Here is a 576716-nt window from a genome sequence, read left to right as displayed (position 1 = left end):
GGTGAACTAGAGAATTTTAAGTTGAAATACAGAAGGGACTTGGGAGGTGAGGGAACCCAAGACAGAGAGTCAGTACCAGAGACAGCGGCAGGAGGCGAAACTGCCAACCTGCTAAGAACGTAGTAACACTACTAAGTGTTAAACTCAACATAAACCTGATACTATTTCAATTATTTTTCACAATCTGTTTTTATTCTGGACAATAAAAAAATCTATCTGTGAAATTAATAAAATAGGATGAACTTGAAAATAATCTCTTGGAACAACAGTGGTCTAAATAACAAAATTAAAAGGAATAAAACTGAACATATTTTAAAAAAAGAAAGCACAGGACATTATATGTCTCCAAGAAACACGTATTGTCCAGAAACACAAAAGAGTGTTAATCAATAAAAGAATGGGAAATGAATTCATAGCATCAGACCCCTCAAAAAAAAGAGGCATAGTTATTTATACGAATCCAAAACATGAAGCAGAATTAGTCTTCAAAGATAAAGAGCGCAGAACATTAGGAATTTGATTAATTAAAGGTAAAGAGAAGTTATTAATAGTAGGAGGAGTGTATTCACCGAATAGGAGACAATCAAAGTATTTTAAGAAACTACAGGAGAAACTGATACAATACAATAATGAGAATATGATAATCATGGGAGGCCTAAATGGGGTTATTTTGTCAAACTTGGATAGGACTGAGAAAGATTCCCCAGTTAAAACTGGGAAACTTCCAACAACATCCTGCCAGATGGTAAATGATTTAAATCTAAAATATATATGGAGAGATAAGCACGCAAATGACAAACAGTATACATATTATTCTGATGCTAACAAATCGGCAAGTCGAATCGATACGATATGGATTTCACATAATCTCATACCTTCAATTTAAAAAATAGAAATTTCACCTAAAATGATATTGGACCACAATCCAATTATTATGGAAATGAGGCAAAACACAAAAAGAAACACAAGGTGGAAAATGAATGATAGACTAATAAATGATAAGATTTTACAAAAAGCTCAACAAACATTGAAAGACTTCTTTGAAATAAACATGGTGCAAGACACAGATCCCAGAGTAATATGGGACACAAGTAAGGCCTATATAAGAGGATTCTATATTCAACAAAATATAATACAGAAAAGGATTAGGGAATCTAAATTAAATAAAATATTTTTTAAAAAAATAATTTTTATTGCATTTTTTACACAGTATTGAGCCAACAAAGAAAAGAAAAAAAGAAAAAAAGGAAAGAAAAAGAAAAAAAGAGAAGAGAAAAGAGAAAAAAGAAAAAAACCAACCATTTCAACAACTTGTTTCAACTTTCCAACGGACTTCCCCTCGTCTCCCGCACAGAGCATTCTTGACAATAAATTTATCAGCAAATTATAACCTTGTTTCATGTGTTTCTTTTATACTTTCAATTACAATTTAAGTTTAAATTCCTTATTTTCCGTTTACTCTATAAGCAAACATATTATCCTTTTTGACCATTTAAACATTGATTCTTTCATTAATATTATCTAATTTCATATATATTCCACTCTCGTTACTGGGGCTAACATTCGAAGTCATGCGAAATCCTATAGTTCATATAACTTATAAAATTTTTGCAAATAGTCCTTAAATTTTTTCCAGTCCTCCTCCATTGCTTCTTCTCCCAAGTCTCGGATCCTGGCAGTCATCTCAGCTAGCTCCATGTAGTTCATCAATTGCGTCTGCCACTCTTCCAGTGTGGGCAAATCTTGAGTCTTCCAATACTTATAAATTAAATAAATTAAATAAAATAAAGCAGGATATAGAAAATCAAGAAAAATTACTAGCAAAATCCCCAAAGATAAAACATTGAGTCAAAATATAAAATTATTGCAAATACAACTTTCAGCATTGCTAAATAATGAGATTGAAAACAACATCAAATGGATGAAACAAAGGTTCTTTAAAGCAGGGAATAGACCAGGACATGGCAAATAAAAAACAAAACAAAAAGAAAGTCAGATAAATAAAGTAGAGCACAAAGGGAAGGTTTATGAAACGGAAGGCGAAATCAATAAATGTTTTGTAAAATACTTCAGAAAACTATATAAAAGAGGGTCAGAAACAGAACAAGAAATTGCAGATTACCTCTCAAAGAGGGAAATACCTAAAATAAGCAAAGAGAAAGTGGAACAGTTAAATGCCCAAGTTACGGTAATGGAATTACACCAAGCAATTTCTAGTTTGAAAATTGGTAAAGCACCTGGTCCAGATGGACTAACGTTGATCCACTATAAAAAATTGGAAGATAACATAGTCCTGCCTTTAAAAAACCTAAGGAATAAAATATTGGAAGAAGGTAAAATTCCAGTGTCATGGCAAGAAGCAAATATTGTATTAATTCATAAGCAAGGAACACCTAGAGAGCCAGTAAGTAACTACAGACTCATCTCACTATTAAACAACGATTATAAATTATTTGCGGGCATCCTGGCAAGCAGACTCAAATTAATACTAAAATATACTAATAATTATGATCAATTGGGCTTTCTACCAAACAGACATATGAAAACAAACACTGGAGTGGTTATCGATTTAATTGAATATTTGGAATTAAGACCTAGCAAAAAAGTAGCATTTATGCTAAAAGACACCGAAAAGGCCTTTGATAACCTATCTTGGGCCTTTCTGCAAAAAAAAACTATAGAACTATCAGCTCTTGGAGAAAAAATTCTGTAGAGGTGTCAAAGCAATATATAAAGAACACCAAGACTGATATTATAAAAATTGAGACAGGCACCAGGCAGGGTTGTCCGCTTTCGCCCTTGTTATTCATAACTCTCGGAAGTTTAAATTCAGAATTAAGGTGAAATAAAAGGGATTACACTAGGGGAAAAGATATTTAAAATCAAGGTGTTTACTGATTACATCATTTTAACGACTGAAGAACCAGAAACAAGTGTCCCAAAAGCAATAGAGAAAATTCTATCATTCGGCTGTGTATCAGGATTTAAGATGAATATGACAAAGTTAATGGTGAAAAACATGCAAGAGCAGGAACAAAAAGATCTACAGGAAAAGACAAAATTGCAAATTGTGAAAAAGGCAAAATATTTAGGTATAGAACTAACCATGAGAAATATCAATTTATTTGAAAATAATTATAAGGTTTGGAAAGAAATAAAAAAGGATTTTGAAACTTGGAGCAGATTAAAATTATCAATAGGAGGAAGAGTTTCCATAATTAAAATGAATGTCCTTCCCAAAATGCTCCATCTCTTTCAAACAATTCCCATAATACGTTTCAAGGAGTGGAGGAAAGATATGACAAAATTCATATGGCAAAATAAGAAAGCCCGCATAAAATTCAAACTCCTGACAGACAAAAAAGAGGGGGGGGGTCTGGCGTTGCCAAATTTAAAATTATACTATGAAGCAGAATGCCTTGTATGGCTGAAAGAATGGATCACGCCTACCTCACATATGATAAGATCAAAGTCCATAAAGACTTCAATAGCCACCTAATTAGAAACGTGTTATTTAAAGTCTGGAGTAAGTACAAAACGAGACTGGAGCCAATGACACCATGGTGGCTCTCACCTCTAGAAGCCCATGCCATGGAGACTTCCGGGTTGGCGCGACCGGCTAATGGCGGATTCCCTCCGAGCTCCGGAGGGAATCGGCTTGACAGGGGGCTGGGTCTTGCCGTGCCGGCGACACGGGGACCCTTAAAAACCACGGGCACGGAGTCCGTGGACATGGTGACTCGGCGGGCACCGTAAGAGCCCTCCCGACTCGTGAAGGAGCCTTTTTAAAGGCTACGGAACGGGTGCCGGGGAGCGGCGTGGTGCTGTGAGTCCTCCGCTTCCCCTGCCGAGCGAAGCCGCATGCCATTTGTCGGACAGCGCTGACTTCTTCCTATTAAAATTTAGACTCAAAATCAAGAACAACAACCCGTGAGTAATTTGGAAATTGGATTACAAATATTTCGGTTTTGGATTTGGCACGAGCGGGGGAGGTGAAAAAAAAAAAGGAAGTCCGTCTCCCCCCTATTGTAAGCAGTTTAAAGCAAGGATTTGTCAGCTAAGGTTGCGGGAAGAATTGTCGCGATTGGATAAGGATATAAATTCCACGGATTTAAAGGACTAAGTTAATGTGCTGGAGGACAAGAGTTTACTTTGTTTGGATTAAGTACCACTTTTCTCAAGCCCGGGAGTAACCCGTGAAAAGAGCCTGCTGAAGATCTACAGAAAACCTTTGACAGCTGTCAAATTAGCTGTCAAAGTTGAATAAACTGAAAGCTTAAACTCTAACCAGTTATATTGTTACAAAATATTGAAAGTAAAGAAAGACTGATACAAATAAATCTGACTTTTGGATCGGAAGGGAAAAGAACACTAAGTAACTAGAATCCCTCTAGAGGGGATTCTTGGACATTACAAGAATGGAGCTAAAACAGGGAATACAGGAAATACGAGCTGGCTTGAAAGAGCTGATCTTTCTCGTGGGAAAACTGCGAGAGATGAATGAGCAAGGCCATGTTTTGTCTACGAGCCCTTCAAACCCAAAGTTAATAGAAAACATACCTACTGAATTGGAAAAGGACTCGACGTTCAAAACACAGGCAGCTGGACAAGAAAAGGAACCAAAGATTGAGGAGGAAAAAACACCTGCCAAACAGGTGGAGCAGAAAGAAGGGATGGCTGAGACGTTACAGAAGATAAAAGTGAGCCGGAGACCTGCCAAGAAGAATTCAAATTTGACCAAGGTGAAAGTTGGACTATTTGGGACATATAGACTTAAGAAACAGAGCTGGAGCTCCACCTTTAAACAAGTAGGCCTCGCTGGAAGAACCACGGTCAGCATTGGGAAAGTACTTCTTCGATCCTGGGTGCTTAGTATGAGAGACTTTCGAAGGAACCGGCGGAAAGGGACTGAGAGAGATTGGAGAGCCTCGGACGTAAGGTCACCAGGCTAAAAAGATGGATTAATTGGATTTTGGTTTGGGATTGAAACCGGGGAGAGAAGGGTGGGGTTTAGAAGTCCAAAGGGGGTTTGATTGTTGTTTTTGCAGTGTAAAAACCATATGTTCTTTACTATCATAAGAATGGGGAATCCGTGGATGGGAAATAGTGGCAACCTTAGGAAAGGTATCTTTTTAAACTTTATTTCTACATCTCTGTTTTCTCTCTTTATATAGGGTTAAGGTATATATCTTAAAAATTGCTAACTAAATTAAATTAAGGTATAATAACGGATTAAGGTTTAAATCTACTGCAAAGAATTATTTTAATAAATTAGGATTAAGTGAATTTAATAAACTATACTTAAGACACTAAGGGAAAAACTTGTTTGAACAAACAATTGGAGTTGGAATACAATAAGGGGAGATGTGGGGAAGTCATGAAAAGAAGTTATTGAAAATGAGTGTTAAAAGGTGGAATTTTTTTGTTGTTTTTTGTGTTTTCTTGTGGTTTTCTCTTTTTCTTTTCTTCTCTTTTTTCTTTTTTGTTTTGTTGTTTGTAACCTTTTGAAAATTTAATAAAGATTATTATTTAAAAAAAAAGAAGCCCATGCCATGAAAAAAACTAAACATAAATAAGGAATGGGCAACTTATAGAGATTTGATAATGGAAGACCAAGGTAAACTTAGAATAAGACCATATGAGGAAATAAGGCATTATGTCTCCGACAGATGGCAATATATACAACTTGGAAGTGTCTTTAACTTGGACTCAAAGAAAGGCTTTGCTAAAGAAAATTAATTAATGCATGAAATGTTATTTTAAAAAAACATTTTTTTTTATCTAAAATGTATAACCTTTTGCTAGATTTGGACATGATTGACAAGAAAGTGAAAGAGACAATGATTAAATGGGTGCGAGACTTTGGCCACACAATATATTTAGAGCAATGGGAGAAACTTTGGCAGGAAGATATTGTCAGCAAAAAGCAGCAATACAAGAGCGAGCTGCAAGTTGCTGGAATGCAAAACAGGATGTTGATGTTTGGGACTGTACTATTGGAACAAAGGGGCAGTCTATTCACTGTACTGAGCACCGGATGTTAGCTCAGAGTGTCATCTGACCTGTACTGGAAGTACAGGGGTGGAGTTTTTCTCTCTCTACTGTAGGAGACTGGAGAGTGCAGACCTGTTTCTCTGTACTGCTGCAATGACAGAAATAAAAGCATGTAAATAGATTTCTGTCTGTCTCTTTTCCCCTCCCTGAGGGAAGCAGGGAGGAGGGAGGAGTTGGTGTGTCCCTCTCACGCTGAGTGGGATCGCCGAAAGTGACCTTGCCTGTATCCTGCTGGGAGACGCAGACGGGGAGGTCAACTAGGATCTCAAGCCGAATGCCTGGAGAATGGCAAGTTCCCTCTGACTGCGGCTGAGAATCCGACATCTGGTAGCAATTGCCGGTGGTTTTGATTCATCGTAAATCTGCATGAGAGGTTGATGGATCGTTCGTCATCCTCTGCACCAAGGGAGGAGATAAGTCTGCGTGCTGGGCATCGAGACGGAGTGAAAGCCAAGCGACGGAGCCCCAAGGTATGGAAAATTTATGGCTGTGTGGAGTGAACGCGTAAAGAGCAAAAATCTTTGGTTCGCTGTGTGTCTGCGTGAGTCAAAAAGCCAGCACAGGAAATCAGCCGAATGCCTTGCATACCTTAGATAACGCTGGTATGCACTGTTGCTAAGCAACGAGAAGTCAGTGAAGTGAAGTTCAGTGGAAACTTACTGGCTAAAGGGGCTAGAACACAGAGAGTGTTTTGACTATCTCCCTGCTCTGTGCAAGGACATTTTATGCAGCTTGCAGTTTATCTGCCAAGTGAAGAGAAGGCAGAAAACAACTGTTGGATTTTACAGGCTAGAGAGTGAAAGCCGCAGCTTGGATTCAAAATGGATGCCAAGAAGGGGGGAGGCTTACCTTACCCACCTCCCCTGACTAATGACAATTTCTCATCTTGGTCTATAAAGATGAAAGCCCTGCTGCAGAATCAGAGGCTTTTTGGGGTGATTGAGAACCCCATTCCAGCAGCACCAACGCCAGGTTGGAATTCACAGAATGTGAAAACCAGGACGGCTATAATTCTGTGTGTCGCAGATGAGCAACTCGTGCATATCCGGGATTTATTGAACGCACGAGAGATTTGGGAAACGCTACGTAGAACACATCAGAGGGATGCTGGTTCTTCAGCGTTGCTGTATTTTGAAAAGCTGACCAATCTGAGGCTTGCGCCTAATGGAGATGCACAAGCGCATTTGACTGAGATGAAGTTCCTGCGTCAGCAGATGGCGGAGCGCAATTTCCGTCTACAAGAAGAGGTCTTTTGCTTCATGATTATCAACAGCCTTAATCGGACTTACAAAACTGTTGCCAGTCAGCTTGGTTCCCTACTGGCCGCGCAACTCACTGTGGAGAGAGTGTGTGCGGTGGTCCTTAATGAACACGACCGCCTTGCTGCACTGGATGTGAAGGACAGGGGGAGAGTAGCAGAGGGTTCTGACTCCCCCACTGCTGAAGCTACTGAGGAGCGTGCTGTAGCTTTGAGCGCTGTCCGATGTTACAATTGTGGACAGACTGGGCATCTTCAGCGGAACTGCAAGAGGCCACGTCAACAGAAAGGAGCCAAGGAGAGCTCTGTGAAGCCTGAGGCGTCAGGCAAAAGTCGAAAGGAACCACACCAGAGGTGGAGAACACGTTTGTCATTGACTCTGGAGCGACTAAACACATGACCCCACACAGAGGTCTGTTTTCGACGTTTAAGAAGCAAAGCTTCACTGTGAAGCAGGCCAACGGTCTGGAGCTGGAAGCGACCGAGGTTGAAACTGTGTATCTTGAGAGTCTGAACTTGACTATAGACAGTGTGTACCTGGTTCCTGAGTTGAAGTTCAATCTGCTGAGTGTTTCGCAGATTGCAAAGAAAGGACTGAAACTGTCCTATGATGATAAGAGCTGCAAGATCTTCAAAGATGGAGAGCTGTATCTTTCTGCCAAAGAGAAAGATGGACTGTATTTGTTGACTTTTGATCAAAGTGATTACATGAAATGTAATACATTTGATACTAACGAAATATCTCTTGCAGGTGTGACCAAGAGCGCCCGGAAGGTGGCCAGGGTTGACAGAGCATTTCAGCGGGTGTATGCTGATGTGATTGGTCCTCTAGCACCATCTAGAGGCAATGCAAGATATTATCTTGTGTGTGTGGATTGTTTCTCTCATTATGTGTGGGTATATACATTGGAGAAACCGAAAGAAGCCTTAAAAAGGTTTCAGGAGTTTTGTGACAAGGTTAAAAATGTGCATGATGCTAACATTGATTGTCTCTTCACAGATGAGAAGCCAATTTTTCTGTTACAGGAGTTTCAGAAGTTCCTGGATGAGAAAGGGATTAACCACCAGGTTGCTGTTTCAGCGGAAGCATGGAACAGGGGTGTCTGTGTAAGGGTGAACAAAGAATTGCAAAAGGGGATGAATGTGCAATTGCTTAGTTCACATTTGCCACATGAATATTGGGCGGAGTCGTTAATGTCTTATTGTCACGTGTGGTTGAGACAGGTCTCAAAAGAGTTGGGTAGTTCTCCTTTTGAGAAGCTGTTCCATAGAAAACCTTCTGTTGCCTATTTTAAGGTTTTTGGGTCTCAAGTGAGAACAGAAGCTCCAGGTGGAGTAAAAAATGCCAGAGGCATTTTTGTGGGATTACTCTACAGAGTAATTTTGTCTGAATCTGGTCAGGTGATTCTCACAAAATTTCTAGAGAGTGCTCCTGAAGAGGAGAGAGTAATTGTTCACACATTTCCCACTGAGGGCAATTCAGATGATGATGATGATGATTTTACTGATTACAGTGGTGATGATGACAGTGATAGCTCACAGAGCTCAGTTGACACAGTCATTGAGAGAAAGTCTTACACAATGGATAGGCCTTCACAGATGAAGGAAGAACCACTGTTTACTATTGGATCTGGTTCTCCTAAGAGTCCAGAGGCTGAACCAGTGAGCAGAGAGGATCAGCACCTCATACGTAGGTCCGAGAGAGCTACAAAGGGTGTACCACCCAAGAGGTATTCAAAAGAGTTTGCTAACGTAGCTGTTGCATGTGTTGCTATTGTTAACAACTCAAAACAGGTTGAAGCTGTGTCTGAGTCAGAGACAAAGACACAACAGAGAGTAGCAAGCCAAGGTAATGCAGATGCACTCATTCCTTGGAAACCAGACAACCAGAGAGGTACACTGGGGAAACCAGTGGTGGGGAGTTCCAAGGGTGGAACTGAAACAACAGGGGACTGTTATATGTATAACAACTGTTTGTTTTCTTCTCTGGATCGTGTTTTGCTCGCAACACCCATTGATGCTTTTGGGGGAGGATGGCAGGAAAAAGCAGCAAGAGCGAGCTGCAAGTTGCTGGAATGCAAAACAGGATGTTGATGTTTGGGACTGTACTATTGGAACAAAGGGGCAGTCTATTCACTGTACTGAGCACCGGATGTTAGCTCAGAGTGTCATCTGACCTGTACTGGAAGTACAGGGGTGGAGTTTTTTTCTCTCTACTGTAGGAGACTGGAGAGTGCAGACCTGTTTCTCTGTACTGCTGCAATGACAGAAATAAAAGCATGTAAATAGATTTCTGTCTGTCTCTTTTCCCCTCCCTGAGGGAAGCAGGGAGGAGGGAGCTTCCCGCTGTCCCCGGACCTCTTTTGAAGCAAGGGGCTGCGGGGAGAAGCGATCTTCTCCCCGCAGCCCCAGGTCCGGGGACAGCGGGGAAGACGCGCTGCGCTTCCCGCTGTCCCCGGAGCTTGCGGGGCAAGCTTCGTTTTGCGAAGCAAGCCCATAGGGAAATTCGTCTTGCGAGGCAACTCGAAAACGAAAAAACCTTTCGTTTTGCGAGTTTTTCGTCTCACGAGGCGTTCGTCTTGTGGGGCACCACTGTATATGACAAAATATTGCTCCAAAAAAGACATGCTTAATATGCTTAGATTAAGAATGTAAATGCATCAAAACTATAATGACATATGTACAGTGGTACCTTGGGTTACAGACGCTTCAGGTTACGGGTTTTCAGGTTACGGATGCGCCGAAACCCAGAAGTACCAGAATGGGTTACTTCCAGGCTTCGGCGCTCGTGCTAAATCGCACGTACGCATAAGTGCCGAAACGCAACCTGCGTGTGTGCAGACACAGCGCTGCGGGTTGCGAACGTGCCTCCCGCGTGGATCACGTTCGCAACCCGAGCGTCCACCGTATGTATAGAGAAAATAAAAACAATCAGAATGCAATGATAAGGGTAAAATTGATTGTAGAGAAGATGAGTAGCGGTGGAGGGAAGTTAAACGGGGGTGGGTTTATTTTATTTTGTGTGTTTTTTCTTTTTCTTTTTTGGGTATTGTCAGGGAACTGACATCAGAGGCACGGGAGAAGGAGAGGGTCTCTGATTCTGCAGGAGAAGGTCCCAGCGCTAGGGGGAGACTCAGCTGGGAAGAAGGGGAAGAGAATGAGTGTAACACCAGGGATCCAGGAGAGCAACGGGACAGGGAGGTGCAGGGGCTCCAGGACTCTTCGTTGGAAGTTAGTGACGAGAGCCCAAGCACCCCGCTGCCCACGCCCACCCTGCGCAGGAGACTCCCGCGCAATGAGAGGCGGAGACGATTGGGCGTCAAACAATTCTTATGTTGGCAGCGCTTTAAGAAACGCCCATAGTCAGATTCTACGAGTGACTAAGGGCAGCCACGCTGAGATGGGCTGTGCAGTCCGGAGGGTTTAACCAGGCAATCAAATGCTCAAACGGGGCAGGATTACGCACGAGTAACTCCCAACCACTACAGGTATTGTATAATGATTTAATGTATAACACTGGGCAACAATTTTTTACTTTTTGAATGTTGTCTAGATTTCTACAACTGATTCAGGGTATTTTTGCACTGCTGAATCAGGAAATGGCATCCATTTCTCTCCATCAGGTCAGGTTTTTGTGCTATGTTGATTTGAAAAAAACCAGATCTTGTGACAAAATCGATTACATTTTTGTGGCATTATCAGCTGATTTTTGTCAACACATATCATCCTAAATATATTTTTAAGAGAAAAAAAGTTTTTAAAACAACATATATTGATTACCTGATAGAAACATTGATTACTGTAAACTGAATGGTGGGCACTGATAAAGGTAAGAACACGTAAATTGCATGTTGCTTCATCATTTTTCAAACTTCAGGGCTTGAACTTCCGTTTCTTGGAACTCCTGGAATGCTCAGCGGCAGGGAGTTCTCTCTTCAGAGTCCAACAGTAGTCAGCCATCATGACTGCATCCCAGCGACCCTGATACCTGGTCTCCATCTCTTTCATGACCTGATGGAATCTCTCCCCCTGCTCATCACTCATTGAACCCAGGTTCTCAGGAAACCGGTCCATATGTGAAGCAGTCAGCATGTTGTTGACAAGTTCTGTGTAGTTTCTGGCCTTATTGTTGCCAATAAAGTTATTCACTACCAGAACAAATGCCTTCCATGCTTCCAGTTCCACTTCATTCATTGAGTTTCCGAACTCTGGATCTCTGATGAGCTGACGGATCTGAGGATGCCAGCTTTCAACTTCTCCATGGTCAATCCTGGAAAAGCCTGGCACAAGTAAGTGAAGCAGTCACCACCCTTGTCCAGAGCCTTGGTGAACTGCTTGATTAAGCCGAGCTTGATGAGCAGCGGTGGGAAGAGTATTCTGTCTCTGTCCACCAGAGGGTCATTGATGACGTTCCTTTTTCTGCAAGGCACCAATTCCTCCCACACAGGCCAGTCCTTCTTCGTGTAATGCTGAACACGGTCCCTACTATCCCACATGCACAAAAAACATGGGTACAGTGGTGCCTCGCAAGACGAAAAGAATCCGTTCTGTGAGTCTCTTCATCTAGCGGTTTTTTTCGTCTTGCGAAGCAAGCCCATTGACGGATTAGCGCTATTAGCGGCTTTTAGCGGCTTATCGGCTTAGCAGATAAGCGGATAAGCGGCTTAGAAAAAGGGGGGGAGGAAAAACCCCTGCAGGAACTCGCAAGACATTTTCGTCATGCGAAGCAAGCCCATAGGAGATTCGTTTTGCGAAGCACCTCCAAAACGGAAAACTCTTTCGTCTAGCGAGTTTTCCGTCTTGTGAGGCATTCGTCTTGCGGGGCACCACTGTACTTGGTGAAGCCAGACTGTTGTCCCAACAAAAAGTTCACCATCTTCAGGTCAACACAAATAAACCACTTATGCTGATCATAACCAATTTTCTCCAGCACATACTTCACCTCTTCATAGTTCTCCTTCAGTGTACTCGAGTGAGTCATGGGTTTTGATCCCCCAACTTTATGCTTTGCCACACCAATTTATGGAAGATTTTGAGGTTTTATGACTTCAAACTGATTCCTTTTCGACATAATCACCCAGAACTATCAGACCTGAATACTTCTTGTCATTAAAATAATCATTTCCAATCAAAACAATTATTCGACATGGCATTTTACCCACACCAACTTCTTCTAAAATGCTCCACACAAGCGTACATGTGAACAAAAATGTAAAAAAAAGGCATGTGGCCATAACTCAGAAACTTGACCTGATTGAGCAAAACCAATGTGATTTTTGGATTTCAGCGCATCAGGTTCGTCCTAAATCAGCTGAAAAAACGCAGACAACAAATTTGTTGTTGACCAGTGTAATGATTTAATGTTTCTTTTCTGTTATGTATTATTTCTCTATTTTAAATTAAATTTATGATGAAAAATCTAAATAAATAAATAAATAAATAAATAACCTGATTCTCATCAAGGCCACCATCAAAATAAGTTAAATGCACTGATGTATATTTTGCAGTTTCCATGACTCCGATTCTCACTTTTGAATTTTTGGGAAATGATTGATTAAATAGCCAAATCAATGTGCCAAATAAAAGCAATGATGCACTGCAGGGGTTACACTGGATGACCCTTGGGTAGGGTTGCCATGTCTGATAAGTCCCAGACATGTTCTTTTGGGCCCAACAGGCCCATCCAAGGGTACTTATAAATTTTAAAGGAAATGTCTGTGTTGGGGGGACAGTATTTACCGTATTTCCCCCTCTATAAGATGCACTTTATCCCTCCTAAAAAGAGGAAATGCGTGTGCGTCTTATGGAGCGAATGCAGGCTGCGAAGCTATCCCGGAAGCCAGAACAGCAAGCAGGATTGCTGCACAGGAATCCCTCTTGCTGTTCTGGCTTCAGCAATAGCCGCGCAAAGCCTCTTCAACATTTGATTCAGAATATTTTTTTTCTTGTTTTCCTCCTCTAAAAACTAGGTGCGTCTTATAGAACGAAAAATACAGTATTTTGCCTGACTTGGGCTGCTCTGCACACAGTGGCCGCTGCCAGCCTGAGCCAGGAGAAACGTAAAGGCACTCTGCATTCCCTGGCTGCCGCCAGCCTGAACTTTGTGGCTGTGGCCCCGCACGACCCTTTCCCCAGGTCGCTGTCCTTTTTGTACTCAATATATGGCAACCCTTTGCATACATTACTGATCCTAAAATTGTGTGCCCTTCACAGGTTAACCTTGTGTCTTAACACTAGCTTTCTCCCTTCTTTGCAGGTATGGTTTGTGTGCAGCTACCTCCTACATGTGGTACAAGAAATTCATTCAGAAGGTTCACCTTGAAGACTTACAACTCCTTGGTGCAAGCTTGGCCTCAAAATGCTCACAGGAGCTGCAGCCAGTCTCAGAGCTCACTACTTTATACAGAGGAACAGGCCTTCTGACTTGATTGCAGCACTTCAGTGACCAGAGCAAGCAGACCCAAGCAAGGAAGACTCTAGTGTTCTGCTGAAAGTTGGCTACAATATATTAGAGCTGCAGTGTTACCCGACTGACCTGGGAGTAAGCCCCACTGAATTCAGTAGGACTCACTTCTGGGTAGGCATGGTTAAGGGAGGAATTGGGATGATGGGGGCCTTAACAGGGAAGGTGAAAGTCTTTCAAATTGTAGTGCTTATCTTGGGTTGTTTAATGCTATTTAATCAGAAATGACATGAAGGAAATCAGGATTAAAGAGTATTAGTGTTTGTGCAAATCAGCATGTTGCTGATACAATATGATGCAAAGTTCCATGTAATGAAGTAGTAAATAAATCATGTCGCATATACAGCTTTGTTTCTTCTTGGCAACAATAATGACACCAAGTCCCTATCAAAAAGAAGTACTGTAAACTTCTGAAGTTCATAGTTGCGGGGTATTTCAATTGCACTCTTCCCCTGTGAGCTGATTGATTTCTGTTGTCTTGTCAAGGCAGCTTATGAAATGTTCTAGAACCCAATATACTTGCAGCTAACATTGGCCAAAGCTCCATGGAGGTATTGTTTGAGCTTTCACACCTGCAGAGATAAGCTTCCAGGGTGCTCATTACTGGTGCAAATCTTAAATTCTCTCCACTTGGGACGGAAAATGGAGAAAGGAACGCTGGAATAATTTCTTCTTAGGTGCTATGGAATCCCCCTTTACTAGACAAGGCTACCATAAGACATAACTGACAGAACACCACACTCTAATCACTAAAAACTTACAGAAAACTGGAACACATTTTGTTTGCAGTATTTTATTTTTATGGGAATAACTTCTTGAGGCAAATCGGATACATCTATCCAAGTTTAGTGGCCAGTTCTTTAGCCTTGGCTTTTTCAAGCTTAGCAATGCGGGCAACTGATTTCGGCCCCAGAAGATTGCCGCCCCAGTGACGACGAATCTGGAAGGAAAAAAGATTGCTCACATGTCAAAGTGACTTACAAAACTTACAATTAAAATTTAGATTAAATGGTATAATTTTTTTGAGGATTTAACATTCACAGCAATAACCTGAGTGTCGGCTTTTAAGTACAAATTAGATGCAAAAACTACTGGAATACTCAAATCAACTCCACTTCATACATTACAGCTGTGCTCTAACAAGTAGTAACAGTTCCAAACATTGTAGTACTATAGACACAGACTCTGGAATATTGCTAACAGGCTGTGTAACTCAATGGTGGCTCAAGTCCTTTTCTTTTCTCCTGTGGGCATTTTTAGATTCTCAATCCTGTTATCTTGTCCAAAATATTTTTAGATGCTACCAGCTCAGTGGGTCAACATGATACTGCTGTTCACTCACATTATTTCTGCTACATGAGGGAATTCTCTACACAGGGCTGGAATGAATTTTCATATTGGAGGCTGCTAGCAAGCCATTCCTGATTTCAGCAAGCTGGACAGTGGTCATGCCACTGCAAGGGAGGGGGGCACTTTCCAAAAGCTGACAAATTAGTCAATATACCCACAGATCCTATAGGCACAATCTTACCTCATCATATCTCTCATTGTAGTTGGTCTTGACAGCTTCCACGAGTTTAGCTAGAACTCCCTTGTCCTCGCTGCAAAGGAGAAGACAGATTCAACAAGCCAGCAATTGAGTTTGAGTTCTCCAAGTAGATTACAATTTGAAATACTGCTTTAAGTGCCACTTTTCAGGGCAACGTTCTCTTAAAAGTTCATTTAGCTTCAGCAGTTGTGTTCATTCAATGACATTAGACACAAAGCAGACCCCTATAAATGACTAACAAGTCCCTTAATTTCTAAGGGTTGCATCCAATTTAGTCCTACTCAGAGTAGACACACTGAAATTAGTGGCTTCAAGTTAGGCATGTCCATTATTTTCAATGGGTTGGCTCAGAGTAAGACTCAATCCAATGGTTTGAACGTAACACCCATTATGGTCCACTTTAGGGTGAACCTCTAAGTAAAAACACAGTTTGATGCCACACTAAGCTAGCAGCAATAATGCCAACTTTTAAGCTTTACATGCAGTCAATGCCCTGCAGGCCTGGGGTCATGCAGTAGTTACCAATATGGGAACCAACTGCTCAGCTGGCACGTGAACTTAGCATTTCCAGATGTGGAAGGAGGAAAGGCTGCAGCTTTAACAGCTGTTTAGCTTGCGGTTAAAGGTATAACTGCCCCAAACCATACCAGCCTCTTCGGTTTCTTCATTTGAATTAGAAAATAGGTGAAAAATGTTTTCAGGGCTACTTACGGATTAACCTGAGTGAAGGCAACACAGGTACAGGTCTTTCGGTGGACAAGGCAGCCCAGCCTTGCCTTGCCTTTGATGATGCAATAGGGCACTCCCATTTTTCTGCACAAGGCAGGCAAGAAAACTACCAGCTGGATCAGAGAGGGGAGAAGAAATGCTTTAAAGCTGGCGGTCGTTCAGTTTTTAATACAGTAGGAATTAGGAACTGTGGCCCTCCAGACTTTACTGGACTCCTAACTCCCATAATCCCCAGTGGTTAGGGATGATGGGAGCAGGAGTCTAACAACAGGGCTGTCCCCATCCCTGCTTTACAACAAGGGCTCTGGCAATTGCTCAGGGTTAAAAAGCTCGTATGATTTTGCTCTTCACAGATAGGGGTCAGTGTTGAATGGTCTCTTTAAATTTGAAGGTTCATTATTGTTCCACAAGATGTGTATTTCTTTAAGGGCCAGAGCAAATAATGTGACCTAGTTTTACAGCTGTGAAGCAGTATAGCAGGTGCTGTTAAGTTATGTTAATTAAGCTGTTGGGTATAGTATATAAAGAGCAGCACCTAGCTCTCTCAGCACCCTGGTGGATGGGTTGTTGGTTGGTTCATGCTTACTGATATATTATAATTAATGTAAAAGGAGTTTTTGATTTTGTTATTAAAACCTAGCAAAATTTATTTTGCATTCCTTGTAATGTGTGGTCTCCCCAGCACGCCTTCTGCAGCGCAACTAATCTGCAAATAGCCAACAGTCAGGTGAAGAAATTCAAGCACCATTGCAAAAGCCATACCCTGCTCTATAAAGAGTCAAATGGCAGAAGGATATTTCCAAGTTTGTCTGGGGGGGAGGGCGCAAAAGGCCAAGGATTAAACATAAGACACTTACAAATATAAAAGAAAGAGGCGGGTTTGCCCTGCCAGACTTTAAACTGTACTATGATGCTGCGTGTTTGGTGTGGATTAGGGACTGGATAAAACTGGAAAAGGAAGAAGCACTACATTTGGAAGGCCATGATAACAGATTTGGATGGCATGCATATTTATGGTATGGGAAACGGAAAGTCCACAAAGGATTTTATAATCATATAATCAGGAGATCATTAATGAGGGTGTGGGAGAGATAAAAAAGACCTATTAGAACAAAAAGCACCCTGGTGGTCATCACCAATAGAAGCTTCGTTGCTCAAACCGCTTGGCAAAAAGGGGAAGTGGCCTACATGCTGCCGCTCTGCCGTGAGTTTGTGAGGAGGACCGCTCCCCCTGCAAGCCCATTCTCCACCTTGGGCCTGGGGGCGGGCCCCATACTTCACCTCAGCATATAAGGCTCCAAGGAGGCCTCGGGACATTGCTGCTGTTGCTTTGCCAGTGAGTCTTGGGGAGGACCGGTCCCCCCTGAAGACCTTTCTCCACCTTGGGCCTGGGGGCGGGCCCCATACACAACAGCATATAAGGCTCCAAGGAGGCCTCGGGACATTGCTGCTGCCGCTCTGCCGTGAGCTTGTGGGGAGGACCGCTCCCCCTTGAAGCCCTTTTCCACCTTGGGCCTGGGGGCGGGCCCCATACTCACCTCCGCAGCTTATGGGGCTCCAGGGAGGCCTCGGGTGTGTGGGGTGGGGTGGGTGTTTAGTTGGGTGGGGGAATTTGTTTAATTTAATTACCGTATTTTTCGCACCATTGGACGCACCGGACAATAGGACGCACTTTGTTTTAGAGGGGGGAGAACAAGGGGGAAAAAATCTCCCCCTCTCTGCCCAGCGCCCCTTCAGTGAAGCGGCAGGAGGCGCTGCACAGAGAGGGGGAGAACTTTCCCCCTCTTGTTTTCCTGCTTTAAAACAAGGTGTCGTTTAAGGTGCGTTCAGGCGGCTACCTTGGAAGCCTGGAGAGCGAGAGGGGTCGGTGTGCACTGACCCCTCTCGCTCTCCAGGCTTCAGGTTCCTTTCGACCTGCTCTTTGGGGCTGGGGGGGGGGGAAGCCCACCACCAGCCCCAAAGAGCAGGTCAGGGAGCAGCGGAAAGGCGCAGCGGAGAGGCTCCTGCCATAGCCAAGCATCACCTCTCCAGCCAGGAGAGGGTCGCGGGGGTTGCTTTAGCCCCGCGAGCGCTCTCCCGGCTGGAGAGGTGACGCGCGGCTATGGCAGGAGCCTCTAAAGCTTCGCGTCACCTCTCCAGCCAGGACAGGGTCGCGGGGGGCTTCTTGAGCCCCGCGCGCGCTCTCCCGGCTGGAGAGGTGACATGGGGCTGTAGAGGCTCCTGCCATAGCCGCGCTTCAGCTCCCCAGCCGGGAGAGCGCGCGCGGGGCTAAAGCAGCCTCCCGCGACCCTCTCCCAGCTGGAGAGGTGACACGCAGCTATGGCAGGAGCCTCTATAGCAGCGCGTCACCTCCCCAGCCGGGAGAGCGCGCGCGGGGCTAAAGCAGCCCCCCGCGACCCTCTCCCAGCCGGAGAGGTGACACGCAGCTATGGCAGGAGCCTCTATAGCAGCGCGTCACCTCCCCAGCCAGGAGAGCGCGCGCGGGGCTAAAGCAGCCTCCCGCGACCCTCTCCCAGCTGGAGAGGTGACACGCAGCTATGGCAGGAGCCTCTATAGCCGCGCGTCACCTCCCCAGCCAGGAGAGGGTCGCGGGGTGCTTCTTTAGCCCCGCGTGCGCTCTCCCGGCTGGAGAGGTGACGTGGGGCTGTAGAGGCTCCTGCCATAGCTGCGCTTCACCTCTCCAGCCGGGAGAGCGCGCGCGGGGCTACGGCGTCTTCGCTCCATAGGACGCACACACATTTCCCCTTCATTTTTGAAGGGGAAAAAGTGCGTCCTATAGAGCGAAAAATACGGTATGTTGTTTTTGTAACTTTGTTTTTTGTTTTTATAGTTTTATTGTTCTGTTAGTTTGCTTTTTGTATAGGCTTTAATTTGATTTTAAGGGGAGGGGTCAGGGCTGCCTGGGAGTGGGCCCCAGCAAACAAAATGGCTGGGGCAGGTTCCATAGGGGGGGGGGGGGATGCACTCGGACAACCGATCTCAGTGATCATGGGTAGGAGGAGGAGTTACGCTAAGACCAGACCATGTCATTACCGAGGAAGCAGGCTTAGTCGTTGTCTGAGGACTATCCCTGCCTCCAGGTCTGGTCCTGACCGGAAGGATACTGGAATCAACAAGGGAAACCCACATGACCTGAAAGTGTTGCTGTGCAATGCCAGGTCAATGATGAATAAAACCGCTGCCATCCACGACCTGATTGTGGATGGAGGCTTTGACCTGGCATGTGTGAGAGAGACCTGGTTGGATGAAGCAGATGGGCCTGTCCTTGCCGCTGCATGTCCACCAGGTTTCTCTTACGCACAGCAACCCAGGCCTTGTGGGCGGGGAGGGGGGGTTGCAGTGATTTTTAGGAAGTCATTAGTTTGCACCAGGCGTCCTATTGGAAAGACCCAGTTCTCTGAGTGCATGTTCTGGAAGTTGGGCAATAGGGGCAGTACAGGATTCCTATTGGTGTACCGACCTCCCCGCTGCACCAAGGATTCCCTGCCCGAGCTGCTTCAGGTCGTGGCGAATGTTCTCCTGGAGACACCTAGTTTGGTTGTCCTAGGGGATTTTAATATCCATGCTGACACGACCTTACAAGGGGCCGCTCGGGACTTCGTGGAAAGCATGGCCTCCATGGGGCTGTCCCTGAATAAGTTTGGCCCAACTCATAGCCACGGGCATGCCTTAGACCTGGTGTTCACCTCTATGGATGTTGGTGATCTGACATTAAGTAAAAACGAAACCAAAGAAGTGCCATGGTCAGATCACTTCCTGGTGCAACTGGACTTCTCCGCAACCCTTCCCCTCTGCAGGGAGGTGGGACCGATTCGGATGGTCCGCCCCCGCCACTTAATGTATCCAAATGGTTTCCAGAGAGCGGTAGGGGATGCTTTATCCCATGTTGATGGCCTTTCAGCTGATTCCCTGGTGGCCCGATGGAATGTGGAGTTAACCAGGGCTATTGACTGTTTGGCTCCGAAGCGCCCTCTCCGACTGAATGGAGCCCGGACAGCCCCGTGGTTTTCCACGGATCTGAGGACAATGAAACAATCGTTGAGATGGCTAGAGCGCCGGTGGCGGATAACCCATTCTGAATCTGACCGGACACGGGTTAGAGCTCAATGTCGAGCCTACCAAGTGGCGATAGCGACGGCGAAGAAGACTTTCTTCACCGCCTCTATTGCATCTGCGGAAAACAGCAGCAGGAGACTCTTTCAGGTGGTTCGCAATTTAGCGGAACCACCTGCTCCATCAGGGCCCAGTAGGGGCAACATGATCTCCTGCAATGCTTTTGCAAAGTTTTTTTGCAGATAGTCGCTCAGATTCGAGAAGAGGTAGACTCCACCGTGGGAGCAGGGACGGGGCGGGAGAGTGCTAGAGTCCTGTCTAGTCAAGTTGTGTGGGATCAATTCCAATCTGTTACCCCCGAGGATGTGGACAGGCTGCTTGGACGAGTGAAACCAACCACTTGTCTCCTTGATCCTTGTAGGCTTATAAAAGCTAGCCGGGAAGGACTGGGTGATGGGCTTCGTGGGGTGGTGAATGCTTCCCTCCGTGAGGGAGCCTTCCCAGTCTCGCTGAAAGAGGCGGTTATTAAACCGCTTCTTAAAAAACCATCTTTAGATGCGGTCACGATAGCCAACTATCGTCCAGTCTCAAATCTTCCATTCTTGGGCAAGGTGATTGAGCGAGTGGTTGCTGAACAACTCCAGGCACGCCTGGAAGAAGCGGACCATTTGGATCCCTTCCAGTCGGGATTCAGGCCTCATCATGGGACTGAAACTGCCTTGGTCGCACTGGTTGATGATCTCCGGCGGGCTAGGGACAAAGGTGAGAGCTGTTTCCTAGTTCTGCTGGATCTCTCAGCGGCGTTTGATACCATCGACCATAACATCCTTCTGGACCGTCTTGAGGGGCTGGGAGCTGGGGGCACTGTTATACAGTGGTTCCGCTCCTTCCTCCTGGGCCGTGTTCAGAAAGTGGTGGTGGGGGATGAGTGTTCAGACCCCTGGGCCCTCACTTGTGGGGTGCCTCAGGGTTCTGTCCTCTCCCCCATGCTTTTCAACATCTACATGAAGCCGCTGGGAGAGATCATCAGGGGATTTGGGCTGGGTGTTCATCAGTATGCGGATGATACCCAGCTCTACCTCTCTTTCAAATCAGAACCAGTGAAGGCAGTGAAGGTCCTGTGTGAGTGCCTGGAGGCGGTTGGAGGTTGGATGGCGGCTAACAGATTGAGGTTGAATCTTGACAAGACAGAAGTACTGTTTTTGGGGGACAGGAGGCGGGCAGGTGTGGAGGATTCCCTGGTCCTGAATGGGGGTAACTGTGCCCCTGAAGGACCAGGTGCGCAGCCTGGGAGTCATTTTGGACTCACAGCTGTCCATGGAGGCACAGGTCAAATCTGTATCCAGGGCAGCTGTTTACCAGCTCCATCTGGTACGCAGGCTGAGACCCTACCTGCCTGCGGACTGCCTCGCCAGAGTGGTGCATGCTCTGGTTATCTCCCGCTTGGATTACTGCAATGCGCTCTACGTGGGGCTACCTTTGAAGTTGACTCGGAAGCTACAACTAATCCAGAACGCGGCAGCTAGACTGGTGACTGGGAGCGGCCGCCGAGACCATATAACACCGGTCTTGAAAGACCTACATTGGCTCCCAGTAAGTTTCCGAGCACAATTCAAAGTGTTGGTGCTGACCTTTAAAGCCCTAAATGGCCTTGGTCCAGTATATCTGAAGGAGCGTCTCCACCCCATCGTTCTACCTGGTCACTGAGGTCCAGCACCGAGGGCCTTCTGGCGGTTCCCTCACTGCGAGAAGCCAAGTTACAGGGAACCAGGCAGAGGGCCTTCTCGGTAGTGGCGCCCGCCCTGTGGAACGGCCTCCCACCAGATGTCAAAGAGAACAACAACTACCAGGCTTTTAGAAGACATCTGAAGGCAGCCCTGTTTCGGGAAGCTTTTAATGTTTGATGTATTATAGTATTTTAATATTCTTTTGGAAGCCGCCCAGAGTGGCTGGGGAAGCCCAGCCAGATGGGCGGGGTATAAATAATAAATTATTATTATTATTATTATACATACAGAGATTTGTTGAGAATCAAGAAGGAAAATGGAAATTAAAAGATTATGAGGAAATAAAAGATCATTTTCAGAGTTCGTTACACTACAAACAATTACATGAGATGAACAAAGAAGACAACAAGAAAGGGTTTAGTATACAACTTCTAGATTTCAAAAGGACGTTATAGAAGAAGTGAAGCTGTTGAAGAAAACCTATAGTATTTTGCTAGAATGGGAAACAAAAGATGAGGTCAATTTGGTCATGATCAAATGGGCACAAGATATAGAACATAAGATACAATTTGAGGACTGGGAAAAATTGTGGAAAGTAAATTTGAAATTAACAGATTGTTCTCTTTTGAAAGAAAATTATATGAAAATGATGTATAGATGGTATATTACACCAGTACAGATATTGTAGAGAAGTTAATTTTTGGGGGGAAATGATAAACAATGAATTGAAAAAAATGTTTAAAATGACATTTGTAAAAAAACCCCAGAAGCATTTCTGTTAGGGACTGTAGGACAAGACCTGCCAAGAAAAACAAAGAACCTATTTATGTATGCTACAACAGCAGCAAGAGTCTTGATAGAACAAGGATGGAAGAACGAGGAAATCCCAACAAAAGAACAGCGACAAGAAAAATTGATGAGTTACGCAGAGCTGGCTGAATTGACATACAAATTGCAGGACAAAGAAAACTGTGACTTTAAGGAAGAATGGGAACTTTTTACAAATTATCTAAAGACAACAAAATGAACTGGACTCCTTGGCAGGTTTTCAATAAACATACACAAATTTATTGGTTGATAACAGGGTAGATAATGTAAGGATATGTATAATATCATAACATGCAGAGAATAATATGTGCTGAGACATCAGAGAGAGGAGCTGAGGGAAGTCTCGGGGGTGGGGGAAAAGGGGGGAAATAATGAATATGATGTTTTGATAATTTGTTATGTTGAAATTGATAATTATTTTTTTTTAAGAGCCAAGTTTGAAAATTTGTTAACAGGACTCTGATGTTTTCCAAAGTAAGTTGTACAGCCAAGCACATTTCAACAGTAACCATAGTGACCTGGCAACATTAAGAATTATCTAGAGCAGGAGTGGGTGACCATTTTGTTCAAGCTAAGGAAAGAAACAGCAGAAAACACCCGTACAAGAATGCAGTGGCTGCTATTCATTTAAAAAACCACTTAGCAGCATAAATCTGAGCTTTTGGGTACAAGACCCCGACTCTTGCACCTCCTTACCTCAACAGGGTCTACATCGTGTGCAATCACCACCAGCTGCGCCTTCTTGTTCTCCACCAGAGTTGTAATGGTGTTGACACCTGCAGAAAAAGCCAGTTAACTTGAGTGTGCTACAAAAGTTTGTTTTCCCAGGCAAAAATAAAGAAATCCAAAGCTCCCTGTCTGTGGAAAAGCACAGTGGCTCAAGTGGTGTTAACAAAGCACCAAGCTGCCAGCTTTCCCTAGCCATGTCAAGGACTAGCAGAGGAAGGGCCTGCTACTGCTCAGGGTTAAAAAGTTCAGTGGTGCCTCGCAAGACGAAATTAATTCGTTCCGCGAGTATTTTCGTCTTGCGAAGCACGTTTCTGAAAAGTTTTGGAAAAGCTTCAAAAATCACCAGTCTTCAAAAACCTCAAAAAAGGCTACCGCACCGCGTGCTATGAGTTGCTCCTCGAAGTCAAGTCGCAACTTTATTAACGGTGTTAAGAAAAAGGAAACAAACTTGCAATATGTTTCCATCTTGCGAAGCAAGCCCATAGGGAAAATCGTCTTGCGAAGCAGCTCAAAAACCACAAAACCCTTTCGTCTTACGAGTTTTCCGTCTTACGAGGCATTTGTCTTGCGAGGTACCACTGTTCTATGTTATGCTCTTCAGTCTGCAGTTCAGGTGAAGAAATTCATACATCATCGCGGTAGCCAGTGTGATGCAGTGGTTACCTGGGCGAAACCAGGGTTCAAACCACAACTCAACCATGGAGCTCACTGGGCAACCTTGGGCCAGTCACTGTATTTCAACCCAGCCTACCCTACAGGGTTGTTTGCGAGGGTAAAATGAGGAGGGGGAGAACCATCTACGCCATCTTGAACTTTTTGGATATAAACACAATAAATAAATACGGCTAGTTGTCCAAGCTTTCATTCAACCAGGTTTAAATGTATAAATATAAAGTAGGAAGGTTACCTGCTCTGAGCACAGGAGGCCTCTTGGTAGGGACGTCGCCTTTCCCTGCAGCCTTTTGCTCTGCACGGGCCAGCAGCCTCTGCTCCTTCTCTTGCTTTGTCTCAGGCCTGTATTTGTGGGCCAATTTCAGAAGCTGAGTAGCTGTGGAAGACAATTGAAACCGTTCAGAGGAAAGCCTCTCTCTTAAACACCATGTTCCCGTTATCCCCCTCCCCTAAAGGACATGACTTTTGTGCATCAGTGATCTTGGTGGTTGGGAGTCATCAAGGAAGTTCAGATAGCAAATATTTTGCTAGCATCATCTGCACACAAAGGAAAACCCTTCCTTACTACAAAAAGGTAAAGGGACCCCTGACCATTAGGTCCAGTCGTGGACGACTCTGGGGTGGCGGCGCTCATCTCGCTTTATTGGCCGAGGGAGCCGGCGTGCAGCTTCCAGGTCATGTGGCCAGCATGACTAAGCCGCTTCTGGTGAACCAGAGCAGCACATGGAAACGCTGTTTACCTTCCCGCTGGAGCAGTATCTACTTGCATTTCGTGCTTTCGAACTGCTAGGTTGGCAGGAGCAGGGACTGAGCAACGGGAGCTCACCCCATCGTGGGGATTTGAACCGCCGACCTTCTGATTGGCAAGCCCAAGGCTCTGTGGTTTAACCCACAGCGCCACCCGCGTCCCTACCTTTCTTACTATAGCACTGTGTAAAACTAGTTCTCTCACACTTGCCTCTTTCCAGCAAACTCCCAAAACATGGGGTGCACATTCAATTCAAGGAATCTGAGCAGCTACCCCACCTCCTTCTGCAACTCCACCTTAGAGCCAAGGAAAGGAGCCGGCTTTCACCTGTCTGACGGTCCAATGCTTGAGTGAACTGGTTAACTGCTGGAGGCACCTTCAACCTTTTGTAGAGGATGGCTCTTTGGCGCTGAAGTCGGATATAATGAGGCCATTTCACAAAGCGAGTCAGGTCCCGTTTGGGCTGAATGTCCTGCCCTGAAAGGCAAAATGACAACTCAAAATAATTGCTTCCTTAGCAATTACTGGTTATCCTTTTGTATTCCTGGTTTTCAGCCCAGAGCAAAGGTGGCAGGAGCATCAGCGATCTTGGTGGAGAAGATTGTCAGCAGCATCACTCTGATAGCAAATATTCTTTTGCATCATTTGCTCACAGCCCAGAGAAGCTTGGTCTTCCAAAACATAGTGGAAACACCAGGCCCTTCTAAATGCCTGCCAAAAAGTTTGCTATTACATAAATCCTAATTTAAATAGAAATACACTGATAAAGAAAACATATTTAGCGAGACAAGCAATTAATATATGATAGATTTAAATTTAAAAGATCTGTGGAAACTAATGCACCCTACCAAAGGAGAATTCACTTTCTTATCACCAGTGCATCAGAATTTCTTCCATTAAGACCAATTTTTAGCATCATCCTCAATAATCAAATCCACAATGTGTATCAGATCACAGTGCAGTAATCTTGAAATGTGAATTTAGTAAAACAGCCAAGGTAAAAAAAATTGGGTATTTAAATGTTTCCCTTCTTAATGATGAAGGATTTATACAACATATGTGAACAGAAACTATATAATATTTTGATTCTAATTCTGCAACAGCTTCTGCAAGACCATTTGAATGGGAAGGATATAAAATGTATATGTGTGGCCGAATTATTGCATATTCCTCTGATAAAAACAAATTAAAGAATAAAAAGGGGAAAATGTTAAAAGAGGAACTTAAGGACCTTTGAACACAAATGATTGGAAGTCCAACCACTATATTGTACAAGGAAATACCAAAAAATGAATTAAATAATATAGTAGCTCAGGAAATATGAGTGACCAGACTGGTTTCATAAAAACAAGGCAAGCCGCAGATAGTACTAGACTAGTGGTGGACTTGATACATTTAATAAAAATAAGAATCCATTTTTAATTATATCATTAGAAACTGAGAAGGCTTTCAACAAAATTTATAGACTACACAGAAGCAGCTTTAATAAATTTGGATTTCCGCTGGATTTTATAAAATGGATTAAAATACTGTACGTTTCAACCACATCTAGAGTTAAAGTAAATGGCATTATATCTTCTCTGTTTCAATTGGCCCAAGGAACCAGAGAAGGGTGTCCACTTTCATGTTTGCTTTTTAATAGGTTTAGAACCCCTGGCAACATTTTGAGATTTACGTAGTTCTCAACTCAGTTAAATACAAATTAGTGTTATTTGCAGATGATATTTTGGCAAGGTATCAAGACACACTATTAATTGTTCCAAATAGGAACTGAGATGCCAGTAGGTGAAAATTTAATCACACACCTAATTAAGCAAAATCAAATTTCTACCGAATCTATTTAATTTGGGCATGTTAATACCAAGAGATACAGCATAACTAGTAACAATTAATATAAATAACATCTAGACATCAATAGTTAGGGTTATTAAGCATTACCCTTTAGAGAAGGATGAATGCCCTAAAAATGAATATTATTTCCAGATTTATCTATATTCTGAGAGGACTTCCAGTTTTTTATATCTGGGTCATATTTCCAAAAGATAAACTCTTTGCTTAGGAAATGCCTTTGGGGCTCTAAAATACAAATAATACCTTTGCAGAAAATGCAATTACTAATTAAAGAAAGTGGATTTGGAATTCTGAATTATACCACCAGGCATATTTACTGACAAGTATTATTGGAAACCTGTTGATGGTCTTAATGGGCTGGGCAGTATCAGGATCAAAATATTTGGAAGTTCAAATAGTCAAATAAGTCAGCTAGAAAGATATGGAATGTATTAGCCAATAAAAATAAATTTGACCCATTTTCACATGCAAAACACTCTCTGGAAAAAACGTGGTAATATAGAAAAGCTGCATGGGAGAAGGGTATTGACCTTGGACAAACCAACTGATAGATGAGGAAGATTAATTTTATACATATAATGCATTAAGAGAGAAATACCATCTACCAGTTGCGGCCCAATGACAATACCTGTAGTTACAGCATCTTTTAATAATTCTGTTCGGTCCAGTGGTCTTCTCAGCTTGAGACACCTAAAATACTGGGGCAATTGGATAATTCATTTGAAACTAAGAAGCCAGTGATTACTTTTTAGATATTTACTATTAATAAATAAATTTGATATGCAGAGTTTAAAAAATGATTGGAATAAGGAATTGGTATGTCCACTATTATGCAGACCTTGGGGAAATGTTTAAGCTTTGATATCAAACGCATCGATGAATCTTAAATTAAGACTTAAGGAGTAGAAAATATTATTCACAATCTATTGGACTCCCTTACGCTTGTATAAGAAAGTGCTATCTAATGTAGCCTTTTGCTAGAGTTGTAATATGGATAATGCTTTTTTGATACACATACTTTTACAATGTCTCACACTTTAAGTTTTGCAATTGATTATATAAATATGTCACTGAGGAATTTAAGATTTTCAGACGGGCATATTCTTTTGAACGATATACAGTACCCCTGTACCTATTGTATGGAAAGTGAAAGTGACAATGGGATAGCAAAAATAGATTCTACATGCCCTAATGGTGGCTAAGGGACCAATGAACTAGAAGAATGGTTATAATTCTCCATAATCAATAGCTTGATAACATGGCAATATTAGCAAAATATGAACAACCACTTATAGATGCACTTTCTTTGGATAAATATATTTGGGACGAGTTTATACAGAAAATACTAGGTTATTGATAAACATATTTGTAACAGAATATTAAGGCTATACATTAGTCTTAATATGTACAGAAACCTAATTGAGTATTTTTTATTTTAATTCTCATTCATATTTTCCTTTTCTAATCACTTTTTTAAAAAATGAAATTCTTCCAATGAAATATCAATTAAAAATTGCTACTCCCTAAGGCCTATGCAGGCATTTAAGAGTAGATCCCTCCTCAATGATCAACTGATGCTTGCTTTAAATTATTTTGCTTTTAACTTGTTTTTCAAAAATGATTTTACTGTATGGTTTTATACTGTTGCAAAACCTCAGCGATATATTTCTAGGATACAGAAGCATATAAATACTTGTTATAAATAGACAAATAAATAGTCACTGGTCAAAATGCAACAAAACCAGCAGTATTCCCCATGCACATGTATTTTAGAGACAGGCGTGTATTTCCCACTTCCTGTGAAACGCCTATTCAGTATAGGCTCCTTGATGGATCAACAGGGCTGCAGAGACCCATCATTCCAATCCCCAATTCCTTTTTCCAACTCACCGATGCCGAAGTTCTTGGGCCTTTTCTCAAAGAGAGGATTTGCAACCTTCTTGGCCTCCTGTTTCTTGACCACAGCAGGGGCCGGAGCCACCTTCTTCCCCTTGGCCTTCTTCCCCTTGGGCTGCGTAAGTTCAAAGAAGGATTCAGTGAATTCCCTACCAAAAGCGGGCGAGCCGCACACACATCGGAGGCCTGCCCGGGCCCCCAAGCCGGTTCCCCATTTCATCCGCTGTACCCAATACAAGGCGCCAAGGATTCGCCCGGGTGTCCCGTGCCTCCCCTGCCAGAAGAAGCCCAACCATTAGCCCGTTTAGAGGACCGATGGCGGCGGATTGAGAGTCCGCCGCTACAACAACAGCCACAACAACTCACCATTTTGGCTTCAGCTTCGAAAAGGAAAGGGCAGGAAGCTCGGGGTAATATATCCGCGGAGCGGAAGTAAACTCTATAGTTATACGTCTATGGTCGTTGTGGCTTTTCACCGTAGAGATGCAAAGCTACAGAAGGCCGCTCCTCATCCATAGAGAATCCTGGTCCATGACTAGAGCGTAATCGGTTTATGGCCGACGACAGTATCAAAGCGAGCATGCGGCTGCAAACCACACCTGCGCACGAAAGCAGGCATGAGGAATTCCCCAGTCAGCGTAGGGTACACTTCCCACATTTATGGAACGCTCTTTCTAAGGGAGGGCTTTAAGGTCCCAGATTAAACCCCTGACATTTCCAAGTAGGGCTGGGAGATTCTCTGTCTCCATTCATGGAGAGCTGATGTCAGACAGTATATACAATACTGACAGCATACCCTCCAACATTTCTCTGATGAAAATAGGGACATCCCATTCCATAATTATAATTTTATTATTTATACCCGATACATCTTACTGGGTTGCCCCAGCCACTATGGGCAGCTTCCAACATTTATAAAAACATAATAAAACAGTAAACATTGAAAAACTGCCTTCAGATGACTCGGGGTGGGATAGCTCCACACCCTCCAACTTTTCTCCAATGAAAATAGGGACAACCTAATGAAAGTGGAGGGACGCGGGTGGCGCTGTGGGTTAAACCACAGAGCCTAGGACTTGAGCTCCCATTGCTCGGTCCCTGCACCTGCCAACCTAGCAGTTCAAAAGCACGTCAAAGTGCAAGTAGATAAATAGGTACCGCTCCAGTGGGAAGGTAAACGGTGTTTCCGTGCGCTGCTCTGGTTTGCCAGAAGCGGCTTAGTCATGCTGGCCACATGACCCGGACGCTGTACACCGGCTCCCTCGGCCAATAAAGCGAGATGAGCGTCGCAACCGGAAATATACTCAGAGTCGCAAAGTGATTTCATGCTCTTTATTCAGCTCATAGTGGTGAGGAGGAATGAATGAATGTCCCCTCAAAGTATCTGCTTTATATACATTATTTACACAATGGGCTGCACATGATTGGTTAATTCTGGAATTCTACTGTAAGCCAATCAGGTTGTGGATTCACTTATATCTGGAGCATGATTGGGTGGTTCCTGCCAACCAATCATACTGCTGCATTGTTCTTGAACCAATCAGACTGCTGCATTCTGAATCCTATTGTTCTAGGACCAATCAGACTGCTGCAATTTGGATCCTATTGTTCTAGGACCAACCAGACTGCTGCAGTTTGGATCATATTCAACTCAGTACATAACACCCCTCCCCTCTAAGTTCCAGTCCTGCCCGGGAGGTCGCATTCATAGTCCTCGAGGTACGCCGGCGGCCTACGTGTGCGTTGCGGCCTGTGGTGTTCCCTGGTCCGGGGTTCAGGTTCTGGCTCGTGTTCCAAGGATGCTGGCTGTGATGGGCCTGTTTGGTCTGGCACAACCGGCTCGCTCAGTCGTGGTTCTGGTTCCGGTGTCCTTTCGGCCTCGCGGGTCCTCTCTGTATTTACTGATTCTGCCTCTCCTGCTGGCCCCTCCTGCTCTATGGGCCTCACTGCCCCTCTGTTCCCTTGGGACTCCTCTGACCTTTCCTCCTCCTGGTTTTCTCCTGGGAATCGTCGCCGTATCTGGTCGCAGTGGCGGCGCCAGCATTGCCCCCCATCCGTTAGCACCTCGTACGACACGGGGCCAGTGACCCTGGTGACTGTGGCGGGTACCCATGCTGGGCCTGCCCCAAAATTCTTTGCGTACACTGGGTCCTGGGCCTCGAAGGTCCGGGGGTTCCTGCCTTCCCCCACCACTACCTCATCCTGAGCTCTATCGGGGTGAAGGCGGTCCAATCTGATTGCAAGGCGCCGACCCATTAGTAGTTCAGCGGGGCTCCGGCCAGTAGTTGAGCTGGGGGTGCTGTGCTGTGCTAGGAGGAATGTGGCAAGGCGGTACTCCCAATCCCCTTGCGTCATGCGGCAAAGGGTGTCCTTGGTGGTCCGCACCATGCGTTCTGCTTGGCCATTGGTGGCAGGGTGGAATGGCGCCGAACGGATGTGGCGGATGGCGTTCTGCGCTGTGAAGGTTTGGAATTCTCCTGACGTAAATGCAGTCCCGTTGTCTGAGACGAGAGTGTCAGGGAGCCCGTGGGTTGCAAACAGCCTGCGTAGTACCCGGATAGCTGCGGACGTGGAAGTGGACGGTACCAGTGCGACTTCCAGCCATTTGGTGTAGGAGTCCACCACTATGAAGAATGTTTTCCCCTGAAAGGGGCCAGCGAAGTCCACATGCAGGCGTGACCATGGTGCTCGGGCGGACTCCCAGGACTGGACTGGGGCCCTTGGGGGATCTGGGCGGGATTCTTGGCAGGCCTGGCAGTGTTTGACACAGGCCTCTATCTCTCAATCGATCCCCGGCCACCACACATAACTCCTGGCAAGGACCTTCATTCTTACTACCCCTGGATGTGTCTCGTGTAGGGCTGTGAGGACCCTTTTGCGGAGGGGCTGGGGAACAACGACCCTGCTTCCCCATAACAGGCACCCCTTGTGGGCCGACAGTTCATGTTTGCGGGTTGTGTAGCCAGCGAATTCTGGCCCAGGGCTGCTGCTGGGCCATCCCCTCCACACCCAGTCCAGGACCCGGGAGATGACCCTATCTTTCTTGGAATGGTGTGCAACTTCTTGTGCCTGAATGGGGCGGTCGGGAAGCAGCTCCAGGCTCATAACCTCTTGAGCAGGTGCTGGGTCGGGGCCTGTTTCCGGTAGTGGTAGCCTGCTGAGGGCGTCCGCATGGCCCATTGCCTTCCCCGGGCGGTGAATCAGTGCATACTGGTAGCTGGCAAGGAAAATTGACCACCTGAGGACGCGAGGAGACAGCACTTGGGGGGTCTGCTTTTCGGGGGCAAACAAGCCAAGCAACGGCTTGTGGTCAGTCACCACGGTGAAGGGCCGCCTGTACAAGAAATCATGGAATTTTTTTACTCCCTTCACAATTGCCAGACCCTCCTTGTCTATTTGCGAGTAGTTCCGCTCGGTTGCGTTGAGTGTCTGGGAAAAGTACGCCAGCGGTACCTCTCTTCCATCCGGGAGTTGGTGTCCCAGGACAGCGCCAATGCCATAGGGTGAGGCGTCGCATGCTAGCACCACCGGCAGCCTCTCGTCGAAGTGTGCCAAGACCGAGTTTGAGACAAGCAAGTCCTTGACTGCCCGGAATGTGGCCTCCTGGTGCTGGCCCCACACCCAAGGGGCCCGCTTGTCCAGGAGTCTGTGTAGGGGCTCTGCTACTGCTGCCTTGTGGGGAAGGAAGGAATGGTAAAAGTTCAATAGTCCCAAGAAGGCCTGAAGTTCAGTCTTGCTCTTGGGCGCTGGGGCATCACAAATGGCCCGTACCTTGTCCCCAGTCGGGTGGACCCCTTCTGCGTCCACCATAAATCCCAGAAAGTCCACCTGAGGCACTCCTAGTAGACATTTTTCCCGCTTCACCTTGAGACCCGCCGTCTGGAAACGGTGCAGAACGGTGCGGAGACGGTCCTCAAACTCCTCTGGTGTGGGCCCGGCAATCAACACATCATCGAAGAAGGGGGTGATGCCAGGAATCCCTTTAAGGAGCGAGTCCATTAGATTCTGGAATATGCCTGGTGCCACACTGACACCGAATTGCAGCCGCTTTACCCTGAACGCTCCTCTGTGCGTCACAATCGTCTGTGCCTCTGCTGTGGCCTCATCTACTGGCAGCTGTTGATATGCTTGGGCCAAGTCCAGCTTGCCAAAAATTTTCGACCCAGCCAGGGTGGCAAGGACATGGCTGACCACTGGCACTGGGTATGCATGGGCCGTGAGGGCCTTGTTTATGGTACATTTGTAGTCTGCGCAGATGCGGACCGAACCATTAGGCTTGACGGGTGTGACGATTGGGGTTTCCCAGGGGGCATTAGGCACCGGCTCCAGCACTCCTTGCTCCACGAGCCGGTCCAATTCCTCGTCTATACGGGGTTTCAGGGCGAACGGGACCCGGCGGGCCTTGAGCCTGACCGGTCGTACTGCGGGGTCAAGCTGTAGAGCAATGGGGGGGCCCGTATACTGTCCCAATTTCCCATCGAAAACCCCTGGAAATTCCTTGCAGATGGCGTCCACGTCCACTTGTAAGGTAGTGTGGTTCACCCCGGTGATGGCTAGCCCGTGGTCCAAACCATGCCAATCCCAGTAAGCTAATGTAGGGGCCCTTGACCACGAGCAAGTCCAGTTGCCGCGTCCGCCCTCGGTATTGCACCCTGAAGGTCCCCACCCCCATTGTGGGGGCCTTACGTTTCTGGAAGTCCCGGAGGGTGAATGGGCCTGAGTTTGGGACCCCCAGTAGGACACAGTTTCCTTAAGGTCCTTGCCGAGATTATGGATAGAGTTGAACCCGTGTCAAGCTCCATGCGGCATGGGGCCCCCTCTATCTGTACCTCTACATAAATTTTCTCTACGTTGGGGTGGGGCAACTGGTATACCTGGCAGTCCGTGAGCTCCGTCGAGTTGCCTTGGTGCGTTGGGCCCCGGGACCTGGGGCTCTTGGGTTGGTCATCTGATGCCTGGTGTCGGGTGGGCCGAGCCCGACACACCCGGGCGATGTGTCCCGATTTTCTGCACTGCCTGCACTCTGCGTTGCGGAAACGGCAGGTCCTCCTCTCGTGACTCTCCCCGCAGCTTGCGCAGTTTCCTCCTCCTCGTCGAGGCAGCTGTGGTCTGTGCGCTGCTTGAGTGCGCTGCTGTACTCGGTGCACCTCCTCCCTGTCGGATCCTGAATCGTCGGTGAGGTCTTCGTGGTGGACCCTCGGTTGGGATGGCAGGCTCGGCCGTGCCTCTTGCGTCGACCTCTCGGCAGCTTCCGTTGCCAGGGCCTCCTCCAGAGCGACCTGGAACGTTAGGTCCTTCTTAGCGTAGAGGCGTCGTTGCAGCTTCTCGTCCTTCAGGCCACCGACGAGGCGGTCACGAAGCATGTTCTCCAGCTCTGAGAAGTTGCAGAACCGGGCAGCTTGGCGGAGAGAGGTCACAAACCCAGTTATGGTTTCCCCAGGGGCTTGCCGCTTTGCGTAGAAGGCATTTCGACGAGCTACCACTGAGGGCTGCGGCGAAAAGTGCCCCTTCAGCTGTTCCATTATTGTTTTGTATGGAACAGTAGTGACGTCTTCAGGTGCAAGGAGAGCCCGAGCGATTTCAAATGTCTCCTCTCCACAGATGCTGAAGAATATCGCCCTCTTCTTGGCATCTTCTTCATCGGTGACCCCTTTGGCTTCTAGAAGGAAGGTGAAATGGGAGGCGTACGCTTCCCAGTCTCCAGATGCTGGGTTGAACGGCGAGAAGCTGCTGTCGGTTGCCATTCTGAGTTCCTTGTGTCCCGGAGCTGAAGCCTGGATACACGGTGCGAGGCAGCGGTGCGGCAGATGGCGGTGCTGCGGTGCTGTGTGTGGCAGTCAGCTCAGCAGGATCCCACCTTCGTCGCCAGTGAAATATACTCAGAGTCGCAAAGTGATTTCATGCTCTTTATTCAGCTCATAGTGGTGAGGAGGAATGAATGAATGTCCCCTCAAAGTATCTGCTTTATATACATTATTTACACAATGGGCTGCACATGATTGGTTAATTCTGGAATTCTACTGTAAGCCAATCAGGTTGTGGATTCACTTATATCTGGAGCATGATTGGGTGGTTCCTGCCAACCAATCATACTGCTGCATTGTTCTTGGACCAATCAGACTGCTGCATTCTGAATCCTATTGTTCTAGGACCAATCAGACTGCTGCAATTTGGATCCTATTGTTCTAGGACCAACCAGACTGCTGCAGTTTGGATCCTATTCAACTCAGTACATAACACAACCCCAGAGTCGGTCACGACTGGACCTAATGGTCAGGGGTCCCTTTACCTTTAATGAAAAGTGGGACATTCTGGGATCAAATCAAAAACTGGGAAGGCTTTTCTAAATCAAGGACAACCCTGGAAAATAGGGACACTTGGAGGGTCTGTACTGAGTTAGAGGAACTAAATGTTATAGAAAATAAGGAGGTTGGCTTTTGCTGCCCAACTCCCCAAGGGACGGAGTCCACTAAGTCCATGATTGGTCAGAAAGGAATGGCGGTAGGATGCACTGAAAGCAAGGCAGAGCTTTATTTTTCTGTTGCAACAGAGTTCCCTCCCCTCCTAGCAAGGAGGCAAGAGAGACCTAGAACAATGGTGCACAAGACTTTGAAAACTGCCCACCCTATAGCCTAAGACCACCCCAGAAACATTATACATACATCACAGAAGGTGGTCTCCAGCAGAAATTTGAGTGTGTTGCTTCTCTTCTGTCTGCTAGAATACCTGATAATGCCTTACTGATTGCATTTTCTGGGTAGCCTGGCCATTCCTTTGAAATGGTAAATACTTACCGTATTTTTCGTCCCATAGGACGCTCCGTCCCATAGGACGCACCTAGTTTTTTGGGGGGGAAATAAAGGAAAAAAAATTCCCCTTTATTCCCCCCCCCCAAAGCAGGTCGGGGAAACCGAACCAGGTCGAGGAACAGCGGGATGGCGGCGCTGCGCCTCCCTGCTGTCCTCCGAGCTTGTGGGGCTGGCCCATGTCTGTCTGGCGCGTGGGGCGCTCTGCTTCAGGGTGCCCCGCCCGCCGGGCAGCAGGCTGCTATCTGCAGCGTGGCGAGCCCGGCGGGGAACTCCTGCAGGGCTCCCCACGCTGCGGATGTCTGCCCGGCACGCGGGGCGCTCTGCTTCAGGGCGCCCCGCCCGCCAGGCAGCAGGCTACGATCCGCAGCATGGGGAGCCCTGCGGGGAACTCCTGCAGAGCACATCCTGCCCTGTGGCAGAGCACATCCTTTGTATGAGGATGGTTCTGGGTTCAATCCCTGGTATTTCCAGTGTGGGCTGGGAAAGACTCCCTTTCCCCAAAACCTTGGAGGGGATGCGGTATAACCTGATTACTAGCTGTTGTTACCAGTAAGGTGAGTGCTGTTGCACTTGCTTCCTGCAGTAATACCTCCGCGAACGTCCGCCTTGTCTAGCGTCCATTCCGGCGAACGTCCGCAGCAAACCCGGAAGTACTGGAACAGGTTACTTCTGGGTTTGCCGCTCACACAAGCGCAAACCGCTCTGCACGCATGCGCAGATGCGACGCTTCGCCCTGCGTCCATTTCGGCTAGCGTCCAGGGCTCCGGAACAGATCCCGGATGCAAAACCAGATACGACAGTAGTTAAGGAATATTGGGAAATTATATAATCTGCATGCCCACCACATATGTAGAAATGTTCCTCCCACTTCTCTGCATTTCCAATACATATCAGATTTAGATTTATACATTTTAGCTAACCTGCTTTGAGTTATATACCATCTATGTATCATTTTCACATGGTTTTCTTTTAGTGTGTAGCACGCAGTAAATTTCAAATCTTTCTTCCACAGTTTCTCTCAGCGGTCAAATTCAATATTATGCCCTATATCTCTTGCCCAGTGAATCATTATTTTACCAGCTCATCTTTTGTTTCCTGCTCCAGTAACAACTTATACATTTTGGATAATAATTTTTCATTATTTTCTAATAGGATTCTCTCAAATTCTGAGCTTTGGTCCAAAATATATATATATTTTTTAAAAAAATGTATCTTGAACCATTCATTTAACTGATAACACTGGGGAACAAAAATTTTGTTGCATTGACACCTGCAGTTGTTCTAACCTAATTTTGACATGCTGATTTCATATCTGAAGTTAGTTTTGTTCTGTAAGCTCTAGTTTTTTTGCAATTCATGTTTTTCACTTTTCACCATAATCTTTGTTTTTCACAATGCAAAAATTCAATATTTTATTAAACACATAGCCAAAGTAGTACAATATGAGTATAAATGTAAGTGACTTATATAGCATTGAACGTGACGTGTATAGCATTGAAAATGACATGTATATCTATGTACAGTTGGAGGTATGCAAAAAAATGTATTCCCTTGGGATACACAGTATACTGGGGAACAAAAAAGTTTTCATTTTCTTTTGCATGAGATTTTTCAACTGTTCTTATATGTTCTTTCAATGTTGATTTCAAATCTGAAATCGATTTTCGTATACATGCTATAGTTATCTTTCAATTTCCGACTTTTGCCGATATGTCATATTTACACTGGGGATAAGTGGACACTGACATGTTGATCTACCCTAACCACATGGTAATTATTATTTTGCAAACTTAATTTTTCTTTATTTTTACGGTTTTGTAACCTAAATATTTGTATTTTTCAGATCGGACCATGGCTTCTTCAAGCAGACAAAAATGTGTAAACTGAGTAAGACTAATGATTGGAGAGCTAGCAGTAATCCCAATTGTGCTACTCTCGAATATAGTTTCTTTGAACCTCTTGTAGGGTGGACTAAACTTGGCTCCAATTTTATGAAATATCCTATTATCCTGGAGACTATTAAAGCACCTATAAAAATTTGGATGAATATAAATAAAAATAATAAGGATGACCCCTATCAGCATGAGAAATTAACAATATGGGCCAACCCAAAATTAAAAATTGAAAATCAAGCAATAATTTGGCAAAATTGGATGAAAAATGGTATTTTGACATTGAATCAATTAATTAATGAAAATTACAAATTTGTGGAATATAAGACTTTGCAAGTAAAGTATGGATTAACCAGTGAAACACAATGGAAGTACATCCAATTGAAACATATGTTGGAAAGGCAATTTGGCTCTGACGCTCTAGCAGCATCGGAAACACCCATGCTGCTACAAGATTTAATTTCTGCAACAAAAACAAAAAACTCTACACTTGCACTATATAAAACCCTACTCAACAGGAAGAATTATGATTTAGAATATGATAGACAAAAATGGAGTGAAGAGTTAGGGGTACAGATAACAAATGATATATGGGAGTCAAGTATAAAATCAACAGAAATAGCCTCTATGGATCTAAGACTAAGTCTTATTCAACAGAAAAAGAGTCCACTAGTCTCCAGCAAAACTATACCAGAAGAAAATGACAAGTGCAGACAACTGCTGGAGATGTGGGAGTAAAAATGCGAACTTAGTACATACAATGATTAACTGCCCGATGATAAGATCATTTTGGTGCGAGGTGAGGATATCTATAGCAAGAGTAATAAAAAGAAATTGTTATTTAGGGGAATTGAATTTAATTCTAAATTATATTCCGGAAACGTGGGAGATTACAAGGGGTCAAAAAAATGGATGTACCGTGCCATATTAGAAGCAAAAAAACTTGTTTTGATGAATTGGAAGAGCCGGAAAAAGATTCCATTGAGCACATGGATTGATAATATGGACAGACTAGCTACATATGAACAAATTGCATGTCGACGCAAATTAAGAATGGATAAATATGAAGAAACCTGGAAGGAGTATTTAAGCGATAAGGCGGACAGTGGTGGGAAGTAGGGGGAGGAGAGAGAGGTGGGGAAATATTGTTAAAAAGGTGTAGTCATATCAGTATTCAAATCTGAATTGTCAAATTGTGTTATTAGTGTTACTACGGTTTTCGTTGTATGTGTCTGTTATGTGCTGGCATGGTTGCTCGAGAGCAAACAGGCAAGACTCCCATCTGTCTTTTCCAGGCTTTATTATCTGTACAAACTCATTTACAGTGCAGAGCATCTCAAGTCCATGTCTGCTCAGTCGCTAGCAGAATCTGGGAGTGGGCGGTCCTTAAACTTTCCCCAGCATAGCAGTCTTTTGACCCCCATCCTACGCCTTCCCTTTCTGCGCGTAAACTGACTGCGCAGAGAGGGCGTGGGCAAAGGGGGACCTGCCTCTCCCCCGCTTTGCTCAGGCTCAGTGATGCGGCTCTCTCTTGCATCTTCCGAACCCTGCATCCCTTCCCCACTGGAGGCGGGGCTTCCCTCCTCGCCGGAGGAAGAGCTGCTTCACACGATCTTCGATCTTCGGAGGCTCCCTGTAAGACAACTGCCTTTCCACCTCTCGTCTCTGAGCTGATGGCAGTTTCCTGTCAGTGTCTTTTGCGGTTGTTGTTTGTATTGAAAAAATGATTAAATAATTTTTAAAAAAGAAAAGAAAGGTTGGCAGTAGTTTTGTCAGTAGTTTTGCAATGTTTTAGATGGCCCAGTCCTGTTTTCAAATACAGTGGTACCTCTGGATGTGAACGGGATCTGTTCTGCAGGTTGCGATTTGCCGCGTCTGAACATGCGTGTGACGTCATTTTGAGCATCTGCGCATGTGATGAAGCCCGGAAGTAACCCATTCTGTTACTTCCGGGTCGCGGCAGAGCGCAACCCGAAAACGCTCAACCTGAAGCAACTTCAACCTGAGGTATGACTGTACATGTACGCTAAGGTCCACATCCAGACTTTTACCAAAGTGTGAGCAGATGGTTTGCAGAGAAGGGTGTGGCAGAAAGAGGCATCAGCTTATACAGTAAGTAGTTACATGATAGGGCTTTAATTCCTTATACAGCTGATCGGAAGGGAAAAAGCCAAATACTCTAGCAACTGGAGTATGGGAAAAGGACTAAGGCCTGTTCCTTTAGTTGAAAACAACCTTTGAACACTGCTGCCTGAAGCTACTCAATAGAGTAGGTATTTGCAGGATAGGGGTGTGAGTCTTAGCTTACACAACTGATACGGAGAAAATACAGTACTGAAAACGTAATATTATTACTTTTTAATAGTTGTTCTTAATTTAGTACTAGGGCCACCAAGTTTTTTCATTTTGTTTACAGCTTCTGCACCTTCAAGAGAAACCGACCATGTGGACAAAGACACTCTTCTTATAATTTTGTATCCAGTGGCAATAATTTCAATGGCTTAAATTTCTGCCATCTTGGGCTGCCTTGAAGGCAGCTCCTGCTCTAAAATTCCTATTCAGATACTAAAATGTCAGACTATAAGCAACAGCCTAACTTTTCCCCACAAGAAATTCCATCTAAGAGAGCACAGTTCCCAAGGGATCTACATTTCACTCGTAGGAAGGGAACACTAAAAGAATGCCTGCACGCCAAAGACACAGCCACAAGAGAAGCAAACTTCCCATCTTGACTGCACTGGGCACTGGGTTGGCTACCCTGTGAGGTGGTGCCTAGAGAAATGTGGCTTCTTGCAAATACAGCTGAGGCCTGCTGCGAGAGAAGAGGTGAGGCGTTCCCAAAGTAAAGGAGGGATTGAACTCTGATTAATAAGAATACACACAGAGGCTTGAACCAGCAAGACTCTGGGAAGGGTGCGTATAATAATCTCTCTCTGTGTGCCTCCACCCCTTGGCCCAGGTTGTTTTATTCACAAAAGAACTTTTACAGAGTGTTCAAAAGAACCAATCAGATTTCTTCTGAGCATTTCAACAAACCCATGTGGGAACAAAGTTAAATCAAAAGAAATTCTTTTAACTACAAAGACTACTACTCTGAGCATGCATACATAATCTGAGAGTAAATAAAAGAGGACTAGAGAAACTCCGGAGATCACAAACAGGAGTAAACAAGAGAGGATGGGAGGATGGCAAGGAGATAGGCATCTTTATCACCTTCCTGTGAAACTATTTCCTGGCCCTAAAATCAACATCCTGAGATTAACATATTGGAAAGGCTACTTCAAAGAAGCTTGCCCACTATCTTTATGGCCCAGGACGCCTGCCTGTCGAAGCAACTGGCAGTGTACGTGACTGGTCAAGAAAGAGAAATGAAACAGGGATGCAGAGGTGTGGATTGATCAAGAATCATATCAAAATAGTTTAAACCCAGTCAACGCAATGCTTTCATTGCTGATACAGATGGTTTACTCTCTATTTGTTATAATTCCTCACAGTGGCGTAGCGTGGGGGGTGCAGGTGGGGCCGCCCGCACCGGGCGCAACATCTGGGGGTTAGGGTTAGGGGGCACAAATCCACGGGTTAGGGGGCGCAAATTACTTGCCTTGCCCCGGGTGCTGACAACCCACGCTACGCCACTGATTCCTCATATCAATCCCACCTGATCACTACAAAGAGGGCTGGGGGGGGGGGCAGGAAAATGTTGTCTTGATGCAAGCACCGGAATGTTCAACTGTCAAAATGCAACAAAGCTGGGGAGAATTGCAGGCTCCCTTTTCAGGCATGCTCTGCCGGGCCTGCTCCATGCCCGTTGATGTGAGGGTGAGAAGGAATGGACCCCTGAGGGGCCGGAATGTTCTCTATCATGGCAGCCACCAGAGGCATGGCTAGACCTTCTGGGGAGGACATGGTCAGCTCCTGTCTCCAATATGCTTCACACAGCGGGAGGTCGTTGGTGTCACACAGACTGTAGCTTTCCCCGAATGAGATGCCCGTTAAGGAGAAAAGGACAGTGAAAAGCCACAAGAGGGAAAGATAGAGAGAGAGATACAGGAGGGAGAGAAAAGGAGAAAAGCAAGACAGAGGCAACAGTGTTAAGAAAACAGCAAAAAAGTGAAAAAAAGCAACAGCTAAGGTTAAGAACACAAGAGCCCTCCAAGATCAGGCCAAAGGCTCATTTAGTCCAGCATCCAGTTCTCACAGTGGCCAACCAGATGCTAGTTATGGGAAGCCCCAAAGCAGGAAGCAAGTGCAACAGCACTCACCTTACTGGTAACAACAGCTAGTAATCAGGTTATACCGCATCCCCTCCAAGGTTTTGGGGAAAGGGAGTCTTTCCCAGCCCACACTGGAAATACCAGGGATTGAACCCAGAACCATCCTCATACAAAGGATGTGCTCTGCCACTGAGCTATTGTTCTTCACCTAAAAGTAAAGCAACACTTCAGTCCTCATGATACTGAAAGGCAACATAGGAAACTACCTCATCCCGAATCACAACACTGGTTCATTGATCCCAGTATTGTGTACTCTTCCAGCATTTTAGATAGGGAGTCTCTGATAGCCCTGCCTAGAGATGTCGGGGACTGAACCTGGGGCCTTCTGCATGCAAAGAACATGCTCCGCCACTGAGCCATACTCTCCTCCTTAAAAAAAAAAAAAAGATGCTGCAAGTGTGTAACCATTTATCTTGGTCCTTCTTGCTTGTGGAAATCCTGCTCTGAAGCAAACAAGAGGTGCAAAAGAAAATAAAGCAGTGGAAGACTGCTTTTTGGAAGGAGAGGAACAAGTTTTGCATAAGATAAGCGGTGGGAAGGTTTTCCAAAACAAGCTGTGGGTTTGCTTAAAAAAAAATGTAGTTATCAGCTGAAATGACAATTATATTTCCCCATACACACTGCTGTTTTATTTACAATAAAGCTTGCAGCAAATATTTTTAATGGGATATATGTGTGTATAATATAATATAATATAATATAATATAATATAATATAATATAATATAATATAATATAATATAATATAATATAATATAATATAATGGCATAACAAAAGACTCCTTAAAATATTGCTTTGTTTTGATGCATCTTAACGTTCCGAAACTGGAAACTCATGGTCCAGTCATTACAGACAGAAGAAAAAATGCTTATTATGTCCAATCCTATGTATCTTTACTCAGAAGCAAGCTGTCAGGTGTGCATGCAGGAGCCAGGCCCTGTGACCAATAGGTCTCTGCAGGACTGGGGCCTTCCTAAGTTTGTTCTGAAGAGGCAAGGCATGGCCAGACAGGTGAGGCCAATTGGTAACTCACAGCACCTGGTGGCAAGAGCCAGGAAGGGATATAAGGTCAGCATTTCCCTTCGGCTCTTTGCCACAGCAACACGTCCCCTGCCTTACTGCGTTTGATTCCTTGCTTCTTGATCCTTGGACCCCTGACTTCGTGACTCCTTGCTTCCTGACCCTCGGACCCTTGGCTTCTTGACTCCCGGCTCTCTGACCCTTGAACTCTTGGCTTGCTGACCCCTGGCTTCTGGACTACCATTCCTGCTCCCACCCCGCTATCTTGCCCCCGGTCCCGACATCCCCAGCCGGGTCTTTGATTGCCCGTGAACCGGACCGTGATGCAAGCCCCACTCTATTCAATTGTGATCCCTTTCAGCTAAGGGTGCGTATGATTGCATCCTAAACCCCAAAGTTCCATATCTTCTCAACTGCAGCCCTTCAGATGTTGTTGTTTGACTACCACATGCTTGTACCATGCATCCGATACCACTTTAAACAATTATGGCTTCTCCTGAAGAATTCTGGGAGCTGTAGTTAAGGGTGCTAAGTACTATTAGGAGGCCCTTGTTCCCTTCACAGACCTACAATTCCCAGAGTGGCTTAACAATCAATCCCTCTTCACAGGGAGCTCTGGGAATTAATTGTAACCCTGTAATCTCTGCACCATTCGAAAACTACAGCTCCCCTAATTATTTGGTGGAATCCATAACTGTTTAGCATGGCATCATAGTGCTTTAAATGTATTGTATGAATGTGGCCTAAAGCTGCCATCTTCATTTATTATTTATTTCATAAAATTTATACACCACTTGATTGTAAAAAAAGCTTCAAAGCAGTTTAATCCCACTTAGCTAGGAACAAACCCCACTGAATTCAAGAGGACTTCTGAGTAGACATGGTTAGGATTGCAGTTTACACTGACTAGTGATTAGGGTACTCTGGGCAGTTCAAGATCCAATACAGTGGTGCCCCGCAAGACGAATGCCTCGCAAGACGAAAAACTCGCTAGATGAAAGGGTTTTGCGTTTTTTGAGCTGCTTCGCAAGACGAATTTCCCTATGGGCTTGCTTTGCAAGACGAAAAACGAAAACGTCTTGCAAGTTTGTTTCCTTTTTCTTAACACTGTTAATACAGTTGCGACTTGACTTCGAGGAGCAACTCATAGAGTGGTAGCCTTTTTTGAGGTTTTTGAAGACTTTGGTGATTTTTGAAGCTTTTCCAAAACTTCTTTTGCAGCCATTTGGTAAGTTAAACTTTTAAAACTTTTTTGGGGTTTTTTGAATTTTGGGTTGGGGTGTTTGGAATTCAAGGACTTGGTGTTGGGGAGGGGTTTGCAAGAATCTGGAAGCTTATTTTTTTCTGCATTTTTATGATTTTCTGTGACCATTGGGCCACTCTGCTATTTTTTTAAAAAAATTCTGGATTTGAGTTTCTGTGTGGTGGGTGGCTGGGGGAACAGTTGAGGAGGGGGTTCTTCAGCAAGAAGCAAAGAGTGGAAGAGGAACCTTCTTCGAGTTGTCCCCCAGAGTCTTAGAAAATGTACTGTACCTGTACACTTTGTTGATTTTTAAATGTTTTTCTGTCATGTTTAGAAACTTAATTTATTGTTCCTTCAATTTTTGAAATGCTCTTTACAGTATGTGTGACTTTAAAGAGCACTTAATAAACTCTTGTACCAATTTTGGCTTTGTTTGGACTTTTTTTGACCATAGGAATGCATTAATTGAATTTCAATGCATTCCTATGGGATTTCGTGCTTCGCAAGACGAAAAATTCGCTAGACAAAAAAACTCGTGGAGCGAATTAATTTCGTCTTGCGAGGCACCACTGTACCTGTTCCTGTTTGCAAGTCATTTAGGTGACAAGATCACAATGCTGATGAGGGAGCAGGAGAAAAGCTCACCTCCACATCTCTGTGGAGAAAGTCCTAGTTACCGTATTTTTCGCCCTATAGGACGCACTTTTTCCCCTACAAAAATGAAGGGGAAATGTGCCTGCGTCTTATGGGGCGAATGCAGGCTTTCGCTGAAGCCTAGAGAGCGAGAGGGGTCGGTGCGCACCGACCCCTCTCGCTCTCCAGGCTTCGCGGACCTCTCCGCAATTAGCGGGAGCCAGCGCTGGGCTCCCACAGCTTGCAGAGAGCTGCCTGTTTGGGGGCTGGGGTCGGGGGAAGCTCGGGCCTCCCCCGCCCCAGCCCCGCGCCTGGGGGGGAAAATAATTTTTTCCCTTTATTTCCCCCCCAAAAAACTAGGTGCGCCTTATGGGACGGTGCGTCCTATAGGGCGAAAAATACGGTACATGGTGTGCTTGCCCTCCAAAATGGCCACATCTCACGTCAAACATGAAGTACTCAGTAAAACAGCTTTGGGGCCCAGATTCTTTGGGTGCTGGGAATTTAGGGATGCTTTTTAAAACAAGGACAGTTGTTATTTTCACACACACCCCGCCCCCGCCCCACGTCAGAAGCAGGCAATTGTTGTGGTTACTATAGGGCAACTGTCCATGGCTTCACTTGTACCTGGAAGACTAATATTCTTTCTCCAGCTCATAGAGGTTTATTGAGATCTCATCATGCAGGGTAATAAGCTTCTTGTCACATTCCTCCTGAAGGCTGCGCAACTGCTGGTTCTGCTGGTTGATGGCTTCGTTGATCGAAGGGAAGTCACTGAGGATCAGGAACTGTTTTAGGTCAGAGACAAGCTTCATAAGAGACTCACCAGCCCAAACCTAGCAGAGACATCCATATTCAAATTATTTATTGTATACTATTTATACACCACTAGATCATAAAAAGAAAAAGTGTCAAAGCGGTTTACAAAAAGAATAAAACAATGAAATCCTAAGTAAAAAGAAAAATACTACACTACTATTTAAAACAGGGGTAGGCAACCTAAGTCCCGGGGGCCGGATGCGGCCCAAACGCCTTCTAAATCCGGTCCGCAGACGGTCCGGGAATCAGCATGTTTTTACATGAGTAGAATGTGTGCTTTTATTTAAAATATATCTCTGGGTTATTTGTGGGGCATAGGAATTTGTCCATTCCCCCCCCCCCCGAAAAATATATAGTCCGGCCCACCACATGGCCTGAGGGACGGTGGACCAGTTCATGGCTGAAAAAGGTTGCTGACCCCTGATTTAAAACATTCAATGAATAATTAAAGTCAATGACAAGCTGAAAACCAAATTAAGATGTGTCTGCCTTCTACATGTCTGGACAGGCTTACCTAAACAAAAATGTTTTTGGCAGTTACCTTGGAGTACAATGAGGGCACCTGCCTGATGTCAATGGACAGGGAGTTTCAAAGCATCAGTGCTGCCACCCTAAAATATTAACTTCTTACAAGTGCAGAACAAGTATTACAGGGCATTTGTAACAGTGCCTGTTTGACAGATCAGAACAGTCCACTGGGCATATATTTGGTAAGACTATCTTGCAGGTAAACTGGTCCCAAGCTGTTAAAGGCTATATATACTAACACCACGAACATGGCGCAGTAGCAAATGAGCAACCCTTGCAGGTTTCTTAGCTTGGGTGTTATATGCTGACAAGGTCTTGCTCCTGTCAGCAATCATGCTGCAGCATTCTGCACTAACTGCAGCTTCTGGAATGAGCACAAGGGAAGCCCATATACAGCACATTTCAGTAATCCAATCTTGACATACAGCCACAAATTACCCTGAATGTATAACAACAACAACAACAATTTATTGCCCACCCTTCACTAGCAGGTCCCGGGGCATATTAAAACATTCAGTTGTGTGGTTTTTGTTAAGTTTTTATTAGTTTTATCAGTTTTTATTCAGCTTTTATCAGCCTCAGTATTTTATCTACAACATTTGACAGCTTTTCCTTAACTAATATATTCACAAAGCTTGAGTTAAAAGCTCAAGTTAAAAGTCTTAGAGAAAGTCTTGGGAAGTCTTGGAGAAAGCCTTAATTAGCTACAGCTCGACTCAGTCTACCAACTACTTATCAGCAGAAGTGGAGATTAATTGCTCTAGTTTGGGAGGACGCCAAGCTTTTTGATTTGCAGCAGAAATTACCGCATTTTTTGCTCTATAAGACTCACTTTTCCCCTCCTAAAAAGTAGGGGGAAATGTGTGTGCGTCTTATGGAGCGAATGCAGGCTGCACAGCTATCCCAGAAGCCAGAACAGCAAGAGGGATTGCTGCTTTCAGCGATCCCTCTTGCTGTTCTGGCTTCTGAGATTCAGATATTTTTTTCCCCTGTTTTCCTCCTCCAAAAACTAGGTGCGTCTTATGGTCTGGTGCATCTTATAGAGCAAAAAATGTAGTAGATAGATAGATTAGATTAGATAGATTCTTTATTGTCATTACACTAGTGCAACATTGCACAAGTGCAACGAAATTGGATGCCATCCCTTAAAAACAACAAAAGCAAAACAACAGCAACAACCAAACAAACCACCTTCCAGCCACACCCACACCCATCAAACTCCCAGATCTCACTATCGAGTTACAGCATTCAAAAGGGCCACAGCTCTTGGATAGAAACTGTTTTTCAGTCTATTTGTCCTTGACTTGATGTTTCTATACCTCCTGCCAGAAGGCAGTAGTGCAAACAGGCTGTATCCCGGGTGAGATGGATCCTGCAGGATGTTGTTTGCTTTCCTAAGGCAACGGGAACCGTACAGTTCTTCCAAAGGTGGGAGAGGGTGACCAATAATCCTTTGGGCTGTGGTTATGACCTTCTGGAGCACCTTCCTCTCCCTAGCTGTACAACTGGAGAACCAAGCACAAATACAGTACGTAAGTATGCTCTCTATGGAGCCTCGGTAGAAGGACACCAGCAGTCTCTCACTCAGATTGTTCTTTTTTAAAAGTCTGAGGAAATAAATTCTCTGCTGGGCCTTCTTCACCAGAGCAGTGGTATTTGCGCTCCAAGTCATGCCCTGATCCATAGTCACTCCCAAGAACCTGAATTCCGCCACCCTCTCCACCCGTTCCCCGTTGATATACAAGGGCTGAATGTCCGCCTTTTTTTTCCTGTAATCCACCACCAATTCCTTGGTCTTAGCCGTATTAAGAGCCAGATTAATAGCGGCTGCATCTCCAGGAAAATGACTAGGTAGGAAAAAGAAGTGACCGGTCTCATCTCCACAAGTGAGCCCACAGCAGAAGTGCAAGCAGAGTAAACTGGATGATTTCATAAGAGCACAGAATTCAGAACCTACCACATCCAACAGAGCACATTCCCAGGTAGGTGGGGACGTTTTAATGGGTGGAGATCACCTAGGGGAGAATGCTGAGACGAGCGCCCATGAACTTGTTACGATATTTCCGTTCCACCTTAAGAAGGGAGCAGGTTGTTGTGTCACAGCCTGCGTATTTCCTGTTCACAGGAAGTTTCTGTTTTGTCTATAGCTGTTGTTTTTTTCTCTCTCCACGCCTGGACATCGAAGCAGGCAGTCATGTTTTCTTTGTTCTGACCAACGCTGAATAAAGTTGTAAATAATGCTCTCCTGAGTGCATCTTTCGTTGTGCGAACTCTGCTGAAAGAGCGTGCACAAGCCCTGGAATGTGGCAAGTTATTTCTGAGGCTCGTGTCGCTAATTGACTGATACTGTATCTACGGGAGATCGATGGATCGTCCGGAGGCGACATGGAGTCATGATGGCCTTAGTCTCCCTGGCAGTATCCCAACAGAACTATCCCATGAACTACTATCAGAGGGGGCACCACTCTATGCAGAAATACTCACGGACCACTGTCTGCTGACTGCAAGAACAGTGGAGGAAATTAACAGCAAATTAGAAAAGGTAACGTCTCTTTTGACTAAGTTGGTGCTTCTGGCGACCAGAAATAGCTCCCTCAATTCTAAAGAGGCTGGCCACAGCGTTGCCCTCCCCCATGACCATCATGTACAGGGGTGTAACTGGTCTGGACTTGATAACTGAGTGACTACAAATAGTAAAAATAACAATAGTGAAAGTAGGGACCTAATCCTACAATGCACTGAAGTAGATCTCGATATATATCCTTTCAGCGGTAAGCTGCCTTACTGGAAATCAATTGACAGCGTGAAGAGAAACTTTAAGCTTTTACTAAACATCCAGTGCGACAATTTGATCATGATAAACTTGCTTTGCACGGACCCCCAGCACACTAGACTCATGCTGACATTTTCCGACTCGGCTACTCCTAAAAAGCTCCTGAAATATAGGGCCCTCTTACAGGACTATAATATTGATTTGAGGCACGTTTTTAAAGACACAGAACGAAAACAACTACTGCCAAATTTGCCGTATAGCCGGACCAACCCCAAGAAACCAACACCCTCTCTGCCAAAGGGCTTTTGTCATAGGTCTGCAATTCATTCGGAAGGGCCGTCAAAGATGGATACATGCGGTGAACCCAACCGTAATACTCCCTTGGAGAGGAAAACCTCAGAGCAAATAGGCCAAACACATAAAGAACGCCAGCCCAATCTAGACAAGTCAAAGATAGAACAATCCATCAGACCTCTGGCAGATCCTGAATTTCACCATTCTTTACCCCGGCTGGAATCTATTCAGCCAACGACAAATGACGCTCCTCCCAAGGGTAACGTGACAAAGTCAGAGATAGATCTAATTGTCTTCGACGAAGCCCCCCCCCCCCCCATGATCTCAGCAAATCAGATAACACTGTCTCCAGGAAAAACTACAGGGGAGTAGAATTCTAACATTGCTCCAAGTTCTAGTGAACTCACCCCTCAAATCACCAACTCGAGTTCGATCAAGGAGATGACAGTTGCAAGTTCAAGAAGTAATGACACCAGGGTCAACAGACTAACAACTGACGCCCCAGAGGTAGTGAAGGAAAAACAGCAGGAACAGTCTGGGGCGCCAAGTGATAGCCAACCTTCCGACATGCACCTAGATTGACTTTATGCCATGGCTGGGAACCTGGTGCAACATTCCTCTTTGAAGCTGTTATCGTGGAATGTGGCAGGGTGGTTTTCTAAGCTGTGTCTCCTTGACTTTGCAAAGTTAATAAGGGCACATGATATAGTCTGTTTACAAGAAACCACGTCATTACATCACATTGAACTTGCAGGTTTTAATGCCTTTTCAATTCCGGCAACCAAAAGCCACAAGAAAGGTAGGCCTTCGGGTGGATTGTCTTGGACTTTATTGGCCTGACTTGACTCCCGCTAATTGATTTGCGATCCTCAATTAGCGATTTATGGCCGCCCGGCACACTTCCGCTCCGCAGCTCTCAGTCACGCCTCAGCAGAGTTTAACACAGTGGTGAAAAACTGTCACGTAGCTTGGCTTAGCTTCCAGACAAACACACAGAGTACAGGTATGTCTATTTACAGTCGTTTATTCCAACAAATCTCCGGAAAAACCAGGACTGCTTGCAGCCATTACAAAACTGCTCCTTTCCCCTCACAACACAGAGTGAGAATGGCAAACTCCTCCCAAACTCCTCCCAGCTTCGAAAACTGACGTCAGAATGGTGTGGCATCATGGGAACAACTTAACCTGTTAAGTTCCAAACCCAACACCCCTCTTTGCCGCACATTCTGACAAGACCCTTTTGAGTTCAACACCTTCCCCTTTGCCTTGTGCCCCTTCCCGGCATCTTTCCCAGGCACCTGTTGAACCCCTTCAACACTCCCAGAATCACACTGTGCGAATCTTGCCCACGCACTTGTTGCTTGGTATCTTTCAGGTGGGACGCCCTTTGTTGTGCGACTAGACCTTCTGGGCACAAACTCAGATGTTACCTCTGACTCACTGCCACCAGGAACTGTGTCCTCAGCATCACGGGATTCCCCCTCTGACTTAAAGCGTTTTCGAATCCTCTCCATTACACTCACAGGAGAACTGGGTTCGCTTTTGGGTGTTCTCTTAACATCTTGTGGAGAAACTATAGATACCTCCTCCTGTTCCTGACTTTGGTCAGTTACCTGATCGTCATCATCGGATTCTGAATCCTGATCTTGGACCTGGTCCTCATCACCGGGATCAGCCTCTGCCTCCCTTTCCTCAGAATCAGATAGACATTCTGAGAGCACATCACGCATGACAGCAGTTTTTGACCTTTTATCCTGCTCATAGAACTCAGCGTGTTTACTGATCAGCACCTTACTCTGATCACCCGATGGAAATGCAAACCTCCATGCACGTGCTTCTGGCTCATACCCGCAGAAGATCATTTTCCGGAACTTGGATCCATCTGGCCCCTGCAAAGCAGTAGGTACTGGCACAGATGCACCTGACCCAAACATACGCAAAAAATGAATCTGGGGTTTCCTGCCATGCAACAACCTAAAGGGTGTGTCACCTACTAGTGAATTGTAGGTACGATTCCAGGTGAAGCCCACATACTTGATTGCCTCCAGCCAAAACTTTGGAGGTAACCCAGAATCTTTCAGCAACACCTGTGCAGCCTGGATCAGAGCCTGACGTCTCAGCCCTGCCACCCCCCACTGATTGGGTGAAGTCACTGTGTGACGTATCCCTTTCTTGCGAAAGAACTTCTGCAAAGCAGAACCTGTTGACTGGGCTCCTCTGTCACTTGTGACAGCTTGCACTCTGGTGGAAAACCTTTGTTCCACCTCCTCAATCCATCCTTTGATCAGCTGTGCTGCATCATCCTTGGATTTGAGACCGTGGGTCCAGGAATTCTGCGTAAAATCATCCTGCATCGTGAGCAGAAACCTTGACCCTCCCAGACTTGGTTCCTTTACAGGACCCCACAAATCTATGTGGACCAGTTCAAAAGGTCTTGTGGTTACCCTCTCCACTTTTGGATAACTGCATCCTTTTACCTTTGCCAGTTTGCAAGTTTCACAATTTACAGCATATCCACATTCTGCAATGTGACAACCTTTGGAAACCTCAGGCAACACCTGTAGTTCTTCTAAAGAACCATGAGCTGTCCTAGTATGCCAAATATGGGCACATGACGCATGATTGGGAATTGTAGCACGCAGTGCTTGTGCTTTCTCAACCTTCCCATCACCCTCCAGAGGCGTTTTAAGAATGAAGATTCTGCCCCTTTTTAAGATGAAGATTCTGCCCCTTTTTAACCTTGGCAAGCATCCTCCCTCCTTTGGAGATTGTGCAGACATCATCCTGAAAACAAACCTTTAACCCCCTTTTTAGCAAATAAGGTACAGACAAAAGGCAGTGGTGCATCCCTGGAACGGTACAACACTCCATCGTCTCCTGTAAAATAGAAAAATGCACATTTACAGCATTAGTCACATCTCTTTTCTGTCCATTTGCGAAAAGTACAGTCTTCCCAGCAGGAATTGCCTTGCAATTCCACATCTCGACAGCAGGAGTCTCTGGAATCAAATTGCAATTAGCTGCAGAGTCAATTACAAAACAAAGCTCTGAGCCTGTGCCACAGCCTTGCTCAAACAAAGCAAGACTGGCCGTGAGTTGATACGTCTCTTCCTGGCACCTGGCACGTCCACCAGCCTCAGTCCCACGTCTGGTTGTTTTTCCAGACCGGTTGCCATGGAAACCCGACTGATTCCCATGAGAGGTGTCCTTGAAGCCTTCCTGTGCAGCTGCCCTCGCTCTCTGTGGGCAATCTCGACGCAAGTGTCCCGTTGCATTACACACGTAGCAACGACGAACTCCAGTGGAAAAACACTGCCCGGGGCTCTTTTCAGCTGGCCTGGCCCTCCTTCTTCCGGAAAAGCACTCCTTGCCAGATCCGCCCCCCCTGAACTCCACTCCAGTATGCACAGTGGAAAACTTTTCAAACTTACCTTTGGAATTCTCCGCCCCCCGACTTGCTCACTAGCACTCCTTGAGGCTAAATCATCAGGAACAGGGGCTCCAGCCATCTCTAGGCTTTCAGCTTCCATCTGCCCTTGGCCCTCTGCTGAGTCTTCACACAGACGTTTTAGCACTCGCCAGGCCTCACACGCAGATTCAATGCTTTTCAGGTGATGTTGCAAATTAGCATGAACACCTGCTCTCAACATGCAGACCTCAGCTCTCATAGCTTTCTCCCTCTGCATTTTCTCCTCCAGAGAAACAGATTGCAGTATCTCTGTATTTCTGCCATCTCTGTCCACCAGTTGCACTGGCTCTCTCTGGGAAATGTCCCAAATTTCCGTGGCTAAAAACCACGCTCTCACCCTTCTTGCCCAGGTATTCCACGCTTGGGCGGTGAGTTCCTCAAGCTGTTCAAACGGAGCTTGAAACACCTCCTGGCCATCTGCCATCTTCTTCCGTTCTCCCACGGGGCCCCAAGCTCACTCACCAGCTTATCCGGCACCTGTCCGTGGAGAAACGATTCCCTGCTGCTCTCAGCTCTTGGCTCCACAGCATTCAGCAAAGCTCTGCGTCTTTCAGCTAGCCGCTTGCCTCAGATTCCGGCCTCAGCCTCCTGCCGTGCTCCTCTGCTCGACACCGCAGATCAAAGCTTTCGGCAGCCTCAGTGACAGCTTTACGATCGGTGATTAAGGTTACCCATAACCTCTTGGACTTTATTGGCCTGACGTGACTCCCGCTAATTGATTTGCGATCCTCAATTAGCGATTTATGGCCGCCCGGCACACTTCCGCTCCGCAGCTCTCAGTCACGCCTCAGCAGAGTTTAACACAGTGGTGAAAAACTGTCACGTAGCTTGGCTTAGCTTCCAGACAAACACACAGAGTACAGGTATGTCTATTTACAGTCGTTTATTCCAACAAATCTCCGGAAAAACCAGGACTGCTTGCAGCCATTACAAAACTGCTCCTTTCCCCTCACAACACAGAGTGAGAATGGCAAACTCCTCCCAAACTCCTCCCAGCTTCGAAAACTGACGTCAGAATGGTGTGGCATCATGGGAACAACTTAACCTGTTAAGTTCCAAACCCAACAGATTGTTAACCCTGGTGGCTCCCCATATAAAAAGTAAACACATCCTGTCGACAAATGCTAGCTGTAAATTACTAGTAACAAAGATAGAGCTAGTGTGCCAGGGACTGTTACTGATCAATGTGTATATCCCTCCCACTCCTACTGTCACAGCCAAGAACCTACAATGGAAATTTTTTGCACATGTGCTCAAGAATCTGGACTTCATTTGCCCTGACCTACATATTATCTTGACTGGAGACTTTAATGCCTGCCTAGGCCAAGGGTGGGAAGTGTATACAAAAGCATGGGAGATCTTGGATACCACTGTTCTTCCAGACTTCTTTTTCTGGGAATATAGATCCTGGGATCCAGTAATTAATCTGGCTAGTCTGCGACTCACCAAGCTGACCACCACCAGGACCCTGACGTGGCTCATGGGCTAACTGATTGGGAAGGCTCTGGGAATTTTACCTATATTTCCCCGCAGGGAAATAGTGTGGTGGACTATATTCTGATACCCACTAATTTGATGCCCTACATGGCTGAGTTCTACATAGGTGATCCTATGCTCAGTGACCATCTCCCTCTACATTGCAAACTTGTCTTTCCATCGAGGAAGTCAGAACAGTTAATTAATCCATCCCCCCAGGAACCAAGTCTCCAGCACGTAAGGATATGTGTTAACGAGCATACACTATCTCTTTTCCAAAGCTTCGTGAATTCTGACTGTGAGATTCATTTGTTTTCGGTAGAGAAAGGTGAACTTTCCCCTGTTGTTGGAATCTCTCGGTTTGAAGAATATATTGACACTTTTAACAATTGAACTGTCCCATTTACACTCGCACAGGTCACCTAAGAAGAGGGGGATTGGCGATTGGACTGACAAAGAAACCATAGCAATTAAAACTGAGGTTAGGAGACTCTATAGAGAGTTCAGAGAGACGGGCAGCTCTCAGTTGCCTGACATTTACTTCTCCAGATCTCAACAACTTAGGGAAACTGTCAGAGCTGCTTCAAGATCCTAGCTCACAGAGGATCACGCTAGCCAGCGGTCATTAAGTAAAAGTCTTTATTGAATTACAGTTTCCATTCTCACGCTGCTGTCTGCAACTCTACGTCTACTAGCTAGATCGGCGAGGCTCCGTCTGAGTCTCCGCCCCGTGCGCACCAACTTAATATCCTAGCCTTGCTCCACCTTTTCCTCCTGACTGTCCTCCTCTGGGTCCCTCTACCCCCCGGGGCTTCTTCCTTCCGGGATTCTTCTGACGCTGACCCGGACCCTTCTGCCTCCTTGCGCCGGGCTTTAGGACCTGGTTCCCTTTCGGGGCTGCTCACTGCGCCGCCTTCCTCTGCATTTGAACTTGGCGCGCGCGCCCAACCTTCCACTTTCCTCTTAACCGTTTCTTCGCTCCCCGATGGAGGTGTGGCCACTCCTGACTCCTGCCCTCCCTCCTGTGGTGAGCTGCCAGCGCTTCCCCCCTGGCTCCTTTCCTCTTCCCTGCTTCCTGGCGGTGACGCTGGTCCCGATTTCCAGCTGCTCCCCCCTGAGTCTCCTCTGGCTCTATCTTCCTGGGGTGCCTCCCTAGACTCCCCCCTTGCCCTGGCCACTGGTGCTCCTTTCTGTGAATCCTCTGATTCACTGGAAAGACTGGGAGATCTCGGGTCGTCGTCATCACTCATCCTTTCCTCTGTCTCCTCCCCTTCGCTCTCTGTTTCCTCCCTTGCCCGTGCCTCTGCACCTAAACCCCTGACATCCATCCCCCCCTCGAAGCCCCCCAGTCCCCCCTCCCCTCCTTCCGGTGCTGGAGCTGGGGGCTGCTGTTGCAAAGGGACGAACGTCGGATATCGGTCGCTTCCCGTGGCAGGCCTCCATCGGAACTCTTCCGGGTCTTCCTCTCTGCTCTCGTTGACGACAGTCACCTCCTCTTCCATCTCTGTGCCGCCGTGCTCGAAACCAGGGTCGTCCCCGAAAATGTCCATGTCCGTCTCTCCCGCACTTCCTCCAGGCGGCGTTGCTCGGCCGGAACAGTCCAGCCACTTCCTGCGGAACTGCTCCTCCGGCCTATCGTCCCACCAATACGAGGGTTCTGAGACAGATCCCGAGGGTGACCCCTCTGGGGAACGGACGTCTCGTGTTGGTTCCTCGTCCGAGTCGAACCCCCTGAACGTGCTGTCCGAAAGCGTGGGCGTGAAAAGCCAGTCGTCGAAAAAGTCTGCTGGCATAGGTCTATGTGGGAAGAGGGCATGAAACTCGTCTTTGAGCAGAGGTTCGTCTAAAGCGTAGCCCGGCACCCAGCTGTTCGCACTGGCCGGGGTGCCTTCCCTGGCGAGAAAGTATTCTACTCCCTCTTCCCCCCATCTGGAGTCCAAAATCTCCGTGACTTCGTTGATGCGCTCCTCCTGTGCCACTCCCGCGTGCCCCGTTCCTTCTCTGAGCGGACTCGGCGCCGTTCCGGGTTCCTGGAACCTGTGCGGTGCCTTGTATGGAGTGAGCACCGATCTGTGGAACACCGGATGCATTCTGGAACCCTCCGGAAGCGCCAGCCTGAAAGCCACCGGGTTGACCTGCTCTTCGACTTGGTATGGCCCCAGTTGTTTATGCCCTAGTTTCTTCTTGGCCAACGACCTGGCCGGCACTGCGTGGGCTGCTAACCAGACCCAGTCTCCCACGTGGAGCTCTTCGCCAACCCTTCTGTGTTTGTCCGCTTGTACCTTGTATGCGTGTTTAGCCAGCTCCAGGTGGCGCCGCAGCTGATCGTGGACTTCCTGCAGCTCCGACGCGAACGCATCTGCTGACTGCGGCTCCCCTTCTCCCCTGCATTCCAGTCCCGGGAAGGTTCTAGGGTGCCGCCCGTTGTTGGCGAAGAACGGCGTGACGCCCGTGGATACGTGCTTCGTGTTGTTGTAGGCAAACTCTGCAAGCGGCAGGTAATCCACCCACGTCGCAGGCTGTTGGTTTGCATAACATCTCAGGTACTGCTGCATGATGGCATTGGCTCGCTCCGCTTGCCCGTTGGTCTGCGGGTGTCTCGCCGACGCCAGATTGATCTTGACGTTTAGGAAGCCCATCAGCTTCTGCCAGAAGTTCGAGATGAACTGCCGCCCGCGGTCGGACAGAATAGACCGTGGCAGACCGTGAACCTTGAACACGTGGTCTATGAACAGTTTGGCGGTTTGCTCTGCCGTGGCCACCTTAGCACACGGAATGAAATGCGCCATCTTGGAGAACAGGTCCACAACCACCAACACTGCCGTCTTGCCCCTTGAGCTGGGCAGATCCGTGACAAAGTCCAGAGCCACCCTTTCCCAAGGTTCGACCGGAGTTTGCAGCGGCTCCAACAGTCCAGCCGGCGGTTTGTGCACCGGCTTTGCCCTCTGGCAGGTGTCACACCTCGCCACGTAGTCTGCGACCTCCCCTCTCATTCCAGGCCACCAGAAATCCCTGGCTACTAATTCCACCGTCTTCTCCTTGCCAAAGTGCCCGGCCGTGGGTGCGTCGTGCAGCTGCTGTAGCACCTTGGCTCGAAGTTCGTCACCCGGCACGTAGATGGCCCCTTTACGGATGAGCAATCCATCTCGTAGCTGGAAACCGTCGGCCGCTGCCTTGCCCCCTCGCACCTCTGCCATCTTCGTTTGTGCGAAGGAGTCCCCCTGCAACGCTCGCCGCACCGCCTCTAGGTCCACGGTCGCCGCGGCGCACGCCCACACTGTCGGTGCAAAGATGTGCATGGCGGCCGCTGGTGTTGCGTCCTCCAGATACTGTGGCTTGCGGGAGAGAGCGTCTGCCATGATGTTGGTGTCCCCCGGGACATACTCTATTCGGAAGTCGAAGTCCGCAAAGAACTCAGCCCAACGTATCTGCCTCTGGTTCAGGAACTGTGCCGTGCGCCAGTGTTCCAGATTCTTGTGGTCCGTGCAAACCTGCACCGTGTGCTTGGCGCCGATCAGAAAGTGCCTCCACGCCTTGAACGCTGCATGAATGGCCAGCAACTCCCTGTCCCATATGGTGTAGTTCTGCTCGGACTTGCTGAGCTTCCTGGAGTAAAACGCTCCCGGCCGCCACACGCCCTGCGGATCCTTCTGCAGCAGGACCGCCCCCACTGCTCTGTCCGAAGCGTCTGTCTCCACCCTCATCGGCATGCTGGGGTTGACATGAAGCAACTGCTCTTCCGACGCGAAGAGACGCTTGAGGGCCTGAAAGGACTGCTCCGCCTGCTCTGTCCAGATGAACTTCTTCTTCTTGGAGCTAAGGGTGTCAGTGATGGCCGCCGTCTGCATCGCGAAGCCCTTGATAAACTTGCGATAGAAGTTCGCAAAGCCGACAAACCATTGGACCTCCTTCCGGTTGCGTGGGCTCTTCCAATCCAACACTGCTCGAACCTTGGCGCTGTCCATGGCGAGCCCCTTGTCAGACAGCTTGTAGCCCAGAAAATCCACCTCCGGCACGTCAAATTGGCACTTCTCCAGCTTGGCGTAGAGCCTGTGTTGCTTTAGCCTGCCCAGCACTTCCTTGACGTGCTTGTCATGTTCTTGCTGCGACTCCGAAAAGATCAGGATGTCATCCAAGAAACAGACGCACGTCTTGTAGAGAAGTCCTGCCAACACGTGATGCATAAATGCTTGAAAAACGTGAGCGCCATTTTGCAGTCCAAAAGGCATAACTCTGTATTCGTAGGTACCCAGTGGCGTGAACATGGCTGTCTTCCACTCATCACCCTCCCGCATGCGAATGAGGTTGTACGCCCCCCGCAGGTCCAACTTGGTGAACACCTTTCCCTTCCGTACCTTCGCCAGGAGGTCGTCGATGCGGGGCATGGGGAAGTCCGACGGCTTGGTCATACTGTTCAAAATCCTGTAATCCACTACGAGTCTTTTTTGGGGCGTGTCTCGCTTCTTAACAAAGAATACAGGACTGCCCCCCGCTGCCTTAGACTCCCGGATGAAACCGCGCTCCAAATTATGATCGATGAAGTCTTTGAGTTCCTGCAGTTCATCCTCAGACATGGAATACAGCTTCCCTTTAGGCAGCGCCGCCCCCGGCAGCAGGTCAATTTTGCAGTCATATGGTCTGTGAGGGGGTAGCCTGTCCGCCTCCTTCTCGCAGAAAACTTCTAGAAATTCTGCGTACTTGTGGGGAATCGCTTGCAGCGTGCCTAGCAGCAGCTGTGACTCCTCTTCCTCTCCTTCCTGCCTGGGTACGATGCAGTGTTCAGCACAAAAGGAAGAGCCGAAGACCAGCTGCCTCTGGAACCAAGCCATCGTTGGGCTGTGCTTGTCCAGCCAACTCATGCCCAACACAATGGGCGTGTCAGACAGTTGAGTGACGTTGAAGCTGATGACTTCCCTGTGATTCCCAAGTCGCATCACCATTGGTGGCGTCTGCTTCACCACTTGCCCCCCTAGCAGCTCCCTGCCATCCACCGTGACAACCTGCAGGGGCAGTGTGGCCGGCAGCAACTGCACAGCGTGCCTGTCGACAAATTCCTGCCCTATAAAGTCCGCGTTGCTGCCGGAGTCGATGGTGATTGGCACGTCCATGGTGATTCCATTGGGCAGCTGGAGAGATGCTGTGAGCCTCACTACTGGTTTGGGCGGGAGGGGGTTCACTGGCTGTAAAATTTCTGGGGACTGCGTCACTAACACGTCTGGCTGGGCCCCAGTGCCTCTTCCTCCAGCCAGACATCGTCGTTTCCCTGCTGTGGTCCTCCCTGCTGCGTTGCTGCAGTCACCATTGCTGAGGCTGCAGTAAGCTTGTGGGGCCTCTGGGGACACTCTTTCGCCATATGCCCTGGCTGCTCACAGACGTAACACTTCCTGGTCCCTCTAGGAGGCTTCGCCTTCACTGCTGCCGGTGCTAGGGCTCTGGTTGCTGACTGAGCCCTTGCACCTCCAACCTCCATAGGTTCGGCTCCTCCTCCTGGCGGAGGCGTGGATTGCGCCCGCGCTGCTTCTCTGGGAAAGAAGGAGGGGCCCCCGGCTGGTTCGCGCCCTCCACGTCCTTCGTCCTTGCTCCACGGACGTCCTTCCAGCCTCACTCCCACTGCCAGTGCCCTCTGAACGACCTCCTGGGTGGTTCGGGGTCTCTCCCCCCTCGCTATCTCATCTTTAATCGAGTTGTGCAGTCCCTCCCAAAAGAGGTCTCTTACAGGAGCCGAATCTCTGTCCCATTCCAGGGCGCTGACCAAGGCGAAAAAGCGGGCATGATACTGTCTGACGCTGGCCCTCCCTTGTCTCAGCCCATGCACCTCCTTCCGTGCAAGATCAATGTCAATACTTGATAAGAAACACCCATCCATCGCTTTAATAAAGGCATCCGCATTCTGGAGCGCCGGATCGTTATCTCTCCATAAATTGCGCAACCATGCTTTCGCCTCCCCATGCAGATGGGACATGATGAACCCCACTCTCTCCTGTTCATCTCTAAAGTCTTTATGCAACAGTTGCAGTGCGCACAGTACGTCGGCTCTAAAGTTGGGATACTGTTGCAGGTTCCCATCGAAGTGAGAGAGTAGCCCGCCTGTCCGTCTCGCCAACCCAATTCCCTCCTGCCGGGGTGTTTGCTTTGCCAGTACGTCTAACCTGACCTGGAGATCCCTGCAGGCGGCAGCTGCCTCGTCCTCTCTCTTCCTGGATGCGAGAACCTCGGCATTCAGTTGTGCCACTGCTTTTCTGAGGTCCTCTATCTGCTGCTCAACCGTCATGTCTCCTGCCGTTCGTGAGCTCGCTAGTGGGCGTCTGTTTCTCTCCCCTCCTCGAGGCTGCAGATGCCCACAATGTGCAGACGGAGCCTACTGTCAGAGCTGCTTCAAGATCCTAGCTCACAGAGGATCACGCTAGCCAGCGGTCATTAAGTAAAAGTCTTTATTGAATTACAGTTTCCATTCTCACGCTGCTGTCTGCAACTCTACGTCTACTAGCTAGATCGGCGAGGCTCCGTCTGAGTCTCCGCCCCGTGCGCACCAACTTAATATCCTAGCCTTGCTCCACCTTTTCCTCCTGACTGTCCTCCTCTGGGTCCCTCTACCCCCCGGGGCTTCTTCCTTCCGGGATTCTTCTGACGCTGACCCGGACCCTTCTGCCTCCTTGCGCCGGGCTTTAGGACCTGGTTCCCTTTCGGGGCTGCTCACTGCGCCGCCTTCCTCTGCATTTGAACTTGGCGCGCGCGCCCAACCTTCCACTTTCCTCTTAACCGTTTCTTCGCTCCCCGATGGAGGTGTGGCCACTCCTGACTCCTGCCCTCCCTCCTGTGGTGAGCTGCCAGCGCTTCCCCCCTGGCTCCTTTCCTCTTCCCTGCTTCCTGGCGGTGACGCTGGTCCCGATTTCCAGCTGCTCCCCCCTGAGTCTCCTCTGGCTCTATCTTCCTGGGGTGCCTCCCTAGACTCCCCCCTTGCCCTGGCCACTGGTGCTCCTTTCTGTGAATCCTCTGATTCACTGGAAAGACTGGGAGATCTCGGGTCGTCGTCATCACTCATCCTTTCCTCTGTCTCCTCCCCTTCGCTCTCTGTTTCCTCCCTTGCCCGTGCCTCTGCACCTAAACCCCTGACAGAAACTATCCAGCTCAGCCGGATAAGATATAATCAGGCATGTTGGGATACGCTACTCTCAGCCATCCTAACAAAAGATCATAAGAAATTTTGGAAGGCTGCAGCAGACTCCCCACAGACACAGGATGATTCACTGACATTGATTCCATCTTTGTCATGGGTAGAGCATTTTAAGGCGGTTTTCTTCAATGACTATATTCCACCTGATAGTCAAGACCATACCACTTTTACTTTCGCAGATGAGTGGCCCCCTGTCTCCATCACCGAAGTTATAGCTTTAATTGACCAGATGAAAGCAGGAAAGGCTGCCGGCCCTGATGCTGTTCCATCTGAAATGTTCAAAGCCAAGCCAGAGTGGTGGGCTCCGATACTAGAGGAACTATTCACTATGATAGATAGATCTGGTATCATACCTAACTCATGGCAGCTATCTATAATTATCCCAATCTTTAAAAAGGGTGACAAAAAGCTGCCATCCAATTATCGGCCAATAAGTCTACTGTCAAACATCAGGAAATTATATGCTAAACATCTGTTAAATAAACTAACTACTTGACTTGATGAGAATAACATCATAGGTCCAGAGCAGGCAGGGTTCAGGCCAGGGAAATCTACTTTACGCAACTGTTTGGTGTTATCTCATTTAGCCACTAAGTACACACGGCTTCATAAAGAATGTCTTTATGTGGCCTTCCTTGATATCAAGGCTGCTTTTGACACTGTTGACAGGGGGCTGCTATGGTCCAAATTGGAGACAATGGGCCTAGAACCTAGATTACTTTACTTGATCAAAAAGCTTTACAGAAAGAACACCTGTCGCATAAGAACAACACCAGGGAATGTAATGACAGATCCTGTCATTATAAACAGAGGAGTAAAGCAGGGCTGTGCACTCGCTCCCTCTCTTTTTAATCTTTTTCTTAATGACCTTGTTTCTTTACTAAAACAGGTGGATGTCCACAGCCCAAAACTCAACACATCAAGCATTCCCATCCTTCTATACACAGATTATATGATTTTGCTTTCATGGACAAGAATTGGCGTAAAACGTTTGTTAAATTCCTGTATTGACTATCTGTCCAGAATGAAATTGTGCATGAACTTTAATAAAAGCAAAATAATGGTTTTGGGGAGTTCACGCAAAAGCTATAGCTGGGTATTTGGTGGAAAACCCATCCAGCAGGTATTCAAATTCAACTACCTGGGAATCACATTCCATCATAGGCTTCTACGGTCCTCGCACCGTGCAACAGTGGTGAATGCCAGTAAGATGTCTATGCAGGCCATAATGTGTTTCTTTATAACAAGAGGTAATTTGCATATCCCCTTTGCCCTCAAGGTCTTCAAAGCCAAAGTTATAGTTCAATTGCTCTACAGAATTCCAGTCTGGCTGCCAGGGTTTACCCAGCTGGTAGAATGAGTGCAGGCAGCTTTTCTCTTCAAGATTTTTGCTGTCCCATGTTGTGTACCCTATGCAGCCTTGTGTCTAGAGGGAGGTCAACACAAGGTAGAGACCATAGCCTGGGTGAGATTTCTTACATGCTGGTTGAACATCTGCCTCACAACAGATAAAGATCCTCTCCTTAGTGAAGTTTTGCTAGATCCCTTTCTTTCCTCAGGGCTACAACGGTTTAACATAAAGGTACAGCAACTTGGGCTGTCAGTGGAATTTTTGCGATTGATGTCCCCACCATCTGCCAAGGCTATAATAAAAAACTAGACTGTGGGACATTGAACGCCAGGAACTAACAGCAGCAGCAGAGAAAACATGTTCCCCTCTTAACTTTCAACTTTCTTGGGCATATGAAATTAACCACAATTATCTTGAATTTTTGCTTAATCCTCAAGAAAGAAGGGCATTTTCGCTGGCCAGGTTTAATTCAAATCCTTCAAACCTCCTATGGGGAAGGTTCTCGGGAATGGTGGAAGGAGAAAGAATTTGCCCATGTGAATGTTGGGATATTTCCGTTCCACCTTAATAGGGAGCAGGATGTTTGTGTCACAGCCTGCGTATTTCCTGTTCACAGGATGTTTATGTTAGCTATTGCTTTCGTTTCTCTCTCTGTCGAAGACACTCACGCAGAACAGTCATGTCTTTCTTTGTTCTGATCAACGCTGAATAAAAGCTTGTAAATAATGCTCTCCTGGGTGCGACTTTTGCTGTGCATAATCTGCTGATAAGAGTGCGCATGAGCCCTGGAATGTGGCAAGGTATTTCCAGGAAACTCGTGTCGCTAATATCTCATACTGCGTGACTACTGGAGATCGATGGATCGTCCAGCAGCCGGCTTGGGGGCCATGATGGACTTTATCTCCCTGGCAGTATCCCAACAACAGGTTATGGGCCCAGCACGCTTCTGCTGCGCCACTCTGCTTTGAAAGGTATGTGGAGGAAAAGCGAAAGTAAGGCTTTCCTGTTTGCCTTTGAACTCTGGCAGTCTAATTGGTCTGGGAGTCGAGCCCAGCAGGCCTCAAGATTTATGGCTGCTGAGATAACAAGTCTCTGAAGTTAATGAGACTCACGGCTAAAGGGAAACGCTGCAATGGAGTTTTTCCAAGCTTCTGAGGCTACTGAGTGCCCAAAGTTAAATCGGCACAATTATAAAACCTGGGCAAAGTGGTGTGAGAGTTTGCTGCGTCAGTTTGGAGTGTGGCATACTGTGTCTGAAGCCCCTTCAGTTCCTCTGACAGAAAGATGGAAAGCCGAAAATTCGAAGGCGATTGACGTAATAGTCTTGTCCGTCTCTCTGGAGGACATTGCAACATTGGCTGGCCACGTCACTGCACGTAAGATGTGGGATGCTTTGAAGTTAGCCCACCAGCCAGTCATCCCAGCCCAGAGTTTGACTGCATCGGATGTCCTGGCTGTTTCCCAGAATGCGAGTGAATGCAGGGATGCTGAGGGCACCGGTTGCAAGCTGCAGGGGGAGCTGACCGTCACGTCATCCCAGGCAGCATTCCAGCCTCCAGGGGGAGCCAAGGAGTCGGCAGCTGAGAGCTCTGTTTCTCATGGGAACCAAGGTCATCGCCTTTGCAGAGGCTGGAAAGGCAAAGGTAAACAGAGGCAGACGCCTGCAGATGGCCAGAAGCAGAGGGAGGTTGAAGAGCCCATGCCAGTGGAAAACAAGGCTTTGTTTGCTGGCACAGCTCAACCAAAGGCTAAAGGCACGTCTGATGGCCAGGAGCAGGGGGGCAAGCTGCAAAAGCCCAAGCCAGGGAAAAACAAGATTTTGTTTGCTGGCACAGCTCAACCAAAGGCTAAAGGCAAGTCTGATGGCCAGGAGCAGGGGGGCAAGCTGCAGAAGCCCACGCCGGTGGAAAACAAGGGTTTGCTTGCTGTAAAGACTGCACCAAAAGCCAAAGCCAGGTTCGTTGTGGATTCAGGGAGTACGCGCCATATTTTGAAGGACCGCCATCTCTTTATCTCCTTCAAGGCTCAAGAAGGTGAGATCCACCTGGCTGATGGAAGGACGTTGCAAATCGCAGGAGAAGGGACTGTGAGACTGGCAAGTCTGCACACTACCATCAAAGGTGTACTTTTTGTTCCAGGCGCTGCAAGCAACTTGCTCAGTGTCCCACAGTGTCCCACAGTTCGTTCAAGAGGAGCGTCTGTGTCATCAGAAAAGGCAAAGAGGACATTTTGCATGCAAAGTTTATGGATGGTTTGTTCTGTATAACTTATGACGACAGTGCTGTTGCTGTGTCTAATGTTGATTCCTGTTGTGTTGCACAAACTAACAAAGTTCTTCATGCAGGTTGCATTCACGATGCACACAGAAGGTTTTGTCACCTCTCTTGGAAGGCACTGGCCAAGATGCCAGAGATGGTTGAGGGTTTGAACATCAAACCCTGTAAGTTTCACATGAAATGTGTATCTTGTGCAGAGAACAAGGTGAAGGTTGCTCCAAAAGGCAAGGAGTCTAGCAGGCAGGCTTCCAAACCCTACCAGCTAGTGCACGCAGACCTGGTTGGTCCTCTTGCGCCCTCTCTGGGAGGAGCAAGGTACTTCATGGTTCTAATTTATTCTTTTTCCAGGTACATTCATGTGTTTATGCTCGAGCAGAAATCGCAAGCGTTTCCGAAATTCAAGGCATTCTGTGCTTGGTTGGAGAATGTTCACGGTAAACGTATTGGCTGTCTCTTTACTGATCGGGGCAGGGAGTTCACTTCTCAGCAGTTTGAAGCTTTCCTGACTGAGAAGGGAATCCAGCATGACATGTCAACGCCTAGATCACCATGGATGAATGGGCTTGCGGAGCGAGCAAATCAAACGTTGCTGCAAGGAATGAAAACCTTGTTGCATGATGCCAATCTCCCTGATAAGTTTTGGGGGGAGGCTCTGTCGAATTTTGCTTACACTTTTAATCACAGATTGTCATCACCTATTGGTTGTACCCCCTATGAGAAGATGTTTGGTAAGAAGCCCAACATCAAGCACATGAGAATCTTTGGTTCTGACATGTGGGTACACACCCCACAAAGCAACAAGCTTGGGAAGCGTGGGGCACATGGTTTGTTCATGGGGTACGAAAAGGGAGCATACAGGGTATGGATGACTGATTCTAAGTCCATTAAGTTCACAAGGAGTGTTGAGTACAATCCCAAGTGGGGGGAAAATGTGGGAATTTTCCAGAGTTACCCAGAGGAGGATGAAGGTGATGTGAAGAAAGCAGATAGTGTTGAGGAAGCTGAGGAAGCTGAGGATGATGATGATGATCAGAGTTCGGATTCCAGTTCAGTGGGCGGCGCTGCTGCTGGTGTCAGTGACAGTGATGACACAGCAGACTACAAGAGTGCAAAGGCCTCAGTCAGACCATCTGATGCGTCTGACAATGAACTGGCAGAACCACTGTTCACCATTGGTCACTTTTCTCCTAAGAAAGAGGAGATGAGTCCAGAAGACTTGCGTCTAGTACGCAGATCTGAGAGAGCCACGAAGGGCAGACCTCCAAAGAGATTTGCTGATGAGTTTGCTAAGATAGCAACTGCTGTTCTTAGTAGCTCAGAGAAGGTGTGGGAACCTTCAAGCTTCAAAGAGGTTCAGGAGTTAACCTCTAAGGATGCTGAGCCTTGGCTTAATGCCATGAAGGCTGAAGTTGATTCCTTGAACAGGAACCAAACTTGGGAACTGGTACCGGTAGTCCCAGGAATGAGACTGGTTGGCAGCAAATGGGTCTTCAAGGCCAAGACAGACCAGAATGGCAAGGTAGTCAGACACAAAGCCAGATTGGTTGTTAGCCGACCTGACTGGAAGAGTCCGCGACCAGAAGGAGGATGAGTACTAAGAAGAATGGAAGAAATTTAATGATTAGCTAAATATGTTAAGTTAAATTAGTTGGAAAAACCTTGCAAATACTGGACAGGCTTAGGACTACAATATGCATTATGTGATGAATTAATATGTTTAATACTGAATTGGGAAGAAAGAAAGATGTCAAGAGATAAAGTTAATTTTATAAGAACACTGATTTGGAAAACCATTAAAATGATATATATTGAAATCCAACCAGGGGGGTCCGAGGAAGTCACTAAACAATGTTAATTAGATCAAGGTTTAAAAAGGCTATGATCTATGTTTGTTTGTTTATATGTATGTACCGTATTTTTTGCTCTATAAGACTCACTTTTTCCCTCCTAAAAAGTAAGGGGAAATGTGTGTGCGTCTTATGGAGCAAATGCAGGCTGCGCAGCTATCTCAGAAGCCAGAACAGCAAGAGGGATCGCTGCTTTCGCTGAGCAGCGATCCCTCTTGTTGTTCTGGCTTCTGAGATTCAGAGTATTTTTTTTTCTTGTTTTCCCCCTCCAAAAACTAGGTGCGTCTTATGGTCTGGTGCGTCTTATAGAGCGAAAAATGCAGTATTTGTTTGTTTAAATTTTTGTGAAAAACTAATAATTATTACATTATTTTTTTAAAAAAAGGACGGCCAAATTAAATTTAGAAAATATGAGGAGATAAAAGACCAGCTTTCTGGTTGGTTGGAATACCATCAAATATATGAAATATTTAAACAAGATAAAAAGATTGGATTTAATCATCAGCCCTCTAAACTCGAAACAGAATTAATAAATAATAAAATCAGGGTAATTTCAAAAATATATCGACTCCTCCTGGAATGGGAAGTTAAGGAGGAGGAGGTTAAGGCAATGATTAGATGGGCACAGGACATTGGACGTCCAATGAAATTTACAGCGTGTTATAACATCAAAGAAAATACCTCACCCCCTCAAGACTATTGAAGATGTATAAAAATTTAGCGAATACTTTTTGGAGGTGTGGTGGGAGTAATGGCGACATGTATCATATGTGCTGGACAAGTAGGAAGATCAAAGTGTTCTGGGGCTTAATTTACGAGGAGTTGAAAAAAATGTTTGGAATAACTTTTTTTAAAAGACCAGAGGCATTTCTGTTAATCATTGTTGGCAGGGACATCCTGAAGGCCTTTAGGGAGGTGTTCTTATATGCAATGGCCGCAGCTCGGACTTTGGTGGCAAAGGGGTGGAAGGAACAAGAAGCCCCGACAATAACGTCATTACAAGCTACAAGAATTTGCTGAAATGGTGCAGTTAACAAATACCCTGAGAGGCAGCTTCTGGTTGGTCGCCGGTAATGGCAGTCGGGAGCTCTTTCGGCTGAAAGAGCCCCAGCGCATTGAAGCAGGGGGAGACCATGAGAGCATCGTTGTTCCCCCAAAAACCCTCAGATTGGGCGTTCTGAGGACCTGGAGATCCGGCGGGTGCCTTTTCACGACTCCCCCACCCCCGGTAAGCTCGTAAGAGCTCCGAGAGTGAGTGGGGTTGGAGACGCGGCACAGCAGAAACGATTGCTTCCTTCACTGTGTGAAGCTCTGAGACTGGCGATCATGAGCGGCCAATTCCTTCTTTTAAAAAAGGACTTAAAATTCGGAACTGTAAGTAAAGCCAAAACAACAATTTGAAAATAGATCAGAGGGGGGGAAAGTGGGGCTTAAAAATGGAGGTCAGTCCCTTTTGTTGGATGAAATTGGAATCGGTGTGCAAAGACTGAAGCATCAAAAGAAAAAGAACTTTGAAACTTTGCAGGCAACATTTTTGCCCCCCCCCCTCTCAAGGAGGTAAAGGGGGGAAATACTTTAAAATATATTAATTTGGTGTGACTGTTACGGAGGAAAGAGACTCCTTCAATCTGCAGCGGACCTCCAGGGAGGGAAGGCTAGACTCCATTGTGATGTCACAATGGAAGAGGAAACATTTAATTTCTGTTTCCACTGACTTTGTTACATTGTATCCTGTGGCTGCCTGGATGTATATCAAATTTAGCTAAAAGTGTCTTCTCTCTTCAGGACAGCCTATAATCATTACAAGGAAAAAGGGGGCTTAAAAACTTCCTTTTTTCCATTTGCAGCTTGCTTTTAAAGAGCAGGGGGCTGCTGTCTGGCTGGGCTGGCTCCTGTGGGCTTGGTGGTGGGAACCTGTTTTTCTCTCACTACACCAAGCTGTGAGACTGGCCTTGAAATTCCTGAACTACTATGTGTGCTGAAAAAGCAAGACGTGGCTCAAAGAATCTACCCTTTGAGGAATCGGTTATGACAATACTGAATGATATTAGGGAGGGTGTAAATCGTAACACAGCAAGCATAGAAAAGTTGGATAAAAGATTAGAAGCTTTAAGTACTGATTTGAAAGAAGTTAAATCTGAGATTACTACACATGATACAAGGCTGGCACAGCTTGATACAGTCAGAGTGACAGATTTGGAAAGACTTCAATATGAAAAGGAAAATGAAGGAAAATGAATCTCACTTGAGATTGAGGGGGGTCCCCCCTCTGGATGAGGAAAAACTTAAGGAATCTTTGACAGATTTTTTTGTGGCATGGTGGGACCTGAAAAAGGAGGAAGTGGAATCGTGGATAGAAAAAGCCTACAGATTTGGGCCTAAGAAGGATACCAAAATAATCTATGATTGCATAGTGGTCTTTAAGACTAAGGAACAAAGAGATATTATTTTGGGATACCATTATAAAAAAGGCCTAAAAATACAGGACCGGTCCATTGCAATTCCTGAGTTTGAGATCCAATTACACAGATTTGACAAATATCCTGAGGAGGAAAAGCATCTTTTTTAGGTGGGAATTCCCAGAGGGTCTATCTTTCAAATTTGCAGGAAGAAAGCAAAGGATTAAGACGGTGGGAAAGAAGGACAGATTTCTGCAGAAGTACGCTGTTGAACTGGGACTGCAAAGCCCACAGCTGTCGGGAGCAGAAGCGGCATCCCCCTAATTTGGCATCATGGCTTTGAGAATTTATTCTTGGAACGTGAATGGTTTAAACTCCCCCCCCCCCCAAAAAAAGGAGACAGGTTTATCATCAATTGGAAAAACAGAGTTTGGATGTAATTTGTCTACAGGAAACTCATATCATGAGATTACATAGAAAAATCTTAATAAACAAAAGACTTGGACAAGAATTTATCTCTTTGGACAAAGTAAAAAAAAAAGAGGAGTGGTTTTTTAATAAAAGAAAAATGGAATCCAAAATTGATCTTTAAAGATGAGGAGGGAAGACACATAGCGGCGGAAATTACAGCACAAGGTGAAAAATATTTATTACTAGGAATCTATGCACCTAATGATGGGAAAGCGGAATTTTTCAAGAGCTTGGAAACAAGCTTTCTGGAACACTTGGATTACAAATTAATTCTAATGGGAGACTTGAATGGAGTTGCATCTACTTTGATGGATAGGACTCAGAGACAAAAGATTTCGAATACTGGTAGACTACCTAAGACTTTTTTTGATATAACTGACAAATTTGATCTGTCTGACATATGGAGAGTCAGAAATCCAACTGAAAAAGACTTCACTTTTTTCTCAGATGCAAACCAATCATTTTCGAGAATCAACTATTTATGGATATCCAGAGACTTGGTTCCTAAGGTAGTAAAAACTGAAATTTGCCCCAAAACCTGCTCTGACCATAGTGCAGTTTCTATAGAACTGAAAATGTTTGTAGAGGGTTCCTTCAGATGGAGAATGAATGAATCAGCCCGTCTTGGCTGATTAGAGCGTGTCCAGACAAGGTGTGGGCCCTCCTGGGGGATATCATCAATTTGTCCCTTGGCACGGGGACATTCCCAGGGGAACTGAAGGAGGCAGTGGTGCACCCGCTCTTAAATAAAACATCATTAGATCCTTTAGATCTATTCAATTACCGCCCGGTTTCGAATCTTCCGTTCCTGGGTAAGGTGACTGAGAGAGCGGTTGCTGAACAGCTTGGTGGGTTTCTGGATGAAACATCGGCTCTGGATCCATTCCAGTCCGGCTTCCGCGCTGGTCATGGGACCGACACGGCTCTGGTTGCCCTAACAGATGATCTTCGTAGACAGCTGGATCGAGGCGGGTCAGGGCTGCTGATTCTTCTAGATCTGTCAGCAGCTTTCGACATGGTCGATCACGAACTCCTGGACCACCGCCTTGCCGACGTGGGGATCCAGGGCACAGTCCTTCAATGGCTACGCTCGTTTCTCTCTGGTCGGGGACAGAGGGTGGCACTTGGGGGGGGGAATTGTCATCGCGCCACTCCTTGGTGTGTGGAGTACCTCAGGGTGCGATACTCTCCCCGATGCTTTTCAACATCTTTATGCGCCCCCTCGCCCAGCTTGTTCGGAGTTTTGGGCTGGGTTGCCATCAGTATGCCGATGACACCCAACTCTATCTGTTGACGGATGGCCATCCTGACTCGGCCCCAGACACACTGACCAGATGTCTGGAAGCTGTGGCTGGATGGTTACGTGGGAGCCGGTTGAAGCTAAATCCTTCGAAGACAGAGGTCCTGTGGCTGGGACGGGGCGATATGGGATGGGGGGGCAACTCCCATCTCTTGCGGGGGCGCAATTAGTACCAGCACCGTCCGTTAAGAGTTTGGGTGTAATCTTCGATACCTCCCTCTCTATGGAGGCGCAGATTACAGCTATAACAAAGGCGGCATTTTTTCATCTCCGCCAAGCTAAGCAGTTGGCACCTTATCTCTCTCATCCTGACCTAGCCACTGTGATCCATGCGACGGTCACCTCCAGACTGGATTATTGTAACTCGCTCTACGTGGGGCTGCCCTTGAGACTGACCCAGAAACTCCAGCGGGTGCAGAATGCTGCAGCGAGACTCCTTACGAGGTCTTCGCTGCGAGATCACATTCACCCAGTGCTATACCAGCTGCACTGGCTCCCGGTGGAGTACAGGATCAGGTTTAAGGTGCTGGTTTTAACCTTTAAAGCCCTATACGGCCTAGGACCCTCGTACCTACGGGACCGCCTCTCCTGGTATGCCCCACAGAGAAATTTACGGTCCTCAAATAAAAACATCTTGAAGGTCCCAGGCCTCAGAGAGGTTAGGCTGGCCTCAACTAGAGCCAGGGCTTTTTCGGCTGTGACTCCGATCTGGTGGAACACTCTGTCACAAGAGACCAGGGCCCTGCGGGACTTGACATCTTTCCGCAGGGCCTGCAAGACAGAGCTGTTCCACCAGGCCTTTGGCCAGGGCACAGCCTGACTCCCTCCCTCGGCAATCTTTGCGGAGCTCTGGCCCAATGGTTGCCAGTGGCTTGAATTAATTAATTTTATAATGAATGATTTTAGAATGTTGTTTATGCTGTACTTTTGTACTGTTTTATTGTTGTTAGCCGCCCTGAGCCCGGCTTCGGCTGAGGAGGGCGGGATATAAATAACAATTTTTATTATTATTATTTGATGAGAAGTACTCCAATTGTAAAACCCCCCCAAAACCCTAAAGGATTATTTTGAACTTAATATGAACCAAGGAACGGAAACAAGGGTTATTCGGGACGCCAGCAAAGCAGTAATGAGAGGATTCCTTATCCAACAAAACTCAATTAGGAAAAAGACTCAAAATAAACAAAAAGATAAAATTTTGGATCAATTAAAAGAGAAAGACAAGAAGCTAAGAGGAAATCCAAAAAAATTGCAGATACAAAAGTAAATTAAAGCTCTTCAGATTCAAAATTCTCAGATTATAAATCAAGGAATAGAATGGAAATTAAAGAGGATGAGACAAAGGAACTTTGAATCTGCAAATAAATGTGGGAAACTTTTCACCTGGCAATTAAAAAAGAGGCAAAAGCAAAGTACTATCACAAATATTGTAACAGAAGGAAAATCTGTAGAGAACCCTGGTGACATAAGAAAATGTTTTTACAAATACTACAAGAAACTGTACAAAAAGGATAAAGAGGATCAGGTGAAAATTGAGCAATTTATTCAAATTAATGGTTTGCAGAAGATTCCAGAGGATAAAAAAATCCTACTAAAAGGTTTAATTACAAGACAGGAAGTGGAATATGCAATAAATTCAATGCAACTTGGCAAGGCACCGGGACCAGACGGTCTATCAGTGAAATACTACAAGACATTGAAAGATTGGCTTATCCAACCTATGGTAGAAGTATCTAATATGGTTCTCTAAAGGGAAGTCATCCTTCTGCGCACAACTGTTGCATTATGGGGAAGCATTGCTTCTTTTCTCTTGCATTCTGGAAACTCTTGTGTATAAGCTTTTCCCTGCCTTTTGCACACACTGCACAGCTTGTACCGAGACCAAGACATTGTCTCATTTCCTTAGACTGACACTATGACCTGTTCTTAATGCACAGCTGACCACATCTACGGAATTCACTTATTATATTCTTTCATGTTATGATCAATCATTAGTAATTGTTTTAGCCATATTAATCTTTAGTTATAATTTAATTAGGAAGTTTCATGCCTGTCTAGTTCCAGCTTCGTTTCCCAGCCTTTAATCTATCGATGATTAATGTCCACATGTAATTCCCGCCTTGTACTTATGTTAACCAATCAGCAACAAGTTTCTTTGTGTTTGTATCAACCAATCAGCCACAAGCACACCTGTGGCAATGTTTTGTAATATTCAATAAAAGAGAGTTCCCGGGGCTCGCCCCGGCAGACGCCTCTCGATGACACCTGCTACTCGTCTGTCGTGATTTCATTCCAACATCTGGTGACCCTCGACGTGCCAGATCCCTTCACGCAGCCTCATACTTCACTCAACTGGAAAAGTCTCAGCGCGCTATTTCGTGAGTATGGGAGGGGAATTAACTAAGTTACAAAGAGAGCATGCTAAGGAATTGCTTTGTTTAGTCAGGCAGCGAGCTGTGGGTGTTAATATTTCCTTAAAAGAAATTGAAAGATTGTTATGTGAGATAGCTTGCCAGTGTCCTTCCTATCCTGAAACTGGTTCTTTGGAAGTAGAAACTTGGCAAAAGGTCGGAAAGACCCTCTTTGCAGAACCGAGGGCTCCGATTCATTGTCTGCTTACTTGGCAGAAATGTGCAGATGCCGTTGCAAAATTAGGACCACAGGCCCCCCTGAGGGCCCCTCAGGCGTCTCCCTCGGCCCCTGCACTTCTCGTCATTGCAGACAATCCCCCACCTTACCCCAAACTATTGCTGCCTTCACAACCCTGCCAATCCCTCCCTCCTTTGCCTGCTTCGCCTCAGCCTGAATCTTCCCCCCATCCCCCCTTCCCTCCCTCCTTCTCCTGCTCCAGCGGGGGCTGTGCTCTCTGCTCTTGCTCTGGCTAGGCAGAAAGGGCTTTTGTCTTTAGAGGAGGAATCTGAGTGGGCTGGTGAGATGCCATCTGCTTTCCCTATCACCTATACAAACCCAGGAACTGTTCAACAGCAGGTATTATACGAAACGCTTCCTTATTCTATAATGAGAGAATTAAGAAGAGCCATTGCTGATTCCGGTCTAAAATCCTCTTATGTACTAGGAATGCTGGAGGGCATAGCAAATGGTTATACGATGCTCCCTCAAGACTGGAAAGACCTGATGCGCATGCTTTTAACCCCGGCTCAATATGTAGTTTTTGAGAGTGAATTTAAACATAGCGCATCAGCCCTGTCTGATCCACAGCACTCAGCTAATCAACTTTATGGTGCTGGTCCTTATGATAACATAGCAGCTCAGGCGACGCTGACAGCTGCAAATTTAGTCGCACCGCGACCTGTGTACAACGCGCCTTCCGGAAAGTCCCTGTTTCAGGGCAACCCTTTAGCTCCTTTGTCAATATTAAGCAACAGCATTCGGAGCCTTACCATCAGTTTATAGATAGACTGAAAGAATCAGTCACTAGGCAGATTGATAACACTACAGCTCAGAATGAATTGATGAAAAAATTGGCCTTTGAAAACGCAAACACCAATTGCAAGAAAGCATTGCAGTCAATCATACATCGCCCTAAATATGACCTGGCCGATATGATTCAAGCTTGTGCGGATGTCGGTAGCCAGAGCCCTGCGATGTCTTTGCTTGCCGGCGCTATCCAAGCTACCAGCAGACCTACAGGTAACTGCTTTAATTGCAAGCGCCCAGGCCATTTTGCTAAGCAATGCAGAGCCCCTGGCGGGGGGGGGGGGGCAAGCAAGGATGGTGCTGCCACTAGGGCTAGACCTTCCAAAAAATGCCCAAAATGTGGTAAAGGCTATCATTGGGCTAATCAGTGCAGGAGTCCGGGAAACTCCATTCCGGCCCCACTCTCGCGCCAGGACAATTAGAGAGTTTTCCGCCTGTAGTTTCCGCTGCTAAAGGGAAGTCATCCCTCTGCACATAAATTGTCGCATTATGGGAAAGTATTCTTTTCGCTTGCATTCTGGAAAGTCTTGCTTCTAAGCTTTGTTTTGCTCACGCTGCATAAACTGTGCTGATGCTAAGACATTCCATCATCACCCTGGTACGTTCTGTTCACCTTGAGTTCACACCATATCAATCTGTACTTACCCCTCTTTGTACATTCCTTTTTCGTACCACTCTGGTACGGGCAGCCCGAACCCATGCCTGTGTAAACTCCGCGTTCCTTTCCTCAACCTTTAACCTGTCTATGACTGATGTCTCATATGCAATAATTAATGTCTTGTATGCAACCCTTGTTTTTAACTTATGTTAACCAATCAGCAACAAGCACACGTGGCAAACGCAGTAATATTCAATAAAAGGGAGTCTCCGAGGCTGGCTCGAGAGACGCCTCCCATATGACACCTATCTACTCGTCTGTCGTTCATTTTCAACCCAGCATCTGGTGACCCTCGACGTGCCAGTCTCAGCGCGCTATTTCGTGAGTATGGGAGGGGAATTAACTAAGTTACAAAGAGAGCATGCTAAGGAATTGCTTTGTTTAGTCAGGCAGCGAGCTGTGGGTGTGTCAGAGCTGCTTCCAGATCCTAGCTCACAGAGGATCACGCTAGCCAGCGATCATTAAGTAAAAGTCTTTATTGAGTTACAGTTTCCATTCTCAAGCTGCTGCGTGCAACTCTACGTCTAATGGCTAGATCGGCGAAGTCCCGTCTGAGTCTCCGCCCCTTGCGCACCAACTTAATATCCTAGCCCTGCTCCACCTTTTCCGCCTGACTGTTCTCCTCTGGGTCCCTCTGCCCCCCGGGGTCTCTTCCTTCCTGGATTCTTCTGACGCGGACCCCCCGGACTCTCCTGTCTCCTTGCGCCGGGCTTTAGGACCTGGCTCTCTTTTAGGGCTGCCTACTGCGTCACTTCCCTGTGCATTTGAACTTGGCGCGCGCGCCCAACCTTCCACTTTCCGTCTGACCGTTTCTTCGCTCCCCGATGGAGGTGTGGCCACTCCTGACTCATGCCCTCCCCCCTGTTGTGAGCTGCCAGCGCTTGACCCCTGGCTCCCTTCCTCTTCCCTGCTCTCTGGCGGTGACGCTGGTCCCGATTTCCAACTGCTCTCCTCTGAGTCCCCTCTGGCTCTATCTCCCTGGGGTGTCCCCCTAGGCTCCCCCCTTGCCCTGGCCACTGGTGCTCCTTTCTGTGAATCTTCTGATTCACTGGAAAGACTCGGAGATCTCGGGTCGTCGTCATCACTCATCTTTTCCTCTGCCTCCTCCCCCTCGCTCTCTGTTTCCTCCCTTGCCCTTGCCTCTGCTCCTGAACCCCTGACAGGGTGTTAATATTTCCTTAAAAGAAATTGAAAGATTGTTATGTGAGATAGCTTGCCAGTGTCCTTCCTATCCAGAAACTGGTTCTTTGGAAGTAGAAACTTGGCAAAAGGTCGGAAAGACCCTCTTTGCAGAACCGAGGCCTCCAATTCATTGTCTGCTCACTTGGCAGAAGTGTGCCGATGCCATCGCTAGATTAGGTCCCCAGGCGTCTCTGTCGGCAACCGCAGCAGACAATTCCCCACCACCTGCCCTTTTAGCCACAACAGACAATCTACCTCCTTACCAAAAGCTTTTGCCTCCATCACAACTTTCTCTAACCCCTTCGCCTCAGCCTGAATCTTCCCCCCATCCCCCTTCCCTCCCTTCCTTTGCCTGCTTCGCCTCAGCCTGAATCTTCCCCCCATCCCCCCCTTCCCTCCCTCCTTTGTCTGCTCCAGCAGGGGCTGTGAGCTCTGCTCTTGCTCTGGCTAGGCAGAAAGGGCTCTTGTCTTTAGAGGAGGAATCTGAATGGGCCGGTGTGATGCCATCTGCTTTCCCTATCACCTATACAAACCCTGGAACGGTTCAACAGCAGGTTTTATATGAAACTCTTCCCTATTCTATTTTGAGAGAATTGAGAAAAGCCATTACTGATTCCGGTCTAAAATCCTCTTATGTACTGGGAATGCTGGAGGGTATTGCGAATGGTTATACAATGCTGCCTCAGGACTGGAAAGACCTGATGCGCATGCTGTTATCCCCGGCTCAATATGTAGTTTTTGAAAGTGAATTTAAACATAGCGCATCAGCCCTGGCTGATCCACAGCATTCAGCCAACCAACTCTTTGGTGCTGGTCCGTATGATAATATACCAGCCCAGGCGACGCTGACAGCTGCACATTTTAGTCGCACCGCGACCTGTGTGCAACGCGCCTTTCGCAAAGTCCCTGTCTCAGGGCAACCACTCAGCTCCCTTGTTAATATTAAGCAACAACATTCGGAGCCCTACCATCAGTTTATAGATAAATTGAAAGAGTCAGTCACTAGGCAGATTGATAACACCACAGCTCAGAATGAATTGATGAAAAAATTGGCCTTTGAAAACGCAAACACCGATTGCAAGAAAGCATTGCAGTCAATCATACATCGCCCTAAATATGACCTGGCCGATATGATTCAAGCTTGTGCGGATGTCGGTAGCCAGAGCCCTGCGATGTCTTTGCTTGCCGGCGCTATCCAAGCTACCAGCAGACCTACAGGTAACTGCTTTAATTGCAAGCGCCCAGGCCATTTTGCTAAGCAATGCAGAGCCCCTGGCGGGGGGGGGCAAGCAAGGATGGTGCTGCCACTAGGGCTAGACCTTCCAAAAAATGCCCAAAATGTGGTAAAGGCTATCATTGGGCTAATCAGTGCAGGAGTCCGGGAAACTCCATTCCGGCCCCACTCTCGCGCCAGGACAATTAGAGAGTTTTCCGCCTGTAGTTTCCGCTGCTAAAGGGAAGTCATCCCTCTGCACATAAATTGTCGCATTATGGGAAAGTATTCTTTTCGCTTGCATTCTGGAAAGTCTTGCTTCTAAGCTTTGTTTTGCTCACGCTGCATAAACTGTGCTGATGCTAAGACATTCCATCATCACCCTGGTACGTTCTGTTCACCTTGAGTTCACACCATATCAATCTGTACTTACCCCTCTTTGTACATTCCCGCTCCTCCTTCTCCCGTGAGGCCTCCATGAGGTAGCGCGCGGCGGCGGCGGCGGGCAGCGAAGATTCTCCTCAGCCCGCCTCTCTTTGCCCTCATCTTTGTGGCGCTCTGCCTCCTCAGTGGCGTCGTCGTCGTCGGCGCTTTGTTCGGAGCAGCCGGGGGCGGGGCGGGGTTGAGGCGAAAGCGGCGGCAGCGAGGAGGCGGCGGCAGCGAAGGAGAAGGAGGAGAAGAAGAGGCGCAGGAGGAGAGTGAAGAGGGAGGAAGAAGAGGAGGAATCCGAGGAGGAGGAGGAGGAGGAAGAAGAGGAGCCGCTCCCCTCCCCCCTCCGCCTCACGCCGCCCGCTCCCCTCCCCCTCCGCGCACCGCCACCACTGCAGTCGGCGGGGGCGGCGGAGGCCGCGCAGCAGCCCTGAGGGGGGTGGCGGCCCGCAGTCGCCCCCCTCAGCGACGAAGGAGCCAGCCAGCGGCGGACTGAGGAGACCCCTCCTTCCCCTCCCTGTCGTCCCCACCACCCCGACAATATCCCTCCCTCCCGTCCCGGCTCCCCTTCCCGGTCTTCGCTCCCACCCAGCTCCGATTTGGGATTCCCCCGCCTCAACCTCCCCCCTTCGTCTGCTTCTGCTGCTTCTTCCTGCTCCTCCCGCAGCCTAGCAGAAGCCGTGCCGGCGGGGCGGGCGGATTGATGTGGGGGGGGGTCTGACATGAGTCCGCCGGCCGCCGGGTGCTGCCATGTGACCGGCTTCAAGGTGGAGAACTGGAAGCAGAACCTGAGGGTGATCTACCAGTGCTTCGTGTGGAGCGGGTCGGCTGAGACCAGGAAGCGAAAGGCAAAGTCGTGCATCTGTCATATGTGTGGTGCCCATCTGAACAGACTTCATTCTTGCCTGTACTGTGTTTTCTTTGGCTGTTTTACAAAGAAACACATCCACGAGCACGCAAAGGCAAAGCGACACAACTTAGCCATAGACCTTTTGTATGGGGGTATATACTGCTTTATGTGTCAAGATTACATATACGACAAAGATATGGAACAAATTGCCAAAGAAGAACAACGGAAGGCTTGGAAGCTACAAGCCTTCACCCCAACAATGGTTTCTCACTACCAGTGTACAATGACAGGTATTGGAGAGAAGTATTCAACGTGGGAGCCAACCAAACGAGAGTTAGAGCTGCTTCGACACAACCCCAAGCGGAGAAAAATAACTACAAACTGCACCATAGGTCTAAGAGGGCTAATCAATCTTGGGAACACATGTTTTATGAACTGTATTGTCCAAGCACTTACCCACACTCCACTACTGCGAGATTTCTTCCTCTCCGACAGACACAAATGTGAAATGCAAAGCCCCAGCTCATGTCTGGTCTGTGAAATGTCTACACTTTTTCAGGAGTTCTACTCTGGGCACCGATCTCCTCACATTCCATATAGGTTATTGCACCTGGTATGGACGCATGCACGGCATTTAGCAGGGTACGAGCAACAGGATGCACACGAGTTCCTCATTGCTGCGTTACATGTGCTACATCGACACTGCAAAGGTGACGATAATGGGAAGAAAGCCAACAACCCCAACCACTGTAACTGCATCATAGACCAAATTTTCACAGGTGGACTTCCGGAGGCGGCGCGTTCAGCAATGGCGGTCATCTTCAGCTGCTGAAGAGGGGCTCCGCGGGAAAGGGTCGTGCGCTGCGGCACAGCGACGACCCACGCAGAAAAACCACGGGTAGAGTGAGCCCGTGGCCGTGGGATTCGGCGGGCACCAGGAGCGACCTCGGAAACGCAGAAGAGACCCCGTAAGGGGTTTCGGAACGTGGAGGGGGTAGCGGTGCTGTGAATCCATCGCTCTTTCCGCGGAAGTGAAGCCGCGCGGCTGCTGCTGATCGGCACTGACCTTTCTTCTTTGAACAAATGAATTGAAACAACATACTCGTGAGTAAGAAATCCGAGGCTTTATTTGGACCTAATTTGGTGAATTTTGGCTGAAAGCGGGAGACGCTAAAAAGGAAGTCAGTCTTCCGGCTCTGTTTAAAGTACCTAGCAAAGACTCTTTAAAGCGGAAGCGTTGAAAGGAGTTTAAAGAAGCTGGAATATACCCTGCAAATTCGGATTTGTTTGATTAAAAGTTAAGGAAAGGCTAAAACTGTTATAAGTGGACAGAGACTGTGAATCCTCTTTCTATCTTTTGTGGATTACAAAGATAAGATACCCTGCTCTCGGGCTGACCGGATACAAGGTAACACCAGACTGCGGCAACTGTATACAAAAAGTTAAATGTCACATAGGGCTACTTTGTAAGCTGTAAAAAAGGAACTGTTGCATGCACCTTTGTAAAGAACTTCTACTCTCTGCAGTTAAATCTGAACTTAGAGGGCTCCCCCACTATTTTGGATTCTATTTAACTTTTTTGTGGGAACTTTATGGTGGAAACTTTCCCTTCTTCTCCTTAATTTTTGGGGAGCTCCCCCTGCTGGATTGTGGAATTATTAGTCTCTGGGAACTGCCGGCTGCCTTGGAATTTTTTTTTTTTTTTGACTGGATGTTTACTTTTCCTGGATTGCTTTTCCCATGGGATTTACAATTTGACCTTGACGCTTGGACAGCTGTGGAATGAGTGGCGCACCAAAAACAAGGGCTGCTAAGAAAGCAAAACAAACTGAACTTTTGCAATTAACTTTGCCTGTGCAGCCACGAAGATCGTCTGTCCCTATTGTGACAGGTCTGCAAGAAGGACAACCCAAGCAGCCAGCTTTTGGGGATATGGCTGCAGGAGGGCTAGACCCTGTCTCTAAAGAAATATTGGACCAGCTGGCAGCATTAAATAAGAAAGCTGACGAACAAGCAGCTAAATTTGAGGAACAAGCGGCTAAATTTGACCAGGTGACAGCTACAATTAATAAACTGACAGATCAAGTCGCTCAAAATACACAGGCAGTTGGCAATATTGAAAAGATCACAACAGAAAACCGAAAATTAGCACAGGAAGCAAATACAAAAGCAGACCAAAATAAAGAGAAGATAGAGGAATTAAGAGGAGAAGTAAGGCCACTGAGCAGACAGGTTACTGAACAGCAAGCGTTCCTGTCCATGGCGGAATTGAAAAACAGGGAATGCAATCTCAGGCTTAGAAATATCCCAGAAACAGAAAAAGAAGACTTGATCAGCTTTCTGACAACAGAAATATCCAAGTTCTGGGGTTTGGCTGAAGAGAAAGACTTTAAAATAGTTACCGCCTTCAGATTGGGAAGAGTGGCCAAGAAGGATAAACCAAGAGATTGCTTGATCATTTTGAGATCTAAGCAAGAAAAAGATAACATACTCGGCCTGCACTTTAAAAATTCACTGGTGATTCAGGGAAAGACGGCAGAAATCTTCAGAGACATACCTAAACAGTTACTGGATTTAAGAGCTACATATAAAGACTTGGCAAGTTTACTGAGAAACAACACAATCCCTTACAGGTGGGAATTCCCTCAAGGACTATCTTTTACCTTGAAAGAGAAGAAGGTAAGAATCAGAACAGCAGAGGAGCAAGAAAAGTTCCTAAACGACCACGGGGAGGACCTTCGGAAGGGAGTAGCAGGAGCCTGGCCACCTCCTTCGTTTGGTTTCAATCCGGTTCCACCTCCAGACAAAAACGACAAAAGAGACACCCCTACAGGCCAATAAATTAGCCCGAGATGTCTCTGCAGCTCCTTAGTTGGAACATTCATGGCGCAAATTCTCCCGAGAAAAGGAAAAAGATTTTTCATATATTGAGAAAAGAACAATTAGATGTTATCTGCCTTCAAGAAACACATGTGACTAGGCTCCACAGGAGAGTGTTAATTAACAAGAGACTAGGCCAAGAATTTATCTCATCAGACAAGGTTAAAAAAAGAGGAGTAGTGATATACGCAAAGGAGAGCCTAGCACCAAAGTTGGTCTTTAAAGATGAACAAGGAAGAATTTTGGCGATTGAAATACAATCACAAGGAGAAAAAATTTTGATAGTAGGAATCTACGCACCAAACGATGGAAAATCGGAATTTTACAAGAAGCTGCATGAGATAATGTTGGACTATATTGACTATACTAACATCATTTTGATGGGTGATATGAATGGAGTTGTCTCTACATACATGGATAAGTCACAAAATCAGAATTTGACCAAAGATGGCAGGCTTCCAAAGACTTTCTTTGAACTTACAGACAATATGGATTTGATTGATATCTGGAGGACAAAGAACCCTCTGGGTAAAGAAGGAACATTCTTTTCTGAGGCCCACCTATCGTGGACAAGAATCGACCAAATTTGGACATCTAGAGGACTGGCACCTAAGACAAAAAAAGTTGAGATCTGCCCTAAAACCTGCTCCGACCATAATGCCTTGAAAATAGACCTGAGACTTACACCAGCTGGATCCTTCAGATGGAGAATGAATGACTACCTGCTTAGAGATCAGGAGATTGTGAAGAAGGCCCAAAAAACATTGAAAGATTATTTTGAAATAAATTTGAATACTTCGGTGGAAAAGAAAACAATCTGGGACGCGAGTAAAGCTGTTATGAGAGGGTTTCTGATACAACAGAACACTATTGTGATGGGATGATTAGCTGCTTGTGCGTAAAATCGTGGTCCCTCAGAGTTTGTGCAACTCCACAAACCTCTGTGTGTGACAGAGCTCCTCAAACATGTCTGCCCTAGTCACTCGTAGATTCCGACAGTGGCTGTCTGCGGAAGCGCTTCCAGCATAGAAGCTCCTTAACGGAAACGCGTCTTCTGGACTCACGACGTGGCAGCTTCCGGCGAAGCATGGGTCTCCCTATGGGAGCTTCTGACACCTCCCCGCTGTTCTCGCTGGACGTGTCCCTGATCCCTCCCTCTTCCCTGCTAGTTCCTGCTTTAGCTGCTGCGTCTCTCTCCGCATTCATGAGACCCTCCTCCAGAGACCCCTCTCTCCCCCTGCTGGTCCCTGCTTTCGCTGCTGACTCCCTCCCAGCCTCTGTGAGCCCTTCCACCTCCCTTTCCTCCGATGGCAGTTCCCTGACATCCACCTCCCCTCCAGGGCCCCCTTCCCCCCCGCCCATTCTCTCTCCTCTGGGCGGTGAAGAGATAAAACCCCGAAAAGAATCCTCTTCATCTTCAGACGTCTCGAACATTTCCCTCCATCGGTCTTCGTTCCGGCTCGCTGAATCCTCCTCCTCCTCGGAATCAGGGAACCCCTCCAACTCTTCTTCTTCGTCGGTGGTGGCAAAGTATTCCCTCCGGAACCTCGCCACTGGCTGAGGTTTACGTGGGAACCTCTGATGAAAAGTTTCTATTAAAACCTCGTCATCTACATCCTCTGCCATGACCCAGGTGTTTTCCGACTCCGGCTCCCCTTCCCACATTACCAAATACTCTACTTGATCTCCCTTCCACCTGGAATCGAGAATCTCCGCTACATGGTAGCTGTGTTCCTTCTCCTCCATTGCTGGTCCCCTATTGACCCTCCCTTCTCTGTCCCCTTTATACGGTGACAGCAACGACCTGTGGAAAACTGGGTGCAGCTTCATGTGGTTCGGTAACCGGAGTCTGAAAGCCACTGGGTTGACCTGCTGCGTGACTTCAAATGGGCCCAGTCTTTTGGGTCTTAACTTCTTACAACCCCCTTTGAATGGTAACCCTTGGGTTGACAGCCACACCTGGTCCCCCACCCTAATGCTTTCACCTTCTCTTCTGTTTTTGTCTGCCTGCCTCTTATATTCCTCCTTAGCCCTGTTTAAGTTAAGTTGGAGCTGGCGATGGATCACTTCCATTTCTTCTACGAACTGTTCTGCAGCTGGAACGCTCCAGTTCTCCTCTTCCCCCCCTGGGAAGGCTCGGGGATGGCACCCGTAATTAGCCAAAAAGGGGCTCATCCCCGTGGACACGTTCTCTGCATTGTTGTAGGCAAATTCTGCCAACGCCAGCTTCTCCACCCAATCATTCTCTCTGTCATTCACATAACACCTCAAATATTGCTGGAGGACGCCATTAGCTCTTTCCGCCTGCCCGTTGGTTTCAGGATGCCGGGCAGTTGAGAAATTAACCTCTACATGCAGTAAGCTCATGAGCTTCCTCCAGAACCTGGAAGTAAATTGTTTCCCTCGGTCTGAAACCACCCTCAAGGGGGCGCCATGCAACCTAAACACATTTTCTACAAACAATTTAGCTGTTTCTTCTGCCGTGACCGCATGTGAGCAGGCTATAAAGTGGGCCATTTTGGTTAACAGGTCTACCACAACCATGATGGCTGTTTTCCCTCTGGACCTTGGCAGATCAGTCATGAAATCTATTGCCACTGTTTCCCATGGTCTTTCAGGTGTGGGTAGTGGTTCTAATAACCCTGCCGGTGCCCGCCTCTCCCCCTTGGCTCGTTGGCATTGGTCACACCCTCTCACATACTCCCGCACATCTTCCCTGACCTTGGGCCACCAAAATTCCCTGGTAACCAGCCACATGGTTTTGTGTTGCCCAAAATGCCCTGCTGTGGGGCTATCGTGCAGTTGCTTGAGTACCTTCTCCCTCAATTCACCTTCAGGTATATATAACGCTCCCTTGTAATACAACGCCCCGTTTCTCTCCTCAAAACCCCCGGGTTTGTCTCCCTCCCTCCTGAGACCCCTGAGTTTGTCCTGGGCGTATTCATCATGCACCGTTCCCTCTACCAGTTCCCTTTGCCCCACCAATGCCGCCCCACACACCCAGCGGTCCTCTGGAATGACATGGGTCTCTTCGGGTGCTCCCTCCCCCTCCAAATATTCAGGTTTGCGTGAGAGAGCGTCCGCCCTAACGTTTTCTGGGCCTGGCACGTAACAAATCTCAAAGTTAAATTTGGAAAACTCCTGGGCCCATCTCAACTGCCGTTGGTTGAGCACTCGCGCAGTTCTCCAATACTCTAGGTTCTTATGGTCCGTGCACACTTGCACCTTATGTTGTGCACCAATTAGCAGGTGCCTCCATCTCCGGAAAGCCTCATGAATAGCAAGAAGTTCCCGGTCGTACACCGTGTAGTTCCTCTCGGATTTGTTCAGCTTTCGCGAAAAGAAGGCACACGGTCGCCACTCTGACTCCTCCTTCCCTGGCTGCAGAAGAAGAAGCACCACCCCTATGGCTCTGTCAGATGCGTCTGTTTCGACCCTCAGCTTTTTTTGTAAATCCACATGCAGAAGTTGTCCTTCAGAGGCGAAGGCCCTTTTCAGTTCCTCAAACGCTCGCTCCGCCTCCGCAGTCCAAACAAATTTCTTCTTACTGCTGAGACAGTCCGTAATGGGCGCCGTCAGGTGTGCAAAGTTTCGGATGAACTTACGATAAAAGTTCCCAAACCCTAGGAACCTCTGCACATCCTTCTTGGTTTTGGGTGTTTTCCATTCCAGCACTGCCTGGACCTTGCCGGGATCCATGGCCAATCCCTTGTCTGACAGGCGGTACCCCAGGAATTCCACCTCCTTGGTATGAAACTGACACTTCTCCAGTTTCACCCACAGCCTGTTGGCTTGCAGCCTGCTCAACACTTCTCTGACGTCTCTCACATGCTGCTCCTCATTCTCCGAATACACCAACACATCATCTAGGAAGGCCACGCAATTCTTGTAGAGCAAAGGCCCCAGTACGTGGTTCATAAACGATTGAAAGCACGCTGAGCCTGCTTGTAATCCAAATGGCATAACGAGATATTCAAATGCCCCCAAAGGGGTGAACATGGTGGTTTTCCATTCATCCCCTTTCCTTATACGTATCAGGTTGTACGCCCCCCTTAGATCCAGCTTTGTAAAAATCTTTCCCTTCCGCACCCTGGTCAAAATGTCATCAATCCTGGGCATAGGGAAAGCCACTGGTTCTGTCACTGCATTTAACCCCCTGAAATCACACACAAGTCTCGGCTTGTCCGTGTTCTTTTTATCCACAAAAAACACTGGGCTACCCCCCGCTGCTTTGGACTCTCTGATGAAGCCTCTCTTCAGGTTCTTGTCAATGAACTCTCGCAGCTCCTGCATTTCTCTGTCTGACATGGCATACAACTTGCCTACAGGAAGCTGTGCTCCAGGGAGTAAATTGATCTGACAGTCAAAGGGCCTATGCGGGGGTAGTTGGTCGGCTTCCTTCTCGCTGAACACGTCGCTGAGATCTGCATATTGTGGTGGTACCTTCACCTTCTCCATTACTTCTGTCCCTGCTAGGGTGGCTTGGGCCCCTGCTGAACCCTTTTCCCCTTTGCAGTGTTCTAAGCAATGTGCTGAACCAAAGGAAACCACTCTCTGATGCCAGCCCACCAGCGGATCATGTAGCGCTAGCCAGCTCATTCCCAAAATAATGGGAGCGCCTCCCAAGGTGGCCACATTAAACGCTATCAGTTCTGTGTGCCTTGCCACCCTCATTATCATTGGGACGGTCTGCAAGCTGACTCCTCCTCCCAACAACTCCCTGCCATCGATCGTGGTCACCTGCAGGGGGTTGCTTAAAGGGATCGTCTGTATCTGGTGTTCAGCAGCAAACTCCTTGCTCATAAAATTGCAGGAGCTGCCTGAGTCCAACAGCGCCTTTATTTTTAAGGGGTGTCCATTTTGCAGCTCTAGCGACACTTCAATCACTAGAGCAGGTTGAGGAGCTTCTGGCACGGGCACTTTCACTGCTCTTTGGCCTTTCACTGTGGCAACCAGGCGTTGGCTTTTACCTGCTCCGGTTCTCCCTGCTCTCTTCCCTCAACAGCTCCCACCATCCCTTGCCATTCCTTCCTCTGGGGGCAGACTCTGGCAAAGTGGCCTGGCTGTTGGCAGAGATAGCATTTCCGGGCGCCTTTTCCCTCCTTCTTAGCCCCCTCACTGGGCTTTGAAACTGCGCGCGCGCGCGCTGTTCCGATTTCCATCGGCTCTGCCGGCGGGAAAGTTGTCTCTGGAATCTCAGGAATGCGGAACTCCTTCCAGCGTTCCCCTTTCCCTTCCCGCCTCTCCAAAGCTCTCGCCTCCTGGCGCGCTCCTATAGTCAGCGCAGATTTAGTCAGCTGATCCATGGAATCCGCCCTAGGACCCCGGGACAGTTCGTCTTTCACGGCCGAAGCCAGGCCTTCTTCAAATAGCATTTGAATGGGCGCCGCCGATAAGTCCCAACCCAATCTGTGAACCAGCATAGTGAACTCAGTCCAGTACTCACGGACAGATCGGCTTCCCTGCTTGCAAGCCATTAGCTGTCTGCGCACCACTCCCTCCTCAATATCGCTGGAAAACATGAGATCCATTGCACGAAAGAACTTCATGGTGTCCTTTAGGACGTCATTGTGCGTTGCCATCAGGGGCCTAACCCAGTCTCTCGCCCCCCTCTCAAGATGCCCAATCACGTAAGCAACTCGCGATTCCTCGTCAGGGAATTCATCAAACTGCACATTGAGGGCATATTGCATCTCTGTTCTAAAGGCATGATAGTCCTTGGGGTCCCCCCCAAATTTCTGCACCAATCCTGGTACCTTTCTGTTGAACTGGGTGGCTCTCCCCTTCTTGTCTGCATCCTGAGCCCTTCTCTCCTCAAGCCTAGCCGTCTGCAGCGCCAATTGGATTTCCAACGCTCGGTACCTATCTTCCAAGCTTGGACCCGCTCCAACTCCTGCCTCTCCGGCTCCGGCTGGGTCGCTCATGATGCCTTCTCCTGCACAGGCAGCTTACAAAGACTGTCGGAATGCTGTGATGGGATGATTAGCTGCTTGTGCGTAAAATTGTGGTCCCTCAGAGTTTGTGCAACTCCACAAACCTCTGTGTGTGACAGAGCTCCTCAAACATGTCTGCCCTAGTCACTCGTAGATTCCGACAGTGGCTGTCTGCGGAAGCGCTTCCAGCATAGAAGCTCCTTAACGGAAACGCGTCTTCTGGACTCACGACGTGGCAGCTTCCGGCGAAGCATGGGTCTCCCTATGGGAGCTTCTGACACCTCCCCGCTGTTCTCGCTGGACGTGTCCCTGATCCCTCCCTCTTCCCTGCTAGTTCCTGCTTTAGCTGCTGCGTCTCTCTCCGCATTCATGAGACCCTCCTCCAGAGACCCCTCTCTCCCCCTGCTGGTCCCTGCTTTCGCTGCTGACTCCCTCCCAGCCTCTGTGAGCCCTTCCACCTCCCTTTCCTCCAATGGCAGTTCCCTGACAACTATTAAGAAAAAACTCTGGAATGGTAAAAAGGATAAGATTTTGGAGAAGATAAGAGACGGAGAGAAAAAGTTGAGACTAAACCCAAAATCAAAAGAAGTTTTAAGAGAAATAAAATTCCATCAAGCACAATATGCGAAATTGATAAATCAAGAAATCGAATGGAAAATTAAACAGATGAAACAAAGATAATTTGAATCTGCAAATAAATGTGGGAAGCTGCTGGCATGGCAGCTGAAAAAGAGACAGAAATTGAACTTTGTTACCAATCTGGAGGTAGAAGGAGAATGTATTCAGAAACCAGAAGATATCAGAAAGTGTTTCCAGAGATATTTTAAAAAACTGTTTACTCAAGGACCCCAAGTAGAGACTGAGATAAACAAATTTCTAAAAAGCTATGGCCTGCAAAAATTAACACAAGATAAACAGACAGTCCTGAATTACAAAATAACACAACAGGAAATTGAAAGTGCCATTCAGAATTTGCAGTTAGGCAAATTCCCAGGTCCAGATGGACTTACCTCCAAATATTATAAGACACTGAAGGAATATTTGGTCCAGCCATTATTGGAGGTATGCAACCAAATTATGGAAGGGAAGGGGGCACCCGAATCGTGGAAAGAGGCATTCATCACTTTGATACCAAAACTGGAATCTGAAAAGACTCAACTTAGGAACTACCGTCCCATCTCACTCCTAAATGTGGATTACAAAATTTTTGCTGATATTCTAGCAAACAGACTGAAAAAAGTTTTAAATGAAATAATCCATAAAGACCAAGCAGGCTTCCTTCCCGGCAGGCATTTGTCTGAAAACACCAGGAACATTGTCGATGTTTTGGAGTTACTACAGACAAATTTGAACACGAAAGCAGTTTTGATCTTTATAGACGCCGAGAAAGCCTTTGACAATATATCTTGGAAATTTATGAAGAAAAATTTGGAAGGGATGGGAGTGGGAAGGGCGTTCCAAAATTGTATTGAAGCAATTTATTCAGAGCAAAAAGCTAAATTGATAGTAAACAATGTGGTGACAGAGGAGTTTAAAATTGAAAAAGGGACACGACAGGGATGCCCCCTATCACCCTTGTTATTTATTTCTGTCCTGGAGGTGTTGCTGAACTTGATTAGGAAGGACCAGCAGGTGGAAGGAATACAGGTCGGAGAAAAACAATATAAACTAAAGGCTTTTGCAGATGACTTGGTTTTGACATTACAGGAGCCAGAAGCTAGCGCAAAAAGAGCTTTAGAATTAATTTCTGAATTTGGTCGGGTGGCGGGATTCAAGTTGAACAAACACAAAACTAAGGTTCTGGCAAAAAACTTGACACCTTCAGAAATAGATGGGTTCCAGAAGGAAACAGAATTAAATGTGGTAACAAAGGTGAAATACCTAGGGGTTAATTTGACTGGGAGAAATTTGAATTTGTTTAAAGATAACTACGAAAAATGTTGGTCGGAAATTAAAAAGGATTTAGAAATTTGGTCAAGATTGAAACTTTCCTTGTTGGGAAGCATTGCAGCAGTTAAGATGAATGTATTGCCAAGAATGTTGTTTCTGTTTCAAACCCTTCAGATCGTGGACAGAGTGGAATGTTTTGGAAAGTGGCAGAAGGACATTGCGAAGTTTGTCTGGCAGGGCAAAAAGCCCCGAATAAAATTTAAGATACTAACAGATGCAAAGGAAAGAGGGGGGTTTGCCCTGCCGGACTTAAGACTGTATTATGAAGCTGCATCCTTCTGCTGGATGAAGGATTGGTTTTTGTTAGAAAACACTGATGTCCTAGATCTGGAAGGGTTTAACAATGCTTTTGGGTGGCATGCATATTTGTGGTACGACAAGGTAAAGTCTCACAGATTGTTTAAAAACCATATTGCCAGGAAAGCTTTATTCATTGTCTGGACTAAATATAAGGACTTATTTGAAAACAAGACTCCGAGGTGGCTCTCACCAATGGAGGCAAAGGCCCCAAAAAGACTTAACATGGAGGTTGGCTGGGCAAAATACTGTGAAATAATAGAAAAATGCGGAGATAATTGGAGACTGCTGAGTTTAGAAAAATTAAAAAATAAGGTGCGAGACTGGTTACATTATGCCCAAATCCAAGAGGTTTTTAAAAAGGACAAAAAAATTGGTTTCCAGGTGGAAAAATCAAAATTAGAGACAGAATTACTTGAACCTAAGACGAAAGTGCTTTCAAGAATGTATAACCTGTTGCTGAAATGGAATACTCAAGACGAGACAGTTAAATCAGCTATGATAAAATGGGCACAAGACATTGGGTACAACATTATGTCTGAAGACTGGGAAAGGTTATGGACCACCGGTATGAAATTCACGGCATGTAGTGCCTTAAAAGAAAACATTATGAAAATGGTATACAGGTGGTACATGACCCCAGTCAAACTTGCAAAGATATACCATCTGTCTGACAATAAATGTTGGAAATGTAAGGAGGCTGAAGGAACATTTTTTCACCTCTGGTGGACATGCCCGAGGGTGAAGGCTTTTTGGGAAATGATTTACAATGAGTTGAAAAAGGTGTTTAAGTACACCTTTCAGAAGAAACCAGAGGCCTTCCTCCTGGGCATTGTGGGCCAGAGAGTGTCAAAAAAAGATAGAACTTTCTTTTTATATGCAACTACAGCAGCAAGAATTCTTATAGCCAAATATTGGAAGGCACAGGAGTTACCCACGCTGGAAGAATGGCATTCGCAGCTGATGGACTGCATGGAATTAGCCGAAATGACCGGCAGAATCCGAGATCTGGGAGAAGAGACAGTGGAAGAGGATTGGAAAAAATTTAAGGACTATTTACAAAAACATTATAAGTTATATGAATGTTGAGAATTTGCTAAGTTTTTGGGAAAAACATGCTTCAGCATTGAGATTGGTAAAGGAGGGAAACTAAGTTATGAAGTTAAAAAGTATAAATCATAGACTATACAACTAAATGAAAACACAAAAACACATAAAATAAGGTATCAAATTGCTGTTTATTTCTATTGAAAAGAAAGCAGGGGATGGAAGATTTGGGGAAGTCCAGTTGATTATGAACATTAATTTGGAAAAGTGAATTTTCTTTTATAACTTTTCTTTTTTCTGTAAAACCGCTTTTGTTGTGCTATTGAAGATGTATCTTACCCTGGAAAAAAAGCAATAAAAAAATTATTAAAAAACAAAACAAAACAAATTTTCACAGGTGGACTACAGTCCGATGTCACTTGTCAAGTCTGCCATGGTGTTTCCACGACGATAGACCCATTCTGGGACATCAGTTTGGACTTGCCAGGTTCTTCTACCCCGTTTTGGCCTCTGAGCCCAGGCAGCGATGGCAGTGTGGTGAATGGGGAGAGCCACGTGTCAGGAACCACGACCCTCACAGACTGCTTGCGAAGGTTTACGAGGCCAGAACATCTAGGAAGCAGTGCCAAAATCAAATGTAGTGGTTGCCATAGCTACCAGGAATCTACCAAACAACTCACTATGAAGAAATTACCCATTGTGGCCTGTTTTCATCTCAAACGGTTTGAACACTCAGCCAAACTGAGACGAAAGATCACTACATATGTCTCCTTTCCGCTGGAGCTGGACATGATGCCTTTCATGGCCTCCAGTAAAGAGAGCAGAATGAATGGGCAGTACCAGCAGCCGGCAGATAGTCTAAACAATGATAATAAGTATTCCTTGTTTGCAGTAGTTAATCACCAAGGAACCCTGGAGAGCGGGCACTATACCAGCTTCATCCGGCAACACAAGGACCAGTGGTTCAAATGTGACGACGCCATCATCACCAAGGCTAGCATTAAGGATGTACTAGACAGCGAAGGATATTTGCTGTTCTATCACAAACAGTTCCTGGAGTACGAGTAGCCTTCTTCAGCAGCTCAAGAGAGAAATGAAAGGAAGTGAAATGAATGGCAGCCTTCTGAAAAGACACACAAACCTACCTGAAATGAAAAGACACCCATTCGACATCTAGCACTGAGCTGCGACAGGACCTGCTTGCCGCTGGCTCGTGGCCTAGAGGAGCAAGAATCGAATAATGTCCATCGTGTACGCAGTCCTGCAGGGACAGAAGAGGGGGGGGGATGTAAAAGAGGCTACAGTCAGTGACTTTGAAAGAAGAAATATAATAACGCAAAGATTGCTCTGGGTGGGGAAAATAGGAGCAGAGGAATCCAGGCGCTGGCACATCTCCCTCCGTTCCTCCAAAATGTGTGTGGGAAGCCCGGGGGGTGTACTCTCATCTCCATAAAGCATCTTCTCCATTGGTGCTTCAGCTCCAACTGACCAATCATACAACAGTTATAATTTTTTTTTTAAAAGTCCAAGCCCATTTTTTTTATGCCTATGGGTCTGAAAGCAGTAAAATGGAGGAGAATTGGGACGACGCAATGATATGGACTTTGCAAGTACTTTTTTATTTGTGAATTTTAGTTATTAAATAAATACAGTATAAAGTGTACAGTGGCTGCCTGTTTCTCTGCCTGATAGCTCTGAAGCCATTGCATACATCCAACCCTGTGTGTTAAAAATCCACCTCAATCTGTGGGGCAGAGACTTATTACAACAATTACAAGCTACCATTCAATTTAATGAGTAAGCTTGCACTTCCCCTTAGCTGGAAATCTACCAGTCCTGTATGGGTAGAACAATGGCCCATAACGGGAGAAAAGCTACTTGCTTTAAAACAATTGGTAAATGAACAATTATTTGCAGACCATATTGAGCCTTCCGTTAGCCCCTATAATACCCCTGTCTTTGTCATAAAAAAGAAAAGTGGAAAATGGAGATTTCTCCAAGACTTAAGGAGAATAAACCAGATCCTTGAACCCATTGCGAGAAGCAAAGCTACAGGGAACCAGGCAGAGGGCCTTCTCGGTAGTGGCGCCCGCCCTGTGGAACGCCCTTCCAGCAGATGTCAAAGCAATAAACAACTACCTGACATTCAGGAGACATCTTAAGGTAGCCCTGTTCAGTGAAGTTTTTAACGTGTGATATTTTATTGTATTTTTGGTTTTTACGGAAGCCGCCCAGAGTGGCTGGGGAAACCCAGCCAGATGGGCGGGGTACAAATAATAAACTATTATTATTGTAGCCTTATTGGAGTTCACCGATTGGGTCTGCGTTGCTCCGTGACAGGAGGAAGGAAGTCAAAATGACACCGAGTTGGTTCAAAGAAAGAGTTTATTCTGCTCTCCGGATAGCAGAAGGCACTTGCGTGGTGAGTCCACAGCAAGTCCAAAGAAATGACAGGTTTCATGCAGTTTATATATCCTCCAGGTACCCTCTCACTCCTCCCCTAGGAGCCCAACCACGTTGGCGTACGTACACAGGTTGACATCACATATGTTCCTGCTCTGGTACTCTCAACCATAAAAGGATCTTCCTTCCTGTACTTCTGACCATAAAAGGATATTCCTGTTCCTACTCCTATCTTGGAGCAAGAGGTCACTACTTCCGAGAACATGCTCTGGCGTTAGTCCCAGACTTGGGTCTCCCCGTCATTTGTGGTCAGAACATAAGATATGTCTGTGTCTGTTCTACTGGTAAAGTCAAGGCCAGTCTTGCCGTCAAACTGATAAGGAAGAGAGCTGTGTTCTTGTTTTGCATTTGCTCAACGGCTAAAGTTTATGTATTTTAGCTAAGGAGAAATGGGGATTTTGGTGCAGTTTAAAAACTGCCTACACAGTCAGTTTTGGGGTTTGGGAAACCCATTCCTTCATTCCCTCCTTTTCTTTTGGACAGCCTTTCGGCTCGTCCCAAGGTACTGGCTGGTATTCTCGTGTCACTGCTATAATCTGGGGCCGAATCATTCGTGACATCATTTTACACATCATATTTTGCAAGCATTGCATTAAGCAGTGTATACAGGAGCAGAAAAGCAAGATTAGTCCATTAACATCATTACAAGTCCTCTAAGCCACCCAAGGTTTGGAAGCCACTCAGTCAACCAAGACATGTCCCATCCCTTCCTGGTTGGGACAGGAGCATGGGCTACATTCTCTCTTTCTGTTGCCAGGTGTCGAATAGCTACACCATGGTCAGAAATGTTAAAGCCACGGGCTCCTTCTGTCAAATTTAATGCAGCCCAAAATCCGGCGGAACCCAAAATCGGGGCCGTATCTGAGGACTCATTCCAAGGCACAGGGAGGAGGGGTACTCTTCCCAAAGCATCTGCAGGTCACAGAGTGTGAGAGGTTCCGGGTGCAGACCGTGCAATTGGTTCGGTTTTGCAGAATAGGCTTCCATTTCTGCGTGTTGCGGGCACCCCATTCTCTCATTAGCCGCTAGGTTACCTTAAGTGGTGTGGGCGCAGTGATGGCCAGAAATAAGAAGATCACCATCCCGGCCAAAACCATGTCCCCCCTCAGCCCTACCTGCATCATTTGGGCACAGGGATATATATCTATTTCCTAATACCTTCCTTCTTCTAATACCTGGGGTACCTCCCACAAAGCAATATACAAAGCTACATATTCAAGGGGAAAGAAAAGAAAATGTCCTCTTTTAGTCCACACTGGAATTTTCTCTTGCCGTGCGTAGAGATGCCAGTTTCCAGGGGTGGCACCAGCAAGGCAGCCGTCTGGTGGGCGCCGAGCCGATGCGATGAGGAGAAGCGTGAGGCGGTGTCTGTAGGGCACCAAGAGATGGTGAGTCGAAGGGGTTGGTGTAGATCAATCGTAGCAGTCCAATCTCATACTGCCTGGGGCTTGCTTCATCCTTCAAATCAGGCCTGCTGGAATATATGCAGTCAGGTGTTGGAGGCCCATCCTCTCCCATAGGTAACCAGGTTAAGAGTCTCAGTAATTCTCAGCTGCAACCGCAGGTGCATGGGCAGTATAAGTCAGCTGCTAGGCGCTTCATCATCTCTGCTTGGGATAGAAAAATAAGTTCCTTTCATGTCCACCAATGCTGGCACAGCATGAGGAGTGACACACGTAGTTTCTTGTCCAAAGGTGAACCTGTCAGTTCTCTTTTAGTCAGTGGCAGCCGCCACTACTGCTCACATGCAGGGAGGCAAACCTTGTTCCGTAGTGGTTAATTTTCCAGACAAATAGGCTATGGGTTGGTCATCAACAGGGTCTAACAATTACCTTGATAAAATTACCTTGATAAAAACATATTTCACCGTGTGCAAATGGCTTTAGATACCTACTAGGTCCACAAATCACCATATAGCATATATTCAACACACAAAAACAGCAACAATTTGAGCCCGACAAAGGACTGCTGGACATCCAAAGGGCCCCATTACCCCCTTAATGCCTTCTGTTTCTTCAGCCAATTCCAATCCCTGTACTCTGCTGCCCTCAGGACCAAAGGCCCACTTTATCGCTATATGATCTTATATACTGAAACACCCTTTTTTACTGTCCTTTTGTCTACTTCACCTCCTTTTCTTAAGTCCTTTCTAAATTATTCAATCCCAACATCCTTCCCCCCTCTCATCCTCTCTCTCTCTCTCGGTGTGTGTGTGTGTGTGTGTGTGACACTGACACAAAGAGGAAGTACGTTAACAAGGTAACACAGGTGATGATCTGGCATCTGAAATCATTCACACAAACAGAAAGCTTAAAAGCACATACAAAACATGTACCAGATGCTGGCTCTTCTGCAGGGATAAATGTGATTGTAGAATACACACACACAAATTGCAAGCAGAGATTATATCACAAAAGAATGAGATCCTCTTGGAAGGTAGCATATTACCCTGATTATCCTACCTTTGCCTTTTAAGATATGCTTCTGTTTTAAATTCTTTCTGCGGAATATTTACTGTGAAAGGGTGTTCTGTTGGGCTGCATTTGAAAGTTGATTGACCTTTTGAATAAACTGTAGGACAGTCCTTCCCAGTTTTCCCTATTATTATCTATTATTTATCTGCAAATGATTTAATCTTGATATACATATTCATGTACTTAATTGACTTGGGACAGTGGTTCAGTTAGAATTATGGTACAACAATAAGTTAAGTGCTACCTGCTGTATGGCTGAATTTTCTTATACGAAAACATATCATGACAGTCAGAAAGAGTATTCCTATTAAACAGGAGGAATAAGCAACTCATGCTGACTAAATATAATCTCATTTCTGCATCTGTATATTACACACAGAAGGATACAGAGTGCAACTCAACTCTTTAACACCAACTTTTTTTTTGCATATCTAGTTAATTCAATCCTATGTAGAGTAGATGGGGGGGGGGGTTGAGAGAGCAGGTACCAAGCAAGACACTGTTTAGGGGAAAGGTTCCTGCTTGTTCCTTTTCATAATGTGAAACTATATATCTGACCTAGAGCACTAGGAACATTTTAGGGAACACCACCATGTCAGAGAAGGCTACGAAAGCATATGACATCAGCAGCCCTGATAAGAAGAAGTGCCTGATAACTTCCATATTTGAAACCACAAAGAAGGGCACAAACCACAAACGAATGAACACAGACAGTGGGGCCTTCACCTACTTCAATATGTGGCATCTGATTCCTCCTGCATTTTTGGTCCTGCTTGCGTATGCTACAGAGGATGTAAACAAATCCTACACTAGAGAAAAGCTCTGTAGCTTTTGTGTATCACTGTAGCTTTGTGTACACTGTATCTTAAGTGTATTCTGCTGAAGGATAAAGCTTGCTTGGTGTTATTTGCTTTATGAATTAAGGTCCCAGTTTCCCAATACACACACTTGCTATTTCACCCCAACACTCTTCCTAAATGGATTCACACATTCATGCATTCAGTTGGGCCAGTGCTCACATCATTCTGTTTTACTTAGCATTTTGGTTTGAAAACCCAAGTTCCACTTTCTCTGCACTTCCTGCAAGATTGTATAGTTGAAGGAAAGAGCCTCTAATAGAGCTTTTGTTTGCTCTTGAAGATGTAGACATTATTAACACACAAATATTGGGTTGGATCTACCCACTAGTCCTCTAGTCTAGTGGGGGGGGGGGGTAATTGCATCAATAAGCATTGAGGTATTTGTCTATCAACATCTTGATTCTGCTGTCACTAATGCATTTGACAACTTTGGAGGTTCAATCAACACAAAGAGCTTCAATATCTCCCTTTCTCATATAAGATGTTTGTTTTGGAACACTTTCCACAGCCTAATGTAAACAGGGAAATAAAAATTATTTTGCCTAAGACCTCTCCTGGCATGTACACTCAGAGCCATCTCAATTTTCAATTAATAGATGTCCAAGGAGTATCTTTCATGGGAGGGACATACTAAAAAAGTACAAACAACATTCCAGGTCCCTACTCTTGCTGTTAATTTATGGATGGTTAGCTGTCCAGCCAGCCAAAAAAGAAGGCTGTTCTATAATATATTATATTCTTAATTCTTAATTCAGAATTCTTTAAAAGCTGGTTTTACTCATGAAACCTCAACCAAGAGTCTTAGTGTGGATCACTCCACTCCTCTATGTAGGACTGTGACTAAAGTATGTTGCTGGTCACACAGCCTCTATCTATTCGGCTTTTACTGTATTGAGTAAATTCTCTCTGAATAAAAAGAATTTACTCTCTCAATAATAGCATATTATTGCTCATATAATTAGCTGTATTAATTACTCTCAATAATAGCATATGAATATATTAATTTCAGTGATACTATCAGCATAAAACACTCAATCATCTTTACAACCCATTACCCAACTTTTCTCCTGTTCCAACATTCCATTCTCTACCCTCTACCTCTCACCTTCTTTTCTACTTCCCTCTACCTTCTCCAGCCCAGACCACTACTTCACCTTCTGCATACAATTGTTCATCCCTTTTACAAATAAAAATTATATGCATTTCAAAAATATATCAGAAGAAAGGTACTGCAAAAATCAATTTTGGTATCAAATAGTGTGCTATTCCTTATTTTAAACCGAGCTGAGATTTATAATAAAAATCTAACTTGCACGCCCCTTTAAGTTTTAAAACACAGGTCTGCAAGTATTGCAAATTCCCTTTTGCTGCTACCTGCAAGATGTAAAGGTGTGTCAAATTTACAGAACCACCTCTATGATAACAAAAAGAGATCATATGTTTAAATGACACAGGTACTCTTGCTCTGGGGGGTTGGCCTGCTATGCAATATTTGGTAATTTGTAATTTTCCTGAGTGATCTCTGGCCCCATTTTAACCTGGTTTCCAGACTCAACCAAGGGCTGCATAGCGTCTTTGTTTCTGTGTTAAACACAGACACTGCAAGGGGGATGATTTACTGCTTTGTCCCCGTAACCCTCTCACTTCTCTTCTCATCTGTCTGAACATGGGATGGGGGGGTTTTAAAACCCCATCCCTTTTGACAACACTACCTTTTCCCATACATTTGTACATTTTTACTTTTGATCAACATTTAACAAGCGGTTTCTAAATCCACCAGGGTACCTTATGCAACAGAGTCAATAAGAAACAATCTTATTAACAAAAACATCTTAACATACCAAGTAGCTCAAAGCACAGTGAATTGATGACATTCAAATTCTGAAACCAGTACATGATTGTATTAGTAATTGAAAGCTTCCCACTTTATCATGAAAATATAAAATTTGACCTCATTAGCAACTCGTGTCACTTTTAGTGTTAAAGACCAAATAATCCTTTTTTATACTTGTACTCTGCAAGATTCTAGGTGTTTTAAGGTCTGTTTCCCGATCCCCTAACATGCAGCACAGTGCCTCTGCAGAGCACATATCTTTTTTTTCCCCGGACCCCACGTGTTGGCAATACAATACAAGCCAACTGGACGCACCTATGCTGGTCACTGCCAGAATACAGAAAGGAGCTTAAAGGGTTTTTTTCCAACTGTAGCTTGACATTTCCAATTGTCCAAAAAGAGCAAACACTGCAAGGGGGTTGGTTTGCTGTTTGCTGTTTGTTGTTTTTGTTTTTTTCCCCCATAGCCCTGAGACACTCCGTCCACCTAGAGTTGTTTCTCACCCAGTCACCTTTCTCCGCGTCCTCTTAGTGGCCTAGACGGACTCGCGTTGCTAGGAACCGCACCTTACAAGGACCACACTTCGCTTCGTCAGTGCCTCTGAGCCCCAACGTCTCATCCACTCAAAACATTCACTGGAGTGTCCCCATACACAAATAAATACACATACATACAAACCCCATACACATACAAAACCCATGCACCTCCCCAATCCCCTTTACCCACAAACTTCCCAAAGCCGGTGGCACTTTTACTGCTCTTCTACCGGCAAACCAGCGGCACACTACTGCTCTCTACTGGCTAAACCCAGCAGCACTTTACTGCTCCTACTGGGCGGGGCTGATCAAACCCCTGACTCCCACAAACAAGCTGTGGAGCCTACCTTTCCCTTCCCTTGGGCACCCTTTTCCCCGTGCAGCTGCTGTCTTTCTTCCGTCTCTGCTGCGTCTCCACTCAGGTACGGGGTGGGGGGCTCCCCCTAGAAATGGTAGGGTGCGCGCTTGGAGCCACCGACGCCGACCGAGCTGTTTGCTTCGCAGTGACGCCTCGGTCCTTTGTCCTGTCCTCGGAGAACGCGGATTCCCGGCCAATGCACCAAGAAATGTAGCCTTATTGGAGTTCACCGATTGGGTCTGCGTTGCTCCGTGACAGGAGGAAGGAAGTCAAAATAACACCGAGTTGGTTCAAAGAAAGAGTTTATTCTGCTCTCCGGATAGCAGAAGGCACTTGCGTGGTGAGTCCACAGCAAGTCCAAAGAAATGACAGGTTTCATGCAGTTTATATATCCTCCAGGCACCCTCTCACTCCTCCCCTAGGAGCCCAACCACGTTGGCGTACGTACACAGGTTGACATCACATATGTTCCTGCTCTGGTACTCTCAACCATAAAAGGATCTTCCTTCCTGTACTTCTGACCATAAAAGGATATTCCTGTTCCTACTCCTAATTTGGAGCAAGAGGTCACTACTTCCGAGAACATGCTCTGGCATTAGTCCCAGACTTGGGTCTCCCCGTCATTTGTGGTCAGAACATAAGATATGTCTGTGTCTGTTCTACTGGTAAAGTCAAGGCCAGTCTTGCCGTCAAACTGATAAGGAAGAGAGCTGTGTTCTTGTTTTGCATTTGCTCAACGGCTAAAGTTTATGTATTTTAGCTAAGGAGAAATGGGGATTTTGGTGCAGTTTAAAAACTGCCTACACAGTCAGTTTTGGGGTTTGGGAAACCCATTCCTTCATTATTATTATTATGGGGCCCTTGCAGTGTGGTCTGCCTAATCCAAATGTGATTCCACATTCGTATCAATTGGCTATAATAGATTTGCAAGATTGTTTCTTCTCCTTCCCCCTAAAGGAGAAGGATCGTAAATTCTTTGCTTTTACTATTTCTATGTTAAATAATAGTCAGCCCACGGAACGGTACCAATGGAAAGTCCTACTACAAGGAATGTTGAATTTCCCTACCATGTGCCAACAATACATCAGCCATGGCACACCTTGTTGTTTAAGCCATTTGTGCATCATTTTACCCAAGAAGCATCATTTATCTCGCTCTCGATATCGCCGCTCTGTGAAATTGACTAACGATTGTGATGCTTTTGTCTTTCTTCCTAGCAGGTCTGAATATATCTCTTTAGCTGTTTCTCTCCTAGGAGTCCCTGGATTGGCTGTATGGAATCGTAGAAACATTAATTCTTTAGCTTGTTCTGCAGAAAAAGCCCTGAATTTTACTTCACAAGCTCTTCACCTTTTGAATAAAGAACAGAGTGAATTCCACTATGGACTTTTATAAAATCGTGCTGCTATCACTATTTGCTGATGCTTCATCATTATGGCTGTGAACAAATTGACAACATGTGCTGTTTTAATATTACTGATAATTCTAAAGCCATTCAAAGCCAAATTTCTCATTTGCAAAATCTTACACATCACATTACACAGGACGCTGGTTTTTCTGGCCTCTGGGATTCTTTCACCCAGTGGCTTACTGCTTGGCTGCCTAACTTTACTTGGCTTCGTAATCTCTTTCAATATGCCATTGTCATTATATGTATCTTAATTTTGCTATGTTGCTTCCTTCAATGCGTTCCTGGCCTCATAAGTCTTTTCTCTCGGCTTCTCTCTCCCCCTCCACCACCCAATAAACTCCTTGCTGCCTACTTTGCGAAATGGCAACACCAGCAGTAAACCTAAGGGGAGATGGGCAGGCTTATTTTGGGCTTGCGTTGGCACACCACGTATCCCAAAATATTTCTGTCCCGTCGACCCTGGCGAACTTATTTTGTGCATTCGCTGGCACACCTCTAATCCCAAAGTATTTTTGCCTTATTTTTGCCTTATTTACCCAGAACGCCTCACAAACAAGAAAAGAAAGGGGGAGATAAAGGGAAGTCATCCTTCTGCGCACAACTGTTGCATTATGGGGAAGCATTGCTTCTTTTCTCTTGCATTCTGGGAACTCTTGTTTATAAGCTTTTCCCTGCCTTTTGCACACACTGCACAGCTTGTACCGAGACCAAGACATTCTCTCATTTCCTTAGACTGACACCATGACTTGTTCTTAATGCACAGCTGACCACATCTACGGAATTCACTTATTATATTCTTTCATGTTATGATCAATCATTAGTAATTGTTTTAGCCATATTAATCTTTAGTTATAATTTAATTAGGAGGTTTCATGCCTGTCTAGTTCCAGCTTCGTTTCTCAGCCTTTAATCTATTGATGATTAATGTCCACATGTAATTCCCGCCTTGTACTTATGTTAACCAATCAGCAACAAGTTTCTTTGTGTTTGTATCAACCAATCAGCCACAAGCACACCTGTGGCAATGTTTTGTAATATTCAATAAAAGAGAGTTCCCGGGGCTCGCCCCGGCAGACGCCTCTCGATGACACCTGCTACTCGTCTGTCGTGATTTCATTCCAACAATTCTCAGAGGGGGCAAAGCACCTGAAACCTGGAAGGAAGCTTATATTACTATGATTCCTAAACAAGATCAAGATAGAGCCAATGTTAAGAACTACAGTGGTACCTCAGGTTACATACGCTTCAGGTTACATACGCTTCAGGTTACAGATTCTGCTAACCCAGAAATAGTACCTCAGGTTAGGAACTTTGCTTCAGGATGAGAACAGAAATCGCGTGGCAGCAGCAGGAGGCCCCATTAGCTAAAGTGGTGCTTCAGGTTAAGAACAGTTTCAGGTTAAGAACGGACCTCCGGAACGAATTAAGTACTTAACCCGAGGTACCACTGTATAGGCCAATCTCCTTTCTTAATGTGGATTATAAAATTTTTGCAAATATTTTGGCCAACAGGCTAAAGAAAGTTTTATCTGAATATATACACAAGGACCAGGCAGGTTTTCTGCCTGGAAGACATATGAAAGATAATATTAGATACTACACTTGATCTTAGCCAATACACACACACCCCGTAGGGAACTTGCCCCAGCCATTCTGTTGGCTGAGGCCCCCTCCCAGGCAGCCCTGACCCATTCCACTTAAAAAGCAAAATACAAACTATACAATAACCTAAAAAAAAGTAAAAGAAAAACAAAGCAAGAAACAATTATGCTAAACTTAAAATAATCCCCGCCCCAACTAAACATTTGTCCCACCCCAGAAAGAAAACAACAACAACAACAAACCACCGTTTGAGGTGCAACAGAGACACAGCCAGAGACAGAGCGAGACCCTGAATCAGTGCCATAACCAAGCCCTCATTCAGAACCAGAGCCTGAAAAAGAGCCACAGCCCAAACCAGAGCAACAGCCACAGCCACAGCCTAGAGCCACAGCCTGAGTCTGCAACAGTACTTGATACAGTGCCGGAGCCTGAAACAGAGACACAGCCTCAAACAGAGCCTGAGCCTGAAACAGAGGCAGAGCCACAGCCACAGCCTGAGTCTGAAACAGTCCTTGATAGAGTGCCAGAGCCAGAGCCAGAGCGAAACCCTGAATCAGAGTCAGAGGGAGAACATGAATCAGAGCCAGAGCCAGAGCCAGAGCTGAATGAAAGCCAGAGCCAGAGCCAGAAATAGGGCTTGATACAGGGCCGGAGCGCAAAACATAGCTGCAGCCACAGCCTAGAGCCACAGCCTGAGTCTGCAACAGTACTTGATACAGTGCCGGAGCTGGAGCCAGAGCCAGAGACACAGCCAGAGCCAGAACAAAACCCTAATTCAGAGCCAGAGCCTGAAAGAGAGCCAGACCCTGAAACATAGCTGGGTCAGAGGCTGAGGAAGAGCCATCATGAGACCCTGAATCAGAGTCAGAACCAGAGCTTCATTCAGAACCAGACCCTGAAAGAGAGCCAGAGCCACAGACAGAGCCACAGACGGAGCCTAGAGCCACAGCCGAGATCCACAGCCTGAGTCTGAAATAGTGCTTGATAGAGTGCTGGATCCTGAAACAGAGACACTGTCTGAAACTGAGCCTGACGGAGACTTCCGGAGGCGGCGCGAAACGGCAATGGCGGTCCTCTTTGCGCTGTGAAGAGGGGCTCCGCGGAAAAGGGTCGTCCGCTGCGGCAGAGCGGAGACCCATCAAGAAAAACCACAGGCAGAGTGAGCCTGTGGCCGTGGGACGCGGCGGGCACCAGAAGCGACCCTGGAAACGCAGAAGGAACCCCGTAAGGGGCTCCGGAACGTGGAAGGGGGAGCGGTGCTGTGAGTTCATCGCTCTTTCCGTGGAAGCGAAGCCGCGCGGCTGCTGCTGATGAGTGCTGTCCTTTCTTCCTGGAACATCTGACCCTAAAACTTCATACTCGTGAGTAAGGATTATAAGATTTTTGGGACTAAAGCTTATTAATTCGGCTGAAAACGGGAGATGTTAACAGGAAGTCCATCTTCCGATTCTGCTTAAAGATCAAAGCGAAGACCCCGACAAGCGGGAAGCGTTTTGAAAGGGATTACAAAAGAAGTTGATTTTATTGTGCAATGTTTGAATTTGCTATTTAGAAGCTAAAAGGACAAGTTTCGTGCTGAATTGATTGGATTCAGACTGAAATTTCCCCCCTTTCTTGGTGGATTATAAAGCTTGAGAAACCAAATCTGCGGACTGTCAGGATACAAGAGAACTGTCAAATTGCGGAAACTGTATTCTATGCTGAAAGTGCTACTTTGAGCGCTATTGTTGGATACAAATAAGGAAACTGTTACTTGCACTATCTATGAAACTTTGTTTTAACTTGGAAAAGCTCTGCAAGTTTAAAGGGATATTGAAGGTGCCTTTGTAATCTATTTTGGACTGCTGGGATTTTAATGGTGGAAAAAGTTCCTTTCTTTTTCTGAACTTCAGGGTTGCTCCCCCTAGAGGATTTAGGATTAATAAGTCTCTGGGAACTGCATACTATTTTGGCTATCTTTTGCCTTGTTGTTTACATTTTGGACTGTCTTTCCCATGGGATTGCTTACAACTTGACCTTGACGCATAGGCAGCTGTGGGATGAGTGGCACAGGAAAAGCAAGGGCGGCCAAAACGAAAGCTAAACAATCTGTACAACAATTGTTACAAACAACTTTGACTTCTCAGCCACGTAGATCATCTGTCCCAACTGTTTTAACTTTGCAAGAAGGAGAAGTTGAGCAGCCAGCCCTAGAGGATATGGCTTCAGGAGGGATTGATCCAGTCTCAAAACAAATTCTGGAACAACTGGCAGCTTTAAATAAAAAGGCTGATGAACAGTCGACAAAATTTGATCAAGTTACAGCCACTATTAATAAATTGACTGAGCAAGTCTCTCAACATACACAAGCAATTGGGAATCTTCAGGCAACAACTGCAGAAAACCGCAAGCTGGCTGAGGAAGCCAACTAAAGAGCAGAACAAGCAAATCAGAAGGCCGAGGCAATAAAAGGGGAGGTAAGGCCACTGTGCAAGCAAATCAATGAACAGCAGGCCTATCTGTCTATGGTGGAATTGAAGAATCGGGAAAACAATCTTAGATTAAGAGCCATTCCAGAACTTGAACAAGGAGATTTGATTAGTTATTTGACATCAGAAATATCAAAGTTCTGGGGTATAGAAGAAGACAAGGACTTTAAAATTGTTACTGCTTTTAGGCTGGGAAGAGTGGTTGGGAAGAACAGATCTAGAGACTGCTTGATTATCCTGAGATCCATACAAGAAAGAGATAAAATATTAGGCCTACTGTCAGAGCTGCTTCCAGATCCTAGCTCACAGAGGATCACGCTAGCCAGCGGTCACTTTGTAAAAGTCTTTATTGAGTTACAGTTTCCATTCTCAAGCTGCTGCGCGCAGCTCTACGTCTTATGGGTTAGACCGGCGAAGCTCCGTCTGAGTCTCCGCCCCCTGTGCACCAGCTTACTAACCTAGCCTTACTCCACCTTTTCCGCCTGACCGTTCTTCTCTGGGTCCCTCTGCCCCCCGTGGTCTCTTCCTTCCGGGACTCTTCTGACGCTGACCCCCCGGACCCTCTTGTCTCCTTGCGCCGGGCTTTAGGACCTGGCTCCCTTTCCGGGCTGCTTACTGCGCCACCTTCCTGTGCATTTGAACTTGGCGTGCGCGCCCAACCTTCCACTTTCCGCCTGACCGTTTCTTCGCTCCCCGATGGATGTGTGGCCACTCCTGACTCGTGCCCTCCCTCCTGTTGCGAGCTGCCAGCGCTCGATACCTGGCGCCCTTCTTCTCCCCTGCTCTCTGTTGGTGACGCTGGTCCCGATTTCCAACTGCTCCCCTCTGAGCCCCCTCTGGACCCTTCTTCCTGGGGTGTCCCCCTAGGCTCCCCCCTTGCTCTGGCCACTGGTGCTCCTTTCTGTGAATCTTCTGATTCACTGGAAAGACTCGGAGATCTCGGGTCGTCGTCATCACTCATCTTTTCTTCTGCCTCCTCCCCCTCGCTCTCTGTTTCCTCCCTTGCCCTCGCCTCTGCTCCTGAACCCCTGACATCCATCCCCCCTCGAAGCCCCCCCCTTCCCCCCTCCCCTCCTTCCGGTGCGGGAGCTGGGTGCTGCCGTGTCATGGGGACGAATGTCGGATACAGTTCGCTTCCCGTGGCGGGCCTCCAACTGAAGACTTCCGGTTCTTCCTCCCTGCTCTCGTCGACAACGGTCACCTCCGCTTCCATCTCTGTGCCGCCGTGCTCGAAGCCCAGGTCGTCCCCGAACACGTCCATGTCCGTCTCTCCCTCGTTTCCTTCTGGGGACGTTGCTCGTCCTGGACCCTCCAGCCACTTCCTGCGCCACTGCTCCTCTGGTCTATTGTCCCACCAATACGAGGGTTCTGAGGCAGATCCCGAGGGTGACCCCTCCGGGGAACGGGTGTCTCGTGTCGGTTCCTCGTCCGAGTCGAACCCCTGGAACGTGCTGGCTGAAAGCGTGGGTGTGAAAAGCCAGTCGTCGAAAAAGTCTGCTGGCATGGGTCTGTGTGGGAAGAGGGCATGAAACTCGTCTTTGAGCAGAGGTTCCTCCAAAGCGTAGCCCGGCACCCAGCTGTTGGCACTGGCCGGGGTGCCCTCCTTGGCGAGAAGGTATTCTACCCCCTCTTCTCCCCATCTGGAGTCCAAAATCTCTGTGACTTCGTTGATGGGCTCCTCCTGTGTCACTCCACCTTGCTCGGTTCCCTCTCGGAGCGGACTCGGTGCCGTTCCTGGTTCCTGAAATCTGTGAGGTGCCTTGTAGGGAGTGAGCACCGATCTGTGGAACACCGGATGCATCCTGGAGCCCTCCGGAAGCGCCAGCCTGAAAGCCACCGGGTTGACCTGCTCTTCGACTTGGTAGGGCCCCAGTTGTTTATGCCCTAGTTTCTTCTTCGCTAACGACCTGGCCGGCACTGCGTGGGCTGCTAACCAGACCCAGTCTCCCACATGGATCTCTTCGCCAACCCTCCTGTGTTTGTCCGCTTGTACCTTGTATGCGTGTTTAGCCAGCTCCAGGTGCCGCCGAAGCTGATCGTGGACCTCCTGCAACTCCGACGCGAACGCATCCGCTGTCTGCGGCTCCCCCTCCCCCATTCTTTCCAGTCCCGGGAAAGTTCTGGGGTGCCTCCCGTTGTTGGCGAAGAACGGCGTCACCCCCGTGGACACGTGCTTCGTGTTGTTGTAGGCGAACTCGGCGAGAGGCAGGTAATCCACCCACGTCGCAGGCTGTTGATTAGCATAACATCTCAGGTACTGCTGCATGATGGCATTGACCCGCTCCGCTTGCCCGTTGGTCTGCGGGTGTCTAGCCGACGCCAGGTTGATCTTGACGTTCAGGAAGCCCATCAGCTTCTGCCAGAAGTTCGAGATGAACTGTCGCCCCCGGTCGGACAGTATAGACCGCGGCAGACCGTGAACCTTGAACACGTGATCTATGAACAGTTTGGCGGTTTGTTCTGCCGTGGCCACCTTCGCACACGGGATGAAATGTGCCATCTTGGAGAACAAGTCCACCACCACCAGCACTGCCGTCTTGCCCCTCGAGCTGGGCAGATCCGTGACAAAGTCCAGGGCCACTCTCTCCCATGGTTCGAACGGGGTTTGCAGCGGTTCCAGCAGTCCCGCCGGCGGTCTGTGTACTGGCTTGGCCCTCTGGCAGGTGTCGCACCTCGCCACGTAGTCCGCGACCTCCCCTCTCATTCTGGGCCACCAGAAGTCCCTGGCGACTAATTCCATTGTCTTCTCTGTGCCAAAGTGCCCGGCAGTGGGCGCGTCGTGCAACTGCTGCAGTACCTTGGCGCGAAGATCGTCCCCCGGCACGTAGATGGCCCCTTTACGGAGAAGTAATCCATGCGAACCTGGAACTCGCCGGTCGCCGCCGTGCCCCTTTGCGCCTCTGCCATCTTGGCTCGCGCGAAGGAGTCGTCCTGCAACGCTCTCCTCACCGCATCCAGGTCAACTGTTGCCGAAGCGCACGCCCACACCGTCGGTGCGAAGATGTGCATGGCAGCCGCTGGCGTCGCCTCCTCCAGATACTGTGGTTTACGGGATAGGGCATCCGCCATGACGTTGGTGTCTCCCGGGACATACTCTATTCGGAAGTCGAAGTTTGCAAAGAACTCAGCCCAACGTATCTGCCTCTGGTTCAGGAACTGCGCCGTGCACCAGTGCTCCAGATTCTTGTGGTCCGTACAGACCTGCACCGTGTGCTTGGCGCCGATCAGGAAGTGCCTCCACGCCTTGAATGCTGCATGAATGGCAAGCAACTCCCTGTCCCAGATGGTGTAGTTCTGTTCAGACTTGCTGAGCTTCCTGGAGTAAAACGCTCCCGGCCTCCAAGCCCCCTGCGGGTCTTGCTGCAACAGGACTGCTCCCACGGCTCTGTCTGATGCGTCCGTCTCCACCCTCATCGGCCTGCTGGGGTTGACATGCAACAGCTGCTCTTCCGACGCGAAGAGACGCTTGAGTGCCTGAAAAGACTGCTCCGCCTGTTCCGTCCAGATGAACTTCTTTTTCTTGGAACTGAGCGTGTCCGTGATGGCCGCTGTTTGCATAGCGAACCCCTTGATAAACTTGCGATAGAAGTTCGCAAAGCCGACAAACCGCTGGACCTCCTTCCGGTTGCGCGGGCTCTTCCAGTCCAACACTGCACGAACCTTGGCGCTGTCCATGGCAAGCCCCTTGTCTGACAACCTGTAGCCCAGGAAATCCACCTCCGTCACGTCGAACTGGCACTTTTCCAGCTTGGCGTAAAGCCTATGCTGCTGTAGCCTGCTCAGCACTTCCTTGACGTGTCTGTCGTGATCCTGCTGCGATTCAGAAAATATCAGGATGTCATCCAAGAAGCAGACACACGTCTTGTAGAGGAGCCCCGCTAACACGTGATGCATGAAAGCTTGAAAACAGTGGGAGCCATTTTGCAGTCCAAAAGGCATAACTCTGTATTCGTAGGTGCCCAGGGGCGTGAACATGGCTGTCTTCCACTCATCACCTTCCCGCATGCGAATGAGGTTGTACGCCCCACGCAGGTCCAACTTGGTGAACACGCGGCCCTTGCATACCGTCGCGAGGAGGTCGTCGATCCTGGGCATGGGGAAGTCCGATGGCTTGGTCACACTGTTCAAGATCCGATAGTCCACTACAAGTCTTTTTTGGGGCGTGTCCTTCTTCTTAACAAAGAATACAGGACTGCCCCCCACTGCCTTGGACTCTCGGATGAAACCGCGCTCCAAATTATGATCTATGAACTCTTTGAGTTCCTGTAGTTCGTCCTCAGACATGGAATACAGCTTCCCTTTGGGCAGCGCCACCCCTGGCAGTAGGTCAATCTTGCAGTCATATGATCTGTGGGGGGGTAGCTTGTCCGCCTCCTTCTCGCAGAAGACCTCTAAAAATCCCGCGTATTTGTGGGGGATTGCTTGCAGCGTCCCCAGCTGCAGCTGCGCTTCCTCCTCCTCTCCCTCCTGCCGGGGCAGAATGCAGTGTTCAGCGCAATATGATGAGCCGAAGACCAGCTGCCGCTGGTACCAAGCCAACGTCGGACTGTGTCTGTCCAGCCAACTCATGCCCAAGACAATAGGCGTGTCCGACAGTCTGGTGACATTAAAACTGATGACTTCCCTGTGATTTCCAAGTCGCATCACCATTGGTGGCGTTTGCTTCACCACCTGCCCCCCTAGCAGCTCCCTGCCATCCACCGTGACGACCTGCAGTGGCAGCGTGGCAGGCAGCAGCTGTATAGCGTGTTTATCTACAAAGTCCTGCCCTATAAAGTCCGCATTGCTTCCTGAGTCAACGGTGATTGGCACGTCTAGAGTGAGGCCATTGGGTAGCTGAAGCGATGCAGTGAGCTGCACTACTGGTTTGGGCGGGAGGGGGTCTGTGGGCTGCAAAATCTCTGGGGACTGCTTCACTGACTCGTCTGGCTGGGCCCCAGTGCCTCTGTCTCCAGCCAGACTCCGTCGTTTCCCTGCTGTGAGTCTCCGTGCTGAGTAGCTGCAGTCACCGTTGCAGAGGCTGCATTGAGCTTGTGGATCCTCTGGGGACACTCTTTCGCCATGTGCTGCGGACTTTCGCAGATGTAACATTTCCGGTTCCCTCTAGGAGGCTTCGCTTTGACTGCTCCCGGTGCTGTGGCTCTGGTTGCTGACTGAGCCCTGGCACCGCCAACCTCCATAGGTTCCGCTCCCCCTCCTGGCGGAGGCGTGGATTGCGCACGCGCAGCTTCCCTGGGAACGAAGGAGAACCCTCTCGCTGGTTCGCACCCTCCACGCCCTTCGTCCCTGCTCCATGGACGTTCCTCCAGCCGCACCCCAACCGCCAGCGCCCTCTGAACGACCTCCTGCGTGCTCCTGGGTCTCTCCCCCCTTGCAATTTCGTCTTTAACCGCGCTGTTCAATCCTTCCCAAAATAGGTCTCTGACTGGGGCTGAATCTCTGTCCCATTCCAGGGCACTGACCAATGCAAAAAAGCGGGCATGGTACTGTCTTACACTGGCCCTCCCTTGCTTCAGTCCATGTACCTCCTTCCGGGCAAGATCCACGTCTACGCTTGATAAAAAGCACCCATCCATCGCTTTAATAAAGACATCCGCGGTTTGGAGCGCCGGATCCTTATCTCTCCACAAATTGCGCAGCCATGCTTTAGCATCTCCATGCAAATGGGACATGATAAATCCCACCTTCTCTTGCTCATCTCTAAAGTCTTTGTTCAGCAGTTGCAGTGCACACTGTACATCTGCTCTAAAGTTGGGGTACAGTTGTAAATTCCCATCGAAGTGAGAGACTAGACCGCCTGTTCGTCTCCCCAACCCAATCCCCTCCGGTTTGGGTGTCAGTTGCCCTTGCTTCGTAAGCACTTCCAACCTGACCTGGAGATCCCTGTAGGCGGCAGCTGCGTCCTCCTCTCTCTTCCTGGATGCAAGTATCTCGGCATTCAGTCGTGTCACTGCTTCTCTGAGATCCGCTATCTGCTGTTCGGCCGTCATATTGTCTGCCGTTCGTGAGCTCGGTAGTAGGCACCCGCCTTCTCTCCTGTCCGCGAGGCCGTAGATGCCCACAACTGGAGACGGAGCTTACTGTCAGAGCTGCTTCCAGATCCTAGCTCACAGAGGATCACGCTAGCCAGCGGTCACTTTGTAAAAGTCTTTATTGAGTTACAGTTTCCATTCTCAAGCTGCTGCGCGCAGCTCTACGTCTTATGGGTTAGACCGGCGAAGCTCCGTCTGAGTCTCCGCCCCCTGTGCACCAGCTTACTAACCTAGCCTTACTCCACCTTTTCCGCCTGACCGTTCTTCTCTGGGTCCCACTGCCCCCCGTGGTCTCTTCCTTCCGGGACTCTTCTGACGCTGACCCCCCGGACCCTCCTGTCTCCTTGCGCCGGGCTTTAGGACCTGGCTCCCTTTCCGGGCTGCTTACTGCGCCACCTTCCTGTGCATTTGAACTTGGCGTGCGCGCCCAACCTTCCACTTTCCGCCTGACCGTTTCTTCGCTCCCCGATGGAGGTGTGGCCACTCCTGACTCGTGCCCTCCCTCCTGTTGCGAGCGGCCAGCGCTCGATACCTGGCGCCCTTCTTCTCCCCTGCTCTCTGTTGGTGACGCTGGTCCCGATTTCCAACTGCTCCCCTCTGAGCCCCCTCTGGACCCTTCTTCCTGGGGTGTCCCCCTAGGCTCCCCCCTTGCTCTGGCCACTGGTGCTCCTTTCTGTGAATCTTCTGATTCACTGGAAAGACTCGGAGATCTTGGGTCGTCGTCATCACTCATCTTTTCTTCTGCCTCCTCCCCCTCGCTCTCTGTTTCCTCCCTTGCCCTCGCCTCTGCTCCTGAACCCCTGACACCTACATTTTGAAAAATCACTGGAAATTCAAGGCAAAAGAGCAGAAATCTACAGAGACATACCGAAACAACTTATGGACCTCAGGGCTACATATAAAGAACTTGCAAGATTGCTAAGAGGCAACTCAATTCCTTACAGGTGGGAATTCCCTCAAGGATTATCCTTTAACTTCAAAGGAAAGAAAGTTAAAATTAGAACAGCAGAAGACCAACAAAAGTTTTTGAACGACTACAGAGAGGACCTTCAGAAGGGAGCAGTAGTAGACTGGCCACCACCTCTGCCTGTACCTGCACCAACACCTGAACCCTCGGGATCAGAGGAAAAGGAAGAGACGACACTATAAGACCAACAGATTGATCCAGGATGTCTCTGCAGCTACTCAGCTGGAACATTAATGGCGGAAATTCCCCGGAGAAAAGAAGAAGAATCTTTCACATATTGAAAAAAGAACAATTGGACATTATTTGCTTGCAGGAAACTCACGTGACTAGGCTCCATAGGAAAGTGTTAATTAATAAAAGGCTAGGCCAAGAATTTATTTCATCTGACAGAGTTAAGAAAAGAGGAGTGGTGATTTATGCAAAGGAGAGCCTGTCACCAAAATTTTTATTTAAAGATGAGCAAGGAAGAATTTTGGCAATTGAAATACAGATACAAGGAGAAAAATTTTTGATATTAGGAATTTATGCACCAAATGAGGGGAAATCAGAATTTTACAAGAAGCTGCATGAGATAATGCTGGACTATCTGGATTATACCAACATCATTATGATGGGAGATATGAATGGTGTGGTCTCTACACACATGGATAAGTCACAAAACCAAAATTTAACAAAAGATGGCAGACTACCTAAAACTGTTTTTGAACTAACTGACAATATGGACTTGATTGATATTTGGAGGACAAAGAACCCCTTAGGTAAAGAAGGAACATTCTTCTCTGAGGCCCATCTATCATGGACAAGAATCGACCAAATATGGACATCTAGAGGGCTGGCACCTAAGATTAGAAAAGTGGAAATCTGCCCAAAAACTTGCTCCGACCATAACGCTATGAAAGTGGAATTGAGACTTACTCCAATCGGCTCCTTCAGATGGAAAATGAATGACACCCTACTAAGAGATCAGGAGATTGTAAAGAAGGCCCAAAAAACTTTAAAAGACTATTTTGAAATAAATTTGAACACTTCAGTGGAAAAGAGAACAATCTGGGACGCAAGTAAAGCAGTTATGAGAGGGTTTCTGATACAACAGAATACGATTAAGAAAAAACTCTGGAATGGAAAAAAGGATAAGATATTAGAGAAGATAGGAGACAGAGAGAAAAAATTGAGATTAAAACCAAAATCAAAAGAAGTTTTAAGAGAAATTAAATTCCATCAAGCACAGTATGCGAAATTGATAAATCAAGAAGTAGAATGGAAAATTAAACAAATGAAACAAAGATCATTTGAATCAGCGAATAAATGTGGGAAACTGCTAGCATGGCAGTTGAAAAAGAGACAAAAAATGAACTTTGTTACCAATCTGGAGGTTGAAGGGAGAAATATTCAGAAACCAGATGAAATTAGAAAGTGTTTCCAGAGATACTTCAAAAAACTTTTTACGCAAGGGCCTCAGGAAGAGACTGAGATAGAACAATTTTTAAAAGCAAATGGACTAGCAAAACTATCTCAGGAGAATCACAGAATAACTCAACAAGAAATTGAGGGTGCCATTCAGAATATGCAACTAGGTAAATCTCCAGGCCCAGATGGACTTACCTCCAAGTATTACAAGATATTAAAAGACTTTTTAATACAACCACTAATGGAGGTATGCAACCAGATTATGGAGGGGAAAAAGGCACCGGAATCGTGGAAAGAAGCTTTCATCACATTGATACCTAAACTGGAATCTGAAAAGACTCAACTTAAGAACTACCGTCCCATCTCACTCCTTAATGTGGATTACAAATTTTTTGCAGATATTTTGGCAAGTAGATTTTAAAAAGTGCTAAATGAAGTAATTCATAAAGACCAGGCAGGCTTTCTCCCAGGCAGACATTTGTTTGATAACACTAGGAATATTATTGACATTTTGGAACTTTTGCAGACTAACATTAATACGAAAGCAGTTTTAATCTTTATAGACGCAGAGAAGGCCTTTGACAACATTTCTTGGAAATTTATGAAGAAAAATTTGGAAGGGATGGGAGTGGGACGGGGGTTCCAAAATAGTATAGAAGCAATCTATTCAGAGCAAAAAGCCAAACTGATAGTGAACAATGTGGTGACAGAAGAGTTCAAAACTGAAAAAGGGACACGACAGGGGTGCCCCCTATCCCCTCTGTTATTTATTTAAGTCCTGGAGGTACTTTTGAATATGATTAGGGAGGACCGGTTGGTGCAAGGAATACAGGTCGGAGCGAAACAATATAAACTGAAAGCTTTTGCAGATGACTTGGTTTTAACACTACAGGAGCCAGAATCTAGTACAAAAAGAGTTTTAGAATTGATTCATGAGTTTGGTCGGGTGGCGGGATTTAAGCTGAGCAAGCAAAAAACCAAGGTTTTGGGGAAAAATCTGACCCCTTTAGAAATAGAGGAGTTTCAGAAGGAGACAGAGTTAAATGTGGTTTAAAAAGTGAAATACCTAGGGGTTAATTTGTCTGCTAAAAATTTGAATTTATTTAAATATAACTATGAAAAATGTTGGTCAGAAATCAAAAAGGATTTAGAAATTTGGTCAAGACTAAAACTTTCCTTGTTGGGTCGAATTGCAGCTGTAAAAATGAATGTATTGCCAAAGATGTTGTTTTTGTTTCAAACCCTACAGATTGTGGACAGAGTGGAATGTTTTGGAAAGTGGCAGAAAGATATCTCTAAGTTTGTCTGGCAGGGCAAAAAGCCCAGGATAAAAATTTAAAATATTAACAGATGCAAAAGAAAGAGGGGGATTTGCCCTGCCGGACTTAAGGTTATATTATGAAGCTGCAGCTTTCTGCTGGATGAAAGATTGGTTCTTATTAGAAAACGCTGATGTCCTAGATCTGGAAGGGTTCAACAATGCTTTCGGATGGCATGCATATCTGTGGTACGACAAGGTAAAGGTTCACAAAATGTTTAAAAACCATATTGTCAGAAAAGCATTATTTATTGTCTGGACTAAATACAAGGACTTATTAGAAAACAAGACCCCGAGGTGGCTATCACCAATGGAGGCTAAGGCCCGAAAAAGACTCAATATGGAGGCCGTTTGGCCAAAATATTGGGAGATAATAGAAAAAATTGGAGACAATTGGAGGCTGCAGAGCCTGGACAAATTAAAGAACAAGGTGCGAGACTGGTTACACTATGCTCAGATTCAAGAGGTCTTTAAAATGGACAAAAAAAATAGGATTCCAGGTGGAAAAATCGAAGTTAGAAACAGAACTGCTTGAACCAAAAACTAAGGTACTTTCAAGAATGTATAACTTGCTGCTTAAATGGAACACTCAGGATGAGACAGTTAAATCAGCCATGATAAAATGGGCGCAGGATATTGGGTATAACATCATGTTTGAGGACTGGGAAAGGTTATGGACCACCGGAATAAAATTCACGGCATGTAATGCCTTGAAGGAAAATATTATGAAAATGATATATAGGTGGTACATGACCCGAGTCAAGCTTGTAAAAATATATCAACTGTCTGATAATAAATGTTGGAAATGTAAGGAGGCTGAAGGGACATTCTTTCACCTCTGGTGGACCTGTCCAAAAGTGAAGGCATTCTGGGAAATGATCTATAATGAGTCAAAAAAGGTATTTAAGTATACCTTTCCCAAGAAACCAGAGGCCTTCCTCCTGGGCATTGTCGGCCAGAAAGTGTCAAAGAAGGATAGAACCTTTTTTATGTATGCAACTACAGCAGCAAGAATTCTCATCGCAAAATACTGGAAGACACAAGATTTGCCCACACTGGAAGAGTGGCATACGCAATTGATGGACTATATGGAACTGGCCGAAATGACTGGCAGAATCCGAGATTTGGGAGAAGAAACAGTGGAGGAGGACTGGAAAAAATTTAAGGACTACTTACAAAAATATTATAAGTTATATGAATCTTAAGAACTTGCATGATTTGGAAAAACTAGCTTCAGCAATAAGATTTGATGATATGGGAAATTAAGTTACAATTATGAAAGGACTAAAGTTTAAGGTAACATTATATTTATTTTAGGGCAAGAGTAAATTGACAACAAGTATCTTAAACCTAAAATATAACTATTTGGAACTATAAAGGAATGCACGAAACAAGGTAATAATTTGCTGATATCTTTATTGTAAAGAATGCAGGGTGAGGGAGATGTGAGGAAGTCCGGTTGGTTATGGAAAAATGTTTTGGATTGTTGGATTTCTTATTTCTTTCTTCTTTTTTCTGTTATTTTCTTCTTATATCTGACTATATATCTGTATCTGAAAAATGTAATAAAAAATATTATTAAAAAAATGAAAGATAATATTAGGAATGTTGTTGATATTCTGGAAAAGTTGGAAGTAAGAAAGAATTGTAAAGCAATGTTAATGTTTATAGAAGCGGAGAAAGCCTTTGACAATGTATCTTGGAGTTTTATGTTACATAATCTAGAAACTATGGGGGTTGGTCAGGATTTTTAAAATGTTATTAAAGGGATCTATCAGGAACAAAAAGCTAAAATCATTGTAAATAATGTGGTATCGGAGGAAATGAGAATTGAAAAGGGAACCAGGCAAGGGTGCCAACTTTCCCATCTGCTGTTTATTTTGGTCCTGGAGGTCCTGCTAAGTATGATTAGAAAAGATTTAGTACTGACATTACAAGATCCATACTCCAGTGCAGTAAAAGCACTGGAGCTGATACAGGAATTTGGGCAGGTAGCGGGATTTAAGTTAAATAAGAGCAAAACCAAAGTATTAGAGAAAAATCTGGATAATGATGAAAGAAAACAACTACAAGAAAAGACGGGCCTTGATTTTGTGAAAAAAAGTCAAATATCTCTGTGTAAATTTGTCTGGGAAAAACCTATATAAAGATCATTATGAGAAATTATGGAATGAAATAAAGAAAGATTTAGAGATTTGGTCAAATTTGAAACTGTCATTAATGGGCCGGATATCAGTAGTTAAGATGAATCTATTGCCAAAGATGTTATTTTTGTTTCAAGCCCTCCCAATTATAGACAATGTGAAATGTTTTAAAGAATGGCAGAAAGCTTTATCTAGATTTATCTGGCAGGGGGGAAACCCCAGAATTAAATATAAATTACTCCCGGATTCTAAAGAAAGAGGGGAATTCTCCCTGCCAGATTTGAAAATCTATTTTGAGGCAGCTGCCTTTTGTTGGATTAAAGAATGGATAAAATTAGAAGACACTGATGTTTTAGATTTAGAGGGATTTGACAATGTGTTTGGTTGGCATGCATATTTATGGTATGATAAAGTAAAGGCACATAATGCTTTCAAAAATCATGTAATTAGGAAATCTCTGTATAATGTGTGGATAAAATATAAAGATCTTTTAGAAAGGAAGACACCCAGATGGCTTTCACCAATGGAGGCGAAGGCCCAGAAAAAGTTAAACTTGGACATCAAGTGGTTGAGGTATTCAGATTTATTAGTAGAGGACAAAGAGAGTTATAAATTAAAACCATTTGATCAAGTTGATTCTAAAGTTAAAAACTTGTCTAATGTGTATAATTTACTGCTGGAGTGGCATACAAAAGATGAACAAGTTAAATCAGTAATGATAGACTGGGCAAAACATGTAGGACATAATATAATGTTTGAGGACTGGGAAAGATTGTGGAAGAAAGGGGTAAAGTTCACTGCATGTACGATGTTAAAGGAAAATATTGTGAAAATGATGTATAGATGGTACCTGACCCCTGTAAAAATAGCAAAGATTTATCACAATAGTGATAATCTCTGCTGGAAATGCAAAGAAAAAGAAGGTACCTTTTATCATATGTGGTGGACCTGCACCATGGTGAAAGACTTCTGGGAGAAGATTTATAATGAATTGAAAAAAATGTTGAAATATACATTTATAAAGAAACCAGAGGCCTTTCTTCTTGGAATAACAGGTCTGGAACTGCCCAAGAAAGATGTTAAATTATTTTTGTATGCCACAACTGCTGCTTTAATTTTATTAGCTAAGATTTGAAAAACACAAGTACCAACAGTGGAAGATTGGCAGATGAAGATGATGGACTTTGCGGAGCTAGCCGACCTGACTGGAATTGTTCGTGACCAGAAGGAGGAGGATTACCAAGAAGAATGGAAGAAATTTAAATACTATTTAGTTAAATATGTTAAGATAATTTAATTGGAAAAGCTTGCAAATACCAGATAGGCTTAGGATTTAAATATGTAAGGTGACAAATCAATATGCTTAAAGTTGAATTGTAAAGAAAGAAAGATGTTAAGGGATTAAGTTAATTTTTTTAATAATTTAGGTTTTGGAAAACCGTTAAAATGATATACAGTGAATTCAACCAGGGGGATACGATCAAGTCACTCAACAATGTTATGAAGATTGGTTTAATTACAATTGAGATGTTTGTTTGTTTGTCTGTTTGTTTTTTTATGGAAAATTAATATTTTTTTTGAAAAAACAACAACAAATACCCTGAGAGGCAATTCAAAACAAAAATTTATGGCAAAGTGGGATAGATATAAAACATATGTTCAAAAATACAGTAAAGGTTCGCTATCTATGATAGCATTTGATTGATGTTGGAGTGAGAATGAGTTGAGAAATAAGACTAAGAGCGCATATTGATATAGGAATGTATTAGATAAAATGTAAAGAAATATACAATAATTGTTAGGATATTTCCGTTCCACCTTAAATAGTCAGGCATGATTGTTGTGTATCACATGCCTGTTTACTCCCAGCACTGTCTCGCTGGGAACTTCCATTTTGTATATAGCTTTTGTTCCGGCTGTTTTCCTGGACACGGAGGCAAGCAGTCATGTTTTTAGTTTGTTCTGATCTAAGTTGTAAATATGCTCTCCTGTCTGCATCCGTTCGTTGTGGAGACTCTGCTGAAAGGGTGTGCACGGGCCTTGGAATGTCTCTGAGGCTCGTGTCGCTAATTGACTGATGCTGTTCCACGGGAGACCGGTGATCGTCTGGAGACGACTTGGGGGCCTGCCTGATGCGTCCATCTCCATGGCAGTATCCCAACAATAATAAGAATGCATTCTTTTGTAAAAAAGGAATATACAACGGGATAGACAGGAAGTCTAGTGTGTTGGTATGTATATAATTGGGGGGGGAGTTGTTTTTGTTTTTTCTCTTTGTTTTTTCTTTTTCTGTTTCATTTTCTTTCTAGGTATATAAAATTTGTATATAATTTTTGAATACATGTTGGAAATTATATTATAGTAAGTCCTGTAATGTAATATGACAATGTTTACCGATGTAATATAAGAATGTTAACAAGTAAATAAAATGCAAATTCAAAAAAAAGAGAGAAAAGAGAAATTCCAATGCACAAGGCAATGGCTCCTACCCTGTATCTCTGCTGTCAGCAGATTGAGTTGTGAGCGCTCAGGGGAGATAAGTGTCCGGGACTCCAGCCATATTTTACAAATTGTTATTGCTTCTTGGCATATTTACAAGCAGTTCAAAAAGTGATCCGATCATGGTGATCATTGTCCCGACTAACTTCCTTCCGCTTTGGGGGGCCAGCATAACCACCATCTAAGCCCAACCCCCTCCTTCCTCTGTGACGAGAGGTACTTGCCCTCGGAAGTACCTCCTCCCTCTCAGATTCACTCCCCTCTGACCCCCCTTCATCTTCTCTCTCTTCGGAAGATGAAAAGCTGCTAATCAAAGGGGCTGTCTCCTGATAACTTCTCATCTCCTCCTCCCTCTCTGACTCCAGTTCCCTGACATCCACCCCCTCCCCAAAGGCCCCCCTCTCCTCCCCCTCCGGAGGGGCTGCCGTTCCCGCTGCATCCTCATCATGCCTCTCGGGGGTGAAACCTAGAAAAATCTCCTCCTCCTCTTCTGTATCATCAAAAACATTATCCCAACCTCCCCCAAAACCCGCAGGTCCCTGATGATCTTCGCAAAGTCCTTCTCTTCGGTGTCTTTCCACAGTGTCTGATGCTGGGAAGCCCTCAAAGTCCTCTTCATCGTCCGTTGGCCCAAACACCTGCTCAAAGAATCTACCAGGGGGGTTGGGTTTGCGGGGAAATAACTCGTGGAACTCCTCCACCACACCCTCCTTGGTGACCCAACCTGATGGCACCCACGTGTTTTCTGAACTAGGCGCCCCTTCCCAAGCCACAAGATACTCCAGCTGCTCCCCGTTCCAGCGGGAATCCAGAATTTCAGCTACTTTATGGCCTTGCTCCCTTTCCTCAACTTTGGGCAGTGGAACCTCCCCTTCCCCTCTACCCGGCCTGTAGGACAACAACAGCAACCTATGAAAAACTGGATGAATCTTCATGCTCTTGGGCAGCCTTAACTTAAAGGCCACCGGATTGATCTGCTGGATGACCTCAAAGGGGCCCACCCTCCTGGGTTTGAGCTTCTTGCACCCCCCCTTCCAGGGCAAACCTTGTATTGATAACCATACCCGGTCTCCCCTGCTCTCCGATGCTTGTCTGCCTCCCTCTTGTATACTTCCTTGGCCCTTTCCAGGTTCAACTGAAGCTGTTGGTGAATTGCCTCCATTTCCTCCGCAAACTGTTCTGCTGCCAGCACACTCCATGACTCCTCCCCCCTCCCTGGGAAAGCCCTAGGGTGACATCCGTGATTGGCGAAGAAAGGAGTCATCCCGGTGGACACATTCTCAGCATTATTGTATGCAAACTCCGCCAGTGCTAATTTTTCCACCCAGTCTGTCTGCCTCTGACCAACATAACACCGCAAGTGCTGCTGTAACACAGCGTTGGCCCTTTCTGCCTGCCCATTACTTTCTGGGTGTCTTGCAGTGGTGAAACTCACCTCTACTTGCAGCAAACTCATGAGTTTGCGCCAAAACCTAGAGGTGAATTGTGTCCCCCTGTCCGAAATGACCCTTGAAGGGACCCCTAAACACGTGCTCTACAAACAACTTGGCTGTCTCCTCCGCCGTCACTGCATGTGAACATGCCACAAAATGGCACATCTTGGTTAGGAGATCCACCACCACCAGCACCGCCGTTTCCCCCTTGGATCTGGGCAGGTCAGTGATGAAATCTACCGATACCACCTTCCATGGCCTCCCCGGTGTAGGCAAAGGCTCCAATAACCCTGCCGGAGCTGCCCTTTCCCCTTTGGCCCTCTGACAGGTCTCACCCCCCCGCACATATTCCCTTACATCTTCCTACACCTTGGGCCACCAAAATTCCCTAGTCACCAACAACATGGTTTTGTGTTGCCCAAAATTTCCTGCTGTGGAGCTGTCATGAAGTTGCTTGAGGATTCTGGCTCTTAGAGTTTCACCTGGTACATACAAAGCTCCCCGATAAAACAGAAGCCCCCCTTTCTCCTCGAAACCTCCCTCAGCCCCTCTCCCTTGTCCAAGCTCATCTAGCTTCCGTCTAGCGAAAGTATCATCCTGTATCAATCGTCTTAGTTCATCGTTCTTCACCAGTGTCACCTCGCAAGTCCACCTCTGTTCGGGGAACATGAGCCTGGCTACCGGAGGCCCTTCCTCAGCCATGTACTCTGGTTTGCATGATAGCGCATCTGCTCTCACATTCTGCTCCCCTGCCACGTACAAAATCCTAAAGTTGAAATTGGCAAAGAACTGCGCCCAGCGTATTTGCCTCTGGCACATCACGTGCGCTATCCGCCAGTACTCCAAATTCTTGTGATCCGTGCACACCTGTATCTGATGCTTCGCACCAATCAGAAAATGGTGCCATTGCTTGAAGGCAGCCACAATCGCAAGCAATACTTTGTCATAGATACTATAGTTCACCTCCGATTTATTCAGCTTCTGGGAGAAAAAGGCACACGGCCGCCACTCCCCCTGCACATCCTGCTGCATGAGGACTGCCCCAATGGCTCGGTCCGATGCATCCGTCTCCACCCGCAGTGGTAGTTTGGGGTCGACATGCAATAGCTGCTCCTCGGATGCAAAGACCCTCTTCAGGCTCTCAAATGCCCTCTGCGCCGCTTCCGTCCACACGAATTTCTTTTTCCCACTCAGGCAATCCGTTATGGGCATCGCCAACTGCGCAAAGTTCTTGATGAACTTCCTGTAGAAGTTGCTGAAGCCCAGGAACCGTTGGACATCCTTCCTGGTCTTGGGACTTTTCCATTCTACCACAGCCTTGACTTTCTCTGGGTCCATTGCCAGACCCTTATCCGACAACCTGTAGCCCAGGAACCCGACCTCCTTCATGTGGAACTGGCACTTCTCCAGTTTCACCCACAGGCGATGCTCCTTGAGCTTGCTCAAAACTTCCCGCATGTCCTTCACGTGCTGTTCCTCGGCGGGAGAGAAGATCAAAATATCATCTAAAAAGGCCGCACAGTTACAATACAGCAGCGGTCCCAACACGTGGTGCATGAAGGCCTGGAAGCACAGGCTACCACACTGCAAACCGAAGGGCATCACGAGATATTCAAACGCCCCTAACGGTGTGAACATGATGATCTTCCACTCATTGCCCTCTCGCACCCTGATGAGATTGTACGCCCCTCGCAGGTCCAGCTTCGTAAAAATCTTCCCCTTTCTCACTCACGCCAAAATGTCATCAAATCTTGGCATGGGGAAGGCCATGGGGACCGTCTGGGCGTTGATTTTCCGAAAGTCCACTACGAGCCTCTTCTCGCTCGTCGATTTCTTGTCCACAAAGAACACTGGGCTCCCGCCCACAGCCCTGGACTCCCGGATGAAACCTCTCTTTAAGTTCTTGTCAATAAAGTCTCTCAACTCCTGCATTTCTTGATCAGACATGGAGTACAGCTTTCCTGCGGGTAATTTGGCCCCCGGGACCAAGTTAATCTGGCAATTGTACGGCCGGTGCGGCGGTAGCGTGTCAGCCTCTCTCTCACTGAACACCTCCTCCAAGTCATGGTACTCTGGAGGGATGCCGCCCTTATCTTCCATGCGCATTGCTGCCACCCTGGCACCCCTGAATCACGGCTCCTTTACTCCCAAGCAATTCTCCAAGCAATGGGCCGATCCAAATGTCAGGTTATGCTGGTGCCAGGAAACCACCGGATCATGCAAGGCCAACCAACTCATGCCCAGAATGATGGGCGGACCTGCCAGTGTGGCCATGTGGAAAGCAATAGTCTCTGAATGTGTGGAAATCCGCATCCTCATGGGAGGAGTCTGGTGGGTCACTTCCCCTCCCAAGAGTTCCCGTCCATCAATGGTGCTCACTTGCAGGGGAAAATCCAAAGGCCGTAAATGAAGCTGGTCCTGTGCAGCGAAATCTTGGCTGAAGAAATTCGCACTAGCACCCGAGTCCAACAGGGCGTGGACCTCCATCGCGTGTCCATTGGGGAGATCCAGCAACACCCTCACCACTATGCCTGGTTGGGGGTGTCCTGGTCGGGGCTCTTGGTTGCTGGCGCTACTGCCTGGCTGCTGCCCCGTTCCATTCCCAGCCAGGCCCTTGTGTTTCCCTGCATCTGGACTACCTCCCCTGTTTCCTGGGGAGAGGCCCCCACCATCCCCTGCCAGTTGCGACGTTCCGGACACACTCTGGCAAAGTGCCCTGGTTTCTGGCATAAAAAACATCTCTTGGCAGCCTGCCCGTCCTTTGCCGCCTTCTGGCTCAGCCGTTGGGCTTTTGAACCTTCCCGCGCACGGGCAGAGTCAATTTCCATCGATTCCGGCTGAGACAGACCTTGATTAGCTTCCCCCGGCATCTCAGGAATGCAATCTCCATGGAAACGCCGTCCTTTGCTCTGTGTTTTTTCCAGCAGCCGCAGCTCCTGCCTGCTGCCGATCGATAAAGCAGCTTTAACTAGCGAATCCATGTCTTTGGGACGTGGTCCCCTAGCAAGCTCATCTTTCACATCAGAATTAAGTCCAGCCTTAAATAAAGCTTGCACTGGCTCTGAGCTGAAACTCCAACTCAGCTTGTGAATCAGCATTGCAAACTGGGACCAGTAACCACGCACAGTCAAGCTCCCTTGCTTAAGTTCCAAGAGCTCCTGCTGAGTGACTTCCTCCTCATTTTCATGGGAAAACATAGCATCCATAGCCTCCCAAAAATTTTTCACGTCCATCATTATTAGCTGCAATCAGTGGGTGAACCCAATCCCTAGCCGGTCCAGATAAGTGACTAATAAGATAGCCAACCTTTTCAGCATCGCTGGCAAAAGCAGCCCCCTGCAGCTCTATAGCATACCGGATCTCAGTTTTAAATCCCAGATACTGCCGAGGATCCCCATTAAATTTGCTCAGCAGCGTCGGCAAAATCCTTCCCAGGGGACCTCCTGTCACACCTGCTGACCTTGCTCTTGCTTCCTCCAAGCGAATTCTCAATTCCTCAGCTCTCGCTTGTAATCCGGCTTTATTTCTCTCCAATTCTTTTTTTAAAAAATGATATTTATTAAGCATTTTAAAATTACAGAAAAAACAAAGAGACAAAGAAGAAAAAAAACAAGGGAAAAACAAACAGCAATCAAACAATACAAATCGATAAAAATCAAAACCAAAAAGCAAAAGCAAAACACATAACACATCAAAATCAAATAACAAAAATAAACCACAAAAATTTAAAAGCAGGTCCAATATTCTCAAATCCTTAACTGTCATTACCTTATTTCATCGACCTCCTCACACCTCCCTTTTTTGTATTCTAGTTATTAATTATCACAGCAAATCCTTCCCATTTTTCATAATATTCTGTCATTAAATTACCTTAATCTATGTTAACCTTATCTTACTATAAAAAACCCTAAAACTTAAAACTTAAATCTTATTTATACCAATTTCTCATAACCATAACATATTCTTGCATAGTTCTTTTTAACATTTCTGCTAAAGCCAAATAATTTCGTTCCAACATTTTTCTAATACTCATTAATTTTACAAAACAATCCTAAGTAAAAAAATTTTTAAAACTTTCTTCCAATCTTCATCCAACGTCTCTTCCTCCTGGTCCCGGGTTTTGTCAGTCCTTTCTATCCCATCCATCTAGTTCATTAACCTGGTAATCTTATGTCTGAGGCCCTTAAGTCTCTTCCATGTCCCTTCCACAGATCTTCTTCATATTTATACCTGTACTTTACTTTGTCTCCTTGTCCTTTCACTCGTGGAAACTCCAACTTGACAGTATTTTTGTCCCTTCTCGACAGATCAGCCCCTTTTCCATAGTCCACACTGAACTCCATGTGGTATTTAAAAGCGTGTTTCAAGGTCCCTCCAGAGTTGAGGACCCCCACAACCCCAAACTCCTCACAGCCCATTGCCAGACTTGAAAAGTCAAGACATCCCTGCATAGGGGGGTCTATCCAGCCCCCCATCTCCAAGCCAAACAAAACTCTATGTCTCCAAATCTGGCTTTTTCCAAGTTCATTTGTCAGATCCAACAACTCATGTTCCTGCTGGGCCACATCTCCCTCCATCTCTGCCACCCGAGGTCCAGCAACAACCTCCTCCCTCATCTGATCTGTCAGAGCACACTCCTGAGTTGATTCCTGGGTGGGCTCTATATAGATACCCACTACCTGTCCAAAATTTCTAATCGCAACAGTCATCAAATCTGTCTTCTCATGTAACTGTTCCAATAAAGCACTTGTCTTGCAGAAAGCACGCACCAGAGCCTCTGAATACATTGTTATGCAAGGTCAGAAGTCTGTTCCCACAATCTTAATCTGTTTGCAGCTGCGAAGCTCCCCAGTTCAAATTTAATAACAGTTTCACAAGCTCCCTCTAGGGGAAGAACTTCTATTTGTATCAATCTTTTTTCTTTTCTTCTTTTTTTAACAGCAAATCTAACAACAAAGTTTCCTTTTTCAGATATTTTGTCAATATTTGTTCCTTTAAAATGCGAAAGAGAACAGTGGTTTTGAAAATGGTATAAGTGCAATATATTCTGAGCAAAAGGCTAAATTAATTGTTAATAATGTGGTTACGGAAGAGTTTAAAATAGAAAAAGGGACACGACAGGGGGGCCCAATTTCCCCACTACTCTTTATATCGGTTCTGGACGGTTCTGCTAAACATGATTAGAAGGGACCAGCTGGTTAAGGGTATACAGGTTGGAGCTAAACAATATAAACTGAGAGCATTTGCAGATGATTTGGTGTTAACGTTACAGGAGCCAGAATCTAGTACCAAAAGGGTTTTAGAATTGATACAGGAATTTGGTCAAGTGGCAGGTTTTAAATTGAATAAGTCAAAAACCAAGGTTTTAGAGAAAAATCTGACATTGATTGAAAGAGACAGGTTTCAGAATGAGACAGGATTGACTGTGGTAAAGAAAGTGAAATACTTGGGGATCAATATGACTGCAAAAAATGTGAACTTGTATAAAGATAAGTATGAAAAATGCTGGGCTGAAGTGAAAAAAGATTTAGAAAGCTGGTCAAACTTGAAGCTTTCTTTGTTGGGCCGAATAGCTGCGATAAAGATGAATGTATTGCCGAGAATGTTGTTTTTATTTCAGACATTGCAAATTGTGGACAAGATGGATTGTTTCAAGAAGTGGCAAAGAGATATTTCTAGATTCGTCTGGCAGGGCAAGAAGCCCAGAATAAAATTTAAGATATTGACAGATGCAAAGGAAAGGGGTGGATTTGCCCTGCCAGACCTTAAAATTTATTATGAATCAGCAACTTTTTGCTGGTTGAAAGAATGGCTACTTCTTGAAAACACAGACATTTTGGACTTAGAAGGTTTTAACAATGTGTTTGGATGGCATGCATATTTATGGTATGACAAGGTTAAAGCCCATAAGGCATTTAAAAACCATATCGTTAGGAAGGCATTGTTTAATGTTTGGACAAGATATAAGGACTTATTGGAAAATAAAACACCAAGGTGGCTGTCACCAATGGAAGCAAAAGCCTTGAAAAAGCTTAATATGGAGACTAAATGGCCGATATATTCTGAAATCTTGGAACAAGAAGGAGATAAACTGAAATTGCAAAGTTTTGAAAATTTAAAAAATAAAGTGAGAGATTGGCTCCATTATTATCAGATAATGGAGACATATAATTCGGACAAGAAAATTGGCTTCCAGGTGGAAAAATCAAAATTAGAAACAGAGTTATTAGAACCCAAAACTAAGAATTTGTCAAGAATGTATAATCTGCTGTTGAAATGGAATACTCAGGACGAAACGGTGAAATTTGTTATGATTAAATGGGCACAGGATGTTGGACATAATATCATGTTTGCTGACTGGGAACAGTTATGGACCACAGGCATAAAATTTACGGCATGTAATGCCCTAAGAGAAAATATTATGAAAATGATATATAGGTGGTACATGACCCCAGTCAAGCTTGCAAAAATTTACCACTTGCCCGATAACAAATGTTGGAAATGTAAAGAAGTTGAAGGTACATTCTTTCACCAATGGTGGACGTGCCCAAAGATTAAGATCTATAACAAATTGAAAAAGGTATTTAAATATACCTTCTTGAAGAAACCAGAGGCCTTTCTCCTGGGCATAGTTGGCCAATTGGTGCTAAAGAAGGATAGAACTTTCTTTATGTATTCCACCACAGCAGCAAGAATACTTATTGCAAAGTATTGGAAGACACAAGACCTACCCACTCTGGAAGAATGGCAGATGAAGGTGATGGACTCCATGGAATTGGCGGAAATGACTGGCAGAATCCGAGACCAGGGGGAAGAGTCGGTGGAAGAAGACTGGAAAAAGTTTAAAGACTATTTACAGAAATACTGTAAAATTAATGAATGTTAGAAAAATGTTGGAATGAAGTTATATGGCTTTAGTAGAAATGTTATAAGGAATTAAGTATAAATAGATTAAAGGGAAAAATATGGTTAGAAGGTGTTAAGACAATTAGAGGATAGAAAACAGGAAGATGGAAAGGAATTGCTGAAACAATTAATAGAAGTGGAATACAAAAAATGGCAGATGAAGGTGATGGACTACATGGAATTGGCGGAAATGACTGGCAGAATCCGAGACCAGGGAGAAGAGTTGGTGAAAGAAGATTGGAATAAATTTAAAGATTATTTACAGAAATATTGTAAAATTAATGAATGTTAAAATGATGTTAGAATGAAGTTCAGTGGTTTAAGCAGTAATGCTATAAAGGTGTATGTAAAAATGGATTGATAACAGGTGAAAATTTAAAGTTATACTATATTAAGTTAAAGGATTAAGAGAAAAGAGGGAAAGAAATTGCTGAATTAACTAATTGAATTGGAATACAAAAAAGGGAGGTATGAGGAGGTCAGGGAAACAAGGATATGAATGTAAGGCATGGAAAGATTGATTCATTATTTTCTTTTTTCTTTTCCTTTGTAAGTGTTTTTATTTTTCTATTCTGTATTTTGTATTTTATATTTTTCTTGTATTTTTATTTTTGCTTTTTATTTTTTAATTTCTTGTTTTTATCTAATTCTTTTCTCTGAAATTTTAATAATTTTTTTTTTTTTAAAGAGAAGCTAGGTTTCAGGAAGAGTCTTGCTGACAGTTGCCTGTACCTTAAAGGGTCAGGGGAGTCACAGGAAATGGTGTTAATCTTTGTTGATAACATAATTTACACTGCAAGGGCAGACAAACAGGTACAGAAGTTTGCCAAAGAGCTTGGAAAGCGGTTTCAGCTCAAGAACTTGGGCGCAGTAAAGATCTACCTGGGTGTGGAGATAGCTGGAACTGAGGATGCTGTAGCTTCTTGCTCAGTCAGAAAGACAAGATTGAGCAGTTACTTGAGAAGTTCAGAATGTCTGATTGTGCAGGAGTCAGGACACCCATGGAGACGAGCTACGTGAAAGACAGTCAGCAAGCAGAACGTGCTGAGTTTGAGAATGCTGAGCTCTTTCAGTCAGCTCTGGGTAGTCTGTTGTATCTGTCCCAATGGAGCAGACCGAACATTGCTTTTGCTACCAATCTGCTCAGTAGGGAAGCTTCAAAGCCCGGTGTAAGTTCCTGGCACGGTATCAAGCGGGTACTGCGTTATCTGCAGGATACCAAGAACTTCAGTCTCAAACTGTCAGCTGCAGGTGAGACGAACCTGACATGCTGGGCAGACAGCGACTGGACAAATCTGGATGACAGGAAGTCCGTATCTGGGATAGTAATAAAGTTTGGGGAATGTCTTATTGGGTGGAAGTCCCGGAAGCAAAGTCTTGTTGCGCTGTCCTCTACTGAGGCTGAGTTCAGCACACTGTTAGATTTGTGCCGGGAACTGGAGTCCTATAGATGCTTGGTGCAAGAGATCTGTGGGGATTGTAGCTTGCCCATTACTGTTTGAGAAGACAATCAACCCTGTCTGAAGCTAGCAGAATCTGGGGAATTTAAGGCCAGAACCAAGCATCTAGACATTTCCAGAATGTGTGTCAAAGTGTCCAGTCAGGTTTGATAGGTCTCAAATATTGTGCCAGCCACATTAACTTGGCTGATGGTTTCACTAAACCATTGAGCTTCCAGCGTCATGGGGAGGTCTGTGGTAGTTTGGAGTTGGGGTAAGTGGTGATACTTGCTTGCTCCCAGTAGTGCAGGACGAGAGGGGGTGTGAGGAGAACCTGAGCTTACACGGTTAAACAGCTCAGAATGTGCATTCTGCCTACTGTGGGGCGGAGAGACTCTGCGTCACTTCCGAGAGTCTCAGTCCTTTGTTCTATTCTGCTTTCGTTTTTGTCCAGGGCAGACACATTTGTACGATGTTCAGTACTCTGCTGGATAATGGATAGTTTCTGCTGTAAAGAAAGCACTTTTAGTTTTAGTAACTCTGTGTGAGAGCCTGATTTATGCACATCAACGCACAGAAGACAGAAGGCTTTATTTCTGACCGCTGTGAGACTGCTTTTGCTCAGAGCTTTTGGAATGTGTGCTGCGCAACAGAAGCCTGCTGCAACAGAAGCGTGCCAGACCTTATCTCTCTGAGCAATAAATTATCTCAGAAATACTTTCTCCCTGCTAGAGCTGAAGGAAGGCCAGGACTGAAATTTTTCCAAAAGCCCCCCCCCCCCAACTCCATCAATATCCAGGTAATTCTCCATCTCACCATCTTTGCCTTCTCTTCCAAATACTTGTATGGAAGTCATTTCCATTTCTGCATCACCATCTGCTTCCTTCAATTTAACTATTTCGTGATGCAGTCCTGCCAAATTTTCCCCGATTAGATCTGAAGCCTCTGAGTGTTCCCTATTTCCATTTTTCATTTCATATCTCTCTGGTTCATTTTCTTCATCAAATGTAATCTGATGATTTTTAATTGTTCAGTCATCAACTGTTGTTGTTTTTTAATAGATATTTATTGAAGTTTCAGAAATTATATAAAGAAAACAAAACACAGACAAAAAAAGTATAATTTCAATCCCTTATTTTCTTATACCTTACTTCGCTGACCTCCTCCTACCTCCCCTTTCTGTATTCCAATTTCAAATTATTTATTCAGCAAGTCCTCTCCCTTAATTTCATTTAGTTTTTAACCTTTCTTTTCTTTTAACTTAAACATTACTGCTGTAAACCACTTAGCTTCTAAACCATCATCATTCTAACATTCATTAATTTTGCAGTGTTTCTCAGCCCTTCCTTCAATTTGTTTTTGATAACCTTATTTTCATTTAGTTTGGTGCATTTAAGAAAATAGAAAGAAAAAGAAGAAAATCCATTTTTACCTTGTCCAAACTTAAGCATCGAACTTATACATCAGTTCTTATTCTTAAAACATTTTTTCTAAGGTCGACCAAGATTCCCTTCCACGAATTTCCCAATTTACATAACAATAGCAAACAAAAAAATAAAAAGAAAAACGAAATACATTATAATTATGAACCCTTTGGATTCCCAAACTCCACCCCCCCTTTCCCGGTTTCAGCCCCCGACAATGTCCATCAGTCCTAATCTACTATCAGCCTGGACATCTCACGTCCGAGGCTCTTAATAGTCTCTCAGTTCCTCTCTGTCGGTCTTTTTGATAGACCTTGATATTAAACACCAAATCTTGGAGAAGCTCCAGCCCAACAGTGTCCATATTTTTTCCAGCTAGGCCTCCATACTTAAAAGTAGAGCCTATGGGGTGTTCCATTTCTTGTTTCTTGCTCCTTTCCAGTTCAAAAGTCCCCAAAGCTCTAACCTCAGGCCGGGCTTTCCACATCAGATTTTTATTTTCCTTTATTGCCATCATGCCAGGCCTCAAAATAGAACTCTCTTTTAACATCTGCACACCAGCTCCTCCTTTCTTTTCTTCAAGGGCAACATATGTCTCCTTCTCCATATTCTCAAAACTCTCGGATTTCTCTATTTGTCCAGTTAAATAAGCTCCTTGTTTCCAATCCTTATCCAATCCAAGAATGTTATTTACTGTTAAGTCCAGAGTTGAAACATTTGTAGCCATAACATCAAATTGGCCTTGTAACTTTCCCAAGAGAACAAATGCTCTGTCTAATTCAGCCTGGATTTTCTCTCCTCCAGCCATTTCTGTAATGTCACTAAGTCCCTCTAGGGGGATTTTAGTTCCTTAATATTCTTTTCAGCACGAGTCTAGAAATCCAGTTATTTTGTAACAGCCCTTCCTTATTGTCAACAAATTGTAACCAGTGTAACCGGCAGAAGCAACAAATACAGGGGTCTCTTTTTTCGTCTTGACAGCTGACTTGACAGCTGTCAAGCTCTTCAATACTTCATCAACAGGCTCTCTCACGGGGCGATCCCGGGCCCGGGGGGGGGGTAGAACTTCAGCTCTCAAAAACAGTTCTTAATCCTCCAGTAAAAACTTGTAATATCAAATCGTGAAATTAAAATCTTTTGCGAAAAAGAAAGAAGAAATTCTCTCGACCTTAGCTAGCAGGTCCTTTGCTTTATGTTGTTTACAAAGAGGGGGGGCGGACTTCCTTTTTAACCCTTCCCCGCTCGTTCCTGATTCCAATAATTTTTTCTTTAAAGTTCCAATTTCCGTGTTACTCACGGGTTGATGTTTTAAAGTTCAAATGTCCCAAGGAAAAAGTCGGCGCTCTCCGATAATGGCTTGCGGCTTCACTCTGCAGATGAGGGAGTACTCTCAGCACCGCGCCGCACCCCGTCCCCGTTCCGAAGCCCTTAGAAGGGCTCCTTCACAGATTGGGGGGGCGCAAATGGTGCCCGCTGAGTCACTACGCTCACAGGCTTCTGCGCCTGTGATTTTAAAGGTCCCCGCGTCGCCGCCGCGGCAAAACCCAGCTCTGCAGAGCCAATTCTCTCCGGAGCTCGGAGGGAATCCGCCATTAAACGATGGCGTCAACCCGGAAGTCCTGTTCAGTCATCAACTGTTGAACAATACCAGCAGTCACTGGGACAGCCCAAAGTACCTTTATTATACTGGATGCTTTTGAAGTTCTGGATATTATTAGCAACTCAGTCTACCTTAATATTTCTACCTTAAAATCACAGCTGCAACATGTCTTATGTCATAGAAGAGTCTTTTTCCACGGCTGGCGATAGCTGCTTTACTTTTAGTTTTTTCAGTTTTTTAGTTACAGGTAGATAGTGTCGGGATTCAAGCCAATATCAGGAGAAACTGGCCACTCTCCAGGCACCCGGCTTGAATCACCGGTTGACCTCCCTGTCTGCATTCCCCGGCAGGATCCAGGCAGAGGTCACGATCGGCGATCCTCCTCAACGTGAGAAGAACACACCACTCTTCCCTGCCCCCCCCCCCCAGGCAGGGGAAAGAGATAGACAGAAACGTATTTACATGTCTTTATTTCTGTCTTTGCAGCGTTACAGAAAAACACGTCTGCTCTCTTCAAACTCCAGCAGCCGAGAGACAAACTCCTCCTGTACTTCCTGTACAGCTCATATTACACTCTGAGCTAATTCTGGTGCTTTGCACTGTGAATAGACTGTCCCTCTGCTTCCCATGGAACAGTTCCAACATTCCCATTTAAGTTTTGCTTTCCAGCTAGCAGCTCGCTGCCGCATTGCTTCTATATCTATATCGTTGGTCTGCTTTCATATGCACGCACACTTCTTCAGATACCTCAGTTTTTTAGTTTCAGAAACAGAAAAGGGGTTGCAACTCCTGTCCAAGCCCCCAGGCACAGACACCAGAAAAACTGCCTTGATCAAAGCATTTGTGGATAACTCCCAGATCACCCTTATCTCTAGAGTGCTTAATAGTCAGACTATCTATCTATTATCAGTCACCACGTAATGATCTTCTCTTAGCAGGAGCTAACAGAGAGGCAGCTGAACCACCATTCCTCTCTCCCGGAAGTCAAGAAAACTTGATTTCTGATGAAAACCCCTCAGGTGTCAGATTGTAGGATTCAGAAGGAAAGTTAAAGCACCCCCATTCTGCGGAAGCAGAATACTTAGTACCCAAGCACATACTGACATGCAAGTCATATTGTAGATGTCAGGGAACTGGAGTCAGAGAGGGAGGAGGAGACGAGAAGTTATCGGGAGACAGCCCCTTTGATTAGCAGCTTTTCGTCTTCCGAAGAGAGAGAAGATGAAGGGGGGTCAGAGGGGAGTGTATCTGAGAGGGAGGAGGTACTTCCGAGGGCAAGTACCTCTCGTCACAGAGGAAGGAGGCGGGTTGGGCTTAGATGGTGGTTATGCTGGCCCCCAAAGCGGAAGGAAGTTAGTCGGGACAACTTCCCACCATGATCGGATCACTTTTTGAACTGCTTGTAAATATGCCAAGAAGCAATAAAGAATTGTAAACTATTGCTGGAGTCCCGGACGCTTATCTCCCCTGAGCGCTCACAACTCAATCTGCTGACAGTTTGTCACGACTCCCAGTTGATGAGTGCTAGGGAGAGGAAATTGAAAAGGCAGGGAAAAAATGGAGCAGCGTGTGCAAGAATTGGAGAGAAATAGGAACTTCCGGGGTGGCGCCATCGGTAATGGCGGATTCCCTCTGATCCAGAGGGACTGGCTCGACGGAAAACGGGTCTGTTCCGCTACGGCGAAGCGGGGACCCTTTAAAAAATCACAGGCGGATGAAGCCTGTGACCATGGGACTCGGCGGGCACCTTTCGCGCCCCCCCAATTCGTAAAGGAACCCAATTACGGGCTCCGGAGCGAAGAGGGGCTAGTGGCGCGGTGCTGAGAGTCAACTGCTTCTTCCGTGGAGCGAAGCCGCACAGCCGTTGGCGGAGAGTGCTACCTTTTTCCTGGGACAATTTGGCTACAAAAACAACTACCAGTGAGCAGATCAAATTTGGACAATTGGACTTTAAACAACGATCTGTGAGTAGAACGGAAAATTGGATTAAGAAATTCCTCTTAATTTGGCACTGAAGCAGGAAGGTCTAAACAGGAAGTCAGCCTTCCGTTTCTTGTAGATAGATTAAAGCAAAGACATGGCAAACTAGAGTCTAGAAAATGGTTTGTAAAGGATCAACTTTCATCATCTAAAACTACTGAACCCCCTTCGGAAGCAGGAGAAGAGGGGGAATTCTGCCAGTCATTTCTGCCAGTTCCATGTAGTCAATCACTTTCATCTGCCATTCTTCCAAGGTGGGTAGTTCTTGTGTCTTCCAATACTTTGCGATGAGTATTCTTGCTGCTGTTGTAGCATACATAAAAAAAGTTCTGTCCTTCTTTTGCACCAATTGGCCAACAATGCCCAAGAGAAAGGCCTCTGGTTTCTTCAAGAAGGTATATTTAAATACCTTTTTCAATTCATTATAGATCATCTCCCAGAAAGCCTTAATCCTTGGGCACGTCCACCAAAGGTGAAAGAATGTACCTTCAGTTTCTTTACATTTCCAACATTTATTATTGGGCAGATGATAGATTTTTGCAAGCTTGACTGGGGTCATGTACCACCTGTATATCATTTTCATAATATTCTCTCTTAAGGCATTACATGCCGTAAACTTCATACCTGTGGTCCATAACTGTTCCCAGTCAGCCATCATTATGTTATGTCCAACATCTTGTGCCCATTTAATCATAGCAGATTTCACCGTTTCATCCTGAGTATTCCATTTCAACAGCAAGTTATACATCTTTGACAAAATCTTAGTTCTGGGTTCTAACAGTTCTGTTTCTAATTTTGATTTTTCCACCTGGAAACCAATTTTCTTGTCCAAATTATATGCCTCCATTATCTGATAATAATGAAGCCAGTCTCGCACTTTGTTTTTTAATTTCTCAAAACTCTGCAGTTTCAGTCTATCTCCATCTTTTATGCATGCCATCCAAATACGTTGTTAAAACCTTCTAAATCCAAAATGTCTGCATTTTCAAGAAGCAGCCAATCTTTCAACCAGCAAAAAGCTGCTGATTCATAGTAAAGTTTAAAGTCTGGCAGGGCAAATCCACCTCTTTCCTTTGCATCTGTTAGTATTTTAAATTTTATTCTAGGCTTCTTGCCCTGCCAGACAAATCTAGAAATGTCTCTCTGCCACTTCTTGAAACAATCCATTTTGTCCACAATTTGCAATGTTTGAAACAAAAACAACATTCTAGGCAATACATTCATTTTTATCGCAGCAATACGGCCCAGCAGTGAAAGCTTCAAATTTGACCAAATTTCTAAATCTTTTTTCACTTCAGCCCAGCATTTTTCGTAGTTGTCTTTAAATAAATTCCCATTTTTTGCTGTCATGTTAATCCCCAGGTATTTCACTTTCTTAACCACTGTTAAACCTGTCTCATTCTGAAAACTCTCTCTCTCAATTGGTGTTAAATTTTTCTCCAAAACCTTGGTTTTTAACTTATTCAGTTTAAATCCTGCAACCTGACCAAATTCTTGAATCAGTTCTAAAACCCTTTTGGTACTAGATTCTGGCTCCTGTAATGTGAATACTAAGTCATCTGCAAATGCTCTCAGTTTGTACTGTTTAGCTCCGACTTGTATACCTTTTACCAGTTGGTCCCTTCTAATCATATTTAGCAAAACCTCCAGGACCGATATAAAGAGCAATGGGGAAATTGGGCAACCTTGTCGTGTCCCTTTTTCTATCTTAAATTCTTCCGTCACCACATTATTTACAATTAGTTTAGCCTTTTGTTCTGAATAAATTGCACTTATACCGTTTTCAAAGCCTTGGCCTACCCCCATCCCCTGTAAGTTCTTCATAAAGCTCCAAGAAATATTGTCAAAAGCTTTCTCCGCGTCCACAAATATCAAAACTGCTTTAGTATTTATGTTCACTTGTAATTTTTCTAAGATATTAATTATGTTTCTCACATTATCCGATAAGTGTCTACCCGGGAGAAAGCCTGCTTGGTCTTTGTGAATCTCTTCCACTAACACTTTTTTTAATCTTTTAGCCAAAATGTCTGCAAAAATTTTGTAATCCACATTAAGCAATGAGATGGGGCGGTAGTTCTTAAGTTGTGTCTTTTCAGTCTCTGTTTTCGGTACGAGTGTAATATACGCTTCTTTCCAAGACTCTGGTGCCCTTTTCCCGTCCATTATTTCATTACAGACTTCCTTCAAAGGTTGTACCAACCATTCTTTTAAGGATCTGTAATATTTAGAGGTCAGTCCATCCGGTCTCAGAGATTTGACTAGTTGCATATTCTGAATAGCACCTTCTATCTCCTGTTCAGTTATTTTATAGTTCAACATTGATTTACTTTCCTGAGAGATTTTTTGTAATCCATTTGTTTTCAAAAATCGATCTAGATCAATTTCTTTCTGTGGTCCTTGTGTATATAGTTGTTTAAAGTACCTCGGGAAACAATTTCTAATCTCAGCTGGGTTCTGTATATTCCTTCCTTCCACTTCTAAATTTGTAACTGTGTTTAATTTTTGTCTTTTTTTCATTTGCCAAGCCAACAATTTCCCGCATTTATTAGCCGACTCAAATGTTTTTTGTCTCATTTGTTTAATTTTCCATTCTATCTCCTGATTGATCATTTTCATATATTGTACTTGATATAATTTTATTTCTCTCAAAATCTCTTGCGACTTAGGTTTTGCTCTCAATTTCTTTTCACCTTCTTTTATTTTCTCCAAAATTTTCTCCTTCTTCTCATTTTGAATTCTCTTCTTTAATGCATTCTGTTGTATCAAGAAACCTCTCATAACAGCTTTGCTGGCGTCCCAGATTACTCTTTTTTCCACACTGGTGTTCATATTTATCTCAAAATAATCTCTCAAGGTTTTTGGGGCCTTTTTATACACTTCTTCATCTCTGAATAAGGTGTCATTCATCCTCCATCTGAAGGAACCAGTTGGTGTTAGCTTCATCTCCATCTTCACGGCATTATGGTCGGAGCAGGTTTTTGGACAAATTTCCACTTTTCTTGTCTTTGGTGCCGTTCCTCTAGTTACCTGTCAGGGAACTGCCATCGGAGCATCAGGTGGTGGAGGGGCTCAGGGAGGAAGAAAGAGACTCAACAGCTGAAGCAGGAACCAGCAGGGGGAGGAGTGGATCTCTGAGGGAATGCGAGCAGGAGGGAGGGCTCAGAGACGCTTCCAGCGAGAACAGTGGGGAGGTATCTGAGTCTCCCATAGGGAGACCCACACCTCGCCGGAAACTGTCACGCCGTGAGTCCAGGAGACGCGTTTCCGTTAAGGAGCTTCTTTGCTGGAAGCGCTTCCGCAGACAGCCACTGTCAGACTCTACGAGTGACTAAGAGCAGACATGTTTGAGGAGCTCTGTCACACACAGAGGTTTGTGGAGCCGCACAAACTCTGAGGGAGCACGATTTTACGCACAAGCAGCTAATCATCCCATTACAGCAGTCTGACAGTCTCTGTACGCTGCCTGTGCAGGAGAAAGCATCATGAGCGACCCAGCCGGAACCGGAGGAGCAGGGGTTGGAGCTGGTCCAAGCTTGGAAGAAAGATACCGAGCGTTGGAAGTCCAACTTGCGCTGCAGACGGCGAGGCTTGAGGAGAGAAGGGCTCAGGATGCAGACAAGAAGGGGAGAGCCACTCAATTCCCCAGAAAGGTACCAGGATTGGTGCAGAAGTTTGGGGGGGACCCCAAGGATTACCATGCCTTTAGGACAGAGATGCAATATGCCATTAATGTGCAGTTTGATGAGTTCCCTGATGAGGAATCGCGAGTTGCTTTCGTAATTGGGCATCTTGAGAAAGGGGCGCGGGACTGGGTTCGACCCCTAATGGCAACGCACAATGACGTCCTAAAGGACACGATGAAGTTCTTTCGTGCAATGGATATCATGTTTTCCAGCGATATTGAGGAAGGGGTGGTGCGCAGACAGCTAATGGCTTGCAAGCAGGGAAGCCGATCTGTCCGTGAGTACTGGACTGAGTTTACCATGCTGGTTCACAGATTGGGTTGGGATTTATCGGCGGCACCCATTCAGATGCTATTTGAAGAAGGTCTTTCTTCGGCTGTGAAAGACGAGCTGTCCCGGAGCCCCAGGGCGGTGTCTATGGATCAGCTGACCAAATCTGCGCTGACCATAGGAGCGCGTCAGGAGGCAAGAGCCTTGGAAAGGCGGGAAGGGAGAGGGGAACGTTGGAAGGAGTTCCGCATTCCAGACATTCCTGAGCCAGCTTTCCCGCCGGCAGAGCCGATGGAAATCGGAACAGCACGCGCGCGCGCATTTTCAAAACCCAGTGAGGGGGCTAAGAAGGAGGGAAAGGGCGCCCGGAAATGCTATCTCTGCCAACAGCCAGGCCACTTTGCCAGAGTCTGCCCCCAGAGGAAGGAATGGCAAGGGATGGTGGGAGCTGTTGAGGGAGGAGAGCAGGGAGAAACAGAGCAGGTAAAAGCCAACGCCTGGTTGCCACAGTCGGGGCACTGCAGCCAGACGCTCCTCAACCTGCTCTAGTGATTGAAGTATCGCTAGAGCTGCAAAATGGACACCCCCTAAAAATAAAGGCGCTGTTGGACTCAGGCAGCTCCTGCAATTTTATGAGCAAGGAGTTTGCTGCTGAACACCAGATACAGACGATCCCTTTAAGCAACCCCCTGCAGGTGACCACGATCGATGGCAGGGAGTTGTTGGGAGGAGGAGTCAGCTTGCAGACCGTCCCAATGATAATGAGGGTGGCAAGGCACACAGAACTGATAGCGTTTAATGTGGCCACCTTGGGAGGCGCTCCCATTATTTTGGGAATGAGCTGGCTAGCGCTACATGATCCGCTGGTGGGCTGGCATCAAAGAGTGGTTTCCTTTGGTTCAGCACATTGCTTAGAACACTGCAAAGGGGAAAAGGGTTCAGCAGGGGCCCACGCCACCCTAGCAGGGACGGAAGTAATGGAGAAGGTGAAGGTACCACCACAGTATGCAGATCTCAGCGACGTGTTCAGCGAGAAGGAAGCTGACCAACTACCCCCGCATAGGCCCTTTGATTGCCAGATCAATTTACTCCCTGGAGCACAGCTTCCTGTAGGCAAGTTGTATGCCATGTCAGACAGAGAAATGCAGGAGTTGCGAGAGTTCATTGACAAGAACCTGAAGAGAGGCTTCATCAGAGAGTCCAAAGCAGCGGGGGGTAGCCCAGTGTTTTTTGTGGATAAAAAGCACACGGACAAGCCGAGACTTGTATGTGATTTCAGGCGGTTAAATGCAGTGACAGAACCAGTGGCTTTCCCTATGCCCAGGATTGATGATATTTTGACCAGGGTGCGGAAGGGAAAGATTTTTACAAAGCTGGATCTAAGGGGGGCGTACAACTTGATACGTATAAGGAAAGGGGATGAATGGAAAACCACCATGTTTACCCCTTTGGGGGCATTTGAATATCTCGTTATGCCTTTTGGATTACAAGCAGGCTCAGCGTGCTTTCAATCTTTTATGAACCACGTACTGGGTCCTTTGCTCTACAAGAATTGCGTGGCCTTCCTAGATGATGTATTGGTGTATTCGGAGAATGAGGAGCAACATGTGAGAGACGTCAGAGAAGTGTTGAGCAGGCTGCAAGCCAACAGGCTGTGGGTGAAACTGGAGAAGTGTCAGTTTCATACCAAGGAGGTGGAATTCCTGGGGTACCGCCTGTCAGACAAGGGATTGGCCATGGATCCCGGCAAGGTGCAGGCAGTGCTGGAATGGAAAACACCCAAAACCAAGAAGGATGTGCAGAGGTTCCTAGGGTTTGGAAACTTTTATCGTAAGTTCATGCGAAACTTCGCCCACCTGACGGCGCCCATTACGGACTGTCTCAGCAGTAAAAAGAAGTTTGTATGGACGGCGGAGGCGGAGCGAGCGTTTGAGGAACTGAAAAGGGCCTTCACCTCAGAAGAACAACTTCTGCATGTGGATTTACAAAGGAAGCTGAGGGTCGAAACAGACGCATCTGACAGAGCCATAGGGGCGGTGCTTCTTCTGCAGCCGGGGAAGGAGGAGTCAGAGTGGCGACCGTGTGCCTTCTTTTCGCGAAAGCTGAACAAATCCGAGAGGAACTACACGGTGTACGACCGGGAACTTCTTGCTATTCATGAGGCTTTCCGGAAATGGAGGCACCTGCTAATTGGTGCACAACATAAGGTGCAAGTGTGCACGGACCATAAGAATCTAGAGTATTGGAGAACTGCGCGAGTGCTCAACCAACGGCAGTTGAGATGGGCCCAGGAGTTCTCCAAGTTTAACTTTGAGATTTGTTACGTGCCAGGCCCAGAGAACGTTAGGGCGGACGCTCTCTCACGCAAACCTGAATATTTGGAGGGGGAGGGAGCACCCGAAGAGACCCATGTCATTCCAGAGGACCGCTGGGTGTGTGGGGCGGCATTGGTGGGGCAAAGGGAATTGGTAGAGGGAACGGTGCATGATGAATACGCCCAGGACAAACTCAGGGGTCTCAGGAGGGAGGGAGACAAACCCGGGGGTTTTGAGGAGAGAAACGGGGCATTGTACTACAAGGGAGCGTTATATATACCCGAAGGGGAATTGAGGGAGAAGGTACTCAAGCAACTGCACGATAGCCCCACAGCAGGGCATTTTGGGCAACACAAAACCATGTGGCTGGTTACCAGGGAATTTTGGTGGCCCAAGGTCAGGGAAGATGTGCGGGAGTATGTGAGAGGGTGTGACCAATGCCAACGAGCCAAGGGGGAGGGGCGGGCACCGGCAGGTTTATTAGAACCACTACCCACACCTGAAAGACCATGGGAAGCAGTGGCAATAGATTTCATGACTGATCTGCCAAGGTCTAGAGGGAAAACAGCCATCATGGTTGTGGTAGACCTGTTAACTAAAATGGCCCACTTTATAGCCTGCTCACATGCGGTCACAGCAGAAGAAACAGCTAAATTGTTTGTAGAAAATGTGTTTAGGTTGCATGGCGCCCCCTTGAGGGTGGTTTCAGACCGAGGGAAACAATTTACTTCCAGGTTCTGGAGGAAGCTCATGAGCTTACTGCATGTAGAGGTTAATTTCTCAACGGCCCGTCATCCAGAAACCAACGGGCAGGCGGAAAGAGCTAATGGTGTTCTCCAGCAATATTTGAGGTGTTATGTGAATGACAGAGAGAATGATTGGGTGGAGAAGCTGGCGTTGGCAGAATTTGCCTACAACAATGCAGAGAACGTGTCCACGGGGATGAGCCCCTTTTTGGCTAATCACGGGTGCCATCCCAGAGCCTTCCCAGGGGGGGAAGGGGAGAACTGGAGCGTTCCAGCTGCAGAACAGTTCGTTGAAGAAATGGAAGCGATCCATCGCCAGCTCCAACTCAACTTAAACAGGGCTAAGGAGGAATATAAGAGGCAGGCAGACAAAAACAGAAGGGAAGGTGAAAGCATTAGGGTGGGGGACCAGGTGTGGCTGTCAACCCAAGGGTTGCCATTCAAAGGGGGTTGTAAGAAGTTAAGACCCAAAAGGCTGGGCCCATTTGAAGTCATGCAGCAGGTCAACCCAGTGGCTTTCAGACTCCGGTTACCGAACCACATGAAGCTGCACCCAGTTTTCCACAGGTCGTTGCTGTCACCGTATAAAGGGGACAGAGAAGGGAGGGTCACTAGGGGGCCAGCAATGGAGGAGAAGGAACACAGCTACCATGTAGCGGAGATCCTCGATTCCAGGTGGAAGGGAGATCAAGTAGAGTATTTGGTAATGTGGGAAGGGGAACCGGAGTCGGAAAACACCTGGGTTAGGGCAGAGGATGTCAATGACGAAGTTTTAATAGAAACTTTTCATCAGAGGTTCCCACGTAAACCTCAGCCTGTAGCGAGGTTCCGGAGGGAATACTTTGCCACCACCGACGAAGAAGAGGAGTTGGAGGGGTTCACAGATTCCGAAGAGGAGGAGGATTCAGCGAGCCAGGACGGCGATCGATGGAGGGAATTGTTCGAGACGTCAGAAGATGAAGAAGATTCTTTTCGGGGTTTTAACCCTTCACCTCCCAGAGGAGAGGAAATGGGAGGGGGTGAGGGGGGCCCTGGAGGGGAGGTGGATGTCAGGGAACTGCCATCGGAGCATCAGGTGGTGGAGGGGCTCAGGGAGGAAGAAAGAGACTCAACAGCTGAAGCAGGAACCAGCAGGGGGAGGAGTGGATCTCTGAGGGAATGCGAGCAGGAGGGAGGGCTCAGAGACGCTTCCAGCGAGAACAGTGGGGAGGTATCTGAGTCTCCCATAGGGAGACCCACACCTCGCCGGAAACTGTCACGCCATGAGTCCAGGAGACGCGTTTCCGTTAAGGAGCTTCTTTGCTGGAAGCGCTTCCGCAGACAGCCACTGTCAGACTCTACGAGTGACTAAGAGCAGACATGTTTGAGGAGCTCTGTCACACACAGAGGTTTGTGGAGCTGCACAAACTCTGAGGGAGCACGATTTTACGCACAAGCAGCTAATCATCCCATTACATTACCCATATTTGGTCAATTCTTGTCCATGTCATTTTGGCTTCAGAGAAGAAGGTTCCCTCTCTAGTCAAGGGATTCTTTGTTCTTCAAATATCAACTAAGTCCAAGTTGTCTGTCATCTCAAAAAAAGTTTTTGGTAGTCTGCCGTCCTTAGTGACTACCTGTGCCTTATCCATATGTGTAGTTACCACTCCATTCATGTCTCCCATCAAAATCACATTATAGTCCAAATAGTCCATCAAAGTCTCATGCAACTTTTAAAAAAATTCAGATTTCCCCTCATTTGGTGCATAAACTCCTACTATCAAAAATTTCTCTCCTAGTGTTTGAATTTCAATTGCCACGAATCTTCCTTGGTCATCTTTGAAGATAAATTTCGATAATAGTCTCTCCTTTGCATAAATCACTACCCCTCTTTTTTTGACCTTGTCCGAAGAAATAAACTCCTGACCCAGTCTTTTATTAATCAGTACTTTCCTGTGTAGTCTTGTTACATGTGTTTCCTGTAAACAAATCAAGTCCAATTGTTCCTTTTTTAATAAATGAAACACAGATTTCCTTTTCTGAGGGGAGTTCAAACCATTACAATTCCAGATTAATAGTTGCAGAGCCATGATGTAATTACTTTGCTTTTCCTCCAACTACACCCAGTGCCTGTTCCTGATCTGTCGGTGGTATCACCTTCTCCAGGCGGTCTTTTAGTTCAGGAGGTAATCTTGGTATGTCTAAAGTTTCACTTACTAGTGCTCTTAACTCTTCTGCAGCTTCCTTCTGCAAGTCTTCTCGTGGTCTCTCCAAAATCTATCTTTGTCATCCTCTGATCTTATTTTTATCTTCTTCCCTTTGTAACTGAAGGATAGGCCTTGGGGGAATTCCCACCTAAAAATAATTCCGTTGCTTCTCAACAGGGCGACCAAATCTCTATAGTTGGACCTAAGGTCCAAAAGATATTTCAGAATGTCCTTAAATATCTGCCAACTCCATCCAGCCTAGGGGGCGGGGCCTGCACTCATCGCCACAGCATAAGAGGCCTGGGAGAGGCCTCCGGGACACGACTGCTGGTGCTGCTGCTTGCGTGAGTGTTGGGAGGACCGCTCCCTTTCTGCCAACTCCATCCGGCCTAGGGGGCGGGGCCTGCACTCATCGCCACAGCATAAGAGGCCTGGGAGAGGCCTCCGGGACACGACTGCTGGTGCTGCTGCTTGCGTGAGTGTTGGGAGGACCGCTCCCTTTCTGCCAACTCCATCCGGCCTAGGGGGCGGGGCCTGCACTCATCGCCACAGCATAAGAGGCCTGAGAGAGGCCTCCGGGACACGACTGCTGTTGCTGCTTCGTGAGTGCTGGGAAGACCGCTCCCTCTCCTGCCAACTCCATCCGGCCTAGGGGGCGGGGCCTGCACTACCATCACAGTTTAGAGGACAGAGCAGCTACCGGCAGCAATGGACAAAATAGTTTTAAATGTTTTAATTGCTTTTAATTTGCAGCACCTTAAATGGGGGTTGTTGTTTTTTATAATATTATATTATTTCATTATCTGCTGCAAATGTTAAAGATGTTTTTATATATTTTAAGGTGTTTTAAAGGTGCTTTTATTGTTTACTTTGTTGTACCACCGTGAATGGTGGTTTTTATTTATGTATTTTTGTTTGTTCCATTTTGTTTTGTTTTGGGGGGTGGACACTGAGTGGGGCGGGGATTGGTTTTGTTTGGGCATAATTGTTTTGGTTGTTTTGTTTTCTATTTGTAAATGGAGGTTAGTATGAGGCTTGGGATTGCGACCGTGGAGGGGCGAGGGAGGTATGGCGGTGGGGGCAGATGTTATAGGCGAAGGGGATCGAGATATGGATATGCTCGTACCCCTTCCAATCTGCGCCCCATCCCGAGAGACGAGGGTAGGGTGAGCAAGGATTACTCACCTCCTTCACTGGTGTTGTGCAATGCCAGGTCTATAGGCAACAAAACTGCTACCCTGCGAGATTTCTTTATCTCGCAGGGAGTTGACCTGGCTTGTGTGACGGAGACCTGGGTGCGCGAAGGGGTAACTGTTACCTTACGAGAGATGGCGCCCCCGGGTTTCTCCGTCCTCCACCAGTCACGGACTGTGGGCCGGGGGGGAGGGGTGGCAGTATTAATCCGGGAAGATTGTTCTTTCAGGGCTCTACCATCGCCATCGATCCCCGGCATTGAATGTGTTGGCCTAGTGTGGGGCTCCGAGGAGAGCTTGGCTGTCTGGCTGGTGTACCGGCCACCTAGCGCACCAGCAGCCACCCTGTCAGGCCTGCTGGAGGCGGTGGCCGGCTGGGCCTTGGAGTTCCCTAACCTATTGGTATTGGGAGACTTCAACTTCCACGCTGATGCTACTCCCTCCTCACAGGCTCTGGACCTGGTGTCTTCCATGGCGACACTAGGGCTCTCCCAGTTTGTTTCGGGCCCCACACATCAAGCAGGCCACACGCTGGATTTGATCTTTGGCGCCGGTATAGATGTGATCATGTCTCCTTCGATGAAGGTGCCATGGTCTGATCACTACGCTCTGAAAGCCAGGATTGACTTTCCACCCCCACCCTGCTTAGGTGGCGAGCCGATTTGGGCTCGCCCGCGGAGGCTGATGGACCCGGATAGATTCCGTCAAGCCTTGCGGGACCTTGCTCCCCCTGGCGACTCATTGACTGAGCTTGTTGAGGGCTGGAATACCCAGCTCCTGGCAGCCATCGATGAGATCGCACCTAAGCGCCCTCTGCGACCCCGCAGAAACCGGGCTCCCTGGTTTACCGAGGAGCTTCGGAAAATGAAGCGGGACCTCAGACGGCTAGAGCGAGTATGGCGGGGTGCCCGTGACGGAGCCTCAAGAACATCTTATAGGGTTTTTATGAAAACCTATGAGATGGCAGTGAAGGCTGCTAAGAAGTCTTACTTCTCGGCCTCCATTGCATCCGCTAGCTCTCGCCCGGCGCAATTATTTAGTATAATCCGGTCTTTAACGTCCCTTGAAGGACAGCCAAATTTAAATAACAATCTGACACACAGCTGTGAGGCATTTGCGAGCTTTTTTGCGGAGAAGGTCCTGTTGCTCCGCCATGACCTCCCTGCCAATTTGGATACAATAAAGGAACTGGAGGCCCCTCGACTGTCCTCGGGTCCAGTATTGGACCACTTTGACCGGATATCTCCAGCCGATGTGGACAGATTCCTCCAAGCTGGAAAGCCCACCACCTGTCCTCTTGACCCGTGCCCGTCATGGCTGATTAGAGCGTGTCCAGACGAGGTGCGGGGCCCCCTGGGGGATATCATCAATTTGTCCCTTGGCACCGGGATATTCCCAGGGGAACTGAAGGAGGCGGTGGTGCGTCCGCTCTTAAAGAAAACATCATTAGATCCCTCAGATCTATCCAATTACCGCCCGGTCTCGAATCTTCCATTCCTGGGTAAGGTGATTGAGAGAGCGGTTGCTGAACAGCTTGGTAGGTTTCTGGATGAAACATCTGCTCTGGACCCATTCCAGTCCGGCTTCCGCGCTGGTCATGGGACCGAGACGGCTCTGGTCGCCCTAACAGATGATCTCCGCAGGCAGCTGGATCGAGGCGGGTCAGGGCTGCTGATTCTTCTAGATCTGTCAGCAGCCTTTGACATGGTCGATCACGAACTCCTGGACCACCGCCTTGCCGACGTGGGGATCCAGGGCACAGTCCTTCAATGGCTGCGCTCGTTTCTCTCTGGTCGGGGACAGAGGGTGGCGCTTGGGGGGGAATTGTCATCACGCCACTCCTTGGTGTGTGGAGTGCCTCAGGGTGCAATTCTCTCCCCGATGCTTTTTAACATCTTTATGCGCCCCCTCGCCCAGCTTGTCCGGAGTTTTGGGCTGGGTTGCCATCAGTATGCTGATGACACCCAACTCTATCTGTTGATGGATGGCCATCCTGACTCGGCCCCAGACACACTGACCAGATGTCTGGAAGCTGTGGCTGGATGGTTACGTGGGAGCCGGTTGAAGTTAAATCCTTCGAAGACAGAGGTCCTCTGGCTGGGGCGGGACGATATGGGATCGAGGGGGCAACTCCCATCTCTTGCGGGGGTGCAATTAGTGCCAGCACCGGCCGTTAAGAGTTTGGGTGTAATCTTCGATACCTCCCTCTCTATGGAGTCGCAGATTACAGCTATAACAAAGGCGGCATTTTTTCATCTCCGCCAAGCTAAGCAGTTGGCCCCTTATCTCTCTCGTCCTGACCTAGCCACTGTGATCCATGCGACGGTCACCTCCAGACTGGATTATTGTAACTCGCTCTACGTGGGGCTGCCCTTGAGACTGACCCAGAAACTCCAGCGGGTGCAGAATGCCGCGGCGAGACTCCTTATGGGGTCTTCGCTGCGAGAGCACATTCATCCGGTATTATACCAGCTGCACTGGCTCCCGGTGGAGTACAGGATCAGGTTTAAGGTGCTGGTTTTAACCTTTAAAGCCCTATACGGCCTAGGACCCTCGTACCTACGGGACCGCCTCTCCTGGTATGCCCCACAGAGAAACCTACGGTCTGCAAATAATAACATCCTCAAGGTCCCAGGCCTCAGAGAGGTTAGGCTGGCCTCAACTAGAGCCAGGGCCTTCTCGGCTGCAGCTCCAAACTGGTGGAATGCTCTGTCAAAAGAGACTAGGGCCCTGCGGGACCTGACATCTTTCCGCAGGGCCTGCAAGACAGAGTTGTTCCGCCAGGCCTTTGGTCAGGGCGCAGCCTGACTCCCTCCTCTGGCAACCTGCACATAATTCTGCTTAATTGGTTGCCATCAATTTGATTTAATTAATTTTTATAATGAAATATTTTTAGATTGTGTGATTATTTGACTGATTATTTGATTGTTGTTAGCCGCCCTGAGCCCGGCTTTGGCTGGGGAGGGCGGGATATAAATAAAATTTATTATTATTATTATTATTACTTTTGACTGATGAATTTCCAAAGTCTTCTGGAAATGCAGACTCAAGATTTTGTCTCTCTCCTCTTTTGTTTGGAGGGTGATCAAACAGTCTCTCACCCTGTTCTTCTTCCCTCCTCTTCCAAGCCTAAAAGCACTCACTATCTTGAAGTTGTCCTTATCCAAATCTGGATTCCAAAAGTCTGCAAATTCCGGTGTAAGAAAATAAATCAAGTTAATTGGCAGGGGGTTGGACTCGATGGCCCTTGTGGTCTCTTCCAACTCTATGATTCTATGATTCTATGATTCTATGATTCTATGATTCTAAGTTGTCTTTCTCAAGTTCAGGTACAGCCCTGATTCTTAAATTGGTTTGCTTCTCCTTCAACTCAATCATAGACAATATTGACCTGTGGTCTTCCAGTTGTTTGTGTATCGGTGGTATCTTCTCTTCTAGAGCAGTTGCTATATCCTTTGCCTCTTCAGCTGTCTTTCGTGTCGAGGTAGATTCCTGTAGTAATTTCTGAATAGTTTCTGTATTGGTATTTACCTTCTGTCCCAAATTATTAATACTTGTGGTATTTTGGTCAATTTTGTACGATGCTTCGGCTACTTGTTTACTTATTTTTTGCAAGATTCGTTAATTTTACCAAGTGCCTGAGCCAAAGCATCTTCAGCTGCCATTCCTTTGGGTTTAGGTTGTGTCGATGAGGCTCCTGTTGGTAATCCAGAAGGACCAGATGTCGATGCTCTTCGCTGCAGCCCACTGTCTGTACGAAATAATCTGCCATACCTCGTTGCTTTTTCCTGTAGCGAATCTATTTTCTCCTTTCCATCTGCCATAACACTCTAGATAAGATCCAAGGTCAATCTCACGATCAGAATTTGTTTTGAAGTGGAAAATTCCCCTGGCCCAGCTGCTATTGTAACAGTTTCAAACTTCCTCTAGGGGGACACAGTAGCAGCCCCCCAATTCACAGAAAGGACAACAGTTTCAATCCCAATTGTTTTCTGTTACTTTAAAACCAGGAGAAGCCAATCAGAAATATTGTATCTTAGATGCAGAGTTAACTGTCAAAAAGTACTTTCAGCAACAGCGCATTTCACAATACGGCATTCTTACTGTTCACTGGCCACCCGTTCCCAGGTTTTTGAGCGGTGAATTTTAGCTTCTTTTTCTCTCTTTTTGCAGGGAAATACAGTTACAAACCTTTTCTCCCCTCCTCTCCTGCAATCAAGGGGGGAAAGTCACTTATTTGATGCTCGAATTATAATCCTTTTCCAACGTCTTTCAAGGTTACCGCTTACAAGTTCATTGCTTTACTCCATTTACAAAAAACGGAAGGCAGACTTCCTGTTTATGCCTCTCCGCTTCAGTACCAAATTATTTCTTAGTTGCTTTGTTTCCAAAATTAGCCTACTCACGGATCGTTGTTTTACAGCCAAATTGTCCCAGGAAAAAGGCAGCGCTCTCCGGTAACGGCTGTGCGGCTTCGCTCCACGGAAGAAGCAGTTGACTCACAGCACCGCGCCACTTCCCCGCTCCGCTTCGGAACCCGTAATCGGGCTCCTTTGCAAGTTGGGGGGGCGCAGAAGGTGCCTAGCTTCTCTAGGGCTTCATTCAGACACAAGTTCAAATTCCTGGCCGATTGTTTCAAACCGTAAATTGACTTGTGAAATTTCCATACAGTACCTTGCTCCTTGCCCTCAAACCCTGGAGGAGGAAGCATGTACAGAGCCTCCTGAAGGTCTGAGTTCAAGTAGGCTACATCCACATCAAAGTGATGCACCAGCAAACCTCTTTGTGCAGCAATGGCTAAGAGCATGCGCAGAATTTCACTTCTGGAAGTAGGAGCATATACCTCAGTATAATGCAACCCCTTCCGCTGCGTGAACCCTCTGGCTACTAGCCTAGCCTTGTACTGTGGTTCTCCAGTTGCTGTGGGTTTAAGACGGTAAACCCAGCGGCTACTCATGGCCTGATGGCCCGCTGCCAACTTCATGAGGGAGAACACACCTAGAGACTCCATTGAGCTCATCTCCTTCTGCATTGCCTCATGCCATTTGCTGGCTTCTTCCTGAGGCAATTTCTGAACATCCTCAAAACTCTCAGGTTCACACTGTGCCATACCAACCCACACACTAGTGACTGTAAACCTGTCAGGAGGTTTCCCTTTCGTTGCCCGAGTTGAACGGCGCAACCCAATTTCAGATACCCCCTCTGACCCACCAGGGCCAGCCAGAACGTCCTTGGCATCAGAGAGTTCCCCCTCTGACTTACTACGCCACCTAGACTTCTCAGCTGAATCTGTGGGAGAAGGAGCTCTGCTGTGTTCAAGCTTCACAGCTTTAGGAGAAGTTCTTCCTTCTACCTGCTCTGGGTCAGGACTCTGTGCCTCAGCAGCAGGTTCAACCTCTTCCTCTTCTTCATCATTAGAGTCAAGCAGACTCTCTGAAAGAACATCAGGGTTCCCATGTATGCGTGTCCACCCACTCTGCTCACAGAATTCAGCACTGTTGCTGAGCAGAATTCTGGACTGATCCCCTGATAGATAGGCAAATCTCCACCCCTTGGTCCCTGGCTCATACCCACAGAAAAGCATCTTTTGGGACCTAGGGCCACCCTTTCTGCGTTTGGACTTTGGTATGAGGACCCAAGCCTCACAGCCAAAAACAGAAAAAATGCACCTTGGGCTTCTTGCCATGCAGCAGAAAATAGGGTGTGTCCCCTACCACTGAAGTAAACGACCTGTTCAAGGTAAAATTGGCTGTCTGCCAAGACCCAAAAGCGCTGTGGGAGCCTGGCATCAAACAGCAACGCTGCGGACATCTCCTGTTCCGGAGTTCTGCAACGCCATTCTGTTGGGGACTGTGTGGAACTGTCAACCTGTGTTGAATTCCCTTCTGGCGAAAGAAACTTTGCAGCGCAGACCCGGTGAATTCTTCATGGAACTTTGAAGTGTCAGGCATAGCCCTACTGGCTTTAGCCCAAACGTAGCAGAGTTTTCCTGCACAGCGAGGAAGCTAGTTGCGGCAGTAATGACTAGTCAGCTAGACTCAGAAGAACTATTTACAGGATTTATTAAAAGGAAAAATAAAACCAGCAGAGTTTCTGCATACAAATAAAAGCAAAATAAATCCTCTTTCTTTCTTTCTCTCTCTCTCTCATAACCATACACAGCACTTCTAACTCCTAACACACCTCACACCAAACTGTGCTAGCAATCCCTAGATAACAGAGTTGAGTGCTGCTCGTTAACCAATCAGAGTGAGTAGTTTCTAGGTCAAGCAGACCTGGGCTTTCTGCCAAGAGTAAATTGCCACCAGCTGGAGTTAATTGGTGAAGCTAGAATCTGCAAGTTTCTCACGAGAACCAATTAACAGGAACTGAAACTGAAACTGAACACCCCCTCACAGATTCTGCTGAACAATTAACACCAAATACACCTATGTAGGAGATTATTTTTCCAGCAAACCTAAACCCTTGCACATTCGCTTGTTCTTTACCTTTGCCAATGGTTTAGTTAACACATCTGCTACATTTTCTTCGCTTGACACATAAGTACAGGTGATTACATTGTCTTGTACACAGCAACGTACATTTTGGTATTTTACAGAGATATGTTTGGAACGCGATTTGAAACCCTCTGTTTTACTTAATGTTATACAAGCTTGATTATCAATGTAAACTTGTACTGGTTCTCCACAATTTACATTTAAATCTGCCAACAAATGCTTGAAATAAATCACCTCGTTGCACAATTCACTCAATGCAGCATACTCTGATTCCGTTGATGACACACTTACAACGTCTTGCTTGCGTGACCGCCAGCTGATTAAAGCTCCACCGACCATTATGACTAGTCCTGTGACAGATTTTCTATCCGGCAAATTTCCCCAGTCACTATCACAGTAGCAACTCAACATTTCATCCTCTGAAGAATTTAATTGTAACATATAGCCAATTGTCTGTTTGAGATACCTCAGAACTTGTTTTACCCCTTTCCAGGCATTTAGTGTGGGTTTTGAGACCAATCTACTTAATATGCCTACTGCATAGCTAATATCAGGTCTGGACCACTGTGCTATATACAATAAACTTCCAATTACAGAGTGATATACATCAGGATGTTCAAATTCAGGACTCTCATCTATATGGAGTGTTTTTATGAAACCTGGATCCATAGGCACCGCTGCCCCTTTGCAATCCTGCATCCTGTATGTAGTCAGTAGTTGTTTAACTTTGTTCTGCTGACTAATTAGGCAGCTGCCATCTTGGGCCCAGCACACTTCCAACCCTAGATATGTCCTAACCGGGCCTAAGTCCTTCACTTTGAACTTACTGGACAATTGCTTGGCAAACCTTTTAGTTTGTTTATCTGTTTTGCAGGCATACAGTACATCATCTACATAAATCAGACAAAACTCTTGATCACTGCCTGTACCACGTACATAAACACAATTGTCAGCTGTACTCTGCTTGAAACCAAATGACACTAAGGCCTCATGGAAACATTTGTTCCAAGATCTTGCAGCCTGTTTGAGACCATATAAAGCTTTGTTTAATTTCAACACTCTATTGGAACCTGTCTCATAACCAGGCGGTTCAGCTAGATACAGGTCTTCTGATATTGATGCATGTAAATATGCAGTCTGAATGTCAAAATGGTTTAACAGGAGTTTTCTCTTTGCTCCAAGCGTTAGAATCAGCCTTACACTGTCCCCCTTAGCAGTAGGGGAAAAAGTTTCGTCATAATCTTTTCCAGGCCTCTGAGAGTATCCTTGAGCAACTAGACGAGCTTTGTATTTGTACTCTCCTGTCACCAGAGGTTTAAGTTTGTACACCCACCTGCAGCCTACAATCTTTGCCCCCTCAGGCGCTGCTACTGGTGTAAAAACCTTGTGCTCATTCAGAGAGGACATCTCTTCCTCCATTGCCTGTTTCCAGCGCTCTGCCTCCTCTTTTGGTAACTTTAACACCTCCTGAAAACTCTTGGGTTCTGCACTTACACTAAACACATTTGCAGTATCTGGGGAAAAACGCACCGGAGGCACTCCTTTGTTTTGTCTTTTAGATCTTCTGGGAGAAAATTTTTCTTCTGACCCACTTTCCTCCTCAGAACTACGACCTCTCTTTTGTTGCTTAGCAACTGGTCTTCCACTTTCTTGAGAGCTCTTGTCTGAACTTTCCTCCCCCTCAGACTCTGATTCTCTGTGTCTACCTTCAGAGTCATGAAGCTCCTGGGAAGGTTCAAACCAAACCTCAGTATTGGCATGTAGTCTCTCCCAGCCACTATGTTCACAAAAACTGGCATTCCTGGAGATCACAATGCCGTTTGTCCCTTCAGCAAAGCGGAAACCTTTTCCCAGCTCCTGGTAACCCACAAACACTAGCTGTTTGGTCTTAGGATCTCCCTTCTTTCTCATTTGTTTCGGAATTAATACCCAGGCTTTTGATCCAAACACATGCAAATGGTCAATTTTGGGTTTTTTCTGAAACAATTTAAAGTATGGGGTTGTACCTATTGTTTGATGGAAGAGCCTATTTTGGAGATAACACGCGGTGAGCATGCTCTCCCCCCAATAAGACATGGGCAAATCAGCATCATCAAGCATGGCAAACATCATATCCTGTAAAGATCTGTTTTTTCGCTCTGCAACGCCATTCTCCTCTGGGGAAAAAACGTTCGTTTTTCTATGCCCAATGCCACGCTTTTGTAACCAATCTTTAAAGGCATTTGACATAAATTCGCCACCTCTGTCCGTCTGAATCCTTTTGAGTTTAATGGACAGAAATCTTTCCACAGATGCCACCCAGCCTTTAAACTTAGTGAACACGTCACCCTTATTCTTCATGGGAAAAACCCAAGAATAACGCGTGGCGTCATCCACAATTGTTAGTGAAAAGCGCGATCCACCCCTGCTTACAGCAAATGGACCAATTACGTCCATGTGAACCAGCTGTAGCGGTGACTCACTAACTCTGTCACTTCTGGGGTAAGAGACTCTGTGGGTTTTAACCTTTTTACAAACATTACAATCAAGGTACTTGTTACAACTCTTTAAATTACCCCCATCAGCCAATTCAGACATTTTTAGTACACTTTTCCAGCAAGCATGCCCCATTTTCCTATGCAATAAGTGCACACAGTTGTCATGTATAGCTTTGTTATTCACTGCAGGCTGAGATTTACTGACTACTGCTGCAACTTGAGGACCTGCTTTAAGCCAAAACAAGCCTCCCTCTGACTTAGCAGTGCCTAAAATCTCACCAGCCTTCTTAATAATGCAACTGTCTCCTTCAAAATACACTTTAAACCCAGCTTTTAGCAAACAATCTACAGACATCAGATTGCTCCTTAATGACGGCACACAAAGTACATTTTGTAGGCATTCACGCAGACAAGGAACAAAAACCGCACCCCCCGAAATCACTTCGGAAGTACTTCCGTCTGCTAGAGCCACCTGGCTGCGCTGTGCTGAGTTCTTGGAAACAAACAAGTCATCTGAGTTCACGATGTGGCGAGACGCTCCCGAATCGACCACCCAGACCGCTTGTTTCTCATCAGCAATCTTGACCTCGCCGGTCACCAGCTGAGCCGACTGTTTTTGTTTGAAGAATTTCTTTTTACGCTGCTGCTGCTGCTGATCTCGTCTCTGCTCCTGCACCGGCAACTGAGACTTGACCAACTCCGGACATTGCCGTTTTAGATGCGTTGAAGACCCACATCGGAAACAACGCCTAACAGCAAACGCTGACTCCTCACCAGTACGCTGCTTTTGCTCCACCTCTGGCACGGCATGAGAACTCCTTCCAAACCGTCCACCTGTAGAAGCCTCTGCAGCCAACGACCTTTCTTGCCTCTTCTGCCATTCTTCAATCAAACGCCCAGTAACGTAACTGACTGATAAATCACGCTCCTGTATGCCTTCTAGAGACAAAACTAAATTATCCCAGCTTTCCGGGAGAGAACTCAAAATAATAGCCACCTTCTCCTGCTGGTCTAATGCACAGTCTCTTTCCTGTAGCGCAGAAAACTTTAACTGTAAACTGTGTAGGTGTTCCTGCATTGTAACACCAGGCTGTAACATTGCCTTGTACAATGCCTTGCGAATGAACAGCTTGGAAACCGCTGTCTCACGCACATGGAGTTCTTTAAGTGCTTGCCACACACCTCTAGCTGTCTTGATTCCCCTCACATACGGCAACTGGGAATCTTCCAGCCCCAAGACAATTGTGGCCCTTGCTCTTTGGTCTTTATCGAGGTCTTCATCATCAGGCTTCGTAGGAAACTTACTCACCACTTGCCAGAGACGATCCCTCTGCAGCACTGCCTGCATGCGTTCCGACCACAGCAAGTAATTGGAGTCATTCAGACGCTCAAAAGCCATCTGAACTGGTTGTGAGGCCATCTTGAGAGCGATGTCCCTGGAACCCGGAACCAGCTACTCACGACCACCGAGAGAGAAAACAGGAACCACAGCACCCAGCACTCACACGCTGCAGCTGTTGTCCTTGTGTCCGCTGCGTCACCAGCTCACCACGGTCAGGAACCAGCCAGAGAACAACAACTTCTGGAACTACTGGAACCAACGCCGTTGATGCTGACACCACCGCAACTCAGGCTGGCAGCACAATGCCCATAACCTCATGGAACTTTGAAGTGTCAGGCATAGCCCTACTGGCTTTAGCCCAAACGTAGCAGAGTTTTCCTGCACAGCGAGGAAGCTAGTTGCGGCAGTAATGACTAGTCAGCTAGACTCAGAAGAACTATTTACAGGATTTATTAAAAGGAAAAATAAAACCAGCAGAGTTTCTGCATACAAATAAAAGCAAAATAAATCCTCTTTCTTTCTTTCTCTCTCTCTCTCATAACCATACACAGCACTTCTAACTCCTAACACACCTCACACCAAACTGTGCTAGCAATCCCTAGATAACAGAGTTGAGTGCTGCTCGTTAACCAATCAGAGTGAGTAGTTTCTAGGTCAAGCAGACCTGGGCTTTCTGCCAAGAGTAAATTGCCACCAGCTGGAGTTAATTGGTGAAGCTAGAATCTGCAAGTTTCTCACGAGAACCAATTAACAGGAACTGAAACTGAAACTGAACAATTCTCCGACCTGGTCGCTCTGAAAATTCTGCACGTGCCGCAATCCAGTCTCTGATTAGCATCGCAGCCTCACTCTTGTGTTTAAGCATAAACAGCCACCCATTCCTCGAAAAATCATCTATCAGCACCAATGCAAATTTGGAACCGCCCAGACTGGCTACTGATATAGAGCCACACAAATCTGCATGCACCAGCTGAAACGGCCTAGTGGTCATCCTTTCAGACCTTGGGTATGTGCACGTTTTCACCTTTGCGTGCTTACACGCTCTACACTCAAGAAACTTAGCACAGGATTTCATTTTGCACCCCTCAGTGCATTCTGGGATCTTCTTCACGTAACCCCAAGACACGTAAGCCATACGTCTGTGCCAGAGATGAGCACGCGCATCATGGACTGGAACGTTGGTACATTGCACTTGAGCTGCCTCCATGGTATCTGGACCTGTAAGAGAAGCCTCTAGCAGAAACAGCCTGTCTTTACATTCCACACTGACTAGTTGTTGTCCCTGGAAATAAAACACATGTTATTCTCAAAACAGACTCTATAATTGTCAGCAACAAGAGCGGTGAGAGATAGCAACGCACAGGACAGTCCAGGAACGACAAACGCCGGTATCGAATCCTGTGAGAAAGAACAAAACAGTGAGCCAGTCTGAGTCAGAGCACGCTTAGTCCCATCTGCCAAACAAACAGATTTTCCAGAGACTACAGAGTTGCAGTCCCTCAGAAAACCACCAGAGGGCACGAGATGATGGGACGCTCCTGAGTCTATCACGAAGGTCAGCACAGCGTCCTGTTTACAGCTCTTGACTGTTGCCATAGAAGCTGCCAAATGTTTATGTTAAGGGCTGTCTCTGCCAGCTGCCTTTGGCTTTTGCTTCCCACGTTTCGAAGAGCTCCTAATCTGGTTGCTCTGGGAGAAGACCTTGGGCCCTTCCTGCGCCTCCACCGGGCAGTCTCTCACGAGATGGGAGGGGGAGCCATATTGAGGCAAAAGCTCTCACAGCTTCCCCTTCAGCCCTTCCTGCATTCCCTGCACCCCCACCTTTGGGTGCACAGCCTGGGCCTGCACGGTCCCCAGCACTCTGGTTTTGGGCCTCCTCATCACGTGGGCTCCCGGAGACAAAGCAGCAACTCCCAGCTGTAACTTCAGGAATGTGGCCTTCAGCCCCCACCAGGCCCTCGGCTCCCTCTTGGCCCTTGGCTCCTGCTGCGCTTTCACAAAGCCTCTTCAGCACCTGTCAGGCGTCCTGGGCCGTTGTAAGACCCTCCAGGTGGGGTAACAGCAAAGCATCCACACTTGCTCTCAGCATGCAGAGCTCTCTTTGCTCTCTCTGCTCTGCAGCCTCCACGCCTGCTCCACCAGCTCCAGCAGCAGCTTGCATGGGTGGGACCGGCTCCTTCTGGAAAGAACTCCAGAGCCCTGTGGCCAAAAGCAACCCCCGTGCTCTTCTGGACCAGATTTCCCAGTTCTGGCCAGTGACCTTCTCAAACGGGACATCAAAAGATTCCTGGAATTCAGTCATCTCCTCCCCTGGTCCTCCCTTGGGGCTCAGAAGTACTCAGGAGTACCAGCCGTCTTCTGAGGAAAGGCCTCCAGTGACTCTTTGCAGCACACAGCTGGCAGCCAGCGAGACTCCTTGCTGTCCTCCAGGCAGGGTCTCAGAGCTGGGCTTTCTTCTTCAGAGCAGCCAACAGCTCTTCAGCACACAGCACATAAAAGCAGGCTTTCTCTGACAGCCTAAAAGCTTCGGCTCCATAACCTCTGAGATAATTTATTGCTCAAAGAGATAAGGTCCGACGTGCTTCTGTTGCGCAGCACGCATTCCAAAAGCTCTGAGCAAAAGCAGAGTCTCACAGCGGTCAGAAATAAAGCCTTCTGTCTTCTGTGCGTCGATGTGCATAAATCAGGCTCTCACACAGAATTACTAAAACTAAAAGCGCTTTCTTTACAGCAGAAACTATCCATTATCCAGCAGAGTACGGAACATCGTACAAACGTGTTTGCCCCGGATGAAAACGAAAGCAGAACAGAACAAAGAACTGAGACTCTCAGAAGTGACGCAGAGTTTCTCCACCCCACAGTAGGCAGAATGCACATTCTGAGCTGTTTAACCCTGTAAGCTCAGGTTCTCTTCACAGTATTTGGCATACGATCTGGAGTAAATCCAGAGAATGTTATTATTAAGGTTATGGTACGCTCTCTGGAAAAAGCAAAAATGGAAGGTCCTAGAGGAGCAGATCAGGATACTATCATAAACACAACAAACAGGAAATGGAACTACATCAGAAAATGGAATTTAAACATACAGAACTGGGCATGAACTAAAGGAAATATAACAAGGAAAAAATGAAGATTAGTCCAATATGTGATAATGATGGAGAGATTTAAAATGGACATGGACAGAAGTATTTAATATCACTCAATATGGCATAATAGTGGTGGGAATTAATGGAGGTAAAGTCAAAAGAAAAAATATGGTTGACATTTACCAATAATAACAACAATCAGAGAACCCATCTTGGACTTTTGGAGAGAAAGGAAGTGAATGATTCTGAGACACCTTGACCTGACTTAAAAGAAATATTGATTAACAGAAAGTGGAGAAGATAGATGTTAACGTGGACTGAATGTTTTAAATAATCATTTTTTTCTTTTTTTATGTAATCAGCAGGTGGAAAATCAGAAGTTTTCTTTTTGTAACTTTTTCTCATGTTGCTTTTTCTTTTGTCTTTTTATCTTTTTCTTTCTCTCCTCTTTTTTTCCTTTTCTTATAATCCCTTTCTTTCTTTCTTCTTTTTTCTTTGGAGTCCTATGTCTGGGGGGCCTTTATTAAGGTCCAGATATTATATACTCATGGGGGGGGGGGTAGGTGGTTGATGGAGGACCCTGGGTAATAGGGAAATGACAGTTTCCCAGGGTGAGAGGCTGAGAGGGCAAAAGAAAGATCCCAGGTGAGAGTTGGTGTTAAGGGCTTAGAATTCCATTTAAGAGAGGACTACATATTCTACTTATTCCATTTGTATTTTTTGTGGCCGTTATTTTGCTGTATTATGGAATTTTAAAAATAAAAATCTCATTAATAAAAAAGAAATAAAATCATGTTTTCTATGAAAAAGAAAATAAATCAAGATTTCCATTAAAGAAAGGGAAGCAACCAGTTGCATTTGCAAAAAGAAAACAAGAATAGGGGGTCTTAAAGGCCTTCTGGAAAGATACCTCATGAAATAACATGGGGTCAGTTTGAGGATGCTATGTTGCTAGGAGATGGTAGCTGCAAAACATCTTGATAACATTTAAGACAGAAGGATATATAGGGAACACTGATTAATGAATGCACTTCAGTGATAATGAAAGCAAGTATCAAAATGTATCCCCATTTTATTAAAGGCTAAGAGGAACATTATATTTAGATGGTGCTGTCTAAAGCTAATGCAAGACGTTCATTAGAGAGAAGCTTCTTTACAAAGTGTCACAAGAGCAGAGTAGCCTCATCAGCTGCATGATAGAGACCTTTGTATGTACCTATCATGCATACTGTCCACATGCATTTTAGAAGGATCCAAGTTTACTCTGGTACTATAACCAAACATACCAACTTGTTGTTGTTGTTTTTTAAGGAAGCAACACATGAGACTTAAGTTTCACCTAGCCAGCATTCTGCCCCTTTTACTCTGAGAAACTCATTGTTACTTGAAAGTCTCCCACAATACCTCAATACCTTCTGCAAAGGGTATTGAAAAATTAATGCACAACAAATGCCAAAAAAGAGATAACGCACCCTAAAGTGCAACAGAACCACAATTTTCAACAAAGACATGTTCAGTAACTTACATCCATTAATTTCAGCGAGTCTACTTTGAGTATGACTAGCATTTGATATAACCATCATTCTTCCAACACAACACTTATCCAAGAAGAAATTGTTCTTTCATTAAAAAACAAAATTAAGAGCAGCTAGTATTAGAATAATCATGCTTCAGCATCCATCCAATTACGTATTCAGGGAGTTGAAACATATATCCCAAATTGGAAGTGGGCCAAACAAATATCCAGTTAAAAATTAGGAAAGCTTTAAAATATTGGTTTGAAGAGAATCCATCAATGAACATAACCACCCCTACTCGATGGGAAGCTATAAAAGCTGTAACATGGTGTGATGGCTTGTGAATGCTCTTCACAAGAAATGCCTCTGCTCACTCAGAGATACATATATACAGTCTTTATTTTACATATGTACAAGCAGCACGTTACAATCATGCATCCAAATCCTCCGGCTCAGATTCTGGGAGTGCCTTATGCCCGCCCCTTCTACAACAGAAAAGCCGTGGAAGTTTCACGTGATGTCTCTGTCCCCTCCTCTTCAACACTCTCCTTTCTTTGGCAGACAGAATAGGCATTGTTTCACTGTCTGTGCCAGAACTTCCTGTGCGGTGTTGAGGCTCTGGTTCAACATCTATGAGCTGTTCCTCCTCCTGGCTTTCCCTTCTTTCCTCCATCGCCACTTCCTGCCCCCCTTCCTCTGCCTGTCTCTGCTCCTCCCCTTCATTCTCCGGCAATACCGTGACATCACCCCCCCTTCTAAGACCCCCCATCTGTGTCACTCTCGCTGTCTTCTGAGGATTGAAACCTGAAAAAGTCTTCCTCTTCCTCATCAGTCTGCACAAATGTCTCTTTTAGTAGCCGATTGTGGGGTTTGGGTTTGTGGGGGTATTGTGCATGAAATTCCTCTTGTAACTCCGGCGCTTGGATACTCTCTGCCGGTTCCCAAGAGCTCTCAGTTTCAGGACAACCTTCCCAAGCCACTAAGTATTGCAGCCTATTTCTATGCCACTTGGAATCCAGAATCTCCGCAACCTCTTCCCCCTCCTCATTTTCCACCATTATCAGAGATGGAGGAGGTTCCCTTGCCTCCACTTGATACCTATGCACAGGATTATATGGTGATAGCAAGGATCTATGAAACACAGGGTGTATTTTCATGTTCTCTGGTAAGCGGAGTCAGAAGGACACCAGGTTAATTTGCTCTATTACTTCAAATGGTCCTAACCTCCGGGGTTCCAGCTTTTTACACCTACCCTTAAAAGGTAACCCTCTGGAGGACAACCAAACCTTATCTCCCACTTATATATTTTCTCCCTCTCTCCTCCGAGCATCCACCGTCTGCTTGTATTCTAACTTTGACCTTTCCAAGTCCTCCTTCAGCATCCTATGAAGAAACTCCATTTCTTCTACAAACTCTTCTGCTGCAGGTACCAACAACCTTTCTTCCCTCCCAGGAAAGGCCCTGGGATGCCTCTCATAGTTGGCCATGAAGGACGACACCCCTGTAGAGATGTGCACTGCATTATTATATGCAAATTCAGCCAAACTTAATTTTTCTGCCCAGTCATTTTGCTGATGACTTTTGTAACACCTCAAGTATTGCTGCAAGATAGCATTCACCCTTTCTGATTGCCCATTTGTCTGGGGATGTCTAGCTGAGGTGAAGTTTACTTACACCTCCAGCAGCTGCATTAACTTCCTCCAGAATCGAGAAGTAAACTGACTTCCTCTTTCCGTAATTAGCTTAGAGGCTATCCCATGCAACCTGAATATGTTGTCTATAAACAGTTTGGCCGTTTCCTGTGCAGAAGGCATCTTGGTACAGGGTATGAAATGCGCCATTTTCGTCAACATGTCCACTACTACTAGAATCACTGTTTTCCTCTGAGATACCGGCAGGTCTGTGATAAAATCCATAGATACCGCCTCCCACGGTTTGTTAGGTGTGGGCAAAGGCTGGAGCAAGCCTGCAGGCGCTGCCCTTTCCCCTTTTGCCCTTTGGCAAACCGCACAACCCCTGACGTACTCTGCTACTTCCTCTTTAATTTTGGGCCACCAGAATTCCTTGGTAATCAAGTACATAGTTTTATTACGCCCAAAATGCCCCGCTGTCGGATTGTCATGATGTTGCCTGAGAATTCTTGCTCTCAACTCCCCATCTGGCACATACAGCGCCCCCTTGTAATAAAGTAAACCCTCTCTTTCTTCAAAACCCCCTTCTCTGCCTTCGTTTTGCCTTACTTCTGACAGTTTCCTTTGTGCATACTCATCCCTTTCTGTGAGTGTCTGCAGCTCCTGCTCCCTCACTATGGTGGCTGCACATTGCCATTGCTCAGGTTCAAACACATACCTCTCCGTTGGAGCCTGTTGCCCTTCCATATATTCTGGCTTCCTAGATCAGTGTTTCCCAACCTTGGGCCTCCAGCTGTTTTTGAACTACAATTCCCATCATCCCTGACCACTGGTCTTGCTAGCTAGGAATGATGGGAGTTGTAGTCCAAAAACAGCTGGAGGCCCAAGGTTGGGAAACACTGCCCTAGATAGTGCGTCTGCCCTTGCATTCTGCACGCCTGGCACATATCCTATCTTGAAGTGGAAACCTGACAGGAATTCCAACCATCTGACCTGTCTCTGATTAAGAAGTCTAGCCTTCCTCCAGTACTCCAGGTTTTTGTGATCTGTATATACCTGCATATACAGAGACCTGGTTGGATGAAGCAGATGGGCCTGTCCTTGCCGCTGCTTGCCCATCAGGTTTCTCTTACGCACAGCAACCCAGGTCATGTGGGCGGGGGGGGGGTGTGCAGTGATTTTTAGGAAGTCATTAGTCTGCACCAGGCGTCCTATTGGGAAGACCCAGTTTTCTGAGTGCATGTTCTGGAAGTTGGGCAATAGGGGCAGTACAGGATTCCTTTTGGTGTACCGACCTCCCTGCTGTACCAAGGATTCGTGTTTTTTTTGTGTGGTGCAGGCTGTGCCCCTGGCTCTGATGTGCGATTTGACAATGAGTTTGGGGTGGCTCAATGCAAAAAGCGTGAGGATCCATGAGGATCCGTGCTTCAAAACCACGTTTTTGTTTTTTTATATATATATAATTTTTTTTATTGCTTTTTTTCTAAGGTCAGAGTACATCGTCAATGACACAACAAAAGCGATTTTACAGAAAAAAGAAGAGATTATACAAGAAAATTCACTTTTCCAAATCAATTTTTGTAATCAAGTGGACTTCTCCACGTCTTCCATCCCCTGCTTTCTTTACAATAAAAATAAACAGCAAATTGATACCTTATTTTGTGTGTTTTTGTACTTTCATTTAGTTATATAGTCTATAATTTATACTTTTCAAAATCATAACTTAATTTCCCTCATTTACAAATCTCAATACTGAAGCATGTTTTTCCAGAAAACTTAGCAAATTCTCAACATTCATATAACTTATAATGTTTTTGTAGATAGTCCTTGAATTTTTTCCAATCCTCTTCCACTGTCTCTTCTCCCAGATCTCGGATTCTGCCGGTCATTTCGGCTAATTCCATGTAGTCCATCAGCTGCGAATGCCATTCTTCCAGCGTGGGTAACTCCTGTGCCTTCCAATATTTGGCTATAAGAATTCTTGCTGCTGTGGTTGCATATAAAAAGAAAGTTCTATCTTTTTTTGACACTCTCTGGCCCACAATGCCCAGGAGGAATGCCTCTGGTTTCTTCTGAAAGGTGTACTTAAACACCTTTTTCAACTCATTATAAATCATTTCCCAAAAAGCCTTCACCCTCGGGCATGTCCACCAGAGGTGAAAAAATGTTCCTTCAGCCTCCTTACATTTCCAACATTTATTGTCAGACAGATGGTATATCTTTGCAAGTTTGACTGGGGTCATGTACCACCTGTATACCATTTTCATAATGTTTTCTTTTAAGGCACTACATGCCGTGAATTTCATACCGGTGGTCCATAACCTTTCCCAGTCTTCAGACATAATGTTGTACCCAATGTCTTGTGCCCATTTTATCATAGCTGATTTAACTGTCTCGTCTTGAGTATTCCATTTCAGCAACAGGTTATACATTCTTGAAAGCACTTTCGTCTTAGGTTCAAGTAATTCTGTCTCTAATTTTGATTTTTCCACCTGGAAACCAATTTTTTTGTCCTTTTAAAAAACCTCTTGGATTTGGGCATAATGTAACCAGTCTCGCACCTTATTTTTTAATTTTTCTAAACTCAGCAGTCTCCAATTATCTCCGCATTTTTCTATTATTTCACAGTATTTTGCCCAGCCAACCTCCATGTTAAGTCTTTTTGGGGCCTTTGCCTCCATTGGTGAGAGCCACCTCGGAGTCTTGTTTTCAAATAAGTCCTTATATTTAGTCCAGACAATGAATAAAGCTTTCCTGACAATATGGTTTTTAAACAATCTGTGAGACTTTACCTTGTCGTACCACAAATATGCATGCCACCCAAAAGCATTATTAAACCCTTCCAGATCTAGGACATCAGTGTTTTCTAACAAAAACCAATCCTTCATCCAGCAGAAGGATGCAGCTTCATAATACAGTCTTAAGTCCGGCAGGGCAAACCCCCCTCTTTCCTTTGCATCTGTTAGTATCTTAAATTTTATTCGGGGCTTTTTGCCCTGCCAGACAAACTTCGCAATGTCCTTCTGCCACTTTCCAAAACATTCCACTCTGTCCACGATCTGAAGGGTTTGAAACAGAAACAACATTCTTGGCAATACATTCATCTTAACTGCTGCAATTCTTCCCAACAAGGAAAGTTTCAATCTTGAACAAGTTTCTAAATCCTTTTTAATTTCCGACCAACATTTTTCGTAGTTATCTTTAAACAAGTTCAGATTTCTCCCAGTCAAATTAACCCCCAGGTATTTCACCTTTGTTACCACATTTAATTCTGTTTCCTTCTGAAACCCATCTATTTCTGAAGGTGTCAAGTTTTTTGCCAGAACCTTAGTTTTGTGTTTGTTCAACTTGAATCCCGCCACCCGACCAAATTCAGAAATTAATTCTAAAGCTCTTTTTGTGCTAGCTTCTGGCTCCTGTAATGTCAAAACCAAGTCATCTGCAAAAGCCTTTAGTTTATATTGTTTTTCTCCGACCTGTATTCCTTCCACTTGCTGGTCCTTCCTAATCAAGTTCAGCAACACCTCCAGGACAGAAATAAATAACAAGGGTGATAGGGGGCATCCCTGTCGTGTCCCTTTTTCAATTTTAAACTCCTCTGTCACCACATTGTTTACTATCAATTTAGCTTTTTGCTCTGAATAAATTGCTTCAATACCATTTTGGAACGCCCTTCCCACTCCCATCCCTTCCAAATTTTTCTTCATAAATTTCCAAGATATGTTGTCAAAGGCTTTCTCGGCGTCTATAAAGATCAAAACTGCTTTCGTGTTCAAATTTGTCTGTAGTAACTCTAAAACATCGACAATGTTCCTGGTGTTTTCAGACAAGTGCCTGCCGGGAAGAAAGCCTGCTTGGTCTTTATGGATTATTTCATTTAAAACTTTTTTCAGTCTGTTTGCTAGAATGTCAGCAAAAATTTTGTAATCCACATTTAGGAGTGAGATGGGACGGTAGTTCCTAAGTTGAGTCTTTTCAGATTCCAGTTTTGGTATCAAAGTGATGAATGCCTCTTTCCACGATTCGGGTGCCCCCTTCCCTTCCATAATTTGATTGCATACCTCCAATAATGGCTGGACCAAATATTCCTTCAATGTCTAATATTTGGAGGTAAGTCCATCTGGACCTGGGGATTTGCCTAATTGCATATTCTGAATGGCACTTTCAATTTCCTGTTGTGTTATTTTGTAATTCAGGACTGTCTGTTTATCTTGTGTTAATTTTTGCAGGCCATAGCTTTTTAGAAATTTGTTTATCTCAGTCTCTACTTGGGGTCCTGAGCAAACAGTTTTTTAAAATATCTCTGGAAACACTTTCTGATATCTTCTGGTTTCTGAATACATTCTCCTTCTACCTCCAGATTGGTAACAAAGTTCAATTTCTGTCTCTTTTTCAGCTGCCATGCCAGCAGCTTCCCACATTTATTTGCAGATTCAAATGATCTTTGTTTCATCTGTTTAATTTTCCATTCGACTTCTTGATTTATCAATTTCGCAAATTGTGCTTGATGGAATTTTATTTCTCTTAAAACTTCTTTTGATTTTGGGTTTAGTCTCAACTTTTTCTCTCCGTCTCTTATCTTTTCCAAAATCTTATCCTTTTTACCATTCCAGAGTTTTTTCTTAATCGTGTTCTGTTGTATCAGAAACCCTCTCATAACAGCTTTACTCGCGTCCCAGATTGTTTTCTTTTCCACCGAAGTATTCAAATTTATTTCAAAATAATCTTTCAATGTTTTTTGGGCCTTCTTCACAATCTCCTGATCTCTAAGCAGGTAGTCATTCATTCTCCATCTGAAGGATCCAGCTGGTGTAAGTCTCAGGTCTATTTTCAAGGCATTATGGTCGGAGCAGGTTTTAGGGCAGATCTCAACTTTTTTTGTCTTAGGTGCCAGTCCTCTAGATCAGTGTTTCCCAACCACTGTTCCGCGGCACACTAGTGTGCCGCGAGATGTTGCCTGGTGTGCCGCGAGATGTTGCCTGGAGGGAGGCGGGCGAGTCGGGCGGCGAGAGGCGGGGCGGCGGCGGCGAGGAGAGGCCGCCCAGCGCGGGGCTCTCGCCGTCTGCCTGCCTGGCTGCCTGCGAGCTTGGCGGGCAGCGCCTCCGTCCGCAGCGCCCGCCTCGCGGCTCTCATTCCCTGCCCCTGCCAAAGCTCACCCAGCCAAGCCGCGCTCTCCTTCCTGCCTCGCTTTGCTGCCTCCTCCCCCCCACCCCCAAAGCTTGGAGGTTCCCCGGCAAGGGGGAGGGGGAAAAAATGAAACTTTCACTTTCGTGCGTCCCTCCCGGCGTGACGCTGCGCGCTGACGTCACGGGGCTGTAATGGTGGTGTGCCTCGAGATTTTTTTCATCAAACAAGTGTGCCTTTGCCCAAAAAAGGTTGGGAAACACTGCTCTAGATGTCCAGATTTGGTCGATTCTTGTCCACGATAGGTGGGCCTCAGAAAAGAATGTTCCTTCTTTACCCAGAGGGTTCTTTGTCCTCCAGATATCAATCAAATCCATATTGTCTGTAAGTTCAAAGAAAGTCTTTGGAAGCCTGCCATCTTTGGTCAGGTTCTGATTTTGTGACTTATCCATGTATGTAGAGACAACTCCATTCATATCCCCCATCAAAATGATGTTAGTATAGTCAATATAGTCTCAATATAGTCCAACATTATCTCATGCAGCTTCTTGTAAAATTCCGATTTTCCATCGTTTGGTGCGTAGATTCCTACTATCAAAAATTTTTCTCCTTGTGATTGTATTTCAATCGCCAAAATTCTTCCTTGTTCATCTTTAAAGACCAACTTTGGTGCTAGGCTCTCCTTTGCGTAGATCACTACTCCTCTTTTTTTAACCTTGTCTGATGAGATAAATTCTTGGCCTAGTCTCTTGTTAATTAACACTCTCCTGTGGAGCCTAGTCACATGTGTTTCCTGAAGGCAAATAACATCTAATTGTTCTTTTCTCAATATATGAAAAATCTTTTTCCTTTTCTCGGGAGAGTTTGCGCCATGAATGTTAGTTTGGAACTAACAGGGTTAAAACTCACTGGTGTCCTGTATCTGGATCTGGGAGGAGCTGGGAGGAGCTCCATGCAGAGAAGTGCATCACAGGATGTTGTTCTGATGCTCTTCAGATCTGTCTCTGCAACGGACAGAGAAGCAGCTCAACTTAGGCTGCTGTGAGAAAGTGCTTTTGGAAAGCACACAGAGATGCCGGAATGCTCTGATGGTGTCTGATGGAAATTTATTGCTCTGTAAATAAAGCTACTAGAGATAAGGACGGACTGTCTCTGGACTGATTTATCCCTTTTCCTCACACGGAAGCAGGACCGCTGCTACTCTGCAATTTCTTTGGCCAGGTCAGGGTGATAGCAGAGCCTACGCCAAGGGAGCGCTGCCTGGACCCAAAGATTTATTTCTCCAAAGGTTATGGATGATCCGCGTCTCCTGATAAGTGTGAGAAGGGAGGAAGGCTGCCAGCTGTGAGCTGCTGTGATCTCCTGCCAGGAAGGGCAGTGAGGAATGCTGGTGATCGGAGCCAAGAGCCATGAGTGACGGCTGCTTCAAAGGACCAGCTTGCTTGTGAGTACGCTTGAAGTCCCGGGGGGAGGAGATGGCTGCTGCTCAGGCACAGCAGGGCCATGAGAGCTTCAACATCCCCTTCGAAAGGCTCAATGGAGCCAATTGGGAGGACTGGTCCAAGCGCATGTATTATTGGCTGGAGAGAAAGCAGCTGTGGGAATGCACACAGGCCGATCCAGTCGTGGCCGGGCCCAATGCAGCAGCTGCAGATGTGGAGAGGGCTGCAGCAGCGGCAAAGAAAGATAAGAAGGCCATGTCCCATGTGGTGATGGCGATTGAAGCGTCGCAGCTCCCCCATATTGATGGCTTACGTACCTGTCATCAGATATGGTCTGCTCTGACTAGGATACATCAGAGGACCACAGCTGGGGCAAAGATCCATGTGATACGTTCTCTGTTTGAGAAGAGGCTGTCCCCAGGGGAGCCGATAAGGGATCACATTGCTCAGATGCTGACCATCTTCAGTAAGTTGCGTCAGCTCAATGTGCCCTTCCCAGATGAACTTAAAGCTTATACGCTTTTAAGCTCTTTGGACAGGAGTTATGAGAACTTGGTTCTAACGATGGAAACGATGCCGCCGCAGGATCTTACGATCGAATATATTAGCGGACGCTTGATTGACGAAGAATCAAAGCGCCAGAGGGCTGTGAAAGAGGGCGCAGGCTGCACCCCAAGAAAGAGTGGGGGGGCAGCAGCCAGGAGTGGCGAGGACTGTGTGAGAGCCTTTGTTACAAAGAGATGCTATCGGTGTGGTAGCAACACACATCTGGTCCGGAATTGTCCGCTAGAGGCGCAGGATGGCGGCAAGGACTCTGGCCGGCGTGGAATGTCAACAAAGCAGGTTCCCAGGGCCGGTTCTCACCAAAGACGTGGGAAAGCAGCAGGCCAAAACAAAGACAAGGCGTCTTATCACCTCACAGCTGCGTTGGTCTGTCTGGGAAGCTGCGCAAGCCCTAGTCGGGGGAAGGCTGTGGCCATGGCAACCAGGAAGGACACTGACAGTGGGGGTGCAACCAACGCCATGGCATCTTTGGAAAACAGCCAAAGCAACAGTTTTTCTTTTGCTGTCGACAGTGGAGCTTCGCATTGCCTCGTTAACTCCAGAGAGCTCCTGAGGAACTGCAAGACAGTTAAAACTGGACGCTATGTTACGTTAGCTGATGGGTCAAAAAGACCTCTGACTGAATCTGGGTCTTTGTTTTGCTCTTTTCTAGGTTGTGAAGTGCCAGCTTATTTTGTCCCAGAACTTGCCCATTCTCTTTTGAGTGTGTCAGCATTATTGGCTATTGGAATTGATGTCCTGTTCTCTAATAATTTGTGCTCTTTTTACAGGGATGGGAAGAAGATCTACAGTGTTGAGAGGAAAGACAGGCTCTTTCTGGTGGAGCTGCCCATTGAAAATGGGGCTGGTGGGAAAATGGGGCTGTTGGAAAATGTGGCTATTGGAGAGTCCATTGATGATGCCCAAGTGCAGTGTGCTAATGTCCCACTACACAATGATTGTATTCATCTGTGGCACAGGAAATTTGGGCACGCAGCGTGGTCGTATGTGCGAAAAGCCGCAGAGAACACAATTGGGTGTAGGTTCAAGGCATGTGACAAATTCCTAGATTGTCAAGCCTGTAAGCAATCAAAGGTCACAACATGCACATACCCCAGGTCAGAGAGAAGGACCAGCAAACCCTTTGAACTGGTCCATGCAGATTTGTCAGGGCCCATGCCAACACCTTCTTTAGCTGGGTCGAAATGGATTCTGATTCTGATTGATGATTTTTCGAAACACACCTGGCTATTTACGCTTAGATGCAAATCAGAAGCAGCTGCACTGATCAGAGATTGGATCACAGCGGTAGAGCTGCGTTTCTCTACCAGGGTGATTTCCTTTCAATCTGATCGCGGGGGGGAATTCACAGGTTCTGCGCTGCAATCGTTTTTCAAGCAGAAAGGTATCAGTCATCGTTTGACTGCCCCCTACTCCCCGCAACAGAACGGGGTGGCGGAGAGGAAGTTTCGCACTTTACAGGAATCAGCACATGCTATGTTGGCAGACTCGGGTTTGCCACAGCGCTTTTGGGCTGAAAGTTATAAGACAGCATGCTTTGTGCAGAACAGGGTGTTCAATTCAAGTGTAGGAGACACACCGTACTTTCTGCTTCATGGGAAGAAACCGAAGGTGGACTTTTTCCACATTTTCGGTTCGCAGGCTTATGTTTTGGTTCCAAAGGCCATGCGCAGAAAGGGTGAGCCAAGGTCTAGGAAGATGATCTTTGTAGGCTATGAGCCGGGTTCAAAGGCGTGGCGTTTCGCATACCCTACTGGCAACCAGTCTAAGCTGCTTATTAGTGGCAGTGCTGAGTTTTGCGAGCAGAGTGGGTGGAAACGTCTTCACGGGAACCCAGATGTTCTGTTGGACTCAGGTGATGAGGAGGAGGAGGAAGAGGCTGAACCTGTTGCTGAGGCACAGAGTCCAGAGCAGGGTTCTCCAAGGCAGAGGCCCCAAACCTCTCCAAAAGGGAGTCCCAAGACCCCTCCACAGGTCTCTGTCAAGTCTGAGCCGAGGAGTGAGCCATCCTCACCAGCAGAACCAGCTGTACGCCCGAAACGGCGCAGCAGGTCAGAGGGGGAGGTTTCTGACACAGGAGATGGTAGAGCTGATCCAGGTGAATCAGGCGCAGGTCCAGAATTCACGCTGAGGAGGTCAGCTAGGTCAACCAAGGGTAAGCCTCCTGAAAGGTATGAAGCCACTAGTGTTTGGGTTGGTGTGGCTAGGTGTGAGCCTGAATCCTTTGAGGATGTTCAGAAGTTGCCTCAGGAAGAAGCTAGCAAATGGCGTGAGGCGATGCAGAAGGAGATGAACTCAATGGAGTCTCTTAGTGTGTTCTCACTCACTCAGCTACCGGCTAACCAGCGAGCTGTTAGTTGCAGGTGGGTTTACCGGCTTAAACCCACAGAAACGGGAGAACCACAGTACAAAGCAAGATTAGTGGCACGTGGATTCACACAGAAAAAGGGTGTCCACTTCACAGAGGTCTATTCGCCGACCTCAAGAGCGGAGACTTTGAGAATGCTTTTAGCGATAGCAGCACAGAGAGGTTGGAAGGTGAACCATTTTGATGTAGATGTCGCCTACCTGAATTCAGATCTCCAGGAGGAGTTGTACATGCTTCCTCCTCCAGGGTTTGAAGTCAGTGAGCAAGGAGTCGTGTGGCGGTTGCACAAATCCATCTATGGATTACGCCAATCTGCCAGGAATTGGAATATGTGCCTACATGAAGCCTTAGAAGAGCTAGGTTTTAAAAGGTCTGTTGCAGACAGTTGCCTGTACCTGAAGGGGTCAGGAGAGTCACAGGAAGCGACTCTTGTCTTTGTTGATGATATCTTAATGATGTCACAGACTAGTGAGCAGGTGAAGAAGTTTGCTAGAGAGCTTGGAAAGCGGTTCAAGCTGAAGCAGCTTGGGGATGTCAAATCCTACTTAGGTGTTCAAATAGCGAAGACTGAGGATGGTAGCTTTTTGCTTCGCCAGAAAGGTAAGATTGAACAGTTGCTTGAAAAGTTCAGGATGAGTGATTGTGCAGGAGTGAGAAGTCCTATGGAGACTAGTTTTGTGAAGGACAGCAAGCAAGTAGAACGCGCTGCGTTCGAAAATACTGAAGTGTTTCAGTCAGCCCTAGGGAGTTTGTTGTACTTGTCTCAGTGGAGCAGACCAGACATTGCGTTTGCTGTCAATCTGCTCAGCAGAGAAGCCTCAAACCCTAGTGTGCAAGCCTGGAATGGCATCAAGAGAGTTCTGAGGTATTTGCAGGAAACCAAAGACTTTTGTCTTAGATTGCCAGCTCAAGGAGAGGTGAAGCTGACTTGCTTTGTGGATTCGGATTGGGCTAACTCTGAAGACCGCAAATCAGTGTCAGGCCTAGTGGTGAAGTTTGGAGACTCAGTAGTTGGGTGGAGATCCCGGAAGCAAAGTCTCATAGCGCTTTCATCTACTGAAGCCAAGTTCAGTGCGCTATCAGATGCTTGCAGAGAGCTGGAGTTCTATGTGTGTTTGGTCAAGGAAATCTGTGGAGAGAATTATCTGCCTGTTGTGGTGCATGAGGACAATCAACCTTGCCTCAAATTGGCTGAGACGGGGCAATTCAAGGCGAGGACCAAACATTTGGACATACGTTTCCGGAATGTATGTCAGAGCATTCATGAGGGGCTAGTTGCTCTGAAATACTGTCCCTCAACAAAGAACCTCGCTGATGGTTTCACAAAACCATTAACCTTCCAGAAGCACGAGGAGTTCTGTGAGGGTCTGTGTATGAGGAAAGCATTGTTGACTGTTATCTCCAGATGCAGGACAAGAGGGGGTGTGGAGTTTGGAACTAACAGGGTTAAAACTCACTGGTGTCCTGTATCTGGATCTGGGAGGAGCTGGGAGGAGCTCCATGCAGAGAAGTGAGTCACAGGATGTTGCTCTGACACTCTTCAGATCTGTCTCTGCAACGGACAGAGAAGCAGCTCAACTTAGAGGCTGCTGTGAGAGTGCTTTTGGAAAGCACAAAGATGCCGGAATGCTCCGATGGTGTCTGTGACTGATTTATTGCTCTGTAAATAAAGCTACTAGAGATAAGGACGGACTGTCTCTGGACTGATTTATCCCTTTTCCTCACACGGAAGCAGGACCGCTGCTACTCTGCAATTTCTTTGGCCAGGTCAGGGTGATAGCAGAGCCTACGCCAAGGGAGCGCTGCCTGGACCCAAAGATTTATTTCTCCAAACTAAGGAGCTGCAGAGACATCTCGGGCTAATTTATTGGCCTGTAGGGGTGTCTCTTTTGTCGTTTTTGTCTGGAGGTGGAACCGGATTGAAGCCAAACGAAGGAGGTGGCCAGGTTCCTGCTACTCCCTTCCGAAGGTCCTCCCCGTGGTCGTTTAGGAACTTTTCTTGCTCCTCTGCTGTTCTGATTCTTACCTTCTTCTCTTTCAAGGTAAAAGATATTCCTTGAGGGAATTCCCACCTGTAAGGGATTGTGTTGTTTCTCAGTAAACTTGCCAAGTCTTTATATGTAGCTCTTAAATCCAGTAACTGTTTAGGTATGTCTCTGAAGATTTCTGCCGTCTTTCCCTGAATCACCAGTGAATTTTTAAAGTGCAGGCCGAGTATGTTATCTTTTTCTTGCTTAGATCTCAAAATGATCAAGCAATCTCTTGGTTTATCCTTCTTGGCCACTCTTCCCAATCTGAAGGCGGTAACTATTTTAAAGTCTTTCTCTTCAGCCAAACCCCAGAACTTGGATATTTCTGTTGTCAAAAAACTGATCAGGTCTTCTTTTTCTGTTTCTGGGATATTTCTAAGCCTGAGATTGCATTCCCTGTTTTTCAATTCCGCCATGGACAGGAACGCTTGCTGTTCAGTAACCTGTCTGCTCAGTGGCCTTACTTCTCCTCTTAATTCCTCTATCTTCTCTTTATTTTGGTCTGCTTTTGTATTTGCTTCCTGTGCTAATTTTCGGTTTTCTGTTGTGATCTTTTCAATATTGCCAACTGCCTGTGTATTTTGAGCGACTTGATCTGTCAATTTATTAATTGTGGCTGTCACCTGGTCAAATTTAGCCGCTTGTTCCTCAAATTTAGCTGCTTGTTCGTCAGCTTTCTTATTTAATGCTGCCAGCTGGTCCAATATTTCTTTAGAGACAGGGTCTAGCCCTCCTGCAGCCATATCCCCAAAAGCTGGCTGCTTGGGTTGTCCTTCTTGCAGACCTGTCACAATAGGGACAGACGATCTTCTTGGCTGCACAGGCAAAGTTAATTGCAAAAGTTCAGTTTGTTTTGCTTTCTTAGCAGCCCTTGTTTTTGGTGCGCCACTCATTCCACAGCTGTCCAAGCGTCAAGGTCAAATTGTAAATCCCATGGGAAAAGCAATCCAAAAAGTAAACATCCAGACGTAAAAATTCCAAAACAACCAGCAGTTCTCAGAGACTAATAATTCCACAATCGAGCAGGGGGAGCTCCCCAGAAATTAGGGAGAAGGATAAAAAGTTTCCACCATTAAGTTCCCAAAGAAAAAGTTAGGTAAAATCCAAGACAAGGGGGGAGCCCTCTAAATTCACTTTTTAACTGCAGAGAGTAAAAGTTCTTTACAAAGGTGCATGCAACAGTTCCTTTTTTATAACTTACAAAGTAGCCCGATGTGACTTTATATTTTTATATACAGTTGCCGCAGTCTGATGTTACTTTGTATCCAGACAGCCCGAGAGCTGGGTGTCGTAACTTTGTAATCCACAAAAGGTAGAGAGGAAAATCACAGTTTCTGTCCGCTTATAATACAGTTTTAACTTTTCCTTAGCTTTTAAACAGTCAAATCTGAATTTGCAGGGTATATTCCAACTTCTTTTAAAGTCCTTTCAGCGCTTCTGCTTTAGTAAGTCTTTGCTCAATACTTTAAACAGAGCCGGAAGACTGACTTCCTTTTTAGCGTCTCCCGCTTTCAGCCGAAATTCACAAATTTAGGTTCAAATAAAGTCTCGGATTTCTTACTCACGAGCATGTTGTTTCAAGTCAGATGTTCAAAGAAGAAAGGTCAGCGCTCATCAGCAGCAGCCGCGCGGCTTCACTTCCGCAGAAAGAGCGATGGATTCACAGCACCGCTACCCCCTCCACGTTCCGGAGCCCCTTACGGGGTCCCTTCTGCGCTTCCGAGGTCGCTCCTGGTGCCCGCCGAACCCCACGGCCACGGGCTCACTCTACCCGTGGTTTTTCTGAGTGGGTCGTCGCTGTGCCGCAGCGCACGACCCTTTTCCGCGGAGCCCCTCTTCAGCAGCTGAAGAGGACCGCCATTGCCGTTTCGCGCCGCCTCCGGAAGTCAGAACTCTAAGTTAATTTTAGACTTGTCAGGCCAATTAAAGGACCTAACAATTAAAAAGCTGGAGATTGAAAAATCAGTGAATGACCTAAAAATCAAAACAAACAAACAAGAGGATCTCATGAAAGAAACTATGAAAAAACTACAGAATGAAAATAAAGAATTGAAAAAAGGACATGATCTAATGCAAGCTAAATTAACAGATTTTAAAAAGATTCACGAAAAAACGCTCAGTCAGATTGCAATCTTGGAAATGCATCATACTCCATTTTAGAGGGATCCCAGAGACCCAATGGGAGGACATTGTAACCAAATTAATAAAATAACTGGCAGAATGGCTCAGAGTGAAGGAGGAAGAGCTGTTTTTGGACATTGACAAGATTTATAGGATAAAGCCAGATATCCAAAGGAATTTCAGAGGACCAGGAGATTGTACGGTGTTCCTCAACTCAAGATTACTTAAAGATAACATCTTACAAAAAAGGAAACTAACAATTGATGGGAAAGACATAATAATATATAAAGAAATTCCTAAAAGACATTTGAAAAAAAGAAAGTTATAAGATTCTGACAGATGTGTTAAAGGCTAAAGGAATCATGTTCAAATGGGAATTTCCAGAAGGTTTATATTTCACCTTTAAAGGTATACGGTGAATCATAAGATCCACAGGTGAACTAGAGAATTTTAAGTTGAAATACAGAAGGGACTTGGGAGGTGAGGGAACCCAAGACAGAGAGTCAGTACCAGAGACAGCGGCAGGAGGCGAAACTGCCAACCTGCTAAGAACGTAGTAACACTACTAAGTGTTAAACTCAACATAAACCTGATACTATTTCAATTATTTTTCACAATCTGTTTTTATTCTGGACAATAAAAAAATCTATCTGTGAAATTAATAAAATAGGATGAACTTGAAAATAATCTCTTGGAACAACAGTGGTCTAAATAACAAAATTAAAAGGAATAAAACTGAACATATTTTAAAAAAAGAAAGCACAGGACATTATATGTCTCCAAGAAACACGTATTGTCCAGAAACACAAAAGAGTGTTAATCAATAAAAGAATGGGAAATGAATTCATAGCATCAGACCCCTCAAAAAAAAGAGGCATAGTTATTTATACGAATCCAAAACATGAAGCAGAATTAGTCTTCAAAGATAAAGAGCGCAGAACATTAGGAATTTGATTAATTAAAGGTAAAGAGAAGTTATTAATAGTAGGAGGAGTGTATTCACCGAATAGGAGACAATCAAAGTATTTTAAGAAACTACAGGAGAAACTGATACAATACAATAATGAGAATATGATAATCATGGGAGGCCTAAATGGGGTTATTTTGTCAAACTTGGATAGGACTGAGAAAGATTCCCCAGTTAAAACTGGGAAACTTCCAACAACATCCTGCCAGATGGTAAATGATTTAAATCTAAAATATATATGGAGAGATAAGCACGCAAATGACAAACAGTATACATATTATTCTGATGCTAACAAATCGGCAAGTCGAATCGATACGATATGGATTTCACATAATCTCATACCTTCAATTTAAAAAATAGAAATTTCACCTAAAATGATATTGGACCACAATCCAATTATTATGGAAATGAGGCAAAACACAAAAAGAAACACAAGGTGGAAAATGAATGATAGACTAATAAATGATAAGATTTTACAAAAAGCTCAACAAACATTGAAAGACTTCTTTGAAATAAACATGGTGCAAGACACAGATCCCAGAGTAATATGGGACACAAGTAAGGCCTATATAAGAGGATTCTATATTCAACAAAATATAATACAGAAAAGGATTAGGGAATCTAAATTAAATAAAATATTTTTTAAAAAAATAATTTTTATTGCATTTTTTACACAGTATTGAGCCAACAAAGAAAAGAAAAAAAGAAAAAAAGGAAAGAAAAAGAAAAAAAGAGAAGAGAAAAGAGAAAAAAGAAAAAAACCAACCATTTCAACAACTTGTTTCAACTTTCCAACGGACTTCCCCTCGTCTCCCGCACAGAGCATTCTTGACAATAAATTTATCAGCAAATTATAACCTTGTTTCATGTGTTTCTTTTATACTTTCAATTACAATTTAAGTTTAAATTCCTTATTTTCCGTTTACTCTATAAGCAAACATATTATCCTTTTTGACCATTTAAACATTGATTCTTTCATTAATATTATCTAATTTCATATATATTCCACTCTCGTTACTGGGGCTAACATTCGAAGTCATGCGAAATCCTATAGTTCATATAACTTATAAAATTTTTGCAAATAGTCCTTAAATTTTTTCCAGTCCTCCTCCATTGCTTCTTCTCCCAAGTCTCGGATCCTGGCAGTCATCTCAGCTAGCTCCATGTAGTTCATCAATTGCGTCTGCCACTCTTCCAGTGTGGGCAAATCTTGAGTCTTCCAATACTTATAAATTAAATAAATTAAATAAAATAAAGCAGGATATAGAAAATCAAGAAAAATTACTAGCAAAATCCCCAAAGATAAAACATTGAGTCAAAATATAAAATTATTGCAAATACAACTTTCAGCATTGCTAAATAATGAGATTGAAAACAACATCAAATGGATGAAACAAAGGTTCTTTAAAGCAGGGAATAGACCAGGACATGGCAAATAAAAAACAAAACAAAAAGAAAGTCAGATAAATAAAGTAGAGCACAAAGGGAAGGTTTATGAAACGGAAGGCGAAATCAATAAATGTTTTGTAAAATACTTCAGAAAACTATATAAAAGAGGGTCAGAAACAGAACAAGAAATTGCAGATTACCTCTCAAAGAGGGAAATACCTAAAATAAGCAAAGAGAAAGTGGAACAGTTAAATGCCCAAGTTACGGTAATGGAATTACACCAAGCAATTTCTAGTTTGAAAATTGGTAAAGCACCTGGTCCAGATGGACTAACGTTGATCCACTATAAAAAATTGGAAGATAACATAGTCCTGCCTTTAAAAAACCTAAGGAATAAAATATTGGAAGAAGGTAAAATTCCAGTGTCATGGCAAGAAGCAAATATTGTATTAATTCATAAGCAAGGAACACCTAGAGAGCCAGTAAGTAACTACAGACTCATCTCACTATTAAACAACGATTATAAATTATTTGCGGGCATCCTGGCAAGCAGACTCAAATTAATACTAAAATATACTAATAATTATGATCAATTGGGCTTTCTACCAAACAGACATATGAAAACAAACACTGGAGTGGTTATCGATTTAATTGAATATTTGGAATTAAGACCTAGCAAAAAAGTAGCATTTATGCTAAAAGACACCGAAAAGGCCTTTGATAACCTATCTTGGGCCTTTCTGCAAAAAAAAACTATAGAACTATCAGCTCTTGGAGAAAAAATTCTGTAGAGGTGTCAAAGCAATATATAAAGAACACCAAGACTGATATTATAAAAATTGAGACAGGCACCAGGCAGGGTTGTCCGCTTTCGCCCTTGTTATTCATAACTCTCGGAAGTTTAAATTCAGAATTAAGATGAAATAAAAGGGATTACACTAGGGGAAAAGATATTTAAAATCAAGGTGTTTACTGATTACATCATTTTAACGACTGAAGAACCAGAAACAAGTGTCCCAAAAGCAATAGAGAAAATTCTATCATTCGGCTGTGTATCAGGATTTAAGATGAATATGACAAAGTTAATGGTGAAAAACATGCAAGAGCAGGAACAAAAAGATCTACAGGAAAAGACAAAATTGCAAATTGTGAAAAAGGCAAAATATTTAGGTATAGAACTAACCATGAGAAATATCAATTTATTTGAAAATAATTATAAGGTTTGGAAAGAAATAAAAAAGGATTTTGAAACTTGGAGCAGATTAAAATTATCAATAGGAGGAAGAGTTTCCATAATTAAAATGAATGTCCTTCCCAAAATGCTCCATCTCTTTCAAACAATTCCCATAATACGTTTCAAGGAGTGGAGGAAAGATATGACAAAATTCATATGGCAAAATAAGAAAGCCCGCATAAAATTCAAACTCCTGACAGACAAAAAAGAGGGGGGGGGTCTGGCGTTGCCAAATTTAAAATTATACTATGAAGCAGAATGCCTTGTATGGCTGAAAGAATGGATCACGCCTACCTCACATATGATAAGATCAAAGTCCATAAAGACTTCAATAGCCACCTAATTAGAAACGTGTTATTTAAAGTCTGGAGTAAGTACAAAACGAGACTGGAGCCAATGACACCATGGTGGCTCTCACCTCTAGAAGCCCATGCCATGGAGACTTCCGGGTTGGCGCGACCGGCTAATGGCGGATTCCCTCCGAGCTCCGGAGGGAATCGGCTTGACAGGGGGCTGGGTCTTGCCGTGCCGGCGACACGGGGACCCTTAAAAACCACGGGCACGGAGTCCGTGGACATGGTGACTCGGCGGGCACCGTAAGAGCCCTCCCGACTCGTGAAGGAGCCTTTTTAAAGGCTACGGAACGGGTGCCGGGGAGCGGCGTGGTGCTGTGAGTCCTCCGCTTCCCCTGCCGAGCGAAGCCGCATGCCATTTGTCGGACAGCGCTGACTTCTTCCTATTAAAATTTAGACTCAAAATCAAGAACAACAACCCGTGAGTAATTTGGAAATTGGATTACAAATATTTCGGTTTTGGATTTGGCACGAGCGGGGGAGGTGAAAAAAAAAAGGAAGTCCGTCTCCCCCCTATTGTAAGCAGTTTAAAGCAAGGATTTGTCAGCTAAGGTTGCGGGAAGAATTGTCGCGATTGGATAAGGATATAAATTCCACGGATTTAAAGGACTAAGTTAATGTGCTGGAGGACAAGAGTTTACTTTGTTTGGATTAAGTACCACTTTTCTCAAGCCCGGGAGTAACCCGTGAAAAGAGCCTGCTGAAGATCTACAGAAAACCTTTGACAGCTGTCAAATTAGCTGTCAAAGTTGAATAAACTGAAAGCTTAAACTCTAACCAGTTATATTGTTACAAAATATTGAAAGTAAAGAAAGACTGATACAAATAAATCTGACTTTTGGATCGGAAGGGAAAAGAACACTAAGTAACTAGAATCCCTCTAGAGGGGATTCTTGGACATTACAAGAATGGAGCTAAAACAGGGAATACAGGAAATACGAGCTGGCTTGAAAGAGCTGATCTTTCTCGTGGGAAAACTGCGAGAGATGAATGAGCAAGGCCATGTTTTGTCTACGAGCCCTTCAAACCCAAAGTTAATAGAAAACATACCTACTGAATTGGAAAAGGACTCGACGTTCAAAACACAGGCAGCTGGACAAGAAAAGGAACCAAAGATTGAGGAGGAAAAAACACCTGCCAAACAGGTGGAGCAGAAAGAAGGGATGGCTGAGACGTTACAGAAGATAAAAGTGAGCCGGAGACCTGCCAAGAAGAATTCAAATTTGACCAAGGTGAAAGTTGGACTATTTGGGACATATAGACTTAAGAAACAGAGCTGGAGCTCCACCTTTAAACAAGTAGGCCTCGCTGGAAGAACCACGGTCAGCATTGGGAAAGTACTTCTTCGATCCTGGGTGCTTAGTATGAGAGACTTTCGAAGGAACCGGCGGAAAGGGACTGAGAGAGATTGGAGAGCCTCGGACGTAAGGTCACCAGGCTAAAAAGATGGATTAATTGGATTTTGGTTTGGGATTGAAACCGGGGAGAGAAGGGTGGGGTTTAGAAGTCCAAAGGGGGTTTGATTGTTGTTTTTGCAGTGTAAAAACCATATGTTCTTTACTATCATAAGAATGGGGAATCCGTGGATGGGAAATAGTGGCAACCTTAGGAAAGGTATCTTTTTAAACTTTATTTCTACATCTCTGTTTTCTCTCTTTATATAGGGTTAAGGTATATATCTTAAAAATTGCTAACTAAATTAAATTAAGGTATAATAACGGATTAAGGTTTAAATCTACTGCAAAGAATTATTTTAATAAATTAGGATTAAGTGAATTTAATAAACTATACTTAAGACACTAAGGGAAAAACTTGTTTGAACAAACAATTGGAGTTGGAATACAATAAGGGGAGACGTGGGGAAGTCATGAAAAGAAGTTATTGAAAATGAGTGTTAAAAGGTGGAATTTTTTTGTTGTTTTTTGTGTTTTCTTGTGGTTTTCTCTTTTTCTTTTCTTCTCTTTTTTCTTTTTTGTTTTGTTGTTTGTAACCTTTTGAAAATTTAATAAAGATTATTATTTTAAAAAAAAGAAGCCCATGCCATGAAAAAAACTAAACATAAATAAGGAATGGGCAACTTATAGAGATTTGATAATGGAAGACCAAGGTAAACTTAGAATAAGACCATATGAGGAAATAAGGCATTATGTCTCCGACAGATGGCAATATATACAACTTGGAAGTGTCTTTAACTTGGACTCAAAGAAAGGCTTTGCTAAAGAAAATTAATTAATGCATGAAATGTTATTTTAAAAAAACATTTTTTTTTTATCTAAAATGTATAACCTTTTGCTAGATTTGGACATGATTGACAAGAAAGTGAAAGAGACAATGATTAAATGGGTGCGAGACTTTGGCCACACAATATATTTAGAGCAATGGGAGAAACTTTGGCAGGAAGATATTGTCAGCAAAAAGCAGCAATACAAGAGCGAGCTGCAAGTTGCTGGAATGCAAAACAGGATGTTGATGTTTGGGACTGTACTATTGGAACAAAGGGGCAGTCTATTCACTGTACTGAGCACCGGATGTTAGCTCAGAGTGTCATCTGACCTGTACTGGAAGTACAGGGGTGGAGTTTTTCTCTCTCTACTGTAGGAGACTGGAGAGTGCAGACCTGTTTCTCTGTACTGCTGCAATGACAGAAATAAAAGCATGTAAATAGATTTCTGTCTGTCTCTTTTCCCCTCCCTGAGGGAAGCAGGGAGGAGGGAGGAGTTGGTGTGTCCCTCTCACGCTGAGTGGGATCGCCGAAAGTGACCTTGCCTGTATCCTGCTGGGAGACGCAGACGGGGAGGTCAACTAGGATCTCAAGCCGAATGCCTGGAGAATGGCAAGTTCCCTCTGACTGCGGCTGAGAATCCGACATCTGGTAGCAATTGCCGGTGGTTTTGATTCATCGTAAATCTGCATGAGAGGTTGATGGATCGTTCGTCATCCTCTGCACCAAGGGAGGAGATAAGTCTGCGTGCTGGGCATCGAGACGGAGTGAAAGCCAAGCGACGGAGCCCCAAGGTATGGAAAATTTATGGCTGTGTGGAGTGAACGCGTAAAGAGCAAAAATCTTTGGTTCGCTGTGTGTCTGCGTGAGTCAAAAAGCCAGCACAGGAAATCAGCCGAATGCCTTGCATACCTTAGATAACGCTGGTATGCACTGTTGCTAAGCAACGAGAAGTCAGTGAAGTGAAGTTCAGTGGAAACTTACTGGCTAAAGGGGCTAGAACACAGAGAGTGTTTTGACTATCTCCCTGCTCTGTGCAAGGACATTTTATGCAGCTTGCAGTTTATCTGCCAAGTGAAGAGAAGGCAGAAAACAACTGTTGGATTTTACAGGCTGGAGAGTGAAAGCCGCAGCTTGGATTCAAAATGGATGCCAAGAAGGGGGGAGGCTTACCTTACCCACCTCCCCTGACTAATGACAATTTCTCATCTTGGTCTATAAAGATGAAAGCCCTGCTGCAGAATCAGAGGCTTTTTGGGGTGATTGAGAACCCCATTCCAGCAGCACCAACGCCAGGTTGGAATTCACAGAATGTGAAAACCAGGACGGCTATAATTCTGTGTGTCGCAGATGAGCAACTCGTGCATATCCGGGATTTATTGAACGCACGAGAGATTTGGGAAACGCTACGTAGAACACATCAGAGGGATGCTGGTTCTTCAGCGTTGCTGTATTTTGAAAAGCTGACCAATCTGAGGCTTGCGCCTAATGGAGATGCACAAGCGCATTTGACTGAGATGAAGTTCCTGCGTCAGCAGATGGCGGAGCGCAATTTCCGTCTACAAGAAGAGGTCTTTTGCTTCATGATTATCAACAGCCTTAATCGGACTTACAAAACTGTTGCCAGTCAGCTTGGTTCCCTACTGGCCGCGCAACTCACTGTGGAGAGAGTGTGTGCGGTGGTCCTTAATGAACACGACCGCCTTGCTGCACTGGATGTGAAGGACAGGGGGAGAGTAGCAGAGGGTTCTGACTCCCCCACTGCTGAAGCTACTGAGGAGCGTGCTGTAGCTTTGAGCGCTGTCCGATGTTACAATTGTGGACAGACTGGGCATCTTCAGCGGAACTGCAAGAGGCCACGTCAACAGAAAGGAGCCAAGGAGAGCTCTGTGAAGCCTGAGGCGTCAGGCAAAAGTCGAAAGGAACCACACCAGAGGTGGAGAACACGTTTGTCATTGACTCTGGAGCGACTAAACACATGACCCCACACAGAGGTCTGTTTTCGACGTTTAAGAAGCAAAGCTTCACTGTGAAGCAGGCCAACGGTCTGGAGCTGGAAGCGACCGAGGTTGAAACTGTGTATCTTGAGAGTCTGAACTTGACTATAGACAGTGTGTACCTGGTTCCTGAGTTGAAGTTCAATCTGCTGAGTGTTTCGCAGATTGCAAAGAAAGGACTGAAACTGTCCTATGATGATAAGAGCTGCAAGATCTTCAAAGATGGAGAGCTGTATCTTTCTGCCAAAGAGAAAGATGGACTGTATTTGTTGACTTTTGATCAAAGTGATTACATGAAATGTAATACATTTGATACTAACGAAATATCTCTTGCAGGTGTGACCAAGAGCGCCCGGAAGGTGGCCAGGGTTGACAGAGCATTTCAGCGGGTGTATGCTGATGTGATTGGTCCTCTAGCACCATCTAGAGGCAATGCAAGATATTATCTTGTGTGTGTGGATTGTTTCTCTCATTATGTGTGGGTATATACATTGGAGAAACCGAAAGAAGCCTTAAAAAGGTTTCAGGAGTTTTGTGACAAGGTTAAAAATGTGCATGATGCTAACATTGATTGTCTCTTCACAGATGAGAAGCCAATTTTTCTGTTACAGGAGTTTCAGAAGTTCCTGGATGAGAAAGGGATTAACCACCAGGTTGCTGTTTCAGCGGAAGCATGGAACAGGGGTGTCTGTGTAAGGGTGAACAAAGAATTGCAAAAGGGGATGAATGTGCAATTGCTTAGTTCACATTTGCCACATGAATATTGGGCGGAGTCGTTAATGTCTTATTGTCACGTGTGGTTGAGACAGGTCTCAAAAGAGTTGGGTAGTTCTCCTTTTGAGAAGCTGTTCCATAGAAAACCTTCTGTTGCCTATTTTAAGGTTTTTGGGTCTCAAGTGAGAACAGAAGCTCCAGGTGGAGTAAAAAATGCCAGAGGCATTTTTGTGGGATTACTCTACAGAGTAATTTTGTCTGAATCTGGTCAGGTGATTCTCACAAAATTTCTAGAGAGTGCTCCTGAAGAGGAGAGAGTAATTGTTCACACATTTCCCACTGAGGGCAATTCAGATGATGATGATGATGATTTTACTGATTACAGTGGTGATGATGACAGTGATAGCTCACAGAGCTCAGTTGACACAGTCATTGAGAGAAAGTCTTACACAATGGATAGGCCTTCACAGATGAAGGAAGAACCACTGTTTACTATTGGATCTGGTTCTCCTAAGAGTCCAGAGGCTGAACCAGTGAGCAGAGAGGATCAGCACCTCATACGTAGGTCCGAGAGAGCTACAAAGGGTGTACCACCCAAGAGGTATTCAAAAGAGTTTGCTAACGTAGCTGTTGCATGTGTTGCTATTGTTAACAACTCAAAACAGGTTGAAGCTGTGTCTGAGTCAGAGACAAAGACACAACAGAGAGTAGCAAGCCAAGGTAATGCAGATGCACTCATTCCTTGGAAACCAGACAACCAGAGAGGTACACTGGGGAAACCAGTGGTGGGGAGTTCCAAGGGTGGAACTGAAACAACAGGGGACTGTTATATGTATAACAACTGTTTGTTTTCTTCTCTGGATCGTGTTTTGCTCGCAACACCCATTGATGCTTTTGGGGGAGGATGGCAGGAAAAAGCAGCAAGAGCGAGCTGCAAGTTGCTGGAATGCAAAACAGGATGTTGATGTTTGGGACTGTACTATTGGAACAAAGGGGCAGTCTATTCACTGTACTGAGCACCGGATGTTAGCTCAGAGTGTCATCTGACCTGTACTGGAAGTACAGGGGTGGAGTTTTTTTCTCTCTACTGTAGGAGACTGGAGAGTGCAGACCTGTTTCTCTGTACTGCTGCAATGACAGAAATAAAAGCATGTAAATAGATTTCTGTCTGTCTCTTTTCCCCTCCCTGAGGGAAGCAGGGAGGAGGGAGCTTCCCGCTGTCCCCGGACCTCTTTTGAAGCAAGGGGCTGCGGGGAGAAGCGATCTTCTCCCCGCAGCCCCAGGTCCGGGGACAGCGGGGAAGACGCGCTGCGCTTCCCGCTGTCCCCGGAGCTTGCGGGGCAAGCTTCGTTTTGCGAAGCAAGCCCATAGGGAAATTCGTCTTGCGAGGCAACTCGAAAACGAAAAAACCTTTCGTTTTGCGAGTTTTTCGTCTCACGAGGCGTTCGTCTTGTGGGGCACCACTGTATATGACAAAATATTGCTCCAAAAAAGACATGCTTAATATGCTTAGATTAAGAATGTAAATGCATCAAAACTATAATGACATATGTACAGTGGTACCTTGGGTTACAGACGCTTCAGGTTACGGGTTTTCAGGTTACGGATGCGCCGAAACCCAGAAGTACCAGAATGGGTTACTTCCAGGCTTCGGCGCTCGTGCTAAATCGCACGTACGCATAAGTGCCGAAACGCAACATGCGTGTGTGCAGACACAGCGCTGCGGGTTGCGAACGTGCCTCCCGCGTGGATCACGTTCGCAACCCGAGCGTCCACCGTATGTATAGAGAAAATAAAAACAATCAGAATGCAATGATAAGGGTAAAATTGATTGTAGAGAAGATGAGTAGCGGTGGAGGGAAGTTAAACGGGGGTGGGTTTATTTTATTTTGTGTGTTTTTTCTTTTTCTTTTTTGGGTATTGTCAGGGAACTGACATCAGAGGCACGGGAGAAGGAGAGGGTCTCTGATTCTGCAGGAGAAGGTCCCAGCGCTAGGGGGAGACTCAGCTGGGAAGAAGGGGAAGAGAATGAGTGTAACACCAGGGATCCAGGAGAGCAACGGGACAGGGAGGTGCAGGGGCTCCAGGACTCTTCGTTGGAAGTTAGTGACGAGAGCCCAAGCACCCCGCTGCCCACGCCCACCCTGCGCAGGAGACTCCCGCGCAATGAGAGGCGGAGACGATTGGGCGTCAAACAATTCTTATGTTGGCAGCGCTTTAAGAAACGCCCATAGTCAGATTCTACGAGTGACTAAGGGCAGCCACGCTGAGATGGGCTGTGCAGTCCGGAGGGTTTAACCAGGCAATCAAATGCTCAAACGGGGCAGGATTACGCACGAGTAACTCCCAACCACTACAGGTATTGTATAATGATTTAATGTATAACACTGGGCAACAATTTTTTACTTTTTGAATGTTGTCTAGATTTCTACAACTGATTCAGGGTATTTTTGCACTGCTGAATCAGGAAATGGCATCCATTTCTCTCCATCAGGTCAGGTTTTTGTGCTATGTTGATTTGAAAAAAACCAGATCTTGTGACAAAATCGATTACATTTTTGTGGCATTATCAGCTGATTTTTGTCAACACATATCATCCTAAATATATTTTTAAGAGAAAAAAAGTTTTTAAAACAACATATATTGATTACCTGATAGAAACATTGATTACTGTAAACTGAATGGTGGGCACTGATAAAGGTAAGAACACGTAAATTGCATGTTGCTTCATCATTTTTCAAACTTCAGGGCTTGAACTTCCGTTTCTTGGAACTCCTGGAATGCTCAGCGGCAGGGAGTTCTCTCTTCAGAGTCCAACAGTAGTCAGCCATCATGACTGCATCCCAGCGACCCTGATACCTGGTCTCCATCTCTTTCATGACCTGATGGAATCTCTCCCCCTGCTCATCACTCATTGAACCCAGGTTCTCAGGAAACCGGTCCATATGTGAAGCAGTCAGCATGTTGTTGACAAGTTCTGTGTAGTTTCTGGCCTTATTGTTGCCAATAAAGTTATTCACTACCAGAACAAATGCCTTCCATGCTTCCAGTTCCACTTCATTCATTGAGTTTCCGAACTCTGGATCTCTGATGAGCTGACGGATCTGAGGATGCCAGCTTTCAACTTCTCCATGGTCAATCCTGGAAAAGCCTGGCACAAGTAAGTGAAGCAGTCACCACCCTTGTCCAGAGCCTTGGTGAACTGCTTGATTAAGCCGAGCTTGATGAGCAGCGGTGGGAAGAGTATTCTGTCTCTGTCCACCAGAGGGTCATTGATGACGTTCCTTTTTCTGCAAGGCACCAATTCCTCCCACACAGGCCAGTCCTTCTTCGTGTAATGCTGAACACGGTCCCTACTATCCCACATGCACAAAAAACATGGGTACAGTGGTGCCTCGCAAGACGAAAAGAATCCGTTCTGTGAGTCTCTTCATCTAGCGGTTTTTTTCGTCTTGCGAAGCAAGCCCATTGACGGATTAGCGCTATTAGCGGCTTTTAGCGGCTTATCGGCTTAGCAGATAAGCGGATAAGCGGCTTAGAAAAAGGGGGGGAGGAAAAACCCCTGCAGGAACTCGCAAGACATTTTCGTCATGCGAAGCAAGCCCATAGGAGATTCGTTTTGCGAAGCACCTCCAAAACGGAAAACTCTTTCGTCTAGCGAGTTTTCCGTCTTGTGAGGCATTCGTCTTGCGGGGCACCACTGTACTTGGTGAAGCCAGACTGTTGTCCCAACAAAAAGTTCACCATCTTCAGGTCAACACAAATAAACCACTTATGCTGATCATAACCAATTTTCTCCAGCACATACTTCACCTCTTCATAGTTCTCCTTCAGTGTACTCGAGTGAGTCATGGGTTTTGATCCCCCAACTTTATGCTTTGCCACACCAATTTATGGAAGATTTTGAGGTTTTATGACTTCAAACTGATTCCTTTTCGACATAATCACCCAGAACTATCAGACCTGAATACTTCTTGTCATTAAAATAATCATTTCCAATCAAAACAATTATTCGACATGGCATTTTACCCACACCAACTTCTTCTAAAATGCTCCACACAAGCGTACATGTGAACAAAAATGTAAAAAAAAGGCATGTGGCCATAACTCAGAAACTTGACCTGATTGAGCAAAACCAATGTGATTTTTGGATTTCAGCGCATCAGGTTCGTCCTAAATCAGCTGAAAAAACGCAGACAACAAATTTGTTGTTGACCAGTGTAATGATTTAATGTTTCTTTTCTGTTATGTATTATTTCTCTATTTTAAATTAAATTTATGATGAAAAATCTAAATAAATAAATAAATAAATAAATAACCTGATTCTCATCAAGGCCACCATCAAAATAAGTTAAATGCACTGATGTATATTTTGCAGTTTCCATGACTCCGATTCTCACTTTTGAATTTTTGGGAAATGATTGATTAAATAGCCAAATCAATGTGCCAAATAAAAGCAATGATGCACTGCAGGGGTTACACTGGATGACCCTTGGGTAGGGTTGCCATGTCTGATAAGTCCCAGACATGTTCTTTTGGGCCCAACAGGCCCATCCAAGGGTACTTATAAATTTTAAAGGAAATGTCTGTGTTGGGGGGACAGTATTTACCGTATTTCCCCCTCTATAAGATGCACTTTATCCCTCCTAAAAAGAGGAAATGCGTGTGCGTCTTATGGAGCGAATGCAGGCTGCGAAGCTATCCCGGAAGCCAGAACAGCAAGCAGGATTGCTGCACAGGAATCCCTCTTGCTGTTCTGGCTTCAGCAATAGCCGCGCAAAGCCTCTTCAACATTTGATTCAGAATATTTTTTTTCTTGTTTTCCTCCTCTAAAAACTAGGTGCGTCTTATAGAACGAAAAATACAGTATTTTGCCTGACTTGGGCTGCTCTGCACACAGTGGCCGCTGCCAGCCTGAGCCAGGAGAAACGTAAAGGCACTCTGCATTCCCTGGCTGCCGCCAGCCTGAACTTTGTGGCTGTGGCCCCGCACGACCCTTTCCCCAGGTCGCTGTCCTTTTTGTACTCAATATATGGCAACCCTTTGCATACATTACTGATCCTAAAATTGTGTGCCCTTCACAGGTTAACCTTGTGTCTTAACACTAGCTTTCTCCCTTCTTTGCAGGTATGGTTTGTGTGCAGCTACCTCCTACATGTGGTACAAGAAATTCATTCAGAAGGTTCACCTTGAAGACTTACAACTCCTTGGTGCAAGCTTGGCCTCAAAATGCTCACAGGAGCTGCAGCCAGTCTCAGAGCTCACTACTTTATACAGAGGAACAGGCCTTCTGACTTGATTGCAGCACTTCAGTGACCAGAGCAAGCAGACCCAAGCAAGGAAGACTCTAGTGTTCTGCTGAAAGTTGGCTACAATATATTAGAGCTGCAGTGTTACCCGACTGACCTGGGAGTAAGCCCCACTGAATTCAGTAGGACTCACTTCTGGGTAGGCATGGTTAAGGGAGGAATTGGGATGATGGGGGCCTTAACAGGGAAGGTGAAAGTCTTTCAAATTGTAGTGCTTATCTTGGGTTGTTTAATGCTATTTAATCAGAAATGACATGAAGGAAATCAGGATTAAAGAGTATTAGTGTTTGTGCAAATCAGCATGTTGCTGATACAATATGATGCAAAGTTCCATGTAATGAAGTAGTAAATAAATCATGTCGCATATACAGCTTTGTTTCTTCTTGGCAACAATAATGACACCAAGTCCCTATCAAAAAGAAGTATTGTAAACTTCTGAAGTTCATAGTTGCGGGGTATTTCAATTGCACTCTTCCCCTGTGAGCTGATTGATTTCTGTTGTCTTGTCAAGGCAGCTTATGAAATGTTCTAGAACCCAATATACTTGCAGCTAACATTGGCCAAAGCTCCATGGAGGTATTGTTTGAGCTTTCACACCTGCAGAGATAAGCTTCCAGGGTGCTCATTACTGGTGCAAATCTTAAATTCTCTCCACTTGGGACGGAAAATGGAGAAAGGAACGCTGGAATAATTTCTTCTTAGGTGCTATGGAATCCCCCTTTACTAGACAAGGCTACCATAAGACATAACTGACAGAACACCACACTCTAATCACTAAAAACTTACAGAAAACTGGAACACATTTTGTTTGCAGTATTTTATTTTTATGGGAATAACTTCTTGAGGCAAATCGGATACATCTATCCAAGTTTAGTGGCCAGTTCTTTAGCCTTGGCTTTTTCAAGCTTAGCAATGCGGGCAACTGATTTCGGCCCCAGAAGATTGCCGCCCCAGTGACGACGAATCTGGAAGGAAAAAAGATTGCTCACATGTCAAAGTGACTTACAAAACTTACAATTAAAATTTAGATTAAATGGTATAATTTTTTTGAGGATTTAACATTCACAGCAATAACCTGAGTGTCGGCTTTTAAGTACAAATTAGATGCAAAAACTACTGGAATACTCAAATCAACTCCACTTCATACATTACAGCTGTGCTCTAACAAGTAGTAACAGTTCCAAACATTGTAGTACTATAGACACAGACTCTGGAATATTGCTAACAGGCTGTGTAACTCAATGGTGGCTCAAGTCCTTTTCTTTTCTCCTGTGGGCATTTTTAGATTCTCAATCCTGTTATCTTGTCCAAAATATTTTTAGATGCTACCAGCTCAGTGGGTCAACATGATACTGCTGTTCACTCACATTATTTCTGCTACATGAGGGAATTCTCTACACAGGGCTGGAATGAATTTTCATATTGGAGGCTGCTAGCAAGCCATTCCTGATTTCAGCAAGCTGGACAGTGGTCATGCCACTGCAAGGGAGGGGGGCACTTTCCAAAAGCTGACAAATTAGTCAATATACCCACAGATCCTATAGGCACAATCTTACCTCATCATATCTCTCATTGTAGTTGGTCTTGACAGCTTCCACGAGTTTAGCTAGAACTCCCTTGTCCTCGCTGCAAAGGAGAAGACAGATTCAACAAGCCAGCAATTGAGTTTGAGTTCTCCAAGTAGATTACAATTTGAAATACTGCTTTAAGTGCCACTTTTCAGGGCAACGTTCTCTTAAAAGTTCATTTAGCTTCAGCAGTTGTGTTCATTCAATGACATTAGACACAAAGCAGACCCCTATAAATGACTAACAAGTCCCTTAATTTCTAAGGGTTGCATCCAATTTAGTCCTACTCAGAGTAGACACACTGAAATTAGTGGCTTCAAGTTAGGCATGTCCATTATTTTCAATGGGTTGGCTCAGAGTAAGACTCAATCCAATGGTTTGAACGTAACACCCATTATGGTCCACTTTAGGGTGAACCTCTAAGTAAAAACACAGTTTGATGCCACACTAAGCTAGCAGCAATAATGCCAACTTTTAAGCTTTACATGCAGTCAATGCCCTGCAGGCCTGGGGTCATGCAGTAGTTACCAATATGGGAACCAACTGCTCAGCTGGCACGTGAACTTAGCATTTCCAGATGTGGAAGGAGGAAAGGCTGCAGCTTTAACAGCTGTTTAGCTTGCGGTTAAAGGTATAACTGCCCCAAACCATACCAGCCTCTTCGGTTTCTTCATTTGAATTAGAAAATAGGTGAAAAATGTTTTCAGGGCTACTTACGGATTAACCTGAGTGAAGGCAACACAGGTACAGGTCTTTCGGTGGACAAGGCAGCCCAGCCTTGCCTTGCCTTTGATGATGCAATAGGGCACTCCCATTTTTCTGCACAAGGCAGGCAAGAAAACTACCAGCTGGATCAGAGAGGGGAGAAGAAATGCTTTAAAGCTGGCGGTCGTTCAGTTTTTAATACAGTAGGAATTAGGAACTGTGGCCCTCCAGACTTTACTGGACTCCTAACTCCCATAATCCCCAGTGGTTAGGGATGATGGGAGCAGGAGTCTAACAACAGGGCTGTCCCCATCCCTGCTTTACAACAAGGGCTCTGGCAATTGCTCAGGGTTAAAAAGCTCGTATGATTTTGCTCTTCACAGATAGGGGTCAGTGTTGAATGGTCTCTTTAAATTTGAAGGTTCATTATTGTTCCACAAGATGTGTATTTCTTTAAGGGCCAGAGCAAATAATGTGACCTAGTTTTACAGCTGTGAAGCAGTATAGCAGGTGCTGTTAAGTTATGTTAATTAAGCTGTTGGGTATAGTATATAAAGAGCAGCACCTAGCTCTCTCAGCACCCTGGTGGATGGGTTGTTGGTTGGTTCATGCTTACTGATATATTATAATTAATGTAAAAGGAGTTTTTGATTTTGTTATTAAAACCTAGCAAAATTTATTTTGCATTCCTTGTAATGTGTGGTCTCCCCAGCACGCCTTCTGCAGCGCAACTAATCTGCAAATAGCCAACAGTCAGGTGAAGAAATTCAAGCACCATTGCAAAAGCCATACCCTGCTCTATAAAGAGTCAAATGGCAGAAGGATATTTCCAAGTTTGTCTGGGGGGGAGGGCGCAAAAGGCCAAGGATTAAACATAAGACACTTACAAATATAAAAGAAAGAGGCGGGTTTGCCCTGCCAGACTTTAAACTGTACTATGATGCTGCGTGTTTGGTGTGGATTAGGGACTGGATAAAACTGGAAAAGGAAGAAGCACTACATTTGGAAGGCCATGATAACAGATTTGGATGGCATGCATATTTATGGTATGGGAAACGGAAAGTCCACAAAGGATTTTATAATCATATAATCAGGAGATCATTAATGAGGGTGTGGGAGAGATAAAAAAGACCTATTAGAACAAAAAGCACCCTGGTGGTCATCACCAATAGAAGCTTCGTTGCTCAAACCGCTTGGCAAAAAGGGGAAGTGGCCTACATGCTGCCGCTCTGCCGTGAGTTTGTGAGGAGGACCGCTCCCCCTGCAAGCCCATTCTCCACCTTGGGCCTGGGGGCGGGCCCCATACTTCACCTCAGCATATAAGGCTCCAAGGAGGCCTCGGGACATTGCTGCTGTTGCTTTGCCAGTGAGTCTTGGGGAGGACCGGTCCCCCCTGAAGACCTTTCTCCACCTTGGGCCTGGGGGCGGGCCCCATACACAACAGCATATAAGGCTCCAAGGAGGCCTCGGGACATTGCTGCTGCCGCTCTGCCGTGAGCTTGTGGGGAGGACCGCTCCCCCTTGAAGCCCTTTTCCACCTTGGGCCTGGGGGCGGGCCCCATACTCACCTCCGCAGCTTATGGGGCTCCAGGGAGGCCTCGGGTGTGTGGGGTGGGGTGGGTGTTTAGTTGGGTGGGGGAATTTGTTTAATTTAATTACCGTATTTTTCGCACCATTGGACGCACCGGACAATAGGACGCACTTTGTTTTAGAGGGGGGAGAACAAGGGGGGAAAAATCTCCCCCTCTCTGCCCAGCGCCCCTTCAGTGAAGCGGCAGGAGGCGCTGCACAGAGAGGGGGAGAACTTTCCCCCTCTTGTTTTCCTGCTTTAAAACAAGGTGTCGTTTAAGGTGCGTTCAGGCGGCTACCTTGGAAGCCTGGAGAGCGAGAGGGGTCGGTGTGCACTGACCCCTCTCGCTCTCCAGGCTTCAGGTTCCTTTCGACCTGCTCTTTGGGGCTGGGGGGGGGGGAAGCCCACCACCAGCCCCAAAGAGCAGGTCAGGGAGCAGCGGAAAGGCGCAGCGGAGAGGCTCCTGCCATAGCCAAGCATCACCTCTCCAGCCAGGAGAGGGTCGCGGGGGTTGCTTTAGCCCCGCGAGCGCTCTCCCGGCTGGAGAGGTGACGCGCGGCTATGGCAGGAGCCTCTAAAGCTGCGCGTCACCTCTCCAGCCAGGACAGGGTCGCGGGGGGCTTCTTGAGCCCCGCGCGCGCTCTCCCGGCTGGAGAGGTGACATGGGGCTGTAGAGGCTCCTGCCATAGCCGCGCTTCAGCTCCCCAGCCGGGAGAGCGCGCGCGGGGCTAAAGCAGCCTCCCGCGACCCTCTCCCAGCTGGAGAGGTGACACGCAGCTATGGCAGGAGCCTCTATAGCAGCGCGTCACCTCCCCAGCCGGGAGAGCGCGCGCGGGGCTAAAGCAGCCCCCCGCGACCCTCTCCCAGCCGGAGAGGTGACACGCAGCTATGGCAGGAGCCTCTATAGCAGCGCGTCACCTCCCCAGCCAGGAGAGCGCGCGCGGGGCTAAAGCAGCCTCCCGCGACCCTCTCCCAGCTGGAGAGGTGACACGCAGCTATGGCAGGAGCCTCTATAGCCGCGCGTCACCTCCCCAGCCAGGAGAGGGTCGCGGGGTGCTTCTTTAGCCCCGCGTGCGCTCTCCCGGCTGGAGAGGTGACGTGGGGCTGTAGAGGCTCCTGCCATAGCTGCGCTTCACCTCTCCAGCCGGGAGAGCGCGCGCGGGGCTACGGCGTCTTCGCTCCATAGGACGCACACACATTTCCCCTTCATTTTTGAAGGGGAAAAAGTGCGTCCTATAGAGCGAAAAATACGGTATGTTGTTTTTGTAACTTTGTTTTTTGTTTTTATAGTTTTATTGTTCTGTTAGTTTGCTTTTTGTATAGGCTTTAATTTGATTTTAAGGGGAGGGGTCAGGGCTGCCTGGGAGTGGGCCCCAGCAAACAAAATGGCTGGGGCAGGTTCCATAGGGGGGGGGGGATGCACTCGGACAACCGATCTCAGTGATCATGGGTAGGAGGAGGAGTTACGCTAAGACCAGACCATGTCATTACCGAGGAAGCAGGCTTAGTCGTTGTCTGAGGACTATCCCTGCCTCCAGGTCTGGTCCTGACCGGAAGGATACTGGAATCAACAAGGGAAACCCACATGACCTGAAAGTGTTGCTGTGCAATGCCAGGTCAATGATGAATAAAACCGCTGCCATCCACGACCTGATTGTGGATGGAGGCTTTGACCTGGCATGTGTGAGAGAGACCTGGTTGGATGAAGCAGATGGGCCTGTCCTTGCCGCTGCATGTCCACCAGGTTTCTCTTACGCACAGCAACCCAGGCCTTGTGGGCGGGGAGGGGGGGTTGCAGTGATTTTTAGGAAGTCATTAGTTTGCACCAGGCGTCCTATTGGAAAGACCCAGTTCTCTGAGTGCATGTTCTGGAAGTTGGGCAATAGGGGCAGTACAGGATTCCTATTGGTGTACCGACCTCCCCGCTGCACCAAGGATTCCCTGCCCGAGCTGCTTCAGGTCGTGGCGAATGTTCTCCTGGAGACACCTAGTTTGGTTGTCCTAGGGGATTTTAATATCCATGCTGACACGACCTTACAAGGGGCCGCTCGGGACTTCGTGGAAAGCATGGCCTCCATGGGGCTGTCCCTGAATAAGTTTGGCCCAACTCATAGCCACGGGCATGCCTTAGACCTGGTGTTCACCTCTATGGATGTTGGTGATCTGACATTAAGTAAAAACGAAACCAAAGAAGTGCCATGGTCAGATCACTTCCTGGTGCAACTGGACTTCTCCGCAACCCTTCCCCTCTGCAGGGAGGTGGGACCGATTCGGATGGTCCGCCCCCGCCACTTAATGTATCCAAATGGTTTCCAGAGAGCGGTAGGGGATGCTTTATCCCATGTTGATGGCCTTTCAGCTGATTCCCTGGTGGCCCGATGGAATGTGGAGTTAACCAGGGCTATTGACTGTTTGGCTCCGAAGCGCCCTCTCCGACTGAATGGAGCCCGGACAGCCCCGTGGTTTTCCACGGATCTGAGGACAATGAAACAATCGTTGAGATGGCTAGAGCGCCGGTGGCGGATAACCCATTCTGAATCTGACCGGACACGGGTTAGAGCTCAATGTCGAGCCTACCAAGTGGCGATAGCGACGGCGAAGAAGACTTTCTTCACCGCCTCTATTGCATCTGCGGAAAACAGCAGCAGGAGACTCTTTCAGGTGGTTCGCAATTTAGCGGAACCACCTGCTCCATCAGGGCCCAGTAGGGGCAACATGATCTCCTGCAATGCTTTTGCAAAGTTTTTTTGCAGATAGTCGCTCAGATTCGAGAAGAGGTAGACTCCACCGTGGGAGCAGGGACGGGGCGGGAGAGTGCTAGAGTCCTGTCTAGTCAAGTTGTGTGGGATCAATTCCAATCTGTTACCCCCGAGGATGTGGACAGGCTGCTTGGACGAGTGAAACCAACCACTTGTCTCCTTGATCCTTGTAGGCTTATAAAAGCTAGCCGGGAAGGACTGGGTGATGGGCTTCGTGGGGTGGTGAATGCTTCCCTCCGTGAGGGAGCCTTCCCAGTCTCGCTGAAAGAGGCGGTTATTAAACCGCTTCTTAAAAAACCATCTTTAGATGCGGTCACGATAGCCAACTATCGTCCAGTCTCAAATCTTCCATTCTTGGGCAAGGTGATTGAGCGAGTGGTTGCTGAACAACTCCAGGCACGCCTGGAAGAAGCGGACCATTTGGATCCCTTCCAGTCGGGATTCAGGCCTCATCATGGGACTGAAACTGCCTTGGTCGCACTGGTTGATGATCTCCGGCGGGCTAGGGACAAAGGTGAGAGCTGTTTCCTAGTTCTGCTGGATCTCTCAGCGGCGTTTGATACCATCGACCATAACATCCTTCTGGACCGTCTTGAGGGGCTGGGAGCTGGGGGCACTGTTATACAGTGGTTCCGCTCCTTCCTCCTGGGCCGTGTTCAGAAAGTGGTGGTGGGGGATGAGTGTTCAGACCCCTGGGCCCTCACTTGTGGGGTGCCTCAGGGTTCTGTCCTCTCCCCCATGCTTTTCAACATCTACATGAAGCCGCTGGGAGAGATCATCAGGGGATTTGGGCTGGGTGTTCATCAGTATGCGGATGATACCCAGCTCTACCTCTCTTTCAAATCAGAACCAGTGAAGGCAGTGAAGGTCCTGTGTGAGTGCCTGGAGGCGGTTGGAGGTTGGATGGCGGCTAACAGATTGAGGTTGAATCTTGACAAGACAGAAGTACTGTTTTTGGGGGACAGGAGGCGGGCAGGTGTGGAGGATTCCCTGGTCCTGAATGGGGGTAACTGTGCCCCTGAAGGACCAGGTGCGCAGCCTGGGAGTCATTTTGGACTCACAGCTGTCCATGGAGGCACAGGTCAAATCTGTATCCAGGGCAGCTGTTTACCAGCTCCATCTGGTACGCAGGCTGAGACCCTACCTGCCTGCGGACTGCCTCGCCAGAGTGGTGCATGCTCTGGTTATCTCCCGCTTGGATTACTGCAATGCGCTCTACGTGGGGCTACCTTTGAAGTTGACTCGGAAGCTACAACTAATCCAGAACGCGGCAGCTAGACTGGTGACTGGGAGCGGCCGCCGAGACCATATAACACCGGTCTTGAAAGACCTACATTGGCTCCCAGTAAGTTTCCGAGCACAATTCAAAGTGTTGGTGCTGACCTTTAAAGCCCTAAATGGCCTTGGTCCAGTATATCTGAAGGAGCGTCTCCACCCCATCGTTCTACCTGGTCACTGAGGTCCAGCACCGAGGGCCTTCTGGCGGTTCCCTCACTGCGAGAAGCCAAGTTACAGGGAACCAGGCAGAGGGCCTTCTCGGTAGTGGCGCCCGCCCTGTGGAACGGCCTCCCACCAGATGTCAAAGAGAACAACAACTACCAGGCTTTTAGAAGACATCTGAAGGCAGCCCTGTTTCGGGAAGCTTTTAATGTTTGATGTATTATAGTATTTTAATATTCTTTTGGAAGCCGCCCAGAGTGGCTGGGGAAGCCCAGCCAGATGGGCGGGGTATAAATAATAAATTATTATTATTATTATTATACATACAGAGATTTGTTGAGAATCAAGAAGGAAAATGGAAATTAAAAGATTATGAGGAAATAAAAGATCATTTTCAGAGTTCGTTACACTACAAACAATTACATGAGATGAACAAAGAAGACAACAAGAAAGGGTTTAGTATACAACTTCTAGATTTCAAAAGGACGTTATAGAAGAAGTGAAGCTGTTGAAGAAAACCTATAGTATTTTGCTAGAATGGGAAACAAAAGATGAGGTCAATTTGGTCATGATCAAATGGGCACAAGATATAGAACATAAGATACAATTTGAGGACTGGGAAAAATTGTGGAAAGTAAATTTGAAATTAACAGATTGTTCTCTTTTGAAAGAAAATTATATGAAAATGATGTATAGATGGTATATTACACCAGTACAGATATTGTAGAGAAGTTAATTTTTGGGGGGAAATGATAAACAATGAATTGAAAAAAATGTTTAAAATGACATTTGTAAAAAAACCCCAGAAGCATTTCTGTTAGGGACTGTAGGACAAGACCTGCCAAGAAAAACAAAGAACCTATTTATGTATGCTACAACAGCAGCAAGAGTCTTGATAGAACAAGGATGGAAGAACGAGGAAATCCCAACAAAAGAACAGCGACAAGAAAAATTGATGAGTTACGCAGAGCTGGCTGAATTGACATACAAATTGCAGGACAAAGAAAACTGTGACTTTAAGGAAGAATGGGAACTTTTTACAAATTATCTAAAGACAACAAAATGAACTGGACTCCTTGGCAGGTTTTCAATAAACATACACAAATTTATTGGTTGATAACAGGGTAGATAATGTAAGGATATGTATAATATCATAACATGCAGAGAATAATATGTGCTGAGACATCAGAGAGAGGAGCTGAGGGAAGTCTCGGGGGTGGGGGAAAAGGGGGGAAATAATGAATATGATGTTTTGATAATTTGTTATGTTGAAATTGATAATTATTTTTTTTTAAGAGCCAAGTTTGAAAATTTGTTAACAGGACTCTGATGTTTTCCAAAGTAAGTTGTACAGCCAAGCACATTTCAACAGTAACCATAGTGACCTGGCAACATTAAGAATTATCTAGAGCAGGAGTGGGTGACCATTTTGTTCAAGCTAAGGAAAGAAACAGCAGAAAACACCCGTACAAGAATGCAGTGGCTGCTATTCATTTAAAAAACCACTTAGCAGCATAAATCTGAGCTTTTGGGTACAAGACCCCGACTCTTGCACCTCCTTACCTCAACAGGGTCTACATCGTGTGCAATCACCACCAGCTGCGCCTTCTTGTTCTCCACCAGAGTTGTAATGGTGTTGACACCTGCAGAAAAAGCCAGTTAACTTGAGTGTGCTACAAAAGTTTGTTTTCCCAGGCAAAAATAAAGAAATCCAAAGCTCCCTGTCTGTGGAAAAGCACAGTGGCTCAAGTGGTGTTAACAAAGCACCAAGCTGCCAGCTTTCCCTAGCCATGTCAAGGACTAGCAGAGGAAGGGCCTGCTACTGCTCAGGGTTAAAAAGTTCAGTGGTGCCTCGCAAGACGAAATTAATTCGTTCCGCGAGTATTTTCGTCTTGCGAAGCACGTTTCTGAAAAGTTTTGGAAAAGCTTCAAAAATCACCAGTCTTCAAAAACCTCAAAAAAGGCTACCGCACCGCGTGCTATGAGTTGCTCCTCGAAGTCAAGTCGCAACTTTATTAACGGTGTTAAGAAAAAGGAAACAAACTTGCAATATGTTTCCATCTTGCGAAGCAAGCCCATAGGGAAAATCGTCTTGCGAAGCAGCTCAAAAACCACAAAACCCTTTCGTCTTACGAGTTTTCCGTCTTACGAGGCATTTGTCTTGCGAGGTACCACTGTTCTATGTTATGCTCTTCAGTCTGCAGTTCAGGTGAAGAAATTCATACATCATCGCGGTAGCCAGTGTGATGCAGTGGTTACCTGGGCGAAACCAGGGTTCAAACCACAACTCAACCATGGAGCTCACTGGGCAACCTTGGGCCAGTCACTGTATTTCAACCCAGCCTACCCTACAGGGTTGTTTGCGAGGGTAAAATGAGGAGGGGGAGAACCATCTACGCCATCTTGAACTTTTTGGATATAAACACAATAAATAAATACGGCTAGTTGTCCAAGCTTTCATTCAACCAGGTTTAAATGTATAAATATAAAGTAGGAAGGTTACCTGCTCTGAGCACAGGAGGCCTCTTGGTAGGGACGTCGCCTTTCCCTGCAGCCTTTTGCTCTGCACGGGCCAGCAGCCTCTGCTCCTTCTCTTGCTTTGTCTCAGGCCTGTATTTGTGGGCCAATTTCAGAAGCTGAGTAGCTGTGGAAGACAATTGAAACCGTTCAGAGGAAAGCCTCTCTCTTAAACACCATGTTCCCGTTATCCCCCTCCCCTAAAGGACATGACTTTTGTGCATCAGTGATCTTGGTGGTTGGGAGTCATCAAGGAAGTTCAGATAGCAAATATTTTGCTAGCATCATCTGCACACAAAGGAAAACCCTTCCTTACTACAAAAAGGTAAAGGGACCCCTGACCATTAGGTCCAGTCGTGGACGACTCTGGGGTGGCGGCGCTCATCTCGCTTTATTGGCCGAGGGAGCCGGCGTGCAGCTTCCAGGTCATGTGGCCAGCATGACTAAGCCGCTTCTGGTGAACCAGAGCAGCACATGGAAACGCTGTTTACCTTCCCGCTGGAGCAGTATCTACTTGCATTTCGTGCTTTCGAACTGCTAGGTTGGCAGGAGCAGGGACTGAGCAACGGGAGCTCACCCCATCGTGGGGATTTGAACCGCCGACCTTCTGATTGGCAAGCCCAAGGCTCTGTGGTTTAACCCACAGCGCCACCCGCGTCCCTACCTTTCTTACTATAGCACTGTGTAAAACTAGTTCTCTCACACTTGCCTCTTTCCAGCAAACTCCCAAAACATGGGGTGCACATTCAATTCAAGGAATCTGAGCAGCTACCCCACCTCCTTCTGCAACTCCACCTTAGAGCCAAGGAAAGGAGCCGGCTTTCACCTGTCTGACGGTCCAATGCTTGAGTGAACTGGTTAACTGCTGGAGGCACCTTCAACCTTTTGTAGAGGATGGCTCTTTGGCGCTGAAGTCGGATATAATGAGGCCATTTCACAAAGCGAGTCAGGTCCCGTTTGGGCTGAATGTCCTGCCCTGAAAGGCAAAATGACAACTCAAAATAATTGCTTCCTTAGCAATTACTGGTTATCCTTTTGTATTCCTGGTTTTCAGCCCAGAGCAAAGGTGGCAGGAGCATCAGCGATCTTGGTGGAGAAGATTGTCAGCAGCATCACTCTGATAGCAAATATTCTTTTGCATCATTTGCTCACAGCCCAGAGAAGCTTGGTCTTCCAAAACATAGTGGAAACACCAGGCCCTTCTAAATGCCTGCCAAAAAGTTTGCTATTACATAAATCCTAATTTAAATAGAAATACACTGATAAAGAAAACATATTTAGCGAGACAAGCAATTAATATATGATAGATTTAAATTTAAAAGATCTGTGGAAACTAATGCACCCTACCAAAGGAGAATTCACTTTCTTATCACCAGTGCATCAGAATTTCTTCCAATAAGACCAATTTTTAGCATCATCCTCAATAATCAAATCCACAATGTGTATCAGATCACAGTGCAGTAATCTTGAAATGTGAATTTAGTAAAACAGCCAAGGTAAAAAAAATTGGGTATTTAAATGTTTCCCTTCTTAATGATGAAGGATTTATACAACATATGTGAACAGAAACTATATAATATTTTGATTCTAATTCTGCAACAGCTTCTGCAAGACCATTTGAATGGGAAGGATATAAAATGTATATGTGTGGCCGAATTATTGCATATTCCTCTGATAAAAACAAATTAAAGAATAAAAAGGGGAAAATGTTAAAAGAGGAACTTAAGGACCTTTGAACACAAATGATTGGAAGTCCAACCACTATATTGTACAAGGAAATACCAAAAAATGAATTAAATAATATAGTAGCTCAGGAAATATGAGTGACCAGACTGGTTTCATAAAAACAAGGCAAGCCGCAGATAGTACTAGACTAGTGGTGGACTTGATACATTTAATAAAAATAAGAATCCATTTTTAATTATATCATTAGAAACTGAGAAGGCTTTCAACAAAATTTATAGACTACACAGAAGCAGCTTTAATAAATTTGGATTTCCGCTGGATTTTATAAAATGGATTAAAATACTGTACGTTTCAACCACATCTAGAGTTAAAGTAAATGGCATTATATCTTCTCTGTTTCAATTGGCCCAAGGAACCAGAGAAGGGTGTCCACTTTCATGTTTGCTTTTTAATAGGTTTAGAACCCCTGGCAACATTTTGAGATTTACGTAGTTCTCAACTCAGTTAAATACAAATTAGTGTTATTTGCAGATGATATTTTGGCAAGGTATCAAGACACACTATTAATTGTTCCAAATAGGAACTGAGATGCCAGTAGGTGAAAATTTAATCACACACCTAATTAAGCAAAATCAAATTTCTACCGAATCTATTTAATTTGGGCATGTTAATACCAAGAGATACAGCATAACTAGTAACAATTAATATAAATAACATCTAGACATCAATAGTTAGGGTTATTAAGCATTACCCTTTAGAGAAGGATGAATGCCCTAAAAATGAATATTATTTCCAGATTTATCTATATTCTGAGAGGACTTCCAGTTTTTTATATCTGGGTCATATTTCCAAAAGATAAACTCTTTGCTTAGGAAATGCCTTTGGGGCTCTAAAATACAAATAATACCTTTGCAGAAAATGCAATTACTAATTAAAGAAAGTGGATTTGGAATTCTGAATTATACCACCAGGCATATTTACTGACAAGTATTATTGGAAACCTGTTGATGGTCTTAATGGGCTGGGCAGTATCAGGATCAAAATATTTGGAAGTTCAAATAGTCAAATAAGTCAGCTAGAAAGATATGGAATGTATTAGCCAATAAAAATAAATTTGACCCATTTTCACATGCAAAACACTCTCTGGAAAAAACGTGGTAATATAGAAAAGCTGCATGGGAGAAGGGTATTGACCTTGGACAAACCAACTGATAGATGAGGAAGATTAATTTTATACATATAATGCATTAAGAGAGAAATACCATCTACCAGTTGCGGCCCAATGACAATACCTGTAGTTACAGCATCTTTTAATAATTCTGTTTGGTCCAGTGGTCTTCTCAGCTTGAGACACCTAAAATACTGGGGCAATTGGATAATTCATTTGAAACTAAGAAGCCAGTGATTACTTTTTAGATATTTACTATTAATAAATAAATTTGATATGCAGAGTTTAAAAAATGATTGGAATAAGGAATTGGTATGTCCACTATTATGCAGACCTTGGGGAAATGTTTAAGCTTTGATATCAAACGCATCGATGAATCTTAAATTAAGACTTAAGGAGTAGAAAATATTATTCACAATCTATTGGACTCCCTTACGCTTGTATAAGAAAGTGCTATCTAATGTAGCCTTTTGCTAGAGTTGTAATATGGATAATGCTTTTTTGATACACATACTTTTACAATGTCTCACACTTTAAGTTTTGCAATTGATTATATAAATATGTCACTGAGGAATTTAAGATTTTCAGACGGGCATATTCTTTTGAACGATATACAGTACCCCTGTACCTATTGTATGGAAAGTGAAAGTGACAATGGGATAGCAAAAATAGATTCTACATGCCCTAATGGTGGCTAAGGGACCAATGAACTAGAAGAATGGTTATAATTCTCCATAATCAATAGCTTGATAACATGGCAATATTAGCAAAATATGAACAACCACTTATAGATGCACTTTCTTTGGATAAATATATTTGGGACGAGTTTATACAGAAAATACTAGGTTATTGATAAACATATTTGTAACAGAATATTAAGGCTATACATTAGTCTTAATATGTACAGAAACCTAATTGAGTATTTTTTATTTTAATTCTCATTCATATTTTCCTTTTCTAATCACTTTTTTAAAAAATGAAATTCTTCCAATGAAATATCAATTAAAAATTGCTACTCCCTAAGGCCTATGCAGGCATTTAAGAGTAGATCCCTCCTCAATGATCAACTGATGCTTGCTTTAAATTATTTTGCTTTTAACTTGTTTTTCAAAAATGATTTTACTGTATGGTTTTATACTGTTGCAAAACCTCAGCGATATATTTCTAGGATACAGAAGCATATAAATACTTGTTATAAATAGACAAATAAATAGTCACTGGTCAAAATGCAACAAAACCAGCAGTATTCCCCATGCACATGTATTTTAGAGACAGGCGTGTATTTCCCACTTCCTGTGAAACGCCTATTCAGTATAGGCTCCTTGATGGATCAACAGGGCTGCAGAGACCCATCATTCCAATCCCCAATTCCTTTTTCCAACTCACCGATGCCGAAGTTCTTGGGCCTTTTCTCAAAGAGAGGATTTGCAACCTTCTTGGCCTCCTGTTTCTTGACCACAGCAGGGGCCGGAGCCACCTTCTTCCCCTTGGCCTTCTTCCCCTTGGGCTGCGTAAGTTCAAAGAAGGATTCAGTGAATTCCCTACCAAAAGCGGGCGAGCCGCACACACATCGGAGGCCTGCCCGGGCCCCCAAGCCGGTTCCCCATTTCATCCGCTGTACCCAATACAAGGCGCCAAGGATTCGCCCGGGTGTCCCGTGCCTCCCCTGCCAGAAGAAGCCCAACCATTAGCCCGTTTAGAGGACCGATGGCGGCGGATTGAGAGTCCGCCGCTACAACAACAGCCACAACAACTCACCATTTTGGCTTCAGCTTCGAAAAGGAAAGGGCAGGAAGCTCGGGGTAATATATCCGCGGAGCGGAAGTAAACTCTATAGTTATACGTCTATGGTCGTTGTGGCTTTTCACCGTAGAGATGCAAAGCTACAGAAGGCCGCTCCTCATCCATAGAGAATCCTGGTCCATGACTAGAGCGTAATCGGTTTATGGCCGACGACAGTATCAAAGCGAGCATGCGGCTGCAAACCACACCTGCGCACGAAAGCAGGCATGAGGAATTCCCCAGTCAGCGTAGGGTACACTTCCCACATTTATGGAACGCTCTTTCTAAGGGAGGGCTTTAAGGTCCCAGATTAAACCCCTGACATTTCCAAGTAGGGCTGGGAGATTCTCTGTCTCCATTCATGGAGAGCTGATGTCAGACAGTATATACAATACTGACAGCATACCCTCCAACATTTCTCTGATGAAAATAGGGACATCCCATTCCATAATTATAATTTTATTATTTATACCCGATACATCTTACTGGGTTGCCCCAGCCACTATGGGCAGCTTCCAACATTTATAAAAACATAATAAAACAGTAAACATTGAAAAACTGCCTTCAGATGACTCGGGGTGGGATAGCTCCACACCCTCCAACTTTTCTCCAATGAAAATAGGGACAACCTAATGAAAGTGGAGGGACGCGGGTGGCGCTGTGGGTTAAACCACAGAGCCTAGGACTTGAGCTCCCATTGCTCGGTCCCTGCACCTGCCAACCTAGCAGTTCAAAAGCACGTCAAAGTGCAAGTAGATAAATAGGTACCGCTCCAGTGGGAAGGTAAACGGTGTTTCCGTGCGCTGCTCTGGTTTGCCAGAAGCGGCTTAGTCATGCTGGCCACATGACCCGGACGCTGTACACCGGCTCCCTCGGCCAATAAAGCGAGATGAGCATCGCAACCGGAAATATACTCAGAGTCGCAAAGTGATTTCATGCTCTTTATTCAGCTCATAGTGGTGAGGAGGAATGAATGAATGTCCCCTCAAAGTATCTGCTTTATATACATTATTTACACAATGGGCTGCACATGATTGGTTAATTCTGGAATTCTACTGTAAGCCAATCAGGTTGTGGATTCACTTATATCTGGAGCATGATTGGGTGGTTCCTGCCAACCAATCATACTGCTGCATTGTTCTTGAACCAATCAGACTGCTGCATTCTGAATCCTATTGTTCTAGGACCAATCAGACTGCTGCAATTTGGATCCTATTGTTCTAGGACCAACCAGACTGCTGCAGTTTGGATCATATTCAACTCAGTACATAACACCCCTCCCCTCTAAGTTCCAGTCCTGCCCGGGAGGTCGCATTCATAGTCCTCGAGGTACGCCGGCGGCCTACGTGTGCGTTGCGGCCTGTGGTGTTCCCTGGTCCGGGGTTCAGGTTCTGGCTCGTGTTCCAAGGATGCTGGCTGTGATGGGCCTGTTTGGTCTGGCACAACCGGCTCGCTCAGTCGTGGTTCTGGTTCCGGTGTCCTTTCGGCCTCGCGGGTCCTCTCTGTATTTACTGATTCTGCCTCTCCTGCTGGCCCCTCCTGCTCTATGGGCCTCACTGCCCCTCTGTTCCCTTGGGACTCCTCTGACCTTTCCTCCTCCTGGTTTTCTCCTGGGAATCGTCGCCGTATCTGGTCGCAGTGGCGGCGCCAGCATTGCCCCCCATCCGTTAGCACCTCGTACGACACGGGGCCAGTGACCCTGGTGACTGTGGCGGGTACCCATGCTGGGCCTGCCCCAAAATTCTTTGCGTACACTGGGTCCTGGGCCTCGAAGGTCCGGGGGTTCCTGCCTTCCCCCACCACTACCTCATCCTGAGCTCTATCGGGGTGAAGGCGGTCCAATCTGATTGCAAGGCGCCGACCCATTAGTAGTTCAGCGGGGCTCCGGCCAGTAGTTGAGCTGGGGGTGCTGTGCTGTGCTAGGAGGAATGTGGCAAGGCGGTACTCCCAATCCCCTTGCGTCATGCGGCAAAGGGTGTCCTTGGTGGTCCGCACCATGCGTTCTGCTTGGCCATTGGTGGCAGGGTGGAATGGCGCCGAACGGATGTGGCGGATGGCGTTCTGCGCTGTGAAGGTTTGGAATTCTCCTGACGTAAATGCAGTCCCGTTGTCTGAGACGAGAGTGTCAGGGAGCCCGTGGGTTGCAAACAGCCTGCGTAGTACCCGGATAGCTGCGGACGTGGAAGTGGACGGTACCAGTGCGACTTCCAGCCATTTGGTGTAGGAGTCCACCACTATGAAGAATGTTTTCCCCTGAAAGGGGCCAGCGAAGTCCACATGCAGGCGTGACCATGGTGCTCGGGCGGACTCCCAGGACTGGACTGGGGCCCTTGGGGGATCTGGGCGGGATTCTTGGCAGGCCTGGCAGTGTTTGACACAGGCCTCTATCTCTCAATCGATCCCCGGCCACCACACATAACTCCTGGCAAGGACCTTCATTCTTACTACCCCTGGATGTGTCTCGTGTAGGGCTGTGAGGACCCTTTTGCGGAGGGGCTGGGGAACAACGACCCTGCTTCCCCATAACAGGCACCCCTTGTGGGCCGACAGTTCATGTTTGCGGGTTGTGTAGCCAGCGAATTCTGGCCCAGGGCTGCTGCTGGGCCATCCCCTCCACACCCAGTCCAGGACCCGGGAGATGACCCTATCTTTCTTGGAATGGTGTGCAACTTCTTGTGCCTGAATGGGGCGGTCGGGAAGCAGCTCCAGGCTCATAACCTCTTGAGCAGGTGCTGGGTCGGGGCCTGTTTCCGGTAGTGGTAGCCTGCTGAGGGCGTCCGCATGGCCCATTGCCTTCCCCGGGCGGTGAATCAGTGCATACTGGTAGCTGGCAAGGAAAATTGACCACCTGAGGACGCGAGGAGACAGCACTTGGGGGGTCTGCTTTTCGGGGGCAAACAAGCCAAGCAACGGCTTGTGGTCAGTCACCACGGTGAAGGGCCGCCTGTACAAGAAATCATGGAATTTTTTTACTCCCTTCACAATTGCCAGACCCTCCTTGTCTATTTGCGAGTAGTTCCGCTCGGTTGCGTTGAGTGTCTGGGAAAAGTACGCCAGCGGTACCTCTCTTCCATCCGGGAGTTGGTGTCCCAGGACAGCGCCAATGCCATAGGGTGAGGCGTCGCATGCTAGCACCACCGGCAGCCTCTCGTCGAAGTGTGCCAAGACCGAGTTTGAGACAAGCAAGTCCTTGACTGCCCGGAATGCGGCCTCCTGGTGCTGGCCCCACACCCAAGGGGCCCGCTTGTCCAGGAGTCTGTGTAGGGGCTCTGCTACTGCTGCCTTGTGGGGAAGGAAGGAATGGTAAAAGTTCAATAGTCCCAAGAAGGCCTGAAGTTCAGTCTTGCTCTTGGGCGCTGGGGCATCACAAATGGCCCGTACCTTGTCCCCAGTCGGGTGGACCCCTTCTGCGTCCACCATAAATCCCAGAAAGTCCACCTGAGGCACTCCTAGTAGACATTTTTCCCGCTTCACCTTGAGACCCGCCGTCTGGAAACGGTGCAGAACGGTGCGGAGACGGTCCTCAAACTCCTCTGGTGTGGGCCCGGCAATCAACACATCATCGAAGAAGGGGGTGATGCCAGGAATCCCTTTAAGGAGCGAGTCCATTAGATTCTGGAATATGCCTGGTGCCACACTGACACCGAATTGCAGCCGCTTTACCCTGAACGCTCCTCTGTGCGTCACAATCGTCTGTGCCTCTGCTGTGGCCTCATCTACTGGCAGCTGTTGATATGCTTGGGCCAAGTCCAGCTTGCCAAAAATTTTCGACCCAGCCAGGGTGGCAAGGACATGGCTGACCACTGGCACTGGGTATGCATGGGCCGTGAGGGCCTTGTTTATGGTACATTTGTAGTCTGCGCAGATGCGGACCGAACCATTAGGCTTGACGGGTGTGACGATTGGGGTTTCCCAGGGGGCATTAGGCACCGGCTCCAGCACTCCTTGCTCCACGAGCCGGTCCAATTCCTCGTCTATACGGGGTTTCAGGGCGAACGGGACCCGGCGGGCCTTGAGCCTGACCGGTCGTACTGCGGGGTCAAGCTGTAGAGCAATGGGGGGGCCCGTATACTGTCCCAATTTCCCATCGAAAACCCCTGGAAATTCCTTGCAGATGGCGTCCACGTCCACTTGTAAGGTAGTGTGGTTCACCCCGGTGATGGCTAGCCCGTGGTCCAAACCATGCCAATCCCAGTAAGCTAATGTAGGGGCCCTTGACCACGAGCAAGTCCAGTTGCCGCGTCCGCCCTCGGTATTGCACCCTGAAGGTCCCCACCCCCATTGTGGGGGCCTTACGTTTCTGGAAGTCCCGGAGGGTGAATGGGCCTGAGTTTGGGACCCCCAGTAGGACACAGTTTCCTTAAGGTCCTTGCCGAGATTATGGATAGAGTTGAACCCGTGTCAAGCTCCATGCGGCATGGGGCCCCCTCTATCTGTACCTCTACATAAATTTTCTCTACGTTGGGGTGGGGCAACTGGTATACCTGGCAGTCCGTGAGCTCCGTCGAGTTGCCTTGGTGCGTTGGGCCCCGGGACCTGGGGCTCTTGGGTTGGTCATCTGATGCCTGGTGTCGGGTGGGCCGAGCCCGACACACCCGGGCGATGTGTCCCGATTTTCTGCACTGCCTGCACTCTGCGTTGCGGAAACGGCAGGTCCTCCTCTCGTGACTCTCCCCGCAGCTTGCGCAGTTTCCTCCTCCTCGTCGAGGCAGCTGTGGTCTGTGCGCTGCTTGAGTGCGCTGCTGTACTCGGTGCACCTCCTCCCTGTCGGATCCTGAATCGTCGGTGAGGTCTTCGTGGTGGACCCTCGGTTGGGATGGCAGGCTCGGCCGTGCCTCTTGCGTCGACCTCTCGGCAGCTTCCGTTGCCAGGGCCTCCTCCAGAGCGACCTGGAACGTTAGGTCCTTCTTAGCGTAGAGGCGTCGTTGCAGCTTCTCGTCCTTCAGGCCACCGACGAGGCGGTCACGAAGCATGTTCTCCAGCTCTGAGAAGTTGCAGAACCGGGCAGCTTGGCGGAGAGAGGTCACAAACCCAGTTATGGTTTCCCCAGGGGCTTGCCGCTTTGCGTAGAAGGCATTTCGACGAGCTACCACTGAGGGCTGCGGCGAAAAGTGCCCCTTCAGCTGTTCCATTATTGTTTTGTATGGAACAGTAGTGACGTCTTCAGGTGCAAGGAGAGCCCGAGCGATTTCAAATGTCTCCTCTCCACAGATGCTGAAGAATATCGCCCTCTTCTTGGCATCTTCTTCATCGGTGACCCCTTTGGCTTCTAGAAGGAAGGTGAAATGGGAGGCGTACGCTTCCCAGTCTCCAGATGCTGGGTTGAACGGCGAGAAGCTGCTGTCGGTTGCCATTCTGAGTTCCTTGTGTCCCGGAGCTGAAGCCTGGATACACGGTGCGAGGCAGCGGTGCGGCAGATGGCGGTGCTGCGGTGCTGTGTGTGGCAGTCAGCTCAGCAGGATCCCACCTTCGTCGCCAGTGAAATATACTCAGAGTCGCAAAGTGATTTCATGCTCTTTATTCAGCTCATAGTGGTGAGGAGGAATGAATGAATGTCCCCTCAAAGTATCTGCTTTATATACATTATTTACACAATGGGCTGCACATGATTGGTTAATTCTGGAATTCTACTGTAAGCCAATCAGGTTGTGGATTCACTTATATCTGGAGCATGATTGGGTGGTTCCTGCCAACCAATCATACTGCTGCATTGTTCTTGGACCAATCAGACTGCTGCATTCTGAATCCTATTGTTCTAGGACCAATCAGACTGCTGCAATTTGGATCCTATTGTTCTAGGACCAACCAGACTGCTGCAGTTTGGATCCTATTCAACTCAGTACATAACACAACCCCAGAGTCGGTCACGACTGGACCTAATGGTCAGGGGTCCCTTTACCTTTAATGAAAAGTGGGACATTCTGGGATCAAATCAAAAACTGGGAAGGCTTTTCTAAATCAAGGACAACCCTGGAAAATAGGGACACTTGGAGGGTCTGTACTGAGTTAGAGGAACTAAATGTTATAGAAAATAAGGAGGTTGGCTTTTGCTGCCCAACTCCCCAAGGGACGGAGTCCACTAAGTCCATGATTGGTCAGAAAGGAATGGCGGTAGGATGCACTGAAAGCAAGGCAGAGCTTTATTTTTCTGTTGCAACAGAGTTCCCTCCCCTCCTAGCAAGGAGGCAAGAGAGACCTAGAACAATGGTGCACAAGACTTTGAAAACTGCCCACCCTATAGCCTAAGACCACCCCAGAAACATTATACATACATCACAGAAGGTGGTCTCCAGCAGAAATTTGAGTGTGTTGCTTCTCTTCTGTCTGCTAGAATACCTGATAATGCCTTACTGATTGCATTTTCTGGGTAGCCTGGCCATTCCTTTGAAATGGTAAATACTTACCGTATTTTTCGTCCCATAGGACGCTCCGTCCCATAGGACGCACCTAGTTTTTTGGGGGGGAAATAAAGGAAAAAAAATTCCCCTTTATTCCCCCCCCCCAAAGCAGGTCGGGGAAACCGAACCAGGTCGAGGAACAGCGGGATGGCGGCGCTGCGCCTCCCTGCTGTCCTCCGAGCTTGTGGGGCTGGCCCATGTCTGTCTGGCGCGTGGGGCGCTCTGCTTCAGGGTGCCCCGCCCGCCGGGCAGCAGGCTGCTATCTGCAGCGTGGCGAGCCCGGCGGGGAACTCCTGCAGGGCTCCCCACACTGCGGATGTCTGCCCGGCACGCGGGGCGCTCTGCTTCAGGGCGCCCCGCCCGCCAGGCAGCAGGCTACGATCCGCAGCATGGGGAGCCCTGCGGGGAACTCCTGCAGAGCACATCCTGCCCTGTGGCAGAGCACATCCTTTGTATGAGGATGGTTCTGGGTTCAATCCCTGGTATTTCCAGTGTGGGCTGGGAAAGACTCCCTTTCCCCAAAACCTTGGAGGGGATGCGGTATAACCTGATTACTAGCTGTTGTTACCAGTAAGGTGAGTGCTGTTGCACTTGCTTCCTGCAGTAATACCTCCGCGAACGTCCGCCTTGTCTAGCGTCCATTCCGGCGAACGTCCGCAGCAAACCCGGAAGTACTGGAACAGGTTACTTCTGGGTTTGCCGCTCACACAAGCGCAAACCGCTCTGCACGCATGCGCAGATGCGACGCTTCGCCCTGCGTCCATTTCGGCTAGCGTCCAGGGCTCCGGAACAGATCCCGGATGCAAAACCAGATACGACAGTAGTTAAGGAATATTGGGAAATTATATAATCTGCATGCCCACCACATATGTAGAAATGTTCCTCCCACTTCTCTGCATTTCCAATACATATCAGATTTAGATTTATACATTTTAGCTAACCTGCTTTGAGTTATATACCATCTATGTATCATTTTCACATGGTTTTCTTTTAGTGTGTAGCACGCAGTAAATTTCAAATCTTTCTTCCACAGTTTCTCTCAGCGGTCAAATTCAATATTATGCCCTATATCTCTTGCCCAGTGAATCATTATTTTACCAGCTCATCTTTTGTTTCCTGCTCCAGTAACAACTTATACATTTTGGATAATAATTTTTCATTATTGTCTAATAGGATTCTCTCAAATTCTGAGCTTTGGTCCAAAATATATATATATTTTTTTAAAAAATGTATCTTGAACCATTCATTTAACTGATAACACTGGGGAACAAAAATTTTGTTGCATTGACACCTGCAGTTGTTCTAACCTAATTTTGACATGCTGATTTCATATCTGAAGTTAGTTTTGTTCTGTAAGCTCTAGTTTTTTTGCAATTCATGTTTTTCACTTTTCACCATAATCTTTGTTTTTCACAATGCAAAAATTCAATATTTTATTAAACACATAGCCAAAGTAGTACAATATGAGTATAAATGTAAGTGACTTATATAGCATTGAACGTGACGTGTATAGCATTGAAAATGACATGTATATCTATGTACAGTTGGAGGTATGCAAAAAAATGTATTCCCTTGGGATACACAGTATACTGGGGAACAAAAAAGTTTTCATTTTCTTTTGCATGAGATTTTTCAACTGTTCTTATATGTTCTTTCAATGTTGATTTCAAATCTGAAATCGATTTTCGTATACATGCTATAGTTATCTTTCAATTTCCGACTTTTGCCGATATGTCATATTTACACTGGGGATAAGTGGACACTGACATGTTGATCTACCCTAACCACATGGTAATTATTATTTTGCAAACTTAATTTTTCTTTATTTTTACGGTTTTGTAACCTAAATATTTGTATTTTTCAGATCGGACCATGGCTTCTTCAAGCAGACAAAAATGTGTAAACTGAGTAAGACTAATGATTGGAGAGCTAGCAGTAATCCCAATTGTGCTACTCTCGAATATAGTTTCTTTGAACCTCTTGTAGGGTGGACTAAACTTGGCTCCAATTTTATGAAATATCCTATTATCCTGGAGACTATTAAAGCACCTATAAAAATTTGGATGAATATAAATAAAAATAATAAGGATGACCCCTATCAGCATGAGAAATTAACAATATGGGCCAACCCAAAATTAAAAATTGAAAATCAAGCAATAATTTGGCAAAATTGGATGAAAAATGGTATTTTGACATTGAATCAATTAATTAATGAAAATTACAAATTTGTGGAATATAAGACTTTGCAAGTAAAGTATGGATTAACCAGTGAAACACAATGGAAGTACATCCAATTGAAACATATGTTGGAAAGGCAATTTGGCTCTGACGCTCTAGCAGCATCGGAAACACCCATGCTGCTACAAGATTTAATTTCTGCAACAAAAACAAAAAACTCTACACTTGCACTATATAAAACCCTACTCAACAGGAAGAATTATGATTTAGAATATGATAGACAAAAATGGAGTGAAGAGTTAGGGGTACAGATAACAAATGATATATGGGAGTCAAGTATAAAATCAACAGAAATAGCCTCTATGGATCTAAGACTAAGTCTTATTCAACAGAAAAAGAGTCCACTAGTCTCCAGCAAAACTATACCAGAAGAAAATGACAAGTGCAGACAACTGCTGGAGATGTGGGAGTAAAAATGCGAACTTAGTACATACAATGATTAACTGCCCGATGATAAGATCATTTTGGTGCGAGGTGAGGATATCTATAGCAAGAGTAATAAAAAGAAATTGTTATTTAGGGGAATTGAATTTAATTCTAAATTATATTCCGGAAACGTGGGAGATTACAAGGGGTCAAAAAAATGGATGTACCGTGCCATATTAGAAGCAAAAAAACTTGTTTTGATGAATTGGAAGAGCCGGAAAAAGATTCCATTGAGCACATGGATTGATAATATGGACAGACTAGCTACATATGAACAAATTGCATGTCGACGCAAATTAAGAATGGATAAATATGAAGAAACCTGGAAGGAGTATTTAAGCGATAAGGCGGACAGTGGTGGGAAGTAGGGGGAGGAGAGAGAGGTGGGGAAATATTGTTAAAAAGGTGTAGTCATATCAGTATTCAAATCTGAATTGTCAAATTGTGTTATTAGTGTTACTACGGTTTTCGTTGTATGTGTCTGTTATGTGCTGGCATGGTTGCTCGAGAGCAAACAGGCAAGACTCCCATCTGTCTTTTCCAGGCTTTATTATCTGTACAAACTCATTTACAGTGCAGAGCATCTCAAGTCCATGTCTGCTCAGTCGCTAGCAGAATCTGGGAGTGGGCGGTCCTTAAACTTTTCCCAGCATAGCAGTCTTTTGACCCCCATCCTACGCCTTCCCTTTCTGCGCGTAAACTGACTGCGCAGAGAGGGCGTGGGCAAAGGGGGACCTGCCTCTCCCCCGCTTTGCTCAGGCTCAGTGATGCGGCTCTCTCTTGCATCTTCCGAACCCTGCATCCCTTCCCCACTGGAGGCGGGGCTTCCCTCCTCGCCGGAGGAAGAGCTGCTTCACACGATCTTCGATCTTCGGAGGCTCCCTGTAAGACAACTGCCTTTCCACCTCTCGTCTCTGAGCTGATGGCAGTTTCCTGTCAGTGTCTTTTGCGGTTGTTGTTTGTATTGAAAAAATGATTAAATAATTTTTAAAAAAGAAAAGAAAGGTTGGCAGTAGTTTTGTCAGTAGTTTTGCAATGTTTTAGATGGCCCAGTCCTGTTTTCAAATACAGTGGTACCTCTGGATGTGAACGGGATCTGTTCTGCAGGTTGCGATTTGCCGCGTCTGAACATGCGTGTGACGTCATTTTGAGCATCTGCGCATGTGATGAAGCCCGGAAGTAACCCATTCTGTTACTTCCGGGTCGCGGCAGAGCGCAACCCGAAAACGCTCAACCTGAAGCAACTTCAACCTGAGGTATGACTGTACATGTACGCTAAGGTCCACATCCAGACTTTTACCAAAGTGTGAGCAGATGGTTTGCAGAGAAGGGTGTGGCAGAAAGAGGCATCAGCTTATACAGTAAGTAGTTACATGATAGGGCTTTAATTCCTTATACAGCTGATCGGAAGGGAAAAAGCCAAATACTCTAGCAACTGGAGTATGGGAAAAGGACTAAGGCCTGTTCCTTTAGTTGAAAACAACCTTTGAACACTGCTGCCTGAAGCTACTCAATAGAGTAGGTATTTGCAGGATAGGGGTGTGAGTCTTAGCTTACACAACTGATACGGAGAAAATACAGTACTGAAAACGTAATATTATTACTTTTTAATAGTTGTTCTTAATTTAGTACTAGGGCCACCAAGTTTTTTCATTTTGTTTACAGCTTCTGCACCTTCAAGAGAAACCGACCATGTGGACAAAGACACTCTTCTTATAATTTTGTATCCAGTGGCAATAATTTCAATGGCTTAAATTTCTGCCATCTTGGGCTGCCTTGAAGGCAGCTCCTGCTCTAAAATTCCTATTCAGATACTAAAATGTCAGACTATAAGCAACAGCCTAACTTTTCCCCACAAGAAATTCCATCTAAGAGAGCACAGTTCCCAAGGGATCTACATTTCACTCGTAGGAAGGGAACACTAAAAGAATGCCTGCACGCCAAAGACACAGCCACAAGAGAAGCAAACTTCCCATCTTGACTGCACTGGGCACTGGGTTGGCTACCCTGTGAGGTGGTGCCTAGAGAAATGTGGCTTCTTGCAAATACAGCTGAGGCCTGCTGCGAGAGAAGAGGTGAGGCGTTCCCAAAGTAAAGGAGGGATTGAACTCTGATTAATAAGAATACACACAGAGGCTTGAACCAGCAAGACTCTGGGAAGGGTGCGTATAATAATCTCTCTCTGTGTGCCTCCACCCCTTGGCCCAGGTTGTTTTATTCACAAAAGAACTTTTACAGAGTGTTCAAAAGAACCAATCAGATTTCTTCTGAGCATTTCAACAAACCCATGTGGGAACAAAGTTAAATCAAAAGAAATTCTTTTAACTACAAAGACTACTACTCTGAGCATGCATACATAATCTGAGAGTAAATAAAAGAGGACTAGAGAAACTCCGGAGATCACAAACAGGAGTAAACAAGAGAGGATGGGAGGATGGCAAGGAGATAGGCATCTTTATCACCTTCCTGTGAAACTATTTCCTGGCCCTAAAATCAACATCCTGAGATTAACATATTGGAAAGGCTACTTCAAAGAAGCTTGCCCACTATCTTTATGGCCCAGGACGCCTGCCTGTCGAAGCAACTGGCAGTGTACGTGACTGGTCAAGAAAGAGAAATGAAACAGGGATGCAGAGGTGTGGATTGATCAAGAATCATATCAAAATAGTTTAAACCCAGTCAACGCAATGCTTTCATTGCTGATACAGATGGTTTACTCTCTATTTGTTATAATTCCTCACAGTGGCGTAGCGTGGGGGGTGCAGGTGGGGCCGCCCGCACCGGGCGCAACATCTGGGGGTTAGGGTTAGGGGGCACAAATCCACGGGTTAGGGGGCGCAAATTACTTGCCTTGCCCCGGGTGCTGACAACCCACGCTACGCCACTGATTCCTCATATCAATCCCACCTGATCACTACAAAGAGGGCTGGGGGGGGGGCAGGAAAATGTTGTCTTGATGCAAGCACCGGAATGTTCAACTGTCAAAATGCAACAAAGCTGGGGAGAATTGCAGGCTCCCTTTTCAGGCATGCTCTGCCGGGCCTGCTCCATGCCCGTTGATGTGAGGGTGAGAAGGAATGGACCCCTGAGGGGCCGGAATGTTCTCTATCATGGCAGCCGCCAGAGGCATGGCTAGACCTTCTGGGGAGGACATGGTCAGCTCCTGTCTCCAATATGCTTCACACAGCGGGAGGTCGTTGGTGTCACACAGACTGTAGCTTTCCCCGAATGAGATGCCCGTTAAGGAGAAAAGGACAGTGAAAAGCCACAAGAGGGAAAGATAGAGAGAGAGATACAGGAGGGAGAGAAAAGGAGAAAAGCAAGACAGAGGCAACAGTGTTAAGAAAACAGCAAAAAAGTGAAAAAAAGCAACAGCTAAGGTTAAGAACACAAGAGCCCTCCAAGATCAGGCCAAAGGCTCATTTAGTCCAGCATCCAGTTCTCACAGTGGCCAACCAGATGCTAGTTATGGGAAGCCCCAAAGCAGGAAGCAAGTGCAACAGCACTCACCTTACTGGTAACAACAGCTAGTAATCAGGTTATACCGCATCCCCTCCAAGGTTTTGGGGAAAGGGAGTCTTTCCCAGCCCACACTGGAAATACCAGGGATTGAACCCAGAACCATCCTCATACAAAGGATGTGCTCTGCCACTGAGCTATTGTTCTTCACCTAAAAGTAAAGCAACACTTCAGTCCTCATGATACTGAAAGGCAACATAGGAAACTACCTCATCCCGAATCACAACACTGGTTCATTGATCCCAGTATTGTGTACTCTTCCAGCATTTTAGATAGGGAGTCTCTGATAGCCCTGCCTAGAGATGTCGGGGACTGAACCTGGGGCCTTCTGCATGCAAAGAACATGCTCCGCCACTGAGCCATACTCTCCTCCTTAAAAAAAAAAAAAAGATGCTGCAAGTGTGTAACCATTTATCTTGGTCCTTCTTGCTTGTGGAAATCCTGCTCTGAAGCAAACAAGAGGTGCAAAAGAAAATAAAGCAGTGGAAGACTGCTTTTTGGAAGGAGAGGAACAAGTTTTGCATAAGATAAGCGGTGGGAAGGTTTTCCAAAACAAGCTGTGGGTTTGCTTAAAAAAAAATGTAGTTATCAGCTGAAATGACAATTATATTTCCCCATACACACTGCTGTTTTATTTACAATAAAGCTTGCAGCAAATATTTTTAATGGGATATATGTGTGTATAATATAATATAATATAATATAATATAATATAATATAATATAATATAATATAATATAATATAATATAATATAATATAATGGCATAACAAAAGACTCCTTAAAATATTGCTTTGTTTTGATGCATCTTAACGTTCCGAAACTGGAAACTCATGGTCCAGTCATTACAGACAGAAGAAAAAATGCTTATTATGTCCAATCCTATGTATCTTTACTCAGAAGCAAGCTGTCAGGTGTGCATGCAGGAGCCAGGCCCTGTGACCAATAGGTCTCTGCAGGACTGGGGCCTTCCTAAGTTTGTTCTGAAGAGGCAAGGCATGGCCAGACAGGTGAGGCCAATTGGTAACTCACAGCACCTGGTGGCAAGAGCCAGGAAGGGATATAAGGTCAGCATTTCCCTTCGGCTCTTTGCCACAGCAACACGTCCCCTGCCTTACTGCGTTTGATTCCTTGCTTCTTGATCCTTGGACCCCTGACTTCGTGACTCCTTGCTTCCTGACCCTCGGACCCTTGGCTTCTTGACTCCCGGCTCTCTGACCCTTGAACTCTTGGCTTGCTGACCCCTGGCTTCTGGACTACCATTCCTGCTCCCACCCCGCTATCTTGCCCCCGGTCCCGACATCCCCAGCCGGGTCTTTGATTGCCCGTGAACCGGACCGTGATGCAAGCCCCACTCTATTCAATTGTGATCCCTTTCAGCTAAGGGTGCGTATGATTGCATCCTAAACCCCAAAGTTCCATATCTTCTCAACTGCAGCCCTTCAGATGTTGTTGTTTGACTACCACATGCTTGTACCATGCATCCGATACCACTTTAAACAATTATGGCTTCTCCTGAAGAATTCTGGGAGCTGTAGTTAAGGGTGCTAAGTACTATTAGGAGGCCCTTGTTCCCTTCACAGACCTACAATTCCCAGAGTGGCTTAACAATCAATCCCTCTTCACAGGGAGCTCTGGGAATTAATTGTAACCCTGTAATCTCTGCACCATTCGAAAACTACAGCTCCCCTAATTATTTGGTGGAATCCATAACTGTTTAGCATGGCATCATAGTGCTTTAAATGTATTGTATGAATGTGGCCTAAAGCTGCCATCTTCATTTATTATTTATTTCATAAAATTTATACACCACTTGATTGTAAAAAAAGCTTCAAAGCAGTTTAATCCCACTTAGCTAGGAACAAACCCCACTGAATTCAAGAGGACTTCTGAGTAGACATGGTTAGGATTGCAGTTTACACTGACTAGTGATTAGGGTACTCTGGGCAGTTCAAGATCCAATACAGTGGTGCCCCGCAAGACGAATGCCTCGCAAGACGAAAAACTCGCTAGATGAAAGGGTTTTGCGTTTTTTGAGCTGCTTCGCAAGACGAATTTCCCTATGGGCTTGCTTTGCAAGACGAAAAACGAAAACGTCTTGCAAGTTTGTTTCCTTTTTCTTAACACTGTTAATACAGTTGCGACTTGACTTCGAGGAGCAACTCATAGAGTGGTAGCCTTTTTTGAGGTTTTTGAAGACTTTGGTGATTTTTGAAGCTTTTCCAAAACTTCTTTTGCAGCCATTTGGTAAGTTAAACTTTTAAAACTTTTTTGGGGTTTTTTGAATTTTGGGTTGGGGTGTTTGGAATTCAAGGACTTGGTGTTGGGGAGGGGTTTGCAAGAATCTGGAAGCTTATTTTTTTCTGCATTTTTATGATTTTCTGTGACCATTGGGCCACTCTGCTATTTTTTTAAAAAAATTCTGGATTTGAGTTTCTGTGTGGTGGGTGGCTGGGGGAACAGTTGAGGAGGGGGTTCTTCAGCAAGAAGCAAAGAGTGGAAGAGGAACCTTCTTCGAGTTGTCCCCCAGAGTCTTAGAAAATGTACTGTACCTGTACACTTTGTTGATTTTTAAATGTTTTTCTGTCATGTTTAGAAACTTAATTTATTGTTCCTTCAATTTTTGAAATGCTCTTTACAGTATGTGTGACTTTAAAGAGCACTTAATAAACTCTTGTACCAATTTTGGCTTTGTTTGGACTTTTTTTGACCATAGGAATGCATTAATTGAATTTCAATGCATTCCTATGGGATTTCGTGCTTCGCAAGACGAAAAATTCGCTAGACAAAAAAACTCGTGGAGCGAATTAATTTCGTCTTGCGAGGCACCACTGTACCTGTTCCTGTTTGCAAGTCATTTAGGTGACAAGATCACAATGCTGATGAGGGAGCAGGAGAAAAGCTCACCTCCACATCTCTGTGGAGAAAGTCCTAGTTACCGTATTTTTCGCCCTATAGGACGCACTTTTTCCCCTACAAAAATGAAGGGGAAATGTGCCTGCGTCTTATGGGGCGAATGCAGGCTTTCGCTGAAGCCTAGAGAGCGAGAGGGGTCGGTGCGCACCGACCCCTCTCGCTCTCCAGGCTTCGCGGACCTCTCCGCAAGTAGCGGGAGCCAGCGCTGGGCTCCCACAGCTTGCAGAGAGCTGCCTGTTTGGGGGCTGGGGTCGGGGGAAGCTCGGGCCTCCCCCGCCCCAGCCCCGCGCCTGGGGGGGAAAATAATTTTTTCCCTTTATTTCCCCCCAAAAAAACTAGGTGCGCCTTATGGGACGGTGCGTCCTATAGGGCGAAAAATACGGTACATGGTGTGCTTGCCCTCCAAAATGGCCACATCTCACGTCAAACATGAAGTACTCAGTAAAACAGCTTTGGGGCCCAGATTCTTTGGGTGCTGGGAATTTAGGGATGCTTTTTAAAACAAGGACAGTTGTTATTTTCACACACACCCCGCCCCCGCCCCACGTCAGAAGCAGGCAATTGTTGTGGTTACTATAGGGCAACTGTCCATGGCTTCACTTGTACCTGGAAGACTAATATTCTTTCTCCAGCTCATAGAGGTTTATTGAGATCTCATCATGCAGGGTAATAAGCTTCTTGTCACATTCCTCCTGAAGGCTGCGCAACTGCTGGTTCTGCTGGTTGATGGCTTCGTTGATCGAAGGGAAGTCACTGAGGATCAGGAACTGTTTTAGGTCAGAGACAAGCTTCATAAGAGACTCACCAGCCCAAACCTAGCAGAGACATCCATATTCAAATTATTTATTGTATACTATTTATACACCACTAGATCATAAAAAGAAAAAGTGTCAAAGCGGTTTACAAAAAGAATAAAACAATGAAATCCTAAGTAAAAAGAAAAATACTACACTACTATTTAAAACAGGGGTAGGCAACCTAAGTCCCGGGGGCCGGATGCGGCCCAAACGCCTTCTAAATCCGGTCCGCAGACGGTCCGGGAATCAGCATGTTTTTACATGAGTAGAATGTGTGCTTTTATTTAAAATATATCTCTGGGTTATTTGTGGGGCATAGGAATTTGTCCATTCCCCCCCCCCGAAAAATATATAGTCCGGCCCACCACATGGCCTGAGGGACGGTGGACCAGTTCATGGCTGAAAAAGGTTGCTGACCCCTGATTTAAAACATTCAATGAATAATTAAAGTCAATGACAAGCTGAAAACCAAATTAAGATGTGTCTGCCTTCTACATGTCTGGACAGGCTTACCTAAACAAAAATGTTTTTGGCAGTTACCTTGGAGTACAATGAGGGCACCTGCCTGATGTCAATGGACAGGGAGTTTCAAAGCATCAGTGCTGCCACCCTAAAATATTAACTTCTTACAAGTGCAGAACAAGTATTACAGGGCATTTGTAACAGTGCCTGTTTGACAGATCAGAACAGTCCACTGGGCATATATTTGGTAAGACTATCTTGCAGGTAAACTGGTCCCAAGCTGTTAAAGGCTATATATACTAACACCACGAACATGGCGCAGTAGCAAATGAGCAACCCTTGCAGGTTTCTTAGCTTGGGTGTTATATGCTGACAAGGTCTTGCTCCTGTCAGCAATCATGCTGCAGCATTCTGCACTAACTGCAGCTTCTGGAATGAGCACAAGGGAAGCCCATATACAGCACATTTCAGTAATCCAATCTTGACATACAGCCACAAATTACCCTGAATGTATAACAACAACAACAACAATTTATTGCCCACCCTTCACTAGCAGGTCCCGGGGCATATTAAAACATTCAGTTGTGTGGTTTTTGTTAAGTTTTTATTAGTTTTATCAGTTTTTATTCAGCTTTTATCAGCCTCAGTATTTTATCTACAACATTTGACAGCTTTTCCTTAACTAATATATTCACAAAGCTTGAGTTAAAAGCTCAAGTTAAAAGTCTTAGAGAAAGTCTTGGGAAGTCTTGGAGAAAGCCTTAATTAGCTACAGCTCGACTCAGTCTACCAACTACTTATCAGCAGAAGTGGAGATTAATTGCTCTAGTTTGGGAGGACGCCAAGCTTTTTGATTTGCAGCAGAAATTACCGCATTTTTTGCTCTATAAGACTCACTTTTCCCCTCCTAAAAAGTAGGGGGAAATGTGTGTGCGTCTTATGGAGCGAATGCAGGCTGCACAGCTATCCCAGAAGCCAGAACAGCAAGAGGGATTGCTGCTTTCAGCGATCCCTCTTGCTGTTCTGGCTTCTGAGATTCAGATATTTTTTTCCCCTGTTTTCCTCCTCCAAAAACTAGGTGCGTCTTATGGTCTGGTGCATCTTATAGAGCAAAAAATGTAGTAGATAGATAGATAGATAGATAGATAGATAGATTAGATAGATTCTTTATTGTCATTACACTAGTGCAACATTGCACAAGTGCAACGAAATTGGATGCCATCCCTTAAAAACAACAAAAGCAAAACAACAGCAACAACCAAACAAACCACCTTCCAGCCACACCCACACCCATCAAACTCCCAGATCTCACTATCGAGTTACAGCATTCAAAAGGGCCACAGCTCTTGGATAGAAACTGTTTTTCAGTCTATTTGTCCTTGACTTGATGTTTCTATACCTCCTGCCAGAAGGCAGTAGTGCAAACAGGCTGTATCCCGGGTGAGATGGATCCTGCAGGATGTTGTTTGCTTTCCTAAGGCAACGGGAACCGTACAGTTCTTCCAAAGGTGGGAGAGGGTGACCAATAATCCTTTGGGCTGTGGTTATGACCTTCTGGAGCACCTTCCTCTCCCTAGCTGTACAACTGGAGAACCAAGCACAAATACAGTATGTAAGTATGCTCTCTATGGAGCCTCGGTAGAAGGACACCAGCAGTCTCTCACTCAGATTGTTCTTTTTTAAAAGTCTGAGGAAATAAATTCTCTGCTGGGCCTTCTTCACCAGAGCAGTGGTATTTGCGCTCCAAGTCATGCCCTGATCCATAGTCACTCCCAAGAACCTGAATTCCGCCACCCTCTCCACCCGTTCCCCGTTGATATACAAGGGCTGAATGTCCGCCTTTTTTTTCCTGTAATCCACCACCAATTCCTTGGTCTTAGCCGTATTAAGAGCCAGATTAATAGCGGCTGCATCTCCAGGAAAATGACTAGGTAGGAAAAAGAAGTGACCGGTCTCATCTCCACAAGTGAGCCCACAGCAGAAGTGCAAGCAGAGTAAACTGGATGATTTCATAAGAGCACAGAATTCAGAACCTACCACATCCAACAGAGCACATTCCCAGGTAGGTGGGGACGTTTTAATGGGTGGAGATCACCTAGGGGAGAATGCTGAGACGAGCGCCCATGAACTTGTTACGATATTTCCGTTCCACCTTAAGAAGGGAGCAGGTTGTTGTGTCACAGCCTGCGTATTTCCTGTTCACAGGAAGTTTCTGTTTTGTCTATAGCTGTTGTTTTTTTCTCTCTCCACGCCTGGACATCGAAGCAGGCAGTCATGTTTTCTTTGTTCTGACCAACGCTGAATAAAGTTGTAAATAATGCTCTCCTGAGTGCATCTTTCGTTGTGCGAACTCTGCTGAAAGAGCGTGCACAAGCCCTGGAATGTGGCAAGTTATTTCTGAGGCTCGTGTCGCTAATTGACTGATACTGTATCTACGGGAGATCGATGGATCGTCCGGAGGCGACATGGAGTCATGATGGCCTTAGTCTCCCTGGCAGTATCCCAACAGAACTATCCCATGAACTACTATCAGAGGGGGCACCACTCTATGCAGAAATACTCACGGACCACTGTCTGCTGACTGCAAGAACAGTGGAGGAAATTAACAGCAAATTAGAAAAGGTAACGTCTCTTTTGACTAAGTTGGTGCTTCTGGCGACCAGAAATAGCTCCCTCAATTCTAAAGAGGCTGGCCACAGCGTTGCCCTCCCCCATGACCATCATGTACAGGGGTGTAACTGGTCTGGACTTGATAACTGAGTGACTACAAATAGTAAAAATAACAATAGTGAAAGTAGGGACCTAATCCTACAATGCACTGAAGTAGATCTCGATATATATCCTTTCAGCGGTAAGCTGCCTTACTGGAAATCAATTGACAGCGTGAAGAGAAACTTTAAGCTTTTACTAAACATCCAGTGCGACAATTTGATCATGATAAACTTGCTTTGCACGGACCCCCAGCACACTAGACTCATGCTGACATTTTCCGACTCGGCTACTCCTAAAAAGCTCCTGAAATATAGGGCCCTCTTACAGGACTATAATATTGATTTGAGGCACGTTTTTAAAGACACAGAACGAAAACAACTACTGCCAAATTTGCCGTATAGCCGGACCAACCCCAAGAAACCAACACCCTCTCTGCCAAAGGGCTTTTGTCATAGGTCTGCAATTCATTCGGAAGGGCCGTCAAAGATGGATACATGCGGTGAACCCAACCGTAATACTCCCTTGGAGAGGAAAACCTCAGAGCAAATAGGCCAAACACATAAAGAACGCCAGCCCAATCTAGACAAGTCAAAGATAGAACAATCCATCAGACCTCTGGCAGATCCTGAATTTCACCATTCTTTACCCCGGCTGGAATCTATTCAGCCAACGACAAATGACGCTCCTCCCAAGGGTAACGTGACAAAGTCAGAGATAGATCTAATTGTCTTCGACGAAGCCCCCCCCCCCCCATGATCTCAGCAAATCAGATAACACTGTCTCCAGGAAAAACTACAGGGGAGTAGAATTCTAACATTGCTCCAAGTTCTAGTGAACTCACCCCTCAAATCACCAACTCGAGTTCGATCAAGGAGATGACAGTTGCAAGTTCAAGAAGTAATGACACCAGGGTCAACAGACTAACAACTGACGCCCCAGAGGTAGTGAAGGAAAAACAGCAGGAACAGTCTGGGGCGCCAAGTGATAGCCAACCTTCCGACATGCACCTAGATTGACTTTATGCCATGGCTGGGAACCTGGTGCAACATTCCTCTTTGAAGCTGTTATCGTGGAATGTGGCAGGGTGGTTTTCTAAGCTGTGTCTCCTTGACTTTGCAAAGTTAATAAGGGCACATGATATAGTCTGTTTACAAGAAACCACGTCATTACATCACATTGAACTTGCAGGTTTTAATGCCTTTTCAATTCCGGCAACCAAAAGCCACAAGAAAGGTAGGCCTTCGGGTGGATTGTCTTGGACTTTATTGGCCTGACTTGACTCCCGCTAATTGATTTGCGATCCTCAATTAGCGATTTATGGCCGCCCGGCACACTTCCGCTCCGCAGCTCTCAGTCACGCCTCAGCAGAGTTTAACACAGTGGTGAAAAACTGTCACGTAGCTTGGCTTAGCTTCCAGACAAACACACAGAGTACAGGTATGTCTATTTACAGTCGTTTATTCCAACAAATCTCCGGAAAAACCAGGACTGCTTGCAGCCATTACAAAACTGCTCCTTTCCCCTCACAACACAGAGTGAGAATGGCAAACTCCTCCCAAACTCCTCCCAGCTTCGAAAACTGACGTCAGAATGGTGTGGCATCATGGGAACAACTTAACCTGTTAAGTTCCAAACCCAACACCCCTCTTTGCCGCACATTCTGACAAGACCCTTTTGAGTTCAACACCTTCCCCTTTGCCTTGTGCCCCTTCCCGGCATCTTTCCCAGGCACCTGTTGAACCCCTTCAACACTCCCAGAATCACACTGTGCGAATCTTGCCCACGCACTTGTTGCTTGGTATCTTTCAGGTGGGACGCCCTTTGTTGTGCGACTAGACCTTCTGGGCACAAACTCAGATGTTACCTCTGACTCACTGCCACCAGGAACTGTGTCCTCAGCATCACGGGATTCCCCCTCTGACTTAAAGCGTTTTCGAATCCTCTCCATTACACTCACAGGAGAACTGGGTTCGCTTTTGGGTGTTCTCTTAACATCTTGTGGAGAAACTATAGATACCTCCTCCTGTTCCTGACTTTGGTCAGTTACCTGATCGTCATCATCGGATTCTGAATCCTGATCTTGGACCTGGTCCTCATCACCGGGATCAGCCTCTGCCTCCCTTTCCTCAGAATCAGATAGACATTCTGAGAGCACATCACGCATGACAGCAGTTTTTGACCTTTTATCCTGCTCATAGAACTCAGCGTGTTTACTGATCAGCACCTTACTCTGATCACCCGATGGAAATGCAAACCTCCATGCACGTGCTTCTGGCTCATACCCGCAGAAGATCATTTTCCGGAACTTGGATCCATCTGGCCCCTGCAAAGCAGTAGGTACTGGCACAGATGCACCTGACCCAAACATACGCAAAAAATGAATCTGGGGTTTCCTGCCATGCAACAACCTAAAGGGTGTGTCACCTACTAGTGAATTGTAGGTACGATTCCAGGTGAAGCCCACATACTTGATTGCCTCCAGCCAAAACTTTGGAGGTAACCCAGAATCTTTCAGCAACACCTGTGCAGCCTGGATCAGAGCCTGACGTCTCAGCCCTGCCACCCCCCACTGATTGGGTGAAGTCACTGTGTGACGTATCCCTTTCTTGCGAAAGAACTTCTGCAAAGCAGAACCTGTTGACTGGGCTCCTCTGTCACTTGTGACAGCTTGCACTCTGGTGGAAAACCTTTGTTCCACCTCCTCAATCCATCCTTTGATCAGCTGTGCTGCATCATCCTTGGATTTGAGACCGTGGGTCCAGGAATTCTGCGTAAAATCATCCTGCATCGTGAGCAGAAACCTTGACCCTCCCAGACTTGGTTCCTTTACAGGACCCCACAAATCTATGTGGACCAGTTCAAAAGGTCTTGTGGTTACCCTCTCCACTTTTGGATAACTGCATCCTTTTACCTTTGCCAGTTTGCAAGTTTCACAATTTACAGCATATCCACATTCTGCAATGTGACAACCTTTGGAAACCTCAGGCAACACCTGTAGTTCTTCTAAAGAACCATGAGCTGTCCTAGTATGCCAAATATGGGCACATGACGCATGATTGGGAATTGTAGCACGCAGTGCTTGTGCTTTCTCAACCTTCCCATCACCCTCCAGAGGCGTTTTAAGAATGAAGATTCTGCCCCTTTTTAAGATGAAGATTCTGCCCCTTTTTAACCTTGGCAAGCATCCTCCCTCCTTTGGAGATTGTGCAGACATCATCCTGAAAACAAACCTTTAACCCCCTTTTTAGCAAATAAGGTACAGACAAAAGGCAGTGGTGCATCCCTGGAACGGTACAACACTCCATCGTCTCCTGTAAAATAGAAAAATGCACATTTACAGCATTAGTCACATCTCTTTTCTGTCCATTTGCGAAAAGTACAGTCTTCCCAGCAGGAATTGCCTTGCAATTCCACATCTCGACAGCAGGAGTCTCTGGAATCAAATTGCAATTAGCTGCAGAGTCAATTACAAAACAAAGCTCTGAGCCTGTGCCACAGCCTTGCTCAAACAAAGCAAGACTGGCCGTGAGTTGATACGTCTCTTCCTGGCACCTGGCACGTCCACCAGCCTCAGTCCCACGTCTGGTTGTTTTTCCAGACCGGTTGCCATGGAAACCCGACTGATTCCCATGAGAGGTGTCCTTGAAGCCTTCCTGTGCAGCTGCCCTCGCTCTCTGTGGGCAATCTCGACGCAAGTGTCCCGTTGCATTACACACGTAGCAACGACGAACTCCAGTGGAAAAACACTGCCCGGGGCTCTTTTCAGCTGGCCTGGCCCTCCTTCTTCCGGAAAAGCACTCCTTGCCAGATCCGCCCCCCCTGAACTCCACTCCAGTATGCACAGTGGAAAACTTTTCAAACTTACCTTTGGAATTCTCCGCCCCCCGACTTGCTCACTAGCACTCCTTGAGGCTAAATCATCAGGAACAGGGGCTCCAGCCATCTCTAGGCTTTCAGCTTCCATCTGCCCTTGGCCCTCTGCTGAGTCTTCACACAGACGTTTTAGCACTCGCCAGGCCTCACACGCAGATTCAATGCTTTTCAGGTGATGTTGCAAATTAGCATGAACACCTGCTCTCAACATGCAGACCTCAGCTCTCATAGCTTTCTCCCTCTGCATTTTCTCCTCCAGAGAAACAGATTGCAGTATCTCTGTATTTCTGCCATCTCTGTCCACCAGTTGCACTGGCTCTCTCTGGGAAATGTCCCAAATTTCCGTGGCTAAAAACCACGCTCTCACCCTTCTTGCCCAGGTATTCCACGCTTGGGCGGTGAGTTCCTCAAGCTGTTCAAACGGAGCTTGAAACACCTCCTGGCCATCTGCCATCTTCTTCCGTTCTCCCACGGGGCCCCAAGCTCACTCACCAGCTTATCCGGCACCTGTCCGTGGAGAAACGATTCCCTGCTGCTCTCAGCTCTTGGCTCCACAGCATTCAGCAAAGCTCTGCGTCTTTCAGCTAGCCGCTTGCCTCAGATTCCGGCCTCAGCCTCCTGCCGTGCTCCTCTGCTCGACACCGCAGATCAAAGCTTTCGGCAGCCTCAGTGACAGCTTTACGATCGGTGATTAAGGTTACCCATAACCTCTTGGACTTTATTGGCCTGACGTGACTCCCGCTAATTGATTTGCGATCCTCAATTAGCGATTTATGGCCGCCCGGCACACTTCCGCTCCGCAGCTCTCAGTCACGCCTCAGCAGAGTTTAACACAGTGGTGAAAAACTGTCACGTAGCTTGGCTTAGCTTCCAGACAAACACACAGAGTACAGGTATGTCTATTTACAGTCGTTTATTCCAACAAATCTCCGGAAAAACCGGGACTGCTTGCAGCCATTACAAAACTGCTCCTTTCCCCTCACAACACAGAGTGAGAATGGCAAACTCCTCCCAAACTCCTCCCAGCTTCGAAAACTGACGTCAGAATGGTGTGGCATCATGGGAACAACTTAACCTGTTAAGTTCCAAACCCAACAGATTGTTAACCCTGGTGGCTCCCCATATAAAAAGTAAACACATCCTGTCGACAAATGCTAGCTGTAAATTACTAGTAACAAAGATAGAGCTAGTGTGCCAGGGACTGTTACTGATCAATGTGTATATCCCTCCCACTCCTACTGTCACAGCCAAGAACCTACAATGGAAATTTTTTGCACATGTGCTCAAGAATCTGGACTTCATTTGCCCTGACCTACATATTATCTTGACTGGAGTCTTTAATGCCTGCCTAGGCCAAGGGTGGGAAGTGTATACAAAAGCATGGGAGATCTTGGATACCACTGTTCTTCCAGACTTCTTTTTCTGGGAATATAGATCCTGGGATCCAGTAATTAATCTGGCTAGTCTGCGACTCACCAAGCTGACCACCACCAGGACCCTGACGTGGCTCATGGGCTAACTGATTGGGAAGGCTCTGGGAATTTTACCTATATTTCCCCGCAGGGAAATAGTGTGGTGGACTATATTCTGATACCCACTAATTTGATGCCCTACATGGCTGAGTTCTACATAGGTGATCCTATGCTCAGTGACCATCTCCCTCTACATTGCAAACTTGTCTTTCCATCGAGGAAGTCAGAACAGTTAATTAATCCATCCCCCCAGGAACCAAGTCTCCAGCACGTAAGGATATGTGTTAACGAGCATACACTATCTCTTTTCCAAAGCTTCGTGAATTCTGACTGTGAGATTCATTTGTTTTCGGTAGAGAAAGGTGAACTTTCCCCTGTTGTTGGAATCTCTCGGTTTGAAGAATATATTGACACTTTTAACAATTGAACTGTCCCATTTACACTCGCACAGGTCACCTAAGAAGAGGGGGATTGGCGATTGGACTGACAAAGAAACCATAGCAATTAAAACTGAGGTTAGGAGACTCTATAGAGAGTTCAGAGAGACGGGCAGCTCTCAGTTGCCTGACATTTACTTCTCCAGATCTCAACAACTTAGGGAAACTATCCAGCTCAGCCGGATAAGATATAATCAGGCATGTTGGGATACGCTACTCTCAGCCATCCTAACAAAAGATCATAAGAAATTTTGGAAGGCTGCAGCAGACTCCCCACAGACACAGGATGATTCACTGACATTGATTCCATCTTTGTCATGGGTAGAGCATTTTAAGGCGGTTTTCTTCAATGACTATATTCCACCTGATAGTCAAGACCATACCACTTTTACTTTCGCAGATGAGTGGCCCCCTGTCTCCATCACCGAAGTTATAGCTTTAATTGACCAGATGAAAGCAGGAAAGGCTGCCGGCCCTGATGCTGTTCCATCTGAAATGTTCAAAGCCAAGCCAGAGTGGTGGGCTCCGATACTAGAGGAACTATTCACTATGATAGATAGATCTGGTATCATACCTAACTCATGGCAGCTATCTATAATTATCCCAATCTTTAAAAAGGGTGACAAAAAGCTGCCATCCAATTATCGGCCAATAAGTCTACTGTCAAACATCAGGAAATTATATGCTAAACATCTGTTAAATAAACTAACTACTTGACTTGATGAGAATAACATCATAGGTCCAGAGCAGGCAGGGTTCAGGCCAGGGAAATCTACTTTACGCAACTGTTTGGTGTTATCTCATTTAGCCACTAAGTACACACGGCTTCATAAAGAATGTCTTTATGTGGCCTTCCTTGATATCAAGGCTGCTTTTGACACTGTTGACAGGGGGCTGCTATGGTCCAAATTGGAGACAATGGGCCTAGAACCTAGATTACTTTACTTGATCAAAAAGCTTTACAGAAAGAACACCTGTCGCATAAGAACAACACCAGGGAATGTAATGACAGATCCTGTCATTATAAACAGAGGAGTAAAGCAGGGCTGTGCACTCGCTCCCTCTCTTTTTAATCTTTTTCTTAATGACCTTGTTTCTTTACTAAAACAGGTGGATGTCCACAGCCCAAAACTCAACACATCAAGCATTCCCATCCTTCTATACACAGATTATATGATTTTGCTTTCATGGACAAGAATTGGCGTAAAACGTTTGTTAAATTCCTGTATTGACTATCTGTCCAGAATGAAATTGTGCATGAACTTTAATAAAAGCAAAATAATGGTTTTGGGGAGTTCACGCAAAAGCTATAGCTGGGTATTTGGTGGAAAACCCATCCAGCAGGTATTCAAATTCAACTACCTGGGAATCACATTCCATCATAGGCTTCTACGGTCCTCGCACCGTGCAACAGTGGTGAATGCCAGTAAGATGTCTATGCAGGCCATAATGTGTTTCTTTATAACAAGAGGTAATTTGCATATCCCCTTTGCCCTCAAGGTCTTCAAAGCCAAAGTTATAGTTCAATTGCTCTACAGAATTCCAGTCTGGCTGCCAGGGTTTACCCAGCTGGTAGAATGAGTGCAGGCAGCTTTTCTCTTCAAGATTTTTGCTGTCCCATGTTGTGTACCCTATGCAGCCTTGTGTCTAGAGGGAGGTCAACACAAGGTAGAGACCATAGCCTGGGTGAGATTTCTTACATGCTGGTTGAACATCTGCCTCACAACAGATAAAGATCCTCTCCTTAGTGAAGTTTTGCTAGATCCCTTTCTTTCCTCAGGGCTACAACGGTTTAACATAAAGGTACAGCAACTTGGGCTGTCAGTGGAATTTTTGCGATTGATGTCCCCACCATCTGCCAAGGCTATAATAAAAAACTAGACTGTGGGACATTGAACGCCAGGAACTAACAGCAGCAGCAGAGAAAACATGTTCCCCTCTTAACTTTCAACTTTCTTGGGCATATGAAATTAACCACAATTATCTTGAATTTTTGCTTAATCCTCAAGAAAGAAGGGCATTTTCGCTGGCCAGGTTTAATTCAAATCCTTCAAACCTCCTATGGGGAAGGTTCTCGGGAATGGTGGAAGGAGAAAGAATTTGCCCATGTGAATGTTGGGATATTTCCGTTCCACCTTAATAGGGAGCAGGATGTTTGTGTCACAGCCTGCGTATTTCCTGTTCACAGGATGTTTATGTTAGCTATTGCTTTCGTTTCTCTCTCTGTCGAAGACACTCACGCAGAACAGTCATGTCTTTCTTTGTTCTGATCAACGCTGAATAAAAGCTTGTAAATAATGCTCTCCTGGGTGCGACTTTTGCTGTGCATAATCTGCTGATAAGAGTGCGCATGAGCCCTGGAATGTGGCAAGGTATTTCCAGGAAACTCGTGTCGCTAATATCTCATACTGCGTGACTACTGGAGATCGATGGATCGTCCAGCAGCCGGCTTGGGGGCCATGATGGACTTTATCTCCCTGGCAGTATCCCAACAACAGGTTATGGGCCCAGCACGCTTCTGCTGCGCCACTCTGCTTTGAAAGGTATGTGGAGGAAAAGCGAAAGTAAGGCTTTCCTGTTTGCCTTTGAACTCTGGCAGTCTAATTGGTCTGGGAGTCGAGCCCAGCAGGCCTCAAGATTTATGGCTGCTGAGATAACAAGTCTCTGAAGTTAATGAGACTCACGGCTAAAGGGAAACGCTGCAATGGAGTTTTTCCAAGCTTCTGAGGCTACTGAGTGCCCAAAGTTAAATCGGCACAATTATAAAACCTGGGCAAAGTGGTGTGAGAGTTTGCTGCGTCAGTTTGGAGTGTGGCATACTGTGTCTGAAGCCCCTTCAGTTCCTCTGACAGAAAGATGGAAAGCCGAAAATTCGAAGGCGATTGACGTAATAGTCTTGTCCGTCTCTCTGGAGGACATTGCAACATTGGCTGGCCACGTCACTGCACGTAAGATGTGGGATGCTTTGAAGTTAGCCCACCAGCCAGTCATCCCAGCCCAGAGTTTGACTGCATCGGATGTCCTGGCTGTTTCCCAGAATGCGAGTGAATGCAGGGATGCTGAGGGCACCGGTTGCAAGCTGCAGGGGGAGCTGACCGTCACGTCATCCCAGGCAGCATTCCAGCCTCCAGGGGGAGCCAAGGAGTCGGCAGCTGAGAGCTCTGTTTCTCATGGGAACCAAGGTCATCGCCTTTGCAGAGGCTGGAAAGGCAAAGGTAAACAGAGGCAGACGCCTGCAGATGGCCAGAAGCAGAGGGAGGTTGAAGAGCCCATGCCAGTGGAAAACAAGGCTTTGTTTGCTGGCACAGCTCAACCAAAGGCTAAAGGCACGTCTGATGGCCAGGAGCAGGGGGGCAAGCTGCAAAAGCCCAAGCCAGGGAAAAACAAGATTTTGTTTGCTGGCACAGCTCAACCAAAGGCTAAAGGCAAGTCTGATGGCCAGGAGCAGGGGGGCAAGCTGCAGAAGCCCACGCCGGTGGAAAACAAGGGTTTGCTTGCTGTAAAGACTGCACCAAAAGCCAAAGCCAGGTTCGTTGTGGATTCAGGGAGTACGCGCCATATTTTGAAGGACCGCCATCTCTTTATCTCCTTCAAGGCTCAAGAAGGTGAGATCCACCTGGCTGATGGAAGGACGTTGCAAATCGCAGGAGAAGGGACTGTGAGACTGGCAAGTCTGCACACTACCATCAAAGGTGTACTTTTTGTTCCAGGCGCTGCAAGCAACTTGCTCAGTGTCCCACAGTGTCCCACAGTTCGTTCAAGAGGAGCGTCTGTGTCATCAGAAAAGGCAAAGAGGACATTTTGCATGCAAAGTTTATGGATGGTTTGTTCTGTATAACTTATGACGACAGTGCTGTTGCTGTGTCTAATGTTGATTCCTGTTGTGTTGCACAAACTAACAAAGTTCTTCATGCAGGTTGCATTCACGATGCACACAGAAGGTTTTGTCACCTCTCTTGGAAGGCACTGGCCAAGATGCCAGAGATGGTTGAGGGTTTGAACATCAAACCCTGTAAGTTTCACATGAAATGTGTATCTTGTGCAGAGAACAAGGTGAAGGTTGCTCCAAAAGGCAAGGAGTCTAGCAGGCAGGCTTCCAAACCCTACCAGCTAGTGCACGCAGACCTGGTTGGTCCTCTTGCGCCCTCTCTGGGAGGAGCAAGGTACTTCATGGTTCTAATTTATTCTTTTTTCCAGGTACATTCATGTGTTTATGCTCGAGCAGAAATCGCAAGCGTTTCCGAAATTCAAGGCATTCTGTGCTTGGTTGGAGAATGTTCACGGTAAACGTATTGGCTGTCTCTTTACTGATCGGGGCAGGGAGTTCACTTCTCAGCAGTTTGAAGCTTTCCTGACTGAGAAGGGAATCCAGCATGACATGTCAACGCCTAGATCACCATGGATGAATGGGCTTGCGGAGCGAGCAAATCAAACGTTGCTGCAAGGAATGAAAACCTTGTTGCATGATGCCAATCTCCCTGATAAGTTTTGGGGGGAGGCTCTGTCGAATTTTGCTTACACTTTTAATCACAGATTGTCATCACCTATTGGTTGTACCCCCTATGAGAAGATGTTTGGTAAGAAGCCCAACATCAAGCACATGAGAATCTTTGGTTCTGACATGTGGGTACACACCCCACAAAGCAACAAGCTTGGGAAGCGTGGGGCACATGGTTTGTTCATGGGGTACGAAAAGGGAGCATACAGGGTATGGATGACTGATTCTAAGTCCATTAAGTTCACAAGGAGTGTTGAGTACAATCCCAAGTGGGGGGAAAATGTGGGAATTTTCCAGAGTTACCCAGAGGAGGATGAAGGTGATGTGAAGAAAGCAGATAGTGTTGAGGAAGCTGAGGAAGCTGAGGATGATGATGATGATCAGAGTTCGGATTCCAGTTCAGTGGGCGGCGCTGCTGCTGGTGTCAGTGACAGTGATGACACAGCAGACTACAAGAGTGCAAAGGCCTCAGTCAGAACATCTGATGCGTCTGACAATGAACTGGAAGAACCACTGTTCACCATTGGTCACTTTTCTCCTAAGAAAGAGGAGATGAGTCCAGAAGACTTGCGTCTAGTACGCAGATCTGAGAGAGCCACGAAGGGCAGACCTCCAAAGAGATTTGCTGATGAGTTTGCTAAGATAGCAACTGCTGTTCTTAGTAGCTCAGAGAAGGTGTGGGAACCTTCAAGCTTCAAAGAGGTTCAGGAGTTAACCTCTAAGGATGCTGAGCCTTGGCTTAATGCCATGAAGGCTGAAGTTGATTCCTTGAACAGGAACCAAACTTGGGAACTGGTACCGGTAGTCCCAGGAATGAGACTGGTTGGCAGCAAATGGGTCTTCAAGGCCAAGACAGACCAGAATGGCAAGGTAGTCAGACACAAAGCCAGATTGGTTGTTAGCCGACCTGACTGGAAGAGTCCGCGACCAGAAGGAGGATGAGTACTAAGAAGAATGGAAGAAATTTAATGATTAGCTAAATATGTTAAGTTAAATTAGTTGGAAAAACCTTGCAAATACTGGACAGGCTTAGGACTACAATATGCATTATGTGATGAATTAATATGTTTAATACTGAATTGGGAAGAAAGAAAGATGTCAAGAGATAAAGTTAATTTTATAAGAACACTGATTTGGAAAACCATTAAAATGATATATATTGAAATCCAACCAGGGGGGTCCGAGGAAGTCACTAAACAATGTTAATTAGATCAAGGTTTAAAAAGGCTATGATCTATGTTTGTTTGTTTATATGTATGTACCGTATTTTTTGCTCTATAAGACTCACTTTTTCCCTCCTAAAAAGTAAGGGGAAATGTGTGTGCGTCTTATGGAGCAAATGCAGGCTGCGCAGCTATCTCAGAAGCCAGAACAGCAAGAGGGATCGCTGCTTTCGCTGAGCAGCGATCCCTCTTGTTGTTCTGGCTTCTGAGATTCAGAGTATTTTTTTTTCTTGTTTTCCCCCTCCAAAAACTAGGTGCGTCTTATGGTCTGGTGCGTCTTATAGAGCGAAAAATGCAGTATTTGTTTGTTTAAATTTTTGTGAAAAACTAATAATTATTACATTATTTTTTTAAAAAAAGGACGGCCAAATTAAATTTAGAAAATATGAGGAGATAAAAGACCAGCTTTCTGGTTGGTTGGAATACCATCAAATATATGAAATATTTAAACAAGATAAAAAGATTGGATTTAATCATCAGCCCTCTAAACTCGAAACAGAATTAATAAATAATAAAATCAGGGTAATTTCAAAAATATATCGACTCCTCCTGGAATGGGAAGTTAAGGAGGAGGAGGTTAAGGCAATGATTAGATGGGCACAGGACATTGGACGTCCAATGAAATTTACAGCGTGTTATAACATCAAAGAAAATACCTCACCCCCTCAAGACTATTGAAGATGTATAAAAATTTAGCGAATACTTTTTGGAGGTGTGGTGGGAGTAATGGCGACATGTATCATATGTGCTGGACAAGTAGGAAGATCAAAGTGTTCTGGGGCTTAATTTACGAGGAGTTGAAAAAAATGTTTGGAATAACTTTTTTTAAAAGACCAGAGGCATTTCTGTTAATCATTGTTGGCAGGGACATCCTGAAGGCCTTTAGGGAGGTGTTCTTATATGCAATGGCCGCAGCTCGGACTTTGGTGGCAAAGGGGTGGAAGGAACAAGAAGCCCCGACAATAACGTCATTACAAGCTACAAGAATTTGCTGAAATGGTGCAGTTAACAAATACCCTGAGAGGCAGCTTCTGGTTGGTCGCCGGTAATGGCAGTCGGGAGCTCTTTCGGCTGAAAGAGCCCCAGCGCATTGAAGCAGGGGGAGACCATGAGAGCATCGTTGTTCCCCCAAAAACCCTCAGATTGGGCGTTCTGAGGACCTGGAGATCCGGCGGGTGCCTTTTCACGACTCCCCCACCCCCGGTAAGCTCGTAAGAGCTCCGAGAGTGAGTGGGGTTGGAGACGCGGCACAGCAGAAACGATTGCTTCCTTCACTGTGTGAAGCTCTGAGACTGGCGATCATGAGCGGCCAATTCCTTCTTTTAAAAAAGGACTTAAAATTCGGAACTGTAAGTAAAGCCAAAACAACAATTTGAAAATAGATCAGAGGGGGGGAAAGTGGGGCTTAAAAATGGAGGTCAGTCCCTTTTGTTGGATGAAATTGGAATCGGTGTGCAAAGACTGAAGCATCAAAAGAAAAAGAACTTTGAAACTTTGCAGGCAACATTTTTGCCCCCCCCCTCTCAAGGAGGTAAAGGGGGGAAATACTTTAAAATATATTAATTTGGTGTGACTGTTACGGAGGAAAGAGACTCCTTCAATCTGCAGCGGACCTCCAGGGAGGGAAGGCTAGACTCCATTGTGATGTCACAATGGAAGAGGAAACATTTAATTTCTGTTTCCACTGACTTTGTTACATTGTATCCTGTGGCTGCCTGGATGTATATCAAATTTAGCTAAAAGTGTCTTCTCTCTTCAGGACAGCCTATAATCATTACAAGGAAAAAGGGGGCTTAAAAACTTCCTTTTTTCCATTTGCAGCTTGCTTTTAAAGAGCAGGGGGCTGCTGTCTGGCTGGGCTGGCTCCTGTGGGCTTGGTGGTGGGAACCTGTTTTTCTCTCACTACACCAAGCTGTGAGACTGGCCTTGAAATTCCTGAACTACTATGTGTGCTGAAAAAGCAAGACGTGGCTCAAAGAATCTACCCTTTGAGGAATCGGTTATGACAATACTGAATGATATTAGGGAGGGTGTAAATCGTAACACAGCAAGCATAGAAAAGTTGGATAAAAGATTAGAAGCTTTAAGTACTGATTTGAAAGAAGTTAAATCTGAGATTACTACACATGATACAAGGCTGGCACAGCTTGATACAGTCAGAGTGACAGATTTGGAAAGACTTCAATATGAAAAGGAAAATGAAGGAAAATGAATCTCACTTGAGATTGAGGGGGGTCCCCCCTCTGGATGAGGAAAAACTTAAGGAATCTTTGACAGATTTTTTTGTGGCATGGTGGGACCTGAAAAAGGAGGAAGTGGAATCGTGGATAGAAAAAGCCTACAGATTTGGGCCTAAGAAGGATACCAAAATAATCTATGATTGCATAGTGGTCTTTAAGACTAAGGAACAAAGAGATATTATTTTGGGATACCATTATAAAAAAGGCCTAAAAATACAGGACCGGTCCATTGCAATTCCTGAGTTTGAGATCCAATTATACAGATTTGACAAATATCCTGAGGAGGAAAAGCATCTTTTTTAGGTGGGAATTCCCAGAGGGTCTATCTTTCAAATTTGCAGGAAGAAAGCAAAGGATTAAGACGGTGGGAAAGAAGGACAGATTTCTGCAGAAGTACGCTGTTGAACTGGGACTGCAAAGCCCACAGCTGTCGGGAGCAGAAGCGGCATCCCCCTAATTTGGCATCATGGCTTTGAGAATTTATTCTTGGAACGTGAATGGTTTAAACTCCCCCCCCCCCCAAAAAAAGGAGACAGGTTTATCATCAATTGGAAAAACAGAGTTTGGATGTAATTTGTCTACAGGAAACTCATATCATGAGATTACATAGAAAAATCTTAATAAACAAAAGACTTGGACAAGAATTTATCTCTTTGGACAAAGTAAAAAAAAAAGAGGAGTGGTTTTTTAATAAAAGAAAAATGGAATCCAAAATTGATCTTTAAAGATGAGGAGGGAAGACACATAGCGGCGGAAATTACAGCACAAGGTGAAAAATATTTATTACTAGGAATCTATGCACCTAATGATGGGAAAGCGGAATTTTTCAAGAGCTTGGAAACAAGCTTTCTGGAACACTTGGATTACAAATTAATTCTAATGGGAGACTTGAATGGAGTTGCATCTACTTTGATGGATAGGACTCAGAGACAAAAGATTTCGAATACTGGTAGACTACCTAAGACTTTTTTTGATATAACTGACAAATTTGATCTGTCTGACATATGGAGAGTCAGAAATCCAACTGAAAAAGACTTCACTTTTTTCTCAGATGCAAACCAATCATTTTCGAGAATCAACTATTTATGGATATCCAGAGACTTGGTTCCTAAGGTAGTAAAAACTGAAATTTGCCCCAAAACCTGCTCTGACCATAGTGCAGTTTCTATAGAACTGAAAATGTTTGTAGAGGGTTCCTTCAGATGGAGAATGAATGAATCAGCCCGTCTTGGCTGATTAGAGCGTGTCCAGACAAGGTGTGGGCCCTCCTGGGGGATATCATCAATTTGTCCCTTGGCACGGGGACATTCCCAGGGGAACTGAAGGAGGCAGTGGTGCACCCGCTCTTAAATAAAACATCATTAGATCCTTTAGATCTATTCAATTACCGCCCGGTTTCGAATCTTCCGTTCCTGGGTAAGGTGACTGAGAGAGCGGTTGCTGAACAGCTTGGTGGGTTTCTGGATGAAACATCGGCTCTGGATCCATTCCAGTCCGGCTTCCGCGCTGGTCATGGGACCGACACGGCTCTGGTTGCCCTAACAGATGATCTTCGTAGACAGCTGGATCGAGGCGGGTCAGGGCTGCTGATTCTTCTAGATCTGTCAGCAGCTTTCGACATGGTCGATCACGAACTCCTGGACCACCGCCTTGCCGACGTGGGGATCCAGGGCACAGTCCTTCAATGGCTACGCTCGTTTCTCTCTGGTCGGGGACAGAGGGTGGCACTTGGGGGGGGGGAATTGTCATCGCGCCACTCCTTGGTGTGTGGAGTACCTCAGGGTGCGATACTCTCCCCGATGCTTTTCAACATCTTTATGCGCCCCCTCGCCCAGCTTGTTCGGAGTTTTGGGCTGGGTTGCCATCAGTATGCCGATGACACCCAACTCTATCTGTTGACGGATGGCCATCCTGACTCGGCCCCAGACACACTGACCAGATGTCTGGAAGCTGTGGCTGGATGGTTACGTGGGAGCCGGTTGAAGCTAAATCCTTCGAAGACAGAGGTCCTGTGGCTGGGACGGGGCGATATGGGATGGGGGGGCAACTCCCATCTCTTGCGGGGGCGCAATTAGTACCAGCACCGTCCGTTAAGAGTTTGGGTGTAATCTTCGATACCTCCCTCTCTATGGAGGCGCAGATTACAGCTATAACAAAGGCGGCATTTTTTCATCTCCGCCAAGCTAAGCAGTTGGCACCTTATCTCTCTCATCCTGACCTAGCCACTGTGATCCATGCGACGGTCACCTCCAGAATGGATTATTGTAACTCGCTCTACGTGGGGCTGCCCTTGAGACTGACCCAGAAACTCCAGCGGGTGCAGAATGCTGCAGCGAGACTCCTTACGAGGTCTTCGCTGCGAGATCACATTCACCCAGTGCTATACCAGCTGCACTGGCTCCCGGTGGAGTACAGGATCAGGTTTAAGGTGCTGGTTTTAACCTTTAAAGCCCTATACGGCCTAGGACCCTCGTACCTACGGGACCGCCTCTCCTGGTATGCCCCACAGAGAAATTTACGGTCCTCAAATAAAAACATCTTGAAGGTCCCAGGCCTCAGAGAGGTTAGGCTGGCCTCAACTAGAGCCAGGGCTTTTTCGGCTGTGACTCCGATCTGGTGGAACACTCTGTCACAAGAGACCAGGGCCCTGCGGGACTTGACATCTTTCCGCAGGGCCTGCAAGACAGAGCTGTTCCACCAGGCCTTTGGCCAGGGCACAGCCTGACTCCCTCCCTCGGCAATCTTTGCGGAGCTCTGGCCCAATGGTTGCCAGTGGCTTGAATTAATTAATTTTATAATGAATGATTTTAGAATGTTGTTTATGCTGTACTTTTGTACTGTTTTATTGTTGTTAGCCGCCCTGAGCCCGGCTTCGGCTGAGGAGGGCGGGATATAAATAACAATTTTTATTATTATTATTTGATGAGAAGTACTCCAATTGTAAAACCCCCCCAAAACCCTAAAGGATTATTTTGAACTTAATATGAACCAAGGAACGGAAACAAGGGTTATTCGGGACGCCAGCAAAGCAGTAATGAGAGGATTCCTTATCCAACAAAACTCAATTAGGAAAAAGACTCAAAATAAACAAAAAGATAAAATTTTGGATCAATTAAAAGAGAAAGACAAGAAGCTAAGAGGAAATCCAAAAAAATTGCAGATACAAAAGTAAATTAAAGCTCTTCAGATTCAAAATTCTCAGATTATAAATCAAGGAATAGAATGGAAATTAAAGAGGATGAGACAAAGGAACTTTGAATCTGCAAATAAATGTGGGAAACTTTTCACCTGGCAATTAAAAAAGAGGCAAAAGCAAAGTACTATCACAAATATTGTAACAGAAGGAAAATCTGTAGAGAACCCTGGTGACATAAGAAAATGTTTTTACAAATACTACAAGAAACTGTACAAAAAGGATAAAGAGGATCAGGTGAAAATTGAGCAATTTATTCAAATTAATGGTTTGCAGAAGATTCCAGAGGATAAAAAAATCCTACTAAAAGGTTTAATTACAAGACAGGAAGTGGAATATGCAATAAATTCAATGCAACTTGGCAAGGCACCGGGACCAGACGGTCTATCAGTGAAATACTACAAGACATTGAAAGATTGGCTTATCCAACCTATGGTAGAAGTATCTAATATGGTTCTCTAAAGGGAAGTCATCCTTCTGCGCACAACTGTTGCATTATGGGGAAGCATTGCTTCTTTTCTCTTGCATTCTGGAAACTCTTGTGTATAAGCTTTTCCCTGCCTTTTGCACACACTGCACAGCTTGTACCGAGACCAAGACATTCTCTCATTTCCTTAGACTGACACTATGACCTGTTCTTAATGCACAGCTGACCACATCTACGGAATTCACTTATTATATTCTTTCATGTTATGATCAATCATTAGTAATTGTTTTAGCCATATTAATCTTTAGTTATAATTTAATTAGGAAGTTTCATGCCTGTCTAGTTCCAGCTTCGTTTCCCAGCCTTTAATCTATCGATGATTAATGTCCACATGTAATTCCCGCCTTGTACTTATGTTAACCAATCAGCAACAAGTTTCTTTGTGTTTGTATCAACCAATCAGCCACAAGCACACCTGTGGCAATGTTTTGTAATATTCAATAAAAGAGAGTTCCCGGGGCTCGCCCCGGCAGACGCCTCTCGATGACACCTGCTACTCGTCTGTCGTGATTTCATTCCAACATCTGGTGACCCTCGACGTGCCAGATCCCTTCACGCAGCCTCATACTTCACTCAACTGGAAAAGTCTCAGCGCGCTATTTCGTGAGTATGGGAGGGGAATTAACTAAGTTACAAAGAGAGCATGCTAAGGAATTGCTTTGTTTAGTCAGGCAGCGAGCTGTGGGTGTTAATATTTCCTTAAAAGAAATTGAAAGATTGTTATGTGAGATAGCTTGCCAGTGTCCTTCCTATCCTGAAACTGGTTCTTTGGAAGTAGAAACTTGGCAAAAGGTCGGAAAGACCCTCTTTGCAGAACCGAGGGCTCCGATTCATTGTCTGCTTACTTGGCAGAAATGTGCAGATGCCGTTGCAAAATTAGGACCACAGGCCCCCCTGAGGGCCCCTCAGGCGTCTCCCTCGGCCCCTGCACTTCTCGTCATTGCAGACAATCCCCCACCTTACCCCAAACTATTGCTGCCTTCACAACCCTGCCAATCCCTCCCTCCTTTGCCTGCTTCGCCTCAGCCTGAATCTTCCCCCCATCCCCCCTTCCCTCCCTCCTTCTCCTGCTCCAGCGGGGGCTGTGCTCTCTGCTCTTGCTCTGGCTAGGCAGAAAGGGCTTTTGTCTTTAGAGGAGGAATCTGAGTGGGCTGGTGAGATGCCATCTGCTTTCCCTATCACCTATACAAACCCAGGAACTGTTCAACAGCAGGTATTATACGAAACGCTTCCTTATTCTATAATGAGAGAATTAAGAAGAGCCATTGCTGATTCCGGTCTAAAATCCTCTTATGTACTAGGAATGCTGGAGGGCATAGCAAATGGTTATACGATGCTCCCTCAAGACTGGAAAGACCTGATGCGCATGCTTTTAACCCCGGCTCAATATGTAGTTTTTGAGAGTGAATTTAAACATAGCGCATCAGCCCTGTCTGATCCACAGCACTCAGCTAATCAACTTTATGGTGCTGGTCCTTATGATAACATAGCAGCTCAGGCGACGCTGACAGCTGCAAATTTAGTCGCACCGCGACCTGTGTACAACGCGCCTTCCGGAAAGTCCCTGTTTCAGGGCAACCCTTTAGCTCCTTTGTCAATATTAAGCAACAGCATTCGGAGCCTTACCATCAGTTTATAGATAGACTGAAAGAATCAGTCACTAGGCAGATTGATAACACTACAGCTCAGAATGAATTGATGAAAAAATTGGCCTTTGAAAACGCAAACACCAATTGCAAGAAAGCATTGCAGTCGATCATACATCGCCCTAAATATGACCTGGCCGATATGATTCAAGCTTGTGCGGATGTCGGTAGCCAGAGCCCTGCGATGTCTTTGCTTGCCGGCGCTATCCAAGCTACCAGCAGACCTACAGGTAACTGCTTTAATTGCAAGCGCCCAGGCCATTTTGCTAAGCAATGCAGAGCCCCTGGCGGGGGGGGGGGGGCAAGCAAGGATGGTGCTGCCACTAGGGCTAGACCTTCCAAAAAATGCCCAAAATGTGGTAAAGGCTATCATTGGGCTAATCAGTGCAGGAGTCCGGGAAACTCCATTCCGGCCCCACTCTCGCGCCAGGACAATTAGAGAGTTTTCCGCCTGTAGTTTCCGCTGCTAAAGGGAAGTCATCCCTCTGCACATAAATTGTCGCATTATGGGAAAGTATTCTTTTCGCTTGCATTCTGGAAAGTCTTGCTTCTAAGCTTTGTTTTGCTCACGCTGCATAAACTGTGCTGATGCTAAGACATTCCATCATCACCCTGGTACGTTCTGTTCACCTTGAGTTCACACCATATCAATCTGTACTTACCCCTCTTTGTACATTCCTTTTTCGTACCACTCTGGTACGGGCAGCCCGAACCCATGCCTGTGTAAACTCCGCGTTCCTTTCCTCAACCTTTAACCTGTCTATGACTGATGTCTCATATGCAATAATTAATGTCTTGTATGCAACCCTTGTTTTTAACTTATGTTAACCAATCAGCAACAAGCACACGTGGCAAACGCAGTAATATTCAATAAAAGGGAGTCTCCGAGGCTGGCTCGAGAGACGCCTCCCATATGACACCTATCTACTCGTCTGTCGTTCATTTTCAACCCAGCATCTGGTGACCCTCGACGTGCCAGTCTCAGCGCGCTATTTCGTGAGTATGGGAGGGGAATTAACTAAGTTACAAAGAGAGCATGCTAAGGAATTGCTTTGTTTAGTCAGGCAGCGAGCTGTGGGTGTGTCAGAGCTGCTTCCAGATCCTAGCTCACAGAGGATCACGCTAGCCAGCGATCATTAAGTAAAAGTCTTTATTGAGTTACAGTTTCCATTCTCAAGCTGCTGCGTGCAACTCTACGTCTAATGGCTAGATCGGCGAAGTCCCGTCTGAGTCTCCGCCCCTTGCGCACCAACTTAATATCCTAGCCCTGCTCCACCTTTTCCGCCTGACTGTTCTCCTCTGGGTCCCTCTGCCCCCCGGGGTCTCTTCCTTCCTGGATTCTTCTGACGCGGACCCCCCGGACTCTCCTGTCTCCTTGCGCCGGGCTTTAGGACCTGGCTCTCTTTCAGGGCTGCCTACTGCGTCACTTCCCTGTGCATTTGAACTTGGCGCGCGCGCCCAACCTTCCACTTTCCGTCTGACCGTTTCTTCGCTCCCCGATGGAGGTGTGGCCACTCCTGACTCATGCCCTCCCCCCTGTTGTGAGCTGCCAGCGCTTGACCCCTGGCTCCCTTCCTCTTCCCTGCTCTCTGGCGGTGACGCTGGTCCCGATTTCCAACTGCTCTCCTCTGAGTCCCCTCTGGCTCTATCTCCCTGGGGTGTCCCCCTAGGCTCCCCCCTTGCCCTGGCCACTGGTGCTCCTTTCTGTGAATCTTCTGATTCACTGGAAAGACTCGGAGATCTCGGGTCGTCGTCATCACTCATCTTTTCCTCTGCCTCCTCCCCCTCGCTCTCTGTTTCCTCCCTTGCCCTTGCCTCTGCTCCTGAACCCCTGACATCCATCCCCCCCTCGAAGCCCCCCGTTCCCCCCTCCCCTCCTTCCGGTGCGGGAGCTGGGTGCTGCTGCGGCAGAGGGACGAACGTCGGATACCGTTCGCTCCCCGTGGTGGGCCTCCATTTGAAGTCTCCCGGTTCTTCCTCCCTGCTCTCGTCGACGACGGTCACCTCCGCGTCCATCTCTGTGCCGCCGTGCTCGAAACCAAGGTCGTCCCCGAAAACGTCCATGTCCGTCTCTCCCTCACTGCCTCCTGGCGGCGTTGCTCGTCCGGGACCTTCCAGCCACCTCTTGCGCCACTGCTCCTCTGGTCTATCGTCCCACCAATACGAGGGTTCTGAGGCAGATCCCGAGGGCGACCCCTCCGGGGAACGGGCATCTCGCATCGGGTCCTCGTCCGAGTCGAACCCCCGGAACGTGCTTGCAGAAAGTGTGGGAGTGAAAAGCCAGTCGTCGAAAAGGTCTGCTGGCATTGGTCTATGTGGGAAGAGGGCATGAAACTCGTCCTTGAGCAGAGGTTCGTCCAAGGCGTAGCCCGGCACCCAGCTGTTCGCACTGGCCGGGGTGCCCTCCTTGGCGAGAAGGTATTCTACTCCCTCTTCCCCCCACCTGGAGTCCAAAATCTCCGTGACTTCGTTGATGCGCTCCTCCTGTGCCACTCCCGCGTGCCCGGTTCTTTCTCTGAGCGGACTCGGCGCCGTTCCGGGTTCCTGAAACCTGTGCGGTGCCTTGTAGGGAGTGATCACCGATCTGTGGAACACCGGATGCATTCTGGAACCCTCCGGAAGCGCCAGCCTGAAAGCCACCGGGTTGACCTGCTCTTCGACTTGGTAGGGCCCCAGTTGCTTATGCCCTAGTTTCTTCTTGGCCAACGACCTGGCCGGCACTGCGTGGGCTGCTAACCAGACCCAGTCTCCCACATGGATCTCTTCGCCAACCCTTCTGTGTTTGTCCGCCTGCACCTTGTATGCGTGTTTGGCCAGCTCCAGGTGCCGCCGCAGCTGATCGTGGACCTCCTGCAACTCCGACGCGAACGCATCTGCTGTTTGCGGCTCCCCCTCCACCATTCTTTCCAGTCCCGGGAAGGTTCTGGGGTGCCTCCCGTTGTTGGCGAAGAACGGCGTGACCCCCGTGGACACGTGCTTCGTGTTGTTGTAGGCGAACTCGGTGAGCGGCAGGTAATCCACCCACGTCGCAGGCTGTTGATTCGCATAGCATCTCAGGTACTGCTGCATGATGGCATTGACCCGCTCCGCTTGCCCGTTGGTCTGCAGGTGTCTCGCCGACGCCAGGTTGATCTTGACGTTTAGGAAGCCCATCAGCCTCTGCCAGAAATTGGAGATGAACTGCCGCCCGCGGTCGGACAGAATAGACCGTGGCAGACCGTGAACCTTGAACACGTGGTCCATGAACAGTTTGGCGGTTTGTTCCGCCGTGGCCACCTTCGCACACGGGATGAAATGTGCCATCTTGGAGAACAAGTCCACCACCACCAGCACGGCCGTCTTGCCCCTCGAGCTGGGCAGATCCGTGACAAAGTCCAGGGCCACTCTCTCCCATGGTTCGACCGGAGTTTGCAGCGGTTCCAACAGTCCGGCCGGCGGTCTGTGCACTGGTTTGGCCCTCTGGCAGGTGTCGCACCTCGCCACGTAGTCCGCGACCTCCCCTCTCATTCCGGGCCACCAGAAGTCCCTGGCGACTAATTCCACCGTCTTTTCCTTGCCAAAGTGCCCGGCAGTGGGCGCGTCGTGCAGCTGCTGCAGTACCTTGGCGCGAAGTTCGTCTCCCGGCACGTAGATGGCCCCTTTACGGATGAGCAATCCATCTCTCAGCTGGAACCCGTCGGTCGCTGCCGTGCCCCTTTGCACCTCTGCCATCTTTGCTTGTGCGAAGGAGTCATTCTGCAACGCTTGTCGCACCGCCTCCAGGTCCACTGTCGCCGCAGCGCACGCCCACACTGTTGGTGCGAAGATGTGCATGGCGGCCGCTGGCGTGGCGTCCTCCAGATACTGTGGCTTACGGGAGAGCGCGTCCGCCATGATGTTGGTGTCCCCCGGGACATACTCTATTCGGAAGTCGAAGTTCGCAAAGAACTCAGCCCAACGTATCTGCCTCTGATTCAGGAACTGTGCCGTGCGCCAGTGCTCCAGATTCTTGTGGTCCGTGCAGACCTGCACCGTGTGCTTGGCGCCGATCAGGAAGTGCCTCCACGCTTTGAATGCTGCATGAATGGCCAGCAACTCCCTGTCCCAGATGGTGTAGTTCTGTTCGGACTTGCTGAGCTTCCTGGAGTAAAACGCCCCCGGCCGCCAAACCCCCTGCGGGTCTCTCTGCAGCAGGACTGCTCCCACGGCTCTGTCCGAGGCGTCTGTCTCGACCCTCATCGGCCTGCTGGGGTCGACATGCAGCAGCTGCTCTTCCGACGCGAAGAGACGTTTGAGTGCCTGAAAGGACCGCTCCGCCTGCTCCGTCCAGATGAACTTCTTTTTCTTGGAGCTAAGCGTGTCCGTGATGGCCGCTGTCTGCATAGCGAAGCCTTTGATGAACTTGCGATAGAAGTTCGCGAAGCCGACAAATCGTTGGACCTCCTTCCGGTTGCGCGGGCTTTTCCAATCCAACACCGCTCGAACCTTGGCGCTGTCCATGGCGAGCCCCTTGTCAGACAACTTGTAGCCCAGAAAATCCACCTCCGTCACGTCGAATTGGCACTTCTCCAGCTTGGCGTAGAGCCTATGCTGCTGCAGCCTGCTCAGCACTTCCTTGACGTGTCTGTCATGCTCCTGCTGCGATTCCGAAAAGATCAGGATGTCATCTAAGAAACAGACGCACGTCTTGTAGAGGAGCCCCGCCAACACGTGATGCATGAACGCTTGAAAAACGTGGGAGCCATTTTGCAATCCAAAAGGCATAACTCTATATTCGTAGGTGCCCAGTGGCGTGAACATGGCCGTCTTCCACTCATCTCCCTCCCGCATGCGAATGAGGTTGTACGCCCCTCGCAGGTCTAACTTGGTGAACACGCTGCCCTTCCGTACCTTTGCGAGGAGGTCGTCGATTCGGGGCATGGGGAAGTCCGATGGCTTGGTCACACTGTTTAAGATGCGATAGTCCACTACAAGCCTCTTTTGGGGCGTGTCCCGCTTCTTAACAAAGAATACAGGACTGCCCCCCGCTGCCTTGGACTCCCGGATGAAACCGCGCTCCAAATTATGATCTATGAACTCTTTGAGTTCCTGCAGTTCGTCCTCAGACATGGAATACAGCTTCCCTTTAGGCAGCGCCGCCCCCGGCAGCAGGTCAATTTTGCAGTCATATGGTCTGTGGGGGGGTAGCCTGTCTGCCTCCTTCTCGCAGAAAACCTCCAAAAATTCTGCGTACTTGTGAGGAATCGCTTGCAGCGTGCCTAGCAGCAGCTGTGAGTCCTCTTCCTCTCCTTCCTGCCGGGGCATGATGCAGTGTTCAGCACAAAAGGAAGAGCCGAAGGTCAGCTGCCTCTGGTACCAAGCCAGCGTTGGGCTGTGCTTGTCCAGCCAACTCATGCCCAATACAATGGGCGTGTCCGACAGTTGAGTGACGTTGAAGCTGATGATTTCCCTGTGATTTCCAAGCCGCAGCACCATAGGTGGCGTTTGCTTCACCACTTGCCCCCCTAGCAGCTCCCTGCCATCCACCGTGACAACCTGCAGGGGCAGCGTGGCAGGCAGCAACTGTATAGCGTGCCGGTCGACAAAGTCCTGCCCTATGAAGTCCGCATTGCTTCCCGAGTCGATGGTGATTGGCACATCCATGGTGATTCCATTGGGTAGCTGGAGCGATGCGGTGAGCCTCACTACTGGCTTGGGCGGGAGGGGGTCCATGGGCGGTAAAATCCCTGGGGACTGCTTCATTGACACGTCTGGCTGGGCCCCAGTGCCTCTTCCTCCAGCCAGACATCGTCGTTTCCCTGCTGTGGTTCTCCTTGCTGCGTTGCTGCAGTCACCATTGCTGAGGCTGCAGTGTGCTTGTGGAGCCTCCGGGGACACTCTTTCGCCATATGCCCTGGATCCTCGCAGATGTAACACTTCCTGTTCCCTCTAGGAGGCTTCGCTTTCACTGTTGTCGGTGCTAGGGCTCTGGCTGCTGACTGAGCCCTTGCACTTCCAACCTCCATCGGTTCCACCCCTCCCCCTGTTGGAGGCGTGGATTGCGCACGCGCTGCTTCTCTGGGAAGGAAGGAGGAGCCCCTGGCTGGTTCGCGCCCGCTGCGCCCTTCGTCCCTGCTCCACGGACGTTCTTCCAGCCGCACCCCCACCGCCAGCGCCCTCTGAACGATCTCCTGCGTGGTCCGGGGTCTCTCCCCCCTCGCAATTTCATCTTTAACCGAGCTGTGCAATCCCTCCCAAAACAGGTCTCTTACAGGAGCCGAATCTCTGTCCCATTCCAGGGCACTGACCAAGGCGAAAAAGCGTGCATGATACTGCCTTACGCTGGCCCTCCCTTGTTTCAATCCATGTATCTGCTGCCGAGCAAGATCCACGTCAATACTTGATAAGAAACACCCATCCATCGCTTTAATAAAGGCATCCGCATTTTGGAGCGCCGGATCCCCATCCCTCCACAAATTGCGCAGCCATGCTTTTGCATCTCCATGCAAATGAGACATGATGAATCCCACTTTCTCTTGCTCATCTCTAAAGTCTCTTTTCAGCAGTTGCAGTGCACACATTACATCTGCTCTAAAGTTGGGGTACTGTTGCAGATTCCCATCGAAGTGAGAGACCAGACCGCCTGTCCGTCTCGCCAACCCAATTCCCTCCTGTTTGGGTGTCAGTTGCCCTTGCTTAGTAAGCATGTCCAACCTGACCTGGAGATCCCTGCAGGCGGCAGCTGCCTCCTCCTCTCTCTTCCTGGATGCGAGAGCCTCGGCATTCAGTTGTGACACTGCTTCTCTGAGTTCCGCTATCTGCTGCTCAGCCGTCATGTCGTCTGCCGTTAGTGAGCTCGCTAGTAGGCACCTGCTTCTCTCCTCTCCTCGAGGCTGTCGATGCCCACAATTAAGGGGACGGGACTTACTGTCAGAGCTGCTTCCAGATCCTAGCTCACAGAGGATCACGCTAGCCAGCGATCATTAAGTAAAAGTCTTTATTGAGTTACAGTTTCCATTCTCAAGCTGCTGCGTGCAACTCTACGTCTAATGGCTAGATCGGCGAAGTCCCGTCTGAGTCTCCGCCCCTTGCGCACCAACTTAATATCCTAGCCCTGCTCCACCTTTTCCACCTGACTGTTCTCCTCTGGGTCCCTCTGCCCCCCGGGGTCTCTTCCTTCCTGGATTCTTCTGACGCGGACCCCCCGGACTCTCCTGTCTCCTTGCGCCGGGCTTTAGGACCTGGCTCTCTTTCAGGGCTGCCTACTGCGTCACTTCCCTGTGCATTTGAACTTGGCGCGCGCGCCCAACCTTCCACTTTCCGTCTGACCGTTTCTTCGCTCCCCGATGGAGGTGTGGCCACTCCTGACTCATGCCCTCCCCCCTGTTGTGAGCTGCCAGCGCTTGACCCCTGGCTCCCTTCCTCTTCCCTGCTCTCTGGCGGTGACGCTGGTCCCGATTTCCAACTGCTCTCCTCTGAGTCCCCTCTGGCTCTATCTCCCTGGGGTGTCCCCCTAGGCTCCCCCCTTGCCCTGGCCACTGGTGCTCCTTTCTGTGAATCTTCTGATTCACTGGAAAGACTCGGAGATCTCGGGTCGTCGTCATCACTCATCTTTTCCTCTGCCTCCTCCCCCTCGCTCTCTGTTTCCTCCCTTGCCCTTGCCTCTGCTCCTGAACCCCTGACAGGGTGTTAATATTTCCTTAAAAGAAATTGAAAGATTGTTATGTGAGATAGCTTGCCAGTGTCCTTCCTATCCAGAAACTGGTTCTTTGGAAGTAGAAACTTGGCAAAAGGTCGGAAAGACCCTCTTTGCAGAACCGAGGCCTCCAATTCATTGTCTGCTCACTTGGCAGAAGTGTGCCGATGCCATCGCTAGATTAGGTCCCCAGGCGTCTCTGTCGGCAACCGCAGCAGACAATTCCCCACCACCTGCCCTTTTAGCCACAACAGACAATCTACCTCCTTACCAAAAGCTTTTGCCTCCATCACAACTTTCTCTAACCCCTTCGCCTCAGCCTGAATCTTCCCCCCATCCCCCTTCCCTCCCTTCCTTTGCCTGCTTCGCCTCAGCCTGAATCTTCCCCCCATCCCCCCCTTCCCTCCCTCCTTTGTCTGCTCCAGCAGGGGCTGTGAGCTCTGCTCTTGCTCTGGCTAGGCAGAAAGGGCTCTTGTCTTTAGAGGAGGAATCTGAATGGGCCGGTGTGATGCCATCTGCTTTCCCTATCACCTATACAAACCCTGGAACGGTTCAACAGCAGGTTTTATATGAAACTCTTCCCTATTCTATTTTGAGAGAATTGAGAAAAGCCATTACTGATTCCGGTCTAAAATCCTCTTATGTACTGGGAATGCTGGAGGGTATTGCGAATGGTTATACAATGCTGCCTCAGGACTGGAAAGACCTGATGCGCATGCTGTTATCCCCGGCTCAATATGTAGTTTTTGAAAGTGAATTTAAACATAGCGCATCTGCCCTGGCTGATCCACAGCATTCAGCCAACCAACTCTTTGGTGCTGGTCCGTATGATAATATACCAGCCCAGGCGACGCTGACAGCTGCACATTTTAGTCGCACCGCGACCTGTGTGCAACGCGCCTTTCGCAAAGTCCCTGTCTCAGGGCAACCACTCAGCTCCCTTGTTAATATTAAGCAACAACATTCGGAGCCCTACCATCAGTTTATAGATAAATTGAAAGAGTCAGTCACTAGGCAGATTGATAACACCACAGCTCAGAATGAATTGATGAAAAAATTGGCCTTTGAAAACGCAAACACCGATTGCAAGAAAGCATTGCAGTCAATCATACATCGCCCTAAATATGACCTGGCCGATATGATTCAAGCTTGTGCGGATGTCGGTAGCCAGAGCCCTGCGATGTCTTTGCTTGCCGGCGCTATCCAAGCTACCAGCAGACCTACAGGTAACTGCTTTAATTGCAAGCGCCCAGGCCATTTTGCTAAGCAATGCAGAGCCCCTGGCGGGGGGGGGGGGGGCAAGCAAGGATGGTGCTGCCACTAGGGCTAGACCTTCCAAAAAATGCCCAAAATGTGGTAAAGGCTATCATTGGGCTAATCAGTGCAGGAGTCCGGGAAACTCCATTCCGGCCCCACTCTCGCGCCAGGACAATTAGAGAGTTTTCCGCCTGTAGTTTCCGCTGCTAAAGGGAAGTCATCCCTCTGCACATAAATTGTCGCATTATGGGAAAGTATTCTTTTCGCTTGCATTCTGGAAAGTCTTGCTTCTAAGCTTTGTTTTGCTCACGCTGCATAAACTGTGCTGATGCTAAGACATTCCATCATCACCCTGGTACGTTCTGTTCACCTTGAGTTCACACCATATCAATCTGTACTTACCCCTCTTTGTACATTCCCGCTCCTCCTTCTCCCGTGAGGCCTCCATGAGGTAGCGCGCGGCGGCGGCGGCGGGCAGCGAAGATTCTCCTCAGCCCGCCTCTCTTTGCCCTCATCTTTGTGGCGCTCTGCCTCCTCAGTGGCGTCGTCGTCGTCGGCGCTTTGTTCGGAGCAGCTGGGGGCGGGGCGGGGTTGAGGCGAAAGCGGCGGCAGCGAGGAGGCGGCGGCAGCGAAGGAGAAGGAGGAGAAGAAGAGGCGCAGGAGGAGAGTGAAGAGGGAGGAAGAAGAGGAGGAATCCGAGGAGGAGGAGGAGGAGGAAGAAGAGGAGCCGCTCCCCTCCCCCCTCCGCCTCACGCCGCCCGCTCCCCTCCCCCTCCGCGCACCGCCACCACTGCAGTCGGCGGGGGCGGCGGAGGCCGCGCAGCAGCCCTGAGGGGGGTGGCGGCCCGCAGTCGCCCCCCTCAGCGACGAAGGAGCCAGCCAGCGGCGGACTGAGGAGACCCCTCCTTCCCCTCCCTGTCGTCCCCACCACCCCGACAATATCCCTCCCTCCCGTCCCGGCTCCCCTTCCCGGTCTTCGCTCCCACCCAGCTCCGATTTGGGATTCCCCCGCCTCAACCTCCCCCCTTCGTCTGCTTCTGCTGCTTCTTCCTGCTCCTCCCGCAGCCTAGCAGAAGCCGTGCCGGCGGGGCGGGCGGATTGATGTGGGGGGGGGTCTGACATGAGTCCGCCGGCCGCCGGGTGCTGCCATGTGACCGGCTTCAAGGTGGAGAACTGGAAGCAGAACCTGAGGGTGATCTACCAGTGCTTCGTGTGGAGCGGGTCGGCTGAGACCAGGAAGCAAAAGGCAAAGTCGTGCATCTGTCATATGTGTGGTGCCCATCTGAACAGACTTCATTCTTGCCTGTACTGTGTTTTCTTTGGCTGTTTTACAAAGAAACACATCCACGAGCACGCAAAGGCAAAGCGACACAACTTAGCCATAGACCTTTTGTATGGGGGTATATACTGCTTTATGTGTCAAGATTACATATACGACAAAGATATGGAACAAATTGCCAAAGAAGAACAACGGAAGGCTTGGAAGCTACAAGCCTTCACCCCAACAATGGTTTCTCACTACCAGTGTACAATGACAGGTATTGGAGAGAAGTATTCAACGTGGGAGCCAACCAAACGAGAGTTAGAGCTGCTTCGACACAACCCCAAGCGGAGAAAAATAACTACAAACTGCACCATAGGTCTAAGAGGGCTAATCAATCTTGGGAACACATGTTTTATGAACTGTATTGTCCAAGCACTTACCCACACTCCACTACTGCGAGATTTCTTCCTCTCCGACAGACACAAATGTGAAATGCAAAGCCCCAGCTCATGTCTGGTCTGTGAAATGTCTACACTTTTTCAGGAGTTCTACTCTGGGCACCGATCTCCTCACATTCCATATAGGTTATTGCACCTGGTATGGACGCATGCACGGCATTTAGCAGGGTACGAGCAACAGGATGCACACGAGTTCCTCATTGCTGCGTTACATGTGCTACATCGACACTGCAAAGGTGACGATAATGGGAAGAAAGCCAACAACCCCAACCACTGTAACTGCATCATAGACCAAATTTTCACAGGTGGACTTCCGGAGGCGGCGCGTTCAGCAATGGCGGTCCTCTTCAGCTGCTGAAGAGGGGCTCCGCGGGAAAGGGTCGTGCGCTGCGGCACAGCGACGACCCACGCAGAAAAACCACGGGTAGAGTGAGCCCGTGGCCGTGGGATTCGGCGGGCACCAGGAGCGACCTCGGAAACGCAGAAGAGACCCCGTAAGGGGTTTCGGAACGTGGAGGGGGTAGCGGTGCTGTGAATCCATCGCTCTTTCCGCGGAAGTGAAGCCGCGCGGCTGCTGCTGATCGGCACTGACCTTTCTTCTTTGAACAAATGAATTGAAACAACATACTCGTGAGTAAGAAATCCGAGGCTTTATTTGGACCTAATTTGGTGAATTTTGGCTGAAAGCGGGAGACGCTAAAAAGGAAGTCAGTCTTCCGGCTCTGTTTAAAGTACCTAGCAAAGACTCTTTAAAGCGGAAGCGTTGAAAGGAGTTTAAAGAAGCTGGAATATACCCTGCAAATTCGGATTTGTTTGATTAAAAGTTAAGGAAAGGCTAAAACTGTTATAAGTGGACAGAGACTGTGAATCCTCTTTCTATCTTTTGTGGATTACAAAGATAAGATACCCTGCTCTCGGGCTGACCGGATACAAGGTAACACCAGACTGCGGCAACTGTATACAAAAAGTTAAATGTCACATAGGGCTACTTTGTAAGCTGTAAAAAAGGAACTGTTGCATGCACCTTTGTAAAGAACTTCTACTCTCTGCAGTTAAATCTGAACTTAGAGGGCTCCCCCACTATTTTGGATTCTATTTAACTTTTTTGTGGGAACTTTATGGTGGAAACTTTCCCTTCTTCTCCTTAATTTTTGGGGAGCTCCCCCTGCTGGATTGTGGAATTATTAGTCTCTGGGAACTGCCGGCTGCCTTGGAATTTTTTTTTTTTTGACTGGATGTTTACTTTTCCTGGATTGCTTTTCCCATGGGATTTACAATTTGACCTTGACGCTTGGACAGCTGTGGAATGAGTGGCGCACCAAAAACAAGGGCTGCTAAGAAAGCAAAACAAACTGAACTTTTGCAATTAACTTTGCCTGTGCAGCCACGAAGATCGTCTGTCCCTATTGTGACAGGTCTGCAAGAAGGACAACCCAAGCAGCCAGCTTTTGGGGATATGGCTGCAGGAGGGCTAGACCCTGTCTCTAAAGAAATATTGGACCAGCTGGCAGCATTAAATAAGAAAGCTGACGAACAAGCAGCTAAATTTGAGGAACAAGCGGCTAAATTTGACCAGGTGACAGCTACAATTAATAAACTGACAGATCAAGTCGCTCAAAATACACAGGCAGTTGGCAATATTGAAAAGATCACAACAGAAAACCGAAAATTAGCACAGGAAGCAAATACAAAAGCAGACCAAAATAAAGAGAAGATAGAGGAATTAAGAGGAGAAGTAAGGCCACTGAGCAGACAGGTTACTGAACAGCAAGCGTTCCTGTCCATGGCGGAATTGAAAAACAGGGAATGCAATCTCAGGCTTAGAAATATCCCAGAAACAGAAAAAGAAGACTTGATCAGCTTTCTGACAACAGAAATATCCAAGTTCTGGGGTTTGGCTGAAGAGAAAGACTTTAAAATAGTTACCGCCTTCAGATTGGGAAGAGTGGCCAAGAAGGATAAACCAAGAGATTGCTTGATCATTTTGAGATCTAAGCAAGAAAAAGATAACATACTCGGCCTGCACTTTAAAAATTCACTGGTGATTCAGGGAAAGACGGCAGAAATCTTCAGAGACATACCTAAACAGTTACTGGATTTAAGAGCTACATATAAAGACTTGGCAAGTTTACTGAGAAACAACACAATCCCTTACAGGTGGGAATTCCCTCAAGGACTATCTTTTACCTTGAAAGAGAAGAAGGTAAGAATCAGAACAGCAGAGGAGCAAGAAAAGTTCCTAAACGACCACGGGGAGGACCTTCGGAAGGGAGTAGCAGGAGCCTGGCCACCTCCTTCGTTTGGTTTCAATCCGGTTCCACCTCCAGACAAAAACGACAAAAGAGACACCCCTACAGGCCAATAAATTAGCCCGAGATGTCTCTGCAGCTCCTTAGTTGGAACATTCATGGCGCAAATTCTCCCGAGAAAAGGAAAAAGATTTTTCATATATTGAGAAAAGAACAATTAGATGTTATCTGCCTTCAAGAAACACATGTGACTAGGCTCCACAGGAGAGTGTTAATTAACAAGAGACTAGGCCAAGAATTTATCTCATCAGACAAGGTTAAAAAAAGAGGAGTAGTGATATACGCAAAGGAGAGCCTAGCACCAAAGTTGGTCTTTAAAGATGAACAAGGAAGAATTTTGGCGATTGAAATACAATCACAAGGAGAAAAAATTTTGATAGTAGGAATCTACGCACCAAACGATGGAAAATCGGAATTTTACAAGAAGCTGCATGAGATAATGTTGGACTATATTGACTATACTAACATCATTTTGATGGGTGATATGAATGGAGTTGTCTCTACATACATGGATAAGTCACAAAATCAGAATTTGACCAAAGATGGCAGGCTTCCAAAGACTTTCTTTGAACTTACAGACAATATGGATTTGATTGATATCTGGAGGACAAAGAACCCTCTGGGTAAAGAAGGAACATTCTTTTCTGAGGCCCACCTATCGTGGACAAGAATCGACCAAATTTGGACATCTAGAGGACTGGCACCTAAGACAAAAAAAGTTGAGATCTGCCCTAAAACCTGCTCCGACCATAATGCCTTGAAAATAGACCTGAGACTTACACCAGCTGGATCCTTCAGATGGAGAATGAATGACTACCTGCTTAGAGATCAGGAGATTGTGAAGAAGGCCCAAAAAACATTGAAAGATTATTTTGAAATAAATTTGAATACTTCGGTGGAAAAGAAAACAATCTGGGACGCGAGTAAAGCTGTTATGAGAGGGTTTCTGATACAACAGAACACTATTGTGATGGGATGATTAGCTGCTTGTGCGTAAAATCGTGGTCCCTCAGAGTTTGTGCAACTCCACAAACCTCTGTGTGTGACAGAGCTCCTCAAACATGTCTGCCCTAGTCACTCGTAGATTCCGACAGTGGCTGTCTGCGGAAGCGCTTCCAGCATAGAAGCTCCTTAACGGAAACGCGTCTTCTGGACTCACGACGTGGCAGCTTCCGGCGAAGCATGGGTCTCCCTATGGGAGCTTCTGACACCTCCCCGCTGTGCTCGCTGGACGTGTCCCTGATCCCTCCCTCTTCCCTGCTAGTTCCTGCTTTAGCTGCTGCGTCTCTCTCCGCATTCATGAGACCCTCCTCCAGAGACCCCTCTCTCCCCCTGCTGGTCCCTGCTTTCGCTGCTGACTCCCTCCCAGCCTCTGTGAGCCCTTCCACCTCCCTTTCCTCCGATGGCAGTTCCCTGACATCCACCTCCCCTCCAGGGCCCCCTTCCCCCCCGCCCATTCTCTCTCCTCTGGGCGGTGAAGAGATAAAACCCCGAAAAGAATCCTCTTCATCTTCAGACGTCTCGAACATTTCCCTCCATCGGTCTTCGTTCCGGCTCGCTGAATCCTCCTCCTCCTCGGAATCAGGGAACCCCTCCAACTCTTCTTCTTCGTCGGTGGTGGCAAAGTATTCCCTCCGGAACCTCGCCACTGGCTGAGGTTTACGTGGGAACCTCTGATGAAAAGTTTCTATTAAAACCTCGTCATCTACATCCTCTGCCATGACCCAGGTGTTTTCCGACTCCGGCTCCCCTTCCCACATTACCAAATACTCTACTTGATCTCCCTTCCACCTGGAATCGAGAATCTCCGCTACATGGTAGCTGTGTTCCTTCTCCTCCATTGCTGGTCCCCTATTGACCCTCCCTTCTCTGTCCCCTTTATACGGTGACAGCAACGACCTGTGGAAAACTGGGTGCAGCTTCATGTGGTTCGGTAACCGGAGTCTGAAAGCCACTGGGTTGACCTGCTGCGTGACTTCAAATGGGCCCAGTCTTTTGGGTCTTAACTTCTTACAACCCCCTTTGAATGGTAACCCTTGGGTTGACAGCCACACCTGGTCCCCCACCCTAATGCTTTCACCTTCTCTTCTGTTTTTGTCTGCCTGCCTCTTATATTCCTCCTTAGCCCTGTTTAAGTTAAGTTGGAGCTGGCGATGGATCGCTTCCATTTCTTCTACGAACTGTTCTGCAGCTGGAACGCTCCAGTTCTCCTCTTCCCCCCCTGGGAAGGCTCGGGGATGGCACCCGTAATTAGCCAAAAAGGGGCTCATCCCAGTGGACACGTTCTCTGCATTGTTGTAGGCAAATTCTGCCAACGCCAGCTTCTCCACCCAATCATTCTCTCTGTCATTCACATAACACCTCAAATATTGCTGGAGGACGCCATTAGCTCTTTCCGCCTGCCCGTTGGTTTCAGGATGCCGGGCAGTTGAGAAATTAACCTCTACATGCAGTAAGCTCATGAGCTTCCTCCAGAACCTGGAAGTAAATTGTTTCCCTCGGTCTGAAACCACCCTCAAGGGGGCGCCATGCAACCTAAACACATTTTCTACAAACAATTTAGCGGTTTCTTCTGCCGTGACCGCATGTGAGCAGGCTATAAAGTGGGCCATTTTGGTTAACAGGTCTACCACAACCATGATGGCTGTTTTCCCTCTGGACCTTGGCAGATCAGTCATGAAATCTATTGCCACTGTTTCCCATGGTCTTTCAGGTGTGGGTAGTGGTTCTAATAACCCTGCCGGTGCCCGCCTCTCCCCCTTGGCTCGTTGGCATTGGTCACACCCTCTCACATACTCCCGCACATCTTCCCTGACCTTGGGCCACCAAAATTCCCTGGTAACCAGCCACATGGTTTTGTGTTGCCCAAAATGCCCTGCTGTGGGGCTATCGTGCAGTTGCTTGAGTACCTTCTCCCTCAATTCACCTTCAGGTATATATAACGCTCCCTTGTAATACAACGCCCCGTTTCTCTCCTCAAAACCCCCGGGTTTGTCTCCCTCCCTCCTGAGACCCCTGAGTTTGTCCTGGGCGTATTCATCATGCACCGTTCCCTCTACCAGTTCCCTTTGCCCCACCAATGCCGCCCCACACACCCAGCGGTCCTCTGGAATGACATGGGTCTCTTCGGGTGCTCCCTCCCCCTCCAAATATTCAGGTTTGCGTGAGAGAGCGTCCGCCCTAACGTTCTCTGGGCCTGGCACGTAACAAATCTCAAAGTTAAATTTGGAAAACTCCTGGGCCCATCTCAACTGCCGTTGGTTGAGCACTCGCGCAGTTCTCCAATACTCTAGGTTCTTATGGTCCGTGCACACTTGCACCTTATGTTGTGCACCAATTAGCAGGTGCCTCCATCTCCGGAAAGCCTCATGAATAGCAAGAAGTTCCCGGTCGTACACCGTGTAGTTCCTCTCGGATTTGTTCAGCTTTCGCGAAAAGAAGGCACACGGTCGCCACTCTGACTCCTCCTTCCCTGGCTGCAGAAGAAGAAGCACCACCCCTATGGCTCTGTCAGATGCGTCTGTTTCGACCCTCAGCTTTTTTTGTAAATCCACATGCAGAAGTTGTCCTTCAGAGGCGAAGGCCCTTTTCAGTTCCTCAAACGCTCGCTCCGCCTCCGCAGTCCAAACAAATTTCTTCTTACTGCTGAGACAGTCCGTAATGGGCGCCGTCAGGTGTGCAAAGTTTCGGATGAACTTACGATAAAAGTTCCCAAACCCTAGGAACCTCTGCACATCCTTCTTGGTTTTGGGTGTTTTCCATTCCAGCACTGCCTGGACCTTGCCGGGATCCATGGCCAATCCCTTGTCTGACAGGCGGTACCCCAGGAATTCCACCTCCTTGGTATGAAACTGACACTTCTCCAGTTTCACCCACAGCCTGTTGGCTTGCAGCCTGCTCAACACTTCTCTGACGTCTCTCACATGCTGCTCCTCATTCTCCGAATACACCAACACATCATCTAGGAAGGCCACGCAATTCTTGTAGAGCAAAGGCCCCAGTACGTGGTTCATAAACGATTGAAAGCACGCTGAGCCTGCTTGTAATCCAAATGGCATAACGAGATATTCAAATGCCCCCAAAGGGGTGAACATGGTGGTTTTCCATTCATCCCCTTTCCTTATACGTATCAGGTTGTACGCCCCCCTTAGATCCAGCTTTGTAAAAATCTTTCCCTTCCGCACCCTGGTCAAAATGTCATCAATCCTGGGCATAGGGAAAGCCACTGGTTCTGTCACTGCATTTAACCCCCTGAAATCACACACAAGTCTCGGCTTGTCCGTGTTCTTTTTATCCACAAAAAACACTGGGCTACCCCCCGCTGCTTTGGACTCTCTGATGAAGCCTCTCTTCAGGTTCTTGTCAATGAACTCTCGCAGCTCCTGCATTTCTCTGTCTGACATGGCATACAACTTGCCTACAGGAAGCTGTGCTCCAGGGAGTAAATTGATCTGACAGTCAAAGGGCCTATGCGGGGGTAGTTGGTCGGCTTCCTTCTCGCTGAACACGTCGCTGAGATCTGCATATTGTGGTGGTACCTTCACCTTCTCCATTACTTCTGTCCCTGCTAGGGTGGCTTGGGCCCCTGCTGAACCCTTTTCCCCTTTGCAGTGTTCTAAGCAATGTGCTGAACCAAAGGAAACCACTCTCTGATGCCAGCCCACCAGCGGATCATGTAGCGCTAGCCAGCTCATTCCCAAAATAATGGGAGCGCCTCCCAAGGTGGCCACATTAAACGCTATCAGTTCTGTGTGCCTTGCCACCCTCATTATCATTGGGACGGTCTGCAAGCTGACTCCTCCTCCCAACAACTCCCTGCCATCGATCGTGGTCACCTGCAGGGGGTTGCTTAAAGGGATCGTCTGTATCTGGTGTTCAGCAGCAAACTCCTTGCTCATAAAATTGCAGGAGCTGCCTGAGTCCAACAGCGCCTTTATTTTTAAGGGGTGTCCATTTTGCAGCTCTAGCGACACTTCAATCACTAGAGCAGGTTGAGGAGCTTCTGGCACGGGCACTTTCACTGCTCTTTGGCCTTTCACTGTGGCAACCAGGCGTTGGCTTTTACCTGCTCCGGTTCTCCCTGCTCTCTTCCCTCAACAGCTCCCACCATCCCTTGCCATTCCTTCCTCTGGGGGCAGACTCTGGCAAAGTGGCCTGGCTGTTGGCAGAGATAGCATTTCCGGGCGCCTTTTCCCTCCTTCTTAGCCCCCTCACTGGGCTTTGAAACTGCGCGCGCGCGCGCTGTTCCGATTTCCATCGGCTCTGCCGGCGGGAAAGTTGTCTCTGGAATCTCAGGAATGCGGAACTCCTTCCAGCGTTCCCCTTTCCCTTCCCGCCTCTCCAAAGCTCTCGCCTCCTGGCGCGCTCCTATAGTCAGCGCAGATTTAGTCAGCTGATCCATGGAATCCGCCCTAGGACCCCGGGACAGTTCGTCTTTCACGGCCGAAGCCAGGCCTTCTTCAAATAGCATTTGAATGGGCGCCGCCGATAAGTCCCAACCCAATCTGTGAACCAGCATAGTGAACTCAGTCCAGTACTCACGGACAGATCGGCTTCCCTGCTTGCAAGCCATTAGCTGTCTGCGCACCACTCCCTCCTCAATATCGCTGGAAAACATGAGATCCATTGCACGAAAGAACTTCATGGTGTCCTTTAGGACGTCATTGTGCGTTGCCATCAGGGGCCTAACCCAGTCTCTCGCCCCCCTCTCAAGATGCCCAATCACGTAAGCAACTCGCGATTCCTCGTCAGGGAATTCATCAAACTGCACATTGAGGGCATATTGCATCTCTGTTCTAAAGGCATGATAGTCCTTGGGGTCCCCCCCCAAATTTCTGCACCAATCCTGGTACCTTTCTGTTGAACTGGGTGGCTCTCCCCTTCTTGTCTGCATCCTGAGCCCTTCTCTCCTCAAGCCTAGCCGTCTGCAGCGCCAATTGGATTTCCAACGCTCGGTACCTATCTTCCAAGCTTGGACCCGCTCCAACTCCTGCCTCTCCGGCTCCGGCTGGGTCGCTCATGATGCCTTCTCCTGCACAGGCAGCTTACAAAGACTGCCGGAATGCTGTGATGGGATGATTAGCTGCTTGTGCGTAAAATTGTGGTCCCTCAGAGTTTGTGCAACTCCACAAACCTCTGTGTGTGACAGAGCTCCTCAAACATGTCTGCCCTAGTCACTCGTAGATTCCGACAGTGGCTGTCTGCGGAAGCGCTTCCAGCATAGAAGCTCCTTAACGGAAACGCGTCTTCTGGACTCACGACGTGGCAGCTTCCGGCGAAGCATGGGTCTCCCTATGGGAGCTTCTGACACCTCCCCGCTGTTCTCGCTGGACGTGTCCCTGATCCCTCCCTCTTCCCTGCTAGTTCCTGCTTTAGCTGCTGCGTCTCTCTCCGCATTCATGAGACCCTCCTCCAGAGACCCCTCTCTCCCCCTGCTGGTCCCTGCTTTCGCTGCTGACTCCCTCCCAGCCTCTGTGAGCCCTTCCACCTCCCTTTCCTCCGATGGCAGTTCCCTGACAACTATTAAGAAAAAACTCTGGAATGGTAAAAAGGATAAGATTTTGGAGAAGATAAGAGACGGAGAGAAAAAGTTGAGACTAAACCCAAAATCAAAAGAAGTTTTAAGAGAAATAAAATTCCATCAAGCACAATATGCGAAATTGATAAATCAAGAAATCGAATGGAAAATTAAACAGATGAAACAAAGATCATTTGAATCTGCAAATAAATGTGGGAAGCTGCTGGCATGGCAGCTGAAAAAGAGACAGAAATTGAACTTTGTTACCAATCTGGAGGTAGAAGGAGAATGTATTCAGAAACCAGAAGATATCAGAAAGTGTTTCCAGAGATATTTTAAAAAACTGTTTACTCAAGGACCCCAAGTAGAGACTGAGATAAACAAATTTCTAAAAAGCTATGGCCTGCAAAAATTAACACAAGATAAACAGACAGTCCTGAATTACAAAATAACACAACAGGAAATTGAAAGTGCCATTCAGAATTTGCAGTTAGGCAAATTCCCAGGTCCAGATGGACTTACCTCCAAATATTATAAGACACTGAAGGAATATTTGGTCCAGCCATTATTGGAGGTATGCAACCAAATTATGGAAGGGAAGGGGGCACCCGAATCGTGGAAAGAGGCATTCATCACTTTGATACCAAAACTGGAATCTGAAAAGACTCAACTTAGGAACTACCGTCCCATCTCACTCCTAAATGTGGATTACAAAATTTTTGCTGATATTCTAGCAAACAGACTGAAAAAAGTTTAAAATGAAATAATCCATAAAGACCAAGCAGGCTTCCTTCCCGGCAGGCATTTGTCTGAAAACACCAGGAACATTGTCGATGTTTTGGAGTTACTACAGACAAATTTGAACACGAAAGCAGTTTTGATCTTTATAGACGCCGAGAAAGCCTTTGACAATATATCTTGGAAATTTATGAAGAAAAATTTGGAAGGGATGGGAGTGGGAAGGGCGTTCCAAAATGGTATTGAAGCAATTTATTCAGAGCAAAAAGCTAAATTGATAGTAAACAATGTGGTGACAGAGGAGTTTAAAATTGAAAAAGGGACACGACAGGGATGCCCCCTATCACCCTTGTTATTTATTTCTGTCCTGGAGGTGTTGCTGAACTTGATTAGGAAGGACCAGCAGGTGGAAGGAATACAGGTCGGAGAAAAACAATATAAACTAAAGGCTTTTGCAGATGACTTGGTTTTGACATTACAGGAGCCAGAAGCTAGCGCAAAAAGAGCTTTAGAATTAATTTCTGAATTTGGTCGGGTGGCGGGATTCAAGTTGAACAAACACAAAACTAAGGTTCTGGCAAAAAACTTGACACCTTCAGAAATAGATGGGTTCCAGAAGGAAACAGAATTAAATGTGGTAACAAAGGTGAAATACCTAGGGGTTAATTTGACTGGGAGAAATTTGAATTTGTTTAAAGATAACTACGAAAAATGTTGGTCGGAAATTAAAAAGGATTTAGAAATTTGGTCAAGATTGAAACTTTCCTTGTTGGGAAGCATTGCAGCAGTTAAGATGAATGTATTGCCAAGAATGTTGTTTCTGTTTCAAACCCTTCAGATCGTGGACAGAGTGGAATGTTTTGGAAAGTGGCAGAAGGACATTGCGAAGTTTGTCTGGCAGGGCAAAAAGCCCCGAATAAAATTTAAGATACTAACAGATGCAAAGGAAAGAGGGGGGTTTGCCCTGCCGGACTTAAGACTGTATTATGAAGCTGCATCCTTCTGCTGGATGAAGGATTGGTTTTTGTTAGAAAACACTGATGTCCTAGATCTGGAAGGGTTTAACAATGCTTTTGGGTGGCATGCATATTTGTGGTACGACAAGGTAAAGTCTCACAGATTGTTTAAAAACCATATTGCCAGGAAAGCTTTATTCATTGTCTGGACTAAATATAAGGACTTATTTGAAAACAAGACTCCGAGGTGGCTCTCACCAATGGAGGCAAAGGCCCCAAAAAGACTTAACATGGAGGTTGGCTGGGCAAAATACTGTGAAATAATAGAAAAATGCGGAGATAATTGGAGACTGCTGAGTTTAGAAAAATTAAAAAATAAGGTGCGAGACTGGTTACATTATGCCCAAATCCAAGAGGTTTTTAAAAAGGACAAAAAAATTGGTTTCCAGGTGGAAAAATCAAAATTAGAGACAGAATTACTTGAACCTAAGACGAAAGTGCTTTCAAGAATGTATAACCTGTTGCTGAAATGGAATACTCAAGACGAGACAGTTAAATCAGCTATGATAAAATGGGCACAAGACATTGGGTACAACATTATGTCTGAAGACTGGGAAAGGTTATGGACCACCGGTATGAAATTCACGGCATGTAGTGCCTTAAAAGAAAACATTATGAAAATGGTATACAGGTGGTACATGACCCCAGTCAAACTTGCAAAGATATACCATCTGTCTGACAATAAATGTTGGAAATGTAAGGAGGCTGAAGGAACATTTTTTCACCTCTGGTGGACATGCCCGAGGGTGAAGGCTTTTTGGGAAATGATTTACAATGAGTTGAAAAAGGTGTTTAAGTACACCTTTCAGAAGAAACCAGAGGCCTTCCTCCTGGGCATTGTGGGCCAGAGAGTGTCAAAAAAAGATAGAACTTTCTTTTTATATGCAACTACAGCAGCAAGAATTCTTATAGCCAAATATTGGAAGGCACAGGAGTTACCCACGCTGGAAGAATGGCATTCGCAGCTGATGGACTGCATGGAATTAGCCGAAATGACCGGCAGAATCCGAGATCTGGGAGAAGAGACAGTGGAAGAGGATTGGAAAAAATTTAAGGACTATTTACAAAAACATTATAAGTTATATGAATGTTGAGAATTTGCTAAGTTTTTGGGAAAAACATGCTTCAGCATTGAGATTGGTAAAGGAGGGAAACTAAGTTATGAAGTTAAAAAGTATAAATCATAGACTATACAACTAAATGAAAACACAAAAACACATAAAATAAGGTATCAAATTGCTGTTTATTTCTATTGAAAAGAAAGCAGGGGATGGAAGATTTGGGGAAGTCCAGTTGATTATGAACATTAATTTGGAAAAGTGAATTTTCTTTTATAACTTTTCTTTTTTCTGTAAAACCGCTTTTGTTGTGCTATTGAAGATGTATCTTACCCTGGAAAAAAAGCAATAAAAAAATTATTAAAAAAAAACACAAAACAAATTTTCACAGGTGGACTACAGTCCGATGTCACTTGTCAAGTCTGCCATGGTGTTTCCACGACGATAGACCCATTCTGGGACATCAGTTTGGACTTGCCAGGTTCTTCTACCCCGTTTTGGCCTCTGAGCCCAGGCAGCGATGGCAGTGTGGTGAATGGGGAGAGCCACGTGTCAGGAACCACGACCCTCACAGACTGCTTGCGAAGGTTTACGAGGCCAGAACATCTAGGAAGCAGTGCCAAAATCAAATGTAGTGGTTGCCATAGCTACCAGGAATCTACCAAACAACTCACTATGAAGAAATTACCCATTGTGGCCTGTTTTCATCTCAAACGGTTTGAACACTCAGCCAAACTGAGACGAAAGATCACTACATATGTCTCCTTTCCGCTGGAGCTGGACATGATGCCTTTCATGGCCTCCAGTAAAGAGAGCAGAATGAATGGGCAGTACCAGCAGCCGGCAGATAGTCTAAACAATGATAATAAGTATTCCTTGTTTGCAGTAGTTAATCACCAAGGAACCCTGGAGAGCGGGCACTATACCAGCTTCATCCGGCAACACAAGGACCAGTGGTTCAAATGTGACGACGCCATCATCACCAAGGCTAGCATTAAGGATGTACTAGACAGTGAAGGATATTTGCTGTTCTATCACAAACAGTTCCTGGAGTACGAGTAGCCTTCTTCAGCAGCTCAAGAGAGAAATGAAAGGAAGTGAAATGAATGGCAGCCTTCTGAAAAGACACACAAACCTACCTGAAATGAAAAGACACCCATTCGACATCTAGCACTGAGCTGCGACAGGACCTGCTTGCCGCTGGCTCGTGGCCTAGAGGAGCAAGAATCGAATAATGTCCATCGTGTACGCAGTCCTGCAGGGACAGAAGAGGGGGGGGGATGTAAAAGAGGCTACAGTCAGTGACTTTGAAAGAAGAAATATAATAACGCAAAGATTGCTCTGGGTGGGGAAAATAGGAGCAGAGGAATCCAGGCGCTGGCACATCTCCCTCCGTTCCTCCAAAATGTGTGTGGGAAGCCCGGGGGGTGTACTCTCATCTCCATAAAGCATCTTCTCCATTGGTGCTTCAGCTCCAACTGACCAATCATACAACAGTTATAATTTTTTTTAAAAAAAGTCCAAGCCCATTTTTTTTATGCCTATGGGTCTGAAAGCAGTAAAATGGAGGAGAATTGGGACGACGCAATGATATGGACTTTGCAAGTACTTTTTTATTTGTGAATTTTAGTTATTAAATAAATACAGTATAAAGTGTACAGTGGCTGCCTGTTTCTCTGCCTGATAGCTCTGAAGCCATTGCATACATCCAACCCTGTGTGTTAAAAATCCACCTCAATCTGTGGGGCAGAGACTTATTACAACAATTACAAGCTACCATTCAATTTAATGAGTAAGCTTGCACTTCCCCTTAGCTGGAAATCTACCAGTCCTGTATGGGTAGAACAATGGCCCATAACGGGAGAAAAGCTACTTGCTTTAAAACAATTGGTAAATGAACAATTATTTGCAGACCATATTGAGCCTTCCGTTAGCCCCTATAATACCCCTGTCTTTGTCATAAAAAAGAAAAGTGGAAAATGGAGATTTCTCCAAGACTTAAGGAGAATAAACCAGATCCTTGAACCCATTGCGAGAAGCAAAGCTACAGGGAACCAGGCAGAGGGCCTTCTCGGTAGTGGCGCCCGCCCTGTGGAACGCCCTTCCAGCAGATGTCAAAGCAATAAACAACTACCTGACATTCAGGAGACATCTTAAGGCAGCCCTGTTCAGTGAAGTTTTTAACGTGTGATATTTTATTGTATTTTTGGTTTTTACGGAAGCCGCCCAGAGTGGCTGGGGAAACCCAGCCAGATGGGCGGGGTACAAATAATAAACTATTATTATTGTAGCCTTATTGGAGTTCACCGATTGGGTCTGCGTTGCTCCGTGACAGGAGGAAGGAAGTCAAAATGACACCGAGTTGGTTCAAAGAAAGAGTTTATTCTGCTCTCCGGATAGCAGAAGGCACTTGCGTGGTGAGTCCACAGCAAGTCCAAAGAAATGACAGGTTTCATGCAGTTTATATATCCTCCAGGTACCCTCTCACTCCTCCCCTAGGAGCCCAACCACGTTGGCGTACGTACACAGGTTGACATCACATATGTTCCTGCTCTGGTACTCTCAACCATAAAAGGATCTTCCTTCCTGTACTTCTGACCATAAAAGGATATTCCTGTTCCTACTCCTATCTTGGAGCAAGAGGTCACTACTTCCGAGAACATGCTCTGGCGTTAGTCCCAGACTTGGGTCTCCCCGTCATTTGTGGTCAGAACATAAGATATGTCTGTGTCTGTTCTACTGGTAAAGTCAAGGCCAGTCTTGCCGTCAAACTGATAAGGAAGAGAGCTGTGTTCTTGTTTTGCATTTGCTCAACGGCTAAAGTTTATGTATTTTAGCTAAGGAGAAATGGGGATTTTGGTGCAGTTTAAAAACTGCCTACACAGTCAGTTTTGGGGTTTGGGAAACCCATTCCTTCATTCCCTCCTTTTCTTTTGGACAGCCTTTCGGCTCGTCCCAAGGTACTGGCTGGTATTCTCGTGTCACTGCTATAATCTGGGGCCGAATCATTCGTGACATCATTTTACACATCATATTTTGCAAGCATTGCATTAAGCAGTGTATACAGGAGCAGAAAAGCAAGATTAGTCCATTAACATCATTACAAGTCCTCTAAGCCACCCAAGGTTTGGAAGCCACTCAGTCAACCAAGACATGTCCCATCCCTTCCTGGTTGGGACAGGAGCATGGGCTACATTCTCTCTTTCTGTTGCCAGGTGTCGAATAGCTACACCATGGTCAGAAATGTTAAAGCCACGGGCTCCTTCTGTCAAATTTAATGCAGCCCAAAATCCGGCGGAACCCAAAATCGGGGCCGTATCTGAGGACTCATTCCAAGGCACAGGGAGGAGGGGTACTCTTCCCAAAGCATCTGCAGGTCACAGAGTGTGAGAGGTTCCGGGTGCAGACCGTGCAATTGGTTCGGTTTTGCAGAATAGGCTTCCATTTCTGCGTGTTGCGGGCACCCCATTCTCTCATTAGCCGCTAGGTTACCTTAAGTGGTGTGGGCGCAGTGATGGCCAGAAATAAGAAGATCACCATCCCGGCCAAAACCATGTCCCCCCTCAGCCCTACCTGCATCATTTGGGCACAGGGATATATATCTATTTCCTAATACCTTCCTTCTTCTAATACCTGGGGTACCTCCCACAAAGCAATATACAAAGCTACATATTCAAGGGGAAAGAAAAGAAAATGTCCTCTTTTAGTCCACACTGGAATTTTCTCTTGCCGTGCGTAGAGATGCCAGTTTCCAGGGGTGGCACCAGCAAGGCAGCCGTCTGGTGGGCGCCGAGCCGATGCGATGAGGAGAAGCGTGAGGCGGTGTCTGTAGGGCACCAAGAGATGGTGAGTCGAAGGGGTTGGTGTAGATCAATCGTAGCAGTCCAATCTCATACTGCCTGGGGCTTGCTTCATCCTTCAAATCAGGCCTGCTGGAATATATGCAGTCAGGTGTTGGAGGCCCATCCTCTCCCATAGGTAACCAGGTTAAGAGTCTCAGTAATTCTCAGCTGCAACCGCAGGTGCATGGGCAGTATAAGTCAGCTGCTAGGCGCTTCATCATCTCTGCTTGGGATAGAAAAATAAGTTCCTTTCATGTCCACCAATGCTGGCACAGCATGAGGAGTGACACACGTAGTTTCTTGTCCAAAGGTGAACCTGTCAGTTCTCTTTTAGTCAGTGGCAGCCGCCACTACTGCTCACATGCAGGGAGGCAAACCTTGTTCCGTAGTGGTTAATTTTCCAGACAAATAGGCTATGGGTTGGTCATCAACAGGGTCTAACAATTACCTTGATAAAATTACCTTGATAAAAACATATTTCACCGTGTGCAAATGGCTTTAGATACCTACTAGGTCCACAAATCACCATATAGCATATATTCAACACACAAAAACAGCAACAATTTGAGCCCGACAAAGGACTGCTGGACATCCAAAGGGCCCCATTACCCCCTTAATGCCTTCTGTTTCTTCAGCCAATTCCAATCCCTGTACTCTGCTGCCCTCAGGACCAAAGGCCCACTTTATCGCTATATGATCTTATATACTGAAACACCCTTTTTTACTGTCCTTTTGTCTACTTCACCTCCTTTTCTTAAGTCCTTTCTAAATTATTCAATCCCAACATCCTTCCCCCCTCTCATCCTCTCTCTCTCTCTCGGTGTGTGTGTGTGTGTGTGTGTGTGTGACACTGACACAAAGAGGAAGTACGTTAACAAGGTAACACAGGTGATGATCTGGCATCTGAAATCATTCACACAAACAGAAAGCTTAAAAGCACATACAAAACATGTACCAGATGCTGGCTCTTCTGCAGGGATAAATGTGATTGTAGAATACACACACACAAATTGCAAGCAGAGATTATATCACAAAAGAATGAGATCCTCTTGGAAGGTAGCATATTACCCTGATTATCCTACCTTTGCCTTTTAAGATATGCTTCTGTTTTAAATTCTTTCTGCGGAATATTTACTGTGAAAGGGTGTTCTGTTGGGCTGCATTTGAAAGTTGATTGACCTTTTGAATAAACTGTAGGACAGTCCTTCCCAGTTTTCCCTATTATTATCTATTATTTATCTGCAAATGATTTAATCTTGATATACATATTCATGTACTTAATTGACTTGGGACAGTGGTTCAGTTAGAATTATGGTACAACAATAAGTTAAGTGCTACCTGCTGTATGGCTGAATTTTCTTATACGAAAACATATCATGACAGTCAGAAAGAGTATTCCTATTAAACAGGAGGAATAAGCAACTCATGCTGACTAAATATAATCTCATTTCTGCATCTGTATATTACACACAGAAGGATACAGAGTGCAACTCAACTCTTTAACACCAACTTTTTTTTTGCATATCTAGTTAATTCAATCCTATGTAGAGTAGATGGGGGGGGGGGTTGAGAGAGCAGGTACCAAGCAAGACACTGTTTAGGGGAAAGGTTCCTGCTTGTTCCTTTTCATAATGTGAAACTATATATCTGACCTAGAGCACTAGGAACATTTTAGGGAACACCACCATGTCAGAGAAGGCTACGAAAGCATATGACATCAGCAGCCCTGATAAGAAGAAGTGCCTGATAACTTCCATATTTGAAACCACAAAGAAGGGCACAAACCACAAACGAATGAACACAGACAGTGGGGCCTTCACCTACTTCAATATGTGGCATCTGATTCCTCCTGCATTTTTGGTCCTGCTTGCGTATGCTACAGAGGATGTAAACAAATCCTACACTAGAGAAAAGCTCTGTAGCTTTTGTGTATCACTGTAGCTTTGTGTACACTGTATCTTAAGTGTATTCTGCTGAAGGATAAAGCTTGCTTGGTGTTATTTGCTTTATGAATTAAGGTCCCAGTTTCCCAATACACACACTTGCTATTTCACCCCAACACTCTTCCTAAATGGATTCACACATTCATGCATTCAGTTGGGCCAGTGCTCACATCATTCTGTTTTACTTAGCATTTTGGTTTGAAAACCCAAGTTCCACTTTCTCTGCACTTCCTGCAAGATTGTATAGTTGAAGGAAAGAGCCTCTAATAGAGCTTTTGTTTGCTCTTGAAGATGTAGACATTATTAACACACAAATATTGGGTTGGATCTACCCACTAGTCCTCTAGTCTAGTGGGGGGGGGGGGTAATTGCATCAATAAGCATTGAGGTATTTGTCTATCAACATCTTGATTCTGCTGTCACTAATGCATTTGACAACTTTGGAGGTTCAATCAACACAAAGAGCTTCAATATCTCCCTTTCTCATATAAGATGTTTGTTTTGGAACACTTTCCACAGCCTAATGTAAACAGGGAAATAAAAATTATTTTGCCTAAGACCTCTCCTGGCATGTACACTCAGAGCCATCTCAATTTTCAATTAATAGATGTCCAAGGAGTATCTTTCATGGGAGGGACATACTAAAAAAGTACAAACAACATTCCAGGTCCCTACTCTTGCTGTTAATTTATGGATGGTTAGCTGTCCAGCCAGCCAAAAAAGAAGGCTGTTCTATAATATATTATATTCTTAATTCTTAATTCAGAATTCTTTAAAAGCTGGTTTTACTCATGAAACCTCAACCAAGAGTCTTAGTGTGGATCACTCCACTCCTCTATGTAGGACTGTGACTAAAGTATGTTGCTGGTCACACAGCCTCTATCTATTCGGCTTTTACTGTATTGAGTAAATTCTCTCTGAATAAAAAGAATTTACTCTCTCAATAATAGCATATTATTGCTCATATAATTAGCTGTATTAATTACTCTCAATAATAGCATATGAATATATTAATTTCAGTGATACTATCAGCATAAAACACTCAATCATCTTTACAACCCATTACCCAACTTTTCTCCTGTTCCAACATTCCATTCTCTACCCTCTACCTCTCACCTTCTTTTCTACTTCCCTCTACCTTCTCCAGCCCAGACCACTACTTCACCTTCTGCATACAATTGTTCATCCCTTTTACAAATAAAAATTATATGCATTTCAAAAATATATCAGAAGAAAGGTACTGCAAAAATCAATTTTGGTATCAAATAGTGTGCTATTCCTTATTTTAAACCGAGCTGAGATTTATAATAAAAATCTAACTTGCACGCCCCTTTAAGTTTTAAAACACAGGTCTGCAAGTATTGCAAATTCCCTTTTGCTGCTACCTGCAAGATGTAAAGGTGTGTCAAATTTACAGAACCACCTCTATGATAACAAAAAGAGATCATATGTTTAAATGACACAGGTACTCTTGCTCTGGGGGGTTGGCCTGCTATGCAATATTTGGTAATTTGTAATTTTCCTGAGTGATCTCTGGCCCCATTTTAACCTGGTTTCCAGACTCAACCAAGGGCTGCATAGCGTCTTTGTTTCTGTGTTAAACACAGACACTGCAAGGGGGATGATTTACTGCTTTGTCCCCGTAACCCTCTCACTTCTCTTCTCATCTGTCTGAACATGGGATGGGGGGGTTTTAAAACCCCATCCCTTTTGACAACACTACCTTTTCCCATACATTTGTACATTTTTACTTTTGATCAACATTTAACAAGCGGTTTCTAAATCCACCAGGGTACCTTATGCAACAGAGTCAATAAGAAACAATCTTATTAACAAAAACATCTTAACATACCAAGTAGCTCAAAGCACAGTGAATTGATGACATTCAAATTCTGAAACCAGTACATGATTGTATTAGTAATTGAAAGCTTCCCACTTTATCATGAAAATATAAAATTTGACCTCATTAGCAACTCGTGTCACTTTTAGTGTTAAAGACCAAATAATCCTTTTTTATACTTGTACTCTGCAAGATTCTAGGTGTTTTAAGGTCTGTTTCCCGATCCCCTAACATGCAGCACAGTGCCTCTGCAGAGCACATATCTTTTTTTTCCCCGGACCCCACGTGTTGGCAATACAATACAAGCCAACTGGACGCACCTATGCTGGTCACTGCCAGAATACAGAAAGGAGCTTAAAGGGTTTTTTTCCAACTGTAGCTTGACATTTCCAATTGTCCAAAAAGAGCAAACACTGCAAGGGGGTTGGTTTGCTGTTTGCTGTTTGTTGTTTTTGTTTTTTTCCCCCATAGCCCTGAGACACTCCGTCCACCTAGAGTTGTTTCTCACCCAGTCACCTTTCTCCGCGTCCTCTTAGTGGCCTAGACGGACTCGCGTTGCTAGGAACCGCACCTTACAAGGACCACACTTCGCTTCGTCAGTGCCTCTGAGCCCCAACGTCTCATCCACTCAAAACATTCACTGGAGTGTCCCCATACACAAATAAATACACATACATACAAACCCCATACACATACAAAACCCATGCACCTCCCCAATCCCCTTTACCCACAAACTTCCCAAAGCCGGTGGCACTTTTACTGCTCTTCTACCGGCAAACCAGCGGCACACTACTGCTCTCTACTGGCTAAACCCAGCAGCACTTTACTGCTCCTACTGGGCGGGGCTGATCAAACCCCTGACTCCCACAAACAAGCTGTGGAGCCTACCTTTCCCTTCCCTTGGGCACCCTTTTCCCCGTGCAGCTGCTGTCTTTCTTCCGTCTCTGCTGCGTCTCCACTCAGGTACGGGGTGGGGGGCTCCCCCTAGAAATGGTAGGGTGCGCGCTTGGAGCCACCGACGCCGACCGAGCTGTTTGCTTCGCAGTGACGCCTCGGTCCTTTGTCCTGTCCTCGGAGAACGCGGATTCCCGGCCAATGCACCAAGAAATGTAGCCTTATTGGAGTTCACCGATTGGGTCTGCGTTGCTCCGTGACAGGAGGAAGGAAGTCAAAATAACACCGAGTTGGTTCAAAGAAAGAGTTTATTCTGCTCTCCGGATAGCAGAAGGCACTTGCGTGGTGAGTCCACAGCAAGTCCAAAGAAATGACAGGTTTCATGCAGTTTATATATCCTCCAGGCACCCTCTCACTCCTCCCCTAGGAGCCCAACCACGTTGGCGTACGTACACAGGTTGACATCACATATGTTCCTGCTCTGGTACTCTCAACCATAAAAGGATCTTCCTTCCTGTACTTCTGACCATAAAAGGATATTCCTGTTCCTACTCCTAATTTGGAGCAAGAGGTCACTACTTCCGAGAACATGCTCTGGCATTAGTCCCAGACTTGGGTCTCCCCGTCATTTGTGGTCAGAACATAAGATATGTCTGTGTCTGTTCTACTGGTAAAGTCAAGGCCAGTCTTGCCGTCAAACTGATAAGGAAGAGAGCTGTGTTCTTGTTTTGCATTTGCTCAACGGCTAAAGTTTATGTATTTTAGCTAAGGAGAAATGGGGATTTTGGTGCAGTTTAAAAACTGCCTACACAGTCAGTTTTGGGGTTTGGGAAACCCATTCCTTCATTATTATTATTATGGGGCCCTTGCAGTGTGGTCTGCCTAATCCAAATGTGATTCCACATTCGTATCAATTGGCTATAATAGATTTGCAAGATTGTTTCTTCTCCTTCCCCCTAAAGGAGAAGGATCGTAAATTCTTTGCTTTTACTATTTCTATGTTAAATAATAGTCAGCCCACGGAACGGTACCAATGGAAAGTCCTACTACAAGGAATGTTGAATTTCCCTACCATGTGCCAACAATACATCAGCCATGGCACACCTTGTTGTTTAAGCCATTTGTGCATCATTTTACCCAAGAAGCATCATTTATCTCGCTCTCGATATCGCCGCTCTGTGAAATTGACTAACGATTGTGATGCTTTTGTCTTTCTTCCTAGCAGGTCTGAATATATCTCTTTAGCTGTTTCTCTCCTAGGAGTCCCTGGATTGGCTGTATGGAATCGTAGAAACATTAATTCTTTAGCTTGTTCTGCAGAAAAAGCCCTGAATTTTACTTCACAAGCTCTTCACCTTTTGAATAAAGAACAGAGTGAATTCCACTATGGACTTTTATAAAATCGTGCTGCTATCACTATTTGCTGATGCTTCATCATTATGGCTGTGAACAAATTGACAACATGTGCTGTTTTAATATTACTGATAATTCTAAAGCCATTCAAAGCCAAATTTCTCATTTGCAAAATCTTACACATCACATTACACAGGACGCTGGTTTTTCTGGCCTCTGGGATTCTTTCACCCAGTGGCTTACTGCTTGGCTGCCTAACTTTACTTGGCTTCGTAATCTCTTTCAATATGCCATTGTCATTATATGTATCTTAATTTTGCTATGTTGCTTCCTTCAATGCGTTCCTGGCCTCATAAGTCTTTTCTCTCGGCTTCTCTCTCCCCCTCCACCACCCAATAAACTCCTTGCTGCCTACTTTGCGAAATGGCAACACCAGCAGTAAACCTAAGGGGAGATGGGCAGGCTTATTTTGGGCTTGCGTTGGCACACCACGTATCCCAAAATATTTCTGTCCCGTCGACCCTGGCGAACTTATTTTGTGCATTCGCTGGCACACCTCTAATCCCAAAGTATTTTTGCCTTATTTTTGCCTTATTTACCCAGAACGCCTCACAAACAAGAAAAGAAAGGGGGAGATAAAGGGAAGTCATCCTTCTGCGCACAACTGTTGCATTATGGGGAAGCATTGCTTCTTTTCTCTTGCATTCTGGGAACTCTTGTTTATAAGCTTTTCCCTGCCTTTTGCACACACTGCACAGCTTGTACCGAGACCAAGACATTCTCTCATTTCCTTAGACTGACACCATGACTTGTTCTTAATGCACAGCTGACCACATCTACGGAATTCACTTATTATATTCTTTCATGTTATGATCAATCATTAGTAATTGTTTTAGCCATATTAATCTTTAGTTATAATTTAATTAGGAGGTTTCATGCCTGTCTAGTTCCAGCTTCGTTTCTCAGCCTTTAATCTATTGATGATTAATGTCCACATGTAATTCCCGCCTTGTACTTATGTTAACCAATCAGCAACAAGTTTCTTTGTGTTTGTATCAACCAATCAGCCACAAGCACACCTGTGGCAATGTTTTGTAATATTCAATAAAAGAGAGTTCCCGGGGCTCGCCCCGGCAGACGCCTCTCGATGACACCTGCTACTCGTCTGTCGTGATTTCATTCCAACAATTCTCAGAGGGGGCAAAGCACCTGAAACCTGGAAGGAAGCTTATATTACTATGATTCCTAAACAAGATCAAGATAGAGCCAATGTTAAGAACTACAGTGGTACCTCAGGTTACATACGCTTCAGGTTACATACGCTTCAGGTTACAGATTCTGCTAACCCAGAAATAGTACCTCAGGTTAGGAACTTTGCTTCAGGATGAGAACAGAAATCGCGTGGCAGCAGCAGGAGGCCCCATTAGCTAAAGTGGTGCTTCAGGTTAAGAACAGTTTCAGGTTAAGAACGGACCTCCGGAACGAATTAAGTACTTAACCCGAGGTACCACTGTATAGGCCAATCTCCTTTCTTAATGTGGATTATAAAATTTTTGCAAATATTTTGGCCAACAGGCTAAAGAAAGTTTTATCTGAATATATACACAAGGACCAGGCAGGTTTTCTGCCTGGAAGACATATGAAAGATAATATTAGATACTACACTTGATCTTAGCCAATACACACACACCCCGTAGGGAACTTGCCCCAGCCATTCTGTTGGCTGAGGCCCCCTCCCAGGCAGCCCTGACCCATTCCACTTAAAAAGCAAAATACAAACTATACAATAACCTAAAAAAAAGTAAAAGAAAAACAAAGCAAGAAACAATTATGCTAAACTTAAAATAATCCCCGCCCCAACTAAACATTTGTCCCACCCCAGAAAGAAAACAACAACAACAACAAACCACCGTTTGAGGTGCAACAGAGACACAGCCAGAGACAGAGCGAGACCCTGAATCAGTGCCATAACCAAGCCCTCATTCAGAACCAGAGCCTGAAAAAGAGCCACAGCCCAAACCAGAGCAACAGCCACAGCCACAGCCTAGAGCCACAGCCTGAGTCTGCAACAGTACTTGATACAGTGCCGGAGCCTGAAACAGAGACACAGCCTCAAACAGAGCCTGAGCCTGAAACAGAGGCAGAGCCACAGCCACAGCCTGAGTCTGAAACAGTCCTTGATAGAGTGCCAGAGCCAGAGCCAGAGCGAAACCCTGAATCAGAGTCAGAGGGAGAACATGAATCAGAGCCAGAGCCAGAGCCAGAGCTGAATGAAAGCCAGAGCCAGAGCCAGAAATAGGGCTTGATACAGGGCCGGAGCGCAAAACATAGCTGCAGCCACAGCCTAGAGCCACAGCCTGAGTCTGCAACAGTACTTGATACAGTGCCGGAGCTGGAGCCAGAGCCAGAGACACAGCCAGAGCCAGAACAAAACCCTAATTCAGAGCCAGAGCCTGAAAGAGAGCCAGACCCTGAAACATAGCTGGGTCAGAGGCTGAGGAAGAGCCATCATGAGACCCTGAATCAGAGTCAGAACCAGAGCTTCATTCAGAACCAGACCCTGAAAGAGAGCCAGAGCCACAGACAGAGCCACAGACGGAGCCTAGAGCCACAGCCGAGATCCACAGCCTGAGTCTGAAATAGTGCTTGATAGAGTGCTGGATCCTGAAACAGAGACACTGTCTGAAACTGAGCCTGACGGAGACTTCCGGAGGCGGCGCGAAACGGCAATGGCGGTCCTCTTTGCGCTGTGAAGAGGGGCTCCGCGGAAAAGGGTCGTCCGCTGCGGCAGAGCGGAGACCCATCAAGAAAAACCACAGGCAGAGTGAGCCTGTGGCCGTGGGACGCGGCGGGCACCAGAAGCGACCCTGGAAACGCAGAAGGAACCCCGTAAGGGGCTCCGGAACGTGGAAGGGGGAGCGGTGCTGTGAGTTCATCGCTCTTTCCGCGGAAGCGAAGCCGCGCGGCTGCTGCTGATGAGTGCTGTCCTTTCTTCCTGGAACATCTGACCCTAAAACTTCATACTCGTGAGTAAGGATTATAAGATTTTTGGGACTAAAGCTTATTAATTCGGCTGAAAACGGGAGATGTTAACAGGAAGTCCATCTTCCGATTCTGCTTAAAGATCAAAGCGAAGACCCCGACAAGCGGGAAGCGTTTTGAAAGGGATTACAAAAGAAGTTGATTTTATTGTGCAATGTTTGAATTTGCTATTTAGAAGCTAAAAGGACAAGTTTCGTGCTGAATTGATTGGATTCAGACTGAAATTTCCCCCCTTTCTTGGTGGATTATAAAGCTTGAGAAACCAAATCTGCGGACTGTCAGGATACAAGAGAACTGTCAAATTGCGGAAACTGTATTCTATGCTGAAAGTGCTACTTTGAGCGCTATTGTTGGATACAAATAAGGAAACTGTTACTTGCACTATCTATGAAACTTTGTTTTAACTTGGAAAAGCTCTGCAAGTTTAAAGGGATATTGAAGGTGCCTTTGTAATCTATTTTGGACTGCTGGGATTTTAATGGTGGAAAAAGTTCCTTTCTTTTTCTGAACTTCAGGGTTGCTCCCCCTAGAGGATTTAGGATTAATAAGTCTCTGGGAACTGCATACTATTTTGGCTATCTTTTGCCTTGTTGTTTACATTTTGGACTGTCTTTCCCATGGGATTGCTTACAACTTGACCTTGACGCATAGGCAGCTGTGGGATGAGTGGCACAGGAAAAGCAAGGGCGGCCAAAACGAAAGCTAAACAATCTGTACAACAATTGTTACAAACAACTTTGACTTCTCAGCCACGTAGATCATCTGTCCCAACTGTTTTAACTTTGCAAGAAGGAGAAGTTGAGCAGCCAGCCCTAGAGGATATGGCTTCAGGAGGGATTGATCCAGTCTCAAAACAAATTCTGGAACAACTGGCAGCTTTAAATAAAAAGGCTGATGAACAGTCGACAAAATTTGATCAAGTTACAGCCACTATTAATAAATTGACTGAGCAAGTCTCTCAACATACACAAGCAATTGGGAATCTTCAGGCAACAACTGCAGAAAACCGCAAGCTGGCTGAGGAAGCCAACCAAAGAGCAGAACAAGCAAATCAGAAGGCCGAGGCAATAAAAGGGGAGGTAAGGCCACTGTGCAAGCAAATCAATGAACAGCAGGCCTATCTGTCTATGGTGGAATTGAAGAATCGGGAAAACAATCTTAGATTAAGAGCCATTCCAGAACTTGAACAAGGAGATTTGATTAGTTATTTGACATCAGAAATATCAAAGTTCTGGGGTATAGAAGAAGACAAGGACTTTAAAATTGTTACTGCTTTTAGGCTGGGAAGAGTGGTTGGGAAGAACAGATCTAGAGACTGCTTGATTATCCTGAGATCCATACAAGAAAGAGATAAAATATTAGGCCTACTGTCAGAGCTGCTTCCAGATCCTAGCTCACAGAGGATCACGCTAGCCAGCGGTCACTTTGTAAAAGTCTTTATTGAGTTACAGTTTCCATTCTCAAGCTGCTGCGCGCAGCTCTACGTCTTATGGGTTAGACCGGCGAAGCTCCGTCTGAGTCTCCGCCCCCTGTGCACCAGCTTACTAACCTAGCCTTACTCCACCTTTTCCGCCTGACCGTTCTTCTCTGGGTCCCTCTGCCCCCCGTGGTCTCTTCCTTCCGGGACTCTTCTGACGCTGACCCCCCGGACCCTCTTGTCTCCTTGCGCCGGGCTTTAGGACCTGGCTCCCTTTCCGGGCTGCTTACTGCGCCACCTTCCTGTGCATTTGAACTTGGCGTGCGCGCCCAACCTTCCACTTTCCGCCTGACCGTTTCTTCGCTCCCCGATGGATGTGTGGCCACTCCTGACTCGTGCCCTCCCTCCTGTTGCGAGCTGCCAGCGCTCGATACCTGGCGCCCTTCTTCTCCCCTGCTCTCTGTTGGTGACGCTGGTCCCGATTTCCAACTGCTCCCCTCTGAGCCCCCTCTGGACCCTTCTTCCTGGGGTGTCCCCCTAGGCTCCCCCCTTGCTCTGGCCACTGGTGCTCCTTTCTGTGAATCTTCTGATTCACTGGAAAGACTCGGAGATCTCGGGTCGTCGTCATCACTCATCTTTTCTTCTGCCTCCTCCCCCTCGCTCTCTGTTTCCTCCCTTGCCCTCGCCTCTGCTCCTGAACCCCTGACATCCATCCCCCCTCGAAGCCCCCCCCTTCCCCCCTCCCCTCCTTCCGGAGCGGGAGCTGGGTGCTGCCGTGTCATGGGGACGAATGTCGGATACAGTTCGCTTCCCGTGGCGGACCTCCAACTGAAGACTTCCGGTTCTTCCTCCCTGCTCTCGTCGACAACGGTCACCTCCGCTTCCATCTCTGTGCCGCCGTGCTCGAAGCCCAGGTCGTCCCCGAACACGTCCATGTCCGTCTCTCCCTCGTTTCCTTCTGGGGACGTTGCTCATCCTGGACCCTCCAGCCACTTCCTGCGCCACTGCTCCTCTGGTCTATTGTCCCACCAATACGAGGGTTCTGAGGCAGATCCCGAGGGTGACCCCTCCGGGGAACGGGTGTCTCGTGTCGGTTCCTCGTCCGAGTCGAACCCCTGGAACGTGCTGGCTGAAAGCGTGGGTGTGAAAAGCCAGTCGTCGAAAAAGTCTGCTGGCATGGGTCTGTGTGGGAAGAGGGCATGAAACTCGTCTTTGAGCAGAGGTTCCTCCAAAGCGTAGCCCGGCACCCAGCTGTTGGCACTGGCCGGGGTGCCCTCCTTGGCGAGAAGGTATTCTACCCCCTCTTCTCCCCATCTGGAGTCCAAAATCTCTGTGACTTCGTTGATGGGCTCCTCCTGTGTCACTCCACCTTGCTCGGTTCCCTCTCGGAGCGGACTCGGTGCCGTTCCTGGTTCCTGAAATCTGTGAGGTGCCTTGTAGGGAGTGAGCACCGATCTGTGGAACACCGGATGCATCCTGGAGCCCTCCGGAAGCGCCAGCCTGAAAGCCACCGGGTTGACCTGCTCTTCGACTTGGTAGGGCCCCAGTTGTTTATGCCCTAGTTTCTTCTTCGCTAACGACCTGGCCGGCACTGCGTGGGCTGCTAACCAGACCCAGTCTCCCACATGGATCTCTTCGCCAACCCTCCTGTGTTTGTCCGCTTGTACCTTGTATGCGTGTTTAGCCAGCTCCAGGTGCCGCCGAAGCTGATCGTGGACCTCCTGCAACTCCGACGCGAACGCATCCGCTGTCTGCGGCTCCCCCTCCCCCATTCTTTCCAGTCCCGGGAAAGTTCTGGGGTGCCTCCCGTTGTTGGCGAAGAACGGCGTCACCCCCGTGGACACGTGCTTCGTGTTGTTGTAGGCGAACTCGGCGAGAGGCAGGTAATCCACCCACGTCGCAGGCTGTTGATTAGCATAACATCTCAGGTACTGCTGCATGATGGCATTGACCCGCTCCGCTTGCCCGTTGGTCTGCGGGTGTCTAGCCGACGCCAGGTTGATCTTGACGTTCAGGAAGCCCATCAGCTTCTGCCAGAAGTTCGAGATGAACTGTCGCCCCCGGTCGGACAGTATAGACCGCGGCAGACCGTGAACCTTGAACACGTGATCTATGAACAGTTTGGCGGTTTGTTCTGCCGTGGCCACCTTCGCACACGGGATGAAATGTGCCATCTTGGAGAACAAGTCCACCACCACCAGCACTGCCGTCTTGCCCCTCGAGCTGGGCAGATCCGTGACAAAGTCCAGGGCCACTCTCTCCCATGGTTCGAACGGGGTTTGCAGCGGTTCCAGCAGTCCCGCCGGCGGTCTGTGTACTGGCTTGGCCCTCTGGCAGGTGTCGCACCTCGCCACGTAGTCCGCGACCTCCCCTCTCATTCTGGGCCACCAGAAGTCCCTGGCGACTAATTCCATTGTCTTCTCTGTGCCAAAGTGCCCGGCAGTGGGCGCGTCGTGCAACTGCTGCAGTACCTTGGCGCGAAGATCGTCCCCCGGCACGTAGATGGCCCCTTTACGGAGAAGTAATCCATGCGAACCTGGAACTCGCCGGTCGCCGCCGTGCCCCTTTGCGCCTCTGCCATCTTGGCTCGCGCGAAGGAGTCGTCCTGCAACGCTCTCCTCACCGCATCCAGGTCAACTGTTGCCGAAGCGCACGCCCACACCGTCGGTGCGAAGATGTGCATGGCAGCCGCTGGCGTCGCCTCCTCCAGATACTGTGGTTTACGGGATAGGGCATCCGCCATGACGTTGGTGTCTCCCGGGACATACTCTATTCGGAAGTCGAAGTTTGCAAAGAACTCAGCCCAACGTATCTGCCTCTGGTTCAGGAACTGCGCCGTGCACCAGTGCTCCAGATTCTTGTGGTCCGTACAGACCTGCACCGTGTGCTTGGCGCCGATCAGGAAGTGCCTCCACGCCTTGAATGCTGCATGAATGGCAAGCAACTCCCTGTCCCAGATGGTGTAGTTCTGTTCAGACTTGCTGAGCTTCCTGGAGTAAAACGCTCCCGGCCTCCAAGCCCCCTGCGGGTCTTGCTGCAACAGGACTGCTCCCACGGCTCTGTCTGATGCGTCCGTCTCCACCCTCATCGGCCTGCTGGGGTTGACATGCAACAGCTGCTCTTCCGACGCGAAGAGACGCTTGAGTGCCTGAAAAGACTGCTCCGCCTGTTCCGTCCAGATGAACTTCTTTTTCTTGGAACTGAGCGTGTCCGTGATGGCCGCTGTTTGCATAGCGAACCCCTTGATAAACTTGCGATAGAAGTTCGCAAAGCCGACAAACCGCTGGACCTCCTTCCGGTTGCGCGGGCTCTTCCAGTCCAACACTGCACGAACCTTGGCGCTGTCCATGGCAAGCCCCTTGTCTGACAACCTGTAGCCCAGGAAATCCACCTCCGTCACGTCGAACTGGCACTTTTCCAGCTTGGCGTAAAGCCTATGCTGCTGTAGCCTGCTCAGCACTTCCTTGACGTGTCTGTCGTGATCCTGCTGCGATTCAGAAAATATCAGGATGTCATCCAAGAAGCAGACACACGTCTTGTAGAGGAGCCCCGCTAACACGTGATGCATGAAAGCTTGAAAACAGTGGGAGCCATTTTGCAGTCCAAAAGGCATAACTCTGTATTCGTAGGTGCCCAGGGGCGTGAACATGGCTGTCTTCCACTCATCACCTTCCCGCATGCGAATGAGGTTGTACGCCCCACGCAGGTCCAACTTGGTGAACACGCGGCCCTTGCATACCGTCGCGAGGAGGTCGTCGATCCTGGGCATGGGGAAGTCCGATGGCTTGGTCACACTGTTCAAGATCCGATAGTCCACTACAAGTCTTTTTTGGGGCGTGTCCTTCTTCTTAACAAAGAATACAGGACTGCCCCCCACTGCCTTGGACTCTCGGATGAAACCGCGCTCCAAATTATGATCTATGAACTCTTTGAGTTCCTGTAGTTCGTCCTCAGACATGGAATACAGCTTCCCTTTGGGCAGCGCCGCCCCTGGCAGTAGGTCAATCTTGCAGTCATATGATCTGTGGGGGGGTAGCTTGTCCGCCTCCTTCTCGCAGAAGACCTCTAAAAATCCCGCGTATTTGTGGGGGATTGCTTGCAGCGTCCCCAGCTGCAGCTGCGCTTCCTCCTCCTCTCCCTCCTGCCGGGGCAGAATGCAGTGTTCAGCGCAATATGATGAGCCGAAGACCAGCTGCCGCTGGTACCAAGCCAACGTCGGACTGTGTCTGTCCAGCCAACTCATGCCCAAGACAATAGGCGTGTCCGACAGTCTGGTGACATTAAAACTGATGACTTCCCTGTGATTTCCAAGTCGCATCACCATTGGTGGCGTTTGCTTCACCACCTGCCCCCCTAGCAGCTCCCTGCCATCCACCGTGACGACCTGCAGTGGCAGCGTGGCAGGCAGCAGCTGTATAGCGTGTTTATCTACAAAGTCCTGCCCTATAAAGTCCGCATTGCTTCCTGAGTCAACGGTGATTGGCACGTCTAGAGTGAGGCCATTGGGTAGCTGAAGCGATGCAGTGAGCTGCACTACTGGTTTGGGCGGGAGGGGGTCTGTGGGCTGCAAAATCTCTGGGGACTGCTTCACTGACTCGTCTGGCTGGGCCCCAGTGCCTCTGTCTCCAGCCAGACTCCGTCGTTTCCCTGCTGTGAGTCTCCGTGCTGAGTAGCTGCAGTCACCGTTGCAGAGGCTGCATTGAGCTTGTGGATCCTCTGGGGACACTCTTTCGCCATGTGCTGCGGACTTTCGCAGATGTAACATTTCCGGTTCCCTCTAGGAGGCTTCGCTTTGACTGCTCCCGGTGCTGTGGCTCTGGTTGCTGACTGAGCCCTGGCACCGCCAACCTCCATAGGTTCCGCTCCCCCTCCTGGCGGAGGCGTGGATTGCGCACGCGCAGCTTCCCTGGGAACGAAGGAGAACCCTCTCGCTGGTTCGCACCCTCCACGCCCTTCGTCCCTGCTCCATGGACGTTCCTCCAGCCGCACCCCAACCGCCAGCGCCCTCTGAACGACCTCCTGCGTGCTCCTGGGTCTCTCCCCCCTTGCAATTTCGTCTTTAACCGCGCTGTTCAATCCTTCCCAAAATAGGTCTCTGACTGGGGCTGAATCTCTGTCCCATTCCAGGGCACTGACCAATGCAAAAAAGCGGGCATGGTACTGTCTTACACTGGCCCTCCCTTGCTTCAGTCCATGTACCTCCTTCCGGGCAAGATCCACGTCTACGCTTGATAAAAAGCACCCATCCATCGCTTTAATAAAGGCATCCGCGGTTTGGAGCGCCGGATCCTTATCTCTCCACAAATTGCGCAGCCATGCTTTAGCATCTCCATGCAAATGGGACATGATAAATCCCACCTTCTCTTGCTCATCTCTAAAGTCTTTGTTCAGCAGTTGCAGTGCACACTGTACATCTGCTCTAAAGTTGGGGTACAGTTGTAAATTCCCATCGAAGTGAGAGACTAGACCGCCTGTTCGTCTCCCCAACCCAATCCCCTCCGGTTTGGGTGTCAGTTGCCCTTGCTTCGTAAGCACTTCCAACCTGACCTGGAGATCCCTGTAGGCGGCAGCTGCGTCCTCCTCTCTCTTCCTGGATGCAAGTATCTCGGCATTCAGTCGTGTCACTGCTTCTCTGAGATCCGCTATCTGCTGTTCGGCCGTCATATTGTCTGCCGTTCGTGAGCTCGGTAGTAGGCACCCGCCTTCTCTCCTGTCCGCGAGGCCGTAGATGCCCACAACTGGAGACGGAGCTTACTGTCAGAGCTGCTTCCAGATCCTAGCTCACAGAGGATCACGCTAGCCAGCGGTCACTTTGTAAAAGTCTTTATTGAGTTACAGTTTCCATTCTCAAGCTGCTGCGCGCAGCTCTACGTCTTATGGGTTAGACCGGCGAAGCTCCGTCTGAGTCTCCGCCCCCTGTGCACCAGCTTACTAACCTAGCCTTACTCCACCTTTTCCGCCTGACCGTTCTTCTCTGGGTCCCACTGCCCCCCGTGGTCTCTTCCTTCCGGGACTCTTCTGACGCTGACCCCCCGGACCCTCCTGTCTCCTTGCGCCGGGCTTTAGGACCTGGCTCCCTTTCCGGGCTGCTTACTGCGCCACCTTCCTGTGCATTTGAACTTGGCGTGCGCGCCCAACCTTCCACTTTCCGCCTGACCGTTTCTTCGCTCCCCGATGGAGGTGTGGCCACTCCTGACTCGTGCCCTCCCTCCTGTTGCGAGCGGCCAGCGCTCGATACCTGGCGCCCTTCTTCTCCCCTGCTCTCTGTTGGTGACGCTGGTCCCGATTTCCAACTGCTCCCCTCTGAGCCCCCTCTGGACCCTTCTTCCTGGGGTGTCCCCCTAGGCTCCCCCCTTGCTCTGGCCACTGGTGCTCCTTTCTGTGAATCTTCTGATTCACTGGAAAGACTCGGAGATCTTGGGTCGTCGTCATCACTCATCTTTTCTTCTGCCTCCTCCCCCTCGCTCTCTGTTTCCTCCCTTGCCCTCGCCTCTGCTCCTGAACCCCTGACACCTACATTTTGAAAAATCACTGGAAATTCAAGGCAAAAGAGCAGAAATCTACAGAGACATACCGAAACAACTTATGGACCTCAGGGCTACATATAAAGAACTTGCAAGATTGCTAAGAGGCAACTCAATTCCTTACAGGTGGGAATTCCCTCAAGGATTATCCTTTAACTTCAAAGGAAAGAAAGTTAAAATTAGAACAGCAGAAGACCAACAAAAGTTTTTGAACGACTACAGAGAGGACCTTCAGAAGGGAGCAGTAGTAGACTGGCCACCACCTCTGCCTGTACCTGCACCAACACCTGAACCCTCGGGATCAGAGGAAAAGGAAGAGACGACACTATAAGACCAACAGATTGATCCAGGATGTCTCTGCAGCTACTCAGCTGGAACATTAATGGCGGAAATTCCCCGGAGAAAAGAAGAAGAATCTTTCACATATTGAAAAAAGAACAATTGGACATTATTTGCTTGCAGGAAACTCACGTGACTAGGCTCCATAGGAAAGTGTTAATTAATAAAAGGCTAGGCCAAGAATTTATTTCATCTGACAGAGTTAAGAAAAGAGGAGTGGTGATTTATGCAAAGGAGAGCCTGTCACCAAAATTTTTATTTAAAGATGAGCAAGGAAGAATTTTGGCAATTGAAATACAGATACAAGGAGAAAAATTTTTGATATTAGGAATTTATGCACCAAATGAGGGGAAATCAGAATTTTACAAGAAGCTGCATGAGATAATGCTGGACTATCTGGATTATACCAACATCATTATGATGGGAGATATGAATGGTGTGGTCTCTACACACATGGATAAGTCACAAAACCAAAATTTAACAAAAGATGGCAGACTACCTAAAACTGTTTTTGAACTAACTGACAATATGGACTTGATTGATATTTGGAGGACAAAGAACCCCTTAGGTAAAGAAGGAACATTCTTCTCTGAGGCCCATCTATCATGGACAAGAATCGACCAAATATGGACATCTAGAGGGCTGGCACCTAAGATTAGAAAAGTGGAAATCTGCCCAAAAACTTGCTCCGACCATAACGCTATGAAAGTGGAATTGAGACTTACTCCAATCGGCTCCTTCAGATGGAAAATGAATGACACCCTACTAAGAGATCAGGAGATTGTAAAGAAGGCCCAAAAAACTTTAAAAGACTATTTTGAAATAAATTTGAACACTTCAGTGGAAAAGAGAACAATCTGGGACGCAAGTAAAGCAGTTATGAGAGGGTTTCTGATACAACAGAATACGATTAAGAAAAAACTCTGGAATGGAAAAAAGGATAAGATATTAGAGAAGATAGGAGACAGAGAGAAAAAATTGAGATTAAAACCAAAATCAAAAGAAGTTTTAAGAGAAATTAAATTCCATCAAGCACAGTATGCGAAATTGATAAATCAAGAAGTAGAATGGAAAATTAAACAAATGAAACAAAGATCATTTGAATCAGCGAATAAATGTGGGAAACTGCTAGCATGGCAGTTGAAAAAGAGACAAAAAATGAACTTTGTTACCAATCTGGAGGTTGAAGGGAGAAATATTCAGAAACCAGATGAAATTAGAAAGTGTTTCCAGAGATACTTCAAAAAACTTTTTACGCAAGGGCCTCAGGAAGAGACTGAGATAGAACAATTTTTAAAAGCAAATGGACTAGCAAAACTATCTCAGGAGAATCACAGAATAACTCAACAAGAAATTGAGGGTGCCATTCAGAATATGCAACTAGGTAAATCTCCAGGCCCAGATGGACTTACCTCCAAGTATTACAAGATATTAAAAGACTTTTTAATACAACCACTAATGGAGGTATGCAACCAGATTATGGAGGGGGAAAAGGCACCGGAATCGTGGAAAGAAGCTTTCATCACATTGATACCTAAACTGGAATCTGAAAAGACTCAACTTAAGAACTACCGTCCCATCTCACTCCTTAATGTGGATTACAAATTTTTTGCAGATATTTTGGCAAGTAGATTTTAAAAAGTGCTAAATGAAGTAATTCATAAAGACCAGGCAGGCTTTCTCCCAGGCAGACATTTGTTTGATAACACTAGGAATATTATTGACATTTTGGAACTTTTGCAGACTAACATTAATACGAAAGCAGTTTTAATCTTTATAGACGCAGAGAAGGCCTTTGACAACATTTCTTGGAAATTTATGAAGAAAAATTTGGAAGGGATGGGAGTGGGACGGGGGTTCCAAAATAGTATAGAAGCAATCTATTCAGAGCAAAAAGCCAAACTGATAGTGAACAATGTGGTGACAGAAGAGTTCAAAACTGAAAAAGGGACACGACAGGGGTGCCCCCTATCCCCTCTGTTATTTATTTAAGTCCTGGAGGTACTTTTGAATATGATTAGGGAGGACCGGTTGGTGCAAGGAATACAGGTCGGAGCGAAACAATATAAACTGAAAGCTTTTGCAGATGACTTGGTTTTAACACTACAGGAGCCAGAATCTAGTACAAAAAGAGTTTTAGAATTGATTCATGAGTTTGGTCGGGTGGCGGGATTTAAGCTGAGCAAGCAAAAAACCAAGGTTTTGGGGAAAAATCTGACCCCTTTAGAAATAGAGGAGTTTCAGAAGGAGACAGAGTTAAATGTGGTTTAAAAAGTGAAATACCTAGGGGTTAATTTGTCTGCTAAAAATTTGAATTTATTTAAATATAACTATGAAAAATGTTGGTCAGAAATCAAAAAGGATTTAGAAATTTGGTCAAGACTAAAACTTTCCTTGTTGGGTCGAATTGCAGCTGTAAAAATGAATGTATTGCCAAAGATGTTGTTTTTGTTTCAAACCCTACAGATTGTGGACAGAGTGGAATGTTTTGGAAAGTGGCAGAAAGATATCTCTAAGTTTGTCTGGCAGGGCAAAAAGCCCAGGATAAAAATTTAAAATATTAACAGATGCAAAAGAAAGAGGGGGATTTGCCCTGCCGGACTTAAGGTTATATTATGAAGCTGCAGCTTTCTGCTGGATGAAAGATTGGTTCTTATTAGAAAACGCTGATGTCCTAGATCTGGAAGGGTTCAACAATGCTTTCGGATGGCATGCATATCTGTGGTACGACAAGGTAAAGGTTCACAAAATGTTTAAAAACCATATTGTCAGAAAAGCATTATTTATTGTCTGGACTAAATACAAGGACTTATTAGAAAACAAGACCCCGAGGTGGCTATCACCAATGGAGGCTAAGGCCCGAAAAAGACTCAATATGGAGGCCGTTTGGCCAAAATATTGGGAGATAATAGAAAAAATTGGAGACAATTGGAGGCTGCAGAGCCTGGACAAATTAAAGAACAAGGTGCGAGACTGGTTACACTATGCTCAGATTCAAGAGGTCTTTAAAATGGACAAAAAAAATAGGATTCCAGGTGGAAAAATCGAAGTTAGAAACAGAACTGCTTGAACCAAAAACTAAGGTACTTTCAAGAATGTATAACTTGCTGCTTAAATGGAACACTCAGGATGAGACAGTTAAATCAGCCATGATAAAATGGGCGCAGGATATTGGGTATAACATCATGTTTGAGGACTGGGAAAGGTTATGGACCACCGGAATAAAATTCACGGCATGTAATGCCTTGAAGGAAAATATTATGAAAATGATATATAGGTGGTACATGACCCGAGTCAAGCTTGCAAAAATATATCAACTGTCTGATAATAAATGTTGGAAATGTAAGGAGGCTGAAGGGACATTCTTTCACCTCTGGTGGACCTGTCCAAAAGTGAAGGCATTCTGGGAAATGATCTATAATGAGTTAAAAAAGGTATTTAAGTATACCTTTCCCAAGAAACCAGAGGCCTTCCTCCTGGGCATTGTCGGCCAGAAAGTGTCAAAGAAGGATAGAACCTTTTTTATGTATGCAACTACAGCAGCAAGAATTCTCATCGCAAAATACTGGAAGACACAAGATTTGCCCACACTGGAAGAGTGGCATACGCAATTGATGGACTATATGGAACTGGCCGAAATGACTGGCAGAATCCGAGATTTGGGAGAAGAAACAGTGGAGGAGGACTGGAAAAAATTTAAGGACTACTTACAAAAATATTATAAGTTATATGAATCTTAAGAACTTGCATGATTTGGAAAAACTAGCTTCAGCAATAAGATTTGATGATATGGGAAATTAAGTTACAATTATGAAAGGACTAAAGTTTAAGGTAACATTATATTTATTTTAGGGCAAGAGTAAATTGACAACAAGTATCTTAAACCTAAAATATAACTATTTGGAACTATAAAGGAATGCACGAAACAAGGTAATAATTTGCTGATATCTTTATTGTAAAGAATGCAGGGTGAGGGAGATGTGAGGAAGTCCGGTTGGTTATGGAAAAATGTTTTGGATTGTTGGATTTCTTATTTCTTTCTTCTTTTTTCTGTTATTTTCTTCTTATATCTGACTATATATCTGTATCTGAAAAATGTAATAAAAAATATTATTAAAAAAATGAAAGATAATATTAGGAATGTTGTTGATATTCTGGAAAAGTTGGAAGTAAGAAAGAATTGTAAAGCAATGTTAATGTTTATAGAAGCGGAGAAAGCCTTTGACAATGTATCTTGGAGTTTTATGTTACATAATCTAGAAACTATGGGGGTTGGTCAGGATTTTTAAAATGTTATTAAAGGGATCTATCAGGAACAAAAAGCTAAAATCATTGTAAATAATGTGGTATCGGAGGAAATGAGAATTGAAAAGGGAACCAGGCAAGGGTGCCAACTTTCCCATCTGCTGTTTATTTTGGTCCTGGAGGTCCTGCTAAGTATGATTAGAAAAGATTTAGTACTGACATTACAAGATCCATACTCCAGTGCAGTAAAAGCACTGGAGCTGATACAGGAATTTGGGCAGGTAGCGGGATTTAAGTTAAATAAGAGCAAAACCAAAGTATTAGAGAAAAATCTGGATAATGATGAAAGAAAACAACTACAAGAAAAGACGGGCCTTGATTTTGTGAAAAAAAGTCAAATATCTCTGTGTAAATTTGTCTGGGAAAAACCTATATAAAGATCATTATGAGAAATTATGGAATGAAATAAAGAAAGATTTAGAGATTTGGTCAAATTTGAAACTGTCATTAATGGGCCGGATATCAGTAGTTAAGATGAATCTATTGCCAAAGATGTTATTTTTGTTTCAAGCCCTCCCAATTATAGACAATGTGAAATGTTTTAAAGAATGGCAGAAAGCTTTATCTAGATTTATCTGGCAGGGGGGAAACCCCAGAATTAAATATAAATTACTCCCGGATTCTAAAGAAAGAGGGGAATTCTCCCTGCCAGATTTGAAAATCTATTTTGAGGCAGCTGCCTTTTGTTGGATTAAAGAATGGATAAAATTAGAAGACACTGATGTTTTAGATTTAGAGGGATTTGACAATGTGTTTGGTTGGCATGCATATTTATGGTATGATAAAGTAAAGGCACATAATGCTTTCAAAAATCATGTAATTAGGAAATCTCTGTATAATGTGTGGATAAAATATAAAGATCTTTTAGAAAGGAAGACACCCAGATGGCTTTCACCAATGGAGGCGAAGGCCCAGAAAAAGTTAAACTTGGACATCAAGTGGTTGAGGTATTCAGATTTATTAGTAGAGGACAAAGAGAGTTATAAATTAAAACCATTTGATCAAGTTGATTCTAAAGTTAAAAACTTGTCTAATGTGTATAATTTACTGCTGGAGTGGCATACAAAAGATGAACAAGTTAAATCAGTAATGATAGACTGGGCAAAACATGTAGGACATAATATAATGTTTGAGGACTGGGAAAGATTGTGGAAGAAAGGGGTAAAGTTCACTGCATGTACGATGTTAAAGGAAAATATTGTGAAAATGATGTATAGATGGTACCTGACCCCTGTAAAAATAGCAAAGATTTATCACAATAGTGATAATCTCTGCTGGAAATGCAAAGAAAAAGAAGGTACCTTTTATCATATGTGGTGGACCTGCACCATGGTGAAAGACTTCTGGGAGAAGATTTATAATGAATTGAAAAAAATGTTGAAATATACATTTATAAAGAAACCAGAGGCCTTTCTTCTTGGAATAACAGGTCTGGAACTGCCCAAGAAAGATGTTAAATTATTTTTGTATGCCACAACTGCTGCTTTAATTTTATTAGCTAAGATTTGAAAAACACAAGTACCAACAGTGGAAGATTGGCAGATGAAGATGATGGACTTTGCGGAGCTAGCCGACCTGACTGGAATTGTTCGTGACCAGAAGGAGGAGGATTACCAAGAAGAATGGAAGAAATTTAAATACTATTTAGTTAAATATGTTAAGATAATTTAATTGGAAAAGCTTGCAAATACCAGATAGGCTTAGGATTTAAATATGTAAGGTGACAAATCAATATGCTTAAAGTTGAATTGTAAAGAAAGAAAGATGTTAAGGGATTAAGTTAATTTTTTTAATAATTTAGGTTTTGGAAAACCGTTAAAATGATATACAGTGAATTCAACCAGGGGGATACGATCAAGTCACTCAACAATGTTATGAAGATTGGTTTAATTACAATTGAGATGTTTGTTTGTTTGTCTGTTTGTTTTTTTATGGAAAATTAATATTTTTTTTGAAAAAACAACAACAAATACCCTGAGAGGCAATTCAAAACAAAAATTTATGGCAAAGTGGGATAGATATAAAACATATGTTCAAAAATACAGTAAAGGTTCGCTATCTATGATAGCATTTGATTGATGTTGGAGTGAGAATGAGTTGAGAAATAAGACTAAGAGCGCATATTGATATAGGAATGTATTAGATAAAATGTAAAGAAATATACAATAATTGTTAGGATATTTCCGTTCCACCTTAAATAGTCAGGCATGATTGTTGTGTATCACATGCCTGTTTACTCCCAGCACTGTCTCGCTGGGAACTTCCATTTTGTATATAGCTTTTGTTCCGGCTGTTTTCCTGGACACGGAGGCAAGCAGTCATGTTTTTAGTTTGTTCTGATCTAAGTTGTAAATATGCTCTCCTGTCTGCATCCGTTCGTTGTGGAGACTCTGCTGAAAGGGTGTGCACGGGCCTTGGAATGTCTCTGAGGCTCGTGTCGCTAATTGACTGATGCTGTTCCACGGGAGACCGGTGATCGTCTGGAGACGACTTGGGGGCCTGCCTGATGCGTCCATCTCCATGGCAGTATCCCAACAATAATAAGAATGCATTCTTTTGTAAAAAAGGAATATACAACGGGATAGACAGGAAGTCTAGTGTGTTGGTATGTATATAATTGGGGGGGGAGTTGTTTTTGTTTTTTCTCTTTGTTTTTTCTTTTTCTGTTTCATTTTCTTTCTAGGTATATAAAATTTGTATATAATTTTTGAATACATGTTGGAAATTATATTATAGTAAGTCCTGTAATGTAATATGACAATGTTTACCGATGTAATATAAGAATGTTAACAAGTAAATAAAATGCAAATTCAAAAAAAAGAGAGAAAAGAGAAATTCCAATGCACAAGGCAATGGCTCCTACCCTGTATCTCTGCTGTCAGCAGATTGAGTTGTGAGCGCTCAGGGGAGATAAGTGTCCGGGACTCCAGCCATATTTTACAAATTGTTATTGCTTCTTGGCATATTTACAAGCAGTTCAAAAAGTGATCCGATCATGGTGATCATTGTCCCGACTAACTTCCTTCCGCTTTGGGGGGCCAGCATAACCACCATCTAAGCCCAACCCCCTCCTTCCTCTGTGACGAGAGGTACTTGCCCTCGGAAGTACCTCCTCCCTCTCAGATTCACTCCCCTCTGACCCCCCTTCATCTTCTCTCTCTTCGGAAGATGAAAAGCTGCTAATCAAAGGGGCTGTCTCCTGATAACTTCTCATCTCCTCCTCCCTCTCTGACTCCAGTTCCCTGACATCCACCCCCTCCCCAAAGGCCCCCCTCTCCTCCCCCTCCGGAGGGGCTGCCGTTCCCGCTGCATCCTCATCATGCCTCTCGGGGGTGAAACCTAGAAAAATCTCCTCCTCCTCTTCTGTATCATCAAAAACATTATCCCAACCTCCCCCAAAACCCGCAGGTCCCTGATGATCTTCGCAAAGTCCTTCTCTTCGGTGTCTTTCCACAGTGTCTGATGCTGGGAAGCCCTCAAAGTCCTCTTCATCGTCCGTTGGCCCAAACACCTGCTCAAAGAATCTACCAGGGGGGTTGGGTTTGCGGGGAAATAACTCGTGGAACTCCTCCACCACACCCTCCTTGGTGACCCAACCTGATGGCACCCACGTGTTTTCTGAACTAGGCGCCCCTTCCCAAGCCACAAGATACTCCAGCTGCTCCCCGTTCCAGCGGGAATCCAGAATTTCAGCTACTTTATGGCCTTGCTCCCTTTCCTCAACTTTGGGCAGTGGAACCTCCCCTTCCCCTCTACCCGGCCTGTAGGACAACAACAGCAACCTATGAAAAACTGGATGAATCTTCATGCTCTTGGGCAGCCTTAACTTAAAGGCCACCGGATTGATCTGCTGGATGACCTCAAAGGGGCCCACCCTCCTGGGTTTGAGCTTCTTGCACCCCCCCTTCCAGGGCAAACCTTGTATTGATAACCATACCCGGTCTCCCCTGCTCTCCGATGCTTGTCTGCCTCCCTCTTGTATACTTCCTTGGCCCTTTCCAGGTTCAACTGAAGCTGTTGGTGAATTGCCTCCATTTCCTCCGCAAACTGTTCTGCTGCCAGCACACTCCATGACTCCTCCCCCCTCCCTGGGAAAGCCCTAGGGTGACATCCGTGATTGGCGAAGAAAGGAGTCATCCCGGTGGACACATTCTCAGCATTATTGTATGCAAACTCCGCCAGTGCTAATTTTTCCACCCAGTCTGTCTGCCTCTGACCAACATAACACCGCAAGTGCTGCTGTAACACAGCGTTGGCCCTTTCTGCCTGCCCATTACTTTCTGGGTGTCTTGCAGTGGTGAAACTCACCTCTACTTGCAGCAAACTCATGAGTTTGCGCCAAAACCTAGAGGTGAATTGTGTCCCCCTGTCCGAAATGACCCTTGAAGGGACCCCTAAACACGTGCTCTACAAACAACTTGGCTGTCTCCTCCGCCGTCACTGCATGTGAACATGCCACAAAATGGCACATCTTGGTTAGGAGATCCACCACCACCAGCACCGCCGTTTCCCCCTTGGATCTGGGCAGGTCAGTGATGAAATCTACCGATACCACCTTCCATGGCCTCCCCGGTGTAGGCAAAGGCTCCAATAACCCTGCCGGAGCTGCCCTTTCCCCTTTGGCCCTCTGACAGGTCTCACACCCCCGCACATATTCCCTTACATCTTCCTACACCTTGGGCCACCAAAATTCCCTAGTCACCAACAACATGGTTTTGTGTTGCCCAAAATTTCCTGCTGTGGAGCTGTCATGAAGTTGCTTGAGGATTCTGGCTCTTAGAGTTTCACCTGGTACATACAAAGCTCCCCGATAAAACAGAAGCCCCCCTTTCTCCTCGAAACCTCCCTCAGCCCCTCTCCCTTGTCCAAGCTCATCTAGCTTCCGTCTAGCGAAAGTATCATCCTGTATCAATCGTCTTAGTTCATCGTTCTTCACCAGTGTCACCTCGCAAGTCCACCTCTGTTCGGGGAACATGAGCCTGGCTACCGGAGGCCCTTCCTCAGCCATGTACTCTGGTTTGCATGATAGCGCATCTGCTCTCACATTCTGCTCCCCTGCCACGTACAAAATCCTAAAGTTGAAATTGGCAAAGAACTGCGCCCAGCGTATTTGCCTCTGGCACATCACGTGCGCTATCCGCCAGTACTCCAAATTCTTGTGATCCGTGCACACCTGTATCTGATGCTTCGCACCAATCAGAAAATGGTGCCATTGCTTGAAGGCAGCCACAATCGCAAGCAATACTTTGTCATAGATACTATAGTTCACCTCCGATTTATTCAGCTTCTGGGAGAAAAAGGCACACGGCCGCCACTCCCCCTGCACATCCTGCTGCATGAGGACTGCCCCAATGGCTCGGTCCGATGCATCCGTCTCCACCCGCAGTGGTAGTTTGGGGTCGACATGCAATAGCTGCTCCTCGGATGCAAAGACCCTCTTCAGGCTCTCAAATGCCCTCTGCGCCGCTTCCGTCCACACGAATTTCTTTTTCCCACTCAGGCAATCCGTTATGGGCATCGCCAACTGCGCAAAGTTCTTGATGAACTTCCTGTAGAAGTTGCTGAAGCCCAGGAACCGTTGGACATCCTTCCTGGTCTTGGGACTTTTCCATTCTACCACAGCCTTGACTTTCTCTGGGTCCATTGCCAGACCCTTATCCGACAACCTGTAGCCCAGGAACCCGACCTCCTTCATGTGGAACTGGCACTTCTCCAGTTTCACCCACAGGCGATGCTCCTTGAGCTTGCTCAAAACTTCCCGCATGTCCTTCACGTGCTGTTCCTCGGCGGGAGAGAAGATCAAAATATCATCTAAAAAGGCCGCACAGTTACAATACAGCAGCGGTCCCAACACGTGGTGCATGAAGGCCTGGAAGCACAGGCTACCACACTGCAAACCGAAGGGCATCACGAGATATTCAAACGCCCCTAACGGTGTGAACATGATGATCTTCCACTCATTGCCCTCTCGCACCCTGATGAGATTGTACGCCCCTCGCAGGTCCAGCTTCGTAAAAATCTTCCCCTTTCTCACTCACGCCAAAATGTCATCAAATCTTGGCATGGGGAAGGCCATGGGGACCGTCTGGGCGTTGATTTTCCGAAAGTCCACTACGAGCCTCTTCTCGCTCGTCGATTTCTTGTCCACAAAGAACACTGGGCTCCCGCCCACAGCCCTGGACTCCCGGATGAAACCTCTCTTTAAGTTCTTGTCAATAAAGTCTCTCAACTCCTGCATTTCTTGATCAGACATGGAGTACAGCTTTCCTGCGGGTAATTTGGCCCCCGGGACCAAGTTAATCTGGCAATTGTACGGCCGGTGCGGCGGTAGCGTGTCAGCCTCTCTCTCACTGAACACCTCCTCCAAGTCATGGTACTCTGGAGGGATGCCGCCCTTATCTTCCATGCGCATTGCTGCCACCCTGGCACCCCTGAATCACGGCTCCTTTACTCCCAAGCAATTCTCCAAGCAATGGGCCGATCCAAATGTCAGGTTATGCTGGTGCCAGGAAACCACCGGATCATGCAAGGCCAACCAACTCATGCCCAGAATGATGGGCGGACCTGCCAGTGTGGCCATGTGGAAAGCAATAGTCTCTGAATGTGTGGAAATCCGCATCCTCATGGGAGGAGTCTGGTGGGTCACTTCCCCTCCCAAGAGTTCCCGTCCATCAATGGTGCTCACTTGCAGGGGAAAATCCAAAGGCCGTAAATGAAGCTGGTCCTGTGCAGCGAAATCTTGGCTGAAGAAATTCGCACTAGCACCCGAGTCCAACAGGGCGTGGACCTCCATCGCGTGTCCATTGGGGAGATCCAGCAACACCCTCACCACTATGCCTGGTTGGGGGTGTCCTGGTCGGGGCTCTTGGTTGCTGGCGCTACTGCCTGGCTGCTGCCCCGTTCCATTCCCAGCCAGGCCCTTGTGTTTCCCTGCATCTGGACTACCTCCCCTGTTTCCTGGGGAGAGGCCCCCACCATCCCCTGCCAGTTGCGACGTTCCGGACACACTCTGGCAAAGTGCCCTGGTTTCTGGCATAAAAAACATCTCTTGGCAGCCTGCCCGTCCTTTGCCGCCTTCTGGCTCAGCCGTTGGGCTTTTGAACCTTCCCGCGCACGGGCAGAGTCAATTTCCATCGATTCCGGCTGAGACAGACCTTGATTAGCTTCCCCCGGCATCTCAGGAATGCAATCTCCATGGAAACGCCGTCCTTTGCTCTGTGTTTTTTCCAGCAGCCGCAGCTCCTGCCTGCTGCCGATCGATAAAGCAGCTTTAACTAGCGAATCCATGTCTTTGGGACGTGGTCCCCTAGCAAGCTCATCTTTCACATCAGAATTAAGTCCAGCCTTAAATAAAGCTTGCACTGGCTCTGAGCTGAAACTCCAACTCAGCTTGTGAATCAGCATTGCAAACTGGGACCAGTAACCACGCACAGTCAAGCTCCCTTGCTTAAGTTCCAAGAGCTCCTGCTGAGTGACTTCCTCCTCATTTTCATGGGAAAACATAGCATCCATAGCCTCCCAAAAATTTTTCACGTCCATCATTATTAGCTGCAATCAGTGGGTGAACCCAATCCCTAGCCGGTCCAGATAAGTGACTAATAAGATAGCCAACCTTTTCAGCATCGCTGGCAAAAGCAGCCCCCTGCAGCTCTATAGCATACCGGATCTCAGTTTTAAATCCCAGATACTGCCGAGGATCCCCATTAAATTTGCTCAGCAGCGTCGGCAAAATCCTTCCCAGGGGACCTCCTGTCACACCTGCTGACCTTGCTCTTGCTTCCTCCAAGCGAATTCTCAATTCCTCAGCTCTCGCTTGTAATCCGGCTTTATTTCTCTCCAATTCTTTTTTTTAAAAATGATATTTATTAAGCATTTTAAAATTACAGAAAAAACAAAGAGACAAAGAAGAAAAAAAACAAGGGAAAAACAAACAGCAATCAAACAATACAAATCGATAAAAATCAAAACCAAAAAGCAAAAGCAAAACACATAACACATCAAAATCAAATAACAAAAATAAACCACAAAAATTTAAAAGCAGGTCCAATATTCTCAAATCCTTAACTGTCATTACCTTATTTCATCGACCTCCTCACACCTCCCTTTTTTGTATTCTAGTTATTAATTATCACAGCAAATCCTTCCCATTTTTCATAATATTCTGTCATTAAATTACCTTAATCTATGTTAACCTTATCTTACTATAAAAAACCCTAAAACTTAAAACTTAAATCTTATTTATACCAATTTCTCATAACCATAACATATTCTTGCATAGTTCTTTTTAACATTTCTGCTAAAGCCAAATAATTTCGTTCCAACATTTTTCTAATACTCATTAATTTTACAAAACAATCCTAAGTAAAAAATTTTTTAAAACTTTCTTCCAATCTTCATCCAACGTCTCTTCCTCCTGGTCCCGGGTTTTGTCAGTCCTTTCTATCCCATCCATCTAGTTCATTAACCTGGTAATCTTATGTCTGAGGCCCTTAAGTCTCTTCCATGTCCCTTCCACAGATCTTCTTCATATTTATACCTGTACTTTACTTTGTCTCCTTGTCCTTTCACTCGTGGAAACTCCAACTTGACAGTATTTTTGTCCCTTCTCGACAGATCAGCCCCTTTTCCATAGTCCACACTGAACTCCATGTGGTATTTAAAAGCGTGTTTCAAGGTCCCTCCAGAGTTGAGGACCCCCACAACCCCAAACTCCTCACAGCCCATTGCCAGACTTGAAAAGTCAAGACATCCCTGCATAGGGGGGTCTATCCAGCCCCCCATCTCCAAGCCAAACAAAACTCTATGTCTCCAAATCTGGCTTTTTCCAAGTTCATTTGTCAGATCCAACAACTCATGTTCCTGCTGGGCCACATCTCCCTCCATCTCTGCCACCCGAGGTCCAGCAACAACCTCCTCCCTCATCTGATCTGTCAGAGCACACTCCTGAGTTGATTCCTGGGTGGGCTCTATATAGATACCCACTACCTGTCCAAAATTTCTAATCGCAACAGTCATCAAATCTGTCTTCTCATGTAACTGTTCCAATAAAGCACTTGTCTTGCAGAAAGCACGCACCAGAGCCTCTGAATACATTGTTATGCAAGGTCAGAAGTCTGTTCCCACAATCTTAATCTGTTTGCAGCTGCGAAGCTCCCCAGTTCAAATTTAATAACAGTTTCACAAGCTCCCTCTAGGGGAAGAACTTCTATTTGTATCAATCTTTTTTCTTTTCTTCTTTTTTTAACAGCAAATCTAACAACAAAGTTTCCTTTTTCAGATATTTTGTCAATATTTGTTCCTTTAAAATGCGAAAGAGAACAGTGGTTTTGAAAATGGTATAAGTGCAATATATTCTGAGCAAAAGGCTAAATTAATTGTTAATAATGTGGTTACGGAAGAGTTTAAAATAGAAAAAGGGACACGACAGGGGGGCCCAATTTCCCCACTACTCTTTATATCGGTTCTGGACGGTTCTGCTAAACATGATTAGAAGGGACCAGCTGGTTAAGGGTATACAGGTTGGAGCTAAACAATATAAACTGAGAGCATTTGCAGATGATTTGGTGTTAACGTTACAGGAGCCAGAATCTAGTACCAAAAGGGTTTTAGAATTGATACAGGAATTTGGTCAAGTGGCAGGTTTTAAATTGAATAAGTCAAAAACCAAGGTTTTAGAGAAAAATCTGACATTGATTGAAAGAGACAGGTTTCAGAATGAGACAGGATTGACTGTGGTAAAGAAAGTGAAATACTTGGGGATCAATATGACTGCAAAAAATGTGAACTTGTATAAAGATAAGTATGAAAAATGCTGGGCTGAAGTGAAAAAAGATTTAGAAAGCTGGTCAAACTTGAAGCTTTCTTTGTTGGGCCGAATAGCTGCGATAAAGATGAATGTATTGCCGAGAATGTTGTTTTTATTTCAGACATTGCAAATTGTGGACAAGATGGATTGTTTCAAGAAGTGGCAAAGAGATATTTCTAGATTCGTCTGGCAGGGCAAGAAGCCCAGAATAAAATTTAAGATATTGACAGATGCAAAGGAAAGGGGTGGATTTGCCCTGCCAGACCTTAAAATTTATTATGAATCAGCAACTTTTTGCTGGTTGAAAGAATGGCTACTTCTTGAAAACACAGACATTTTGGACTTAGAAGGTTTTAACAATGTGTTTGGATGGCATGCATATTTATGGTATGACAAGGTTAAAGCCCATAAGGCATTTAAAAACCATATCGTTAGGAAGGCATTGTTTAATGTTTGGACAAGATATAAGGACTTATTGGAAAATAAAACACCAAGGTGGCTGTCACCAATGGAAGCAAAAGCCTTGAAAAAGCTTAATATGGAGACTAAATGGCCGATATATTCTGAAATCTTGGAACAAGAAGGAGATAAACTGAAATTGCAAAGTTTTGAAAATTTAAAAAATAAAGTGAGAGATTGGCTCCATTATTATCAGATAATGGAGACATATAATTCGGACAAGAAAATTGGCTTCCAGGTGGAAAAATCAAAATTAGAAACAGAGTTATTAGAACCCAAAACTAAGAATTTGTCAAGAATGTATAATCTGCTGTTGAAATGGAATACTCAGGACGAAACGGTGAAATTTGTTATGATTAAATGGGCACAGGATGTTGGACATAATATCATGTTTGCTGACTGGGAACAGTTATGGACCACAGGCATAAAATTTACGGCATGTAATGCCCTAAGAGAAAATATTATGAAAATGATATATAGGTGGTACATGACCCCAGTCAAGCTTGCAAAAATTTACCACTTGCCCGATAACAAATGTTGGAAATGTAAAGAAGTTGAAGGTACATTCTTTCACCAATGGTGGACGTGCCCAAAGATTAAGATCTATAACAAATTGAAAAAGGTATTTAAATATACCTTCTTGAAGAAACCAGAGGCCTTTCTCCTGGGCATAGTTGGCCAATTGGTGCTAAAGAAGGATAGAACTTTCTTTATGTATTCCACCACAGCAGCAAGAATACTTATTGCAAAGTATTGGAAGACACAAGACCTACCCACTCTGGAAGAATGGCAGATGAAGGTGATGGACTCCATGGAATTGGCGGAAATGACTGGCAGAATCCGAGACCAGGGGGAAGAGTCGGTGGAAGAAGACTGGAAAAAGTTTAAAGACTATTTACAGAAATACTGTAAAATTAATGAATGTTAGAAAAATGTTGGAATGAAGTTATATGGCTTTAGTAGAAATGTTATAAGGAATTAAGTATAAATAGATTAAAGGGAAAAATATGGTTAGAAGGTGTTAAGACAATTAGAGGATAGAAAACAGGAAGATGGAAAGGAATTGCTGAAACAATTAATAGAAGTGGAATACAAAAAATGGCAGATGAAGGTGATGGACTACATGGAATTGGCGGAAATGACTGGCAGAATCCGAGACCAGGGAGAAGAGTTGGTGAAAGAAGATTGGAATAAATTTAAAGATTATTTACAGAAATATTGTAAAATTAATGAATGTTAAAATGATGTTAGAATGAAGTTCAGTGGTTTAAGCAGTAATGCTATAAAGGTGTATGTAAAAATGGATTGATAACAGGTGAAAATTTAAAGTTATACTATATTAAGTTAAAGGATTAAGAGAAAAGAGGGAAAGAAATTGCTGAATTAACTAATTGAATTGGAATACAAAAAAGGGAGGTATGAGGAGGTCAGGGAAACAAGGATATGAATGTAAGGCATGGAAAGATTGATTCATTATTTTCTTTTTTCTTTTCCTTTGTAAGTGTTTTTATTTTTCTATTCTGTATTTTGTATTTTATATTTTTCTTGTATTTTTATTTTTGCTTTTTATTTTTTAATTTCTTGTTTTTATCTAATTCTTTTCTCTGAAATTTTAATAATTTTTTTTTTTTAAAGAGAAGCTAGGTTTCAGGAAGAGTCTTGCTGACAGTTGCCTGTACCTTAAAGGGTCAGGGGAGTCACAGGAAATGGTGTTAATCTTTGTTGATAACATAATTTACACTGCAAGGGCAGACAAACAGGTACAGAAGTTTGCCAAAGAGCTTGGAAAGCGGTTTCAGCTCAAGAACTTGGGCGCAGTAAAGATCTACCTGGGTGTGGAGATAGCTGGAACTGAGGATGCTGTAGCTTCTTGCTCAGTCAGAAAGACAAGATTGAGCAGTTACTTGAGAAGTTCAGAATGTCTGATTGTGCAGGAGTCAGGACACCCATGGAGACGAGCTACGTGAAAGACAGTCAGCAAGCAGAACGTGCTGAGTTTGAGAATGCTGAGCTCTTTCAGTCAGCTCTGGGTAGTCTGTTGTATCTGTCCCAATGGAGCAGACCGAACATTGCTTTTGCTACCAATCTGCTCAGTAGGGAAGCTTCAAAGCCCGGTGTAAGTTCCTGGCACGGTATCAAGCGGGTACTGCGTTATCTGCAGGATACCAAGAACTTCAGTCTCAAACTGTCAGCTGCAGGTGAGACGAACCTGACATGCTGGGCAGACAGCGACTGGACAAATCTGGATGACAGGAAGTCCGTATCTGGGATAGTAATAAAGTTTGGGGAATGTCTTATTGGGTGGAAGTCCCGGAAGCAAAGTCTTGTTGCGCTGTCCTCTACTGAGGCTGAGTTCAGCACACTGTTAGATTTGTGCCGGGAACTGGAGTCCTATAGATGCTTGGTGCAAGAGATCTGTGGGGATTGTAGCTTGCCCATTACTGTTTGAGAAGACAATCAACCCTGTCTGAAGCTAGCAGAATCTGGGGAATTTAAGGCCAGAACCAAGCATCTAGACATTTCCAGAATGTGTGTCAAAGTGTCCAGTCAGGTTTGATAGGTCTCAAATATTGTGCCAGCCACATTAACTTGGCTGATGGTTTCACTAAACCATTGAGCTTCCAGCGTCATGGGGAGGTCTGTGGTAGTTTGGAGTTGGGGTAAGTGGTGATACTTGCTTGCTCCCAGTAGTGCAGGACGAGAGGGGGTGTGAGGAGAACCTGAGCTTACACGGTTAAACAGCTCAGAATGTGCATTCTGCCTACTGTGGGGCGGAGAGACTCTGCGTCACTTCCGAAAGTCTCAGTCCTTTGTTCTATTCTGCTTTCGTTTTTGTCCAGGGCAGACACATTTGTACGATGTTCAGTACTCTGCTGGATAATGGATAGTTTCTGCTGTAAAGAAAGCACTTTTAGTTTTAGTAACTCTGTGTGAGAGCCTGATTTATGCACATCAACGCACAGAAGACAGAAGGCTTTATTTCTGACCGCTGTGAGACTGCTTTTGCTCAGAGCTTTTGGAATGTGTGCTGCGCAACAGAAGCCTGCTGCAACAGAAGCGTGCCAGACCTTATCTCTCTGAGCAATAAATTATCTCAGAAATACTTTCTCCCTGCTAGAGCTGAAGGAAGGCCAGGACTGAAGTTTTTCCAAAAGCCCCCCCCCCCAACTCCATCAATATCCAGGTAATTCTCCATCTCACCATCTTTGCCTTCTCTTCCAAATACTTGTATGGAAGTCATTTCCATTTCTGCATCACCATCTGCTTCCTTCAATTTAACTATTTCGTGATGCAGTCCTGCCAAATTTTCCCCGATTAGATCTGAAGCCTCTGAGTGTTCCCTATTTCCATTTTTCATTTCATATCTCTCTGGTTCATTTTCTTCATCAAATGTAATCTGATGATTTTTAATTGTTCAGTCATCAACTGTTGTTGTTTTTTAATAGATATTTATTGAAGTTTCAGAAATTATATAAAGAAAACAAAACACAGACAAAAAAAGTATAATTTCAATCCCTTATTTTCTTATACCTTACTTCGCTGACCTCCTCCTACCTCCCCTTTCTGTATTCCAATTTCAAATTATTTATTCAGCAAGTCCTCTCCCTTAATTTCATTTAGTTTTTAACCTTTCTTTTCTTTTAACTTAAACATTACTGCTGTAAACCACTTAGCTTCTAAACCATCATCATTCTAACATTCATTAATTTTGCAGTGTTTCTCAGCCCTTCCTTCAATTTGTTTTTGATAACCTTATTTTCATTTAGTTTGGTGCATTTAAGAAAATAGAAAGAAAAAGAAGAAAATCCATTTTTACCTTGTCCAAACTTAAGCATCGAACTTATACATCAGTTCTTATTCTTAAAACATTTTTTCTAAGGTCGACCAAGATTCCCTTCCACGAATTTCCCAATTTACATAACAATAGCAAACAAAAAAATAAAAAGAAAAACGAAATACATTATAATTATGAACCCTTTGGATTCCCAAACTCCACCCCCCCTTTCCCGGTTTCAGCCCCCGACAATGTCCATCAGTCCTAATCTACTATCAGCCTGGACATCTCACGTCCGAGGCTCTTAATAGTCTCTCAGTTCCTCTCTGTCGGTCTTTTTGATAGACCTTGATATTAAACACCAAATCTTGGAGAAGCTCCAGCCCAACAGTGTCCATATTTTTTCCAGCTAGGCCTCCATACTTAAAAGTAGAGCCTATGGGGTGTTCCATTTCTTGTTTCTTGCTCCTTTCCAGTTCAAAAGTCCCCAAAGCTCTAACCTCAGGCCGGGCTTTCCACATCAGATTTTTATTTTCCTTTATTGCCATCATGCCAGGCCTCAAAATAGAACTCTCTTTTAACATCTGCACACCAGCTCCTCCTTTCTTTTCTTCAAGGGCAACATATGTCTCCTTCTCCATATTCTCAAAACTCTCGGATTTCTCTATTTGTCCAGTTAAATAAGCTCCTTGTTTCCAATCCTTATCCAATCCAAGAATGTTATTTACTGTTAAGTCCAGAGTTGAAACATTTGTAGCCATAACATCAAATTGGCCTTGTAACTTTCCCAAGAGAACAAATGCTCTGTCTAATTCAGCCTGGATTTTCTCTCCTCCAGCCATTTCTGTAATGTCACTAAGTCCCTCTAGGGGGATTTTAGTTCCTTAATATTCTTTTCAGCACGAGTCTAGAAATCCAGTTATTTTGTAACAGCCCTTCCTTATTGTCAACAAATTGTAACCAGTGTAACCGGCAGAAGCAACAAATACAGGGGTCTCTTTTTTCGTCTTGACAGCTGACTTGACAGCTGTCAAGCTCTTCAATACTTCATCAACAGGCTCTCTCACGGGGCGATCCCGGGCCCGGGGGGGGTAGAACTTCAGCTCTCAAAAACAGTTCTTAATCCTCCAGTAAAAACTTGTAATATCAAATCGTGAAATTAAAATCTTTTGCGAAAAAGAAAGAAGAAATTCTCTCGACCTTAGCTAGCAGGTCCTTTGCTTTATGTTGTTTACAAAGAGGGGGGGCGGACTTCCTTTTTAACCCTTCCCCGCTCGTTCCTGATTCCAATAATTTTTTCTTTAAAGTTCCAATTTCCGTGTTACTCACGGGTTGATGTTTTAAAGTTCAAATGTCCCAAGGAAAAAGTCGGCGCTCTCCGATAATGGCTTGCGGCTTCACTCTGCAGATGAGGGAGTACTCTCAGCACCGCGCCGCACCCCGTCCCCGTTCCGAAGCCCTTAGAAGGGCTCCTTCACAGATTGGGGGGGCGCAAATGGTGCCCGCTGAGTCACTACGCTCACAGGCTTCTGCGCCTGTGATTTTAAAGGTCCCCGCGTCGCCGCCGCGGCAAAACCCAGCTCTGCAGAGCCAATTCTCTCCGGAGCTCGGAGGGAATCCGCCATTAAACGATGGCGTCAACCCGGAAGTCCTGTTCAGTCATCAACTGTTGAACAATACCAGCAGTCACTGGGACAGCCCAAAGTACCTTTATTATACTGGATGCTTTTGAAGTTCTGGATATTATTAGCAACTCAGTCTACCTTAATATTTCTACCTTAAAATCACAGCTGCAACATGTCTTATGTCATAGAAGAGTCTTTTTCCACGGCTGGCGATAGCTGCTTTACTTTTAGTTTTTTCAGTTTTTTAGTTACAGGTAGATAGTGTCGGGATTCAAGCCAATATCAGGAGAAACTGGCCACTCTCCAGGCACCCGGCTTGAATCACCGGTTGACCTCCCTGTCTGCATTCCCCGGCAGGATCCAGGCAGAGGTCACGATCGGCGATCCTCCTCAACGTGAGAAGAACACACCACTCTTCCCTGCCCCCCCCCAGGCAGGGGAAAGAGATAGACAGAAACGTATTTACATGTCTTTATTTCTGTCTTTGCAGCGTTACAGAAAAACACGTCTGCTCTCTTCAAACTCCAGCAGCCGAGAGACAAACTCCTCCTGTACTTCCTGTACAGCTCATATTACACTCTGAGCTAATTCTGGTGCTTTGCACTGTGAATAGACTGTCCCTCTGCTTCCCATGGAACAGTTCCAACATTCCCATTTATGTTTTGCTTTCCAGCTAGCAGCTCGCTGCCGCATTGCTTCTATATCTATATCGTTGGTCTGCTTTCATATGCACGCACACTTCTTCAGATACCTCAGTTTTTTAGTTTCAGAAACAGAAAAGGGGTTGCAACTCCTGTCCAAGCCCCCAGGCACAGACACCAGAAAAACTGCCTTGATCAAAGCATTTGTGGATAACTCCCAGATCACCCTTATCTCTAGAGTGCTTAATAGTCAGACTATCTATCTATTATCAGTCACCACGTAATGATCTTCTCTTAGCAGGAGCTAACAGAGAGGCAGCTGAACCACCATTCCTCTCTCCCGGAAGTCAAGAAAACTTGATTTCTGATGAAAACCCCTCAGGTGTCAGATTGTAGGATTCAGAAGGAAACTTAAAGCACCCCCATTCTGCGGAAGCAGAATACTTAGTACCCAAGCACATACTGACATGCAAGTCATATTGTAGATGTCAGGGAACTGGAGTCAGAGAGGGAGGAGGAGACGAGAAGTTATCGGGAGACAGCCCCTTTGATTAGCAGCTTTTCGTCTTCCGAAGAGAGAGAAGATGAAGGGGGGTCAGAGGGGAGTGTATCTGAGAGGGAGGAGGTACTTCCGAGGGCAAGTACCTCTCGTCACAGAGGAAGGAGGCGGGTTGGGCTTAGATGGTGGTTATGCTGGCCCCCAAAGCGGAAGGAAGTTAGTCGGGACAACTTCCCACCATGATCGGATCACTTTTTTTTTTTTTTTTTAAATTTTTTATTGCGTTTCTTTCCATAGGTTAACAGATTAGTTTACATAGCAACATGCAAGAAACATTTTTTATATATGAAGAAAAATAAAAAAAAAGAAGAAAAAGTTAAATATCTTTCACAACGTCCTTAAACAACTCACTTTCTTTTGGACCTCCTCACATCCTCCCAACATTGCATTCATTATTCTAGCCAGTTCAGCAATTTGTTATCTTGTTTCACATCTTATTGTACCTTTGAATTTATTATGTTGCCAATTTCAGAAGTTTGTAATTTAATTTTGACACTTTTAATAAACATAATATTTTGTTTCTAATTTATCTCGTTTTTTCGTCATTACTTACTTTATCATTTACTTAAATAAATTGCAGAAGCATAACGTTTCTTAATCGTGCACAATCTTAACATTCAAAGAACTTATAGTATTTTTGCAAATAGTCCTTAAATTTTTTCCAGTCCTCCTCCATTGTTTCTTCGCTCAGATCTCGGATTCTGCCAGTCATTTCTGCCAACTCCATGTAGTCCATCAGCTGCGTCTGCCAGTCCTCCAGTGTGGGTAAATCTGGTGTCTTCCAGAACTTTGCAATAAGAATCCTTGCTGCTGTGGTTGCATACATAAACAAGGTTCTATCCTTCTTTGGCACCTTCCGGTCCACCATGCCCAGGAGAAAGGCCTCTGGTTTCTTGGAAAAGGTATATTTAAATACCTTTTTCAACTCATTATATATCGTTTCCCAGAAGGCCTTTACTTTCGGGCAGGTCCACCAGAGGTGAAAGAATGTCCCTTCTGCCTCCTTACATTTCCAACACTTATTATCAGACAGGTGGTATATTTTAGCCAACTTGACTGGGGTCATGTACCACCGGTATACCATTTTCATAATGTTCTCTTTCAAGGCACTACATGCCGTGAATTTCATACCGGTGTTCCATAACCTTTCCCAGTCCTCAGACATAATGTTGTGTCCTACATCCTGTGCCCATTTTATCATAGCAGATTTAACTGTCTCATCCTGTGTGTTCCATTTAAGCAGCAAGTCATACATTCTCGAAAGTACCTTAGTCTTTGGTTCTAGTAACTCCGTCTCCAGTTTCGATTTCTCCGTCTGGAAACCCACTTTTTTATCCATTTTAAATACCTCTTGAATTTGAGCGTAATGTAACCAATCTCGCACCTTACTTTTTAATTTGTCCTGGCTTTGGAGCTTCCAATTGTCTCCGACTCTTTCAATTAATTCCCAATATTTTGGCCAGTAGGCCTCCATATTGGGCCTTTTTTTAGAAATCTTGGCTTCCACTGGTGATAACCACCTCGGGGTCTTACTTTCTAATAAGTCCTTATACTTCATCCAGACGGCAAAAATTGATTTTCTGACAATATGGTTTTTAAACAGTTTATGAACCTTCGCCTTGTCATACCACAAGTATGCATGCCAACCATAAGCATTGTCAAACCCTTCCAGATCTAGGACATCGGTGTTTTCCAACAAAAACCAGTCCTTCAGCCAGCAGAAGGCTGCAGCTTCGTAGTATAACCTTAAATCCGGCAGGGCAAACCCCCCTCTTTCTTTTGAGTCAGTTAGTATTTTAAATTTTATTCGGGGCTTTTTGCCCTGCCAGACAAACTTAGAGATGTCCTTCTGCCATTTTCCAAAACATTCCATTCTGTCCACGACCTGAAGGGTTTGAAATAAAAATAACATTTTTGGCAAAACACACATCTTTATAGCTGCGATTCGGCCTGACAAGGTAAGTTTCAATCTTGACCAAATATCCAAGTCTTTTTTAATTTCCAACCAACATTTTTCATAGTTATCTTTGAATAGGTTTAAGTTTTTGGTGGACAAAGATACCCCCAGGTATTTCACTTTTTTAACCACACTTAGCTCTGTCTCTTTCTGGTACCCCTCTATCTCTGTAGGTGTCAAATTTTTGACCAAAACCTTAGTTTTTTGTTTGTTTAGCTTGAATCCCGCCACCCGACCAAACTCCAAGATAAGTTCAAGAACTCTTTTTGTGCTAGATTCTGGCTCCTGTACTGTCAAGACTAGGTCATCTGCAAAAGCTTTCAGTTTGTATTGTTTCGCTCCGACCACTATACCCTGCACCAACTGGTCCTCCCTGATCATGTTCAGCAATACCTCCAGAACAGAAATAAATAACAGAGGGGATAGAGGGCACCCCTGTCGTGTCCCTTTTTCAATTTGGAGTTCCTCCGACACCACATTGTTCACCATCAGTTTGGCTTTTTGTTCTGAATAGATTGCTTCTAATCCATTTTCAAACCCCCGTCCCACTCCCATCCCTTTCAAGTTTTTCTTCATAAACATCCAAGAAATGTTGTCAAATGCTTTCTCCGCATCAATAAAAATTAAGGCCGCCCTTGTGTTCCTGATTCGCAGCAGCTCCAATATATCAATAATGTTCCTAGTGTTGTCAGACATGTGTCTACCAGGGAGAAAGCCTGCTTGGTCCTTGTGAATTACTTCATTTAATACTTTTTTAAGTCTATTCGCTAAAATGTCTGCAAATATTTTGTAATCCACATTCAGGAGTGAGATGGGACGGTAGTTCTTAAGCTGAGTCTTTTCCCTTTCTGACTTAGGTATCAATGTGATGAATGCTTCTTTCCACGTTTCCGGTGCCCTCCTCCCCTCCATAATTTGGTTACAAACCTCCAACAACGGTTGTATCAAAAAGTCCTTCAAAGTCTTATAATATTTGGAGGTGAGTCCATCCGGGCCTGGAGATTTGCCAAGTTGCATATTTTGAATGGCACCTTCAATTTCCTGTTGAGTTATTTTGCTGTTGAGAATTGATCTTTTGTCTTGACTTATTTTAGATAGTCCATTTGTCCTCAAAAATTGGTCTATTTCCGATTCTTTCTGAGGCCCCTGTGCATAAAGATCTTTAAAGTATCTGTGGAAGCACTTTCTTATTTCTTCTGGTTTCTGAACTATTTTTCCTTGAATCTCCAAGTTTGTAACCGTATTTAACTTTTGTCTTTTTTTCAACTGCCAAGCTAACAACTTTCCACATTTATTTGCTGATTCAAACGATCTCTGCTTCATTTGTTTAATTTTCCATTCAATCTCTTGATTGATCAATTTCGAATATTGTGCTTGATGGAATTTGATCTCTCTTAGCACCTCTTTTGACTTTGGTTTAGTTCTCAGCTTTTTCTCTCCTTCACTTATTTTCTCTAAGATTTTTTCCTTTTTTCCATTCCAAAATTTTCTCTTTATTGTGTTCTGTTGTATCAGAAACCCTCTCATTACAGCTTTACTTAGAATCATAGAATCATAGAATCATAGAATCATAGAGTTGGAAGAGACCACAAGGGCCATCGAGTCCAACCCCCTGCCAAGCAGGAAACACCATCAGAGCACTCCTGACATATGGTTGTCAAGCCTCTGCTTAAAGACCTCCAAAGTAGGAGACTCCACCACACTCCTTGGCAGCAAATTCCACTGTCGAACAGCTCTTACTGTCAGGAAGTTCTTCCTAATGTTTAGGTGGAATCTTCTTTCTTGTAGTTTGGATCCATTGCTCCGTGTCCGCTTCTCTGGAGCAGCAGAAAACAACCTTTCTCCCTCCTCTATGTGACATCCTTTTATATATTTGAACATGGCTATCATATCACCCCTTAACCTCCTCTTCTCCAGGCTAAACATGCCCAGCTCCCTTAGCCGTTCCTCATAAGGCATCGTTTCCAGGCCTTTGACCATTTTGGTTGCCCTCCTCTGGACACGTTCCAGTTTGTCAGTGTCCTTCTTGAATTGTGGTGCCCAGAACTGGACACAGTACTCCAGGTGTGGTCTGACCAGAGCAGAATACAGTGGCACTATTACTTCCCTTGATCTAGATGCTATACTCCTATTGATGCAGCCCAGAATTGCATTGGCTTTTTTAGCTGCCACGTCACACTGTTGGCTCATGTCAAGTTTGTGGTCAACCAAGACTCCTAGATCCTTTTCACATGTACTGCTCTCAAGCCAGGTGTCACCCATCTTGTATTTGTGCCTCTCATTTTTTTTGCCCAAGTGCAATACTTTACATTTCTCCCTGTTAAAATTCATTTTGTTTGTTTTTGCCCAGTTCTCTAATCTGTCAAGGTCGTTTTGAAGTGTGATCCTGTCCTCTGGGGTGTTAGCCACCCCTCCCAGTTTGGTGTCATCTGCAAATTTGATCAGGATGCCCTTGAGTCCATCATCCAAGTCGTTGATAAAGATGTTAAATAAGACCGGGCCCAAGACAGAACCCTGTGGCACCCCACTAGTCACTCTTCTCCAGGATGAAGAGGAACCATTGATGAGCACCCTTTGGGTTCGGTCAGTCAGCCAGTTACAAATCCACTGAGTGGTAGCAGAGTCAAGACCGCATTTTACCAGCTTCTTTACAAGAATATCATGGGGCACCTTGTCAAATGCCTTACTGAAATCAAGGTAGGCTATATCCACTGAGTTCCCTTCATCTACCAGGCTTGTAATTCTGTCAAAAAATGAGATCAGGTTAGTCTGACATGACTTATTTTTCAGAAATCCATGCTGACTATTGGTGATCACAGCATTCCTTTCTAGGTGCTCACAGACTGTTTGCTTAATGATCTGCTCCAGAATCTTCCCTGCTATTGATGTCAGACTGACTGGGCGGTAATTATTTGGGTCCTCTCTTTTCCCCTTTTTGAAAATAGGGACAACATTTGCCCTCCTCCAGTCTGCCGGGACTTCGCCTGTTCTCCAGGATTTCTCGAAGATGACTGCCAGTGGATCTGAGATCACATAATAATAATAATAATAATAATAAATTTTATTTATATCCCGCCCTCCCCAGCTGAGCCGGGCTCAGGGCGGCTAACAACAACCAAATAACAGTCAAATAATAACACATTCTAAAAATATTTCATTATAAAAATTAGTTAAAATCAAATTGATGGCAACCGATTAAACAAAATTCTGTGCAGGTTGCCAGAGGAGGGAGTCAGGCTGCGCCCTGACCAAAAGCTTGGCGGAACAACTCTGTCTTGCAGGCCCTGCGGAAAGATGTCAGATCCCGCAGGGCCCTAGTCTCTTGTGACAGAGCATTCCACCAGGTTGGAGCTGCAGCCGAGAAGGCCCTGGCTCTAGTTGAGGCCAGCCTAACCTCTCTGAGGCCTGGGACCTTGAGGGTGTTATTATTTGTAGACCGTAGGTTTCTCTGTGGGGCATACCAGGAGAGGCGGTCCCGTAGGTACGAGGGTCCTAGGCCGTATAGGGCTTTAAAGGTTAAAACCAGCACCTTAAACCTGATCCTGTACTCCACCGGGAGCCAGTGCAGCTGGTATAGCACCGGATGAATGTGATCCCGCGGCGAAGACCCTGTAAGGAGTCTCGCTGCGGCATTCTGCACCCGCTGGAGTTTCTGGGTCAGTCTCAAGGGCAGCCCCACGTAGAGCGAGTTACAATAATCCAGTCTGGAGGTGACCGTCGCATGGATCACAGTGGCTAGGTCAGGGCGAGAGAGATAGGGGGCCAACTGCTTAGCTTGGCGGAGATGGAAAAATGCCGCCTTTGTTATAGCTGTAATCTGCGCCTCCATAGAAAGGGAGGTATCGAAGATTACACCCAAACTCTTAACGGACGGTGCTGGCACCAATTGCACCCCCGCAAGAGATGGGAGTTGCCCCCTCGATCCCATATCGTCCCGCCCCAGCCAGAGGACCTCTGTCTTCGAAGGATTTAACTTCAACCGGCTCCCACGTAACCATCCAGCCACAGCTTCCAGACATTTGGTCAGTGTGTCTGGGGCCGAGTTAGGATGGCCATCCATCAACAGATAGAGTTGGGTGTCATCAGCATACTGATGGCAGCCCAGCCCAAAACTCCGGACAAGCTGGGCGAGGGGGCGCATAAAGATGTTAAAAAGCATCGGGGAGAGAATTGCACCCTGAGGCACTCCACACACCAAGGAGTGACGCGATGACAATTCCCCCCCAAGTGCCACCCTCTGTCCCCGATCAGAGAGAAACGAGCGCAGCCATTGAAGGACTGTGCCCTGGATCCCCACGTCGGCAAGGCGGTGGTCCAGGAGTTCGTGATCGACCATGTCAAAGGCTGCTGACAGATCTAGAAGAATCAGCAGCCCCGACCCGCCTCGATCCAGCTGCCTGCGGAGATCATCTGTTAGGGCGACCAGAGCCGTCTCGGTCCCATGACCAGCACGGAAGCCGGACTGGAATGGATCCAAAGCAGATGTTTCATCCAGAAACCTACCAAGCTGTTCAGCAACCGCTCTCTCAATCACCTTACCCAGGAATGGAAGATTCGAGACCGGGCGGTAATTGGATAGATCTAAGGGATCTAACGATGTTTTCTTTAAGAGCGGACGCACCACCGCCTCCTTCAGTTCCCCTGGGAATATCCCGGTGCCAAGGGACAAATTGATGATATCCCCCAGGGGGCCCCGCACCTCGTCTGGACACGCTCTAATCAGCCATGACGGGCACGGGTCAAGAGGACAGGTGGTGGGCTTTCCAGCTTGGAGGAATCTGTCCACATCGGCTGGAGATATCCGGTCAAAGTGGTCCAATACTGGACCCGAGGACAGTCGAGGGGCCTCCAGTTCCTTTATTGTATCCAAATTGGCAGGGAGGTCATGGCGGAGCGACAAGACCTTCTCCGCAAAAAAGCTCGCAAATGCCTCACAGCTGTGTGTCAGATTGTTATTTAAATTTGGCTGTCCTTCAAGGGACGTTAAAGACCGGATTATACTAAATAATTGCGCCGGGCGAGAGCTAGCGGATGCAATGGAGGCCGAGAAGTAAGACTTCTTAGCGGCCTTCACTGCCATCTCATAGGTTTTCATAAAAACCCTATAAGATGTTCTTGAGGCTCCGTCACGGGCACCCCGCCATACTCGCTCTAGCCGTCTGAGGTCCCGCTTCATTTTCCGAAGCTCCTCGGTAAACCAGGGAGCCCGGTTTCTGCGGGGTCGCAGAGGGCGCTTAGGTGCGATCTCATCGATGGCTGCCAGGAGCTGGGTATTCCAGCCCTCAACAAGCTCAGTCAATGAGTCGCCAGGGGGAGCAAGGTCCCGCAAGGCTTGACGGAATCTATCAGGGTCCATCAGCCTCTGCGGGCGAGCCCAAATCGGCTCGCCACCTAAGCAGGGTGGGGGTGGAAAGTCAATCCTGGCTTTCAGAGCGTAGTGATCAGACCATGGCACCTTCATCGAGGGAGACATGATCACATCTATACCGGCGCCAAAGATCAAATCCAGCGTGTGGCCTGCTTGATGTGTGGGGCCCGAAACAAACTGGGAGAGCCCTAGTGTCGCCATGGAAGACACCAGGTCCAGAGCCTGTGAGGAGGGAGTGGCATCAGCATGGATGTTGAAGTCCCCCAGTACCAATAGGTTGGGGAACTCCAAGGCCCAGCCGGCCACCGCCTCCAGCAGGCCTGACAGGGTGGCTGCTGGTGCGCTAGGTGGCCGGTACACCAGCCAGACAGCCAAGCTCTCCTCGGAGCCCCACACTAGGCCAACACATTCAATGCCGGGGATCGATGGCGATGGTAGAGCCCTGAAAGAACAATTTTCCCGGATTAATATTGCCACCCCTCCCCCCCGGCCCACAGTCCGCGACTGGTGGAGGACAGAGAAACCTGGGGGCGCCATCTCTCGTAGGGTAACAGTTTCCCCTTCGCGCACCCAGGTCTCCGTCACACAAGCCAGGTCAACTCCCTGCGAGGTGAAGAAGTCTCGCAGGGTGGCGGTTTTTTTGCCTATAGACCTGGCATTGCACAACACCAGTGAAGGAGGTGAGTAATCCTTGCTCACCCTACCCTCGTCCCTCGGGATGGGGCGCAGATTGGAAGGGGTACGAGCATATCCATATCTCGATCCCCTTCGCCTATGACATCTGCCCCCACCGCCATACCTCCCTCGCCCCACTACGGTAGCAATCCCAAGCCTCAAACCAACCTCCATTTACAGAGTAGAAACAAGTCAAATCAAAAACAATTGTACCAACACAACAAATCCCCACCCCACTCAATAGCCAACCCCAAACCAAACTAAAACAGAACAAAATAGAAATACATCAATAAAAACCACCGTTCACGGTGGGACAACAAAATAAAAATAAAAACCCCTATAAAACATTTTAAAATATATAAAAACATATTAAGCATTTGCCGCGGCAACATCAGTGTCCTTAAAACAGTAGCGGTGGCGAGTGTGGGCCCCGCCCCCTAGGCCTGGAAGAGTGTGCCTACAGGAGGGAGCGGCCTTCCTCAACCCCCACGGTGGAGCAGCAGCAATGGTGTCCCAGTGCCTCATGAGGCCTCTTAAGCTGTGGCAGTGGTGAGTCAGTCTGGCCCCGCCCCCTGGGCCTGGTGGAATCAGCCTGGGGAGGGAGCGGCCTTCCCAACTCACAGTGCAGCAGCAGCAATGGTGTTCCGGTGCCTGGTGCGGCCTCTTAAGCTGTGGCAGTGGTGAGTCAGTCTGGCCCCGCCCCCTGGGCCTGGTGGAATCAGCCTGGGGAGGGAGCGGCCTTCCCAACTCACAGTGCAGCAGCAGCAATGGTGTTCCGGTGCCTGGTGCGGCCTCTTAAGCTGTGGCAGTGGTGAGTCAGTCTGGCCCCGCCCCCTGGGCCTGGTGGAATCAGCCTGGGGAGGGAGCGGCCTTCCCAACTCACAGTGCAGCAGCAGCAATGGTGTTCCGGTGCCTGGTGCGGCCTCTTAAGCTGTGGCAGTGGTGAGTCAGTCTGGCCCCGCCCCTTGGGCCTGGTGGAATCAGCCTGGGGAGGGAGCGGCCTTCCCAACTCACAGTGCAGCAGCAGCAAGTTCTGCCAGTTCTTTTAATACTCTTGGATGCAGTTCATCTGGCCCTGGAGACTTGAATACATCTAAACTAGCCAAATATTCTTGTACTGTCTCCTTAGTTATTCTGGGCTGTGTTTCCTTTGCTGAATCATTTGCTCCAAATTCTTCAGGTCGGGCATTGTTTTCTTTATCGGAGAAGACTGAGGCAAAGAAGGCATTGAGGAGTTCAGCCCTTTCTGTGTCCCCTGTTTGCATTTCACCATCTTCTCCTCTGAGTGACCCCACTGTTTCTTTGTTCTTCCTTTTGCTACGAAGATACCCATAAAAGCCTTTTTTGTTGCTTTTAACCTCTCTAGCAAGCCTGAGTTCATTCTGTGCTTTAGCTTTTCTGACTTTGTGTCTACACGTGCTGGCTATTTGTTTGAATTCCTCTTTGGTGGTTTCCCCCCTTTTCCATTTTTTGTACACATCCTTTTTAAATCTTAATTCAGTTAAAAGTTCTTTAGATAGCCACCCTGGCTTCTTTAGGCACCTTCCATGTTTCCGTCTCATTGGTATTGCCTGACGTTGTGCTTTTACTATCTCCCTCTTAACAAACTCCCAGCCATCATGAACTCCCTTTCCTTTTAGTATTGCTGTCCATGGGATCTCACCCAGCACTTCCCTAAGTTTTATGAAGTCGGCTTTCTTAAAGTCAAGAAATTGAGTCCTAGTATGCTTGGCTGCTCCTTTCCGCTGTATAGTAAACTTCAGAAGAGCATGATCACTCGCGCCTAATGATCCTTCCACTTCTACCCCACTAACCAGGTCATCAACATTGGTTAGGACCAGATCTAAAATGGCTGTTCCTCTTGTTGCTTCTCCCACTTTCTGGACAATGAAGTTGTCTGCAAGGCCAGTGAGGAATCTGTTTGACCTTATGCTCTTGGCTGAGTTTGACGTCCAACAAATATCCGGGTAATTGAAGTCCCCCATTACTACTATCTCCCTTCCTTTTGCATGCTTGGCCATCTGTTCCAGGAAGGCATCATCTATGTCCTCCGTTTGGCTTGGGGATCTATAGTAAACTCCCACAATGAGGTCTCTGTTATTCTTCTCTCCCTTAATTTTGACCCAAATGCTCTCACATTGGCTTTGAGGTTCTAAATCTTGGATCTCTTCACAGGTATACACATCCCTGACATATAACGCCACTCCTCCTCCTTTCTTGTCTGGTCTGTTTCTCTGAAATAGATTGTATCCCCCCATTATTACATTCCAATCGTGGGACATATCCCACCAGGTTTCAGTGATGCCTATTATGTCATATTTAGTTTGCTGTACCAAGAGCTCAAGCTCATCTTGTTTATTTCCCATGCTTTGCGCATTAGTGTACAGACATTGAAGTCCATTAATCATTCCCCCGTGTCTCTTATTTAAGGATTTTTTCCTCCCACCACTAGGTCCGCGTGCTGTTTGCTCCATTTGGTCTATGACGTTTGGATGATCATCTTCATTAATTGATAGACTCCTACCTTCAGGAGCACTGTCTCCCTCCCCCACATTAGTCAGTTTAAAGCCCTCCTGATGAGGTTTCTGAGATTTTTGGCAAAAGCATTCCTCCCAACCGTTGTGAGGTGCAGCCCATCACTTGCCAGAAGTCCATCTTCAAGAAACTGCAGTCCGTGATCTAAGAATCCAAACCGTTCCTGTTTACACCATTTGCGAAGCCAGCTGTTCACTTCCACTATTTTCCCCTCTCTCCCTGGGCCACGTCGACTTGCGTCCCAGATTGTTCTTTTCTCCACCGTAGTGTTCAAATTTATTTCAAAATAGTCCTTTAGCGTTTTTTGGGCCTTCTTAACAATCTCTTGATCTCTTAACAAGGTGTCATTCATTCTCCATCTGAAGGATCCAGTTGGGATAAGTCTCAATTCCATTTTCAAGGTATTATGGTCGGAGCAGGTTTTTGGGCAGATTTCCACTTTTCTTGTTTTCGGTGCCAGCCCTCTAGATATCCAAATTTGGTCAATTCGTGTCCATGACAGATGGGCCTCAGAAAAGAAGGTTCCTTCTTTACCCAAGGGGTTCTTTGTCCTCCAAATGTCAATCAAGTCCATATTGTCTGTCATTTCAAAAAAAGTTTTAGGAAGTCTGCCGTCTGTTGTTAAGTTTTGATTTTGGGATTTGTCCATATTTGTTGACACCACCCCATTCATATCTCCCATCACAATAATGTTAGAATAGTCCAAATAGTCCATCATTGTCTCATGCAGCTTCTTGTAGAATTCTGATTTTCCATCATTTGGCGCATAAATTCCTAATATCAAAATCTTCTCCCCTTGTGTTTGAATTTCAATTGCGAGAATTCTTCCATGATCATCTTTAAATAGAAATTTTGGTGACAGGTTCTCCTTTGCATAAATTACAACGCCTCTTTTTTTGACTTTGTCTGATGAGATAAATTCTTGGCCAAGTCTTTTGTTGATTAATACTTTCCTGTGGAGCCTAGTCACATGTGTTTCTTGAAGGCATATTACATCCAATTGTTCTTTTTTTAGGATATGAAATATCCTCCTTCTTTTTTCCGGGGAATTCCCGCCATTTATATTCCAACTAAGTAGCTGCAGAGACATCCTGTTCTAATTAAGATGTTCTTAGGATGAGGTGCCTTCCTTTTGCTCAGATCCCGAGGGTGCAGGCGTTAACCCGCCTCCAGGCAGTATTGGTGTTGGTAGGGATGGAAGCCAATCTGCTCCTTTTTGGAGATCTTCTCCGTGGTCGTGAAGGAACTTTTGGTTATCTTCAGGTGTTCTAATTTTAACCTTCCTTTCTTTGTAGGTGAAGGATAATCCTTGTGGAAACTCCCACCTATAGGGAATTGCGTTGTGTCTCAGCAATTTTGCTAGTTCTGTATAGGTGGCTCTGAGGTCCAGCAGCTGTCTCGGAATATCTCTGTAAATTTCCACCCTTTTGTCTTGTATTTCAATTGCTTTTTTGAAGTGAAGGCCTAGGATCTTATCTCTCTCTTCCTTTGATCTTAAAATTATCAAACAGTCCCTGGATCTGTCTTTCCTTACCAATCTTCCCAATCTATATGCCGAGACAATCCTGAAGTCTGTATCTTCCTTTAAACCCCAGAACTTCGAGAATTCCTGTGTCAAGTATCCAATCAGGTCTCCTTGCTCGAGTTCCGGGATGCCTCTCAATTTGATGTTGCTCTCACGATTTTTCAATTCCACCATTGACAGATAAATTTGTTGTTCACCCACCTGTTTGTGCAGGGGCTTGACTTCTCCTTTTATTTCTTCAACTTCTTTTTGTAAAGCTCCCACTTTCTGAATTGCTTCTCCAGCTAATTCCCGATTTTCCTCTGTTGCTCCTTGCAAATTCTCTATAGCTTGCGTGTGCTGGGAAACTTGTTCAGTCAATTTTTGTATCGAGGAAGTCGCTTTATCTATTTTCAAAGACTGGTCATCCACCTTCTGGTTTAAGCTTGATAATTGCTCCAATATTTGTTTTAATAGTGTATCTGACCCACCTGCTGCCATATCTTCCTCAGTGGGCTTCTCGGTTATTTCACCTTGCTCCCTTTGGGTCACCAGTACAGCTGGAACCGACGATCGGCGTCCTTGGGTCAGTGTTGTTTGTACAAATTGTGCTGGTTTTCTTTCCTTTTCTTTTTCCTTGGCCTCTTTAGATTCCTTAGCTTTAGATGCTCTTGTTCTCCCTGCACCACTCATTACACATCTGTCAGTGTTCAAGGTCAGATTGTCTATTGTTCCATGGGAAAGACAAATTCAGTTATAAACAACCAGTGAAGTGGAATTCAAAACAAAAGTCAATTCCCAGGATTTTATAATCCGAAAGCCCTGTAGGGGGAGTACCACCAAGTTTCAAAGACAAAGAAGGAAGTAATCCGCCATTAAAGTTCCAAATTATTTCAGTTCAGTAAATCCAATAGTCCAACAGTCCCTTCAAAAACTCAAAGTTCCCCAAAGCACCTTTTATAGTTCAGCAAAGTTTCACAAGAGGTGCTTGCAACAGTATCACATCCAGTCTTTTCTGCTCAAATGTATCAGTTACGCTCCAGCAAAGTTTTTGCAACTGTTTCCGCAGTTTAACACAGTCTCCCTCTCCGGCAGCCCGACGATCTGGCTCCTTAGAAATACAGCCCAAAGAAAAAAGGAGATAGGAGGAAAGTCCCCATTTACTACTTCTTTTAATCAGTGTCCATTTCCACCTTCGGTTTAAAAAGAGAGCAGGTCTGATAGCACGAAAAAATTAAAACTTCCCACAGTCCCGTTTCAAGCGCTTTCCGCTTTTTAAAACTTTGCTTTGATCTTGTCAGCAATGTCGGGAGACGGACTTCCCTTTTCTCGTCTCCCGTTTTCAGCCAAATTTAACAAATTCTTTGCCAAATTTTAAACCCCTTTACTCACGGGTATGTTGCTTGCAGTTTGGTGTTGGTTTTAGGAAGAAAGGTCAGCGCTCATCTGCAACAGCCGCGCGGCTTCACTTCCGCGGAAAGAGCGATGAACTCACAGCACCGCTACCCCTCCTTCACTCCGGGTCTCCTTACGGGGTCCCTTCTGTGTTTTCAGAGCAGCTTCTGGTGCCCGCCGAGTCCCACGGCCACGGGCTCACTCTACCCGTGGTTTATCTTGATGGGTCGTCGCTATGCCGCAGCGAACGACCCTTTTCCGCGGAGCCCCTCTTCAGAGAACGAAGAGGACCGCCATTACAGTTTCGCGCCGCCTCCGGAAGTCCCATGATCGGATCACTTTTTGAACTGCTTGTAAATATGCCAAGAAGCAATAAAGAATTGTAAACTATTGCTGGAGTCCCGGACGCTTATCTCCCCTGAGCGCTCACAACTCAATCTGCTGACAGTTTGTCACGACTCCCAGTTGATGAGTGCTAGGGAGAGGAAATTGAAAAGGCAGGAAAAAAATGGAGCAGCGTGTGCAAGAATTGGAGAGAAATAGGGACTTCCGGGGTGGCGCCATCGGTAATGGCGGATTCCCTCTGATCCAGAGGGACTGGCTCGACGGAAAACGGGTCTGTTCCGCTACGGCGAAGCGGGGACCCTTTAAAAAATCACAGGCGGATGAAGCCTGTGACCATGGGACTCGGCGGGCACCTTTCGCGCCCCCCCAATTCGTAAAGGAACCCAATTACGGGCTCCGGAGCGAAGAGGGGCTAGTGGCGCGGTGCTGAGAGTCAACTGCTTCTTCCGTGGAGCGAAGCCGCACAGCCGTTGGCGGAGAGTGCTACCTTTTTCCTGGGACAATTTGGCTACAAAAACAACTACCAGTGAGCAGATCAAATTTGGACAATTGGACTTTAAACAACGATCTGTGAGTAGAACGGAAAATTGGATTAAGAAATTCCTCTTAATTTGGCACTGAAGCAGGAAGGTCTAAACAGGAAGTCAGCCTTCCGTTTCTTGTAGATAGATTAAAGCAAAGACATGGCAAACTAGAGTCTAGAAAATGGTTTGTAAAGGATCAACTTTCATCATCTAAAACTACTGAACCCCCTTCGGAAGCAGGAGAAGAGGGGGAATTCTGCCAGTCATTTCTGCCAGTTCCATGTAGTCAATCACTTTCATCTGCCATTCTTCCAAGGTGGGTAGTTCTTGTGTCTTCCAATACTTTGCGATGAGTATTCTTGCTGCTGTTGTAGCATACATAAAAAAAAGTTCTGTCCTTCTTTTGCACCAATTGGCCAACAATGCCCAAGAGAAAGGCCTCTGGTTTCTTCAAGAAGGTATATTTAAATTTCCAACATTTATTATCGGGCAGATGATAGATTTTTGCAAGCTTGACTGGGGTCATGTACCACCTGTATATCATTTTCATAATATTCTCTCTTAAGGCATTACATGCCGTAAACTTCATACCTGTGGTCCATAACTGTTCCCAGTCAGCCATCATTATGTTATGTCCAACATCTTGTGCCCATTTAATCATAGCAGATTTCACCGTTTCATCCTGAGTATTCCATTTCAACAGCAAGTTATACATCTTTGACAAAATCTTAGTTCTGGGTTCTAACAGTTCTGTTTCTAATTTTGATTTTTCCACCTGGAAACCAATTTTCTTGTCCAAATTATATGCCTCCATTATCTGATAATAATGAAGCCAGTCTCGCACTTTGTTTTTTAATTTCTCAAAACTCTGCAGTTTCAGTCTATCTCCATCTTTTATGCATGCCATCCAAATACGTTGTTAAAACCTTCTAAATCCAAAATGTCTGCATTTTCAAGAAGCAGCCAATCTTTCAACCAGCAAAAAGCTGCTGATTCATAGTAAAGTTTAAAGTCTGGCAGGGCAAATCCACCTCTTTCCTTTGCATCTGTTAGTATTTTAAATTTTATTCTAGGCTTCTTGCCCTGCCAGACAAATCTAGAAATGTCTCTCTGCCACTTCTTGAAACAATCCATTTTGTCCACAATTTGCAATGTTTGAAACAAAAACAACATTCTAGGCAATACATTCATTTTTATCGCAGCAATACGGCCCAGCAGTGAAAGCTTCAAATTTGACCAAATTTCTAAATCTTTTTTCACTTCAGCCCAGCATTTTTCGTAGTTGTCTTTAAATAAATTCCCATTTTTTGCTGTCATGTTAATCCCCAGGTATTTCACTTTCTTAACCACTGTTAAACCTGTCTCATTCTGAAAACTCTCTCTCTCAATTGGTGTTAAATTTTTCTCCAAAACCTTGGTTTTTAACTTATTCAGTTTAAATCCTGCAACCTGACCAAATTCTTGAATCAGTTCTAAAACCCTTTTGGTACTAGATTCTGGCTCCTGTAATGTGAATACTAAGTCATCTGCAAATGCTCTCAGTTTGTACTGTTTAGCTCCGACTTGTATACCTTTTACCAGTTGGTCCCTTCTAATCATATTTAGCAAAACCTCCAGGACCGATATAAAGAGCAATGGGGAAATTGGGCAACCTTGTCGTGTCCCTTTTTCTATCTTAAATTCTTCCGTCACCACATTATTTACAATTAGTTTAGCCTTTTGTTCTGAATAAATTGCACTTATACCGTTTTCAAAGCCTTGGCCTACCCCCATCCCCTGTAAGTTCTTCTTCATAAAGCTCCAAGAAATATTGTCAAAAGCTTTCTCCGCGTCCACAAATATCAAAACTGCTTTAGTATTTATGTTCACTTGTAATTTTTCTAAGATATTAATTATGTTTCTCACATTATCCGATAAGTGTCTACCCGGGAGAAAGCCTGCTTGGTCTTTGTGAATCTCTTCCACTAACACTTTTTTTAATCTTTTAGCCAAAATGTCTGCAAAAATTTTGTAATCCACATTAAGCAATGAGATGGGGCGGTAGTTCTTAAGTTGTGTCTTTTCAGTCTCTGTTTTCGGTACGAGTGTAATATACGCTTCTTTCCAAGACTCTGGTGCCCTTTTCCCGTCCATTATTTCATTACAGACTTCCTTCAAAGGTTGTACCAACCATTCTTTTAAGGATCTGTAATATTTAGAGGTCAGTCCATCCGGTCTCAGAGATTTGACTAGTTGCATATTCTGAATAGCACCTTCTATCTCCTGTTCAGTTATTTTATAGTTCAACATTGATTTACTTTCCTGAGAGATTTTTTGTAATCCATTTGTTTTCAAAAATCGATCTAGATCAATTTCTTTCTGTGGTCCTTGTGTATATAGTTGTTTAAAGTACCTCGGGAAACAATTTCTAATCTCAGCTGGGTTCTGTATATTCCTTCCTTCCACTTCTAAATTTGTAACTGTGTTTAATTTTTGTCTTTTTTTCATTTGCCAAGCCAACAATTTCCCGCATTTATTAGCCGACTCAAATGTTTTTTGTCTCATTTGTTTAATTTTCCATTCTATCTCCTGATTGATCATTTTCATATATTGTACTTGATATAATTTTATTTCTCTCAAAATCTCTTGCGACTTAGGTTTTGCTCTCAATTTCTTTTCACCTTCTTTTATTTTCTCCAAAATTTTCTCCTTCTTCTCATTTTGAATTCTCTTCTTTAATGCATTCTGTTGTATCAAGAAACCTCTCATAACAGCTTTGCTGGCGTCCCAGATTACTCTTTTTTCCACACTGGTGTTCATATTTATCTCAAAATAATCTCTCAAGGTTTTTGGGGCCTTTTTATACACTTCTTCATCTCTGAATAAGGTGTCATTCATCCTCCATCTGAAGGAACCAGTTGGTGTTAGCTTCATCTCCATCTTCACGGCATTATGGTCGGAGCAGGTTTTTGGACAAATTTCCACTTTTCTTGTCTTTGGTGCCGTTCCTCTAGTTACCTGTCAGGGAACTGCCATCGGAGCATCAGGTGGTGGAGGGGCTCAGGGAGGAAGAAAGAGACTCAACAGCTGAAGCAGGAACCAGCAGGGGGAGGAGTGGATCTCTGAGGGAATGCGAGCAGGAGGGAGGGCTCAGAGACGCTTCCAGCGAGAACAGTGGGGAGGTATCTGAGTCTCCCATAGGGAGACCCACACCTCGCCGGAAACTGTCACGCCGTGAGTCCAGGAGACGCGTTTCCGTTAAGGAGCTTCTTTGCTGGAAGCGCTTCCGCAGACAGCCACTGTCAGACTCTACGAGTGACTAAGAGCAGACATGTTTGAGGAGCTCTGTCACACACAGAGGTTTGTGGAGCCGCACAAACTCTGAGGGAGCACGATTTTACGCACAAGCAGCTAATCATCCCATTACAGCAGTCTGACAGTCTCTGTACGCTGCCTGTGCAGGAGAAAGCATCATGAGCGACCCAGCCGGAACCGGAGGAGCAGGGGTTGGAGCTGGTCCAAGCTTGGAAGAAAGATACCGAGCGTTGGAAGTCCAACTTGCGCTGCAGACGGCGAGGCTTGAGGAGAGAAGGGCTCAGGATGCAGACAAGAAGGGGAGAGCCACTCAATTCCCCAGAAAGGTACCAGGATTGGTGCAGAAGTTTGGGGGGGACCCCAAGGATTACCATGCCTTTAGGACAGAGATGCAATATGCCATTAATGTGCAGTTTGATGAGTTCCCTGATGAGGAATCGCGAGTTGCTTTCGTAATTGGGCATCTTGAGAAAGGGGCGCGGGACTGGGTTCGACCCCTAATGGCAACGCACAATGACGTCCTAAAGGACACGATGAAGTTCTTTCGTGCAATGGATATCATGTTTTCCAGCGATATTGAGGAAGGGGTGGTGCGCAGACAGCTTGCAAGCAGGGAAGCCGATCTGTCCGTGAGTACTGGACTGAGTTTACCATGCTGGTTCACAGATTGGGTTGGGATTTATCGGCGGCACCCATTCAGATGCTATTTGAAGAAGGTCTTTCTTCGGCTGTGAAAGACGAGCTGTCCCGGAGCCCCAGGGCGGTGTCTATGGATCAGCTGACCAAATCTGCGCTGACCATAGGAGCGCGTCAGGAGGCAAGAGCCTTGGAAAGGCGGGAAGGGAGAGGGGAACGTTGGAAGGAGTTCCGCATTCCAGACATTCCTGAGCCAGCTTTCCCGCCGGCAGAGCCGATGGAAATCGGAACAGCACGCGCGCGCGCATTTTCAAAACCCAGTGAGGGGGCTAAGAAGGAGGGAAAGGGCGCCCGGAAATGCTATCTCTGCCAACAGCCAGGCCACTTTGCCAGAGTCTGCCCCCAGAGGAAGGAATGGCAAGGGATGGTGGGAGCTGTTGAGGGAGGAGAGCAGGGAGAAACAGAGCAGGTAAAAGCCAACGCCTGGTTGCCACAGTCGGGGCACTGCAGCCAGGCCAAAGAGCAGTGAAAGTGCCCGTGCCAGACGCTCCTCAACCTGCTCTAGTGATTGAAGTATCGCTAGAGCTGCAAAATGGACACCCCCTAAAAATAAAGGCGCTGTTGGACTCAGGCAGCTCCTGCAATTTTATGAGCAAGGAGTTTGCTGCTGAACACCAGATACAGACGATCCCTTTAAGCAACCCCCTGCAGGTGACCACGATCGATGGCAGGGAGTTGTTGGGAGGAGGAGTCAGCTTGCAGACCGTCCCAATGATAATGAGGGTGGCAAGGCACACAGAACTGATAGCGTTTAATGTGGCCACCTTGGGAGGCGCTCCCATTATTTTGGGAATGAGCTGGCTAGCGCTACATGATCCGCTGGTGGGCTGGCATCAAAGAGTGGTTTCCTTTGGTTCAGCACATTGCTTAGAACACTGCAAAGGGGAAAAGGGTTCAGCAGGGGCCCACGCCACCCTAGCAGGGATGGAAGTAATGGAGAAGGTGAAGGTACCACCACAGTATGCAGATCTCAGCGACGTGTTCAGCGAGAAGGAAGCTGACCAACTACCCCCGCATAGGCCCTTTGATTGCCAGATCAATTTACTCCCTGGAGCACAGCTTCCTGTAGGCAAGTTGTATGCCATGTCAGACAGAGAAATGCAGGAGTTGCGAGAGTTCATTGACAAGAACCTGAAGAGAGGCTTCATCAGAGAGTCCAAAGCAGCGGGGGGTAGCCCAGTGTTTTTTGTGGATAAAAAGCACACGGACAAGCCGAGACTTGTATGTGATTTCAGGCGGTTAAATGCAGTGACAGAACCAGTGGCTTTCCCTATGCCCAGGATTGATGATATTTTGACCAGGGTGCGGAAGGGAAAGATTTTTACAAAGCTGGATCTAAGGGGGGCGTACAACTTGATACGTATAAGGAAAGGGGATGAATGGAAAACCACCATGTTTACCCCTTTGGGGGCATTTGAATATCTCGTTATGCCTTTTGGATTACAAGCAGGCTCAGCGTGCTTTCAATCTTTTATGAACCACGTACTGGGTCCTTTGCTCTACAAGAATTGCGTGGCCTTCCTAGATGATGTATTGGTGTATTCGGAGAATGAGGAGCAACATGTGAGAGACGTCAGAGAAGTGTTGAGCAGGCTGCAAGCCAACAGGCTGTGGGTGAAACTGGAGAAGTGTCAGTTTCATACCAAGGAGGTGGAATTCCTGGGGTACCGCCTGTCAGACAAGGGATTGGCCATGGATCCCGGCAAGGTGCAGGCAGTGCTGGAATGGAAAACACCCAAAACCAAGAAGGATGTGCAGAGGTTCCTAGGGTTTGGAAACTTTTATCGTAAGTTCATGCGAAACTTCGCCCACCTGACGGCGCCCATTACGGACTGTCTCAGCAGTAAAAAGAAGTTTGTATGGACGGCGGAGGCGGAGCGAGCGTTTGAGGAACTGAAAAGGGCCTTCGCCTCAGAAGAACAACTTCTGCATGTGGATTTACAAAGGAAGCTGAGGGTCGAAACAGACGCATCTGACAGAGCCATAGGGGCGGTGCTTCTTCTGCAGCCGGGGAAGGAGGAGTCAGAGTGGCGACCGTGTGCCTTCTTTTCGCGAAAGCTGAACAAATCCGAGAGGAACTACACGGTGTACGACCGGGAACTTCTTGCTATTCATGAGGCTTTCCGGAAATGGAGGCACCTGCTAATTGGTGCACAACATAAGGTGCAAGTGTGCACGGACCATAAGAATCTAGAGTATTGGAGAACTGCGCGAGTGCTCAACCAACGGCAGTTGAGATGGGCCCAGGAGTTCTCCAAGTTTAACTTTGAGATTTGTTACGTGCCAGGCCCAGAGAACGTTAGGGCGGACGCTCTCTCACGCAAACCTGAATATTTGGAGGGGGAGGGAGCACCCGAAGAGACCCATGTCATTCCAGAGGACCGCTGGGTGTGTGGGGCGGCATTGGTGGGGCAAAGGGAATTGGTAGAGGGAACGGTGCATGATGAATACGCCCAGGACAAACTCAGGGGTCTCAGGAGGGAGGGAGACAAACCCGGGGGTTTTGAGGAGAGAAACGGGGCATTGTACTACAAGGGAGCGTTATATATACCCGAAGGGGAATTGAGGGAGAAGGTACTCAAGCAACTGCACGATAGCCCCACAGCAGGGCATTTTGGGCAACACAAAACCATGTGGCTGGTTACCAGGGAATTTTGGTGGCCCAAGGTCAGGGAAGATGTGCGGGAGTATGTGAGAGGGTGTGACCAATGCCAACGAGCCAAGGGGGAGGGGCGGGCACCGGCAGGTTTATTAGAACCACTACCCACACCTGAAAGACCATGGGAAGCAGTGGCAATAGATTTCATGACTGATCTGCCAAGGTCTAGAGGGAAAACAGCCATCATGGTTGTGGTAGACCTGTTAACTAAAATGGCCCACTTTATAGCCTGCTCACATGCGGTCACAGCAGAAGAAACAGCTAAATTGTTTGTAGAAAATGTGTTTAGGTTGCATGGCGCCCCCTTGAGGGTGGTTTCAGACCGAGGGAAACAATTTACTTCCAGGTTCTGGAGGAAGCTCATGAGCTTACTGCATGTAGAGGTTAATTTCTCAACGGCCCGTCATCCAGAAACCAGCGGGCAGGCGGAAAGAGCTAATGGTGTTCTCCAGCAATATTTGAGGTGTTATGTGAATGACAGAGAGAATGATTGGGTGGAGAAGCTGGCGTTGGCAGAATTTGCCTACAACAATGCAGAGAACGTGTCCACGGGAATGAGCCCCTTTTTGGCTAATCACGGGTGCCATCCCAGAGCCTTCCCAGGGGGGGAAGGGGAGAACTGGAGCGTTCCAGCTGCAGAACAGTTCGTTGAAGAAATGGAAGCGATCCATCGCCAGCTCCAACTCAACTTAAACAGGGCTAAGGAGGAATATAAGAGGCAGGCAGACAAAAACAGAAGGGAAGGTGAAAGCATTAGGGTGGGGGACCAGGTGTGGCTGTCAACCCAAGGGTTGCCATTCAAAGGGGGTTGTAAGAAGTTAAGACCCAAAAGGCTGGGCCCATTTGAAGTCATGCAGCAGGTCAACCCAGTGGCTTTCAGACTCCGGTTACCGAACCACATGAAGCTGCACCCAGTTTTCCACAGGTCGTTGCTGTCACCGTATAAAGGGGACAGAGAAGGGAGGGTCACTAGGGGGCCAGCAATGGAGGAGAAGGAACACAGCTACCATGTAGCGGAGATCCTCGATTCCAGGTGGAAGGGAGATCAAGTAGAGTATTTGGTAATGTGGGAAGGGGAACCGGAGTCGGAAAACACCTGGGTTAGGGCAGAGGATGTCAATGACGAAGTTTTAATAGAAACTTTTCATCAGAGGTTCCCACGTAAACCTCAGCCTGTAGCGAGGTTCCGGAGGGAATACTTTGCCACCACCGACGAAGAAGAGGAGTTGGAGGGGTTCACAGATTCCGAAGAGGAGGAGGATTCAGCGAGCCAGGACGGCGATCGATGGAGGGAATTGTTCGAGACGTCAGAAGATGAAGAAGATTCTTTTCGGGGTTTTAACCCTTCACCTCCCAGAGGAGAGGAAATGGGAGGGGGTGAGGGGGGCCCTGGAGGGGAGGTGGATGTCAGGGAACTGCCATCGGAGCATCAGGTGGTGGAGGGGCTCAGGGAGGAAGAAAGAGACTCAACAGCTGAAGCAGGAACCAGCAGGGGGAGGAGTGGATCTCTGAGGGAATGCGAGCAGGAGGGAGGGCTCAGAGACGCTTCCAGCGAGAACAGTGGGGAGGTATCTGAGTCTCCCATAGGGAGACCCACACCTCGCCGGAAACTGTCACGCCGTGAGTCCAGGAGACGCGTTTCCGTTAAGGAGCTTCTTTGCTGGAAGCGCTTCCGCAGACAGCCACTGTCAGACTCTACGAGTGACTAAGAGCAGACATGTTTGAGGAGCTCTGTCACACACAGAGGTTTGTGGAGCCGCACAAACTCTGAGGGAGCACGATTTTACGCACAAGCAGCTAATCATCCCATTACATTACCCATATTTGGTCAATTCTTGTCCATGTCATTTTGGCTTCAGAGAAGAAGGTTCCCTCTCTAGTCAAGGGATTCTTTGTTCTTCAAATATCAACTAAGTCCAAGTTGTCTGTCATCTCAAAAAAAGTTTTTGGTAGTCTGCTGTCCTTAGTGACTACCTGTGCCTTATCCATATGTGTAGTTACCACTCCATTCATGTCTCCCATCAAAATCACATTATAGTCCAAATAGTCCATCAAAGTCTCATGCAACTTTTAAAAAAATTCAGATTTCCCCTCATTTGGTGCATAAACTCCTACTATCAAAAATTTCTCTCCTAGTGTTTGAATTTCAATTGCCACGAATCTTCCTTGGTCATCTTTGAAGATAAATTTCGATAATAGTCTCTCCTTTGCATAAATCACTACCCCTCTTTTTTTGACCTTGTCCGAAGAAATAAACTCCTGACCCAGTCTTTTATTAATCAGTACTTTCCTGTGTAGTCTTGTTACATGTGTTTCCTGTAAACAAATCAAGTCCAATTGTTCCTTTTTTAATAAATGAAACACAGATTTCCTTTTCTGAGGGGAGTTCAAACCATTACAATTCCAGATTAATAGTTGCAGAGCCATGATGTAATTACTTTGCTTTTCCTCCAACTACACCCAGTGCCTGTTCCTGATCTGTCGGTGGTATCACCTTCTCCAGGCGGTCTTTTAGTTCAGGAGGTAATCTTGGTATGTCTAAAGTTTCACTTACTAGTGCTCTTAACTCTTCTGCAGCTTCCTTCTGCAAGTCTTCTCGTGGTCTCTCCAAAATCTATCTTTGTCATCCTCTGATCTTATTTTTATCTTCTTCCCTTTGTAACTGAAGGATAGGCCTTGGGGGAATTCCCACCTAAAAATAATTCCGTTGCTTCTCAACAGGGCGACCAAATCTCTATAGTTGGACCTAAGGTCCAAAAGATATTTCAGAATGTCCTTAAATATCTCTACTTTTGACTGATGAATTTCCAAAGTCTTCTGGAAATGCAGACTCAAGATTTTGTCTCTCTCCTCTTTTGTTTGGAGGGTGATCAAACAGTCTCTCACCCTGTTCTTCTTCCCTCCTCTTCCAAGCCTAAAAGCACTCACTATCTTGAAGTTGTCCTTATCCAAATCTGGATTCCAAAAGTCTGCAAATTCCGGTGTAAGAAAATAAATCAAGTTAATTGGCAGGGGGTTGGACTCGATGGCCCTTGTGGTCTCTTCCAACTCTATGATTCTATGATTCTATGATTCTATGATTCTATGATTCTAAGTTGTCTTTCTCAAGTTCAGGTACAGCCCTGATTCTTAAATTGGTTTGCTTCTCCTTCAACTCAATCATAGACAATATTGACCTGTGGTCTTCCAGTTGTTTGTGTATCGGTGGTATCTTCTCTTCTAGAGCAGTTGCTATATCCTTTGCCTCTTCAGCTGTCTTTCGTGTCGAGGTAGATTCCTGTAGTAATTTCTGAATAGTTTCTGTATTGGTATTTACCTTCTGTCCCAAATTATTAATACTTGTGGTATTTTGGTCAATTTTGTCCGATGCTTCGGCTACTTGTTTACTTATTTTTTGCAAGATTCGTTAATTTTACCAAGTGCCTGAGCCAAAGCATCTTCAGCTGCCATTCCTTTGGGTTTAGGTTGTGTCGATGAGGCTCCTGTTGGTAATCCAGAAGGACCAGATGTCGATGCTCTTCGCTGCAGCCCACTGTCTGTACGAAATAATCTGCCATACCTCGTTGCTTTTTCCTGTAGCGAATCTATTTTCTCCTTTCCATCTGCCATAACACTCTAGATAAGATCCAAGGTCAATCTCACGATCAGAATTTGTTTTGAAGTGGAAAATTCCCCTGGCCCAGCTGCTATTGTAACAGTTTCAAACTTCCTCTAGGGGGACACAGTAGCAGCCCCCCAATTCACAGAAAGGACAACAGTTTCAATCCCAATTGTTTTCTGTTACTTTAAAACCAGGAGAAGCCAATCAGAAATATTGTATCTTAGATGCAGAGTTAACTGTCAAAAAGTACTTTCAGCAACAGCGCATTTCACAATACGGCATTCTTACTGTTCACTGGCCACCCGTTCCCAGGTTTTTGAGCGGTGAATTTTAGCTTCTTTTTCTCTCTTTTTGCAGGGAAATACAGTTACAAACCTTTTCTCCCCTCCTCTCCTGCAATCAAGGGGGGAAAGTCACTTATTTGATGCTCGAATTATAATCCTTTTCCAACGTCTTTCAAGGTTACCGCTTACAAGTTCATTGCTTTACTCCATTTACAAAAAACGGAAGGCAGACTTCCTGTTTATGCCTCTCCGCTTCAGTACCAAATTATTTCTTAGTTGCTTTGTTTCCAAAATTAGCCTACTCACGGATCGTTGTTTTACAGCCAAATTGTCCCAGGAAAAAGGCAGCGCTCTCCGGTAACGGCTGTGCGGCTTCGCTCCACGGAAGAAGCAGTTGACTCACAGCACCGCGCCACTTCCCCGCTCCGCTTCGGAACCCGTAATCGGGCTCCTTTGCAAGTTGGGGGGGCGCAGAAGGTGCCTAGCTTCTCTAGGGCTTCATTCAGACACAAGTTCAAATTCCTGGCCGATTGTTTCAAACCGTAAATTGACTTGTGAAATTTCCATACAGTACCTTGCTCCTTGCCCTCAAACCCTGGAGGAGGAAGCATGTACAGAGCCTCCTGAAAGTCTGAGTTCAAGTAGGCTACATCCACATCAAAGTGATGCACCAGCAAACCTCTTTGTGCAGCAATGGCTAAGAGCATGCGCAGAATTTCACTTCTGGAAGTAGGAGCATATACCTCAGTATAATGCAACCCCTTCCGCTGCGTGAACCCTCTGGCTACTAGCCTAGCCTTGTACTGTGGTTCTCCAGTTGCTGTGGGTTTAAGACGGTAAACCCAGCGGCTACTCATGGCCTGATGGCCCGCTGCCAACTTCATGAGGGAGAACACACCTAGAGACTCCATTGAGCTCATCTCCTTCTGCATTGCCTCATGCCATTTGCTGGCTTCTTCCTGAGGCAATTTCTGAACATCCTCAAAACTCTCAGGTTCACACTGTGCCATACCAACCCACACACTAGTGACTGTAAACCTGTCAGGAGGTTTCCCTTTCGTTGCCCGAGTTGAACGGCGCAACCCAATTTCAGATACCCCCTCTGACCCACCAGGGCCAGCCAGAACGTCCTTGGCATCAGAGAGTTCCCCCTCTGACTTACTACGCCACCTAGACTTCTCAGCTGAATCTGTGGGAGAAGGAGCTCTGCTGTGTTCAAGCTTCACAGCTTTAGGAGAAGTTCTTCCTTCTACCTGCTCTGGGTCAGGACTCTGTGCCTCAGCAGCAGGTTCAACCTCTTCCTCTTCTTCATCATTAGAGTCAAGCAGACTCTCTGAAAGAACATCAGGGTTCCCATGTATGCGTGTCCACCCACTCTGCTCACAGAATTCAGCACTGTTGCTGAGCAGAATTCTGGACTGATCCCCTGATAGATAGGCAAATCTCCACCCCTTGGTCCCTGGCTCATACCCACAGAAAAGCATCTTTTGGGACCTAGGGCCACCCTTTCTGCGTTTGGACTTTGGTATGAGGACCCAAGCCTCACAGCCAAAAACAGAAAAAATGCACCTTGGGCTTCTTGCCATGCAGCAGAAAATAGGGTGTGTCCCCTACCACTGAAGTAAACGACCTGTTCAAGGTAAAATTGGCTGTCTGCCAAGACTCCCCCCCAAAAGCGCTGTGGGAGCCTGGCATCAAACAGCAACGCTGCGGACATCTCCTGTTCCGGAGTTCTGCAACGCCATTCTGTTGGGGACTGTGTGGAACTGTCAACCTGTGTTGAATTCCCTTCTGGCGAAAGAAACTTTGCAGCGCAGACCCGGTGAATTCTCCGACCTGGTCGCTCTGAAAATTCTGCACGTGCGTGGAAAAGTGCAGTTCCACTGCCGCAATCCAGTCTCTGATTAGCATCGCAGCCTCACTCTTGTGTTTAAGCATAAACAGCCACCCATTCCTCGAAAAATCATCTATCAGCACCAATGCAAATTTGGAACCGCCCAGACTGGCTACTGATATAGAGCCACACAAATCTGCATGCACCAGCTGAAACGGCCTAGTGGTCATCCTTTCAGACCTTGGGTATGTGCACGTTTTCACCTTTGCGTGCTTACACGCTCTACACTCAAGAAACTTAGCACAGGATTTCATTTTGCACCCCTCAGTGCATTCTGGGATCTTCTTCACGTAACCCCAAGACACGTAAGCCATACGTCTGTGCCAGAGATGAGCACGCGCATCATGGACTGGAACGTTGGTACATTGCACTTGAGCTGCCTCCATGGTATCTGGACCTGTAAGAGAAGCCTCTAGCAGAAACAGCCTGTCTTTACATTCCACACTGACTAGTTGTTGTCCCTGGAAATAAAACACATGTTATTCTCAAAACAGACTCTATAATTGTCAGCAACAAGAGCGGTGAGAGATAGCAACGCACAGGACAGTCCAGGAACGACAAACGCCGGTATCGAATCCTGTGAGAAAGAACAAAACAGTGAGCCAGTCTGAGTCAGAGCACGCTTAGTCCCATCTGCCAAACAAACAGATTTTCCAGAGACTACAGAGTTGCAGTCCCTCAGAAAACCACCAGAGGGCACGAGATGATGGGACGCTCCTGAGTCTATCACGAAGGTCAGCACAGCGTCCTGTTTACAGCTCTTGACTGTTGCCATAGAAGCTGCCAAATGTTTATGTTAAGGGCTGTCTCTGCCAGCTGCCTTTGGCTTTTGCTTCCCACGTTTCGAAGAGCTCCTAATCTGGTTGCTCTGGGAGAAGACCTTGGGCCCTTCCTGCGCCTCCACCGGGCAGTCTCTCACGAGATGGGAGGGGGAGCCATATTGAGGCAAAAGCTCTCACAGCTTCCCCTTCAGCCCTTCCTGCATTCCCTGCACCCCCACCTTTGGGTGCACAGCCTGGGCCTGCACGGTCCCCAGCACTCTGGTTTTGGGCCTCCTCATCACGTGGGCTCCCGGAGACAAAGCAGCAACTCCCAGCTGTAACTTCAGGAATGTGGCCTTCAGCCCCCACCAGGCCCTCGGCTCCCTCTTGGCCCTTGGCTCCTGCTGCGCTTTCACAAAGCCTCTTCAGCACCTGTCAGGCGTCCTGGGCCGTTGTAAGACCCTCCAGGTGGGGTAACAGCAAAGCATCCACACTTGCTCTCAGCATGCAGAGCTCTCTTTGCTCTCTCTGCTCTGCAGCCTCCACGCCTGCTCCACCAGCTCCAGCAGCAGCTTGCATGGGTGGGACCGGCTCCTTCTGGAAAGAACTCCAGAGCCCTGTGGCCAAAAGCAACCCCCGTGCTCTTCTGGACCAGATTTCCCAGTTCTGGCCAGTGACCTTCTCAAACGGGACATCAAAAGATTCCTGGAATTCAGTCATCTCCTCCCCTGGTCCTCCCTTGGGGCTCAGAAGTACTCAGGAGTACCAGCCGTCTTCTGAGGAAAGGCCTCCAGTGACTCTTTGCAGCACACAGCTGGCAGCCAGCGAGACTCCTTGCTGTCCTCCAGGCAGGGTCTCAGAGCTGGGCTTTCTTCTTCAGAGCAGCCAACAGCTCTTCAGCACACAGCACATAAAAGCAGGCTTTCTCTGACAGCCTAAAAGCTTCGGCTCCATAACCTCTGAGATAATTTATTGCTCAAAGAGATAAGGTCCGACGTGCTTCTGTTGCGCAGCACGCATTCCAAAAGCTCTGAGCAAAAGCAGAGTCTCACAGCGGTCAGAAATAAAGCCTTCTGTCTTCTGTGCGTCGATGTGCATAAATCAGGCTCTCACACAGAATTACTAAAACTAAAAGCGCTTTCTTTACAGCAGAAACTATCCATTATCCAGCAGAGTACGGAACATCGTACAAACGTGTTTGCCCCGGATGAAAACGAAAGCAGAACAGAACAAAGAACTGAGACTCTCAGAAGTGACGCAGAGTTTCTCCACCCCACAGTAGGCAGAATGCACATTCTGAGCTGTTTAACCCTGTAAGCTCAGGTTCTCTTCACAGTATTTGGCATACGATCTGGAGTAAATCCAGAGAATGTTATTATTAAGGTTATGGTACGCTCTCTGGAAAAAGCAAAAATGGAAGGTCCTAGAGGAGCAGATCAGGATACTATCATAAACACAACAAACAGGAAATGGAACTACATCAGAAAATGGAATTTAAACATACAGAACTGGGCATGAACTAAAGGAAATATAACAAGGAAAAAATGAAGATTAGTCCAATATGTGATAATGATGGAGAGATTTAAAATGGACATGGACAGAAGTATTTAATATCACTCAATATGGCATAATAGTGGTGGGAATTAATGGAGGTAAAGTCAAAAGAAAAAATATGGTTGACATTTACCAATAATAACAACAATCAGAGAACCCATCTTGGACTTTTGGAGAGAAAGGAAGTGAATGATTCTGAGACACCTTGACCTGACTTAAAAGAAATATTGATTAACAGAAAGTGGAGAAGATAGATGTTAACGTGGACTGAATGTTTTAAATAATCATTTTTTTCTTTTTTTATGTAATCAGCAGGTGGAAAATCAGAAGTTTTCTTTTTGTAACTTTTTCTCATGTTGCTTTTTCTTTTGTCTTTTTATCTTTTTCTTTCTCTCCTCTTTTTTTTCCTTTTCTTATAATCCCTTTCTTTCTTTCTTCTTTTTTCTTTGGAGTCCTATGTCTGGGGGGCCTTTATTAAGGTCCAGATATTATATACTCATGGGGGGGGTAGGTGGTTGATGGAGGACCCTGGGTAATAGGGAAATGACAGTTTCCCAGGGTGAGAGGCTGAGAGGGCAAAAGAAAGATCCCAGGTGAGAGTTGGTGTTAAGGGCTTAGAATTCCATTTAAGAGAGGACTACATATTCTACTTATTCCATTTGTATTTTTTGTGGCCGTTATTTTGCTGTATTATGGAATTTTAAAAATAAAAATCTCATTAATAAAAAAGAAATAAAATCATGTTTTCTATGAAAAAGAAAATAAATCAAGATTTCCATTAAAGAAAGGGAAGCAACCAGTTGCATTTGCAAAAAGAAAACAAGAATAGGGGGTCTTAAAGGCCTTCTGGAAAGATACCTCATGAAATAACATGGGGTCAGTTTGAGGATGCTATGTTGCTAGGAGATGGTAGCTGCAAAACATCTTGATAACATTTAAGACAGAAGGATATATAGGGAACACTGATTAATGAATGCACTTCAGTGATAATGAAAGCAAGTATCAAAATGTATCCCCATTTTATTAAAGGCTAAGAGGAACATTATATTTAGATGGTGCTGTCTAAAGCTAATGCAAGACGTTCATTAGAGAGAAGCTTCTTTACAAAGTGTCACAAGAGCAGAGTAGCCTCATCAGCTGCATGATAGAGACCTTTGTATGTACCTATCATGCATACTGTCCACATGCATTTTAGAAGGATCCAAGTTTACTCTGGTACTATAACCAAACATACCAACTTGTTGTTGTTGTTTTTTAAGGAAGCAACACATGAGACTTAAGTTTCACCTAGCCAGCATTCTGCCCCTTTTACTCTGAGAAACTCATTGTTACTTGAAAGTCTCCCACAATACCTCAATACCTTCTGCAAAGGGTATTGAAAAATTAATGCACAACAAATGCCAAAAAAGAGATAACGCACCCTAAAGTGCAACAGAACCACAATTTTCAACAAAGACATGTTCAGTAACTTACATCCATTAATTTCAGCGAGTCTACTTTGAGTATGACTAGCATTTGATATAACCATCATTCTTCCAACACAACACTTATCCAAGAAGAAATTGTTCTTTCATTAAAAAACAAAATTAAGAGCAGCTAGTATTAGAATAATCATGCTTCAGCATCCATCCAATTACGTATTCAGGGAGTTGAAACATATATCCCAAATTGGAAGTGGGCCAAACAAATATCCAGTTAAAAATTAGGAAAGCTTTAAAATATTGGTTTGAAGAGAATCCATCAATGAACATAACCACCCCTACTCGATGGGAAGCTATAAAAGCTGTAACATGGTGTGATGGCTTGTGAATGCTCTTCACAAGAAATGCCTCTGCTCACTCAGAGATACATATATACAGTCTTTATTTTACATATGTACAAGCAGCACGTTACAATCATGCATCCAAATCCTCCGGCTCAGATTCTGGGAGTGCCTTATGCCCGCCCCTTCTACAACAGAAAAGCCGTGGAAGTTTCACGTGATGTCTCTGTCCCCTCCTCTTCAACACTCTCCTTTCTTTGGCAGACAGAATAGGCATTGTTTCACTGTCTGTGCCAGAACTTCCTGTGCGGTGTTGAGGCTCTGGTTCAACATCTATGAGCTGTTCCTCCTCCTGGCTTTCCCTTCTTTCCTCCATCGCCACTTCCTGCCCCCCTTCCTCTGCCTGTCTCTGCTCCTCCCCTTCATTCTCCGGCAATACCGTGACATCACCCCCCCTTCTAAGACCCCCCATCTGTGTCACTCTCGCTGTCTTCTGAGGATTGAAACCTGAAAAAGTCTTCCTCTTCCTCATCAGTCTGCACAAATGTCTCTTTTAGTAGCCGATTGTGGGGTTTGGGTTTGTGGGGGTATTGTGCATGAAATTCCTCTTGTAACTCCGGCGCTTGGATACTCTCTGCCGGTTCCCAAGAGCTCTCAGTTTCAGGACAACCTTCCCAAGCCACTAAGTATTGCAGCCTATTTCTATGCCACTTGGAATCCAGAATCTCCGCAACCTCTTCCCCCTCCTCATTTTCCACCATTATCAGAGATGGAGGAGGTTCCCTTGCCTCCACTTGATACCTATGCACAGGATTATATGGTGATAGCAAGGATCTATGAAACACAGGGTGTATTTTCATGTTCTCTGGTAAGCGGAGTCAGAAGGACACCAGGTTAATTTGCTCTATTACTTCAAATGGTCCTAACCTCCGGGGTTCCAGCTTTTTACACCTACCCTTAAAAGGTAACCCTCTGGAGGACAACCAAACCTTATCTCCCACTTATATATTTTCTCCCTCTCTCCTCCGAGCATCCACCGTCTGCTTGTATTCTAACTTTGACCTTTCCAAGTCCTCCTTCAGCATCCTATGAAGAAACTCCATTTCTTCTACAAACTCTTCTGCTGCAGGTACCAACAACCTTTCTTCCCTCCCAGGAAAGGCCCTGGGATGCCTCTCATAGTTGGCCATGAAGGACGACACCCCTGTAGAGATGTGCACTGCATTATTATATGCAAATTCAGCCAAACTTAATTTTTCTGCCCAGTCATTTTGCTGATGACTTTTGTAACACCTCAAGTATTGCTGCAAGATAGCATTCACCCTTTCTGATTGCCCATTTGTCTGGGGATGTCTAGCTGAGGTGAAGTTTACTTACACCTCCAGCAGCTGCATTAACTTCCTCCAGAATCGAGAAGTAAACTGACTTCCTCTTTCCGTAATTAGCTTAGAGGCTATCCCATGCAACCTGAATATGTTGTCTATAAACAGTTTGGCCGTTTCCTGTGCAGAAGGCATCTTGGTACAGGGTATGAAATGCGCCATTTTCGTCAACATGTCCACTACTACTAGAATCACTGTTTTCCTCTGAGATACCGGCAGGTCTGTGATAAAATCCATAGATACCGCCTCCCACGGTTTGTTAGGTGTGGGCAAAGGCTGGAGCAAGCCTGCAGGCGCTGCCCTTTCCCCTTTTGCCCTTTGGCAAACCGCACAACCCCTGACGTACTCTGCTACTTCCTCTTTAATTTTGGGCCACCAGAATTCCTTGGTAATCAAGTACATAGTTTTATTACGCCCAAAATGCCCCGCTGTCGGATTGTCATGATGTTGCCTGAGAATTCTTGCTCTCAACTCCCCATCTGGCACATACAGCGCCCCCTTGTAATAAAGTAAACCCTCTCTTTCTTCAAAACCCCCTTCTCTGCCTTCGTTTTGCCTTACTTCTGACAGTTTCCTTTGTGCATACTCATCCCTTTCTGTGAGTGTCTGCAGCTCCTGCTCCCTCACTATGGTGGCTGCACATTGCCATTGCTCAGGTTCAAACACATACCTCTCCGTTGGAGCCTGTTGCCCTTCCATATATTCTGGCTTCCTAGTGCGTCTGCCCTTGCATTCTGCACGCCTGGCACATATCCTATCTTGAAGTGGAAACCTGACAGGAATTCCAACCATCTGACCTGTCTCTGATTAAGAAGTCTAGCCTTCCTCCAGTACTCCAGGTTTTTGTGATCTGTATATACCTGCATATACAGAGACCTGGTTGGATGAAGCAGATGGGCCTGTCCTTGCCGCTGCTTGCCCATCAGGTTTCTCTTACGCACAGCAACCCAGGTCATGTGGGCGGGGGGGTGTGTGTGCAGTGATTTTTAGGAAGTCATTAGTCTGCACCAGGCGTCCTATTGGGAAGACCCAGTTTTCTGAGTGCATGTTCTGGAAGTTGGGCAATAGGGGCAGTACAGGATTCCTTTTGGTGTACCGACCTCCCTGCTGTACCAAGGATTCGTGTTTTTTTGTGTGGTGCAGGCTGTGCCCCTGGCTCTGATGTGCGATTTGACAATGAGTTTGGGGTGGCTCAATGCAAAAAGCGTGAGGATCCGTGAGGATCCGTGCTTCAAAACCACGTTTTTGTTTTTTTTTATATATATAATTTTTTTTATTGCTTTTTTTCTAAGGTCAGAGTACATCGTCAATGACACAACAAAAGCGATTTTACAGAAAAAAGAAGAGATTATACAAGAAAATTCACTTTTCCAAATCAATTTTTGTAATCAAGTGGACTTCTCCACGTCTTCCATCCCCTGCTTTCTTTACAATAAAAATAAACAGCAAATTGATACCTTATTTTGTGTGTTTTTGTACTTTCATTTAGTTATATAGTCTATAATTTATACTTTTCAAAATCATAACTTAATTTCCCTCATTTACAAATCTCAATACTGAAGCATGTTTTTCCAGAAAACTTAGCAAATTCTCAACATTCATATAACTTATAATGTTTTTGTAGATAGTCCTTGAATTTTTTCCAATCCTCTTCCACTGTCTCTTCTCCCAGATCTCGGATTCTGCCGGTCATTTCGGCTAATTCCATGTAGTCCATCAGCTGCGAATGCCATTCTTCCAGCGTGGGTAACTCCTGTGCCTTCCAATATTTGGCTATAAGAATTCTTGCTGCTGTGGTTGCATATAAAAAGAAAGTTCTATCTTTTTTTGACACTCTCTGGCCCACAATGCCCAGGAGGAAGGCCTCTGGTTTCTTCTGAAAGGTGTACTTAAACACCTTTTTCAACTCATTATAAATCATTTCCCAAAAAGCCTTCACCCTCGGGCATGTCCACCAGAGGTGAAAAAATGTTCCTTCAGCCTCCTTACATTTCCAACATTTATTGTCAGACAGATGGTATATCTTTGCAAGTTTGACTGGGGTCATGTACCACCTGTATACCATTTTCATAATGTTTTCTTTTAAGGCACTACATGCCGTGAATTTCATACCGGTGGTCCATAACCTTTCCCAGTCTTCAGACATAATGTTGTACCCAATGTCTTGTGCCCATTTTATCATAGCTGATTTAACTGTCTCGTCTTGAGTATTCCATTTCAGCAACAGGTTATACATTCTTGAAAGCACTTTCGTCTTAGGTTCAAGTAATTCTGTCTCTAATTTTGATTTTTCCACCTGGAAACCAATTTTTTTGTCCTTTTTAAAAACCTCTTGGATTTGGGCATAATGTAACCAGTCTCGCACCTTATTTTTTAATTTTTCTAAACTCAGCAGTCTCCAATTATCTCCGCATTTTTCTATTATTTCACAGTATTTTGCCCAGCCAACCTCCATGTTAAGTCTTTTTGGGGCCTTTGCCTCCATTGGTGAGAGCCACCTCGGAGTCTTGTTTTCAAATAAGTCCTTATATTTAGTCCAGACAATGAATAAAGCTTTCCTGACAATATGGTTTTTAAACAATCTGTGAGACTTTACCTTGTCGTACCACAAATATGCATGCCACCCAAAAGCATTATTAAACCCTTCCAGATCTAGGACATCAGTGTTTTCTAACAAAAACCAATCCTTCATCCAGCAGAAGGATGCAGCTTCATAATACAGTCTTAAGTCCGGCAGGGCAAACCCCCCTCTTTCCTTTGCATCTGTTAGTATCTTAAATTTTATTCGGGGCTTTTTGCCCTGCCAGACAAACTTCGCAATGTCCTTCTGCCACTTTCCAAAACATTCCACTCTGTCCACGATCTGAAGGGTTTGAAACAGAAACAACATTCTTGGCAATACATTCATCTTAACTGCTGCAATTCTTCCCAACAAGGAAAGTTTCAATCTTGAACAAGTTTCTAAATCCTTTTTAATTTCCGACCAACATTTTTCGTAGTTATCTTTAAACAAGTTCAGATTTCTCCCAGTCAAATTAACCCCCAGGTATTTCACCTTTGTTACCACATTTAATTCTGTTTCCTTCTGAAACCCATCTATTTCTGAAGGTGTCAAGTTTTTTGCCAGAACCTTAGTTTTGTGTTTGTTCAACTTGAATCCCGCCACCCGACCAAATTCAGAAATTAATTCTAAAGCTCTTTTTGCGCTAGCTTCTGGCTCCTGTAATGTCAAAACCAAGTCATCTGCAAAAGCCTTTAGTTTATATTGTTTTTCTCCGACCTGTATTCCTTCCACTTGCTGGTCCTTCCTAATCAAGTTCAGCAACACCTCCAGGACAGAAATAAATAACAAGGGTGATAGGGGGCATCCCTGTCGTGTCCCTTTTTCAATTTTAAACTCCTCTGTCACCACATTGTTTACTATCAATTTAGCTTTTTGCTCTGAATAAATTGCTTCAATACCATTTTGGAACGCCCTTCCCACTCCCATCCCTTCCAAATTTTTCTTCATAAATTTCCAAGATATGTTGTCAAAGGCTTTCTCGGCGTCTATAAAGATCAAAACTGCTTTCGTGTTCAAATTTGTCTGTAGTAACTCTAAAACATCGACAATGTTCCTGGTGTTTTCAGACAAGTGCCTGCCGGGAAGAAAGCCTGCTTGGTCTTTATGGATTATTTCATTTAAAACTTTTTTCAGTCTGTTTGCTAGAATGTCAGCAAAAATTTTGTAATCCACATTTAGGAGTGAGATGGGACGGTAGTTCCTAAGTTGAGTCTTTTCAGATTCCAGTTTTGGTATCAAAGTGATGAATGCCTCTTTCCACGATTCGGGTGCCCCCTTCCCTTCCATAATTTGATTGCATACCTCCAATAATGGCTGGACCAAATATTCCTTCAATGTCTTATAATATTTGGAGGTAAGTCCATCTGGACCTGGGGATTTGCCTAATTGCATATTCTGAATGGCACTTTCAATTTCCTGTTGTGTTATTTTGTAATTCAGGACTGTCTGTTTATCTTGTGTTAATTTTTGCAGGCCATAGCTTTTTAGAAATTTGTTTATCTCAGTCTCTACTTGGGGTCCTTGAGCAAACAGTTTTTTAAAATATCTCTGGAAACACTTTCTGATATCTTCTGGTTTCTGAATACATTCTCCTTCTACCTCCAGATTGGTAACAAAGTTCAATTTCTGTCTCTTTTTCAGCTGCCATGCCAGCAGCTTCCCACATTTATTTGCAGATTCAAATGATCTTTGTTTCATCTGTTTAATTTTCCATTCGACTTCTTGATTTATCAATTTCGCAAATTGTGCTTGATGGAATTTTATTTCTCTTAAAACTTCTTTTGATTTTGGGTTTAGTCTCAACTTTTTCTCTCCGTCTCTTATCTTTTCCAAAATCTTATCCTTTTTACCATTCCAGAGTTTTTTCTTAATCGTGTTCTGTTGTATCAGAAACCCTCTCATAACAGCTTTACTCGCGTCCCAGATTGTTTTCTTTTCCACCGAAGTATTCAAATTTATTTCAAAATAATCTTTCAATGTTTTTTGGGCCTTCTTCACAATCTCCTGATCTCTAAGCAGGTAGTCATTCATTCTCCATCTGAAGGATCCAGCTGGTGTAAGTCTCAGGTCTATTTTCAAGGCATTATGGTCGGAGCAGGTTTTAGGGCAGATCTCAACTTTTTTTGTCTTAGGTGCCAGTCCTCTAGATGTCCAGATTTGGTCGATTCTTGTCCACGATAGGTGGGCCTCAGAAAAGAATGTTCCTTCTTTACCCAGAGGGTTCTTTGTCCTCCAGATATCAATCAAATCCATATTGTCTGTAAGTTCAAAGAAAGTCTTTGGAAGCCTGCCATCTTTGGTCAGGTTCTGATTTTGTGACTTATCCATGTATGTAGAGACAACTCCATTCATATCCCCCATCAAAATGATGTTAGTATAGTCAATATAGTCCAACATTATCTCATGCAGCTTCTTGTAAAATTCCGATTTTCCATCGTTTGGTGCGTAGATTCCTACTATCAAAAATTTTTCTCCTTGTGATTGTATTTCAATCGCCAAAATTCTTCCTTGTTCATCTTTAAAGACCAACTTTGGTGCTAGGCTCTCCTTTGCGTAGATCACTACTCCTCTTTTTTTAACCTTGTCTGATGAGATAAATTCTTGGCCTAGTCTCTTGTTAATTAACACTCTCCTGTGGAGCCTAGTCACATGTGTTTCCTGAAGGCAAATAACATCTAATTGTTCTTTTCTCAATATATGAAAAATCTTTTTCCTTTTCTCGGGAGAGTTTGCGCCATGAATGTTAGTTTGGAACTAACAGGGTTAAAACTCACTGGTGTCCTGTATCTGGATCTGGGAGGAGCTGGGAGGAGCTCCATGCAGAGAAGTGCGTCACAGGATGTTGTTCTGATGCTCTTCAGATCTGTCTCTGCAACGGACAGAGAAGCAGCTCAACTTAGGCTGCTGTGAGAAAGTGCTTTTGGAAAGCACACAGAGATGCCGGAATGCTCTGATGGTGTCTGATGGAAATTTATTGCTCTGTAAATAAAGCTACTAGAGATAAGGACGGACTGTCTCTGGACTGATTTATCCCTTTTCCTCACACGGAAGCAGGACCGCTGCTACTCTGCAATTTCTTTGGCCAGGTCAGGGTGATAGCAGAGCCTACGCCAAGGGAGCGCTGCCTGGACCCAAAGATTTATTTCTCCAAAGGTTATGGATGATCCGCGTCTCCTGATAAGTGTGAGAAGGGAGGAAGGCTGCCAGCTGTGAGCTGCTGTGATCTCCTGCCAGGAAGGGCAGTGAGGAATGCTGGTGATCGGAGCCAAGAGCCATGAGTGACGGCTGCTTCAAAGGACCAGCTTGCTTGTGAGTACGCTTGAAGTCCCGGGGGGAGGAGATGGCTGCTGCTCAGGCACAGCAGGGCCATGAGAGCTTCAACATCCCCTTCGAAAGGCTCAATGGAGCCAATTGGGAGGACTGGTCCAAGCGCATGTATTATTGGCTGGAGAGAAAGCAGCTGTGGGAATGCACACAGGCCGATCCAGTCGTGGCCGGGCCCAATGCAGCAGCTGCAGATGTGGAGAGGGCTGCAGCAGCGGCAAAGAAAGATAAGAAGGCCATGTCCCATGTGGTGATGGCGATTGAAGCGTCGCAGCTCCCCCATATTGATGGCTTACGTACCTGTCATCAGATATGGTCTGCTCTGACTAGGATACATCAGAGGACCACAGCTGGGGCAAAGATCCATGTGATACGTTCTCTGTTTGAGAAGAGGCTGTCCCCAGGGGAGCCGATAAGGGATCACATTGCTCAGATGCTGACCATCTTCAGTAAGTTGCGTCAGCTCAATGTGCCCTTTCCAGATGAACTTAAAGCTTATACGCTTTTAAGCTCTTTGGACAGGAGTTATGAGAACTTGGTTCTAACGATGGAAACGATGCCGCCGCAGGATCTTACGATCGAATATATTAGCGGACGCTTGATTGACGAAGAATCAAAGCGCCAGAGGGCTGTGAAAGAGGGCGCAGGCTGCACCCCAAGAAAGAGTGGGGGGGCAGCAGCCAGGAGTGGCGAGGACTGTGTGAGAGCCTTTGTTTCAAAGAGATGCTATCGGTGTGGTAGCAACACACATCTGGTCCGGAATTGTCCGCTAGAGGCGCAGGATGGCGGCAAGGACTCTGGCCGGCGTGGAATGTCAACAAAGCAGGTTCCCAGGGCCGGTTCTCACCAAAGACGTGGGAAAGCAGCAGGCCAAAACAAAGACAAGGCGTCTTATCACCTCACAGCTGCGTTGGTCTGTCTGGGAAGCTGCGCAAGCCCTAGTCGGGGGAAGGCTGTGGCCATGGCAACCAGGAAGGACACTGACAGTGGGGGTGCAACCAACGCCATGGCATCTTTGGAAAACAGCCAAAGCAACAGTTTTTCTTTTGCTGTCGACAGTGGAGCTTCGCATTGCCTCGTTAACTCCAGAGAGCTCCTGAGGAACTGCAAGACAGTTAAAACTGGACGCTATGTTACGTTAGCTGATGGATCAAAAAGACCTCTGACTGAATCTGGGTCTTTGTTTTGCTCTTTTCTAGGTTGTGAAGTGCCAGCTTATTTTGTCCCAGAACTTGCCCATTCTCTTTTGAGTGTGTCAGCATTATTGGCTATTGGAATTGATGTCCTGTTCTCTAATAATTTGTGCTCTTTTTACAGGGATGGGAAGAAGATCTACAGTGTTGAGAGGAAAGACAGGCTCTTTCTGGTGGAGCTGCCCATTGAAAATGGGGCTGGTGGGAAAATGGGGCTGTTGGAAAATGTGGCTATTGGAGAGTCCATTGATGATGCCCAAGTGCAGTGTGCTAATGTCCCACTACACAATGATTGTATTCATCTGTGGCACAGGAAATTTGGGCACGCAGCGTGGTCGTATGTGCGAAAAGCCGCAGAGAACACAATTGGGTGTAGGTTCAAGGCATGTGACAAATTCCTAGATTGTCAAGCCTGTAAGCAATCAAAGGTCACAACATGCACATACCCCAGGTCAGAGAGAAGGACCAGCAAACCCTTTGAACTGGTCCATGCAGATTTGTCAGGGCCCATGCCAACACCTTCTTTAGCTGGGTCGAAATGGATTCTGATTCTGATTGATGATTTTTCGAAACACACCTGGCTATTTACGCTTAGATGCAAATCAGAAGCAGCTGCACTGATCAGAGATTGGATCACAGCGGTAGAGCTGCGTTTCTCTACCAGGGTGATTTCCTTTCAATCTGATCGCGGGGGGGAATTCACAGGTTCTGCGCTGCAATCGTTTTTCAAGCAGAAAGGTATCAGTCATCGTTTGACTGCCCCCTACTCCCCGCAACAGAACGGGGTGGCGGAGAGGAAGTTTCGCACTTTACAGGAATCAGCACATGCTATGTTGGCAGACTCAGGTTTGCCACAGCGCTTTTGGGCTGAAAGTTATAAGACAGCATGCTTTGTGCAGAACAGGGTGTTCAATTCAAGTGTAGGAGACACACCGTACTTTCTGCTTCATGGGAAGAAACCGAAGGTGGACTTTTTCCACATTTTCGGTTCGCAGGCTTATGTTTTGGTTCCAAAGGCCATGCGCAGAAAGGGTGAGCCAAGGTCTAGGAAGATGATCTTTGTAGGCTATGAGCCGGGTTCAAAGGCGTGGCGTTTCGCATACCCTACTGGCAACCAGTCTAAGCTGCTTATTAGTGGCAGTGCTGAGTTTTGCGAGCAGAGTGGGTGGAAACGTCTTCACGGGAACCCAGATGTTCTGTTGGACTCAGGTGATGAGGAGGAGGAGGAAGAGGCTGAACCTGTTGCTGAGGCACAGAGTCCAGAGCAGGGTTCTCCAAGGCAGAGGCCCCAAACCTCTCCAAAAGGGAGTCCCAAGACCCCTCCACAGGTCTCTGTCAAGTCTGAGCCGAGGAGTGAGCCATCCTCACCAGCAGAACCAGCTGTACGCCCGAAACGGCGCAGCAGGTCAGAGGGGGAGGTTTCTGACACAGGAGATGGTAGAGCTGATCCAGGTGAATCAGGCGCAGGTCCAGAATTCACGCTGAGGAGGTCAGCTAGGTCAACCAAGGGTAAGCCTCCTGAAAGGTATGAAGCCACTAGTGTTTGGGTTGGTGTGGCTAGGTGTGAGCCTGAATCCTTTGAGGATGTTCAGAAGTTGCCTCAGGAAGAAGCTAGCAAATGGCGTGAGGCGATGCAGAAGGAGATGAACTCAATGGAGTCTCTTAGTGTGTTCTCACTCACTCAGCTACCGGCTAACCAGCGAGCTGTTAGTTGCAGGTGGGTTTACCAGCTTAAACCCACAGAAACGGGAGAACCACAGTACAAAGCAAGATTAGTGGCACGTGGATTCACACAGAAAAAGGGTGTCCACTTCACAGAGGTCTATTCGCCGACCTCAAGAGCGGAGACTTTGAGAATGCTTTTAGCGATAGCAGCACAGAGAGGTTGGAAGGTGAACCATTTTGATGTAGATGTCGCCTACCTGAATTCAGATCTCCAGGAGGAGTTGTACATGCTTCCTCCTCCAGGGTTTGAAGTCAGTGAGCAAGGAGTCGTGTGGCGGTTGCACAAATCCATCTATGGATTACGCCAATCTGCCAGGAATTGGAATATGTGCCTACATGAAGCCTTAGAAGAGCTAGGTTTTAAAAGGTCTGTTGCAGACAGTTGCCTGTACCTGAAGGGGTCAGGAGAGTCACAGGAAGCGACTCTTGTCTTTGTTGATGATATCTTAATGATGTCACAGACTAGTGAGCAGGTGAAGAAGTTTGCTAGAGAGCTTGGAAAGCGGTTCAAGCTGAAGCAGCTTGGGGATGTCAAATCCTACTTAGGTGTTCAAATAGCGAAGACTGAGGATGGTAGCTTTTTGCTTCGCCAGAAAGGTAAGATTGAACAGTTGCTTGAAAAGTTCAGGATGAGTGATTGTGCAGGAGTGAGAAGTCCTATGGAGACTAGTTTTGTGAAGGACAGCAAGCAAGTAGAACGCGCTGCGTTCGAAAATACTGAAGTGTTTCAGTCAGCCCTAGGGAGTTTGTTGTACTTGTCTCAGTGGAGCAGACCAGACATTGCGTTTGCTGTCAATCTGCTCAGCAGAGAAGCCTCAAACCCTAGTGTGCAAGCCTGGAATGGCATCAAGAGAGTTCTGAGGTATTTGCAGGAAACCAAAGACTTTTGTCTTAGATTGCCAGCTCAAGGAGAGGTGAAGCTGACTTGCTTTGTGGATTCGGATTGGGCTAACTCTGAAGACCGCAAATCAGTGTCAGGCCTAGTGGTGAAGTTTGGAGACTCAGTAGTTGGGTGGAGATCCCGGAAGCAAAGTCTCATAGCGCTTTCATCTACTGAAGCCAAGTTCAGTGCGCTATCAGATGCTTGCAGAGAGCTGGAGTTCTATGTGTGTTTGGTCAAGGAAATCTGTGGAGAGAATTATCTGCCTGTTGTGGTGCATGAGGACAATCAACCTTGCCTCAAATTGGCTGAGACGGGGCAATTCAAGGCGAGGACCAAACATTTGGACATACGTTTCCGGAATGTATGTCAGAGCATTCATGAGGGGCTAGTTGCTCTGAAATACTGTCCCTCAACAAAGAACCTCGCTGATGGTTTCACAAAACCATTAACCTTCCAGAAGCACGAGGAGTTCTGTGAGGGTCTGTGTATGAGGAAAGCATTGTTGACTGTTATCTCCAGATGCAGGACAAGAGGGGGTGTGGAGTTTGGAACTAACAGGGTTAAAACTCACTGGTGTCCTGTATCTGGATCTGGGAGGAGCTGGGAGGAGCTCCATGCAGAGAAGTGCGTCACAGGATGTTGTTCTGACGCTCTTCAGATCTGTCTCTGCAACGGACAGAGAAGCAGCTCAACTTAGGCTGCTGTGAGAAAGTGCTTTTGGAAAGCACACAGAGATGCCGGAATGCTCTGATGGTGTCTGATGGAAATTTATTGCTCTGTAAATAAAGCTACTAGAGATAAGGACGGACTGTCTCTGGACTGATTTATCCCTTTTCCTCACACGGAAGCAGGACCGCTGCTACTCTGCAATTTCTTTGGCCAGGTCAGGGTGATAGCAGAGCCTACGCCAAGGGAGCGCTGCCTGGACCCAAAGATTTATTTCTCCAAACTAAGGAGCTGCAGAGACATCTCGGGCTAATTTATTGGCCTGTAGGGGTGTCTCTTTTGTCGTTTTTGTCTGGAGGTGGAACCGGATTGAAGCCAAACGAAGGAGGTGGCCAGGTTCCTGCTACTCCCTTCCGAAGGTCCTCCCCGTGGTCGTTTAGGAACTTTTCTTGCTCCTCTGCTGTTCTGATTCTTACCTTCTTCTCTTTCAAGGTAAAAGATATTCCTTGAGGGAATTCCCACCTGTAAGGGATTGTGTTGTTTCTCAGTAAACTTGCCAAGTCTTTATATGTAGCTCTTAAATCCAGTAACTGTTTAGGTATGTCTCTGAAGATTTCTGCCGTCTTTCCCTGAATCACCAGTGAATTTTTAAAGTGCAGGCCGAGTATGTTATCTTTTTCTTGCTTAGATCTCAAAATGATCAAGCAATCTCTTGGTTTATCCTTCTTGGCCACTCTTCCCAATCTGAAGGCGGTAACTATTTTAAAGTCTTTCTCTTCAGCCAAACCCCAGAACTTGGATATTTCTGTTGTCAAAAAACTGATCAGGTCTTCTTTTTCTGTTTCTGGGATATTTCTAAGCCTGAGATTGCATTCCCTGTTTTTCAATTCCGCCATGGACAGGAACGCTTGCTGTTCAGTAACCTGTCTGCTCAGTGGCCTTACTTCTCCTCTTAATTCCTCTATCTTCTCTTTATTTTGGTCTGCTTTTGTATTTGCTTCCTGTGCTAATTTTCGGTTTTCTGTTGTGATCTTTTCAATATTGCCAACTGCCTGTGTATTTTGAGCGACTTGATCTGTCAATTTATTAATTGTGGCTGTCACCTGGTCAAATTTAGCCGCTTGTTCCTCAAATTTAGCTGCTTGTTCGTCAGCTTTCTTATTTAATGCTGCCAGCTGGTCCAATATTTCTTTAGAGACAGGGTCTAGCCCTCCTGCAGCCATATCCCCAAAAGCTGGCTGCTTGGGTTGTCCTTCTTGCAGACCTGTCACAATAGGGACAGACGATCTTCTTGGCTGCACAGGCAAAGTTAATTGCAAAAGTTCAGTTTGTTTTGCTTTCTTAGCAGCCCTTGTTTTTGGTGCGCCACTCATTCCACAGCTGTCCAAGCGTCAAGGTCAAATTGTAAATCCCATGGGAAAAGCAATCCAGGAAAAGTAAACATCCAGTCAAAAAAAAAATTCCAAGGCAGCCGGCAGTTCCCAGAGACTAATAATTCCACAATCCAGCAGGGGGAGCTCCCCAAAAGTTAAGGACAAGAAGGGAAAGTTTCCACCATAAAGTTCCCACAAAAAAGTTAAATAAAATCCAAGACAGTGGGGGAGCCCTCTAAGTTCAGATTTAACTGCAGAGAGTAGAAGTTCTTTACAAAGGTGCATGCAACAGTTCCTTTTTTACAGCTTACAAAGTAGCCCTATGTGACATTAACTTTTTGTATACAGTTGCCGCAGTCTGGTATTACCTTGTATCCGGTCAGCCCGAGAGCAGGGTGTCTTAACTTTGTAATCCACAAAAGATAGAAAGAGGATTCACAGTCTCTGTCCACTTATAACAGTTTTAGCCTTTCCTTAACTTTTAATCAAACAAATCCGAATTTGCAGGGTATATTCCAGCTTCTTTAAACTCCTTTCAACGCTTCCGCTTTAAAGAGTCTTTGCTAGGTACTTTAAACAGAGCCGGAAGACTGACTTCCTTTTTAGCGTCTCCCGCTTTCAGCCAAAATTCATCAAATTAGGTCCAAATAAAGCCTCGGATTTCTTACTCACGAGTATGTTGTTTCAATTCGTTTGTTCAAAGAAGAAAGGTCAGCGCCGATCAGCAGCAGCCGCGCGGCTTCACTTCCGCGGAAAGAGCGATGGATTCACAGCACTGCTACCCCCTCCACGTTCCGAAACCCCTTACGGGGTCTCTTCTGCGTTTCCGAGGTCGCTCCTGGTGCCCGCCAAATCCCACGGCCACGGGCTCGCTCTACCCGTGGTTTTTCTGCGTGGGTCGTCGCTGTGCCGCAGCGCACGACCCTTTCCCGCGGAGCCCCTCTTCAGCAGCTGAAGAGGACCGCCATTGCTGAACGCGCCGCCTCCGGAAGTCCACCTGTGAAAATTTGGTCTATGATGCAGTTACAGTGGTTGGGGTTGTTGGCTTTCTTCCCATTATCGTCACCTTTGCAGTGTCGATGTAGCACATCTAACGCAGCAATGAGGAACTCGTGTGCATCCTGTTGCTCGTACCCTGCTAAATGCCGTGCATGCGTCCATACCAGGTGCAATAACCTATATGGAATGTGAGGAGATCGGTGCCCAGAGTAGAACTCCTGAAAAAGTGTAGACATTTCACAGACCAGACACGTTTTTGGGCCATGGAGTGGCCAGGAAGCCGTGGATCCGTGAGTTTTGTTTTGTTTTTCAAAAAAATTTAAATTGATTTTCCAGATTTATAACAGGTATAACACACAAAGAAAAAACATTACAATACTAAAAAGAAGAAAAAGACAAACATATAAACACATATTACTTCCAAGACCTCATTTAATTTTCATTGTTAACTGACTTCCTCGAATCCCCCCTAACTGAATTTCATTGAATCACCTTCTAACAGTTTTCCAATATCTTCTTTCTAATAAAATTAACTCCTTCAAAATACTATCTTCCTTTCTTTTCATAATAGTTTAAATCCATAATGTTTTACAGTTCATTCTTATTCTAATCCTAAACCAATTTGATACTTTCTGCAGTGGTACCTCAGATTACATACACTTCAGGTTACAGATTCCGCTAACCCAGAAATAGTACCTTGGGTTAAGAACTTTGCTTCAGGATGAGAACAGAAATTGTGCGGCGGCAGCGGGAGGCTCCATTAGCTAAAGTGGTGCTTCAGGTTAAGTACAGTTTCAGGTTAAGTACTTGACCTAAGGTACCACTGTACTTATCTTATGTTATAATATTTAGCTAAATAGTCTTTAAATTTCTTCCCGTCTTCTTGATATTCCTCTTCTTTCTGATCGTGGATTCTTCCAGTCAGGTCAGCCAGCTCCAAAAAGTCTAACATCTTCATCTGCCATTCTTCAACTGTTGGTATTTCTTGAGATTTCCAATTTTTGGCTAATAAAAGTTGTGCCGCTGTAGTGGCATACAAAAACAGTCTAACATCTTTTTTGGGCAATTCCAGTCCTATTATTCCAAGTAGAAAGGCCTCTGGTTTTTTAATAAATGTATTTTTCAACATTTTTTTCAACTCATTATAGATCTTTTCCCAGAAGTCTTTCACCTTGGGACACGTCCACCACATATGATAAAAGGTGCCTTCTTTTTCTTTACACTTCCAACATAAATTGTCATTCATATGGTAAATCTTAGCTAGTTTTACTGGGGTTAAGTACCATCTATACATCATTTTCATAATATTTTCTTTTAATACAGTGCATACAGTAAACTTAACCACTCTCTTTCACAACCTTTCCCAGTCTTCCAACATTATATTGTGTCCAACATCTCTTGCCCAATCTATCATCACAGATTTAACTTGTTCATCCTATGTATGCCACTCCAACAATAAATTATACATTTTGGATAAGTTTTTAACATTAGTATCTAACAACTCTGTTTCCAATTTGGTTTTTTCCATTGCAAAACCGTTTTTCGTATCAAGCTTATACATTTCATTGATCTGATAATATTGTAACCAATCCAATTTATCTTTAATTTGATCAAATGGTCTTAATTGGATATTGAGTGGGGTGGGGATTGGTTTTGTTTTGGTATAATTGTTTTTTGTTTGTTTTGTTTTTCTATTTTGTAAATGGAGGCTAGTATGAGGCTTGGGATTGCTAACATGGAGGGGTGAGGGAGGTATGGCGGTGAGGGCAGATGTTATAGGCGAAGGGGATCGAGATACGGATATGCTCGTACCCCTTCCAATCTGCGCCTCATCCCGAGGGACGAGGGCAGGGTGAGCAAGGATTACTCACCTCCGTCACTGGTGTTGTGCAATGCCAGGTCTATAGGCAACAAAACCGCCACCCTGCAAGATTTCTTTACCTCGCAGGGGGTTGACCTGGCTTGTGTGATGGAGACCTGGGTGCACGAAGGGGAAACTGTTACCTTACAAGAGATGGCACCCCCGGGTTTCTCCGTCCTCCACCAGTCACGGACTGTGGGCCAAGGGGGAGGGGTGGCATTATTAATCCGGGAAGATTGTTCTTTCAGGGCTCTACCATCGCCATCGATCCCCGGCATTGAACGTGTTGGCCTAGTGTGGGGCTCTGAGGTGAGCTTGGCTGTCTGGCTGGTGTACCGGCCACCTAACACACCAGCAGCCACCTTGTCAGGCCTGCTGGAGGCAGTGGCCGGCTGGGCCTTGGAGTTCCCTAACCTATTGGTATTGGGGGACTTCAACATCCATGCTGATGCCACTCCCTCCTTACAGGCTCTGGACCTGGTGTCTTCCATGGCGACACTAGGGCTCTCCCAGTTTGTTTCGGGCCCCACACATCAAGCTGGCCACACGCTGGATTTGATCTTTGGCATAGGTATAGATGTGATCATGTCTCCTTTGATGAAGGTGCCATGGTCTGATCCCTACGCTCTGAAAGCCGCACAGCCGTTGCCGGAGAGCGCTGCCTTTTTCCTGGGACAATTTGGCTTTTAAAACAATTACCCGTGAGTACTTTAATTTTGGACAATTGGACTTTAAATTATGATTTGCGAGTAGGAAGGAAAATTGGACTAAGAAATTTACCTCAATTTGGCACTGAAACAGGAAGGTCTAAACAGGAAGTCAGCCTTCCTTTTCTTGTAGATAGATTAAAGCAAAGACATGGCAAACTAGAGTTCAGAAAATCGCTTGTAAAGGATTAACTTTCATCATTTAAAATTGTTGAACCCCCTTCGGAAGCAGGAGAAGAGGGGGGATTTTTTCTGGACTGTTTAAACCTGCAGAAGAGAGTGTAACGCAAAGTAACTTTCCACCGTCTTGATCCTGGAGCGCGGTGTCAGGACTGAAGTTCTTTGGGAAGCTCATTGACCAGAGACAAACATCTTTGACAGATAGTTAAAAGAAGAGAAACATAGTGATTCCATTGTTCCCCTTCGCATTTTAAAGGAACAAATATTGACAAAATATCAGAAAAAGGAAACTTTGTTGTTAGATCTGCCTTTAAAAGAAAAGAACAAATAGAAGCTCTTCCCCTAGAGGGAGCCTGTGAAACTGTTACCAATTCTGAATCGGGGAGCTTGCAGCTGCAACAGATTACGATCGTGGGAATAGACTTCTGACCTTGCAGAACAATGTATTCAGAAGCTCTGCTGCATGCTTTCTGTAAAACAAGTGCCCTACTGGAACAGCTATATGAGAAGACGGACTTGATGACTGTTGCGATTAGAAATTTTGGACAGGTAGTGGGAAACTATATAGAGCCCACCCAGGAATCAAATCAGGAGTGTTCTCTGACAGAACAGATGAGGGAAGAGGATGTTGCTGAACCTTGGGCGCCAGAGATGATAATGATAATAATAATAATAATAATAATAATAATAATAATAATAATAATAATAATAATAAATTTTATTTATATCCCGCCCTCCCCAGCCGAAGCCGGGCTCAGGGCGGCTAACAACAATCAAATAGTAGATAGGTAGCCGTGTTGGTCTGCCATAGTCAAAATAAAAAAATTCCTTCCAGTAGCACCTTAAAGACCAACTAAGTTAGTTCTTGGTATGAGCTTTCGTGTGCATGCACACTTCTTCAGATACACAGAAGTATCTGAAGAAGTGTGCATGCACACGAAAGCTCATACCAAGAACTAACTTAGTTGGTCTTTAAGGTGCTACTGGAAGGAATTTTTTTATTTTAACAATCAAATAATCAGTCAAATAATCACACAATCTAAAAATATTTCATTATAAAAATTAATTAAATCAAATTGATGGCAACCAATTAAGCAAAATTCTTTTCAGGTTGCCAGAGGAGGGAGTCAGGCTGCGCCCTGACCAAAGGCCTGGCGGAACAACTCTGTCTTGCAGGCCCTGCGGAAAGATGTCAGGTCCCGCAGGGCCCTAGTCTCTTGTGACAGAGCATTCCACCAGTTTGGAGCCGCAGCCGAGAAGGCCCTGGCTCTAGTTGAGGCCAGCCTAACCTCTCTGAGGCCTGGGACCTTGAGGATGTTATTATTTGCAGACTGTAGGTTTCTCTGTGGGGCATACCAGGAGAGGCGGTCCCGTAGGTACGAGGGTCCTAGGCCGTATAGGGCTTTAAAGGTTAAAACCAGCACCTTAAACCTGATCCTGTACTCCACCGGGAGCCAGTGCAGCTGGTATAGTACCGGATGAATGTGCTCTCGCAGCGAAGACCCCATAAGGAGTCTCGCCGCGGCATTCTGCACCCGCTGGAGTTTCTGGGTCAGTCTCAAGGGCAGCCCCACGTAGAGCGAGTTACAATAATCCAGTCTGGAGGTGACCGTCGCATGGATCACAGTGGCTAGGTCAGGACGAGAGAGATAAGGTGCCAACTGCTTAGCTTGGCGGAGATGAAAAAATGCCGCCTTTGTTATAGCTGTAATCTGCGCCTCCATAGAGAGGGAGGTATCGAAGATTACACCCAAACTCTTAACGGACGGTGCTGGCACTAATTGCACCCCCGCAAGAGACGGGAGTTGCCCCCTCGATCCCATATCGTCCCGCCCCAGCCAGAGGACCTCTGTCTTCGAAGGATTTAACTTCAACCGGCTCCCACATAACCATCCAGCCACAGCTTCCAGACATCTGGTTAGTGTGTCTGGGGCCGAGTCAGGATGGCCATCCATCAACAGATAGAGTTGGGTGTCATCAGCATACTGATGGCAACCCAGCCCAAAACTCCGGACAAGCTGGGCGAGGGGGCGCATAAAGATGTTAAAAAGCATCGGGGAGAGAATTGCACCCTGAGGCACTCCACACACCAAGGAGTGGCGTGATGACAATTCCCCCCCCCCAAGCGCCACCCTCTGTCCCCGACCAGAGAGAAACGAGCGCAGCCATTGAAGGACTGTGCCCTGGATCCCCACGTCGGCAAGGCGGCGGTCCAGTAGTTCGTGATCGACCATGTCAAAGGCTGCTGACAGGGCTAGAAGAATCAGCAGCCCCGACCCGCCTCGATCCAGCTGCCTGCGGAGATCATCTGTTAGGGTGACCAGAGCCGTCTCGGTCCCATGACCAGCGCGGAAGCCGGACTGGAATGGATCCAGAGCAGAGGGAGCTGTGGCCCAGCAGGAACATGAGCTTTTGGATTTGACAAATGAACTTGGAAAAAGCCAGATTTGGAAAGATAAAGTTTGGTTTGGAAATGGGGGGTTGGTTAGACCACCCTATGCAGGGATGTTTGGACTTTTCAAGTCTGGCAATAGGCCATGAGATGTTTGGGGTTGTGGGGGCTCTTAGTTCTGAAGGGACTTTGAAACATGTTTTTAAATACCAAATGGAGTTTAGTGTGGACTATGGAAAAGGGGCTGATTTGTCGAGAAGGGTCAAAAACACTGTTAAGTTGGAGTTCCCATGAGTGAAAGGAGCAGGAGACAATGTAAAGTACAGGTATAAATATGAAGAAGAACTGCGGAAGGGACATGGAAGGGACTTAAGGGCCTCGGACATAAGATTACCAGGTTAATGAACTAGATGGATGGGATAGAAAGGACTGACAAAACCCGGGACCAGGAGGAAGAGACGTTGGATGAAGATTGGAAGGGGGGAAAAAATTATTAGGATTCTTTTATAAAATTGATGAACGTTAGAAAAATGTTGGAACAAAATTATTTGGCTTTAGCAAAAATGTTTAAAGAATTATGTAAGAATATTATGGCTATGAGAAATTGGTATAAATAAGATTTAAGTTTTAAGTTTTAAGGTCTTTTATAGTAAGATAAGATTAAAATAGATTAAGGTAATGTAATGACAGAATATTATGAAATATGGAAAGGATTTGCTGTGAAAATTAACAACTAGGATACAAAAAAGGGAGGAGTGAGGAGGTCAAAGAAAGAAGGTAATGACAGTTAAGGATTTGAGAATATTGGATTTGTTTTTAAATGTTTGTGGTATATTTTTGTCTTTTGATTGTGCTGATATTTTTTTATTTTGATTTTTATCAATTTGTATTGTTTGATTGTGCTTTGTTTTTCCTTTGTTTTTTCTCTTTCTCTTTCTCTTTCTTTTTTGTTTTTCTTTTTTTGTAATTCTAAAATTCTTAATAAATATCATTTAAAAAAAAATAATCTGGTGGAACGCTCTGTCACATGAGACTAGGGCCCTGCAGGACCTGACATCTTTCCGCAGGGCCTGCAAGACAGAGCTGTTCCACCAGGCCTTTGGTCAGGGCGCAGCCTGACTCCCTCCTCTGGCAATCTGCACAGAATTTTGCTTAACGGTTGCCATCAATGTGATTTTAATTAATTTTTATAATGAAATGTTTTTAGAATGTTGGATTATTTGATTGTTGTAAGCCGCCCTGAGCCCGGCTTCGGCTTGGGAGGGCGGGATATCAATAAATTTTATTATTATTATTATTAATTTAAATCCTTCATCACCTGCAACAATAAATCAGCATATCTCTGCCATTTACTCTCCATATTTAACATTTTCTGGGCCTTTGCTTCCATTGGTGAAAGCCACCTGGGTGGCTTTGCCGCTGATTGCTCTCGGATGCTTGTCTCGGGGGTTTCCAAGGGGCGAGCACTCACCGAAGGGGTGAAAGAGGGGGGTTGCTAGGCTTCACAACCCCCAAAAGATCCAGGAGGGCTTCCTGCATCTAAAAGGACACGCTGTGGCGTTGGAGGGGTCTCTGGAGTTGAAGGAGACTACAGACACCCACAACAGCATTCCCTCTCTGCGGAGAGAAAGCATGACTTCAGGAGTGACCCTGTGGCAGAAGCTCCAAAGAAAAGAGGCGTCTGGTTTTTGCAAGCACGGTTGGTCCCCTGGAAAAAGCTATCAAAACATAGGTAATTAAGCATAAATCATACGGCAGCTAGATGCTTCTTTGGGCTGGAAAGCTGTACAAAGGACTGGTAGTTTAACCAAAGTGATTGGAAAGACAGCTGAGATTAACCAGACGCTTAGTTAATGCAAGAGAAAGAGGAGGTCAAACCCATTGCATTTTGAAATACAACCCAGAAAAAAAACAAGGTGGAGAAGAGAATTACAATTATATTGTTTTACAACAGCTGTCATGGAGTTGTGTAATATCAAATCAAGAAAGAAATAAGGGGGAAAAGATTAAAAGATGACCTTTCCTTTTAATATATTTGAGAATGTCTGAGGCAATTGTGGACGATATGGAGGAAAGGAATGAATGAGTCTGAAGACTTAAAGACCAACCCAAACCCCAGTGCTAAATTAATGGAGTGATTAAAAATGTTTTGCTGAGAGAGGTTATGTGAGAGAGACATTTGATATACAGCTCCGGTTTTTACGCAGCAGAAAGCCTTTCTCCCTTTTGTTAAAAAATTCCAGACAGTTAGTGAACCAAGAAATAGAATGGAAGTTAAGAAGGATGAGACAAAGAAATTTTGAATCTGCAAATAAATGTGGAAAACTTTTAGCCTGGCATTTAAAGAAGAGACAAAAGCAAAGTACTATCACAAATATTGTAACAGAAGGAAAATCTGTAGAGAACCCTGTGGACATAAGAAAATGTTTTTATAAATATTATAAACAACTGTATAAAATGAATAAAGAGGACTTGGTAAAAATTGAGCAATTCATTAAGATTAATGGTTTGCAGAAGATTCCAGAAGATAAAAAGATCTTGCTAAAGGGACTAATCACAAGGCAGGAAGTGGAACATGCAATAAACTCAGTGCAACTTGGCAAGGCACCAGGACCAGATGGTCTATCAGCGAAATATTATAAGATATTGAAAGACTGGTTTTTTCAACCTCTGGTAGAAGTAAGTAATCTGATTTTACGAGGGGGCAAAGCACCTGAAACCTGGAAGGAAGCTTATATTACTCTGATTCCCAAACAAGGGCAAGATAGATCCAATGTCAAGAACGACAGACCAATCTCCCTACTTAATGTGGATTACAAAATTTTTGCAAATATATTGGCTAGCAGGCTAAAGAAAGTCTTATCTAAGCATATCCACAAGGACCAGGCAGGATTTTTGCCTGGAAGGCATATGAAAGATAATATTAGAAATGTTGTGGATATTTTGGAAAAGTTGGAAGCAAGAAAGAGCTGTAAAGCAATGTTAATGTTTATTGATGCAGAGAAGGCCTTTGACAATGTATCCTGAAGTTACAATGTTACATAACTTTGAAAGTATGGGGGTTGGTCAAGACTTTTTAAATGGTATTAAAGCGATCTATCAAGAACAAAAAGCTAAAATTATTGTAAATAATGTGGTATTGGAGGAAATTAGAATAGAGAAGGGAACCAGGCAAGGGTGCCCAATTTCCCCTCTGCTGTTTATTTCATTCCTAGAGGTCTTGCTAAGTATGATCAGAAAAGATGAACTAATTAAAGGTATTACAGTAGGATCCAAACAATATAAATTAAAAGCCTTTGCTGATGACTTAGTATTGACATTACAAGACCCAGACTCCAGTGCAGTAAAAGCACTGGAGCTGATACAGGAATTTGGACAGGTAGCGGGATTTAGGTTAAACAAGAGCAAAACCAAAGTATTAGAGAAAAATCTGGATAATGATGAAAGGAAACTTCTACAAGAAAAGATGGGCCTAGATTTTATGAAAAAAGTTAAATATTTGGAGCTGAACCTGTTTGGGAAAAATCTGCACTTGTACAAAGATAATTATGAGAAATTATGAAATTAAGAGAGATTTGGAGATATGGTCAAACTTAAAATTGTCATTAATGGGCTGAATCTCAGTGGTTAAGATGAATGTGTTGCCAAAGATGCTTTTTTTGTTTCAAGTCCTCTCAATTATAGATAATGTGAAATGTTTTAAAGAATGACAGAAAGCTTTATCTAGATTTATCTGGCAGGGGGGAAAACCCAGAATTAAATACAAATTACTTACGGATTCTAAAGAAAGAAGGGGATTTTGAAGCAGCAGTGCTTTGCTGGATTAAAGAATGGATACAACTAGAAGATACTGATGTATTACATTTGGGGGGATTTGATAATGTGTTTGGATGGCATGCATATGTATGGTATGATAAGGTAAAGGCCCATAATGCATTTAAAAATCATGTAATTAGGAAATTGTTGTACAATGTTTGGATAAAATACAAAGATCTTTTAGAAAGGAAGATGCCCAGATGGCTCTCACCAATGGAGACGAAGGCCCAGAAAAAGTTAAACATGGAAATCAAATGGTTGAGAGATTCAGATTTATTATTGGAGGATAATGAAGAATACAAACCAAAACCATTTGATCAAGTTAAAGATAAGTAAAATTGGTTACATTATCACCAGATTAATGACTTGTATAAACTAGATAAGAAAAACGGTTTTGCTTCTGAAAAATCCAAGTTGGAGGCGGAGGTGTTGGATTCTGTCAGGGGTTTAGGAGCAGAGGCACGGGCAAGGGAGGAAACAGAGAGCGAAGGGGAGGAGGCAGAAGAAAAGATGAGTGATGACGACGACCCGAGATCTCCTAGTCTTTCCAGTGAATCAGAGGATTCACAGAAAGGAGCACCAGTGGCCAGGGCAAGGGGGGCACCCCAGGAAGATAGAGCCAGAAGGGACTCAGGGGGGAGCAGCTGGAAATCGGGACCAGCGTCACCGCCAGGAAGCAGGGAAGAGGAAGGGAGCCAGGGGGGAAGCGCTGGCAGCTCACCACAGGAGGGAGGGCATGAGTCAGGAGTGGCCACACCTCCATCGGGGAGCGAAGAAACGGTTAAGAGGAAGGTGGAAGGTTGGGCGCGCGCGCCAAGTTCAAATGCAGAGGAAGGCGGCGCAGTAAGCAGCCCCGAAAGGGAACCAGGTCCTAAAGCCCGGCGCAAGGAGGCAGGAGGGTCCGGGTCAGCGTCAGAAGAATCCCGGAAGGAGGAGGCCCCGGGGGGTAGAGGGACCCAGAGGAGGACAGTCAGGCGGAAAAGGTGGAGCAAGGCTAGGATATTAAGCTGGTGCTCACGGGGCGGAGACTCAGACGGAGCTTCGCCGATCTAGCTACTAGACGTAGAGTTTGCGCGCAGCAGCGTGAGAATGGAAACTGTAATTCAATAAAGACTTTTACTTAATGATCGCTGGCTAGCGTGATCCTCTGTGAGCTAGGATCTTCAAGCAGCTCTGACAGTAAGCTCCGTCTCTCCATTGTGGGCATCTACAGCCTCGAGGAGGGGAGAGAAACAGGTGCCTACTAGCGAGCTCACGAACGGCAGACGACATGACGGCTGAGCAGCAGATAGAGGACCTCAGAAAAGCAGTGGCACAACTGAACGCCGAGGTTCTCGCATCCAGGAAGAGAGAGGAGGAGGCAGCTGCCGCCTGCAGGGATCTCCAGGTCAGGTTAGACGTGCTGACAAAGCAGACACCCCGGCAGGAGGGAATTGGGTTGGCGAGACGGACAGGCGGGCTGGTCTCTCACTTCGATGGGAACCTGCAACAGTATCCCAACTTTAGAGCCGACGTACTGTGCGCACTGCAACTGCTGCATAAAGACTTTAGAGATGAACAAGAGAGAGTGGGGTTCATCATGTCCCATCTGCATGGGGATGCGAAAGCATGGCTACGCAATTTATGGAGAGATAAGGATCCGGCGCTCCAGAATGCGGATGCCTTTATTAAAGCGATGGATGGGTGCTTTTTATCAAGTATTGACGTGGATCTTGCACGGAAGGAGGTGCATGGGCTGAGACAAGGGAGGGCCAGCGTCAGGCAGTATCATGCCCGCTTTTTCGCCTTGGTCAGTGCCCTGGAATGGGACAGAGATTCGGCTCCTGTAAGAGACCTCTTTTGGGAGGGGCTGCACAACTCGATTAAAGATGAGATCGCGAGGGGGGAGAGACCCCGAACCACCCAGGAGGTCGTTCAGAGGGCACTGGCAGTGGGGGTGAGGCTGGAAGGACGTCCGTGGAGCAAGGACGAAGGGCGTGGAGGGCGCGAACCAGCCGGGGGCCCCTCCTTCCTTCCCAGAGAAGCAGCGCGGGCGCAATCCACGCCTCCGCCAGGAGGAGGAGCCGAACCTATGGAGGTTGGAGGTGCAAGGGCTCAGTCAGCAACCAGAGCCCTAGCACCGGCAGCAGTGAAAGCGAAGCCTCCTAGAGGGAACAGGAAGTGTTACGTCTGTGAGGAACCAGGGCATATGGCAAAAGAGTGTCCCCAGAGGCCCCACAAGCTCACTGCAGCCTCAGCAATGGTGACTGCAGCAACGCAGCAAGGAGGACCACAGCAGGGAAACGACGCGGTCTGGCTGGAGGAAGAGGCACTGGGGCCCAGCCAGACGTGTTAGTGACGCAGTCCCCAGAGATTTTACAGCCCGTGAACCCCCTCCCGCCCAAACCAGTAGTGAGGCTCACAGCATCTCTCCAGCTGCCCAATGGAATCACCATAGACGTGCCAATCACCATTGACTCAGGCAGCAATGCGGACTTTATAGGGCAGGACTTTGTCGACAGGCACGCTGTGCAGTTGCTGCCGGCCACACTGCCCCTGCAGGTTGTCACGGTGGATGGCAGGGAGCTGCTCGGGGGGCAAGTGGTGAAGCAGACGCCACCAATGGTGATGCGACTTGGGAATCACAAAGAAATCATCAGCTTCAACGTCACTCAACTATCTGACACGCCCGTTGTATTGGGCATGAGTTGGCTGGACAAGCACAGCCCAACGATGGCTTGGTACCAGAGGCAGTTGATCTTCGGCTCTTCCTTTTGTGCTGAACACTGCATCGTGCCCAGGCAGGAAGGAGAGGAAGAGGAGTCACAGCTGCTGCTCGGCACGCTGCAAGCGATTCCCCACAAGTACGCTGAATTTTTGGAAGTTTTCTGCGAGAAGGAGGCAGACAGGCTACCCCCTCACAGACCATATGACTGCAAAATTGACCTGCTGCCGGGGGCGGCGCTGCCTAAAGGGAGACTGTATTCCATGTCAGAGGACGAACTGCAAGAACTCAAGGAGTTCATTGATCATAATTTGCAGCGCGGCTTCATCCGGGAGTCCAAGGCAGTGGGGGGCAGTCCCGTATTCTTTGTTAAGAAGCGGGACACGCCCCAAAAGAGACTCGTAGTGGATTACAGGATTTTGAACAGTGTGACTAGGCCATCGGACTTCCCCATGCCCCGAATTGACGACCTCCTCGCAAAGGTACGGAAGGGCAGAGTGTTCACCAAGTTGGACCTGCGGGGGGCGTACAACCTCATTCGCATGCGGGAGGGTGATGAATGGAAGACAGCCATGTTCACGCCACTGGGGACCTACGAATATAGAGTTATGCCTTTTGGATTGCAAAATGGCTCCCACGTTTTTCAAGCTTTTATGCATCACGTGTTGGCGGGACTTCTCTACAAGACGTGCGTCTGTTTCTTAGATGACATCCTGATCTTTTCGGAGTCGCAGCAGGAGCATGACAAACACGTCAAGGAAGTGCTGAGCAGGCTAAAGCAACATAGGCTCTACGCCAAGCTGGAGAAGTGCCAATTCGACGTGACGGAGGTGGATTTTCTGGGCTACAAGCTGTCTGACAAGGGGCTCGCCATGGACAGCGCCAAGGTTCGAGCGGTGTTGGATTGGAAGAGCCCGCGCAACCGGAAGGAGGTCCAACGGTTTGTCGGCTTTGCGAACTTCTATCGCAAATTTATCAAGGGCTTCGCGATGCAGACGGCGGCCATCACTGACACGCTTAGCTCCAAGAAAAAGAAGTTCATTTGGACAGAGCAGGCGGAGCAGTCCTTTCAGGCACTCAAGCGTCTCTTCGCGTCGGAAGAGCAGCTGCTTCATGTCAACCCCAGCAAGCCGATGAGGGTGGAGACAGACGCTTCGGACAGAGCCGTGGGGGCGGTCCTGCTGCAGAAAGACCCGCAGGGGGTGTGGCGACCGGGAGCGTTTTACTCCAGGAAGCTCAGCAAGTCCGAGCAGAACTACACCATATGGGACAGGGAGTTGCTGGCCATTCACGCAGCGTTCAAGGCGTGGAGGCACTTTCTGATCGGCGCCAAGCACACGGTGCAGGTTTGCACGGACCACAAGAATCTAGAGCACTGGCGCACGGCACAGTTCCTGAATCAGAGGCAGATACGTTGGGCTGAGTTCTTCGCGAACTTCGACTTCCGAATAGAGTATGTCCCGGGGGACACCAACATCATGGCAGACGCTCTCTCCCGTAAGCCACAGTATCTGGAGGACGCAACACCAGCGGCCGCCATGCACATCTTCGCACCGACAGTGTGGGCGTGCGCCGCGGCGACCGTGGACCTAGAGGCGGTGCGACGAGCGTTGCAGGGGGACTCCTTCGCACGAGCAAAGATGGCAGAGGTGCAAAGGGGCAAGGCAGCGGCCGACGGTTTCCAGCTAAGAGATGGATTGCTCATCCGTAAAGGGGCCATCTACGTGCCGGGAGACGAACTTCGAGCCAAGGTGCTGCAGCAGCTGCACGACGCGCCCACGGCCGGGCACTTTGGCAAGGAGAAGACGGTGGAATTAGTAGCCAGGGATTTCTGGTGGCCTGGAATGAGAGGGGAGGTCGCAGACTACGTGGCGAGGTGTGACACCTGCCAGAGGGCCAAACCGGTGCACAAACCGCCGGCCGGACTGTTGGAACCGCTGCAAACTCCGGTCGAACCTTGGGAAAGGGTGGCCCTGGACTTTGTCACGGATCTGCCCAGCTCAAGGGGCAAGACGGCAGTGCTGGTGGTGGTGGACCTGTTTTCCAAGATGGCCCATTTCATTCCGTGTGCTAAGGTGGCCACGGCGGAGCACACCGCCAAACTGTTCATAGACCACGTGTTCAAGGTTCACGGTCTGCCACGGTCTATTCTGTCCGACCGGGGGCGGCAGTTCATCTCGAATTTCTGGCAGAAGCTGATGGGCTTCCTGAACGTCAAGATCAACCTGGCGTCGGCGAGACACCCGCAGACCAACGGGCAAGCGGAGCGGGTCAATGCCATCATGCAGCAGTACCTGAGATGTTATGCAAATCAACAGCCTGCGACGTGGGTGGATTACCTGCCGCTTGCCGAATTCGCCTACAACAACACGAAGCACGTGTCCACGGGGGTCACGCCGTTCTTCGCCAACAACGGGAGACACCCCAGAACCTTCCCGGGACTGGAAAGAATGGGGGAGGGGGAGCCGCAGACAGCAGATGCGTTCGCGTCGGAGCTGCAGGAAGTCCACGATCAGCTGAGGCGCCACCTGGAGCTGGCCAAGCACGCATACAAGGTACAAGCAGACAAGCACAGAAGGGTTGGAGAAGAGCTCCACGTGGGAGACTGGGTTTGGTTAGCAGCCCATGCAGTGCCGGCCAGGTCGTTGGCCAAGAAGAAACTAGGGCATAAGCAACTGGGGCCCTACCAAGTCGAAGAGCAGGTCAACCCGGTAGCTTTCAGACTGGCACTTCCGGAGGGTTCCAGGATGCATCCAGTATTCCACAGATCGGTGCTCACTCCCTACAAGGCACCGCACAGGTTCCAGGAACCCGGAACGGCGCCGAGTCCGGCCAGAGACAGAACAGGGCACGCGGGAGTGGCACAGAAGGAGCGCATCAACGAAGTCACGGAGATTTTGGACTCCAGATGGGGGGAAGAGGGGGTAGAATACTTTCTCGCCAAGGAGGGCACCCCGGCCAGTGCGAACAGCTGGGTGCCGGGATACGCCTTAGACGAACCTCTGCTCAAAGACGAGTTTCATGCCCTCTTCCCACATAGACCTATGCCAGCAGACTTTTTCGACGACTGGCTTTTCACGCCCACGCTTTCGGCCAGCACGTTCCGGGGGTTCGACTCGGACGAGGAACCGACACGAGACGTCCGTTCCCCGGAGGGGTCACCCTCGGGATCCGCCTCGGAACCCTCGTATTGGTGGGACGATAGGCCAGAGGAGAGGAGCAGTTCCGCAGAAAGTGGCTGGAATGCTCAGGACGAGCAACGCCGCCAGGAGGAAGTGAGGGAGAGACGGACATGGACATTTTCGGGGACGACCCTGGTTTCGAGCACGGCGGCACAGAGATGGAAGCGGAGGTGACCGTCGTCGGCGAGAGCAGGGAGGAAGAACCGGAAGACTTCAGATGGAGGCCCGCCACGGGAAGCGACCGATATCCGACGTTCGTCCCTTTGCAACAGCAGCCCCCAGCTCCAGCACCGGAAGGAGGGGAGGGGGGAATGGGGGGCTTCGAGGGGGGGATGGATGTCAGGGGTTTAGGAGCAGAGGCACGGGCAAGGGAGGAAACAGAGAGCGAAGGGGAGGAGGCAGAAGAAAAGATGAGTGATGACGACGACCCGAGATCTCCTAGTCTTTCCAGTGAATCAGAGGATTCACAGAAAGGAGCACCAGTGGCCAGGGCAAGGGGGGCACCCCAGGAAGATAGAGCCAGAAGGGACTCAGGGGGGAGCAGCTGGAAATCGGGACCAGCGTCACCGCCAGGAAGCAGGGAAGAGGAAGGGAGCCAGGGGGGAAGCGCTGGCAGCTCACCACAGGAGGGAGGGCATGAGTCAGGAGTGGCCACACCTCCATCGGGGAGCGAAGAAACGGTTAAGAGGAAGGTGGAAGGTTGGGCGCGCGCGCCAAGTTCAAATGCAGAGGAAGGCGGCGCAGTAAGCAGCCCCGAAAGGGAACCAGGTCCTAAAGCCCGGCGCAAGGAGGCAGGAGGGTCCGGGTCAGCGTCAGAAGAATCCCGGAAGGAGGAGGCCCCGGGGGGTAGAGGGACCCAGAGGAGGACAGTCAGGCGGAAAAGGTGGAGCAAGGCTAGGATATTAAGCTGGTGCTCACGGGGCGGAGACTCAGACGGAGCTTCGCCGATCTAGCTACTAGACGTAGAGTTTGCGCGCAGCAGCGTGAGAATGGAAACTGTAATTCAATAAAGACTTTTACTTAATGATCGCTGGCTAGCGTGATCCTCTGTGAGCTAGGATCTTCAAGCAGCTCTGACAGATTCTAAAGTTAAAAGTCTGTCTAAAATGTATAAGTTACTGTTGGAGTGGCATACAAAGGATGAACAAGTTAAATCAGTAATGATAGATTGGGCAAGAGATGTAGGACATAACAATGTTTGAGGACTGGGAAAGATTGTAGAAGAAAGGGGTTAAGTTCACTGCATGTACAATGTTAAAGGAAAATATAATGAAAATGATGTATAGATGGTATTTGACCCCCGTTAAACTAGCAAAGATTTATCATAACTGTGATAACCTATGTTGGAAATGCAAAGAAAACGAAGGAACTTTTTATCACATGTGGTGGACCTGCCCCAAGGTGAAAGATTTCTGGGAAAAGATTTATAATGAATTGAAAAAAAAATGTTGAAATATACATTTATAAAGAAACCAGAGGCCTTTCTTCTTGGAATAACAGGTTTGGAATTCCCCAAGAAAGATGTTAAATTATTTTTGTATGCCACAACTGCTTCTCAAATAATACTAGCTAAGAAGTGGAAAATGCAAGAACTACCAACTGTGGAAGAATGGCAGATGAAGATGATGGACTTTTCGGAGCTAGCCGACCTGACCGGAAGAGTCCGCAACCAGAATGAGGAGGAGTGAGGCAGAGGAACCAGAGACCAAATTGCAAACATGCGCTGGATTATGGAGAAAGCTAGAGAGTTCCAGAAAGACATCTACTTCTGCTTCATTGACTATGCAAAAGCCTTTGACTGTGTTGACCACAGCAAACTATGGCAAGTTCTTAAAGAAATGGGAGTGCCTGATCACCTCATCTGTCTCCTGAGAAATCTCTATGTGGGACAAGAAGCTACAGTTAGAACTGGATATGGAACAACTGATTGGTTCCAAATTGGGAAAGGAGTACGGCAAGGCTGTATATTGTCTCCCTGCTTATTTAACTTATATGCAGAATTCATCATGCGAAAGGCTGGGCTGGATGATTCCCAAAACGGAATTAAGATTGCCGGAAGAAATATCAACAACCTAAGATATGCAGATGACACAACCTTGATGGCAGAAAGTGAAGAGGAATTAAAGAACCTTTTAATGAGGGTGAAAGAGGAGAGCGCAAAATATGGTCTGAAGCTCAACATCAAAAAAACGAAGATCATGGCCACTGGGCCCATCACCTCCTGGCAAATAGAAGGGGAAGAAATGGAGGCAGTGAGAGATTTTACCTTCTTGGGCTCCATGATCAGTGCAGATGGTGACAGCAGTCACGAAATTAAAAGACGCCTGATCCTTGGGAGAAAGGTGATGGCAAACCTAGACAACATCTTAAAAAGCAGAGACATCACCTTGCCAACAAAGGTCCGTATAGTAAAAGCCATGGTTTTCCCAATAGTGATGTATGGAAGTGAGAGCTGGACCATAAAGAAGGCTGATCGCCGAAGAATTGATGCTTTTGAATTATGGTGCTGGAGGAGACTCTTGAGAGTCCCATGGACTGCAAGAAGATCAAACCTCTCCATTCTGAAGGAAATCAGCCCTGAGCGCTCACTGGAAGGACAGATCGTGAAGCTGAGGCTCCAATACTTTGGCCACCTCATGAGAAGAGAAGACTCCCTGGAAAAGACCCTGATGTTGGGAAAGATGGAGGGCACAAGGAGAAGGGGACGACAGAGAATGAGATGGTTGGATGGTGTTCTTGAAGCTACTAGCATGAGTTTGATCAAACTGCGGGAGGCAGTGGAGGACAGAAGTGCCTGGCGTGCTCTGGTCCATGGGGTCACGAAGAGTCGGACACGACTAAACGACTAAACAACAACAACAACAACAACCAGGAAGAATGGACGAAACTTAATGACTATTTAGTTAAATACATTAAGTTAAATTAATTGGAAAAAGTTTGCAATTACAGTGGTACCCCGCAAGACGAACGCCTCGCGAGACGAAAAACTCGCAAAACGAAAGGTTTTTTTGTTTTTGAGTTGCCTCGCAAGACGAATTTCCCTATGGGCTTGCTTCGCAAAACGAAGCTTGCCCCGGGGACAGCGGGCCTTCTCTTTTGAAGCAAGGGGCGGCGGGGAGAAGCGATCTTCTCCCCGCAGCCCCAGGTCCGGGGACAGCGGGAAGCGCTTCCCGCTGCCCCCGGACCTCTTTTGAAGCAAGGGGCTGCGGGGAGATCGCTTCTCCCGGTGCTCCGAAGCGGGGCGGGGGGGCGGGAACACCTTCCCCCACCGCCCCGCTTCAGAACGGTGCTCCAAAGCGGGGCGGGGGGCGGGAACACCTTCTGAAGGCTGGCGGGGGGCAAAAGTCTTTGTCCCCCCCTGCCTGCCTTCCCAGGGGCTTTTAAATCGCCCCGGACAGCGGAGAAGTCCTCCGCTGTCCTGGGGCGATTTTAAAATGCCGCCCGCCAGCATTTTAAGATTGCCCGGACAGCGGAGAAGTCCTCCGCTGTCCCAGGGTTTTTTTAAATGCTGGGGGTGGGAAGAAAAGCCCTTGTCCCCCCCCCAGCCTTCAGAAGAGGTCCGGGGACAGACTGTCCCCGGACCTGGTCTGAAGGCGGTTTCCCTAGGAACGCATTAATTGATTTTCAATGCATTCCTATGGGAAACCGTGCATCGCAAGACGAAAAACTCGCAAGACGAAGAGACTTGCGGAACGAATTAATTTCGTCTTGCGAGGCACCACTGTACTGGTTAGGCTTAGGATTTAAATAAGTAATGTGAGGAATTATTATGTTTAATGCTGAATTGGGAAGAAAGACTGATGTTAAGTGATTAAGTTAAGATTTTAAGAATTTTGATTTGGAAAACCGTTAAAATGATATCCATTGAAAGTCAACTAGGGGGATACGAGGAAGTCACTTAACAATGTTAAGAAGATTAGTTTTAATAAGGTTATGATTTATGTTTGTCTGTTTATTTGTTAGTGTGTTTTTTAATTTTGTGAAAATCAATAAAAAAAATTGAAATAAATAAATAAATTCCAGACAGTTATTTGAATTGATGGTTGTCAGGTGGTGGTGTGGTTGCTCGAAAGCAAACAGGCAAGACTCCAACCTGTCTTTTCCAGGCTTTATTATTAATACAAACTATTTACAGTGCAGAGCATCACAAGTCCATGTCTGCTCAGTCGTTAGCAGAATCGGCGTGGCCGATCCTTGTACCTCCCCCAGCATAACAGTCGTGTGACCCCCATCCTTCTCCTCCCCTCTCTGCGCCGAAACCTACTGCTCAGAGTGGGCGCTGGCAAAGGGGACTTGCCTCACCCCCGCTTTGCACAGGCTCGGTGTCGAGGCTCTCCCTAGCATCTCCTGGTCCCTGCACCCCCTCCCCACTGGAGGCAGGGCTTTCCTCCTTGCCAGAGGAAGAACTGCTTCGCAAGATCTTCTGAGGCTCCCTGTAACACACCTGTCCTTCCACCTCTCGCCTCTGAGCTGATGGCAGTTCCCTGACAATGGTCGTTATGGAGGAAAGAGATGAACAGTTCTGAGGTTCTATAGATCATCCCAAATCCTAGCGCTGCACTCCACAGAGCAAGTAAGGATTCTTGGTGGAGGAAAGAGCTAAAAGTGCTTTGGATTTCTGGACTTGAGATTTTTATGGAGCCAGCTCTTTCTTAGACGAATGAGAGAAACAATAGACATTCAAGCTCCGGTTTTTATGTAGTATAAAAGCCTGACTCCTTTGTGTTAAAATCTGCAGAAGCCGCACCAGTTTTGCTGATTTACTTCTCACTATTCTTAACTATCAAAAGGGGTGCGAAGGGAAAACTGTTAGTAATAAAAATATTCTTTCTGCAGAATATTCACTGCGAAAGGGGGTTCTGTTGGGCTGCATTTGAAAGTTGATTGACCTTTTAAATAAACTGTAGGACAGTCCTTCCCAGTTTCCCCCATTATTATTTATTTATCTGCAAATAATTTAATTTTGATAAACATATTCACGTACATAATTGACTTGGGACAGTGGTTCAGTTATAATTAGGGCACAGCAATAGCTACCTGCTGTATGGCTGAATTTTCTTATAAGAGAACATCTGATAACAGTTTGAAAGGGTGCAACTCAACTTTTAACACCAATTTTTTTGCATATCTATTTAATTCAATCCTGTATAGAGCAGATGGGGGGGGTTGAGAGAGCAGGTACCAAGACACCATTTAGGGGAAAGGTTCCTGCTTGTTCCTTTTCATAATGTGAAACTAAATATCTGACCTAGAGCACTAGGAACATTTTAGGGAACACCACCATGTCAGAGAAGGCTACGACAGCATATGACATAAGCAGCCCTGATAAGAAGTGCCTGACAACTTCCATATCTGAAACCACAAAGAAAGGCACAAACCATAAACGAATACAGGCAGTGGGGCCTATGGACTTCGCTAAACATCTCTCCCCAAAAGCTGAAAAGAAAAGGGGTTCTAGCTCAGTTTTCCCCCGTTCTTTATGATGTTAGGGAATGCTCAGCACACACAGGTGCACTGGATGCTCAAGGCATTTCCTGAAATGAAAAGGTCAGTCCTCCATTGTGTGGAGCTTCTTTTATTGATCTCAACTTTTCTACAACAAGAATCTGTAAGGCTGCAAGCACACTAACAAGGGAGTAAGTCCTATTGAGCTTACTGGAACAGCCTTCTGAGTAGACATTTACGGGATTGTGCTACAAGTCCAGCTTGAGGTGAGTGGAGCTTAAAACCGGTGAGATTTTTTCTCTCGGCTCCAACATCAAATAGATAATACTTTTAATATTTTAATATTGGCAGTGTGCCAGATGGAGTACTTGGAAAGGGAGGCAGGATCACAGATATGCTACTGTGACCTATCCTTTGTCCCAGTTTCCCAATACACACATTTGCTATTTCACCCCAACACTCTTCCTACATGGATTCACACACACACAAACTTCTTATCAAGTAGTTACAGGAATATTAAACTGGAGTGTGCTTGAATTTGCGTCAGTGTAACCATGTTTGGTAATAATAAAATTCTGCACATTTATGTAATTCATACAAATTATAATGCACTTTTGCATTCAGTTGGGCCAGTGTTCACAACATTCTGTTTTACTTAGCATTTTGGTTTGAAAACCCAAGTTCCACTTTCTCTGCACTTCCTGCAAGATTGTATAGTTGAAGGAAAGAGCCTCTAACAGAGCTTTTGCTTTGCTTTTGAAGCTGTAGACATTATTAACACGCAAATATTGGGGAAGATCTACCCACTAATTCTCTTATTTTAATGGCTGCAGACTGTTGGATAAAAGCAGCAATGCAAAAGCCAGCTCCAGATGCCTGGAATGCAAAACAGGATGTTGTGGTTTGCAACTGTACTGTTGGCAAAAATGAGGAGCCTATTCTCTGTACTGAGCACCGGATGTTAGCTCAGAGTGTCATCTGACCTGTGCTGGAAGTACAGGGGAGGAGCTGTGACTCTTCTGATGGAGTCTGAAGGGTGCAGTCACGTTTTCTATGTACTGCTGAATGACAGGAATAAAACATGTAAATAGGACTCCTGTCTGTCTCATTTCCCCCTCCCTGGGGAGAATGCAGGGAGGGAGAGAAGCAGAGAGAAGCAGAGGGTGTGTTCTCTTCACATCTAATGAGGAGAATCGCCGGTTTACGACCTAGCCTGCCGGGAGTAGCAGACGGAAGGTAAACAAGTATCTAGCTCAATTGCCCGGGGGAGGCCAGTTTACCTCTGACTGTGAGCTGAGATACTGACACAGACTACTCCTGAACCATTAGGGCACAACTGAATGCTTTGGCAGAAGATTTCTTTGCTTTCTGTCAGCGCCCTCAGTTGATGAACAAAACAATAGAAACAATAAAAGGCACATTTTCCCAAGAGAACATATGTTTTGGAGTTGCATATAATCCCCACCAGGCATCAGAAACTGGCAGTTATTACTCAGAAATTTCAAAATTAATGCCAAAATAATTCATATCTTTTCCCCCCTGGGTGGCCGCAAAGCCACTTCCGGCTTGCCCAGGAGGTGGGGTTGTGGGCTTCACGCCCACCCCACGTAAGCGGGGGCTGGTTTCAGCCCCCACAAGAGCAGGGGAATCCGGCCGCATTGTCCACCCAGCCAGCCAATCGGGTGGCTGGGGGGGCGTGACCTGCCCTATTTAGGGCCGGCACGGCTGGGGCTCGCCCTCTCTTGTCGGCTAGCCCCCATATTTTTGGTAGGTTTGCAGGTTTGTATTAGGACCCCTTTTCCGTGTTCACATTGCAGATGACACCAAACTGGGAGGGGTGGCTAACACCCCAGAGGACAGGATCACACTTCAAAACGACCTTGACAGATTAGAGAACTGGGCAAAAACAAACAAGATGGATTTTAACAGGGAGAAATGTAAAGTATTGCACTTGGGCAAAAAAAATGAGAGGCACAAATACAAGATGGGTGACACCTGGCTTGAGAGCAGTACATGTGAAAAGGATCTAGGAGTCTTGGTTGACCACATACTTGACATGAGCCAACAGTGTGACGCGGCAGCTAAAAAAGCCAATGCAATTCTGGGCTGCATCAATAGGAGCATAGCATCTAGATCAAGGGAAGTAATAGTGCCACTGTATTCTGCTCTGGTCAGACCACACCTGGAGTACTGTGTCCAGTTCTGGGCACCACAGTTCAAGAAGGACACTGACAAACTGGAACGTGTCCAGAGGAGGGCAACCAAAATGGTCAAAGGCCTGGAAACGATGCCTTATGAGGAACGGCTAAGGGAGCTGGGCATGTTTAGCCTGGAGAAGAGGAGGTTAAGGGGTGATATGATAGCCATGTTCAAATATATAAAAGGATGTCACATAGAGGAGGGAGAAAGGTTGTTTTCTGCTGCTCCAGAGAAGCGGACACGGAGCAATGGATCCAAACTACAAGAAAGAAGATTAACCTAAACATTAGGAAGAACTTCCTGACAGTAAGAGCTGTTCGACAGTGGAATTTGCTGCCAAGGAGTGTGGTGGAGTCTCCTACTTTGGAGGTCTTTAAGCAGAGGCTTGACAACCATATGTCAGGAGTGCTCTGATGGTGTTTCCTGCTTGGCAGGGGGTTGGACTCGATGGCCCTTGTGGTCTTTTCCAACTCTATGATTCTATGAACTTCTATGAACATTGTCTTTAGGTTTGCTTCTTATAGGTAGCCTTTTGGAGAGCCTTTGTTCCGAGGATTACCCTTCGTCTGGTCCGGGCGTCCGTGGAGTGCTGGTCTCGCTTCTGCCGAGTCACGGACAGGGACTGCTTCTGCCGTTCCCGTTAGCGCCCTAGGAATCGGAAGGGCTCAGCCAACGCTGCCGATCGGATTTGCCTTTCTTTCTTGGCCACTCATCAGCTGGCTTTGTTGGACACAGCTCGCCCGACCCCACCGCTTCATTGACGCTTCCTCTTCGGGCTTTGGAGGGACGAGGCGCTCCCGACCTCGCAGCGCGTCCGACTGAGCAGGTTCCATTGCTGGGGTTTTCGCTAATTTTAACAGTATCGCTGGGCTTTGGGGGCACCTCCAACGTTCGGGGGGGGGGCTTGCGGCGTGTAGAAGAGTGATTCTTTGGCGGGCTCATCTTTTCACTTTCTTTGTCGCACGGTTATTGCTTTATATTGATTAGTTTAGGAAAATTGTAGTGATTTAGCAGCGTCTTTTCTTAGCATATATGCTTTTCTCCTCCGCATAAAAGCGATCGCTGGTGCAGCTTCTTTGTCTTCCTCTCTGTGGCTTGTAAATTTTCCGCGCCTCAGCCCGAGTGGGATCGTGGAGCAGGAAGTTTCTCGGTTGCCAGGCAACGAGCCAGCCAGTGGACGCTTAATCGGCAACCCACATGGCCTCCCGGCGGCCGGCATTTTACTAGAGGCTCCTTAGCGCGGCCGGGTATTACCGCGGCCGCCATTTTAATAGCCCACGTGGTCAATGACAGCGGCCGCCATCTTGCCAGAGGCAGCCGAGCGTAGGAAGAGCTTGTTCACAGTTACCTTTGAAGTAAAGCGGTCCTTTTGAAACAAACGGCAACAGGACAGAGCATAATAACGCTTCAAATCAGCCAGCGTTCTGCAGCGGAACGGGCGCGGGCAGCAGTCCTTCTAGGGGCGCTCCTGCCTTGAAAGGCTGGTCGCACAGTTTCTTTGCCACCCCCCTTCCTCTTCCTGCTTAGTTAGGTCCTGCTGAGCTTCAGTATATAAAGGGCTGTGAATAACGTTTTGCCTCTCACTGTGCGAAGCGTTGTGTTACCTTTGATTGCGTTTTAATTGATTTAACTCTGTGATACATTAACGGCCAATTAACCAGTAATTCTCCAGGGAGTAATTACATTTTAATAGCTGAATTATTTGGGTCTGCAATATCTGTGATTGCAAGGTATTTGAGGCTTAACTTCAATACTTTTAGGCTTTGTATATCCTGGAAATATAATTCATAGAATCATAGAATCATAGAATCATAGAGTTGGAAGAGACCACAAGGGCCATCGAGTCCAACCCCCTGCCAAGCAGGAAACACCATCAGAGCACTCCTGACATATGGTTGTCAAGCCTCTGCTTAAAGACCTCCAAAGTAGGAGACTCCACCACACTCCTTGGCAGCAAATTCCACTGTCGAACAGCTCTTACTGTCAGGAAGTTCTTCCGAATGTTTAGGTGGAATCTTCTTTCTTGTAGTTTGAATCCATTGCTCCGTGTCCGCTTCTCTGGAGCAGCAGAAAACAACCTTTCTCCCTCCTCTATGTGACATCCTTTTATATATTTGAACATGGCTATCATATCACCCCTTAACCTCCTCTTCTCCAGGCTAAACATGCCCAGCTCCCTTAGCCGTTCCTCATAAGGCATCGTTTCCAGGCCTTTGACCATTTTGGTTGCCCTCCTCTGGACACGTTCCAGTTTGTCAGTGTCCTTCTTGAACTGTGGTGCCCAGAACTGGACACAGTACTCCAGGTGAGGTCTGACCAGAGCAGAATACAGTGGCACTATTACTTCCCTTGATCTAGATGCTATACTCCTATTGATGCAGCCCAGAATTGCATTGGCTTTTTTAGCTGCCGCATCACACTGTTGGCTCATGTCAAGTTTGTGGTCAACCAAGATTCCTAGATCCTTTTCACATGTACTGCTCTCAAGCCAGGTGTCACCCATCTTGTATTTGTGCCTCTCATTTTTTTTGCCCAAGTGCAATACTTTACATTTCTCCCTGTTAAAATTCATCTTGTTTGTTTTGGCCCAGTTCTCTAATCTGTCAAGGTCGTTTTGAAGTGTGATCCTGTCCTCTGGGGTGTTAGCCACCCCTCCCAGTTTGGTGTCATCTGCAAATTTGATCAGGATGCCCTTGAGTCCATCATCCAAGTCGTTGATAAAGATGTTGAATAAGACCGGGCCCAAGACAGAACCCTGTGGCACCCCACTAGTCACTCTTCTCCAGGATGAAGAGGAACCATTGATGAGCACTCTTTGGGATCGGTCAGTCAGCCAGTTACAAATCCACTGAGTGGTAGCATAGTCAAGACCGCATTTTACCAGTTTCTTTACAAGAATATCATGGGGCACCTTGTCAAATGCCTTGCTGAAATCAAGGTAGGCTACATCCACTGCGTTCCCTTCATCTACCAGGCTTGTAATTCTGTCAAAAAACGAGATCAGGTTAGTCTGACATGACTTATTTTTCAGAAATCCATGCTGACTATTGGTGATCACAGCATTCCTTTCTAGGTGCGCACAGACTGTTTGCTTAATGATCTGCTCCAGAATCTTCCCTGGTATTGATGTCAGACTGACTGGGCGGTAATTATTTGGGTCCTCTCTTTTCCCCTTTTTGAAAAACATTTGCCCTCCTCCAGTCTGCCGGGACTTCGCCTGTTCTCCTTTCATTCATTCATTCATTTATTTATTTACGGCTATTAGCCCATAAAATATGTACAAACATAAAAAAGCACAAAGGCTTAAAAAACCGAAATATCTGACAACAGAAGGTGAACACTGCGATGCAAGGGTGGGTCATTGGGCAAAGCCAAATAACAGGATGTGGCCCGGAGAGCTCCAAGGGACGGTTCACAGAAAAAGGAAAACTGAAGACGAGATCCGACATGCACTCTCATCGTAACTGTCCGATTAGATTTTGATGTTGTTGTTGTTTTTTGGTGGTTTTTGCATGTGAGATAACCGCATTCAGGAATCTCGCCACCTGCAGAGTAACAGAAGGATCTGTATCCTGCAAAAGCAGTGCGGCGTGTGACTCAACAGGCCTGCTAACCAAGCGCAGTAAAGCAGGGCCCAGGAATTTAGTCCTGGCTATGCTATGTAGGGGACAGTTGAACATTATATGTGGAAGAGATTCAACAGTTTTCCCATCACACACGCATAGCGGAGACACCAAACCCTTGGAAAATCTGTGGCTCAGCAGGTTCGATGGAAGGACATTGAACCTTGCACGAATAAATGCAAGTCGGTGTGGTACTGATGAAAGAGATGACATGTATGATGGAAGGTCAAGTGGTGGGGTTATTCCGTGATACCTGGGGGAGCAGACACCCCCACCTCTGGCAAGGTTGTGTTGATTTTCAATGTCTGCTAATCTTTGCTCAATGAGGCTTTTAGCTGAGCGTAAGTTCATCTTTAGGGAGTCCGCTGGGGAAATTCCGATGCTCAGAAGTTTGGCATGGATTTTTCCTACCCACGGATTAACAAATTCGTCCCGCCAGAGGCACTGAAAAAGGTAATGGTCGGGAAGCCTATGCCAGCTGGACAGCCAATAGCCAAAGACTCGCTTCCAGATGACAGTCTCCAATGTTGCAATCCTTAACTCCAGACGTATGGCTGCGTTGCTCACACACATGGGGAGTTTCAGGAGGCGACGGAGAAACTGATTCTGCAATGTCTCCAGCGATGTTAAATTGGACCCAGGGGCCCAGAGCGGGGCAGCATAGCAGAGGGTGGAAACCACTTTTGCGTGGTATACCTTCAATGCAGAGGGGATGTGGGAGGCTCCGTCAGCCGCAAAAAATTGGAGTAGAGCATAAAGTATTGTTTTCCCTTTGTTTAGTAAATACTGTATCTGTGGCTTCCAGCTTAGGTTGTAGTGAAAAAAGACTCCCAGGTATTTAAATTTGAAAACCTGTTCTAATTGGACTCCATCTAACTTCCAGCTGTAAGTTTTCCGAGACCTGGTAAAGACCAGGACTTTAGATTTCCCATGATTAATTGTCAGATGGTTGAGTTTGCAATAAGCCGCAAAAATCTTTAGAGCTCTGCATAAACCGACTCTAGAGTAGGAAAGGATCGCTGCATCATCGGCGTATAGGAGCAAAGGAATTCTCAAAGATGACTGCCAGTGGTTCTGAGATCACATCTGCCAGTTCTTTTAATACTCTTGGATGCAGTTCATCTGGCCCTGGAGACTTGAATACATCTAAACTGGCCAAGTATTCTTGTACTATCTCCTTAGTTATTCTGGGCTGTGTTTCCTTTGCTGAATCATTTGCTCCAAATTCTTCAGGTCGGGCATTGTTTTCCTTATCGGAGAAGACTGAGGCAAAGAAGGCATTGAGAAGTTCAGCCCTTTCTGTGTCCCCTGTTTGCATTTCACCATCTTCTCCTCTGAGTGACCCCACTGTTTCTTTGTTCTTCCTTTTGCTACGAACATACCCATAGAAGCCTTTTTTGTTGCTTTTAACCTCTCTAGCAAGCCTGAGTTCATTCTGTGCTTTAGCTTTTCTGACTTTGTGTCTACACGTGCTGGCTATTTGTTTGAATTCCTCTTTGGTGGTTTCCCCCCTTTTCCATTTTTTGTACACATCCTTTTTTAATCTTAACTCAGTTAAAAGTTCTTTAGATAGCCACCCTGGCTTCTTTAGGCACCTTCCATGTTTCCGTCTCATTGGTATTGCCTGACGTTGTGCTTTTAGTATCTCCCTCTTAACAAACTCCCAGCCATCATGAACTCCCTTTCCTTTTAGTATTACTGTCCATGGGATCCCACCCAGCACTTCCCTAAGTTTTATGAAGTCAGCTTTCTTAAAGTCAAGAAATTGAGTCCTAGTATGCATGGCTGCTCCTTTCCGCTGTATAGTAAACTTCAGAAGAGCATGATCACTCGCGCCTAATGATCCTTCCACTTCTACCCCACTAATCAGATCATCAACATTGGTTAGGACCAGATCTAAAATGGCTGTTCCTCTTGTTGCTTCTCCCACTTTCTGGACAATGAAGTTGTCTGCAAGGCCAGTGAGGAATCTGTTTGACCTTATGCTCTTGGCTGAGTTTGACATCCAACAAATATCCGGGTAATTGAAGTCCCCCATTACTACTATCTCCCTTCCTTTTGCATGCTTGGCCATCTGTTCCAGGAAGGCATCATCTATGTCCTCCGTTTGGCTTGGGGATCTATAGTAAACTCCCACAATGAGGTCCCTGTTATTCTTCTCTCCCTTAATTTTGACCCAAATGCTCTCACTTTGGCTTTGAGGTTCTGAATCTTGGATCTCTTCACAGGTATACACATCCCTGACATATAACGCCACTCCTCCTCCTTTCTTGTCTGGTCTGTTTCTCTGAAATAGATTGTATCCCCCCATTATTACATTCCAATCATGGGACTTATCCCACCAGGTTTCAGTGATGCCTATTATGTCATATTTAGTTTGCTGTACCAAGAGCTCAAGCTCATCTTGTTTATTTCCCATGCTTTGCGCATTAGTGTACAGACATTGAAGTCCATTAATCATTCCCCCGTGTCTCTTATTTAAGGATTTTTTCCTCCCACCACTAGGTCTGCGTGCTGTTTGCTCCATTTGGTCTATGACATTTGGATGATCATCTTCATCAATTGATAGACTCCTACCTTCAGGAGCACTGTCTCCCTCCCCCACATTAGTCAGTTTAAAGCCCTCCTGGTGAGGTTTCTGAGATTTTTGGCAAAAACATTTCTCCCAACCGTTGTGAGGTGCAGCCCATCGCTTGCCAGAAGTCCATCTTCAAGAAACTGCAGTCCGTGATCTAAGAATCCAAACCGTTCCTGTTTACACCATCTGCGAAGCCAGCTGTTCACTTCCACTATTTTTCCCTCTCTCCCTGGGCCACGTCGTTCAACTGGGAGGAGAGATGAGATGACAATTTGTGCATTTAGTTGCTTCAATTTCCTGCCGAGAGCCTCGTAGTCTCTTTTGATCTTCTGGAGGCTATTGCGTGCAGTGTCATTGGTTCCCACATGAACCAAGAGGAAGGGGTATTTGTCAGTGGGTTTTATGATTCCTTGCAGTCGTTCAGTTACATCTTGGATCTTAGCCCCGGGGAGACAGCACACTTCCCGAGACATCTTGTCAGGCCCACAAATCACTGCTTCTGTTCCCCTCAGTAGGGAATCCCCTATCACCACTACACGCCTCCTCTTAGGTTTGGTCGGGGTTCTTCCATGAGCTGTCCGTTCCAAGGTCGCCTGCACATTCCCTGAGGACTGACTTTGCTGCTCGTCTTCATTTACCTGATCGACTGAAATGAGGGAGAGATCCTCAAATGGAGTCTGCTCTTCGTCTTCCATGCTAGGGGAGAGGACCTCAAAGCGATTGTGTATTTCTAAACAATCAGAACGAACCCTGGGCCTCCTACTTCTTTGAGTCACGTTTCTCCATATATCTGGCTCCTGTGTTGGTGAACTAGCCTCCTTCTCAGGGGAGTCCCCTGTCTCCTCTTTGATGGAGACGGTGTGGTCTGTTGCTTCCAAGAAGAGCTCCAGCTCTCTAATTCCTTGAAGCGTAGCTACACGTTCCTCCAGTTGCTGGACTTTGTCTTTTAAGAGGGCAATCAACATGCAATTGCTGCAGGTAAAGCTGCCTGCAACCTTTGGCAAGATGGCAAACATTGCGCAGGAACCGCAGGCGACAGCAGCTGTTCCCTCCCCCTCCATCTTGAGAATGTGTCGTTGGGGGTGGCTACAGTGGTCCTCCATCATAAAAAGCGTGAAGATAGGACAAATAACTCCCCTCACACAAAAAAAAACCTAGGTCTCCCCCAACAAACGTTTCAGACTAGCTCCCCTAAATCTAAAAGATGGATCAAACTAGGCGCGCGCCGCTGCCCTGCTGGCTCTGATAAGCTCCTCCCACAGCTAATCACCTTCCTCAACAGAAACCCTGCCCCCTCTGACCTTTGCACAGGGAGAACAGCTAATCAGCCACAAAGAAACACCAACACACAAGAGAAAACCCTTTTTGCTCCTTCTTCAACTGCTTCCCTGCTGGCTCTGATAAGCTCCTCCCACAGCTAATCACCTTCCTCAACAGAAACCCTGCCCCCTCTGACCTTTGCACAGGGAGAACAGCTAATCAGCCACAAAGAAACACAAACACACAAGAGAAAACCCCTTTTGCTCCTTCTTCAACTGCTTCCCTGCTGGCTCTCTCTTCATTTGGCTGATTTAATTAAAGTGCTTAAGGGGCTCCTAGGAGCTTCGCCTTGGCAAAGCAATTCATTGCTTGGAGCGTTTTCCCTCTCACTGGGGAAGCGTGGTGTTACATTTGATTGTGTTTTAATTAGTTAGGTCCTGTGGAGCTTCAGTATATAAAGGGCTTTAAATAGCGTTTTCCCTCTCACTGTGTGAAGCACAGGACTGCCTTGTTTTTCCACTTAAATAACTATATAAATAGATAATAATAATAACAAAATAAATAAATAAATAAATAAATAAAATAACTACCCTTTTAACTGGATTGCTTTGCTTATTCCTTATTAAAGTTTTAATTGTAGTTAATTAAGTAATTAAAATAAATAGAAGAAGAAGAAGAAGAGTTTGGATTTGATATCCCGCCTTTCACTCCCCTTCAGGAGTCTCAAAGCGGCTAACATTCTCCTTTCCCTTCCTCCCCCACAACAAACACTCTGTGAGGTGAGTGGGGCTGAGAGACTTCACAGAAGTGTGACTGGCCCAAGGTCACCCAGCAGCTGCATGTGGAGGAGCGGAGACACGAACCCGGTTTCCCAGATTACGTGACTACCGCTCTTAACCACTACACCACACTGGTGTATAAATAAATAAATAAATAAATATGTAAATTTAAGTTAGACTGCTCTCCGTCTCTGCTGGTGCCTGAAATTTTGCTGCATTGAAACCATTAAATCTAAAACCAGTTGGAGTTTATACCAGTGCATACAATACTGAACTACTGGGATATTGCTTGCAGCAAAAACAAAATTGGTTGGGTATACAATTTTGGTTTTCGTTAAAAACTTACCAGTGCAGGCAATACTGAACTACGGTGATATTGTTTGCTGCTCACGCACATAAGCTGAGCTAGTTGCCGCTGACTCTATTGAACGTAGGTAATCAAGAGTCTAGATCGCAGCTATGTCGGCTCAAGGAAACCAGGAAAATTCCGCCGTATCTGGGGGGCACAAGGGAACCAGGAGGAGTCCCAGCCCTTTGTAATACCAAGTAACCCACAGGCATTGGCAGTTTTTCATGGCTTTTCAGGAATTTTATAGGCAAAGCAGGTCTGCAGGCCAAGTGACAGCGGCACCAATGGCAGAGGCACCAGTGGCAGTGGCACCAGTGGCAGCGGCACCAGTGGCAGTGGCACCAGTGGCAGCAGCACCAGTGGCGCTCACCCAAGATTTCATCCCGGACACTCAACTTAACGATGTGGAACTCCCCAGCACCTCCGCGGCCACCGCGGCAGTGCTGAGAGCAGCCAATGGCTCAGCAGCCCAGCCCAAAAAGAATACCCGAACACAGTCTGTCACCTCGGGCAAGTCAAAAGGGGGCCAGAGGGGTGGCAGGAAGGGCAAGGCTAGTACTCAAGGATCTAGTGCGGCTAACCCACAAAAAGACCCAGGTGTCCCTAGTCTTTTTCAGAACCCACCACCGCAGGCGGCACCAGCCGATGGCGCCTCAGGCTCCTCTTTGGACGAGGAAGCGCAGGGACTGCAAGTCGCACAGGCGCTCAGCGTGCCGGCTCAAGCCACGCCAGATGGCCATTCAGGGAAGAGGATGGAAAAGAGGAAGCACACATCGAAGAAGAGCAAGAAGAGTAGGCGGTCTGAATCGGAGGATGAATCAGGTACCTCTTCTTCATCCGACTCAGATAGCGATGCTCCTATGGAGGAGTACTGGGGCCACGGGGAGGACTATGTAGGTCTTCCTTTATGGGTGCATGAAAGCAGGGCCAATTCCTACCGCAAGTCCTTTAACGGTTCCCTAGAATGGAAGGACGGTGCACTAGTTCCGGATGTCAAAACTTTCACTAACCTGTCTACCGATTTCATCCTAGGGAATCATTTATCTCAAAGAAAGACAAATAAGATCCTTAATGGTGAGTTTATAGATATATTCAGATTGTTACCACCAGCTAAGCTGACAGGTAAAGGGGAAAAGAGGTGCAGCTATGGGAAACACAGGTACAGAACACCCAGAGCCGAGCGTACTTTTGAAAATTGGCTGGATGGGTTCCAGGTGTTCATGGGTGTGGTCAGCGAGGCTTATCCAAAATGGGTGATGCATCTAATTGCTTACCTGGCCCATGTTAGGAGGGCACGAGAACTAGCGGGGGATACTGCTGCTCTAAATTATGATGAAGATTTCCACAGAAATGCTTCACTGCTATCTTCCATGCGCTGGGATCTGAGGGACCTGAACTATTGGTCAGAACATGTGGGTCCCTATGTAGACAAGAAGCCCCAGGAGTCGTCAAAATCCTGGAAGGCCAGTGCAAAGCAGAGACGCCTGTGCTGGGAATTCAACAGAGGGGTTTGTGTGCGGCCTATATGTAAGTATAGCCACGAGTGCAAGAAATGCCTCAGTAACCACCCAGCCACTGCCTGCATTAAAGGGAGGCAGCCCTTTCGGGGTGGGAGAGGCTCTTACAACCAGGGACCCAGAAGTGGCCATGGAGCTCCATTTGGACCTCAGGGAAACCGGCAGTAATTTCAATCTGGGCCTGGCCTTTTCCCCTATCCAGTTGACCCCGTTAAAAAACCTTTTAGATCTTTATCCCAACAGAACAGCAGCATTGTATTTATGGGAAGGTTTTAGTACCGGTTTTAGGATCCCAGTAGCTTTCCCCCCCCCCAATTCAGGTGACCCACCAAATAAAAATCAGTGAGGGAGATGCCCGAGGTTGCCCGAAAGAAAATTAGTAAGGAAATTAAAGCAGGAAGGGTAGCTGGCCCCTTTTTAGTTCCTCCAATAGAAGGCCTTCACATATCCCCTTTAGGCGTAGTCCCCAAGAAAGCGCCTGGTGAGTTTCGCATGATTCACAACCTTTCTTACCCAAAAGGAGGGTCCGTCAATGATGCGATACTGCAGGAACTTTGCTCTGTGAGATATGCCACCTTTGACCAAGCGGTCAAACTGATTCGCAAATTCGGAAAGGGTGCGCTGCTGGCAAAATGTGACATTGAGTCTGCCTTTAGACTACTGCCAGTATATCCAGAAGATTTCCGGTGGCTTGGTTTCAAATTTGAAGGGGCTTATTTCGTGGATAAAGCAATGCCCGTGGGCTGCTCAGTGGCCTGTGCAGCCTTTGAGGCATTCAGCACCTTCCTGGACTGGGCGCTTCGCTTTAGAACTGGCTCTGAGGGCGTGTCATACTACCTGGACGACTTTATCCTCGTGGCCAATAGCAAACTGAAGTGCTCAGAACTTCTCAAAGCCTTCACATCTTTAGCGGGGGAGTTGGGAGTCCCTCTAGCCGCCGACAAAACGGAGGGCCCAGCTACAACTATGGTTTACTTGGGTATCGAATTGGACACTGTCGCCCAGACCTCTAAACTGCCCAGAGAGAAGTTGATCGCGCTTGGTGACCTCATCCGACAACTTCTCCCCCTTAGGAAAGTTACCCACAGGCAGATACAGTCACTGCTAGGCCATTTAAATTTTGCTTGCTGTGTGGTTTCCCCTGGCCGCCCATTCTGCGGCCACCTCGCGAAACTGTCCGCAGGTCTGTGATCCCCTCATCACAGGGTTCGCCTATCAAAAGAGGTAAAATCTGATCTGGAAGTCTGGCTGAAGTTCTTGGAGAACTACAACGGAATTTCCTTGTGGCAGGATAATTTGTCTCTGCAAGTGGACTTTCAGGTGCATTCAGACGCTTCAGGCTCTCTTGGGTTCGGCGTTTACTTTAGGGGGCAATGGTGTGCCCAGCGCTGGCCGGCAGCCTGGCGGGGGGGGGCATCACCAGAGATTTAACCTTCCTCGAATTCTTTCCGATTGTAGTGGCAGTGCACTTGTGGTCTAAGGATTTTAGTAATCATAGGGTATGTTTTCACACTGACAACCAGGCAGTAGTAGCAGTCCTTTCCAGGCGGGCCACCAAGGGTGGGTGCCCTTCTGCGTTCCTTCATTCTCCTGTGTTTAGAGCTCAATATCCACTTCTCCGCCAAATTTGTTCCTGGCGTTAACAATGACATTGCGGATGCCCTATCTCGTTTTCAGATGGACCGCTTCCGCTTGTTAGCACCGGATGCACAACCGCTTCCTCAGCCGTTCCCGGAGCATCTGTGGAGCATTGGGAACCAGAAGTGATTCAGGGAGTATTAGCCTCGGTGGCGCCTTCCACGCTAAGATCTTAGAAGCAAGCTTGGGCGGATTTCTTTAAATTCCGCAGTAAAACCTATGCTGCTAGAAGCAATTCCCCTCCCGTTAAGTCAGAGGTTTTATCCTACTTGGTACACTTAAGATGCTTGGGCCGCGCTCCTAAAACCCTCAACCTACAGGCGGCAGCAATATCATTCTTTTGCAAGGCAGGGTTTTCCTCTGACCCGTGTGCCGATTTTGTTGTGCAGCCCCCCAGCTACGATATGAGAAGGCCAATATCATTCAACATTCTTTATCAAATTCATAAAAAGTTGAGAACTGTTTGCTGGTCTAATATGAGGCCCGCTTATTCTCAGCAGCATACTCTATCGCCTTTTTCGGCGCACTGCGCGTTGGCGAGGTGGTATATGAAGAGGGTCAGCGAGGTTCCTCCCAGGGTCTGTTATTAAGCGACATCACACTATCACGGGAGGATCTAGTCTTGCGGATACGCAGCTCCAAAACGAATCAGTACGGGAGGGGGACTCTGGTTCGGCTCTTGGCAACCGGAAAATCAGGCCCATGTCCGGTTAAGGACACCAGGCGTTTCTTATTTATGAGGACTAATGCCGCAGGGCCACTATTGATCCATGCAGATGGCTTACCCCTGACACGGCACCAGTTCACTTGTGTCATGCGCTTAACAGTGGCAGCATGCGGCTTACCCCCCGCAGAGTTTGCGGTGCACTCCTTTAGAATAGGAGCGGCCACACCCCGAGGTGGTTATCACCAGTGGAAGCCAAGGTTCTTAAAAAAAGACCCAATATGGAGGCCTACTGGCCAAAATATTGGGAATTAATTGAAAGAGTTGGAGACAACTGGAAGCTCCAAAGCCAAGACAAACTAAAAAGTAAGGTGCGAGATTGGTTACATTATGCTCAAATTCAAGAGGTCTTTAAATTGGATAAAAAAGTTGGTTTCCAGGTGGAGAAATCGAAACTGGAGACGGAGTTATTAGAACCAAAAACTAAGGTACTTTCGAGAATGTATAACTTGCTGCTTAAATGGAATACACAGGACGAGACAGTTAAATCTGCTATGATAAAATGGGCACAGGATGTAGGACATAACATTATGTCTGCGGACTGGGAAAGGTTATGGAACACCGGTATGAAATTTACGGCATGTAGTGCCTTGAAAGAGAACATTATGAAAATGGTATACCGGTGGTACATGACCCCAGTCAAGTTGGCTAAAATATACCACCTGTCTGATAACAAATGTTGGAAATGTAAGGAGGCAGAAGGGACATTCTTTCACCTCTGGTGGACCTGCCCGAAAGTAAAGGCCTTCTGGGAAAAGATATATAATGAGTTGAAAAAAGTATTTAAATATACCTTCCCTAAGAAACCAGAGGCCTTTCTTCTGGGCATGGTGGACCGGAAGGTGCCAAAGAAGGACAGAACTTTGTTTATGTACGCAACCACAGCAGCAAGGATTCTTATCGCAAAGTACTGGAAGACACCAGATTTACCCACACTGGAGGACTGGCAGACGCAGCTGTTGGACTATATGGACTTGGCAGAAATGACTGGCAGAATCCGAGATCTGAGCGAAGAAACAATGGAGGAGGACTGGAAAAAATTCAAGGACTACTTGCAAAAATATTATAAGTTGTTTGAATGTTAAGATTGCGCAAGATTAGGAAATGCTACGCTTCTGCAATTTGATTAGGTAAATGATAAAGTAAGTGATGATAAAAAAAAAACGAGATAAATTTGAAACAAGTATATTATGTTTATTATAAAAGTGTTAAAATTAAATTACAAACTTTTGAAATTGGCAACATAATAAATTCAAAGGTACAATAAGGGGTGAAACAAGGTAACAAATTGCTGATATGGTTAGAATAATGAACGCAATGTTGGGAGGACGCGAGGAGGTCCAAAAGAAAGTAAGTTGTTGAAAGATGATGTGAAACATACTCAACTTTTTCTTCTTTTTTTATTTCTCTTTATATATAAAAAATGTTTCTTGCATGTTGTTATGTAAATAAATCTGTGAACCTATGAAAAGAAACGCAATAAAAAAAACTTAAAAAAAAAAAATAGAATAGGAGCGGCCACCACAGCAATGAACTTGGGCCTCACTGCCGAGAGGATTAAGGACCTGGGCCGTTGGAAATCGGATGCTTACAAGCGCTATGTTAGTAAAAACCTATGACTGCTTACTTGGGGTTACCTGACCTTGGCCTGTTCTTTCAATTTCTCTTGCAGGAGCTATGAGGGCACGCATTTGGATAATCGGGCACAGCATTGTGCATTGGGCCAGGGTCCGTGCCATCAATTCCGATCTTGGGCTGCGCCTTGATTTACCGCCTGGCATCAATATATCCTGGATCTCTCGGAGGGGAATGCACTGGGCTGAAATGTTGCCCGCAATTAAGGCCAGAGCGGCAGTGGAGGGCCCCCCAGATGCTTTACTGAAACAATTAGGAGAAAATGATCTAGCTTACATAAAGGCAGTTGACTTGCAGTGGCACATCTTTAGGGACTTTGAGGAGCTTAAGGCCTCTTACGCAAACATCACAATTATTTGGGCCTCGTTGATGGAAAGGCGGGTTTGGAGAGACTGCAGGTGCCCGATAGCCATGAATAGGGTTAGGAAAGCCTTGGATCGGGCGGTGGTGCGTAGAGTGGCAGCCCTGGGTGGGAGGGTCATTGGCCACCCAGGCATACGTTTCAACTGCGAGGCTCTCTACCGGCTTGATGGCGTGCATCTTTCGGATGCTGGAAATGATATTTGGCTGATGGATATAGCAAAGGGTTTCAGGCATGAGAGTATTGGCGGCGAGCGATTGCTCGTGTGGCGGTTAGGCATTGGTAAGAAGGGGTTTAGAGGATGTGTGTGGGAGGGAGGAACGCCATCACCTCCCCCCAGAGAATGAAGGGTGGTCCGATAAAGGACTCTGGGGGGCGTGGCCCTGTCCGAAGCCTATGGAGGTGTGGGCCTAAGGCACGCCCCCGAGCGGTGACCCGGGGGAGCTCCTAGTTGACGTGCCTCAGCAGGAGACTCCCCCACTATGGTGTTAACCCTTCCCGTGTCTCCAGCAAATGGGCTGGAGCCGGATAGTCGATAGGACCAATGCCTAAGCCAATGCCTCTCATTCCTGAATTCAATAAAGCTGTGGCCTAATTCGCCCATTTAACCTTAAATTCTGGTGTCTAGTGTCTTTATTTATCCTTGGTGGGTGGCGGGAACTCGCCACGCAAATATAAACTTGAAAGTCTTTTGATACATTCATATAAAGGTTCATTTACACCTTACATACTTCAGATAGAAATAGTTCTGGGGGAAATGCGGTTACAACCAGAACACAAAATTCTTCCTCTTCCAATTATTCACCATGGTTCAGTAGCATACCAGCGATGAGTTCGTTGTGCATACTTTCTCCTTAATACATCAATTTGCATGCAAAGATTAAAAATCACTTTTCCTTCAAAGGAACCATACATAAGGTAACTTTGTTCACCCAAGAGAAACCTAGGAGGAATCACCTACTGGGTAATTGTATCAATAAGCACTGAGGTATTTGTCTATCAACATCTTGATTCTGCTGTCACTAATGCATTTGACAACTTTGGAGGTTAAATCAACACAAAGAGCTTCAATATCTCCCTTTCTCCTATAAGATGTCTGTTTTGGAAGTAGGCTCATCTACCCTGAGTATATGTGTGTCTCAGAACAGGAAAATTTCAAAGCATTGAACACTTTCCACAGCCTAATGTGAACAGGGAAATAAAAGTTATTTTGCCTAAAACCTCTCCTGGCATGTACACTCAGAAACCAAAAGAGCCATCTCAATTTTCAATTAATAGATGTCCAAGGAGTATCTTTCATGGGAGGGACATTCTAAAAAGCACAAACAACATTCCAGGTACCTATTCTTGCCGTTAATTTATGGATGGATTGTTAGCTGCCCAGCCAGCCAAAAAGAGGGCTGCTCTATAATATATTATATTCTTAATTCTTAATTCAGAATTCTTTAAAAGCTGTTTTTACTCATGAAAACCTCAACCAAGAATCTGAGTGCATTTTAACAGCACATGCAAGACTTTGACTAAGTGTGTCGCTGTTCACACACAGCCTTTATGCAATTCAGCTTTTACTATATTTAGTAAACTCTCTCTCAATAATAGCATCTGAATATATTAATAAATAAACACTCAAGCGTCTTTACAACCCATTACCCAACTTTTCTCCTGTTCCAACATTCTCACTTCTCTTCTCATCTGTATGAACATGGCATTAAAAACCCCATCCCTTTTGACAACACTACTTTTTTCCATACATTTGTACATTTTTACTTTTGATCAACATTTAACAAGTGGTTTCTAAATCACCCAGGGTACCTATGGAACAGAGTCAATAAGAAACAAACTTATTAACAAAAATATTAAGATACCAGGTAGCTCAAAGCACAGTGAATTGATGACATTCAAATTCTGAAACCAGTACATGATTGTATTAGTAATTGAAACCTTCCCACCTTTATCATGAAAATATACAATTTGACCTCATGAGCAACTCATGTCACTTTTAATGTTAAAGACCAAATAATCCTTTTTAATACTTGTACTCTGCAAGATTCTAGGTGTTTTAAGGTCTGTTTCCCAATCCCCTAACATGCAGCACAGTGAATGTGGCAGAATCGGGAACCCCTTCATGCAGGGTTCTATTCCTGGCACCTCTGCGCATCGGCAGAGCACATTTTTTTTTTCCCGGACCCCATGTGTTGGCAATACAATACAAGCCAACTGGACGCACCTATGCTGGTCACCGCCAGAATACAGAAAGGAGGTTACAAGGGTTTTCAAGTGTAACTTGACATTTCCAATTGTCCCCCAAAAAACCCACTGCAAGGCGGTTGGTTTACTCCCCCCCCCTTTCTTTTTCTTTTTCTTAACCCCTGGGACACTCCGTCCACCTAGCGTTGTTTCTCACTCAGTCACCTTTCTCCGCGTCCTGTTAGTGGCCTAGACACCACTAGGTGTCGCTAGGAACCACACTTCAAGGACCACACTCCGCTTCGTCAGTGGCTCTGAGCCCCTAACGTCTCATCCACTCAAAACATTCACTGGAGTGTCCCCATACACAAATAAATACACATACATACGAACCCCATGCACCTCCCCAATCCCCTTTACCCACAAACTTCCCCAAACCAGTGGCAATTTACTGCTCTTCTACCGGCAAACCAGCAGAACTCTACTGCTCTCTACTGGTCAGACCCAGCGGCACTCTACTGCTCCTACTGGGCGGGGCTGATCAGACCCCTGGCTCCCACAAAACAAGCTGTGGAGCTTACCTTTCCCCTGGGTACCCGTCCCGTGTGGCCGCTGTCTCTTTCTCCGTCTCTGCAGCATCTCCACTCAGGGACGTGGTGGGGGCTCCCCCTAGAAATGGTAGGGTGCGCGCTTGGAGCCGCCGACGCCGAAACAAGCTGTTCGCTTGCAGTGACGCCTCGGACCTTCGTCCTCTTTCCTCAGAGAACGCGAATTCTGGGCCAATGCACCAAGAAATGTAGCCTTACTGGGGTTCACCGATTGGGTCTGCGTTGCTCCCGGACAGGAGGAAGGAAGTCAAATGACACCAAGGGTTGGTTCAGAGAAAGAGTTCTTTATTTCTGCTCTCCGGAACAGCAGAAAGGCACCTGCGTGGTGTGTCCACAGCAAGTCCAAAAAAAGGAGAAATTTCATGCAGTATATATATATCCTCTAGGCACCCTCTCCCCCTTCCCCAGGAATCCAGCCACGTCAGCTTGTACACGCAGGTTGACATCACAGATGTTCCTGCTCCGGCACTCTTAACCATAAAAGCGTATTCCTTCCTATACTTCTGACCATAAAAGGATCTTCCTGTTCCTATTCTTATCTTTGGAGCAAGAGGTCACCATCTCCAAGAACACCCTCTGGCGCTGTTCTCCCAGACTAGGTCTGTGTGCCTTTGTGGTCAGGATATAAGATAAGGCACAGACGTGTCTTCCCTGTTCTACTGGTACAGTCAAGGTCATCCTTGCTGTCACAAACTGATAAAGGAGAGGGCTCTGAGCACTTGTTTATACAGCTGGGTTTTTGGCTCAAGAGGTCAAGTTAAAGCATTTTAGCTAAGGAGAAATAGGGATTTTGGTGCAGTTTCAAACTGCCTGCACAGTCAGTTTTGGGTTTGGGAAACCCATTCCTTCAGTCCAGGGGGAGAGAATTAAAGTTATCGGCTTCTACGCGCTGAATGGGAAAAAAAGTGAATTTTATCAAAAGCTGGAACGAGAGTTGGGGGAGTTTATTGGAGAGAAAATTATATTTTTAGGAGACCAAAATGGCGTGGTAAAACATGATTTAGACAGATCCAAAAAGACTACTAAAAAACAGCAAATAAAACTCCCCAAAACCTTTTTTCAGTTAGTAGATATGTTAAGTTTAGAGGATGCATGGAGAATATGAAATCCAACAATGAAAGAATACACTTTTCCCCCCTACCCTAACGACTCGGCAGGAAGAATTGATGCCATCTGGCTAACAATAGATTTGACAGTCAAAATATGTAAATCTGAAATTCAACCAAAGACAATAGCTGACCATAATGCAGTACGAGTAACGCTGACTTGGGGAAAGAGGAAATCTATAAGATGGAGATTAAATGAAACTTTATTGAGAGATGAAACAATAATAGAAAAAGCAAAAAAGACCTTAAAGGAATTTTTTGAATTGAATTTAAATAAGGGCACCGATTTAAAAATAGTATGGGATGCTAGTAAAGCTGTCTTAACAGGTTTCTTTATTCAACAAAATAAACATGGGTGGCATTGCTATCTTAATTATGGGAAAATAAAGGCGCATAGGAGTTTTTCCAATCATATAATAAGAAATGCTATATATAAGGTATGGGAAAAATACAAAAGATATTTGGAACAGAAAGCCCCAAGATGGAACTCTCCACTAGAAGCAATCGCTGTTAAAAAACAACAACAACATCAAAGAGAATTGGATAACGTATAACACAATATTAAGGGAGGAGGAGGGTCAACTAATATTGATAAGTTATGAGAGAATAAAAGATCACTTTTCTAGTTGGCTAGATTACTTCCAGGTGAATGAAGTGTTCAGACAGGATACGCAAATAGGTTTTGAAAAGGAGCCTTCAAGATCTGAAAGAGAACTACTGAATATTAAAACCAAAATAATCGCAAAAATGTATAGACTTGTTTTAGACTATGAAGTAATGGATGAGGAAGTTAAGGTTTCAATGATAAAGTGGGCCCAAGATGTGGGCCATCCAATTATGTTAAAAGATTGGGGAAACGTATGGAATGTAAATTTGAAATTTACAGCCAGCTATAATATAAGAGAGAACATGATGAAAATGGCTCATAGGTGGTACCTCACGCCTTCCAGATTATAAGGAATGTATAAAAATTTGCAATGACAAACCTAGGTAAAGGTAAAGGTAAAGGGACCCCTGACCATTAGGTCCAGTCGTGACCGACTTTGGGGTTGCAGCGCTCATCTCGCTTTATTGGCTGAGGGAGCCAGCGTACAGCTTACGGGTCATGTGGCCAGCATGACTAAGCCGCTTCTGACGAACCAGAGCAGCACACGGAAACGCCGTTTATCCTCCCGCCGGAGCGGTACCTATTTATCTACTTGCACTTTGAGGTGTTTTCAAACTGCTAGATTGGCAGGAGCAGGGACCGAGCAACGGGAGCTCACCCCGTCACGGGGATTCGAACTGCCGACCTTCTGATCGGCAAGTCCTAGGCTCTGTGGTTTAACCCACAGCACCGCCCATGTCCCTTGACAAACCTAGACAGCATCCTAAAAAGCAGAAACATCACCTTCCCAACAAAGGTCCGTATAGTTAAAGCTATGGTTTTCCCAATAGTGATGTATGGAAGTGAGAGCTGGACCATAAAGAAGGCTGATCGCCGAAGAATTGATGCTTTTGAATTATGGTGCTGGAGGAGACTCTTGAGAGTCCCATGGACTGCAAGAAGATCAAACCTATCCATTCTGAAGGAAATCAGCCCTGAGTGCTCACTGAAAGGACAGATCCTGAAGCTGAGACTCTAATACTTTGGCCACCTCATGAGAAGAGAAGACTCCCTGGAAAAGACCCTGATGTTGGGAAAGATGGAGGGCACAAGGAGAAAGGGATGACAGAGAACGAGATGGTTGGACAGTGTTCTCGAAGCTACCAGCATGAGTTTGACCAAACTGCAGAAGGCAGCGGAAGACAGGAGTGCCTGGTGTGCTCTGGTTCATGGGGTCACGAAGAGTCGGACACAACTAAATGACTAAACAACAACAAAATAAAAATTTGGCGAATGCTTGTTGTCAGGATGATATGTGGGTGCTAGCCGAGAGAATAACCCGGGATTCCAGCCAGCTTGTACAAGATTTATTAAGTCCAAAAAACTATGTATAGTACGGAGCTCTTAAGAGCATGTCTTTCTCAGTCGCTATCAGTTGCCTTAAGTGACTCATGCTTTCTCCCCTTCCAGTATAGAAACTTCCTGAGACTCCCCCTTTTCCTCCTCTCCTTACGTGAAAACCGGAGCATTGGAGGCTGTTCCTTTCCCTCTGTTTCCGTGTTTCCTGACAGCTCCTCCTCTTCTCCTTCTGACGAAGTGCAGCTGCTCATCAGAGGAGGCGGCTCCCTGTACATTCCGATCTCCGCCCCCTTCTCAGCCAACATATCCCTGACAGTGATGTGGAGGAAATAATGGTGACATGATCCACATGTGGTGGACGTGTGAAAAGATTAAGAATTTTTTGGGGAAAATATACGATGAAATAAAAAAGATGATGGGGATAACTTTTACTAAAAAACCGGAGGCATTTCTATGAAGTATTTTAGATAAAGAGATCCCAAAAAATCTAAGAGAGGTATTCTTGTATGCAACCGCAGCGGCTCGTATACTTGTGGTCAAGGGATGGAAAGATCACGAGGCTCCAAAAATAACAGATTGGCAAATCAAATTACAGGAATTGGTGGAAACGGCTCAACTGACTAGCAAACTCAGAGGAAACTCAAAACAAAAATTTGCGGAAAAATGGGATGGTTATAGAAGATATGTTCAAAAAGACAATAATGCTAGCATTCGAGGGATAAAGGAACTAAAAGGAGGTGGACAACAATTAAGGATTTATTATGTTTTCAGAATGTATTGGAAAAATTATATAGAAAGGTTTATTGTTTTGTTTACATTCGATTGTAAGATAAAATTTATGCAAAGGGACTTGACAGGAAGTCAAAGTGGAAGAAAAGATTTTGTAAGATAAAAAGGGAAAAATATTTACTTTCATTATTATCATTTTGGGTGTGGGTGTGTGGGTGTCTGCACATATGTGTGTTTTTGTATGGAATGTTTGGGAGGAAATAAGAGGGTAAATAACAAATAAACTAAATATTGATGTATGTAATTTTTATTTCTAAATTATATTTAGTGGTAGTATGGTTGTATTGTTTTTTGTAACATAAAATCATTCAATAAAAATTAATTAAAAAAAGAAAAGAAAAGAAAGCCACCTGGGTGTTTTCTTTATATCTTATCCAAACATTATGTAGAGACTTTCTAAATACATGATTTATGAAACCTTTTATGGGCCTTTATCTTATCATATCATAAATATGCATGCCAACCAAATACATTGTCAAATCCCTCGAAATCTAAGACATCAATATTGTCTAATTGAATCCATTCCTTAATCCAGCAGAAAGCTGCAGCTTCAAAGTATATCTTCAGTTCTGGCAGGGAAAATCCCCCTCTTTCTTTCGAGTCTGTAAGTAATTTATATTTAATTCTGGGGTTTTTCCCCTGCCAGATAAATCTAGACAATGCTTTCTGCCATTCTTTGAAACATTTAACGTTATCAATAATTGGTAAAGCTTGAAATAAAAACAATAAGGATCCATGATTTTTGTGGTGCAGGCTGTGCCCCTGGCTATGATGTGTGATTTGACGGTGAGTTTGGGTTGGCCCAATGCAAAAAGTATGAGGATCCATAAGGATCCGTGCTTCAAAAAACCACATTTTGGGGCTATGGTATGGCCAGGAAGCCATGGATCCATGATTTTTGTGGTGCAGGCTGTGCCCCTGGCTATGATATGTGATTTGACAGTGAGTTTGGGGTGGCCCAGTGCAAGAAGCGTGAGGATCCATGAGGATCCGTGCTTCAAAACCACGTTTTTGGGCCACGGTGTCACCAGGAAGCCGTGGATCCATGATTTTTGTGGTGCATGCTGTGCCCATGGCCATGATGTTTGATCTGATGGTGACTTCGGGCTGATCTAGTGCAAAAATCATGAGGATCCACGAGGATCCGTGTTTTTTAACCACGTTTTTCCGCCATTGCGGCCCCATGAAACAGTGGGTGCATGATTTTTTTGATGCTGCCTACAAACTAAGACATGGTCTACAGTATCATGGTGGTTTTATTTAATTTGAATGAAAAAATCATGAATTCATGAGGATCCGTTTAAAATCAGCTGGATCCACCTTTTACCCGTTTCCTTGCAGACGCAAGGAATGAATTGCATCATTCCAAGCAGAATGTATTGCACATTGCATGGGGCGGGGGGGGGGTGGACCCAACTTGATATTGTACTTTCTTGTGTAGTGGTAGATTCCGAGCTGGAAAGTGAAGGAACAAAACTATAGTCGCGAATCTACTATTATTATTATTTTGAAATAGGTAGTTGTATTAGATATCGCCAGGTGATCGGAAGACCTGGCTCTCTTGAGGCATGTGCTTCCACATGTTTTGGGACTCCAAATCCCATCATCCTTTGCTGATGGCTTTTCTGGCAGGGCATGAAGGAAGTTGGAGTCCAGCAGTGGCAGAAGGGTTGCACGTTCCCTGCTCTTAAGACCTCAGCAACAGATGTCTGTGGTCCGTTTTTTTAGGTAGCAATTCTAGGGACTGAACTTGGGGAGGGGGCTTTTGTATGCAAAGTGGGGTGCTCTTTTGTTGATCTGGCTGGCCCTGCAAGCCAGCCTTCGCTGACTGGTGCCCTCCAGATGTTTTGCAAATATTTTTTTATTGTTTTCAACATGTAATTCTTCTCCCAACAATCCTTATTGTCACATTATCATGCTGAGTCAAATATGCCAATAGCCAATCCTTAATTGGTGGTGACTTTAACGCACGTATAGCAGCAAATTGGGCCGACTTAACTAAAGCTAAATGGTGGACTGCTCCATGCCTCGACAATTATGATTTGAGATATGCATTAGGGAGAGCCTCAAAAGACTCTAAAGTAAGCGAGGCTGGAGTACTTCTTTACCATATGGCTATTCGCTTAAACTTAGTACCCCTGAATGGGTGCTGCCCTCCTGATATACCGGGGGCGTATACCCACCTAGGCATAAAATCAAACAGTGTACTAGATTACCTTTTAGCCTCGAGTGACCTGATTTTGAAAGCTCTCTCTTTCAAGATTGACAATATTCAGTATAGTGATCACCTTCCACTTGCTGCTACGTTTGACCTAGACTGGCATGGGGACGAGCACAGTCATCCAATTCAATTAGATACTAACGCAGAAAACTCGGTAGAGGGTATTAATACGGCATTATGAGTGAAGGGTATAAAGTGGTCTGTAACGCAGGCTCAAAAATATTCTGAATTTTTTCAGCAGGTGATCATACAAACCTATTCAGCCCTTGGCATAACTTCATATGTGTTGGTTTCTGCTCTCTTCACTGTGCAGCGAAGTGCTTGTCACAAGACAATGTTTACATTCCACAGTCAGAGTACTGTTGGGTTTTCCCACGGGAATGGGAAACTGGATGTGACGTACACTGGTTTCCTGTTTTTCACTGTTCTCTCGGTGTTCTTCGTTCCGAGGAGAAGGACGGTTGCTTCTCTGCTCCCGCAGAGGCAAGATGCATGTTTGTAATTTCTCAACTCTGAACTGAAAATAAAGCAACTTTAAGCATGTGGCACGTACTGCTCATCATTCCGTTGTGCACAGGACTCTGCAATTACAACATTTATTGGTTATGGGCCCAGAAGACGTAAATCAAACTGAGGAATGGAGACTCCAGAAGCCGAGTCGGAATGCCGGCAGAGGTACAGAGAAACGGATCGCGTTATCTGCTCTGTGCGTCAAGTTTGATTGATGGAGGTATGTGCTCATGCTCCGGGCAGCCTGCCAGCTTCTAGTTTATGGCTTTATGGCTGGACTTTGAACTTTTAAAGCCGTTTTGCCGCGATACAGGCAAAGGCACAGGCTCACAGGCTTGGTGGCTGGGAAAGCGAAAGTACTTTTTACAAGTGCTTTTGGAAGCTGCTGTACACTGACGCAGCTTGATTAAAGCAGCAGAGATGGCTAATGCAAAGCTCGCTGATGCTTTTGGGATTCCTAAGCTCAATAAGAAAAATTATACGGACTGGGTGCTTTATGCAGAGGCTGTTCTGCGGAAAGAGGGTCTGTTTAATGTTATTACAGACAACCCCCCAGCTCCAATTACAGATGAATGGGCTACTAAGGATTCAAAAGCACGGGGAACGCTTACGTTGATAGTATCCCCAGAAGAGCTCTGTCTGTTGCGTGGAAAGACCACAGCCAGAGAAATTTGGGACACTTTAAGAGAGGCTCACTTGAGGACAGAAGCTGGTTCCTCAATGTACTACTATGCCAAGCTGCATGGCATGGCTCTTGCTGAAGGTGGAGATGTGCGTACACATCTGATGGAGATGCAGAATCTGAGACACGAGCTGCAACAGAGAGGACTCAACTTTCCAGAGGCTGTGTATTCCTTCATGATACTACATTCTTTGGGTCCAAGTTGGGAGTCCGTTGCCACTCAGATTGCTGTTCAGCCAACTGCTCAGCTCACAGTAGCCTATGTTACTGCCGTGATCCAGAATGAAGCAGATCGCCGGGGTGCTAGCTGCATGGGTATGGGGGAGTCTTCACAGACATCATCCCAGAGTGCAGTGGAACCACCAGAGGGCGCCAAAGCTTTGAAGGCAGTGAAATGCTACTCGTGTGGACGTCTAGGCCATATGAAGAGGGAATGCAGATATCCCAGGGCCAAGACAGAGCAGCGCAGCGGAAGCTCATCGCGTGGAAAAGGCCAAAGCAAAGGCAAAGGTCCGATGTCCAGGACAACGCAGCACAAGGCAATGGTCTCACGCTTCACTCCAAAGGTTGCAAAGGTCCAGAAGACGTCTAGATCTTTCTTCGTTGTTGATTCAGCAGCTACCCACCACATGTGCAACGATAAGAGACTGTTCGTGTCTTTTACACCGCAGGAAGGTGCGATTCACCAGGCGGATGACCACACGATCCCCAGTCAAGGCTACGGAACTGTTGTTCTTCACAGTTTGGACTTATCGATACAGGATGTACTGTATGTTCCAGATGCCACACACAATCTTCTAAGTGTGATGCAGCTGAATGAACGGAACATTGACGTTTCCTTCAAGAACAAGAAATGCACCATCACAAAGAAAGACGATTATGTATTGCATGCTGAAAATGTTGATCGGTTGTTTGTTTTGTATTATGATGATGTTGTGCAGAATGATACTTGTTGCATTGCAGGTTCTAACAAAAGTTTGCATGCAGGATGTATTCATGATTTTCACAGGAAATTTGGTCATTTGCATTTTGAGGCAGTATCTAAAATGCCTGCCTTGGTTGAAGGTATGACTATTAAACCCTGCAGGTACCACATGAAGTGCAAGGCATGCGCAGCAAACAAGGTGAAAATGGCTGTGAAAGGTAAGGTGTCTAGTAGGCAAGCTACAGAACCATACCAGATTGTTCATGCTGATTTAGTTGGTCCACTATCGCCCTCTTTGGGTGGCAATAGGTTCTTCATGGTTCTCATTGATGCATTTTCCAGGTATATTTATGTGTACAATCTCAAGCAGAAATCAGAGGCTTTTCCAAGGTTCAAGGAATTCTGTGCTTGGTTGGAAAATGTGCATGGTAAGAAGATAAAAACTCTTTTCACAGATCGCGGGGGAGAATTCACTTCTCAGCAGTTTGAAGCTTTTCTGACTGAGAAAGGAATTCAACACGATTTGTCCAGTCCTCGCTCGCCATGGCAGAATGGACTTTGCGAAAGGGCAAATCAGACATTGCTTCAAGGGTTAAAAACCTTGCTGCATGATGCCAATCTTCCAGAGAGTTATTGGGCCGAATCTCTCTCGTGTTTTGTTTACAGTTACAATCGCAGGTTATCTTCAGCGATTGGTTGTACCCCCTATGAGAAGATGTTTGGCAAGAAACCGTACATCAAACACATGAAAATTTTTGGTTCTGACATGTGGGTTCATTCACCACAAAGCTCCAAGTTAGGCAAGCGTGGATTGCATGGTATCTTTCTAGGTTATCAGAAAGGTTCTTACAGAATAATGATGACTGACTCTAAGACAATTAAGCTCACAAGAAGTGTTGAGTACAATGCCAAGTGGGGGGAGAATGTGGGAATTTTTCAATGTTATCCTGATGACAGTGATGAGACTGAGGATAAGCAACAACAACCCACACCCACTGATGAAGGTTCTGATTCTGAGTATGAAACTGAATCAGATAATTCAGAGGATTTCAAGAGTGCGAAAGCCTCTATGCGACCCTCTGAAAGCTCTGATCAGGAATTGGAAGAACCATTGTTCACAATAGGTCACTTTTCTCCTAAGAAGGAAGAGGAGAGTGTTGAAGACCAAAGGCTAATTCGCAGGTCACAAAGAGCCACAAAAGGCAGACCTCCAAAGAGATATGCTGATGAATTTGCTAAGACAGCAGTAGCAACTGTTAAAAGCTCCAAGAAGGTATTTGAACCTTCAAGTTTCCAAAAAATCCAGGATTTGGATTCTAAGGAAGCTGAGCCATGGTTAAACGCTATGAAGGCTGAGCTTGATTCCTTAGAAAGGAACAAAACTTGGGAGCTAGTTCCAGTAGTTCCAGGAATGAAACTGCTTGGAAGCAAATGGGTCTTCAAAGCGAAGACTGATCAAAATGGCAAGATAGTCAGACACAAAGCCAGATTGGTAGCCAGAGGTTTTGCACAGGTACCAGGTGAAGACTATCACGAGACCTACTCACCCACTGTAAGGTATGAGAGCATAAGACTTATGCTCAAGCTAGCTGCAGAGGAGAATCTACACATTAGTCACCACGATGTAAATACAGCGTTTTTGTACGGATCTCTAGGTGAATCACTTTATATGCTTCCACCTGATGGCGTACAGGTAAAACAGGGATTTGTTTGTGCTCTGAAAAAGTCCCTTTATGGTCTCAAACAAAGTGCACGGTGTTGGCACACAAAACTCACTGAAGTATTGTTTTCTCTAGGTTTTCAGCAAGGGAAAGCTGATCCATGTGTATTTGTCAAAGAGGAAAGGCAAAAGAAACTGTATTGTTTGTTTTATGTTGATGATATTTTATTCTTTTGGAAAGATGTCACAATGTACAATAACGCCCTAGCTCAACTGAAAGAGCATTTTGACATGAAAGATCTTGGTGAGGTAAACAACTACCTATCTCTGGAAATAGAGAAAGATCAAAGTGGTAATATTCTAGTACACCAGTCACGAAAAATTGCTGATGTGTTAAGCAAACTAAACCTGATGGATGCTAACCCTGTAGACACACCGATGACAACAGGTTATCAGGTAGAAGACACTGAAGAAGCATTTTCTGACACTACACTGTACAGAAGTGTGCTAGGCAAGCTAAACTTCATTGCCAGATGTTCAAGACCTGACATTGCTGTTAGCTGTAATTTGCTAAGCAGACAAGTTAACAATCCTACTGTTAAGGATTGGAAAGCTCTGAAACGCATAGCACGCTATTTGAAAGGCACTATGCATTACAGACTGAGATTTAACAATCAGAAGTCTGGTGGTCTTGAGATTTTTGCAGATGCAAGTTTTGGAAGTGACACTACAGACAGGAAAAGTACGTCTGGAGTTTGCTACATGTACAATCAGGGTCTATTTGATTGGTCATGCAAGAAACAAACAACAATTAGCTTAAGTACTTGTGAAGCTGAACTGAATGCACTGTCTTATTCACTTAAGGATTGTGAATGGTTATTACAATTGTGCAAAGACATGAAAATTCCTGTCAAATGTCCAATCCAGGTTTACCAGGACAACAAAGCATGTTTGGCTTTGCTGAATTCGGAAGGTTGTAAGCAAAGCACGAAGCACTTGCAATTGAAGGTGCAACATGCTAGGGAACATATTCAGAAGGGACTCGTAACGGTGTCCTATATGCCAGGTAATGAAATTCCTGCTGATGTATTGTCCAAGATTGTATCAAGGGATCAACACTGTACCTATGTACAGAAGTTGGGTTTGTACTGATATTGTACGAACACGCTGCCCAGTGATGTTCACAGAAAGGGGGAGGATGTTGGTTTCTGCTCTCTTCACTGTGCAGCGAAGTGCTTGTCACAAGACAATGTTAACATTCCACAGTCAGAGTACTGTTGGGTTTTCCCACGGGAATGGGAAACTGGATGTGACGTACACTGGTTTCCTGTCTTTCACTGTTCTCTCGGTGTTCTTCGTTCCGAGGAGAAGGACGGTTGCTTCTCTGCTCCCGCAGAGGCAAGATGCATGTTTGTAATTTCTCAACTCTGAACTGAAAATAAAGCAACTTTAAGCATGTGGCACGTACTGCTCATCATTCCGTTGTGCACAGGACTCTGCAATTACAACAATATGATCACGATCAAACTATTAATCTATTTGCCAATCTGTCGAATGACCTTACGTCATTCTTTACTGCCCCAACCCACCAGGCAAATTGGGCCCACTCCAAGACAGGTGCACCGTGGTTTAACCATACTTGTAAGCAAGCCAAACAACATCTCTGTGCTATTTATAATGATTACAAATCCTCAGGGGCGAGTATGCTTCCCAAGGAGTACTATCAGGCAAAATCAGCTTATAAATATGTGCAAAAAAAGGCCAAACAGGAATGGCAACTGAACCGCTGGCAAGCACTTATAGCTGCCTCAAGCACCCGTAATTCCCGAAAATTCTGGCTGTTGGTTAACAGGAAATCTAAAAGATACCCCTTAACAGTTATCCCTGCCCCAATTTGGGAATCCTTTCTAAGGAACTATTTTGCCTTAAAGGTAAAGGTAAAGGTACCCCTGCCCGAACGGGCCAGTCTTGACAGACTCTGGGGTTTGTGCGCCCATCTCACATCTATAGGCCGGGGGCCAGCGCTGTCCGGAGACACTTCCGGGTCACGTGGCCAGCGTGACAAAGCTGCATCTGGCGAGCCAGCGCAGCACACGGAACGCCGTTTACCTTCCCGCTGGTAAGCGGTACCTATTTATCTACTTGCACCCGGGGGTGCTTTCGAACTGCTAGGTTGGCAGGCGCTGGGACCGAGCAGCGGGAGCGCACCCCGCCGCGGGGATTCGAACCGCCGACCTTTCGATCAGCAAGCCCTAGGCGCTGAGGCTTTTACCCACAGCGCCACCCGCGTCCCCTATTTTGCCTTACCAGACCTTAATATTAATACAATCGATGGAGTCTATGAGCAGCTCCCTCTTTGGCCACCCACTGACCCGGAAGAAATCCACGGACTCATTTCTAATCTTAAAATCGGAAAAGCCCCCGGTCCTGACCTAGTCCCGGTGGAAGCTATAAAACTTCATGCAGACTGGTGGGCGAAAATCCTGTCTGCTACTTTTGATGCCGTAAATAACAGTGGGAAGGTACCAAGAATATGGAAGGATGCGATTATTGTTCCAATTCATAAAAAAGGCTTGACAGATGATCCGGGAAATTACAGGAATATCAGTTTATTGTCATTAATTGGGAAAATATATGCACGGTTCTTGTTAACTAAGCTTACTAAGTGGGCCAAAGAGAACAACCTGATTGGGCCTGAACAGGCTGGTTTTAGACCGAATCAGTCAGCGGTTGATCAGGTCTTAGTTTTATACCACCTTGCCCGGAAATATTCCTCCCCTTTATTGATTTAAAGGCCGCTTTTGACAGCATCCCCAGAGGATTACTTTGGGGAAAATTAGCCTGATGGGGAATAGACAAAAGACTTTTGTGGCTAATAACTAAATTGCATGACGGATCGGCCGCTAGGGTGAGAATCACTCTGGCCGGCGACCTCTCAAAGTCACTAACTATCAATAGAGGTGTTCGTCAAGGATGTATCCTTGCTCCGACCCTCTTTAATCTATTTATAAGTGATATGAGGGCGTCTCTGATAGAGTCTCAAGAAACGATCCACGCCCCCCGTCTTACCCAATATCGTTGCCCCCTTCTACTCTACGCAGACGACGCAGTGATCCTATCCTTCTCAAGAGTCGGCCTCAGGAGGGCATTAAAATTTTTTGATGTTTACTGCAAATCAAATTTTCTTACAATTAATCATGTTAAGTCCAAAGTCCTAATTTTCACCAAGAGTCGAAAAACCTATAATTGGAGAATAGACGGAAAAGCTATTGACCAAGTCTTTAAATTTCAGTACTTGGGAGTCTTTCTCCAACACAACATGGGCTGGAAGGTCCATTTTGCATATGTATTAAACAGAGCTAAAGCCCTTTCCTATGCGTTATTGCGTTTCTTCTTTTCAGATGGGGCTTTCCATATTCCATCAGTGTTAAAAGTTTTCAAGGCAAAGGTGATTGCAACAATAGCATATGCAATCCCATTATGGGGGTCCTTTGTTAACCTAACCCAGTTGGAGGTAATCCAAAACCAGCTTCTAAGAAGGTTGCTAAAATTACCCAGGTGTGTAAGCAATACTGCTATACGACTGGAACTAAATGTTACATCTCTAGAAACCACATTATGGAAATGCATCCTCTGTTACTGGTTGGCATTATGGCATAAACTTCCAAATCTCCACTTGATACAGTGTCTCTGGAGAGATGACTTCCCTAGCCCCTGGGCAAAAATAATACATGGGAAACTTGTGTCCCTAGGACTATCTCCATCTGAACTATTAAAATTAGATTTAATTTCTGCCAAAAGAATTATAACTCACAAATTAGAGGAGATGGATTAACAATTTAATATTGCGACAGGTGGTGGCACCTGTTCGCCGATAAACCTTGGCTTAACACCACCAACGAAACTTCCATCTTACTTAACTGCCTTATCTGTGGTGACGCACAGGTATGCCTTTATAAAGGCTAGATTCAATGTTTTCCCATCAAACGTGTTGGGTAACAGACTCTCCAACGGACAGATCTCACTCCTCTGTGACTGTAAAAGTGGATCTATAGAATCGTTATATCATATAATCTTCTGTTGTCCATTACATTCGGCTGCACGGTCCAAGTTTCTGGCCCCATATTTATCGAGAATTGCTGACGGTCCTCAGGAAGCCCAAATAATATACTTATTAAACGACGAAGATACAAGTAGATCCCTTGCAGTCGCTAGATTCCTGATTAATGTTTTATTTCAAAAGAGGAGAAATGGATCACTGTATGTCTCTGACAGCTTAGCTAAACTTAAGAACCATCAATAAGTGCCAGAACTAAGCCGCATACCCCCCAAAATCTGATGGATCTGAATTGCGGTTTACATAGAGGGAGCTTATTGTGTATAGTGTTTACTTAACTGAAGTAAAATTGGTTCTATATGGGTGTTTTAACTTGGAACTGTTTAAATTGTATTGTTTATGGATAAATTCTGATGTATTGTTGTCGATATGGGTCAATGGCCGCAATAAATCTATCTATCTATCTATCTAATCCCTTTGACTCTGCCGAGTCCTGACTTCCTTCCCTCCCGACCGCTGGCATATACATCACATACTTTTTGCGTATATTATTGTCATAACTCTACTGTTTTACACTGGAAGTGTTATTCCAGCCCTGCTAGTGTCTTAATATTTTTGTTGTTCTCCTTTATACCGGTATATTCGATAAATTTATTCCAATTGTTATTGTATCTCTGGTCCTCTTGGTCCCGGATCCTTCCTGTCCATTTGGCAAGTTCAGCAAAATCTATCATCTTCACCTGCCACTCCTGGATGGTTGGTAAATCTTGCGTTTTCCATCTTTGGGCCAGTAAAGTTCTTGCGGTGGCTGTGGCGTACATGAACAAGTTCTGGTCTTTTATTTTAATTTCTTTTCCCACCAGATCTAGCAAAAATGCCTCTGGTCTTTTAGGAAAAGTATACTCAAATATCTTTTAAAGTTCATTGTAGATTAACTCCCAGAATCTTTTTACCTTGCCACAAGTCCACCACATATGAAAGTAATCTCCGTCTATTTCCCTACATTTCCAACATTTTCTGTCTCTTTTCCTATACATTTTAGCTAATTTTCTTGGCGTCAAATGCCATCTATACATCCTTTTTAATACATTCTCCTTTAAAGCCATACATCCTGTAAATCTCAAACCAACATTCTATACTTTTATCCACGCTTCCAGCTCAATATTGTACCCAATATCCATCGCCCACTTTATCATCGATTCTTTAACCTCTTCATCTTTTGTGTACCATTCAAGCAATAAATCATACATTCTAGAAAACAATTTTCCTTTACACTCTATTAGTTTGACTTGGAATTTCAACTTTTTATCCTCAAACCCGTTTCTCCTTTTATCCTCACTTAGTAGATTATTAATCTGATGATATTGTAGCCACCCCGTTAACTCAGTTTCAATTTGGTCATATGGTTTGAGTTTTACCCCTCTCTCCGTTTTCCAGGTAATATCCTCATATGTTACTCGTTTCCCTTCCATATTGGTTTCCTTAATTGTCAATACGTCTACTGGTGATATCTATCAAGGTGTCTTTCTCTCTAAGAGGTTTTTATTTCTCTCCCACACTTCATATAATGATTTCCTAAACACATGATTTGTGAAGCCCTCGTGTACCTTCCCTTTGTCGTACCATAGGTACGAGTGCCACCCGTACCTATTATCATGCCCTTCTAGGTCCAGGAGATCCATGTTTTCCAATGTTAACCATTCCTTCAACCAGACTAAGCAAGCAGCCTCATAATGTAAGTTTAAGTCAGGCAGGGCAAAACCCCCTCTTTCTTTTTTATCTACTAATATCTTCATCTTTATCCTTGGTTTCTTCCCCTGCCAGACAAATTTTGATAAGATTTTCTGCCAATCTCTCAATTGTGCTGTCCCTTTGATTACCAGTATAGTTTGAAATAGAAATAACATTCTTGGTAAAATATTCATTTTTATCATGGATATTCTACACAGAAATGACAATTTCAGTCTAGACCATGTATCTAAGTCCTTCTTGGTTTCTTTCCATACATTCTCATAATTGTCTTTAAACAGGTTTATATTTTTTGATGTCAGCCAAATTCCCATGTATTTCACCTTTTTAGCTACCATAATTCCTGATGTAGCTTGTAATTCTTCTATATCTTCTTTACTCATATTTTTTACTAACATTTTTGTTTTGTCTTTATTTAACTTAAATCCAGACATCTTTCCAAAATCTTCTATTTTTTTGAGGGCTTCTTTTACACTATGTTTTGGATCTTCCAGGGTTAAAGCTAAGTCGTCTGCAAAGGCTCTTATTTTAAACTCCTTTACTCCCACTTTCACCCCTTTAATTTCTGGGGATTCTCTCATATTCTTATTTAATACCTCCAGGACAGTAATAAATAATAATGGAGACAGAGGGCACCCCTGTCTGGTACCTTTAGATATCTCAAATTTTTCTGTTAAGTTGTTGTTAATAATGAGTTTTGCTTTTTGATTCGAGTATATTGTGTCGATCCCTCTCAAAAACATCTCTCCCATTCCTAGTGTCTTTAAATTCTCTTTCATAAAATGCCAAGATACATTATCAAACGTTTTCTCAGCATCTACAAACATTAACACTGCCTCTTTCTCATTCCTTACAGTGGTACCTCGCAAGACGAATGCCTCGCAAGATGGAAAACGCGCAAGACGAAAGAGTTTTCCATTTTTTGAGTCATTCCACAAGACGAATTTCCCTATGGGCTTGCTTCGCAAGACGAAACGTCTTGTGAGTTCTTGCGAGTTTGTTTCCTTTTTCTTAAAGCCGCCAAGCCGCTAAGCCGTTAATAGCCGCTAAGCCGCTAAGCCGTTAATAGCCGCTAAGCTGCTAAACCGCTAAGCCGCTAATAGCTGTGCTTCGCAAGACGAAGAGACTCGTGGAACAGATTAATTTCGTCCTGCGAGGCACCACTGTACTTCCAAATATTCAATTATATCTACAATATTTCTTACATTGTCCTTCAATTGTCTTTTCGGTAAAAAACCAGCCTGATCTTTATGGATTATTCTACTTAACACCTTTTTTACCCTGTCAGCCAAAATGTCTGCAAATAGTTTATAATCATTGTTAAGTAGAGAAATTGGTTTAAAATTATTTATATCCAAAATTTCTGCTTCTTTCTTCAGGATCAATGTAATATAGACTGTAGGAATGAAAAATCACAGGAGACGAGAGAGGCAGGTGTAACATGAGGCGTCTGTCTGGGCGGACCCTGAGAGCCTCTTTTATTGAATATTACAAGCATTGCCGCAGGTGTGCTTGTCGCTGATTGGTTGATACATAAGCATAAGGTGGGAATTACATGTGAGAGGTGGGGATTACATGTGATCATTTATCATTGATGGAGTAAAGGCTGGGAATCGAAGCTGGAACTAGACAGGCATGAAGCCTCCTAATTAAATTGTAACTAGAGATTAATATGGCACGAAACAATATAACAATCAAGTTCTGTAGATGTGGTCAGCTAGGCATGGAGAGCAGGTCATGTTGTTTTCCATGCGCTTAGGATGACTGAACAAGGAAAAGAGTGTCCTGGTGTTTGGAACAGTTTGTACAGTTTGTGCGAAAGCAGGGAAAAGATTATAAGCAAGACTTTCTAGAATGCAAGAGAAAAGGTGCAAGGCTTCCCCAAAATGCAGCAAGTATGGGCAGAAGGAAAACTTCCCTTTATCTCCCCCTTTCTTTTCTTGTTTGCGAGGCATTCTGGGTAAATAAGGCAAAAATATTTCAGGATTAGTGGTGTGCCAACAAATGCCCAAAATAAGTTCGCCAGGGTCGATGGGACAAAAATATTTCGGGATACGTGGTTTGCCAACGCATGCCCAAAATAAATCCGTCCAGGATCGATGGGACAAGAATATTTCGGGATACGTGGTCTGCCAGCGTATGCCCAAAATAAATCCGTCCACATCTCACCATAGGTTTACTGTTGGTGTTGCCATTTCGCAAAGTAGGCAGCAAGGAGTTTATTAGGTGGTTGAGGGGGAGAGAGAAGCCGAGAGAAAAGACTTATGAGGCCAGGAACGCATTGAAGGAAGCAACATAACAAAATTAAGATGCATATAATGACAAGGGCATATTGAAAGAGATTACGAAGCCAAGTAAGATTAGGTAGCCAAACAGTAAGCCACTGGGTGAAAGAATCCCAGAGGCCAAAAAAACCAACGTCCTGTTTAATGTGATGTGTAAGATTTTGCAAATGAGAGATTTGGCTTTGAATGGCTTTAGAATTATCAGTAATATTAAAACAACACATGTTGTCAACTTGTTCACATCCATAATGATGAATCATCAATAGATAATCAATAGCACAATTTTGTAAAAGTCCATTATGTAGTCCACTCTGTTCTTTATTCAAAAGGTGAAGAGCTTCTGAAATAAAATTCAGGGCTTTTTCTGCAGAATAAGCTGAAGAATTAATGTTCATACGATTCCGTACAGCCAATCCAGGGACTCCTAAGAGAGAAACAACTAAAGAGATATATTCAGACCTACTGCAAAAGGAGACAAAAGCATCACAATCATTAGTCAATTCCTCAGAGCGGCGATATCGAGAGCAGGATAAATTATGCTTCTTGGGTAAAATGATGGACAAACGGCTTAAACAGCAAGGTGTGCCATGGCTGATGTTTGCTGGAATGTAATTCAACGTATAGCCAGGGCACGACCAGAAGAGTTCCAGTTGAGGGGGAAGTGCAAGCTTACTCATTAAATTGAATGGTAGCTTGTAATTGTTGCAGTAAATCTCTTCCCCACAGGTTGAGGTGGATTTTCAGCACACAGGGCTGGATGTATGCAATGGTTTCAGAGCTATCAGGCAGAGAAACAGGCAGCCACTGTACGCTTTTGGAAGAATTTTGTGGGCCACCCACGCCCCAGACTGCAGAGGCAGACTCAAGGGGCCACGTGGGGTCCCAGCAATCACTGGAAATTACAGAAATGTCTGCGCCCGTGTCAATCAAGCCTTCCAGAACTTTTCCATTGATCTTGTACTTACGCTGAAGTTTCTGATGACCAATCCGCTGGATTATAGCTAATAGCTGTGGAGAAAGCTGAGAGAGCTCGTGCAAATTACTATCAATAATAGAAGCAGTAGGATGAGAAGGGAGTACCACCAAATGTGCCCAAGACTCACCCTTTTTTAACTGCATGGGCATATGGCTCCAAAATTGAACCATTATTGTGCCTACATAGTCAGGATCCAGAACACCAGGAATAACCTGGATCCCTTCTTTCGCCGCAGAAAATTTTGGTAAAATTAAACCTGCGACTTTAGGAGGTAGTGGACCTGCCAATTGGGAAGGCATGAGCACAATTTCACCAGGTAAAACACTGTCTTTGTTCTCTTGATTTATCAAATCAATGGCTAATTCAGAAGGTGTATGTTTAGAAAGTTTTTCAGCGGTGGACACTAAAGGCGGAAAACTCTCTAATTGTCCTGGCCCGAGAGTGGGGCCGCAATGGAGTTTCCCGGACTCCTGCATTGATTAGCCCAATGATAGCCTTTACCGCATTTCGGGCATTTTTTGGAAGGTTTAGCCTTGTTGGCATCACCATTCCTGTGCACCCCACCGCCAGGTGCTCTGCATTCTTTTGCAAAATGTCCTGGGCGCTTGCAGTTAAAACAGTTACCAGTTGGCTTATTGCCAGCCTGGATGGCACCGGCAAGCAAGGACATCGCATGACTCTGGCTTCCAACATCCGCACATGCTTTTATCATATCCGCCAGGTCATATTTAACACGTTGGATGACGGACTGTAAAGCTTTTTTGCAATCTGTGTTAGAATTCTCAAAAGCCAATTTTTTCATCAACTCATTCTGAGCCGTGGTGTTATCAATCTGCCGAGTAACTGCTTCTTTTAATCTATCTATAAATTGATGGTAAGGCTCCAAATGCTGTTGCTTAATATTGACAAAGGAGCTCTGTGGTTGCCCTGATACAGGGACTTTCCGAAAGGCGCGCTGTACACAGGTCGCGGTGCGACTAAAATGTGCAGGTGTCAGAGTCGCCTGGGCTGCTATATTATCAAACGGACCAGCACCATAAAGTTCGTTGGCTGTATGCTGTGGATCAGACAGGGTCGAGGCGTTATGTTTAAATTCACTGTCAAAAACTACATACTGTGCTGGGGACAGAAGCATACGCATAAGATCCTTCCAATCCTGCGGTAGCATCGTATAACCATTTGCTATTCCCTCCAGCATTCCTGTTACATAGGAGGATTTGAGACCAGAATCAACAATGGCCCTTCTTAATTCTCGCATTACAGAATAAGAAAGGGTTTCATATAGCACCTGTTGTTGCGCTGTGCCTGGGTTTGCATAAGAAATAGGGAAAGCAGATGGCAACACACCAGCCCACTCAGACTCTTCCTCTAAGGATAGGAGACCTTTCTGCCTAGCTTGAGAAAGTGCAACACGGACAGCTCCCGTGAAACAGGCAGGAGCTGAGGCAGGCAAGGGAGGGGTGGAAGGAGGGAGGGAAGAAAGTGGGGGGGAAGTGGATGTTGGCTGAGACACAGCTTCTGAAGAAGCGGATGCAGGCAAAGGAAACACAGGAGGGAGGGAAGGGGGGTGTTGGGGGTGGATGTGGGCTTAGGCACAGGTCCTGGAGATGCAGACACAGGCAAGAGGGGGGGGGACAGGCAGGGTTGTGAGGGAGGCAGAAGCTTAGGATAAGGAGGGGGGTTGTCTCCAACAGACAGAAATGCAGGGGCCGAGGGAGACGCCTGGGACGCCTGAGGTCCTAATTTTGCCACGGCATCTGCACATTTCTGCCAAGTTAGCAGACAGTGGATAGGAGCCCTGGGTTCTGCAAAAAAAGTTTTTCCAATCTTTTGCCAAGCCTCTACCCCCAAGGAGCCTGCCTCAGGGTACCAGGGACATTGGAATGCGATCTCACCTAGCAATTGTTCAATCTCTTTTAAAGAAATATGTACACCCACCCCTCTTTGCCTAACCAGCTGCAGTAATTCCCTAGCATGCAATTTTTGAAGCTTGCTCAATTCCCCTCCCATACTCACGAAATAGCGCGCTAAGACTTCTCCAGTCGAAGTGAAGTATGAGGGCGGGCTGGCTGCTCGGCTGCACAAGGGATCTGGCACGTCGGGGTCACCAGATGTAGGAATGAAAAATCACAGGAGACGAGAGGCAGGTGTAACATGAGGCGTCTGTCTGGGCGGACCCTGAGAGCCTCTTTTATTGAATATTACAAGCATTGCCGCAGGTGTGCTTGTCGCTGATTGGTTGATACATAAGCATAAGGTGGGAATTACATGTGAGAGGTGGGGATTACATGTGATCATTTATCATTGATGGAGTAAAGGCTGGGAATCGAAGCTGGAACTAGACAGGCATGAAGCCTCCTAATTAAATTGTAACTAGAGATTAATATGGCACGAAACAATATAACAATCAAGTTCTGTAGATGTGGTCAGCTAGGCATGGAGAGCAGGTCATGTTGTTTTCCATGCGCTTAGGATGACTGAACAAGGAAAAGAGTGTCCTGGTGTTTGGAACAGTTTGTACAGTTTGTGCGAAAGCAGGGAAAAGATTATAAGCAAGACTTTCTAGAATGCAAGAGAAAAGGTGCAAGGCTTCCCCAAAATGCAGCAAGTATGGGCAGAAGGAAAACTTCCCTTTAATAGACCTCTTTCCAGGTATTTGGGATTTTACCTTCTCTCAAAACTATATTCATAACTTCACTTAAAACTGGTGCTATATGTTCTAACAGTGCTTTATAGTACTTTGCTGAGATACCGTCTGGGGTGCCCTCCAGATATTTTGAACTGTTTCCATCAGCCCCTAGAAAGCACATTTTGGACTCAGGTGGCAGTAGTAGTGCTCTAAGGAGGAGGAGGAGGAGGAGTTTGGATTTGATATCCCGCCTTTCACTCCCTTTAAGGAGTCTCAAAGCGGCTAACAATCTCCTTTCCCTTCCTCCCCCACAACAAACACTCTGTGAGGTGAGTGGGGCTGAGAGACTTCACAGAAGTGTGACTGGCCCAAGGTCACCCAGCAGCTGCAGGTGGAGGAGCGGAGACGCGAACCCGGTTCCCCAGATTACCAGACTACCGCTCTTAACCACTACACCACAACAGCATTCCCTGTTCTCAGTGGTCGATTTTGTTGTAATTTTATACTTCCCACTCCACAATTGGCCCCATAGGTTTTTTGTTGTTTTTTTGTAGCCACTTAACTTGTTTCAGGTTAGCATTCAATTCCTTTTTGTGTGTGTGTCCATCCATCCATCCATTTTAAACACTGTATCCCAAAGGGCAGGCAGCCTGGTGTCCTCAATATGTTGTTAAACCGCAGCTTCCATCATTCCTGACCTTTGCCCAAGCTGACTGGGGCAGATGGGAGCCGGAGTCCAGCAATATCTGGAGAGTCACTGATTAGCCACCCTTCTGTCAGTTGAATTTTTCAGGCATTGTCCACAGGGCTGGGCAATATTTGGTTTTCAACATCATGATAAATCACTACCTAAACATTGTGATATTCCAATGTATCACAATGTCTGAAACAAGGATGGAGAGCAAACATGGTAATGTCCTGACAACTGCTACTAATGCTACTAAAGCAGATATATTCTTACTAACTTTTAATCATAGTGAGAACAAATACAGTAATCTGGGGAAATATTTTTTTTTTTAAAAAAATATTTTTATTACATTTTTCAGATACAAAGTCAGAAATATACACGAAATATAAGAAATATAAAAAGAAACAAGAGAAAAGAAGAAAGAAAAAAGAAAAAATCCAACTTTCCAGAGCATTTTCATACAGCCAACAGGACTTCCCCACATCTCCCTCACCCTGCGTTCTTTACAATAAAAGTATCAGCAAATTATTACCTTGTTTCATGCCTTACTTTGTACCTTTCAGATATTACATTTGTAGATTTAAAGTACTTTTTATGAATTACTTATACCTTAAATTAAACATAATATTACTTTAAATTTCAACCTTTTCTTACTTATAACTTAGTCAGTGGCGTAGCGTGGGTTGTCAGCACCCGGTGCAAGGCAAGTAATTTGCGCCCCCTAACCCGTGGATTTGCGCCCCCTAACCCGTGGATTTGCGCCCCCTAACCCTAACCCCCAGATGTTGCGCCCGGTGCTGCCGGCCCCCCCTGCACCCCCCACGCTACGCCACTGAACTTAGTTTCCTGTTTCACCAAATCTAGTTGCTGAAGCTAAAGTTTCCAAATCGTGCAAATTCTTAACATTCATACAACTTATAGTGTTTTTGTAAATAGTCCTTAAATTTTTTCCAGTCCTCTTCCATTGTTTCTTCTCCCATTTCTCGGATTCTGCCAGTCATTTCAGCCAATTCCATGTAGTCCATCAATTGCGTCTGCCACTCTTCCAGTGTGGGTAAATCTTGTGTCTTCCAATATTTTGCGATGAGTATTCTTGCTGCTGTAGTTGCATACATAAAAAAAGTTCTATCCTTCTTTAACACTTTCTGGCCAACAATGCCCAAGAGGAAGGCCTCTGGTTTCTTGGGAAAGGTATACTTAAATACCTTTTTTAACTCATTGTAGATCATTTCCCAGAAGGCCTTCACTCTTGGACAAGTCCACCAGAGGTGAAAGAATGTCCCTTCAGCCTCCTTACATTTCCAACATTTGTTATCAGACAGGTGATATATTTTTGCAAGCTTGACTGGGGTCATGTAGCACCTATATATCATTTTCATAATATTTTCCTTCAGGGCATTACATGCCGTGAATTTCATTCCGGTGGTCCATAACCTTTCCCAGTCCTCAAACATGATGTTATACCCAATATCCTGAGCCCATTTTATCATGGCTGATTTAACTGTCTCATCCTGAGTGTTCCATTTAAGCAGCAAGTTATACATTCTCGAAAGTACTTTAGTCTTTGGCTCAAGCAGTTCTGTCTCTAATTTCGATTTCTCCACCTGGAATCCTATTTTTTTATCCAGTTTGAAAACCTCTTGAATTTGAGCGTAATGTAACCAATCTCGCACCTTATTCTTTAATTTCTCCAAGCTCTGCAACCTCCAATTGTCTCCAATTTTTTCTATTATCTCCCAATATTTCGGCCAACCGGCCTCCATATTGAGTCTTTTTCGGGCCTTAGCCTCCATTGGTGATAACCATCTCGGGGTCTTATTTTCTAATAAGTCTTTGTATTTTGTCCAGACAATAAATATTGCTTTTCTGACAATATGGTTTTTGAACATTTTGTGAACCTTTACCTTGTCGTACCACAAGTATGCATGCCATCCAAAAGCATTATTAAACCCTTCCAGATCTAGGACATCAGTGTTCTCTAAGAGTAACCAATCCTTCATCCAACAGGAAGCTGCAGCTTCATAATATAACCTTAAGTCCGGCAGGGCAAATCCCCCTCTTTCCTTTGCATCAGTTAAAATTTTAAATTTTATCCTGGGCTTTTTGCCCTGCTAGACAAACTTGGAAATGTCTTTCTGCCATTTTCCAAAACATTCCACTCTGTCCACAATCTGTAGGGTTTGAAACAAAAACAACATCTTCGGCAATACATTCATTTTTATAGCTGCAATTCGACCCAACAAGGAAAGTTTCAATCTTGACCAAATTTCTAAATCCTTTTTGATTTCTGACCAACATTTTTCATAATTGTCTTTAAACAAATTCAATTTTTTAGCAGACAAATTAACCCCTAGGTATTTCACTTTTTTAACCACATTTAACTCTGTCTCTTTCTGGAACCCATCTATCTCTAAAGGTGTCAAATTTTTCCCCAAAACCTTGGTCTTTTGTTTATTCAACTTAAATCCCGCCACCCGACCAAACTCATGAATCAGTTCTAAAACTCTTTTTGTACTAGATTCTGGCTCCTGTAATGTTAAAACCAAGTCATTCGCAAAAGCTTTCAGTTTATATTGTTTCACTCCGACCTGTATTCCTTGCACCAACCGGTCCTCCCTAATCATGTTCAGAAGCACCTCCAGGACTGAAATAAATAAAAGAGGGGATAAGAGGCACCCTTGTCGTGTTCCTTTTTCAATTTTAAACTCTTCTGTCACCACATTGTTCACTATCAGTTTAGCTTTTTGCTCTGAGTAAATTGCCTCTATACCATTTTCAAACCCCTGTCCCACTCCCATCCCTTCCATATTTTCCTTCATAAACTTCCAAGAAATGTTGTCAAAGGCCTTCTCCACATCAATAAAAATTAACACTGCTTTTGTATTGGTGTTAGTTTGCAAAAGCTCCAAAATGTCAATAATATTCCTAGTGTTATCAAACAAATGTCTACCTGGGAGAAAGCCTGCCTGGTCTTTATGAATTACTTCATTTAGCACTTTTTTCAATCTACTTGCCAAAATATCTGCAAAAATTTTGTAATCCACATTTAGGAGTGAGATGGGACGGTAGTTCTTAAGTTGAGTCTTTTCAGATTCCAATTTGGGTATCAATGTGATGAAAGCTTCTTTCCACGATTCCGGTGCCTTCTTCCCCTCCATAATCTGGTTACAAACCTCCATTAGTGGTTGTATCAAGTAGTCTTTCAATGTCTTATAGTACTTGGAGGTAAGCCCGTCTGGGCCTGGAGATTTGCCTAGTTGCATATTCTGAATGGCACCCCCAATTTCTTGTTGTGTTATTTTATAATTCAGGATTGTTCTCTTTTCCTGGGATAGTTCTGGTAGTCCATTAATTTTTAGAAATTGGTCTATCTCTGTCTCTTCCTGCGGCCCTTGCGTATAAAGTTTTTTACAATATCTCTGGAAACACTTTCTAATTTCCTCGGGTTTCTGGATATTTCTCCCTTCGATTTCTAAGCTAGTAACCGTATTCAATTTTTGTCTCTTTTTCAACTGCCATGCTAGCAGTTTCCCACACTTATTCGCTGATTCAAATGATCTTTGATTCATCTGTTTGATTTTCCATTCCACTTCTTGATTTATCAATTTAGCATATTGTGCTTGGTAGAATTTAATTTCTCTCAGAAACTCCTGTGATTTGGGTTTTGATCTCAGTTTTTTCTCCCCATCTCTTATCTTCTCTAAGATCTTATCCTTTTTTTCATTCCATAGTCCTTTCTTTATCATGTTCTGTTGTATCAAAAACCCTCTCATAACTGCTTTGCTTGCGTCCCAGATTGTTCTTTTTTCCACCATAGTGTTCAAATTTATTTCAAAATAGTCTTTTAAAGTTTTTTGGGCCTTCTTCACAATCTCCTGATCTCTTAATAGGGTGTCATTCATTTTCCATCTGAAGGAACCGATTGGAGTAAGTCTCATTTCCACTTTCATGGCGTTATGGTTGGAGCAGGTTTTTGGGCAGATTTCCACTTTCCTAGTCTTTGGTGCCAGCCCTCTAGTTGTCCATATTTGGTCGATTCTTGTCCATGACAGGTGGGCTTCAGAAAAGAATGTTCCTTCTTTACCTAGGGGGTTCTTTGTCCTCCAAATGTCAATCAAGTCCATACTGTCAGTTAGTTCAAAGAAAGTTTTAGGTAGTCTGCCATCTTTTGTTAAATTTTGATTTTGTGACTTATCCATATGTGTAGAGACCACCCCATTCATGTCTCCCATCATAATGATGTTGGTATAGTCCAGATAGTCCAGCATTATCTCATGCAGCTTCTTATAAAATTCTGATTTCCCCTCATTTGGTGCATAAATTCCTAATATCAAAAATTTTTCTCCTTGTGTCTGTATTTCAATTGCCAAAATTCTTCCTTGCTCATCTTTGAATAAAAATTTTGGTGACAGGCTCTCCTTTGCATAGATCACCACTCCTCTTTTCTTGACTCTGTCCGATGAAATAAATTCTTGGCCTAGTCTTTTGTTAATTAACACTTTCCTATGGAGCCTAGTCACATGCGTTTCCTGCAAGCAAATAATGTCCAATTGTTCTTTTTTCAATATATGAAAGATTCTTCTTCTTTTTTCCGGGGAATTTCCGCCATTAATGTTCCAACTAAGCAGCTGCAGAGACATCCTGGATCAATCTGTTAGTCCTATAGTGGCGTCTCTTCCTTTTGATCCTCTGATCCCGAGGGTACAGGTGTCGGTATAGGTACAGGCAGAGGTGGTGGCCAAGATCCTGCTGCTTCCTTTTGAAGGTCCTCTTCGTAGTCCTTCAAAAACTTTTGTTGGTCTTCTGCTCTTCTGATTTTGACTTTCTTTCCTTTGAAGTTAAAAGATAGTCCTTGAGGAAACTCCCACCTATAAGGAATTGAATTACCTCTCAATAATCTTGCTAATTCTGTGTATGTAGCTCTAAGATCCAAAAGTTGTTTCGGTATGTCTCTGTAAATTTCTGCTCTGTTGCCTTGAATAACAAGTGATTTTCCAAAATGAAGGCCTAGTATTTTGTCTCTCTCCTGTTTGGATCTCAAAATGATCAAACAGTCTCTGGATCTGTCCTTCCTCACCACTCTTCCCAGTCTAAAAGCAGTTACAATTTTAAAGTCCTTATCTTCTTCTATACCCCAGAACTTTGAAAGTTCTGATGTCAGATAACCAATCAAGTCTCCTTGTTCAAGTTCTGGGATAGCTCTCAATCTGAGATTATTTTCCCGATTTCTCAGCTCAACCATAGACAGTTAGGCCTGCTGTTCACTAATCTGTTTGTGCAGTGGCTTTACCTCCACTTTTATTGCCTCGGCCTTCAGATTGGCTTGTTCTTCTTTTTGATTGGCTTCCTCAGCCAATTTACAGTTTTCTGCAGTTGCTTCCTGAAGATTCCCAATTGCTTGTGTATGTTGAGCCACTTGATCAGTCAGTTTGCTAATAGAAGCTGTGGCTTGATCAATTTTAGTCGAATGCTCATCAGCCTTTTTGTTTAGAATTGCCAGTTGTTCCAAAATTTGTTTTAAGACTGTTTCAGATCCTCCTGAAGCCATATCCTCTGATGCTGTCTGCTCAGCTTCCCCTTCTCGTAATCCTAAAACAGTTGGGACAGATGATCTATGTGGTTGAGAAGTCAAAGTTGTTTGTACCAATTGTTTTGCTTTCATTTTAGCCGATCTTGTTTTCCCTGTGCCACTCATTCCACACCTGTCTATGTGTCAAGGTCAAACTGTATGCAGTCCCATGGGAAAGGCAGTTCCAGAGTATAAACAACAAGGCAGCAAAGAGTCAAAATAAAATGCAGTTCCCAGACACTTATAAATCCAAAATCCTCTAGGGGCAGTACCACTCTAATTCAGAAGAAAGAAAGAGCTTTTTCCGCCATTAAAGTCCCTGCAGTCCAAAACAAATTACAAAGGAACCTTCAACTTCCTTTTTGTCGTGTAGAGCTTTTCCCAAGTTAAAACAAAGTCTCAGAAAAGGTGCAAGAAACAGTTTCCCTGTTTGTATCCAAACTGTAGCCCTTACATGTAGCACTTTCAAAGTTAAATACAGTTTCAGCAATTTGACAGTTCTTCTTTAGCCTGGCAGCCCGAGGCTTTGGGTTTCTTAATCATTTATAATCCCAAAGGGAGAGGAAAAGTCCCATCAAAAGTCCAATATAGATAAAACAGAGTTCACGGAAACAAATTCAGTTATTGCGCGATAATCCAAAATTTTTACAGTCTTTTTTAAAGTGCTTCCCGCTTGTCAAAATTTTGCTTTGATCTCTTAAGCACGATCGGGAGACGGACTTCCTGGTTGCGTCTCCCGTTTTCAGCCAAATTTAATCACTTTAGTCCCGATAATTCTAAAATTCCCTACTCACGGGTTTGTAGTTTAAAATCTGATGTTCCAAGAAGAAAGGTCAGCGCTCAGCAGCCGCAGCCGCTCGGCTTCACTTCCGCAGAAAGAGCGATGAACTCACAGCACCGCTCCCCCTTCCACGTTCCGGAGCCCCTTACGGGGTTCCTTCTTCGTTTCTGGGGGGGCTTCTGGTGCCCGCCGAGTCCCACGGCCACAGGCTCACTCTGCCTGTGGTTTTTCTTGATGGGTCTCCGCTTTGCCGCAGCGGACGACCCTTTCCTGCGGAGCTCCTCTTCACAGCGCGAAGAGGACCGCCATTGCTGTTTCGCGCCGCCTCCGGAAGTCCACAGGGCTGGGCAATATTTGGTTTTCAACATCATGATAATCACTACCTAAACATCGCGATATTCCAATGTATCACAATGTCTGAAACAAGGATGGAGAGCAAACATGGTAATGTCCTGACAACTGCTACTAAAGGCAAGGCAAGGCAAGGCAAGGCAAGGCAAGGCAGTTGGGTGAGGTGGAGGAGAAGTGGGAAAGTGATGAATGTGGCCAGAACTAGAAGCAAAAGTGCTTTTAGCACATAGCCTCCTCCTGGCCTATTGCCACCTGAGGCATCTTTATCAACTTGCCTTTACAAGCATGTCACTGTTGAGGTCAAGACCTTGGGGCACCTTGGTGGTTCAGATCATGTGTCCCTGCTTCTGACACCAGTATACACACCCCTCAGGAAACAAGGCCAGATACAAACACGGATGGTTACGGTGTGGCCTGAGGGAGCCTCTCAGCAACTGCAGGACTGTTTCCAGTAGACCGACTGGAATATGTTCGACCATCAAGATCTAGAAACTTATACATCAATGGTCCTGGATTATATTAGATTCTGCACAGCAAATGTCACCAGGGAAAAGTATGTTAAGTTGTATCCGAATAGGAAGCCCTGGATGACGGGAGAGGTTAGGAGATTATTGAAGGCCAGAAACTCTGCTTTTAGAACTGGGGACCGGATATTGTATGGTATAGAAAGAGCGAACTTGAAGAGGGGTATCAGGAAAGCAAAAGCGGAGTACAGAGGAAAAATTGAGGACCACCTGAGAAATCATGATACTAGACACATGTGGCAGGGAGTCCAACATCTGACTGGTTATAAATCAAGGAATTCATCAGTGCTAGAGAGTCCTTGGTGGGAGAGCTGAATACCTTCTTTGCCCGATTTGAGGTGACACCAACAGTGACTCCAACAGGGATGCCAGAGCTATTGGCGTCACTACCTACAGGAAATGCTGCCAGGGTGGAAGAGGGAGAAGTGAGGCGAATATTAAAGGAGGTAAACACGATGAAGGCTATGGGCCCGGATGGGGTGGCTGGCAGGGTGCTAAGAGATTGTTCGGACCAACTGGCAGGAATCTTTACGAAGATTTTTAACAGCCCAAGCCACTGTTCCACCCTGTCTGAAATCCGCTACCATTATACCCCTGCCAAAAACATCAAAGATAGACAGTCTGAATGATTTTCGCCCTGTGGCGTTGACACCCATTATAATGAAATGTTTCGAAAAACTAGTGAGGAAGCACATCTTATCTTGTCTGCCAGTGGGACTTGACCCTTACCAGTTTGCGTACAAGGCAAAGAGATCCACAGAGGATGCTGTGGCAATGGCTTTACATGCTGTCCTGACTCATTTGGAGAAGCAAGGGAACTATGCGAGACTGTTATTTGTAGACTTTAGTTCTGCATTTAATACTATTATTCCGCATAGATTGGTGCCCAAATTATTAGACCTGGGACTTCCACCATGTTTGTGCGGGTGGATATTAGACTTTCTATCAAACCATTCCCAAACGGTCAGGTTGGGCTCCCACGTCTCTGTGGATCTCATCACGAATATGGGGACGCCACAGGGGTGCGTGCTGAGCCCGCTTTTATATACGCTCTATACAGCTGACTGTGCCCCCAAATACCCCAGTAATAGGATCATTAAGTTTGCAGATGATACAACAGTGGTTGGTTCAATCACGGCTGGAGAGGGGGAGGCGGCCTATAGGAAGGAAGTTGAGCAGTTGGGGGAGTGGTGCAGGAAAAACAACTTACTCTTTAACTTAAAGAAAACAAAAGAGATCATTGTGGACTTTAGGAAATGTAAATTGAATATTCAGCCACTTATTATTGAGGGGAAGTGCGTGGAACAGGTCTCAGTGTTTTGATTTCTGGTAATGGAGTTGAGAGATGAGCTAACCTGGGGATAGAACAGCAAAGACCTGGTGAAGAGAGCACAGCAGAGGTTATATTTTCTGAGAATCCTCCGGAAAAACACTCTCTCAAAGGACCTGTTGATGGCATTTTACCATTGCACTGTGGAGAGCGTACTAACTTATGGTCTGTGTGTGTGGTTTGGGAGCTGCACGGCCAGGGGAAAAACAATGCTATCCAGGGTTGTAAAGACTGCAGAGAGAATAATTGGGTGCACTCTTCCCACCTTAGATCAAATCTATGCTACCAGGTGCCATAAGAAAGCGGCAGAGATAGCACAGGATAGTACGCTCCCCGGAAATGATCTCTTTCAGCTTATGCCTTCTGGAAGAAGGTATAGGGTTGACTTCCGGGTTGGCGCCATCGGCGAATGGCGGAGTTCCTCCGACTGGAGGGAGGAACGGGTTCCGTGGAAATTGGGGCTTCCCACCGCGGTGAAGGTGGGGGCCCGCTAGAAATCCCAGGTGGAGGAGGCCTGGGAATGTGGGGTTCGGCAGAGCACCAAGAGCGCCTCCCCTACTCACGAGGAAACCCATTTTTTGGGGTCCGGAGTGAAGCGGGGTGAGCAGCACGGTGCATCGAACCGATCACTATTTTCATGGAGGGAAGCCGCGTAGCCATCGCTGGAGAGCGCTGACTTTTTCCTGATGACATTTGGACTCTAAATCAAGTACCCGTGAGTAAAACGGAGAATTGGACTAAGAACTAGCAAATTTTATGAATTAGGCACGAAGCGGGAAGGTATAAAAAGGAAGTCCGCCTCCCGTTTTTGTATACAGATTGAAGCAAAGACCTTGCAACCTAATAGCTTAAAAAATCTTTTTAAAGTTGGAAATTTCCTGCACCCATAATCAACAAAAAACCCCTTGGAAGCAGGAGAAAAGGGGGGGGATTTGACTGTTTAATCCTGCAGGAAGTGAGAGAAGGAATATAAGTTTCTACCGTCCCAAACCTGGGGACGGGGTATCGGGACAGAATCTGCTTGAGACGTCCATCGATTGAAAGTGGAGTACTTTGACAGATAGAAAAAATAAAAGAAAAGAGAAACAAACTAATTTCAATGCCACCTTCTGCATTTCTGCTCTTTAAAGAAACAAAGTATTTGAAATTGAAAGGACTTTGAAATCGAAAGTAACTTTCTTTGTCTGATATTTTTTCTGAAAAATGGATACAAATAGAAATTGTGTCCCCTAGAGGGAGCCTGTCAGTTTGCGGTTTCAGCGTACATATGTGAGGTCTGCACCGTGGGAAAGGCCGTTTGACCTTGTTTTGGAACAGAAATGTCTTGGCAGGAAGGCTTTGTGTCTGCCCTTGATAGGATCAACGCTCTGTTGATGCAGCTGTCTGTGAAAATGAGCCTGATGAATGAAAAATTGGATTTTGTGAGTGTGGTGGCTAGTGAAGATGATCTATCAGGGAACAAGGATAAAGAAGTTACACTGCGATCAACTCAGGAATCCGGTTTGACAAGGCAAGTTCAAGGGCAGATGGAGAAGGAAGAGGTGGTAGCTATTCCCTACACAATACAAATGGTAAGATACAAAGTTCTACAGGAACAAAAGCTATTGCCTTGGAAGATTGAATTTGGAGAGTGCTGGGAAGTATTTGAAGTTAAGGAAGCTTTTTACTCTAGTGGGACTGTGAAACAGGAGAACAATTATTTGGACAAATACTTTTTGGACTACAAAGATGAAGACTGGGAGTGGAACCGGGGGGAAGGAGACAACCAGACGAAGAAAAATGGAAATTATTATTGGATGGAACCCTCCGGAGATCCACTTCCTTATAATCTAACAATAGACAAGGAACTGCGTAAGTACAAACAAGAACAAAAAAATCTGCAGAAGGGGCCTAGAAGGGACTTAATGGCCTCGGACATTAGAACTCCAGATTGATGGACTAAGTAAATGACAGAAAGGACTGATATGACCCGAAACCAGGAAGAAAAGTTGGATGAAAATTAGAAATATGAAGGGATTTTTTTTTTATGTTAACTTTGGAATTAGTGTAAAATTATTGAAATTTGAGGGTTTTTGTCGAAAAGGAACTAAATTGGCTTTAGTAGAAATGCTTTCAAGGAGAAAAGTAGGAATGTGATGTGTTTTTGAAATTTTAAGACTTTCAATATAAGATAAGGATAAATGGAATAAGGTAAATTGAATAATAGATTATGCTAAAAGAGGGAAAGGCTATGTTGATTAATAAATAAGATAGATTGTGAAGATTAACTATTTAAACTAAAATTGAGAAATATGGGAAGAATTTGCTGAAATAACGAATTAAACTAGAATACAAAAAGGGAGGTGTGAGGAGGTCCAAGAATTAAGCAAATGAAAACTGTAATTTGAGACTTGTATTTTTTTTTCTTTTTAGTTTTTTATTTCTTTCTTTACTGTTTTCTTTTTTGGGTTAGGGTTGGGCTTTTTTATATGTATTGATGAAACTTTGAATAAATACCATTTGGAAAAAAATAATGGAAGAAGGTATAGGGTTATAAAGGCCAGGACTAGCCGCCTGAGAAACAATTTCTATGCACTTCCGGGGAGGTGCCTCCGGTAATGGCGGAATTCCTCTGATCGGGAGGAATTTGCCCCGTGGGATTTGCGTCTGGCCGCCACGGCGAAGGCAGAGACCCGCAAAAAACCACAGGCGGGAGAAGCCTGTGAGCGTGGGATTCGGTGGGCACCTTTTGCGCCTCCCCTACTCGCGGGGAAACCCGGTTTCGGGGAGTGCTTCGAATCGTCTGCTTCTGCCACGGAGCGAAGCCGCATAGCTGTTGCCAGAGAGCACTGACTTTTTCCTGTGGACAATTTGACTTCAAAGTAACTATCCGTGAGTAGAGCGGAAGAGGGAAAATTGGACTTTAAAAGTTTAATTTGGCATTGAAACGGGGGAGGTTCAACACAGGAAGTCCGCCTTCCCCATTTGTAAATAGACGGAAGCAATAAGGCTGCAAGCTAAAGTCTTTGAAAGCCTTTTGTAAAAGACTAAATTTCCATAGGAAAAGAGTATAAAACCCCCCCTTGGTGGCAGGAGAAGAGGGGGGGAGTTGTGGACAGAGTATACCTGCAGGAGAGAGTGATGAGAGTAAAAAGACTGCCGCTCTGACCCTGGAAACGGGCTGCTAGCAGGACCGACGTTTTGGAATGTTCATTGACAGCGCTTAGAACGTTCTTTGACAGCTAGCAAAATAAGAGAAATACATTGTTTCTATTGTCTCCGGCTGTTACTAAAAAGGAGTAAAAGTAACTGAAAAATTGAAACTAACTCCGGATTTGTGTTTGAAAGAGAATACTAATTGACTATTACAAATAGAAACTGTTTCCCCCTAGTGGAAGTCTTTAAAATTGGTTGCTTTATAAGAGCTGGGCTAGGGGAATTTCCAGTCACAAGATAAGAAACCGTGAGACTTTGGGACTGACCTTGAATTTGTTAAGTGTTATGGCAAATGAAAAGGGAAAAACAGAACAGCCAGCAGCTGGGGGAACATTGAGACTTGGCAGCAACCCAGGAGAGTTTCAACATCAGGCCCCTTTGCCTCTTCTGCGGCTGCTGTTTCTGCATCAGTACATTTAAAATCAAAAGGAATGTCGACAGAAGAGGCTCTAGCAGTTGCATTAAGTAAGATAAATAATTCACTGGAACAGCTTAATAAGAAAGTGAATACTGCAACTAATAAAATTGTTTTAAATACAGAAAGTATAAATAACTTGGGACAAAAGGTGAACACCAATACAGAATCCATTCAGAAATTGATACAGGAATCTACTTTGACACGGCAGACTGCGGAGGAAGCTAGGGATAAGGCAGCTACAGCTGAATGCAAAGTAACTCAGTTGGAAAAAGAGGTAGTTCCAACCCTTCAGAGGCAACTTGACGAACACAAGGTGACGCTTGCTATGATTGAACTTAAAGAAAAACAGACAAATTTGAGGATTAGAGCTATACCGGAATTGGAGAAGGAAAGCTTGATAGATTTTCTTACACAGGAATTTGCTGATTTTTGGGAATTGGATTTGGGTCAAGAAGAGTTTAGAATTGTGAGGGCATTTAGACTTGGAAGAGGAGGGAAGAAAGAGAAGAATAGAACAAGAGACTGTTTGATTTCCCTCCGGACCAAAGACGAGAGAGACAAAATTTTGGGTTGGCACTACCAGAAGAATCTAGAAATACATCAGTCAAGAGTGGAAATTTTTAAAGACGTTCCAAAATACCTTTTGGATCTTAGATCCAACTACGGAGATATTGCTGCTCTGCTGAGAAGGAATAAAATCATCTTTAGGTGGGAGTTCCCCCAAGGCCTATCTTTCAGTTTCAAAGGAAGGAAAATAAAAATAAGATCAGTAGAAGATAAAGTAAAGTTTTTGATTAAATACGAAGAAGATCTGCAGAAGGGAATTGGAAAAGAGCCAACAGCATTGGATAGAAGATCACCAGATAGAGGACCAGAGCAAAGAGCATCGGACAGAAGATCGCCAAACAGGGGAACATTGGATATATCGACATTATCCTTTGGATTGGACCTCCCGGTGAACGTGTCACCACCACTACCAACAGAAGAAGAGCAAGCATTGGGTGCAGTTGGGGGGGTACCAGAGTAACTACATGATGGCGTTGCAGGTCTTGAGCTGGAATGTGAATGGACTGAACTCCCCCGAAAAAAGGCAGAGAGTATTTCATTTATTGAAAAAAGAGCATTTGGACTTGATTTGTTTACAAGAAACACATGTGATAAGGCTACTGTGATGGGACGATGAGCTGCTTGTGCGTAAAATCCAAGTCCCTCAGAGTTTGATCAAGTTTGCAAACCTCTGTCTGTAACGGAGCCCCTTAAACATGGCTCCCTCAGTCGCTGGCAGATTCCGACAGTGGTTGCTTTCGGAATCGCTTCCAACATAAAAGCTCCTTAACGGAAACATGTCTTCTGGACTCTCTGCATGACAGTTTCCGGCGAGGAGTGGGTGTCCCTACGGGAGGTCCTGAAACCTCCCCACTGCCCTCGCTGGAAGTGTCTCGGAGCCATCCCTCCTGCTCACTTTCCCTCAGCTCAGCTCCTCTCCCCCTACTGGTTCCCTCTTCAGCTGCTGAGTCTCTCCCAACCTGTGTGAGCCCTTCCACCTCCCTTCCTTCCGATGGCAGTTCCCTGACATCCACCTCCCCTCCAGGGCCCCCTTCACCCCCTCCCGCCCCCTCCTCTATGGGCGGTGAGGAGGCAAAACCCCGGAAGGAACTTCCTTCATCTTCCGGTGTCTCGAAGACTTCTCTCCACCTGTTGCGGTTCCGGGTCTCGAAGTACTCCTCCTCCTCAGAGTCCATCTCCCCTTCCCCTTCCGAATCCGTAAATCCTTCCAACTCCTCCTCTTCATCGGTGGTGCCAAAGTATTCCCTCCGGAACCTCTCCACAGGCTGAGGTTTCCTTGGGAACCTTTGATGGAACATTTCTATCAATACCTCGTCATTGATATCTTCTGCCATTACCCAAGTGTTTTCTGACTCCGGTTCTCCTTCCCACGCTACCAAATACTCCACCTGATCCCCCTTCCACCTGGCGTCGAGGATTTCTGCCACATGGCTGCTGCATTCCCTTTCTTCTATGACCGGTCCCCGAGTGGACATCCCTTCCCGTCCCCCCTCATACGGTGACAGTAACGACCTGTGAAATACTGGGTGCAGTTTCATGTGGTTGGGTAACCGGAGCCTGAAAGCCACTGGGTTGACTTGTTGAATGACCTCAAAAGGACCCAACCTCCTGGGTCTTAATTTCTTGCAACCTCCTTTGAACGGCAACCCTTGGGTTGACAGCCACACCCGATCTCCCACCCTTATGGTTTCACCTTCCCTTCGGTTCTTGTCTGCTTGCCTCTTGTATTCTTCCTTCGCCCTTTCTAAGTTGAGTTGGAGCTGACGATGGATTGCTTCCATTTCTTCTACAAAATGCTCGGCTGCCGGGACGCTCCATCTCTCCCCTCCTCCCCCTGGGAATGCCCTGGGATGACACCCATAATTAGCCAAGAAGGGGCTCATCCCTGTGGACACATTCTCTGCATTGTTGTAGGCAAATTCCGCCAGCGCCAACTTCTCTACCCAGTCATTCTCTCTGTCATTGACATAACACCTCAGGTATTGCTGGAGGACACCGTTTTCTCTTTCCGCCTGCCCGTTGGTTTCAGGGTGCCGGGCAGTCGAAAAGTTGACCTCCACCTGCAGTAAGCTCATGAGCTTCCTCCAGAACCTGGAAGTAAATTGTTTTCCCCTGTCTGAGACCACCCTCAATGGCACCCCGTGCAACCTAAAAATGTGTTCTACAAATAACTTCGCTGTCTCTTCCGCCGTGACTGCATGCGAGCAGGCTACAAAATGGCACATCTTTGTTAGTAGGTCTACCACCACCATGATGGCTGTTTTCCCCTTGGACTTTGGCAGATCAGTCATAAAATCTACCGACACTGCCTCCCAAGGTCGTTCTGGGGTTGGTAAGGGTTCTAATAGCCCTGCCGGCGCCCGCCTCTCCCCTTTGGCTCGCTGGCATTGCTCACACCCTCTTACATATTCCCATACATCTTCCCTCACCTTAGGCCACCAAAATTCCCTGGTGACCAACCACATGGTTTTGTGTTGTCCAAAATGCCCCGCCGTGGGGCTGTCGTGCAACTGCTTGAGTACCCTCCCCCTTAAGTCTCCTTCGGGGATATACAGTGCCCCTTTGTAATACAACGCTCCATTTCTTTCCTCGAAACCCCCTGGTTCCTCTCCCTCACCCCTAAGACCTCTGAGCTTATTCTGGGCATATTCATCATTCTCTGTTCCCTCTACCAGTTCTCTTTGCCCCACCAATGCCGCCCCACACACCCAGCGGTCCTCTGGGATGACATGTCTCTCTTCTGGTGCCCCCTCCCCTTCCAAATATTCAGGTTTGCATGAGAGAGCGTCCGCCCTAACATTTTCTGGACCTGGCACATAACAAATTTCAAAGTGGAATTTGGAGAACTCCTGGGCCCATCTCACTTGCCGTTGGTTGAGCACTCGTGCCGTCCTCCAATACTCTAAGTTCTTGTGGTCCGTGCACACTTGCACCTTATGTTGTGCCCCAATTAATAAATGCCTCCATTTCCTGAACGCTTCATGAATAGCTAGTAGTTCTCGGTCATACACCATGTAGTTCCTCTCAGATTTGTTCAGCTTTCGTGAAAAAAAGGCACACGGTCTCCACTCCGACTTCTCATTCCCCCCAGGCTGCAGAAACACCGCCCCCACAGCCCGGTCTGATGCGTCCGTCTCCACTCGCATCGGTTTTTGTAAATCCACATGCAAGAGCTGTTCTTCCGAAGCAAATGCCCTTTTCAGTTCCTCAAAAGCTCGCTCCGCCTCCGCCGTCCAAACGAACTTCCTCTTACTGCTGAGACAGTCCGTAATGGGAGCCGTCAAGTGGGCAAAATTTCTGATGAACTTCCGATAGAAGTTTCCAAATCCGAGGAATCTTTGCACATCCTTCCTTGTTTTCGGTGTTTTCCATTCCAGTACCGCTTGGACCTTGCCAGGATCCATAGCCAATCCCTTGTCCGACAAGCGGTACCCCAGGAATTCCACCTCCTTGGCATGAAACTGACACTTCTCTAGTTTCACCCACAGCTGATTGACTTGCAGTCTGCCCAACACTTCCCTGACGTCTTTTACATGCTGCTCCTCAGTCTCTGAATATACTAACACGTCATCTAAGAAGGCCACACAATTCTTGTAAAGCAAAGGCCCCAGGACGTGGTTCATAAACGATTGAAAGCACGCGGAGCCTGCTTGTAGGCTGAAGGGCATAACTAAATATTCAAAAGCCCCCAAAGGGGTGAACATGGTGGTTTTCCATTCATCCCCCTTCCTTATTCGTATCAGGTTGTACGCCCCCCTCAGGTCCAGTTTAGTAAAAATCTTTCCCTGCCTGACCCTTGTCAAAATGTCATCAATTCTGGGCATCGGGAAAGTCACTGGTTCTGACACTGCATTCAAGGCCCTGAAGTCCACTACAAGCCTGGGTTTGTCCGTGTTTTTTTTGTCCACAAAAAACACTGGGCTGCCCCCCACCTGTTGAGTTTGGAACTTAACAGGTTAAGTTGTTCCCATGATGCCACACCATTCTGACGTCAGTTTTCGAAGCTGGGAGGAGTTTGGGAGGAGTTTGCTATTCTCACTCTATGCTGTGAGGGGAAAGGAAGCAGTTTTGTCATGGCTGCAAGTAGTCCTGGATTTTCCGGAGATTTGTTGGAATAAACGACTGTAAATAGACAAACCTGTACTCTGTGTGTTTGTCAAAAGGACGTGATAGCTTTTCCCGCTGTGTAAACTCTGCTACGGCGTGACTGGAGCAGCAGAAGGAGCAGAGGCGCTCAGAGGAAGTGTGCCGGACCTGCCGGATCTGCCATAAAGAGCTAATTGGGGATCGTAAATCAATTAGCGAGGGTTACGCCAATAAATCAATTTCACAGGTTATGGGTGCTTAATCACCGATCGTAAAGCTATCACTGGAGATACTGCCGGAGCTTTGAAGTCTGCGGTTTCGAACAGAGAAGCACGGCAGGAGGCGGAGGCAAGCGGCTAGCTGAAAGATGCAGAGATTTGCCTGTGTTGCTGCGGAGCTGAGAGCTGAGAGCAGCAAGGGATCGTTTCTCCATGGACAGGAGCCAGAGGAGCTGGTGATTTGTGAGTACAGCTTGGGGCCCCTTGGGAGAACGGGAGAAGATGGCAGATGGCCAGGAGATGTTTCAAGCTCCGTTTGAACAGCTTGAAGAACTCACCGCCCAAGCGTGGAATACCTGGGCAAGAAGGGTGAGAGCGTGGTTTTTAGCCACGGAAATTTGGGACATTTCCCAGAGGGAACCAGTGCAACTGGTGGACAGAGATGACAGAGGTGCAGGGACGCTGCGATCTGCTTCTCTGGAGGAGAAGATGCAGAGGGAGAAAGCTGAGATCTGCATGTTGATGGCAGGTGTGCATGCTAATTTGCGTCATCACCTGGAAAGCATTGAATCTGCGTGTGAGGCCTGGAGAGTGCTGAAACGTCTGTGTGAAGACTCAGCGGGAGGCCAAGGGCAGATGGAAGCTGAAAGCCTAGAGATGGCTGGAGCCCCTGTTCCTGATGATTTAGCCTCAAGGAGTGCTAGTGAGCAAGTCGGGGGGGCGGAAAATTCCAAAGGCAAGTTTGAAAAGTTTTCCACTGTGCGTGCTGGAGTGGAGTTCAGGGGGGGCGGATCTGGCAAGGAGTGCTTTTCTGGAAGAAGGAGGGCCAGGCCAGCTGAAAAGAGCCCCAGGCAGTGTTTTTCCACTGGAGTTCGTCGTTGCTACGTGTGTAATGCAACGGGACATCTGCGTCGAGATTGCCCCCACCGGAGCAAAGAGGCAAGACAGGATGTTGCCAAGGTCAACCAACTGAACTCTCATGGGAATCAGTCGGGTTTCCATGGGAACCAGTCTGGAAGAAAAGGCCAGCGTGGGAACGCAAGAGAAGGACGTGGAAAACAACGTGAGGAGACGTATCAGATCACGGCTAGTCTAGCTTTGTCTGAAGACAGCTGTGGGACAGGGTCAGAGCTTTGTTTTATAATTGACTCTGCAGCTAATTGCAATTTGATTCCAGAGACTCCTGCTGTCGAGATGTGGAATTGCAAGGCAATTCCTGCTGGGAAGACTGTACTTTTCGCAAATGGACAGAAAAGAAATGTGACTAATGCTGTAAATGTGCATTTTTCTATTTTACAGGAGACGTTGGAGTGTTGTACCGTTCCTGGGATGAACCACTGTCTTTTATCTGTGCCTTATTTGTTAAAAAAGGGATTTAAGGTTTATTTTCAGGATGATGTCTGCACAATCTCCAAAGGAGGGAGGATATTTGCCAATGCTAAAAAGGGGCAGAATGATCTCTTTATTCTTAAATCACCTCTGGAGGGAGAGGGGAAGGTTGGGAAAGCACAGGCTCTACGTGCTGAAGTCAACAATCATGTGGTGTCATGTGTCCATGCGTGGCATGCACGAACAGCTCATGGTTCTCTAGAAGAACTACAGGTGCTGCCTGAGGTTTCCACAGGTTGCCAAATCTCAGAATGTGGATGTGCTGTAAATTGTAAAACTTGCAAACTGGCAAAGGTAAAAGGATGCAGTTATCCAAAAGTGGAGAGGGTAACCACAAAACCTTTTGAAATGGTTCACATAGATTTGTGGGGTCCTGTAAGGGAACCAAGTCTGGGAGGGTCAAGGTTTCTGCTGACGGTGCAGGATGATTTTACGCAGAATACCTGGACTCTTGGTCTCAAATCCAAGGATGATGCAGCACAGCTGATCAAAGGGTGGATTGAGGAGGTGGAACTAAGGTTCTCCACCAGGGTGCAAGCAGTCACCAGTAACAGAGGAGCTCAGTTTACAGGGTCTGCTTTGCAAAAGTTCTTTCACAAGAAAGGGATATGTCACACAGTGACTTCACCCAATCAGAGGGGAGTGTCAGAGCTCAGGTGTCAGGCTCTGGTTAAAACTGCACAGGTGTTGCTGAAAGATTCTGGGTTACCTCCAAGGTTTTGGCTGGAGGCAATCAAGTATGTGAGCTTCACCTGGAATCGTACCTACAATTCCATGGTAGGTGACACACCCTTTGGGTTGTTGCATGGCAGGAAACCCCAGATTCATTTTTTGCGTATGTTTGGGTCAGGTGCATCTGTGCCAGTACCTACTGCTTTGCAGGGGCCAGATGGATCCAAGTTCCGGAAAATGATCTTCTGCGGGTATGAGCCAGAAGCACGTGCATGGAGGTTTGCATTTCCATCAGGTGATCAGAGTAAGTTACTGATCAGTAAACACGCTGAGTTCTATGAGCAGGATAAAAGGTCAGAAACTGCTGTCATGCGTGATGTGCTCTCAGAATGTCTATCTGATTCTGAGGAAAGGGAGGCAGAGGCTGATCCCGGTGATGAGGACCAGGTCCAAGATCAGGATTCAGAATCCGATGATGACGATCAGGTAACTGACCAAAGTCAGGAACAGGAGGAGGTATCGGTAGTTTCTCCACAAGATGGTAAGAGAACACCCAAAAGCGAGCCCAGTTCTCCTGTGAGTGTAATGGAGAGGATTCGAAAACGTTTTAAGTCAGAGGGGGAATCCCGTGATGCTGAGGACACAGTTCCTGGTGGCAGTGAGTCAGAGGTAACATCTGAGTTTGTGCCCAGAAGGTCTAGTCGCACAACAAAGGGCGTTCCACCTGAAAGATACCAGGCAACAAGTGCGTGGGCAAGATTCGCACAGTGTGATTCTGGGAGTGTTGAAGGGGTTCAACAGGTGCCTGGGAAAGATGCCGGGAAGGGGCACAAGGCAAAGGGGAAGGTGTTGAACTCAAAAGTGTCTTGTCAGAATGTGCGGCAAGGGAGGGTGTTGAGTTTGGCACTTAACAGGTTAAGTTGTTCCCATGATGCCACACCATTCTGACGTCAGTTTTTGAAGCTGGGAGGAGTTTGGGAGGAGTTTGCTATTCTCACTCTATGCTGTGAGGGGAAAGGAAGCAGTTTTGTCATGGCTGCAAGTAGTCCTGGATTTTCCGGAGATTTGTTGGAATAAACGACTGTAAATAGACAAACCTGTACTCTGTGTGTTTGTCAAAAGGACGTGATAGCTTTTCCCGCTGTGTAAACTCTGCTACGGCGTGACTGGAGCAGCAGAAGGAGCAGAGGCGCTCAGAGGAAGTGTGCCGGACCTGCCGGATCTGCCATAAAGAGCTAATTGGGGATCGTAAATCAATTAGCGAGGGTTACGCCAATAAATCAATTTCACCGCCCTGGACTCTCTGATGAACCCTCTCTTCAGGTTCTTGTCAATGAACTCCCTTAGCTCCTGCATCTCTCTGTCTGACATGGCATACAGCTTGCCTACAGGGAGCTGTGCCCCAGGTAGTAAATTGATTTGACAGTCAAAGGGTCTGTGTGGGGGTAGTTTGTCTGCCTCCCTCTCGCTGAAAACGTTGCTCAGGTCGGCGTACTGTTGGGGAACCTTCCCCTTCTCCGTTACTTCTGTCCCTGCTAGAGTGGCTCTGGCCCCTCCTTGAGCCTCCCGCTCTTTGCAGTGTTCTAGACAATGCACTGACCCAAAGGAGACCACTCTCTGATGCCAGCCCACTAGCGGATCATGTAACGCTAGCCAGCTCATCCCCAAAATAATGGGAGCTCCTCCCAAGGTGGCCACATTAAACGCTATTAGCTCAGTGTGTCTTGCTACCCTCATTATCATTGGGACGGTCTGCTGGCTGACTTCTCCTCCCAGCAGCTCCCTTCCATCGATCGTGGTCACCTGCAAAGGGTTACTTAAAGGGATAGTCTGTATCTGGTGCTCAGCAGCAAACTCCTTGCTCATGAAATTGCAGGAGCTGCCTGAGTCCAATAGCGCCTTTATCTTTAGTGGGTGTCCGTTAGGCAGCTCTAGGAACACCTCTATCACTAGGGCGGGTTTAGGAGGTTCCGGCGTGGGCACTTTCACTGCTCTTTGGCCTGGCTGCTGTGCCCCGACGGTGGCAGCCAGGCGTTGGCTTTTACTTGCTCCGGTACCTTTTCCTCCCTCTCCCCAACAGCTCCCGCCATTCCTTGCCATTCCTTTCTTTGGGGGCAGACTCTGGCAAAATGACCTGGCTGTTGGCAGAGATAACATTTCTTGGCGCCCTTCCCCTCCTTCTTCCGCTCTTCACTGGGCTTTGAAATTGCGCGCGTGCGCGCTGTTCCAATTTCCATCGGCTCTCCCGGCGGGAACGGCGGCTCTGGAATCTCTGGAATGCGAAGCTCCCTCCAAAGTTCCCCCTTCACTTCCCGCCTCTCCAGGGCTCTCGCCTCTTGGCGCGCTCCTATGGTCAGCGCTGATTTGGTCAGCTGGTCCATAGACTCCGCCCTGGGCGCCCGAGAAAGTTCATCCTTTACCGCCAAAGCAAGCCCTTCTTCAAAGAGCATTTGAATGGGTTCCGCCGATAAATCCCACCCCAATTTATGGATCAACATGGTAAACTCAGTCCAGTACTCACGAACAGATCGGCTCCCCTGTTTGCACGCCATGAACTGTCTGCGTACCACTCCCTGCTCAATATCGCTGGAATACATCAAATCCATGGCACGAAAAAACTTCCTCGTGTCCTTCAGGATGTCATTGTTTGTTGCCATCAGGGGCCTCACCCAGTCTTTCGCCCCCTGTTCGAGATGCCCAATGACAAAAGCCACCCGCGATTCCTCGTCGGGAAAGTCATCAAACTGCAGGTTAAGGGCATATTGCATCTCTGTCCTAAAGGCATGATAGTCCTTGGGCTCCCCCCCAAACTTCTGCACCAATCCTGGCAACTTTCTGGCAAGCGGGGCGGTTTTCCCCTTCTCTGCATCTTGAGCCCTCCTCTCCTCGAGCCTCGCCGTCTGCAGCGCTAGCTGGATCTCCAACGCCCGGTACCTTTCTTCCAGGCTTGGACCCGCTCCAGCTCCTGCTTCTCCGGTTCCGGCTGGGTTGCTCATGATGCCTTCTCCTGCACAAACTGCTCACAGAGACTGTTGGAATGCTGTGATGGGACGATGAGCTGCTTGTGCATAAAATCCAAGTCCCTCAGAGTTTGATCAAGTTTGCAAACCTCTGTCTGTAACGGAGCCCCTTAAACATGGCTCCCTCAGTCGCTGGCAGATTCCGACAGTGGTTGCTTTCGGAATCGCTTCCAACATAAAAGCTCCTTAACGGAAACACGTCTTCTGGACTCTCTGCGTGACAGTTTCCGGCGAGGAGTGGGTGTCCCTACGGGAGGTCCTGAAACCTCCCCACTGCCCTCGCTGGAAGTGTCTCGGAGCCATCCTTCCTGCTCACTTTCCCTCAGCTCAGCTCCTCTCCCCCTACTGGTTCCCTCTTCAGCTGCTGAGTCTCTCCCAACCTGTGTGAGCCCTTCCACCTCCCTTCCTTCCGATGGCAGTTCCCTGACAGCTACATAGGAAGATACTGAGTAATAAAGGATTAGGCCAAGAATTTATTACATTGGATAAAGTTAAAAAAAGAGGAGTGGTCCTCTATGCAAAGGAGAGCCTATCACCAAAATTCATATTTAAAGATGATCAAGGAAGATTTGTTGCAATTGAAATTCAATTACAAGGAGAGAAATTTCTGATTGTAGGTATTTATGCACCAAATGAAGGAAAATCGGAGTTCTTTAAGAAGCTACATGAGACTTTGATGGACTATATGGACTACAATATGATTTTGATGGGAGACATGAATGGAGTGGTGTCTACAAATATGGACAAGGTACAGAGACAGGTAGTCACCAAAGATGGTAGACTACCAAAAACCTTTTTTGACATGACTGAAAGTATGGACTTAGTTGACATTTGGAGAATGAAGAACCCTCTGGGAAGAGAGGGAACTTTTTTCTCTGAGGCTAAAATGACTTGGACAAGAATTGACCAAATTTGGGTAACCAGGGGACTGGTTCCGAAGATCTGCAAAACAGAGATTTGCCCTAAAACTTGCTCTGACCATAATGCTGTGAAGATGGAAATGAAATTGACATCAATTGGTTCCTTTAGATGGAAGATGAATGATACTTTGTTTAGGAATGAAGAGGTGACTAAGAAGGCCCAAAAAACTCTAAGAGATTATTTTGAGATAAATATGAATACTACAGTGGAATTAAAGAGTAATTTGGGACGCAAGCAAAGCGGTTATGAGAGGATTCCTAATACAACAGAATGCAATTAAGAAGAGAATTCAGAATGAAAAAAATGATAAAATCCTGGGGAAAATAAAGGAAGGAGAGAAAAAACTGAGAGCAAAACCAAAGTCACAGGAGATCCTGAAAGAGATAAAGCTATACCAAACACAATATATGAAGCTGATGAATAAGGAAATAGAATGGAAGATCAAACAGATGAGGCAAAAGACATTTGAATCGGCAAATAAGTGTGGAAAATTGTTGGCCTGGCAGATGAAAAAAAGACAAAAACTCAATACTATTACGAACTTGGAAGTGGAAGGAAAGAATATACAGAACCCAGTGGAGATCAGGAAGTGTTTTCAGAGATACTTCAAACAACTTTATACACAGGAGAAGCAAAAAGAAATGGATATTGGTCGATTTTTAAAAATGAAAGGACTACGTAAAATCTCTCAGGAAAAACAATTAATGTTGAACTATAAGATAACAGATCAGGAGGTGGAAGGGGCCATCCAAAACATGCAATTAGGCAAATCTCCAGGACCAGATGGTTTGACTTCAAGATATTACAGATCTTTGAAAGAATGGTTAATACAACCATTGAAGGAAGTCTGCAATGAAATATTGGAAGGAAGACAGGCACCAGAGTCGTGGAAGGAAGCTTACATTACACTTATACCTATAACAGAGACTGAAAAGTCACAGCTCAAGAACTACCGCCCTATATCGCTGCTTAATGTGGATTACAAAATCTTCGCAGATATTTTGGCTAAAAGATTTAAAAAGGTGTTAGCAGAAGAAATTCATACAGACCAAGCGGGCTTTCTCCCGGGCAGACATTTGTCTGACAATACGAGGACTATAATTAATATTCTAGAAAAACTACAAGTGAATATTAATACTAAAGCAGTCTTGATATTTGTGGATGCAGAGAAAGCCTTCGACAATATTTCTTGGAGTTTTATGAAGAAGAATCTACAGGGGATGGGGGTAGGACAAGGTTTTGAAAATGGTATAGGTGCAATTTATTCAGAACAAAAGGCAAAATTAATTGTGAATAATGTGATGACAGAAGAGTTTAAGATTGAAAAAGGGACACGACAAGGTTGCCCAATTTCTCCATTGCTTTTTATATCGGTCCTCGAGGTTTTGCTAAACATGATTAGAAAGGACCAAGAGGTTAAAGGTATACAGGTGGGAGCTAAACAGTACAAATTGAAAGCATTTGCAGATGATTTAGTATTGACTTTACAGGAGCCAGAACCTAGTACCAAAAGGGTATTGGAACTGATTCAAGAATTTGGACAGGTTGCAGGTTTCAAGTTGAATAAGATGAAAACCAAGGTTCTAGAGAAAAAATTAACTATGAATGAGAGAGAGAAGTTTCAGGAGGAGACAGGACTAACATTGGTTTAAAAAGTGAAATACTTAGGGGTTAACATGACTGCTAAAAATGTGAACTTATTCAAGGATAATTATGAAAAATGTTGGACAGAAGTGAAAAAGGATTTAGAAGTATGGACAAATTTGAAGTTATCATTGTTAGGCCGAATTGCTGTGATAAAAATGAATGTGCTGCCAAGGATGTTATTCTTGTTCCAAACATTGCAAATTTTGGATAAGATGGATTGTTTCAAGAAGTGGCAGAAGGATATTTCTAGATTTGTTTGGCAGGGCAAGAAGCCTCGAATAAAATTTAAGATATTAACGGATGCTAAAGAAAGAGGTGGATTTGCCCTGCCAGACCTTAAACTTTATTATAAATCAGCTGCTTTTTGCTGGCTGAGAGAATGGCTGCTTCTTGAAAATACGGAAGTGTTGGATTTAGAAGGTTTTAACAATGTATTTGGTTGGCATGCATATTTGTGGTACGATAAGATAAAAGTACATAAAGCATTTAAAAATCATATTGTTAGAAAAGCATTGTTTAATGTTTGGATAAGATATAAGGATTTTTTGGGGGGGAAAACCCCAAGATAGTTGTCACCAATGGAAGCAAAGGCACAGAAAAAACTCAATATGGAGGCCAAATAGCCGAAATATTGGGAAATTCTGGAACAAGATGGAGAGAGAACAAAATTGCAGAGCTTTGAAAAATTGAAAAACAAAGTGCGAGATTGGCTCCATTATTATCAAATAATGGAGGCATACAAATTGGACAAAAAACTTGGTTTCCAGGTGGAAAAATCAAAATTGGAAACAGAATTGTTAGATCCAAAAACCAAGAATTTGTCAAGAATGTATAACTTGCTGTTGAAATGGAACACTCAGGATGAAACGGTGAAATCTGCTATGATTAAATGGGCACAAGATGTTGGACATAACATAATGATGGCTGACTGGGAACGGTTATGGACCACAGGTATGAAATTTACGGCATGTAATGCCCTAAGAGAAAATTTAATGAAAATTATTTATAGGTGGTACATGACACCAGTTAAGCTTGAAAAAAATTACCATTTGCCCAATAATAAATGTTGGAAATGTAATGAGACTGAAGGTACATTCTTTCACCTTTGGTGGACATGCCCAAGGATTAAGACATTCTGGGAGATGATATATAATGAAATGAAAAGTGTATTTAAATATACATTCCTTAAGAAACCAGAGGCCTTTTTCCTGGGCATGGTCGGCCAATTGGTGTTAAAGAAGGATAGAACTTTTTTTATGTATGCAACAACAGCAGCAAGAATACTCATCGCGAAATATTGGAAGACACAAGATTTACCCACCAGGGAAGAATGGCAGATGAAGTTGATGGACTACATGGAATTGGCGGAAATGACTGGCAGAATCCGAGACCAGGGGGAAGAGTGGAAAAAGTTTAAAGACTATTTACAGAAATACTGTAAAATTAATGAATGTTAGAAAAATGTTGGAATGAAGTTATATGGCTTTAGTAGAAATGTTATAAGGAATTAAGTATAAATAGATTAATAGCGCTTTAAAGGGAAAAATATGGTTAGAAGGTGTTAAGACAATTAGAGGATAGAAAACAGAGGAAGATGGAAAGGAATTGCTGAAACAATTAATAGAAGTGGAATACAAAAAGGGAGGTGTGAGGAGGTCGAGGAAATAAGGGAAAGAAAGATAAGATATTGAAATTGGATTGTGTTTTAAATGGTTTTTGTTTTGTTTTGTTTTGTTTGTTTCTTTTTTGTATTGTATTGTATGTTTTTTCTTTTTTGGTGTTTTGTAGTGTTGTGTTTAATTTGTTGGAAAACTAATAAATATTATTTTAAAAAATAATAAAGAGAAACAGTTTCTATGCAAATGCAATTCTGGTTCTAAACGCAGCATAAGGGGTTTCTATAGTATAGTGTATTTTTAAATGGGGTTTTAGAGTTTTTAGGGGTTTTGAATGTTTTATGTAGTTTTGTGGTAGTTTTATGTAGTTTTGTGGTAGTTTTATGTAGTTTTGTGGTAGTTTTAAGTAGTTTTTATGTAGTTTTATAATTTCATTATACTGCATGGGACAATGACAATAAAGATATATCGTATTGAATCTCCACTCGGCCAAGCTGATAAAGCTCATCTTCCGGCCGAGTCCTTCAGAATCGCCCTCTGATGAATAATTAACGACCTGAGCCTTTGATAAGGCTCCAAGGCACATTCCCCCATTCAGTAGAGTTTCCAAAGCAGCAGAAGTGATGAGATTTTTTGCTACATCGCTATGCTTGATTTCTTACTACGCAGACAGCAAAGAAATATACATCCTCTCTCTATGAAAGCAGAGAGCAACAGTGTGAGGGATGTGTTTGCTGCCAAGCTAGTTAGGAGATAACATTCCAGGCACCGAGCCACTTCTGTCCAGTAGATTTATTACAGCAAATTCCAAGCCAACACCGGAGCTCCAAACAATGCGTCTGTGTTGCTCAGTCAGTTGACGCTTCTGACTTTTCATGACGTTTCTCTCTAGACCAGCATGCCCAGCGAGGCAGGGAACGCCTCTTATTTCCCCTCTTCTGAAAATAGCTGACCCTTCTCCAGCTTCACCCACAATCGATGCTCCTTACATTTGCTCAGGACCTCCCGTATGTCCTTGACGTGCTGTTTCTCATTGTCCGAGTACACAAGCACATCGTCCAGGAAACAAATGCAGTTCCAGTACAGCAAAGGCCCTAGCACGTGGTGCATGAAGGCTTGGAAACAGGGACTTCCGCACTGTAATCCGAAAGGCATAACGAGATACTCAAATGCCCCCAGTGGGGTGAACATGGTGGTTTTCCACTCATCGCCCTCTCACACTCTGATGAGATTGTACGCCCCCCAGAGGTCCAACTTGGTGAAAATCTTCCCCTTTCGCACTCTGGCTAGAACGTTGTCAATCCTGGGCATTGGGAAGGCCACCGGTTCCGTCAGACTGTTCAGGATTCTGAAATCTATGACCAAGCGGCGTTCGTTAGTCGACTTCTTGTCCACGAAGAACACAGGGCTCCCACCAGCCGCCTTGGATTCTCTGATGAATCCCCTCCTCAGATTTTTCTCAATAAAGTCCTTTAGGTTCTCAATTTCTCCTTCCGACATGGCGTAGGTCCGTCCCACAGGCAGCATGGCCCCCGGCTTCAGGTTAATCTGACAATCATATGACCGATGAGGTGGCAACGCGTCAGCCTCCTTTTCACTGAACACCTCCTGTAGGTCCCTGTAGTATGAAGGTATTTCGGTAGTTCCTGCACCCCATGCTGCTGCCATCCTGGCCTCCGTCAGCCGGTGTTGCTCTAGGCCCAGGCAGTTCTCCATGCAGTGCGTCGAACCAAAAGTGAGGGACCGTTGGTGCCATGAAACCACCGGGTCGTGCAAAGCCAACCAACTCATGCCCAATATGATCAGTGGACCCGCCAAGGTGGCCACGTGAAAGGCGATGACCTCGGAGTGGGTAGACACCAACATCCTCATGGGAGGAATTTGGTGTGTGACTTCACCCCCCAACAGTTCTCTCCCATCAATGGTAGTAACTTGCAACGGAAAATCCAAAGGCCTCAGGTTCAGTTGGTGCCGGGCCGCAAATTCCTCGCTAAAAAAAGATGCAGAAGCACCTGAGTCCACTAAAGCGAATTCCTCCACCGTCTGGCCATTGGGAAGCTCCAGAACCACTTTCAACATTATGCTTGCTTTGGGGTGTCCAAGCCGGGGACTTTCGCTGTCGCTTGCGCCTGGCTGTTGCCCCGGTTCATCACCAGCCAGGCCTCCTCGTTTCCCGACATCTTAGGAGCCTCTGCCTCAGTCTGTTGAGCAGCACCAACCATTCCCTGCCAGTTACGACGCTCAGGACACACTCTGGTAAAGTGCCCTGCTTTCTGACAGACAAAACATTTCTTGGCCACTTGCCAGTCTTTTGTCTCCTTCCCGCCCAGCCTCGTTTTCAAACCTTCCCGTGCACGGGCAGCGTCTATCTCCATCGGCTCTGGCATTTGCTGACCCTCTGAGGCAGCTGCGGGCATTTCAAGAATGTGGTTACCATGGTAACTCCTTTCCTTGCCTTGTCTCTTTTCCCGCTGTCTGGCTTCTTGTCTCAAACCCACCGCAAGCGCAGCCTTCGTTAACCCATCCATGTCCTTAGGGCGTGGACCCCGGCCAGTTCATCCTTAACTTCCGAGTTCAAACCTCCCTTAAATAGAGCTTGTACTGGCTGTGACTCCAATTCCCAGCCCAGTTTGTGTATAAGCATGGCAAACTCGGACCAATAATCACGCACCGTGGATTTGCCCTGCTTCAAAGCTAACAACTCCTCCTTTGTCTTGTCAATTAAACTTTCATCTGAGAAGATAAAGTCCATAGCCTGCCAGAATTTGGACAGATTGTTGAGCGCTTCATTCCCCGAGGCAATTAACGGCCTCACCCAGCTCTTGGCAGAGCCTGACAGGTGACTAATTACGTGAGAAACTTTCTGCGCGTCATCCTCAAACTGAGCGCTGTGCAGTTCCAAAAAATAACGCATCTCAGTTTTGAAATCCAAATAAGTCCCAGGGTCTCCACAAAATATTTCCACCCATGCAGACCTGCCCCCTGCCACTGGCCCACCTGCGGTTCTTTGCTATGCTGCTCTGGATTCCATAAGCCGAGCCTGCAAGTCCGAAGCATGAGCCTGAAGAGCCGTATTTTCTTTCCTCAAGTCTGCCAATTCCTTTTCCATAGTGGGGCCGTTTACCTTCTGTCACTACTTCCCGCAGCAGTGTTTTGAGAAGCGTCAAGCTGTGAGGGATGTGTTTGCTGCCAAGCTAGTTAGGAGGTAACATTCCAAGCACCGAGCCACTTCTGTCCGGTAGATTTATTACAGCAAATTCCAAGCCAACATCGGAGCTCCAAACAACGCGTCCGTGTTGCTCAGTCAGTTGACGCTTCTGAATTTTCGTGACGTTTCTTTCTAGACCAGCATGCCCAGCGAGGCAGGGAACGCCTCTTATTTCCCCTCTTCTGAAAATAGCTAGTTCCTGGAACAGACTGGTCACTCCCTAATTCTGTCTCTGATTCAGAGGACTGGCTGGAAAAGGGCTGTTTAGGCTCTCGGTAAGTGCTTCCATGCCCCCCCTTTTCTCTGGCTGCCTCCCCTTCCCTGACAAACAGGAACAAAGGAAACAGGAAACCAGTACACATCACATCCGTCTTCCTGCTCCCGTGAGACTTCCAATAGCTTGGACTGTCTCTGGAATGTAAACAGAGCCTTGTGACTCTAAGCAGCTGCTCAGTGGCAAACAGAAACTAACATCCTCCCCCTTTCTGTGAACACCACTGGGCAGCGTGTCAGTACAATCTCAGTACAAACCCAATTTCTGTACATAGGTACAGTGTTGATCCCTTGGAATAACCTTGGACAATAAATCAGCAGGAATTTCATTACCTGGCATATAGGACACCGTTACAAGTCCTTTCTGAACACATTCTCTAGCATGTTGCAGCTTCAATGGCAAGTGCTTCGTGCTTTGCTTACAACCTTCAGAAGTCAGCAAAGCCAAACATGCTTTGTTGTCCTGATAAACCTGGATTTGACACTTTACAGGAATTCTCATGTCTTTACACAATTGTAACAACCATTCACAATCCACAAGTGAATAAGACAGTGCATTCAGTTCAGCTTCACAAGTACTTAAGCTTACTGTTGTTTGCTTCTTGCACAACCAATCAAATAGACCCTGGTTGTACATGTAGCAAACTCCAGACGTGCTTTTCCTGTCTGTAGTGTCACTTCCAAAACTCGCATCAGCAAATATCTCAAGACCGCCAGACTTCTGATTATTAAATCTCAGTCTGTAGTGCATAGTGCCTTTCAAATGGTGTGCTATGCGTTTCAGAGCTTTCCAATCCTTAACAGTAGGATTGTTGACTTGTCTGCTTAGCAAATTACAGCTAACTGCAATGTCCACTCTTGAACATCTGGTAATGAGGTTTAGTTTGCCTAGCACACTTCTGTACAGTGTAGTGTCAGAAAATGCTCCTTCAATGTCATCTACCTGATAACCTGTTGTCATCGGTGTGTCTTCAGGGTTAGCATCCATCAGGTTTAGTTTGGTTAAGACATCAGCAATTTTCTGTGACTGGTGTACTAAAATATTACCATCTTGGTCTCTCTCTATTTCCAGAGACAGGTAGTTGGTTACCTCACCAAGATCTTTCATGTCAAAGTGCTCCTTCAGTTGAGCTAGGGCGCTATTGTACATCTTGACATCCTTCCAAAAGAAAAGAATATCATCAATATAAAACCAGCAATACAGCTTCTTTTGCCCTTCCTCTTTGAAAAATAAACATGGATCAGCTTTCCCTTGCTGAAAACCCAGAGAAAACAACACTTCAGTGAGTTTAGAGTGCCAGCATCATGCACTTTGTTTGAGACTGTATAGGGACTTCTTCAGAGAACAAGCAAATCCCTGTTTTGCCTGTACGCCATCAGGTGGAAGCATATAAAGTGTTTCACCTAAGGTTCCGTACAAAAATGCTGTATTCACATCGTGATGAGAAACCTCTGGCTACCAATCTGGCTTTGTGTCTGACTACCTTGCCATTCTGATCTGTCTTTGCTTTGAATACCCATTTTCTGTCAAGCAGTTTCATCCCTGGAACTGTTGGAACTAGCTCCCATGTTTTGTTCTTCTCTTAGGAATCAAGCTCAGCCTTCATGGCAGTTAACCATGGCTCAGCATCCTTTGAGTTCAAAGCCTGGATCGCTTGGAAGCTTGAAGGTTCAAATACCTTCTTGGAGCTATTAACAATAGCAAATTCATCAGCAAATCTCTTTGGAGGTCTACCCTTTTTGGATCTTTCAGACCTGCGAATTAGACTTAAGTCTTCAATGCTCTCCTCTTCTTTCTTAGGAGAAAAGTGGCCTATAGTGAACAGTGGTTCCTCCAATTCTCGATCAGAGCCTTCAGGGGGTCGCAGAGAGGCTTTAGCACTCTTGAAATCCTCTGAATCATCTGATTCAGTTTCAGATTCAGAATCAGAACCTTCATCAGTGGGTGTGGGGTTTTGCTGCTGCTTATCCTCAGACACTTCACTGTCATCAGGATAACACTGGAAAATGCCCACATTCTCCCCCCACTTGGCATTGTACTCAACACGTCTAGTGAGTCTAACTGTATTAGTGTCAGTCATCATTACTCTGTAAGAACCTTTCTGATATCTTAGAAAGATACCATGCAAACCACATTTGCCTAACTTGGAGCTTTGTGGTGTGTGAATCCACATGTCAGAAAGCCACTTCTGAACTTGAGAGGAGGGGGGGTTGCAGGCCACCCCCTCCCACACACGCGGGGGCTGCTTTAGCCCCAACGAGAAGAGGGAATCCCTGGGCGTGTCCGCGACCCGGCTTGCCAATCGGCGGGCAGGGGAGGCATGGCCTAGCCCATTTAAGGCCAGCGCGCCTGGGGACCGCCCTCTTTTCCCCGTTCCAGCTGCCCGGTTTTTTGCTCCGACCAGCTGCTTCATTTTTTCAGGTCCCAGCTTGCACGTGGAGCCAGGTTGTTTTGTTGCTTCGTTGCTTTGTTTTCTATATCAATTTAGAGCGTTACTTTGTTTCTTTTTCGCATCTTTGGGAGATCGTCAATTGCAAGTCGTGCTTCTTGTTTACGGCAAGGGCGCCGAAACGGGACTGGTCGCTCGGAACTCCCCGTCTGATCGATCAGAGCACCGTAGCGTAGCGGAGCCCCTCTTCATACCTTTTCGTTTCTACCTTTTGTTTTCGCGCTCACCGCTTGCACGTGGAATTTTGCATCCATTGCTCCCGACGCATCGCCAGCGCCCAGATCCCACTGAGAGTGACTGTCGCCGCAACCCTGCCGTGTGGATCCCCGATTCCATTGATTCATCGCTGCCGCACAAATCGGCGAAATCTGGACACGCGGCTGACTTCAGCAGCCGCTTGAGGTGGGGGTAACCCGGCCAGTGAGGGCTATCAGCGGTCGCTAAGGGGTTGCTGGGGTTCTCCTTTCTGGGTTGGGTCCAGCAGCAGGGTGTCGGATTCACTCCATCCAGACGGAGGGCGGAAAAAGTGTTTTCTCTTAACCTTTCTTAATGTACAGTCAATAATCCTGTTCTAATAAGCAGGATCACAGGAGTGCCAGCAAACTCAGTCCACGCATACAGGGGTATCCCCCCATTGCGCTTATATTGTCAGTCGCTCTACAGTGTAGCAACCTCTGAGTGTGGTTGGGCTTAGTCGCCACGGCAACGACGCTCTTCTTCCGCCATCTTGTAGGGTGACCACGTGGTCGCTCGGAGCCGCCATTTTAGGTGAGGCACGGGGGTTTCTTTGTTGCAATTCACACCGAAGTCGCAGCCACTTTCTTTCCTTGCTTCAAAGTCGCATCAAGTTTAATTCATTTGCGGTTCAAAGCTGGGGGTGATTACAAAGTAGCTGTCCTTGTGGTGTTGTATTATATTGAGTCAGAGCGCCGAGCAAGTTCTGGGGAAAGAGGCATCATGCGTTCCAGGGAGTTACAGCAGACAACTTTTTGGGTTTTGTTTTTGCGTTCCCGCTCCAAGGGAGAAAAGGGCAGTGCGCTTACAGGCACGGTGGAGGCTAGGCAGTAATTTTTAAAATAATTAAAGTACCGGCGGCATCTATTGGATTCTATCCTTCCGATTTCAAGGCATCAGGCTAACAACTAAGAATAATTTGGCGACATTGCAGTGCATAATCACGATGTTGTTATCAGATAAATCAATTCACGTTTGCAGCAGTAGCTATCGTTTATAAGCTGCTTATATAACCTTTGCGTCTTGGTGTCTGGTGGTTCTTACTGAGCTGTGCTGGGCGGCTCCAGCTGTTGGGATACTGACAGGGAGACAAAGTCCATCATGGCCCCAAGCCGTCTGCCGGACAATCCATCGATCTCCCGTAGGCACGCAGTATCAGCAATTAGCGACATGAGTTTCTAGACAATAGCTTGCCACATTCCAGAGCTCATGCACACTCTATCAGCAGATAATTCACAGCAGAAGTTGCACGCAGGAGAGCATTATTTACAAGTTTTATTCAGCGTTGATCAGAACAAAGAAAAACATGACTACCTGCATCAGTCTCCAGACACAGAGAGAAAACGAAAGCAACAGAAAACATAAACATCCTGTGAACAGGAAATACGCAGACTCTGTGACTCTGAAAGCCTGCTCCCTTTTAAGGTGGAACAGAATATCCTAACACCAGCTTCATTCTGCTGTCGGTGTAGGCAATTCTGAACTAAGTTAATTTTGCTATTAAGTGATAACAATACATAATAAGAGTTTATTAATAGAATAACACAGCTGAATTAAAACATTAATTAAATAAATACTTAGTTAACTAATAAATAAATAAATAAAATATAAAATATAAATAAATAAATAAATAAATAAATAAAAAATTATATATGTATAGATAATTATAATAAATAAATAAATAATTGAATAAATAAATACTAATAATAAAAATAAAATTATAATAATAAAAATAAAATAAAATAAATTTGACAAACACCGGATCTTGGTGACAATACTGAACTAGTAGTTTGCAAACAATTAGAAGTCTTCCTTGTGTCTTTCATTGTCGGAATGGCTTCAGGGGGTAATCAGCAGGCAGCCCCCACGGGCAATCAACCAGCACCTCTTACAGGTAATTACCTGCCATGCCCTGCGATCCTCAAGCCTTTGCTCAATTCTTCATGGCCTTTGAAACATTTTATAGGCAGTGTAGGCCGAGGGCTTGTTGGTTTCTGCTCTCTTCACTGTGCAGCGGAAGTGCTTGTCACAAGACAATGTTTACATTCCACAGTCAGAGTACTGTTGGGTTTTCCCACGGGAATGGGAAACTGGATGTGACGTACACTGGTTTCCTGTTTTTCACTTTTTTCTCTCGGTGTTCGTTATTCCGAGGAGGAGGATGGTTGCCTCTCTGCTCCAGCAGAGGCAAGATGCAAGTTTGTAATTTCTCAACTCTGAACTGAAAATAAAGCAACTTTAAGCATGTGGCATGTACTATTCGTCATTCCGTTGTGCACAGGACTCTGCAATATCAACATTTTGGTTATGGGCCCAGAAAGACGTAAATCAAACTGAGGAATGCCGGCAGAGGTACAGAGGAACGGATCGCGTTATCTGCTCTGCGCGTCAAGTTTGATTGATGAAGGTATGTGCTCATGCTCCGGGAAGCCTGCCAGTTTCTAGTTTATGGCTTTATGGCTGGTCTTTGAACTTTTAAAGCCGTTTTTGCCAGGAATAGGCAAAAGGCTCCCAGGCACAAGTCACTATGCTGGGGAAATCGAAAGTAACTTTTAAGTGCGCTTTTGGAATAAGGCAGCTGCAGCAGTGACGCAGCAAGATTTAAAGCAGCAATGATGGCTGATGCAAAGCTGGCTGAAGCTTTTGGGATTCCTAAGCTCAATAAGAATAATTACACGGAGTGGGTAATTTATGCAGAGGCAATTCTGCGGAAAGAAGGTCTGTTTAATGTTATTACAGACAACCCCCCAGCTCCAATTACAGCTGAATGGAATGCTAAGGATTCCAAAGCACGGGGAACGCTTACATTGATAGTATCCCCAGAAGAGCTCTGTCTGTTGCGTGGAAAGACCACAGCCAGAGAAATTTGGAACTCTTTAAGAGAGGCTCACTTGAGGACAGAAGCTGGTTCCTCAATGTACTACTATGCCAAGCTGCATGGTATGGCTCTTGCTGAAGGTGGAGATGTGCGTAAACACCTGATGGAGATGCAGAATCTGAGACATGAGCTGCAACAGAGAGGACTCAACTTTCCAGAGGCTGTGTATTCCTTCATGATACTACATTCTTTGGGACCAAGTTGGGAGTCCGTTGCCACTCAGATTGCTGTTCAACCAACTGCTCAACTCACAGTAGCCTATGTTACTGCCGTGATCCAGAATGAAGCAGATCGCCGGGGTGCTAGCTGCATGGGTAAAGGGGAGTCTTCACAGACGTCATCCCAGAGTGCAGTGGAACCACCAGAGGGCGCCAAAGCTTTGAAGGCAGTGAAATGCTACTCGTGTGGACGTCTAGGCCATATGAAGAGGGAATGCAGATATCCCAGGGCCAAGACAGAGCAGCGCAGCGGAAGTTCATCGCGTGGAAAAGGCCAAAGCAAAGGCAAAGGTCCGGTCTCCAGGACAACGCAGCACAAGGCAATGGTCTCACGTTTCACTCCAAAGGTTGCAAAGGTCCAGAAGACGTCTAGATCTTTCTTCGTTGTTGATTCAGCAGCTACTCACCACATGTGCAACGATAAGAGACTGTTCGTGTCTTTTACACCGCAGGAAGGTGCGATTCACCAGGCGGATGACCACACGATTCCCAGTCAAGGCTACGGAACTGTTGTTCTTCACAGTTTGGACTTATCGATACAGGATGTACTTTATGTTCCAGATGCAACACACAATCTTCTAAGTGTGATGCAGCTGAATGAACGGAACATTGACGTTTCCTTCAAGAACAAGAAATGCACCATCACAAAGAAAGACGATTATGTATTGCATGCTGAATGTGTTGATCGTTTGTTTGTTTTGTATTATGATGATGTTGTGCAGAATGATACTTGTTGCATTGCAGGTTCTAACAAAAGTTTGCATGCAGGATGTATTCATGATTTTCACAGGAAATTTGGTCATTTGCATTTTGAGGCAGTATCTAAAATGCCTACCTTGGTTGAAGGTATGACTATTAAACCCTGCAGGTACCACATGAAGTGCAAAGCATGCGCAGCAAACAAGGTGAAAATGGCTGCGAAAGGTAAGGTGTCTAGTAGGCAAGCTACAGAACCATACCAGATTGTTCATGCTGATTTGGTTGGTCCACTATCGCCCTCTTTGGGTGGCAATAGGTTCTTCATGGTTCTCATTGATGCATTTTCCAGGTATATTTATGTGTACAATCTCAAGCAGAAATCAGAGGCTTTTCCAAGGTTCAAGGAATTCTGTGCTTGGTTGGAAAATGTGCATGGTAAGAAGGTAAAAATTCTTTTCACAGATCGCGGGGGAGAATTCACTTCTCAGCAGTTTGAAGCTTTTCTGACTGAGAAAGGAATTCAACACGATTTGTCCAGTCCTCGCTCGCCATGGCATAATGGGCTTTGCGAAAGGGCAAATCAAACATTGCTTCAAGGGTTAAAAACCTTGCTGCATGATGCCAATCTTCCAGAGAGTTATTGGGCCGAAGCTCTCTCGTGTTTTCTTTACAGTTACAATCGCAGGTTATCTTCAGCGATTGGTTGTACCCCGTATGAGAAGATGTTTGGCAAGAAACCATACATCAAACACATGAGAATATTTGGTTCTGACATGTGGATTCATTCACCACAAAGCTCCAAATTAGGCAAACGTGGATCGCATGGTATTTTTCTAGGTTATCAGAAAGGTTCTTACAGAATAATGATGAGTGACTCTAAGACAATTAAGCTCACAAGAAGTGTTGAATACAATGCCAAATGGGGGGAGAACGTGGGAATTTTCCAATGTTATCCTGATGACAGTGATGAGACTGAGGATAAGCAACAACAACCCACACCCACTGATGAAGGTTCTGGTTCTGAGTCTGAAACTGAATCGGATACTTCGGAGGATTTCAAGAGTGCGAAAGCCTCTATGCGACCCTCTGAAAGCTCTGATCAGGAATTGGAAGAACCATTGTTCACAATAGGCAACTTTTCTCCTAAGAAGGAAGAGGAGAGTGTTGAAGACCAAAGGCTGATTCGCAGGTCACAAAGAGCCACAAAAGGCAGACCTCCAAAGAGATTTGCTGATGAATTTGCTAAGACAGCAGTAGCAGCTGTTAAAAGCTCCAAGAAGGTATTTGAACCTTCAAGTTTCCAAGAAATCCAGGATTTGGATTCTAAGGAAGCTGAGCCATGGTTAAATGCAATGAAGGCTGAGCTTGATTCCTTAGAAAGGAACAAAACTTGGGAGCTAGTTCCAGTAGTTCCAGGAATGAAACTGCTTGAAAGCAAATGGGTTTTCAAAGCGAAGACTGATCAGAATGGCAAGATAGTCAGACACAAAGCCAGATTGGTAGCCAGAGGTTTTGCACAAGTACCAGGTGAAGACTATCACGAGACCTACTCACCCACTGTGAGATATGAGAGCATTAGGCTTATGCTCAAGCTAGCTGCAGAGGAGAATCTACACATTAGTCACCACGATGTGAATACAGCATTTTTGTACGGATCTCTAGGTGAATCACTTTATATGTTTCCACCTGATGGCGTACAGGTAAAACAGGGATTTGTTTGTGCTCTGAAAAAGTCCCTTTATGGTCTCAAACAAAGTGCACGGTGCTGGCACACAAAACTCACTGAAGCATTGTTTTCTCTAGGTTTTCAACAAGGGAAAGCTGATCCATGTGTATTTGTCAAAGAGGAGGGGCAAAAGAAGCTGTATTGTTTGTTTTATGTTGATGATATTTTATTCTTTTGGAAAGATGTCACAATGTACAATAATGCCCTAGCTCAACTGAAAGAGCACTTTGACATGAAAGATCTTGGTGAGGTAAACAATTACCTATCTCTGGAAATAGAGAAAGATCAAAGTGGTAACATTCTAGTACACCAGTCACGGAAAATTGCTGATGTGTTAAGCAAACTAAACCTGATGGATGCTAACCCTGTAGACACACCGATGACAACAGGTTATCAGGTAGAAGACACTGAAGAAGCATTTTCTGACACTACACTGTACAGAAGTGTGCTAGGTAAGCTAAACTTCATTGCCAGATGTTCAAGACCTGACATTGCTGTTAGCTGTAATTTGCTAAGCAGACAAGTTAACAATCCTACTGTTAAGGATTGGAAAGCACTGAAACGCATAGCACGCTATTTGAAAGGCACTATGCATTACAGACTGAGATTTAACAATCAGAAGTCTGGTGGTCTTGAAATTTTTGCAGATGCAAGTTTTGGAAGTGACACTACAGACAGGAAAAGTACGTCTGGAGTTTGCTACATGTACAATCAGGGTCTATTTGATTGGTCATGCAAGAAGCAAACAACAATTAGCTTAAGTACTTGTGAAGCTGAACTGAATGCACTGTCTTATTCACTTAAGGATTGTGAATGGTTGTTACAATTGTGCAAAGACATGAAAATTCCTGTCAAATGTCCGATCCAGGTTTACCAGGACAACAAAGCATGTTTGGCTTTGCTGAATTCGGAAGGTTGTAAGCAAAGCACAAAGCACTTGCAATTGAAGTTGCAACATGCTAGGGAACATATTCAGAAGGGACTCGTAACGGTGTCCTATATGCCAGGTAATGAAATTCCTGCTGATGTATTGTCCAAGATTGTATCAAGGGATCAACACTGTACCTATGTACAGAAGTTGGGTTTGTACTGATGTTGTACGAACACGCTGCCCAGTGATGTTCACGGAAAGGGGGAGGATGTTGGTTTCTGCTCTCTTCACTGTGCAGCGGAAGTGCTTGTCACAAGACAATGTTTACATTCCACAGTCAGAGTACTGTTGGGTTTTCCCACGGGAATGGGAAACTGGATGTGACGTACACTGGTTTCCTGTTTTTCACTTTTTTCTCTCGGTGTTCGTTATTCCGAGGAGGAGGATGGTTGCCTCTCTGCTCCAGCAGAGGCAAGATGCAAGTTTGTAATTTCTCAACTCTGAACTGAAAATAAAGCAACTTTAAGCATGTGGCACGTACTATTCGTCATTCCGTTGTGCACAGGACTCTGCAATATCAACAGGGCTCTGGCACTTCCGGCGCCGGAGTCGTCACAAGAAGTTATACCCGATACTCCCTTTAACATTCAGGAGCAACAGGGCACATCTGCCGCTGCGTCGGTCAGCGGTCAGATAGAAACTGCTGCTATCGGACGCCCCAACACTCGCGCCCAATCAGCCATTGCTAAGAAAACCACCGCAGGCACTGGTAAAGGTAAGGCACCCGCTAAGGTTGCCAGTAAGGGAAAGGCGCCTTCTAAGGGGACCGGCAGTAATACCATGGCGCAGGCAATAGGCACCCACAGTGTTTTTCAGGAGCAGCAGCCCCAGCACAGTTCAACGGAAGGTAGCTCGGGTTCCGACTCTGATACGGAGCAGATGGAACCCCAAGTCGCCCAGCCGGCTGCCAATGAGAACTCGGCCAGCAGTGAGGTGCAAGGGGGCAAAAGAAAGTCCAAGAAGAAGCATACGTCGGCTAAGAAGAAAAGAAGTAAGCAGTCCGAGAAAGAGGATGAGTAAGGTACGTCATCCTTGGATTCTGATAGCAAGGGCCCTATGGATGGTTACTTGGGTTTCGGGGAACATAATAATGGGATCCCACTTTGGGCACATGAGAGGAGGGCTAATTCACACTGTAAGACGTTCAATGGAACATTGGAATGGAAGGACGGGGCGTTGGTGGAAGATGTAAAGGTTTCCACCAATCAAATTCAAAAAATCCTTTATTAGGCATAACACACCACACATTAACAAACAAACATCATATACAGACTGTATAAAATACGGGCTCAACGAACACAATTTATCCTAGTCCTATTCTTAACTCCAAGAAATGAATCGATGTACAAAGATAATATAATACAACACAGCAACATCACCTACCATTAAAACCAGTAAGTCTCTTTATCATGGCCCATTCTTTCTTCATGGACAGCACTTAAAAATTCAGCCGCTATTAAAGTAATTTGATCATCGCTGTCCGCCAGCAGGTCCTGAACAGTTGGTTGTGTAAAAATCTGTCTATTAAATTTTAGGGCCTCAAATAATTGTTTTCTGGCATAACTGCCGAAATCTCAGGAAAAGAATATATGCTCTAGAGCATCGGGTTCCTGTTTTCTGCATTTGCAGAGACGCTCTAATTCTGGGATAGCTAAGTATCTTCCTCTCACTACCATCGAGGGAAACATGTTGAATCTGGCCAACATAAACAGCCTACACGATTCATGTTTCTTCAAATTTGTCATGTATCCCTTTTGGAAATCTCTACACAAAGGGAGATTTAAGTGGATAGGAGAGCAAGTGCTGTGCTTTGCAACCTCAAACATGGCGAGAACACTTTTTTCTGTGAGAGTCTTTCTGATAATTTCCCATGTATCTTTGGGATCATAGATTTCAAAGTCAGTTAGAGTGAGCCCTATCGAATCCAGTTTTCTCTTACAAATCAATGATAGATTGTAGATTGCACTATCATTCAAAAGATCATAAAGTAGAGAATTAGGGGATAGGGATCTATAATGGAGGAAAATCCAATATTTCAAGGTCCTCAACCATGCTCTTACTGATAAAGGCAATATTCCCAGCTCACAACATATTGTTTCATATTTTACAGAGTTTGCAAGTCCTAGTAATGACCTCAGAAGGGATGCGTGACATTTATCCAACCTCTTGAGGTCACCTGAAATCCACACTGGTGTGCCATATAGAAGTTGGGCACAAAGTTTCATGTCAATCACTTGCAATACAGCTGGAATAAATCTATTTCCCACTGGAGAAAAAAAGTAGGATTTAATATGGTGGGCTGTCACTTTGGCCTTAACTATTGCAGCACATATATGTGTATTCCAATTCATATTGTTTTTAAATGTGATTCCCAGATAATTGAAGTGCTTAACTTCCTGTATTAAATGTCCATTAATTATACAGCCTTTTGGGTTCCCTCTCTTTCTAAATTGCATAATCTTTGTCTTATCATAATTAATTTTGAGATTATTGAGAGAGCAGTAGTTTGAGAAACTCTTAAATAATTTTTTAAAACCCAAAACAGAGAGTGAGATCATTACAGCATCATCTGCGTAAAGTAATAAAAAAAGTGGGCTATTGTTTAAATAAGGAGTATGAGTGGTTGCATTTTGAAGAAATAATGGTAGGTCAGATAAAAATAGATTAAATAGGGTAGGGGCCAGGATACAGCCTTGCCTAACTCCTCAATTATTCAGAATAGGTCATGCAAGTCTACCATCTTTTGATCTTTCTTGGGGGAGAGCGCAGTAGGAATAAATTAAGTTATTTTCAAAACTTTCGAACCAGTTACCTTGGCTCGCCTCATATAAAGTCTCGGGAGAATCTGGTCTTTGAAGATCATTAGTAAGTAACTCTGGGTGGTGATTAGGCAAGTCCTCAGTGGCTTTTATATCAATTAAAGTGTGGTATTCAGCCTTTTGATGAGGTGCTGCAGTCGAGATTGCAGAACTGGGGACTAGTGGGGTAGGAGAGGCCTCATTTTTAAAGTACCTTGATATTTTTACACCACTTGTCCTTAGGTGTTCTCTATGTTTATATATCAGTTTTGCCAATCTCCGATCATGGAATGTAACCACCGCCCTGGCAAGCAAGCCATCGTAATATAGATATTCCACTTGGTCCAACTCCGAGGGATTACTCAAAATACCTGGCATGTATGCCTTAAGGAAGTTCAGTAGATGGACTTTGCGATCCTCTTGAGATAAAAATCCTGGGGGCTTAGGATAGCTTGAAAAAAAAAGCTTGTTTTGAAGCAACACCAGCTTCCAGTTCTTATTTGTTGGAATGCTCCCCTTATTGGATTTGGTGTTGTCTATGGTTAAAACATAGGCCCATGGATCTTGGGGCAGTAAATCTTGCTTAGAGCTTGGTGGTGGAGCAAGCGCTGAAGGTTTTAGACAATCCAGAGCTTTATCAGCACAGACGTTTGAGGGCAAGTCCTGTTTGACTGACTTCATGGCTAAAGACTTCACCAGGTTCCCTCTAGTCCCAGAGGCTGTTGTGCTCTCGAGTAGGTTAAAAAGCTTTTTAAAAACCATTTTTTTATAATACACTGTCTTAAGATTTTTTATGTTTTTACTTTTTAAACATTTTTTACAGCTGTGAATCTCCTTTTACAAGCATTAGCTCTGCAGACTTTCTTACCCTTCCTTAATGGGCCACTCCTCCATAGGGTGGAGGCGAGTCCCTGATTACTTTCCAGTTCTGCAGGCATTCCGGGTTTTCTCTAGAGAGTTTTACAGGAGTCAGCCATGATGGTAAGGATTTTTGTACAAGAGTCCAAGTAGGACTTTATGGATTCAATGTCCTCAGTAAGGAGCACTAGCCATTTGATGATTGAGAGACCCTCTTCATTTGTCTCGTGGGGATGAGGATAAGAGTCTTTCGAAGGTTTAATATTTCCCAAGGCCAATTCCGAAATTTGTTTTAACATTAGTTCCTCCATTTTTTGATCTAACGATGGTTCGGGGAGAACTTGGGATTTGGCTTTCAGTTTCGGGGATGCTTCGTCGACTGTATCAAGGATATTTTGTGTTGCTTCCATTATATTCAGGCTTTTATCACTGCTTTTAGTACACTCCTTTCTTTGCATAACCAGTCCTTCACTATGGCTGTAAGAGAGGTTGGTAGGAGAGAGTAGAATTTCTCTTCCCTTCTTGTTCTTATTCTCATTGATTTCAATCGTTTCCTCATTTGTCCCACATTTTACTCTGTTCATGTAGAAGCGAGTGATTTTTGTTTGTGCTTTCTTTAGAGTGGCTCTTTTAAAGGTGGGTCTTACAGCCTTCAGAGAAAAGCCTGAGGTTTTGCAGCCACTCCTGGTCGTCACCATTGTTTCTTTAAAGTTGTAAATTATTTCTTTTTGTTGTAATAAATACGCTACAATGCATTGATTGAGATAAATAGACAAGAGGTAATTGCAAAAGTGAAGAAAGACAACGCGGTGGAGAAAGACAACGTGGTGGAGAAGCAAGTGTGACCTTACTTCTTCAGTTGCTGCAAAGTGATTACCGCAGAGGCTCTGGCACTCCCCCGGTAATAATCAAGATGCTTAAAAATGATGTGGTGTGGTGAGCCAGTGTGGTGTAGTGGTTAAGAGCGATAGTCACGTAATCTGGGAAACCGGGTTCGTGTCTCCGCTTCTCCACATGCAGCTGCTGGGTGACCTTGGGCCAGTCACACTTCTGTGAAGTCTCTCAGCCCCACTTACCTCACAGAGTGTTTGTTGTGGGGGAGGAAGGGAAAGGAGAATGTTAGCCGCTTTGAGACTCCTGAAGGGGAGTGAAAGGCGGGATATCAAATCCAAACTCTTCTTCTTCTTCTAATATATATATATATTCTTTCAGGGCCTCAGTACCTTAAAACTTGGAGTTAAAAATTTAATTAAACTAAACTAGGATCATTAGCTCCATCACAGGGCTCCCTGCACGTCAGTTTTGGGTAAAAGGGAGAGGTTCCAAGGCCTCCCCAGGCCCTTATCAGGTAAGCAGTTTTTCTTTCCTCCCAAAGATTTCTCTCTAATCACGTTCTGTTCCTTTAGGGAGTTATACTCACTCGGCTGCAGTAAAAGTTCACAGCAAGGTTCCTTCAGCTATTAATCTCGGAATTGAATTTCGCAACGCTGTTTTTCACAACAGAGACCTACTTCTTTTTCTTTCTTTTTTATAATATTTTATTAGGTTTTATCAATAGAAAAGTTTAGAAAAATACAAAAACGAAAAAGATACAAAATTACAAAATACAAAAATACAGACATTAAACACAAAAAAGAAAAAGAAAAAACACATATAAAAGAAAACAAAAATTCCCTCTTTCTTAATTTCTCATCTTTAGTTAACTTATTTTCCTGACTTCCTCACGTCTCCCATTTTTGTATCCCTTTTAAAAATTGGTTCAGCAAATTCATGTCCTATTAGTTTATCTATTATTAATCCAATCTTACATTTTACCTTGTTGCTAGAACCCCTGCAATTCATTTCAATGTCATCAGCATTCAAAAATTTTACAATATTTCTGCAAATAAGTTTTAAATTTCCTCCAATCTTCTTCCACCAACTCTTCTCCCTGGTCTCGGATTCTGCCAGTCATAACAGAGACCTACTTCTTGTTGTCTTGTTGTCTTTGAGTCTCTCTTGCTCTCTCGAACTTTTAACTTGAGCTTTTAACTCAAGCCTTGTGAGTATATTAGTTGAAGAGCAGCTGCCAAATGTTGTAGATAAAATACTGAGGCTGATAAGAGCTGAATAAAAACTGATAAAACTAATAAAAACTAATAAAAAACTGCACAACTGCTGTGGAGCTCAAGTCAGTGCTTCCACTAACTTTCCACCAATCAGTCGACTGATTTTATATTGGGGAACCATTTGTCCCAGAGGAAGAGGAATGAGATCCTCAATGGCGACTATGTAGATATGTTTACACCTTCTCCCTCCTACCAAGCTAACTGGGAAAGGGGAAAAGAAGCGCTCTTTCAGTAAACGGAGGTATAGGACGAACGCACCTTTGAGAACTGGTTGGATGGGTACCAGGTCTTCATGGGAGTTATCTGTGTGGCTTATCCTAAACGTTCAATGGATCTGGATGCTTATTTGGCTCATGTGAGGTGGGCTCACACGCTGGCAGGTGAGACTGCGGCATTAACGTATGAGAATTTTCGTAGAAACGCTTCTCTCGTGCCCTCCACCCGGTGGGACCTAAGGGACCCCAATTACTGGGGCGAGGACATTAACCCCTATATCGAAAAGAAAAACCAGGAATTGGCCAAGTCGGGTAAGACAGAGGCAAAACGGTGCCGCCAGTGCTGGGAGTACAACAGGGGTGTGTGTTCGCGACCTTCCTGTAAGTATCTTCATGAATGTGAGCGGTGCCTGGGAAACCACCCCGCCTCTGTTGGGATTCGCAGGATACTGGATAAGTCTGCAGGCTTCAACAGGATGATGCAATACTCTGCTGGGTCAGAGTGACTCAGCAGGAGTGTGATTAGTGTAATTGGCTATCACCTGTTTTAAAAAGGAAAGCCTGTTTAACAGGGGGTGTGGTGGTTGTGCCGTAGTGTGGTGGTGCTGTGGTGGAGAGTATTCGTTTGTAAGTACTCTGTATGGACTGTTTCTTTTGTAAATGCCTGTATATAGCTCACATTAAAAAGGACTGCACTGAAAAACCTGGAACTCTTAGTGTTTCGCTGAAAACGCCGTGTGGAATACGCGACAGGGTTATGGGCCCAGCACGCTTCCGCTGCGCAAGAGTACAGGAGGCAGTTATCTAGCCGTGGGTGCTGGAGGAGAGCTGCAGGGATGGAGCAGTCCAGAACTGGCGTGTTGCTGCAGAAGCTGACGGCCACGAACTACAGCATCTGGTAGGTCCGCATGCAACACTTCCTCAAGCGTGAGGGCCTGTGGAAGGTGGTGGAAACTCCACCGCAGCCCCCTGAGGAGGATGAGGACGACGATGAAAAGCTGGCACTAGCAGAGGCCCAGCTTGAAAAGGATGAGAAAGCTTTGGCTACGATCATCCTTGGAGTGGATGACAGCCAGCTAGTCTACATAGATGATAAGGTGACGGCAAGTGAGGCGTGGAATGTGCTCAAGGCTGTCCATGTGCGAGAGACAGCTGGCTCACTGATAACACTGACCAGGAGACTGTACCGGTGTCGGAAGAAACCGGGGGACTCCCTGGTAAACCACCTAAAATTCCTAACAGGCTGTTTCCAGGAGCTAGCCTTAAGAGGGAGGCCTGTGGGGGAAGAGGACAAAGTCTTTATAGTCCTGAGTTCCCTTGACGACAGCTATGATATGCTGGTCAACTCCCTCGAGTCTGTAGAGACTGATAAGCTGACTCTGGAATACGTGACCGGACGGTTGTATGCAGAGGAGGACAGGCGTGCAGAGCGAAAGATGACCTCAGCCCAGCTGTTGGAGCATCCCAGAGGGAGCAACAGCCGGGAAGAGCAGAGGTGTCGGGAGCCGGAGAAACAGCCAGGAGGAGCTGCTGCAGACCAGCCGGTGGTCAACAAAGTAAAAAGGTGTTTTTGCTGCAAGTCCAGTGGACATCTGCTTCAGGACTGCCCGAGAAAACAACAAAAACAGCGGAAGCACAAGTGGCAGCAGAGGGAGTCTACCGCTTGGGTGTCTGCAGATGGTCAAGAAAATGAAGAGCTGTGGGTTCTGGACAGTGGAGCTTCTCAAACCTTTTGTAAAAGAAAAGGATTGCTAACTGATGCTAGGGCTTCAAACAAAAAACATGTAAGTCTTGCTACGGGCCAGAAAGCAAATGTGGTTTGTGAGGGGGAGGTTGTGTTTCCACAGCTGGGACACACATTCAGGAATGTGTTGTGTGTGCCTAGTTAGCAAAACAATCTCCTGAGCATTCCTGATTTGGCAAAAGCAGGCTTTGAAGTAAATTTTGTGGGAGATCAGTGCCAGATAAAGCAAAATGGGGCAGTGTTGGCAAATGCTAGCCTTAGAACTAATATGTATGTACTGCAGTGTGAATCTAAGGTTGCGAATGTGCAAAATGTCCTGACCCATGATATGTGTATTCATCTCCTGCACAGGCGTCTAGCTCATGCTAGCTATAAGGTGCTAAACAAAACATTGGAGTTGTGTGGGGGGATGAAAAACATAAAAAGTTGTGATAATTACTTAGACTGCAATATCTGCAAGGAGGTTAAAAGCAGGGCTTGCCCAGTAGCAAGAGCAAGCCAGAGAGAAACCAAAAAACCACTGGAGTTGATTCATGCTGATGTAACTGGTCCTTTTCCGCCAAGTGTCTCCCACAACAAGTACTGTTTGATCCTAGTGGATGATTTTTCTAGATTTGGCTGGATCTATCCATTAAAGCAAAAGTCTGGCATTGCCCAAACTTTGAAGTTCTGGGTAAGAAGGGTAGAAAGGCAACTTGGTGAAAAGGTGTGCTCTATTCAATCAGACAGGGGAGGGGAGTTTATGGCAAGCTCCCTAAGAAACTGGTTGCGTTCCCAAGGGATTAAACATAGGCTTACCAATGTGGCCACGCCTCAAAAGAACGGAGTAGCAGAGCGTAGGGGAGGTGTCTTGCAGACACAAATGAAAGCATTGTTAGCAGATGCAAATCTTCCAATTAAGTACTGGGCTGAAAGTATTAAGACTGCGAATTATATTGGGAATCGCTTGTGGTCAAGGGTACTAGATAACATACCCTATAAAATTCTCTATAACAAAAGTCCCAGTTTACAACATTTAAGAATCTTTGGGACAAAGGCATGGGTTGACATACCTGTGAAAAACCGAAGAAAAGGTGGGAAAAGGGCACAGCAGTTGCTATTTCTTGGGTATGAAAGTGGTACGAAAGCCTACAGGTTTGAAGATGATAAAAACCTTTTGAGTTATAGTCGATCAGCCAGCTTTAATGAGCAAAGAAATTGGCCCAAGATACATGCAAACCTGCTGCCAGGAAAAGTTTTACTGCCGAGCATACCTGATAAGGCAGCTGAAACAAAGCTAAGAATTGGCAGCTCTCCCAGAGAAACTGAAAGGGAGGAAGTAAAGGTTGAGCATTTATCTCCAGCTGCTAGCATGGAGCAGGGAAGAGAAGAAAGTGGAACAGGGACAGGAGGAGGTAGTTCTACAGAGTCAATCCACCCCAAAAGCAGTCCTGAAGGTAGCCCAGGGGGTGAGATTAATGAACCAAGGAGGTCTGCAAGAAGTAATAAAGGTCAACCTCCAGACCGTTATGGGTTCCCAGCCACCATAAACCAGGTTGTGTAACTGAGCCAGAAAACTTTGAAGAAGTGCAAGAGTTACCTACTCTAGAGAAAGAGGCGTGGTTAAAGGCAATGCAGGCAGAGTATAACTCTCTGCTAAACAACAATGTGCTTGTACCTACAGAATTGCCTGAAGGTAAAAAGCCCATAAGCTGTAAGTGGGTTTTTAAAGTGAAAAAGCTGGCTGATGGAAGTTGTCAGAGGAAAGCCAGGTTGGTTGCATGGGGCTTTACACAGAGGAAAATGATACATTATGATGAAGTGTTTGCCCCAACAGCAAAGGCTGAAACAGTAAAATCAGTTTTAGCAATGGCAAGTCTGAGAGGGTTAAAAGTTAATCATTTTGATGTTGCCTCAGCATATTTAAATGCTCCTATTGACGCTGAGGTGTATTTACAGCAAATACCAGGTTATGAGCTGGGAAAAGACAGCATGGTGTTAAAACTGCAAAGGGCACTATACGGTTTACACCAAAGTGCACGTCTATGGCATGACTGCATAGACACAACTTTGAAAAAGATGGGATTCAAACAAAGCCTGGCTGATTCCTGTTTATATTCAGCAATGGTGCAAGGAAGTGTTTGTTATTTACTTTTGTATGTTGATGATATCTGTCTAATAACAACTGCACAAAAGCATAGAATCATAGAATCATAGAGTTGGAAGAGACCACAAGGGCCATCGAGTCCAACCCCCTGCCAAGCAGGAAACACCATCAGAGCACTCCTGACATATGGTTGTCAAGCCTCTGCTTAAAGACCTCCAAAGTATCCAATATTTCCAGGCCTTTGACCATTTTGGTTGCCCTCCTCTGGACACGTTCCAGTTTGTCAGTGTCCTTCTTGAATTGTGGTGCCCAGAACTGGACAGAGTACTCCAGGTGAGGTCTGACCAGAGCAGAATACAATGGCACTATAACTTCCCTTGATCTAGATGCTATACTCCTATTGATGCAGCCCAGAATTGCATTGGCTTTTTTAGCTGCCGCGTCACACTGTTGGCTCATGTCAAGTTTGTGGTCAACCAAGACTCCTAGATCCTTTTCACATGTACTGCTCTCAAGGGACGGGTTCTCCATGGGATTTAGAATCCCAGTAGCATTCCCCCCCAACACCGTGGACCCCCAAAATCAGAAGTCCGTGCGGGAAAGGCCAGAGATAGTTAGGAAAAATATACAGAAGGAGATCACGGCAGGCAGGGTTGCAGGCCCTTTTCCCGAGCCCCCTCTGGAGGGACTTCACCTATCCCCTCTGGGCATAGTACCTAAAAAAGCTCCGGGGGAATTTCGCATGATCCACAACCTCTCTTACCCAAGGGGAGGTTCAGTGAATGATACAATACCTCAGGAACTGTGCACGGTAAAATACGCCTCTTTTGACCAGGCAGTCAAAATGATTTGTAGATTTGGCCGAGGAGCGCTCCTAGCGAAATGCGACATCGAGTTCGCATTCTGCCTCCTGCCTGTGCATCCAGAAGATTTCCGTTGGTTGGGGTTTAGATTTGAGGGGGCGTATTTCATTGATAAGGCAATGCCTATGGGCTGCTCCGTCGCATGCTCTGCATTCGAGTCCTTTAGTACCTTTCTTGATTGATTTGTCAGAAACAAAAATTCTCATGTGCTTGATGTATGGTTTCTTGCCAAACATCTTTTCATAGGGGGTACAACCAATCGGTGATTATAATCTGTGATTATAGGTGTAAACAAAACAGCCGAGCGCTTCTGCCCAATAACTCTCTGGAAGATTGGCATCATGCAGCAAGGTTTTCAAGCCTTGAAGCAATGTTTGGCTTGCCCTTTCACAAAGTCCATTCATCCAAGGAGACCGTGGACTTGACAGGCCATGTTGAATTCCTTTCTCAGTCAGAAAAGCTTCAAACTGCTGAGAAATGAATTCTCCCCCTCGATCTGTAAATAAACATTTCACCTGTTTATCATGCACATTTTTCAACCAAGCACAGAATTCCTTGAACCTAGGAAATGCTTCTGATTTCTGCTTGAGATTGAACACATGAATATATCTGGGATATGAATCAATGAGAACCATAAGGTACCTGGCTCCACCCAAAGAGTGTGTTAGTGGACCAACGAGATCAGCATGCACTACCTGGTATGGTTCTGTAGCTTGTCTACTAGACACTTTACCTTTTGCAGCCATTTTGACCTTGTTTGCTGCGCATGCCTTGCACTTCATGTGGTACCTGCAGGGTTTAATTGTCATACCTTCAACTAAGGCAGGCATTTTGGAACTGCCTTGAAGTTTAAATGACCAAATTTCCTGTGATAATCATGGATACATCCTGCATGCAACACCTTGTTAGTATCTGCAATACAAGTTTCATCCTGCACAACATCAACAGAATCATCATAATGCAATACAAACAAATGATCAATATAATCAGCATGCAATACAAAGTCATCTTTCTTGGTGATGGTGCACTTCCTCTTCTTGAAGGAAACGTCTATGTCCTGTTCAGTCAGCTGCGAGACGCTCAATAGGTTGTGTACAGTATCTGGAACAAAAAGAATGTAGCGTATTGATGCATCCAAGCTGTGAAGAATAACCGTTCCATAGCCTTGAGTGGAGATCGTGTGGTCATCCGCTTGGTGAATTGCACCTTCCTGTGGAGTAAAGGACACGAACAGGTGTTTGTCTTTGCAGATGTGCCTCCCGAGTCGATGATGAAGAAAGATCTAGACGTCTTCTGGACCTTTGGAGTGAAGCGTGAGACCATTGCCTTGTGTTGCGTCGTCCTGGACTTCTGACCTTTGCCTTTGCCTTTTCCATGTGTTGAGCTTTCGCTGCGCTGCTCTGTTGCCTTGGCCTTGGGATGTTTGCAATCCCTCTTCATGTGGCCTAGACGTCCACACAAGTAGCATTTCACTGCCTTCAAAGCTTTGGTGCCATCTAGTGTCCTTCGGAATCGCCCTCTAACAAATAATTAATGACCTGAGCCTTTGATAAGGCTCCAAGGCACGTTCCCCCATTCAGCAGAGTTTCCAAAGCAGCAGAAGTGATGAGATTTATGGCTACATCACTATGCTTTATTTCTTACTACACAGACAGCAAAGAAATATACATCCTCTCTCTATGAAAGCAGAGAGCAACTGGAACAAAGGAAACAGGAAACCAGTAAACATCACATCCGTCTCCCTTCTCCCGTGAGACTTCCAATAGCCTGGACTGTCTCTGGAATGTAAACAGAGCCTTGTGACTCTAAGCAGCTGCTCAGTGGCAAACAGAAACTAACAGTCACTCCCTGCTGGGATATTCATGGTAACTACTCAATAGTCGTTATATTGACCCTACTCAATAAATATGACTAACTAGGGTATAGGGACGCGGGTAGTGCTGTGGTCTAAACCACTGAGCCTCTTGGGCTTGCCAATCAGAAGGTCGGCGGTTCGAATCCCCGTGATGGGGTGAGCTCCCGTTGCTCGGTCCCAGCTCCTGCCAACCTAGTACTTCAAAAGCACACCAAAAAGTGCAAGTAGGTATTGCTCCAGCGGGAAGGTAAACAGTGTTTCCGTGCACTGCTCTGGTTTCGGTGTTCCATTGCGCCAGAAGCGGCTTAGTCATGCTGGCCACATGACCCAGAAAAACTGTCTGCAGACAGTTTTTTTTGCTCCCTCAGCCTGTAAAGCGAGATGAGCGCCACAACCCCAGAGTTGTCTGCGACTGAACTGTCAGGGGTCCTTTACCTTTACCTTTTTAACTAGGGTATATGAATTTCAGTGTGTCTGCTGTCAAGAAAACTTAGTTGAATGAAAGCTAATGTTTTTAATTGTTTTTAGAAGTCTTAAAAAAGTCTTGAAAATTATTAATGACCTGGTTGCCACCTGGGGCTCCTTCAGAAGGAGCAGGATATAAATTGAATAAATAATAATAAATACATAATGTGTGCTTGGGACCTGAGATCTTTGTACCCATTTTTCATACCTGGCTGCAGTGCCTGATAAATCACTGAAATTGATATACCCTAGTTAAAAAGGTAAAGGTAAAAGACCCCTGACAGTTAGGTCCAGTCAAGGGCAACTATGGGGTTGCGGCGCTCATCTCGCTTTCAGGCCGAGGGAGCCGGTGCTTGTCCACAGACAGCTTTCCGGGTCATGTGGCCAGCAAGGCTAAACTGCTTCTGGCGCACGGAAACACCATTTACCTCCTGCCACAGCAGTACCTATTTATCTACTTTCACTGGCGTGCTTTCGAACTGCTAGGTTGGCAGGAGTTGGGACAGAGCAACGGGAGCTCACTCTGTTGCAGGGATTTGAACCGCCGACCTTCTGATTGGCAAGCCCAAGAGGCTCAGTGGTTTAGACCACAGCGCCACCCGCGTCCCTTTTCCCTCCAAGGTAGGCAGTGACTGATAAAGTACTTCTAGCCTTTCAGAAAAGTTGTTGTTTATTAAATTTGTATACCACCCTTCATCCATAGATCTCAAGGCTGTTCAAAACATAAAAATACAATATAAGAACATAAAATACTTAATAAAAACAATACAAACTAATACTCCCTCCCTCAAACACACGCTTACTCAGCCAAAAAGGCCTGGTTGAAGAGGAACATTTTTGCCTGGGAATTTAGAATATGAGATGCAGCTGACCAGAGAGACTTTGAGTGCATAGAGACATGCCTCACGGCTGTGCAGGGTTGGGCGATGTCAACTTTTCAACATTGTGGTGTTGAAAAATGGAGGGAAGAACAAGCTGTGTTGGGACCAGCCCTGCAAGGTGCTGGAGTGAAACTGCTGAGGCCCTTCATCCAGGTAGCATAATTACATCTTACTTGAACATATATAATGTGGTTAGTTTGGGGGATTCAGTGGTTAAAGTAGCCAGGCCAGCTTTTGGGTGAGTCAGTGGGCCTGGGCATGGTATAACAAAGGAAGTGGCTTTGTACCAGAGGACAAATGGGTGGGCCCTGGGCCCCCTCCCTCACCTGGCTGCTAGTGAGAAGGGCAATAGCCAGCGTTGTGTGAGAGAGCTGGGCTAGAAGCAGGCGGCTGGCAGAAGCCAGGGCGTCAGAGCTGTACCCGATTCCTGCTTGGAATCCAAGGCTGTGGTCGTGGGAGAAGCAAGACCCTTTCGGGGTGCTGATGCTGTGAGCACCTCCATTGTAGACTCAGGTTGTATATATGTGTAGATAAACCATCTCTCCTAAAGACATAACAATTGCTGCTGTCCATCATTCCAAGGAAACCGAACATGGGTAAGTGCCTGAAACCCCTGGAGTCCCACACCCTTCGGAGACTGGGGTAGTGAAGCACAAAAGAGGGTGTGTCTACTTGAATTTGCTTCAATTCATGCAAATTAGTATCAAATAAATTGTTGTAATAATTTTAAGGTGCACACGCTTAGTGGGCCACACTCCACAGAAAACCAGTAATAATAATAAGTTATTATTTATACCCCACACATCTCGCCGGGCCTCCCCAGCCCCTCTGGGTGGCTTCCAACAGGGTATTAAAAACACAATAAAACGTGAAACATTCCCTAAACAGGGCTGCCTTCAGGCGTCTTCTAAAAGTCAGAGAGCTGTTTACAGTATTCCCTTGACATCTGATGGGAGGGTGTTCCACAGGGCGGGTGCCATTACCAAGAAAGCCCTCTGCCTGTTTCCCTGTAACCTCACTTTTCGCAGGGAGGAAACCGCCAAAAAGCCCTCGGCACTGGGCCTCAGTGTCCAGGCTGAATGACGGGGGTGGAGACACTCCTTCAGGTCTACTGGACTGAGGCAGTTTAGGTGTGCTGGTCCAGGGGGGAGGTTACTGTTATTGGTTTCAGAACTCACAGGGTTAAGGAGTTCTGGTGACGTCTCTTTCCTGAGGCGTGGTTAGAAACACATACGGGAGTGGTTTGACGCTACGTGTTTCAGTCTGGTTTCGCTTTTGCGGAGGGAGGACGCAAGATGTGTGCGTTGTCACCGGGACAGATTTAAGATCTGGTTTACTTCATGATTAAAGGCTAACAAGATAAGGAACGCTTTGTGTCAGTTCTGAATTATTCACCCACATGCTGCAATTGCTTCACCGCTGTGTTTATCTCTGCTACCGGCAAGAGGGAGAGGCAGGAAGGATCTTTGGATCAGCACGGACAGACAACAGAGCTGCGCAAAGGGAAGCGTGCTGGACTCCATGTTTGTTTTTCTTGGAACTCATGGCAACACTGACCTCTCCGTTGCCATAGGTTATGGGTGCTTGCCAACGCTTTGAAGCATTGCAGGAACGTCCCACATGTGGGGGAAGCCAGCAGGAAAGTTGCTGGGGCCAGCCGGAGCTGTCTTTGAGGCTGGAAGGAGCTCGCTGGGAGGAGAAGCCGATCTGCCAGAGGCCGGAGGAAGCTGATGCTGTCGTGAGTACGCTTACCCCGGGGGAGAAGGAGATGGCTCAGTCCCAGGAACATGGCTTTGAGCTTAAGCTGCCATGTGCGAAGTTAACAACCCAAACGTGGTTGGAGTGGAGTTATTTAGCAGAGTTGTCCTTAGTTGGAGCCAAGCTCTGGGAATTGGTGAAGCCGATGTCTTCGTCAGCTGGGGCAGTTGGAAGCCAACGTGAAGCTGAGCAGCGTGTTCTGGTTTTCTGGCTGAGAATGTAAGTGCTGATTTAAGGCCTATAGTTCTGGATGCAAGGAAGCCGACGGTCGTTTGGCTAGCTCTCCAGGAAGTGTGCAACGCTGGGGGCGGAAGCAAGGGCCGGGAGATGGCTGCATCAGAACAGGAGAGGCAAGATGGAGCTTACCACCTTCGTGGAAGCCAGTGCACAGCTGGGAAAGGCTGTGGGACCCCTGAGGGGGGCAAAGGGACTATTACCACTACTGCTGCTGTTGCTGCCAGTTTTGCAGAGTCTAAAAGCTGCGTGGGTGATGCAACGTGTCTGCGTGAGGAGCTTGGAGAGAGGCAAGCTGCTGGGGGCCCTTTACCTACCACTGGGGGTGCAGGAAAGCGTCCTGGGAGCCCTGGGAGCAGTGGGGGGGCAGTGAGCAGTAAAAGAACAGAAAAGCCTCTTTTTCCAAAGGCTGCCAAGAGTTGTTTGCGTCGTGAGTCGAAGCCTGGGAAACAGGACAGAGCTAAATGCTTCAAGGTCAGACATCTGCTGCAGAGGGAGATAAGGCCTGCAGAGTTGTCTGGGAACTCTGAGATAAGTCCAGTCTTCAGAGCAACGCAGGATGTTGCGGTTTCGGACGCTGCCAAGGACAGAGGCGGCAGCGGGACGTTTGTTGCTGCTATGGCAACTTTGAAAAACAATGCCAGCAGGAACACAGATGTGAAGTGGGTGTTGGATTCGGGTGCCAGTCATCACCTCATTGGGACGCCATCTGCTGGGGAGCTGCGGAATTGCAGGGCTGTTTTAACTGGAACTGCTGTCACATTAGCTGACGGGACAAAACGAAAAGTTTCTAATGCTGCAAATGTATATGTTTCTGTTTTGCAGGCGGAGCTGGAGTGTTTCATTGTACCAGGGATGAAGTGTTGCCTGTTATCGATACCTGCTTTGGCGAAGCAGGGGTACAAAATTTGTTTTGAAAATAACACCTGTTCTATTTCCAGAGGGGGGAAGCTGCTTGTCAACGTGGAAGGCAAGGACAATCTCTTTGTTCTGGAGACACCTCTGGAGGGTGGGGGGAATGCAGGAAAAGCACAGGCGCAGTGTGCTAGTGTTCCCAGTCATGATTCATGTGTTCATGTATGGCACAAGAGAATGTCTCATGCTTGTCTGGAAGATGTTAAGAGGCTGCCAGGCTGCACCAAAGGTTGTAAAATCACACCATGTGAGGGATCCCTAGTGTGCAGGGCATGCAGCAAGGTTCAAAGGTGCGGGTTTCCCGGGGTAAAGAGGGTAACCACAAAACCTTTTGAGTTGGTTCACACAGACCTTACAGGACCCATGAAGTGTGAGAGTCTGGGTGGGGCCAGGTTTCTGCTAACGATGGCAGATGATTTTTCTCAGAATTTATGGTGTTTCTCTCTCAGGTCACAGAGGGAGGCAGCGCAACTGATCCAGGATTGGGTTGCGGAGGTGGAACTAAGGTTCTCCACCAAGGTGCAAGAGTTCAGGAGCGACCGTGGGTCACAATTCACTGGGTCTGCTCTGAAGGAATTCTTCAAGGAAAAGGGAATTCGTCACCAGGTGACGGGTGCAAAGTCTCCTCAAGAGAGAGGCATGGCAGAGCACAGGAGTGAAGCACTGGCTGAAGCTGTCAGGGTTTTACTGTGTGACTCTGGGTTGCCTCAGAGCTTTTGGAGTGAAGCTTGGAAATTTGCCAGCTTTGTTTTTAACAGGTCCTACAATCATGATGTAGGTGACACACCGTATTTTCTGTTGCACAAGAGGAAGCCACAGGTGCATTTCTTCCGTTCGTTCGGTTCCAGGGCTTCAGTGCCGATACCAACAGCGCAACGGAAGGAGGGTGGTCCTAGGTGCCAGGACATGATCTTCTGTGGGTATGATCCTGCAACAAATGGGTGGAAGTTTGCATACCCAGAGGGTGATCAGACCAAGCTGCTGGTCAGCAAGCATGCTGAGTTCTTTGAGCAGGGTGGTTGGTCACAGCCTAGGTATGGTTCTGATTTTCTCTCAGAATGTCTGTCCGATTCTGAGGGGGAGGAAAGGGAGGAAGAAAGGGAGGAAGGAGAGTCAGAGGCGGAGCCTGTTGCTGATGACCAGGTTGCTGATGATGGTCAAGCACAGGGGTGGGTTTCTCCACAGGTTAAGATGGAACCCAAAAGTGAGCCTTCATCTCCTGTTAGCCAAGTGCAGGAGGCCCGAAGACGCAGCAAGTCAGAGGGGGAGTCCTCTGTGCTGGGAGACACACTTGCTGACCCCAGTGGGTCAGGAGGAGCGCCCGAGGTTGTACTCCGGCGGTCAACTCGGACCAAAAAGGGGATTCCACCGGAAAGGTTTCAGGTCACCAATGCGTGGGTTGGTTTCGCACAGTGTGATTCTGGGAGTGTGGAAGGGATTCAACAATTGCCTGGGATAGATGCCAGTGGGAGGCAAAAGGCAATGGGAGGTGAGTTGAACTCAAAGAGGTCTGTAAATAGGGGTTCACAGTTTCCCTCAGGGTTCGAGACGAGAGGGGGTGTTATTGGTTTCAGAACTCACAGGGTTAAGGAGTTCTGGTGACGTCTCTTTCCTGAGGCGTGGTTAGAAACACATACGGGAGTGGTTTGACGCTACGTGTTTCAGTCTGGTTTCGCTTTTGCAGAGAGAGGACGCAAGATGTGTGCGTTGTCACCGGGACAGATTTAAGATCTGGTTTACTTCATGATTAAAGGCTAACAAGATAAGGAACGCTTTGTGTCAGTTCTGAATTATTCACCCACATGCTGCAATTGCTTCACCGCTGTGTTTATCTCTGCTACCGGCAAGAGGGAGAGGCAGGAAGGATCTTTGGATCAGCACGGACAGACAACAGAGCTGCGCAAAGGGAAGCGTGCTGGACTCCATGTTTGTTTTTCTTGGAACTCATGGCAACACTGACCTCTCCGTTGCCATAGGTTATGGGTGCTTGCCAACGCTTTGAAGCATTGCAGGAACGTCCCACATGTGGGGGAAGCCAGCAGGAAAGTTGCTGGGGCCAGCCGGAGCTGTCTTTGAGGCTGGAAGGAGCTCGCTGGGAGGAGAAGCCGATCTGCCAGAGGCCGGAGGAAGCTGATGCTGTCGTGAGTACGCTTACCCCGGGGGAGAAGGAGATGGCTCAGTCCCAGGAACATGGCTTTGAGCTTAAGCTGCCATGTGCGAAGTTAACAACCCAAACGTGGTTGGAGTGGAGTTATTTAGCAGAGTTGTCCTTGGGGCGAGGTCCAGGACCTGAGTCGAGGGTCGGCAGACAGTTCTCCACGAGCGAAGCGGGGTCCACAGCGAGGAGCCGGGCAAGGACAGGAACAGGACTGGGTGCTGGCCGAAACAGCTCTTCAATGACGTTGCTCCCGCAACCTGGGACCGGGCTGACTGGCCTTTATCTTCTCTGAGGCCGGGGGCAGTCCCGGCCCCCAGGTGACCCGCCTCTCCTGGCCTTAAGGCGAGCACTCCTCCTGGGAGAAACCAGTTCCCTCCGCCTCTCTGTCCTGAGCCTCTGCAGCTCAGGAGAGGCCGGTGGGTTACTGGACCCAGGGGGAGACTCATTTTCCCCTGACAGGGCTGGGAGAGGCGCACCTGTAGGCAATGTGTCCTCAATCACCTCCGGAGCCAGAGTGGATTCACCTGGTGCCTGCTCCTGAGGTGCAGGCGCTTCAGAATCAAGGCCCTGCCCCAGCTCAGCCAGCCCTGGAGGCGGGGACTCCTGTGCAGGCTGGGATTCCTCCGGTTCAGCCTCTGAATCGGATTCCCAGGCCATCACATTAGGGCTTTAAAGGTCAGCACCAACACTTTGAATTGTGCTCGGAAACGTACTGGGAGCCAATGCAGATCTCTCAGGACCAGTGTTATATGGTCCTGGCGGCCACTCCCAGTCACCAGCCTAGCTGCCACATTCTGGATTAGTTGTAGTTTCTGGGTCACCTTCAAAGGTAGCCCCACGTAGAGTGCACTGTAGTAGTCCAAGTGGGAGATAACCAGGGCATGCACCACTCTGGCACGACAGTCCGTGGGCAGGTAGGGTCTCAGCCTGCGTACCAAATGAGTCTGGTAGACAGTTGCCCTGGACAGAGATTTGACCTGTGCCTCCATGGACAGCTGTGAGTCCAAAATGAGTCCCAGGCTGCGCACCTGGTCCTTCAGGGGCACGGTTACCCCATTCAGGACCAGGGAGTCCTCCACACCAGCCCGCCCTCTGTCCCCCCAAAACAGTACTTCTGTCTTTTCAGGATTCAACCTCAATCTGTTAGCTGCCATCCACCAACCGCCTCCAGACACACAGGACCTTCACCGCCTTCACTGATTCTGATTTGAAAGAGAGGTGGAGCTGGGTATCATCCGCATACTGATGAACACCAAGCCCAAACCCCCTGATGATCTCTCCCAGCGGCTTCATGTAGATGTTAAAAAGCATGGGGGAAGAGGACAAAACCCTGAGGCACCCCACAAGTGAGGGCCCAGGGGTCTGAACACTCATCCCCCAACACCACTTTCTGGGCACGGCCCTGGAGGAAGGAGCGGAACCACTGCAAAACACTGCCCCCAGCTCCCAACCCCTCCAGATGGTCCAGAAGGATGTCATGGTCGATGGTATCAAAAGCTGCTGAGAGATCCAGCGGAACAAGGAAACAGCTTTTACCCTTGTCCCTAGCCCGCCGGAGATCATCAACCAGTGTGACCAAGGCAGTCTTATGTGGATTAAGCTTCAGTTTGTTGGCTCTCATCCAGTCCATTACCATTTAATTTTTAAGATGGCAAAAATGGCAAATTTAGGATGATCTTGGCATTCATGTGGGAGGAGGCAGTTCTCTGGGGAAACTGATCTCCCAGCTGTTGTCAGACTACAACTCCCAGAATCTTTAGCAATGCTGACTGGGGCTGATGGGAGTTGGAGTTGAGGCTGATTTTCTACCCCTGGTGTTCATCATTTTGACAGAAAAGGAAGCTGTACTATGAATATTTAAAGTCATTTTCAGGCTTATTTAAAGGACAGAATGAATAGCTAGCTGAGCTTTCCTTCTGGTCCACCTGGGGGCAATTATTCAACACCACCTTCTTCATGAAGTTTGTTCACCATGATTTCTGAATCCCACTACAAATCTCAGCATCAGGCAAGCCATTCCCCCTCATGTTCTTGGCCCCAGGTATAATAATAGTGCTGACCTACCTTACAGGGCTGTTTCTAAGAATTAATGTGGAAAAGCCTGTGAAGAACCTTTGAGGACTTTGGTAGGCAGTTGTGCCTACCATAGTGTATAATAGCATGTAGCTACCTCCCAATGATAATCCTTACAAAAGCCCTGTAAGGTAACGTTTATTAAATGTTCAGCCTGTTAACTGATTGCCATGTAAAGCGTCTCCAAGCAACTTACAAAACTTTTAAAAAGCATAAAGCACAGCATAAAAGTATGTGGTTTTTTTCAGGTGGTTCACAATTTAGCGGAACCACCTGCAACATCGGGGCCCAATACGGGCCACATGTTCTCCTGCAATGATTTTGCAAAGTTTTTTGCAGATAAAATCGCTCAGATTCGGGAAGAGGTAGACTCCACCGTGGGAGCAGGGCGGGAGAGTGCTAGAGTTCTGTCTAGTCAAGTTGCGTGGGATCAATTCCAACCTGTTACCTCCGAGGATGTGGACAGGCTGCTTCGACGAGTGGAGCCAACCACCTGTCTCCTGGATCCTTGCCCATCCTGGCTTATAAAAGCTAGCCGGGAAGGACTGGGCGATGGGCTTCGTGGGGTGGTGAATGCTTCCCTCTGTGAGGGAGCCTTCCCAGACCTGCTGAAAGAGGCGGTTATTAAACCGCTTCTTAAAAACCATCTTTAGATGCGGCCACGATGGCCAATTATCGCCCAGTCTCAAATCTTCCATTCTTGGGCAAGGTGATTGAGCGAGTGGTTGCTGAACAACTCCAGGCACGCCTGGAAGAAGCGGACCATTTGGATCCCTTCCAGTCGGGATTCAGGCCTCATCATGAGACTGAAACTGCCTTGGTCGCACTGGTTGATGATCTCCGGCGGACTAGGGACAAAGGTGAGAGCTGTTTAATAGTTCTGCTGGATCTCTCAGCGGCATTTGATACCATCGACCATAACATCCTACTGGACCGTCTTGAGGGGCTGGGAGCTGGGGGCACTGTTTATATATACAGTGGTTCCGCTCCTTCCTCCTGGGCCGTGTTCAGAAAGTGGTGTTGGGGGATGAGTGTTCAGACCCCTGGGCCCTCACTTGTGGGGTGCCTCAGGGTTCTGTCCTCTCCCCCATGCTTTTCAACATTTACATGCAGCCACTGGGAGCGATCATCAGGAGGTTTGGGCTTGGTGTTCATCAGTATGCGGATGATACCCAGCTCTACCTCTCTTTCAAATCAGAACCAGTGAAGGCGGTGAAGGTCCTGTGTGAGTGTCTGGAGGCGGTTGGAGGATGGATGGCGGCTAAAAGATTGAGGTTGAATCCTGACAAGACAGAAGTACTGTTTTGGGGGGACAGGAGGCGGGCAGGTGTGGAGGATTCCCTGGTCCTGAATGGGGTAACTGTGCCCCTGAAGGACCAGGTGCGCAGCCTGGGAGTCATTTTGGACTCACAGCTGTCCATGGAGGCACAGGTCAAATCTGTATCCAGGGCAGCTGTTTACCAGCTCCATCTGGTACGTAGGCTGAGACCCTATCTGCCTGCGGACTGTCTCGCCAGAGTGGTGCATGCTCTGGTTATCTCCCGCTTGGACTACTGCAATGCGCTCTGCGTGGGGCTACCTTTGAAGGTGACCTGGAAACTACAACTAATCCAGAATGCGGCAGCTAGACTGGTGACTGGGAGCGGCCGCCAAGACCATATAACACCAGTCTTGAAAGACCTACATTGGCTCCCAGTACGTTTCCGAGCACAATTCAAAGTGTTGGTGCTGACCTTTAAAGCCCTAAATGGCCTTGGTCCAGTATATCTGAAGGAGCGTCTCCACCCCCATCGTTCTGCCCGGACACTGAGGTCCAGCTCCGAGGGCCTTCTGGCGGTTCCCTCACTGCGAGAGGCCAAGTTACAGGGAACCAGGCAGAGGGTCTTCTCGGTGGTGGCGCCCGCCCTGTGGAACGCCCTCCCATCAGATGTCAAAGCGATAAACAACTACCTGACATTCAGAAGACATCAGGGAAGTTTTTAATATGTGACATTTTAGTGTATTCTTCATCTTTGTTGGAAGCCGCCCAGAGTGGCTGGGGAAACCCAGCCAGATGGGCGGGGTACAAATAATAAATTATTATTATTATTATTATTATTATTATTATTATTATTATTAGGGGGGATCCATATATTACAATAAAAAGCATACAAAATCTGCAAATCATGCTCTGTAAAACTGAAGAAAAACTTGGGTAGCAAAACAGCTTGGACCCGTTTACTCATGAGATTTCCTTACCCCACCTGTGCCCACTCGCTTTGTACAGTGGAATTGGTGCTGCTACAGCTGCCAAACAACACCCGTCTTTCAATTGCTTAGTGTGGCAATGCCAACACTGTGGAACTCCTGGCCTATTGAATTCAAGCAGGAGCCTTCACTGTACTCTCTTTCGTGCTTGCCAAGCCTACCCGGATGCTTACAAAGTAGAAGTAATTTTAATCTGTTTTAGTATTTTAACTTCTGTATACTTTTTAAGGATTGGTTGTGGTTTTTTCTTGATTTTACTTTTTTTGTAAATGGCTTTGGGGTTAAAGAAAATGAAAATAAGCCTTGCCCTCTTGTTTAAGCTTCTTCTTCCAACAACAACAACAACTGTAGTTGTTATTATTATATTTGTACCCCACTCATCTGAATGAGTTGCCTTAGCCCCTCTGGGTTGTTCCCGAGAAATAAGAAAAAGCATAATCAAACATCAAACATTAAAAAGCTTCCCTATACAGGACTGCCTTCAAATGTTTTGACATATGACAGGAGGGCGTTCCCAGGGAGGGTGCCGTTACCGAGAAGGCCCTCTGCCTGGTTCCCTGTAACCTCACTTCTTGCAGAGAAGGTTCTCAGAGCCGGATCCTGTGTCCAGGCTAAACGACGGGGGTGGAGATGCTCCTTCAAGTGTACTGGGTTGAGGCCATTTAGGGCTTTACAGGTCAACACCCACACTTTGAATTGTGCTCAGAAACGTACTGGGAGCCAGTGCAGATCCTCCGGAACCCGTGTTATATGGTCGCAGCGGCTGCTCCCAGTCACCAGTGTAGCTGCCACATTCTGGATTAGTTGTGGTTTCCAAGTCACCTTCAAAGTTAGCTCCATGAACATCATGTGGCAGTAGTGCAAGTGGGAGATAACCAGAACATGTACCACTCTGGCAAGACAGTGCATAGGAAGGTAGGGTTGCAGCTGGTGTACCAAATGGAACTAGTAGACAACTGCTCTGGATACAAAATTGACCTGCATCTCCATGGACAGCTGTGCATCTAAAATGACCCTCAGATTGTGACCTGGTCCTTCAGAGGCACAGTTACTCCATTCAGGACCAGGGAATTTCCCACACCGGCCCTCCTCCGCCCCCCAATACTTCTGTCTTGTCGGGATTCCACCTCAATATATTGACTGCCATCCATCGCCCAATTGTCTCCAGACACCCACACAGGACGTTCACCGCCTTCACTGGTTCTGATTTATATGAGAGGTAGAGCTGGGTATCCTCATACTGATGAACACCCAGCTCCAACCCCCAGATTATCTCTGTCCACGGCTTCATATAAATTATTCTGGGCAACCTTCTGAGCTCCACATGCCAGTGGTAGGTGGGGTGAGGCAAAAATGAGTAGGGCAGCTAATGTAAATGTTACCTCTGTGCAGCAGGCCAGTTTCCATATCCACACACGCCCTTCCATATCCTTCATCTAGGCAAGCAAGAAGTATTATCAGAGTGAAAGAACGCATTCCTGCCAGGCAAAAACTCTCAGGGAGGATGTGAAACATGGTTTGTGGAGGGTTGTGGCCAGGGGAGAGTCCTGAGGGCCAGGCAGGGAAGCCTGGAGGGCCACATCTGGCTTAGGGGGCCTGTGGTTTCACCATTCCTGGGCTAATGATCCTTAAGGTCCCTACCAACTTTATGATTCTATGAATGCAGGAGTGATAATAGGAAAGCTGAGCACTGATGGGTGGGGCAGGGGAGGCACCCCATCACCAGAGGCTGTTTGGCTCAAGAAATGTGTCAAAAACGCAACCCACACAGGCGTCACCATTTTCAAGCAGCCACTCTGCTTTAATGTTAGGGTGTCGTTTTTCAAGAAAAGTCTCTGTCCGAGTGAGAAGAAGCTGTGACCCCACTCCAAAATAACAACCAGAACAACCCACCCTACCATCTCTGTTAGCACCCTGGGTATTCCTAAAGGTTGGTAGTGCTGGATCAATGCAAGCCAATTCCACAGGGAAGGGAGAGGAGAGTACACAACTAAAGCAAAATGCAATAGGAAAGGCATTCTCAAACTTAGCTTGGCCTGACCAGAGGGTGTGTGCATGTGTTAGGAGGAGGCAGTATCCCAGAAGTGCATCAAACCATGCCCTGATCTGCAGCGGAGGCCCAGGGAGTCACAGCAGGCTGCCTTCCTTGGCTGCGGGAGCTGGGCAGGGCCAATCCGGCAGAAATGCTCCTTCCGCCTACTCTGCCATCCAAAGCTTGAAAGTCCTGTCATAAGAGCATGTGGCGATCAGCTGCCCGTCCAGGGAGATGTCCAAGCCCATGACTTTGCCCTCGTGTCCTGCCAAGGTTTTCAGCGGGGATGAGCCTGGGTGCGTCCAGACCTTGGCTGTGTTGTCGTAAGATCCAGTAAGCAGGAAGTTGCCATGATTTGCTGGGTGGCGGAAAGAGAAAAATAACAGGAAGTGGGGAGGAGGACTAAGGAGGTAATATAGAGATTTACCACTTACAGCAGGGGTGAGGAACTACAACTCCCATCGTCCATGACCATTAGCTATGCTGGCTGGGGCTGATGGGAGTCCAACAACTTCCAGAGTGCTACCAGTTTCCCCAAAACCTTACCCAAAAGCCAACCATAAGCAGGGAACGGGGGATGCAGGAAGAGGGAGGGTGAGTGACAAAGCATACAGGCTATTCTCAAGAGCCAGTGTATTTGGGGAGGGTGGGGAGCGGTATATATCCAAGTCTTGGGAATCTATGTTGCACATGGAAACCACAGACAAGGTACTTTTCAACCCATTATATATCCTCAGTTTCTGGGAAAAGGCATTAGCAGCTACAGAGACTTACGTTCAAACTTCACTCCGGTCACCAGGTTCTGATGGGCAGGGATGGTGTAGATGCACTTTCTCTGGCGGAGATCCCACACTTTACAGGTGTTGTCGCCGCTTCCAGTGGCAATGTGGTACCTATGAGAAGTACGGAAGAGGAGGAATTCGGGTTTGCGTGCAAGGGGGTTGTTCCCAGTTTCAGCCCTATTCATAATCCTACATGATTATGAAAAAGCTTTAATAAAATATATTGGAGGAGGGGGGAAGGCTATGTACCCATCATACATTTAAAGCACACGGCTTCTGCCAAAGAATCCTGGGAACTGTAGTTTACTAAGGGCATAGGGAATTATAAGCTCTGTGAGGGGGAAACTAAAATTCCCAGGGTGATTTGGGGTGGGAAATGTGCTTTGAATGTATAGTGTGCATGCAGACCAAATTAGTTCCATTAATTTCAATTAATCTACTCCGAGCAGAAGTTAGTTGTCTGTGTGTCAATATTAAGACCTGCACCCCAAGAGGGGAAGGCAAATTGGTTCTTACCCGTTAGGGGAAAAGTTGATCCCATAGATCTCCTTGAGATGACCCTCCAAAAACATGATACAACGCCCTGTGCGCAGATCCCACACGCGGCCAAATGCATCAAGGCCACTGAAAGGAAGAGAAAAACGTCAAACAATCTCTTTCTCACACAACCCCCTTCCCATGCTTCCACTCTGAATAAGAGGCATCACTTAAAGCCATCTTTGGATCTTCTTTCCTCTTTAGTTGTCACCTAGGCTGGATGCCTCTTAACATCACTAAACAGGAGCCAAAGGAGCTTCTGCGAACCACAGTTGTTAAATTGGAGCAAAGCCTTTCTGCAATGCAGCTCGGATTGCCTCCCATGTTACTACCACCTCCTGTCTGCAGTTCCAAGGTTTTGCAAGCAGGACCCAGATCTGACCTACCTGGCAAATCACATGTAGGAAAGTCTAATTAGCACACTTTGTTTGCATAGATTTAGAATATTTATTATGCACTTAAATCAAAAAGTTATCTAAGAGGAGTACAAAAACTGAACGTGAAACATAGCTAAAATCTACAGAACAATTAAAAAGCAAATATACCTAAAAGCCATTGGCATTATAAACACGCATAAAAATAAGTAGAACTTTAAAAACAAAGTAACTAAATTATGCACTTGGGTAGGCTTTTCAAGCCAAAAAAAAAAAAAAGGATTCAGCAGGTGCCTACAACTATATAGCTTGCTTAATGTCAATAGGCAGGGAGTTCCAAAGCATAGTTACGTGACAATGAAGGATCGACTCAATTACAAACAAGCTAAAGCAAGAGCTGCCCAGATCAGAATTTGCAAATTAAGAACAATGATGGGGCAAATCTTAATATTGCCCTAAAAAGTTGAAACTTTTATTTTAATGAGCAGTATAAACTCAGGAATACAGTCAAGCTATTAGGAACAAAGGAAGTTTCCTAGAAATGAGTCAGAACATTGGTCCATCTAATTCAGTAGTGTCTACACTGACTGGCAGCTGCTCTCCAGGATTATAGATAGGAAGATAACCATTGGGGATTGAAGCTGTGACTTTCTCCGCGCAGAGCAGACGCTCTTATCGAAGCTATGGCCCCTCCCTCATTAGAATTTCCACCCTGTGACTTTTTAGCTCCAGGAGTGAAGACTTGAGTGGGATCTTCTGAAGGTAGAATCCCAACCAGTTCTCTCTCTTTTCTGGCATTTTAGAACTAGCAAGAATGAGCATCATTACTGACTGGCTGATACTTGCTCAGTGACACCCCCAGGGAGGGTTAGGACTTGCACATGCATGTAGATTTACCCAGTGGCAGAAAGGGAGCCGTCAACATGGAAGGTGATGTCGTAAACTCCTTTGCTGTGCCCCTCCTGGTGCAAGATTTCCTCCTGAGCCTCCAGGTCCCACAGGCGCCAAGAGTGGTCATAGCTGCAGGGGGGGAGGTGGAGAAGAGACAAAGACTCAAGTGAATATCTCACAAGGCCCCAACAGGTCCCCCCCCCCCGAAGTTCAAGCAGGTGGCTGGATTGTCTATCCTGATCTCCACTACAAGCTAAGACCATGGAATTAATCTAATCTGCCCCTGGCCCCCACAAACTTAGACGATCAGCCAACTGATACAGGGATATGTGTAGCATTTAGGACACATAATTCAATTCTCTGCTCAGTATTGGGATCTTCAACTGCAGCTTCCTCCCATTCTGACCTCTCACTTTCCAGTCTTGTGTAATGAGTGCTGGGCTGAGTGGAAAGAAGTAACATATCACAAGGGGATGACAACAACTGTTTTTCTATCGAGGGCAGAATTATTTCGAAGGTAACCCATGGTGGTGGCATTGCCAGTGGTGGTGAGACTACTAACAATGGAAGGAACTCTCTTTTCTTCCTTTTCTTTCTGCTGCTCTCTGCTCTTCCTCTTTCTCCATCACATCATTTCCCTATTTATTCACCTCCTTGCTACCCACAAGAAATTAGACCAGGTGCCATGTGTGGCCCTTTGGGCAGCACCCCCTCCTCTGACTTACCAGGTGGTGCCCAGAAACCTGCCAGAGGGATGCCATGCCACCCGGGCTACTCTCGCTGTGTGTCCCTCGATGTCAGCCACTGGTTCATCACTGAAAGAAACACAACATCTCACGGCAAATTCTTGATGATGCTGACTGTCCCATAAGAGAGACTAAAATAAAGAGGGAGCAATACAGAATAGGAGAAAGGGAAAGGTGCGATGGGTGGATCCAGCTGGCTGGCTGGAGGACAGAGGGGGGGGGTGTACAGAAACTAATCTGCTGTGTGAAGGTAAAATTTACAGTAGTTACTCCACCCACCACTGGTAAGTGACCCCCCTGAAGGGTGCCCAGAAGAGAAAAATGTTTCAGTTGTTATTGAAAGATTCACAGACTAGCTTGGCTTTATCCAATGACTTTATTAACAGCTTAGTCATAGTATACTACTGTATAAGATTTGTACACTGCTTGCTGCCTTTCAAGCCTAAAATATGTTGTGACGGGGCTTTGCAAAACTAGTTCACAAGTAAACAAACAATGCTGTCTCTGACTGGCTGCAAAAATACACAGGCAGCTTGGGATGCTTCATGTAGGCTACTCCCCATTGTTCCCAGGGCTGCAAAGTACAAATATTAAAGTAATCAAAGGGCATTTGAAACAGAAGGGAAAACCCTGCCTGCCCAAGCAGAGCAGTTGTGGCTCAGTGGTAGACACACTCTGCAGGCAAAAGAATCCCAGATTCAATCCCTGGTGTCTCCAAGTACGGCTGGGAAATCCTCCCACCTGAAACTGTGGAGAGCCACTGCCTGTTAGAGCAGACAACAGTGGCCTTGAGAGGCAATTAGTCTGGCTTGCTATAAAGCAGCTTCCTATGGGGTTGTATTCAATTCAGTTCATTTCAGAGTAGACCCAGTGAAATTAATGCATGTCCATGCATTTCAATGGGTCTACAACCCTGTGTTCCAAAAGAAAGCAACTGGATAGTGAACCAGTAACCTCATTGGCAGGAGGAAGTCCTAATACTTCCTCAAGTATAAGAGCTACTAGACCAGCTCCACTTACTGTAGCTGCTCTCTTCAGTTTGATTGAGCCCCCTTGTTGCTGGAATGATCCAGTCCTGTACACGCAACCCTGACTTTCTTAAACAAAAGGTGAAGGAACTCAGGGAACTCCAGAAGGAAGCCTAGCCCAGTGGGGTTTGAATTTGACATCAATATAACAAGCCACAGAATGGCCCCAGAACAACATGTTTTAAAGCTCTTCTACTTGTTCCTTTTGCGGCCGTGTCTTTACCTGCCCCATGTTATACAAGATGTCAGGGGTGGGGCAGGTGTGGCTTGGCAAAAATGGCCCCATGGGCCATATCAGGTTCCCTGCCAGGCCCAGTCAGGCCCATGGGCCACAGGTCCCTTACTGTTGCATAAGAGGGTCTCGAGTTCAACAGGTGGGAAAAAATCTATCACTAAATATGAGTTTGAGCAAAAGATTCCTGCATTGCAGGGGGTTGGATTCAATGACCCTTGTGGTCCCTTCCAACTTGACAATTCTATGATTCTATGATTCTATGACCTCACAGGCACCCAAGACTGAGAGAAGGAGTGCGAATTTACCACCACTGATGCTTCGGCCCACAGCAACAGTATCTGACAGAAATAAACCTCTTCCCTGAGGCCCAATTAAAGAATCTGCTCTCTCTCTGTTTCCTTGGATAACGCACTGACAGAATCAACTGCCTTCCCCAAGAGTCACAGTGCCTTGACTGTTGGAACAAATGCAGCCTATCTGGGGACATAGCAAGACAAGAGGTGTAAAAAGTAAGACAAGTATGACATGGGGGAGAAGTGGGAACCCCCCACCTCACAGTTTGGGCCAGGGGGCACAACCAATAAGCCAAGCAAACTCGTGTCTCTATAAAGGTTTAGAAACAGTAACACAGAAAAGAAGCCTCATTATAAGGAGAGAGGAGCACTGCTGGATCAGGCCCCCAAAAGCACCCACAGCAAAATAACTCTGGGAACTATAGTTCACCCTCACAGGACTATAATTCCCAGCACTTGTAACAAACTACAGCTCCCAGGATTCTTTGGGGGGAGCCATGTGCTTTAAAAGTATGGTGTGGTCATGCCCCTGCCTCAATCACTTGTGTTAGTGTTTTGTTTGTTGCAGAAGGAGGTTAAGCAGGAAGCCATTCTTTAATATTTTTCTCTACCACCCGCAGCAGCCAATAAAATAAGGAAGGGAAGGCAACTGATTTTCCTGGGCCCAGGCGTACCTTTCAAGACTCCAAAGTTTGACAGAGCCATCTGCTGCGCATGAAGCCAGGTTGACGTCCTTCTTGTCCAGGAAGATGGTTGCCTTTGGGTGAAAGACAATGGCTCCAACGTTGGTGTTGTGCCCTTGGGAACAGACGAGACAGACAGACAGTTTGAGAGCCAGCCAATTTTAAGCTTGCTTCCTCTGTCTGAGTCTGGGCCTCTTCCTATTGCTCCGAAGAGACTCTTTGACTGGGAATCACTCCAAATTTAGTTTTTGTGCTAAAGCCGGGGTGGGGAACCTTGGCCCTGTAAGCCAAATGTGGCTCTCAAGGCCTTCCACTTTGGTCCTTGGCACTCTCCCCACACTAATTCACTCTTTCCCCTCAGGCCACACACTTCACTCTCCCTGCTTCACGCCCTTCTTGAGTGTCTTCTGCCAGCCTGGATTGCATCCTTGAATTCTGAAAATGACTCTGGCTGGCCTGAATGGAGGATGGCTGCATGCCAATAGTGGGAGGGGCCAAAAGCAAAAGAAGGTGGAGCAACAAATGCAGCTTTTCCCTTTGTATAGTAGGCTACCTGCCTTCACACTCCCATTTCTAGTCTCCTTCCAGGCCTGATCAGAATTCAAGGCCACATTCCACCCAAGTAAAAACACTAAAGGAGGGTGCCAAGCAGGGTTGGTGCAGTTTGAAGAGAGCCCCAAGGGCCAGAGAGGCTGTGAGGGCCACATGTGGCCCACGGGTCTGACGTTCCCATGCTCTGAATTAGTCAGCAGCTAAGCAGTGGACCTATAGGATATGACTCCCAACACTGATTATTAGAGTCAAGGCTGTCTTCCAGAAAGGAATGCCATCTCACCCAAGCCCAAGGTGGACAAACAAATAAAGGAAGAAGTTTGCACAGCACCACTCTCAAAATTCATAGCCTCCCACCCATGTAGCCTTATGCTCCTAATCAGCCATATACTGTAATTGCTCCAGTCATTTGAGGGAAGATAAGAGAAAAGCAGGCTGCTTTGGCAATGGGTGCGGTGGGAGTCAGATACTATACCTCGCAAAGTGCAGATGAGATTACAATCCGGCACTGACCACAGTTTACAGAGGCCACTCCTGGGAGAGAAAAGGCAGAAGGAAAACTGACTGGCATTTTATTTTATCTTAAAATGTTTTCTATCCCTTGTCTTTCTGTTTTACAAACAAAACCAATCAAACAAAAGCAATCAAGGAAGCTAAGAGAGTAAAAAAAAAACCAAACACATATAAAAACCAAGCAAAATTCAGTTGCAAGATAACAAGTCTAAAAACAAAACAGAAGATAGCAAGTCTAAAAACAACCTTCAACAAAATGATAAAATGCACCCACAGAACTATCACATTCTAAAAACTACTCCCACAATAGCCTTCCAGAACTTGCTAATTACAGGGCGTTGGACAAGATGACTTTCGGGATCCTTTCCAGCTCTACAATTTTATGATTCTATGACTGCTCCCAACAGCTCAGGCAGCCTCTCCTGTGCACTATAGGAGAACTTAGCAGGATTGGGAGGGACATAATGAAAAGCAGAACAAAGTTTACCAGCAAGCTGTAGCCAGGAGCTTGGAGTTGGGGCTGAAGTTGCAATAGGAGATAGGGCGGTCGTCTCCAATTTGGCTGCAGAAATTATTCAAAGACTGAAAGAAAAACAAAAAAAAAAGATAATATTTTGCCACCAGAGGAAATGAAGGGCTCAATAAAATGAGATGGCGCTGAGATGGTAAAGAAAAGAGATGACGTTTCCTGCCCAGGCTGCTCCCCCACCTCACCCCCAGTAGTGTTTCCTACTGAGCTGAATTGTGGGACCCATTTAGTGCAATGTTATGTGCTCTGAACTGGCAGCTGAATTCCAAGCAACCAGCAGAGATCTTTCCTTGTCCAGGAGATGGAGATGCCAGGGAGTCAACCTGGGATCATCCACATGCAAAGCATTTGATCTACCATTGAATTATGCTGAGGAGGAGCAGAGGCACAGAAGCCTTCTGCAAGCTCATTTGAACCTCAGCATCTCGGGGGCCTTCTGGGCTGCAGCAGCCCAGTGCCCAGAACTTTTAAGTCATAGCAGAGATGGGTCCCACTTACCCTTAGAGATTTGTGCAGCTCCTGTTTCTGGGAAGTCCGTGTGGCCTCAGGGACCTCCTTGAGCAGCCGGGCTTCCTCCAATCGATTCATTGCCCTGTGAAGGGAACAAAAATTAATGCAACCAGGTCTTGCCCATATTCAACCCTTGCAGAGGCCTACAAGTTGTAATGGTGACAATTCTTCTGCCACGTGCCATCTGTCTTTTGAGGTGGGTTTGAAATCCCCCATTTCTCAACCATCACCACCACTCTAGTTAGGGACAATAGATATACAAGGCCTCATCAATGTTTGCGTTAGCATTTCTCAATCCCAGCCCCTTACCGAGGGAGGGAGTAGTTGGCGATCCACAGTCTGGCCGTCTTCAAGGTATTTGGTCCTTCGTGGTACCAGGTTTGCTGATACTAAGAGAAATGAAACATTAAAGGGGTGGGTATCTCTTGTGAGACTTGGGTACTATAGTGGGCACACATTTATAGCTAAGGGGAAAGGTCGGAGCTCAGTGGGAAAGTGTGAGCTCCCAGGGTTTGTGAAGACTCCCATTTGAAACCCCAGAGCTGCTGTCACTCATAACACACTTTAAAATTTATTACCTCCTCTTTTGATTTCTTGGACTTCTCATCTTCTTTTTGGGTCTTCTTCAATGCGTCTGTGCCAACCACAGACAGAATGTTACGTAGCCTGTTGAGAAATAAAGTGAAGATTAACTTGCCTTTGTTTATATGAGTCACATCAATGAACTGGAAAAGGAAGTGAGAGCAAGTCAATTTCATCCTCTCTCACCTCTCCCTCCTTTCTGCAGGGCCCTCTCCAAAAAGTGTGATGGGCTTCCCGAGGGCTCGTAAGCAGGCCTTGACCTCAGAGTCATCTGTGGAAACATTGATTTGCCTGGCACGCTTCCGGCGCTCAAACTCTGCCAGGACCTCTGCCTGGCGCTCGCTGATGTGCTCTTCCAAGTCAAAAACTTCACCTGATCATAGTAGAAAGCCAAAGGTTATAGGAAATACAACCCCAACAGGACCCTACAAAGCCTCAACACTTGACCCTCACTTCAAAAGTTTGCTTCATTCCAATGAAGCCACATTCAAAGAGCAACAATATGTGGTATATGCTGTGTCACCTCTCTCTGCTCCTTGAGTGTCCAGGTCAAAGCTTATGTTATCAGTGAGGCCTGTGGCTTAAGACTTTGACGGCTGCTGTTGCTGCTTGTGTGAGTGCTGGGAAGACCGCTCCCTCTCCTGCCAACTCCATCTGGCCTAGGGGGCGGGGCCTGCACTACCATTACAGTTTAGAGGACTGAGCAGCTACCGGCAGCAATGGACAAAATAGTTTTAAATGTTTTAATTGCTTTTAATTTGCAGCACCTTAAATGGGGGTTGTTGTTTTTTATAATATTATATTATTTCATTATCTGCAGCAAATGTTAAAGATGTTTATATATATTTTAAGTTGTTTTAAAGGTGTTTTTATTGTTTACTTTGTTGTACCACCGTGAATGGTGGTTTTTATCTATGTATTTTTGTTTGTTCCGTCTTGTTTTGGTTTTGGGGTTGGACATTTGAGTGGGGTGGGGACTGGTTTTGTTTGGGCATAATTGTTTTGGTTGTTTTGTTTTCTATTTTGTAAATGGAGGTTAGTATGAGGCTTGGGATTGCTACCGTGGAGGGGCGAGGGAGGTATGGCGGTGGGGGCAGATGTTATAGGCGAAGGGGATCGAGATACGGATATGCTCGTACCCCTTCCAATCTGCGCCCCATCCCGAGAGACAAGGGTAGGGTGAGCAAGGATTACTCACCTCCTTCACTGGTGTTGTGCAATGCCAGGTCTATAGGCAACAAAACCACTACCCTGCGAGATTTCTTTACCTCGCAGGGAGTCGACCTGGCTTGTGTGACGGAGACCTGGGTGCGCGAAGGGGTAACTGTTACCTTACGAGAGATTGCACCCCCGGGTTTCTCCGTCCTCCACCAGTCACGGACTGTGGGCCGCGGGGGAGGGGTGGCAGTATTAATCCGGGAAGATTGTTCTTTCAGGGCTCTACCATCGCCATCGATCCCCGGCATTGAATGTGTTGGTCTAGTGTGGGGCTCCGAGGAGAGCTTGGCTGTCTGGCTGGTGTACCGGCTACCTAACGCACCAGCAGCCACCCTGTCAGGCCTGCTGGAGGCGGTGGCCGGCTGGGCCTTGGAGTTCCCTAACCTATTGGTATTGGGAGACTTCAACTTCCATGCTGATGCCACTCCCTTCTCACTGGCTCTGGACCTGGTGTCTTCCATGGCGACAGTAGGGCTCTCCCAGTTTGTTTCGGGCCCCACACATCAAGCAGGCCACACGCTGGATTTGATCTTTGGCGCCGGTATAGATGTGATCATGTCTCCTTCGATGAAGGTGCCATGGTCTGATCACTATGCTCTGAAAGCCAGGATTGACTTTCCACCCCCACCCTGCTTAGGTGGCGAGCCGATTTGGGCTCGCCCGCAGAGGCTGATGGACCCGGATAGATTCCGTCAAGCCTTGCGGGACCTTGCTCCCCCGGCGACTCATTGACTGAGCTTGTTGAGGGCTGGAATACCCAGCTCCTGGCAGCCATCAATGAGATCACACCTAAGCGCCCTCTGCGACCCCGCAGAAACCGGGCTCCCTGGTTTACCGAGGAGCTTCGGAAAATGAAGCGGGACCTCAGACGGCTAGAGCGAGTATGGCGGGGTGCCCGTGACAGAGCCTCAAGAACATCTTATAGGGTTTTTATGAAAACCTATGAGATGGCAGTGAAGGCCGCTAAGAAGTCTTACTTCTCGGCCTCCATTGCATCCGCTAGCTCTCGCCCGGCGCAATTATTTAGTATAATTCGGTCTCTTAACGTCCCTTGAAGGACAGCCAAATTTAAATAACAATCTGACACACAGCTGTGAGGCATTTGCGAGCTTTTTTGCGGAGAAGGTCCTGTTGCTCCGCCATGACCTCCCTGCCAATTTGGATACAATAAAGGAACTGGAGGCCCCTCGACTGTGCTCGGGTCCAGTATTGGACCACTTTGACCGGATATCTCCAGCCGATGTGGACAGATTCCTCCAAGCTGGAAAGCCCACCACCTGTCCTCTTGACCCGTGCCCGTCATGGCTGATTAGAGCGTGTCCAGACGAGGTGCGGGGCCCCCTGGGGGATATCATCAATTTGTCCCAGGGGAACAAATTATTCCCAGGGGAACTGAAGGAGGCGGTGGTGCGTCCGCTCTTAAAGAAAACATCATTAGATCCCTCAGATCTATCCAATTACCGCCCGGTCTCGAATCTTCCATTCCTGGGTAAGGTGATTGAGAGAGCGGTTGCTGAACAGCTTGGTAGGTTTCTGGATGAAACATCTGCTCTGGATCCATTCCAGTCCGGCTTCCGGGCTGGTCATGGGACCGAGACGGCTCTGGTCGCCCTAACAGATGATCTCCACAGGCAGCTGGATCGAGGCAGGTCGGGGCTGCTGATTCTTCTAGATCTGTCAGCAGCCTTTGACATGGTCGATCACGAACTCCTGGACCACCGCCTTGCTGACGTGGGGATCCAGGGCACAGTCCTTCAATGGCTGCGCTCGTTTCTCTCTGGTCGGGGACAGAGGGTGGCGCTTGGGGGGGAATTGTCATCACGCCACTCCTTGGTGTGTGGAGTGCCTCAGGGTGCAATTCTCTCCCCGATGCTTTTTAACATCTTTATGCGCCCCCTCGCCCAGCTTGTCCGGAGTTTTGGGCTGGGTTGCCATCAGTATGCTGATGACACCCAACTCTATCTGTTGATGGATGGCCATCCTGACTCGGCCCCAGACACACTGACCAGATGTCTGGAAGCTGTGGCTGGATGGTTACGTGGGAGCCGGTTGAAGTTAAATCCTTCGAAGACAGAGGTCCTCTGGCTGGGGCGGGACGATATGGGATCGAGGGGGCAACTCCCATCTCTTGCGGGGGTGCAATTAGTGCCAGCACCGTCTGTTAAGAGTTTGGGTGTAATCTTCGATACCTCCCTCTCTATGGAGGCGCAGATTACAGCTATAACAAAGGCGGCATTTTTTCATCTCCGCCAAGCTAAGCAGTTGGCACCTTATCTCTCTCGTCCTGACCTAGCCACTGTGATCCATGCGACGGTCACCTCCAGACTGGATTATTGTAACTCGCTCTACGTGGGGCTGCCCTTGAGACTGACCCAGAAACTCCAGCGGGTGCAGAATGCCGCGGCGAGACTCCTTATGGGGTCTTCGCTGCGAGAGCACATTCATCCGGTACTATACCAGCTGCACTGGCTCCCGGTGGAGTACAGGATCAGGTTTAAGGTGCTGGTTTTAACCTTTAAAGCCCTATACGGCCTAGGACCCTCATACCTACGGGACCGCCTCTCCTGGTATGCCCCACAGAGAAACCTACGGTCTGCAAATAATAACATCCTCAAGGTCCCAGGCCTCAGAGAGGTTAGGCTGGCCTCAACTAGAGCCAGGGCCTTCTCGGCTGCGGCTCCAAACTGGTGGAACGCTCTGTCCCAAGAGACTAGGGCCCTGCGGGACCTGACATCTTTCCGCAGGGCCTGCAAGACAGAGTTGTTCCGCCAGGCCTTTGGTCAGGGCACAGCCTGACTCCCTCCTCTGGCAACCTGCACAGAATTTTGCTTAATTGGTTGCCATCAATTCGATTTAATTAATTTTCATAATGAAATATTTTTAGATTGTGTGACTATTTGACTGATTATTTGATTGTTGTTAGCCGCCCTGAGACCGGCTTCGGCTGGGGAGGGTGGGATATAAATAAAATTTATTATTATTATTATCCCTCTTTTCAGCCAAAACTGGCTCCCCAAATGGCTTAAAATCAACATTCATACAAAGGCAAAATGTAATTAATGTTTTGCTGGGGGGGGGGGTAAGAGAGCACAATCTCTTATGGCCACTGGAAGTACACATTTTTATATCCAGAGGGAACAAATAGGATCTGCAGATGCGCAGGAGCTAGCCAACAAGCATTTGTTCCCCTGAAACGAAACCTACCCACATTGATCTGCTGCCACCTGTGACACTCCTTCTCATCTAGTGTTTTGCTTTTTGCTACCCCTATCTAGATTTAAATTATAAAGACCTCAGGGCAGGGATTTGTCTCTTGCTTGCTTTCTCCTGTAAAGAACTACAGTGGTACCTCATGTTGCGAACCGTCCCCCTTACAAATTCTTCGGGTTACGCGCTCCACTAACCCGAAAGTAGATGCCCCTCATTGTGAACTTTGTCCCGGGATGCGAGCAGAAACCACGCTCCGGTGGTGCGGCAGCAGCGGGAGGTGCCATTAGCGGAAGCGCACTTCATGTTACGAGCGGTTTCCGGTTACGAACGGACCTCTGGAACGGGTTAGGTTTGTAACTGGAGGTACCACTGTATGTATAACTGATAGCATCCCTGGGATAAAGATAGCCTGGTCACATTTATCCATGGGCTGATTACTATAACGCACTGTACTTGGGGCTGCCTTTGAAGATTGCTTGGAAACTACAGTTAAAGCAAATAAATGGGACTGGTCATATGGAACCTATTTTGCCTGTCCTAAAGAGATACACTGGATTAAAGTTCATTGCCAAGCTCAAGCCAAAGTGCAGATTTTGACCTACAAAGCCCCAAATGGGTTGGGGCCAGGCTAGTTGAAAGATTACCTGTTCCCACATGAACCCACCCAAACATTAAGATATATTCTAGGTCCTACCACCCTTGGAAGTATGGTGGACAATGACACAGGCTTCTTAGTTGTGGCATTCTGTCAGCACCAAGTGAATGTCTTCTTTGTTTGCATGTGGTTTTATGTCAGCATCTCGTTTAATCTCATTATGCTGTGTAATGCTTTAGTGTGATTTGTTTTAAAGGACTTCCTGATTTAATTGTAATTTTAGTATTGAACTGAGAACTTCTCTGAGAGCATTTGCTGAAAATGGCCTGCTTGCAAGCATTCTAAACAAATTATCAGCCCCACTAAGCAGTTCTTCCCTCCATCCTTTTCCTTCCATCTCCCAGTCAGCTCACTACCATCTCTTACCACTGGTGATATTGATGTTGCCAGCCTCAATAGCTGCTTTGACTGCATCCTTGCCCATCAACCCAGACTCCCCTTTGAGGAGACGCTCTTGCTCTTTCTCCTCTAAGCTCCCATAGAAAATTGGGGCTTTCTTGGCTGGAGGAGCATCCCCTTGATCTGAAGCCTTTGTTTTTGAACCCTGCAAGAAGGAAACTCAGCAGTAGCCTACATGGAGAAGGAAGAGAGCAAATTTGGATTTTCCCCCACCTGCTGTCATGGGCTGGCTTGATGCAGAGAACTGGGGAAGAAGGCTCAGAGCCAGGGGGGCAACGATGCATGGTCAGAGGGAGAAGAGGCAACAGGCTTTAGTGAGCAGGAAGAGACATGGGGCAGAGAGCAGTCCAGACTGAGGCAGAAGAGGAGGCTGGAGAGGAATGGAGCCAAAAGGCAGTAACCAGCTCCCCTCCCCCTATACTCCTGACTCATGACATCTGCGCACATCTGACAGCCCCCACCCCATCAAACAGTACATGAGACAATTTTGTTTTGAATCCCAGCATACTGTTAATCATTAAGGCTAAAACCCTAAGCCCACCTCTGTGGGAGTCAGCACTACTGAACTCAATAGGACTTTCTTGTGAGTTGACATTGTTAAGGATTATACTGTTTGGTAATATATTTATTACAGTGACTAACATAAAATATTCCACAGGAACAGTCCTGTTAGTCCATGAGTATCATGGTACAGTGGTACCTCAGGTTACAGACGCTTCAGGTTACAGACGCTTCAGGTTACAGACTCCGCTAACTCAGACCTAGTACCTCGGGTTAAGAACTTTGCTTCAGGGTGAGAACAGAAATCACACGGCGGGAGCAGGAGGCCCTATTAGCTAAAGTGGTACCTCAGGTTAAGAACAGTTTCAGGTTAAGAACGGACCTCCAGAACGAATTAAGTTCTTAACCCAAGGTACCACTGTACTTTAAAAGCAAAGGAAATCCATGTCTTGCTCTGAGTAGGCCCAATAAAACTAATGGGCTTGAATTGGTTATGTTTATTCATTTCAGTGGGTCTGCTCCGTGTAGAGATAGCACTGGATACAATCCTAATATATATATATATATATATATATATATATATATATATATATATATATATATATATTTATTTATTTATTTATTCTGGCATAAACTTTCATGGACTACAAGTCCACTCTAATAGGTGGTTTTGAAACAACAACGTTTGTTAGTCTTTAAGGTGGCAAAGAATGCCTTGTTGTTTTAATGCAGCAGAAATATTAGAACTCTTAAAGCATAACATTTTGCCTTTTGTGGCAGAAGCTGAAGCGTTGAGTTGCACCCAACTCAGCTCAACTGAAAGAGGAGAGCCACTGAAATTAACAGCCGCAAGCGAGTCATATTCATTAATTCAAATGAGTCCAACCTTGAATTGAGCTTTAGTTGGATACAATCCGTTACGCTCTAAAAACTTTTACTACCGACGTGAGGTTACGTTAGTCACTGCAGTAAATAAGTAGACACTGGTGTCTTTCAAACAGATTTTTCATTTTATCATTTCTATGAAAAGATACACGTTTTTTAAACAAAGAAACCACATTCTATCCCAGTTTCAAACCCCCTGCCTTATTCACCGCGGCGATCCGCGACGCAGCCATGGCGCTTTCCCGACCCCTGCTCTCAGACCGGGGCTCTGTAGTGGGGGAATCACACGCAACGGGCTCCCCACAAACACTTCCGGCACAGCGGCTTCCCCCGCCCTTGCAGAGCGCCACAGCCAATGATGCCTTTCCATTCCATCCCGGAGAGTGGGCCGCTCTAGCTTCCCTGGAGCTCCATGGTTATGCGGAGCGAGAGCTTCCGGGTTGCTGGCTGGCGACGTGGGGCGTGGTGGGATCGAGCCTCTGGCGTCGGCGTCTGAACTAGAGGTGCAGGTGAAGAAAAGAGCGGGGAGCTGCTGCGCACGTGCGAGAGAGCCGCAGTGTGGGGAAAGGTCTGCTTGCAAGATGCTGCGGCGGAAACCGACGCGGCTTGAGTTGAAGCTGGACGACATCGAGGAGTTCGACGGCGCCCGCAAGGAACTCGAGGTGGGTGAGTCAGCGGCGTAGCGTGAGTTGTCAGCACCCGGGGCAAGGCACGTAATTTGCGCCCCCCTAACCCCTAACCTGCGAGTTGCTGCTGGCGCTGCCGCCCAAACGACGCCGCTTGCCCGGAGGAGGAGGGGGGCAGAGAGGCGAGGAAAATGCAACGGTCCAGCAGCGGCAGCAGCACCGGTGGAGGCGGGGCTGTGAGGAGGGGCTGCCTGGCGCGTCCTCCGCGGCGAGCGCTGAGAGCCGCTGCCTGCCGGGCGCCTTCAGCCCGGACGCGCGCACAGCTCGTCGGTTCCGCGAGACATGCGGCTCCGCTACAGCCTGCGCCCGAGGCTCTTCGGCGACTCCGGAGGCAGCGAGCGCGCCCCCCCCCCAGATGTTGCGCCCGGTGCGGCCTGCCCCCCTTGCACCCCCCACGCTATGCCACTGGGGTGAGTGGTTGGTTGGTTGGTTGGTTGCGGGACGGCAAGGCGCTCCTTGCCCACCTTTCTTCGGTGTTGGTGTTGTTGTTTGCGCACTCTGCACATGCTTAGAGATTCTCTTGGCCTTGCTTTCTCTTTTCTTTTTTAAAAACCTGTTTCTCCTCACAAGGGGAGTAGCCATCCTGTTTGTTATTGAGCTGCAAGGCCCGGTCTTCTCTCTCCCACTCAGGAGGGTACCGAGTATAGTAAACAGGCGGTGAGGTAGAGCCACCCGCTGGAGTTGGGCGCAGCCCCCCCCCCACTGTTCTTACTTGGGTGGAACATGCACAAACAAGCTTATAAAATTATGCACAGTACGGAGAAAGAACACTGGCTCCTCAGGGCTGCCATTTGCTTGTTTTAATAAAAGGTTGTTGGCTGGGGAAAAGGTCGCAGCTCAGTGTCAAAGGGTTTTCTTTGCATTGAGAAGGTCCCAGGTTCAATTGTGAGTATCCCCAAGTAAGTTTGGAAGAGGCTTCCTGCCTGAAACCGTGGAGAAGTGCTGCCAAACAGGGTGGACAATACTGAGCTAAGTGGATCCAATGGTCTGACTCTGTAAAAGGCAGCTTCCTGTGTTTTGTTCCATGACCATAAGCTCAGCTGTAAAGCATTTCCTTTGCATGCAGAAGCTCCCAAGTTCAGTCTCCCAGGTAGGGCTGGGAGACTCCCTGCCTGAAATCCTGCAATATTGTTGTTAGTTAGAGTAGACAATACTGAACAAGATGAAACAATGGTCCAATTTGGTATAAAATGGCTACTTGTATTCCTGTGCAAGAAGGTGTGTTTGTGCGTACACAGTAGCAGATCTAAATGCCAAATTATGCTTGAGGTTGCCTCCATGTTAGCCCCCTGCACTCACGAGTAAAGGTGTTTGGCCCCTTTCTGTGGCAGAATTTTTTGACAGCTTGCAATGTCTTAAATCTGAAAGCAAAGAATCAGATTCATTACAGCTATATTTGAAAAAGAAAACATGTCATGGCATGGGCGGAGGAGGTACATATGTGATTGTCCTGGAGAAGTTTTCTTTAATTATGCTTTAATTATGTTTCCACAGAGTCGTAGGAAGCGCGAGGAGGTGGACATGGTGGGAGCCAGCGATGCTGAGTGTGCGCTGGGACTCAGCACTGATCATAAGAGCCGGGAGCAGATGATACATGACCGGATTGGCTACAAACCCCAGCCCAAACCAAACAATTGTTAATCTCAGTTTGGGAACTTTGAGTTCTAGAGCCCAAAGGGTGGACAGTGGGAGTGCCTGGTACCTGTGAGCTTTGGAAGAAAGCAGGAATTTGTTTCAAGAGCCCAACAAACTCTGTTTAGAAATAGCAGAAGAGACTGAGCTGCTCTCCTCTAGGTTTTAAATGGAGTTCCTCCTCCAAGCAGAGCAAGTCTTGCTTTCCCTACAAAGATGGGATCTTCCTTACTTGATGGTTTCTTTTGTGCAACCTTGCTAGGCTGCTGTGCTTAATAAAATATTTGTTTTTAACTTTGCATGCTTCATTGTATAAACATAGATGGACATTTTTACTTGTGAAAGAGACCTTGAGCCTTGCTGATGGGTGCAGCAACAGAAGTGAAATTGAGCATTTTTTACTTTTTACTTTGAGGTGGTTGTAGAGTGGGTTTATTTACAACTGAGAGGCCCTAGATTATTAGTGGAAGAGCAGAGACTGGATATGCAGAAGGTCCCAGGCTGAACTGCTGACATCACCAGTTAAAAATGCTTCTGAGTTGCCAGCCTGGGAAATGACCATTTGCTGCCTGTATCCCTGGAGTAGACAAGGAGTGCGGAAGCTGTGGCCCTCCAGACAGTGCTGAATCATAGCTCTCATCCTCCCTGACCACTGAAATAGGGTGGCTGAGGTTGATAGGAATTAGGAGTTCACCATTGTCTGGTGGACAGTGGCAGAATTTCGCCTACTTTAGAGTGGACTGTACTGAGTTAAGTGGACGAAAAGTCTGACTTCGAAGCAAAATGGATTTGGGGGGCAACCACACTATATTCCTCATCTTTCTCACACGAAGATGAGTTGACCACGGTTATGATCAATATGGTTTTATTTTCGGGGTGAAACAAGGTACCAAGATCTACTTGTTACAGAGATGCTCCAAAGGTGCAGGAGATGTTACTTAGTGTTTGAGGATTCCCCCTCCCCTTTTGTCTTGGGAAGAAGGCATTCTGTCTAAAGCTGCTGCATACTGACAAATTAATCTTCCTGCAAAACAGTATGCCACAAGAGGCTGCCTTACAAGTCCATGGGTTGCAATAAAACATCTGCTCCTGCCTTTTGTGCTTGAATTCTGTGTGATCCATTCATAAGCAATGGGCTGTAGCCAATGCTAGTCCTACTCAGAGTAGATACACTGAAATTAATGAACGAGACTAACTTGGGTCCATTACTTTATTTGGGTTTACTGATTAGAACAAGCGTTAGCTGGTAATGGTTTTCTGCAAAGAATTCTGGGAGCTGCCGTTTGTTAAGGGTGCTGAGAGGAGTCGTTTTAGTTAACACAGCTGATTTTTGGTTCTTGCCAATAAACTGAGTAGCATAAAAATTATAGCGGGGATCAAATACTGGAGAGAACTCACAAAAATACAGTGGTGCCTCGCAAGACGAAATTAATTCGTTCCGCGAGTTTTTTCGTCTAGCGAATTTTTCGTCTTGCGAAGCACGAAATCCCATAGGAATGCATTGAAATTCAATTAATGCGTTCCTATGGTCAAAAAAAGTCCAAACAAAGCCAAATTTGGTACAACAAGAGTTTATTAAGTGCTCTTTAAAGTCACACATACTGTAAAGAGCATTTCAAAAATTGAAGGAACAATTAAGTTTCTAAACATGACAGAAAAACATTTAAAAATCAACAAAGTGTACAGTACATTTTCTAAGACTCTGGGGGACCACTCGAAGAAGGTTCCTCTTCCACTCTTTGCTTCTTGCTGAAGAACCTGCCCATGGTCTGCTGCTTCATCCGCCTTTTCAGCACCTCCCTGAAAGGCGACATGACCCTCGTATCAAAAGTGTTCGCGAGGTCATGTGCCACGTGCTTGTCAGGGTGGTGCCGCTGTGCAAAAGCCTGCACATCCTTCCACTTCAGGCAAATGTCCCTCAGTTCTTTGGAGGACGGCCATTCCTCAGTTGCTTCCTCCTCTTCCAGCGAGGCCTGCTCCTGCGCAGCCTCTGCCTGCAGTTCGACCAGCTCCTGGGTGGTCAGCTCGTGGTCGTGCTCCTCCACCAGCTCGCTGATGTCCTCCTCTGTGACCTCCAGGCCCATGGTCCTCCCCAAGGCAACAATGTCCTGCACCACTGTTGACTCTGGTGCATCAGAGTCACTTGGTGCCACGCAGTCCGGCCACAGGCTGCGCCAAGCGCAATTCAAATTTCTCTGGCTGATCCCATTCCAGGCCGTGGTGATCATCTTCAAGCAGGTGACGATGTCAAAGTGGTCCTTCCAGAATTCCCGCAGGGTGATGGTGGTGCAATCAGTCACCTCGAAGCATCGCCTGAAAAGCTCCTTGGTGTAGAGTTTTTTGAAATTGGCGATGACCTGCTGATCCATCAGCTGGAGCAGTGGCGTGGTGTTAGGCGGCAGGAACATGATGCTGATGAAGCTGAACTCCAACAAGTCCTCCTCAAGGCCTTTAGGATGAGCAGGAGCATTGTCCATCAGAAGCAAAGCCTTCAGCAGCAGGTCGTTGTCCAGCAGGTACTGTTTGACAGCAGGGCCAAAAGCAAGATTGACCCAGTCCACAAACAGCACACGTGTGACCCAAGCCTTACTGTTGGATCGCCACATGACACTCAGCTGCTCCTTGTCGACCTTGTGTTTCTTGAAGGCCCGTGGGTTCTCCGAGTGGTACACCAGCAGGGGCTTGATCTTCAGGTCGCTGCTTGCGTTGGCACAGAAGAGCAGGGTCAGACGGTCCTTCATGGGCTTGTGGCCAGGCAACGTGGCCTCCTCCTGTGTGATGAAAGTCCTTTTGGGCATCCTCTTCCAAAACAGCCCGGTCTCGTCACAGTTGAAGACCTGCTGTGGAACGTAGCCCTCCGTCGTCACAACCTCCAGGAACTCCGCTGCAAAGTCTTCAGCCGCAGAAACATCAGAACTTGCAGCCTCTCCATGCCTGACCACGCTGTGGATTCCAGATCTTGTCTTGAACCGGTCAAACCAGCCTCTGCTTGCCTTGAAGACTTCTGGCTCGCCTGAGGTTCCTGGCTGTTCCCGGACGAGGTCTGCGTGCAAGGCCTTGGCCTTCTCACAAATGACGGCCTCAGTCACTGTGTCCCCTGCACGCTGCTTCTCTTCTAACCAGATGAGCAGCAACTTCTCCACCTCCTCCAGAACAGCTGGGCGGTTCTTCACGATCCTGGTGACTCCCTTGGCTGCATCAGTCGCAAGGATCTTCTCCCTCACCTTCAGGATGGTCCCGATGGTCGATGGATTCCTCCCGTACTCCCTGGCGAGGTCTGTCACACGCATTCCACCGCCGTGCTTCCGGATGATCTCCTTCTTCATTTCCAGCGTAACCTTCGCCTTCTTCCCCTCGCCGGCCTCTGCAGCAGCAGTCTTCTTGGGTCCCATGGCAGCACAGCTCCTACCTTCGCAAACCCCCAAAAATAAATAAATCAGTGCTTCAATTCCAAAAAATTCAAAAGCACCCAGCCACCCACCACACAGAAATTCAAACCCAGAACCAGGTCCTTGAATTCCAAACACCCCAACCCAAAATCCAACCCCCCCCCCCCAAGTTTTAAAACTTTAACTTACCGATTGGCTGCAAAAGAAGTTTTGGAAAAGCTTCAAAAATCACCAAAGTCTTCAAAAACCTCAACTGTTCCCCCAGCCCCTCCCCAACTGTTGCAACCCCCTCCCCAACTGTTGCAACCCCCTCCCCAACTGTTCCCCCAGGCCCTCCCCAACTGTTGCAAACCCCTCCCCAACTGTTCCTCCAGCCACCCACCACACAGAAATTCAAACCCAGAATTTTTTTTAAAAAAAACACAGCAGAGTGGCCCAATGGTCACAGAAAATCATAAAAATGCAGAAAAAACCACACAAGCTTCCAAATTATTGCAAACCCCTCCTCAACTGTTCCCCCAGCCACCCACCACACAGAAATTCAAACCCAGTTTTTTTTAAAAAAAAAAACCAGCAGAGTGGCCCAATGGTCACAAAAAATGCAGGAAAAAAACACACAAGCTTCCAGATTCTTACAAACCCCTCCCCAACACCAAGTCCTTGATTTCCAAACACCCCAACCCAAAATCCAAAACCCCCCAAAAAAGTTTTAAAAGTTTAACTTACCAAATGGCTGCAAAAGAAGTTTTGGGAAAGCTTCAAAAAGCAGCAAAGTCTTCAAAAACTTCAAAAAATACTACCACACCACGTGCTATGAGTTGCTCCTCGAAGTCAAGTCGCAACTGCACCTCTTCAAGCAATGCACCCTGGGTATTAACGGTTTTAAGAAAAAGGAAACAAACTTGCAATACGTTTTCGTCTTGTGAAGCAAGCCCATAGAGAAATTCGTCTTGCGAAGCAGCTCAAAAACCGCAAAACCCTTTCGTCTAGCGAGTTTTTCGTCTTGCGAGGCATTCGTCTTGCGGGGCACCACTGTAATAATCCTAATAACATCTTTTGTCTTCAGAATTGACGGGTAAATCTCAGTCTAACTGGAGCTCAAACAAAGGTAGTAGGGGAACTTCCATTATTGTTAGCAGGCAGGTCTGGTTCTGGAGTTGGGTGGCCTAACAGTGAGGGGGGGGGTGCTATTAAAGCCACGTAAAAAACAACGACCTACTTGATGTTTAGAACATTTGATGTTTCTCAATCCTCTCCCTGGAGGAAAAAAGATTCAGTTACATTAAAAGGCAGCCGTGGCTTCCCCCCACCCTGCCCCAGTGTTGGGAGCAATAGCCCTCAGCAGCTTGTGTAGATGTTGGAAGGTTTATAAGAAGTAGGTGCTGAGAGAGATGGGGAGAAACAATCTCTATTCAACTACAAAAGCCCTCACAGCATCCACCAGGCTTTGGCCAACAATCACAAGAAAGCATCACACCATTCCTTCAGGCAGCCATAACAGTCTCTGGATTGCTTGGCGTTGGCACCGCATGTGTCCTTCAGCCACTCGCGGAAGAGGTCCTTCAGCACTAAGAACTGTCCCAGAACCACGTACGCCTTGTCAAAGCCTTTGTCTTCCAGCTTCCTGCCAAGTACATCTCCAATGCCAGCTAAAGTACCAAGAGACTTGTCCCCCATGGGCTCAGCCATGAAGTCCTGATGCTTCTGACTGGTGGTCATGTTGCCTGCAGCTCTGCCTGCTCTCTCGCCTCAACCACTGCTCCCATCAAAGGGTGCTGAGAGTTGTTAGAAGACCCACTAGTCTCTTCACAGAGCTACAATTCCCAGAGTTCCCTGTGAAGAGGGATTGATAAACTGCTCTGGGAGCAGAAAAGGGGTTCTCAGCTGTAATGGGTATGGGGTTGCTCATGCGTAAGTTGCTGCCTCTCCTGGTTATGTTGCCTTGTTAAACTTTTCTGTCTGCATAGCCCTTCAATTCGTGGCTGCCTCAGTCGCTAGCAGAATCCGTCAGTGGGCGTTTCTTAAATCTTTTCCAACATAAAAGTTGTTTGACACCCAGTCTCCTCCTACTCTCTCTGCGCGGAAGTCTTCTGTGCAGGGTGGGCGTGGGTAGCGGAGGACCCGTGCTCTCCCCGCTGGTGTCCGGTGAAGAGTCCTGGAGCCCTCTCGCCGATTCCCCCATCAGCCCCTCTATATCCCTGGTGTTGCGCTGATTTGCTTCCCCATCTGCGGAGCTGCATCTCTCCCTGCTGGGCCCTTCTCCAGCATCATTTAAGAGCCTTCCCTCCGCCTCTAGCTCCGATGTCAGTTCCCTGACATCAGCCCTCTTAGCAAATCAGTTCCCAGGATTCTTTGAGGGAAGCCATGACTATTTAAAACAATAGTGTTTTAAGTGTGTTTTGTGAATGTGGCCAGTATACAGGTGAAACTCGGAAAATTAGAATATTGTGGAGAAGTTCATTTATTTCAGGAATTCAGCTTAAAAGGTGAGAGCTGGACCATAAAGAAGGCTGATCGCTGAAGAATGGATGCTTTTGAATTCTGGTGCTGGAGGAGACTCTTGAGAGTCCCATGGACTGCAAGAGGATCCAACCTCTCCATTCTGAAGGAAATCAGCCCTGAGTGCTCACTGGAAGGACAGATCCTGAAGCTGAGGCTCCAATACTTTGGCCACCTCATGAGAAGAGAGGACTCCCTGGAAAAGACCCTGATGTTGGGAAAGATGGAGAGCACAAGGAGAAGGGGACGACAGAGAACGAGATGGTTGGACAGTGTTCTCGAAGCTACCAGCATGAGTTTGACCAAACTGCGGGAGGCAGTGGAGGACAGAAGTGCCTGGCGTGCTCTGGTCCAGGGGGTCACGAAGAGTCGGACACGACTAAACGACTAAACAACAACAATATATGAGATAGACTCATGACATGCAAAGCAAGATATGTCAAGCCTTTATTAGTTATCATTGTGATGATTAGAATATTAAATGAAATCAGCAAAATAAGGACTGCAAATAGAGCAAATCTCTTTTCTGATAAGAACAGCTTTTGCATCTCATTTGGAAACCAAGGACCCAGAGTCTGGAGGAAGAACGGGGAGGGACACAATGCCAGATGCTTGAAGTCCAGTGTGAAGTTTCCACAGTCTGTGTTGATTTGGGGAGCCATGTCATCAGCTGGTGTTGGTCCACTGTGCTTCATTAAGTCCAGGGTCAATGCAGCCGTCTACCAGGAGATTTTGGAGCACTTCATTCTTCATGGGGATGCTGACTTCATTTTCCAGCAGGAATTGGCACCTGCCCACACTGCCAAAAATACCAAAACCTGGTTCAATGCCCATGGGATTACTGTGCTTGATTGGCCAGCTAATTCGCCTGACCTGAACCCCATAGAGAATCTATGGGGCACTGCCAAGAGACAGATGAGAGACATAAGACCGAGCAATGCAGAAGAGCTGAAGGCTGCTATTGAAGCATCCTGGTCTTTCATAACACCTCAGCAGTGCCACAGGCTGATAGGCAGTAATTGATGCAAAAGGGGCCCAAACCAACTACTAAGTACATATGCATGCTTCTACTTCTCAGAGGTCCAATATGGCTCTATTTGCAGTCCTTGTTTTTCTGATTTTATTTAATATTCTAATTTCCTGAGATTGTTAATTTGGGGTTTTCATCAGCTGTACGCCATGATCATCACAATTATAACAAATAAAGGCTTGACATATCTCGCTTTGCATGTCATGAGTCTATCTCATATATTAGTTTCACCTTTTAAGTTGAATTACTGAAATAAATGAACTTTCCCACGATATTCTAATTTCCGAGTTTCACCTGTATATAAGGAGGCAGCATCAAAATCTGTCTCCTGCATGTGGTTCTGAAAAATGTTTTGACACCGAAATGCATGAAAGATGCTGGCCTAAAAAAAAAAAAGAAGACACTAGCTTCATGGTACTGTTAGGTGCCATGCAGGGTGCTTTGAAACATTTCACACACATCCACAATTTCTATAAAATACATTCTGCTTTATTAGTTACATACACAGACTGTTCATCTGTACTTATATAATGTTATCAGATGCGCAATCTCAAACTGGATTTAATGTACATCTGCCATAGAATACTTTGCTAGAAGAGAGAGACAAGTCTGAAAATATATTGAAAGGCACCATTGTTTATTGGGCACAGTGGGGTATACAGCACCAGCAACACAATTCTTTAGCAAGTAAAATGAGGCCCCAACTGCACCATGTGTTTAAAGCAATATCACATTGCTTTAAGCAGTCATGATTTCCCCAAAGAATTTTGGGAACTTCAATTTGTTATGGGTGCCGCAGTTGTTAGGAAACCCCTAGTCCTCTGATAGCTACAATTCCCTGAGTGGTTTAACAGTCAATCCTTTTACCATGGGAACTTTGGGAATTGTAACTCTGTGAGGGGAAAAGGGAGTTTCCTAGCAATTCTCAGTACTCTTAACTGAGGTTCACAGGATTCTTTGAGAAGCCATGACTGTTCAAAGGGGGCAACTGGCAAGTTGAAGGCTCAGAGGTGGGAGGAAGCTGGAGGCCTCAAGTACACCCAGACCTTTATTGCAACTTCTCATGAGAACATTGTGGATCTTCACTCTCAAGAGGTACCACACTTCCACCAAAGGCACCCCACTCACAGAACATGCCAAGCAGTACTTGCCTGGGCAAACATGGGTTTGTGGGCTGATGGGAGGGAAGCAAGCAGAGAAACAGAAGCAGGCAGAAGAAAAAGGCTGGAATGTGGCTGCCGCCAAGCATGTATTGCTGAAAACACATGTTAAATGCACATAAGATGCAAATTGCCTGTTTTGCTTTGCTTCCGGTTATACATAAGATAATAATAATAATAATAATAATAATAATAATAATAATAATAATAATAATAATAATAATAAATTTTATTTATATCCTGCCCTCCCCAGCCGAAGCCGGGCTCAGGGCGGCTAACAACACTAAAATAGTGCAACATTATCAAAAACATCATAAGAATTAATTAAAATCAAAAATGATGGCAACCATAAACTAAAGTATTGTAAAGATTGCCAAAGGAGGGAGTCAGGCTGTGCCCTGGCCAAAGGCCTGGTGGAACAGCTCTGTCTTGCAGGCCCTGCGGAAAGATGTCAAGTCCTGCAGGGCCCTTGTCTCTTGTGACAGAGCGTTCCACCAGGTTGGAGCCGCAGCCGAAAAAGCCCTGGCTCTAGTTGAGGCCAGCCTAACCTCTCTGTGGCCTGGGACCTTCAAGATGTTTTTATTTGAGGACCGTAAGTTCCTCTGTGGGGCATACCAGGAGAGGCGGTCCCGTAGATACGAGGGTCCTAGGCCGTGTAGGGCTTTGAAGGTTAAAACCAGCACCTTAAACCTGATCCTGTACTCCACCGGGAGCCAGTGCAGCTGGTATAGCACCGGATGAATGTGATCCCGCAGCGAAGACCCCGTAAGGAGTCTCGCTGCGGCATTCTGCACCCGCTGGAGTTTCTGGGTCAGTCTCAAGGGCAGCCCCACGTAGAGCGAGTTACAATAATCCAGTCTGGAGGTGACCGTCGCGTGGATCACAGTGGCTAGGTCAGGGCGAGAGAGGTAAGGAGCCAACTGCTTAGCTTGGCGGAGATGAAAAAATGCCGCCTTTGTTATAGCTGCAATCTGAGCCTCCATGGAGAGGGAGGTATCGAAGATTACACCCAAACTCTTAACGGACGGTGCTGGCACTAATTGCACCCCCGCAAGAGATGGGAGTTGCCCCCTCAATCCCATATCGTCCCGTCCCAGCCAGAGGACCTCTGTCTTCGAAGGATTTAACTTCAACCGGCTCCCACGTAACCATCCAGCCACAGCTTCCAAGCATCTGATCAGTGTGTCTGGGGCCGAGTCAGGATGGCCATCCATCAACAGATAGAGTTGGGTGTCGTCAGCATACTGATGGCAGCCCAGCCCAAAACTCCGGACAAGCTGGGCGAGGGGGCGCATAAAGATGTTAAAAAGCATCGGGGAGAGAATCGCACCCTGAGGCACTCCACACACCAAGGAGTGGCGGGATGACAGTCCCCCCCCAAGCGCCACCCTCTGTCCCCGACCAGAGAGAAACGAGCGCAGCCATTGAAGGACTGTGCCCTGGATCCCCACATCGGCGAGGCGGTGGTCCAGAAGTTCGTGATCGACCATGTCGAAAGCTGCTGACAGATCTAGAAGAATCAGCAGCCCCGACCCGCCTCGATCCAGCTGTCTACGAAGATCATCTGTTAGGGCGACCAGAGCCGTCTCGGTCCCATGACCAGCGCGGAAGCCGGACTGGAATGGATCCAGAGCCGATGTTTCATCCAGAAACCTACCAAGCTGTTCAGCAACCGCTCTCTCAATCACCTTACCCAGGAATGGAAGATTCGAAACTGGGCGGTAATTGGATAGATCTAAGGGATCTAATGATGTTTTCTTTAAGAGCGGACGCACCACTGCCTCCTTCAGTTCCCCTGGGAATGTCCCGGTGCCAAGGGACAAATTGATGATATCCCCCAGGGGGGCCCGCACCTCGTCTGGACACGCTCTAATCAGCCAAGACGGCCACGGGTCGAGAGGACAAGTGGTGGGCTTTCCAGCTCGGAGGAGTCTGTCCACATCGGCTGGGGATATCCGGTCAAAGTGGTCCAATACTGGACCCGAGGACAGTCGAGGGGCCTCCAGTTCCTTTATTGTATCCAAATTGGCAGGGAGGTCATGGCGGAGCGACAGGACCTTCTCCGCAAAAAAGCTCGCAAATGCCTCACAGCTGTGTGTCGAATTGTTATTTAAATTTGGCTGTCCTTTGAGGGACGTTAAAGACCGAATTATACTAAATAATTGTGCCGGGCGAGAGCTAGCGGATGCAATGGAGGCCGAGAAGTAGGACTTCTTAGCGGCCTTCACTGCCATCTCGTAGGTTTTCATAAAAATCCTATAAGATGTTCTTGAGGCTCCGTCACGGGCACCCCGCCATACTCTAGCCGTCTGAGGTCCCGCTTCATTTTCTGGAGCTCCTCAGTAAACCAGGGAGCCCGGTTTCTGCGGGGTCGCAGAGGGCGCTTAGGTGCGATCTCATTGATGGCTGCCAGGAGCTGGGTATTCCAGCCCTCAACAAGCTCAGTCAATGAGTCGCCAGGGGGAGAAAGGTCCCGCAAGGCTTGACGGAATCTATCAGGGTCCATCAGCCTCCACGGGCGAGCCCAAATCGGCGCACCACCTAAGCAGGGTGGGGGTGGAACGTCAATCCTGGCTTTCAGAGCGTAGTGATCAGACCATGGCACCTTCATCGAAGGAAACATGATCACATCTATACCGACGCCAAAGATCAGATCCAGCGTGTGGCCTGCTTGATGTGTGGGGCCCGAAACAAACTGGGAGAGCCCTAGTGTCGCCATGGAAGACACCAGGTCCAGAGCCTGTGAGGAGGGAGTGGCATCGGCATGGATGTTGAAGTCCCCCAATACCAATAGGTTGGGGAACTCCAAGGTCCAGCCGGCCACCGCCTCCAGCAGGCCTGACAGGGTGGCTGGTGGTGCGCTAGGTGGCCGGTACACCAGCCAGACAGCCAAGCTCACCTTGGAGCCCCACACTAGGCCAACACATTCAATGCCGGGGATCGATGGCGATGGTAGAGCCCTGAAAGAACAATCTTCCCGGATTAATAGTGCCACCCCTCCCCCGCGGCCCACAGTCCGTGACTGGTGGAGGACGGAGAAACCCGGGGGCGCCATCTCTCGTAAGGTAACAGTATCCCCTTCGCGCACCCAGGTCTCCGTCACACAAGCCAGGTCGACCCCCTGCGAGATGATGAAATCTCGCGGTTTTGTTGCCTATAGACCTGGCATTGCACAACACCAGTGACGGAGGTGAGTAATCCTTGCTCACCCTACCCTCGTCTCTCGGGATGGGGCGCAGATTGGAAGGGGTACGAGCATATCCGTATCTCGATCCCCTTCGCCTATGACATCTGCCCCCACCGCCATACCTCCCTCGCCCCTCCACGGTAGCAATCCCAGGCCTCATACTCTAAGCCAAGATCTAAGCCAAGATTAGCCACACTAGAAGAGACTGGTTTCCTCCCATCTATATAAAATGAAAGTTTAAGTCTCCTAAAGCTGAGAGCACACCGATACTAGTTAGGGCAGAGGTGGGGAAATCTGTGGCCTTGCAGATGTTGGGACTCCAGCTCCCATCAGTCCTAAGCACCACGGCCCCTGGTCAGAAATGATGGGAACTTTTGTGCAGCAGTACCTGGTGGGCCCAAAGGTTCCCCATCCCTGTACTCTAGTATGAGCATCTTGCCTGTAAAGGGATGATTCAGAGGTTGGAAGCTGCTTGCACCTAGCTCAGTTACCTGCCATCTACTATAGACTTTCACCTTTTCAAGTGACTTAGTGTATAGTGAAATGTTAAAAACACATAAAACACAACAACATAGACCTGGGGAAGCCATTTGACTGTGACATTTAAACTATGACACAGTTTGTTTGCTTCATGCTAAAGACAGACTGCATGCGGAAATTCTGTAATAACCTTGCATCTCACTTTATAAAGTTACTAACTTTACTTGCACAGTATTATTCATTTGGGGCATGTAGTGATCTTGGATGAAAAGAATCACCCACACTCAAAGCAATTTACAAAAAAAAGACAACTTGAAGGAAATGGCTATCCAAATTCTACTCTTTTGTTGCCTCCAAAGTCAATTTTTGCAGAAGTCTAAAGCAGAAAAGTGGGTATGATTTTTATATGCAGGGACTGGAAGCCAAGCCTGCTCAAGAAGGGTTGCACATGCCTTTTAAAGAAATTATGCCAAAGAAGTCAATCCAGAATATTTCCATTACTGGTAATGGAGGTATAGACCTTCAGTCTTAAGTGTTTTATTTCAATTAGGACTCAATGAATGCGGTTGCAGGGAAGAGCTTAGGCAAATTATTTTTAAAAAGCCTCTCTTACTATATGCTAAGCAACATAACAACATATTAAATGACCAACAGTTAAATGATACACTGCTTTCATTTTTAGCTTCCAATAAACTTGCCCAAAGGGCTACTGTAGATGGGGGTAGCCAATTGGAGACCCTCTCCGGATGTTGTGAACTCCCAACTCCCATCAGCCCTAGCCAAAATTCACATGAGGCTTGAACAGCAAAACTCTGGGAGGAGTGCCAATAATAATAATTCTCCTCTGTCCACCCCTTGGCCCAGGTCGTTTGATTCACAAAAGAACTTTTTACACAGTGTTCATAAGAACCAATCAGATTTCCTCTGAGCATTTCAAAACCCCAACGTGGGACAAAGTCAGATCAGAAGAAATTCTTTTAACGACAAAGAAACTATTTCCTACTTGAGCATGCATATGTAGTTCAGAGTAAATAAAATAGGAATAAAAGGAGGAATGCATTCAGCAAAACCCTAGAGGTCGTAAACAGGAGAGGCAGGATGGCAGTATTTACTATCTTCTCGTGAACTCTCTTCCTGGCCCTTAAGATCTATCTAAAAATTAAACTACATCAAAGCTACCTTCTATCTTTATGACCCAGGATGCCTGATGAACAACTGGCCTGTGTATTTAGAATGTTTATACGTGCCTGTCAGGCGTAGAGAAAGCAAATGGCAGAGGTGGAGAGGCTTGTGGGATTCGATCAGAAATTATTGTCAATGAATCAACCCCCGTCAACGCGATGCTTTCATCGCAGACACAAATGGCTTGCTCCATATTTCATAATTCCTCATAGCAATCCCACCTGACCCCCACACTCTGGATATTTGCACCCCTACATCTCACCGCTTTTTATTTTTAAATTTTTTTATTTGTTTTTGTTTTTTGTAAGAAGAGCTTAAGATAGTAGAGGTTAAGGTAATAGATGTACTGTGTTCTCTTCATGTTCATGTATGTGTTCTTGTATCACATAACGATGTCTAGCAGACATTCCTAAAGGAGTGCTCGACAACCTCTGCCTATTCTTTTCTAAAATTGAGTGACTAGGCAAGACCAAAGTCAGTCTGCTGCGGCAGCACTGAGCATCAGATAAATTGGCGGGAATGTAGTTATAACTTCTTTGATTACACGTGAAAAACCAATCATCTGGCAAGCTAACATGAGCATAATTAAAAATAATCTGCTGAACATGTGAGCAATTCCAAGTTGGCCATCCTGCGTCCAGACAGCAAGTTGCTTTCTTACTGCAATTCCCAATCTGAACACAAGAGGTGTCTGGTGGTGCTGCAACTCTAGGTGTGTATAATGCTATCGCATCCAGAGGTAACTTTTGTGTCACCTTTTCCCAGTCATGGAGATTGGTATAACCAATGATACCTTCAGGAATCCATTTAGAAAACCACTTTCCCATGTGTGTGGCATGTGCCATATGAAAGGGTTGTGTACAAACAGGGAGTATACAATTTCCTAAGGTAGTGTGCATATCATATGCTTCACTCAGACAAAAATGAGAGACGTTAGCCACTTTAGCGAAACGCATCCACAAATTATAGTTATGACTAGAAGAAGTGCCAGGGGGAAGATAGATACACTGAGTACTTGGTATCAAGAAAACAAATAATACACATGTTAAAATCAGCATAGAGTTCATATTTAGCTGAGTAATCAAGGCTACTAAAAAAGTCCCTGATGCTTCTGGAACATCATGATGCTGAAGTTGTGAAAAGATAAAGTGCGAGACTGGCTTCATTACTATCAGATAATGGAGGCATATAATTTGGATAAGAAAATTGGCTTCCAGGTGGAAAAATCAAAATTAGAAACAGAACTGTTAAAACCCAAAACTAAGATTTTGTCAAAGATGTATAACTTGCTGTTGAAATGGAATACTCAGGATGAAACGGTGAAATCTGCTATGATTAAATGGGCACAAGATGTTGGACATAACATTATGTTTCCTGACTGGGAACAGTTATGGACCACAGGTATGAAGTTTACGGCATGTAATGCTTTAAGAGAGAATATTACGAAAATGATATACAGGTGGTACATGACACCAGTCAAGCTTGCAAAAATCTATCATTTGCCTGACAATAAATGTTGGAAATGTAAAGAAACTGAGGGTACATTCTTTCACCTTTGGTGGACGTGCCCAAGGATTAAGGCTTTCTGGGAGATGATCTATAACGAAATGAAAAAGGTATTTAAATATACCTTCCTGAAGAAACCAGAGGCCTTTCTCCTGGGCATCGTCAGCCAATTGGTGCCAAAGAAGGATAGAACTTTTTTTATGTATGCCACAACAGCAGCAAGAATACTCATTGCAAAGTATTGGAAGACACAAGATCTACCCACCCTGGAAGAATGGCAAATGAAGGTGATGGACTATATGGAACTGGCGGAAATGACTGGCAGAATCCGAGACCAGGGAAAAGAGTCGGTGGAAGAAGATTGGAAGAAATTTAAAGACTATTTACAGAAATATTGTAAAATTAATGAATGTTAGAATGATGTTGGATAGAAATTAAGGGGTTTTCAGCTGTAATATTATAAAGGAATATGAAAAATGGATTATTAATAGGTAAAAATTTAATGTTACAATAGCTTAAGATTAAAGACTAGGATAAACAAAGAGGGTAAGGATTTGCTGAACCAACAAACTGAACTGGAATACAAAAAAGGGAGGTGTGAGAGGTCCGGGAAATAAGCTAATGAAAAATAAGTAATGGAAAGAATGAGTTGTTTTTAACTATTTTTATTTTGTATTTTCTTACTTTTTATTTTTATTTTGTAATACTTTGAAAATCTTAATAAATATCTTATAAATATATATATATAATTCCAAGCTGAAGCTAACCAGCACGCGCTAATTGGAATCGGCGTCAGGAAGATCTGACTTCACCGAGGGCTCGTGCCAAGTGTTTGGCACCCCCATCTCTCGGATCAGGGGGTGCATTGTGAACACCGCTGGCAAGGCAGCTCCTTGCCAGGAGGGTAGGAAGACTGCATACTTCCCATAGCAGCCCCTTAATTACCTTGTATGGGTCAGAGAGATGTTATTGTCGGCCATCTTCCAACGCGCCACCTGGTGGCCCCAAAACGTGTGTTCATTTCTAACTGGGAAGTAGTTAAAATATTTCTGAAAAATAATTGTTGCAGTCTAAACTCTGTTGTGACATTCGAATCACATCTGTAATAGTTATTACAGATAATAATAATAATAATAATAATAATAATAACAATAACAACAACTATAAGATAATAATAGCGACCTCTGCTGCAGAGTATCTGACAAATGATCCGCACTGACAAAGTGTGTATTGCACACGAAAGCTCATACCTTGAAAGCTTATATTTAGCTGATCTTTAAGGTGCCACTGGAATTATTTTAAAATATTTTTTCATTTTTCATCTTGTAATTTATTATATCTATAAAAGTTGGTAGTAAGACTCGAGGACACAGATAATTGAATATTTATTTATACTTTTGGCTTTGATAACAATCTGACAAGTTTTGGCAATCAAACTAATAATGAACATGTGAAATATGGAGTGGACTGGAAGTTATATGTAAAGTAAGAAGATATTTATTTTATTATATTAGATTTTTTTTCTTTTAGTTGATTTGCTTTATAATTTTGTATTAATGGGTGATGAAGAATCTTTTCCTTTTCAATTAAGCAAATGTTTTTTTTAAAGAATATAAATCTTAGAAAGATTCCCCCAAAGCATTTTAAAAATCCGATTTATTTATTTTTTAAAATCCGATTAAAAAATAAAATAAGATCCGATTTAAATAAAATAAACCCATTTTTTTGATTATTTTTTAAAAATGATCATTAATGTTTATCCACCCTGATTATACATTTTTATTTGCTGCAAGTCACTTGGAGACCTTCAGGTGACAAGCGACTAATAATAATACCTTGAAAAATCAAAGGCACGGGCAAAAGTGCGAACGAGGACTCGAACTCGCAGCCCTGAAAAGGAATCATGACGCTTCTTCCAGCGGCTCCGGCCTCCCACCGCAGAAGCCACTTTCTGGATTGGCCCGTTGTCTAGGGATGTCAAAATAGAGCAGCAAATCACTCTGCGGAAAAGCGCTTGCCCCGCCCTCAATGGGCGGAGCGGCAAAGGAGAGCCGCGGTGACGAAATCATGAGGCTCGCCTTCCCCCCGCCCGGGCTTTTTCCCTTTTGCCCCGCCCTCTATTCGGTTGAGCATGCGCAATCGTCGTCGGGAGCAGCTCCGGCCAGATGCACGCACGCGTAGAGGCCGACATGCGCAGGAGCAGCGGGACGCATGCGTGAAGCGGCCGGGCGATTCAACAGCCAGCGCATGCGCATCGCCTACCGGCTTGCCAGCCTCCAATGCCGTGCTTCGGCGAGACGCACGCACGCGCAGAGGCCGACGTGCGCATGCGTGAAGGGCCTGCCCGCCGTTTCCCTTCCTTTCGCCCAGCAGCCGAGCGATACAGCTGTCAGCGCATGCGCAACGCCTACCGGCTGGCCAGCCTCCGCCTGAGGAGACGCTCCGACGCCGCTCCTGAGGCGAAGCTGAGGCGGCGGCGACGACGGGCTGGAGGAGGAGCCTCCTCCGCCGGGCAAGTTCTTCTCGGGCACTGCCATGCTTCTCCCGTCACAGCTGGGAGGCCGGGCCTGAGGAGCAGCAGCCGAGGCCGCCCTCAGTGAGCAGGCCCGCCGCCGCCATGGCCCAGGTCGAGAAGATGGAGTTGGACCTGGAGCTGCCGCCGGCCGGGAGTGAGGGGGGCGGCCTGAGGCGCTTCAATAGTGCCCCACTCATCCACGGGCTCAGGTGAGGCACGGGCCCTCCCGCTGCTCGGGGATTACAACTCCCATCATTCCTACCGCACGGGACCGGTGGTCAGGGATGATGGGAATCGTAGTCCTCGAACAGCTGGAGGGCCGAGGTTGCGTCTAGTTCAACCGGTATTCCAAGAAATGGCGCACTGCGCCAGGAAGGCAGGGGGCGCCTTCTCCTCTTGCGCCTGGCCATTCGCAGGAGGAGAAAATAATAATAATAATAATAATAATAATAATAATAATAATAATAATAATAATAATAATAATAATAATAATAATAATAATGATGTATCCCGCCCTCCCTGGCCGAGGCCGGGCTCAGAGTGTCTAACATCATAAAAACAACACAATGTGCATAAAAACACATCAATCTTAAATCTAAAATAAATCTTAAAATTAATTCAGACAAGTTAAAATTTGGACAGGTGGTGATTATCAGGTTGGAATTGAGAGTGGTTAATACTTGCCAAGACCAACTGTTTCCACTGTTTAAAATAATAGTTATTATTTCAAAAAGGGCATTGGGGTCGGTAGGAACAGAAAGGAGGCATCACCCCCCCCCCGAGGTGCTGTCACCCTTTTGGCCCTCCAGCTTCTTTGGGACTGCAATTCCCATCATCCCTGACCGCTGGTCCTGTGAGCTAGGGGTGATGGGAGTTGTAGTCCCAAAGACGGCTGGAGGGCCAAGTTTGGCCATGCCTTCTCGAAATGAATGGGCGCGCAGAGACTCGAGCAGACCAAGATCCCTCGTGTGCGACGAAGCCGAACTTGGGGTTGGTGTGGGTATTATGAGACGTATAGGATGCCCAACTACTGTGCTTACAGACCCAGAGCAGAAATGTGAATATTGTTTATAGGCACCTTGCTTGTATATATCCCGTATCTTTCGCTCTATAGGACACACTTTTCCCCCTCCACAAAAATTGAGGGGAAATGTGTGTGCGTCCTATGGAGCGAATGCAGACTCCTTGGCTTCAGCGATAGCAATGCTAAGCCTTCGAAGTGCAGAGGGAGCGCTCCCTCCGCGCTCCAGAGGCTTCGCGTTGCTTTCGCTGAAGCCTGGAGAGCGAGAGGCGTCGGTGCGCACCGACCCCTCTCCCTCTCCAGGCTTCAGGGATAGCCGCCTGAAGGCCTTCAGAGCGCAGCGCAAGTTCCCGCTGCGTTCCGGAGGCTTCAGGTTCCTTTCGCTGAAGCCAGGAGAGTCTTGCTCTCCCGGCTTCAGCAAAAGGAACCCGAAGCCTGAGGAGCGCAGTGGGAACTTGCGCTGCACTCGGAAGGCTTCAGGGATAGCCTTGCGCAGCCCCTTTGGCAGGGAGAGGTTGCGCGCAGCCTGTACACTGCTCTTTGGGGCTGGGGGGGAAATACGATTTCCCCCCTTGATTTCCCCCTCTAAAAACTAGGTGCCCCCTATGGTCCGGTGCGCCTTATGGAGCGAAAAATACGGTATATATGCGATGGAAGGCTTAAAAGTGGTTTTTGCGCCAGGTGAACTGGGGGTTCCCCTGGAGGAAAAGCAGGGTGGATTTGATTTAAATCACGATTAAAATCACTGGTCAGTAAGGCTTGATTTAAATCCTCTTTTTTTTTTTTTTTACAGAAATGTTCAACCTTCCTAAAATCTTCTTCATATTGACAACCAGAGGAAGGTTTCATTTTTGGAAGAATAAATTTTCAGAATAGTTTTTACAGTTACATCAAAAATGACTGATTTGGTTATACTATTAGAAATACATACAGATAATTGTGAAATTATTGTTTCTATTTGGACACTGTACTTGATTGGAAGGAGAAAAATAATCATTTCCTTCATAACAATTTAAACAATTTATTTCACTAAAACAATAACATGATAAACATGATGGGCCATGCCTGGTTTAAAGCATACAGTTAAAACACAAAGAAAGGCTCTGGAGAGCACATTGGAATGTTGTTCTACTTTACGCTACCTAAGGTCACAGGGAACTGGTATCCTATAGACCAGCGATGGCCAAACTCGGCCCTCCAGCTGTTTTGGGACTACAACTCCCATCATCCCTAGCTAACAGGACCAGTGGTCAGGGATGACAGGAGTTGTAGTCCTAAAACAGCTGGAAGGCCGAGTTTGGCCACCACTGCTATAGACGTCTGTTACAATGGGCAATTAACCTGTGGATATCAGTGGGGCTCCTGTTTTGTTGGCATCTGTCTGTCTTGGGAGACAATAGAGGACTGGGTCTGTTGAATGGCCTCATTCGTAATAATTTCAAACGGAGGGCTTCTTGTTTCACAGCTCATACTCTTAGCCAACATACTGCTATTCCACTAGTAATTAATAATGCTAATAATTTATTATTTATACCCCGCCCATCTGGCTGGGCTTCCCCAGCCACTCTGGGTGTCTTCCAACCCAATATTAAAAACACAAGACAGCATCAAGCATTAAAAAACTTCCCTAAACAGGGCTGCTTTCAGATGTCTTTTAAAAGTCAGATAGTTGTTTATTTCTTTGAAGAAGGGCGTTCCACAGGACGGGAGCCACTAGCGAGAAGGCCCTCTGCCTGGTTCCCTGTAACCTCATTTCTCGCAGGGAGGGATCCGCCAGAAGGCCCTCGGCGCTGGACCTCAGTGTCCGCGTGGAACAGTGGTCTGGAGACGCTCCTTTGGGTATACAGGATCGAGGCTGTTTAGGGCTTTCAAGGTCAGCACCAGCACTTTGGATTGTGCCTGGAAACGTCCTGGGAGCCAATGCATATCTCTCAGGACCATTGTTATATGGTCTTGGTAAGGTTTTATTTTACAGAAAGGTTCAACCTCGCTAGCATCCTAATCATACTGACACACAGAAGAAGGTTTCCTTTTGGGAACAATGGCATCCTCTTAACACACTTTGAATTGTGCCTGGAAACGTCCTGGGAGCTAATGCAGGTTTCTCAGGACCGGTGTTGTATGGTCTTGGTGGCCGCTCCCAGTCACCAGTCTAGCTGCTGCATTCTGGATTAATTACAGTTTCCCGGTAACCTTCAAAGGCATCCCCACATAGAGCGCATGGCAGCAGTGTGGCCAGGATCCAAAGTGCTACAGGTGGTATTGTGCTAGTTGTGCATGGGAGCTACATATTTGTATAGAGCTAGCAATATGCGTGGCACATTTCAGAACAAACCAAGCAGCCTCTTCCAAAGTTAGCCAACAGTGTGACGCGGCAGCTAAAAAAGCCAATGCAATTCTGGGCTGCATCAATAGGAGTATAGCATCTAGATCAAGGGAAGTAATAGTGCCACTGTATTCTGCTCTGGAGTACTGTGTCCAGTTCTGGGCACCACAGTTCAAGAAGGACACTGACAAACTGGAACGTGTCCAGAGGAGGGCAACCAACATGGTCAAAGGCCTGGAAACGATGCCTTATGAGGAACGGCTAAGGGAGCTGGGCATGTTTAGCCTGGAGAAGAGGAGGCTAAGGGGTGATATGATAGCCATGTTCAAATATATAAAAGGATGTCACATAGAGGAGGGAGAAAGGTTGTTTTCTGCTGCTCCGGAGAAGCGGACACGGAGCAATGGATCCAAACTACAAGAAAGAAGATTCCACCTAAACATTAGGAAGAACTTCCTGACAGTAAGAGCTGTTCGACAGTGGAATTTGCTGCCAAGGAGTGTGGTGGAGTCTCCTACTTTGGAGGTCTTTAAGCAGAGGCTTGACAACCATATGTCAGGAGTGCTCTGATGGTGTTTCCTGCTTGGCAGGGGGTTGGACTCGATGGCCCTGGTTGTCTCTTCCAACTCTAGGATTCTATTCTATGATTCTATGAAAGTTGATAGTCGACATTCGGATGGGAGAGAAGAGGGTGGGAAGGGAAGAGTAGTCAATCAGGAATTTAGAATCGTATGTAAGACAGCTGCATAACGTAATAGATGCTTTCGCTTCTTTCAGTGACAATTCCCAGGTCTTTCAGCCTCACGTCTTGCGCACCCGCTGGAACAGCACAACGGTTGTGAACCGGCACAGCATGGTAAGCACTGGTGAGGTACAAAGCGCATTCGAACCCCAGGGGTTTGTGGAAGAGGGAGACTGTGTGGGAGCCTGACAGACAGGCGGCGAAGGCCCTGTTGCATTTCCATCAAAGCTGAATTGGTGGTTGTGCTGTCAGCCCTTGACTCTAATATTATTTCATGCATATCAGTTGATATCTTGACCCTCCTCCATGAAAATAGCTGTTTACTTGGCCGTTTTCCAATGTCGTGAATGCTGAAATTTCAATTCAGTGGAGCAGGGTCAAGATATTAACTGACATGCATGAAATGTCAGAGATAGCTATATAATCCCTAGTGTAGTAACATAAGACCTTTGGAGCAGGCATTTTTTTTAAAAAAAGTTTTTTATGAACCGCCCTAATCAGAGAACCACTTTTTGAGGTGGCAAAAGTGATGTCTTCATCGCCAGTTGCAATTTCCAGCTCCTGCCAGCCAACTCCATCAGAAGGAGGCCATAAGGCATCATCTTCTTTCGTGATTTCACCATCATCAATTATCCTCTTTATTTGTATTTATTTTTGTTCAAATTTTATTCATTTTCAATCACAACCTTCCAATTAATGACAAATCAAATCAAACCAATCCAGATTACAGTAATAGTGCACCAATTATATATTCCAATTGTAAAAAAAAATTAAAAATTGGGACTTCCCGTGTTCCAGATGTCTGGAGATAACCGTCCTCATTCACATCTCTGCATTTCCGGCTATTGTTCAAATTCAATACTAATATTATCCACCCTCATTCTGAATCTGATCATTCGTCGTTTCTGTGGCTCACATCTTCTGTAGCAAAGCTTTTATGCATATGTATTATGCATATTGTATTTTTTCTGTGATGTTAACCGCTCTGAGCCTGGCTCTGGCCGGGGAGGGCAGGGTACAAATAATTTATTATTATTATTATTATTTTGTTAACACACAGGAGGCATGTTTTTCCCCTCCCCATCTTATTCTCTGTCCAATTATTTGGGTGTTCAGTCCTCTTCTGTCTCCTTTGTTCGTCAAGTTCTCATTAAAGGCACAAAAGGACCCCCCCCAAGCTCCTCCGGGTTGATTATCCTCTTTACTTCTTGAGTACGCATGCTCCTTTTCTGATCCAGACATCATTTTTACAATTGCTGCCGTTTGCATGTCTCAGTTTCTCATCAGGGCAGAACTCGAACTCGAGGCCGGACTTCCCCTCGTGCCCGACATAATCACGCAAATAGAAATTGCAAATAGAAATATGGCCTGCCAAGAATCCCTGCTCTGTAGCGTAACTATTCATGGCATATCTCAGGACTGGAGTTGTTGAGGTTTTTTTACACTTTTACCCCAAAGCTGTTGAGCTGTTTTTCAGATGGAAGTTGTAGAGCTTTTTTTTAGGATTGATGCTGCTGAGCTTTTTTTACAATTTTAACCCAAAGTTGTTGAGCTTTATTTAGGATTGAAGTTGTTGTGCTTTTTTTACGATTTTGCCCCAAAGCTGTTGAGCTTCTTTTAGGATTGAAGTTGTTGACCATGCAGTAAACTTTGTTTCCTCTTTCCATGACTTTTTGCAAGATGAGGAACTTGCAATTTTCTGTCTTGCAAAGAGGCAAGCTGATAGCATTTTCAATGGCAGGAATAAATTCAGCTAATTTTGCCCCAAGATTGAATTAGCTTTAGTATCAATCTCTACATGGTAGGCTAAAGTGTCAATCATCTCCACCAGATAAACAGATGAACAGTGAGAAGAATACGTTTTGCAGCTGAAATTACACATATAAATAATGCTTCAACTCTTCTTAGCCACCAATGAAGGTGTTTTCAGGTTCTATCATTGTTAAAATATTTAGAGTACTGTATTTTTCGCTCGATAAGACGCACTTTTTTCCTCCTCAAAAGTAAGGGGAAATGTCTGTGCGTCTTATTGAGCGAATGTGTGGGCCCTGGAGCCGGCTGGCCCAAGTGCAGGGGCGAAAATCAGATCGCGTGTCACAGAGGAGGGAAGGCTGCAGAGAGGAGGCTGCTGGGGTTCCTGTATCGGGCATACTTTGGTGTGTGTGTGGAGGCGTGTGAGTCGTGTTGCTGCACAGGAGAGCACATGGTTAAAGGGGGCGCTTGAGTGTCCTTGTGTGTGGAGCCTCTCAATCTGTACAGCATCCCAAGGCTACCGTCTGTTCATCAGCCCTGTTCCCCTTGCCTAATTATTGTAGCGCCTTCCTAAGGATTCAGTTGCGACTCCTATTTTGTTTTGCGCTCCCCGCTGCGTATGGTTTTAACTGGGCGATTAAAGTCAGCCGCTGCTCTCCTCTTTTTGTTCTTGTCCCTTTCTGGCAGGGAGCGCACAGCCGCAGTGAACTCCTTTCCTGCCCTCTGCCTCAGGGTCTTACTGCCCACCCTCTTTTGTTTTTGGTTGATGTGTTTGCTCGGATTGGGCCAGCAATGGCCCATTCCCCTTGCTCAGCATGTCTGCTTGCTGTGAGGTGACGCAGCTAGGAAGGAATTAGCAGGCAGACACGATCCTTTCCCCTTCCGTTGCTCAGCACAGGCTGCGGCAACATCACCTCACAGCAAGCAGACATGCTAAGCAAGGAGACTGGTAGCAGACAAATGCAACAAAGAGCAGGGAAGTCCCTGCTAATTCCTTCCTAGTCACCCTGCGCGCAGGCTCCAGCCCACCCGGCTCAGGTTCCGTCAGCTAGAAGCGCAACCGACAGCTGCTGCCGCCGCCTCCTCTCCGTGCTCCAGTGCTTCTGCTGCTGCACCCAGGGAAGCATTCTAGGGAAGCGCAGGCAGCCAGAAAACATGCAGGTGGGAGCACCACAAGCTATTTAAGGCGTAGTATGCCATTCCATCTTATAGTATTTTATTGTTATAGTAGTGTTTTAGCGGCTGTTTTTTCCCACGTGCACAAGCTGTTATTTATGTCTTGTTTTTATCTGTATGGGCCTACGGCCGTAATAAAATTATTATAGATAGAGAGAGGGGGCTGGCTTGGGGGGGGGGACTTTTGCTTTCCTTTCCTCCCTCCCGTTAAATCCCTCTCCTGCATTGTTAGCCAGCTTCTTCTCACACCCCTGTCGTGCTCCTTGTCCCTTCTGTGTTTTTCCTTCCCTCCCCACTTAAAACGTGGTTACAAAGCACGGATCCACATGGATTCTCAGGATTTTTGCATTGGGCTACCCCAAACTCACCGTCAAATCACATGTCTGTGGCCATAGCATGAAGCACAAAAATCATACATCCACTGTTTCATTCAGAATATTTTTTTTCTTGTTTTCCTCCTCTAAAAACTATGTGCGTGTTATGGTCAGGTGCGTGTTATAAAGCGAAAAATATGGCAATATTACCTTCCTTTGCAACAGATTTATATGATGGAGTTTGTTTTTTTATAATATTTTATTAAGTTTTATCAACAGAAAAGTTCAGAAAAATACAAAAACAGAAAAATACAAAATTACAAAATACAAAAATACGAACATTAAACACAAAAAAGAAAAAGAAAAAACACATATAAAAGAAAACAAAACTCCCTCTTTTTTTAATTTCTCATCTTTAGTTAACTTATTTTCCTGACTTCCTCACGCCTCCCTTTTTTGTAGCCCTTTTTTAAAATTTGGTTCAGCAAATTCATATTCAATTTAGCTTATCTATTATCAATCCCATCTTACATTTTACCTTGTTGCTAGAACCCCTTCAGTTCATTTCAACGTCATCAGCATTCAAAAAAATTACAATGTTTCTGTAAATAAGTTTTAAATTTCCTCCAATCTTCTTCCACGAGCTCTTCTCCCTGGTCTCAAATTCTGCCAGTCATTTCCGCCATTTCCATGTAGTCTATTAGTTGCATTTGCCATTCTTCCAGGGTGGGTAGATCTTGTGTCTTCCAGTGCTTTGCAATGAGAATTCTTGCTGCTGCTGTAGCATACATAAAGAATTATATGATGGAGTTTGATCTGCATGAGAGAAACTGTCATTCCTCTTTCCTTTTAAGAAGAATGAATATTCTTTCAATGCTATAAAAATAAGGAGTTTTCAGGGCCACATGCCTTGGAGCAGAGGCTGAGTGGTAGTGTATTTTTCCTACATTAAAATGGGTGGAATGCATATCTACCATAATCTATAGTCCTGGGGAGGTTACAGCTGTGGAAATATTAGTGTTCTTCAGGGTGGATTTGATTTAAATCAAATCAATTTAAATCACGATTTAAAGCACTAGTCCATAACGCTTGATTTAAATCCCTTTGTACAGAAAGGTTCAACCTTGCTGGCATCCCCTTCATAAAAACAGAACACTGAAGGTACACTTTAACAGGGTGGATTTGATTTGATTTAAATCAAATCAATTTAAATCACGATTTAAATCACTAGTCAGTAAGACTTGATTTAAATCCTTTATTTACAGAAAGGCTCAACCTTGCTGGCATCCTCTTCATATTGAAAACCAGAGGAAGGTTTCATTTTTGGAAGAATAAATTTTCAAAGTAGTTTTTACCATAACATCAAAAATTATTGATTTGATTCTACTATCAGAAACACATAGATCATTATGAAATTATTGTTCCTGTTTGGACAACTTTTCTGCAGTACTTGATTGGAAGGAGAAAAATCATCTCCTTCACCACAATTTAAAACATTTATTTCTCTAAAACAATAACATGGTAGCATATGGATCCATGTTTGTTAACTGATGTGGTTAAACTATTAGAAATGCATTGAAAGATAATTATGAAATTATTGTGAGGTTTATTCTGTGTCCAGGGCAGCTGTTTATCAGCTCCATCTGGTACGCAGGCTGAGACCCTACCTGTCCACGGACTGTCTCGCCAGAGTGGTGCATGCTCTGGTTATCTCTTGCTTGGACTACTGCAATGCGCTCTATGTGGGGCTACCTTTGAAGGTGACCCAGAAAATACAATTAATCCAGAATGTGCTAGCTAGACTGGTGACTGGGAGCGGCCGCCGCAGGTAGGGTCTCAGCCTGTGTACCAGATGGAGCTGATAAACAGCTGCCCTGGACACAGAATTGATTTACACCTCCATGGACAGCTGTGAGTCCAGAATGACTACCAGGCTGCGTACCTGGTCCTTCAGGGGCACAGTTACCCGATTCAGGACCAGGGAATCCTCCACACCTGCCCGCCTCCTGTCCCCCCAAAACAGTACTTCTGTCTTGTCAGGATTCAACCTCAATCTGTTAGCCGCCATCCAACCTCCAACCGCCTCCAGGCACTCACACAGGACGGACCTGTTAGGATATTTCCGTTCCACCTTAAAAGGGAGCAGGCTTTGGGAGGATCAGAGTCTGCGCATGTCCTATTCACAGGATGTTTATGTTCTGATATTCTTTTCGGTTTTGCCGGTTGGTCAGAGACGCTGACTGAGAATGGACGTGTTTTCTTTGTTCTGTCCATGTCCTAAATAAAGTCTGTAAATATAAATTCTGCTCTTCTGCGGTGCAAGCTTTTGGCTGAGTTTCTGCTGATAAAAAGTGTACACAAGCCTGGAATGTGGCTAGGAATTTCCAGAGGCTTTGTGTCGCTAACTGCTGGATCTGCCTGTCTACGGGAGATCGATGGACGTCTGGCACCTGGCTTGGGGCCATGAAGGGCTATATCTCCCTGGCAGTTTCCCAACAACAAGGTTATGGGCCCAGAATTCACAGCACCTACAGGAGAGTAAAGCTGCAACAGACTGCGTTTGAGGTACGGTGGGAAAAGCGAAAGAAAAGAGGGAGGCTTTTGGCTTTTCTGTTTACCTCGCAAGGAGCCTTTGAACTCCGGCAAGGCTTAATTGGCCTGGGAGCTGCGCCAAAGAGGCTTCGTGATTAATGGCTGCCAAGATAAGGAGCCTTTGAAGGCAAAATAGGCTCACGGCTCAAGTAAAAGCTGGAATGGAGTTTTTCCAAGCTTCTGGAGATGCTCAGTGTCCTAAGTTGGATGGGCAGAATTATGAAACCTGGGCAAAATGGTGTGAAAGTTTGCTGCGTCAGTTTAGGGTGTGGCATGCCGTAAGTGAGCCCCCCCCAGTTCCTCTGACAGAGAGATGGAAAACTGCTGATTCGAAAGCGATAGACGTAATAGTCTTATCCGTATCTCTTGAGGAAATTAAGACGCTGGCTGGCAACACCACTGCACGTGGAATGTGGTATGCTTTGATGAAAGCTCACAAGGCAAAAATCCCAGCCCAGAGTTTGACTGCATCGGAGGTCCTAGCTGTTTCCCAGAATGCGAGTGAATGCAGGGATGCTGAGGGCACCGGTTGCAAGCTGCAGGGGGAGCTGACCGTCACGTCATCCCAGGCAGCATTCCAGCCTCCAGGGGGAGCCAAGGAGTCGGCAGCTGAGAGCTCTGTTTCTCATGGGAACCAAGGCCATCGCCTTTGCAGAGGCCGGAAAGGCAAAGGTAAACACACGCAGGCGTCTGCAGATGGCCAGGAGCAGAGGGAGGGTGAAGAGCCCGCGCCAGGGAAAAACAAAGCAATGTTTGCTGGCACTGCTTCACCAAAGGCTAAAGGCACGTCTGCTGACCAGAAGCAGGGGGGCAAGCTGCAAAAGCCCATGCCAGTGGAAAGCAAGGTTTTGCTTGCTGGCACAGCTTCACCAAAGGCTAAAGGCAAGTCTGCTGGCCAGGAGCAGGGGGGCAAGCTGCAAAAGCCCGCGCCGCTGGAAAACAAGGGTTTGCTTGCTGTAAAGACTGCTCCAACAGCCAAAGGCAGATTTATTATTGATTCAGGTGCGACCCACCACATCTCGAAGGATCGGCATCTCTTTATCTCCTTCAAGCCTCAGGAAGGTGAGATCCACCTGGCTGATGGAAGGACGTTGCAAATTGCAGGAGAAGGGACTGTGAAACTTGCAAGTCTGCACACTACCATCAGTAATGTACTTTTTGTTCCAGGAGCGGTGAGCAACTTGTTGAGCGTCCCACAGCTTACTGGGCGTGGTTTTCAGATTTCCTTCAAGAGGAGCGTCTGTGTCATCAGTAAAGGCAAAGAGGACTATTTGCATGCAAAGTTTATGGATGGTTTGTTCCATATAACTTATGATGACACTGCTGTTGTGAATAATGCTGATTCTTGTTGTGTTGCACAAACTAACAAAGTTCTTCATGCAGGTTGCATTCACGATGCGCATCGAAGGTTTTGTCACCTCTCTTGGAAGGCACTGGCCAAGATGCCAGAGGTGGTTGAAGGTTTGAACATCAAACCCTGTAAATTTCACATGAAATGTCCAGTTCTGGGCACCACAGTTCAAGAAGGACACTGACAAACTGGAACGTGTGCAGAGGAGGGCAACCAAAATGGTCAAAGGCCTGGAAACGATGCCTTATGAGGAACGGCTAAGGGAGCTGGGCATGTTTAGCCTGGAGAAGAGGAGGTTAAGGGGTGATATGATAGCCATGTTCAAATATATAAAAGGATGTCACATAGAGGAGGGAGAAAGGTTGTTTTCTGCTGCTCCAGAGAAGCGGACACGGAGCAATGGATCCAAACTACAAGAAAGAAGATTCCACCTAAACATTAGGAAGAACTTCCTGACAGTAAGAGCTGTTCGACAGTGGAATTTGCTGCCAAGGAGTGTGGTGGAGTCTCCTACTTTGGAGGTCTTTAAGCAGAGGCTTGACAACCATATGTCAGGAGTGCTCTGATGGTGTTTCCTGCTTGGCAGGGGGTTGGACTCGATGGCCCTTGTGGTCTCTTCCAACTCTATGATTCTATGATTCTATGAAATGTGTATCTTGTGCAGAGAACAAGGTGAAGGTTGCTCCAAAAGGCAAGGAGTGTAGCAGGCAGGCCTCCAAGCCCTACTAGCTAGTGCATGCAGACCTGGTTGGGCCACTAGCGCCCTCTATAGGAGGAGCAAGGTACTTCATGATTCTGATTGATTCTTTTTCCAGGTACATTCATGTGTTTTTGCTCGAACAGAAATCGCAAGCGTTTCCAAAGTTTAAGGCATTCTGTGCTTGGTTGGAGAATGTGCACGGTAAACGTATTTCTTGTTTTTTTACTGATCGGGGCGGGGAGTTTACTTCTCAGCAGTTTGAAGCTTTCCTGACTGAGAAGGGAATCCAGCATGACATGTCAACGCCCAGATCGCCATGGATGAATGGGCTTGCGGAGAGAGCAAATCAGACATTGCTGCAAGGAATAAAAACCTTGTTGCATGATGCCAATCTCCCTGATAAGTTTTGGGGGGAGGCTCTGGGGAATTTGGTTTATACCGTTAATCGCAGATTGTCATCACCCATTGGCTGTACCCCCTATGAGAAGATGTTTGGCAAGAAACCCAATACCAAACACATGAAAATCTTTGGTTCTGACATGTGGGTACGCACACAACAAACCAACAAGCTTGGGAAGCGTGGGGCACATGGTTTGTTCATGGGGTACGAAAAAGGTGCGTACAGGGTGTGGATGACTGACTCTAAGTCCATTAAGTTCACAAGGAGTGTTGAGTACAATCCTAAGTGGGGGGGAAATGTGGGAATTTTCCAGTTACCCAGAGGAGGATGAAGGTGATGTCAAGCAAGCAGCTAAAGATGAGAAAGCTGCTGAGGATGAGGATGATGATGATGATGATGATGATCAGAGTTCTGATTCCAGTTCAGTGGGCGGCGCTGCTGCTGCTGCTGGTGTCAGTGACAGTGATGACACAGCAGACTACCAGAGCGCAAAGGCCTCAGTCAGATCATCTGATGCGTCTGAGAATGAACTGGAAGAACCACTGTTCACCATTGGTCATTTTTCTCCTAAGAAAGAGGAGATGAGTCCAGAAGACTTGCATCTAGTACGTAGGTCTGAAAGGGCGACCAAAGGCAGACCTCCAAAGAGGTATGCTGATGAGTTTGCTAAGACAGCAACTGCTGTTCTTAGAAGCTCAGAGAAGGTGTGGGAACCTTCAAGCTTCAAAGAGGTTCAGGAGTTAACCTCTAAGGATGCTGAGCCTTGGCTTAATGCCATGAAGGCTGAAGTTGATTCCTTGAACAGGAACCAAACTTGGGAACTGGTACTGGTAGTCCCAGGAATGAGACTGGTTGGCAGCAATTGGGTCTTCAAGGCCAAGACAGACCAGAATGGCAAGGTAGTCAGACACAAAGCCAGATTGGTTGCCAGAGGTTTTTCACAGGTACCAGGACAGGATTACCACGAGACCTACTCTCCCACAGTCAAATATGAGAGCATTCGGCTGATGCTCAAGATCGCTGCGGAGGAGAAACTGCATGTTTCCCACCATGACATTAATACAGCTTTTTTGTACGGGGTTTTGGGGGAGGAGCTGTACATGCTTCCACCTGATGGGATGGAGATACAGAAGGGAATGGTCTGTAAACTGCGGAAATCCTTATATGGTCTCAAGCAGAGTGCCAGGTGTTGGAACACAAAACTCACTGAGACATTGCTTTCTCTAGGTTTTCACCAGGGCAAAGCTGATCCATGTGTGTTTGTCAAGGAGGAGGGGGAAAACAAACTGTATTGTTTATGTTTTGTTGATGATCTTCTGATGTTTTGGAAGAATCAGGCTTTTTACCAAAGCACCCTAGCTCAGCTGAAGGAGCACTTTGACATGAAAGATCTTGGTGAGGTATCCAACTATCTTTCTCTGCAGGTGGAGAAGGACCAAGCAGGTAATTTTCTGGTACACCAAACACAGAAAATTGCTGATGTGTTAACCAGGTTGAATTTGGTTGATGCAAACCCAGCAGACACACCGATGGTGACAGGTTACCAGGTAGACAGTACTGCTGAAGCGTTTTCTGACACAACGCTGTACAGATGCATTCTAGGCAAGCTGAATTTCATTGCCAGATGTTCAAGACCTGACATAGCTGTAAGCTGTAATCTGCTTAGCAGACATGCTAACAATCCTACGGTTCAGGATTGGAAAGCTCTGAAGCGCATAGCCCGCTATTTGAAAGGGACTATGCACTACAGGCTGAGGTTCACCAGTCAGAAGACTGGAGGTCTTGAAATCTTTGCAGATGCAAGTTTTGGAAGTGACACCACAGATGGTACAAGCACTTCTGGAGTATGCTACATGTACAACCACTGCCTCTTTGACTGGTTGTGCAAGAAGCAGACAACAGTGGGACTAAGTTCCTGTGAAGCAGAACTCAATGCTCTGTCATTTTCACTCATGGATTGTGAATGGTTGATGCAACTGTTTAAGGACATCAGAGTGTCTGTGAAATGTCCTGTACAAGTGTATCAAGACAATAGATCGTGTTTGGCTTTGCTGAACTCCGAGAGTTGCAAGCAGAGAACCAAGTACTTGCAGATTAAGCTACATCGTGCAAGAGAGTGTATTCAGAAAGGACTGATTCAGGTGTCCTACATGCCAGGAAATGAAATTCCTGCTGATCTGTTGTCTAAGGTTGTTAACAGAGAACAACTTAAGGTTTATGTACAAAAGTTGCAATTGGGTGAACCACAGGTACAACAGGTTACACGGAAAGGGGGAGGATGTTAGGATATTTCCGTTCCACCTTAAAAGGGAGCAGGCTTTGGGAGGATCAGAGTCTGCGCATGTCCTATTCACAGGATGTTTATGTTCTGATATTCCTTTCGGTTTTGCCAGTTAGTCAGAGACGCTGACTGAGAATGGACGTGTTTTCTTTGTTCTGTTCATGTCCTAAATAAAGTCTGTAAATATGCTCTTCTGCGGTGCAAGCTTTTGGCTGAGTTTCTGCTGATAAAAAGTGTACACAAGCCTGGAATGTGGCAATCCGTTTCCAGAACGGCTTCGTGTCGCTAACTGCTGGATCTGCCTGTCTACGGGAGATCGATGGACGTCCGGCACCCGGCTTGGGGCCATGAAGGGCTATATCTCCCTGGCAGTTTCCCAACAGGACCTTCACTGCCTTCACTGGTTCTGATTTGAAAGAGAGGTAGAGCTGGGCATCATCCGCATACTGATGAACACCCAGCCCAAATCCCCTGATGATCTCTCCCAGCGGCGTCATGTAGATGTTGAAAACATGGGAGAGAGGACAGAACCCTGAGGCACCCCACAAGTGAGGGCCCAGGGGTCTGAACACTCATCCCCCACCACCACTTTCTGAACAAGGCCCAGGAGGAAGGAGCGGAACCACTGTACATATAAACAGTGCCCCCAGCTCCCAGCCCCTCAAGACGGTCCAGTAGGATGTTATGGTCGATGGTATCAAACGCCGCTGAGAGATCCAGCAGAACTAGGAAACAGCTCTCACCTTTGTCCCTAGTCCGCCGGAGATCATCAACCAGTGCGACCAAGGCAGTTTCAGTCCCATGATGAGGCCTGAATCCTGACTGGAAGGGATCCAAATGGTCCGCTTCTTCCAGGCGTGCCTGGAGTTGTTCAGCAACCACTCGCTCAATCACCTTGCCCAAGAATGGAAGATTTGAGACTGGGCACACAAAAACTTTAAACAAATCCTTATTTCCTGATGAATAGCCTTTGAACTATAATGTCACTTAAATAGAAAATCTTGACAAAGATTTTTCCTCCGAAAGCGTTTTATTTTCAAAATCCGATTTACCGTATGCCATGTATAAGACACCCCCTATTTTGGGGGACTCCAAATTAAGCAAACACCCCTCAGCACTACCCGTGTAGAAGATGAGCCCCAATTTTAAACCTATCTTTTTTGTAAAAAAACCCTAGTCTTATACATGGAAAAATATGGTAAATCCAAAAAATCCGATTTAAATATTTTAAAAATCCTATTTAAATTTTTAAAATTTTATTTTTTTTTTATTTAAAAAAAATCATTGATTTTAATCCACCCTGGCATTCTTACTATACAATTCTGTGGGCAGTTTTTATTAGCGGCTCATCTTCCCTTCTTTACAAAGTGGCATGCCAGGTTCTTGAGTGAGTGTTGGCTTTCAGCCCAACCAAAGCAAGGTAACTTCTGAAAATTCTGTCTTCCTTCTCTCCCACAGCTGATCTCTTCCTCTACAATTTGTATTCCCAGCAGCCGACTCCATCAGATCAGGAGGGTAAGCAACATTTCATTTCTACAGGCGCTGTCATCGAAGTACAAACATATATAAAGGTTCTTTGGAATTGGTCTCAATAATATCTCGGTTATTCGAAGAAATAATAATAACGATAATAATAATAATAATAATAATTTATTATTTATACCCCGCCCATCTGGCTGGGCTTCCCCAGCCGCTCTGGGCGGCTTCCAAAAGAATATTAAAATACTATAATACATCAAACATTAAAAGCTTCCCGAAACAGGGCTGCCTTCAGATGTCTTCTAAAAGCCTGGTAGTTGTTGTTCTCTTTGACATCTGGTGGGAGGGTGTTCCACAGGGAAGGCGCCACTACCGAGAAGGCCCTCTGCCTGGTTCCCTGTAACTTGGCTTCTCGCAGTGAGGGAACCACCAGAAGGCCCTCGGTGCTGGACCTCAGTGTACAGGTAGAACGATAGAGGTAGAGACGCTCCTTCAGATATACTGGACCAAGGCCGTTTAGGGCTTTAAAGGTCAGCACCAACACTTTGAATTGTGCTCGGAAACGTACTGGGAGCCAATGTAGGTCTTTCAAGACCGGTGTTATGTGGTCTCTGCGGCCGCTCCCAGTCACCAGTAGCTGCCACGTTCTGGATTAGTTGTAGTTTCTGGGTCACCTTCAAAGGTAGCCCCACATAGAGTGCATTGCAGAAGTCCAAGCGGGAGATAACCAGAGCATGCACCACTCTGGCAAGACAGTCTGCGGGTAGATAGGGTCTCAGCCTGCGTACCAGATGGAGCTGGTAAACAGCTGCCCTGGACACAGATTTGACCTGTGCCTCCATGGACAGCTGTGAGTCCAAAATGACTCCCAGGCTGCGCACCTGGTCCTTCAGGGGCACAGTTACCCCATTCAGGACCAGGGAATCCTCCACACCTGCCCGCCTCCTGTCCCCCCAAAAACAGTACTTCTGTCTTGACTTCCGGGGTTGACGCGATCTGGAAATGGCGGATTCCCTCCGAGCTGCGGAGGGAATCGGCTCTACCGAGGATGGGTCTTTGCCGCGCCGGCGACGCGGGGACCCTTAAAAACCGCAGGCGCGGAAGCCTGCGGACTGAAGACTTGGCAGGTGCCTTAAGCGCCCCCCCTGATTCGCAAAGAGCCTTTTTAAAGGCTGCGGAGGGGATACGGGGGTGGCGTGGCACTGAGAGTCGATCACTACCTTGGTAGAGCGAAGCCGCGAGCCATGACCAGAGAGCGCTGACTTCCTTCCTTGAAAATTTGGACTGAAAGAATCACCCGTGAGTAAGACGGATTGGGACTTTAAAAAATTCACCTTAAATTGGAGACGACCGGGGGGTGTGCTAAAAGGAAGTCCGCACCCCCCCCCCTTGCAGACGATCTAAGCAACGACTCAAGAGCTAAGCTGGAGAGCCTACCCTTGGCGGGGTGAGTTAAAAAGGACACTAACTTCCAAGATTTAACTAAAGGAAATTTTGGGCTGGAGAGTGGAGTTTTGGAAACCCTCCTTTTGTTTTAAACAACCCCCCCTCCCGGGCTCGGGAACGTCCTGCCTTTGTGCCTGCGTTGGAGCTGCGGAGTTTGACAGCTGTCAAAGCTGCCAAACAGGCGGTTTAAAGTGAGAAATTGTCATTTAAGATCCCTCTGGACTAAGACGAGTTATAATTGAGCTAAAACTGTTGGAAACAAAGTAATAATAATCAGTTAAAGGATTGTTGGTGAAAAGGCAAATAAGTAACCAGATTCCCCCTAGGGGGAATTCTGTGAAACTACAATGGATACAATGGCTGTGGAAGGAAAGTTACTAGTGGAAATCGAAAGGATGTTTCAATTGGTGGGAATCTTACAAGAGCAGAGCTTGGCCATGAATAAACAACTTGAGACTATGACCTTGGGAACAGGCAACTCTGCTCTTTGTATTGAGGACCTCAATGAGAAAGAATCCACAGCTGATTGGGAAACAATATCTACAGAGCTGGAAGAGACTAAACAACAAGAAAAAGAAGAAGTAATCCTGGGAAGTAACAACCAAAAGTTGACATCTGTGGAATATAAGCAAGGAGACGCTGGGAACATATCCACCACAAGTCTGCGAAAGATACAGAAGAAGAAGGAGGAGGTCCCAAGACAAAATGGAATACAGGAATTTAAAACAAAGAAACATGATTGGGGCCTCCGTTTGGACTTAGACTTGGAAGAGATAGACTTTGTGGAAATACTTCAGCAGCTACCTTTGAATCTTCTTGTGGGAAGAGGATACATTTTGATGGTGAAAGAACTTTTCCCAGATCTGACGACTGCCATAAAGGACTACCAACAGGACAGGCGGAGAGGGACGGAAAGAGATTTGAAAGCCTCGGACGTGAGGAACCCAGGCTGAGAATCTCGAATTTGGATTTTTATTGGGAAGGGACAAAAACCGGGGATGGGAGGGAGGGAAGAAGAGACTCTTAAAAACTCACAAGATTTTTAGGTTTGGTTAAGATGACTACTAATTAAGATAAAATGAAAATCGATGGAAGAGAACTTAAGTCCAACTTATGAAAATCAATTTTTATTATAAAAAAGGAAATAAGATGAATAAGATTGTTAAGAGGAGAAATATTAACTTGCTGATATAATTTTGAAACTGGGATGCACGAGGGGAGGTGGGGGGAAGTCAGGGAACAAGGTTATGAAACGGGGATTTGCTGATTTTATACATGTCTTTGTCTTTTGTTTTTTCTTTGTGTATGGTTTGTCTTTATAAAAGCAGAAAATCAAATAAAAATTTTATAAAAACAAACAAACAGTACTTCTGTCTTGTCAGGATTCAACCTCAATCTGTTAGCCGCCATCCAACCTCCAACTGCCTCCAGGCACTCACACAGGACCTTCACTGCCTTCACTGGTTCTGATTTGAAAGAGAGGTAGAGCTGGGTATCATCAGCATACTGATGAACACCCAGCCCAAATCCCCAGATGATCTCTCCCAGCGGCTTCATGTAGATGTTGAAAAGCATGGGGGAGAGGACAGAACCCTGAGGCACCCCACAAGTGAGGGCCCAGGGGTCTGAACACTCATCCCCCCCCACCACTTTCTGAACACGGCCCAGGAGGAAGGAGCGGAACCACTGTATAACAGTGCCCCCAGCTCCCAGCCCCTCTAGATGGTCCAGAAGGATGTTATGGTCAATGGTATCAAACGCCGCTGAGAGATCCAGCAGAACTGGGAAACAGCTCTCACCTTTGTCCCTAGCCCGCCGGAGATCATCAACCAGTGCGACCAAGGCAGTTTCAGTCCCATGATGAGGCCTGAATCCTGACTGGAAGGGATCCAAATGGTCCGCTTCTTCCAGGCGTGCCTGGAGTTGTTCAGCAACCACTCGCTCAATCACCTTGCCCAAGAATGGAAGATTTGAGACTGGGCGATAGTTGGCTATCGTGGCCGCATCTAAAGATGGTTTTTTAAGAAGCGGTTTAATAACCGCCTCTTTCAGTGAGTCTGGGAAGGCTCCCTCACGGAGGGAAGCATTCACCACCCCACGAAGCCCATCGCCCAGTCCTTCCCGGCTAGCTTTTATAAGCCAGGATGGGCAAGGATCAAGGTTGGTTTCACTCGTCCAAGCAGCCTGTCCACATCCTCGGAGGTAACAGATTGGAATTGATCCCACACAACTTGACTAGACAGGACTCTAGCACTCTCCCGCCCTGGCCCTGTTCCCACGGTGGAGTCTACCTCTTCTCGAATCTGAGCGACTTTATCTGCAAAAAACTTTGCAAAGTCTTTGCAGGAGATCATGTGGCCTGTACTGGGTCCCAATGGAGCAGGTGGTTCCGCTAAATTGCGAACCACCTGAAAGAGTCTCCTGCTGCTGTTTTCCGCAGATGCAATAGAGGCGGTGAAGAAAGTCTTCTTCGCCGTCGCTATCGCCACTTGGTAGGCTCGACATTGAGCTCTAACCCGTGTCCGGTCAGATTCAGAATGGGTTATCCGCCACCGGCGCTCTAGCCATCTCAACGATTGTTTCATTGTCCTCAGATCCGTGGAAAACCACGGGGCTGTCCGGGCTCCATGCAGTCGGAGAGGGCGCTTTGGAGCCAAACAGTCAATAGCCCTGGTTAACTCCACATTCCAGCGGGCCACCAGGGAATCAGCTGAAAGGCCATCAACATGGGATAAAGCATCCCCTACCACTCTCTGGAAACCATTTGGATCCATTAAGTGGCGGGGGCGGACCATCTGAATCGGTCCCGCCTCCCTGCAGAGGGGAAGGGTCGCGGAGAAGTCCAGTTGCACCAGGAAGTGATCTGACCATGGCACTTCTTTGGTTTCGCTTTTACTTAGTGTCAGATCACCAACATCCATAGAGGTGAACACCAGGTCTAAGGCTATGAGTTGGGCCAGACTTATTCAGGGACAGCCCAATGGAGGTCATGCTTTCCACGAAGTCCCGAGCGGCCCCTTGTAAGGTCGTGTCGGCATGGATGTTAAAATCCCCTAGGACAACCAAACTAGGTGTCTCCAGGAGAACATCCACCACGACCTGAAGCAGCTTGGGCAGGGAATCCTTGGTGCAGCGGGGAGGTCGGTACACCAATAGGAATCCTGTACTGCCCCTATTGCCCAACTTCCAGAACATGCACTCAGAGAAAACAATTGTTTTGCAGAAATTAAGACTATAATGGAAATTGTTTGAAGATTATATGTCCAGACACTGCTCAAAAAATAATATGTTGATATGTTTCGATTAATGCTTGTAAAGTCGAGTAAGAATAAATAATAAGTTAAGAGAGTTAAGAAACAAAGATATCAATTGCAATGTGAAATACAGTAATACTGTACAAAAGAAGGTGAATGTTGGTGGAGGGAAGTCACAAGGGTGTTTTAATGTTTGTAATTGGTGTAATTGATGTGAAATATTTCTGTTTTCCTGTTGGTTTGTATATAAAATAAAATTTAAATAATAATAATGTATTTCTACTGTGCCCATCTGGCTGGGTTTCCCCAGCCACCCTGGGCGGCTTCCAACAGAACACTAAAAACATAATAAAACAGGCATAGGCAAACTTGGCCCTCCAGCTGTTTTGGGACGACAACTCCCATCATCCCTAGCTAACAGGACCAGTGGTCAGGGATGATGGGAGTTGTAGTCCGAAAACCTCTGGAGGGCCGAGTTTGCCTATGCCTGGAAGAAGGGGCAGGTGAGTTCGGGGTGGGCAGGCTTCCTTGCTGGAATCCTCTTAATATTGACAACTAGAGTAAAGTTTCCTGTACTGCGCCGTTGAGGGCTTTCAAGGTCTGCACCGACACTTGGAATTGTGCCCAAAAACGCCCCAGGAGCCTATACAGGTCTTTCAGGACAAGTGTTATGTGGTCTCGGCGGCTTCTCCCAGTCCCCAGTCTAGCTGCCGCATTCTGAATTAATTGCAGTTTCCAGGTCACCATCAAAGGTAGCCCCACGTAGAGCATGTTGCAGTCAGGGGCGCCGACTTATAAAAAATATTGGGGGGGCCCATACCGGGGTCCTGCCCCGGGAAGTTTTCTAAATTTTAGATGAAAATTAGTGAGTTTTAAAGTTTTTTTAAAGTATTTTAGAGTCATATGATCAACATTAGAACCCCAAAAACTCGACTCTCTATAACTCCACACTCCGGGAAACTCGACAAGCCTGAAACACTTTTTGGCTTTGAAAAAAGAAACAACATAAACACGCACGGTATTTTCGTAAAAAGCTAATTTAATTTACAGTAATAATTATGCTTATAGACTATTACAGAGCAGTGAATATATAGCTCTGAAAAGACTGAAATGATATTTAAATAAATCCTAAACTATCATTAAAAGAATAAAACATAAAATATTGCTGTACGCTAAACACGTCTGCAGCATGCACTGAACGAAACTATCCACACTGAATGACTGCGCCAGCAGGGTGGGCTTTATATAGCCGCGGCGTCGTAATGTCTCGAAGCGTCAAGGCGACGCGAGGTGGAGGATTCCAGGCGCTTCTGCTCCAGTCCTTTTGATGTCGCCGTGGCCGCAGCGCTGGCCCGCCAGACTTTACACGAAGGTTCGCGCACCGGGACAAATTCTAAGTGTGCCCGCAGCACTGTAACACTATCATGATTCACACCACTCTTTTCAGTTAACCTGCTTACTACCGTAATAATTATTTGTTTTAACTCATTACTGAATGTATTTTAAAAGGTAACTATCGTCAAACAAGGAAAATAAAAAATACCAACATAATTTTGTGATTTTACAAAGCATAATATAACTAATAATTTTCTTAAATTATTGGGGGGGGCGGAGCCCCCCAAACGAATTTTTGAGGGGGCTCGGGCCCCCTCAGGCCCCATGGAGTCGGCGTCTATGGTTGCAGTAGTCCAGTGATGGCCAAATTTGGCCCCCTCCAGCTGTTTTGGGACTACAACTCCCATCACCCCTAGCTCACAGAACCAGTGGTCGGGGATGATGGGAGTTGTAGTCCCCAAACAGCTGGAGGGCCAAGTTTGGCCATCACTGCAGTAGTCCAAGCGGGAGATAACCAGAGCATGCACCACTCTGGTGAGACTGCTGGCAGGGAGGGTCGGTGCTGGTTTCTGCTGCTTCAGAGGGTCAAGATGTGAGCTTCCAGGTTTGAAAGCTTCCTGCAGACAGAAAACGAGCATGTTGGGGGAAAATGTATCTTCCTGATAACATTTATGTTTTGTGTGCATCTACGCGGTTATTTATATTCAAACGCATACAGTGGTACCTCGGGTTAAGTACTTAATTCGTTCCGGAGGTCCGTTCTTAACCTGAAACTGTTCTTAACCTGAAGCACCACTTTAGCTAATGGGGCCTCCTGCTGCTACCGCGCTGCCGGAGCACAATTTCTGTTCTCATCCTGAAGCAAAGTTCTTAACCTGAAGCACTATTTCTGGGTTAGCAGAGTCTGTAACCTGAAGCGTTTGTAACCTGAAGTGTCTGTAACCCAAGGTACCACTGTATTACCTTATTGTCTGTGATGGTACAGTTTGGCTGCACCATGCAATTCTGCTGATACACCCTGGTGCAAATTTATGTATTTTTTCCGTGTATAAGACTAGGTTCCCCCCCCAAAAAAAAAAAATAGGGGGGCGTCTTATACGTGGATATATCTTCCACCCATTTTCTTAAATCTGATTCCCCCAAAATAGTCTTACACAGTGGGACCTCAGGTTACATACGCTTCAGGTTACAGAACATGCTGATTCCTGGACCGTCTGCAGGCCAGATTGAAAAGGCGATTGGGCCAGATCCGGCCCCAGGGCCATAGTTTGCCTACCCATGCTGTTGATTTTCAGATCCCTGCATCACACTCGAGCTTCTGCATAGCTGCGCAGTCTTACAGCGCAGAGGCGACTTTCTGCATATAGCCCACCAATTCTCCATGGGATTGTCGGGGGAATTTCCTGGCTAATCAAGTATCTGTCTTTGCTGCTCTGTCGTGAATTTCTTCGCCGCTTTCAATATGTGACAGGGAGCTAGGTCCTGCTGCAATATCTCAGTACCGTCAGGATACCTCTTTCTCAGCTCTGGAATAACTCTCTTTCGTAGAACCTCAATAGATTGTGGCGAGCTCATCGTTCCTCCTATTGGCTGCAGGCTTCCGGCACCACAATGACCAACTGGCTTTTCATGTTTGTTTTGAGTACAGGATAGCGAGTGAGATAGAAAATGTTCTTTGTTTCAATTCATTTGCACAAGGCTGTATAGGATGTAGCAGTGGTGGCCAAACATGGCCCTCCAGCTGTTTTGGGACTACAATTCCCATCATCCCTGACCACTGGTCCTGTTAGCTTGGGATGATGGGAGTTGTATTCCCAAAACAGCTGGATGGCCAAGTTTGGCCATCACTGGGATATAGGATTTATCAGATTCTGTTGATATAGGATATATAGGATATTACAGGGGTCAGCAAACTTTTTCAGCAGGGGGCCGGTCCACTGTCCCTCAGACCTTGTGGGGGGCTGGACTATAATTTTTTTTTAAAATGAACAAATTCCTATGCCCCACAAATAACCCCGTGATGCATTTTAAATAAAAAGGCACATTCTACTCATGTAAAAACACGCTGATTCCCGGACCGTCCGCGGGCTGGATTGAGAAGGCGATTGGGCCGGATCCGCCCGCCGAGCCTTAGTTTGCCTACCTATGATATAAGATATATCAGATTATGCTGATATAGGACAGGCATCGGCCAACTCGGCCCTCCAGATAGCGAGTGAGATAGAAAATATTCTTTGTTTCAATTCATTTGCACAAGGCTGTATAGGATGTAGCAGTGGTGGCCAAACTTGGCCCTCCAGATGTTTTGGGACTACAGCTCCCATCATCCCTGACCTCTGGTCCTGTTAGCTAGGGATGATGGGAGTTGTAGTCCCAAAACAGGCATCCCCAACCTGCAGCCCTCCAGATGTTTTGGCCTACAACTCCCATGATCCCTAGCTAACAGGACCAGTGGACAGGGATGATGGGAATTGAAGTCCAAAACATCTGGAGGGCCAAGTTGGCCAATGCCTGATATAGGATATATGGTTGATATAGGAAGTGATATTTTGCAGAGCAGGAAGTCATTAAGAACTAAGCTGTGAATTCTTGTACTCCAGGAGGAAGGAGTGGATTTGATGAACAGAGAAGCGGCACATGAAAGGTAGGCGCAACTGAACTGCTGTCTTAAAAAAAAGGAGCAAATATACCCACAACGTGACTGGCTGTGTTTAACTATATAAATTATTTATACATCATATAAATATAACTCTTTTCACATTATCTAATTGAGTAGAAGCAATTAAGGACCAACATTTAGAACGGGAAATACAAATAGATCAGTTCTTATATACGTAATGTCCAAATAGAAGCCTTTGTGTTCCACGTATGTACAAATGAATCAGTTTTTTTAAAGGTAATGTCCAAATAAAAGCTTTTTGTGTTCCATGTATGTTTTACAAATACAAGTGTCAGACGCGACAACTTTAAGAAGCAGTACTTGCAGAAAATGAACTTGTTCTTTGTAATGTTCCACATATGCCTTTGCAAAGTATAGTTGTTGTATGCAGTTGCTGTAAAAAAGAAGAAGAAGAAGCGACTGTGTTCTCTTGTCACCACTGATGAGCCTTTTTGTGTTTTAGGGAAGTCCAAACAGCAATGCAGATAAGCCAATCATGGGAAGAAAGCTTGAGCCTGGTAATCTTTTTACAGATGTTTAATATTTTAATTTAATTTAATTTAACCAGTGAGCTTAGAGTGGGGAATGAAGTGATTGGCTGTGCTCTTTTTCATTGAGATTTTTGCAGCGCAGCCCCATGAGGCTGTCAACATGACCCTTTTGTGTTCTCAGAGTGACAACGACTTGGACAAATCGGAAAAATCCTCGTCTCCAAAGAGGATAGACTTCATTCCCATCTCTCCGGCACCTTCGCCCACGAGGGGGATTGGAAAGGTACGCCAGAGAGCTTCCTCAGTTTAGGAGTCGCAAGGGAGGTGGCAGTGTGGGAAGACTTTTCTATACAGCAGGGACGCCCAACTCCTGATAGACTGCGATCTACTCTCGCAGTATAAAAAAAACTGGCCGGGATCTACCCATTGTCGTTGGATGGATCAAAGTTGTGGAGCTTTTTTTTTTGGGAAGCCAAAGTGGTTGACCTTTTCCCCTGGAAGCAAATGAATGAAGGAGACGGAATATATGAATGAATGGAACGGAATATATGAATGAATGGAACAGTATATATGAATGAACAGAACAGAACGAGCGTTGCGATTCACACAGAACATAATCAAAGGTCACTTATATATAATACACAGTTGAGGGTCCTGAATCCGCAGTCCGATAGTGCAGGGACATCCAATTCCCGATAGACTGCGATCTACTCACAGTATAAAAAAAAAAAAACTGGCCGGGATCTACCCATTGTTGTTGGGTGGATCAAAGTTGTGGAGCTTCTCCCCCCCCCCCCCCGGAAGCAAATGAATGAAGGAGACGGAATATATGAATGAAGGAAACGGAATATATCAATGAAGGGAATGGAATATATGAATGAAGGGAACAGAATATACGAATGAATGGAATTGAATAGATGAATGAATGGAACTGAATGAGCATTGCGAGATACACAGAACATGATCAAAACTTGATTATATAAAACACAGTGTAGGGTCCTGAATCCACAGTCCGATAGTGGAACTTAATTTGATGGCCCACTTTTTTGCTAGGGAGCAAAAGTGGCTGATCTTTTTTGGGGAAGGCAAAGTTGTTCAGCTTTTCTTAGGAAGCCAGAGTGGTTGAGCTTTTTTGAGGATGCAGTAGTTGAGCTTATTTTATTGTGGGGGGGGGAGATCCCTGAGGGACCAGAGATCGACCAGGAACACCCCACGATCTACTAGTAGATCGTGATCTACCTGTTGGACGTGCCTGTTATACGGGAACTAAATGATATTTAGTGGTCTTTGGGAGTCCTCAGATCTTTTGGACCGATAAGCTCATTCATAATCTTCAGAGAGGGCTGTGGACACCAACCCTTCTGGTTGCTTCTGTCCAGAACTGGAGGGATAAATATTTTGCAATATGTTTTCCTATCATTTTTATTAGTTTTTTGTAAACATTTTAAACATAGCATTCAACTTATATATAACATAGAAAACATTTGGCTAAAACAGCCGGAGACTTCCCTCCTCCTTGACTAATGGTTTTCTGTGTATAAGACTAGCCCCCCCCCCATAAAAAATAATGTCAAAAATTTGGGGGCGTCTTATACACAGATACGTCTTCCCCCCATTTTCTTAAATTGCATTTCCCCAAAATAGGGGGTATTTCCTACATGGGGGCATCTTATAGGCAGAAAAATAAAGGTAAAGGTACCCCTGCCCGTACGGGCCAGTTGTGTCCGACTCTAGGGTTGCGTGCTCATCTTGCTCTAGAGGCCTTGAGCCGGCGCCGTCCGAAGACACTTCCGGGTCACATGGCCAGCGTGACGAAGCTGCAGCTGGCGAGCCAGCACCAGCGCAGCACACGGAAACGCCGTTTACCTTCCCGCTATAAAGTGGTCCCTATTTATCTACTTGCACTTAAGAGTGCTTTCGAACTGCTAGGTGGGCAGGAGCTGGGACCGAACGACGGGAGCTCACCCCGCCACGGGGTTTCGAACCGCCGACCATACGATCGGCAAGTCCTAGGCACTGAGGTTTTACCCACAGCACCACCCGCGTCCCTAGGCAGAAAAATACAGTACTATTAAATCCAAATTGTAAATTGACCGTTTTTAAATTACCGTATTTTTCTGTCTATAAGGCACCCCCATGTATAAGATGCCCCCTCTTTTTAGGGACTCAGATTTAAGAAAATGGCAGGAGATGGCCCCCATGTATAAGATGCCCCTCAATTTTGGACACTATTTTTAGGGGGGAAACCTAGTCCTATAGACGGAAAAATACGGTACTATTAAATCCTAATTATAAATCAACCATTTTACACTTTGTAATAATGGATAAAGTCCACCTTACAAAACTTCTGGCAACCCTCCTAGCAAAGTTAGTTTTTTACAATTGTCTTTCAAGTATTCTGTAAATTTATTCCAATATTTCAGGAAAGTCTGGTCTTGCTGGTTCCGAATTTTCCCTGCAAGTTTCGCCAGCTTGCCATAGTCCATTAATTTCGTCTGCCCCTCTTCTTTCGTTGGGATCTCTTGTATGCTTCCAACGTTGGGCTAATAATATTCTTGCTGCAGTTCTTGCAGATAAAAACAGTTTTTTATCTTGCTTATGTATTTCATTACCTACAATGCCTAGTAAGAAGGCTTCTTGGTTTGTTTTTTTAAATAAATATATATTTTAACATTTTTTAAAAGTTCATTATAAATCATTTCCCAGAAAGCTTTCACCTCCTTACAGACCCACCACATACAGTTTAAAAATACCTTCCTTTTCTTTACGTTTCCAACAACGATTCCTTGTTTTATGCATTTCAGTTAATTTCGCTGGTGTTGATATGTTGATAAAACTTCTTATTTCTAACGACAGAAACATTTCAGGTGCTTTTCAATGCTGTGCTTGTCTTTCCTAGCAATGCTTCTCTCCCTCCCTGCAAATGTTTGTGTGTAGTAATGGATTGCCTCCAAGCCCAACTCCTAGCCCCATAAGGAGATTTTCAAAGTAAGTCAGTATATCTGCGGAAGCGTTTCTTAGTAATCATTTTGACTATGTACTGTTAACTTATACATGACCTATGCCTGCGAATGGAACAGATCAGGGTGGATAAAAAGCAATGATTTAAATATATATATGTCAAAAAAGATATATATATGTCAAAAAAGATTTTTTTTATTTAAATCGGATTTTTTAAAAAAATTAAATCAGATTTTTAAAATAAAATGCTTTTGGAGGAAACATCTTTCTAAAGATAGTTTTCTATTCGAGTCCAAAGGCTATTCATCAGGAAATAAGGATTTTCATTTTTCAAAAATAATAAATTTTCAGAGTAGTTTTTACAGTTACATAAAAAATGACTGATTTGGTTCTAATACAGTCATACCTCAGGTTAAAGACGCTTCAGGTTGAGCGTTTTCAGGTTGCGTCCCACGGCAACCCAGAAGTACCGGAAAGGGTTACTTCCGGGTTTCTCCGCTTGTGCATGCGCAGATGCTCAAAATGACATCATGCGCAGAAGCGGCGAATCACTAAACACACGCAGACGTGGGTTGCATTCTGCTCAGGTTGTGAATGGGGCTCCGGAACCATAAAATTACTCATCTCCTACTATCCTTCCGAGAAATACCCCACCCCACCCTCCTTCTATATATCAGGGTCTGGGGACTTCTGGTTCAGTGTATCTGAAGAAGTCTGCCTGCGCACGACAGCCAAGTGTTATTATCAATGAATACAAGGATTAAGAAAAAGTCAGTCATGGAGGCGCATGTCTGTAGTCCTACTACGCTTCCGTTTGGGAACCATAAAATCACTCATCTCCTACTACCCTTCTGAGAAAAACCCCACCCCACCCTCCCACTATATATAAGAGTCTGGGGACTTCTGTTTCCGTGTATCTGAAGAAGGGTGCATGCACACGAAAGCTTATACCAAGAACAAACTTTGTTTGTCTCAAAGGCGCTGCTGGACCATTTTTTATTTATTTATTCCGACTGTGTCCGACCAACGCGGCTGCCCCCCTGCATGCTGATGGACAGTGTGTGGCGTTGTGTTTGTTATTATTTATTATTTCTTTTATTTCTGCACCGCCCCATCCCTGAAGCTCTCGGGGCGCTTCACATTAAAAACCACTTGCATAAAACCAACACGAAAACCAGATTATCGGTTGTATAATTTAAACATCATGTGTGTTTCCTTACTTGTCTACTCCAATACAGCCACAACACGTGGTTAATGAATGTAATAAATGCATTTATTAATAGTAGAATGTCACCCCAAATTTACAATTTCCAAATAAAATAGATATCAGTCCATCACCAAAGAGTAGTCAATGTAATGAGCTAACATTTCAAATAGTGCTGAAGCAACCTGTATATTAAATAACGAATAAACAATAAATTAGGAATACACACCAAGTAATTTTTTTTAGAATATCCATACAGGTAAATATAATTCTTGGGGATCAGTGCTTACTAACCAGTGTAGCTAGCTGATGCTGATAAAACCAATGTATAGAACTTATAAGGTTATTCACAGATGTATCAAATAACAAATAATTAGGATCAATGTAAGAAATTTTAAAGGTACAGTATATCAAATCTGGCAGCACACCGCAAGCTGAAACCATAAAGTCACAGGCTGGTTACTTAAAGCCCATTTTTAAAATAAATTTCTTTCTTCTGACAATTTATCAGTTATACAGTGGTACCTTGGGTTATAGACGTTTCAGGTTACAGACTCCGCTAAGCCAGAAAGAGTACCCCAGGTTAAGAACTTTGCTTCAGGATGAGAACAGAAATCGCGCGGTGGCGGGGCGGCGGCAACAGTGGGAGGCCCCATTAGCTAAAGTGGTGCTTCAGGTTAAGAACAGTTTCAGGTTAAGAATGGACCTCCAGAATGAATTAAGTTCTTAACCCGAGGTACCACTGTAATTTAAACATGTTATGTGTTGCCTTACTCGCCTAAGCGGATAGCAATTGGCATTTCTGATGTTATGTAACTTGTCATTATTTGTGTTTTATTTTCTGGAAAGGATAGCATTTATTTTCAACTTTATATCAAATTTATTAGCATTGTCCTGAAAATACTGCCCCGTGTAGATATGCTTATTAAAGAGCGGACTCGTGTAGCAGAGTTTCATTTGATAAACTGCTAAGGCACAAAGTCCATCTTCGGTGAAATTCCTTGGCGGTTAAAAATATTATCAGTGTTTGCTTTTAAGGGATGAAAGCTTGTGAAAGGCTACTCTTTGTAAGGATTGGGTGGGGTATCTATACAGCATTATAATCAGGGTGGATTTGATTTAAATTGATTTAAATCACGATTTAAACCACTCGTCAGTCAGACTTGATTTAAACCACTAGTCAGGAAGGCTTGATTTAAATCCCTTTTTACAGAAAGGTTCAACCTTGCTGGCATCCTCTGAATACTGACAACCAGAGGAAGGTTTCCTTTTTGGAATCATAAATTTTCAGAGTTTTTCCAGTTATATAAAAAATGACTGATTTGGTTATACCATTAGAAATACTTACAAAATTATGGTGAGGTTTAATAAGTTAACTGTTTCAATTTGGACAACTTTTCTGCAGTAATTGATTGGAAGGAGAAAAATAATCTTTTCCTGTACAACAATTTAAACAATTTATTTAACTAAAGGAATAACATTATAGCACATGTATCCATGTTCGTTAACTGATGTGGTTAAACTATTTTTTAAAGAAAAACCTTAGACTGAGTTTTAGCACTTAAAACAGGCATCCCCAACCTGTGGCCCTTCAGATGTTTTGGCGTACAACTCCCATGATCCCTAACGGGACCAGTGGTCAGGAATTATGGGAATTGTAGTCCAAAACATCTGGAGGGCCGAAGGTTAGGGATGCCTGATTTAAAACAAATCCTTATTTCCTGATGAATAGCCTTTGGACTATAGTGTAACCTAAATGGAAAACTAGCTTTAGAATGATTTAAAAATCTGATTTAAATTATTAAAAAATCTGGTTTTTTAAAAAAACATTGATTTTTATCCACCCAGATTATAATTTTGAAAACACAATACAGTAGCTTTAAAGTCATCTTGTCACCTCAGAAGTTTCCCCGTTCCTAGGTTAACCGTAATCCGGCTTTGATTTTAGCAGGAGGAGCCAGAGTCCAATCAACTGCATCCGGCCCAGCGTTCTTGGTCCCATCAAAAGGAAAGGTATGTGCAGCGGCAAAGGCAGGGGGGTGCCGTGGGGCCGTCCGTCCCGGGTGTCACCACTGGGGGGGGACACAAAATGCCGTGGGGCCCTCACCGTGGGGCCTGCGGCCTGCCCGAGCCATGCGTCTTTCCTGTTCCAGATCAGGCATGGCCAAACTTGGCACTCAAGCTGTTTTGGGACTACAACTCCCACCACCCCTGACCACTGGTCCTGCTGTTGGGATATTGCGTTCCACCTTAAGAACAGACGTGTGGATTGTAGTATGTCACATGTCTGTTTATAGTCCAGCACAGCTTGGAGGATGGATGGCGGCTAACAGATTGAGGTTGAATCCTGACAAGACAGAAGTACTGTTTTGGGGGGACAGGGGGTGGGCGGGGGTGGGGGACTCCCTGGTCCTGAATGGGGTAACTGTGCCCCTGAAGGACCAGGTGTGCAACCTGGGAGTCATTTTGGACTCACAGTGTCCATGGAGGCGCAGGTTAATTCTGTGTCGAGGGCGGCTGTCTATCAGCTCCACCTGGTACGCAGGCTGAGACCCTACCTGCCTGCGGACTGTCTTGCCAGCGTGGTGCATGCTCTAGTTATCTCCCGCTTGGACTACTGCAACGCGCTCTACGTGGGGCTACCTTTGAAGGTGACCCGAAAACTGCAATTAATCCAGATTGCGGCAGCTATTCTGGTGACTGGGAGTGGCTGCCGGGACCACATAACACCGGTCCTGAGAGATCTGCATTGGCTCCCAGTACGTTTCCGAGCACAATTCAAAGTGTTGGTGCTGACCTTTAACGCCCTAAATGGCCTCGGTCCTGTATACCTGAAGGAGCATCTCCACCTCTATCGTTCTGCCCAGACGCTGAGATCCAGCACCGAGGGCCTTCTGGCGGTTCCCTCATTGCGAGAAGTGAGGTTACAGGGAACCAGACAGAGGGCCTTCTTGGTAGTGGCGCCCGCCCTGTGGAACGCCCTCCCTTCAGATGTGAAGGAAAGACATCTGAAGGCAGACCTGTGTAGGGAAGTTTTTAATATTTAATGCTGTATTGTTTTTAACACTTGATTGGAAGCCGCCCAGAGTGGCTTGGGAAGCTCAGCCAGATGGGCGGGGTATAAAGAATAAATTATTATTATAAATTATTATTATTATTGCTGGGAACTTCTGTTTGTGTATTGTTTTTGCTTTAGCTGTCTTGCTTTGGACACGAAGGAAAGCAGACATGTTTTCCTTTTGTCCTGATGTATGCTGAATAAACTGCTTGTAAATATGCTCACACAACCTCTCTTGCCACTTCTGTCTGCGTGTTTACTCTGCTGAGTAGAGTGCCCCAGCTTCTGAAGCTCGGGTCCAGATTCATGCTGATCCAAGGACTTGGAGATAGCACGGCACACCAGCCGGTGGGCTGGAGCCAGCTGGGGGCCTGCCAATTGCCCCCGTTTCCTTGGTTGCATGCCAACAACAGGGTTATGGACCCAGATCCACGGCGCTTACACAAGAGTAAGGCTGCTGATGGATGCTGCACCACCTGGCATTTGATGTCTGTGCCAAGCAATTAAGGCCGGAGAGAAGCAGGCTGCGTTGATTAAGGCCGGAGAGAAGCAGGCTACCTGCTAAGATAAGCGGCTGTGAAGAGCTCAGGTCCTGGCTGAAGTAAAAAGTAGGAATGGATCTCTTACAAGCATCAGATGGGGCTCCCTGTCCACGTCTAAATGGACACAATTCTCAGACCTGGGCAAAGTACTGCAAGGGTCAATTGAGAAGGCTTGGGGTATGGAACACTGTTTCTGAAGATCCCCCAGCTCAAATAACAGATGCATGGTCTGCAGCCGACTCCAAAGCAATGGGGGCGATTCTCCTGTCAGTAGCTCCGGAGGAGTTAATTACCCTGGTTGTGGAAGGCGTTGAAGGAATCGCATCTGAGACAAGAAGCTGGGTCTGTATTGCTTTACTACAGAAAGAAGCTTGAGCCAGGGGGAGATCTCAGAGCCCATGTATTGGACTTGCAGAAGTTAAGACAGGAATTAGTGCATACAGGTTTCATTATGCCGGAGTCTTGATTTGCGGTCCTGATTTTGGACTCCCTGGATGAGAGTTACCACGCTGTGGCAAGCCAGCTGGCTACTCTACTTGCTCAAGACCTGACTGCAGCAAAGGTTTTGGCTGTCCTCCAAAATGAGTGCAGTGGTACCTTGGGTTAAGAACTTAATTTGTTCCGGAGGTCCGTTCTCAACCTGAAACTGTTAGTAACCTGAAGCACCACTTTAGCTAATGGGGCCTCCTGCTGCCGCTGCACAATTTCTGTTCTCATCCTGAAGCAAAGTTCTTAACCCGAGGTACTATTTCTGGGTTAGCAGAGTCTGTAACCTGAAGCATATGTAACCCAAAGCGTATGTAACCCGAGGTACCACTGTATGATCGGAGGAACGCAGAACCCGATTGCGTGCTTCAGGGAGAGCAGACTGCAATGTCATCTGGGACAGCATTGCAGCCACCAGGGGGAGCTAAGGCTTTGGCAGCTGTGAAATGCTAGTCCTGTGAGAATCAAGGTCACGTCCAACGGAATTGTCCAAAGGCGAAAGATAAACGGAGAAAAAAGACTGCAGATGGCCGGACGAAGGGGGGCCAAAAGCCCGAAACAGTGCAGAACAAGGCTTTAGTTGCTAGCACTGCTTCTCCAAAAGCCAAAGCCTGATTTGTTGTGGATTCATGCACATTGCAGCACATTGCGAGGGACAGACACTTGTTTATCTCCTTTATGCCACAGGATGGGGCAGTTCAACAGGCTGATGGAAAGACATTGCGGGTTGCTGGAATTGGGACAGTGAAACTGACAAGCTTGCACACCACCATCAGCAAGGTACTGTATGTTCCTGATTCAGCAGACAATTTGCTCAGTATCCCACAGCTGACTGAGCAAGACTTTGAAATTTCCTTCAAGAAGGGGGTTTGCATCATTCGGAAGAACAATGAAGGCATCTTGCATGCTGATTTTATAGATGGATTGTTCTTGATAACTTACGATGACACTGGTGTTAATGTGCCTAATGTTGAATCTTGTTGTGTTGCACAAACTTAACAAAGTTCTTCATTTAGATTGTATTCATACACATCATCAAAGATTTGGTCACATGGCATGGCAAGCGCTCGCCAAGATGCTAGAGAAGGTTCAAGGTATGACAATCAAACTCTGCAGGTATTATATGAAATGTGTCTCTTGTGCAGAAAACAAAGTGAAGGTTGCACCCAAAGGCAAAGTGTCTAGCAGGCAGGCTTCTAAACCCTATTAGCTAGTCCACTTTCACCCTCTTTGGGTGGCGCCAGGTACTTCATGGTTTTAATTGATGCTTTTTACAGGTACATTCATGTGTTTGTGCTCAAGCAGAAATCAGAAGCATTTCCTAGGTTCAAGGCCTTCTGTGCTTGGTTGAATAATGCCCACGGTAGACAACTTGGTTGTTTGTTTACTGACCGAAGTGGGGAATTCACTTCTCAGCAGTTTGAAGCTTTTTTGACTGAGAAGGGAATCCAGCACGACCTCTCAAGTCCCAGATCTCCCTGGGAGAATGGACTTTGTGAAAAGGACAAATCAAACTTTGCTGCAAGGCCTAAAAACCTTGTTGCATGATGCCAATATCCTGAGCAGTATTGGGCAGAGTCGCTGAATAATTTTGTTTACACGTATAACAGGAGATTGTCTTCACCTATCGGCTGTACTCCCTATGAGAAGATGTTTGGTAAGAAACCTTACGTCAAGCACATGAGAATCTTTGGTTCTGACATGTGGGTCCACACCCCACAGAGCAGCAAGCTTGGGAAGTGTGGGGCACATGGTTTGTTCATGGGGTACAAAAAAGGTGCATACAGGGTACTCATGACTGACACTAAGACCATACGGTTCACAAAGAGTGTTGAATACAATCCCAAGGGGGGGGGGATGTGGGGATTTTCCAGAGTCACTCAGAAGATGAGGATGCTGAGGTAGCAGAGGAAGCTGAGGATGATGATCAGAGTTCAGATTCCAGCTTAGTGGGCGGTGCTGCTGCTGTTGTCAGTGACAGTGATGACACAGCAGACTACAAGAGCACAAAGGCCTCGCTCAGACCATCTGATGGGTTTGACACTAAACTGGAAGAACCACTGTTCACCATTGGCCACCATTCTCCTAAGAAGGAGGAGATGAGTGCTGAAGACTTGTATCTAGTATGCAGATCTGCAAGGGCCACAAAAGGCAAACCTCCAGAGATTTGCTGATGAGTTTGCTAAGACAGCAACAGCTGTTGTTAGTAGCTGATCCAAGGACTGGAGATCGCCCAACACACCAGCCAGTGGGCTAGAGCCAGCTGGGGGCCTGCCAATTGCCCCCATTTCCTTGGTTGTATGCCAACACCTATTAGCTAGGGACAATGGGAGTTGTAGTCTCAAAACATCCGGAGGGCAGAGTCTGCCTATGCCTGGAGTCGAGGAGCGGGTGCCTGAAATGATCATCACCCAGAGACTTGGTTTGGTTGTCTTGTTTTGCTGCTATGAGGCAAGCTTCAAACTGCTGCTTTTTGAAGGTCTCCTCCTCCAATCTGAACCAAATCTGCTTGATTTTGGTAGGAAAAATGGAAACCGAAAGCCAGCCCAAGAGACTTTTCCAAGGAACCACCAACATGCTTTCTCCCGACGTGACCCACCTGTCAGACCTCAGCTCATGGTAAAATTAATAATAATAATGCATATACTACTCATCTTGGCCCAGAAATGGTTTGCCATGTCTTTTGATGTTCTAGCATTCCAAAATACCGTATTTTTTGCACCATAACACTCACTTTTTTCCTCCTAGAAAGTAAGGGGAAATGTCTGTGCGTGTTATGGAGGAAATGCCTACGGGTGGCATGCCTACGGATTTTCCTTCTCTAAAAACTACGTGCGTGTTATGGTCGGGTGCGTGTTATAGAGCGAAAAATACGGTAGTTCCTACCCAGGGTGTATAAAAATCAATGATTTAAAAAACAAAAAAAGGGATTTTATATTTAAATCTGTTTTTTTTTACTTAAATTGGATTTTTAAAAATTTAAATCAGATTTCTAAAACAAAATGCTTTTGGAGGAAAAATATTTCTAAAGCGTTTTTATTTAAGTGACATTCTAGTCCAGGCATAGGCAAACTCGACCCTTTAGATGTTTGGGGACTACAACTCCCGTCATCCCTGACCACTGGTCCTGTTAGCTAGGGATGATGGGAGTTAGTATTAAGAGGATGCCAGCAGTGGTGCCCCGCAAGACGAAAAACTCGCTAGACGAAAGGGTTTTGCGGTTTTTGAGCTGCTTCGCAAGACGAATTTCCCTATGGGCTTGCTTCACAAGACGAAAACATCTTGCGTTTTTTGCAAGTTTGTTTCCTTTTTCTTAACACCGTTAATACAGTTGCGACTTGACTTCGAGGAGCAACTCATAGAACGCGGTGTGGTAGCCTTTTTTGAGGTTTTTGGTGATTTTTGAAGCTTTTCCAAAACTTTTCCGACACTGTGCTTCGCAAGACGAAAAATTCACTAGACGAAAAAACTCGCGGAACGAATTAATTTCGTCTTGCGAGGCACCACTGTGTGTGTATGTATGTGTGTGTGTGTGTGTATATATATATATATATGGATATTAAATCAAGCGTTACTGAGTGACTTGAATCGTGATTTCAACCGACTTGATTTGAACCCAATCCACCCGGCTGGGTACGGACCAGAACCTGCCAGTGACTTCTTCGGATTCGTTGTTTTTTGTTTGTTTTTGCATTCACTTTATGTGCACTTTATCTGAAGATGTGTGCACATACTTCTTCAGAACAAAATGAGTTGGTCTATAACAGGCATAGGCAAACTCCGGCCCTCCAGGTGTTGGGGACTACAATTCCCATCATCCCTAGCTAGCAGGACCAGTGGTCAGGGATGGTGGGAATTGTAGTCCTCAAACAGCTGGAGGGCCAAGTTGGGCCACCACTACTCTAGATCAGGCGTGGCCCAACTTGGCCATCCAGCTGTTTTTGGACTACAACTCCCATCATCCCTAGCTCACAGGACCAGTGGTCAGGGATTATGGGAAATGTAACAGGAGTTTGCCTATGCCCGCTCTAAGATTCTACTGGACATTTTTTTAAATTTTTAATTTTCATTTCATGTGCCCTGAATGAAGCTTGTGGTTTCCCCTCGTGCCCTGCAGTTTGTCCTTGGACGCCCTCGACGGGAGCTCCAGCAGTGCCAGGCTTTCCTCCGACTCCCTGGCCAAAGGCGTCGTGGCGGAAGCACCTGTTGCGCAATCCGAACCCCCTTCATCTTGATGGATGACCTTTCCCCCAAGTGACTCCCCCTGCCGCTCGCCTGGATGTCCGCCCGTGCCGTCCTTTCGCTATACCCGCCTACAGAGAAATTGGTGGCATAAAACCCCTGAGGGCATCCGGATTATGAGCACAGAGTGCGAAATGCCCACGTCAACCTTCCTTCTCGGAAACGTCTCCTGGCGATTTTAATCCTTTTAAGGGATGCGTCAGGTCCCGGCGGTACCTGGCTCACCGGTTTCCCTTTTAATTCTTTTGCCAACATCTGCTCGGTTTTCCTTTTAACTACCAATTATTTTGACAACAACTGCTCGGATCGGGACTTTCCTTTCAAAGAAAGTGAATCCACATTTCCTCCAGATTCTTGGAAAAGCACCCAATTTATATTCGCGTTAAAAATGTCGGCGAGAAACCAGTCGCTGTCACTTGTTCCAAAGGTAAGAATGTAGTTGAAATAAACTCTGTTGCTCTATGTCAGGCCTACGCAAATTTGGTCCTCCAGCTGTTTGGGGACTACAACTATCATCATCCCAGACCACTGGTCCTGTTAGCTAGGGATTGTGGGAGTTGTAGTCCCCGAACAGCTGGAGGGCCGAGTTTGCCAATGCCTGGTCTAGATACTTGTTTAGAAAGAATAATTCTCCTTTTAATAGACACATCAGGCCCAATGCTGCCTGGTTTGCCGGTTTTCCTTTTAACTACCTGAAGGAGCGTCTCCACCCCCATCATTCAGCCCAGACGCTGAGATCCAGCACCGAGGGCCTTCTGGCGGTTCCCTCATTGCGAGAAGTGAGGTTACAGGGAACCAGACAGAGGGCCTTCTTGGTAGTGGTGCCCGCCCTGTGGAACATCTTCAGATGTGAAGATGTCCCTGTGGAACATCTTCAGATGTGAAGAAAATAAGCAGCTATCTTCTCTTTAAAAGACATCTGAAGGCAGCCCTGTTTAGGGAAGTTTTTAATATTTAATGCTGTATTGTTTTTAACACTTGATTGGAAGCCGCCCAGAGTAGCTGGGGAAACTCAGCCAGATGGGCAGGGTATAAAGAATGAATTATTATTATAAATTATTATTTTGCCAATGTCTGCTCGGATCGTAACTCTTTAATTCTCGGAAAAGCTGTTGCGATTGCTTGTTCTGAAGCAGGCACAGGCAAACTCCAGCCCTCTAGATGTTTGGGACTACAACTCCCATCATCCCTAACTAACAGGACCAGGGGTCAGAGACGATGGGAGTTGCAGTCCCCAAACATCTGGAGGGCCGGAGTTTGCCCATGCCTGTTCTGAAGGTAAGAATGGAGTTGAAATGAACTAGATCAGACCTAGGCAAACTCTGCCCTCCAGCTGTTTTGGGACTACAGCTCCCATCATCCCTGACCACTGTTCCTGCTAGCTAGGGATCATGGGAGTTGTAGGCGAAAAACATCTGGAGGGCCGAGGTTGAGGAAGCCTGATTTATTCCTTCTCACAAGATCCCATCGGCCTTAACTTCTTTTTTCTTTTTAAAAAAGAAGCAAACAATTTGTAATCTACTGTCTCACACGCTATTTATTATTTATAATTCTATAAAATTCTATAAAATAAATAAAATAATAATCATAATCATAATCATAATAGTAGTAGTCTGGTGATTTGTTAGAGTATTTATGAAGCCTTTTCCCCATGTTCTGGAAAGGTTTCCTTTTTGGAATAAGTTACAGAAAGGTTCAGCCTTGCTGGCATCCTCCTAATATTGACAACCAGAGGGAGGTTTCCTTTTTGGAACAGTAAAATTTCAGAATCGTTTTTACAGTTCTATCAAAAATGACTGATTTGGTTCTACTATTCGAAATACATTGACAGATAATGATGAAATGTTGGTGAGGTTTCATAAGCTAACTGTTTCTATTTGGACAGCTTTTCTGCTGTACTTAATTGAAAGGAGAGAAATAATCATTTCCTTCATCACAATTTAAACCATTTATTTAACTAAAGCAATAACATGCTAGCATATGAACCCATGTTTGTTAACTGATGGGGTTGAACGTTTTTTAAAAAACAACTTAAGAACGAGTTTTATCACACATTAAAAACTTAAAACAAATCCTATTTCCTGATGAATAGCTTTTGGACTATAATGTAACCTAAAAGGAAAACTATAGAAAGATTCTTCCTCCAAAAGCATTTTATTTCAAAAATCCGATTTTTAAAAACTTTTTTAAAAAAACCATTGATCTTTTTCCACGCTGGTTGCAATTTTGCTGGCATGGGCCTCACACAGTGACTCGATTATAGGTTGTTTTTTTAAAACGTTTCTATACACATTTTCATTTTTTTACTTGGTCCTGCCCCAAATCACATAATGTAATGACGGCAAAAAGATGCGTACCTAATACGTAAGCTGCTACTAACTTTTGATTCACACTTAAGTGGAGGTAGAGAGGCACGAGGGAACCCCCTTCTCCCAATGTGGGAAGCATGAGAGCCGCAATGCACACGATTCCGAGGAACACGGTGAGCAAACTCGGCCCTGATGAGGCAATTCTGTTTTCTGGAAAAAGGAAAAGGCATTTGACATTATGGAAAGGGGCAGAATTTCTTTCCTTTCCTTTCTTCCCCCACTCTTTTATTGAATTTAGTAAATAACAAAACTTAAAAAAAAAAATCTTTATTATGTTGCAAAGTAAATAAATCAAAACAAAACCATAAAGAAAAATATCCAATAAAATAGAAAGAAAAAAAAGAAGAAAAATAAAAAGTACAGTTAAAGAATAAAGAAAAGTATAATATTTCAATACAATAAACACTATTTTACAAAATAATAATAATAATTAGACTTCCATCACTCTCACATTTCCTTTCACCTTTCATATTTTATCTGTATTTCAGTATTATTTTCCTCTTAATATATAGATTTGTATATATGTATATTTTCCCTTTTCTATTCACGAGGTCATTCTAGACACAGCCAAATTTTTACTTTTGAACCTTGTCTTTCTGAATAGTCATTCAAGCAATTCCATTCCTTCTTGACTGTATTCATTGGCTTTAGTCTTATTATATCCATCAATTTGGCCAGTTCCAAATATTCACATAATTTACATAACCATTCCTCTTTGGCCGGTACGTGGTTACCCTTCCAGTACTTAGCCACCAGAATTTTCGCCGCTGATGTCGCATACAGAAAAAAGTTTTTTCTTTTGGAATACAGTATCACTGTTCAATATTCCCAAAAGATATGTTTCTGGTCTTTTACTATGTGAAGTTCTTAGTAACTTTTTTATTTTTTCATGAATCATGTCCCAGAACTTTCTGATCTCAGGACATGTCCACCACATATGGTAGAAGGTTCCAATCTGTTTTGTGCATCTCCAACACTTATTACCAAGCGATTTGTTCATTTTAGCCAATCTCTCTGGTGCTAAATACCACCTACAGTGCATTTTCAGGTAATTTTCTCTTATTAAATAACATACTGTAAAATTTATATTTTTTTGTCCACAGTTTTTATGAATGGTATAATACAGGCATGTCCAATAGGTAGATTGTGACCTACTTAGACCTGAACCCCCCCCCCCCAAAAAAAACAGGGGTATGTCACTGCCAGTTTTTAACTCTGAGTGGATCACAGTCTCTTGGGAGTTCGCCACCCCTGGTATAACAAAAAGTACAAATGACTATCCCAAATAACTATCCCAAAATACAGACGTGCCTTCACATTGACCAGATTGGATGTGATGCCCTCTGCCGTACTTGAGGGCAGATACCAAAAGATTCCAACTGAGAAACGACTCTGCCCCTGTGCAGATGGCAATCTGGAAACTGGCTCATGTTTTCCTGTCCTGTTCTGTCCCCTTTATAAAGATCTGAGGAATGAGATCATCACCCCACTCTTACTTACCATCCCAGGCCGCCCATCTGTGGCCACATTGTTTTTTCTTTTATCAGATCAAAATGATCAGACAACAGCAAAGGTTGCTAGGTTTATCAAGGGTGTAATGAGATTAAGGGACACTATCTGAACAATAATCTTGGCCCTTTTTACCTATTGTTGTCTTTTTAATTGTATATATTGCTTGTTTTATGTTGCTATGGCCATTGGCTAATGCAAATAAAGTTTATCTATTTATCTACAAATGAGATCCACTTCATTCCTAAATGTTTCATTTCACCAAACAATCTTGCTTCCCATCAAATCCACCCTGCCAGAATGGCTAGGACTTCAGGGGTTGGCAGACTTTTCTGGCAGTGGGCCAGTCCACTGTCCCTTGACTATATTTTGAAAAATCATTTAAAAAATGAAGAAATTCCTATGCCCCACAAATCACCCAGAGGTGTGTTTGAAAGAAAAAGGCGCATTCTACTTGTGTAAAAACATGCCAATTCCTGGACTGTCCGCTGGCCAGATCAAAAAGGTAATTGGGCTGGATTCAGTCCCCGGGCCGTAGTTTGCGTAGTTTTTGCCGCGGCCTGGTCCACCATCCCTAGCAACTTGAGGAGGCAGAGAAGCAGCACCTGGGGGGGGGGGTGGAGCTGGAAGAAGAGGCGAGGGGGGCAAGTAGTCCTCCCGAGCCCCACCTGCTGCAGTTACCTCCTGGAGGCTGCCACCACTACTGCTGCTGATTCTCGTGAGTAGGCAGAGCGAGCTCGTCCACTGCACTCTCCGGCCCACAGGAGCAGCAGGGCGGCGGAGTGCGAAAGGGCTGGCTCCGGAGAGGGGCTGCTCCAAATGGCACTCAGCCAGCCCCCTTCCTCCTCTAGGCAGGGTGGGAAGGAGGAGGGAGGGATTTAAATCACTAGTCAGCAAGACTTGATTTAAATCTTTTTTTTTTTTACAGAAAGCTTCAACCTTGCTGGCATCCTCTTCATATTGACAACCAGAGGAAGGTTTTCCTTTTTTTTAAATCATAAAATCCCTTAGTTTTTTTGTTTTTTTGCTTGCTTTTTACAGAAAGCTTCAACCTTGCTGGCATCCTCTTCATATTGACAACCAGAGGAAGGTTTCCTTTTTGGAATTTGGAGGCACACCATACCATCATTTGCTAGACTAAGCTTGTAAGGTGACTTGATGTTACACCGTTATAGTACTATAAAAGAAGTAATTGCAACAATAAATGATATGCAGTGGGAATGAGAATTTAAAGGACTACAAGGTGCTGGGTGCTGGTGGAGGAGAGTCAAATGGGTATGGTCCTCCATCCTTCCTTTCTTTCTGACCCTTTCCCTTTACTCTCTTTGGTTTTGGGGGGTGAACTGTGTGTAGCTTTTTGTCTGTTTGTAAATATGCTTAAATAAAACATTAAAAAGTCAAATGGGTGTGGTACTTGATCCTTCCCCCCCCCCTTCCTGACCCCTTCCCTTTACTCTCTGGTTTTTGTGGTTAAGTGCAGGCTTCCTCAACCTCGGCCCTCCAGATGTTTTGAGACTACAATTCCCATCATCCCTGACCACTGGTCCTGCTGGCTAGGGATGATGGGAGTTGTAGGCCAAAAACATCTGGAGGGCCGAGGTTGAGGAAGCCTGGGTTAAGTGTGTGTACCTTATTAGTAAGTAAAATTTTATTTATACCCCGCCCTCCCCAGCCAAGACCAAGCTCAGGCTGGCTAACCTCAAATATCAAATACATGAAAACGCAACCAAATGATTAAAACACAGCTTAAAAATTAGAACCAGGATAAACTTAAATGGCTGCCCATGAATTACAACCATAGGGGTCGGGGACCTCAAGTATTTGTAAGGGCCAGCTATCCGTTTTGGTCCCACATGAGCCGATAAAAGGGCCAAAGAGATAACTTACAGGGTCCAATAGAGGGGGGGGGTTCCAAACTGGGCCCGGACCGAAGGGCAGGTGGAACAGCTCCGTCTTGCAGGCCCTGGTGGAAAGACGTCAATTCCCGCAGGGCCCTGGTCTCCTGCAATAGAGCATTCCCCCAGGCCGGGGCCAAAGCTGAAAAGGTCTTGGGCCCTGGTTGAGGCCAGTTGAACTTCCTCGAGGCCTGGGAACTCCGAGATATTATTATTTGCAGACCCTAAGGTCCTCCACGGGGCATGCCAGGAGAGGTGGTTCTGTAGGTACGAGGGCCCTCGGCTGTATAGGGTAAGGTTACCAGGCGACCCCGTTTCCCGGGGACAGTCCTTGGATTTACAAATCGGTCCCCTGACAAAACCTATCCCCTTCAACTGAAGTTGAAAAGTGTCCCCGGATTCATGGGGGGGGGGAATCCGGTAACGTTAGTATAGGGCTTTAAATTATGGTTACCAGATGTCCCCGTTTCTCAGGGACAGTCCCCGGATTTACAAACCTGTCCCCGGATTTAATGTCCCTGGATTTATATTGTTGTTGATTTATTGGTAGGGAATGAACGTGGTGTGATTGGTTCAATGGCACAAGGCACATCATATGGCTGACGCCTGGCATGTCGACTGGGGGAACTACTGACACACACACACCCCGCGACCCAAATCAAGCCGGGGGCGAGAGCGCCCGGCCACCCAGCTGACTGCTCAGCGGCGCTCCGGGGCAAGAAATACCCCGGAGCAGACACAGGGAGGAGGAGAAGGAAGAGAAAGAGGAAGGCAAAAAAGAGGGGAGCCCCGACTTTGCTGCGCCACCACCGAAGAGGAGAGGTAGGAGAGCACCAGGAGGGTGAGGGCACGTGGCCGAGCCCCGGCCCGAGCCAAGCCTACTCCACAGCGGCTAGCGCAAGCTTCCTCAACCTCGGTCTCCAGCTGTTTTGAGACTACAATTCCCATCATCCATGACCACTGGTCCTGCTAGCTTGGGATGATGGGAGTTGTAGTCCCAAAACATCTGGAGGGCCGAGGTTGAGGAAGGCCACACGACAGAGGAGACCACAGAAGAGAAGAGGGTACTTCTTATTTTTTAAAAAAGTAGCTTTTCTGTTAATAGGTTTTTTTTCTCTTTTCAAAAAAAAGTCCCTGGATTCTTTGGAAAACCTTACTTGAAAGCAAGCATCTCCAACCTTTGGCCATAGGCCAAAACATCTCAAGGGCCACAGGTTGGGGATGCCTGCTTTAAAGGTGAAAACCAGCACCTAAAACCTGACCTTGTGCTCCACCAGGAGCCAGTGCAGCTGGCATAGTGCTGGGTGGATGTGGTCCTGCGGCGGGGAGTGTTCTGCACCCGCTGGGGTTTCTGGGTCGGCTTCGAGGGCAGCTCCGCGTAGAGCGAGTTATAATAATCGAGCCGGGAGGTGACTGTTGCATGGATCACAGTGGCTAAATCAGGACGAGGGAGGTAAGGAGCCAACTGCTTAGCTTGGCGGAGATGAAAAAATGCCACCTTTGTTATAGCTGCAACTTGCGCCTCCGTATTGTCTGCTTGTAAATATACTTAAAGAAATAAGAAAAGGCAACTGGAAATTATGTGTGCAACAAAACCGGCAAGAATTCTACTAGCACCAGCTCGGAAGACGGAAGAAAGCCCAATGGAAAAACAGTGCCAAGAGAAACTCCTGGGATATGCAGCATTAGCCAAATGAACAGATAAATTACACAAAAGGGACAACAAAGACTTTAAAAGAATTTTGAACCATTTACGATATATATGAAGAAACAACACGAAGAGTTGGACTCATTGGCAGGGTTTGAGTAAACATTCACAAGCGTATATAACATGGGTAGCCCAATCGCCTTCTCAATCCAGCCTGCAGACGGTCCAGGAATCAGCATGTTTTGACATGAGTAGAATGTGTCCTTTTTAAAAAAATGCATCTCTGGGTTATTTGTGGGGCATAGGAATTTGTTCATTTTTATAAAAAAAAATAGTCTCCATATATATATATATATATATATATATATATATATATATATAGTCTCCAAAATATAGTCTGCCCCCCACAAGGTCTGAGGGACAGTGGGCCGGCCCCGGCAGAAAAAAATAAGACGCAGGATGAAGAAATTGAAAGTAAAACCAAGTGGAAGGATAAGGGAAGTCCAGGGGAGGGGGGCAGGAAAAAATGGGAAATAGTTGGAGAGATATTTCATCAAGGATGTATATATCGCAAAACCAATTAAAACTGTTTAAAGAAAAAAAAGTAAATATGCTTAAATAAAACAATTTTTAGAAAGAAAGGCAGGAAAGAGGAAAGAAGCAATGGCGTTCCAAGCACCCAACTACCTGGCTGGCATAAAGCCTGCTCAAAAAAGACGCTCTCTGCCAGGTGCTCAGTGATCCTCTTCTCCGCCTCTTCCTTTGGCTCTTTCGCCGCCAGAAGCAGCATGGCGATGACCTCTTTCCTCCCCAACGCTTTCCTCTGGCTTTGCTCGGAGACCAGGAGCTGAAACTTGTCAATCACACCATAGTGGCAAGGTTGGACGTCTCGGTGACGGATCACGCTGTAACGGGAGGAGAGTGTGAACGGCCACATTTCCGTTTTTAACATGTTATTGCTTTTTTTTGTTTTAATGTTTATTAAATTTTCTTTTTCCCCTTTATAACAAGCATCCCCAACCTGTGGCCCTCCAGATGTTTTGGCCTTCAACTCCCATGATCCCTAGCTAACAGGACCAGTGGCCAGGGATTATGGGAATTGTAGTCCAAAACATCTGGAGGAGCGAATGTTGGGGCTGCCTGCTTTATAACAACCAAATAAAATTTCTTTATCAAACATATCTTTTCTCAAATTGAGCTTTGCCTTCCTCCCATTCCCCTCCCTGATTTCCATATGCAATCACTTTTATCTTCGCATTTCTAAATCACCCTATTTACCTTATCTCAGGCTTCCTCTCAATATGGACAGAGGAAGGTTTCCTTTTGGGAAAGGTTCAGGCTTGCTTGCATCCTCTCAATATGGACAAGTGGAGGAAGGTTTCCTTTTGGGAACCATAAAATCACCCATTTCCTACCACCCTTCTGAGAAATACCCCACCCCACCCTCCCACTATATATCAGGGTCTGGGGACTTCTGTTTCAGTGTATTTGAAGAAGAGTGCATGCACACGAAAGCTTAGACCCAGAACAAACTGAGTTGGTCTCTAAGGTGCTACTAGACAATTTTTATTTTTTTATTATTTCAGCTATTTTTGGTCACCTGCATACTCTCCCTTTTTCCTGCCGGATTAATTGCAGTCGTTCACAGTCGCCCACAGGTTGACCAATCCCATTGAGTTCTACTACCCTTTGTAGAAAAACCCCGCCCCACCCTCCCACTATATATCACGGCCTGGTAATAATAACAACAAATAATAAACTTTGATTTGTATCCCGCCCTCCCCGGCCAAAACCGGGCTCAGGGCAGCTAACATCAAATATGTAACACTGGTATAAAATCAAGCAATAACGAAATTACCTCCTGAAAACAAGTCAGGATCAAATTAAAATCCAATTAGATGGCTTTCTGCAGGATTAGGGTTGGGAACAGTAAACGCTCATCAGGCCCAACTATTTGCGCTGCTCTTATATGGGCCTGGGAGGCCTCTTTTCATACTAGTCCTTATACAGACTTCAGTTTCCATGTATCTGAAGAAGTGCGCATGCACACGAAAGCTCAGACCCAGAACAAACTTCATTGGTCTCTACGTTCCTCCTGGACCATTTTTCTTTATTTTCTCCACCCTGAGATGTCTTGATAAGGGTGGACTATACATCTAATAAAGGGAAGATCGGCCTCTGGAAGGCAGGTTAGTGGTTGCTATCCATTACAAGCCAACAAACCCAAAACCAGCTTTTTACTCACATGTCAAAGCAGCACTGAGGCTTCACCGCACCCACTGCATCGACCACATTGTATTTATTTGGGGTTGTGCAAAGAACTGAAAGAAAAGAAAAAGGGCCGTCATTCGATGTCAGCCAATTGCCAGGAACTGGCACAGAAGCGAAGCTCAACATCAGGCACAGGCAAACTCCGGCCCTAGCTAATCGCTAGCTAATGGGATCAGTGGTCAGGGGTGGTGGGAATTGTAGCCCCAAACATCTGGAGGGACAGAGTTTGCCTATGACTGCTCTACATTTTTCGTCATTTACTTCACCTACCGCAGGGATGGCCCAACTTGGCCCCCCAGCTGCTTTGGACTACAATTCCCATCATCCCTGACCACTTTTTTAGTAAAGAATTTATTGAACAAGCAAAGTCTTAAAATACATGCAATACCAGCAAACAAACATAAAAAAATATTGAGAGTATACATACAAAGTAACAAAAATAAAGGAAAAAGAGAGGGAGAGGGGAAAAAGAAAAGAAAAAAGAAAAGAATAAATGAATAGAGTAAAAAACATAGTAATAGCTCATATTTTAGTCAGCAAAGAAAAGAAACTTCCAACTATACCCATGGTACTAATTTTCAAATAAACTATTATTTACAGTTACACAACGTTTTTCGTTAACTGTTGGGGAAACGCTGAAGATCATTGTAATTTCAAGGAGCTAGATGACATGCCTCTTTCCCTTTACATTCCTGGTTTTAAATTTGCCGATTCATGCTGGTATAACTTGTTTTCCACACACCTGTGTCAGGAGTTTCCTGGGTCTCCTGTGTTCTAGGTGCTGATTGGCTAGTGGGGAGGATACCCAATTGCAGTGAATTGGGTTGGAGACGCTCAGCTCCGCATTCCTGTTGAGTCACAACCCGTGTCCCAGGCTGATCATGAGTGATCCCTGCTAACCAGGTGCAGTCAATCAAAGTTGGCTATAAAAGCTGTAGGTTGAAGGGGCTCACAGAGCTTCACAGATTGAGGTACCAGATACTGTTGGCTGGGGTCTCTCTTGCTGCTCTACCTGGAGCTGAAGGGGAGATTGTGTGTGACTTCTGTCAGGTATGCTGTAATTTGTGTTTTGTATGCCTGCTGCTATCTGTTAACCTTATGCAAATAAAGCATTACTTATTCTTCATCCACTGGTGTGTTTATTGGCTCCAGATCTAGAAAGAACCCTGCCCTTGGCAGAACATTAACTTAATTTAACTTTATCTAACGTGTACTTTGTATTACAACGCTCATTCAATATCCTCCAGAAAACGTTTACTATTGCAGTACCCTGTGAGATATTACTTATTAACCAATCCTTATTTACTTCTTGTTTTGTATTTCCTCTTCCTGACCCCGTTCTCCTTGCTAATTGTAAATACTCTTATCAATTTGGCTTGCCATTCAGTCTTTGAGGGGACATCATCCCTGACCACTGGCCCTGTGAGCTAGGGATGATGGGAGTTGTTGTCCCAAAACAGCTGGAAGGCCAAGTTGGGCCATGCCTGATCTAGAGTCCCAAGTTATTGTAACCCACCCAGGGACTTTCAGGCAAAAGGCAGGTCAGAAAGTGAATAAAAGGAAGTTGAGGCAATCCCTCCTCCCCAAGCAAGCCCTTCAATTGAATTGTACCTGAGACGCACCTTTGAATTTTAAGGCAAATTCATAGGGCTTATAGAGAGTCAACACCTGTTTGTGGGTCGACTGGTCGTCCGCGTAAAAGATAAGCTCCGTGGGGAACAGGAATACGGGAAGGGTTCCTTCCACTAACTCTGGCTGCCGTTTTTGCTGCTGCATTGGCCCCAAGTCGTCCTCCCTGCTGCGACTTCAGCTCACAGGACCGCTTCGTCTCCCCAAGCATCTTGTCAGAGCAATTTAGGAATCCAAAAGCATTTTGGCAAACCTATAGGCAGAAAAACAACAACGGTAAAGGTCAAAGGCTCTGGTTTGCATACTTTGGCAGCCAGGTGGATATATATTAATATATAGCAAGCTTCCTAAACCTTGGCCCTCCAGATGTTTTGAGACTACAATTCCCATCATCCCTGACAACTGGTCCTGCTAGCTAGGGATCATGGGAGTTGTAGGCCAAAAACATCTGGAGGGCTGAGTTTGAGGAAGCCTGATATACAGAAACAATCATAATATTGTTCATAGTTGTTTCAAATGGAGGACTTCTTGTTTCACAGCTCGTACTCTTGGCCACTATATTCCATACCGCTATTAATAAAATTTGGCCCTCCAGCTGTTTTGGGACTACAACTCCCATCATCCCTAGCCAACAGCACCAGTGGCCAGGGATGATGGGCATTGTAGTCCCAAAAAAGCTAAGAGTGGGTCATCCCTGACACAACTCCGGGAACTCCGCCACGGGAGAAGGAGGCGCTGCCCACCACTGCCCGGGACCCCCAAGGCGAGTGTTACCGCCAAAGGCATGACGACAACGACGACCCCCCCCCAAAAGCCAGCGAGAGTCGCCTGCTTCTTCGAGAGCCATTTCCCCCAGGAAGCCCCCCCCCAACGGCCCGAGACCCCCGATCGCCGCCCCCCCTCAAGCCCGAGGAGACCCGCTTTTGTTTCGGGGTCGTGTCGCCTCGCAGCTGTTTCGGGCGGGACTACAACTCCCATCAAGGAGCAAGAGGTGAGGGGTGGTGGGAATGGTAGTCCCCAAACAGGCCCCTCAGCGGGAAGGAAACCCCTGAGGGCATTCCTGGGGGGCGGCAGCCCCCCGCTCCCTGCCCTCACTCACCCCTCGGACAGACCCGCCGCCTCTGGGCTCTTTCGGTCACCAAGCGCCGCCTCTCCGACTCCCTCGGCTCAGCGGACGGGCCCGCCCATTTCCCCGCCCCTTTTTGTGTCACCAGTCGATAGGGCTGCCGGGAATGTGAAGCGGGAGGCGGGGAAAGGGCGCGAGAGGCGGTGCCTCTTCTCAACATCCTTGGGCGGCAGGTGGGGCTTCCCCGACGCGTGCACAGAGAGGAGGGCCTCGCTCGGGCCGCCCATCGTCGCTTGCTGCGGTGATGGGAACAAGGGTTGTTGTTTCTGTGGAGGCTGCGGATGTGCGTTTCCCTCGCCCGTCCCGTCCAGAAAGAGGGTCGTCCTCTCCCCGCCTCTCACAGTATGTAGTGAAAAACGACAATAAACAACGCGCGCGCGCACACACACACACAGAATCGCAGGTTGTCTGGCGAATGGTGGCCGTCCAGCTGTTTTAGGACTACAACTGCCTTCATCAGTAGCTCACAGGAGGGTCTGGGTTAAAGGCAGATCTAGACGGATCCTTGTGAATCCTCCCCCTTTTTAAAAATAACCCCAATAAATGCAGTGTCAAATCACACCTGGAAGGCATGCCTACAAACTGGACTATAAAAACGTGGATCCAACACTTTGCCGCGCTGCAGCAGCACAAAAACATGGATCCGAGGCATGGATTCTCATGAATTCATATGATTTTTATATTGAAACAAAATAAAAACATCATGATACTATAGACCACATCTTAGTCTGTAGGCAGAACCAAAATAATCACGCATCCACTGTTTCGTGGTGCCGCAATGGCGCAAAAACATGGTTACAAAGCACGGATCCTCATGGATCCTCATGATTTCTGCACTAGATCAGCCCAAAGTCACCATCATTTCAAATATCATGGCCATGGGCACAGCATCCACCACAAAAATCACGGATCCACGGCTTCCTGGCCACTCCATGCCCCAAAAATGTGGTTTTGAAGCACGGAACCTCATGGGTCCTCATGATTTTTGCACTAGATCAGCCCAAAGTCACCATCGGATCAAACATCATGACCATGGGCACAGCATCCACCACAAAAAATCACGGATCCATGGCTTCCTGGCCACTCCATGGCCCAAAAACGTGGTTTTGAAGCACGGATCCTCATGGATCCTCACGCTTTTTCCATTGGGCCACCCCAAACTCACCGTCAAATCACACATCATGTCCTGAGGTACCGCCTGCACCACAAAAAGTAGGATCCATGGCTTCCTGGTCGTACCGTGGCCCCAAAACGTGGTTTTGAAGCACGGCTCCTCATGGATCCTCTTGCTTTTTGCATTGGGCCAACCCAAACTCATTGTCAAATCACATGTTATAGCCAGGGGCACAGCCTGCACCACAAAAAACTCAGATCCACGGCTTCCTGGCCACTCTGTGGTCCAAAAACATGGTTTTGAAGCATGGATCCTCATGATTTTTGCATTGGGCCACCCCTAAATCACCATCAAATCACACATCATAGCCAGGGGCACAGCCTGCAACACAAAAAACTCAGATCCATGGCGTCCTGGTCGTACCGTGGAACAAAAACGTGGATCCTTATGGATCCTCACCACAAAAATCATGAATTGCACTACAAAAATCACAAAAATGCCCTTACCTGCACTGTTAATGTCTCCACTGGAAAATTATTATTAGAGCCGAAAAGAGAATATATGGCTATATATAGTACCAAGATATGGTTCATATTCAAGAACAGATCAAATACATGCCAAAGTATTAAAGAGGAGAAAAAATATGAAACTGCTTACATACTGTCAACTAATATCCAGATTCAAGAAAGACTGTATGGCAAACATTTTTTAAAAAAATATTTTTATTGAGATTTTCAGTTAAACAGAAAACAGAAAACAAACCAGAACAAACAATCAAAAACTAAAACAAACACTCTTAACAATCGTTCTTTGGTACCATCATCTTATTTACATTGCGTTGGATCACGCCTCGACTTCCTTCCTATCCCGTTGCGGTTTTCTTGGTATACTTCTACTCTTACAGTTTCTGTTCCAATTATGTACACGTCACAAGGTTTACGTTAAGCCTACTGTAGTTTTTAAATTTCTACAATTACTTTCAGTATATGTCACAAATTTACTCCATTCGTCAATAAACTTTGTACCTTCTTGGTGTCTAATTTTATGTGTCATTCTTGCTAATTCTGCGTATTCAAATAATTTTACTTGCTAATCCATAACCGTAGGGATCTCTGCTGATTTCCATTTGTGAGCCATCAATACCCTGGCCACCACCGTCGCATATTGAAACAATCTCTGATCTTCCTTTTTAATTTCGTCACCTATTATTTCTAACAAAAATGCCTCTGGTTTTTTTGAAAAAGTATATCTGAAAAATTTCTTTAATTCGTTATATATAAGCTCCCAAAATTTTTTCATTTCCTCACAAACCCACAACATATGGTAAAGATCCCCATCCTTCTGCTTACATTTCCAGCATGTGTTTCCAATTTTATACATTTTCCCCAATTTTACCAGTGTGCTGTACCATCGGTACATCATTTTCTCCAGGTTTTCCCTTAATGTGACGCATGCCGTGAACTTCATTCCTTTATTCCAAAGCCTCACCCACTTGTCGTACTCTATGTTATATCCAAAATGAATTGCCCATTTTACCATCACCTCCTTTATCAACTCATCTTTTGTATCCCATTCTAACAAAAAATTATACATCTTAGATAAAAGTTTGGTTTTTCCTTCTAGAATTTCTATCTGACATTTAGATTTTTCCTCATTCATCCCCAATTTTTTATCTTCATTCCAAAGTGCATTTATCTGGTGGTCTTGTAGCCAACCTGTCAATCTATCTTTCAATTCCTCATAAGTTCTAATCTTCCAACCTTTTTCTGTTTTTACCAATAAATCTTCATATGTTAACCTTTTCCCCTCCATGTTCAATTTTTTTATTGTTAAAATATCTACCGGGGATAACCACCAATGGGGTGTTTCTTTCTAGAAGTTTTTTGTTTTTCTCCCAAACTTCGTACAGGGCTCCTCTAAAAATATGATTTGAAAAACCTTTGTGAACCTTTTCTTTGTTGAGCCACAAGTAAGCATGCCAGCCATATCTATTATTAAAGCCTTCTAAGTCCAACAAGTCCGAATTTTCTAAAACAATCCACTCTTTAAGCCAACATAAACAGGAAGCTTCATAGTATAATCTTAGATTTGGCACTCTTTCTCTCCGGTCCGTAAGTAGTTGGTATTTAATTTTCGGCCTCTTTCCCTGCCATATGAATTTTGAAAGATTTTTTTGCCATTCCTTAAATATCGAAGGCCCCCTGATTATCGGAATAGTCTGAAATAGGAACAACATTTTTGGGAGAATATTCATCTTGATTGCCGCCTGTAATGGTTCTAGGGGTTGCTCATGCGTAAATCGGCGCCACACCTGGCTGAGTTGCCTGAGTGAACCCTTTCTGTCTGGACAGCCACTCACCCGTGGCTGTCTCAATCGCTGGCAGAATCCGTCAGTGGGCGTTTCTTGAACTTCTTCCAGCAAAGAAGCTCTTTGACGCCTAGTCTCTGCCTAGTCTCCCTGCGCGGAAGCCTTCTGCGCAGGGAGGGTGTGGGCAGCGGAAGACCCGTTCTCTCCCCGCTGGTCCCCGGCGAGGAGTCATGGAGCCATCTCGCCGATTCCCCCATCTGCCCCCGTTTTCCACTGGTGCTACGCTGATTTCCTTCCCCAGAAGATGGGCTGCTTCTCTCCCCCCGGGACGCTCTCCGGAATCCCTCTGGAGCCCTCCCTCTCCCTCTGGCTCCGATGGCAGTTCTCTGACATCCACCTCCTCCCCAGGACCCCCTCCACCCCCGGCGCGATTTTCCGACACAACCTCGTCTCTTTCCTCGGCCGATGATGCGGGGAATCCCCTGAAGGAGCTGTCACCATCCTCTGAGGATTCAGAACCAGCCTCCCACCCGCTCCGATCTCTCCCCGCAGGGTGGACCTCCCAGTCTGATTCCTCTCCCTCTGACACCTCTCCTCCCTCCTCTTCGGAGGCAGGAAAACCCACAAAGTCCCCTTCTTCGTCTGTGGTTCCAAATTCTTCCTCCCATAATCTCGCTAGTGGTTTGGGCTTATCCGGGAACAACCTGTGGAATTCTTCCACCAGATACCCGTCATTGATTGACTCAGCGGGGACCCACGTGTTTTCTGACCTGGGTTCTCCCTCCCAAGCTACCAAGTACTCCACCTGGCGACCTCGCCACCTTGAATTGAGTATTTCCGTGGCTTGGTTGCGGTGTTCCCTCTCCTCTACCCGCGGGTGGGTGGTGACTCCTCCCTCCTGCCCCGGAAATTCCCGACCCTCCCTGTACAGTGTGAGTAGGGACCTATGGAACACAGGATGTATCTTCATGCTGTCCGGCAACTTGAGTTTGAACACCACTGGGTTCACCTGCTGTGTTACCTCAAAAGGCCCCAGCCGCCTCGGCTGCAACTTCTTGCACCCTCCCTTTAGGGGTAACACTTGGGTTGACAACCACACCCGGTCTCCTACCCGTATGGCCTCCCACTCCTGACGGTGCTTGTCCGTTGGTTTCTGGGTGTCTCACCGTTGAGAAGCTCACCTCCACCTGTAGCAAGCTCATGAGCTTCCTCCAGAACCTGGAAGTAAATTGTTTCCCACTGTCAGAGCTGCTTCCCGATCCTAGCTCACAGAGGATCACGCTAGCCAGCGATCATGAAGTAAAAGTCTTTATTGAGTTACAGTTTCCATTCTCAAGCTGCTGCGTGCAACTCTACGTCTTATACGTTAGATCGGCGAAGCTCCGTCTGAGTCTCCGCCCCTTGTACACCAACTTAATATCCTAGCCCTGCTCCACCTTTTCCGCCTGACTGTTCTCCTCTGGGTCCCTCTGCCCCCCGGGCTCTCTTCCTTCCGGGATTCTTCTGACGCCGACCCCCCGGACCCTCCTGTCTCCTTGCGCCGGGCTTTAGGACCTGGCTCCCTTTCCGGGCTGCCTACTGCGTCACTTTCCTGTGCATTTGAACTTGGCGCGCGCGCCCAACCTTCCACTTTCCGTCTGACCGTTTCTTCGCTCCCCGATGGAGGTGTGGCCACTCCTGACTCGTGCCCTCCCCCCTGTTGTGAGCTGCCAGCGCTTGATCCCTGGCGCCCTTCCTCTTCCCTGCTCTCTGGCGGTGACGCTGGTCCCGATTTCCAACTGCTCCCCTCTGAGTCCCCTCTGGCTCTATCTTCCTGGGGTGTCCCCCTAGGCTCCCCCCTTGCCCTGGCCACTGGTGCTCCTTTCTGTGAATCTTCTGATTCACTGGAAAGACTCGGAGATCTCGGGTCGTCGTCATCACTCATCTTTTCTTCTGCCTCCTCCCCCTCGCTCTCTGTTTCCTCCCTTGCCCTTGCCTCTGCTCCTGAACCCCTGACACCCACGGTCCGAGATTACCCTCAAAGGAGCCCCGTGCAGTCTGAAAATGTGATCCACAAACAATCTGGCTGTCTCCTCTGCCATCACCGCATGTGAGCAGGCTATGAAATGGCACATTTTTGTCAGTAGATCGACTACTACCATGACTGCTGTCTTCTCCCTTGACTTGGGCAAATCTGTCATAAAATCAATGGACACCACCTCCCAGGGCCTTCCCGGCGTCGGTAAGGGTTCCGGTAACCCTGCGGGGGCAGCCCTCTCCCCCTTTGCCCTTTGGCAGCGGTCGCACCCCTGTACATATTCCCGTACAACCTCTCTCACCCTTGGCCACCAGAACTGCCTGGTGACGAGCAGCATGGTCTTGTGCTGTCCAAAGTGCCCAGCTGTTGGGTTGTCATGGAGCTGTTTAAGTACCTTCCCCCTTAAGGTCTCCCCCGGTACGTACAGTGCCCCCTTATAGTACAGTAGCCCTTCCTTTTCCTCAAACCCTCCATGGTCTTCCCTTCCGTCCCGGAGTTCCCTGATTTTTGCTTGAGCGAACGCGTCGTCTCTGGTAAGCCCTGCCAGTTCTTGTTTCCCAACCAACATTCCCCACACACCCATTGGTCCTCGGGAAACACATGTCGGGTTTCTGGTGGTCCCTCTCCCTCCAGGTATTCCGGTTTCCGGGAGAGAGCATCTGCTCTTACGTTTTCCTCTCCCGGCACGTATCTGATCTCGAAGGAAAACTTGGCGAACTCCTGGGCCCATCGAACCTGTCTCTGGTTGAGCACTCGCACGGTCCGCCAGTATTCCAAGTTCTTGTGGTCACTACAAACCTGGATCTTGTGCCTTGCCCCTATCAACAGATGTCTCCATTGCCGAACCGCCGCGTAGATCGCAAGCAGTTCGCGGTCATACACTGTGTAGTTTTGCTCTGACTTGCTCAGCTTCCTTGAGAAAAAGGCACACGGCCTCCAGTCCTGCTTACCCCGGGCTGCAAAAGGACCGCTCCCACAGCTCGGTCGGACGCGTCGGTCTCTAGCCTCATGGGTTTCTCCAGATCAATGTGCAGGAGCTGCTCTTCCGAAGCGAACGCCTTCTTCAGCCTTTCAAAGGATTGCTGGGCACTTTCTGTCCACGCAAACTTCTTTTTGCTACTGAGACAATCTGTTATGGGCGCTGTCAAGTGAGCGAAGTTCTTTATGAACTTCCTGTAGAAGTTGCTGAACCCTAAGAACCTCTGCACATCCTTCCGGGTTTTGGGGGCTTTCCATTCCAGCACTGCCTTCACCTTGCCTGGGTCCATAGCTAGGCCCTTGTCTGACAACTTGTACCCCAGAAACTCGACCTCCCTGGCGTGAAATTGGCATTTTTCCAGCTTGACCCACAACTGGTGCTTCTGCAGTCTCTGTAGCACTTCCCTGACGTCTCTGACGTGTTGCCTCTCATTGTCTGAATAGATTAAGATGTCATCCAAAAAAGCTACGCAATTCTTGTACAGCAGGGGCCCCAACACGTGGTGCATGAATGCTTGAAAGCAGGCGGAGCCCAATTGTAATCCAAATGGCATGACTAAGTACTCGAAGGCCCCCAGGGGGGTGAACATGGTCGTTTTCCATTCGTCCCCCTCCCTTATCCTAATTAAATTGTATGCCCCCCTGAGGTCCAGCTTGGTAAAAATCTTCCCCTGCCTCACCCGGGTTAAAATGTCGTCAATCCTTGGCATTGGGAAGGTCACGGGTTCTGACACCAGGTTTAACGCCCTATAATCTACGACCAACCTGGGCTGATTAGTCTCCTTTTTGTCCACAAAGAACACCGGACTGCCCCCCACCGCCGTTGATTCCCTTATAAACCCCCTCTTCAGGTTCTTGTCAATAAACTGCCGCAACTCCTGCATCTCCTGGTCGGACATGGCGTAAAGCTTACCCACCGGCAACTGAGCCCCTGGGAGTAGGTTGATTTGGCAGTCAAAGGGCCTGTGTGTGTGTGGGGGGGTGGTAGTCTATCTGCCTCCCTCTCGCTGAAGACCTCCTTCAGATCAGCATATTGTGGTGGCACCTCCCCTTTCTGTTCCACGGCCAGCCCAGCCACCCTGGCCACCGTCATTCTTGGGTTCTCCCCTCCCAGACAGTGTCCTAAGCAGTAAGCTGACCCAAAGGTGACTGACCGCTGATGCCATGACACTACTGGATCATGCAGTGCCAGCCAGCTCATTCCCAGTATTATTGGGGGTCCTGCCAGTGTGGCCACATGGAAGGCAATGCTCTCCGTGTGCCTGGAAACCCTCATTCGCATTGGCGGGGTCTGGTGTGTCACTTCCCCTCCCAGAGGTTCCCTGCCATCGATGGTTGTCACCTGCAAGGGAAAATCCAGAGGCAACAGGTGGAGTTGGTGCTTCAGAGCGAAGTCTCTGCTGAAGAAATTACACAAGCTGCCCGAATCCAGCAGTCCCTTAACTTTGACCGGGTGCCCATTCGGGGATTCTAGCACCACTTCTATGGCTATAGCTGCCTTGGGGGGGGTCAGGCTGGGGCACTTCTATTGGTTGCTGGCCTGGCTGCTGCCCCTGCTGGTTGGCAGCCAGGTGTTGTCGTTTCCCTGCGCCTGCCCTTCCTCCCCCTTCTCGTCTTGGCCTGCAGCCCCCACCATCCCTTGCCAGGCTTTTCGTTGAGGGCAGACCTTAGCAAAATGTCCTGGTCGTTCACAGAGGAAACACTTCTTGGTAGTTTTCCACTCCTTTCCCTGCCTTTTACGACCTTCACCGGAGTTTGAAACCTCGCGCGCGCACCATCAATTTCCATTGGCTCTGCTGCCTGGGGAGGCTCCCTCGGTATCTCAGGAATGCGGTAGTCATGGAAACGTTCCCCTCTCATTTCCCGCTTCTCCTGAGCCCGCGTTTCTTGGTGTATGCCTATCGCGAGCACAGCCTTTGTGAGCTCATCCATCGACCGTGGCCTGGGCACTCAGGACCCGCCTCAAACCACATTTGTATCGGTTCAGAGTCCATATCCCACCCAAGCCGGTGTACTAACATCGCAAAACGCGACCAGTAGCTTCTGTCGGACTGGCTCCCCTGCTTGCACCCCATCAGTTCCCGCTGTGTCACTCTTTGCTCCACCCCGCTGGAGAACATCGGCTCCATTCCCTGAAGGAATTTCTTAAGGTCCTTCAAGACATCATTTTGGATCACCATTAGGGGCCTGATCCATTCGCGCGCCCCATCCTGCAGATGCCCCACAATGTAAGCCACCCTCTCCCCGTCATCCGCAAAGTCATTTTTCTGCAGCTCCAAAGCGTACTGCACTTCCGTTCGGAAAGCATTGTAGTCTTGGGACTTTCTATTGGCCTCTTGGCAAATTGCCCTGCCGCCCAGCCAGCGCTTCCCTTGCGCAGCTCTGCTGGAAGCTTAAAAACTGACCCAGGCAGGAGCAGAGTGCACGCAGCGTGAAACTGTCGCTGTGCGGGTGTGTATACATAAATCAGGCAGCACGCACGGTGTCTTCCTTATCTTCTAAAAGCTTTATTCATGTAGAAAAACAACTCTTAAATCTCTCCGGGCGACAACGCACACATCTTGTGTCCTCTCTCCGCAAAAGCGAAACCAGAACTGACCTCAGGAAACACTCCCCTCAGTAAACTCAACCACGCCTCAGAATGTAAGACGTCACACAGAACCTCTTAACCCTGTAGGTTCTGATTCTCTCCACACCCCCTCTCGCCTTACAATCTGAGAGGAGTTGTGGACACACATATTTACAGACCCCTGAGAGTTCAACACCTTCCCCATTGCCTTTCGCCTCTTCCTGGCGTCTTTGTCAGGCACCTGTTGAACCTCCTCACAAATCTCAGATTCGCACCTAGCCACACCAACCCAAACACTAGTGGCTTCATACCTTTCAGGTGGAATTCCCTTTGTTGCCCGAGATGAACGCCTGGGCACAAACTGGGGTGCTTCTTCTGACCCACTGGGGCCAGCAAGTGCGTCTTCTTCATCAGACGACCCCCCCCCCTCTGACTTGACCCATCTGTGAGCTTTCTCCATTATGCTAACAGGAGATGAAGGCTCACTTTTGGACACTCCTTTAACAACCCGTGGAGATGCCCAAAACTGTTCCGGACCTTGATCCTGGACCTGGTCCTCATTTTCAGGTTCAGCCTCTAGCTCTCCTTCCTCCTCAGATTCAGATAGACAATCTGAGTGAATGTCAGGGCTCACTTTGCGCCTTGCCCAACCATCCTGCTCACAGAACTCAGCATGCTTGCTGACCAGAAGCTTGGTCTGATCACCCTCTGGGTATGCAAAGTTCCACCCATTTGTTGCAGGATCATACCCACAGAAGATCATTTCCTGGACCTTTGGACCACCCTGCTCTTGCAGAAACTTTGGTACCGACACCATAGCTTTCGAACCAAATACACGGAGGAAATGCAGGTTCGGCTTCTCTCCGTAAAGCATGAAATGCGGGGTGTCACCTACCACTGAATTGTAGGACCTATTCTTCGTGAAATTTACAAATTTAATTCCTCCCCCCCAAAAGCTTTGAGGCAAACCAGAGTCATTCAGTAGAATCTCTGTTGCTTGAACCAGAGCTTTGCTCCTAAGCTCTGCCACTCCCTTCTCCTGAGGAGAAGTCACCTTGTGACGTATCCCTTTCTGGCGAAAGAATTTCTGCAGAGCAGACCCAGTGACCTCTGACCCTCGGTCACTCTGGAACCCCTGCACCTTGGTGGAGAACCTTAGTTCCACCTCCGCAATCCAATCTTTGATCAGTTGCGTTGCATCCTCTTTCCGTTTCAGAGGATAAAACCAGCCAACCTGGCTGAAATCATCCTGCAGCGTCAGCCCAAACCTGGCCCCGCCCAGACTCTGCTTTTGCATGGGACCAAAAAGGTCTGTGTGCACAAGCTCAAAAGGCTTTGTGGCCACCCTCTCCACCCTGGGAAAACCACACCCTTTTACATTGGCTTTTCTGCAAGCCCTGCACTTTAGGGGTCTACCACATTCCCTTATTTCGCACCCTTTAGTGCACTCCGGTAGCATCTGGATATCCTCACAGGAACCATGTGACATTTTCTTGTGCCACACGCAAGCACATGAAACATGAGCATGAACATTTGCAGACTTTGCCTGTACTTTCTCAGTACACCCTTCACCCTCCAGAGGTGTTTCAAGAACAAAAAAGCCGTTGTGCCCTTTTGGAACACTGATCAAGACTTTCCCCCCTCTGGAAATTGTGCAGACATCCTTCTCAAAGCAAACCTTATATCCCTCCTGTAAGAGACAAGGTACAGATAAAATACAATGTTGTATCCCCGGTGCCACGTAGACTCGCAGCTGCGCCTGCAAAACAGAAACATAAACATGTCCAACTTTAGACAATGGCTTTTGTAAATCGTCTGCAAAACACACTGTCTTCCCAACCAAAACAGGTTTGCAGTTCCACATCTCAACACCAGGTGTCTCAGTTATCAGATGTTTGTTGACAGTACTGTCAATAATCCAACGTGTCACGTTGCTCTCACTGCAGCTGTCCTTCAAAGCTGCCATCGCAACAAACGTCCCGCTGCCCCCGTCCTTGGGGCTTTTGCAGGTGTCCTCTACGACCGCCATGGATGCAGTTAGCTGATAAGCGCCGTCTTCCCCCTCTGAGCCACGTCCTCTCTGCGACTTCCCACGCCTGCCTCCTCTGCTGGACTGGTTGCCATGGAAACCCGGCTGATTCCCATGGGAAACGACCTTGGAGACATCCTGCCCTGTCTCCCTTGCTCTCTGTGGGCAGTTGCGACACAGATGGTCAGGAGAATTGCAAACGTAGCAGCGACGAGTGGAAAAACACTGAGGTGAGCTCTCAGCTAGCAAAGCTTCCGGGCCAGCTCCGCTCCCTCTGAAACAGCACTCCTCCTCGTCATACACAGTGGAAACTTTTCCAAACTGGCCTTTGGGCTTCTCTGCCCCCCCGACACCTCCAACAGCACTCCGTGAGGCTGTAAAATCAGGGCTTCTGGCTGAGCACTTGGCGTCATCCTGTTCCTGGCCTCCTGCTGAGCTTTGACACAAACCCCTCAGCACATTCCAGGCTTCACAGGCCCACTCAATGCCTTCCAAATGCGGCAATAGCTTAGCATGTACGCTTGCTCTCAACATGCAGATCTCAGCTCTCACAGCTTTCTCTCTCTGCATTTTCTCCTCCAGAAAAGCAGACTGCAGCTTTTCTGCATCTCTGTCCACCAGTTCTGCATTTTCAGCAGCAGCTGGTTTGGCTGGGGATGGCTCCTTTTTGCATACTTCCCACAGCCCTGTTGCCCAAAACCAGGCTCTCACTTTCCTGACCCAGGTTTCCCACGACTGGGTGGTGACCTCTTCAAGCTTCTCAAGCGGAGCTTCAAGCACCTCTTGGTCATCTGCCATCTTTCCCCGGGGCCCAGCGTACTCACGTAAACAAACAGCAGCTCTCCAGCTCCGGTTTAGCAGATCAGCTCCTCCCAGCTGAGCTCGTCTGCCTCTCTCAGCTTCAGGCAGGACTCAAAGCTGGCTTCAGCGTCGTCAGCTTGCCTTCAAACGTTAGCCACAGCTCCAAGCTCTCTGCAGCCTCTCCTCAGCTGGCTCCCACACACACACCGGCACGTCTGGCAACAGCTTCAAAGCGTTTGCTGACCATCCATAACCTCTTGGCAAATTGCCCTGCCGTCCAGCCAGTGCTTCCCCTGTGCAGCTCTGCTCGGAAGCTTGAAGCTGACCCAGGCAGGGGGGCAGAGTGCACACAGCGTGAAACTGTTGCTGTGCGTGTGTATAAAAATAAATCAGGCCGCACGCACGGTGTCTTCCTTATCTTCTAAAAGTCTTTATTCGTGTAGAAAAACAGCTCTTAAATCTCTCCGGGCGACAACTCACACATCTTGCGTCCTCTCTCCACAAAAGCGAAACCAGAACTGACCTCAGGAAACACTCCCCTCAGTATACTCAACCACGCCTCAGAATGTAAGACGTCACACAGAACCTCTTAACCCTGTAGGTTCTGATTCTCTCCACATAAACTCCCGAACCACTATCTCATTCAATGCATGTGGCGGGATGACTTCACAAATTTGTGGTCAGGAAAAATCCATGCCAAATTGCTGTCCTATGAGATCTCGCCCACTGAATTGCTCAAACTGGATCTAAACGTGGCAAAAAGGTGTATAAATCAAAGGCTGGATGATGCGGAGCTATACCAAAATTTCTTAGCTGGTGGTGGAGCCTTCTCGCCGTTAAATCTCGGCATAACCCCTATCTACCGTGCTCCGTCCTACTTAACATCGCTTATAGCCGCATCTCACCGATATGCCTTCATTAGAGCTAGGTTCAATGTTTTTCCAACAAACGTGCTGAGACATAGATTCACTAAGGGCCAAGTCCCTTCAATGTGTGCTTGTGATATGAAAACATCTGAATCTCTACATCATGTTATGTTTATCTGCCCTATGTACAGTTCAGTTCGTGCTAGTATACTAAATTCCATAATCCAGCCTATGGCTGACAAACCAGTAGACCTACAGCTTGCCTGGGTTCTTCAAGATGTGGATCCTTATATTACCCTACAGGTTGCTAACTTCCTAACAGCCGTCCTCTCGTACAAGAGACGGAATGGAATGTTAGCTGATTATTGATAGTTATAAGAATTTTCGATAATGACATCAGATATTGATTTTAGCGGAGTGTCTAAATTTTTAATCTTAATCTTATTTTTTTCTTTTGAATTGCCAATATTTGTCCTTGTGAGCTGTGAATTGTGTTATATTACTTGCAGCTTGTACGAGACCGCTGTTTTATTTGATTTGTTTTGTGTGTTGTGCTTTATGATGGGCGTAAAGCCGAATAAACATTTTTGAATTTGATTCCTAAACTGAGCAAATGTTTTCTCTGCAAGGTCAAAGGAAAATGGAAAATCCTCCCCATTGTTTTTTCTTTCACAAATCCTGTTTTAAGGGCACATTTAAGATATGAATAGGGTGTGAGCCTGTGACCTGGCCCAGGAACTAAGTATTTATCATTACAAAAGACTGGCCAGGCTCCCCAGGCAAGCCAATCAAGTAACCTGCCAGACAGGAGATAAACAATGACAGGAGAAAAACAACATTCAAATTTGCAGGCACACGTGCTAAACCGTGTCTGTGGCGCCTACCCCTTTACCCCAAATGATGAAACAAAAGACCAGAGTATGGGTTCAAGCTGGCCACAACTTTATTGTACTTACGAAGTGGGAAACTTGGCACAGGCCTTGGCAGGTAACCCTCTCAGCCCGCCTGGCTGAGGATATGCAGGCAGATGAGGTCCAGTGAGAGGGGACTGCAAAGCGCAAACTTACACAGCATGCCCTTCCACCGACCTTGTCCCGGGAGTTTGACCTACATGCTGCCGCTCTAGGGCCAGGGACTCCCGGTTTTTGCCCTTTAACGGGCCCTGCAAGCAAAACCGCATGGGGAGGGAGCATGAATGCATCCCCCTGACTTGATGTTAGACTAAAGGCTACCTTGCCAAGGCCTAAAAACCACCACCCGAGGCCCTAAGGGGCCTCGCCGCCAAGTCCCACAACCGGGGACCAATCAAACCCTGAAGTCTATCCAGTCCCCAAGGGCTCGTCGCAAGTCATGGAGCCAGAAGTCATTACCCAGTGGGGTCAGGTGCACTCCATCCCCCCTGAATAGGTCAACTCTATCTGCTGTGATGGTGGGATGCAGGATAGAGAACCCACCAATTTGCTGCATGGTGTTGCGCATGGCCCTGTTAATTTTACCCGACGCATAACTGATGT

General features: G+C 46.0%; 9 protein-coding genes, 2 long non-coding RNA genes and 1 pseudogene across 15 annotated transcripts; 6 read left to right on the top strand and 6 right to left on the bottom strand.

The window, feature by feature from the left end:
• Positions 1 to 14552: 14552 nt before the first annotated feature.
• LOC308577839 (large ribosomal subunit protein eL8-like) lies at positions 14553 to 56578 on the bottom strand. 2 transcript variants are annotated; one of them, XM_081178236.1, is made up of 8 exons: positions 56574 to 56578; positions 28552 to 28672; positions 25138 to 25287; positions 24298 to 24438; positions 23358 to 23437; positions 16036 to 16166; positions 15307 to 15376; positions 14553 to 14715 (listed from the first exon to the last, which is right to left on the bottom strand). In XM_081178236.1, the coding sequence occupies exons 1-8, from the start codon at positions 56574 to 56576 to the stop codon at positions 14611 to 14613; spliced, it is 801 nt and encodes a 266-aa protein (XP_081034362.1). In that variant the 5' UTR covers positions 56577 to 56578; the 3' UTR covers positions 14553 to 14610. The 2 variants fall into 2 exon arrangements, with proteins under 2 accessions (XP_081034362.1, XP_081034363.1); XM_081178237.1 differs by lacking the exon at positions 56574 to 56578 and adding an exon at positions 28924 to 28970.
• LOC308577857 lies at positions 39007 to 42028 on the top strand. The gene is made up of 3 exons (XR_014003724.1): positions 39007 to 39066; positions 39266 to 40100; positions 40952 to 42028. It is a non-coding gene; the product is annotated as an uncharacterized lncRNA (long non-coding RNA).
• Positions 56579 to 77629: 21051 nt separating the features above from the next.
• On the top strand, positions 77630 to 91993 carry LOC308577832 (ubiquitin carboxyl-terminal hydrolase 22-A-like). The gene is made up of 2 exons (XM_081178230.1): positions 77630 to 79154; positions 90880 to 91993. The coding sequence occupies exons 1-2, from the start codon at positions 78248 to 78250 to the stop codon at positions 91548 to 91550; spliced, it is 1578 nt and encodes a 525-aa protein (XP_081034356.1). The 5' UTR covers positions 77630 to 78247; the 3' UTR covers positions 91551 to 91993.
• Positions 91994 to 189215: 97222 nt separating this feature from the next.
• On the bottom strand, positions 189216 to 203634 carry LOC308577838 (large ribosomal subunit protein eL8-like). Its single transcript, XM_081178235.1, has 8 exons — positions 203585 to 203634; positions 203213 to 203333; positions 199799 to 199948; positions 198959 to 199099; positions 198019 to 198098; positions 190699 to 190829; positions 189970 to 190039; positions 189216 to 189378 (listed from the first exon to the last, which is right to left on the bottom strand). Exons 1-8 carry the CDS (start codon positions 203585 to 203587, stop codon positions 189274 to 189276), a joined length of 801 nt encoding a protein of 266 aa, XP_081034361.1. The 5' UTR covers positions 203588 to 203634; the 3' UTR covers positions 189216 to 189273.
• A 10033-nt stretch (positions 203635 to 213667) lies between these two features.
• On the top strand, positions 213668 to 216688 carry LOC308577855. The gene is made up of 3 exons (XR_014003722.1): positions 213668 to 213727; positions 213927 to 214761; positions 215612 to 216688. It is a non-coding gene; the product is annotated as an uncharacterized lncRNA (long non-coding RNA).
• A 1909-nt stretch (positions 216689 to 218597) lies between these two features.
• On the bottom strand, positions 218598 to 498739 carry LOC308577829 (tigger transposable element-derived protein 1-like). The gene is made up of 2 exons (XM_081178219.1): positions 497003 to 498739; positions 218598 to 218740 (listed from the first exon to the last, which is right to left on the bottom strand). The coding sequence occupies exon 1, from the start codon at positions 498703 to 498705 to the stop codon at positions 497008 to 497010; it is 1698 nt and encodes a 565-aa protein (XP_081034345.1). The 5' UTR covers positions 498706 to 498739; the 3' UTR covers positions 218598 to 218740; positions 497003 to 497007.
• On the top strand, positions 251644 to 265920 carry LOC308578233 (ubiquitin carboxyl-terminal hydrolase 22-A-like). The gene is made up of 2 exons (XM_081178475.1): positions 251644 to 253082; positions 264807 to 265920. Exons 1-2 carry the CDS (start codon positions 252176 to 252178, stop codon positions 265475 to 265477), a joined length of 1578 nt encoding a protein of 525 aa, XP_081034601.1. The 5' UTR covers positions 251644 to 252175; the 3' UTR covers positions 265478 to 265920.
• LOC308578350 (U4/U6 small nuclear ribonucleoprotein Prp4) lies at positions 477877 to 493255 on the bottom strand. 3 transcript variants are annotated; one of them, XM_081178617.1, is made up of 14 exons: positions 493205 to 493255; positions 491577 to 491754; positions 486314 to 486500; positions 486124 to 486211; positions 485855 to 485934; positions 485534 to 485627; positions 484994 to 485088; positions 484469 to 484527; positions 483433 to 483556; positions 481182 to 481271; positions 480463 to 480585; positions 479171 to 479278; positions 478647 to 478765; positions 477877 to 478230 (listed from the first exon to the last, which is right to left on the bottom strand). In XM_081178617.1, exons 1-14 carry the CDS (start codon positions 493226 to 493228, stop codon positions 478037 to 478039), a joined length of 1563 nt encoding a protein of 520 aa, XP_081034743.1. In that variant the 5' UTR covers positions 493229 to 493255; the 3' UTR covers positions 477877 to 478036. The 3 variants fall into 3 exon arrangements, with proteins under 3 accessions (XP_081034743.1, XP_081034742.1, XP_081034744.1); XM_081178616.1 differs by having other exon boundaries at positions 493196 to 493252; XM_081178618.1 differs by lacking the exon at positions 493205 to 493255 and adding an exon at positions 492997 to 493163.
• Positions 493410 to 495607, top strand: LOC308578281 (anaphase-promoting complex subunit CDC26-like). The gene is made up of 2 exons (XM_081178543.1): positions 493410 to 493657; positions 495176 to 495607. Exons 1-2 carry the CDS (start codon positions 493577 to 493579, stop codon positions 495320 to 495322), a joined length of 228 nt encoding a protein of 75 aa, XP_081034669.1. The 5' UTR covers positions 493410 to 493576; the 3' UTR covers positions 495323 to 495607.
• Positions 498740 to 499743: 1004 nt separating the features above from the next.
• LOC308577987 (barrier-to-autointegration factor pseudogene) lies at positions 499744 to 500520 on the bottom strand (annotated as a pseudogene). The gene has a single exon. The product of its transcript is annotated as a barrier-to-autointegration factor pseudogene (transcript).
• Positions 500521 to 512198: 11678 nt separating this feature from the next.
• On the top strand, positions 512199 to 550903 carry LOC308577836 (PABIR family member 2-like). Its single transcript, XM_081178233.1, is given in 11 exon segments — positions 512199 to 512470; positions 516386 to 516464; positions 528375 to 528431; positions 537031 to 537074; positions 537553 to 537607; positions 537762 to 537863; positions 540480 to 540568; positions 543694 to 543758; positions 548354 to 548450; positions 549949 to 550045; positions 550051 to 550903. Coding segments are annotated over 11 exon segments (831 nt in total). The 5' UTR covers positions 512199 to 512363; the 3' UTR covers positions 550090 to 550903.
• Positions 550904 to 552236: 1333 nt separating this feature from the next.
• On the bottom strand, positions 552237 to 561647 carry LOC308577845 (motile sperm domain-containing protein 1-like). Its single transcript, XM_081178242.1, has 4 exons — positions 561388 to 561647; positions 559740 to 559815; positions 558182 to 558399; positions 552237 to 552592 (listed from the first exon to the last, which is right to left on the bottom strand). The coding sequence occupies exons 1-4, from the start codon at positions 561539 to 561541 to the stop codon at positions 552369 to 552371; spliced, it is 672 nt and encodes a 223-aa protein (XP_081034368.1). The 5' UTR covers positions 561542 to 561647; the 3' UTR covers positions 552237 to 552368.
• Positions 561648 to 576716: the final 15069 nt, after the last annotated feature.

The sequence above is a fragment of the Podarcis bocagei genome (assembly GCF_964188305.1).
Source record: "Podarcis bocagei genome assembly, chromosome: W".
NCBI classification, from domain to species: domain Eukaryota; kingdom Metazoa; phylum Chordata; class Lepidosauria; order Squamata; family Lacertidae; genus Podarcis; species Podarcis bocagei.
Note: the sequence above shows the minus strand (reverse complement) of the source record. Positions and strands in the feature narration are given on the sequence as shown.

What these genes read in the sequence shown, in the direction of transcription:
- LOC308577839 (XM_081178236.1), bottom strand. An exon ending in ACGATGTAGACCCTGTTGAG is followed by an intron (nt 16,167 to 23,357) that starts GTAAGGAGGTGC and finishes TCTCTGATCCAG; the next exon opens with CTGGTAGTTTTCTTGCCTGC. An exon ending in ACAATGAGAGATATGATGAG is followed by an intron (nt 14,716 to 15,306) that starts GTAAGATTGTGC and finishes TTTTCCTTCCAG; the next exon opens with ATTCGTCGTCACTGGGGCGG.
- LOC308577832 (XM_081178230.1), top strand. Translation starts at nt 78,248, where the DNA reads ATGAGTCCGCCGGCCGCCGGGTGCTGCCATGTGACCGGCTTCAAGGTG. An exon ending in CATAGACCAAATTTTCACAG is followed by an intron (nt 79,155 to 90,879) that starts GTGGACTTCCGG and finishes AAATTTTCACAG; the next exon opens with GTGGACTACAGTCCGATGTC.
- LOC308577838 (XM_081178235.1), bottom strand. An exon ending in GCCCAAGAACTTCGGCATCG is followed by an intron (nt 199,949 to 203,212) that starts GTGAGTTGGAAA and finishes TTTGCCTTTCAG; the next exon opens with GGCAGGACATTCAGCCCAAA. An exon ending in ACGATGTAGACCCTGTTGAG is followed by an intron (nt 190,830 to 198,018) that starts GTAAGGAGGTGC and finishes TCTCTGATCCAG; the next exon opens with CTGGTAGTTTTCTTGCCTGC.
- LOC308578233 (XM_081178475.1), top strand. Translation starts at nt 252,176, where the DNA reads ATGAGTCCGCCGGCCGCCGGGTGCTGCCATGTGACCGGCTTCAAGGTG. An exon ending in CATAGACCAAATTTTCACAG is followed by an intron (nt 253,083 to 264,806) that starts GTGGACTTCCGG and finishes AAATTTTCACAG; the next exon opens with GTGGACTACAGTCCGATGTC.
- LOC308578350 (XM_081178616.1), bottom strand. Translation starts at nt 493,228, where the DNA reads ATGGCTGCGTCGCGGATCGCCGCGGTGAATAAG. An exon ending in CCAAGAAATCAAAAGAGGAG is followed by an intron (nt 485,935 to 486,123) that starts GTAATAAATTTT and finishes CATTTCTCTTAG; the next exon opens with TATCAGCAAACCTGGTACCA. An exon ending in TCTCATCTGCACTTTGCGAG is followed by an intron (nt 483,557 to 484,468) that starts GTATAGTATCTG and finishes TCTGTTCCCAAG; the next exon opens with GGCACAACACCAACGTTGGA.
- LOC308578281 (XM_081178543.1), top strand. Translation starts at nt 493,577, where the DNA reads ATGCTGCGGCGGAAACCGACGCGGCTTGAGTTGAAGCTGGACGACATC. An exon ending in GCGCCCGCAAGGAACTCGAG is followed by an intron (nt 493,658 to 495,175) that starts GTGGGTGAGTCA and finishes ATGTTTCCACAG; the next exon opens with AGTCGTAGGAAGCGCGAGGA.
- LOC308577829 (XM_081178219.1), bottom strand. Translation starts at nt 498,705, where the DNA reads ATGGGACCCAAGAAGACTGCTGCTGCAGAGGCCGGCGAGGGGAAGAAG.
- LOC308577845 (XM_081178242.1), bottom strand. Translation starts at nt 561,541, where the DNA reads ATGCAGCAGCAAAAACGGCAGCCAGAGTTAGTGGAAGGAACCCTTCCC. An exon ending in CCTCAGTGCTGCTTTGACAT is followed by an intron (nt 558,400 to 559,739) that starts GTGAGTAAAAAG and finishes CTCCCGTTACAG; the next exon opens with CGTGATCCGTCACCGAGACG. An exon ending in GCAGGCTTTATGCCAGCCAG is followed by an intron (nt 552,593 to 558,181) that starts GTAGTTGGGTGC and finishes TCCTTTTTCCAG; the next exon opens with AAAACAGAATTGCCTCATCA.